The 576716-nt window shown below is 35.1% G+C and overlaps 1 long non-coding RNA gene and 1 other non-coding gene across 3 annotated transcripts; one reads left to right on the top strand and one right to left on the bottom strand.

Annotated features, from left to right (window-relative positions):
- Positions 1-172917: 172917 nt before the first annotated feature.
- On the bottom strand, positions 172918-477197 carry LOC129042931 (uncharacterized). 2 transcript variants are annotated; one of them, XR_008504235.2, is made up of 7 exons: positions 476992-477197; positions 453027-453144; positions 358163-358295; positions 228404-228477; positions 189929-190017; positions 178076-178201; positions 172918-173283 (listed from the first exon to the last, which is right to left on the bottom strand). It is a non-coding gene; the product is annotated as an uncharacterized LOC129042931 (long non-coding RNA). The 2 variants fall into 2 exon arrangements; XR_008504234.2 differs by lacking the exon at positions 453027-453144 and having other exon boundaries at positions 358163-358298.
- Positions 236341-236445, top strand: LOC129043339 (small nucleolar RNA U13). Its single transcript, XR_008504429.1, has one exon. It is a non-coding gene; the product is annotated as a small nucleolar RNA U13 (small nucleolar RNA).
- Positions 477198-576716: the final 99519 nt, after the last annotated feature.

Here is a 576716-nt window from a genome sequence, read left to right as displayed (position 1 = left end):
TTATCTTCAGCACCATCTTAGTGTCTTGAGGCATAAAAAAATATTATCTGTGTGACAGTTATGGCTGGAGCCATCTATACTGTTCTTGGTATCAGCACTCTAAGTGCGCTGAATAGAAATCATTCAGTTTAAGTCATTTTCCATAGTTCCATCAAAATCACAAAGTGCTTCAAGTTACTACTAATGGTACACAAAATTTTTAGAGAATCTCTTATGCAGAAAAGCATGTAAGTGTTGGAGTTTGCTTTTAATGGGGCTTATTCACGTAGATTTGCTAATCTTTTGTAAAGACATTGACCATAGCAAGGCAACCTATATGTCTGCTTTGTTTCTTTACTTAATTTTCATCACAAATAATGTGCCACTCTGATTGCATGAAAGCATCAAGAGTATCTTCAATTACTGCATGCAGCTTCTGCTCACAATACCTTCCTTCATCCTGAATCTGGAGGATGATGCAGAGAAAAGAGGCAGGGTGGGTGAAGGAAGAGGAAATGCAGAGCTAGTTATGTATTACAAATGTCAGGCTACAGAGAAAGTGTATATATTCTTATAAGATAATTTAGAAGCCAGAGTTGTGATTGCAATAATGGCTCATTCATATCTGCATTTCATTTAAATGCACTGTTTTGACCTACTGAACATTTGTCAAAGATGGTACAGTTAAACTTTTTCACATGATCACTGAGGTAATGACAGCGTTACATTACCAGGAAACTGCATGACTTGCTGATACTTCCATTTCCACAGCAGCTTATGAAATAATCAAAATGTGTGCATGAAATGGCGGCCTGTTCTGAATTTATTTTAATACAGATGGGCTTACGCTGAGAGAGAAAAAAAAAGTGTTGAACCCCTGACACAAGAGACAATGACTTTGCACAAAGCTGAATTTTACTAGCAGAGAAGATGGATATATGAGTATTAGACTTTTCATAGCTATAGGAAGGATAATCTTTCAATCAGATTAATGAGAAAATATATTGCATGGGCCCTACAGCACTTTTTGCTTTCCAGGCTAATGCATGATTTAAATCCCCAAAGTACATTTTCAGCATTACAATATCCTTTGATAATAATGTCGCTTGCACAAAGACAGATAAAAATAAAACAGTCCCCCTTGATTTTCCATTTTAGATTTGAAGTATATTTTCTGTTCTTTGCTGGCAATGAAGTGAATTCTATTGAGAAGAGTCACATTTAATAAGACAAAGAGAATTTTCTAATTATGCTACCTGTCAAGATTGGAATCTATGGGATTGCAATTGCAATTGAAGAAACGGAGGAAGCAATTGCATATAGTCCCGTTTACTTTGGTGTATGATTACTATTTGCACTTAGATATTGCTAAATGTAAATCAAGCAAACACACAGAAGCACACATTGAGGTAAACACCAAAAGGCAGGTTTCAGAATAGATCCTACCATTCCCATTTCAATTTTCAGTAACCAATTTTCTGAGATTTTCTAATTCACCTATTGAAAACATAAACCAGTGGAAATAAAAAAGGGAGGGAGCTAACTTGCATGCTGTGTTCTATAACCAGCTACTCTGAAAACTTGTAGTGACAAACATACTTATTCAATAAATATATATTCATAATTATGCATAATAAATATCTACTAGAGGGAAGTAACTTTCAGGAAAAATACATACTAGGGAAAATAGATACAATGACTCTAGAATGCTTCTATACAATTTTTTTATTTTTACCTAATTTGTATTACAACTGTGTAGAAATCAAAGAAAATCTCGCCACTATTCAAATGCTTCCCTGGAAGTTATCACATGCTATTCTTCGTGAGCCTCTGGGGAATAGTTCCATGTGCCCCATCAAACATTACTCTTTTTTTTTTCTCCCAATATCACAATTGTTGAAACACTATGGCATATTAAACAAGGAAAATAAATATTGTGCTTTCAATGATTTCTTATATGCTGTGTATAAATGAACTGGCACACAATCAATTATTATAAATATTATCAGTTAAAAGAATAATTGTACTACTAATACTCAGATGAAAATAATTACAGTAAGTAGGAATTTACTAAAATCACATTTTCAGAAATACAATGAAAAGAGAGAACATAATTAAGCAAAATAAAGAACAAGAGCTGGCTTATGATTAGGAGCTTAGTTCTTAAAGCGTTAACCTTTGATGTCCAAAAGTATAATTGATAAATCTATTAGGTTCTGTAAATACATCAGATGTTGATGCTTTGCATAAGTTTCAAATAGGTGTTTCTAACACCTAAGCAATATTTTGGTTTGCTGACCATGCAGAGAGAATAGAATATTCTCAAAGCATTAAAGCATTAATTTAAAAATTAAACTCTGCAAATGATTTTTAAAATAAGCTATTAGATACTTTCAAAGGAAATCCATCAATTAGTATAGAGCCACTGCCTTAATATTTTTACAGTAAGAAAGCCATTTGAATTAGTATATAATTTAAAAATTACTATTGGAACAAAGTTCTGAATGTGTAATGTTAAGGAATGCTTCATTCTATATCCACTCTTTCACAATATAATCTACCCACATTTTATGGGCTATATTATGTCCTCTTAAAATTAATTTGTTGATATCCTAATATCCAATAGCTTATAATGTGACAGTGTTTGGAGATGGGTATTTAAAGAGGTAATTAAGTTAAAATGAGGTCATTAGAGTGGGCCCTAATCCAATATGACTGGTGTCCTTATAAGCAGAGGAGATTAGGACACAGACTGTGCAGAGCAAAGTCCAACTGACACAAGCAAAAGACAGTCATCTACAATTCCAGGAGAAAGACATGAGAAGAAATCAGCCCTGTTGACATCTCAGTCTTAGACTTCTAGCCTAGACAATTCTGATAAAATAAATTCCTGTTATTTAAGCACCTAGTTTGTGATACTGTTATGGCAGCTCTAGCAAACTAATACATCACATCTCATAAAACCTTTAAGTGTGCAAGGTTCAAGCCTCTTCTTAGCATTAATGCATCTACCTTTGAATTTTTGAATGATGGAGTTATCATAGGATTACCTAGCAAGCTACTCACATACCCTGGTTTTAAGTTCTCTGTTTCAGTTTATGAAACTCAATTCTTAGCAAGTTTATGGAATCATGTACAAAGTACAAAGTCAGATTAGTAGAGGTTGTCTATGTGGTCCAAATTCTACAGATATGTTGGTATCCAGTGATGTGCATGTTATTTTGATCATATCATTTACAATGATGGATTAATTGGATATTAGTCAAGCCATGTGCCACATAATGACATTTCAGTCAAAGATGGACCACATGTACAAAAGTGGTCTCATAAAATTATAATGAAGCCAAAAAATTCCTATTGCCTGGTGACGTTATTGCCATCTAACATCGTAGTACAAGGCATTACTTACATGTTTGTGGTGATGTTAGTGCAAACAAACCGGTGCTGATAGTCATATAAAATATAGCACATACAATCATGTATGTACATAATACTTGATAATGATAATAAACAGCTGTGTTACTGGTTTATTAATTTACTATGTTCTACTTTTTATTATTATTTTAGAGTATACTCCTTCTACTTATTAAAAAGATGTTAACTTCAAAACAGCCTCAGGCAGGTCCTCCAGAAGGTATTCCAGAGGAAGGCATTGTTGTTGTAGCAAACAACAATGCTATGTGTGTTACGGCCCCAGAAGACTTTCCAGTAGGACAACATATGGATATGAAAGACAAAGATATTGATAATCCTGACCCTAGGTAGGCCTAAGCTAATATGTGTGTTTGTGTCTTAATTTTTAATAAAATGGTATAAAAAGTAAAAATTAAAAACAAAAAAAGGAAAAGACTAGTAGAATAAGGATATAGAGACAGAAATTATTTTTGTACAGCTTTTCAATATGTTTGTGTTTTAAGTTGGGTTATCGCCAAAGAGTAAAGAAGCTTAAAAAATGAAAAAAGTTTCTAAAGTAAAAAGGATACAGTAAGCTAAGGTTAATTTATAATTGAATGAATATTTTTTAAAATAAATGTAGTGTAGACTAATGTACAGTGTTCATAAAGCCTATGATGGTGTACAGTAATGTCCTTCATCTTCACATGCACTCACCACTCATTCCCTGACTCATCCAGAGCAACTTCCAGTCCTGCAAGCTCCATTCATGGTAAGTGCTCTATACAGTTATACCATTTTTAAACATTTACTTTGTATGTTTACTGTACCATTTCTATTTTTAGATATATTTAGATACACAAATACATAACACTGTGTTACAGTCGCCTACAGTATTCAGTACAGTAACATTCTGGATAGGTTTGTAGCCTAGGTGTGTAGTAGGCTATACCAGTTAGGTTTGTGTAAGTACACTCTGATGTTCCCACAAGACAAAATTAACTAACAATGCATTTCAGAACATATCTTTTTCTTTAAGTGGTGCATGATGGTATTCATTTCATATTGTGCTAAACAAATTCTACATGTATGTAATGACAAGCGTTTCCTGGGATAATGTAATTTTGTCCAAACTGATTGTGATGGCTAATACAAATTAAGAAAGTAATTTGAACTAACAGAGTATGTTACAGTCTGAATTGCTGAATAATAATTGACACTAAAAGTAACAATATCAATCACATATTAAGATCTAGTATGTTTCAGACACTAACATAAACAAATATTGTTTCATTTACTTCTTACAACCTTGTATTTTATCCATATTTTGAAGGAAAATGGAGACTTTGTGAAATTTAGTCACTTGCCTAGCTCACATAGCTAGTAAATATCAATGTTGATTCAAATCTAAGATAGAATGATCAGAGAGCCAGGCTCCCAGAGTCTCTTAATAATGAGTGATGATGGTGGCTTAACAATTCCTTTTACAGTTCTTCATATTGAACAAAATTTAGGAAAAAAATCTTCCCAATTTTGTTAACTTAAATTATAAAAAGTTAGAAACGCAGATAAGTAAAAGAGCAATATGGTACCAAATCCATTTCAGATATTTAAAACTCTAAGAAGATAGGAAGCAAATATTCAACTAAAGGATAAAAAATATTTATGATAGGTATTATTTAATAATGGTTCAGAAATATATACTGTATTAGTAATACCCTAAAGAGTTCAATATTTGGGCTTGTTAAAGGCTGTGTGACAAACGAGGTTACCCATTCTTTTGTTCAGAATGCCTCCTAGGAAAGGGAATTAGTCATCTTGTCCTTTCTTGGGAGCAGGGGTTTGGGCAATTTTATATTTTTAGAGTAAACATTCCAATAGAATTTTCTGTTATATCATATATGTCGATCAGAAATTGTAAAATGGAGAATATATTTGAATATACAGATACAAATTCATTTTACTGAAAGCAAAAGGAAATGTAAATAATGGTGACTGAAATAATTACTTATTTATCTTACTTTAACAGAAGCTCAAATGAGGGCAGCCCTTCAAAGTGCAACTGCTCAATGACCCAGGTCTGAGGATCCCAATGCACTGTCTGCACCATCATTGGTGGCATGTAGCCATTGTGTTAATGCTTGTTACCTCGTGGTTGTAAAATAACTGTCACACTTCAGTTATTAAGCCCATATCCAAAAAAATAAACAAAGAAAACAAAACAAAAAAATCAGGAAGCAAAGGTTGAAAGGCCCAAGTGTATTTTATTACTTTTATAAATTTCCCCCAAGAGCCACTTTATGACTTTTGCTTACATTTCATTGTCTATGTCTAGCTGTAAGTCAACACGTAGCTGTAAGAGTGTCTGAGAAAATAAGCATTTTCGCTTTCTGGCTTTTATAACATTGAATCAATAAGAAAGGAAACTGGCTCAGCTTCTGGGTTTAGGCTAAAAAATTATTAAACAGTATAACTACGTCATTGAAAATAAATACCCTGTAAAATTCCTTAATAGTAAAGCAAAAAGAGCATTTGTGCTTTCCTTCAGGTAAATAATGGAGGAGAGAAGAATGGATACCATGGCCCATTTAACAGTTTTCTTACTGGGAATAGTCATGCGGCACTCAGAGTTTTGCAAAGTATGCGAAGCCACAAATCAAGCCAATTTTATGGGAGCCTCATACAAACAAAAAGTGGAAATGCATAGAAAATAAATTTGAGTCTAAGAAATAACACTAGACATTATTAATGAAAACAGTAGACCAACAGAAAATACATTAATGCTTATTTTCTGACTGGAGGTGATTTCTCAACTATAGGCAAGGAGAGTGGAACAAAGCAGAGTTTAAAATCTTAGTTGAGGAAGCAAAGCTTAAAGTTTTGAGAGGCAAAAGTTTCTAGAATTTATAGGGTAGAATACCAGAGAATAGGGAGCAAAACAGAGAAAGAGTATCATTGTATCTTTTTCTGAATACCAATCTGTCACGTAGAGTGTAAAACTTCATGAGGCTGGCAAAGAACAACTATATGAAAAGAACAACTAATGGAGATCTATAAGCATAACAATTCCAGAGCGCTCAGAAAGATCTGGAAAAAACACAACTTCTTGTCAGCCAGGGTAAAGGGAACTTACAATATATACATATATATACACATATATATACATATATACACATATATACATTTGTATACACATGCAGTATATATATGTATATATATGATGTGTATATATATATGTGTGCGTGTGTGCGTATATGTGTGTGTGTATATATATATATATATATATACACGTTTTCAATAGAGACCAAGATAGGTCAGGCTTTAGTAGTCAAATAAAACTAGTCTAAAGACAACCTAGAGCCATCTTATAAAAGCTGAAAAAACTCCATTGTTGTGCAAGGAGTTTAACTGCCTGCCAGAACAAAGAAGGATATTCTATAAAGAAACACAACATACAAGACAGAGGTGGAACAAACTTGAAAAACCCTGAGTCCCCAATCTCAAAACTTACTAAAATACTACTGTAATCAAAAGAATGATGAACATATACACCAATGAAATAGACTTGAGAGTCCAGAAATAAACACATATGTCTTTGGCAACCTGATTTTCAACAAAGGTACCAAGACTATTCAATGAAAAAAATGTTTTAAAAAATAATTTTGGGAAAACTAGATATTACATGCAAAATACAGTTGAACTGCTACCTCACAGAAGACGTAAAAATTAATTCAAAATGAATTGGTGTACTAAATATAGAGCTAAAAACCACAAAACTCTTAGAAGAAAACATGAGGGTAAGTCTTAATGACTTTGGATTTGGCAAAAGAACTTTGGATATGAAACTTAGATATGAAGGCACAAACAACCAAATATATATATAGATATACACATATATATGTATATAAGTATGAATATATATATTTGACTTTATCAAAATTAAAACTTTATGCATTATAGAACATTATCAAGGAAGTGAGAAAGGCAATTCATAGAAGGCAGAAAATATTTGCAAGTCACATATTTGATAGCATTCTAGTATCCAGAATATATAAAAACTTCTCATGGCCAAGCGAAAACAAAAAAAACTAACTCAATTTAAAAATGGACAGAGTTGATTTGACGTTTTTCTGGAGAAGACACACAAACGGTCAATGAACCCATGAAAAGATGATCAACATCCTGAGTCATTAAAGAAATGCAAATTCAAACCCCAATAATATACTACTTCAAAATTACTAAGATGGTCATTATAATACTTTTTTTTAATAGGAAAGAAAAAGTCTTTCCAAAGATGTGGAAAATTGGAATCCTTGTATACTGCAACATCTCAGGCAGAATTCTTTCACATAGAAATAAGTATTTATTGTAAGATCCATTATTATTTTTTCATGGTTTACTAACTCATTTCCTTTTGGTGTTGAAAATGTTTTATTGTACAGATGTACCACAGTTTGGTTATTCATTCACCTATTAAATAGCATCTCAGATGCTTCCAATTTTTGAAGATTTTAAATAAAGCTGCTATAAATATTTGCATGAATGATTTTTTTGTGGGTATAAATTTGCAGGTGGGATAAATACCTAACTGTGTGATTGCTGTATCCTGTGATAAGATTATGTCTAGTTTTCTAAGAAACTGCTAAACTGTCTTCTAATGTGGTTGAAGGATTTTTTATTTCCACTAATGATGAATGAGAGTTCCTGTTATTCTGCATCCTTCTTAGCAGTAACTGATATTGTCAACGTTTGGGGGAGTTTAGCCATTTTAATAGGCATGCAGTGGTAATTCATTGTTGTTTTAACTTTGTTCTCTAAAAAAATTTGTGTTGAGAATTTTGTATATACCTGTCTTACATTTGTATATATTTTTTGTCAAGGCATCTTTCTGGATTTTTTTGTGCATTTTAATTTTTGTATTGTTGAATTTTAAACTGTTCTTTGTATATTCAGATACAAGTGTTGTGATTTGAAAATATCTTCTTCCAGTCCATGATCCATTTTTTATTTTCTTAGAGTCTTTCACAGAGCAGAAACTGATAATTTTAATAGAGACCAATTTATCAATTTTTTTCTTTCATGAATCTTGCTATTGGTATTATATGTAAACACTCATTTCAAGGCTAAGGTTACTTATATGGTTTCCTGTATTTTCTTCTAGAAGTTTTATAGGTTTTTTTAATAGTTTGGTCTATGATTCATTTTGAGTTAATTTTTGTAAAAGGTGTATGGTCTTTATCTTGCCTAGCTTATTTTTTTATGTGTACATCTGATTGCTCTAGCACCATTTATTTAAAAGGCTATCTATTTTTAAAATGAAGTAAGAGGCTATCTTTTCTCTATTGAATTTCTTTTGCTTCTTTGTCAAAGATCGGTTGACGTTTTGTGTGGATCCATTTCTGGGCTCTCTATTTTGTTCAATTGATCTATCTGTTTATTCATTTGCCAGCACTACATTGTATTGATTGTTATAGCTTCTTGTAAGTCTCAAAATAGAGTAATGTCTTTTCTTCATCAGTTAGGTGTTAGCTACTCTACATGTTTTGCCTTTTCATATAAATTTTAGTCTATTTGTTAATATCTACAAAATTGCAGAGATTTTGATTGGAATAGCGTTGAGACTATAGATTAAATTGTGAAGAACTGACATCTTAACATTATTGAGCCTTCTAATCTACAAACACAGAATATTACACCTTTTATTCAGATATTCTTTATTTCTTCAGATTTTTATAATTTCCCACATTTAGAGCCTGCATAAGTTTTGTTAGGTTTATACCTAATTATTTCAATTTTGGTGCCATTATAAATGTTTCTTAAAAATAAGCAAGTCCAATTGTTAATTAACGGTAGTAGGAAAGTAATTGGCTTTGCATATTAACCTCATGTCATGCAAACGTGACATACTTGCTTAAGTGTTCTAGTTTTTTTTTTAATTGATGGATTGGGATTTTCTTCATAGACAATTATGTCATCTGCAACTAAAGATATTTTACTTCTTGCTTTACAGTGTGAATACATTTATTTCCTTTTCTTGTCTTATTTCTCTAACCAGGACTTTGAGTCCAATTTAGTGGTGAGAGAGGACTTCCCTGCCTTGTTGTCAATTTAGTGGAAGGTGTTCAATTTTGCATCATTTATTATGATGTTAGCCGTAGGTTTTTTGCAGATGTTCTTTATCAAATTTTTTAAGTTTCCTTCATTCCTAGGTTGCTGAGACTTTTTCATTATGGATGTCTGTTGAATTGTAATGCTCTGTAAGTGTCAGCTAATATAATCATATGATTTCTCTTCTTGAGCCTTTGATGTGTAGGAATACATTGATTGCCTGTTGACTATTGAACTAGCCCTGCATACTTGGAACCAATCTCTCTTGCTCATAGTGTATAATTATTTTTATACATTGTGAGATCTTTGCCTTGTTTTTTTTAATTGTATATTCAATGCTGAGACATTGAATATTTCTGAGCTCTCAAAGAATTTTTGTGTAATGGTGTCTTCCATCCTTAGTTTATAAAATACGCCACATGAGATACTGAGTTTCTACTCTTTTAAAAATTTAAGAAGAAAATTGGACAGTGCTATGGTAAGGATATGGTTTATTTTACCCCATCAAACTCATGTTGAAATTTGTTCCGCATATGGTGGTGTTGGAAGGTGGGGCTCAGTGGGAAGTGTTTTAGTTTTAGGGGCAAATCCCTTATGAATGTCTTGGAGCTATTCTTGAAATAGTGGCTTCTCATTATCGTGAGACTGGATTAGTTCTTGCGGGAATGGGTTAGTTCCTGAGAGTGTAGGTTGTAATAAAGCCAGGACTCCTCTCAGGAATCTCCTTCTTTGCATGTATCTGCTTCCCCTTTGACCTTCTCCACCAAGCTGTCATGTAGTATGAAGACTCTTGCCAGAAGCCAGGGGCATGCACTTAGACTTATTAGCCTGCAAAACCATGAGCTAAATAAACCTTTTTCCATTATAAATTGCTCAGTCTCTGGTATTCTTTTATGGCAACACAAAACAGGCTAAGACAGATAGCCTTCAAATAAGTACATGAACACCAAGTATAGCAGAAGAAAGAAGGCATACATGAGAAGGGCTGATAAAAGGTGATTAGAGATTATGACAATGGGAAAATTATTACAGCCAGAGATTCAGATTATGAGAAGGAAAGATGAGAAGATCGAAAATATGTGTCAAGTTTTGAAGAAAAGTGGATCAAACTGGACTGGAATAACTTATTCCTCATAAATAATTAAAACAAACATGCCAAACCCACATTTCTCTCCTGAGATTCAGTAGTCCCTCTCACTTCTGTTTTTCTACAAAAGTATATGTTTAAGTTACAATTATATTTGATTATTCATAGAAAATATACATATGCTTTTTATTTTATAAAATTCCTTTAGCTGGGAAACTGCTTTTATGCAGGTTCTGACTGACATTTCTTTTATCAGCCTTGTAGAAGGTGAAGGATTCTTATTTAAGAAAAGAGGATATGATACAAATAGAGCTATTCTAAGTTATTTTCCCCATCTCATCATTCCATGGCAATTTAGAAAAGAGTCATATTATGATTTCTTTCCTTTGTAAAGTTTTGATAATGATAATGACCATGATGATGATTATACTAATTTTCCCACTTCCTCTAGCCATCAGTATATCATATACTATCACAATTGGCATACTGTGGCAAATGTTTTACTAATAATTGAAAAATAAGATGCTTTGCTTCTGTTTTAATTCTGACATGTAAAGAGCTTAGAAATTGTCACTCTGTTCTTACAAAGACAAAAAACTGAACTTACTGAAAATCGATAAGTTTTCTAGCACCCATCAGAGAACTGAGATTGCAGGGTAAACTGCCACTTAATTTAGAGACAGGCAAATTCACAGTTACAGCCAAGATATACTTACCTATAAATTACCTTGGGCAGTAAGGCCATTTTCACGATATTGATTCTTCCTATCCATGAGCATGGAACGTTCTTCCGTTTGTTTGTATCCTCTTTTATTTTGTTGAGCAGTGGTTTGTAGTTCTCCTTGAAGAGGTCCTTCACATCCCTTGTAAGTTGGATTCCTAGGTATTTTATTCTCTTTGAAGCAATTGTGAATGGGAGTTCCCTCATGATTTGGCTCTCTGTATGTCTGTTATTGCTGTATAAGAATGCTTGTGATTTTTGCACATTGATTTTGTATCGTGAGACTTTGCTGAAGTTGCTTATCAGCTTAAGGAGATTTTGAGCTGAGACGATGGGGTTTTCTAGATATACAATCATGTCATCTGCAAACAGGGACAATTTGACTTCCTCTTTTCCTAATTGAATACCCTTTATTTCTTTCTCCTGCCTGATTGCCCTGGCCAGAACTTCCAACACTATGTTGAATAGGAGTGGTGAGAGAGGGCATCCCTGTCCTGTGCCAGTTTTCAGAGGGAATGCTTCCAGTTTTTGCCCATTCAGTATGATATTGGCTGTGGGTTTGTCATAAATAGCTCTTATTATTTTGAGAAACGTCCCATCAATACCTAATTTATTGAGAGATTTTATCATGAAGGGTTGTTGAATTTTGTCAAAGGCCTTTTCTGCATCTATTGAGATAATCATGTGGTTTTTGTCATTGGTTCTGTTTATATGCTGGATTACATTTGTTGATTTGCATATGTTGAACCAGCCTTGCATCCTAGGGATGAAGCCCACTTGATCATGGTGGATAAGCTTTTTGATGTGCTGCTGGATTCTGTTTGCCAGTAGTTTATTGAAGATTTTTGCATCGATGTTCATCAGGGATATTGGTCTAAAATTCTCTTTTTTGGTTGTGTCCCTGCCCGGCTTTGGTATCAGGATGATGCTGGCCTCATAAAATGAGTTAGGGAGGATTCCCTCTTTTTCTGTTGATTGGAATAGTTTCAGAAGGAATGGTACCAGCTCCTCCTTGGACCTCTGGTAGAATTCGGCTGTGACTCCATCTGATCCTGGACTTTTTTTTGGTTGGTAAGCTATTAATTATTGCCTCAATTTCAGAACCTGTTATTGGTCTATTCAGAGATCCAACTTCTTCCTGGTTTAGTCTTGGGAGGGTGGTATGTGTCGAGGAATTTATCCATTTCTTCTAGATTTTCTAGTTTATTTGCATAGATGTGTTTATAGTATTCTCTGATGGTAGCTTCTATTTCTGTGGGATCAGTGGTGATATCCCCATTATCATTTTTTATTGCATCTATTTGATTCTTCTCTCTTTTCTTATTAGTCTTGCTAGCGGTCTATCAATTTTGTTGATCTTTTGAAAAAACCAGCTCCTGGATTCATTGATTTTTTGAAGAGATTTTTGTGTCTCTAGCTCCTTCAGTTCTGCTCTGATCTTAGTTATTTCTTGCCTTCTCCTGGCTTTTGAATGTGTTTGTTCTTGCTTCTCTAGTTCTTTTAATTGTGATGTTAGGATGTCAATTTTAGATCTTTCCTGCTTTCTCTTGTGGGCATTTAGTGCTATAACATTCCCTCTACACACTGCTTTAAATGGAAAAAACTAATTTAAAGTTCATTAGGAACCAAAAAAGAGCCCACATTGCCAAGACAATCATAAACCAAAAGAACAATGCTGGAGGCATCATGCTACCTGACTTCAAACTATACTACAAGGCTGCAGTAACCAGTACAGCATGGTACTGGTACCAAAACAGAGATATACACCAATGGAACAGAACAGAGCCCTCAGAAATAATACCACACATCTACAACCACCTGATCTTTGACAAAACTGACAAAAACAAGAAATTGGGAAAGGATTCTCTATTTAACAATTTGTGCTGGGAAAACTGGATAGCTGTATGTAGAAAGCTTAAACCGGATCCCTTCCTTACATCTTATACAAAAATTAATTCAAGATGGATTAAAGACTTACATGTTAGACCTAAAACCATAAAAACCCTAGAAGAAAACCTAGGCAATACCATTCAGGACATAGGCATGGGCAAAGACTTCATGTCTAAAACACCAAAAGCAATGGCAACAAAAGCCAAAATTGACAAATGGGATCTAATTAAACTCAAGAGCTTCTGCACAGCAAAAGAAACTACCATCAGAGTGAACAGGAAACCTACAGAATGGGAGAAAATTTTTGCAACCTACTCATCTGACAAAGGGCTAATATCCAGAATCTACAATGAACTCAAACAAATTTACAAGAAAAAAACAAGCAACTCCATCAAAAAGTGGGCGAAGGATATGAACAGACACTTCTCAAAAGAAGACATTTATGCAGCCAAAAAACACATGAAAAAATGCTCATCATCACTGGCCATCAGAGAAATGCAAATCAAAAGCACAATGAGATACCATCTCACACCAGGTAGAATGGCAATCATTAAAAAGTCAGGAAACAACAGGTGCTGGAGAGGATGTGGAGAAATAGGAACACTTTTACATGGTTGGTGGGACTGTAAACTGGTTGAACCATTGTGGAAGTCAGTGTGTCGATTCCTCAGCGATCTAGAACTGGAAATACCGTTTGACCCGGCCATCCTATTACTGGGTATATACCCAAAGGATTATAAATTATGCTGCTATAAAGACACATGCACACGTATGTTTTTTGTGGCACTATTCACAATAGCAAAGACTTGGAACCAAGCCAAATGTCCATCAATGATAGACTGGATTAAGATAATGTGGTACATATATACCATGGAATACTATGCAGCCATAAAAAAGGATGAGTTCATGTCCTTTGTAGGGACATGGATGAAGATGGAAACCATCATTCTCAGCAAACTATTGCAAGGACAAAAAACCAAACACTGCATGTTCTCACTCACAGGTGGGAATTGAACAATGAGAACACTTGGACACAGGAAGGGGAACATCACACACCACGGCCTGTTGTGGGGTTGGGGGAGTGGGGGAGGGATAGCATTAGGAGATATACCTAATGTAAATGACAAGTTAATGGGTGCAGCACAGGAACATGGCACATGTATACATATGTAAGAAACCTGCATCTTGTGCACATGTACCCTAAAACTTAAGGTATAATAAAAAGAATATATATATACATACATATAAAAGATATACTTACCTAGCGCAGATGCCACCCACTGGAAATATAAACTGCTAGAAGCACTTAAGTGGTAATTTTGATGGATTGCTGGAGCTGAATGTAGAGTAACATAAAGTTGGAACTCCCTGGAGCTGCCATCGTGGTAGGGGGGCACATTTTTTTTTAAAGGGTTTTATCACTCAGGAATTGTACCTTTTGGGAACAAGAGGATCACTGCAACATCTAAGAGAGATCCACTTATGATTGTGGCAGAGAGAAGGGAAGAGTAATCATTGCAAAATATGCCAACAACATTCTCCATAATTAACGCCTACATCTAGAAAAAAGGCCTTTTCCAGAAACTTCTATTACCTGAAGGAATGATATTCCTTCAACTCCACCTCTTTCTTGCTTCCTGCCTAATATAGAAGGAATAAAAAGGCTACAGCACTGGAGAAACGCTTGTATAGGTCACAGCTCAGAGGTATGAGATGACTAAATGACTGAAATTCAGAAGATTATAGGTCACTTCTGCTTCTCCATGTATGACCACCACATAAAAAGGGATGTGGTATAACAGTGAATTGTAGCTAAAACAACTGCAAAATTCAAACTCCAAGGAGGAGAAGGTAAGAGGAGACACACAAAAAGACACTAGAGGAATTAAAAATCTTTGGCATCTATGGCTATAGTAAACAATTAACACAGTTAAACTCCTAATTGCAGTAAGATAAATTCTTACATTAAATGCCTACTTAACTCGGTTCCTAATATCCAATATAAATGTCCAAGTTAGAACAAAAATTTCACAGCAGGTGAAAAGGCAAGCAAACAAAAAATGTCTAAGGAGAAAAAACAACATCATAACAAGACTAAGATATGACCCAGATGATAGAATTGTCAGACAGAGTTTTAAATAACTAAAATAAATATCATTAGTATATTAAAGTCTCTAAAGGAAAATATAGACAACACATACGAATAGCTTGGTAAAGAAAATAGAGAAACAGAAATTTAAAGGCATAATCAGTAAGAAATGTTTAAAATTTAAACATTATAACAAAAATGAAAGATGCCTTTGATAAGTTCATCGGTAGGCTGACCACAAAAGAAGAAAATCGGGGAGCTTAAATATAGGTCAGTAATTTCACAAATTGAAATGTAATAGGAAAAAAAAGAATAAATAAAACAGAGCAGAATATCCAAGAATTACAGAGCGATTTTTAAAAAGTATAATGTACATGTAATCTGAAGAAGAAACAAGATTAGAACAGAAGAAATATTTGAAGTAATAATGCTAGAGAACTTAATAAAATTAATAGAAGATATACAAGGACAAAACCAGGAAGTTCAGAGAACACCTAGCAGGATAAGTATAAAAAATATTACATCTAGACATATCATATTTAAATGGTAGAAAACCAAAGATAAAGAGAAAATCTTGAAAGAAGCCAGAGGGGGAAAAAACATCAAAACTATAGAGGAAAAAAGATAAGAATTACAGTGACCCCCTGGCCAGAAACCATGCAAGCATGAGAGTGGAATCAAATATTTACATTGTAAAACAAACAAACAAACAAACAAAAAACAACCTAGAATTCTATATCTAGCAAAATCATTCTACAAAAGTGAAGAAAAAATAGACAATTTCTGGCAATTAAAAAGTAAGGAAATTTATCCACACTATCCTTGCAAAATGTTAAAAGAAGTTCTTCAGGCAGAAGTAAAATGATACAGGTCAAAAACTCACATCAAATAAATAGTGGAAGAGGCATTTATATAATGTATCAGTGGAAGTGGCACCACTCACCATCACCCCTAGTGCTCCACTAGCAAAATTTTTGCTTCCAATTCCCACAACATTACATTCTGCTGACCTAGAGGTCTTAGTTCCAGAGGGAGGAACACTGCCACAAGGAGACACAATAACGATTCTATTAAACCGGAGGTTAAGATTACCACTTGGACACTTTGGGCTCCTCCTACCTTTAAATCAACAGGCTCAGAAGGGAGTAACAGTGTTGGCTGGGGTGACTGACCTGGACTATCAAGATGAAATCAGTCTACTACACCACAAGGAGTAGGTAAGAAAGAGTATGCATCGAATAAAGGAGATACATTAGGGTATCTCTTAGTATTACCATGCCTTGTGACTATGGTCAATGGGAAACTACAACAGCCCAATCCAAGCAGGACTACAAATGGCCCACACCCTTCAGGAATGAAAGTTTGGGTCACTCCACCAGGAAAAGAACACCACCTGCTGAAGGGGATACAGAATGGGTAGTAGAAGAAGGTAGTCCTCAACACCAGCTATCACCACGTGATCAGCTACAGAAATGAAGACTGTAATTGTCATGAGTATTTTCTCCTTGTTTTGTTAAAAACATGTTTGTGCATGTATACACTTGTATTACGAAATTATCCTCATTTTATTTCCTTTTTCCTTTATCATGTGACATAAGATTTATTGACTTCACATAAGCATTTAAGTATTGTTAACGTTATGTAATAGTATCTGGGTTGAGGATTGGTGCATTTACAGTTGTAAAAAGGATAGTTTTATTATGTTAGGTGTAATTATGACTTTTATTACTGCCTTTATTTGAAGATTATGTATGATCTCAGGAGATGTGTATGGGTTCAAGTTGACAAGGGGTTGCCTAATATTGAATGTCAACTTGATTGGATTGAAAGACACAAAGTACTGATCCTGGGTGTGTCTGTGAGGGTGCTGCCAAAGGAGATTAACATTTGAGTCAGTGGGCTGGGAAAGGCAGACCCACCCTTAATCTGGGTGGGCACCATCTAATCAGCTTCCAGCATGGCTAGAATATAAAAAGCAGGCAGAAAAAAATGTGAAAAGACAAGACTGACCTAGCCTGGCAGCCTACATCTTTCTCCCATGCTGGATGCTTCCTGCCCTCCAACATTGGAGTCCAAGTTCTACAGTTTTGAAACTCGGACTGGCTCTCCTTGCTCCTCAGCTTACAGACAGCCTACTGTGGGACCTTGTGATCGTGTAACTCACATGATACTTAATAAACTCCCCTTTATCTATCTATCTATCTATCTATCTATCTATCTATCTATCTATCTATCTATCTATCTCCTGTTAGTTCTGTCCCTCTAAAGAACCCTGACTAATGCAGCATCATTCAACAATGGAGGAATGCACAATCTTCTCAAGTTTATATGAAACATTCATCAAAATAGACCATATTCTGGCCCATAAAATACACTTAAGTTTAAAAGAAGATAAAGTATACAAATTATGTTCTCAGATTATAGATTATAATTAAACTAGAACTCAAGTAAAGAAACATGGCTAGAAAATCCACAAATATTTGGAAATTAAATAAAACACTTCTAAATAACATGGATCACAGAATAAGTTTCAAGGCAAATTTTAAAATATTTCAACCTAATTGAAAAAGAAAATGTGACATGTCAAAACGTGATATGCAGCAATAGCAGTACTTTGATGGGAATTTATACTATTAAGTGTATACATTAGAAGAGAAGAGAGATCTAAATATCAGTAACCTAAGTTTTCACCTTTAGAACCCACAGAAAGAAGAGCAAGGTAAGCTTAAACAAGCAGAAAATAAATAATAAAAATTACAGTACAAATCAATGATACTTAAATCACACACAAAAAATAGAGAAAACCAACAGAGCCAAGACCTAGTTTTTTTGAAAAGATCAGTAAAATTGGTAAACCTCGAGCCAGACTCAGCAAAAGAGAGAAGACACAAATTATTAATATCAGAAAAGAAAGAGGATTCGTCACTACTGATTCCATAAACATTAAGAGAATAAACAATTCCATAAAAACTCCTACAAGAATTAGAATTGCCAAAATTTGCAAAAACTGATAATACCAAAAACTCATTTAATGCTAGTGGGAATAAAAAATGGTACATCCACTTTGGAAGACGGTTTGGAAGTTTATCAGTGATAAAAAGGTAATGACCTATAGAGCCATGAAAATACATGAATATGTCTTAAGTACACATTGCAAAACTCAAAAAAGCCTAACTAAAAAGTCTTCATGTTATAGGATATCTGCAAATGGCAAAACATACAGGCCTTAATCTGGGCCCATCAGTGCCACCTCATATGACGTCAGGACAAAAGGAATTCACAAACATGTTGATGCTCATGCTGCTTGCTGGATAATGAGAAATAATAACTTTCTTCTTTGACCCAGGATCTCTTGTCCTCTTTCCAGCTCTCAAAAAACCATAGCAGATTATCTTATTAGTTCTCAAGTGGGATAAAACCTCAAACCTTTATGGTTCTTGACTATCTTTAAATATTAACATTGATTTGTTTTTACATCTGAGTAAATTAAAGAAACTCTATAAGGTCTAAGTGATAAGGTTGCAAAGTTTTATTCTGGAATTATCTACTAAATATGAAGATTCCTCATTTTTTCCTCTGCTGTTCATTGTATTTGACCTTGTATTCTTAATAATAATAACAAAATTTATCTACCTCAATGAACTATTTTGTATACATATTATCATGTAATCATCATGACTGAAGTAGCATTAAACTCTTATGCACCAGTGTAAATATTTTTTAAACTCCTACTGGTTAGCAAATACCTATTGTTCAAAACATTTCTCCCCAGTCTATTTCCCCATAGCTTCTGACATCCCAATACCATCCCAGTCCAGGATACACACATCTCCTTTTGATACAACAACTGAAGGATTAACACTTGTCCCATCCCAGGGTCAAGGAGTGGCTTGAGAAGCTAAGGTCCTCAGTGTCCATCTGTTCAAATTGTTTTAAACTGATGGTTAACATTTTGAATATTACATCTGATAATATCTACATTGTACTGACAATGAATCTGAGGATCAAAAGGAAAGGTTAATATCCAAAGTAGCATAGCATACAAACTCTGAGGCTGGGGTTTAGATGCAGAACTGCTTATATCAAAATACTTTTTTTGTTTGTTTGTTTTCCGTGTCATTTGCTCCTGTTATTCTAAGAAACTATGCCCTCTTTTTTTGTCTTTAAAATTAGGAATGCTTACTTGTTCTACTCTCCTTATATCTACAACTATATCTGTGTCTCTATGACATGATTCTTTGTTCTTATGAGGAAGAAGTCCTAGGTGGCAGCACAATTGTCTCTAAGCTTAATGTTTAATAAGTACAAAAAAAATCCTCCGGTGTAAAACAGAAATCTCAGGGCCTATAGTGCTTCACCTTTAGGAAACGTGTATATCATCTACTGTGGGTCCTAATACTTTGTCTTACCTCAAGTGGACCCAGGAAACAAATACCCACACCCAAAATACAACACTACTGAGATGTGATACAGAATCAAGACCTAATAATAATTTCTGTCCATGTGGGCCACAGCACAATTGCTACTAACTTGAAAAATTTAGAGTTTAAAATATTGGCAGGGAGTGAGGGAGAAGTACAAAGTATACCTGTACTAGCTTTCTTTTCTTAAGCATGAGAATATTTTCTTAAATATTTCATTTGAAATTATTTTTTCCACTATTCAAGGCTCTAATGAAATTTTACATAGGTTAAACACAAATAGCAATCTAGAGGAGGCCTTTAATAATCTCTCTCATAATCTGGTATGCCCATGTAAATCTATGAATGTTGAATGACAGAACTGAAGATGCATGCTTCCTTTTTACTTAGAGAACATTGGAGAATACATACCTGGAGATCCAAAAGAAGCCAAACTGAATTCTAGATTCAAAAGTCCAGGGGCATCTATTTTAGAGTGGAAATTAAAATATTAAAAATATTATATAATCTTGAGTTAGCAAAGACAGTTAGTGATTTTAATGGGATTAGAAAAGGAGAGTAGGAAGCAAAAAATCTGTTTTGGTTTCTTTAAAAGTTACATTCCAGTCATTATTCTTACCAAGTAATCAGAAATACGTGTATGAATTAAAAAGTAGTAATACTTTTTATAATAATGCCTTTCTTGTGGTGAAATTTATTCATTTCTATACTGAAATACTGACTCTTCAAATCGACGAAGAACTTTGTTTCATCAATTCATATTTAAAGGAGTGAGCTATAGCCATCTCTACAGGCTCAACTAATTGGTTACTGCTCTAACAAGATAGCAACAAGAAAAGCCGTTTGTAGCAGGGGCTTTCAGCATCGGTTACAAATGAAATAACTAATTTAAACCTGCTCAGGCTCATCACCAGCTGGTCAATATGGAACCATACCTTCAGAAAGATAATGAGAAGAATGGTGTTCTAGTTTCATAATCAACAGCTACACTCTGACCTAACCTTCACCACCAACGTCAATAGACCACAGGAGCTCTCTATTTTCTGTCAAAAATCCATAAGTTGGTTTGTACTGTCTGCCCAAATACATGTATTTCTTCTTAGCCAAAGAAAAAACAAAACAAAAGGCAAAGATGATGATATAAATAAAAACATTTATTTTTTAAAGAAGACTCATGATAGATTATTTTTAATATAATACATTTTAAAAACATTTTACCATAGTTTCCAAATCTGAGTTTATAATTTAGCTAGTTCATGTAGACAGGAGAAGAGAGGATTGTGATCTTCCGTATTTGCTGATTTTTAAGAAGCAAAGCAAGTTTTTTGTTTTGTTTCTTGGCAGTATTAATATTTTAGAAAATCACCATGGCTGCTATAAAGGTGCTGTTGACTTATTGAAATGTGATTGATTCAGGCCACTTTTAAATGAGTACATATGACTAAATATATAAAATCCCTCCGCTGCCCACAAACAACTTCCACATCATTACTTCTGGTTAGTCAAAAGAAAGGTGATCAATATTCTTTAAGACTACAAAGAAGCATTTCTGTGGATTTTGATCTTCTTTGCTACTGGAACAACGTCTCATAATCTTTAATATGCACAAGAACTGCCTGGAGATCTTGTTAGAATGGAGATTGTGACTTAAGGGGTTTGGGATAGAGCTGATTATTGTACCTAACTAACCTGCTCAAAGTGAAAACAATGCTGCTAATCCATGTATAGCACTTAGGGTAGCAAAGTACTAGAGAACACATCTGAGAAACCCTGGCTTCATGTGATGCTTTGAATCCAGTAAGTATCGTCTTACTCAAGAGTAAGTAATTGCCCACCTTTTATGAAACTAGTTCATTTTCCTGCATGATGAGATTCTAGTAGAGCATTATCACAAATACTGTAAATGTGCATTAAACTGTAAAATCCTCACTTGTGGTACTCACACTTGGGTAAAGGTTTAAAGTGTGCTTCAAGTATGTTTATTTCTCTATTTGTATATATTGGTTAAAAATTATGAGTTCGTGCTGATATCTTCAACAAAACAGGGTTTATTTTCACCTTCTCTATTTCCTTATTACTAACTCCCTTTTTCCAATAGAGAAAAACCTGCTTCTTACAATTCATTTATCTAATTGCTCAGTTCTAGAATTCACACAAAATGAGAATTGCTTACCCACATTACTGTGACAAATAACTACTAACTAGAGTGCATTGACTATTTATAAGCTTTTTTGCATTTAGTCTTCAGCTATATAATCAAAGGACTCTGTCCTACAGCTAGTTAAGTTAGTTCTTCCAGAGCATCATTCCCATCTTATATTTATAGTGTGGTTATTATTCACTTGAAATTCCCTTTGGGGTTTTTCTTCTTCATCTTCCATTTTTTATTTTGTTTATTTATGTTTTAACTATGTGAAACTGACATGGCTCTAAATTGTATTAAACTGTATGCTCCAAGAGGTGTTATATCCCTTATCATTTTACTTAATTCCCATTTCTCTATCTTTTCTACCATATTCCTATCACTTCTTGTAGGGAATCACTCTTTATCATTTCTGCATATCTTGCCTTGCATTTTCTTTTTAGTTGTTTGTATAAGTGAGTAGAATATATATCCCAGATAGATATTTATTAAAAATTCTATCTTTGAGGTGATAATATTATTGTTTATACATTTTCAGGTGAAGTTGGTTTATTTCTGGACTTTCTATTTCATTCCACTGATACGTTTGTCTAGTCATGCACAAATACTGCATGTTTTAAATATAGAGACTTTATAATGTTTAATGTTGGGTAGAGCTCAGCCTCCTCACAACTTTTTATAGAATGCTAGCATATTATAGAGATAATTTTACATTTTTCTGTCTTCAGTTAACAGTATATTTGGGAAATTACTCTGTCTGTCTTTATAAATATGTTCTCATTTTTTCAGGTTAATAGAACTTTATTACACGGGTATACCACAGTTTAATCATGAGCATTTTGTTTGTTTTTACTATTTTGAAACTACAAACAATGCTGCAGTGAATAATCTGGGCATATGCATTTCATATTTTTAGAGGTATACCTTTAAGATAAACTACGTGAAGTAGAATTATTTTGCCAAAAAATAGGTGCTTAGCTTTTTAAAATATATACAGTTTCCCCCTAAAGTGGCTCTACCAGTTTGCATTCCTCTAGCAATAAATGAGTGCCTTTTCCTCTACAGCTTCACCAAGAGAAAGTGTTGCTATGTTTTAAAATATTCAACAATATAAGTGAAAAATGAAATCTGAGTTTAGCTTTAGTCTGCATTTTCTTAATTATAAGTGAAGTTGAACATTTTCAGTCTTAAAGATATATATGTACGTATATATATATACACGTATATATATATATATACACATATATATATATATATATACACACACATATATTCACAAATTATCTATTTATATCTTTGGCCCTTTTTTCTATAGAGGGTTTGGACCTTATTCTCTGTTTGTTTTTTTTTTCATAAATCAGGGAATACATTCAAAATTCAGGGAGTTTCCAAGTCATCCCAGGTTTTACTTTCTGTTTGCTGCTGATTCTTCACTGCCCATGTGTGCAGGTGCTCTCTCACAGGGGAGAGAAAATTTCTGAAGAGCAATTAGAAGGTCTCAAGGTTGTAGAGTCTTAGGCTGGGAACTGGCTCACACATTTGTCACAAATTATATTTGCTAAATAAACTAAAAAATTTCAAGAAAAAAAATCAACGTCATGGTAGTGGGAAATTATCCTCCACTCCATAACCATTTCTGTTGCAAAGTAAGTAAGCATAGTCAACGGCAGAATATTGCACCATTTTTGTAAGCAATCTACCACATACATGCTGAAAGGGATGTGATAACAGAAAGTAACAGGACAGGTGATTCTAATCTACATTGGGGAAAAATTCAAAATATTGTCAAGAAAGAATCTTTGAAGCTAAAATATAAAGTTTGAGTAAGAACCAAAATAATTAAATAAAGTACTTAGTCAATTAAAACTCATATAAATCTCTTTTTTATGAGGAAATGTCCGTTTCAAGAAATATATGATCAGAAACCATGTCATGGTTTAAACTTATTTTTCAAAGTGTATAAGTAACTTGTTAAATCACAAATTATAAATAAATATTTTTAGTAAATATTGTTACAGTTGTATGACAGTACTGAAAAATCTTCTTAACTAATTTTCTGTTGAAAAGTAGACTCTGTAAGATCATACCCAACAGCTAGACTTAGTCTACTATACATTTCCACCAGTGGCTTGCTATACTGACTAAACATTTTAATCACAGAGAGAGTGACTTTAGATAATACTGATGAAAGGGACCTAAGTGAAAAAAAAATCAATATAGAAATTCTAGGGTTGGATCCCAGGAACCAATATTGTTTTGTTCAATTATTTACACACACACACACACACACACACACACACACACACTCACACACAAATAGGGACTTTGGGAAGATGACAGAATATGAAGTACCAAGAATCCGTCCCCCCACCTAGAAAACAGTTGCTCTTGCAGAATCTGTCTGATATAATTATTTGGGAACTCTGAAGTTTACTGAAGGCTTGCAACTTCTAGTAGAATTGTTGGACACTAAATTAAGATTATTTTTAGACAATTTCAGCTCTTATACCCAGCAGCAGCTACCCATCCCCTGCCTCTAGTCTCATGGCAAGCAGCTGTGCACATGTTCCTGGAGCAACCTGCAGTTTGTGGAGCCAGGGTGGGCAAAAGGACCCTGTCCTCCAATATGGAGGATTTATGTTCTGATTACTGATTGTTGCTTCTGATCACAGAGACACAAACAAATAAGTGGGCAGTTGTTGTTGCTGCAACTATCGCCTTTCTTGTGAGTCCTGCTCTTTGGGCTGAAGTGAATTTGGGGAAACTTAAAGGGCCTTTATACGACCTTTATTATTCCCTTTTTCCTCTGTTGAGAGCCAGCTTTTAAAGACTAGACATTCAAAAACCACTGGATATATACAGAAAATTAGAAAGTAACTGTGCATGCCCAAGGAAAGGCACAGGCTCAGAAAAGACCAGAAAAGACCTTAAGTTCATACCTCAGGCTGAACCCTGACACAGATATAAAGTACGGTTTTAAAACTAAAGAAGAGTAATAATTAAACACACACACAAACACACACACACACACACACACCCCCCCAAAACCTAGGAAAGGAAGAGAATCTGATTTCCAAAGTTACCACTTTATTAGATTCAAATGTCCAATTTTCAACAAAAAAATCACAAAGTATTCAAAAAATAAGAAAGTATGGCCTATTCAAATAAATATAAAATCAACGGAAACTGTTCATAAGACCAATGCCCAATTTACTAGAAAAAGTCTTTAAAAGAACTCTCTTAAAGATGCTCAGTAAACTAAAGGAAGATGTGGAAAACCCACGAAAATAATATATTAGTGAAACATCAGTAAAGAGATACAAAACATAAAAAGAAACAAACAAAAATCTGGAACTGAAAAGTACAACAGCTGAAATAAAAAAGAATCTCTAGAGGAATTCAAAGGTAAATTTGAGCAGAAGAGAGACGAAAGAACTAGCAAACTTAAAGATACAACAATGAAAATTATTAAGCCTGAGATCAGAAAGGAAAAAGACTGAAAAAAAATGAACAAAGCCTAAATGATCTGTGGGACACCATTAAGCAGACCCACTTATGCACTGTGAGGATTCCAGAAGGAAAAGAGAAAAAGGGATAGATAGATATTTGATAGTTTTATGGCTGAAAAATTCCCAAATCTGATGAAAGACATGAATATACACATCCAAGAAACTTAACAAACACCAAGTAAGATGAACTCAAAGAGAACCACACTAAGACACATTATAGTCAAATTGTCAACAGATAAAGACAAATAGATAATTCTGAAAGCAGCAAGAGAGAGGCACCTCACCACATACAAGTTATCCACAATAAGATTATCAGTAGATTTCTCATCAGAAACTTCAGAGACCAGAAGGGAGTTGATATATTCAGTGCCAGTGTAAAATATTATCGACCAAGGATTCCATATATGAGAAAACCATCCTTCAAAAGTAAAGAATAAATTAAAATGTTTCCAGATAAGCAAAAGCTGAAAAAATTTCTTACCACTAGACCTACTCTGCAGGAAATATTTAAGGGAATCCTGCAAGGTGAAATGAAAGAGCACTAGACAGTAACTAGGAGCTGCACGAAGAAACAAATATCTTAATAAGGGTAAGTAATGGGCAAATATAAAAGTTAGTATTATAATAACTATGGTTTGTTACTTCACTTTTTGTTTTCTATATGATTTAAGAGACTAGTGCATTAAAAAGAATTATTAGTTTATGTTTGGGGGCATATTATGTATAAAGATGTAATTTTGTGACATTGAAAGAGGTAGAAGCAGAGCTGTAAAGGAGCAGAGTTTTTCTGTTACTGAAGGTAAGCTGGTATAAATTTAAATTACAGTGTAATAACTTTAGGATATTAAATGTAATTCATAGGGTAATCTACATAAGAAATATAGAATATACAAAAAAGAAATGAGAGATAAACCTAACATTTCACTACAAAAAACTAAACACAAAAGAAAATATGGGACAAAAAAAAAGACATATAGAAAATAAATCACAAATTACCAGAAGTTAGTCCCTTCTTATCAGATTACTTTAAATATTAATGAATTAAACTCTCCAATCAAAAGAGAGATTGGCAGAATGGATCCAATTATATACTGTCTACAAAAAAATTGACTTTAAATTTAAAAGAACAAACAGGCTCAAAGTGACAGAATGGAATAAAATATTTCACACAAATAGTAACCAAAAGAGAGCAGGAGTGGCTATACTAATGTATTATTTTATTTGCATTGCTATAAAGGAATACATGAGGTTGGGTACTTTAAAAAGAAAACAGGTTTATCTGGCTCATCATTCTGTAGTCGGTACAAGAAGCATGGTGCCAGCATCTGCTTTCGGTGAGGGCCTCAGGATGCTTCCACTCAAGGTGGAAGGTGATGTCACAGCAGATGTGTCACATGATGAGAGAGGAGGAGGCAAGAGAGAGAGGAGGAGGAGGTGCTAGGCTCTTTTGAACAGCCAGATCTCTCAGGAACAAATAGAGTGAGGCCTCACTTATTACCATCAGGAGGGCATCAAATCAATCATGATGGATCCATCTCCATGATCCAAACACCTCCGACCAGGCCCCACCTCCAGTATTAGGAATCAATTTTTGACATGAGACTTGGAGGGGAAGAATATTTAAACTATATTAACTAATAGACAAAATAGACTTTTAAAATGTTTACAAGAGACAAAGAGGATATTTTATATTCATAAGAAGTTCAATACCGTAAGAAGATGTAACAATAAGCAACATTTACACCTAGTGACAGACCATCAAATGCATATGTGACATTTTATAGAATAGCCCATATGTTAGCCCACAAATTAAGTCTCAATAGGTTTAAAAAGATAAATATCTTTTATATATTTTGTGTATTTTGTATTTATTTACTAGGCTACCCTGAGGATAAATATCACATAAAGTATCTTCTCTGATCACAATAGAATGAAACTAGAAATCAATAACATAAGTAAAACTGGAAATTTCACAAAATTTTGGAAATTAAACAACATGTTTTAAACAACCAATGCATCAAAGAAGATATCACAAGGGAAATTTTTAAATATTTAGAGATGAACTAGAGATGAACTGAAAGGCATACAGAGTGGTATACAGGCATACAGAGTGGACATCAGAGACTCAGGAATCGGGGAGGATGTGAGGGGAATAAATAATCAAAAATTACATATTGGGCACAATGTACACTACACAAGTGACAGATACAAAAAAATCTCACACTTCACCACTATAAAATACACTCATATGACCCAAAACCACTTGTCTTCTAAAAGCTATTGAAATAAAAAATACATATTAGAAATAATAATAAATTAAAAATTAAAGTAATGAGAAACAAAAAATATGTAGAGATTAATGAGAATAAAAATACAACATACTGAAACTTATGGGACACAGTGAAAGCAGTGCTAAGGGAAAAATTTACATGTATAAACAATTACACATTAATAAATAAGAAAGATCTCAAATCAACAACCCAACATTGTGACTGAAGGACTAGGAAAATAGGAACAAACTAAACCCAAAGCTAGCAGAAGGAAAGAAATCATAAAGATTAAATTAGAGAGGAATAAAAAGGAGAATAAAAACCAACAGAAAAAAATTTGATAAAACCAGAAGGTAATTGAAAAGATCAATAAAATGAACAAACACTTAAATACAGTAGGAAAAAAGATTCACTAAAATCACAGGTGAACGTGGCAACATTACTACCAATTCTACTATTAAAAGAGTTATAAAAGGGAACTGTGATCAATTGTATGCAAACAAATTGGATAACCAAGATGAAATGGACAAATTCCTAGAAAGACAAAACCCACCAAGACCAAATCACAAGGAAATGGAAAACCTGAATAGACCTGTAACTAGTAAGGATATTGAATTGGTAACCAAATATCTCAAAACAAATAAAAGCCCCAGGCCTTATGGCTTCACGGGTAAATTCTACCAAATATTTATAGAAGAACTAATATCAACAATTCACTAACTTTTCCCAAATTTTAAGAGGAAAGAACACTTCCTCGTTGTATAAGGCCAGCATTACTCAGATACCAAAGCCGGAAAAAGACGAAAAAGACACCATGAGGAAAGAAAACTACAGACCAATATATCTTATCAACAAGATACTAGCAAACTGAATTCAGTAGCATATTAAAAGAATTATACTCCATGACCAAATGGGACTTATTTCTGAAATACAAAGATGGCTCATAATCTGAAAATCAATGTAATACACCACATTATAAGAACAAAGAAAAAAAATTATTATCTCAATTGATGAAGAAAAAGCACTTGACAAAATTTAGGACCTTTTAATGACAAAAACATTCAACAAAATGGGAATAGAAGGATACTACCTGAGCATAATAAAAGCCATATGTGAAAAATTCACAGCAAACATACAGATGGAGTATCCCTTATTTGAGATGCTTGGAAAAAGAAGTGTTTAGGATTTGAGAATATTTTCATTATACTTACGTTGATTATTCCTAATCCTAAAACCTAAGATCTGAAATGCTCCAGTGAGCATTTTCTTTGAGTGTCATGCTGGCACTGAAAAATTTTCATATTTTACAGCATTTTGGATTTTAAATTTTTGGATTAGAAATAATCTGTACTTAACACAGTGAAAAATTCCTCTAAGATCAGGAAAAAGATCTAAGATCTGGATGCCTTCTTTCACCACTTCCACACAACATAGCACTAGAAGTTCTAGCCAAACAATTAGATAAGTGAAAAAACACAAAGGGATCTAACTTGAAAAGAAAGTGTTAGCACTATCTCTGTTCATAGGTGGTATGATCTTATATATAGAAAACCCTAAAATTCCACAAAAATACTATCAAAGCTAATAATTGAATTCAGCAAAGAATCAGGATGCAAAACCAATGCACAAAAATTCGTTGCATTTCTACATACTAACAATGAACAATTTGAAAATGAAATTAAGAAAACAATTCCATTTGAAATGGCATTCAAAATAAGAAAACACTTAGGAATTAACCAAGAAAGGGAAAGACATCAATGAAAACCACAAAACATTACTGCAAATAAAATTAAGACAAAAAAAATGGGAACACATTTCATGTTCATGGATTGGAAGACTTAATATTGTTTAAATGACCATACTACTCAAAGCAATCTATGGAATCAATGCAATCCCAGTGATAATTTTTGTAGAGATAGGAAAACCCTTCTTAAAATTTATATGGAATCTCAAGGGACCCAAAATAGCCAAAACAATTTTGAATAAGGACAAAGATGAAGGATACACACTTTGTGATTTCTGAACTTATTACAAAGCTGCAATAATCAAAACAGTATGGTACTGGCATCAGGACAGATATATAGACCAATAGAATAGAACAAAGAGCTCTGTTATGGTTTGAATGTATGTCCCTTCCAAACTCTATGTTGAAACATAATCCTTATTGTGGTGGTGTAAAGTGGTAGTTTCCTTTGGGGCAGTCAATAAGTTGAGAACCTCACCCTTTGAATGAACTGAAGCCCTTATAAAAGAGGCTTCAGAGAGTTCACCTCTCTTCTTTTTCCAGGAGGTGTTTTGTTATAGCATCACACATAGACAAAGACAAGCCAAGAAATGAAGTGGCAGTGTTGCTATAATAAATACTGGCAAATGTGGAAGCTGCTTTGGAACTGGGTAATGGATAGAATTTTGACGTGAATGCTGGAAAAAGCTTGTATTGTCATGAATGAATAATCAAGGGTAATTATGGTGAGGGCTTAGAACAGGGGAGCCGTATTCATCCTTGGACATTATCTAAATGGTTGTGAACAGAATGTTTGTAGAAATATGCTTAGTAGTAAAAGCCATTTTGGGAGACCTGGGGAAGACAGTGGATAGCAGACAGGACTAATGTGCAGCTCCCAGTCTGATCGACAGAACAGCATGTGGAGATTCACACCATGAACTTTTGCTCTAAGAACCACTGCAGGAATGTATCAGGAAAACCTAAAAGATTCACAGATCCTTTGAAAGAAGTGGTACACCACAGAAAAATTCCACAAAACAGGCCGGGTGCAGTGGCTCACACCTGTAATCCCAGAACTTTGGAAGACTGAGGTGGATCACGAGGTTAGGAGATTGAGACCATCCTGGCTAACATGGTGAAACCCCATATCTACTAAGAATACAAAAAAAATTAGCCGGGCGTGGTGGTGGGTGCCTGTAGTCCCAGCTACGAGGGGGAGCTGAGGCAGGAGAATGGCGTGAACCCAGGAGGTGGAGCTTGTAGTGAGCCAAGATCCCGCCACTGCACTCCAGTCTGGGCAACAGAGCCAGACTCTGTCTAAAAAAAAAAAAAAAAAAAAAAAAAAAAAAAATTCCACAAAACAGATGAAAAACTGAGAGTTCCCAAAATGTAAGGGAGAAAATCCTACCTCTGAACACACATACCCACTGAAGAACCTGAACATCCAGATTATGGAAGAAGGATTTAACCTTACCTAGATTTGAAATAGATTTAGTGAGAAATATAAAAGTAGAAGTAGCAGTGAGAAGAGCTTTGTAGGAACTCTCATTCTCCAGCTCAAGCCCAGAGCAGCCATCCCTGACTATATTTCACAAGGTCCCTTGGATAAGGCATCTGGTGGAATTTGGGATGGGTCACAGGGTGAAAGAACCTTCCAACTGAATTTTGTAATAATTTCAACTCAGGGCAAACTCTCTTGAGAAGAATCTAGGGAGTGAACAGGATCTGCTACAGAAAAGAGTGCAGGAGCTGCAGCCAACAGTGTGGGCAGACAGGGAGGGGCAACATCTGACGGCTGTGCTTGCTTTCTCAGTGGGGAAGCTTATTGCCTGGATCAAGGTCTGAGATCCACGTGCAGGCTGCCTGGAGATAAATTCAGCTTTGTTAACAGGGCACAGTGGGAGTGAAACCAGCTTCACCAGCTGTGTGGGAGTTGGATGAGGCCTATCACTACCGGCTTTCTCCCACTTCCCTGGTGACAGGGGCAGCCATAATCCCCTCTGGAACATATCCTTTTTGGCCTGAAAACCACCCCCATTACCCACAGTGGCCACAGCAAGCCCCACCTAAGGAAAGTCTGAGCTCAGACCTACCTAATTCTCGCCCGACCTAATGGTTTTTTGCTACCCGCCCTGGTAGCCAACCTCAAAAGACATAAACTCTTGGGAACTTTATGGCCCTGCCCATCACCTGAGAAATCTGAATACTTACCCTGGTCAATTTAGGGTGGCTTTTATCCCCTTTACCACTGTAGCTGGTGCTCTCTTGAAAACACCACCTCCTAGCTGGAGGTCAACCAACTCAGGGCACTACAGCAATTCATGACAGAATAACCCTGGTCCAAGCAAGAAGAAAATAACAGCTAATTCTTGGCTAACCAGAGGTCCTGAGTCTGTCCACATAACAACTTCACTGCTAGCATAACCAGCATTCAAGAAAGCCAGCACACTAAACAAATCTACAACTAAGGACTCTCACAGAGTCTACTGCCACCTCCACCAGAAGAGGTGCTGGTATCCAGGGCTGGGAGACCTGAAGATGGATCATATTACAGGACTCTTCGCAGACATTCCCAGCACCAGCCCAGGGCCCAGTAGCCTTGCTGGGTGGCTAGACCCAGAAGAGCAATAAAAATCACTGGAGTTGGTTCTCAAGAAGCCCCATCCCTAGAGGAAGGGGGAGAGCACCACATCAAGGGATCACCCCAAGGGACAAAATAATTTGAACAGCAGCTCCTGAGTTCCAGATTTTTCCACTGAAATAGTCTACCCAAATAAGAAGGAATCAGAAAAGTAATTCTGATAATATGACAAAACGAGATTCTATAACACCCCCAAAAGACCACACTAGCTTCCCAGCAATGGATCCAACCAAAAAGAAATCTCTGAATTGCCAGATAAAGAATTCAGAAGGTTGATTATTAAGCTACTCAATGAAATACCAGAGAAAAGTGAAAACTAACTTAAAGAAATTAAAAAATAATAGAGAATATGGATGAAAAATTCTCCAGAGAAATAGATATCATAATGAAAAAACAATCACAAATTCTGAAAGTGAAAGACACACCTAGAGAAATACAAAATGCACTGGAAAGTGTCAACAATAGACTAGAAAAAGTGGAAAAATTAACTTCAGAGCTCGAAGACAAGGCTTTTGAGTTAACCCAATTAGACAAAGGCAAAGAAAAGAGAATTTAAGTAACTAGATAAAGCCTCCAAAAAATTTGGAATTATGATAAATGGTCACACTTGAGAATAATTGGTGTTCCTGAGGAAGAAGAGAAATCTAAAAGTTTGGAAATATTATTTCAGGGAATAATTGAGGAAAATGTCCCTGGCCTTGCTAGAGATCTAGACATCCAAATACAAGAAGCTCAAAGAACACCTGGGAAATTCATCACAAAAAGATCATTGCCTAGGCACACAGTCATCAGGATATCTAAAGTGAAGACGATGAAAAGAATATTGACATGTGAGGAAAAAGCATCAGGTAACCTATAAAGGAAAACCTATCAGATTAACAGCAGTCTTCTTAGCAAAAATACTACAGGCCAGAAGAGATGGGGTTCTTATCTTTAGCCTCCTCAAATGAAATAATTATTAGCTAAGAATTTTGTATCCAGCAAAACTAAGCTTCATTAGTGAACGAGAGATAGTCTTTTTTAGACAAATTCTGAGAGAATTCACCACTATGAAGCCAGCACTACAAGAAGCGCTAAAAAGAGTTCTAAATCTTGAAACAAAACCTCAAAATATACTAAAACAAAATCTCCTTAAAGCATAAATCTCATATGACCTGTAAAACAATAACACAATAAAAAATCACAAAATATTCAGGCAACAAATAACATAATGAATAAAACAGTACCTTACATCTCAATACTAATGTTGAATGTAAATGGCCTAAATGCTCCACTTAAAAGATACAGAATGGCAGAATGGGGTAAAAAAAATCCAACAATCAAGTATCTTCAAAGTATCTGTCTTCAAAAGACTCATCAAACATGTAAGACTCACATAAATGTTAGGTAAAGGAGTGGATAACGACATTCCATGCAAATGGAAACCAAAAGCAAGAAGGAGTAGCTATTGTTACATAAGACAAAACGGACTTTAAAGCAACAACAGTTAAAAAAAGTCAAAGAGGGACATTATATAATAATAAAAAGACCAGTCCAACAGGAAAATACAATTATAAATATATATGCACCTAACACTGGAGATCCCATATTTATAAAACAATTATTACTAGGCCTACGAAATAAGATACAAGGCAACACAATAATAATGGAAGGCTTCAATACTTCACTGACAGCACTGGACAGACCATCAAGACAGAAAGTGAACAAAGAAACAATGGACTTTATGCCTTAGAACAAATGGACTTATGTATTTACAGAGCGTGCTACCCAACGACAGCAGAATATACATTATTTTTATAAGTACATGGAACATTCTCTAAGATAGACCATATGATAGGCCACAAAACAAATCTCAATAAATTTAAGAAAATTGAAATTATATCAAGTACCCTATCACACCACAGTAAAATTAAACTGGAAATTAACTCCAAGGAACCCTCAAATCTATATATATATACATGGAAATTAAATAACCTGCTTCTGAGTTATCACTGGGTCAACAATGAAATCAAGATGGAAATTTAAAAATTCTTTGAACTGAACAATATTAGTGACACAACTTACAAAACCTCTGGGATACAGCAAAAGCAATGCTAAGAGAAAATTGCATAGCATTAAATGCCTACATTAAAAAGTCTGAAAAAGCACAATAGACAATTTAAGGTCACACCTCAAGAAACTAGAAAAATAAGAACAAACCAAACCCAAACCCAGCAATAGAAAAGAAATAACAAAGATCAAAGAAGAACTAAATGAAATTGACATAAATACAAAATATAAATAAAATTAAAAGTTGGTTCTTTGAAAATGTAAGTAAAATTGATAGACCATTAGCCATATTAACAAAGAAGAGAGAAGATCTGAATAAGCTCAATTAGAAACAGAACAGGAGATATTACAACCAATACCACAGAAATACAATCATTCAAGGCTCCTATGAACTCCCTAACATGCACAAACTATAAAATCTAGAAGAGATGGATAAATTCCTGGATATATACAACCCTCCTAGATTAAATCAGAAATAAAGAGAAACTAAACAGGCCAATGGCAAGTAGCAAGCTTGAAATAGTAATTAAATAAAAAATGCCAACAACAATAAAAGAGAGTCCAGGACCAGATGGTTTCAGATTCACAGCTTAATTCTATCAGGCATTCCAAGAAGATTTGGTACCAATCTTACTGGATCTATTCCAAAAGATAAAAAAAGAGAGAATGTCCCCTAAATTATTCTATGTAGCCAGTATCACCCTAATACCAAAACCAATACAGGACATAACAGAAAAAGAATACTACAGACCAATATTTCTAATGAACATAGATGTAAAAATCCTCAAAAAATACTAGTGAACCAAATCCAACAGCATATAAAAAACATAATAACCATGACCAAGTGAGTTTCATGTCAGGAATGCAGGGATAGTTTAACATACATGAGTCACTAATTGTGATATATCACATAAACAGAATTAAAAACAAAAATCATGTGATCATCTCAATAGATGCATAAAAATCATTTAACAAAATCCGTCATCCCTTTAGGATTAAAACCCTCAGAAAAATCAGCATAGAAGGGACATAACTCAAAGTAATAAAAGCCATCTATCACAAACCCACAGCCAACATGACACTGAATGGAGAACAGTTGAAAGCATTTTCTCTGAGAATGGAACAAGACAAAGATGACCACTTTCACCACTGCCATTCAACATAGTACTGGAAGTCCTAGCCAGAGCAATCAGACAAGATAAATTGAAATTATATCAAGTACTCTCTCACACCATGGTAAAATTAAACTGGAAATTAACTCCAAAAGGAACCCTCAAAGCTATATAAATACATGGAAGAAGATGCCTGATTCTCTTTCACCTTCACCACAATTGTAAGTTTCCTGAGGCCTCCTAGCAATGCTTCCTGTTAAGCCTATGGAACTGTGAGTCAATTAAACTTCTTTCCTTTATAATTGCACAGTCTCAGTTAGTATTCTTTATAGCAGTGTGAAAACTGACTAAATACAATACCTAACCGAGGAGGTAAAATATCTCTACAAGGAAAACTACAAAACACTGCTGAAATAAATCATAAACAACACAAACAGATGAAAACCCATCCCATGCTCATGGATGGGTAGAATCAATATTGTGAAAAGGATCATATTGCCAAAAGCAATCTAAAGACTCAGTGCAATTCCCATCAAAATACCATCATCATTCTTCACTGAACTAGAAAAACCAATTGTAAAATTCATATGGATCCAAAAAAGAACCTACAAAGCCAAAACAAGACTAAGCAGAAAAAATAATCTGGAGGCATCACACTACCCGACTCCAAAGTGTACTACAAGGCAATAGTTACCAAAATAGCATGGTACTAGTATAAAAATAGGCAGGCAGACCAATGGAACAGAATAGAGAACCCAGAAATAAAACCAAATATTTGCACCCAACTGATCTTTAACAAAGCAAACAAAAAAGTAAAGTGAGGAAACTATTTAACAAATGGTGCTTGGATAACTGGCTAGCTACATGCAGAAGAATGAAGCTGGATTCTCATCTCTCACCTTATACAAAAATCAATTCAAGATGGATGAAAGACTTAGTTCTAAGACCTGAAACCATAAAAATTCTAAAAGATAACATTGGAAAAACTCTTCTAGACATTGGCTTAGGCAAAGGCTTCATGACCAATAACCCAAAAGCAACTGCAACCAAAACAAAGATTAATAGATGGGACCTAATTAAATTAAACAGCTTCTGCAGAGCAAAAGAAATAATCAGCAAAGTAAACAGACAACCTACAGAGTGAGACAAAATATTCACAATCTATGCATCTGACAAAGGACCAATATCCAGAATCTACAAAGAACTCAAAAACATCAGCAGAAAAATAACAAATAATCCCATCAAAAAGTGGGCAAAGGACATGAATAGATAATTCTCAAAAGAAGATATACAAATAGCCAACAGATGTATTTTTAAAATGCTCAATATGGCTAATTATCAGGAAAATGCAAGTCAAAACCACAATGAAATACCACCTTACTCCTGCAAGAATATCCATAATTAAAAAATCAAAAAATAACAGATGGTGGTAATAATGTGGTGAAAGGGAACACTTTTACACTGCTGCTGGAAATGTAAACTAGTACAACCACTATGAATAACAGTATGGAGATTCCTTAAAGAACTATTTAATAAAAGTAGAACTACTATTTGATCCAACAATCCCACTACTGAGTATCTACCCAGAGGAATAGAAGTCATTATATGAAAAAGACACTTGCACACGCATGTTTATAATAGCACAATTTGCAATTGCAAATACATGGAATCAGCCTAAATGTCCATAAACCAAAAAATGGATTAAGAAAACTTTGTAAATATATATACCATGGAATATCATTCAGCCATAAAAAGGAACAAATTAATAGCATTTGCAGCAACCTGGATGGAGTTGGAGACCATTATTCTAAGTGAAGTAACTCAGGAATGGAAAATCAAAACTCATATGTTCTCATTTATAAGTGGGAACTAAGCTATGAGGATGCAAAGGCTTAAGAATGACACAATGGACTTTGGGGACTTGTGGGGAGGTGTGTGGAGGGGTAAGGGATAAAAGACTACACATTGGGTACAGCGTACATTGCTCAGGTGACAAGTGCACCAAAATCTCAAAAATCACCACTAAAGAACTTAGTCATGGAACCAAACACCACCTGTTCCCCAAAAACTATTGAAATTTAAATAAAATAAAATAAAAGCTGTTCTGATGAGGTATTAGATCAAAATGAGGAAAATCTCATTGAAAACTGGAAAGAAGTCCATTCTTGTTACAAAATGGCAAAGAACTTGGCTGAATTATGTCTGCGTTCTAATGCTTTGTGGAAGGCAGGATTTAAGAGTGATGAACTAGGGTATTTGGCAGGAGAAATCTCTAAGCAAAGTGTCCAGAGTGCTGGATGGCTTCTCTTAACTGCTTATAGTAAAACGTGAGAAAAGATAAATAAATTAAAGATGAAATTTATAATAAGAAGAGAAACAGAACATGAAAATTTGGAAAATTCTCAGCCTAGCTACATAAGAATTTTTTAAAAGCATGTTTAGGAGAGAAAACCAAGGGTACAGCTAAGTGACTATGTGAAAAAAAGATTAGTCTGGATACAAGGAAGCCAGATGCTACTGATCAAGACAATGGGAGGATAATTCTGAAAGCATTTTGGAGATCTTTGAGGCTGCTATGCTCATCACAGTCCAGGAGTACTAAGGACAGAACAGTTTGAAGGGAATGGTACAGGGTGCCGTTGGGACCTTAGGCCTTTCTGTCCAGTGCCACAAGTCTTTACCTCCCACATTCGAGTGAAGCACTCCTTGGCCATCCTAGCTCAAGAGTGCCCAGGTGCAGCTCAGCCTACTTCTCCAGAGAGCACAAGCAGTAACTCTTGGTGGCATTCACATAGTGCTAACTATGCATGTGCACAGAGTGCAAGAGCTGTGGAAGCTCTTCTACCTAGATTTTAAAGAATGCCTTGGTGATCCCTGTAGCCCAGGTAGAGAACTGCCATGGGGTGGGGCTGTCACAGCGTCCCCACTAGGACAATGCCTAGTGGAGAAATGGGGTATGGACTAACACCCACAGTCGTCACTGGAGCAATTCTCAGTAGAGTTGTAGCGTTTGGGCCACTGCAGAGAGCCCCACAAAATTATTGCCTAATAGAGTTACGGGGTCATGGCCACCCCCAAGACCCCAGAAGGGTAATCCCACCAGTGTGCAACTTTAACCTGGGAAAACCAAAGCATGTAACTTCAATGCATGAGAGTTGCAGCCAGCAAAGCTGTGAAAGGGGGGTTTCTCAGAGATTTAGGGATCCAATCCCCATCTCAATGTATTCAGAGGGTGTAACAGGGAGACAGCATTATTCTCAGTCCTTATGATTTCACACTATTTGCCTCATTGAGTTTTAAACTTACTTGGGACCTGTTATTCCTTTCTGCTTTCCTGTTGCTCCAGTTTGGAATAAGAATGTCTATCCTCTGCCTGTCCCATAATTGTATTTTTGAAGCACATAACTTGTTTGATTTCACAGGCTGACAGCTGGTGAGAAGTTTACCTCTGGATGACTCATGTCTTGAGTCTCACCCACATCTGACTCAAATGATATTTAGATGAAACTTTGGACTCAGACTGTAAAGTTGATGCTAGATAAGTTAAGACTTTTGGGGTTATTGGGATGGAATAAATGCATTTTTAATGTGAGAAGAACATGAATTTGTGGGCGCCAGGGGAGTAATAGTATAGTTTGAATATGTGTCTTCTCCAAAATTTATGTTCAAATTTAATCTTCCCCTGTGGTGGTATTAAGAGGAGGGGCCTTTTGGGAAGTGATTAAGCCAAGAGGACTCTGTTCTCATGAATAAATTAATTCTATTATAAAAGAGTCTTCAAAAAGTATTTGTCCCTCTTGGTCTTCTGCCTTCCACCCTGTAAGGATACGGCAATAAGGCACCATCTTGGAAGCAGAGAGACTGGGCCTTCACCAGACACTGAACTTGCCTGTGCCTTGATACTGGACTTCCAGGCTCCAGGACTGTGAGATATAAATTTCCATTGTTTATAAATTAGCCACTGTCAGATATTTTGTTATAGCATAATAAAAGGAGTAAGAAAAGCCCAGAAATAAATGTTGGCATATATGGTCAAATTATTTTGACAAGGGTGCCAGACCATTCCATGAGGAAGGAACAATATTTTCAACAATTTGTAAATGGCCACATGCAAAATTACAAGTTACCCAACATCATATGCAAAAAGGAACTCAAAGGAATCGAAGACCTATTGTTAGACCTGAGGCAATACAACTCTTAGAAGAAAACTTTATGACACTGGATTTGGCAATGATTTCTTGAATATGACACCTAAGACACAGGCAATAAAAGAAAAAATAAACCAGACTTCGAAAAATGTTTAAATGTAGGTATTAAAAGACACTACGAGCAGTAAACAGGAAACCCACAGATTGAGAGAAAATATTGCAAATCATAAATCTGATAAAAGATTAACGTCCAAAATTTGTAGGAAATGCCTAAAACTCAGTAACAACAACAACAAAAAACAAACTAAAAACATAATTTATAAATGGAAAAAGGATATAAATAGGTTTTTTTCCACAGAATATATAAATATAGTCAGCAAGCACATTAAAACATACTGAACATTCTTAATCATTGGGAAAATGCAAATCAAAAATATGAATACATTACGAATGTATTTAATACATTAAACTGTACACCTAAACATTATTCAGATGGTAAATTTTTGTTATGTGTATTTTACCAAAATAAAAAAATTAAATTACATGAAATCGTTATCACAACCAAGGTAATAGACATTTTCATGAGTATATGTATATGTCGAAACTCATCAAATTGTATACATTAAACTTGTAATTTTTTAAACAGCTTTGTTGATGTATAATTGATATATAAAATTTTTCCGTATTTAATGTAAATAATCTGATAAGTTTGGTCACATACATACACCCATAATGTCACCATAATCAGCGTAGTAAAAATATCCATCACCTCCAAAAGTTTCCTTGTGGCCCTCTGTGGGTGGAGTGTGTGTGTGTGTGTGTGTGTGTGTTTTAAGAGCACTTACATAAAGGGGAAATGTTGCTCTATGGGTATAAAGTTTGACTTATACAAGATGAGTAAGTTCTAGAGATTCCCTGAACAACACAGTGCCTATAATTAATAATACAGTATTGTCCACTTAAAAAGTTGTAAAAAAATTAGAACTAATTTTTTTTTTGTTTGTTTTTGAGACGGAATCTCGCTCTGTTCCCCAGGCTGGAGTGCAGTGGTGCGATCTCGGCTCACTGCAAGCTCCACCTCCCGGGTTCATGCCATTCTCCTGCCTCAGCCTCCGGAGTAGCTGGGACGACAGGCACCCGCTACCATGCCTGGCTAATTTTTTTTTGTATTTTTAGTAGAGACGGGGTTTCACCGTGTTAGCCAGGATGGTTTCCATCTCCTGACCTCGTGATCCGCCCACCTCGGCCTCCCAAAGTGCTGGGATTACAGGCGTGAGCCACCGCGCCCGGCCAGAATTAGAACTAATATTGTTTATATGCTCCCAGTAATTCTAAATGGGCATTCACAGTTTTAAATTTCATCTAGAATAAAACAAAATCCACTGGAAAAAATCACACTAACTAATTTCCAAAATACAAAACACTAGCCTGAATTTGTCATTCCCCAAGAAATAAGTATAATTTTTGTTATTCCTTTATAAGCTATTATAATCATTGATTTATCCATTTTTTATTCATCTTATTCATATTTGTTGATTTCATAGTCTTAATTCAAAAGGCATTTATTGTGCTTATTACACTAGTCTCTACTGTAAACTTGAAAATGATTGTTTAGTGCCCAGTACATGAAACACAGTATTGTAGCCCTTGTGGGAGATACAATAATGGACTTTCCTCCAAAGAACTTATTGCATAGGGAATATAGAAAACATATATGAACAAAGTGCAAAAAAATTAAGAAACAGAACTATATCAAAAATTGGCATAAAATGCTGAGAATTGAGAAGTGAGAAATGCAATTTCTGATTGAGAATATCAGAGAGGGATTTTTGAAGATGGCTTTTAAGCAAGGCCATCAAGAATAGATAAACTTGATGACACTATGTAGATAAAAATAATCATGTTCTATATAGTTTCTTGTTTATAATAGCAAGGTACCTGCCATTTTGAATTGTACAGACAGCCAGAAATGTCCATGCTTCTCAACTTTCTGTAGTGGAAGAATCTAATAGTAACTGAAAAATCAATAGTTTTAGAAACCATAGCCAGAAATTCTAAAGTATTAAAAAAGATTGATTATTCCTTCTCACATGGAATATTATTTGTGCCTTATTTCAATAGAAACTTACCCTATTAGATCAATGAAGGAAAGATGGTGAGAATTAATGCAAAATCTAGATTTTTGGAAAAATAGACTTCAATTCATTTTTAATTACCCAGTACATATAAACTATCGAAGTACTCTATTCTACATTCCTAAGGAGGATGGGTTTAATAAAAAGAGAACTTATAATTTTTATGTTAGTTATTTGTTGGTAAATTGAAAGTAATGAAAACAGTATTTGGAAATTGGTTGCTCTCCAAATGATCCCTCACATGGATCTTTATTGCACTTTTAATTTGTTTAATTTTTTTTTATTCTTTTGTCATATTTGTTAAAAGATAATTTGAATGGCTTTAAATATGTTTGGCTTCTTGGATATTTGTAAGAATGTTAGAAACAGTTATTGCAGTTCTTGTTTTTTGTGTTTTTTGGTTTTGTTTTGTTTTTTAGTGATCATGAGGTTGTAATGCCTCTCCTACCCCAGGATTAAAATAAACATGCAGCTATTCAGGATGTTATAGAGAGGAGCTATATATTTAGGATTCATTGAATGACCTCTTAAGTAACCTAACAATTAATGAAAGGCTTCTTGGCAAATAGTAGAGGACTATCCTCCACATTGGACATTCGAGGTTCTTATAACACAATTTTTGAGGACCTTCACTTTATGTACTTTTACAAATAAATCAAGAAATAATAGTATCTTAAGGAATTACAGGTGCACTTTTTTTTTTTTTTTTTTTTTTTTTTTTTTTTTTTTTTTTTTTTCTGGGACAGAGCCTCGCTCTGTCACCCAGGCTGGAGTGCAGTGGCCGGATCTCAGCTCACTGCAACCTCCGCCTCCCAGGTTCAGGCAATTCTCCTGTCTCAACCTCCTAAGTAGCTGGAATTACAGGCGCATCCCACCACGCCCAGCTAATTTTTGTATTTTTAGTAGAGACGGTGTTTCACCATGTTGGCCAGGCTGGTCTCAAGTGCCTGACCTCGTGATCTGCCCGCCTCGGCCTTCCGAAGTGCTGGGATTACAGGCGTAAACCACTGCGCCCAGACAGGTGCACTTTTTAATTAATTCATTAATTTAAAAAACCTAACAATTATCTGTTATGTGCAGGAAGCTACATTAGATTATGTTTATTATTTGGGATAAGTTAAATTGAAGGAAAATTGGATCACATGTTCATCCATGACTAAATGATGCTAATATGAATAAATTTGTGCCAGTAGGCTATAAAATGGTTCTTAGCATAAGTTGATTATTGATTATACTGCTTTGAATGAAGCCAACACACTATTTCTCTAGTTTGTTTTGAAATCACCACAGCATTATATTTTTATTCAATAAAATTGCATGAGAGCTTCCAGATCACAATTTCGAGTGTTAACAAACTGACTGAGTTTGGTAAACTAAATTAATAAAGGAAACATGGTTTGAGACTTACCTGTTTTTGGAATGGCTACAGATTTTTCAGGAAGCTCTAATAATAACCTTTTCAATAAGAATCCTATTGTTACGAGTTTCTGTGTTTGTTTTTTCTTTTCCCAAAGAAAAGAGCCTATCCCTAAATAAACATTTCCTCAGAAACCAGAATGCCATCTACTGGTAGCCTCCAAAATTTTGTTAACTTTTAAACAACAATTTACGTTAAATCAATTTAAAATAAAAAATATATTTTTAGTGAAGAAACATCTGAATTTTGAGATAAATATGTATGTTATCATGTTCACTGTTTAAAAATTGAGGGGTTTTTTATATATACACTACTTTTTATTGCCATGATAGGAAACCATTTTCATGTGGTAATATAAATAATATAATTATCAAAAGGCTAATATCATCACAATATTCTTACTAATTAGAAGGTTAAAGATTCTTTAAATAAAAAATATATTCAAAGTCAAAAATATTTTTAAAAGTTCTATATGTCATTAGGTCAACAATTTACATTATAGCTCATTTGATCCAAAGAATATTGATGGCAATTATCCATAGCATAGATATGATAACTTTATTGAAAACGTATTTATAAGAAATAGTTTTGACTGAATAAGACTCTTTGGGGAAACGTTTTTAAAATGTATTGCTAACAATATCTAATTAATCTTTCTCAGCAGCTCAACATAATATTGAACTTATACCTATAATATAAATATGTATGTTTTAAATGTTTCATTCAACTGATTCTACAGTAAAGGAAAACAATGAACTAGGAAAATCACTTTAGATTTTAAAGCACCAAGAGCTTTTTAAAAAATAATCTATGAATTATTTTAATTATGTAATGGTTTACTACAAGCCTTGTATTAACTTTATCTTTTATTATTCTTTTATGTATAATCTTACACATTTATAAGATTTAATTCTTCAGTCTTACCAAGAGTAGAATTCACACAAAGATTATAAAAGCTTAGATTCATATCATGATTGGTCTAGTAAAGCACCCAATCTCCCTTCATTTTCCAGAGGACTCATCTCATTGGTCATCAGTAGAAAGCTTTATGGGAAGCCTAAAGGTAGCCATGCTACCTTACAAATGTGTATAGTCCATGCATAAGAATGCATTTCAGGAAATCTTGAATTCTTGTCATGGTCTTTTTCAGTTAAAGTAGGAGTAGAATACTTAAAAAGTAAGTCCTATCAGTTGAGAAAAGCATTTTTAAAAGGCCATTATAAACGAAGTTCTCAGAACTCTGTCTCCAGCAAAGATATAAAGGTTAAAAATTGCCTAGGCATCCCTAATATGTGATCATCTTATTTTAAATGCAGATTGTCAGCAACTTTGAACCATGCAAGTTCATGATAAAATTTAGAGAAATACAAAATATATATGAAGAACAAGAGCATTTTCCTGCATTGGAATTTAAGAGAGCACAAAATATTAAATAAACTAGCTTTAAATTTGTGATTATTTTGGTAAAAAGCAAAGAAGAGAGTGCTAATTTTCAATTTTTCATGTATATTGATGTTTGATGAAATATTTTCTATTTAAATATTATAATTCACAGGAAATAGTGTAATTACATACTAAAATTTTGCATGATCAATGTAAAACTACTTCTTACAAAGTTTTGTAAGCTGTCCTCAAAAATGCAAGAGATGCTGAACACTAATTCATAAAGAAAATTAAAATTAACTTAAACACATACATGGATATGTGTTTGATCTCTTATTGTTTAAATAAAAATTCACAAAGCAACTGGACTATATTGCCATTGTAAAAGAAAGTGCATTAGTTTAGATCACAGAACATTTTTGTAAAATGAATTAAACCGTTGTATATCATCTACTCTTGTTTCCATCCTGAAAAAAATTTCTGGTAGCCAACTGTTTTGAAATAAATTTTTCTGCAGTTGCTATAGTGATGACAATAAAGTTATTGCTTCTATTTGTGTGATAGAGGTTTCTAGCAGAACACTTGAAAAGGTAAGCTAATCAAAATAGAGGCACTGTTAGTTCTCATCTTCAAGGCAGCTTTCTTGAATTTAGTTCACAATTACAGGACTCAACCATTGTTGACAACTTTATTATATATATAATCATAATATCTTTTAATATAGCTGTAAAACATTATATAACAAAGATGAGCCCTCTGTTTTTAATTATAGGCTAAAGTCATTGGACAAAGGATATTTAAGTTAATTCTGAACATTCTGTAAGAAAATCAATGATTGAATCAAAGATCCTACTCCAGTAGCTATTTTTGTCCATTACAAAGCTTTATTTTTTTAACAATACAATGATTGTATGTTATTTTGTTTCGATGGTACAGCTTGTTCAAGTCTCATTTCATCTCAATGTTGATGCAAACTAAAGAGCTTAAAAGCAGTTACTTGTCAACTGGATGAATCATCAAAGACATGTCATGGATAAAGTAGGATTACATAGAAGCAAGTTCTGCCACAGTGACATGAAAAAGTAATAGTATTTACCTTAAAACATTTGGGGAATTGAAATAGCTTTAAAAATTATTGGGTTAGAGAAAAAATATGCAAAACAGCATGTACAAATATAGAAGGTATTTCATGTCATCTTTATAAACAAGCAGAAATGTTTATTTTGACTATCAAAATCCAAATGATTAGTTTAAAATAACCACAGTTCAACAAAGTATTTCACGAAACTACTTACCATACTTGTAATCATGATTGTACTATAAAGATACGTGACACTTGTATGCTATAAGACCTATGGATTTTTAATATCAGAAGCATACATATTATTTTTTTCGTTAGCTCCTGAGAATAACCCTTGCTTTTAAATAAGCTATATTATAAATGATGTGTATTAGTTTTCTGTTGTTATATGACAAATTGCCACAAATTTAGTAGCCTGAAACAATACCTTTTTATTAATAAGTCCAGGCACAATGTGACAAGTTTAGGATTTCTGGTCCTGATCATAATTCACTCATTCTAAGGCTAAAATCAGTGTCAGCCAAACTGAGTTCTCATCTGGGGGCACTAAGAAAGGATGACCTTCAAGTGCATTGAGATTATTGGTAGAATTAAATTGCCTGTGGATGTAGTTCTGAAGTACTTGTTTTCTTGCTGGTTATTAGTTGGGGAGCCACTCCGTTCCTAAAGGCTGCCTGCATTTCTTGTCTCATGTTCCCCTCCTCCTTCAAAGCTAGCAGTAGAGAATCTCTCTTGTATGGAATTCTCTCATGCCCTGAATCTCTGACATTAGGAAAAGTCCGGTTCTTTTCCAGGGCTCTGCTGATTAGGCCAGACTCACCCCAGATAAGACGTCCATCATTTTCAAAGCCCCAAGGATTATACAGGGTGCACAGACAACAGGGCAGATGTTTTGGGGGCCATCTTTGAATTCTGCTACCATGTGATGCAAATGTAATTGGTTATTCCATGAGATAGAGTTGTTGTTTCAATACAGACTCAAGATGAATCACACTAATAAAGTGCTGTCTAAAAATATTGATTTAAAAAAATCTGTAAGATTTTCTTAAAAAATGAGTGAATTGAGATGGGAAATTATTAGTATTCATACAGCATGATGCAAAGGGCAGAAGCTAATTGGAGCCCTCTCTTCTTTTCCAAAATTTTCACTCATAGGAGACCATAATCATAACCCAGAATCAAATGGCACTGAAAGGTGACTCAAGAAGTTTGTAGAAGCACTCTGATCAAGAATTTTAACTCAGATAAGTATTCCTATCATTATTTTTCCTTATTGGTGGACATTGAGCTGGCTATAAATACTTGGATACACAAGGAAAAGATACAATAGTTAATTTTTTGTTATCAAGTTAGGAAAAGTTGTCATGAATATTTATGTATCAGCGTTGTAGTCACACAGCATGGATTTAGTGTTGTATTCTTTCACTTATTCTCCTTATGATCTAGAACAAACTCCTAGGATCTTCAGTTTCATTACTTGTAAAATGGGCATAATAATATTATGTGATATCATCGTGTTAAAGATAATTGGGACAATGCATGTAGGTCAATTCCTTTATAAAACCAAGTGCTCAATAAATGGTAGTTATTATTATTTTTATTATTATTTTATTGATTGCTGAAGGCTTTATGTAAAATGACTGCTCTGAACTGTCCTTGGAGCAAAAATATAGAATTTTAATGAATCATCACAACACTTTATGATATAGATATTATTATCCAATTTTGTATTTAAGCAAACTAATTGGGAATGTTATAAAGCATGCTCAAGCTGATTGGTGACAGAGTGAAGATTCCAACCCAGGTCTATGCTTTTAGTCATTCCTCTTTACTATACACCTCTCTTTAAAGTCACAAGAGACCATTCACTTCAATTATCTATGCTGACCTCATAAATAGATGGCTGCTTAGTTCTTGGTATTTACGGGAACTAAAAAATGCCCCTGTCCAATATTACAAGTATCAGAGAACATTAACTAAGGTATTTACTACTTTAACCTTAGGGAACAGAGAAGCCGTGTTGGACATACGAAGGACAGTGGGAAATTGAGAACACCAAATATAATGTTTATTCACTATATGATTTTGGTAAGGGCAGCCATTGATAAATGTTCCTTAGTCTACTCTATTAAAAAACCAGAAAACTAAATATTAAGTATCTGCATATATATTTATGAATGTTCAAATGAGGTTTCTATTAATTTCAGAGAACACATAAACTGAGAAAACTGCCTCATATACACCACAGTTCTGGTACATTTATTAGTGGTTTCAAGTCATGTAACAAACATTATCTAAGTCCTCTTGGTGACAAAGGCAATTGTGTGCAAATTCCTGATGATGGAATTAATAATTTATTTTACTATGGGCATTTTAAACCAGGAGTTTAAATTTAAAACAGGTATTCTTCAAAACAGAATAGTTAAAAGGCCAGAGATGTGAAGCCATAACCTGACCAATGACATTCAGGTCATGAGTAAACATATGGTCTGCCACAGTGACTCAATTAACCATCCATCAATGTAATTGCATAATACATCAGAGGAGGTAGTCTCCTACTAGTGAGGGTCAGCATCCCCTATTAAATTTAACAGGAAAAGCATCACTTTGCCATTAGCTTCTTTGGCTATATATTTTAAAATATTTTGAAAATACATTTGATACTGTATTTTATACTTGCTGTTCTCTGGAAGAAATTTTTGACAAACTGATATTTGGGCTGCTGGTTAAGAAATAATTCTATTTATAATAAAGCTTGCATAAATGAAAAGCACAACTTACAAGACAAGTATAGCATTTTAATCAATTCTAATCACGTTATTGTTGAGATAAGAAAGAAGGAGGTATATCATTTATACATTATGTAAATTGTATGTAAAGTTAACATGTTACAAACTTCTATGAAGAGATATGGCTGAACTGGTTTATGCAATCTTTGTAAACATTAAACCCTCTGGCATAGTACACATGATAAAATAATGGCAATGCCTTATTAAGTAATTTTTAAAAAAATGTATGGGTTATTAAACTAGATTGTCAGTATGATAGTGAGAGAGTTTGAAATCAAGAGCAAATAAACATAATACTGGGTTTATGCTTCATGAGCAAGATGTACTTACTAAATCAGGAAATGCTGTGTTTCTATCTGGTATGTTTCTCCTTCTTTTGAGGTTCACATCCTGAGGGACAGTTGCACATTATTAATGTTATGTGCATTTAAACCTACACCTTAGCATCAAGAAAAAATAGTGGAGAGAACTTAAAAGAGATATTTTAGCTAATAGATACATAGTTCTCATTGCATTGTATGCAACCTGCATTCCCTTTGTAGACAGAAAATAACCATTGGCCAAGGCCCTATTCCTATAGGATTATTGATATAGAAAAAAATGATACCCCTAGATTTCTGCTTTCTTCAGGACTCCACCTTCCTCTGGCATAATTCAATTTTTTTTCTGACCTACAGTTGTTTGATATAAAATCTTACTATATTTTTTGTTTTATTTATTGTTTGGGGGACTTGGCACATCAATTTAGAATAAAGTACGATATTACTAAATAGTCAACTAGAATTATGAAATATTAGCAATATTTACCTTCTAACAAAACACAAGCTGAATATATTAACTGATTACCAGTTATATTAGGTAACAGTTTGGAAAAAAATGGCACAGGGCAAGAATAAAAAATGAACAAGTCTTCAAAAATTGTTCTAAGAAACTAAACTACTGTGGCTATCAGCTCTGATGAGGATGGTGAAATTGTTTGAAGAGGAAACCAGACATTGCAATGAAAAAATAATCTCTATTACTAAAACTAACTTAAAAAGCCAATACCTATATACTGTTCACTGTGAGTTCAAGTAAGAACTATTCCCTATTTCAAAACTGTCAGTCCTCCCAGTCATTTACATTTGCATTATCAACAAGCGTGTATACATTACTGAAAATTCTTTAGTGTTAAGTATACTCTTTTTAACAATTTTTTTCTGGATATAGAGATACAATCATAGAATAAAGTTCTTCTGGAGTTTGGAAACAACTTTTGTCAAAAATACATTGTTTTCCCAGAAAGTCATGAGGGTTGCTGAGATTATTCTTGCCCATCAAAATCTCTGTCTCATTAGTTATGCCATATTACCTAGGGAAAATATCAACAGTGTTCTCCTCACGCATAGACAGCAGGTTCTGTGTTACATCGGTACCAGTGCCAAAGCCTTGGCATGCTGAATTAGCAAATTCCACGTGGAAACTGAAGTGCAACTGGCTTGCTTTTACCATTATGGTTGGGCTTGCAGGCTACCCTGGTTCACCTGCTGTGCCACTGTACTAAGGAAATATAATTCTTGTGAATTAGTTCTGTCTGATAATACTTTATACTTTCTCCTATTTTTTTAAAAAAATGCATAGAATTAATAGGGATTCACTTAAAATAAAATTAGTCTGTTGTAATCCCTTTATGCCTCACTTTGAATAGATGACCCAACGTTTTACTTGAGTGAATACATAAAAGCCATGATAGTTTAACTTTTACAACTCTCATTATTCTACCTCCAAGCTTATTTATCCCTTGTTTGCTCCTTCCTTACTTCAGGGGTCAATAATTTTTAATGAGATAACTGAAAGGTGCAGTTTTTGGGGTTTGGAGAAAGGTAAAATCAGAATCACCAGGAATTCATTGCAGAACTCCACGTAATTACTGTGAAGAGACTGAAGCTTTCAGGCCCCAATCGAATTACCAGGTATGAATAATTACCATGGAGAACTTCTGCTCTGCATGAAATTACGTTACTTTACACACAATATTGTTAGTTATTAGAGAAATGCAAAATAAATCCAGAATAATTTACCTAATAGAATGGCAACTAAATAAAATTTAGAACTGACAATTGCAAGTGCTGACAAAGATGTGGAAGAACTTGAACTGTCATACATTGCTGGTGAAAATGCAAAATAGTATGATAACTATGGAAAACTGTTTGACAGTTTTGTTTTGTTTTTTTTTTTTTTTGTAAATTTAAGCGTCCACTTAATATATGACCCGGTTATTCCACTTCTATTTATTTACCCAGGAAAAATAAAATCTATAGTAACAGGAAAACCTGTCTATGAAGGTGCATATAAACCTTATTTGTAATAGCCTAAAACTGGAAGCAATACAAATATCTCTCAAGTGAGTAATGAAAAATCAAAATGGAGAATGTTCACACAAGAAAATGTTACTTGACAATAAAAGAAACTGACTATTGAAACACAGAACAACATCAATTAATAGCAAATTCATTAGGATGAGAGAAAGAAGCCAGACTTAAAGACTACATATTCTCAGTTCAACTTCTATGAAATTATAGAAATGGCAACATTGTAATAATGGAGAGCAGGTTATCGGTCACTATGGGTCAAGAGTGAAGGGAGGGTTTAAATATAAACAGTACGAAGAACCTTTGGAGAGGATAATGAAACTGTACTGTATATTGATTGTGGTGATGTTTACACAAGTACATGCATTAATCAAAACTCATATAACTGTTCACCCAACAGTGTGAATTTTAATATATGTATATTTAAAAATCCGAATAACATATACTTTGCAAATTTTAATTTGGAAAAACTAGGATCCCTTTAGAGTGAAAAATGTAAGAATCTCTTCCCTGGAGTTGTAGAGGATTTGGGTATAGATTCTAGAATATGAAGATTGATTGAAATTCTTAGAAGCAGAAAGTGGAAGAGAGAGACAAAGTGAGAAGAAAAATAGCTGCATGGTGAGTGTACATTAATAACTGGAAGGCACATTGGAATGGAGTTAATTCGCTGCAATCGGTAGCTACTTCCATAATAATTACACGTGTGTAATTCCTTCTCCCTGTATATAATTGCGTGTGTGTATATATATATATATACGCACATACATATAATTGTGTATGTATATATATATATATGTCTCTGTATATAATTGTGTGTATGTGTGTATATATATACATACATATAAGTGTATATATACATGTTTATATGTAAACATACCTATACCCATACATAAGCATATATATACCCATAAACATATATAAATATATATTATATATAATTATAATATATATTATATATAATATAAATATATAATATATAAATCTATATAGTAAATTTAAATAAATTATAAATCTATAATATATAAATCGTATATATAATATTATAAATCTATAATAATGCTGTCATACCAGGTTACTAAAGCTAAAGCTTTAGTTTTAGTAACCTGGTAATGATTGTACAATACTACTCTACCACTTATATGGACTGAACTTTTATTATATGTTTCTATTCTTAATCTTTCATGGGCTCTAATGAGTGTCTCTAAATGAGATAATGGATGCTCTTCCTGTATGCTCTTTCTGAAATTTATTTCCACTTTTGGGATGGAAGTGACAGGTACCGACAATTGGCCTAAATTGAGGGTTCTTAGGATAAGACATTGTTCCTCTGGAAGCCTATGACTACTAAAATTAGAGGAGACCAGGAGGCTTGCTCAACTAAAATTAGAGGAGACCAAGAAGGCAACCATGTGACAGGGGAGAGACAAAGGTGGCCAGGGAAGATTTGATACACACAAGATTTATATTATAAATATATGTCTTGATGATAATAGTAGCAAGTTTTCTCACTGTTATATGAGACTTCCTTTTGTGCAAAGGGAGAAAACTAATGTAAACCTTGCCCTGTGTTGCTGAATTGGGATTGTAGATACCAGTGTGAACTCACGGTTTTCAACATAGACAGTTAGATATGTAGTTAGAGAGAGAAAGAGAAGTATATATGAGGAAGGGTTAGAGCAGAGAGAAATAAGAGAAATAGAGATAGAGAAATCGATATAGGTGTGTGTGCGGGCGTGGGGAGAGTATCTTTCCAGTGAGTGGGCCGGGCCTGGGAGCAGTGAGATACCAACAGCCATGAGCTCACCTAGACCCAGATCTTAATCTCTAAATATTATTCTTCATCAAAAGGAATCATTTATCCTGGGAGAAATAAGAAATAGCCATTTTGTGGGGAGAAGTTCTTTGTTAGTGAAAGTACAACATGAGCCTGGAACATCTTCTTGTGCCAAAAATTTAAAAAGTGCTAAAAGAATTATGAGACATGCCAATAAAACACAGAAGTCAGCCTAAAGTGTTACTACTCACAAAATCTGGTATAAATTGAGCATTAAATTACATAATGTTATAATAAATTATAACCCATTGAATGAAATGATGGGTTATTATTTTATATTTGTGAACAGGAATCCATGAGGCCAAACATATATTTAAAAACACACATGTCAAGAACAGAAAGTTTTTTCTTATAGTAGGATGATAATATATGCAGTAAAAATTATTTTTTCTCTTCATTCAGCAAAAACTCTGGATACAATACATTATGATTAACTATAGGCCTCATGTATTAAAAGTAGTGGCAAAACTGCAATTACTTTTGCAATAACCTATATATTAGATCTTTAGCCTTGTTCGTCTTGCATATCTGCTAATTTGTATCTTTCGACTTTCATCTCTTCGTCTTACATATCTGCTACTTTGTATCTTTTGACTTTCTTCTCTCTATTTTCCTCCTGGTAACTGCTGTTTTCTCTATCACTATATGTTAGACATTTAAAAATTTTAGATTCCAAATAAAAGTGAGATGATGCAATATTTTTCTTTCTCTATCTGGCTTATTTCATTTAGCATAATGTCTTCCAGATCCGTCCATGTTGTGGCAAATAGCAGAATCTCCTGCTTTTTAAAGATTGGATAATATTTCATCATATATACAATAGTTTCTTTATCCATTTGTCCACTGACAGATACCTAGGTTGTTTCCATATCTTGCCTATTGTGAATAATCCTACCATAAATATGTAAGTGCAGATATCTTTACAAGGTGCTGATTTTAATGTCCTTTGGTTATACAGCCAGAAGAGAGATTGTTTAGTCATATGGTAGTTCTATTTTTAATTTCTTTAGGAATGTTCATATTGTCTTCCATAATGACTGTACCAATCTACCATTTCTACCAAGAGTGTATAGGGTTCCCTTTTTTCCACACCTTTGCCAACATTTTTTATTGCTTGTCATTTTTATAATAGCTATTTTAAGGGGTGTGAGGTGATATAGCAAAGTCATTTTGATTTGCAGTTTTCTGGTGATTAGAGATCTTCAGCACCTTTTCACCTATGTGTTGGCCATTTTTATGTCATCCTTAGACATGTCTATTTTTGCCCATGGACATTTTAAAATCAGGTTACATAGTCTTTTGCTATTGAGTTGTATGAGTTCTATATAAATTTTTGATATGAACCCCTTATCAGATACATGGTTTGCAAATATTTTTCCCAATATGTAGTTTGCTTTTTTGTTTTGTTAATTGTTCCCTTTGCTGTGAGAAACTTTTTAGTTTGATGCGATCTCATTTATTTAATTTTGCTTTTGTAGCCTGAGATTTGGGGGTGATATCTACAAAATTCTTGCCAAGGCCAATGTTAAAAAGCTTTTCTCCTATGTTTTTTTTCCCCAGGAGATTTGTGGGTTCAGATCTTCTGTTCAGATATTTTATCCATTTTGAGTTGATTTTTGTGTATGGTATACCATAAGGATCTATTTTTTTTTTTTTTTTTTTTTTTTTTTTTTAGCATATGGCAACACAGTTTTGCCAGAAACATTTATTGAAGAGACTATCCTTTCCCCATTGTGTCCTCTTGATGTTGTGTCAAAAATTGATTGACCATATATGTTAGGATTCATTTCTGGGCTTTCTGTTCTGTTTTGCTAGTCTATGTAGATGTTTTCATATCAATACCATACTATATTGATCACTCTACCTTTGTAATATAAAGTCAGAAAGTATAATAATATAATTTTAAATCGAAAGTGTGATGTGATGCTTTCAACTTTTATCTTTTTCTCAGAATTGCTTTGGCTATTTGGAGTCTTTTGTTACACCATACAAATTTTAGAATTGTTTTTTCTATTGCAGTGAAGAATGCTACTGGTTATGTTGTTTATTTGTGTATAGAAATGCCATAAATATTTGTATGTTGATTTTGTATTCTGCAACTTTACTGACTTTATTTCTAATAGTTCTAACAGTTTTTTGGTGAAGTCTTTGCGGTTTTCTACTTATAAGATCAAGTCATCAACAAATAAGGATAATTGTATTTGTTCCTTTCTAATTTGAATACATTTTGTTTGTTTGATTGCTCTTAATAATACTTCCAGTACTATGTTGAATAGAAGTGGCAAGAGTGGGTATCCTCGCCCTACACCAGACCTTAGAGACTCAGCCTTCTTTGTTGAGAGGCTTTTAATTACAACTTCAATTTCTTTGTTGTTAGTCTGTTCAGACTTTCTACTTTTCCCTGATTCAAACTTGGTAGGCTCTATTTTTCTAGAAACTTATCAATTTCCTCTAGGTTATCAAATTTGTTGGCATATAATTGTTCCTAATATTCTTTATGATCTTTTTTATTTCTGAGGTATTTGTTGTAATATCTTCACTTTCACTTCTCATTTTATATATTTGAGTCTTTTCTCTTTTTTTCTTAGTTATTTTAGCTGAGTTTGTCAATTTTGTTTCTTTTTTTTTTTTTTAAAAAAACAAACTCTTCAATTTGCTAATTTTGTCTATGGCTTTTTATTTTCTGTATGATTTATTTATTTTCTAATCTTTATCCTTTCTTCTGCTAACCTTGAGTTGAGTTTCTTCTTCTAGCTCATTGAGGATAATGTAGGCTATTTATTTGAAATCTTTCTTCCTTTATAATATAGATTTTTATTGCTATAAACTTTCCTTTGAGAACTGTTTTTGGTTCATGTCATAGGTTTTTGTATGTTGTGTTTCAACTGCTGTCATTTGTTTCAAAATATATTTAGATTTTCCTTTTGACTTCCTTTTTGACCCATGGTTATTCAGCAGCACGTTGTTTAATTTCTATATATTTGTGAATTTTCCAAAATTTATCCTGTTTTTGATTTCTAATTTTATACCATCGCACTCAGAAACAATACCTGATATTATTTAAATCTTCCTACATGTATTAAGACTTGTTTTGTATCATAACGTGTGGTCTATTCTGGAGTATTCTTCCTGTGCATAGAAAAGAATGTACATTCTGCTGCTGTTGGATGGAAAGTTCTATATAGGTATGTTAAGTCTATTTTGCCTGAAGAGCAGCTCAACTCCAGTATTTCCCTGTTAATTGTCTGTGTAGTTGTCCTGTCTATTGTTGAAAGTGAGGTATTAATAGCCTACAATTATTGTGTTACTACCTATTTCTCCCTTTATGGCCATTAATACAATCTTTCCTTATTTAGATGCTGATTGCTATAAAGAAGTATTTGAGACTGAGTAATTTATAAAGAGGTTTAATTGGCTCATGGTTCTGCAGGCAATATCGGAAGCGTAGTGCCAGCATCAGCTTCTGGGGAACCTCAGGGAGCTTTAACTCATGGCAGAAGGCAAAGCGAGACAGGCCTATCACATGGTGAAAGCAGAAGCATGAAAGAGGAAGAGTGGGGCTTATGGTGCCACACCCACACTTTTAAATAACCAGATCTTGCATGAACTCAGAGCGAGAGCTCACTTATCACCCAAGGGATGGTCCAAGGCATTAATGAGGCATCCACTCTTATGATCCAAACATCTCTTACCAGGTCCCACTTCCAAAATTGGGGATTACATTTCAACATGAGATTTGGGTAGATAAAAATATCCAGACTATATCATTCTGCCCCTACCCACTGCCTCAAATCTCATGTCCTTCTCACATTGCAAAATACAATCATACCTTTGCAACAGCCCCATATTTTATTAGTCCGTTTTCACACTGTTACAAAGAACTACCTGAGACTGGACAATTTATAAAGAAAGGAGGTTTAATTGACTCACAGTTCCATATGGCTGGTAAGGCCTCAGGAAACATAATCATGGTGGAAGGTGAAGGAAAAGCAAAAACCTTTTTACATTATGGTAGGAGAGACAGAAAGTGAGGGGGAACTGCCAAATACGTTTAAACCGTTAGATCTGATGAGAACTCATTCACTATCATGAGAATAGCATGAGGGAAACTGCCCCCAAGATCCAGTCACTTCCCACTAGGTTCCTCCCTTGACATGTGGAGATTACCATTAGAGATGAGATTTGGGTGGGGGCACAGAGCCAAACCATATCAGCCAAAGTCTTAACTCTTTCCACATTAACTAAAAAGTCCAAAGTCTCATCTGAGACAAGGCGAGTCCTTTCCACCTATGAGCTTGTAAAATCAAAGGCAAGTAATTTACTTCCAAGACATAATGCGAGTGTAGAGTTGGGTAAACATTCCTATACCAAAAGGGAGAAATTAGCCAAAAGAAAGGGGCTACAGGCCCCATGCAAATCTGAAACCCAGCAAGGGCAGTCATTAAATCTTAAAGATCCAAAATAATCTCCTTTGACTCCATGCTATATATCCTGGGTGCACTGGTACTGAGAGGTGACAGCATGCTGGGAGTCCTCACAGCCCTCACTCGCTCTCTGTGCCTCCTCTGCCTGAGCTCCCACTTTGGCGGGACTAGAAGAGCCCTTCAGCCCACCGCTGCACTGTGGGAGCCCCTTTCTGGGCTGGCCAAGGCCGGAGCTGGCTCCCTCAGCTTGTGGGGAGGTGTGGAGGGAGGGGCGCGGGCAGGAACTGCGGCTGCGCGCGGTGCTTGCGGGGGCCAGTGCGAGTTCCCGGTGGGCATGGGCTTGGCGGACCCCGCACTCGGAGAAGCCAGCCGGCCCCACCGGCCTGGGCAGTGAGGGGCTTAGCACCTGGGCCAGCAGCTGCCGTGCTCAATTTCTCACTGGGCCTTAGCTGCCTTCCCATGGGGCAAGGCTCGGGACCTGCAGCCCCCCATGCCTGAGCCTCCACCACGCTCCGTGGGCTCCTTTGCGGCCGGAGCCTCCACAAGGAGCGCCGCCCCTGCTCCATGGCGCCCAGTCCCATCGACCACCCAAGGGCTGAGGCGTGTGGGCGCACGGCCGGGGACTGGCAGGCAGCTCCACCTGCAGCCCTGGCGCTGGATCCACTGGGTGAAGCCAGCTGGGCTTCTGAGTCTGGTGAGGAAGTAGAGAACCTTTATGTCTAGCTCAGGGATTGTAAATACACCAATTGGCACTCTGTATCTAGCTCAAGATTTGTAAACACACCAATCAGCACCCTGTGTCTAGCTCAGGGTTTGTGAATGCACCAATGGACACTCTGTATCTAGCTAATCTGGTGGGGACATGGAGAACATTTGTGTCTAGCTCAGGGATGGTAAATACACCAATCGGCACTCTGTATCTAGCTCAAAGTTTGTAAACACACCAATCAGCACCCTGTGTCTAGCTCAGGGTTTGTGAATGCACCAATTTACACTCTGTATCTAGCTACTCTGGTGGGGACTTGGAGAACCTTTGTGTCTAGCTCAGGGATTGTAAGCACACCAATCAGCGCCCTGTCAAAACAGACTGCTAGGCTCTACCAGTCAGCAGGATGTGGGTGGGGCCAGATAAGAGAATAAAAGCAGGCTGCCCCAGCCAGCAGTGGCAACCCACTGGGGTCCCCTTTCACACTGTGGAAGCTTTGTTCTTTCTCTCTTTGCAATAAATCTTGCTGCTGCTCACTCTTTGGGTCCGCACTGCCTTTATGAGCTGTAACACTCACTGCGAAGGTCTGCAGCTTCACTCCTGAAACCAGTGAGACCCACCGGGAGGAACAAACAACTCCGGATGCACGCCTTAAGAGCTGTAACACTCACCGGGAAGGTCTGCAGCTTCACTCCTGAGCCAGCGAGACCACGAACCCACCAGAAGGAAGAAACTCTGAACACATCCGAACATCAGAAGGAACAAACTCCAGACACGCCATCTTTAAGAACTGTAACACTCACTGCAAGGGTCCGCGGCTTCATTCTTGAAGTCAGTGAGACCCAAGAACCCGCCAATTCCAGACACAGTACAAGGGGTGGGCTCCCAAAACTCTGAGCAACTCCAACCCAGGGGCTTTGCAGGGTTCAGCCCCCCGCACTGCTCTCATGGGTTGGAGTTGAATGCCTGTAGCTTTTCCTAGGCTGAAGTTATAAGTTGCCGGTGGATTTACCATTCTGAGATCTGAAGGTGGTGGCCCCCTTCTCCGAGCTCCAGTAGGCAGTTCCCCAGTGCCTATGCGTTTTGGAGCTTCCAACCACATGCTTTCCCTTTACACTGTCCTAGTAGAGGTTCTCATTGAGGGCATCTCCCCTGTAGCACCACCACTCCACCAAGATTTTAGAGGATATATGAAAAAGACTGACTATCGTGTCCCCCAGAAGCTGATGCTGGCACTACACTTTCTGTGCAGCCTGCAAAACCATGAGTCTGCACTGACTATCAGGCTTTTCCATATATCCTCTGAAATCTTGGTGGATGGTACCAAGCTTGATTCACTCTTACACACTGTGTGATGGCAGGCTTAACACCATGTTGAAGCTGACAAGCCTTATAGCTCACATTCTCCAAAATGGCAGCTCAAGCTGTACCTTGGCCCCTTTGAGCCCTGGCTGAAGCTGAAGCTGGGCCATCGGGGAGGAGGAGACTAGTGTCCAGAGGCTGCACAGGGCAGTGGTACCCTAGGCCTGGCCCGCAAACAATTCTTCCTTCCTTGGCCTCTGGGCCTGTGATGAGAAGGACTGCTGCGAAGGTCTCTGAGATGCCTTCAAATACTTTTCCCCATTTTCTTGGATATTAGCACTTGAATCCCTTTTAGTTATGAAAATATCTTTAGCAGATCGTTGCGCCACAGACCACTCAAATTCCTCTCCTGGAAAAGCTTTTTCTTTCTCTGCCACTTGGCCAAGCTTCACATTTTCCAAACTTGTGTGCTCTGCTTCCCTTTTAAATATAAGTTCCAACTTTAAGTCATGCCTTTGCTGCCACATCTGAGCATAGGCTATTAGAAGCAGCCAGATCACATCTTGAAAGCGTTGCTACTTAGAAATTCTTTCCACCAAATACCTTAAATCATCATTTTTTAGCTCAAACTTCCACAGACCCCTAGGGAAGAGATATAATGCAGCCAAGTTCTTTGCTAAGACATAACAAGGGTAACCTTTGCTCCAATTCCCAAATATGTTCCTCATTTGCATCTGAGACCTTAGCAGCCTGGACTTCACTGTTCATTTTTGAACACAACCATTTAAGAAGTCTCTAAGAAGTTGCAATTTTTCTCTCATCTTCTTGTCTTATTCTACGCTCTCCAGACTCTTCAACCTCTGCCTATTACCCAGTTCCAAAATTACTTCCACATTTTTGGGTATCTTTATAGCAATGCCCCACTTCTGTTACCAATTTTCTGTAGTATGCTGATCTTGAATTGCTATAAATAAATACCTGAGACAAGGTACTTTATAAAAAGGTTAAATGGCTCATGGCTCTGCAGACTGCACAGGAAACATAGTGCCAGCATTGGCTTCTGGAGAGACCACAGAGAGCTTTTACTCACGACAGAAGATGAAGCAAAAACAGGCACATCAACTGGTGAAAGCAAGAGCGAGCGAGAGAGAGAGAATTGAGGGGGAGATGCCACATACTTTTAAACAACCACATCTCATGTGAACTCAGAGTGAGAGCTCACTTTTCACCAAGGGGACGGACCAAGCCATTCATGAGGGAGCTGCTCCCATGATCCAAACACCTCCCACAGGTCTTGCATCCAACATTGAGAATTACATTCCAACATGAGATTTGGGTGGGCAAGGACAATATCCAAACTATATCAGTTGCTCTGATGTTGGGTACATATATATTTATGATTGTTATGTCTCCTTGATGAATTGAGCTCTTTATTATTAAATAATAACCTTCTTTTGTTTCTTGGGGTAGTTTTTGACTTGAAATCTATTTAATCTATTATAGGTATAGCCACCTTTGCTCTCTTTTGGTTATTATTTTTATGGAATGTCTTCTATCCTTTCACTTTCAACCTTTATGTGTCCTTAAAGCTAAAGTAGGTCTTTTGTAGCAGCATATAGTTGGGTTTTTTTTAACCAATTATATATGCTGCATATATATATATGTATACATATAGCATCATAAACATGGGTTTTTCTAAATTATTCATTCAGCCAGTTTATGTCTTTTGATTGAAGAATTTAATCTGTTTACATTCAAAGTAATTATGGATAGATTAACACTTACTATTGTCATTTTGTTCATTGCTTTCTGGTAATTTTGTAGATCCTTTGTTCCTTTATTTCTCTCCTAATGATTACATTTGTGCTTTGTTGATTTTCTGTAGTGCAAAGTTTTGATTCCTTTTCCTTTACTTATTTTTCTGCTATAAATTTAATTTGCTTTGTGGTTATCATGAGGCTTACATGAAACACTCTGTAGTTACAATAAACTATATTGTGCTGATAACAACTTAACTTTCATCATGTACAAAAACTCTACACTTTTACTCTTTCCCATAATTTATATTTTTGATGACACAATTTAAATTTTTTTATATTGTGTATTTCTTAACAACTTAATGTGGCTATAATTATTTTCAGCTGTTTTGACTTTTAACCTTCACATTAAATATATAAATACTTTATGGATCACCATTATAATATTGGAATAGTCTGAGTTTGACTATATATTTACTTTTACCAGTGTATTTTACACTTTCATGTTAGTAATTAACATTCTTCTATTTTTGCTTTAAGAACTCTTTTAAGCATTTCTTGAAAGGCTGACCTAGTGGTGATAAATTGCCTCTTTGCTTCTTTTGGGAAAGACTTTTTCATCATTTCTGAAAGACATCCTTTCTTGATAAAGTATTCTTTTTTTTTTTTTTTTTTTGAGATGGAGTCTTGCTCTGTTGCCCAGGCTAGAGTACAGTGACACAATCTTGGCTCACTGCCAGCTCTGCCTCCTGGGTTCACGCCGTTCTCCTGCCTCAGCCTCCCGAGTAGCTGGGACTACAGGCGCCCGCCACCACACCTGGCTAATTTTTTGTATTTTTAGTAGAGACGAGGTTTCACTGTGTTAGCCAGGATGGTCTCGATCTCCTGACCTCGTGATCTGCCCACCTCAGCCTCCCAAAATGCTGGGATTACAGGCGTGAGCCACCGCACCCAGCCCTATAGTATTCTTAAGTGGCTTTTTTTTTCGCCTTTCAGCACTTTGAATATGTCATCCCGTTCCTTCCTGGCATACAAGGTTTCTGATTAGAAATCTGCTGATAGTCTCATTCCCTTACATGTGACTTCATACTTTTCTTTTGCTGTTTTAAAATTCTCTCTGCCTTTTATTTTCGACAGTTTGATTATAACGTGCCCTAGAGAAGACCTCTTTGGGTTGAATCAGTTGGGCAACTTTTGAGCTTCACGGATCTGGATATTAATATCTCTCTCAAGACTTGGGAACTTTTCAGCTATTATTTCACGAAATAAGCTTTCTGTCTTTTCATTGCCTCTTCTCCTTCTGTAATATTTATATTGCAAATGTTTGTTCACTTAATGGTGTCCCATAAGTCTCACAGCTATCTTTCCTTTTCTTCATTATTTTTTCTTCTTTTTCCTCTGATTGAGTAATTGCAAAAGACCTGCCTTCAGGTTTACAGATTCTATCATCTGCTTGATCTATTCTGGTGTTAAAGATCTTTATTACATTTTTTATTTCATTGATTAAATTATTTAGCTTCATGATTTATGTTTAGTTTTTTATGATATCTGTATCTTTGCTGAATTTCTCATTCAGATCATGAGTTGTTTCCTGATTTTGTTGAATTCTATCTGAATTATCTTGTATCTCACTGAGCTTCCTTAAGATTATTATTTTGAATTACTTTTCAAGCAATTTATAAATTTCCTTTACTTTGGGGTCAGTTACTGGAGAATTAATATGTTCTTGTAAAGCCTAAAGAACTGTGAGCCAAATAAACCTCTTTTCTTTATAAATTACCCAGGAATACCCAGGTATTCCTTTATAGCAATGTAAAATTTACTAAGTTACCTGATAGATAATAATTGTCTCATAGTTCCAGGTTGCATATACATGGGAGCTGATGGGTTTATTCTCATTCCACACCTTAAACAAATAATTATTAGGAAAGAAAGTTAAAGGTGTGTAGCATGGAATAGAGGTGAAGTGGTATAATCTAGAATGTTACATAAAGCTGTGCTGGACTAGTTTCCATAGAGTGTCTGGAATGAGACAGATGAGGTCTAGAGTATCAGAAGTGGTTAAAAGAAGTGGTCAATGTAATACACCCCTAGCACCATTCAGACTTCTCATGCCATTCATTATATCTGGCTACTATTCTATTCTATGGAGTATCAATTTTTAGGAGTGAAGGGGAAGTACAAGGCCAAACTATTGCAGGGTCAGTTCAGATATTGGCCAAAAGCAATCTCTGCAAAGAGATAATGTGGAAGGATTAGTGAGAAAGATAAAGTGGCTAGAGCTATTGGAGATATTTTGTCTTTATTGTAGAAGGTCATATCCTTACTCTGTAACTCAGTTCATACTTTGGCTCTACTGTGGGGCTTGCCACGGAACATCACTATCCAACAGAGTTTGTAGAAACACTATTGGGTTGGCTTGATTGCATAGCCCATATGCAGGGAAGACTACATTTTATCTTGGGCCATATTTGAAATAGTCAGCAAAGAAATGGGTTAGATCAGTAGCTGTAAGTGAGGTATGAATGGCCTTCTAAATGCAGATAATTCCACCAAATGCTTTGCCTGTAAGTTATACAAGAAATTGATTAAAAAGAGAAAAGGGATGTCATATGATGCCTTATACCCTTAAACGCCTAAAATATTCACTTGTCTTTTTTTGAGGCTTAATCTTCTATTCTCTCATATGAACATGGTTTGATAAGGCATCAAGCATACTTCCCAATCCTTGCTCACCTGGTCCAATTGAAATAACATTATCAATATTGTGAACCAGTATGACAGCATTACATCTGCAGAATGTCAAGATAATTCTGTTTATCAGAGCCTTTGCAGAACTGGTCACTACATTAGTGGATGAAATGAAAGACAGATAAGGCCAACAAGTTCTGAAGTGATGTATAAATGGTGTGCAAAATAAGCCAGAAGCAAATAACAGAACCCTCAGAACAGAGCATATGGGGTTTCTATTGCTGCTATTAAAAATTCCCACAAAATGTAGTGGTTTAACACAAGCCGCATTATTAACTCACTATTTGCATGGGTTAGAGGACTGGGCACATGGTGGTTCAGCTAGTTTCTCTATTCTGGGTCTCACAAGATGAAAAACAAGGTGTATCTTTTATGTCTAGAGCTTGTAAAGAAGAATCTTCTTCCCAGCTTAGGCAGGTTGTTGTTAGACTTCAGTTTCTTGCATTTGTAGGACTGAGGTCTATGTTTTCTCAATGGCTTTCAGGAAAGGGTTTTCCTTACCTTCTCAGAAGATTTTTCCAGTCCTTACATATTCTGTCTACATCTCAGAACCAGAAAAAGTGCATCTAATATTTTTGATACTTGGAATCTCTCTTACTCCCACTTCCACTGCATGTATTTTTCTTTCTCTTCCTCCACATCTCTCTGGCTTCAGCTGAAGAAAAGTCCTTGGCTTTTAAGGATTTATATGATTTGGTTAGGCCCATGCAAATCATCCAGGATAATCTCCCTATTTTAAGGTTCATAAACGTAATTAATTATCTGCAAAATCTTTTTGCCATATAATGTGACATTGTTATGGGTTCTAAAAATCAGGGCATGGACATCATTGTTAGGAGGCATTATCCTGCCTACCATGCAGAGCCTTGGACAAAGCCCACTGGACACAAGCAGAAAATATATAAAATTTAAAGTAACTAAATAAATGTTTTTCATAGGTGGCTTTCACATGCCAGTTGTGACATGGTTATGAGAGTCAAGACTTATTTTAAAGCACCTGAAATGAATAAAAAGTCATTTAAAATTTATTTGTAAGACCAAATTATCCCCCACCTCAACTTTTAAAATCCATTTTTTTCCTTTGTGTTCCTTTCTCAGTTAAAACCATAGCAATTCCTTCATTCTAAATCAAGAAGCTTGTGGTCCTCATTGCTACCTTCTTCTTTAGCATTCCCACAAGTAATAATCCAACATGTCATATTACTTTTTTTGTAACATAACTCTTTCACCATATCTAACTTAAAAATTGAAATGGTTTTGTTCTGTTATATGTTTTCTGTATAATGTATCAACTCAAATTCTAATGTCTTAAAACAATGATTAGGTATTTGCCAAATGAAACAATTAAGGAAGGGTGTGGTGGAGATGGCTTATCTCTGCTCCAGCTGGCATTGTTAGGGCATGAATGTACATAATGCCCTTTCTACTTGCTTGGCACTTCAGCTTGAATTGCTGAAACAGCTAGAACCCAGATGGGCATATTTTTTTCTACATGTGGTCTCCCTACATCACTAGAATTAGCATGGACTTCCATGCAGCTTGGTGTTTGGGTACCAAGAAGGAGCATTTCAAGAAAACAAGGTTCAATGGGAAGCACTTATCAAGGTATCATTTACATCACACTTTCTATCGTCTCTTTGGTCATGTGGTCAAGCTCAGAATCAACAGAGGAGAGGAATGTATAGATTCATGACTAACAGGAGGCATTGTTTGTTATACAGGAGGGCACACAAAAGTAAAAGTGTACCACAATGTGTTCTATTGCCCCTAGGGATTTATTTTCCTCCCACATACAAAGTATAATCTCCTCCCCTCCTACCAAAATATGCAAAATCTCATCTAATTTTGGCACCAGGCTTTTGCTCAAAGAAAAGGATTTTGTCATCTAAATTGGGTCCAGGTGTGGCAGAGAATCCTTTGGTGTGGTTCCTTTCAATCTAAAAAATTGTAAACCAGAGATAAATTGTATTCTTCAGTATGCCTAAAATACATTGGTAATTTAGGGATAGGAAAGCCATAGTAGATGCTATCACTCAAAAAGGGAGAGAGTGGGAGTCAAATAGCAGCCACTGGTCCTTAGCAATTCTGAAATTTTGGTAGGCACATATTGCTAGCTCTCTGCTATGGGTTCAGTTTTGCTCCCTTTAGAGCTTTGATTCAGTCTTTTTAGCCCTTGGATTTACCCTCTGAGTTTCATTCTTTTTTTTCCTTCAATAAGAAATGGAGCATATTTTAGATTGAGTAGCTTTCTTAATATTTTTCCTTCTCACAGGAGAGGATTTTCTTTTTAACTGTCTCAGAACTTTTAGTCCAAACTGGCAGTTTTTCACCAGTACAATCCTCTTAAAACTTGGTGATTGAGGGTACTGTGACTGAGATCTTTAGGATTTTTAGAAGCTTCTTTATCTTCCTCCGAGACACATCTTTAAGCCTTTCTGGAACCTCAAAAAGTGCCCTTCAGTATCCCCTAGGCTTGATGTTTACTATGAGGTCATGTGTTACTGGCAGCACCCAGAACTTGATCATTACCTGAGTTAACTTCTAACTTTGTGAGCAATTTTCCAGGAAACTCTGGGCATAAGAAAAAAATGCTTTTTAACACAGCAAGTCATATCTTCTCTGTATTTCTTTTAAATTTTGCTTTAACTCTAAACTATTATTTCTTTAGCTCCTCGCCCTTCTATATTTTATGATAGGAAGATTAAAAGCATCTAGTAGACACTTTCAATATTCTTTCTATAAATCTTAGCCAGAACTATTAATACTATCATGTTTCTGCAGGTGACAATGCCACTAATTATTCTATACTACATAGCTTGGGTACTTTTTACTCCAGCCCTATTACTGCTAAACAATAGTAATTTTATCTATGCTCCTCGGCCCTTCACCTGTTACCTGGTACAAAAATCAAATGCCATGTATTTTACTATTTTGTTTTGATAGAACTCAACTTCTTGGTTCCAATTTCTGTTGCTGTATAAAAACCACCTTAAAAACTAATGGCTTAAAATAATAAATATTTATCTGTTCATGATTCTGGGCTTGATTGGGAAAGCTTGTCTGTGTTTTACATGGTATCTGTGAGGGTTGAATAGTACATGAGGCCTTCTTATATATCTGGTGTCTTACCTGGGTTGTATAGAGCAACTGAAGTCAGTCTGGGAATCTCTGTTTCTCTCTTAATGTGGCCTTTTTATGTCTTTCACAAGGCTTCTTAACTGGGCTTCAAAAAGGAGTATTCCAACAAGACAAGCCTTAGTGTGCAAATGCTTATTGAAGTTTCATTTTCATTATGCTTTCTCATGTCCCATTGGTCAAAGCTAATTATATCTAGTCACATGATCAATCTCAGAATCAATGAGGGAGAACACACAAAGGCATAAATTTCAGGGAGCTTAGTTGATTGGGAGCCACCAAAATAAATGTCTGCCACAAGATTCTTAAATAATTTTCTTGCCTTTGGTCTCTCCTCCATGATCCATTTTCAAAGTTCCTACCAGAGTGTTTCTTTTTCGTTTTTTTAAAGTAGAGATCTTATTCAAAGTATATCATTTGAATAATATATGATAAATTGAAGAGTTGTTTATGTATATACTCACATTAAAATAAAAATTTTAAGTTTCAGATGAATTGTCATTTTATTGTAATCAAACACTAGGATTTGAAGTAATTTCAGTTATATTACAACACTTAGTTTTTTTAAATTAAAAATAACAACTAATGAGCAGTGAGCACTTATTATGTGTAAAACACCATAACAGGTGATTTATATGAATTATATATAATGAGGAAAATGAAGCTATGAGATGAAACAACTTAACAACGTCAAACAGTTGGTAATGTACAGGAGCTAGGATGCCAATCTAAGCCTCTTTGTTTCTAGGGAACAACACATTAACTATTTAAATAATGTCATATACTTTTTCGCTCTTTTGCTACTTCTTCCTAAATACTTCTATTCTACACAATGATATGTATATTCAAAATCTTCTATAAGCCATTTTTCAATGTCTTTCACTATTCAACAGACACACAAGACAATTTTCTGACTCTGTACTATCACTCATGTTTATTTGTCCATGAAATGGATTTTATTTACCTGAAGTTGGGAAATTCTTTTTATTTCTAATATCTCAACTCAAATATCAACAGTTCCCTCAACAACCCATACGTTATCCTCTTCTCCTATATCTAAAGTGAACATATATTCTGGTTTGCTTGGCCTTGTTTACTCCTATTGTTACAACACAGCTATTAATAGCCCACTTTCCACTCTCAAGAGTGCGTAGTTTGGAGATGATAAATTAGGTGGACTGTCTACCTACCCACAATTCATCAAACCTTCTCCTGACTCCTGAGAGCACATTATTATGTTTTTATTAGAATATTTAAAAGTTATGTGTGGTTTCTGTCTGTTTCTTCTACAATGTAAACTTTTTGAATACATCTTTTATTACTATCTATGCCTCCTAGGCCTGTTACAGTGCCAGTGCTAAAAATGTTTCTTCAGTAAATGAAAGGTAAGAATGTTCAGAATAATAAAATCATTTCCATACTCCAGCAAAACTAGTAGCAGTAATTTCCGTATAACTGATAATTATACTTGAAACTTACCAGTTCACATACATAAAAATCATTGAATGTCAAAAATTATTGTGAATTGATCTTTCAGTAAATTGGACATTTATCAATTTGCTTTTAGGCAAATTGGTATTCGATAAATTGATTCTTAGTAAATTTACTAATGCGCTCCTTGTTTAATGGCCTGAGAAGAGTCAACCCATATAATTGAAGCACTTGATTCTGTGTAGTTTGCTGTGTAGGAAAAGCAAATTAAGCTACGCATAATTGAGTTATTTACAGTTATTTTTGTCAAGAGAACAAATAATAACCACTTTTTATTTTCTTCACTCTGTTAGATTCCGAAAGTCTGGTCTGCCTAATCAATGCTATTTTTAATAAATAAAGGAAAAAATAAAAACTTTATCTTAATACCAAAACCATTTTGAAAGTGATCCAGAATTTAGGAAAAACCTGAAAGGTGTGGGAGCATTATATTTTGATCCTGGTTCCTGCTGCCTACTCAAAGCATTTCTTTTCATGTGTTAATTCAATAGAAAAGAGACTGGGCATCAAGTGTGTCTCTCTAGTATGTACTACACACTGAGAATGTGATAAATGTATTTATTCATTTTAACCAAATTCTACCACAACAAAACAATTTAGAGGCCCCATGGAGTCTATCATAATGGGATTTTACCTGTACTTTGATTGAATTAAAACATCCTATATAGAAATCAGCTATTTAAACATCCTCTACAAAGAGCTGAATCATAATGTTTTTCTCTGAAGGAGCACATTATTTACTGAAGTTATAGACAGACTAATTAATCCACATTTTGGATGGTCCCACTGCTGGTTTCTGACAGTGTGCTCTGCATCCCACCATTCACATAATTCCCTCCACAGAAAGCCCATATGAAATTTTCTAAGCAGGAATCCACATGAATTTCTTAGAAACAGCTCAGACTTTTCATTATGCTTCTGATGTTTATAGGAGGATTTTTTTTTCATATTACTAACTACCATGTATTTAGAATTAGAAATTTGTTTACACAATTTTATTGTATCCATTTATCTTTCTTCCCAAAATGTGTTTTAATAAAGATAGTAAATACCACATGATTACTTTGTAAAGTCATAGCATCAACCAAAAGAGAATATAATGGTAATCAATAATCACCAGAAAGCCATCTCATTATGATTGTTTTAGCATATGATAGAGGTTTTGCCTAAGGCAAAGCCAGGAGCTTCATTTATTTCAAAGAGATAAAAACAAGGAAATATGCACATTTTGCATTAAATATTATTATGCAATTGAGCTCTATGAGAGACGGAGAGGAAATTTATATTCACATGTACATTTTCTCTAACCTTTTGAGACTTCCTGGTGACCACAGGGACACTGTTATGCTAGCTATTCTGCAAGTCTAACAGCAGCTCATTCTGAAGAGCCAATGATTGCACACACCTTTGTAATAACATCAGATTTTCATGTGACAAGACATTTGCTATTATATGTTATTTTTTTTAATTGCAAAGCTGATGAGTTTAAGTCAACATATTTCTTTCCCACTCCTGCTTGTCAGCTGTAGCTGGATTGATAAAATGCAAATGAACAAATCATTAATGAGTACTGGTTATGAATCTCTCAGGCAGTTCAGGACCCTATCAAATCCTGCACCTATTACTTTGTGTGACTGATGTACTATTGTAAGTGATTGTTCCTGATCTTATTAAATCTTATTGATTTTTTCCCAGTTTCTATTTTATGCAGGGCCAGGCTTGGACTATTATGAATGTTGCTGAACACTGTTAATCAAGCTTACGCAGCTATTTTGATGGCAAACAATTAGAACTCTACAGCTCTACCTTGCAATTAGCTTCAGGGATACGGACCTGCGCACCATAATAATGAAAGAGACCTCCTTCAAGCACGGTAATGAGATTTACAACTATGACCCCAAATAACCTCTGAAAAATCACCAATCTGCAAATTTAGATGTGTTTATCAATAATTTTCTCCCTTTTTATGAAAATAAATTTGAGAATTTTTCTCGACAATAACATTTCCTGGCAAAATCCTTCTTCCTATCCTTGTAATATATCACAAAGTGTAAACATTTCTGATTGTATGGAATTGCTGTTATAAATACTTGACTTACAAATGCCCAAACAGATTTTTTACACTATTAAAAAATTCCTCGATTAAGTATGTAATATTTATATTTTCCAAATACAACTATGAAACCTGTTAAATAAAATAGAGAATGCAAGTATTGTTCCTTTTTTCATTAGTTGGTTTATTCACTCAGCAAACTTTTATTAAGCATCTACTATGAGTATAGTACTGTGGCAGAATCTGTGAATCATGTAAAGATAATTGAACATTACTTCCTGCTCTTAAGTACTCTTCAATAATTTTACAAATGTATAAATTAATATTGTTTGAGTATCCATGTCAATGCAATTTCATTTAAACATAGCTGAGAGAATCTTACGGATAAATTCTATTTCTAACCTTTGCATTCCTCAAGTACAAATTTATTTTTATTCCTTATTCACAGCAAAATACATCATTTCCTTATTTATTCAGAATGCAGTATCGAGAGAGATTTTTCTTATTCAGCCACATCTTTTCCTCTTGTCACATAGGAAGAGATGCACGTCTTTACCTGCTTTCGTAGCAATTATTTTATTCTGATTCCCACCTTCTCATTTGCCTGTGTTAATTTTATCTCTCCTGTTTATAATTGCCTTCTTTCTACTGACTGTTTTTAATTTTTTTTTTTAACAGGAACAGTTTACCTACCCCTACAACAAAGCAAGTAACCAATTAACTAACCACTCCAACCTATATTTGTCGCTAATGTTATATAACTACAGTTTCTTCCAATTTTTCATTGCCAAAGTTCTGCTATCAAAGTTTGATAACTGTGGCCTCCACAAATGGCAAATGTCATTTTGAAAACCAGCTCTGTTGATAAAAGCTAGAAATAAACCGTTTAACTTCCAGAGTGTTTAATCGCAAGAAAAGTGTTAAGACGGACCTCTCCAATCTTGGAGCCTCATTCTATGTAAGGCATGGGGTGAGGTTGATATAGGGTCAGAGTGGTGATAAAAGTCAGATATTAGTTGTCCACAATTACTAGCACCTAGCCTATTACAGCCTGGCCTGCCTGACTCCCAATTAAACAGCCAGTCTGATTTTAACTTCCTTATTTTTCTTAGTGGTATCATGCCATAAGAAGTGAAAAGGGCCCCGGAGGAGCCAAGATGGCCGAATAGGAACAGCTCCGTTCTACAGCTCCCAGCGCGAGCGACGCAGAAGACGGGTGATTTCTGCATTTGCATCTGAGGTACCGTGTTCATCTCACTAGGGAGTGCCAGACAGTGGGCGCAGGTCAGTGGGTGAGCGCACCGTGCGCCAGCCGAAGCAGGGACGAGGCATTGCCTCACTAGGGAAGTGCAAGGGGTCAGGGAGTTCCCCTTCCAGGGGTGACAGACGGCACCTGGAAAATCGGGCCACTCCCACCCGAATACTGTGCTTTTCCGACAGGCTTAGGAAACGGTGCCCCAGGAGAGTATAGCCCGCACCTGGCTCAGAGGGTCCTACGCCCACGGAGTCTCGCTGATTGCTAGCACAGCAGTCTGAGATCAAACAGCAAGTCGGCAGCGAGGCTGGGGGAGGGGCGCCCACCATTGCCCAGGCTCGCTTAGGTAAACAAAGCAGCCTGGAAGCTTGAACTGGGTGGAGCCCACCACAGCTCAAGGAGGCCTGCCTGCCTCTGTAGGCTCCACCTCTGGGGGCAGGACACAGACAAACAAAAAGACAGCAGTAACCTCTGCAGACTTAAATGTCCCTGTCTGACAGCTGTGAGGAGAGCAGTGGTTCTCCCAGCACGCAGCTGGAGATCTGAGAACGGGCTGACTGCCTCCTCAAGTGGGTCCCTGACCCCTGACCCCCGAGCAGCCTAACTGGGAGGCACCCCCCAGCAGGGGCAAACTGACACCTCACACGGCCGGCCAGGTACTCCAACAGACCTGCAGCTGAGGGTTCTGTTTGTTAGAAGGAAAACTAACAGAAAGGACATCCACACCAAAAACCCATCTGTACATCACCATCATCAAAGACCGAAAGTAGATAAAACCACAAAGATGCGGAAAAAACAGAGCAGAAAAACTGGAAACTCTAAAAACCAGAGTACCTCTCCTCCTCCAAAGGAACGCAGTTCCTCACCAGCAACGGAACAAAGCTGGACGGAGAATGACTTTGACGAGCTGAGAGAAGAAGGCTTCAGACGATCAAATTACTCCGAGCTACGGGAGGATATTCAAACCAAAGGCAAAGAAGTTGAAAACTTTGAAAAAAATTTAGAAGAATGTATAACTAGAATAACCAATACAGAGAAGTGCTTAAAGGAGCTGATGGAGCTGAAAACCAAGGCTCGAGAACTACGTGAAGAATGCAGAAGCCTCAGGAGCCGATGCGATCAAATAGAAGAAAGGGTATCAGCCCTGGAAGATGAAATGAATGAAATGAAGTGAGAAGGGAAGTTTAGAGAAAAAAGAATAAAAAGAAACGAGCAAAGCCTCCAAGAAATGTGGGACTATGTGAAAAGACCAAATCTACGTCTGATTGGTGTACCTGAAAGTGACGGGGAGAATGGAAACAAGTTGGAAAACACTCTGCAGGATATTATCCAGGAGAACTTCCCCAATCTAGCAAGGCAGGTCAACATTCAGATTCAGGAAATACAGAGAATGCCACAAAGATACTCCTCGAGAAGAGCAACTCCAAGACACATAATTGTCAGATTCACCAAAGTTGAAATGAAGGAAAAAATGTTAAGGGCAGCCAGAGAGAAAGGTCGGGTTACCATCAAAGGGAAGCCCATCAGACTAACAGCGGATCTCTCGGCAGAAACCCTACAAGCCAGAAGAGAGTGGGGGTCAATATTCAACATTCTTAAAGAAAAGAATTTTCAACCCAGAATTTCATATCCTGCCAAACTAAGCTTCATAAGTGAAGGAGAAATAAAATACTTTACAGACAAGCAAATTCTGAGAGATTTTGTCACCACCAGGCCTGCCCTAAAAGAGCTCCTGAAGGAAGCGCTAAACATGGAAAGGCACAACCAGTACCAGCCACTGCAAAATCATACCGAAATGTAAAGACCATCGAGACTAGGAAGAGACTGCATCAACTAACGAGCAAAATAACCAGCTAACATCATAATGACAGGATCAGATTCACACATAACAATATTAACTTTAAATGTAAATGGACTAAATGCTCCAATTAAAAGACACAGACTGGCAAATTGGATAAAGAGTCAAGACCCATCAGTGTGCTGTATTCAGGAAACCCATCTCACGTGCAGAGACACACATAGGCTCAAAATAAAAGGATGGAGGAAGATCTACCAAGCAAATGCAAAACAAAAAAAGGCAGGGGTTGCAATCCTAGTCTCTGATAAAACAGACTTTAAACCAACAAAGATCAAAAGAGACAAAGAAGGCCATTACATAATGGTAAAGGGATTAATTCAACAAGAAGAGCTAACTATCCTAAATATATATGCACCCAATACAGGAGCACCCAGATTCATAAAGCAAGTCCTGAGTGACCTACAAAGAGACTTAGACTCCCACACATTAATAATGGGAGACTTTAACACCCCACTGTCAACATTAGACAGATCAACGAGACAGAAAGTCAACAAGGATACCCAGGAATTGAACTCAGCTCTGCACCAAGTGGACCTAATAGACATCTACAGAACTCTCCACCCCAAATCAACAGAATATGCATTTTTTTCTGCACCACACCACACCTATTCCAAAATTGACCATATACTTGGAAGTAAAGCTCTCCTCAATAAATGTAAAAGAACAGAAATTGTAACAAACTGTCTCTCAGATCACAGTGCAATCAAGCTAGAACTCAGGATTAAGAATCTCACTCAAAACTGCTCAACTACGTGGAAACTGAACAACCTGCTCCTGAATGACTACTGGGTACATAACGAAATGAAGGCAGAAATAAAGATGTTCTTTGAAACCAACGAGAACCAAGACACAACATACCAGAATCTCTGGGATGCATTCAAAGCAGTGTGTAGAGGGAAATTTATAGCACTAAATGCCCACAAGAGAAAGCAGGAAAGATCCAAAATTGAAACCCTAACATCACAATTAAAAGAACTAGAAAAGCAAGAGCAAACACATTCAAAAGCCAGCAGAAGGCAAGAAATAACTAAAATCAGAGCAGAACTGAAGGAAATAGAGACACAAAAAACCCTTCAAAAAACTAAATGAATCTAGGAGCTGGTTTTTTGAAAGGATCAATAAAATTGATAGACCGCTAGCAAGATTAATAAAGAAAAAAAGAGAGAAGAATCAAATAGATGCAATAAAAAATGATAAAGGGGATATCACCACCGATCCCACAGAAATACAAACTACCATCAGAGAATATTACAAACACCTCTATGCAAATAAACTAGAAAATCTAGAAGAAATGGATAAATTCCTCAACACATACACCCTCCCAAGACTAAATCAGGAAGAAGTTGAATCTCTGAATAGACCAATAACAGGAGCTGAAATTGTGGCAATAATCAATAGCTTACCAACCAAAAAAAGTCCAGGACCAGATGGGTTCACAGCCGAATTCTACCAGAGGTACAAGGAGGAGCTGGTACCATTCCTTCTGAAACTATTCCAATCAATAGAAAAAGAGGGAATCCTCCCTAACTCATTTTATGAGGCCAGCATCATCCTGATACCAAAGCCTGGCAGAGACACAACAAAAAAAGAGAATTTTAGACCAATATCCTTGATGAACATTGATGCAGAAATCCTCAATAAAATACTGGCAAACAGAATCCAGCAGCACATCAAAAAGCTTATCCACCATGATCAAGTGGGCTTCATCCCTGGGATGCAAGGCTGGTTCAATATACGCAAATCAATAAATGTAATCCAGCATATAAACAGAACCAAAGACAAAAACCATATGATTATCTCAATAGATGCAGAAAAGGCCTTTGACAAAATTCAACAACCCTTCATGCTAAAAACTCTCAATAAATTAGGAATTGATGGGACGTATCTCAAAATAATAAGAGCTATTTATGACAAACCCACAGCCAATATCATACTGAATGAGCAAAAACTGGAAGCATTCCCTTTGAAAACTGGCACAAGACAGGGATGCCCTCTCTCACCACTTCTATTCAACATAGTGTTGGAAGTTCTGGCCAGGGCAATTAGGCAGGAGAAGGAAATCAAGGGTATTCAATTAGGAAAAGAGGAAGTCAAATTGTCCCTGTTTGCAGATGACATGATAGTATATCTAGAAAACCCCATTGTCTCAGCCCAAAATCTCCTTAAGCTGATAAGCAACTTCAGCAAAGTCTCAGGATACAAAATCAATGTACAAAAATCACAAGCATTCTTATACATCAATAACAGACAAACAGAGAGCCAAATCATGAGTGAACTCCCATTCACAATTGCTTCAAAGAGAATAAAATACCTAGGAATCCAACTTACAAGGGATGTGAAAGACCTCTTCAAGGAGAACTACAAACCACTGCTCAAGGAAATAAAAGAGGATACAAACAGATGGAAGAACATTCCATGCTCATGGGTAGGAAGAATCAATATCATGAAAATGGCCATCCTTCCCAAGGTAATTTACAGATTCAATGCCATCCCCATCAAGCTACCAATGACTTTCTTCACAGAATTGGAAAAAACTACTTTAAAGTTCATATGGAACCAAAAAAGAGCCCGCATCGCCAAGTCAATCCTAAGCCAAAAGAACAAAGCTGGAGGCATCACGCTACCTGACTTCAAACTATACTACAAGGCTACAGTAACCAAAACAGCATGGTACTGGTACCAAAACAGAGATATAGATCAATGGAACAGAACAGAGCCCTCAGAAATAGTGCCACATATCTACAAGTATCTGATATTTGACAAACCTGACAAAAACAAGAAATGGGGAAAGGATTCCCTATTTAATAAATGGTGCTGGGAAAACTGGCTAGCCATGTGTAGAAAGCTGAAACTGGATCCCTTCCTTACACCTTATACAAAAATCAATTCAAGATGGATTAAAGACTTACATGTTAGACCTAAAACCATAAAAACCCTAGAAGAAAACCTAGGCATTACCATTCAGGACATAGGCATGGGCAAGGACTTCATGTCTAAAACACCAAAAGCAATGGCAACAAAAGCCAAAATTGACACATGGGATCTAATTAAACTAAAGAGCTTCTACACAGCAAAGGAAACTACCATCAGAGTGAACAGGCAACCTACAAAATGGGAGAAAATTTTTGCCACCTACTCATCTGACAAAGGGCTAATATCCAGAATCTACAATGAACTCCAACAAATTTACAAGAAAAAAACAAACAACCCCATCAAAAAGTGGGCAAAGGACATGAACAGACACTTCTCCAAAGAAGACATTTATGCAGCCAAAAGACACATGAAAAAATGCTCACCATCACTGGCCATCAGAGAAATGCAAATCAAAACCACAATGAGATACCATCTCACACCAGTTAGAATGGCAATCATTAAAAAGTCAGGAAACAACAGGTGCTGGAGAGGATGTGGAGAAATAGGAACACTTTTACACTGTTGGTGGGACTGTAAACTAGTTCAACCCTTGTGGAAGTCAGTGTGGCGATTCCTCAGGGATCTAGAACTAGAAATTCCTTTCGAGCCAGCCATCCCATTACTGGGTATATACCCAAAGGACTATAAATCATGCTGCTATAAAGACACATGCACACGTATGTTTATTGCGGCATTATTCACAATAGCAAAGACTTGGAACTAACCCAAATGTCCAACAATGATAGACTCGATTAAGTAAATGTGGCACATATACACCATGGAATACTATGCAGCCATAAAAAATGATGAGTTCATGTCCTTTGTAGGGACATGGATGAAATTGGAAATCATCATTCTCAGTAAACTATCGCAAGAACAAAAAACCAAACACTGCATATTCTCACTCATAGGTGGGAATTGAACAATGAGAACACATGGACACAGGAAGGGGAACATCACACTTCAGGGACTGTTGTGGCGAGGGGGGAGGGATAGCATTGGGAGATAGACCTAATGCTAGATGACGAGTTGGTGGGTGCAGCACACCAGCATGGCACATGTATACATATGTAACTTACCTGCACATTGCACACATGTACCATAAAACCTAAAGTATAATAATAATAATAATAATAATAATAATAATAAAGAAAAAAAAAAGAAGTGAAAAGGGCAAGACAGTAGTTTTAGAGACAGAAAGTAGAGGATCTGTTATCTTGTCTGCAACCACTTATGAGCTGTGTAACATTAGGTAAATTACCCATCTGAGCCTGAGTTCACGCATCTAGTATTTTGAACTCATCAAAGGCTATCTATTGTCAAGAATTAGAAATAATGTATCCTGTACTACGCATGACCATAAAATTGTCACCTTACTTATGCTATCTTCCCGAACAATATTTCTCTACCTGCTTTGAGAGAAATAGACTTCATAACCTTCTACCCACCTAACAATGTCAATGCTAATTAGATAGAGGAGACATCTGACCCAAGCTTGAGCCAGACAGAAACTGTTACTTTCTTCTCTCTCTTATTTGAACACAAGAAGAGTTTACCAGTATTTTGTAGTAAAACTTGTAACCTATAAAGTCTAACTTAGGGTTTTTATCCATGCAAATTAAAGCTAAAGGCAAGCTGAAATTGTGGGAAAACATTTGGAAAGCCTGCCAATACACAGCAGAGACTGGTGTAGATGTGCCTATAAAAACAGGTTAAGACACCTTGCGGGGAGAGTGAGAGAGAGAAAAGTTAGTGTACAAGCACACCCAAGTGAGCAGTGCCCTGGTTCTTGATGTTCTCCAGTTCCCATGAAATCCAACTAAATTTTAATGGCATGAAACATTACAATATTAATCTTTCTTACATTTGTTTGTGGTTGTGTTAGTTAATTGGGGTGTTAATCTAATAAGTGACAGCTTCGGTTATTTATTCATTCAATGAGGACTTATGATGACATATTCTGGGCTCTGAAAAGCAACAGTAAAGAAATCAGGCAAAAACCCTGCCTGTTGAAATTGTAATCACACTTCCTCTGTTACAATATCCCTTTCTCCAAACCTTGGAGTAATTTCTGACAGTTTTAAATTTCTTATCCAGCTGATGAACAATGCTTGGGGATTCTTTCTTGTAGATATTGCCTGTTCTTTCCACTGACTCTCACTTTGGCCAGATTCTCATGGCAGTATATGCACACATTGAAACAGGTGTCCATATCTTTTGTATGATGCCACTCCAGGCTGTCTTGCAAACTTCTAGACAAATCTTCATAAAGCCAGACTTTGACCACATTATTTTCCTGTTGTAAATAATTGCAGACTTCTCACTTATCCATATCCAAATTCAGTTTTAGTAAAAACTCACTAACATTAGCCCATTTTTTTCCAGCTACATCTCCTACCAGCTTCTTCATCATTGGCTCTACATTATTCATATCATATATAATTCCACACTTGTGTCTCTGGGTTGTACTTATACTCCATTACTTTCCTAGAATTCACTTTTCTGTTTGAGTTTTAATTTATTTCTAGACTCTGTTTTCTGAGTTAGAATCCTAGCCTGCTCATTTATCAGCCATATAACATTGGGAAAGTTATTTAACCAACCTGTACCTCCATTTTCTTATCTACCTATAGAAGTGCTTACCTCATAAGACTATTAATTTTTTCATATTATGGTAGACAGCCTCTAAGACGGATTCCAGTAATTCTAGGCTTTCTGATATTCACACCCTTGTGTAATGTTATCCTCTTCATAATGGCCTGAACTTTTAGACTTCCTTCTAATGAATAGAGCATGGCAGAACTGAATGGATGCCACTCTGAGATTAAGATACAAATGACTGTGGCTTCCATTTTGGGTGTTCTCTTTAGTTCTCCCTTGGATTATCCACTCTGGAGAAAATCAGCTTCCACATCATGAGTGCTGTGGAGAGGCTCACATGAGTGAACTTAGAAGAAGATCCCCTGAGGCCTGGCAACAACCAAATAAGCTTGGAAGTGTGCTCTTCAGCCCTGCTTGAGCCTTGACAGGATAGCTGCATGGACCAACTCACAATTTGACCACAGCCTTATGGGACAAATGGAGCCAATGGCACCCAGCTAAGCTGTACCTAGATTCCTGATGCACGGAAACTGTAAAATGATAAGTGTTTGCTGTTTTAAGCTGCTAATTTTGGGTAAAATTTGTTATATGCAATAGATGACTAGTAGAAAGATTAAGTGAGATAATTCACGTAAAGAACTTAGCATGTACCCAAACAATGGTAACTGTTAATTGAACTGCTAATAGTATGGACCACACTTGCCTTTTCTCAATTTTCATAAATATATTAATCTATAATAATCCTACAGCTATAATTTGATACTTTATGTTACTAAAGAAACTAGTATATACATATATTTACATATACATATGTGCTTATATGTGTATATATGTTTGCATATATATCTATATTTTATGTGCATCATATATGTATGTGTGTATGTGGTGTGTGTGTGTGTATGTGTGTAAGTCTTTGAGTTCAAGGCTCTTTGGCTTTATCTTAAGCACTGTGTTAAGCCTATATAAAATGTGAATTTATTGTATGATGAATAAATTGATGCTAGATAGAATGACACGCTTTGATCCATTAGGCTTGCTTTAAGAAAACTCTACAAGCTGCAGAGCTGGTATTTCTGGAATCCATTTGGGGTGACTGCGAATTGGGTCAAAGGGAATTAAACAGATGGAATTATCTGGTTTCATTTGAGTCAGCTGAGAAAATAGAAAGGACAGCCTCAATTTCCATAGTCAGCAGTATATAATCTTTAATTTTGGACAAAAAGAGATAATTAAAACCAATTTATATTATCAAAAATGGTTTCAAATACTAGTAAATGGTGAGCCACATACACTAATCTTGAAAGCTTAGTTATTGGGTAGGAAGGATTTTGAATTGCTTTGTGTATGCTTTAATTGTTGTCAAAAGGCTAGACTATTGTTTATGTTCCTTTTTTCATCACATCCATTAGTTTAAATATTACATGGTTGCACAAATTAAAGTGCTACAGACATTCAGTTAGAAACCTGGAGGCAAGTTTCTGACCTAAAAAGCACACAGATTTGGTAGATTGACAGATCTGGGCTCCAATCCAGGTTTGGTCACTTACTAAATTTGTGTCTTTGAGTAAATGATGTAAATTTTCTTAACCTTGGTTTCTCATTGTCTAAAATGGAGATAATGATATTTGCCTTGTAGAATTATTCTGGTGATTGAATCAGGTTATAAAGTATCTGCTTCATAGACATCACTAGCCCTTTACTCCTACTATTTTTATGCATGTTCATATAAACAATTCACATTAAGAAACAGAAGTCAATTAAGTAACAAATAAGATGAAAATATCTCGGTTCAAAAATAATGCCTGATATCCAACTAAATTTATTTGACTTGTTCAATGTGGTAGTCCTTGAGTTCAAAAGATTTCAAATAGTTTGAAAAATTGTGAGAAGTCTAAAACATTGGGAATGTAGATTAACTGGGGAAGAGAAGGTGCTGTGGCTACATATCCAACATCACCTTCATGCCCAGAAAGTTTTGTAGTTTCTGGCTGACTAAACAGGCACCCTCATCTTTCCACATGGCCCCAGGAGCACTCTTCTCAAATCTACCTTTTTGGTCAAAAAAGGTTAGAGGATATCTGAGAAGAAGCGGTAAGGGGTGAGTCTGGAAAAGGAGGGAGAGCAAGATTGGAAAGGCTTAAAGGCTTATTTTTGCTTTTCTGAGATAATTCAGGTTTTATTCTTTAGTCAATGAGAAAGCAACACAAGTTTTAAAAAATCAAGTTTATGGAAGATGGGGAGGTCAACTAGTGACAGAGCAGAGAACAGACTAGAGGCTAATGTAGAGAAGGATGCTTTGGAGCTCACTGTACCATGGACTAGACTAGGGCAATGGGAAAGGAAAGAGGAGAAGAAGGAGACACAAAACTCAAGGGATTCCTGAGTTCAGAAAAGAGGTGGAATCTACAGGCTTTGTCAACTGAATGAGGAAGCAGAATATAAGATCACACCAAGTTTTCTAGGATAACGAACTCCTGGGTTAATAGAGACAACATACTTAGAAAATGATAACAAAAGAAGTGAAAGAAAGTGATTTACTTGAAGGCTAAAAGAAATAAGTGGATAATGAATTACATTTTAAAACAAGTATCTGTAGTTTGTTGTGACAGACATTAATTTTTTTTTTTTACTAGGCAGGATAAAAGTACCAGAAAACCTATGTTTGCATTAATAAATCCTCTTTAAATGTTATCATAACTTAATATGTGCAATATATTAAGGCATTGCTAAACATGAAATTCTAAATTTAAGCAAGCATTTAAATGAAATTGTCAATCAGATTAGCTTTATTATTGCTACAAACGTCAAAAATTATTTTGCCAGCTCACTAATAACTGTGAACTCACTCTTAAAACTCCTAGATGTATTTTGAAATCATGTTTCTTCTGAAATAGGCACACCAAGTAACTCTGCTGAGTTTTGGTAAATCTTCAGTGATCAGCATGAGTTTGTTGTGACTGTCTTATGTTAAGTGGATGACTTTTTAGTTGTCTGGAATATAAGAACTTCAAGCTCAAAATAACCTTGGAACTTGTAGCTATTTCTGAGTAATGTCTTAGATATTGCTACATTAAATGAGTCTAACAGCTATGTTTTGTTGATTCTCACTCATTTTTTTAATCACTCTTCATGATACCTAAAAAAAAAAATAGGCAAGTCTTTTCTCCTCTACAGTCAAGTTGAGGAAAAGGTTATTAGAGTTTCCGGTATTGTGCTTAGTTTAAAAATGCTCTTGTAATAATTTCTTATACCGACTATTACTTGATGGAGCAACTGCTACTCTTAAAAGTGGCAGAAAACTCTATCCATGAAACTCATAAAACAACAGGGTCCATTTCAACCTTTCAGAAGCTTTTTGACTCCACTTTCTAGGGCTTTTCATTCTATGTTTGGAACAAATGTAGAATGAGGTAAGCTTAAATCCCGGAATAAGAAATAAAACTTCTATGATAACCTTGACAGTCCATTTCCAAGAATGTCCAAAATTATCTTTTTAATTGTGGACACTTAGGAATTTCTTTAACTATTACTTTGCACATAACCACCACCAGGAAATGAGGGGATTACATAAACAGTGCCTGAAAACTTTGGCTTCAAACACAATGTTGCCTCAGAGCCAGAGTCGACCAGTAACTTGCAGCTGTTGATTAAAATGAGCCGTAATCGCCGGGCACAATGGTTCACGTCTGTAATCCCAGCACGTTGGGAGGCCGAGGCAGGTGGATCATGAGGTCAGGGAATAGAGACCATCCTGGCTAACACGGTGAAACCCCGCCTCTGCTAAAAATACAAAAAATTAGGCAGGCGTGGTGGCACGTGCCTGTAGTCCCAGCTATTGGGAGGCTGGGGCGGGAGAATCGCTTGAACCCGGGAGGAGGAGGTTGCAGTGAGCAGGTATCGCACCACTGCATTCCAGCCTAGGTAACAGAGCGAGATTCCCTCTCAGAAAAAAAAAGCCCTAATCTAGCTCTGAATTTCCTTTCCTCCAGTTGCTCAACAACATAGCTATCTACTTTGTACAGAATGCCATGTTTGTGGCTGCAAGTAGGATATATAGATACATTCATGCATATATGTAAATATAAACATTTCTTATATTTAAATACATGCACATATGTATTTATATTTAAGTGTATATATATATTTATATTTAAATATATCTATATTTTAAAATCACGATAAAAGAGAATACAAAAAGGCCATGGAGACAAGGCATCTACCATCAAGTTTATTATCAAGTTGGAGAGAAAAATATATATGTAAGATAGCTGAGTAGTTACAGTATTGTAATGAATGAATATTGATAAATGAATATTGATAAAATGAATATTGATAAAATTTGGCAAAAAAGTACTTATGAAGAACAGAGTAGTTGATTAATTAATATAAATTATAAAAATGAAGAAAATTAAAGGAAATACCTCAAAGGTACTTTTTTTAAGCTAACATGTTCCTATGGTTACTACTGTCAACTTGATTGGATTGAAGGACACAAAGTATTGATCCTGGGTGAGTCTGAGAGGGTGTTGCCAAAAGAGATTAACATTTGGGTCAGTGGGCTGGGAAAGGTAGATCCACCCTTAGTTTGGTGGGCACAATCTAATCAGCTGCCAGTAAATATAAAGTAGGCAGAAAAACGTGAAAAGAAGAGACTAGCCCAACCTCCCAGCCTATATCTTTTTCCCATGCTGGATACTTCCTGCCCTCGAACATCAGACTCCAAGTTCTTCAGTTTTGGGACTCGGACTGGCTCTCCTTGCTCCTCAAGCTTGCAGACAGGCTATTGTGGGAACTTGTGATCATGTAAGTTAATACTTAATAAACTCCCCTTTATATATATATATATCTCCTATTAGTTCTGTCACTCTAGAGAACCCTGACTAATACAGATTTTGGTACCAGGAGTGGTTCTAGAGGAACAGAATATTAAGGATGGAGTTCTTTTGTTGCTTTTGGGGTTTCTGGGGTTGGCAGCTTAATATAATTAGACCCAAAAATGCTAAGAACTCTATTTCTGATAGTATGGTGAACACTGATAGTCCTTGGTGTGGACTTTTTAGAGACTTCTGCAAAATAAATGCATTTGACACTCCTGATTCACTGCTCCTGAGAGGCAAGGAGCTGAGTAACCCTATACATAATGCCTTTGATTATATGTGGAAAACCAAGGAACATAACCAAGCTGGTTGGTTGCTCCTAAGTTCAGTGGACAAAGTGATGAAAGAAAATGATGAGCTCAGGGATTCTGTCTCCTAGCTTCAGAAGCAGATACTGAACCTCAAATATGCTAAGATTCCCCTGAGAGAGAGTTTTATCTCCTGTAGAGAAAGTGCTGAAATTGTGGAAAAACAGACACAAGCTCTTATCATGCGAGTGGCTGACCTGCAATGAAAGATGCATGCACAGCCTCACCAGGTGTCTACTGTTAAAGTGAGGGCATTGACTGGAAAAGAGTGAGACCCTGAAACCTGGAATGGAGACATGTGGGAAGACCCTGATGAAGCTGGGGACACTGAGTTTGTAAACTCTGATGAACCTTTTTTTTTTTACCAGAAGGAGCAGCTTTTTTTACTTGTGTCTGATTAAAACTTCATTATTTTTTGGAACCAATATAGAAAAATTAGAAAATATGAATGATAATATGTAAACATCACTTATAATCCTACTAAGCAGAGATAAATTTGTCTTTGTGATTCCATGTTTCGCATCTATAATTACAGAATTGTATATAATTATTGTCTTAGTCTCTGAATGGATACTATGGTATGCCACCCAGATACCCTCTTTAGCCCTGAGGCATTCATTGCTCAGCTACTGGGAGTGTTGGACCTACTAGCCCTCAGCTGAGTGGATGGTTCTTTGGGACTTATCCTCAGTTGAAGAGATTTCCTTGGCTGAATCTTCAACACTTCCCTCAGCCCAATCCTTCTTCTTTTATTCCCCTAAAGGTGTTAATTCCAAAGGCACATCTTAAAAGACTTCCTGTAAGAGAATCTCTGTCTCAGTCTGTTTCCCAGGAAACTTCATCTAATACACTCTTCAAGTGACTTATTTAATCTGTTTTCCTCCACTTGAAAATATTTATTATTAGCAGAGCAGAATTTCAAATTATGTGTACAATGTTTTCAGTGACTCCATGGTCTTTTATTCCATGAGCACACTATTCTATATTATTGAAAAGTTAGGAAAGGAATTTAGGGTTAGAAATACAGGAGAACTGTGGGAAACAAAGACTGATGTTAAGGCTGGAACATGAAACAGTCAACTATAGGAAAGGCATGCATATTTAACTTGACAAGAGCAGAGATTCTAAAGAGCGAGAACAGTTAGCTAGGAAACGCAATTGACAGTGGAACACTGAAAGCGTTAGATAGCCAGATTTAGAATAATGAAAAGTAAGCAAATGACTTCTTGGAAAAAGAAGGACTGGAGGAAAATTATTTTAGAGGCTACAGGGAATTAAGTACAGTGGAGAAACCCTGGAGGCAAGGAAGTGACTAGGTCTCTAGTACAGTTATGCAGATGAGACACCCTGGATGCCTGGAATAAAGTGTTGGCTATTAAGATGGAAAGGGAGGCTTAAGAAACATAACAGACCAAAAAAAAAAAAAAAAAAAAAAGCGCCAGGGAACATGAAAATGATTATGAAACATTTACCTTGGGGAACTGGGAGAAAGACCTTTAATGTTAGTGGTGAAACTGGGAAAGAGTGACTGTTGGTAACAGAAGATGATTAACTTACCATGTGACGGGTTAAATTCCTAGTATCAGGATTTCCAAGAGGAGATATGTGGGTGACTCATTACATAATGCAGAAAGAAGAAGGTGAAATAAATTTTTTTTCTGTGTAAGATGTGCAAAAAAGAAAGGTTTAATTACAGCAAAACAAAGCAGTGTTACAGCAATTCATATATATAAGTATGCAAGGCACAGGCGTTTTCTTAAATAGTATTATCAGTAAAAAGTCTTATCTATCTAAATAATACAGAATGTTATAATTGTACACTTTTCCTATCACTTTGAAAACTATAAAATATCAGACTTCTTGGGACAATAAGCAGATCTCACATTTATAGAAAAATAAACATTCTACTTAATCAACGCCAAGCTTCGTTACTCACAATAACAAAAATGAATACTATTTTTTGTAGCTAGATCAGATTTGCCACATTTTAATAAATTCCTTTTTTTTTTTCTTTTTTGAGATGGAGTCTCACTCTGTCGCCCAGGCTGGAGTGCAGGGGAGGGATCTCAGCTCACTGCAAGCTCCGCTTCACGTGTTCACGCCATTTTCCTGCCTCACCCTCCGAAGTAGCTGGGATTACAGGCGCCCGCCACCATGCCCGGTTATTTTTTTGTATTTTTAGTAGAAACTGGATTTCACCGTGTTAGCCAGGATGGTCTCCATCTCCTGACCTCGTGATCCGCCCGCTTCGGCCACCCAAAGTGCTGGGATTACCGGCATGAACCACTGCACCCGGCCGATGTATTCTTAAAATATATTTGATGTTAAATATGATAAAATTAGAATTATTTTGTGAACAAAAAAATAATCAAAATTATTTTGGAGAATTAGCTTGGAAGCTTAAACTTGCTCTACAATCAAGTTAAAGGATCATCCCTTTTTTGAACCATTTTCAAAACAAAGGATCAGTGTTAACTGGGAATTTATTAGTACAATTCACTGGTTCTTTCTCCAGCTTACTCACAAAGTAATTATTTCTGGTAGCTTTTGAGGAGCACTCAGTAGTCTTGTGTATGATATTAAGCTCTAGCCTTCCAGGCTGATGGTCGCTATCCAAGAAGCCATTTCAGAATCTATTGGTTCTTCCCTTGCTTCCAAGCCCCACTGAAATAAGCGTGATGTTTCTGCCAAGTGTGCAATCTCAAAATGATCCAAAATCCACAAACAAGACCTCAAATTGGTACTAGTTATTCTGGATCACAGCGAGTCTAAGGAACCTTACATTGCACATCAAAATAAAAGAGACACTTTCATAAACTATCTCACATTTTGTCATTTTGTGTCTGCAGCCTTGCTTCCGCACCATAAAATAACACCCTATAAAAAAAGCTTCTTTGTTTTCTGTGATATTTGAGACAATCACCTTGCTGTCCTTGCCATTGCTTTCCTTCTCTATTGCATGTATCTCTTAGCTTTATATTTTTTCAACGTCCTTAAAAATTGGCTTGTGTAAATTGATTTCTCCTGGTCCTTTACCAGAAACTCCTAGTCAAGTATTCCAACACTGGCAACATCTGAATTTGCGGTCCTAGTTATCTTTGTTTGGGTGACCATATAGAGATCAATACCCAAAATTTAGAATTAGGAAAGTCTAAACATTGGCATCAGATTTATACTAAAAATAATTAATTGATTACTGGAATTTAAAATATCAACATTTATAGGCATGATGTTACTATGTTATAATAGAAATTAGGATTTTTGACCACACAAACATGCCCTAGCAGCATTTGTTTTTGGCACTTCTTTAAGCTTTTTTCTCTCTCTTTTTAACATTACACGTTTCTCACCTATTTTGCCAAGGCTTATAATCCACAAAACTTCTGCAGGGATTTCCTAGTCTAGTGTTTCTTTATTACGTATTCCAGCAAACTTTCATAATACACAACTATGAATAAATGTAACAAATTTGTAGCTTGCGTAAAATAATTAAACAGGAAAACATCAATGTTCAACATTTACAAGAAGGAAAATAATACTGAATGATGCTTAATATAGAAGAATAAGCAAAAACTGCGGTGGATAATATTTGTAAATGACTTGTAATTCACTTTATCTATATCAATGCCTATGTTCTTAATATATAATGTATTTATTTTTATATTGAGAATTTAATTCAGCTCAAATAATCCTTTACTTTTTTTTAATATCTTGAATTCAAAAAATCATTTTTGGTATAAATAAGGGCTGCTTCCTGACATAGATAATGCTAGCTTTTGTAGTGATTAACCTGATAGTCAGTTAAACAAATCAGATATGCAAACTAGAATGTGTAAAGAAAGCCTGTTTTTACTATAATCAATGATTACTACAAAAAGAAAATTAGCTATTTTTTAAACCTTTACTTGCACTATGCCTAGCATCTTTCATATAATTACTAGCTACATTATTTAATATAATTCTCATTATAGCCCCATAAGAAACATCCTTTAACGACCAATGGTATGAATACAATGGTATAAGTAATGTAACTGAGTTGTGGGAAAATTAAACTCATCCGTGGTCGTAGTGGGGAACTGAGATTGAAACCCAGATCTACTGCAGCAGCCTCTGTCAGATTGGCCCACTGTGCAATCGCTCCTCCCTATTTCAATATTGCTCCTTTCATCTGTATCATAACTTCCCTCCAATCTTCCCACAGGCACCCAAAACCAGATGGGCAATGCCTATCATTTAATGTAACATCTTTCAATATAAAATAAGGGTTCTTCAGTAATACACATAATTGCTTCTTTATATTCTCCTTTACATCCCTGTTTTTTTCTTCTCTGATGCGCAACGTGGCACTTTTCTTCATTATGGAAAGAAAACATTTGTGCTATGTGCAAGAAGGAGAGTTTCTGATTTTTTCATCATGAAAAAGAAATACCACAAAATAAGAAAATGCAGTGCTGAGATGTTATAATAAATAGCTAATTGTGTCACTCAAATACAGTTTATGTTTATAGGCAGGACTACTTTCAAATATGAAAGTGGTAAGAATATATGATAAGGGTATAGGAAAAACAGTAGAAAGAAAGATTGGAAAGATTTGCTCTAACTTGCCTCTCTCTGTTTGAAATTGCATTTCTTAATTTTAAATAATTATCATTAGAACCCCTTTGGTGATTACAGTAGCACACTGTTCCATTGAAATCTTTGGTTTTCATGACAGGAAACTTCAATTCATCAAACTAAGCAATTCTGCATTTCATATCATGTGTGTTAACTCTGTAATAATGGTCTATCATCACCAGGTACACCGATTAAAAACACATACATCAAAGTATAACACTCCATGCCATGTTAGAAATGTCATTAATGCTTGAGGCTTATTTTTTCCAAAATGTATTTTTCAGTTTTGTTTTCAAAGGAAACAAATTGCATGACTAGCAATTTCTTATACAATAAGTGAGTAATATTTTAACACTTTTGATTCCATATAAATTATATCCAAGTGGTCTTTGTTCATCAGAAATAAAGAGTCTACAGTTGGAATACAAACATACACACATATGTGTGTGTGTATATGTGTGTGTGTGTAACAAAAACTTAGGCGTTAAGTTAAATAAAATTACCCAATCATGAGTGATTTGGTGTGAATTATTAGACAATCTCTGACTTGGAATAATTCTCAATCCAGCTTGCAGGGAATAGTGAATTGAGAGAAGTTAGTGAGATGCTTCAAAAAAGTCTTGTAATCCTGTCTTTTGGGAGGGGATATGACATTTTGGTAAATTAGAAAGTAGAGGTTGCTGGTGCCTTTCAGAAGATGTAAAACGCTTCACTTGGTACTAATGTACATAAAGCAATTAGTTACTTGTCATGATGGGTGTTCCCTAAGGCAGTGCACTTTCTCCATTAGTATTTACATCTACATGCCATTATACATCGGGCAGCACTAAATAGATGAGATATGGTCAGAGAATTACTCAAGTCATGTGCCATCAAGAAGAGAGATATTAGCAAACATTATTAGCATACAGGTGGAGCTGGATTACTTAGTTTCCAGTGTGATATTTATTGTAAAATGGTTGCTGAAAATGTAGCATAAACTTATTAATTAACCCTTAGAGAATTTTTTTTTTATATCAGTAAATATTTTTGGCTAGTGACCTTGAACATGATGGTTTTCTTAGAGGTCATCTTCTCCCCCTACCCTTCTCCAAATAACCCTACCCTTTTCAGCTAGAAAATTCAATGTCTCTTCTATCCATAAATTATTAAAAATGCAAATGCTTAATTAAGAGATCTTAAATATAAAAGCCAATCACATCCTGTCACATCTTTGGCTTAGGATATAGATAGAAAATGAAAGCAAGGTTATGTTATTTTATGTTATTTGCCTCTAAATACCTTCTTAATCATTTCCTCCTTCTTTCTCCACCCACAGCTCTTGAATATTCATATGTTTTAAAATATAATCTACTTTCAACTTGGCCCTTTTCAAATATATATTCTGTTTAAAATGCTATTAAGTTTTAATTCACCAAATTTTCTATGGAAATGATTAGAGCATAATCTTTCTCACTCACTAGACTTGCAGAAAATGTTTATGAATGTCTCATATATACAAAGTATTGAAAATTATCGGAGAGTCTGTACTCTGGTTTAGGGTTCATATTTTGTTTAGTACTTGCCACACAGTATACTATTTACTTCTATATGGGTCTCTTTCTCACATTTATTCATGATGCATTTTCAGGCCAAGTAGAATAACTTGTATAAATAACACTGAAACACTGAAATGCTAAAGTTATTTATGATATTTGTTTCAAGAATTTAAAACCATTGTTATTTATCATTCATCTAAAAATTATGGGCCTTTTCCAAACAAGTTTCTATGCTTCACTATGAGGAAGGAGCTAAAAATAATTGGTTAATAGTCTCAGAAATATTTTTTCTAAACACATCTTAAATATAAAAATAAAACATTTTTGTACTGGTATTGATTGGAAATATTGCTGTTTAATGAAATTCATTGTTTCATTGCATACTTGGAAATTCCAGATATTATGAATAGAATGGAATTTTAATATCAGTTAATTTGAAGCTTTCAGACATACAGAAGTTTTAAATCTTAAAGAATTTAAGATTCTCCATGTACCTACTAACGTTTTTGAGTCATACATATTTACATAGTATTTAGTAAACAAAAAACTGTCCATAACTTAAAACATACAATATTTCTCTAAGTCATGTGTTCTGAGGCTAGGGAATTAACTAGCATGGCAGCTAAATAAAAGTCACTTTTACTTATTATATTTTTTATAGCCACTTCCATAGTAAGACATAGAATAAAGAAAATTGGATTATAAAATATAAATATATAACTCCTAAAACAAGAAGAGAAAGATATAGCTACATGCACATTGGTGTTTAAATTTCTCATCTGTGCATGCGACCCTAGCCATATTATTCAGAGTTGAGGCATTCAGTACACACAGAGAGAGTACAGAGTGTCCTTGAAGGATTCTTTCTATTGTAAATCTTGGACAAGGAGAATTTAGCCTTGAGTATGCACTCAAAGCAAAATCTGTAGAGAATAAAAAAGACTAAATAGTCTGGAAATATTTCTAGATCAACATTCCTCGATATCACTCAGAGAAGAAAGGTTTAAAATCCTGCACACGATACACCACATAGGACAGGATCTAAAGGTTGTATTAACCTTCTCTTTCATTATGAAATTCTATACAACTCCACTCTATTGCTGTTTTCTAAATAATAATTATACAAGTGTGCTTCCAACCATTTTGCCAGCCTCAAGAAATGTCTTATGAATTAGCTAATACAACTGGATTGATTGGATAGTGAATCATACTATCTGATGAATATATTGCTCATTTTTTCTAACTAATTCAATCATTGCAAACATACTAGGTTGAGGTAAAATATATAAGGTATATTTACTCATTTCAGGGTGAAATATATAAATCCCAAGCCATCATTTTACTAAATGTTAGGATGATAATTATTTTGTAACTAAGCACACAAAGCCTAATTCAACCTTAATGAAGTGTTGCCAACTTTTTAAAAATTCATGACATCATACTGGGATAAATACTAATGTATCCAGAATATTTTACTTAATTATTGCTTTATCAAGCTCCATTGCATGATTATAAAAAAGAAAGGCATCAATTGAGTTATACCTCAAGTTTTTACCTGGTTTTGTTTCACTGGAGGAGGGAAATGAGCTCAGAAATTAGCCAACACTTTGTTTAACAGGTATTTATTGAGTAAGTACTTTGTGCAAAATACACTGCTAGACAGGACTAGCTATATAATTTGTGAGGCCCAGTGCAAAAGGAAATTTTAAGAACACTTGTTCAAAATTTAATAATTTGAAGACGGAGACAACAGAGCATGAATCCAAACCTGGAGCCCTTCCAAGAGTGTAACGCCATGTGACTGTACACTTCACACACCCGTGAAGCCTGCCAGACTGCTGGACGATACACAGTACCTAAGGATTAACGTGACATTTCTATTTCGGGTCAAAATCAGGAAGGGCAGTTAAGGAGGTTTATTGTGCTACCCCTCACATGAAAGCAAACCCGAATAATTGTTTTTATTTTGGGTAGTTAGGAGAGGTTTGTGAAAGAATTAGTATCTGAAAGATAGGCAGGGCTTAGCCTTATGGAAATGGGGAAATGCAGTTAGACAAGGGCATGTAACTGAGCATAAGCTTAGGGATAGAAAAGAGCAACGTGTGCTGGATATAGTGTGTAGATTGGGTTCATGTAGAGTAGACAGGGGAGATAAAGTTAAAATTACAGGTTGGGATCAAAACAAGGGATTACATGAATGCTAGTATAGTGAGTTTGAATTTCACCTTGTAAGCAAATGGAAAGCTTTGAGTAACATGATCACAAGCAGGCTGCAGGGCGAAATGGGAATAGAAGATGAGGGGCAATACAGGGGCCCAATGTCTAGTTAGTAAGACAGTTACACTAGTTATCAGGGCCTGTATTAGAGAGACAGCAATAAATGTGGAAAACAAGGATTGGATAAAAAAGACATTGCAAATGAAGTATTGATAGACATGGGAGGCCATGGACAAGGATTATTTAAATGACCATGACACTCAAGCAACTCAGACAAAAAGAAGAAAAAGTGATGTTCTTGGAAAATTTAGAAACCATTCCCTGGAAAACTAAATGATGAGTCTATTGATAAACATAGAAGTAGAACGTGTGCAATGCAAAAGGAAGAGAATATTTGGCCATAAACTAGATTGACTTTTTTTGAGAAATAAAAGGAATCCTAGTATTTGACAGCATGGATGATTTTATCTGTGGGTAGATAGAAAAATACATTTTTATTTTACTATCTGTTTCTCTAGCATGACAACCAGGGAGCATGTATGTGCATCATATTTGGGTTGCACTTGTTCTTAGATAATTTAGAAAGGTCTTTTTCTATATTAAGTGCTGTATGGGAGCAATAGTAATCCATTCATCTTTAGTTTTGGATCCCTGAATCCCTCATATTCTTAGAATCAGAAAATATGTTTATGTCATCTACTAAGTGCCAGGCACATTTGGAAGTACTAGGACATAAAATGTGGACAAGAAAATATGTTCTCAGCCTGCACATAGACCTACAGGGAAAGAAGATGATCCCCATTCTGACAGCTGTGAGGGGCACCCAGAGGAAAGAGAAAACAAGTCTTCCTGAGTGGGTCAAATAGTCTTTCATAATGGTGATCCTTGCACTGAATCTCTTCAGGGGCAATTTTGTAGTTTTGAATGTGTTTCTGTCTGTATAGGTTAAAATGTCACGGAATTTGTAGCAAACTATTTTGTAACAACTGTTCCAAGACAAATATAACAATATCAAATACTTGAGTAATAATGAAATATTTGCTATTCAAATATTTTTACACACATTTTTGCTAATAAAAGCAGACAAAAGCAGTGTTTTAAAATTAAGAATATAGTGGACTAAGAGTACAACGACACAGTACTTGTAAGTTTTTCTGATTTTTTTCATATACTTTAAAATCTCTTATTTAAACTCAAAATCTCTGTTATATACACTTTTATAACATACTACGACATCGCATAATTGAGCCATGTGTGTTTTAAGACAAATATTGGAAGATGTTATGTTCAATACCAATGTCTATACCATTTAAACAATGGAAGCATCAGGTAAGTAACAACATCTGGACAGCAAGTCGATATGACTATGAAAGGTCTCCAATAATGAGCAAATTCAGACCAATACACAGTTTGAGTATTTGGCCTTCTTATTGACAAAGGTTGTTTTCAATCACACTGTATCTATTACCATATCAATCATCACTCTAAATGAATACAATGTTATCATTGACAAAGACATCACTTAAGCTGAGAAAGTAAAGATTCCAAATAACAAAATAATGAAAGGTAGGTTGTTCACTGCAGGAAAATGAAAAATATACCTTAACAATCTATTCACAGGATGGGAAGGACATTGGGGAGCAGTATGAAAAACATCAACAGCAGTAACAACAACAAAAGCTCACTTACTCACAAGGACCTTGAAATAGATGGTGATTAATATCACACAGTTATTTATTAAAGTTAATACAACTGAGTATTTTACTTGGTATACAGATTAAGATATAGAATTGAACTGATAAAAATGATTTACATGCAGGATTAAAATATTGGCAGCTTTATAGAGTGAAATGTCACTATTTTGCTGTACCTTCAAGTTTTACGTTTCCTCCTTTGAATCCCTGTCAGCCTTCATGAATAGCAGAGAGTTTAATCAATGCTTGAGGTAGCGATAGCATAACACTGAATATTTCTCATGCTAATAATCAAAATGGTGTTAAGTAAGCATCATAAAGTAAAACGACATACACATATTTCCTAATTATATAACAAGTTAACTAGTCTTCCAGGTTTAAAAATACCACACATTTCAAAGAAGCCTGTATTTCCACTAAATACAATTTTATGGTTATGGGTTTAGCCTGAAGCATTTGGCTTGCACTAAGAAATTCGAAGATCAGGAAGTTCAAAATTTTTAGTTATCACACTAGAAACCAATTTTTTAAAAATTCTGTGACGCAAAGTACTTATAGAACAAGACGCTATGTGTGGGGTGTGTGTGGGGGTGTGGGTGTTTGGTAGGTATGTTTTAATATTCTTTAAAGACTTGGATTTAGTTTGTAATTTTGTTTCATTAAAAAAAAATCCTAGTAAAATTCACATTGACTCAGATACAGGAAAGAAAGCGTGTTGTTTTGGCATTAAAAATGTGGGCTATTTATTTAGTTAATTGGTTAGATACTAAAAAATATTTTAGGAATTCAGGAAACAAAAGGAAGAGAAAGATGGTATAAAATGGCAAAGGAAATCAAGAGCAAAATTTCAAGCAGATTCAGCTGAATGAAGGGATCATGTGGAATAGCATGACACATTTGGCCATTAAGGAAAATCATACAAATGAGGGTGAGAAATGGCTGGACAATTTTATGGTAGGGGGTAGGAAGAGCGTATAAAGTGTGGATGCATAAAGGTCACAAAGAAGGGAAATGGGAGAAGAGAGGCTTACAGCAATCTACCTTTATTAGGCCAATGATTACTCCTCACCTAGAAATTGCTTCTCAGCCTATAAAATATCTGAGCTTTTAAGTAAAAAGGAAATACCGTTGCAACTTACGAATGTTTTAAATGAATAGAATGTATGTCCTCTTTAAAAGTTTTGAGAAAACATTTTTAAATGGAAAACCAAATTTCTGTTGTTTTCAAAATAATTTCTGTAAGTTAACTTCATTTTGCTGTGAGACGTATAAAACTTAAAGTCAGAGCTTAAAATTTTTGTCAAATAAGAGTAATTAAAATTAATGTTTTTTAACAAATAAATTTTGTTCTTAATATATATTACATAACACAAAGCAAGTAAACGTATCTCCAGCAGGCAAAAAAGACAGGACAATTATTAAATATGTATTATATTTGCAAACTTAGTGATGTGTTTATACTAAAGGATTCTTTTCTCTCATCACTTAGAAAGATATCTCTCATAATTAACTCATATCAGAATTATCATTCTCTTTCTTCTGGGCATATATTTCTCACCATACATTCCAGAGCCTCCTTGAATATGTAGGTCATTTTCTCCCTGAATTGAATTATACAACGCAGAGTGGCTTTTAACATTAGGCCCTAAAATGACACTGCTATTCCCACCTTCACTTTTGCTCCAAATCTGACACATTTTACCCTTCATTCTGATTGTATCTGCAAACGTATTTCTTTTTTACATATTTCCTACACTAAATATTTTATGGAAAGGAAACATTTTATTCTTCTAGCTAATGAGAATAGCATTAAACATTAGGTCTAGGCCCTTCATGAAATCACAATTTGAGCCATGATAACAATAACTTATAAACCTTAATGCAAATGAAACCTTATTTTTATTTCATCATGCATATAGCCACAAGAAAGCTTTGTAAGCACCAAAACATCATATATAATATCTTCTTTAAGAATGATGAATTTATGTAAACAAAAAAAGAAAAAAACGATAAATAAGAAAATCTACAGTGAGCCATGTTTTGTCATTTTAACACAAAAGCTTCGGAAGATCAGATTACCCTACCAGAGTGAAATGGGCATAACACAGACAGATTCTTATCTGATCACAAACTAGAAATAGAAACCAGGAGACACTGAGTGCAGTTTCCAATCAGTATGGAGAAAGATATTACATGTGCGGCTATTTTAATTTCCCCAAAATAGAATAAAGAATTTGTGAAAGCAGAAGGTTGCTTAAAGAAAAGGTGTTTCGTCAGTGTATAAAAAATAATTCTCTACAAAATGAGCAAAAAGATAAAAACTAGCAAGCTGAAAAACATTTCTTCCTAATAAACTTGGGAGGAACATTCTAATGAGTGCGTTATAAAACCCTGATCTGTCTGTTCAAGATGCAGCCAGTGAAAACGGACATGAGAAGCAGCACAACTGAAGATATGATGACAGCACCTGAGTAGCACCGAGCACCAGCATCTCAGAAATATCAACTCATCCTTAGCAAAAACTGAAAAGTACAATGTGAATAATAGTCTAAAAGGAAATAAAATAATTCATTACATTTTATTCAAGCAGAGGCTTAGAGACTAACATTTATTGTTTGCAAATTTACTTACTCGTGGATATTGCAGCTGAAATATCTCAGAAGATTTCCAGTCCTAGTCCAAGGCTTGAAGCATATATGGTATTTGTGTCTGTATTTTATTGAAGAAACATATGAGGGCCAGAAAGTTTCAAAAAAGAGTTATAGACACAAAAACAGTTACTAAATATACAGCTAATAAGAAGAATGTCATTAAAACAATAATAGCCAATGCGTATAAACATATCAATACATATCTTTTATTTGAAGCCATTTAACATGAGCTTTTAAATGAGAAATGTTGCCAGATAATTGCTTTACTCAGTTTCTGCTCATCCCAATTTCTCTTTTTTTTCTTTTATTATTATTGTTATTATTATTATTATTATTATACTTTAGGCTCTATGGTACATGTGCGCAACGTGCAGGTAAGTTACATATGTATACATGTGCCATGCTGGTGCGCTGCACCCACCAACTCGTCATCTAGCATTAGGTATATCTCCCAATGCTATCCCTCCCCACTCCCCCCACCCCACAACAGTCCCCGAAGTGTGATGTTCCCCTTCCCGTGTCCATGTGTTCTCATTGTTCAATTCCCGCGGTGTTTGGTTTTTTGTTCTTGCGATAGTTTACTGAGAATGATGATTTCCAATTTCATCCATGTCCCTACAAAGGACATGAACTCATCATTTTTTATGGCTGCATAGTATTCCATGGTGTATATGTGCCACATTTTCTTAATCCAGTCTATCATTGTTGGACATTTGGGTTGGTTCCAAGTCTTTGCTATTGTGAATAATGCTGCAATAAACATACGTGTGCATGTGTCTTTATAGCAACATGATTTATAGTCCTTTGGGTATATACCCAGTAATGGGATGGCTGGGTCAAATGGAATTTTTAGTTCTAGATCCCTGAGGAATTGCCACACTGACTTCCACAAAGGTTGAACTAGTTTACAGTCCCACCAACAGTGTAAAAGTGTTCCTATCTCTCCACATCCTCTCCAGCACCTGTTGTTTCCTGACTTTTTAATGATTGCCATTCTAACTGGTGTGAGATGGTAACTCATCTGACAAAGGGCTAATATCCAGAATCTACAATAAACTCCAACAAATTTACAAGAAAAAAACAAACAACCCCATCAAAAAGTGGGCGAAGGACATGAACAGACACTTCTCAAAAGAAGACATTTATGCAGCCAAAAAACACATGAAAAAATGCTCACAATCACTGGCCATCAAAGAAATGCAAATCAAAACCCAATTTCTCTTAATTATTAATTTTTGTCAAGATATTGTGGATCTCTGCTTTTTAGGAATTTAGCCAAACCGAGTTGTAGGGGGAATACGGCAATTGTGGTTAACAGAGCAAGTTGTCATTTGAATAGTTTATCCTAGTACATTTTAGTTTAGATTATTCTAGTTTTGTCTGGGATAACATAGCTTATCCCACACAAATAATGAGGAAAATAGGAATCTCTGATACTCTATGAAGATACTAGACAAGTGCCTACCATGGAGTTCAACTAAAAATGGTCAGTGGATTTATTTGTTCATTACCAAGTATTTATTGAGGCACTCTGCAAGGCAGTTTCTTATTTCTAAACCTCACATAAATTTGCCCATTTCACAGCTGAGGAAATTTGGGTTTAGTGAGGCCTTGCTAATGGTCATAAGCCAGTAAGTTGGCACTGGTCCTGTGTGACTTTAGAATCTGGGTTGTCTCTGCAAACCCATGAAACTTCCCATCACCACTATCAATTCATGTAATGGATTTTTTTTCTTCTATTACCTATTGGATGATGCAATCATATAATAATAAAACTTTGATTCTAATGCCCACTCAAACAAGAATATAAAGGGAAGACAGGATTGATTAGAGGTCTATGGATTACTCAGATAGTTAGATGAAAGAAGTTCTAATGTTTAGTAGCAGAATAGGATGACTATAGATAACAACAACATAGTGATCATTTGAAAATAGCTAGAAATGAGTTTTGGAAAGATTCCCAACATATACAAATTATCAATGTTTGATGTGATGGATATTCTAAATACCCTGATTCGATCACTACACATTCTATGCATGTAACAAAATGTCAATATGTACCCCAAATGTACAAACACTTTGTATCGTAAAAAATTTAAAAATAAGAACATTTATTTAAAATATTAAAGACAAATCAATAGCTTTTAGAAGTTTTTTAAAAAAAGAAGCCTGTGAGTTACTAAATACCATTGTATATGCTTAAATATGAAGAGGAAGAAACTTTGATAAAACCAAAATGTAATTTTTTGGATGAGTAATATAGAGTTGTTAAAATCACACAAAGTTATCACATTGTAAATTATATGTAAATATAAGTTACACACACATATACATGTGTACACGGCATGTATATGTCTGTATATATGGTGTATATATTTACGCATATATATAGTATGTGTGCTTATAGATACATATGTTTTTTTCTTAAAGTCTTATGCTTTTTGTCTTTTTCAAGATAAGTTTTTTAATTTTTAATTTTTCTTTGCATTATGTTTGAGAAACAAATGTTCATGTGCATACTATTAACTACTATGATATAGGAAGAAAGAACTTAGACTTTAAAGATCTCACTTTTGAAAGCTTACCCAAGTTACTATATTCCTAAGAGATAGAAGGGTGTCAGACACTTTCTTCACTTCTAAAAGTCTCCATTTCCACATCTTTAAAATTCAGATAATACCTATATCTATAAATAATTGTCAAGATCGTATGTAGCACATAGTAGGTACTCAAAAACGGTAGGTTCCCTTCTCTTCTACCTACTATATTAGTGACTGCATTGTCAGGCAGAGATTATTTTTGTCTACGTTTGATGTAGGTCAAGCAGAGAAAATTGTTTTTAGAATTACCAATATAAATACCATTATCTTGTGTTAGTGGTTAAACTGACAAATTAAAACTTACTTTCCGAACTTTTGGAACAAAGCCATTGAAAGTACATATGAATTCTGAAACAAGGCAGAGTGATAGAAACCATTTTGGCAGATGGGAGGAAAGAGAGTTGAAAAAATAACCCCAAATGCGCAAAGTTAAAGAATTCTGGAAGAGCTGCCCTTTTCATTACAGAAACAGCACACAAATCAATGGGGAAATCTTACTCTAGGAGGTGGAGACATCACTATTTAGTGAAACTTTTTTGTTTCATTCATTATTTGTTTTCATGTATACTGACATGATGGAATTTTTAGTTGAAGAGAAATAGAGAAGGGAAAGCACAATTATTCAATTACTTAATTAATTCAAAATTATATTGAGAGCCATTTATGTTCCAGGCATCATTCTAGGTATTAATGATGCTGGCATAAACCGTCTAGTGATTTCATGGACTTAAGAATAATTAGAAAGGCAAAGATTCCCAAAGTAGAGGAAATGTTTATGTAAAAATGAATTGATTCTTTAATTTTAGATGCAGTTTTTTGTTCATTTTCTGATCATTGCACTTAAGTGGCATGTTTAGAATAAAGTTTGGAGTTAATCTATCATTAATTAAATATCAATAGTAAGTCTCATTTTATGGACTAATCTGCACATTTTACAGACTCAAATCATTTGCTTATATTTTAGAGATATGATTTCTATTAAGGTCAATAGGAATAGTGTGGCTTCAAACTCCAACTAGTACTTTGAAAAATTACTCCTACTAAGTATTACCAGTCTTTCCTGCTGTTGATATTAATACTTACCAAATGTTGAATTTGGAAAATGTCCACAGATGAAAACAATTTTATCAGAATTTTCCTTATCCTTATTTCTGCATGAAGTAACACATTGAAACATTTGGAGAGTGTTTTCAAGTAACACTCTTTTTTATAGGTTAAAAAATGTTATTTTAAAACTCCAATGAAGAAAAATATATAGATAAAGAAGAGCAGCAAATAACTAATTGTGTAGATTCTAAGGGCAAAAGCATTAAAATATATCAGAGGTATATTTTCTAAAATGTATGACATTGGAAACACACCTCTCAAAATTCCATGACATTTCTACATATGGGATAAAACACACAAGTTGTATAATATCCTTGTGCAGATACAAAAATATATTTTGAAATCAAAATAGGAACAATCGATCCCTTGCCAACTTAACCCAAGATTCCTCAAAATAGGAAAATTAAGATAACAAACTAACCACAAATAAGTACATATAGTAATTAGGATTGGTGAATTAGGATCGTTTTGTTGCACAATTTTAAAAGTTGACAATATGTTACTAATCTACAGTGTCTGTTTTGCTAACTTCCATTCCTATTCAGGGCTAAAAAGATGCTGCTCCATCTTCCAAGCAAACAATGGATCTGTTTACATCATTTATTAATAGTAATTTAATAACAATCATGAGAACAACAATATAGTATTTTATATTTGTATAGTATGTTACCATTTACAAAGCATTTTCCTCTACTCGCAGTTTTTCATTCAAAACTTTCAAGAACAACTCAGATCATCGCATATGGCTGCAGGCAGGTGATGCTCTCTAAGAGTCTCTGATGCAAACCAAGACGCCTAGAATTAAGCAACCCAGAAGCCACATTTCCAGGGCCAGGCCCCACATCCATGCCTTACCCAACACTCACATTTGCTCCCATGGCTTCCCGTGGAAGTAGCCCTTAGTAATATGTCATTTCAAATGCTTGGTTAAATATCTGCCTTTTCAACCACACTGTACGTTCCTTGAGGCAGGGCCCATATTTTTCACTTAAGTATCTGATATATTGTAAGTCCAAAGTATATTTGAAGCTTTTAGTAGAATGAACTAATGAATCCTTAATTGTCAGGTTACGAAACAAAGCCTAATGAGGGGAAAAAAACCTGTTTCCATTGTTAAGTCCGTTGGCTCCTTGAAATGGGGTTGTGCTTAGCTTTTCAATATGAAATTAATTTTATGTGGGAACTGGCTTATAGGAATCTAATAAACTCAACTAATGTGAGGAAAGAAAACATAAATGAATGAATGAATGAATGAATGAATGAATTCTGCCAAATACCTATTGTATTTGCTGATACACAACAATTTTGCAATCTTAAGCTTTACACTTACCCTAAGTCATTACCCAGATATGGAGTAGCGTAGTGATAAAAATTGTAAGTTCTAAGATCAAGTTGTTTGGGGCTGCAATTTGGCTCTCATTGGACAGGTTACATAAATTCTTTGTGTCCTAGTTTTCCGTATATAAGATATGAAAACTAATGCTATTTTCTTCTTTGAGTTGTGAGGATTTCTTGAGGTAATAAATGAAAAATTATACAACGTAATACTTGGCAACCTGAAAACTTTAAATAAATATTAGCTACTGTTATTACTATTCTATATTCATTTTTCTCTGCTTCTGAAGATTGACCTGGACTTTAATAGATCTGACTCTTCCAATTAGCTGGAGCTAAATATTCTCTGAATGGTAGCCAGCTCTAATGCTGACCCTAGAGAAATTCAATACTGTTGTGGCAGAATTTTTATTCAGAACAGTTTTTTTGGAGGGGGGTTAATTTTAACAGATTCAATTCATTCAAAGTTTCAACAAAGTTGTATATCCATTGTTAAGTTGGAGGTGAAGGTCAAGAACTTTTGTATCATGGGTAGGTGAATTATTTATACCCATGTTTCAAAATTAAATTAATAAAATGTTATTTAGTTTTAATCTGAACTATATCTTTTATAGTGTTTTAAAGTATAGTATTCGTGTCTTAAAAGAGTATTTAGCTTTTCTCTTTGTCAAAATTATTATTTTAACTGAAAAGGAAGTGATATGTTCACCCTGAATCTACAGGCAAACTATAATTTCAAATGGAATAAAAAGTCAGCATTTCCAAAATTGTTACTAATAGTTGGCTTTATAGCTTTATTTCTATTTTGTTGGGTCCTTTATGTTAATTTCATCAAGATTATATCTCATAAAAATATTGATTAATCTAAATTCTTTAACTTTTTTTGTTTTTGTTTGTTTGAAATAATACATGATATAATTTATCTCAATTTTTTCTTTAAATTTAGTGTGTGGTAAGTAGGTCAAGGTTACCAAAAGTTTCTTGGACTAAATCTTATATTTTTGCCTGTGTTTATGTTGTATTTTGAAAGACTTTGAAGAGAATTCCTGATCATTTTAAGTATTCCAAACAAAAGTCTAAATAGAGAACCATTCATCCAGATGTATGATCTACATTACAGAAGAGGCGTCTAAAACATATGTTTGACTGTCTGGCTTTCTTACTTATTTGGTTATTTGACTTTATATAAGCATATTCTTAAATAGTGTTGATTACTTGAAGGTATAAAAGAAATTTATCTTAGAGGGAGTAAATGAAAATATAAGTCATACATTTCTTCCAAAGGATCCTGGATGTTCATTGTAATCACAGGGCAATGAATTAAGTATACTGGATCCTCTAATGATGAAGGGAATAGAGTAGGTCATTGTCTTTTTTAGTGTGATGAATATTTATTCAGAACTGTCAGGAATACTTACTACATACTATGTCATGTTCATTAAACATGTTATACAACAGTCTGTCAGAGAGAGAATCAAAAGATCTGCCAGAGAAAAATATGCTTCACAAGCAACAGAGATCATCATTAATGCAAAAACAGAATACTCCATTCAAAACAATATATTTTTCTTCCTCTCTCCAAACCCTCAACCTTCAAATTTTAGTGAGTTGGCATTGCGTAAAAAGTAGGGCACGAAATAAATCCAAAGTTTTTATTTCATTCATGTTAGGAAACTGACACAAGATGGTTACATTCCTGGTAGTAGAAATCTTAGTGCCCAAGCTTATCAAACATATTAATACATTTATAAACTAGAAAATAACCAGCAATTAGCCAGCATAGCTAAAATATACCAATTCACAGATTATATCATTGTCACAAAATGTTGATTGGGACAGGAGGAGGAGGAAAAACAAGAGAAGAAGAAGAGGGAGGAGGAAGAGGAAGAAAAGGGGGAAGAGGAGAAGGGGAAAGGCAAGGAGGAAAGGAAACATACCCTACAACAGAACGTAGATGAAGCTTTCATCAGCTGGTGTCTATAATCTCTGAAGAATAAATAATATGAGGCAACTTATTAATAACCTTAGATGAAACATATAAAGCAACTGATTGTCAAATAAATTTACATTTTCAAAGTAGTTCTGTTGATCTTGATTTTTGACATATTCAGTGTGGTATATTTACAATTTTCTTCTTTAAACAAGTATGATTTATGTACACTGAATAAATTATTTTCTTTGCTTTCAATTTTTTCTTTAACATCTAGTTGAAACATAGAAAATGTCTGTGAGAGGCTGAAAAGCAGCCCAGCTGTGGTTATTTCTTAGATGTCAGAATGAGACTCCTTGGGGAAGAGAAATAATGTAATTCCCGATGGGGTTGGGGTGGGGAACAGCAATAAACCATTCTAGGGACTTTTGGGAGCTGGAATGTTGCATCTGCGAACAGCTTTTTAATAGAGCCAAAGGAAATAGCAGTAACACTTCTGCTGCTTCTTTTCCAAGAGTTGATCAACATTTATTGATTATTTTCTTTTTTCTGCCAAAGATTATTATAGGGGAAAAGTTGGAAGATCTAGATTTATTTAGACTGCCTACTAGTTATAAGAATGTAGACAATTTTTATTAATGTTCATTGCTTTGCCTGATCTGAAAATGTGGACATTAATATTTTTACTACCTTTAAAAATCAATTTCTTTAAGATTAGATCAATGAAGTACATGTAGCAACACAAAAAATTATGTCATATATAACAAAAATCTGCTAGAAAAATATGCTACATAGTAAGAAAGGTAATCATTAACTCAAAACAGATACACCCTTGAAAATAATAGTTGTTGGTTTGGGCTTTTTTTTCTCTGCTCTTTAGCCACTCTCCTGATTATTTTTTCTTACTTCCCCTGGTATCACTCTCCCTAACTTTCTTTTCTCAAATTCATTGCTTTAGATGATAGATGCCCCAAAATTATTTTTCTTATTAATAAAAGTGTGAAGTAAATTAAAATTGTTAAAAGAAACTGACATGGAAATTATAAATAATGACCACGTTTGAGTATGAAAAATACAGAAATTCTTTTCATATATAATTATGTAATTTAATATGGAATACTTGGTAATGTGTAAAAAATGAAGATCAAGTGTACAACACAACAAAACAAAAGGCTTAAAAGGTAGTGTATTTGAAATATTATATTCTAGAATGCTATTATCTGACATTTTTATATGGATATAGAATACTTATAATTAATGCACACAATAATGCTTTATAAATCCAGGGTCTTTCAACATACCAAAAAAATTGCTGAATATACTTATGTCTACTTATATTTGAGTATGTTTCATTAAACTATAATTCTGTAAACATTGGGAATGGCTTACAAGGATCTACTCAGGTCGTTTTCTTAATCAGTACCTGATTTTCTAGCCCTATCAGGTGAGAGTCTCCTGCTGGCAGTTATTTGAATTGAAAATAAGTGTTACACAAAATGAAAGAGCTAAGCATCTAATATTGGTTGAACCTTGAAGAAAAATCATGTAATTCCAAGAAAAGTTATCTCTGTTTCTGTTCTGGAGATTGCCTACAATGAGTCCTATTTTCCAGTATTATCAATTTTCTTAACTTTCACCATCATTCTTATGTTTCTATTTGTATATTTAAGAATTCTTGATGCCACTTTGACTTTACTTCACCTCCTCAGCTTCTGCCATTTCTCCCTCACACACATCTTCCTGATTTGCATGCTCTTCCACCCCCCTAATGTCACCAACTAATCTAGATCCTTATTGCTTCATAGCTAGATCACTATAATATCATAACTGCTCTCTCTGATAAATTTTTCTCCCTTCCAATCCATCTTGCATACTTTTGACAGATTAATTTTTATAAGGTGCCAATTTGAACATTTCACTTCCTTGGTCAAAAATTGAAAAGGGCCTCCTCTTACATACCACATTAAATCCAAATTCTTCTGCCTGCCTTTCACTGTGCTTTATTATCTGCCTTTTCACTCCCCTTGCAAACTTATTTTATGGTTTTATCCCAGCAACCTGTCAAAATGCCTCCTCTTTGGCTCTTCCAGATCCAGTGATTAGTTTATAAATTTGCTGTGGCTCCCTACACCACAGCTGGATCAAATAAAAAAGTTTTCTTTGCTTCTCTCATTTCCTAGACCAGCCATCTTCAAAATCCAATCATTTCACACATTTTCAGGAAACCATTAGTTTACATTGATCTATTATTCCTTTACTCCAAGTATTTATTTTAAGTTTCAATAAATTTAGTATTTAGTGCACTAATAATTAGTTGTCATTCCTGAAATCACACCCTGGGCCAAACACTATGCTTAGAGTTTTATATTCATAACGTCATCTAATTCTTACAGAAATCCTAGAAGATAGAGACTCTTTATCCCCACAGTTTTGTGAATAAAACATGAAGTATCAAAAAACAGTGAATGACCCTACAGATCTAGTATTCTCACTAAAAGAGATTTTTTATTGTGCCTAACTTATGTTTGCCATATTTAGCAAATAAAAATATAGAATCTGCAGAAAAATTTTAATTTTAGTAAAAAAAAGTAAACTTTTTTGTATAAGTGTGTCATATTGCACACTTAATGAACTACAGTATAGTGTAAACATAACATTTTTATGCACTGATAAAACAATAAATTTGTGTGACCTGCTTTATTGTTATATTTGCTTTTGTGTGGTTGTTTGGAACCAAATCTGCAATGTCTCCAAGGTATGCCTCAGGAGATGCATATAATATACTACTTATACTGTAGTCTAAAAATGTGCAATAGGATTATGTCTTTAAAAAGCAACGTACACACCTTAATTTAAAAATACTTTATTGCCAAAAAAAAATGCTAACAATCTGAGCTTTCAGTGAGTAGTAATCCTTTTGCTGGCAGAGGATCTTGTCTCCATGTTGGTGGCTGACTGATGAGGGTGCTGCTTGCTGAAGATTGAGGTGGCTGTGGCAATTTCTTAAAGTAAGAGAACAGTACATTTGGCCTCATTGATTGACTCTGTCCTTTCACAAAAGTTTTTTCTGTAGCATGTGATGTTATTTGATAGCATTTTACCCACAGCAAAACTTTCAAAATTGGAGTCAATCTTCGCAAACTCTGCCACTGCCTTATAAATGAAATTTGTGGGAATATTCTAAATTCTTTGCTGTCATTTCAAAAATGTTCACAGTCTTCACCAGGAGTAGATTCCATGTCAAGAAACCACTTTCTTTGCCCATCCATAAGAAGTAACTGTTTTTCCACTCAAGTTTTCACATGGGATTGAAATAATTCAGTCACACATCTTTAGGCCTCACTTCTAATTCTATAAGAGTTCTCTTCCTGATTTCACCACATCTTCAGTAACTTCCTCCACTGAAGTCTTGAACCTCTCAAAGTTATTCATAAAGGTTAAAGTCAACTTCTTCCAAACTCCTGTTAATGTTGATATTTTGACCTCCCCTCATGAATCATAAATGTTCTTAATGACTTTTAGAAAAGTGTGGCCGGGCATGGGTGGCTTACATTTATAATCCTAGCACTTTGGGAGGCTGAGGTGGGTGGACCACTTGAAACCAGGAGTTCAAGACCAGCCTGGCCAACATAGTGAAATCCCATCTCTACTAAAAATACAAAAAATTAGGCAGATATGGCAGTGCACACCTGTAGTCCCAGCTACTTGAGAGGCTGAGGCAGGAGAATTGCTTGAACCCAGAAGGCAGAAGTTGCAGGGAGCCGAGATCATGCCTCTGCACTCCAGCCCAGGTGACAGAGGGAAACTCCACCCATGCCCCCCCGAGAAAAGAAAAAAAAAAGAAAAGTGATTTTTTTCTAGAGGGTTTTCAGTTGACTTTGCCCAGATCCATCAGAGGAATCAGTATCTATGACAGCCTTAGCCTTACAAAATGTACTTCTTAAATAACAAAACTTGGAAGTAAAAATGACTTCTTAATTCATGGGCTGCAGACTGGATGCTGTGTTAGCAAGCAAGAAAAGAACATTAATCTCCATGCATATCTCCATCAGAGCTCCTGGGTGACCAGGTTCATTGCTAAGGAGCAGTAATATTTCGAAAGGAATCTTTTCTTTTTCCTGAGAAGTAGGTCTCAAGAGTATGCTTAAAATATGTAGTAAACCATACTGTATACAGTTGTGTTGTTGTCCAGGCTTCGTTGATTCCTTTATAGAGCACAGGTAGAGTAGATTTAGCGCAATTATTAAGGGTCCTAGAATTTGGGAAGTGGCAAATGAGCATTGGCTTCAACTGAAAGTCACCAGCTACATTAGTCCCTAACAAGAGAGTCAGCCTGTCCTTTGAAGCATTGAAGTCAGACATTGACTTCTCCTTTCTAGCTGCACAAGTCCTAGGTGGCATCTTTTTCCATTAAAAGGATGTTTCATCCACAGTGAAAATCTGTTGTGTAGTGTAGTCACCTTCATAAATTATCTTAGCAAGATCATTTGGATAACTTGCTGCAGCTGCTATATCAGCACTTTCCGCTTTATGTTCTGTTCTGTTCTGTTATGTTATGTTACGTTGTTGGTTTCTTTCCTCAAACCTCATGAACCAACCTCTACTAGCTTCCAACTTTTCTTCTGCAGTTTTCTCACCTCTCTCATCCTTCATAGAATTGAAGAGTGTTAAGAGTGTTTGCTCTGAATTAGGCCTTGACTTAAGAGGATGTCGTGGCTGGTTTGATCCATTCAGAACACTAAAACATTCTCTGTATCAACAGTAAGGCTGTTTTACTTTCTTGTCATTTGTATGTTCACTGAATTGGCACTTTTAATTTCCTCCATGAACTTTTCCTTTGCATTCACAGCTTAGCTAACTGTTTGGCACAAGAGGCCTAGCTTTTTGTCCATTTTGACTTTTAACATGCCTTCATCATTCAGCTTAATCATTTCTAGCTTTTGATTTAAAGAGATGTGAAATTCTTCCTTTTACTTGAATACTTAGAGGTCATTATAGAGTTACTAATTGGCCTAACTTCAATATTATTTTGTCTCAAGAAACAGGGAAGGCTGAAGAGAGAAAGAGAGATGGGGGAATGTCCAGTCGGTGGAGCGGTCAGAACACACACAGTATGGATTGATTAAGTGTGCCCTCTTATATGGGAATAGTTTGTGGTGCCCCCAAATAATTACAATAATAACATCAAAGATCATAGATCTCTATAACAGATACAGTAACAATGAAAAAGTTTGAAATATTGCAAGAGTTACCAAAATGTAACAGAGAGAAATGAAGTGAGCACATGCTGTTGAAAAAATGGTGCCAATAGACTTGCTATATGCAAGTTCGCCACAAACCTTCAATTTGTAAAAAATGAAGGAATTGCAAAGCATAAAAGAAATGAAGCACAATAAAATGGGCTTACTTGTATAAATAAATTCATTGCTCGATTAATAATGATAGTATCTTCTACTTGTGTAGTACTTTAAAACTACCTCTCCTATACATTATATCTTTCAATATTTACTATTATTTCAGATTTTACAGATACTCAATCAGACACAAGTTATATGTTTGCCCATCATCGCTCTGTTTGTAAATCAAAGAAGAGAAAATCGAATCCAGGTCTTGTTTTAAATCAATGATAAACATCATTTATGCTTTGAAATAGAAATTGTAATAAAAGCTAGTGACTTTAAGTGTGTCCAGATGGTCTTTTTGCCCTGTTGTAACTATATTGTAGATATATTAATTTGTTTATTCAGAATGTGAATTTGCTTATGCCTGCTCTAAATGTAGCCACTTACAATCTAAGTATGCAAGTACCCATGTCCCTGCAGAGTCTGGGTTTGGTTAGTTAATACCATGGCTCCATTTGCGTGACCACAGTTTTCACCTAGATGGTGAAACTTAGAAGTTACGTATTATTCCTGCTGTGTCATCAAAAGCGTTTAAATTAAGTATACAGTTGTCCACATTATTCATGGATTCCATATTTGTGAATTCACTGACTTGTGAAAATTTTTCAGGCCAAATCAATACATAGATACTGTAGGGGTCATTTGTAGACATGCTCAGAGCAGGAACAAATTTTAACTCCCCAGTGTGCACATTCCCAGCTAAGGTCAAATAATGCCATGCTTGGCCTTCTTGTATCAGCTGTCACACTGTAAACAAGTGTCCTTTGTGTAGTCCATTGAATGTCATGTTTTTCTCAGTTTTGTGCTTTTTATTGGTGATTTCACAGTTTAAAATGTTCCCAAGCATAGTGCTGAAGTGCTGTTTATTGTTCCTAAATGCAATCCTGTAATGTGCCTTATGAAGAAAATATATGTGTTATATAAGTTTTGCTGTAGCATGAGTTATTGTGCTATTGGTCAGTTCAATGTCAATGAATTAGCAATATATATCAATAAGATGTTCTTCCTCAGAAACACACATAAAACAGGGCTATGCAATGATTGCTTAATGAAAATGTTGTGACCAGAGGCTTGCAGGAACCTAACCCTGTGTTTCCTCTAGGAGCAGTGGTTCAGTATTCACTAAGTCAGTGTTCCTGGTGACTTTACAGAATATAACTGCTGTGAATGAGGATTGACTGGACTGTACATGGTTGTGTCAACCACAATCAGCCTAACTCCAAATGCCTTCAGCAAAGACCACAAATTCTTTTAAAAAAAATTATAGACATGTCTTTTGTAGTAATATAATAATGTGAAAAGGGCAGAATTTTGATGTTTATTGTATAAAGGTTAAATATCTTACTATCTTTTGATACACTTAAGATGCAAAAATGAAGCCATTAGTGAGAGTTTTAGCAGGCCATATGATATTTGACTTTTAGGAGAGAGAAGGAGGCAAATAATATTGGATACGTCAGGTATGTTGTTCCTAAAACACACATATAAGTAGGTGTTATATTCATTTTTCTTCTTCCTATTAGAACTTATAATATACTGCCAAAAAAGTACTTCAAATATTTTATTATTATGCTGTCCGTGACAATCACATTTGTATATACATTTTTACATACATAAACACTTATTTCCTTTGGATAATTCTACGGACATGTTAGATTTTAGTACATGCTGAGAAACTATACTCAAGGAAGGGCATATTAACCCACATATCCTCAAACATAGTATAAGGATGCTGTTTTCCTAAACAATCTCTATGTCTGCACTTAAAAATTCTTCAAAAGAAAAATTCTTTTTTTTTGAAGGCCCAAAGCAATGCAATGCAAAAAAATCACAGATTATACAATTTTCATTTATTTTTGTATTATTTTACTAGATTGACTATTTGTAGTTGATTGAATAACCCTTCAATATATCTTTTGCCCATTTTCTCTTAAGGTGCCTGTTATTTTCTAATTCATTTGTAAACAGTTTTTAAAATGGATATTCATCCTTTATCTTTGATATCTGAGTATGTTAATGATTATTTTTCAGTTGCAAATAAAATGAAATATAACTCAAAATAGCCTTTAGTAAGACAAGGGATATATTGGTCCATACAACTGATAAGTCCAGAGTGGATATCAAATATACATGTATTCAGGCATCAAACGACATAGCCCAGACACTGTTTTCCCATCTCTAGTAGACATCCTCATTCATACTCTCTCTATGTGGTCTCATGAGGTTTTATGGTAAGAGTAGCCTTAGGTTTACATTCTACCAGCTTACTTATTCTAGTTTTTTTTTCCTGATAATCCAGATTCATTTTTGGGAATTACTCCCAATTTGCTAGATTTGCCCCACCTTGGAACTGTGGGGAAAGAGGTAGTTATGTCTGCATGTCCTAAAACATTAAGGCTAGCAGTTGGGTAGGGATATTTTTGAATGAAAAAGAGGTATTGTTTCCCAAAAGAAAGGTAACAGATTCTATGCTGGCAATGAAAACTAATGCTGTCTACATGCTGATACATTTTTCCCCTGCTTATCATTTCTCTGTTTATGTTTATTCAAATTTATTTTATTATATGAGTTACACCTGTGGTGTCATGCTTAGAAAGTAATTATCTTTCTTAATAATATAAAATATTCTCCTAGAATTATTTTTGGCCTAAAAATCGAGCTTAGATGGAATTCATTTTTATGTTAGGTATGAGATATTTTCCCCACATTGTTAGCCAATTGTCTCAACATCATTCATTCAACCATTCATCCATATTTTCCCACTTATTTGAAAATTTCTCTTTATTATATATTTAATTCTGATGGATATTTAGGTCTGTTTCCAGAGGTTAGCTTCTTCAAATAATGTGTTTATTTCTGTGCCACAATATTTTGGATGGAATTTAATTTCTAATTCATTTATTATCATTAAAACTTTAAAACAAGTAAAATAAATTTAAGTTTTTGTTGTAGTTCTGTGAGATATAGACATACATATCTGGAAGCCACCACCACAGTCGGAAAGAGAACAATTCCATTTCAAAGAATTTCCTTATGCTGTCGTTTGTATGTTTAATTTGCACTTCCCTAATGATTAATGGTGTTGAGTTTCTTTTTCTGTGCTCATTTGCCATTCGTATATCTTCTTTGGAGAAGAATCTGTTCCAATCTTCTAGCCATTTTTACATATTTGGTTATTTTCTTATTTTTGTGTTTTGAGAGTTTTTTTTTTTTTTTTTTTTAACATTTGAGGAACAAGTTCATTGCCTGATATGTAATTTGAAAATATTTTCTCCCCATCTTGGGAGAAAATACTGTTTTTTAATTCTCTGAACAATATTCTTTCCAGAGCACAAGATTTTAATAAAGTGTATTTTCTCAATTTTTTCATTTATAGATTATGTTTTGATGTCATATCCAAGAACAATTTCCATGACTTAAAGTCACAAAAATGTTCTCTTATATTTTTCCTTTCAAATTTTATATATTTTCACATTTTGATCTATTTTAGGTTAAATTTTACATACAATGTGAGGTATAGGTTGAAGTTCATTTTTTCTATATGGATGTCCTCGTGTTTCAGCATCATTTTTAAAGAACTGACTTCCTGCATTGAATTATCTGCAATGTCTCTGATTGAATGTTTTATCTCATCATTTATTCATACAAATTTATAGCCTTTTTTTATTGTTAATTACTCTAAATATAATTTGGAATTACTTGCTTAATTGTCATCCTACCACTTAAAAATCCATTTAAAATTTTGATTAAAATTTGATTAAAATTTTGATTAAAATTACATAAATTAACTGAGATAATTCATATTCATAAAGCAAAGTTTTATATCTATTAATGGTACTCAATAAAATTTTATAGTTTTTATATAGATTCTCAAGATGTATTTATTGTCAATAATTTTATATTTGTGTTGCTATTGTGAACGTAATATACATCTATTATATTTTCCAAGTGATTCTTTCCATTGTATAGGAAAGTGGATTTCATATGTTTGTTTTTAAAAAGTTAGTATTTCTGAAAATTTTTCAATTCATTCTCTAGGATGTTCCAGATATTATATACAAATAAAATGTGTCTCTGCATATTAAGTTCTTATATTTATAATTTATTCTTATTCTGATTGCAATGTCTAAAACTTCCAGAATATCAACATCAGGCAACCTCAACTAGTTTCAATATTAAGTGAGAATGCCAAATTTCATCTTAATGCTTATTTTGCTAGTGAGTTCAGATAGATAACCTTTGTCTTTTAAGGGAACTATCTTTGATTCATGGCTTAATAAATGTATATTTTTCTTTTATCAAGAATTGAGGTAAATCTTATCAAGAGCCTTTTACATAATGATATAAAATGATAATTTCAACAGGACTCTACAGTTGTATTTTGGGTTATAGATATTTGGTGTCTGTTGTAGAATGTGAACATAATTTAAAACAGTCTTTCTAAGAGAAAATACTTTGCATTCCAAACAATGAATTGATATACAAATTAAAGAATGACTATATCTACTTTTAAAACAGAAATACTTTGAATAATTTTTGTCACCTGTTTCATCTCCCTTTACACGTCTTTTCTAATTATTTTTTATATATTTTAGACACAATAACAAACAAAATTATAGAACCAGAAGGAATGTGTCATATGTGCAGTTTGGCTTATGTAATCACTAGCAGTTCTAACCTATGTGAGTCTTTTATTCCTACCTGCAAACCCAAGGAAACTATTTCACAAACCTCCTGGACTCCATCCTTCTCAACTAAAGCACTCTAGGATTTGAGAACTTCGCCATACTCACTGCATTCCATGTCTGCCATATTTCTCATTCTTTTCTTCCAGTTTATTCCCTTTCCTTCCCTAATATTGCTCATTTTAATGTTTTAAATATTAAACTGGACTGCCTCTCCTTTCCACAATGCCAAAGATCTAAAATCAATGCAACGTTGACCTAACCTGAACAAACTGATGCTTAGAAAACTACTCTCAGTAGGACTTCTACCAGTCAGACACTTCCCAACAGGTACTCAGAGCTCTCCAGGATTTATTTGAGAGGACATCAAACCTCAACCAAGATAATCTTGAAACAGATGTTCAAACTCTGTTGCCCCAAAATTTTTCAAGGGGCATTGTGCTCACAGTGTACTATGGTGGCCAGCTTAGTAGGTATTAACAGCAAACATTTCCTCGATATTTATGTTCTTGGGATCATGTAAATAATTCTTTCTAGAGGCTGTGAGTGCTACCACTAATAGTCTTCTAGTGCTTCCAAAGATTTTGAGTTTACCCATGCAGAGCTGGAGTCTTAGTGATGACTAGAATTAAATTTTGTGGAAATAGACTTGCCATTAAACTCTATAGAGTTTAACCAGTTATTAGAAATTCCAAAGACTGCAGCCCCATGGCCAAATTATATGTCAGCCTTAAACATTTAGAAAGCTAATATTTGAAGAGTAAAATAAGAATTATCCAATTCAAAAAGGAAGAAAAGATGTTTCTCAAAACATTTGGAGAAAAACAGTATGGAATAGTTGGAAATGAAGGTGAACATTTTAAATTACCCGGAGCACTTAGTACTTGTTCTCAAACTCATGCATCCAGAAGATGACTGGCCACCTAAGAACTCGTGTGTTTGACTTTTTTTTTCTTTTTTTTTTTTTGTTTTTTTGAGACAGTGTCTTGCTCTGTTGCCCAGAATGGAGTGGAGTGCAATGGCATGATCTTAGCCCACTGCAACCTCCGCCTCCCCAGTTCAAGCGATTCTCCTGCCTCAGCCTTCCAAGTAGCTGGGATTACAGGTGCACGCCACCACATCCAGCTAATTTTTGTATTTTTAGCAGAGATGGGGTTTCACCATGTTGGTCAGGCTGGTCTCAAACTCCTGACCTCAGGTGATCTGCCCACCTCGGCCTCCCAAAGTGCTGGGATTACAGGGGTGAGCCACCGCATCTGACCAGTTTGACTCTTAACCTAAGATACAGGCATTGAAGTAATAACCAATTCATCAAAATCTAACTCGACAATCAGAGATGTGGTGGCTTCATAGGACACCAAAGACAACAAAATGATGTCAATATTAACTAAATGTTGGAGCATCTAGTACATAGAAGGCATTGTCCCAATGACTGAAATTATTTTAAAAAAATTGTCCCCACACTATGGCTGGTGAGTTTGATTTTCACAAATTGGCTGATATTACTTCCAAAACATTCTCTCATCTAAATGTGGGACCTTCTGTAATCCTTTCTCAGATTCAGAAACAAATCCATATTTTACCCATTAAGATGGAGGTAAGTATCAATATACTCATTTTAAAGATGAAGAACCCAAGACTCCTCAGCTCTCATAGTTACAAAGTGGCAGAGCCAAACTGTAAACCCAGGTTTCTTTTGATTCAAAACACAACCAAAATATGTCTGAGATTCCCTGTTATCCAAGCCAGCATGGTAACATTTGAACCCAGTTCTCATCTATATGCAGCAATGTCTCTCCTGCAAGCTAGGTTTCTTTAGTTCTCTCAACTGATGCTCATATGAAACAATATTATTTCTTCACATGTCTCGCTATTTCATTGTGAAGATGTGTCTCTAGCTCTTTAAAGACAGACATTAATAACTGACCACTTTTTTTCTGACCACCAGAGAAATATATCTCACATCTTAGTGTCCCTGGACTTCAATTTTCTGCCACTAGATATATAGAGATTTTAATTATCTATTTCACAGAGTTAGTGTGAATTTCAAATGAAATTACATGTTGAAACATTGTAACTATACAATGCTATATTTTGTATACTAGTATTGATATTATAAGAATGGTTGCATTAAAAATTTAATACCATCAAAAATTATCTTCAGTAATAAACTTCTCTTGTTAAATACACTTTCTATTGAAATACATTTTACTTTCTTCAAAAGATCTCTAAGTATTAGCTTAGCATTTTGTATGATACACAGACTGATTATATATTATACTATCTCTAATTTGCAAATAGAAATAGACATGAAGTAGGAACCATTTGGTAAATTAATGAAACATTTAACAATTATACAGATTTTGTGACTCCAAATCAGTACATTAAGGCTTTTGATTCACTTATCTTTAATTCATGTGTAGTTCATTGATGCAAATGTTTTGTCTATAACATTTCTATTGAATCAAACATATGCTCCATTAAAATCTCCATGTGACCTTAGGGCCTTATCTGACTTTTTAGCTTAACTCAGTGATGTTAATGATGGAACACATTCTCATTTCCTGTAAATTTGTAGAGCGCTTTCATACCACTGCTTTGGGAAATGATTGCTCAGTAGCCACTGGTAGCAATTTTTAGTATAAAGAAAACTTGTGTGGCCTTTGTTTGCTTTCTTAATTTACTTGATTAGCATAGTGACAATTTTTTACCTATTTTACTTTTAATGTAAGATTTGAAATGCATAAGAAAAAGACATGGACAAAGAATAATTTCAATAAGTAATGCCAAGAAAATGAGTCATTATATTAAAATTGCATTGATGTATATATTTTCAGATTTTTTACTCATGTTTTAAAGTCATGTTTTACAGTATGCTTCTTTACTAAACAATATATTGTAAACATTTCTCAAATCAATAAATACATTTCTTCAAAATCTTTTTTATTAATCTCTAAGATTTCAAAATGTAAACAAAACACAATTGTCTCAATCACTCTCTACTGAAGGACCTTTAGATACCACTTTATTTATTAAGTGATTCAACAATAACTATATTTGTTTAAATATTCACCTTGATATTTCAGTTTTATTGTTTTTTTGGAACAGGTTATTAAAAAGGGAACTGCAGAATTTTCAAGGTTTTATATATGTATGTGTAACCATCTATCTATGTATTAATTCAGATAATGGTTTTATGAATTCTAATGAATTCACTTATTCGAAGTCCATCTCCTTGTTCCAAGACAACAAGGGGTGTAGTCATTTGTAATTGCTGAACAATACATGATACCTTCTTGAAAACTGAATGTCTTTCTGAATCATTATGTTTATTAATATGTTATTAGCCATTTTATATATTCTGCATAGCTCATTTTTTGTCTTGATCATAAGTTTAAGGATATTAACTTTATGTTTGGATTTTTTAATCTATTTTGAATTTGTAATTTTTCAATATGAAATTTTAATATGTTTGGAATATAATTTTTCTTTCTGTTTCATATGGAAATATATTAAAAATATATGTAATCAAATTAGTATTAAATGTATGATTTCTTCCTTTGCTGTAACATTTTAACATCTTTTCTCACCGCAAAATTATATATGTATGCATATTTTAGTACTCTCATTCTGTTTGACAGTTTTACTATTTTAGGAATTTTTTTGATTTATGGTTTTCAAAATCAAAATAATATTTTGGTTATTTTTATCAAAAGTGTTATAAAATAATTTGTTCTTTTCTACAGATTTGAACAGCAGCATTTATATTTTTGTATTTACTGATATCTATTTCTGAAGTTTCTTTCCTGATGCATTTATTTTGCCTCTATACTATTACCTCAATACCAAGTTATCTTAAATAAGTAACATTTGAATACTTATGAGGATAAACTTTCTTATTATTTTACTGCTCTAAAATACAAAAAAAATCATTCCATCAAGTTGTAGAGAAAAAGTTACTATCATTTTATAAAGATTATATTAAAATTATGGGTTAATTATGAAAGAAATGACATCATTAAAATACTAAATCTTCTGAACAAGGATACAGAACGTATTCTCAGTTATCCATGCACCTTTTATGGCTTTAAGTAAAGTGTTTAAAGTCCTGAACAAAATTAGTTTCTTCATTTTGATAAGTATACCATGGTCACATAAAACGTTAACATTAGAAAGCTGGATGAAGTGTTTATGGAAACTCATTTCTGTATTTGCAACTTCTCTGTGAATGTAAAATTATTCCAAAATAAAAAGTGTATTAAAACTATTATTTTGTGTTTTTTGTTGCAGTTTATATTCATTTAATAAATATTTCAAACACACAATTCACTGGGCTAAGGTGAATATTATGATAATGAAAGCGAATGAACCACCCACCTAAACAATTACATAATTATTGTTTCCAGGGATTGAATATAAACAAGAAAATCTCAGTAAAAAGCAGAAGATCACTGAGCCAACAAAGTTTCTTGTGATTCTCTCTTTTCTTCCTCCTTGTCCTCTTTATTCCCCACAAAGAATTTATCCAAGTGTATGGGTGTTCAAAATGTGCAAAAGATGAGAAGAGTCCTGTCTCACTGTTTAGTCCATTTGTGCTGCTAAACAAAATACCTAAGAAAGGGCAATTTACAAAGAAGAAAAATTTATTCTGTCACAGTTCTGGAGGCTGGAAAGTCCAAGATCAAAGTGCTGGCATCTGATGTGAGCCTTCTTTCTGCCTTCTCACATGGGGGAAGGTGAAAGGAGAAAAAAGGACAATGTGTCCTCACATGGCAGAATTGCAAAAGGAAAGTCAATCCAGTCCCACAAGACCTTGGGATAACAGCATTAATTCATTTATGAAGGTTCCAGTCCTCCCTAATGCCTGACTCCCAATACTGTTGCTTTGGGGATCAAGTTTCCAACACATAAATTTTTGAGGGGACAAAACCATTAAGACTATGACTCTCACTATTGTAAAGAGGTTTGTTGCAAACACCACACCACAGATGCAGTAAGAAGACATGGAGGCACAGGCCTGAGTCAAGTTTGCCCAATAATTAAACAAGTAAACCTCACAAAATAGCAACCACATGTGGCTAGCAGACCCAAGGACATTGATCTGGACAATTCAGCTCCATTAAGTCCTGCCTATAGACACTTATTCCCCTTTGACTAGACCATACAGCATAATAAAGTCACAAAAATATGAATTTCTAGAGACAAACATTACATATATTAGTTTTGGCACTTAATAACTATATACCATGTGCAAGGTATTCCACATCTCCTGCCTAACTTACATCATCACTGAAATAGGGTTACTCTTTCACATCTCTGTGCCTATGCCCCATATGTATTTGTATCTTAATCTTCTCAAACTATGTGTTAACTTCTTCCAAATATACAATGAAAGGAGACAATGCGGCAGCCATTGTCATAGGTTCTGGTGATACATTAGTTTCTATTTCACCCACTAGATTGAGTTATTTGATGTCAGATACCATTTTTTATTCATATTGGCATTACCACCCTGCGCCAACTAGCTCTACTAAGAGTTTAGCAAATATTTAAAAGAGGAATTTCCTTCACAGCAAATGTAGCTTCAAATATTCTAAAGCTGCTGAAGTTTCTCACCAAGTTTACTACAGAAGAAGTCCTAGTGTCTCAGAAAAATTCCATTTGTTGTTTAGGAAATTATTGAGGACAAGAATTATGTCTACACAAAGAATAGAGGGGAGAAAGAAAGCTATTTATATCAGGTGCTGCTTGTATAATCTCTTTTCTAGATTTACTGCCATAAAGTAGAGAAATGCATGCATCCAGTGGAATTGTCACAGTAGAAAAGTTTGCAAATTTTTTAAGGAATATGTATGTACCTATGGGAATGTATCTATGAAATGAGGATATTTTCCTGTTGTGAGCTTCATACAAAATTATTGAGGCTAAGGTCATGTTTGCCTAGGTAATTCAGATGAAAAGGCCAGTGCAACCACAATGACCAAATGAAATACAGGAAGCCCTCTGGGTTTGTGGACTAAAGATTTCCAGTGTTCAGTATTTATCATCAACATGACATGTGTTAGGTTGATTGATGTTCCTCTGGGTTGGTTCAGCCCCATTTGTTTGCTGCATTTTCTTGACTGATATAGTCATACAAATGGTTCTAGGCTGGTTATACAAGCTATGTATTAAAGAAGAGGTTAGCAAATTAAAGAAAGGTTTTCAAGGCAAACAAGCTCTTAATATGTATCTCCTCCATGGCGTAATTAGGACTTAAAAATTCGGGAGAAGCAAAATGAAACCTTTGTGTTGTCCTGTCCTGAGTTACTTTGCTTTAGGAGGAAAAAAACCTGTAACTTTTTTGTTTGCCCAATTCCAAGTGTTTTTTTTTTTAAATTTAACTTTCCAAGAAAAAAATATTCTTGTTTATTTATGTACTCTGAAAATGAGTTATCATGAGATTTGATATGGAATAATGTGAACATGAAAAATAAATATATGACTAGGGTATATCTTTCAGGACTGTTCTTCACATCGATGTTATTATGAGGAGCCAATGTTGGTAACACTGCAAACATAAGAAAAACATCTGGACAGTGTTGACAGTTCCCCCCCAAAAAATCTCTGATCTTCAAACTCCTTTATGTCGGGAACCAAACACAGTGTTTAAGGACATGGAATTCATATGTGCAAACATATTGGGAAAGCATTGTGTCAGATGCTTAGATTTCATCATGCAAAACATGTGGTTATCCATTGTTTTTAAAATTAAATATTGTTGTCACTAGCACAGTTGGAAACCAGGAACATTATGGGAATATACAATTGACAGTTAGAAAAATACAATGGACATTATTTTACATCTGTTTAAGGGTGAGGTTATAGCCAAACATAATTCCTGGTCGATGATAAAATGTAGGCTATTGTGATTATGCCATCTATAGGAGTCACTTAGACAAATGGAAAGCGTAAAGATTTGTGAACCATCCTTAACCCGTTTATTTTTGAACAGGGTTTTTTCTAAGTGTGTGTGCGTGTGTATGTGTATATATTTTTGCATTCGTTATTAAAGTATTATTCAAACGACATAAAAGGTAGTTTTGATTTGAAACAAAATTAAGAAAATGCTACTAAGAAATAGACTCATAATACTATGCGCTGGTTCCTTATACATGTTGTAGTTACGGTCTGTATTTTTTAATTCTTAAGAGACTAAAGATTATAAATAAAGTTTTAAAATTAAAAGAAATTTTAGAGAATGTGTAGTAGTTTTACTAAGGTAAACTTGTCAGACCCAAGCCATAACCTCAATATTACACAATTGTTTAAGAGATTTCATAGAAAATAAACTTTATTTAAAATAAATTTTTAAATAAAAGTACAGAAGTTACCATCTGAGAAATCAAATCTGCAGAGACTATACCTTATTTTTAACCTAGAGTCCTATTACACAGAAAGTCATGAAAAAACACTCTGCTTTCCAATTCATATGTTTACTGCAGAAATTACCGAGTTATCTTTTTCTTCCTTTTGTAATATTTCATTTCCCCAGTAAACTGAGCATGAAATGAATCTTAAGCTGATATATGCATAAATCCATCTTGCTTAGTTTTGAAATGTTGATAAGCACAAGCTCATATGTCTTTTTCTTTTATTGACAAGTAATTTTTTATTCTTAACCATTTCTCAACTCATTTTACACTATGATTTTGTGGTTTATATAAGAAAAAATGCTCCTTGTGGTACTTTAAATAAAAGTATAATTGTTTTTAGAAGTGATTGATTGATTGATTGATGTTTACAATATTAAGACATGAGAGGATTTCATAACTTACAGTTTTTATGCTAGAAGATATGCTTAGTTGTACCTGAAATAATATTTTCTGGGAAAATATGATTCAAAGGTGTTTTCTCAATGTTGGGCAAAGACAAAGTCCCTCTAGTGTATACTAACACAATCATTTGTATAGTAGCTTTCACTTGCCATCTTTTCTCTTGATATAAATGCTTAGCATCAGGATGAGCATCCCACAACATTTGTTTTCTGGTAACCCTTCCTACATACCACATGTTGGGATGTGATTCAAAAAGTCCTTAAAGTATTTCTTATGACCATCTCGTTTCAACAGATTTACTCCTATACTAATCTACACTGGAGGATCTTGTTCTTCCAGGAATGACTTAAAAAGAATAACAATGACAACTACAGAGGAGTAGTCCAAGAGGCCAGATTTCTGAATGAATTACCAGTTGGCATTAGTGTCTCAAATTTAGTATGAACCTGAAAAGGTAGCAATTAGTCTGAGAAGCAAAAGAAGAAAAAAATTGATATTAGGCAAGGCATTAAACTGCAGAACAGTTATTATAATGCTTTCATAATACAGTGCAACTCTTTATTCAACATCAAATCATCAGTGAACCTAGCTTGTTGCAGTGTGTGTCCTAGCTTAGCCATAGAGGTGGATCTTCTCTTTTATTTGGAAGCAGTGGGTTCATGTACATGCTGAAGAGTAATGTGCTATGGTTAGCCCTTTGTGGTCCCTGTTCTATGGCAAGATCACTGAACAATTCATTCCACTTCTAAATGGATCACAGTCTTTAATCAACAGAACATCATACTTTCAGTTCTCTTTGCCATTTAATAATCTTATCATTTATGAATAATAAACTATCAGGCTCTAAACTATTAGAATCTTTGGCTTAATAAAATTATGTGACTATTTGACCTGCTACAAAATGGAATTGTTATTTTTTTCTATTTAGCTTAAATAGCTAGTGGTCACTGTTGTAATTTCTGAAACGTAGGCAAGTACGCGTCATCTTTGAAAATCCATCTTGCCTGTGTGGAGGACATATTTTCACCTTTTAAGATCTAATTATTTTCCATCCTGTACCCTCCTTCATCTGCCCCCATTATAGCTAACGACTCTTTCCTCTGCGCAACATTTGAACCTTCTATATAGCAATGTTGGGGGACTTTTAACATTAATTAGAATTATTGGTTTATCTGTTTACTTCTTATACCAAATAATGTGCTCATTTGAGCACATTAAATGCAGTATATTCTGTGCCTACACTACAGTAAGCACCAAATAAATGTCTATAGAATGAATTGATTAATGTATTGCATCTATTTTGTTATTAGGAATTATTAATGAGAAATATTAAGGTGTAAAACATATCATTTTTAAAGAACCTTTCAATTCTAAAATCATTACAGAAGTTAATGCAAAGTTAAAATTTTTCTACATATACGAATCACAAAAAATATTTAATAATTATGGTAATAGTTTTTTTTTGTTTTTATTTTTTTATTTTTTACAAAGGCTTTTAGTTTATTCTCATCAGTATCACTGATATTCTCATGGTTCACATTTGCCAACGCCGCTCCTCTCCTTACAGTAGTTAAATGTGCAATCTCACTTGGGGGCCCAGGGAGGGGTGGGGGCTCGGCCCAGGGTGGGGAGGGCGTTGGCACTTCACGTGGACAGGGTGGGCAGCCTGTCCTGCGTGAAAGAGGTGTGGGTGAGTGGGCAGCCAGGGAAGGGGAGTTAGCAGGGGAGGGCCCCACAGTCTTTTTTCTCTGGTGGTTGGTGATTCTCCATTCAGATTCCTTCCTGGCTGCCCAGGGTGGGGGAACCATGCAGCTCAGGGCAGGGCAGGGCAGGGGAGGAAGAGAAGGAAAAAGCAGCCGGCCGCCAGGGGGAGGGGTGGAGGGTGAATGGTAGGGCAAGGGGGGCACAGGGGTGTCTCCTGGGGTAAGGCACAACCCTGTCTTTGGCTCTTCTCGTGAGGATTTTCCTATGGTAATAGTTGAAGAAGCTGAAAGAAATGTGAATATTGTTTTCAATTTTATTGTTTTCATCTGGGAACTTACTAGTATTTGAATATACTCTAAATTGTGGCTTCATTTTATTCTGCTTTTCATATAAATGTATTAGATTTAAGCTAAGAGTTGATAGCAACAACAAAATATAAAACTTGAAATTTGGAAACACTGAATAAAATGCACCATAATAAATGTTTTTCTTGATAATTATGGAAGTAAGTTTTCCTGAAGTATGTATTTTAAAAAACCAATGACGTCAGTTCCCATTTTTAATGTAACTTATTTCATAAAAGAGTACTTTGGTCTGGCACTTGCAAGTGATTCAAAAGGAAAAATAATACAGTACGTGGTAGAATTTTGTGCTGAAGACTATTTTATATGGGAATCAAAGGATAGACTCCTAAGCACCATTTGGTTCCTTTGTACAAACACTAAGTTACCTAAACACTTTGGCACACAAGGCAGAAATAACTGTGTATTTACCCTGTAATTATATGATACTTAACCTTATAATTAAAGGAACAACAGTTGCCACATACACAAAGTGCACTTACAGGAAGTAAGTGCTCTATAAAATAAAGCAATTACTGCAATAAACTATATAATTAAAAATCTCTTAAGGCACCAACAAGGCTTGCCCAGCTGATTCTAAAAGTACCAGAATAGTTATTCCAGATGCATTATCTCGTAGTTTACAAAGAATTGAAAATGTATCTTTTTCAGAAGCCTGTTCTCTGGAAAAGAACACAAACAAGCTAAAACCTTTTAATTTGTTCCCAGAGCTAGTACAACCACCCTATTTGGGGAACAGGCTGAAGTTAGGAGAGCATTCTAAACACTAATGTCCAAATGCATTTTTGATAATAAGTGATGATTCAAAGCAGACCTATCCATTGGCATTGAGAGAAACAATGTCTCTTTTTAAAGGCACATCCTGGTAAGTACTATGCCACTTTTTCAGAGAAACCCTAAATGTAGTTGGGGAGATATTTCTCTTTCAGAGAGCCACATATGTTTGATTCTGACTATCCTTTGTTACAAACTGGTAGAAAATAATTGAATAATAATGAGGGAAAAACTTGTATGTTGTTCTCACCAACTTTCAGTATACAGCCATTTCTCTAGGAACATCCTATGTTTTATCCTTATCTTTGTTAACTTTTAAAATAACTACTTTTAATTTTGTGCTCTTTTGGGGAGAATAAGGCCTTTTTAATTGATTTTATATCACAGATAATGCAGAGGAACTAGCCTGTATGACTTCTAGGTTTTTTACTTATAAACCCATGTGGATGGAAGGTCCATTCACTGAGACAGAAACAACTAGAAGAAAAACAGGTTAGTGTAGAATACTATGCATTTAATTTTGACATGTTGGGTTTGAGATGAGCTTAGAATTCACAAATGATATTTCAATTATGCAGGTGATTATACATACAGTTGGCTGTCTGTATCCATGAGTTTTGCATTCATGGATTCAACCAACTGTGGATCAAAAATGTAGTACTGGGGGCAAAAATACTTACACGTACTTACCAAAAGCAAAACTTGAACTTTTGGCTGCCAATTACTATGCTGATTCCAAGTGAGTGATTTGATGTGTAGGCATTGCGCACTGTATTTGGTATCATAAGACAAGAAGCCCCAACCCCAGGCCACAGACTGTACCAGGATGCACAGCAGAAGGTGAGCAGCAGGATAGTGAGTGTGGCTTCATCTGTTACTTACAGCTTCTCCCCACGGCTCGGATTACTGCCTGAGCTCTGCCTCCTGTCAGATCAACAGCAGCATTAGATTCTCATAGTAGCGTAAACCCTATTGTGAATTGCTCATGTGAGGGATCTAGGTTGCACACTCCTTCTGAGAATCTAATGCCTAATGATCTGTCACTGTCTCCCATCACCCGCAGATGGGACCATCTAGTTGCCGGAAAACAAGGTCAGGCTCCCACTGATACCAGATTATGATGAGTTGTATGATTATTTAATTATATATTATAATGTAATAATAATAGAAATAAAGTGCACAATAAATGTAATGCACTTGAATCATCCTGAAAGCACCCCCGCTTTCATCTGTCGAAAAACTGTCTTCCATAAAACCGGTCCTTGTTGCCAAACAGGTTGGAATGGCTGTTATAAGAAATCTAGAAATGATTTAAAGTACATGGGTAAGCTATTTGCAAATACTGCGTCATTTTATATGAGACACTTGAACATCCTTGGATTTTTGTATCCACAGGGATCTTGAAACCAAACCCCCATGGATATCAAGAGGTGACTACATATGAACTCAGGAGAGATATCAATGGTACGGAGGGTCATTGAAGTCATGAGTGTAAGTAAGTTTTTCTAAGGAGAGAGCCCATTGGTGATAATAGAGCAGGCCTAGGACCAAGGTTGAGAAACACTAATGGGGAAAGACAAGGTGGAACGAGTTGAGAAGGCAAGGAAGGCACCATGAGTTGTCTGGTAGAAAGAGGGACAGGCGAGTATGGTGTCAAAATATCAAGGAAAAACATTTTTCAGTAAGGCAGGGACAGCCTACAATATTAAATGCTGCTGAGACACAGGAAAACGAAAACTATAAAAATATCCTTTAGATTTAGTATCATGGAGAACATTCACGACTATCAGAGTCATCAATAATGGTCGAGCTTTCCAATATTTATGTGAATCTGAGGACTTATTTTTTTAAGTCAAATGACTGTACAGAAGTTATTTTAATGGTAGTTGTCCATCTAGTATCAGATCACTGATAAAAGATACTCTTAACGGAGTAATGCTTTTGAAGGAACTTTCAACAACACACACTTGAAAATAGGAGTACAGATATAGTTAAGCAGCAAGATTTATTCATACTTTGAAGAATGCATATGAATTGTGTTCTATTTGCTATAACACTGTGGTACATTGCCCTTAAATCAGAACTTCTTGAACTACTTTAATTCATTTTGATAGACAATTTTACAAATAGCAGAAATGACTCCTTTTGAAAAAAGATATTTTCATCCACTTTTATTCTAACCCCATGTGAAAAGATAGATAATATAAAATGTAAGTAGATGCCCTCTTCTTTTTTTTTCTAGTTTTGAGTATCTTCTTTTGTATACTTTTCTTGGTGATTTCCTCCTTATAATTAGTTGATCCTTGTATTCTTTTCTTAAATCCCTATAACTCAGTAAGTCTTTTTGTCAGGAACAGAGCACTATGTCTTGGTCATAATAATATCCCTTTCAATGCCTAATGTAGAACCTTGAATGTGGAAAGGACCTTATGAATACTTAGTAAATAAAAGTAATAGAAGTCTAGGTGCCTTTTCATTCCATTGAGCACACACAATTACATTTTAGTTAATTTGACATGTTATGATTTTTGCTGATTCAAAGCCTTAGAGCAGCATATCCACAGTCCCAGGTTACACTCATTAATCCAGTAAGTATTCTTCAGTTTCCTACAATGTGTAAACAGTATAGCGAAAACAGACATAACTCTTGTCCTTGCTGGATTAAGACCACAGAGATGTGCCCTGTTATAACAAAGCCTGAAGCCACCAATCACCTCTTTTTCTTTTATATGAAGAACAGATTTTCTTTGGAGCTTTTGGAACATATAGATTTGCTTGATTTTTATTTTCTTTTACTTTATGATAGTGAATTTCTTTTCATTATTTCAAATTTCTAACTCAACTACAACGTCCAAAAGATATATAGCAGCAGTAAGTGTTTTTTTTTTTTAATTTTTCTTTCAGAACTCTATATTCCAATAAGGGCTGTACAAAATAGGGGAGAAAGAGGACTATGGGCTATTTTTTGCTCATTATCAGAGATTCTTTTTAATTCTTAGCATCTTGTCCCACTGTGTCCGGAATTGGTGGGTTCTTGGTCTCGCTGACTTCAACAATAAAGCTGCAGACCTTCACGGTGAGTGTTACCCGTTCTTAAAGATGGAGTGCCCGGAGTTTGTTCCTTCTGATATTTGGACGTGTCTGGAGTTTCTTCTTTCTGGTGGGTTCGTGGTCTCGCTGACTTCAGGAGTGAACCTGCAGACCTTCCTGGTAACTGTTACAGCTCCTAAAAGCAGTGCATCTGGAGTTGTTCCTTCCTCCCAGCGGGTTCATAGTCTCCCTGACTTCAGGAGTGAAGCTGCAGACCTTCACAGTGAGTGTTACAGCTCATAAAGGCAGTACGGACCCAAAGACTGAGCAGCAGCAAGACTCATTGTGAAGAGTGAAAGAGCAAGGCTTCCACCTTGCAGAAATGTACCCAAGCCAGTTGCTGCTGCTGGCTCTGGTGGCCTGCTTTTATTCCCTTATTTGGCCCCACCCACATCCTGCTGATTGGTCTATTTTACAGAGTGCTGATTGGTCCATTTTATAGAGTGCTGATTGGTCTGTTTTGACAGAGTACTGATTGGTGTGTTTACAAAACTTTAGCTAGACACAGAGAGTGCTGATTGGTGCATTTACAATCCTTTAGCTAAACAGAAAAGTTCTCCAAGTTCCCACCCCACCCAGACGCCCAGCCAGCTTCACCTCTCACTACCAATTATGTGTCTCACACAGAAGGAGGTGAAATGAGTTAGGTAATTCATGAACTAGGGAAAGAAAATCCTCCCAGCTCCCTGCCACATTTCTCCCTGCAGGTTTCCCCCAGATAGCCAAGGGACCACCAAAAAGTAGAGGTTCTGCCCTCACTAATCCATGCTGTTAATTTTACAGGGAGACCTGGGAAGGTCTGTATTTGTTCAGTAGTGACTGTAACTGGTTGTGTACATTCATATAATTTTAGGAATCATTGTTAGGAAATACTGCCAACACAAAGAGCAAATTTTTTCAATATCACCTTCGTAAAAATGGTCTGTGCCTGACTCTCCTCTCTGTCTCTCAATAGGTTTTACATTCCGGCAGGGGAAAAAAGGCATCATTCACTGTGCCTTCTGAAAATGTTTACAAGTCTAAACTTGTGTGGAGTCTGGTGTTTCCTCTGAGATGCTGAGCTCTCCATTCTGACTTTGCTTTTTGGGTCACTTAAATACAAAATCCTTACTTTGCAAATTTTATGTTTTCTCAAAGCTCTCTCATACTATCTGTATTTTCATAATTTTCTATCTAAATTGTTAAAGCAAAGTGTTCTTTGACTATATAATACATGGAATACAACAAAATATAAATAGTATTGTTATTTCCTTAAGGTAGCAAAAAAAGCTTAGATTTTAAGTGTTCTTTAAAAATTTTTGGCTTATTCTTGGCTGTCAACACAATGTTTTACTTCTGATTATAAGAGCATTGTGGAAAATCTGTAAATAATAATTATGAGTAAAGTTGGTATGCACTCAAGTGCAGTCCTTGACAGCCACTGCTCTCCATACATGACCAAACTGGAATTAAAAAAACTTTAGGGGTTGGGAGTTGGGACAAGTGTCTGGCCCAGGAGGCCAGTCTCATGTTCAGACGTTTAAGGAAAGAGAACTAGCTCTAGATATAGTCATTGAGGAAGACACATCTGCGTATCCCATTTAGTGATATCACTATACAACAAGAAATAGACCATTAACATTGGTGGACATACATTTAGACAGCTTGAGTTCGAATCCTGGCTCAGTCATTTACAAATTACATTGCTTAAATTCCTAACTTCTGTATGCTTTCATCAGTAAAATAAAGAAAACAGTAGTATTACTTCACAGAGTCTTTATGAGGAAGATACTAACATAGTGATTGCTCATTAAATGTTAATTATTATTATTACAAAAGGCAACCAGATGGCCAACTTTTTTTCATGCAAATTTTTTTTAGCCTAATAAAGTTTAGCAATCATGGGCTTCTTAGTATATGGCACATAAAAAACACACCGGAGTGATAGTGAAAAAACTTGCACTAGAATCTTAGAATGTCCTGGAAAAAGGAATCAAGACCCTAATCTGTTTTGCATAATGTTTAGAGATGTTTAAAACATCTTTAAAGAACTATAGTGTCCTCAGGCATTCTCACTGGCTAGCCTCGTTACACTTACACACACACACACACACAGTTGAGTCTAAACTGGTGATTCGGCCTCCCTATCAGAGTTAGGTTTCCTGAAAGCAGGAGTTGGAATCTATTTTTGAAAATGACCAGATAGTACATATTTTAGGATTTGCAGGCCATACAGTCTCTGTCGAAACTACTCAACTCTATCATCACAGCATAAAACAACCCTAGATAATATGTAAATAAATGTGTATAGCTGTGTTTTAATAAAACTTTTTTTATGGACACTGAGATATTAATTTCACATAATTTTTGTATGTCACAACATATTGTTCTTCTTCTGATTTTTCCCAACAATTTAAAAACATGAAAACCATTCTTAGCTCTTGAACTATGCAAAAACACATGGCAGATGGGATTTTGCTTGTCGGCAATAGTTTATTAAATCTTGCTTTAGAGCATTCCTTTTGTCTTTGCAAACTTGATCCTTCTGAAACTGGCCCAATTGTCCCATAGAGCTAATATTTATGGTGTTATGAATAAACATAGAAACTGACCCTCCCTGGTATTAAAACTTGAAATTTACATTTGTCTTACCTGAGTTTCTCCCTTAGGCAAGAAACTGAAACTCCACACCCAGACAATTAGATGCCAGACCCCTCATCTCTCATGATTTCTACATTAGTTTTTCCAAATTTCTATTTTCTTCCACATATATTCCTTCTCCACTGTATAAACCCTCAATTTTAGTCAGTTGGGAAAGATAGATTTGTGATTTGGCATCCATCTCTCTCACTGATGTCACCCAACTTAAAAGCCTTTCTTGCTGGCAGTGCTCATTGTCTTAGTTATTGGCTGTCAGTGAGGGAAACAACAGGACCTAAACCCTTAGATTTTGGTACCCTGACCAGGAATGCATTGATCATGGCTTGGCTACCCCATGGGTCAGGACAATCTTGGAAGCCCTCCTAAGCAGCTGCCAGCCCATTTTTGGCCTGAGGTGGATTTCAGTCTCTCTCTATTTGGCCCTGCCACTGCCAGCCCCAACTGTGTTCCTGAGTGCCTAGGAAGAACATCCTTTGAAATATGACATTTAGCTCTGGATAGGTGATTGTCTTTTGTGAATACCAGACAGCCAGAATGACTCTTTTCAATTTGGGAAATTCTGGAGGTATTTCCATCTGCAGGTTGAATCAGCCCATCTGATGAAAGAAGCACCCTAAATGCTTCAGTTTGCACACTCTTGGGGCTTCTTAGTAATTGTTTATAGGTGTGGAGACAAGTGAGTATCCTTTGTGAGTCCAGAGAGTGGGATTGGCTCCTCTCAATTTGAGAGATCCTGAAGGAATTTCTGTTGCAGACTGAACAAGACTAGCTGATGGAAAGACTAACTGAAACAGATCAACTGTTTCAGTTTGGATATTCTTGGAGCTTGTTGGTTGCTGCAGTGGTTGCATTATGTTTTGGTGAGTGTGTGTATGTCGATGTAGTCATGGGGGTTGGGATTCGATCTCAGAGTGCAGCCTGCTTGCATACATTTTTCATGGTTGATCTGAATATAGTTGTAAGTCGATGGAGCAAGGGAAAGTCTATGACCACACTACTCTGGACGTGCCCTTTTTTGTCTGATCTTGAAAGGTTTATGAATTGTAGTGCTGTCTTACAAGTGGATTCATTTTCCAGTTGAAAGGAAAACCAGGATAGTATTTCATGTATCCAGGCTTTTATGCTGCTTTTTAAAGCAGGATTCAGCCCGATAAGTACATGATGGTCTTCTGTTGTGTTATTTGGCCCCAGCATTCTTGGGAGTCTGGGAAGGTTTAGTCTTTAAAAATTGAACTGCCATGAAAACTGCTTTACCCGAAATTTTAGTTCACAACCTTCACTGGATGACTAATCAGGGCAAAGGTCAGCCATATTAACATGTTTCTAAACCAGTGAGTTTAACTGTTATCTCATGGCTGGAATTCTGAGCTAAAAGCTACTGGATCTTTGTGTGTGTGCGCACGTGTCCATGTTATGTGTTGTGTTTACAGGGTACCAAATGGGCTCATAAATAAAAGAGCACTCATATTAACTAAATAAGTCCAAGCATTTTTCAGGTTTACCTGACTTAAGTAAATCTTTAATAAACAAGCTGACTGTAACATTACTGGTAAAATAGAAATAGAAATGTCTTCAGAATTTGTCAGCATGTTTTTGTCTGGCTTTACTGATTATTTTACATTTACCTCTGCTGGATATTTTAAAGTGTCAAGGTTCAGCAAAAGTTTATAAGACTATAAATTCAGCTAAGAACAAAATGAGATCATTATATGTGTACTTTATTTATTATTTAATTTTTTGAGACAGAGTCTTGCTTTGTTGCCCAGGCTGGTGTGCAATGGCATGATCTCGGCTCACAGCAACCTCCACCTCCTTGGTTCAAACAATTCTCCTGCCTCAGCTTCCTGAGTAGCTGTGATTACAGGCACGAGCCAACACACCCAGCTAATTTTTTTATTTTTAGTAGAGATGGGGTTTCACCATGTTGGTCAGGCTGGTCTCGAACTCCTGACCTCGTGATCCACCCACCTTGGCCTCCCAAAGTGCTGGGATTATAGGCATGAGTCACCACTCCTGGCCAATATGTGTAACTTTTTAAAAATAAATATGACTAATTTAATAATGTTGGTTTAATGAAAACAGCTGAATATTCTAAGTTTTAATGAGTATACCCACATGCTTAACTTTAAGTTAAAATTTGGTAAATATCTGATAAAATCTGATAAATTGGTAAAAATCTGATAGATATCTGATAATTAGAGACTATAAAAAATGGTTAACAAGGAAATAAATTGAAATGTTGACTAGCTTTTTCTAATATCTCAGTTTTCAGAAGTAATCTAAATAAACTGATAAAAATGAATAAATTGAGTACATATAAATGGTATTAAATGCTTGTAGGTAAACTTTTTGTGTAATTTAAAATCCCAAAATTATTTTAAATTCAGTAACGGATGTTCATTGAATGTCTCTGTCATTTCCAATTAAGAATGGGTTATGATATGAGAAAACATGTTTCTAAAAATTTGTGAAGTACTTTCATCCATAAATTGCCAATATCTCATAGACAGTTCAGGATTTCTTGCTTCCTAGATTTTTCACTAAAATTTAAAGTTACTAAAAGTAAGAATTCTAGTTAACATATAATTCTTCATATAAAATGTGCCAAATCAGAAGGTCCAAGCATGTCATAGATGGTCTGTGTACATAATGATAAAGTTGGTGAAAAAAGAATTTGTAAAATAAATTTTGTATGTGATTAAGTTGGGTATAATTTAAGAGGAATTATTTATAATAGTCTTTCTAAGATTCTTCCCCTATGTTAAAACAAGTTTTGCTTAAAATTTTTATTGTTCTTAATAAAATTACAAAACGTTTTCATTTTATTCTATAATCTCTTTCTGAAAACTTCTCTGATTTATATTTCAGAAGTGCCTCTCTATTGTGTCTTGCTGCTTTGGCCTTTTTTTTCTCCCCTTGAAAAGGCCTGAGTCATTCAATTTTTTTTCTCACCTCCTGTAACTTTATTCCTTTGGTTCTAACTGCCATTGTGGCCTGATACTAAACTGTCTATCTTGAAGGTCTGGCAAAGCTGTGTTTTCTTTAAGTATAACTTTATTCTACACTCTTGAATTTTCTTGGTATGGCTAAAATGTTCATCAGGTTTAACTTTCAATTTATGTCTAAATTGTTCATCAGGTTTGACTTATGGCAAACCTAAAGAGGCTAGCCATAGAAACCATCACATTACAGAAGGTATTTCTTTGCTTTTTGGTAACTGGTATAAGAAATATATTTTACATTTTATCAAGATAATTCCTATTGGTTTTTTAATTGCTTCAAAAAACTGAGATTGAAAAGAATTAGGGTTTTTATATCCATGTAATTTTTTATTGCTTTTAATGTCCTTGTGCTGTTAAGTCAGAGCTTTCACTCCTGGATCTGAAAAAGGAATCAACTCCTGTTAAATCTTGAACATTGGTTCCAGTCAAAGCCTCATCTTCTGAATGGAAAGAAGGCTACAATCAAAATAAATCGCTTTGTGAGACACAGGGTCAGAAATTAAAACTATTCAATCTTTCTAGGCTCAGAGACTATTGGAAAAGAGGTGGGTATGTGAGATTGTAAGAGCTGATTTTTAGGGATAAGAACATTTCAGAGTTTTTCTATAAATGAAACATTAATTTCAAAAGCACACTGATGCATCTGGGCACCTGTGCTGGAATAACAGAGTATTCTTGAAGCATTCATCTACTCTTTAGTTGAAAATTGTAAAACGTTATAAAAGATTTATGGAAATTTTATCTGATGGTCAAATTGATTAAAATTAGAAGGGATTCTTTAGAAAGTTATATTAAAATTAACTTTAGGGGCCTTGGAAGTCTAAGAGTACTATATTAGTGTTATTTAGTATGCTAAAATTATACAGGAAAGCATTGTCAAATATGAAATGATGTTTAACTTTCTTTGGATTTTATATATGTGTGTGTGTGTGTGTGTGTGTGTGAATACGTGTTTCAAAATTGTATAAAATTCCTAAAATTCTGATATGTCTTAGTATATGTTATCAAAAATAATTATGATTATTACATTAAATTGTTGTATGCCACAGAAATAACTAAATTTCTTTGTCTATTGTGTCTTTAACCATGACTGAGTTGCTGTTTTACTTTTTGTCTATTGTGTCTTTAACCATGACTGAGTTGCTGTTTTACTTTGATTCTTCTCAAAAAGTGTTTTTTAATCAGCTACAGCCAAAACTTGCTTCTTTACAGGAATTCACGAAAAGGGCTATTGAATGAAGGTTTCCAATAACTTTGGAGATTGTGACATTTTGACAAGAGAGAAAAATCCTAGGACTGTCATTAGAGAGCTAATGTGTTCATGAGTCCCCATATTGAGCAGAACAGGGATTAATTGCATGGGCTGTACTAACAGAAGTTTTTTGTTTTGTTTTGTTTTTCAGAGTCAAGAAAACATTTTTCTTTCTCCCTCCCTTCCTTCCTTCCTTCCCTCCCTCCCTCCTTCCTTTCTTCCCTCCCTCCCTCCTTCCTTCCTTCCTTCTGCTCTCTCCTTCCTTCTTTCCTTCCTTCCTTTCTTTCTTTCTTTTCTTTTTCTTCCTTTTTTCTTTCTTTCTTTCTATCTCTCTGTCTCTCTCTCTCTCTCTCTTTCTTTCTTTTCTTCTTCTCCTTTTTTTTTTTGAGACATGATTTAACTCCGCTTTCAAGGCTGGAGTGCAGTGGCACAATCAGGGCTCACTGCAGCCTCAACCTCCCAACCTCATCATCCTCCCACCTCAGCCTCCCAAGTAGCTGGGACTACAAGCATGTGCCACCATGCCTGGCTAATTTTTTGTTCTTTCTTTTAGTGGAGGCAGGGTCTCACCATGTTGCCCAGGCTGGTCTCAAACTCCTGAGCTTAAGCAATCTTCCCACTTCAGCCTCTGAAAGTGCTGAGATTACAGGTATGAGCCACCACCTGGTCACTTTTTTCCCTTTGAGTTACTCATAGGCTTTAGCAATTGGGTAGAGTATATATTCTTGTATACAAAATTTGAAGCATATTTCTCTCTCTCTACTTGATTTCTTCAGAATTTGGAAACTATTTGTAAGTATTTTTTATTTATGCCAATATAGTTATTTGCATAAGTTCAATAAGAGTCTGTTTTCTTTTATAACAGGACCCAATTGGAGGCACTAGTTATTTTACAAAGGCTTTAACTGAACGACATATTTTCACATATGAACAGACTGCTGTGAGGAACTTAGATTTACTCTATACCGCTGATAAAAGCTTCTTTGGAAAGACTGGCCTTTTACCTTGTCTACAAGATATCTTTGCAGGGTTCCTGATGTGTGATAAGAAAAACATGTTACTTTCTACTGGCCCAAGAATCTCAAGTTGTTCACCCAATTTATACAGGTATCTGCAGACACACGTAAATCCTTGGCTGGGCTCAAGAGGTCTTTAAAAGTTAATTCTGAGATTCTTTAGGGAAAAAGTCCCAACAAATTACATTTTAAAAAGTCTCTATGGATAAGAATTCTTGTTGCACTTTATGCAAATAACCAGGCCAAGTATAGTAAGACTGAAACTTATTTTGTAAATAATTTGGTCCTTTTATGATTTGTCTATGTCAGAAATGGGGGACTAGAACTGGAGAACTGAGTCCTGATGAAGACTTGAAAATCATATCCTGCTGAAGATCAACTGCAACACAGTAAGTATGCCTTTTTGAGGTTCTTCTGACCCTAACCCTAACCCATAATTTTTCTCACCAAATTTACCTAATTTTTTTAGTAGCTTAGCATCCAAGGTTTTTTATAGTTTATATCTGTCAAGTTAGCTTATGCTAAGCTGTGGATTCACCATATTTGGGCAAAACCAGTCCCTCTGTCATCCTTCCAGCAGAAATAGTCATGGTCTTGTGAATCTTCATATGACCTTATGTTAATATTCAAAGACCAGCAAAAGACCCTAGATAAGAAATCATAAAAGAAACATGCACTTTTCAGGTTGTTATTGTTCTCCTCACAACCATGTTTTTTTTTGTTTTTTTTTGTTTTTTTCCATTTGGGATGTGATGAATCAGGAATAATTTTTGGTAGGCTTAGGATTGTTCTCTTGGATTCCCTGGAGGATCCACTTCATATCCTCTGGTATTTTAAAATTTGGCTTGCCTGTGTAATGACACATGGACAACCTTAAAAGGTTGTTCTAAAACCAAAATAAATGTATATAGATCATGGTGTTCCAATAAGCCAGATGCCAACCAGGTATTCACGAGTACTTCTAATTACAGGTGTGACATTTTTATTTTTCATCATTATCCCATGTTGCCCCTCTTCAGCATGAAGGAGCCAGAGGATGGATGACTAGATTCCTCATGACTGAGGAACGGATCAATGGAAAAGGGGGACTGAAACTGGCCCAATTGTCCCATAAAACTAATATTTAAATTTTTGAATAAATATATAATTTGACCCTCCCTGGTCTTAAAACTTGAAATTTACATCTGTCTTACCTGAATTCCTTCCTCAGGAAACTGACCCTCAGGCAACCAATGGAAACTCGTCATATTACTGCATCCAGACAATGAGATGCATAAAGTAAGCAGCCTTTTGTGGCAATTGCTCGCTTCTTGGAAGTTTTAGGAGAGTCTCAGAGTTCGTCCTATGGGAATAAAATGATAATCACAGAGATTAACTAACTACCCTTAGAAAGCCTCTGAAATCTAAGACTTGTCCTAGAAGGTTAGATTCAGTTGGAGACAAAAAGTTTTTCACTATAAACAAAATAACTCCTTTGCATTCCTATATTGTCACCCATTATAATGCCTCCATGACATAGCTGAATTTCTACCCCGTTCTAACTCTACTTATCTAAGAAACAAGATGCCTGCAGTAAAATTTCCCTTTTTAACCAGACCAGCTGAGACTGGCTATAGCCAAGACAGCCAACCAAATGACTTCAAAAATATCTCAGGCTTTATTATAATCTTATTTCCATGCTAAATGACATTCCCATCACCATCATGACAGCTGACAATTGCCATGAAAATGACCAGAAGAACCCATAATGGACAAAAAGAAAGGTGACACTCTGGTTCTGAGTTCACTGCCCATTTCCAAAATACATATGAATATTTCTCCCCTCACTTCCAATGTCCTCACTTTTAATGTCCCTGTTATTAGAGAAACCCTATATTGTAATCACCTCATCACTTTCTAGTGGAGAGGTTGGTTTGCAAGCCATGCTCCCGCTTCTCCATTCTTTGGCCATGGAATAAAGCCTCTGCTTGATGCTCCCTTTTGGTTTCATGTATTGGCTCTGCAATATCAAACAGGGAAAGATCCCATCTTTGGGGACTACTGAGTTTAATTATAACAATATGAATTTTGGAATCCATCTGGCTGTTTTTGAAAAAAAAAAGCTGTCATGGCTTTTGATTGCATTTTAATTGAATCATAGATCAACTTGGAGAATATTGCCTTTTAACACCATTAAGTTGTTTGATCCAGGAATGGTATACTTCTCTATGTTTTCTTTAATTTGTCTTAGCAATGTTTTGCAGTTTTCAGTGGACATGGCTTGTATTTTTTTTTGGCTAAATTTATACCTAATATTTTATGTATCCCTGATGAGAAATTCCCCATTCATGTACTTTTTATTATTTGAGGATAATTTGCCCTTCAAACTTGGTGTTTCTAAGATTATTTTTCTGTGTCTAATAGTTCTGTGGTTTCAGTAATTTATCTTTAAATGTCGATTTTGTTTTAGGACTAGTTCATGTTTTTCTAAAAAAGGATGTATATTTTTATTTGCTTTTGAAGACTCTCTAGATATTGTCATTTCAATTATTGTCCCTTTGCATTCTTTCTATTGATGTTGCTTTCCCCTTGAAATATCATAGACTTTTATCATTTTATGATATGTTTCATTCAGTTTCTCTTTTTATCTTTCATCTCTGTATCACATTCTAGATTATTTCCATAATAATCCTTCTTGTTCATTAATTCTCTTTTCAATTGAGTTTATTTTGCTTAATTCAGTAAATTTTGAACAATATTTTTAATTTTTAGGAAAGTTTTAATTTTGATTGTTTTTGTATGGTATATTTTGATAATTTTAGTTTCTATTTAATTTTTTGTCTTATAATTTTATTCATTATTATTTTTTAATTTTCTTCTTATTGTGCCAGTATCTCGAGTTCCTGGGGGTATTAATAATACTGTTTTTGTGTGTGTGTGTGTTTTGACTCTCCATATTAATCCAGTTTATGTGGTGGACAATTTTTATTTTCTTTTACATTCTTTGTTTGTTTGTTTTTTTCTTTTTCCTTGAGAAAGTCTCTTGTACCCTGGGTTGTGGAAATATTTTTATATTGTGGTTTTGACATTGTGGCCTTGTGGTGGGATACCTATGCTTTTACTATCCCAGGACAAGTTCTTACATTAATTTATTATCTTGGGCTTTCTGCACCTTCAGATAGGTTTATTTTTTTCCCCAACACTAATGTGTGGCCCAGATTTGGCCTTCTTACATTTTTCAACAGATCATAATTTTTCTCACCAAGTTTACCTTACTTTTTTAGTAGCTCAGCATCCAAGGTTTTTTATACTCTTCTTGTGGCAGAAGTGGTCACCTTAAGAGACTTCCACCACTATGCAAGGATAAAAGTTCCAGTTTCTTTCACTTTGTGTTGCCCCAGTGGTGCCGTTTTGTCATATGAACATTGAAACCCCAGTTCCCAGTCCCTAAGATCTCAATCTGGATCTGACAGGCATCTGTGATTTTGTTTCTTCCTCTAAATGTTTGAATTTTGAGATTCTTATTTGCCTTTGACACCTGGTGATTCCCTTTCTGAATCATCCTTTTAAAATATATTTCTGAATAATTAGAATCTGGATCCAGAGTTCAATACCCTGGATTTAGAGTTAGTGCTGCTTTCAAGTAGGATGAAATTGGATACATTTCTTAACCCACCTATGATTGTTTCTTAATCAGGAAATAGATCAGAGATATAAAAAATGCTAGAGATTGAGATATGAAAAGTAGATCGTTGCTCATGGCTTTGTGGCTGATTTCTGGCAAATGAAATAGGAGAGGAAATAATATGGGCCACTTCACATCTGATCCATAGAAATGTCACATACATAAATCTCCATTCCATAAGTTCATTAGAGGTCAGTGGTTGTAGATTTAACCACTGGAAGAAGGAAGGGGCCTTAGTCTGTGAATCACTACTTCGAGAACTGTATGATTATTATTAAATTGTGAGAGCAGCAAGAAGTATAATTTATGGTGTTAAACCAGAGATTTGGATGTTACACTTTCAATTGAGAAATGTATACCTTTTAATTGGTGTTGGATAGTTTGTTACAGGCGCTGCCATGGCAAACATGCAAAACAGTAGGCTGTGGCATAGCACTCAAAGTGGAAACTGATATTGGGGACCAGAAAAATGTTAATCCATGATATGCAGTGACAAAAAGCTTAGGAAAATGTTACCTGTGATAATATGCAAGACAGCTTTAGAGGAAGTGACTAGAGTGAATCAAAATTTTAGCATGTAATTGTCTACATTAGTCTGTGTTTGACAAGGCATTCCAAAACCAAAATGATCTCTGGTGAAAATTGCCAAGTTTGACAGCAAAAATGAAAGGGGTAATAAAAGGGAGTCTGGAAATACAGACTTTTGAAAAGAGGACTGCTTCTAGATCCCAATCAGTAGGAGTTAAAACTGAAAAAGGATTTGAGTAATAAAGTTCCATTAAGAATCAAGTTTGCAGCAAAGACCAGATTAAATGTGGTCTTTTCACTCAAGCATGATAGCCTTGAATAGCTTCTTAGAGGGCAAAGCCTGAAGCTATGAAGCAAAATAACAAGGGAATCTTTCAGGAGAGCAGAATCAGAACCAATCAAGGAATTTCACCCACTGATGGGGTTAAAACCCTTCACAATGTCTGCGCAGCAAGATTTCAAAATTGCTTTAGACAAGTCTACTGTGTATATATCAATCTGTCTTTCCTCAATGGGATTTATTATTGTGGTTATCCCACCCCTGCTACACTATTGTATCCTGGGTATATAAGTGTTGGAGTGGGGGCAGAGTGCAGAGGTGATGGAGAAGATATTTTACCTCTTTAGTTACAGTAGCTGAACTGGGAGCCACATCCAGAAATAGAATGAATATCACCTAAAGATAATAGACTTTGAGCTGGATGCAAGGACTGGATGGGACTTCGGCTCCTTCTAGGGAAAACAGAGAAAATCGGTATGTGGTGAGCAGGGGGTCTAACATCTATTAGTAAAGACTAAATCTATGCTCATCCTGCTTAGTTTTTGTTATTCTTACTTGGCACATTCATTTCTCAGCCAGTTTGAAGTTGGGCTGACTGAACTCTAGCCAACCAATTGTGGGTGGAAGTTATGGATATAATTTCTATCCGTACCCCATAAAAAAATCCCATTTACAACCTTCCATATTCTTTCCCCATCCCCGAGTGATCTGAAGCCACATATTGACAATGGCAACCTCCCAAGATGGAAGACGTCTGAGTCCTTTTGCTATATGGAGAAGAGCCATCTGAACTTTAATAGATCATGACATGAGTGACAAATGAATATTATGTTAAGCCACTGTGATTCGGGGGTTGTGGCTTATTTTGCCCTTATTAATACACTACCTCAAAGGGTTATTGACAACATCAAATGAGTTAATACATGCAAAGTATTCGGAAGCCTACCTGTCATATAGAAAGTACTTCATAAATATCAGGTATTCTTACAATACACTCTTCAACATTTTTGTGTGTTGGATGGGACAGTTGTCTACACTAGCTAAATCTACCATACTGTAATACTTTTTGGAGGATGGGGTAAAAGTCTAGAGAAATTTGGTCTTTCTTTAAAAACACAAGTTGATAAATGAATTGCTTACTAATTATTAATACATAAACTGATTGTTTAATTAGAATCCATTTTACTGGACCAGTTATTGAACTAGGTAGTGAACTAGTTATGTCCTCCACCTCTGATTTTAAAGAAAACTGAATGAATTAATTATAGACATAGTGAATGTTATGGTCAAGGGCACATATTTTCACAAGTAAAAACTCTAGGGTATTATGACACTTAAGTTCGTGTGTGTGTGTGTGTGTGTGTATTTACATCTACTTCTATATATCTATAACTACATATCTATTGAAATATAGATACGGATATTCCCTAACCTATAGGGTCAGGAGGTACAAGACAAAATCTAAAAGTGTGGTGTAAAACATACTTTTACACCATAAAAGTATGTTTTCTAGATTTTCTGAAATCCAGGCAGCTGCAGACTGATTCCTTAGCCTCCTGGTGTGAAACATGAACAACCTGGGCCAGAATTATTGTTTTTTTGTCGCAGCAGCAAAGGGAAAAAGCCAAACCCTTTTTTCTTTTGCAATGTTTATTTGTCAGTGGTGTCTCTGATGAGATACATGGTTTGTTTTCTTATGATTTAATCTTGGTTCCTTTTTCATTTTTATGTACAGAAGTGGGTAATCACACCAGGAGTGAAGTATGTAAAAGGAGAGTCATTCTCCCTAATAATATGACAAATTGTGGCATCTCAGTAAGTAGTCACCATGGCCCCACATTGGATTAGATGCTTTCTGTTCCAGATAACAATGTTTGCTCTTTAAAGCTATGAAATTTAGGTTGATTTAAATAATTTAGTTTGTGGCTTTTCTGTATATCTTTGTTGTCAATTAAAAAATTTAGGTATGAATATCACAATTAGGAATTAGAAATTTTGCAGATGGTTACACATTCAGAATTATCAAGAAAGCTCCAGAAAACAATTATGTTATACGGTTAATACTTTTCAAAAATTGATGTTTATAAATTTTTTAAATAAAATATTTGCCTTCCCTGCAAGATTTCACACTCTTAAGAACTGGGACTGTCTTTCTCATCATTACTTGTCTAGTTTCCTGGCACAGTCGCTAGCACAGAGTAAATACTCATTAAATAATTTTGAAATGAATGAATAAAAATGTTTTCCATTTGTTGATTACACTTTCAGAAATGAGTTACCATGGAAAAAAATAAGATGTGAAAAACTATTCACTGCATAGTGCCTTCAATGACAATTCGTTTCATTAAGAGTGACTTCTAATTTAAGCTGCCCTTAAATGGAGAGCATATAGCAGCTAAAGTCCAGCAATTGGCAGTTCACATTGATTGAGACCTTACTATTTTTCTAGTTATAGGTTAAATGTTTTACTTCCAGTGTCTCACATTATTCTCTTAAAAATCATATATAGTACAAATATTATGCTGATTTAACAGATGAATAAACAAAGGCTAGGAGAGATTAAGTTTCCCGAGATTCAATAGCTATTAAATGAACATTGTGGGTACTAAAGCAGGTCTGTTTGACTCCCTGAACACTGCTCTGCACCACAAGGGCATCAGAAATTAGGACTGTTGTCCCATTAACTCTATGTTTGTTTCTAGGAGATTGATCAACTTGTATGAGTAATTCACAAAGTTAACAAGCAAAGAATTTTCGAGACCTCTGGCCTCCTTGACAATGAAAGAGTCGCTTGGATAAATCCTTTTGTGGCGTGAGAACCATTCTCTGATTTAGCCCTTTCATAAGTTTGGATTTCTAGTACACTGGGTAATCTTAAAGTGAGGCACTTGGGCACTTGAGTTGGAATTACCTGGATTATCTAGGCAAAATGTGTTTTGAGCTCGTGGGGACTTAATTACTGGAGCAGTTGCACAACTCTCCAAGATATAGCAGCCAAGTAATTGAGATGGTTTTGTCAAATTGTGGTTTCCCAGTCTTATTGTTACTTCCTTTAAATTGAAGCTTACTATTGCCATCCTTCATTTCCTAAGACGATAACGTTGATAAGGGTTTTGGTGAGTATGTCTAAGTGTGGCTTTAAACACCAGCAAACTTCCACTAGGTTTTACTCCTCCATAAACAAGAAAGAGACATACTTTTTTCATAAAATAAAAAGTTAAAATATTTTATTACAATAAAGCAATCTACTGGGGAAATATCAAGAAATATAAAGACCTCTTTTTACAGTACATCTAATCAAGGAAACAAATACTGTATAATTTTTAGAAGCGCTGAAATATTCAGCCACATATATATGTAAGTATAATTATACATACAAATGCATATCATCCTTTAAGGTTTTTCTACAGGGACTTTAGAATGGCCATTAAACAGTAGTAGAACAAAAAGCAGCAGGAGAAAAATTAAAAGATATAGTATATTTCTAAGTAATAAAAAAGTTAAAATATAAATATGACTCAACAACAAAAAATTGCTGTGCATGTAAAATTGCTGTGCATGTAAAATTGCCAGTATATGTGGTTCTTTTCTACTTTTAATCCTGACTCGTGCAAATCTCCTCAAACTACATCTTTGATATCACATAGATTTTCAGATGTCAGTGAAAGCACTACTTGGTTTGTGTCACACACTGTGAATAAATTTGAAAGAAATTATACTCAGTCTAAGGAAGAGACCTTAGCTGTAGTTACTGGAGTAATGAAATTGCCCAAATAAATTCTTGGAAGAGAAATTACCTTGACAACCGCCAATAAGCTCTTATTTGAAATCTTAAAACCCTAGATTGGGTAGCATCTGGAGCAGCTGCCAAAGTACTGTGATGAACTTTAATACTGTCATATATTAAATATAAATATTTTCTGGAATACTGTAATGCAGATGTCTTTCCAAGGCTATCCTGAGAAATGTTATCACTGAGTCTAATCTGAAACATTTTAAAACCTCTTCTTTATAAACATTACAAGTGAAAGGATACAGCATATTACCAAGGAAATAAGATTAAGAACAATTCTTATCTAAAAATGTGATTAGAATTCTTTTCTGATTATCGTGTGAAAAATCACTTAATCATTTGCAATAACTATGATTACTTATTGATTGTCTTTAAAGTTACCAACTGCAAAATTTGTACTAATTGTTGTGTTTATTCCTCCATGAGATTACAGTCTGATAATTCTAAAGTGAATCTGTATGCATGTATTACAATCTGTTTCTTTATCTCCTTATTTTCTGTGATTAAGTATTAAAATATGTGCTCTGGACAGAAGTCCTAGGGTAAGTATTTTGTGCCACTGTATGATGGACAGCTCAGCACCTGAGTTTTTTCATTCATAAAGTGATTAATAGATTAAATTAAAAGAGATGAAAACTATCTTTATTTTTTGTTACATTGGTAAAATATAATTATTTGTAGATTCATTTTCCTATCCCAATCTGAGCTAGGATTGTACCAAAAGATTTTATTTTAGTTATTTTTTTTCATAAATTATAATTGAAAGTCTACAAAATGTTTTCAATATTATCAATCAGTATAGTAAATCTTGCTATGTATTTATCAGAGAAAGAAGAGTAGACCAAATTCAATCTTATTATGAGTACAAGATAGGATGATTAAAGGGTCAATGATATGGGAAAATATCATGCTTTCTTAACTTGAAACTTTTCTTTTTTTCTTTCCTTTGAGACAGGGTCTCACTTTGTCACCCAGGCTGGAGTGCAGTGGTCCCATCTCAGCTCGCTACAACCTCCGGGGTTCAAGAGATTCTCCTTCCTCGGCCTCCCAGTTAGCTTGGATTACAGATGCCTGCCACCACCACCTTGCCTGGCTAATTTTTGTATTTTTTGTAGAGACAGGCTGGTCTCGAACTCCTGGCCTAAAGTGATCCGCCCAGGTCTGCCTTCCAAAGTGCTAGGATTACAGACATGAACCACCATACCCAGCCTTAACTTGAAACTTTTCTAATTCAATCTGTTAACAGATTTTGAATCTGAACTTGGCTAGTTTGCAAGTCACTTTTTATTTAAAAATTATTCACTGTAATTAAGGTCTAAATTATTGTGGTAGGTATGTCCTCAGAATAGTTAGAGTTCGGTTTATGAGCAGGAAAGATAGTAGTTGAAAATCTCAAATCTCTGAAGAAAAAGTCATAGTTGAGCTGAAGGCATTTGAGTGTGTTTGAAATATCAGTAATGCTTCATATTTCTGAAAACATACTTTGTTCCAAAGTAAGCAACCACTTCATCACTATACAAAAAAATCTCACACACTGACTTCCGGCTTGTTCATATAATATGAATCACATCTCTGTTTCTGTTTGTCTGTCTCCAAGCTCATCCAGTTCTCTGCAGAGTCATGAACTTGACCCATGATTGTTACTTGATGCAAGGTGGTTTGAATGAAATTGTATGTGTCCACTTCACAACTAAGTGAATCTTCTATCTTCCATTCATCTTTTTTTAACTCTTCTCCAATATTTTCTCCAGTGGTTGTGGCTCGGAATTCTCATGAGATAATCTATGGTGCATTTGCTGAAATAAAAATCAGAATACCCTACCCAAAATTATTTGAATATCATAAAACCAATGTCACCACACTTTTGGAAAACTATAAATAAAAAATGGGCAAGAATCATGTGGAAATGGAGCCTACATAAGTAATAGAAAAATGGTACTTTCATTATTTTTTGGGTTTGATCATAGCACTTTAACAATTAACTAAAAATTTGGTGCCAAATATTTAATATATAGCTAATTTGTGGTGACTAAATATTCTATTTTATAAACATGGAATTACTTAAAATAGATGGTCATTTATTGTCTTAGGAAACAGCCACAGAAGTGGTTGTACTGTTACTGTTGCATAGATTCACACGATTTAACAAAACTAAAAAATATTTTTTGTCATGTCTTTTGTGGTATAAAATTGCCTTAAAATTTTATGGAAGAAAATAATACTCCTTAATAAAAACTTTTCTGAAAAAAATAGATTTGTGCTTATTTCAATTACCCCAAATATTTATTCTTATTTTTAAAAAACGTAAAGACCATTCTCTCTCTCCCTGAGTGAAGCACTCCTAATTTTATAAGTATTTAGTAAGTGGGTCAGTCTAATCAAGTAATCACTTGCAAATTATATATTAAAAAGATAGTTTGAGTGCATAGTTGGACTAAATTATTTTTACTTTGATCTATTTGTGAAATTAGTTAAGATTTTTACCACTGTCACTATAATCACCAGAAGGAAACAATACATTTTATTATGAATTATGTTGCAATGTTTAACTGTAAAGCAGTTATATAGGTATTTATTACTGAGGCCTTTAATAATAGCTTTGCCACATCAGATTATTAATTGCAGGCAATAATTAGTTCAAGCATTTGTGTACATTATGAGACCCAAGTAAACATTTTCAGTTGGTTAACAATTGCACTTGACCTACCAAATCTATTTCAGAATACAATTATTTGGTAACTCAGCAAGAGATTCTGTACATAAATTTAGTCACCTAAACCATCAACCCCTATACATCTTATATGGTCCATTGGAAGATAGTTAAAAAATAAAATGATGTCAAGAAGGATATGACATAGTGAACTCATGACTGAAATCATTTTGGCTCCCTTGTATCTATGCAATATGAATGGAACTTAGTGAAGCTGTCTACTGAAGAATGGCTGAGTAAGCCTCAACCAATTTAGTTATAATGTAAATTCAATAAATACAATTCCATAAAATACTAATTCCAGGTCACTTATTCTGTAATGTAAAAAAAATTGCACAGAAAAAAGTCTCAGATATTGTATTTTACTAAAATTAAATGCACAGAACTATTAAATGTTTTTTAAATATATGGAATACTATTAAATTGGTGCAAAAGTAACTGGTTGTTGCCGTTAAAACTTTTGCACTAACCTGATATAAATTGTAATGCGTATATAGCATACAAAAATTATTTGATATAGAGAAAAATAATGGCAGGCACAGTATTATAATCCAATTGACTTTAATTTTCCATTGTATACTTGAAGTTACTTTTAGTAATAGTTGTGTGATTACTACCTTTACATGCCTGGAAACCATTGTTGCTTTTTAAAAATATATTAAATAAGATAAAAGATGTGAAACTATGTATATCTATAGAATAAAAACCATACAGCTTATATATTACACAGCTGTGTAACTTTGATGAGGGAGTTGCATTCAAACTAGCAATTTATATATTCTATATTCTTATAAAAACTCTTTGTGGTATAATTTTGCACTTCACCAAAACCTCATTTTGAAGAAATATTAGGATTTCAATATGTATATTTTAAAAGACCCGTTCATATTTCATATATGGAATTTTAAGAGCACTAGGATATTTAACAAGATAAAAAGGAATTTGATTAAAATATTATTGTATATTTAATATACAGTTGGAGAGGTAGAGAAATAGCAGGTGCCTCAAATCTACTTCATTTTCTTAATCTTTTTGTTTTAAATTTCCCAGTTTCTCAGTTGATTATTTTAGGAAGAAACTTCAAAGATGGAGCTGATATCTTTGAAGCATCATATGGGAAACTGACTCTGAATAGCCCTTTTTACAAAGCCTTGAATCTAAGAGCTCACAAGTCTCAAAAAGAAAATGACCCTGCCTCTGCTCCTTACACAATAAGGGTCAGGCACAGTTTTGCATTTACAATATAGTTAACTTTGTAATTCTTCTGCATGCTGTGGGACATTTAGTTATTATAATAAGCTGAATGATGTTGAGCTTGCAATTTAGAATCTAAGTGAAAAATTTTAACATTTGCCAATTTGAAATGTACATCTCATCAAAATTTGATCTTGTTCATAAAAGAGTTGCTTCTTCTACATGCCAGACCATTTTTCCTACTAAGAATGAGCTTTTAAGTAGATAAAGAGAAAATCATTTAAAATAGACCAGGAAATAGAATTGGCATTTCTTATGTTGAAGAAGTGAAGGAATGAGTTCTTGGTCCAATATTCATCTCTTGAATAAATTTCATCTCAGGCTGTCTTGACATAAGCATCTGCATTCCACTGACCTTTATTTTGTAGTCTAGAGAGACTGAGACCACACAGAATTGGTGCTGTTATAGCTAACTGTACTTAAACTTTGTGTCTGATCAACTTAAGTGTATTGGATTTGAAAACAGTTAGTCAATTGTTTCTAGTCCCTAGGTGGTGGTTTATGGTAATGTTTGCATCAATACTAACAAAAGCCATACCACAGTACAAAGTACATCAAGGAAATGAAAGACAAGGCTGCCTGTTGTCAGTTCTGTCTACAATAAAGGCAGGATTCAGAGCCGGGGCAGAGATCGTTAGAGAAACACAAAAATGAATGAACCACAGAAATCGTAGGGCTGATGGTTCACATCAAAGGTTTGGGGACTGGCTAATGGGCAAGGTTGCACACAGGCCACAAGACATATACCCTGGACTCATTTGGCCATACAGAAAGGTCACCAAAAAGAGGGGAAAAAGCTCATAAGATAGCATAAAGCAGTCTTCTGTAGAAACTGTGTAAAGAGAAGGAAGAGGAAAAAAGCAGCATTACCATTGCTGTGTAAACTATATCCATATCAAATGATATTTTTGGTGAACAAATCTATTTATATTTTTATGTCAGACAGCAAAATTCCTAATATTGAGAAATATAATATGATGCTTTACATTTGCTGGAGTATTTTCTGTCCACATAAGACCAATATAATGCATAAAGTGTCAATTCAGTAAAATGTAAATCCTTTGAGCCTTCTCTTGTATAAATAAAATGGTCCTAATCGTTTTCTTAATTGTTTCAAAGAATCGTATGCCTGGAGAACAGTGAGTTGTATATGTAAGCAGATGTGTACAAATAGAACAATAATAACAGAATTGATTTTGATATTTTTCTCGCTTTGTATCAGCTTATCATGTATAATTTTAAAAGCACAATTAAAGGAACTAAATGCTACAATAATATGACACAGTCGTACAATGGCATCTATTAACGTAAGAATGTAGTTATCCTTTATTTGAAGCCTAACCTCCAGATACCTGCTGTGCTGCTAGATGCTAGAATGTCAAAGAAAAATAAGTGAAAGCATATCTCATCATGGGGTAAATTGCCTGTTGAAAAGAAATGTACTTAGTTTCTCATTTGAATGCTGCTTTCAGTTAAAAAATGGGAAGGATTGTTATCAAGGTAAGGACTAATCTTTCCTGACCCAAAAGAAAGAGACAGAGAGAGAGAGAACAGAGAGAGAGATAAAGAGAAGGAAAAAAAAAATGTCTATTTCAACAAAAGCAGCAATTCAGAAAAAAAATTAAAAACAGGTCAATAATGATTTTCATTATACTTTATGCCTATTTTAAGCTTTTATTGTCAATTAATACAATGTAAAATCCACTTTAAATTGAAAAAATGTGCAAAATTGGTGATTTCTATTATGAAAAGTATCTGTTATAAAGTTCTTTGTGATTCTTATAATCCTATTTAATCACATATACCTGAAAATTATTCATAATATGTGAAATACATGCCATGCTGTACCTTATTATCTTAATGACACATATTAGTCATATTTCAAATGGACAGGAATCCCCTCAAGTCTAATAGAAATAAGGATTTTGCATATAAAGATGCATATTTACACAGGTAAGGCATTTTTGCAAAGGACTTTTGCATAGAAACAACTATCTAGCACTTTGTAAATAATATTACATCATTTTACTTTATATATATTTTCTTCTTTTTTTTGCTTAGCATTTATGAAATGGCACAAATGTTAAAGCAAGGAAATAATTATTTCCATAAAAAACTCAAAACATACACTTAATTTTTTAATATAAATATCAATTTAATACTAATAGAATAGTATCAAATTGTCATTAACATTTTTTTAAATATACCAATGCTTAAATAAATATCAAATTTCTTCAATCTGATTTATGTGCTGCAAAGCACTAATTCCGTTGCGAGGTCTGTAACTAATTTACCCAACAATTTTTTTTTTATTGATTTACAAACAAGATTAATTTTTCATAATTTGTTAGATATTTTAAAAGCTTACACATTTGACTGTGAACACAGAAACATTTATCTTTTTAAAAAGAACACTACCTCATTAATAACTGGAGCATCATGTTGTTTACAGATAAACATAACAATTTTAATTTTTCTATAGGGCAATTTTTATACTAGGTTCACAAGTCCCATGACATTGTATTTTTATAATATTCCAATGCTGCAATTTAAAATAGTTTTTAAAAGAGGAAAAGATAAATCTTTTCTGAAACATGTTATTGATGTAGGCTTACAATACAGGAACACAATTTCAAGCTAACACATAAAATTTTATTAGACAAAAAATTGTTCAAAAAATATTTAAAACAAACAAACAAAACCCAATCCATTCAAAATAACAAAATGTGTTTGCCTAGATATGTAAAAAATCCAAGGACATTTGAACGTTAGCTGTCATTATGGTCCAGTTCACTGTTTATTTCTTTGGTATGCATCTCCTGACCTGTATATAAAATTCATAGTTTCAAAAGTGACATGTGCAAGCCTTGGACAACTGGGGAAAAGGCATATTTCCTGACCTTGTAACCATAGCAACCACTTGCTGATTGGTAGCAGGCAGGCTCTCCATCCTTTACCACTGAAGGCAAGTATGTGAGGTTGCTGGCTTTGTTTGTGACTCGGGCTTTATTTACATGCAAACAGGAATAGCGGACTTGAAATCACTTTTTTCTGTTAAGCATCCAATTATAGTCTTAAAAAATTTAAAAAAAAACTTAATTTTACAGCTTTATAATAATGTTACAATTACAATAAAAACACAACACATATCCCACTGAAGCTGAGTGTAGAAGCTTAACTTAGGATCTTTTTCCATTTAGCTTTGCACCCCACTATCAATCCTCAAACCCTAATAACAGGAAAAAAAGTGTACATATGTATATTTAGCAATATGTAACTTTTAAAAAATTTTCACAAAATCGGTGAAATACATTTGATAAGATTTTTATGTAAGGAAAAAAAATAAACTCCTTTAAATTGTGCTAACACTCTATTTCCAGAAACTCCCTTAAATGGTAATTAGGCAAGCATGTAATACATAACTTTGCATCCTGGAGAAGCTAAGCCATTTAGAATTCCCTTCCGGAATGACCCAATACAAATTTCTTTGGATGTCTTTGCTTCACATGCAGGATATTTGCTTTATGAAAGTAGAAACCTTCCTCTTCATTTTCTTTTCCCCAACCTTTTCCACTTTCTTCTCATAACCAGCTATTCATGATATAAAAAAAAAGTGGAATTTTGTAAGACTCAGTTTGGTGAATAATCTGTTCATGGGATTCAGAGGATGAACCAGGCATATACTGAATCAACTCTGACCCTTCAATTGAAGTTTCTCTCCCATGCCAAAGTTATCTTTCATGATGGAGAAGTTATATGAAAGTTCTTCTTAGCAAATCCTTGCTTGAGTACAGTATAATGAAAGAATACAAAGTGAGAATTGAACATTATATTAAAAGACATTTATGTGTCATCTTCTAAAAGCAAATGCTCTAACTTTAATATGATTATATTACTGAGTTTGTATTTGTTAATAAGGTTTGTTATATGCCATTCTATGAAATAAATTCCATGAGCTATACAATTAATATTTTCCTGAATTCCTCCATTAATTAATATGAATACATTGATACATTGTTTTATCAAAATGTTCTGCATTTGTTTATTATATAAGCACGTCTTCACAAATGCAAACGTGCTTATATCATATTATGCAGTAAAATAAACATGCAATAAACAATTTCTGATCATGTGAGTTCAAAACACAAGTAGAATTCCCATAAAATACTTACACAAATTATTTTTACTTACAAAGCTCATTTGAAGTATAAAGTTTGTGTTATTTTGCATTAATATTAAGATACACATATGACAAGCAAAATTCCAAAATAAATTGAATTTTTAAAAACCATCATGCTAGTAGTTTTATCCAATTAGTAAGTGCCGATTTTGATTATAAAAATGCTCTGTAACTCTCATAAGATGTATCATAATAAAATTTAAGAATTCACTATACATGTTCACAGTCTCTCTGGCACCTACTTAACAATTCTACATAAAACTCTCAATCTTACTTCTTTTTTCCTTGTGGAAAGGTCATTTTCTGACTTATTTGTATTTTTAAAATATTCTTGAAAGGGATACAATTATTATTTCTTGTTGTTGTTTAATAAAGGAGTTTAGGTTAATACTAACAATTTTATAACAAAACCCTATATTTTCTCATAACCTTTATAGATGTACATACTTTAAATTTTTAATACTTTACCTCCATATTATCATACTTCTATATGGGGAAAAAGAAAGCAAAATTGTTGCCTTATATAAACAGTAAAAACATCGAGCTTTGTACTAGCACTTAACTAAGATTGGGGAACAATTTTTCATTTTTGTACATAATGGTGGTATTCAGACATAATTTGATTTTAGTATAACCTGTAAAGTTCTTTCCCTGCCCTGACGTACTATATAAAACATTTCTTAACTCATTAATGTCAAGTATAAATTAGTTTTATATTGGAATTTTAACAGTCCAGCCTCTACGGGCTACATAAAAACCAGACCATTGTCAGAAATGGTGTTAGGCTGCATGCAAATTTAAACCAGGTATCATCTATCATTAAAGAAAATACAAGATGAATTAAACTTTGGGGTGTCCATTTCACAATCCCCAGCACCATAAATTATTTTGGTTTATCTATACTTTAAAAATATCAACAGTTTTTGCTGAACACATGCAGAGCAATTTCAGCAATAATATTTTAATGTGCTCTCTGGATTTACCAAATCAGAGTATGACTAATAGTCAATGTTCAAATGTCTAGGATACATTTTCTCATATATATGCTCTGAATATCTGAACAGGCACGTTGTATTGTATTAATATCATAATTCAAAGGGAAATTTATTAACCCTCCAGTATTCCCATCATTGCTAAAAGTTGCAAATTCTAGGTGGCAGAACCTAGACAGTAATATCAAATTTTAATAACAATTCCTCTTCTTCAGTCAGGGCTATACTGGAGAAAAGCATAAATTGCTGTGACTGACCGTTGGTTGTTAGAGAAGCAATCTGACTTCTCCACACCCTTATTTCAGTGTATCTGCTCTGTCCCTCAGCTGTATTAATGATAGCATGAAAGGTCACATGATAAACGAGTGACAAAAATATCAAAACATATTAGCCTGTAGCTTTGTTATCAGTGTATGACAGAGATGACAGAAAATTGTATTTTTCCCCTGAATAATTTTGCGTTACATTTTGCTGGCTAGGCAGAGTGAATTAGGGAGAAATTCCTGCCTCTGACTGTTTGTCGCCTTTTCTGACATACTTGAAGTAATAATATACATTAATAATAGGGACTGTTCCCAGAAAATGGATAAGAATTCGAGATCCAACAGTCAGTTTCCATTCTACAACCTGCTCTCCTTGTTTTTTTTTTTTTTTCTAACAGGAACAAATATTCTTGAAAAATATGCATAAAATTGAACATTATCAATATTAGTGCTATAATAAGCTTGGGTAGAATATAGAGCCGGTGAATGAATCATGGAACATTGACCAAAAAGATAAAAAGAAAAGTAACCTAAAAAGCAACTTCAAGGCACACAACATTATATTTCAAACCATACTATTTCATATTTAGTGAGAAACATGTTCTCTAATTAAATAAAGGTGATTTTAATAATTCTTAATCTAACTTGTTGAGATGTGGACCCAGTAATTACAAATTAGAAGCAGAATTTATACCTGCTGATTTACAGACTGTCAGGGATTGTAAACCCTGGGGAGATGAGGTTTGCAATCTTGGAAAAGAGAAAATAGGAACTGGCGAGGGCTTAATGTCTTGCAGAGGTAGGGTGTAGTCTCCAGTGGTAGGTTAAGTCCTGCCTTATCTACGTCATCCTTCCTTGAGTGAATAACAACATCGTCAACTCAGTCCTATGCCTCTCTGACCACCGTAAAAGGCATCATTATGGAATTAGTTACAAAATGCTGGAAACATTATTAATAGGCTTTTTTTTCCCAAAAGCTCTTCAATGCATAAAACTATGGAATATTATTATATAGGTACATTTGATTATACACTTAGAAAAAACTTCATAGTTGTAGAGATATAATATTTTTGTATTATAACTTAAGAGTAAATTTAAAAGAAAACATTTCTAATTTTAGTAAATATGAACCAGGCTTTGTCCTAAGTGTGGGTGATATAAGAGTAAATAAAACCAAGTCCTTGCCCTCAAGGAGTTTAAAATTCAGTGAAGGAGACAAACTAAATGGTGAGTACAAGGCAGCGATAAACTGTAAAGTCTTGTGAAAGAAGAAACATAGTGTGCTATGGGAGTAGACAGAAGGTTTGGCTACCTAGTCCTGTCTTGTAGCTTCACAGGAAGCAAATTTAAGAATACAGCAGCCTGTATCGCCTCTATCTTTTTTTCTTTTTTTAATGGAGTTTTGCTCTTGTTGCCCAGGCTGGAGTGCAATGGGACGATATCAGTTAACTGGAACTTCCGCCTCCCGGGTTCAAGTGATTCTCCTGCCTCAGCCTCCCAAATAGCTGGGATTACAGGCACCCGCCACCATGCCCAGCTAATTTTTTGTGTTTTTAGTAGAGACGGGGTTTCACCATGTTGGCCAGGCTGGTCTTGAACTCCTGACTGCAGGTAATCTACCCACCTCAGCATCCCAAAGTGCTGGGATGCAAGTGTAAGCCACAGTGTTTGGCCAATATTCTTGATGTATAACCAAAGCCAGAGATCCTCTACTTCAAAGAAAATGAATTTTCTCTTACATATACTCATTTTTGATATGATAGGTTCATACACAAATTGATCTTAAATGGATTATCTTAGAAAATGTTTTAAAAATTTCTTTGAAATTATTTTCACCTTTTGTGTATAAAACAACAACAAAACTATATGAGGAAAGCTAAAATGAAACTCAATGAACAACTCAAGCTTTCAGAAAAAAATACGTATTCTAGCTCTTCTAGCATTCTAAAGGTGGGCACTTGTTAAAACTGGAGAAACATAAACAAAATCTTCAACCATGAGGAAACAGAACCTAAGACAGGCAAACAGACACATTTTTTAAGACCTTCCCTTCCCAATTTCTTTTGTTGTTGTTCAATGGACTGTGGTAACATAGAAGTGTCTAGTAACAGAGGACAGATTTGAAAGAGGTAAGATTTTACAGGATATCAAAGGAAGAGATGAAAGTCATTCAGAAAAATACATATGGGATAAAGTCCTAGGCAGGGACCTGAACTACAAGAATGTAGGTTTGAAAATGCTTACTATGTTTGGAAAATGGTATTTAGTTCTATTTGCGGAAATGGTAAGTTGGCAAGAATTAATGTGCATGATTTACTACTGTTTATGCCACAAGTCAAGAAAACTACTATCGGTTATTTAAGCTATTAATAAAAAAGTAGATTCTCTGCTCAACTAGCAGCACATAAGTGTAATAGTTTGGGGATTTATCGATTCATTAAGACACATGGGGGCAACAACACACACTGGAGCCTGTTGTGCGTGTGGGGGCAGGGAGTGCATCAAGAAGAACAGCTAATGGATGCTGGGCTTAAGACCTGGGTGATGGGTTGATCTATGCAGCGAACCACCATGGCACACATTTACCTGCATAACAAACCTGCACATCCTGCACATCTTGCACATGTACCCCCGGAACTTAAAATAAAAGTTCATTAAAAGGAATAAAAGAATTCAAGAGCTTCCCATCGTTCCCCTCCAACATGAAAGAGTGTTGATTTTCATCTTTGGGCTTGATAAACCCCAAGCAACCTGTAGTCAAATGGTGGCTCTTGGAGTTGAAGACATTGTTTTCTTGCAATCATGACCAAAGCAGAAAGATTAGTAAGGGAGCAAAAGTTGATCTCTTTACATACATAGCACTCTCTCTTTATCATGGCGGAAACTACTGTCCAGAAGATCCTTAGTGATTTCTTTGTCTTTTCTGAATCATATGATCATCTCTATCTGCAATGGAAGAAGGAGAAAATTTATCTGCCACCTCCATTAAGGGAAGAGGGCAAGGGCTAAAAGAGTTACAGATGGTGCCTTCCTTCCTTCCTTCCCTCCTTTCTTCTTTCCTTCCTTGTCTCCTTTCTTTTTTTATTCTGTAGATAATGGAGAGCCAATAAAGCTGGTGAAACAAGTTGAAGCGTTAAATCCAGTGACTCTGAGAAGAGAGGCTACCATGAGAAAAGACAAGGTGCTATTGTAATAATTTAGGAGACACAAAAACCCTAATGAGAGGCTGTCATGGTGATGACAGCCAGAAACAAAAAATAAACAATATTTTAGAGAGCAAAAATCAGCAAAATACACTGAGTGACTCTATAATATGGAGTTAAGCAGAGGAACAGGTAAAGAATGAGGATATTTCTTACTGGCTATGGGGCCATCAATCAAGATAGACAGTAGATGTTTTAATGAGGGATTATGGTATATTAACTTATGGGCATATACTGCATATGAGATATAACTCTGATCTTCCAAAGTAGCTGTCTAACTGAACACTGGAACCATTATGGAAGCTTTTGGACTGAACTAAAAAAGAGCTATGGAATCTGTCAACAAAGCATAGTCACGAAAGCCACACAAATGTATGAAAAAACTTAGATAGCAGAGTCTTTTAATCAGGGATGCCCTACATTTGGCTTTTGGGAATCTGTGAATCTCCTGACATTACCTTAAAATTTGATTTTTTATAATTTCCTCTGGGAAGAAGAGTCATATTCATTGGATTCTCAAAGGTGTCAGTAAACTAAAGAAGTTTGAGAACCGTAGAAGTTGGGTGAGAAGAGAGGAGGACAGGAAAGGTGACCTGCTGTATTTAAGGGATGGTCAGAGGATGATGACTATTGGGAGGAGAATTGCTGGAGTAGTTCGGGAAATAGAAAGAATAGAAATGCCGAAACTCAGGGAGGAGGGGATTTTGAGAAGAGTATGATACAGACAAGCAAATGGAACTAAAAGTTTTTCATTTGATTTGCCAGCTAAGACATTTTGATCTCTGAATGAATAGTTTTCTAAATCTGTGTGGCAAAAGTCAGATTAAAGTGGCTTATTGAACCAGCCTTGCATCCCAGGGATGAAGCCCACTTGATCATGGTGGATAAGCTTTTTGATGTGCTGCTGGATTCTGTTTGCCAGTATTTTATTGAGGATTTTTGCATCAATGTTCATCAAGGATATTGGTCTAAAATTCTCTTTTTTTGTTGTGTCTCTGCCAGGCTTTGGTATCAGGATGATGCTGGCCTCATAAAATGAGTTAGGGAGGATTCCCTCTTTTTCTGTTGATTGGAATAGTTTCAGAAGGAATGGTACCAGCTCATCCTTGTACCTCTGGTAGAATTCGGCTGTGAACCCATCTGGTCCTGGACTTTTTTTGGTTGGTAAGCTATTGATTATTGACACAATTTCAGCTCCTGTTATTGGTCTATTCAGAGATTCAACTTCTTCCTGGTTTAGTCTTGGGAGGGTGTATGTGTTGAGGAATTTATCCATTTCTTCTAGATTTTCTAGTTTATTTGCATAGAGGTGTTTGTAATATTCTCTGATGGTAGTTTGTATTTCTGTGGGATCGGTGGTGATATCCCCTTTATCATTTTTTATTGCATCTATTTGATTCTTCTCTCTTTTTTTCTTTATTAATCTTGCTAGCGGTCTATCAATTTTGTTGATCCTTTCAAAAAACCAGCTCCTGGTTCTGGCCAGGGCAATTAGGCAGGAGAAGGAAATCAAGGGTATTCAATTAGGAAAAGAGGAAGTCAAATTGTCCCTGTTTGCAGATGACATGATAGTATATCTAGAAAACCCCATTGTCTCAGCCCAAAATCTCCTTAAGCTGATAAGCAACTTCAGCAAAGTCTCAGGATACAAAATCAATGTGCAAAAATCACAAGCATTCTTATACATCAATAACAGACAGACAGAGAGCCAAATCATGAGTGAACTCCCATTCACAATTGCTTCAAAGAGAATAAAATACCTAGGAATCCAACTTACAAGGGATGTGAAAGACCTCTTCAAGGAGAACTACAAACCACTGCTCAAGGAAATAAAAGAGGATACAAACAAATGGAAGAACATTCCATGCTCATGGGTAGGAAGAATCAATATCATGAAAATGGCCATCCTTCCCAAGGTAATTTACAGATTCAATGCCATCCCCATCAAGCTACCAATGACTTTCTTCACAGAATTGGAAAAAACTACTTTAAAGTTCATATGGAACCAAAAAAGAGCCCGCATCGCCAAGTCAATCCTAAGCCAAAAGAACAAAGCTGGAGGCATCACACTACCGGACTTCAAACTATACTACAAGGCTACAGTAACCAAAACAGCATGGTACCGGTACCAAAACAGAGATATAGATCAATGGAACAGAACAGAGCCGTCAGAAATAATGCCACATATCTACAAGTATCTGATCTTTGACAAACCTGACAAAAACAAGAAATGGGGAAAGGATTCCCTATTTAATAAATGGTGCTGGGAAAACTGGCTAGCCATATGTAGAAAGCTGAAACTGGATCCCTTCCTTATACCTTATACAAAAATCAATTCAAGATGGATTAAAGACTTAAATGTTAGACCTAAAACCATAAAAACCCTAGAAGAAAACCTAGGCAATACCATTCAGGACATAGGCATGGGCAAGGACTTCATGTCTAAAACACCAAAAGCAATGGCAACAAAAGCCAAAATTGACAAATGGGATCTAATTAAACTAAAGAGCTTCTGCACAGCAAAAGAAACTACCATCAGAGTGAACAGGCAACCTACAAAATGGGAGAAAATTTTCGCAACCTACTCATCTGACAAAGGGCTAATATCCAGAATCTACAATGAACTCCAACAAATTTACAAGAAAAAAACAAACAACCCCATCAAAAAGTGGGCGAAGGATATGAACAGACACTTCTCAAAAGAAGACATTTATGCAGCCAAAAAACACATGAAAAAATGCTCACCATCACTGGCCATCAGAGAAATGCAAATCAAAACCACAATGAGATACCATCTCACACCAGTTAGAATGGCAATCATTAAAAAGTCAGGAAACAACAGGTGCTGGAAAGGATGTGGAGAAATAGGAACACTTTTACACTGTTGGTGGGATTGTAAACTAGTTCAACCCTTGTGGAAGTCAGTGTGGCGATTCCTCAGGGATCTAAAACTAGAAATTCCATTCGACCCAGCCATCCCATTACTGGGTATATACCCAAAGGACTATAAATCATGCTGCTATAAAGACACATGCACACGTATGTTTATTGCCGCATTATTCACAATAGCAAAGACTTGGAACCAACCCAAATGTCCAACAATCATAGACTGGATTAAGAAAATGTGGCACATATACACCATGGAATACTAAGCAGCCATAAAAAATGATGAGTTCATGTCCTTTGCAGGGACATGGATGAAATTGGAAATCATCATTCTCAGTAAACTATCGCAAGAACAAAAAACCAAACACCGCATATTCTCACTCATAGGTGGGAATTGAACAATGAGAACACATGGACACAGGAAGGGGAACATCACACTTCGGAGACTATTGTGGGGTGGGGGGAGGGGGGAGGGATAGCATTGGGAGATATACCTAATGCTAGATGACGAGTTGGTGGGTCCAGCGCACCAGCATGGCACATGTATACATATGTAACTTACCTGCACATTGCGCACATGTACCATAAAACCTAAAGTATAATAATAATAATAATAATAATAATAAAAGAAAAAAGAAAAAAAAAAAGACTGCTAATATATAAAAATACAGCTGATTTTGTATGTTGATGTATGCTGCAACTTTTCTGAATTAATTTCTTAAATATAGTAGTTTTTATGGAAAAAAAAAATGCTTGTTTTTAAAAAAAATAAATAAATAAATAAAGTGGCTTATTGTGTGAAAAGGAAAGGGAAAAAAGAGAGACAGGGAAAATAAAGACCAGAATTAAAGTGAGTTAGACTAAAACTATAATATTTATAACCATGTTGCTTAACATAAATTTTCATTAGTTATTTAATGTTGCCAAAGTAATACTTAAAACATCATTTACTCTTATGCAAATAATTTACTTAGCATTGTCAAAGGTAAGGATTTACTTATTATGTCTCACTAAACTATGTAGATTTGCTTCTCAGCTTTATAGCCCTGTGTCCACTGATAATATAAATTCAGTTTAAATAATTTAAGTGACTGTTTTTAATCAGTGGAGATAGATACTTCAGTACATATTTACCTTTTAGATAATGTCTAAACTCTTTTTTTATCTCTCCAAGCTTAGCAGTAGTCAATGAAATATAATTGCATCTTAATTATCCATTTAGAGAATATATATTTCTCTGAATAATTATGGAACATTTCTTGACCTACAGAGAGTAATTTTACTTAAATTTTTTAAAATCATAATCCATTTAGCTGTGTAGACAAGGTTGCCTCAAAGAACTTCTCTTTCTCTGATTATATAAAATTAGATTTTTTAAAATTACTGGTACGATAATTTTCTCTACCTTTACTCTTCCTATCCATTATTTATGTAGTATAATTGGGGTACATGATATCTTATAATTTACAATCTAAATTGCATTATAGCCATGGCTAAATCATGTATTTAAATTCTGATACAATAATACTGAATACTAATTCCCTGAGTTTTCCATGGGGAAGAGAGGTTAGATTTCAATGCATGGGCAATTCATAATGCGTATGCTTCAGATCTGATCTCTGAGGAATTTTTCAATCCCTGATTGTGATTCACACATCACTTATGGCAGAAATAAATGTGATTACAGATCGCCTTGTAAATACTAGGTGGTATTAGCTTTTGAGGATACTATTTAATATACCAACATATAACATATACATACACATATATAATATTTCAATATGTTTATGCATCTGTGTAAATGTACACACCTGTACAGAAAGAGAACATTATCTAATTGGTAAAGATTTTTTAAGTTGTTTCATAGAGAATTCCACAAGTTTTTTAATTGGAAGCATTTTTCAATGATTACTAATAATTCAATAGTGCTAATACAGATAATATTAATCTTTTATTGGAAGCTTCATTTCAGGAAGTCATCACACTAAGAAATTCACACATTATAGTAGTTGGTATTCAAGTTCTCCACTATAACAAAGACCAAAATAAAAATGATTTAGGCAAGATAGGTTTTTCTCTCTCACATGTGTAACAGACTGTGAGTAAATGTCTTACATTCTTAATATTCAATGTTCAGTCCTTGGATCAGCAACATAAACACTTTCTGAGAGCTTCTTGGAAATGCACTATTCAGTTCCCACCAAGATCTTTCGAATCAAATTTTGAATTTCCACAAGTTACTCAGATAAGTTGTACACAATTTAAAATTTGAGAATTTTTCTTGACTTGCATAATACTCTGTGTGGATATGGTGTCTTTATAGAGGCAGGGCTCCAAGTTACTACCTCTTTGCTTCTGTTCCCAATCCAGAGATTCTACTTTATGATCCAAGACCTGCATTCCCTACAAGCAAAAAAGGGAACAAGAGAAGAGAGGGCACTCTACTTTCCATTATGACAAAACCTGAAGCTTTATACATTACAACTATAGATATTTCATTGCGTAGATCATAGTAGCGTGGCCATGCACGACTGCAAAGGAGGCATTGACTATGTGTCTATGTGGCTAGTTAAATCTGGACATTGTATTACTAAGTTAGGAAGTCTGAGATATGATATTTGTTGAAAAACAAGAAGGTTCTGCCAATCTCATGCTATCTGATTACTCCTCACAAAAGATATTGTGCCATTCGCAGATGAAAGAACCAAGAGTCAAAGATGGTTAAGTCATTTACAAAAGGTCACTCCTATTTCTATGTTATAATCTTTCTGATTCCAAAATTTATACTATTCAGCGCTATATAATACTTACTACTCACTATAGGCCTAGGAAGAGTTCCACAATTCAAATTGATGTTTTAGACATCATTTTCAAAATAGTCTTATTTATTAGCATAGTTCAATAACATGTTTCATTAGAATTATGAAACTGCCCAATAATAATCAGAATAAAAATTTTAGATTAAGAAATTTGATAATCAAATGAGAGTTAAACCATATCATTGAATGAGCTTTTTTAAAATAATAAATGAATCATTTATTATTAATTTTTAATGTATGAAAGACAATGCAAAATGAAATTCATGTATACTTGGAAATATAAGGTTAAAAGGAATAATCCAAACTAATGATGCAGACAACAGACCCAGATTTTTATGCACATATCTGAGCTGAAAATGATAATTAAAGATATATTGTCCAATTTAATATCATATTATATAAATTTAATTTAATTAAGGATGCTCCCTTAAAATAATTGGCAACTTTTGTTTCTTTGAAAAATCTATAAGATTGCTTTACTTATAAACACACATACATAAACACTCCTGGATAAGCAGGAACAGCTTCTTGTGGTTAAAATTTATACTGAAGGCTTGGCACAGTGGCTCACACCAGCACTTTGGGAGGCTGAGGCAAGAGGATCACTTATCACCAGGAGTTTGAGACCAACTTGGGCAACATAGTGAGACCCTGTCACTATAAAAATAAAAATAAAAATAAAAAACTTAGCCAGGCATGGTGATGTGTGCCTGCAGTCTCAGCTAGTCAGGAGGCTGAAGCGGGAGGGTCACTTCAGCCCAGGAGGTTGAGACTGCACTGTGCAGTGATTGTGTTACTGCACTCCAGCCTGGGCTACAGAGGAAGACCTTGCCTCAAACAAACAAAAAAACCCACGGAAACTGAAGTTATTCATATTTGCCATGTGTCTGTCATTTTACCAGATATCTGATTTTGGACACATTTCTTGACTTCTCAAAGCTTGTCCATCTGCCCATAACTGAGTGAATTGGATGTAATAATTTGTGAGGCATGCTGGTATCCCTGCTCATGTAGAAGCTCATACATAGTAGCTACTCACTGAATGCTAGTTTCTGTTTAAAAAAAAATGATCAAGTAAACAAAGAAAACTAACAAGACAGCTCAGAAATTAGCCATTGAAGGTAGTCTTTTACCATTACAAAATCCAACTATGTCTTTTTTGGGGGAACAACTTGAAGTGCTTGCTGTGTCCTTCAATACATTTTTTCCATAAAATATTTCTCTCAGAATTCTCAAAAGATGAGGCAAAATGTTCTACATTCATTCTCATGTTGAAAACAGTCATTATATATTCTTTCCTCTGATTTGATCTTTACATTAATCCTGGTTGCTTTCTAGTATACCCTATTCTGTAATAGTCTTGATCTATGGGATCTCATTTTGACATTGGTAAAACACAATTTTTCCATATGCAAAAATAAAGTGTGCCTTACCATAGCCTCAGAATACAGTGCAAACAAGAATACCACTTGTTCATCATTAATTTCCATATGCAGTTCTCACTTCTTCCATTTGCATATCAAAAGAGTATCATATTTAACAAAATGCTTAGAAAATACATTTCACACAAATAATATGGCACCATTAGTGCCTAAGAGCACATAGAATTATTTCATATTTCACAGATATGTCCAAAATTTGAGTCTTGCAATTTATACTGAAGTGACTGTACTAAGTTACATCACTGGTTAAAAAGATAAATTACTGTAAGTAGTAATTTATTTACTGTAAGACAACAGACGGAAATGCAAAAATCAGAATTGTAATTAAATGAAATTGCTCATATTTCTTTTGGTATAAATGTTGCATATATTGGGCTATTTATATGTGTACACTTTCAATAGTCAACTAGCAAGTTTATTGCCTTAAATAATTAAGATCAGGTAGTTTTAGAAGCATGATAACTTTAAAAACAAAGTTTTTAGGTCATTGATCATAATTTTATATCTTTTTACAATGAGTTTGTGGTTTCATAATTACATGTAAATTGCCAATGATACTTTTATTTTAGTAGTGGCCTCATTTTATACAATACTTATCTAATTTTTAAGATATAGTAATTTGATATTTATGCAATATAAAATTTGATATTTACACAATATCAAATATCTAAGAAAATGGAACCTGTGTATTTTAACATCAGTTTTTAAAACATAAAATTCCAGAGCTACAGACTAGAGTAAGGGCTTTAATTTAAATGTTAATAGTTACCATATTCATATTTGTAGTTTTGATACATTGACAGATGTGGATATATGTGGGTACATAAATGTATAAAATATCATCAAGGAGAGGGTAGAGGATGTCTCTTCATGTCTACAATAGTAGATTTCAAGATTCCTAGAATGTTTATATGATGAATAGTGAGGAAAGTTTAAAATAAGAGGCAGTAACATGCATCGTCTAAAACATGTGTACTTATTATCATGAAGCACAACACTTGTTCAAATTATGGTCGAATTAATTTTTAAAATAATACATCATGCCTGAAATAATGGTAAGATACTGGTATGATAAAGTTAATAATATAAATGAACACTTATTGGGTATTTACTATTTTTCCAGCACTGTGCTAAGAGTTATATTAATCCTCACATTAATCCACTACAGTAGAAAGGAAAATAGAAGTAGCAAATTTAACTGAATTGTCCTCCCCTGTTGCTCTGCTAGGAGGGAGAGATAGACTGACATTGAACTCAGGTCACCTGAATCTTTCCAGTGATATTGTGGCAGTCAGGACTCTTCCAGTGGCAAATGATAGGAACCCAATTCAAATATGCCTAATTACACAGTAACAAAAAAATGAGATGAAGGATTCATAGAATAGAAAACATAGGGGTGAGTTCAGAACTTACTAAACATCATCAAGATTCTTTTTACTCTTTGCCCTTTTCTCAGCTGTTTTGCTTGGCATGTTGGCAGATGGCACTTTTTCCAGGCAGTCCAGGGATGTTCACAGAAACTCCAAGTTTATATCAGCTGGCTTAGCAAACATCAAGGCAAGAATTTTCTTCCCTGGAGTCATATCCCATGGAAGTTTAAAAATATTCCCCAGGGAGTATCCTAGGGAAATTTTCAATTTATAGTTTTAATCATGTGTCAGCCCTTGAGGCCAAAGGGATGGGATTTTATCCACCGGAGTCATGTGGAGTAAAAAGGGGGTAATCACTGTCCTCTAAAAAATATAGATGTTTTCATTTACTGAAGAATGAGGATTGAAAAGTGTGAGTTGAATTCTGTGAGATATAAGCATATTTCGAAAGTATATTTTTTAAATTTGAAAAAATCTAAAAACTTAATTGCAATTATTTTGCAATTAAATTCTTGTTACTTTTACAAATCTAAAAAATATACATTCAAAAGATATGATAAAGGGTAATTTTGTTTTATGATATTTGCGTTGCTGATATTTTTAAATTCTTTCATGACATATATCACTTCTATACTTCATTTATTAAAAGAAGAATATAAAAAGGAATAGCAACTTGCTAACAATCGTTTATCAGAAATATTAATACTATATATTAGTAATTAGTATTCAGTAATATATTAGCTTTTACTTCCAGTTATTTTAGAAATGTATAGTTTATGACCTGCCCAATTACAGTAATCATTTGCTTAGACACTATTTTAAAATAATTTTAGAATTAAGAGATATTCCTTATCAATTTTTGATCCTCTATTATAGGCTATGCTTTTCACATGTTTGAACAACTAAATGTAGTTAATATTCAAGTATTTTATGTGAATTGAAACATATTTTCAGATAATTTGTAATTGAATTTATTTATATTTTTTCTCACTTTAGGTTTTTCCTAACAGATTTCCTCTATTATGAATTTCTTGTGGTTTCATCCAACTTATATTTACTTAAAAAAATAAGGTAGAAGAGACACTTCTCTGATTCTTGATTCATACCTAATTTAATTTATGTCCTTTGATGATTGCCTCACATATTTCTATTAATATTTCTGTTTTCAGAAATATGTAAATTTATTGTGGATTTTAAGAAAATATTGCTGCTCTTTTTGTTGCATTCATTGCATACAATTCCTTGTTTATGGTCTCGTACTTTTACTAATTGAAGTGCATTTATCTGCAGTAGTAGCACAGATCCTAAATGTGCACTTCCGTGAATTTTGACAAATGTGTATATCTGTGTAGCCACAACTTCCATCAATGTATAGAACATCCTTGAGTTGTCCAAGAAAGTTTCCTGTGTTGCTTTACAGTAAGTCCCCCACTCCTACCAGAGACAACAGTTGTTCTATCAAAATAATTTGTTTTGCTTATTTTTAAAATCCATATAAATAAAACTATAAAGACTTGTAGTTTTATGTGTCTGATTTTCATAAGATTTTTGTATTGTATATTGTTTTCCATCTTTTAAATTTAGTCTAGATTTGTTTTTATATTTAACATGAGTCTTTTTAAGACAGTATATAATTTGAAGCTGCTCTTTATCCAGTCTGACACAATCTGTTTTAGCCTGACTGTTTCACTCATTCACATTTAATATAACTATTAATGTGATTGAATGTAAATCTACTAACCTGCTATTTGTTTTTAAATTTGTTCTATTTCTTGTTTGTTCTCTTATTCTTTTCTTAACTTTTACTTTTTAGTAGCTTATTACATCTATTTTTTGTATTTTTAGCTATACTTCTTAGTTACATTGTTTTCTTAATGACTTTAAATATGCTAACAACATATGGCAGAATTAATATTTTATTAAGTCACATGTAATATATGAAACTTACAAGAGAATAGGTCTATTTACTCCATCTTTTGTCAATTGTTATCATATATTTCACTTCTACATTTGTTATAACCCTTATAATGCATTAATATTTATGCTATTAACAGTTAATTCAATTTTAAGAAATATACATATTTAAGAGAAAATAACAGCTTTTTATATTTACTCACATATCTTTAATTTTTGATGCTACTCTTTTCTTCATGTGATTTTTCTCTTTTTTTATTTTTATTTTTTAATTTTAAGTCATGCGCAGGCTTGTTACATAGGTAAACTGTTGTCATAGGGGTTAATTGTACAGATTATTTCATCACCCAAATATTAAGCCTAGTACCAAAATATTAAGCCTAGTACCCATTAGTTATTTTTCCTGATCCCCTCCTTCCTTCCACTCACCACCTGTGTGGGCCCCAGTGTGTACTGTTCCCTTCTATGTGTCCATGTGTTTTCATTATTTAGTTTTCACTTATAAGTGATAAAATGCAGTCTTTGGTTTTCTGTTTCTCCATAAGTTTGCTAAGGATAATGGCCTCCAGCTCCATCATTTTCACTGCAAAGGATATTATTTCATTCCTTTTTATGGCTGCATAGTATTCCATAGTGTATATGTCCCATATTTTCTTTATTCAATCTATTTTAATGGGCATTTAGGTGGATTCCATGTCTTTGCTATTGTGAGTAGTGCTTCAATGAACATACTTGTGCATGTGTCTTTATAATGGAACAATTTATATCCTTTGGTTATATATACAATAATGAGATGGCTGAGATGAGTAGGTATTTCTGTCTTTAGGTCTTTGAGGGTGATTCTCAGTTTCCATCTACTACCATTCTCTTCCATCTTGAAGAACTTTTCCTAGTATAGTATTTTTCATATTACATGACTGCTTGCAATACATTCACTCAGTTTTTTTATTGGCTACATATTTAAAGGCTGATTTTTTTTCTTTCAGTATTTTAAACAATATTCTGTTGTCTCTGGTCTCTTCTGAGAAGTCAGCCTTCATTCGAATCATCTTTTCCCCAGCATACAATGGGTGTTTTCTTTCTGGCTGTATTTAATATATTCTCTTCTTTTTGTTGCCAGCTGTTTGAGTATGATGTGCTTAGGTGTATTTTTTTCTGTGTTTATCCTGTTAGTACACTTTGTGCTTCTTGGAAATAGGGGTTGGTATTGTCGATTTTTTCTTTAAGAAATAGGCCTATATTCCTTCCTATTGCTTCTCCCCTTTCCCTCTGGAGCTCCAATTATGCTAGCATATTGTTTCAGGGGCCATTCAGATTCTGTTGAGTTTGTTACATTCTATGCTTTACGTGGACCTGTTTTCATGTTCACTGAGTCTTTATTCTCAAGTTTAAAAACTTACATTACAGTGATTACAAAATAAAAATTCTTGAAAGCCTTTAGATTTATATAAATAAATAAATATATACATATATATACACTATACATATATTTATTGAGGTTCTTGTCTTCATTAATTCTACAATCTCCTGCCTCTGTTTCTCAATTAATCATTCAAGTATGGCCCCAGAATAAGATTAAATAAAGTGAGAAGAATTCAAATTACAAATATCTATATCTATAATGCAAAGCCCTAATAACAAGCAAGTTTATATTATTATGATGCCTGAGAATTTGGATTTCTCCATACATTTCAGAGAGCTGTAAGATTCTGATTATCATCAAGGAAAATTACCTATGAGAACATTGACAACATAGGAACTCGATAAATAACTTGCTAACTCACTGACATTTGATTGATAGTTTTCACTTTTATGTCAATGATTGTTTCAGTTCATCATGATCATTCTATCAACACTTTGCAATTATTACCAAGGTAAACTGTGATTCCCAAGGCCTTTGCTTTTGTCACTCTCCTTCTTTATTGATCCTGATGGTCCCCAGTGATGTGAATTTCCATTAACCTGATATTTGTATACTGCTCTTTTCAAGAAAAAAATATTTTTAAATCTAAGAGGCACAGCAAAATGCACTGGTAATAAAGTATTACCAGGGTCCAATCTCATTTTGACAAACATTCTCTAGACGAAAAATTTCAAGTTTTTGGCATTGAGATGGCAAGACGTTTAGTTCTGTATGAAACAAAGGCATTAATGTAATTATACAGAAGTGTCAGGGAATCAAAATGAAAGTGTAAACAAGAAGTACAACTAAAAGGCAAGGCGCCTATGGTAAAAGCAGCTAAATTTTCACTGCATAAAGTACTTTCTCTACAATTCAGCAGAATATATCTATTCAATGATCCGGAAGCTTTTCAAAATTGATTTCATCATCTATAGAGAAGAAGATGGGATCTGGCAGCAATAGCTTCCATGCAGCCAGAGTTCCATCTTCCATTCTAAAAACTCTTATTAGGAGGTGTCATAACATAGGCACCATTTTGTATGCACGATTATGCATGCATTTTTTCAGGAATTTATTTTTGTGGCTTTTATTAGATTCTGAATACAAGTCTCCTAATCTGAAGAAAATATTAATTATGATGGTACAATTTAGAAGTGTGTGCAAAGGCCTAACATTTGTAATTAACTTCCTACAAAAGAATACTAAGAGAAAATTCTTTAAAATCTTAGTTTATTTATTAGAAAATATCATTCCAATTTAAACTGTGATCCTAATATCTAAACATTCAATTAGACTTTATTAAAATTAAAAATGTTTGTCTGGCAAATAAAACAATAGTGAAATATAACCTACAAAATGGGAACAAATATCTGTCAATCATTTATCTGAGAGCGGATTAGCATGCAGAATATGTCAAGAACACTTTCAACTCAACAATGGAAAGACAAATAACCCAATTAAAAACAGGCAAAGAATTTGAATTTATATTTTACCAAAGGTATACAAATTATCAATAAATACATGAAAGGATGCCCAACTCATTAGTCATCATGAAATGCAAATCAAAACCACAATGAAATACCATTTCCCACATACTAAGAAGGATAAAATAAAGAAGATAATAACAAGTGTTTACAAAGCAGAGAAACTGGAGCCTACATACATTGTTGGTAGAAATAGAAAATGGTGCTACTGCTTTGGAAAAGCGTTTTTTAGTCCATCAAAATGTTAAATATAGCGTTACATATGACTCAGCAATTTCACTCCAAGTGTCCAAGAGAAATGAAAGCATATGTCTATGGAAAACTTGTGCATGAATTTTCATAGCAGCATTGTTCATTTTAGCCAAAAAGTAGATAACCCGTGCTTTCTCAACTGGTGAATGAATAAACAATGTATAGTATATTAATACAATGACATATTATTTAGCAATAAATAGAAAGAAGTACAGCTGCACGCTATAACACAGGTAAAGTTTTAAGGCATTAAGCTAAGTAAAAAAGACACTCACCAAAAAAAACATGTATTATATGATTCCCTTTATAAGTGAAATACCTAATTTTTTTAATTGCAAATCTACAGAAAATAGATCAGTTATTGTCACGGGAGGAAAGGTAAAGAAGAGTTGGAATGGAGAATGACTCCTAATGCCCATAGGATTTTCTTTTAGGGTGATGAAAACGTTCTAATATTAGATTATGGGGATGGTTGCACAACTCTGTGACTATACTAAAAGCCACTGAACTACACACTTAAAATTGATTAATTTTATAGTGTGTTAAATGTACCTTACTAAAATTATAAGGAAAATTTAAAAGACAAGCCTTCATGAATTGTTAGAGTTTAAATATTTGACAGTACTAAAACTGACATTTCGTTTGTTGTGTTTGTTTTGAGACAGAGTCTCACTCTGTCACCCAGGCTGGAGTGCAGTGGCACCGTTTCTGCTCACTGCAGCCTCTGCCTCCTGGGTTCAAGTGATTCTCCTGCCTTAGCCTCCCAAGTAGCTGGGATTACAGATGCACCACACCTGACTAGTTTTTGTATTTTTAGTAGAGACAGGGTTTCACCATGTTGGCCAGGCTGGTCTTGAACTCCTGGCCTCAAGAGATCCATCCACCTTGACCTCCCAAAGCAGTGGGATTACAGGTGTGAGCCACCGTGCCTGGCCTATTTGTTTGCTTTAATGTTGCTAAGATGTTTTATTATATAAATATAATTTTTAATCCAAATTAAGCACAAACTTTACCCAGGCTTCTACCAAACTTGCATCTGCTTTTATGTTTTATATTTTTTCCTGTTCCTGTCCATAAGCAAAGTTTAATGTAATTGTAATTATCAATTAGAACATCTCTTGCCTTTTGTCTCCATTCTTTTTTAAAGGATAATGACATTTAAGTTTTGTGACTAATTCAAAGTATTTTTCAAATACAAATCATTAGTACTATTTGTGTATGAGTAAATCCATTAACGATCCCTCTCAATTGTTTTCTTGTCAAAAGCAGGTAGACAAAGCTATGCAATGCAAAATGCTGAGATGACATAAAAACAAAAATAAGATGTAGAAACTATTATTTTAAAAGATGAGCTTAGCGGGAGGGTAAGTTGTGACTAAAAAGATTTTTAAAAGCAGCTTCTGTCTTTTCCTGACTTTTTTTTTTTTTTTTTTTTTTTGGCAAGGATGAGTCAAGAAAGGTTGGGCTCAGATGGTCTGTGTCATATCATATTCTTCTTATACCTGAAATCACAACATTATTCACAGGCAATAACACTGGTTTACTCTGAGAAAACTTCAATGCTAATATGTTTCAGTATCATTTTAAGTATTAAGTCATAACCACAAATGTGTTTTGATTCTAAAATAAGTGAAAAACTCATGGATGCCATTAATGTGGTTTTCTTCTTTTGAATTGAGTCACGAAATTTTCTAATTTTTTTTTGCTAAGCAAATATAATTTTTTAAAGAATTAGTAAAATTTCTAGTTAGCAATTTTTTCTGCACACCTTTAACAAAATAGGAACTAAGTAACTATATATCAAATGAGTTTATCTAACCTGGATTACAAAAGCTGTTTAAAATGAAGAATTAAAACAATGCAAGAAGGTTGAATTTTTCTAAATTGAGTTTTATTATATTGAATTTTAGCAAATTCTAAAATATAAAATATAAGTTGTTATGAATAAAAGACCATATTTTATCTATACAACTGAAAAACTAAAAATAAAATTAAAACATTTTTATTTGGAAGTGAGATTTATAATTACAAATTACTGAGTTTAAGTCATATTTTTTCCCACAGTATATAAAAACAATGGAACACTATCTGAGATCACTATTTGATATCCTTTTCTGTATGTGGAATAACGTGGGTTACAATCTAGACATTCATTATACTCCATGTGTTTTTGGTATTTCGAAGGAGAAAAGAAATTGGCTGTTTGTAAGCATTCGTTAATGCCAAAATAATCATCTTAAAGCCAAGTACAAAGTTGCAAGCAAAAATCTGCTAGAAAAATCCATTAAAGTTACTTTACATCCAATGTTCCAAAATATTATAATGCTAACAAAGCCTCATACAATGTCCACTGATGAACGTCTTTTCTTAGTATGCATAGCCCTACATAATAGACTGTGCACCTCAAGATAAACTTATGTTTTCCATAAATCAGCTTAGGGTTGATTTCCAACTTTGCAGTTAGATGCTGTGTTTTATAATCTAAAAGAGTTATCTTTTCCTCTTTTAAAAACGATTTTAAGTTACAGCATTGGTATATTATAAAAATATAATTCAATGGAACTTGTGAACCTAGTATAAAAATTGCCTATGGAAAAATTAAAATTGTTATGTTTATCTCTAAACAACATGATGCTCCTCCAGCTATTAAAGAGGGAAAGTGTTCTTCTTAAAAAGATAAATGTTTCTGTGTTCACCGTCAAATCTGTAAGCTTTTAAACTATTAAAGACAAATTTAAAATAAGTAAAGACAAATTGTTTGTGAATCGATAAAAAAAAAAATGTGTTGGGTAAATTAGTTACAGGCCTCTCAAGGGAATTAGTGCTTTTCAGCATGTAAAGCAGGTGGAGGAAATTTGGCTATACTTATTTAAGCATCGGTATTAATTTACAAAATTTTAATGATAATTTGTTACTACTTTTCTATTAGTATTAAATTGATAAGTGTATGTTTTGAGTTTTAGTTTATGCAAATAATTATTTCCTTGCTTTAAAATTTTGCCATTTCATAAATGCTAGGCAAAAAAAAAAGGAAATATATATAAAGTAAAATGATGCGATATTATTTACAAAGTACTAGATAGTTGTTTCTATGCAAAAATGCTTTGCAAAGATGTTTAACCTGTGCACATATGCATCTTTATATGCAAAATCCTTATTTCTATAAGACTTGAGGAGATGCCTGTCCCTTTGAATTATGACTAATATGTGTCATTGAAATAATAAGGTAGAGTTTGGCATATATTTCACATATTATAAATAACTATAAGGTGTATGTGATTAGGATTATAAGAATCATATATAATTTTACAACAGATACTTTTCATAATAGAAATCACCAATTTTGCACACGCTTTCAATTTAAAGTGGATTTTTACATCATCTTAATTGACAGTAAAGGATTATAAACAGGTCTAAAATATAATGAAAATCATTATTAATGATCTATACTCTAATGTTATTTTTTTCTCCAATATTGTATACAGGTTGAGCATCTCTAATCCAAACATTCGAAATCTGAAATGGTTCAAAATTTGAAAATGTTCAAGTGCCGGCATGACACCACAAGTGGAAAATCCCACACCTAATCTCATGTGGCAGGGTCCTGGTGGAAACACAGGTGCACAACTCACAGCTATTCAGAATGTCTCCCCATTGCTAGAAGATCCACTTTTTGGTCCTTTAATTGCTTCTATGTGTCTTCTCACCTAAAAATTAAAATCCAGTGTATGGTAACGTTTTCATCAAAACACAGTGCCGTAGGTAGAGACTGAAAACCTGCCATTGTTTGTTGCTGCGGTTTAACAGCTGATCCAGGTATTCTGGTCATGTTATTGTGTTGCCTGGTTACCCTAAACACATTATTTCGTCACTGTTTTAATGGTGTGTCCTATTTTTCACTGTTAAGTACTTTTGCGTGCATAAGCACAAGAAAATGATTTCTTATGGGTAGTATGTAAATTTAGAGTCAAGAATGATGGTGATTTTGAATAAACACACATTGTCCACATGGGGCCCTGAGATAGTGACACTGTTGCTTTCTGGTGGTTTAAAGCATACAAACTTTGTTTCATGCACCAAATTATTTTAAAATATCGTATAATTTTACCTTCAGGCTATGTGTATGACGTGTATGTAAAACTAATAAATTTTGTGTGCAGACTTGGGTCCCACCTCCAAGATATTTCATTATGTAGGTGCAAATATTCCAGAATCTGAAGAAAAAAATCAATAATTTGAAACACTTCTGAGCCCAAGCATTTCAGATAAATGATACTTAACCTGTACTCTCATCCTCAACATTTTGGGGTCTTTTGATTTTTCACGTTATCCCACTTACTCTTTCACATGGAAATCATATTAGTTTCCTCATCATTTTAATCTTCATATATTTGAGTTGCTGTGGACAATTTTATAACCCCCCTGGAGTTCCTGGGCTTCCTTGACCTTCACATGTGTGATATTGATGGGGAAAATGGCAGGTAAATTTAAGTCATATTGTCAAAACCCTGCCTTGCTTTCCTGAGAGCAATTGTGACACACTGTAGAAAATGTTAGAATTCTGACAGTCAATTCTACTGCTTTGAACTTACTTTGTCCAAATATAATAATATAGGATAAATTGTTAAATATAGTAATAATAAGAGTTCAGCGATCCATTAACATGGTTAGCCAATTTTCAGAAAAACTCTCATATCAATTTACATTTTGTGTTCTTATAATATACAGACAATGTAATATATACACCATTTGATATAGGCACAGATGATCCATGGTTTATCCATTCTCTACCGCAAAATGAATAATTTTGTCTTTTTTTTTTTCTCATTTCAGAAGCACTTCTGAAGAACTGGGCTTCATGAAGAATTCTAATTTGAAAACCAGTTGGAAGTGTTTTGATTTCTTCTGAACTTGTATATTTATCCCCATAAATATATCACTGAAACTGAAAAAACATGGTATCAAGATTTACTTTTCTTTGTTTTCCTTCTCTCAACTCATTTCCTCCAATATAGTTTGTTTACCTACCTATAACATAAAGGCCAAGACACCACGTGAGCTGGCTCCTAAAAGCATCTGGTGATGCCATCTGCTCCTAGCATCTACCTTTCCTTCTCTTTGAAAGAAGTTTCATGGAGGAGAGCATGCAGGCAACCAGTATAAATGCATACATCTCTCATATAATAATTTCATTGTTTCTCATTGTCTTTTGTAGGCCAATTCATTTTTCTCTAACTAAAAAGTCAACCTTACTTACCTATATGCTATACTAGGTTTCTGGGGTTTTGTCCAGTCATTTGAAGAGATCATCTGAAACATGTGAAAGAAAAGTTTAAAATGGGCCAGGCACGGTGGCTCACACCTGTAATCCCAGCACTTTGGGAGGCCAAGGTGGGCAGATCATTTGAGGTCAAGAGTTCAAGACCAGAGTGGCCAACATGGTGAAATCCAGTCTCTACTAAAAATACAAAAATTAGCTGGGCATGGTGGCACATGCCTGTACTCAGGAGGCTGAGGCAAGAGAATTGCTTGAACCCAGGAGACGGAGCTTGCAGTGAGCCAAGATTGCACCACTGCACTCCAGCCTGGGTGACAGAGTGAGGCTCCATCTCCAAATACATAAATAAATAAAGTTTAAAATGTTTTAAACTACTTTTTTAAAATTGTAAGCATGTGCTTTAAATAATTCAAGAAACTTTTAAAGCTTAGATTGAAATAATTTTTATTAAAATTAAAAATATCTTCTTATAATAAGAAAAAAATTTTAATTTTAAAGTGTAAAGCACAACTTTGAAAACAAGCATTACTTCTAAAATTTGGAAGACTCCAGATTACAGACAGGAAGAGAAGAACAACAACCAGTTATGGACACACCAACTTCTCTAAAATATAAGCTTTGATTATCTTATCTAGAATTTTGCAGTGAGAAATATAAAGATAAATTGTTCTTTGTTGAACTTCAGTATAAATGTAAGTTTTATGTTTCATATTTTAATTTTGGCATTAGTTTAGAATTGAGGTTTAGAATGGTATATAACAGTACTTATGCAGTTCAATTGTCTAAAAGTCTTAATCTAATACTAGAGGGTAAGAAGAGGGGCTGACGGTAAACAAGCCTTCTGAACGCTCCTTTTATACTTATTTAAATAGTATTCATCAAACACTTACTATATGTAAGGTACTAGTGACACAGCAATGTATAAAGCAGCTGTCTTTCTTGAAACTTTTTACAAGCACCAAAATAGTTTCAAGAACCTGAAACGCTGTCATTCTTATAATATCTTTCCTCACCCATGTCCAGCTTCAGTGAATCTAGGATTTCTCCAACACAAATGTTGCTGTGAGAGAATTAAGTGGACCTGCATGGCCTAGTTAAATTCCACCAGTTTTATTCACTATTCTTCTAAGCACACATAACTCAGAATATTTCTGACTAAATCATTGTTATAAGCTGTGGATTCAACACTCAACTTAAAAACTCAACTCTTCGCCATATAGATTCAATAATCATTCTTTCTCCACCCACTGCGAGATATTTCAGCAAGCCTCTAAAACACTATATACTCTTGCCTGGATAAGGACACTTGAAAAAGAAATTTTTGTATGATTCCATTACAAAATGAATTTTAAAATAATTTGTTTACTCTTTAGCCACTAATAAGACTAATAATGTCAATCAGCATTAATAAAATAATAAATATATAAATTAATTATAGTATGTTCTCTATATAATCAGTGGTAACTTCCACCTAATAATTAATATTATTCAAAAAATATATTATTTGAGCCAATGAAATATAACAACACTTCAACTGAAGTTTCTACAACATAGCAAAAAAAAATTCAGAAGCTATCCAAAGAAATCAATACTTATAAGCAAAGTATTTCTTAAAGATACAAATGATACTTATAAGAAACTATTATCAAGTTCTTTCTGTTCTACTCTTATTGGACTCTATGGAAGTTAAATAAAAGCCAATTGCTTTTTTATAATTTTAGAGCATTTATTCTAAAAGCTGTATAAGCTATATGCTCAGAGAATTATTTGATGCTGCATGCAGTAACACCAAAAGGAGTTTTAGGAAAAGGTGGTACTTTTCTATGTTTTATATTTATATATTATGTATGGCATATTTATGCTATAGTCAAATGTTAACAATAGTAACCACAGAACCACAGAGGATGAAGAAAAATAAAATCAAAATCAATATGCAAATAAGAAATCAACAACCGCAGGCCATTCTACAAACTATGAAGGATTAAATGGCATGGATTTGTTTCTTAAGAATCCATAATCTAACAGATTTACAGTATAAATATAACCTGTGTTTATATTAATAAAACACTTGACATGATGATAAAGTCACATAATTGTCAGATGCCAAATCATCACATAACAGAAAGAGAAACTTGAAAACATAATTTAAAAGACAAACCAAGTAAGTCATTTTATACTCTAAATTCTAAATACTCAAAGGTAAAAAAGGATTAAGAATAAAACAGGGATAGTGTCCCAAGGCAGAAACCATGTAACGTGTTGTCATATATTCAGATGATAACTCAGCATCTGGCACGGAGCAAGAACACAATAAATCCATGTACAAAGAAATGATGCAATAAATAAACAATTGAATGAAGCAGCTGGATGCTTCAGTCAGTTAAGTGTTTGATTTTCACAAGACCTAAATTTTACTTTCAACATCTACTTATCTCTCAAAGTATTACAATTTGGTGAAAAAGAAGTGGAAGAGTGTTTTAGAAAGAAAAATTGTTCACGTGAGAGAAACAGAATTTCAGAGCTGAAAGTGTCTAGCTTTTCTCCTTAGGACACACTGCGTAAGAGCAATGATGCCTAACAAACACGGACCTTTGTGTACTCTACAAACAACGTCTAATAAATATAGCAGACAATAAAAATAGACAAATTAAAACACGCATACCTACACACAGAGGCAATTTTCCAAGAACACTTTTCAAGGTTACAGAGAAAAATGTTTTACTTAAAACTCACCATCAAGAACTCAATGAACAATTATAGCCTTCTGTACGAGCATACAATAGCCAAACAATGGTTGATTCAACAGTAAAGTAAATTGTCTGCTACAGACAGTCCCCATTAAAGAGGAAAATGAAGAAAGAGAATATAAGAACTGGAGAGCAATATCTTGCAATGTGTTGGGACAAGTAGGCTGCAACAGAGAAGAACTGAGTTAAAAAAGGGATTTAGAGAATTACTAAGAAAGTGTACACAACTAGAATACGTGAGTTAAGAAAAAAATTTTAAGCTGATTTTTTTTTTTTTTTTTTTAAATTTAAGACGGAGTCTTGCTCTGTCACCCAGGCTGGAGTGCAACGGCGTGATCTCAGCTCACTGCAATCTCCACCTCCCAGGTTCAAGCGATTCTCCTGCCTCAGCCTCCCGAGTAGCTGGGACTACAGGATCATGCCACTGGGCCCGGCTAATTTTTGCATATTTTTTTAGTAGAGATGGGGTCTCACCATGTTGGACGGGCTGGTCTCGAACTCCTGGCCTCAGGTGGTCTGCCTGCTTTGGCCTTCCAACGTTCTGGGATTACAGGCATGAGCCACCACTGCTGGCAAAAAGCTGATTTTTATTTCATGAGCCTGAGGAACAAAAAGAATAACCGTCCAAATACTAAATAATATTTTAACAACCTGGACACTTTAATTTAATTTAAGGATACCAAATTTAAGACAAAATAGTTTCTGACAGATCTCCTTTAAAAGCTGTAGAATGATTCCAAAAATCACTGTGTGGTTTCAGTGCTTACTGGTATCAAAATATGCCTAGTGAAATAACTGACATTAAGAAAATGCCTTTCAAATTTCCAGTATTTCAAGAAAAGGCAATAGCCTCACTCCTGGCAGGATCCCAGGTTAGAAACCTATGTCACCCACTACTTTTCCATTTATTCTCAGTCTCATATTAGTCACCAGGTCCTATAAACTCTCTTTCCAAACTGTCTTTTGAATCTGGACATTCTTGCTGTTCCTATAATGCCCTCAGTTTCAGCCCTCATCTTTTTTTTTTTTTTTTTTTTTCTTAAATTGTGCTTTCTCTGCAATTTCATCAGAAATCCCAGCCTCCAAAATAGAACTGGAATCTGACTACTCTTCTACATTAACATCCACTTGGTCTGGTCTAGACACCATGCTCTCTGACCTAAAACAAGAGCTTTCTCTTCATGCTTCCAGAATCTTTCTTCTTAATAAAAATAAATAAATCTGGTTTATCACCCAGTTAGCTTTAAGTCCTTTGATAGTTTCCTTCTGCTTTTCAGATAAAATTCCTTAAAATGAGCAACGAAATTCATCTAGAATTGCTCTTCCTGCTCCTTAGTGAGCTTCACTTGAGCATTCTTTTTTCTCCACCTACAACACAATCCCTTTCTTGCCATGGTATCTGCATTTAGCTGATACTGCAAACTTCAGTGTCTTTCTTTCTTTTAAAATTAATAAATTTTTATCTTCCTTTCTTTCTTTTTCTTTTTTCTTTCCTTTTTCTTTTCTTTTTTTTTTTTTTTTTTTGACACAGTGTCTTGCTATGTTGCCTATGATGATCTCGAACTCCTTGGCTCAAGCGATTGTCCTGCCTCAGCCTCTCAAGCAGCTGGAACTACAGGCACGGGCCATGACACCAAGCCCTATCTCAGTTTTGACAGACCTGGTCCTTCTCATCTTTTATGTTGATCAAGGGCCATGTCCCTTAAAGAAAGCTGTTCTGCTTACCCAATCGAAATGGTGAAGTTCTTTCCTCCTTCCCAGCTTGAAGGACTCTAGCATATCTCCCTTATTATTATACTTTTGACTTTTAAAATATTTTACTATTATTATTTTCAAAGTAGTAAATGCCCCATAATTTCACACTTCAAATGACTTACGGTGAAAAGCACCTGCATTACTCAGCATTAGCCACTTTCCATTCTTTTCTGTTTGCTTTGGTGTTTAACTTCATGCTTCTAAATAGTTTGCTAATACAGGTGTTACTTATTATTTTTTTCTTTAGAGGTTATCATTTAATTTCTTAAAATTGAAAATAAGGAGTTAGCTCTCTTACTTCCTACATTCTTCTAACTCCTATTTTCACATATTTGGTGGAAATCAATCTGTTTCTGTTATTATAATTATGTATATAACATGCAGAGATCAGCCACGTAGTATTCAATGATTATACACATTTTTAAGTTTTTTTTTCACTGATGCAATAATTGTATATATTTATGGGATACAATGTGATGTTTTGATACATTGTGTAATGGTCAAATCAGAGTAATTAGCAGATATATCACCTCAAATATTTATCATTTCTTTGTAGCAATAAGATTCAGAATCCTCTCTCCTAGCTATTTTTAATTGTACATTATTGTTAACTATAGTCACCCTACTGTGCAATAGAATTAAATTTCTCCTATTTAAATGTAACTTTGTACCTGTTGATTATATTCAACTTTTTATAATAATCTGGTTTGCCTTGGAGTTGATTCCTTTGTTTTTTCATTTGCTTAATATCCTAAGAATCTATGACCAATTTATCCACAAACTTCACCAGAAGTGTACACTTCTTATTGATTTGTACAGATGGATTTATCTGTTTTGTTTTTTTGTGGAGATCTCACCCTTGTGTTCTACTTTCCTCTAGCTCCCATTAGAACTCTGCCTGTGGGTCTGCGGGATGGCTGTCACTTTTTAAATTTCCTTCACCATTATTCTGGGAATACCCTTGCTCCCTCCAATGTTGGATTTCCTGGTTCCCAAGCCTCAACTGATCCTCAGCTTTTATTTTTATTTTTATTTATTTATTTTTTTTTCATTTTTTAAAGATGGAGTCTCGCTCTGTCTCCCAGGCTGGAGTGCAGTGGCTCTATCTCGGCTCACTGCAACCTCCGCCTACAGGGTTCAAGCGATTCTCCTACCTCAGCCTCTCAAGTAGCTGGGATTACAGGCACGCGCAGCCACACCCAGATAATTTTTGTATTTTTAGCAGAGATGGGTTTTCGCCATGTTGACCAAGCTGGTCTCAAACTCCTGACTTCAGGTGATCCGCCTGCCTCTGCCTCCCAAAGTGCTGAGATTATAGGTGCGAACCATCGCGCCTGGCAAGCTTTTAGTTAGGGCATGCTTTGTTAGGGCGTGCGTTCCAGGAGTTATCTAAGAAATAAGGCAACGTTGAGAAGTGGTGTTAATACCTTGCCATTCCAAAAATGTCTTTGTTCACATTGAATGGCAGTTTGTCTAAATGGAATTCCAAGTCAGAGATAATTTTCCTTCAGAATTTAGGAGACAGTCTTCCATTTTCTTCTAGCTTATTATAATGTTATTAAAAATGTTAATGCTAGCAGATTCTTGGCTCAATTGATATATGGTTGTGTATTTGTTTTTTTCTCTAGACACATTCTGGCTCTTGTTTGGCCCCCATTATTTTGAAATTCTAAAAGAAAAATATGTGCGTTGACATGAGTTGTTTTCCTCCCACTGCTCTGGACATTTTATGGGCTTCTTCCATCTATAGATTTATGTCTATCTCTTCTGGAAAAATGTTTGTGAAATTATATCTGATAATTTTCCTCCTCTGCATATTGTCTGCTGTTTCTGACATTCCTTCAAGATTCTTTCTTATCTTTCCTATAATATTTTTCCTCTCTTTGCCATTTTGTCCTATTTTCTGGAAAATCATTGCATTTTAACTTCCAAACATTCTATTGACTATGAGAAATATGTTTTTCTCCCAAGTCTCTGATGACACGGGTTTTGGTTGTTGTTATTGTTTTGTTTTTCATCTTACCTTGTTTTCTCTTTGCTCTAATTTCCTCTGTTTCTTTGTTAACAATTTATGCCTTTGATTTTATAAAATTTATTTAAGCCTTACTTAGCTGTATTTAAAAGAAAGGAACCAAATAGTTGGAAAAAAGTTCTATTTTGTGTAGGGGGGGCCAGCTTCTTTGGAGGTCCTCTCTATAGAACACCTATAGAGTAGGTGTTTATGGGTTTCTTCTTTTACTTTGATCTCATGAGTTTCCCAAAGAAGAATGATTACTCTCACATGTGGTCTGACTGCTACTGTTCTCAAAGCTGAATGGGAGAATAGAGACCAGTAGGATGGGAAAAAGAGTCTAATCATTCGTGTGTAGACTTTCATTTAACTTTCTGGTTTTCATGCTTTAGTTGTATGTGGCATCCAGGGACCTAGAGTTGTCTTTTCCAGATAACTGTGTCTTCAACTTTTCATCTTCTACCATGATAGGAATGAGTAATCACTTGGTTAAATTGGATAGGGGGAAGGCTTTACTTGTCTAATTTGTTCCTTATTCAGATATTCAACAAAGCCTTTTATTTAAACATCCCCATCTTGAGAAATGCTCAATGCTTCCAAATTCCTGAGTCACACTGAGGTGGTGCAGGGTAATTCATCTTGCTTCTTGGTGATCTTCTGTGATCCCACTGTAGGCCGAGATTTCAATGCTCTGGTCAGCTAAGACAGTTAGTACCCACTCATCTGCTTAGAGTTAGCAGCTGCCTATATTTTTGCTGTTGTCTTCTCTCCTTTGTTAAATTTTATTTTGCTTTTTGGTATATGTGGAATTATTCACTTCCCCTCAATTTTTTTCATGGTACTTTCACTTTAGTATAGTTAAGAGAAGCAGTGGCAAATATGTGTTTAATATTTCTGTATTTAACCCAAAGTTCTAAGTGTACTTTATACATTTAATATAATAATAGTCCATGTATATTTTCTCATGATGTTAAATACTCTGATCCCATCAGCATATTGAATTCACCCTCTTTTTTGGTACCTGTCCTCCTACAAAGATTATTTGCTTTCCTAAAACTGTCTTCCCACTACCATGCAAGGCTGGGAATAATAGAGACTTTTTTTTTTTTTTTTTACTAGTGCTTCATGAGTGAATAGAATAGTACTTAGTACCTAGCAGGCACTTCCATGAATATTTGCTCAACAAAGTTCAACTGATAGATCTTCCCTTGACACAAGGCCACTGTGCTTAACACAACTCTGGTTCTCCATTGACTAGGGTTAAGTTTATGCGCTTTAACCTTGCCTGCAAAGGTACAATCATCTATTAATATATCATCCTCTTCCCACTCACTCTGGACTCCTCAGTTTCAACACATTGCAATTCAGGTCATTCTATTAGCACATATCTCTGCGTTTTGCAATGCCCTTGCCCCTGTTCCATATAAGACAACCTACTCCTGGTTGTTTAATATATAGATCACATGTAACCATCTTCTTCAAGAGCTTTCTGGCTTTTCAGTTTCAGTTAATCCTTCCTCCACCATTCAAGCCTCTTAGAGGTTTACTACTCAAATATGTGCTCTGGAACAGTAGTATTGGCAACTGCATTATTTTAAATGCAGAATCCAGGCCTCCAGTACAGATTTTCTGTCTCAAAATTTTCATTTCAGCAAGATTCTCAAGTGATTTATATGCCCACCAGACACTCAGAAGTATGTCTTAGAGAACCTTTTTAGATTACATGAATGTTTGCTCTCTACTTCCCACCTCTAAATGAAACTGTAATGTACTTGAGAGGAAGTTGTTATTTATTCACGTTACTAAATATTATCTTAGTTTTCTGGTATACGGTTTTTCAATGAATGCTTCTGGAAGAAAGGAAGGAAGGAAGGGAGGGAGGGAGGAAGGAAGAGAGGGAGAGAGGGAGGGAGGGAGAGAGGAAGGAAGGAAGGAAGGAAGGAATGAAGAAGGAATGTTGGTTCATTTTCAGCTTAGGATGTTGTCTTGAGCCTAAAATTGTCTATAGACTGTGAAGACACTGGAGTTATGCAACTGCAAAGCAAGGAGTGCCAAAGACTGTGGCAACTCGCCAGAAGCTAGGAAGAGACAAGAAAGCTTTCCTCTACAGGTTTCAGAGGGAGCATATCCTTTGTTGACATTTCAGACTTCTATCCTCCATAACCATAAGATAAAATCTTTCTGTTATGTTAAGCCATCATTTTGTGGTATAGTTGACCCTTGAGCAATGCAGGGATTAGGGGTCTTGACCCTCCCCTCCCACATAGCTGAAAATCTCTCTATAACTTTTGACTCCCCCAAAACTTAACTACTCATAGCCTACTGTTGACTAGAAGCCTTACTGATGACATAAACAGTCAATGAATACATATTTTGTATGTTACATGTATTATATACTATATTCTTACAATAAATTAAGCTAGAGAAAAGGCAATGTTATTAAGAGAATCATGAGGAAGAGAAAATATATTTACTATTTATTCAGTGGAAGTGGGTCATTAAAAAGGTCTTCACCCTTGTCATCTTCACGTTGAGTAGGCTGAGGAGGAGGAAGAGGGGGTGTTGGTCTTGCTGTCTCAGGGATGGAAGAGGTGGAAGAAAATCCACATTCAAGTGGACCCCCCACAGTTCAAACCTGTACTGTTCAATGGTCAACTGTACTTTGTTATAAAAGCCTTAGAATACTAATAACAATTCTAAGGCCAAATTCCCATCTAAGTTTCATGGCTCTGTACATTAATGAACAATCTCCTTGTTTTGACTACTTTTCCATAGGACTGTTCCAAATTCAGGACATTGGCACATATTGCTGGAACTGCTAAATGATTTATTACTTGATATGCCAAACAAAACTTTGGTATTTTAGTGCATTTTTAATGTGAGCTGTAGAGAGATGTATTTTTAATTAAGTAATATTACATATCATTTTACATTTTATTTTAAAATAACATTCTTCCATGCAATTGAACGATAATATTTCATTCAAACTAAAGTTTTGTATGTCCAGATTTTAGCAACTTGAAAAATCAAAATTGAAACAGCCAACCAAAAAACAAATGGAGGCACAAAACCGTCTTCTGTGGCCTGCTGTTAAGTCTAGAAATATCTTATTCTGTCAGTGTGATTTCATAGCAGGATGAAAAATGTCAAAAGTGAGGATGACAAATCAGTCTAGTGAGGAAAAATGACTCTTGGACAAGAGATGTCATTTGTCATGATTGCCATTTGACTGCACTTTCCCCTCTCTTCTCTTTCATATAAATGCAATTTTGCCATTAGTTTTAAATTATCTTTACTGCACAATGGCTTGATCGTGAAAATTATATTTCCATTCAAAGAGTTGTGTAAAATAATAAAAGTTGTGAAATATAAACATTATATTGTGTGTTTTGATACATTTTTAAAATATCATTCAAGCTTAATTTATCAAATATTATGATTTTTATACCAAGTGGCCATTTTTCCTAGATGTAGGTAACACCATGGCTTTTAAAATTTTTTTCAAAACTGACACAGCTGAGCACAGCTCCCTGAGCCACTGCATAATACGGGTGGTAATTAAGCCACAGCTTCAAGGTTGCATGGGCACAAGACAATTCAGCCTAATGAAGTATCGATCGGCTGCAGTAGAGGTAAAACAAGTTGACATTCATTTAGAGGTAGCAATGTGAATATGCCACAATGCCACCAAAGAAATAAAGGGAACAAACAATGAGGCTGAATTTTAATCTTGCAAACACAATTAAGAATCTTATTTATAGCATGCTGCTATCACTTAAACTGAAGCTAATTGCATACTTACTACCCTGACATAAGATACCTAAATCAGCAGAAATTATGTATCCTTAGCATAAGTGCAGAAAAGAAAAAGAAAAAAATGCAAGAAGTTTAGTGTTTCAATTAGAGACAATTCTAGTGCCTTCAAAAACTGTCCTGATGAAAATGTTTGAAATCAAATTTCCCATGTAGTTGTTTTGCACAATTAAGCTTATCTTAGGGTGCTATGAAGAGCTACTCAGAAGAGAATTCAACCTAGATTTAGTTAACATTTATTGAAAGTAAGTTGGTTTCTCCTCAATATCTATCATTTCATATGCCAAATAATTAACCCAATATTCAATTCAATATAATGTACTATACATTTCTTGAAATGACCTTATTTTTTCAGAAACAAATTTAGTGGCTACTGCATTAACAATCACATTGAGAATGACCCAGATTTCCCAACATTAAGTTTCTCTTTTAAATAAGCACTAAACTCGAAGTTAACAAGTGCCGGTCCCATTGCATGTTTTTAAGTTGTCACTAGTATTAAAGAATACTAGTTTAATACTAGTTGTCACTAGTATTAAAGAATACTAGTTTAACACTAGTTGTCACTAGTATTAAAGAATACTAGTTTAACACTAGTTGTCACTAGTATTAAAGAATACTAGTTTAACACTAGTTGTCACTAGTATTAAAGAATACTAGTTTAATACTAGTTGTCACTAGTATTAAAGAATTATGAAGATTAATTGTATTTATTCATTTATTTATTGAGACAGGTCTCTCTCTGTCACCCAGGCTGGAGTGCAATGATGTGATCTTGGCTCACTGCAACTTCCACCTCCCGAGTTCAAGCTATTCTCCTGCCTCAGCCTCCTGAGTAGCTGGGATTACAGGCGCCCGCCACCCTGCATGGCTAATTTGTTGTTTTTTTTTTTTTTTTTTTTTTTTTGTATTTTTAGTAGAGATAGAGTTTCACCATACTGATCAGGCTGGTCTCAAACTCCTAACCTCATGATCCACCCTCATCGGCCTCCTCAGATTTTTCTAATATAATCTAAACACTATTTTAAGGCTATTAAGTAAGATATTTGGTCATTTTATAACAATTTAGAAGTGATTTGTAATTTAATGTATGAATTTTTAAAATCTGATTAACCATTAGGAAGTATTGTATTAACACTAATATTTAAGGATGAAATGTCCTTAGAAATAACAAATAATCTACTTAACAATCTATTGGCATATAACAGAGGCATTTTTAATTATATTTGATTTGATAACCAACTATGGAAGAATCACAGATTATTATTTTATTATTTTCTTTAAAAATTATGTTTATTTTAATTTTAAATAAATCAGAAGCTGAAACACAGTGTTCAGTACTCTCAATGACACTAATCACAGAACTGTTTTCAAATCCAGTATCTGAAAAGTTCATTTTTGACAAATGAAGTCTTTGACTTACAATGCTTGTGGAGGCTGTTTACTTTAGGCAACAGGCCAGTTTTACATCTTTCAGGAAGACATGAAAACAAGTTTATCACAAATTCTACCGTGAGAAGTCATTCAATCAAAGCTTTTATGTAAGAATTAAAATTCAAAATGTATTTACGCTAATAAATTGATTCAAATTTACTGGCATTTTACAGCTTTCAGAAGCCATATTTTCTCATGAAAATACCCCCAAATGAAAAAGAGAGTGCTGATGTGTCCAATTACATTAAGACCACCGGCAGATGGACATTTCCTTGACAATACTGATAACCAGATGTTAGGATTCACAGAAATTGCCCTACTTGTTGGGAAAAGAGCATTTTGTTTGCTCATTATTTCTTTAAATTTGATAATAATTGAATTGCAGGGTTCCAATTATGGGACTTACATATTGCAGTTCATAATATCTCATTCGAATTTTGTTTTTCTCTTGAGTTGTCTCTACATCAACAAACTTATTTATTATATATATTAATATAGCTTTTATTAATATTTGAACATTTATGTAAAAACAATGCTGTGTTTCAATCACTCTACGGTCCAGCATATACAGAGAAGAGAAAACTTACTTTCATAGTTAAACTATTTTTTGTTAACTTCCATCACAATATTCTTGATTATTAATAACAGGATAAGAAATGAATATTTTAATAATTTATTATGCATTTTTATAACTATGAAAAGAACACAACAGATGATGCAAAGAGCATATTCGTAAATCTGTTTTAAATTTTAAATGTTTTTCTTTATTTTTCCCACCATGGCACATAAAGTATTTTTTGTTTATTAGATAACTCAATAAATATGTGTTAATTTGAATTTTTATTTAGAGCATCTAAGAGCCACTATGCCAATATAATTATAAAGTCAATGCTATATAGACTAAAAATAAATAAGTTTTTAAAAGTAAAGTTATACTTCTTTTGAGGTAGTACAATGTTGCATGAAAGTAGTCATTTATCTTATCTTATTTCTCCTGGAAAATTTCTTTTTATCATTCAGATCCCTAACCATATCAAATAATATAATACATTATTTTTGAGATTAATCTTCTTAAATACATAAAAAATAGGAATATGGTTTTATTGCTAGTTGGTCAATAGAAGGCAAAGAAACTAATGCTATTTTGTGTGTGTATGTGTGAGTGTGTGAGTTTGTATATTATCATACAGGAATAGAAATTGTGGTATACTGACAGATGAAAGTAGATGAAAATGTCCAGGTATACAACTTTGCAATGGCTAACAAGGCCTATTCTTAGGTACATTAGTTAATTTCACTTTTTTCCTTTGTCTTCCAGCTCTCCAAACCTTACATTAAGAACATGTGGCATAGTGATGCTGAGGTTTAGAGTAAATATTAGGAATAATTACTTATAAACATACAAAACTTATGCTATAATGCTGGAATAATACTGATGTGGGACACTGGAGTTTTATAAAATCATTTTATATTAAAAATACAGTACACATTAATAAATGAAAATATGATAGAAGGTAACAAAATATATTTAGCTACATAGGACTTTTGTAACAATCAAGAGAGTACAATTGCATTATACATTTTTGGTGTAAGTGATGCTGTTTACAAATATAGACCATTAGAATTCTTTTTCAATTGTTCATAGATAAACACCTTCATTTCAATAATTTTATTGCCTGGGTGACACAGCAAGACCCTGCCTCAAAAATAAATTCATTAATTAATTTAATTAAATAAATAAACACAATATGTGTGTTCTTCTAGTTTTAATAGAAAATATATTTATAGAAGATTGCCATTTTGTGCATGTATTAAAAAGGAAAATTCAGGCAAAAATGAATTGGTTAAGATAACCTAAAATTTTATATTCAAAAACTAAATCCTCAATCACTTTTCAGCTTGGAATTACCAAAGTCTGTATTTTCTCTCACAATAATGTTGTTTGTTCAATCAAGTACTTAGGTGATTTGGCAATTCTTAAAAGAAGCCGTATAAAAATATAAAAGTCATTGAACCACTTCCTTAATATTCTGACATCCCAAATTTACCACGTGAACCTAAGTGACTAGCACTTCTTTAATCCCTAGAAACCAAATAGTGATTTCAGGGGACTTTCTTCCAATTAGGTGGCAATCACTTTATAAATTTGAGCCTGGTGTTATGTTGCACAGGCAACAAAATTACATCACAACTGCCCCAATCACAGATTTTCTATACGTGAATATACGGGAAAAAAATCCCAGCATTTTAAAATTGATGAAATGTGGTACATTTTGGAGATCTGCCCATTTCAGTACATGGAGTTGGACTTTGTCTTTTGTGATCGTGGAATGTAGTACATGTGTATAAGTGGCTTGTTTCATGTAATAAGATCCTTACTGCTAGATTTTCAGTTTCCCCTGATTCTTTTGTGTCTCTTTGTTTTATTTCTGTATTCTGCTTTTTCTTTTTGATTGCTTTGCCTTGACAGTGCAAGAGAAAGAGTTCTGTGTTTATACAATGTTGTGTACGTATGCTTACATATCCAGTGAATAACATCCTAGTAATGAATATAAAGAATCAGAGAATAGCCACATTTAAATTTTAACATAATTTTTTAAACAAATTCTTTCCCTCTGGGATTTACATTCTGTACATTACCGTGCCTGGTTTTTTTACACTCACTAATATCATGCATTTTCAACCTTTTAAAATTTTAACAGTCTAAAAGGTGTTCTAAGTAAATAATGAATGGTGTCCCCTGGAGTTGTTCAGTATCACAACTCTCAGTCAAATTTAGTTATAGTTTTTATATTATATGACAAGAATTACGTATGCTTAGAGAGGCTTTCAACTGTCCAATATTATTTTTAAAATTTTATACATATTTTAACATATCTTTTTTTCAGATTTTTTCATTTGGTGGAGAATAATCTTTATTCTAATGTTATCTATTCTTGACTATCTAACCTTATGTATGTATGGATTTATTTACATATATACACATACATACACACATATATATATATTAGAGAGTGAAAGAGAGAATATACATATGTACAGAGAGAATAGAGAGAGAGAAAGAGATGGGAAGGAATAGGAAGATTTTGCCGTGTTTTTTTTGTTGTTGTTGTTGCTGTTGTTGTTTGTTTGTTTTCTTAGGCTTTTAATAAAGCACCACAATGACATCTTAGGCAAATGAGTGAGATATATATTTTTACAACCAATCTTCAGAATTGTATTACATTAATTTTAGCACAAACCTTAGAAGTATCTAATTGCCCTCCATCATTTTGCATGTAAGAACATTGGAGCCCAGGAGTTAAATGACTTACCCTTTTTGTCAACAAATTGGAGATCTGGGACTTGAATCTACACCTCTGGATTCCAAGTTTATTCCATTATAACATTAATATCTCAAAGTCTGAAAAAAAGTAAAGATATTTGAGTGATAACAAAATGTAATGACTTCAAAAAGATTGTGGTTAAAATGTGGGGGTTTTTTTTGTTGGGAGAATAAAGCAAAGAATCTTGTGTTGCTGTACTGTGTGGTTATTTTATCCACTTTCCAATTACTAACTGAATATGGTACTTTTGGGGGTCCATAGCTTTACTCTGTATAATCCAAATAAGTGATAAACAAACTAATTAGATTTAATTATAAATACTTTCTTTATTCTAGCTGATATGTTGCTTGATTCAGATTTTAAAAGCATCTTCATATCATAAATTCCTAAATCCTATAATACACTCATATATTTACTTATTTATAAGACCTACAGTGTACAAATACATAATTTACATTTTTATAAGGTTGGTTAACAACAACAGATTATGAGTATTCTTTATACTACATAAATATATAGTATTGAAATAAATGGCTGATGAAGCACACGCTATTGAAATAGATATTCATTTCATTGCACTATGCCTCATCAGCCATTTATTTCAATATTGTTTATGTCATCAGCATTTTGACTGATAGCCTTTTCTCAAACTGTTCTTACCTAAATATCTAATACAGCAATCTAATTTTAGGTAAGCCATCAATTTTCATGGGTTTGGGGATAGCTTTGGAAAAAAGAATTGCTCTTTTTTTTCCTCCAAGTTTGGTGATCTGGGTCACCTATGTGAAAACTGGTCCATTCTATAACTGGAATCTTAATTAGAACGGAGAAACTCAACCAAACTGCTAGATTTAGCCCATGAAAATTGATAAATATATATTAATTAGACCAAATATAATATGGCATGTTTTGGGGTTTTAATCTAAATATTTGGTAGTGAACATTGCTGCATTTAACTTACATTTAAGATATAACTTTCTGTGACTGCTTTTATCACTCCCCTAACATAACTTCTACTTTCTTTCAGCCATTGAGCTAATATAGCTAAAAATCAGATATGGGATGTAATCCTGTGAGTTTCCAAATTATAACATAGGTTGGATTTACTACTTCAGCATCAGGGCTTTCATCAAGGAATAAGAGAAGCCTGAGAATTGGAATGAGGTCATTTGAAAGAATTTATATGGCTCTGAGTATTACAAATACATACACCTCACTTGCTGGTAGAAACAATTTCTCACACTCTATCTCACAGGATGTTCCTGCCTGGACTGACAATATTATAATGACTTTACCTGCAGTAAGGTAACTAAAAGGGTTTCTTTTTTATGTATATGCAAACTATCTTGCCCACTCCATATACCACCCTTCATTGATTCCTACAAATTTAACTATAATCAGGTTCCTACAAGTCCCAGTAGGCAAATATAAAGTTAAATCAGGAAAATAAAAAAGGATACAACAAAAGAATTAAAACAATTTTATTTATGCTGGCAAAAAATAGATATGTATGTATGTATGAATTCTGAAAATGCTAGGTTAGGTAGAAAGAAACATAGTTTTAGATCACATTGGATTTCTCAATAACAATGATTTTATGTGAGATTCTTGATTTATCATTAAAATGAATAGCTAGAAATGATTTTAACTTTAGCTTTGAAAGCTGACTGGTCTACAGACAATGGTGGCCTCCATGGAATGAGGTTGTACTGTTGAAAATCCCTTACTATAATTTAGAGTAAGGAAATAAAAGACATTTGAGATGGGAATGTTGAAAGTGATTTATGATGTGCAATCCACTCCCCTACCCTTAATTATATCCCTAAGAGCATAAAGGACACTGAAAAATTGAGAAATACATCAGTAGGAAGAGCTCCAATTTCTGTCTTATTTAGGTTAGCGGATGAAGGTCAGAGTGATAAGGGCTATTATTAAAATCGGCTTCCAGGTTTCATAGTGATAACAGGATCCTGGAATAGCAAAGTCCAGGTGGTAGAACTTAACTTCTTGAGGCAACATGGAAAGGGTCACTAAGATAGGGATCAGTACCCAATTGTTAGTAAGAATGGCACCATTCATCATTAGGGGAATAGCATAAATTAGCACCATCATTAAAGACTAGAAAGATGCATCCATTACATTCCCATTTCACTTATTGGTTTGGCCATTACATTCCCATTTCACTTACTGATTTGGCCAGTACAGAAAAGAGTTTGGTCTTGAAGAGTAATTAGATTTCTCTAAACATCAGGTGATAAATCCATTGCTGCTGTTATCCTGCAAGAATGTGTCTGTGTGTGTGTGTAAAATATAATAGAAGAGTCTATAAAATTCAAATAACAGCCACAAATTAAATATTAGTTTACTCCCAAATAATCATATCATCAATAAAATACTGTGGGTTTTTTTGTGGGGGTTGGGTTGAGGGGACGGAATTTTGTTCTTATTGCCCAGGCTGGAGAGCAATGGCGTGATCTCGGCTCACTGCAACCTCCACCCCCCAGGTTCAAGTGATTCTCCTGTTTTGCCCTCCAGAGTAGCTGGGATTACAGGCATGCACCACCACGCACAGCTACTTTTGTATTTTTAGTAGAGACAGGGTTTCACCATGTTGGTCAGGCTGGTCTCGAACTCCTGACGTCAGGTGATCCACCCCCCCTTGACCTCCAAAAGTGCTGAGATTACAGGCTTGAGCCACCACACCCGGCCCAAAATATTGTGTATTTTCAAACCCACTATGAGGCCCTCCCCAATCACATTATCTTCTTTCCAGCTGAGTGTAAGCATCATCTGCAAGTTTTTGTTAAACATTTCCTTGCTTTTTTTTTTTTTTAATGCTTTTATCACCCACATATGTACCTTAAAAGGGCCAGGGAAGTCATGTATGGTTGCACAGATTTACACTGCACAATTACCATGTGCAGTAGTTCAGATACATAAATGTTACTGTGTTCACATTGGAGAAACTAAATTACAAGCCAGAAGAAAAACAAATAAAAAATGGCCGAGTGGAAAGCCTGTAAGGAAGGTTGATATTGCCATTATAATCTGATGGCTCCCAGTAGTAGATCAGCTATAGAGAGTCCCTGAATCAAAGACTTATTTCAGCTTTTCTTACTATTTATAATAGTTGTTTCTTAAAAAGTTAATAGACAAGGTCATGTGTAATTCCTCAAAAACATAGAGCTCACCAAAGTAATGATATTTGGCAAGATTGCAGTATGGTTCAGGTGCAAAATGCCAAGCTGAATTATTATAAGAAAGACTGGAGTGTTCTGTAGTTTCTCCTTCTATATTCATCATTACCTATTTCCAGCTCTTAAGGAAGAACAATTCTATAGGGGAAAAAAAAAAAAAAAAAAGTTCCCTCGACTGAACTAAGAAGTCTGTGTGCAGGAAGAAGAGCTTTAATAGTACACAGTCAAGAAAAGGTAGGAATCTGAGCATTTTCTGTTCTTTAGTTAAATGAAGGTTTAAAGAAAGATTCGCTTCTGGCAACGGCTAACTAGTTTTAGATAAAGAAGTAGTAGTAGTAGTAGTAAAAATAGTAAGCTAAAACAAGTTGAAAATATCAGAGAATTACCCAAAATTAGGATTACCTGTATTACCTACCATGAGAATTTGCAGGACCAGATGCAAAAGTTGAGAAAGGCCAAAGGAGATAAGCTTAGCATCTGGCCCAACTCTTCTCATTATGATAATTGCAGATTCCAAAAACAAAAATAAAAACTGTGGCTAAAAGATGAAAAAATCCAATATGTTTGGAAATTCAGGAATACCTTTATAAATTGTACAAAAGTCAAAGAAAATATCACTATGGGATACAGCATATAGTTTAAATTGAATAACGACAATAATAACAATGCTTATTGAAATGTGTGAGATGCGCCTAAACTGTTTAGTGGAGCCATTATAATCATAAATGTATATATTGGAAGAGACTAAAGTTTACATATTAATGATCCAAGCATCTACTACAAGAAATTAGTAAAAGAATACCATAATGAGCTCAAAGAATATAGAAAAACAAAAATAAAAATGAACCAAAATTAATGAAATAGAAAATAAATATCTAATAAAGAGGAAGAACAAAGAAAACACTTAAGCTCCAGGCAAGATTCATTAAACACACACATAAATGACATAAATTATCAATATCAAAAGTTAAAAAGGAAACACTACTACAGATCCTCCTCCTCTTACAAAAGGCAATATTAACAATTAAATATATTAAGCTAAATAGTTTTAAAATGTTATTTTCAAAAATCCACAAAGAAAACCACAGGCAAAGATATCACCAAATCAAACCAAACCAAATTTTACTAAAGGAAAGTATCATACTCATTTGACACAAACTTGACTCTTTAAGAGACTAGAAAAGGAGAAGAATTTTCAACTTATTTTACGAAGCCATCATGGCCTTGACAGCAAAACCTGAAAAAGACATTATGAGAAAAAAAATGACAGGATATTTATCACTTACAGTGACAGAAGCATTTTTTCTAAATTCATTATCACTCATAGTAACAGAAGCTTTTTTTCTAAATTAGAATTAAAACTTCTAACTTCTAACTCATTATCCTTTATTTGAAAGTGTAACTGATTTAATATCATGAAATCAGTTAATGTAATTGATCACATTGACGAAAATAAGAAAAGAAATCAAAGTCATCTCAAATATGCAAGAAAAAATATTTGCTAATATTCAACATCAATTTTGTAAGAATTCACTCACCATTTTTGGTCTGAAAACAAAAATTTTAAAACTTACAACAGGTATGACATTTAATGGTGAAATATTGAGAAATTTTATTTGGATTTGGGAAAGATATAAGAAATATACCTTTTCATCATTTCTATTGAATATTATGGAAGAGGTTTTAGACAGAATAATATGCTAAAAAAGAACTTTGCATTAAAGGAAAAGTAAATAAAATTGTTGTGTTTAGCAAATAATAATTGTGTATCTAAAAAAATCCAATTAAATTAATAAATAAATTGAGCAAGTCCACTAAATACAAGGTCTATAAACCAAAATCAACTGGATATCCATGCCATAAGCAATTAAAAAATAAATTTGTAAAAAGGAGTTGTATTAGTTGTCTATTGCTGCCAAAACACATTTTCACAAATTTAGCAGCTTAAAAATCATTTATTATGTCACAATTCTATTGGTTAGAAACCAGAACACAGAAAGGCTCATCTGATCTATGCTCTAGTTTCACAAGGCCAAGATCAAGGTTTGGGCAGGTCTGCATTTCCTTCTCGTCCCCAGGGATGAATCTACTTCTAAATTAGAGTATTGACAGCATTTATTTCATGTAATTGTAGGACTAAGGTCTCTGTTTCCTGTTGGCTTTGGGGTTCTAAAGGACATTCATATTTCTTGGTTCATGATCTTCTTGCTTTATCTTCAAAGCTGGGTCAATTTCTTCCCAAGTTTCAAATCTCTTTGATCTTCCCTTCTGCCTCATCTCATCTCTGCTTTCCTCTCTGCCGCATCGCTCCGACTTCTGCCAGGGAAACTTCTTTGTTTTTAAGGATGTATGTGATTAGACGATACTCACCTGGATAATTTAGGATAATATCCTGCTTTTAAAGTCCATAACCTTAATTATGTTCTCAAGTTCCCTTCACATCAGTAGCAAAATTAGTGTTTGAATAATCAGAAGTCGGATTCTAGGAGGTAGCATCTTTAGAATCCTGTTTACCACATAATAAATAATTTACAATAGTATGAAAATGTATTCAATTTATACACATAATCTAATATAATACTTGTGCAATTTTTTACCTAATCAAAAAATATTGCTCTAAGAAATTAAAGAAAGCCTAAATAAATGGAAGTCTATGCCATAAGCATGAATTGTCAGATTCAATATTGTAAAGTCATCAATTTTCACCCAGACTTATCTGAAGATATAACACAACCTCATTTAATGAAATCTGAGAAAAACAGATTTTAAAATATAAAAGGAACTGAGAAATGTAAAGAATGATCAAGACATTCTTTAAGATAAACAACAATGAAAAATTTAAACTACCAAACTGTAAGACTAATAATAAAACTTAACTAATGAGGATACTAACAATGTGATATTGTCAAGGAGACAGACATATGAAACCGAATCTAGAAGTGGATTCAAGCACCTATGGACATTTTATTCATTGTAAAGATGCCATTGAAGAGAAGTAGAAAAGGACTTTTTAATAAACGGTGGTTAAGATAATTGGACATTCACAGAGAAAAGAATGAAATTTGACCCATCCCTTTTATCATACTAAAAAGTCAATGAGGTATGAAAGTAAATATCAATGGATTATAAAAGTAAAAGTCAATGTATTTTAGATTTAAAACAGTATAGATTCTAAAAACATATTAAAGTAAGCATCTTCTAAAATGGATCCCAAAGATCACTGCCTCCTAATATTCACAGCCATTGGTAATCCTCTCCACTTGACTGTAGGTGGGACCTGGTGACTTACTTCTAACCAGAACATATGGTAAAAGTGTGATGATGTCACTTTGTTTGCCTCAAGGGAGAGATGATATTCAGGAAAAAAAAAGTCTTGTATCTGTTTACACATATGAAATGATTTATCTAGGTTATATTCCCAGGCATGGAAAATGATGGAATTTAGGTCATATGAATGTTCTATTTTACAAGATAAAACTTTTTTTTCCCATAAGGCTGGAAACAATTTACATACCTTTTGATCAATGAATACAAATTCATACTATTCTACACCCTCATGATTATATTGTTAAACTTTTTATGTTGTGTAAAATTGAATGCAAAATCTTCTTTATTGTGGTCCTCATTTGTAATATATTCAATGAAGGATGTTCAGCATCTCACATGCTGGTTTGCTTTCTGCTTATTCTTCTGGAAAGTGGATCTATTGTCCTTTGCTCATTTTCTCATTGGTTTTGCTTGTCTTTTATGACTGATATGCAATATTTCTTTATATTCTCACTAATCCTTTCTTAGATATATAATTCTGTGTGTGTGTGTGTGTGTGTGTGTGTGTATCTTCTCAGGACTGTTCAAAGATGGTATTTGCACATTCTTCATGGTGTGTTTTAAATGACAGAAGATCCTTAGTATTAAGATACTCTAGTATTTTGTGTGTGTGTGTTTAGGATTTTTTCAGATTTATTTTTTAAAATCTTGATTAATCTTGAGAATATAATGATATTCTACATTTTATTCCAAAATTTTTGAAGTATTGCTTTTTTCCTTAACTACTTGATTCTGTTGGGTCACTTTATATATACAATGAGAAGCAGGCATCCTATTTCATTTTTTCCTATATAGATAAACAGTTGATTTGCACTATTAATTGCAGAGTCTTTCACTCGTTTATTGACCTGCATACAATTTCCATCAGAATGAATGAGGGTCCATTGGTTCTGTGTTTTCTATTTTATTTCACTGGTCAATTTTCCATTCTGACCTATGCTATACCATTTCAATTATTATAGCATCAGAATCAATTTTGGTATTTTGAAAACCTAATCTCCTATACTTTTTATTTTTTAGTTTTAGTTTGGTGGTACATGTGCAGGGTGTGCAGGTACGTTACATAGGTAAACGTGTGCCATAGTGGTTTGCTGCACCTATCAACTCATCACCTAGGTATTAGGCCTAGCATGCATTAGCCATTTTTCCTAATGCTCTCCCTCCCTGCCACCCCATCCCCCCCCAGTGTGTGTTGTTTCCATCCCTGTGTCTATGTGTTCTTACTGTTCAGCTCCCACTTATAAATGAGAATATGTGGTGTTTGGTTTTCTGTTCCTGTGTTAGTTTGCTTATGGTAATGGCATCCAGCTTCATCCATGTTCCTGCAATGAACATGATCTCATTTCTTTTTATGGCTACATAATATTCCATGTTGTATACATACCACATTTTCTTTATCTAGTCTATCATTGATAGGCATTTGGGTTGATTCCATATCTTTGCTATTGTCATTAGTGTTGCAATGAATATACACATGCAAATATCTTTGTAATAGAATGATTTATATATTTTGGGGTATATACCCAGTAACGGGATTGCTGAATCAATGGCATATCTGGTTCTAGGTCCTTCAGAAATTGCCACACCATCTTCCACAATGATTTGAATTTCTCTAATAAGCAGTGATGTTGAGCTTTTTTTCTATATGTTTGTTAGCTGCATGAATGTCTTCTTTTGAGAAGTGTCTGTTCATGTCATTTGCCCACTTTTTAATGGGGTTGTTTTTTCTTGTAAATTTGTTTAAGTTCCTTATAGATTCTGGATGTTAAACCTTTGTCAGATGGATAGATTGCAAAAATTTTTTCCCACTCTGTAAGTTTCCGGTTTACTCTGATGATAGTTTCTTTTGCTGTGCCAAAGCTCTTTAGTTTAATTAGACCCAATTTGTCAATTTTTGCTTTTGCTGCAATTGCTTTTGGCAATTTTGTCATGAAATCTTTGCCTGTGCCTATGCCCTGCATGGTATTGCCTAGATTTTCTTCTAGGGTTTTTATAGTTTTGGGTTTTACATTTAATTAAGCCTTCAATCAACTTTGAGTTAACTTTTGTGTAAGATGTAAGGAAGGATCCAGTTTCAATCTTCTGCATATGGCTAGCCAGTTTTCCCAGCACTATTTATTAAATAAGGAATTATTTCCCCATTGCTTGTTTTTCTTGGTTTTATTGAAGATCAGATGATTGTAGACATGCTGTCTTATTTTTGAGTTATCTATTCTGTTCCATTGGTCTACGTGTCTGTTTTTGTAATGGTACCATGCTGTTTTGGTTACTGTAGCCTTGTAGTATAGTTTGAAGTCAAGTAGCATGATGTCTCCAGCTTAGTTCTTTTTGCTTAGGATTGTCTTGGCTATACAAGCTCTTTTTTGGTTCCATATGAATTTCAAAATAGTTTTTTCTAATTCTGTGAAGAATGTCAGTGGTAGTTTAGTGGGAATATCATTGAATCTATAAATTACTTTGGACAGTATGGCCATTTTCATGATATTGATTCTTCCTATCCATGAGCATAGAATATTTTTTCATTTGTTTGTGTCCTCTCTGGTTTCCTTGAGCAGTGGTTTGTAGTTCTCCTAGAAGAGGTCCTACACTTCCCTTGTTAGCTGTATTCCTGGGTATTGTATTCTCTTTGTAGCAATTGTGAATAGGAGTTCATTCATGATTAGGCTCTCTGCTTGCCTGATGTTGGTATATAAGAATGCTTGTGACTTCTGCATATTGATTTTGTATCCTGAGATTTTGCTGAAGTTGCTTATCAGCTTAAGAGGCTTTTGGGCTGAGTCGATGGGGTTTTCTAGATATAGGATCATGTCATCTACAAAGAAAGAAAATTTGACTTCCTCTCTTCCTATTTGAATACCCTTTATTTCTCTTTCTTGCCTGATTTCCCTGGCCAGAACTTCCAATACTATGTTGAATAGGAGTGGTGAGAAAGGGCATCCTTTTCTTGGGCTAGCTTTCAAGGAGAACGCTTCCAGCTTTTGCCTATTCAGTATGATATTGGCTGTGGATTTGTCATAAATGGCTCTTATTATTTTGGGGTATGTTTCTTCAATACCTAGTTTATTGAGAGTTTTTAACATGAAGGGATGGTGAATTTTATCAAAGGCCTTTTCTGCATCTATTGAAATAATCATGTTGTTTTTGCCTTTAGATCTGTTTATGTGATGAATTGCCTTTATTGATTTGCATATATTGAACTAGCCTTGCATCCTGGGAAGAAAACCAACTTGATCCTGGTGGATAAGCTTTTTGATGAGCTGCAATATTAAGTTTGCCAGTATTTTAGCGAGAATTTTTACACTAATGTTTATCAGGGATATTGGCCTGAAGTTTTCTTTTTTTGTTGTATCTCTGCTAGGCTTTGGAATCAGGATAATGCTGGCCTCATAGAATGAGTTAGGGAGGAGTTCCTCCTTTTCTATGATTTTGAATACTTTCAGAAAAAAAAGGTATCAGTTCCTCTAGCTGCAAATCCATCTGGTCCTGGGCTGTTTTTCGTTGGTAGGTGACATGGTTTGGCTGTGTCCCCAGTCAAATTTCATCTTGAATTGTAACTCCCACAATGCCGACTTGTTGTGGGAGAAACCTGGTGGGAGGTGATTATATTATGGGGGGCAGGTCTTTCCTGTGCCAGTCTCATGATAGTGAATGAGTTCACGAGATCTGATGGTTTTAAAAATGGGAGTTTTCGTGTACAAGCTCTCTCTTTGCCTGCTGACATCCATGTAAGATGTGACTTGCTCCTCATTGTCTTCTGTCATGATTGTGAGGCTTTCCCAACCAGGTGGAACTGTAAGTCCATTAAAGCTCTTTCTTTTGTAAATTGCACAGTCTCAGGTTTGTCTTTATCAGCAGCATGAAAATGGACTAATACAGTAACAAAAAATGGACTAATACAGTAAAATACAGCAGCATGAAAATGGACTAATACAGTACTAGTAGAGTGGGGAGCTGCTGAAAAGATACCCAAAAGTGTGGAAGCAACTTTGGAACTGGGTAACAGGAAGAGGTTGGAACAGCTTGGCGGGCTTAGAAGAAGACAGGAAAATGAAGGAAAGTTTGGAACTCCCTAGAGACTTGTTGAATGGCTTTGACTAAAATGCTGATAGTGAAATTGACAATGAAATCCAGGCTGAAGTGGTCTCAGATGGAGATAAGGAAATGGAGTAAAGGTGACTCTTACATAGAGAGTGGTGGCATTTTGTCCCTGCCCTAGAGATTTATGGAACTTTGAACTTGAGAGAAATGATTTAGGGTATCTGGCAGAAGAAATTTCTAAACAGCAAAGCATTCAAGAGGTGACTTGAGTGCTGTTAAAGGCATTAAGTTTTAAAAAGTGAAACAGAGCATAAAAGTTCAGAAAATTTGCAGCCTGACATTGCAATAGAAAAGAAAATCCCATTTTCTGAGGAGAAACCTAAGCTGACTGCAGAAGTTTGCATAAGTAATGAGGAACTGAATGTTAATCCCCAAGACAGTGGGGAAAATGTCTCCAGGGCATGTCCCCTTTGTGGCTGCCCCTTTCATTAAAGGCTCAGAAGCCCAGGAGGAAAATGTTATTATTATTATTGGTTTTGTGGGCTGAGCCCAGGGTCCCTGTGCTGTGTGCCACCTAGGGACTTGGTGCCCAGCATCCCAGCTGCTACAGCTATGGGTGAAAAGGGCCAATGTAGAGCTCAGATTGTGGCTTCAGAGGGTGCAAGCTTCTAAGCCTTGGCTGCTTCCACATGGCGTTGAGCCTGCCAGTGCACAGAAGTCGAGAACTGGGGTTTGGGAACCTCCTCTTAGATTTCAGAGGACGTATGGAAACCCCTGGATGTCCAGGCAGAAGTTTGCAGTAGAAGCAGAGCTCTCATGGACAATATCTGCTAGGGCAGTGCAGAAGGGAAATGTGTGGTCAGATCCCCCCAACAGGGAGTACCTACTGGGTCATTGCCTAGTGGAGCTGTGAGAAGACAGCCGCCATCCTCCAGACCCCAGAATGGTAGATCTACCGACAGCTTACACCATGTGCCTGGAAAAGCCACAGACACTAAACAGCAGCCTGTGAAAGCAGCTGGGAGGGAGGCTGTACCCTGCAAAGCCACATGGGTGGAGCTTCCCAAGACCATGGAAACCCACCTCTTACATCAAAGAGATCGAGGTGCAAGACATGGAGTCAAAGGAGATATTTTGGAGCTTTAAGATGTGAATGCACTGCTGGATTTCAGACTTACATGGGGCTTGTAGTCCTTTTGTTTTGGCCAATTTCTCCTATTTTGGAGTGGCTATATTTACCCAATACCTATAACCCTTTTGTATCTAGGGAGTAACTAACTAGCTTTTGATTTTACAGGCTCATGGGTGAGAGGGACTTGTCTCAGATGAGACATTGGACTGTGGAGTTTTGAGTTAATGCAGAAATGAATTAAGACTTTGGGACACTGTTGGGAAGGCAGGATTGATTTTGAAATGTGAGGACATAAGATTTGGGAGGGGTCAAAGGTGGAATAATATGTTTTGGCTGTGTCCCCACTCAAATTTCATCTTGAATTGTAACTCCCACAATGCCCATGTGTTGTGGGAGGAACCCAGTGAGGGGTGATTCAGTTATGAGGATAGGTCTTTCCTGTGTTGTTCTTGTGATAGTGAATGAGTTCATGAGATCTGATGGTTTTAATAATGAGAGATTCCCTGCACAAACTCTCTCTTTTCCTGCTGCCATCTGTGTAAGATGTGACTTGCTCCTCTTTGTCTTCTGCCATGATAGTGAGGCCTCCCGAACCAGGTGCAATTGTTAGTCCATTAAACTTCTTTCTTTTGTAAATTGCCCAGTCTTGAGTGTGTCTTTATCAGCAGCATGAAAAAGGACTAATACAGTAGGCTATTTATTACTGCCTCAATTTCAGAACTTAATGTTCTATTCAGGAATTCAACTTTTTCCTGGTTCAATCTTGGGTGGGTGTGTCCAGGAATTTATCCATTTCTTCCAGATGTTCTAGTTTATTTGCATAGAGCTATTTATAGTATTGCCTGATGGTTGGTTGTATTTCTGTGGGGTCAGTAGTGATATCCCCTTTATCATTTTTTATTTTGTCTCTCTGATTTTTCTCTTTTATCTTCTTTATCAGTCTAGCTAGCAGTTTACCTATTTCATTAATTTTTGTTCCAAAAATCAGCTCCTAGATTCATTGATTTTTTGAAGGATTTTTCATGTCTCTATCTCCTTCAATTCCACTCTGATCTTGGTTATTTCTTGTCTTCTGCTAACTTTGGGGTTTGTTTGCTCTTGCTTCTTTAGTTCTTTTAGTTGTGATGCTAGGGTATTGATTTGAGACCTTTCTAGCTTTTTAATATGGGCATTTAGTGCTATATATTTTCCTCCTAACACTGCTTTAGCTGCATCCTAGAGATTCTGGTACATTGCCTCTTTCTTCTCATTGTTTTCAAAGAACTTCTTGATTTCCACCTTCATTTCATTATTTACCCAGGAGTCATTCAGGAGCCTCTTCAACTTCCATATAGTTGTGTGGTTTTGAGTGAGTTTCTTAATCTTGAGTTCTAATTTGATTGAACTATGGTCTAAAAGACTGTTTGATATTATTTCCATTCTTTTGCATTTGCTGAGGAGTGATTTACTTCCAATTACATAATCAATTCTAGAGTAAGTGCCTTGTGCCACCAGGAAGAACGTATATTCTGTTGTTTTGGTATAGCTGTCAGGTCCACATGATCCAGAGCTGAGTTCAAGTCCTGAATATCTTTGTTAATTTTCTGTTTCAATGATCTGCCTAATTTTGACAGTAGGGTGTTAAAGTCTCCAACTATTAATTATTGTGTTTGAGTCTAAGTCTCTTTGTAGGTCTCTAAGAACTTAGAGTGCTACATACCTACATACCCAAATTCATACCTTTATGAATTTGGGTGCTCCTGTACTGGGTGCATATATATTTAGGATAGTCAGCTCTTCTTGTTGAATTCAACCCTTTATGATTTTGTAATGCCCTTCTTTGTCTTTTTTTATCTTTATTGGTTTTAACTATGTTTTGTAAGAAACTAGGATTGCAACCTCTGCTTTTCTCTGTTTTCCATTTGCTTGGTAAATTTTCCTCCATCCTTTTATTTTGAGTCTGTGTGTATCTTTTCATGTGAGATGGGTCTCTTGAGTACAGCACACTGACAGATTTTGACTCTTTATCTAGCTTGCCACTCTGTGTCTTTTAATTGGGGCATTTAGCCTATTTACATTTATGGTTAATATTGTTATGTGTGAATTTGATCCTAACATTATGATGCTAGCCTGTTATTTTTCACACTTGTTTATGTATTTGCTTTATAGTATCACTGGTCTGTATACTTCAGTGAGCTTTTGTAGTGGCTGATAATGATTTTTCTTTCCAAATTTAGTGCTTCCTTCAGGAGCTCTTGCAAGGCAGGCCTGGTGGCCCTCAGCATTTGCTTGTCGGAAAAAGATTTTATTTCTCCTTCACTTATGAAGCTTAGTTTGATTGCATGTAAAATTATAGGTCTGAAATTCTTTTCTTTAAGAATGTCCTATATTGGTCCTCAATATCTTCTGGCCTGTAGGGTTTCTGATGAGAGGCCTGCTATTAGTCTGATGGGCTTCCCATGATAGGTGACCTGGCCTTTTTCTCTGGCTGCCCTAAACACATTTTCCTTTATTTCAACCTTGGATAATCTGATGATTATGTGTCTTGTAGTTGATCTTCTCTTGGAGTATTTTCCTGGGATTCTCTGGATTTCCTGAATTTGAATGTTGGCCTGTCTTGCCAGGTTGGGGAAGTTCTCCTGGATGATATCCTAAGTGTGTTTTCCAATGTGGTTCCATCTTCCCCAACTCTGTCAGGTACACCTATCAGTCATAGGTCAGTCTTTTAACATAATCCCATAGTTCTCACAGGCTTTGTTGGTTCCTTTTCATTCTTTTTTTCTCTTATCTTGACTGCTTAACTTATTTCAGCAAGATAATCTTTATGCTCTGATATACTTTTTTCTGCTTGGTCTATTTGGCTATCGATATTTGTGTTTGGATTATTAAGTTCTTGTGCTGTGTTTTTCAGCTCCATCAGGTCATTCATGTTCCTGTCTAAACTAGTTATTCTTGTAACAGCTCCTGTAACGTTTTATCATGGTTCTTAGCTTCTTTACAGTGAGTTAGAACATAATCCTTTAGCTCAGTGAAGTTTGTTGTTACCCATCTTCTGAAGGCCAATTCTGTCAATTCATACATCTCAGCCTCAGCCCAGTTCTGTGCCCTTGCTGAAGATGTGTTGCAATCATTTGGAGGAGAAGAGACACTCTGGCTTTTTAAGTTTGCAGCATTTTTGCATTGATTCTTTCTCATCTTCATGGGTTTATCTATTTTTGATTTTTGATGCTGCAGACCTTTGGTTGGGGTTTTTCTGGGGTCTTTTTCATTGATGTTGTTTTTGTTGTTGCTGTCTGTTTGTTTTTCTTTTCGCTGTCAGGCCCCTCTTCTGTAGGGCTGCTGTGGTTTGCTTGGGGTCTGCTCCAGACCCTATTTGCCTGGGTTCCTCTCACCCCTGGAAGTATCACCAGTGGAGTCTGCCGACCAGCAAAGATGGCAGCCTGCTTCTTCCTCTAGAAGCTCTGTCTCAGAGGGGCACCAACCTGATGGTGGCCAAAACACTCTTATGTGAAGTGTCTGGAGACTTCTGTTGGGAGGTCTTGTGTAAGACCACACTCAGTCAGGAGGAGCAAGATCAGGGACCTGCTTAAAAAAGCAGTCTGGCTGCCCCATGGTAAGGTGGGTGTGCTACACTGGGGGGAATCCCCTTGGTCTGGGCTGCCATGATTCTCCAGAGCCAGCAGGCAGAAAAGATTGTTGATCCACAATGCCACAGCTGTCCTTCCCGCTAGGGACTCTTCTCAGGGCTATCAGAATTCTGTCCATAAACGCCTGGCTGGGGATGCTGAAATTCCCACAGGGAGGTCCCACCTGGTGTGGAAGAGTATATCGGTGCCCTGCTTAAATAAGCAGTCTGGTCACAAAGTGATCCAGCCACTGTGCTGTGCTGTGGGGAACTGCTCTTGGTCCAGACTGCCCCATCTCACTGGCACTGATGGCAGGGGAAAACTGGCCAACTAGAGCCTCAGTGATGGTGGCTGCCCCTCCCCCCGGGAACTTGGTCTTCTTAGGCATTCTCTAGCCTGCTGCGCTGGCCAGCTGGGATTCTAAGCCAGTGGGTTTTAGCTTGTGAGGCTCCGTGGGAATTAGGCCACTTGGCTCCCCGGCTCTAGCCCCCTCCGCATGGGAGTAGAAGGATCCCCTGCCTCATGGGAGTTCCCAGAATTGGAATATGCAAATACTCCTGTTTCTCAGTGCCTGCTGTAGTGGCTGCTCACCCTAGCAGCCACCATAATTCTCCAGAGCTTGGGACCCAAGGCTCTGGTGGTGTGGACTCAGGAGGGGACCTCCTGATCCGCAGGTTGCAGGGATCCATGGGAAAAGCATGATTTTCAGGGAGGGGAGGCACAATTCTTTACCACCTCCCTTGGCTGGGCAAGGCAGTTCCCTTTGCCCTGTGCACCTGCCAATGATTCCCAAAGATGCAGAATCACTTGCAGTTTTTGTCCTTCTCTGTAGGAGTCCCAAAGCGGAGCTCTTTCTATTCAGCCATCTTGGCTGCTCTCTTCCTCTACTTCTTTAAAAGTATTTTTTAGACTTTTGTTCTTTTATACAAAATTGAGCATTGGTTTGTCAAGTTCCTAGAATTAGGCTTAATCTATAGATAAATTAGGAAACCATAGCTTTATAAAAATGACTTTTCCTATGATTAAATATATTTCTCTCCTTTAAAGAATTGCTTAGAATCTTACAAAGTTTTATAATTTTATCAATGTATTATTGTCCTAAATATAAGAGTTAAATAAAAGTTCTAAAAGAAAACATATGAGAATTTTTTTGTGACTTTAGGTTAGGCAAAGATTTCATAGGTATTATACTACAAGTACAATCCTCAGAGGGAAAATATTGATATATTGGACTTCAAAAAAACTTAAAAACTTTTACTAATAAGTAGTCACCATTGAAAAAAATGAAAAAAAAATAGGTTACTGACTGGAGTAACATACTGGCAAAATGTACGTCTGATAAAATTTCTATCCTGAAGATAGAAAGGAATCTTGTAACATTAACAAACTAACAGAAAATAAATAGATATTGGACCAGTGAAGATATATACATTGTTAATAAGCATATGAAAATGTGTTCAATGTAATTATTCATTAGAGAAATTCAAATTGAAACCACAGTAAAATATCACTACAGACTCACTAGAATAGCTTTAATCATAGATATTGAAAATTACCAAGTTTTGCCAAGGATGTGTGAAATGGAACTGTCATATATTCATGGTAGGAGTGTAAAATAAAATTGCCATTTTGGAAAATAGTTTCTTAAAATTTTAAACATATATTTACTCTATGATCCAGCAATTCTATTTTTATGTATCTACCCCCACAAAAAATAAAACATAAGTCCAAAAATGACTTGTATGTGAATGTGTATGCTTCATAATAGCCAAAAACATGAAACAACAAATGTACATTAACTGATGAATAGAGAAATAAAGTGTATTATACCTACTAAATTGAATAACATTCAACAATATAAAGAAAAGTACTATTGATATCTGCACCAATATAGATGTACTTCAAAAACATCATACTTAGGGAAAGAAGCAAGACACAAATGATTATATATTTTTAAATTTGATTTTTATGGAATTCTTAGAAGTAAAACTATAGATATGGAAAGCAGATTAATGGTAGCTGAAGGTGCAAGTGAGGTTTGGCCCTTTTTGTAGTGATAGAAATGTTCTAAACAGAGATTGTGTGGATGTTGTCTAACTACAAATTTACTTAAAATCAACCAATACATTTATGATGTATCTGTTTTGTAGTAAGCACATTTCACCTTTAAAAAATTATTATATAGTTAAATTTAAGTGTCTCAAAATCACTGCCAAATATATTTCTTTTCAGAATTCAGATGGTAAATTTAACTTCTATTCTGGTTTTGACCCACAGTGTTACTATAAACCAAAGTTCAAAAAAATCAAAATATGGTCTTCCTTATCTCCTATTTTCTTTCAATATCCTGTTTTACTGGTGTGGTGGTGATAGTTTGTTTGTTGTTTTGCTTTATGACTCAACATTCTGTCCTTCATCTGGAAAACAAATTAAAACAACTTTTCCAGTTAAGCCAAGTAGTTAAAATGGTCTTACACTTGCTTCCACAAGATGTCATATTCCATGCCAGTCTGCAGAGAAAATATTTTATGTGCCAGAGATGGCTATTTGGCCATCAAATTTCAGGCACTTCCTTCCATAGAAAAACATTATTGTGACCAAGTACACAATTTAATTTTTTTTTGCATTCACTTAAGCACTAGGCACCACCTCACACTGCTAGTGTATCTAATTTTTTAAAAACACTAGAAACTAAATCTTGAAATAATACAGGCACCTGTGGAAATCACCCTCCACCAGGAGATTGCTTCAAGGCTCTACCAGCCCATTCATCAGATGAAGCAATAACTCAAGACAGAGACTTTTTAGTATCTGACTTAAGAATCACAAAGTAAATGCTCAGTAAATGTGCCTTAAGTGCAAATTAGTGAAATAGTTATCAAATTTTGAATCTCATTTCATTACAGTTCAAATAATTGATGCAGAATGCAATATTTTGTTGATGCTATAGAGAAACCCATACATTGCAAGCTTCAGTTTTTTCTTACATATATTTTACTCATGTACTAATCAATAATCTAAAAAATTCTGATTGCGGAAGGAAATTAATCAATCTATCAGATACTTATTTACAAAGACCACAAACATTTATAGCATAGTTTTTCCTTAAGGAAAGGGAGAAAAGACTCTAAACACAAAAAGAAAACTGGCAACACATGTAAACATTTCAATTTCTATTGAATATTACTGACAGTTATTGTTATATGGTTTTACATAATGGAGAAATTTATGTACATTAGAATGAAGGATGGTGTCCTGACAATTAAGACAATGTGTTTCAAGGTGGGGGGGTAATTAGTCAGTGTAATGTGCCCAAAGTAATATTAAGCTAAAACTAAATGATCAACTGGATTTAGTTAATGCTGTTGGTAAGTTAAATTTTTATTGTATTCCAGAGAAGGAAAGGTGTTGAAAAATCCTGGAAGGCAAAGGGGTAACAGGGATTATTGGTGTATAAGAACCTTAATAGAATTGGACTCAGAACACATGGGGAGTCTCTTCTGTCCATCAACAATTTGCTTTACACAAAAATAAATTAATTCATTATGATCGTATTTAAGCCTTGCTGGCTATACCATCTTGTTTAGAAAGATGAGAAAGAGATTTCCTTGATGCAGGCTGAAAGGCTTGAAGCAGATTGAAGAATGAGAAAAAGACATAACCAAGGAAAAGGGCAAAAATGGAGGAAGAGAAATGGGTAAGGAGAAAATGAAAGATAAGAAAAGAAGTAATGAAAGAAGAAGTGAAAAAGAGGAGTAAGAAATGAAAAGAAATAGAGAATAAGAAAGGCAAATGGGAAAGGCGAAGGAAGATGAGGGGAAAAATGGGGAGGGAAGGCAAGAAGAAAGTAAAGTAGATGCTCACAAAGCAATAAAGCAATGTTTAAATTTCTCTTTTTTTTCATTCCTATTCATCTCATAAATAAATCAATAGACAAAATGCTGTATCTTGTATAGATTCCAAAGGCTAACAAAGTCTTCTAAACAACGAATATGTAAGCTTAGAAAAAATTGTTTTTAACACATATGTTTGAATTATTAGGAAAATGTCTAAAAATGCACTGGTAATGATTAGAACCTCTTGTGACATGTATTGAACGTTTTTTTCTATCCATCCACCCTTTTTCAAGCAAAAGGTGGAATTTTACTCTAGGAACCACATTGCTCCTTGATTCCCACAATTTATCTTATGAGCTTTCCAGGTCACAGAAAATCATAACACTGAATTCCCCTGACCATAGCAATTGGTTTATAGTAAATTTCATTACAATTAATCTCAGGATATATTCTGAACAAAATCTCTTGCTCTCTGATACAGCCCTAAGAGTTGCTAGCAGCTCTTCTGAGACCACTAGTGAATGAGGTTTTGTGAGGATGGAGTTAATATAGAGGAAGCAGACCCAACAGACGGGAGGAAAACCCAGTCCTAAAATTGTTTAATCCAGTCCTGAAGCTAGGTCTACTCTTCAATCATTCTGTTATGGATTAATTCATTCCTTTCATTCATTCCATTTTTCTTTCCCCCTTAGGCAAATTACATTTGGGTTTTGTCACTTATGACCGAAAAAAAAAAAAAGAAAAATCTGAAAAAAAAATGTAAAATTCATTGAACATAGTTTTTTCATGAGTAATGTTTCTCTTATATTTCCATTTGTGTATTAGTCTTCTTAGTATGTTCTATGAAAGAAGGCTCCTAAAATTACTACGTTTTTATAGGATATTTGTGAATCAGGATTTCATAAGAAGTGCAATTTAGTTTTATGTTTAAGAGAAGTAAATTTAGGAGAAGGAATTAGCCAAAACTCAAAATATATCACAAGTATGTCATTATTAAAAGAAAAAAGAAAATAGTAATTCTGTTCAACACTAAGAATATTATGAAGAAGCTAGGATGTAAAATTTATATAAAAATGAAATTTATAATTTGAAATTGTTCCCTTAACATTCAAGTAACCACAATATCATAAGAATGAACAGCTAACCATGAATTTGGCTTTAATCTAATTTCAAAATATATGCTCCTGATTTCAATGGTAAATAAAATATAGTTTTGCAAAATGCAAAAATGTGGAGTAATGACTTTCTAACTTTAAAATTATATACTTTTCTGACTACAACTAACTTATCAAACAACTTTTTCCCATGCTGATTTCCACAAAGATATAAATTATTTTAAAACCATATATTAAGGGGAGCTGATTTATTTCCAGTTGAATTTCTCAGTACTTCATTCATCCAAAATACTTTGTTGTCAAATGAATCAACTTTGTGATAAACTTCAATGGGTCTTAGGCATAGCTTTTTCTTTAGAAAATTCTATGTCCTATAATTATATTTTTTAAATATTATATAATTTGAAATTTTAAAATACACTGTAGTTGTAATAGAAGAGCCAGGTTACATAAAAATATATATTCAAATGAAGAATAAAATGTCTGCTTGGAAGATAAATTATCCTAAGGAAGTAAATAATTTAATTTTTAAAATGTATTAGTGATAGAAAACCTACAGAAAAGAGAAAAATTCCTGAGCACACACACCCTGACAAAATTGAATCAGTAAGAAATAGAGGACCTGAACAGAGTAATAGCAAGTCATGATATAGAATCAGTAAGAAATAGTCTTCTAACAAAGAAAAGTCCAGGACTGAATGGGCTCACTGAAGATTTATCCAAATTATATCAAACTTACAAAGAAGAACTAACACCAGTTATCTTCAAACTATTACAAAAAATTAAAGATAAGAGAATTCTCTCTAACTCATTCTACAAAGCCAGCATTACTAAAACCAAACAAAGAAATAACAAGAAAAAATAACTAAATAATAATAAACAAACAAAAAACTCCAAAAACTACAAGCCAATATCCCTGATGAACATAGATGCAAAAAATCCTCAAGAAAATACAATCAAACCAAACCTAAAAACATATCAAAAAATAATAATAATACATTATGACCAAGTGGGATTTTTCTCAGTGATGCAAGCTGGTTCAACATTTGCAAATAAATAAATGAGATACATCACATCAACAGTATAAAGGACAAAAACAATATGATCATCTCAATAGATGAAGATAAAGCATTGATAAAATTCAGCATTTCTTCAGGATAAAAATGCTCAACAAATTAGGAATAGAAGGAGCATACTTCAATTTAATAAAGGTTGTATATGACAAACCGACAGTTAACATCCTACTGAATGCTGAAAGCCTTTCCTCTATGAACTGGGACAAGACAAGGATACCCACTTTCACCACTCCTATTCAACATAGTACTGGAAGTCTTAGCCAGAGTTATCAGGCAAGAGAAAGAAATAAAAGGCATCTATATTAGACTTTTCTTACATTACTATAATGAAACACGTGAAACTGGGTAATTTATTTTTAAAAAATGGGTTTAATTGGCTGATGGTTCTGCAAACTTTGCAGGAAGCATGGTAATAGCATCTGCTCAGCTTCTAAGGAGGCCTTGAGAAGCTTACAATCATGACAAAAGGTAAAGGGGAAGCAGGCATATCATATGGCAAAAGCAAGAGAGAGAGAGAAAGAGAGAGACAGAGAGAGAGGCAAGGGGAAGTGATACACACTTTTAAATAACCAGATCTCACGAGAACTTATTCACAATTGTGGAGAGAGCACCAAACCATGAGGAATCTGCCCCCATGCCCCAAACACTTCCCCCCAGGCCCCACATCCAGCATCGGAGATTACAATTTAGCGTGAGATTTGGGCAGGGACAGATATTAAATCTATATCAGCATCTAAATCAGAAAAAATGAGAGTAGAATCTCATTTGCAGAGGACATGATTTTATATTTGTAAATACATAAAGATTCCACCAATAAACTCATATCTGATAAATAAATTCAGTAAAGTTGCAGAATCTAACATCAACATACAAAAATTAATCGCATTTCTATACACTAATAATGAAGTAGCCAAAAAGAAATCAAGAAAGCAATCCATTTATAGTATGTACAAGAAGAAAAATATGTAGGATTAAATTTAAACAAGAAGGGAAAAGATATCTATGAGGGAAACTACAAAACACTGATGAAAGAAACTGAAGAGGACACAAACAAATGAAAAGACATCCCATGTTCATGGATCAGAAGAATTAATATTGTAGAAATGACCATACTACCTAGAGCAATCTATGGATTCAGTGCAATTCCTACAAACATACCAATTCATTTTTTACACAATTAGAAAAACCAATCTTAAAATTTATATAGAACAAAAAGAGCCCAAATAGCCAAAGCAATCAGGAGCAAAATAAATAAACCTGCAGACATCACACTACCTAACTTCAAAATATATTACAAGGCTGTAGTAATCAAAACAGCATGGTATTGGTATAAAAACAGACACATAGATCATTAGAACAGAAATAGAGAACCAAGAAATAAATCCATGTATTTATAGGCAACCAATTTTTTACAAAGGTGCCAAGAAAAAACACTAGGGAAAGGACACTCTTTAATAAATGCTGCTGGGAAAATTGGATATCCATATCCAGCAGAATGAGACTAGACCCCTAACTCTCACCATATACAAAAATCAACTCAAGAAGAATTTGAAGCTGAAGTCTAAAGCCTGAAACTATAAAACTACTAGAAGAAAACACATAAATGCTATTCAGACATGAATTTAGGACATTGGTCTAGCCAAGGATTTTATGGCTAAGACTACAAAAGCACAGGCAACAAAAACAAAGGTAGACAAATAAGACTATATTAAACTAAAAAGCTTCTACATGGCAAAGGAAATAATTAAATGAGTGGAGAAACAACCAGTTGAATGGAAGAAAATATTTGCCAGCTATTCTTCTAAAAAGAGACTAATATTCAGAATATTAGAAACACAAACAATTCAACAGCAAAAACAAACAAACAATAATTTCATTAAAAAGTGGGCAAAGGCCATGAATAGACATTCATTAAAAGAAAGCATACAAATCATCAACACGTATACGAAAAATATGTTCAACATCACTAATTATCAGAGAAATGCAAATTACACTCATAATGAGATATCATCTCACCCTAGTTAGAATAGCTACTATTTAAAAGACAAAACAAAAACAAAACAACAACAACAACAACAACAAAAAACATGTTGATGAAGATACAGAGCAAAAAGTACTCTTATACACTATTGGTGGGGATGTCAATTAGTACAACCACTATGGAAAGCAGTATGGAAAATCAGCTGTTAACTAAAACTAGAACTACCATACAATCCAACGATCCTACTACTGAATATTTATCCAAAGAAATGAAAATCAGTATGTCAAAAGGACACCTGCACTACCATGTTATTGCAGCACTATTCACAATGGCAAAAATATGGAATCAACCTAAGTGTCCATCAGTGGACAGATGGATAAAGAAAATTATATATATATATAAAATACATTATATAATATATTATATATATATTTATATATAATATATATATTATATATTATTTATATATTATATAATATAAAAATATATATATAATATATATATACACACACACAGACAAAAACACACACACACACACAACAGAATACTATTCTGCCATAAAAAGAATGAAATAATGTCATCTGCAGCAACATGGGTGGAACTGGAGGTTATTATGCTAAGTGAAATAAGCTAGGCACAGAAAGACAGATGCAGCATGTTCTTCCTTTTATGTGAGAGCTTAAAAATTTGATCTCATGCAGGTAGAGTCTAATGAAAGATACCAGAGGGTGGCAAGGATATGTGAGTGGAGGTGGTGGTGAAAAGGGGTTGGTTGATAGGTACAAACATACAGTTAGATGGAAGGAATAAGTTCTAATATTTGACAGCAGAGAAGGGTGACTATAGTTAACAATATGTATTATATATTTCAAGATATCTCTAAAAAAGAAGACTTGAAATGTGCCCAACACATAGAAAAGATAATTACTCAAGGTGATGGATACCCTAAAAACCCTGACTTAATCATTAATTATACATTCTGTGTATGTAAGAAAATATTACAAGTACCCCATAAGTATATACGAATGTTATGTATCAATTTTTTAAAAGGCTAGAAAAAGTATTAGTGCATTTATTAAATGTATATTAGCTAAAGACTGGAAATAACTCAAAGGTCCATCAGTAGAAGGTTGTGTAGATAAACTATGGTATATCTCCATTGGAAAAGAGTACTTTGCAGGCTTAAAAAAGAATGAGGAATATCTTTATACAATGCTATGGTATGTTTTTCAGGATATTATAGTACATAGTAGCTAAGATAGATCGAAATATATCAAAACATATTTTAATCTATAAGTTCACAATGTTATTAAAAACACAAGTACACTTTGTTTTATGTTTGGGGGGTTCTTGAGGAAACAACTATTCTGAAATGTGGTGACAGGACAGAATCTTGTAGGCATCCTACATCTCCAAACTCATATGTATGACTAATACCTTTGGGTAACCAAATAGTTGATGAGAGGAAATTTCTCTCTTAGGAATATTTCAGCTAATAAAGAACAAGTGATGGAATTAGAATATCATCAATTTGTTACCCCTAATAAAATATTGAATCTGGGTCATGACTGTCAAGAAATGCTAAAACCATTATGTAAAAAGCTAAAGAAGGGCTTTATAGTAGATAGATTAGGCCAGCAACTGAACCCACTGACCTACTGACTGATTAATCATTACAATTAAGGCTGCTGGACATTCCTGTGCCTCCTTATAGAAGTATATGACACCACCTGGGAAATGCGATGTGTTGTTGCCAAAAAATAAGGGGTGGGAAGGGAGGGATAAAGAGAGACAGAGAAGGAGAGAGACTAGACTAAAAGATATTTAAGAGATTATTGACTAGTTGCAATGGGTAGAATTTATTTGGATTCTGATTCAATAAACCACCTAAAAATAATTAAAAGGAAATGAGGAATATTTGAATATGGACTGAATATTTGATATAAAAACATTATTGAAAGATGTTCAAATTAAGAGAAGTGATACATTATGGATAACATTTCTATAATATCAGTGATTTTACTTCAACTAATCTATTGGTGGAATGATGAAATGGTTTGAAACAATATTACCATGAATTGACCATTGTTAAAGTGTGGCACAAATGCATAGAGGGCTACACAAAATGAAGCCTTGCTCCTCCAAAACTTCAAAGGCTTCTAGCAATGAATGAATGTTGGCAGAGCCTCCAGGCAGCATCTGGTAGATGCAGTGATGGCGAAGACAGTTGAAGTACTTGAAAGGGTGGCAATATCAAAAACGAAAGCTGGGCCAGGTGTGGTGGCTCTCGCATGTAATTCCAGCTACTCAGGAGGCTGAGGCAGGGGAATCACTTGAACTTGGGAGGCAGAGGTTGCAGTGAGCCGAGAGGGCACCACTGAACTCCAGCCTTGGTGACAGCAACAGAGCAAAACACTGTCTCAAAGAAAACAAAACAAAAACCAAAACAAGCTAAAGCTGATAGTGTTTCATGAAATGACACCCTTGGAAGGGCCATCATAGATCTACAGAATCCTCTTTGATGACGTTACCTCAGAAGGTTTCATAGACATCAGAGATATTGGCACAAGACCTCACTAAATGTGGCCAGAAGAGACCAAGATCAGGAAAATGATAAGACATCGTGGGCTAATATATGAATACTTGTCAGACACTTCTAAGAAAGCTGAGAGATATGATTGAAAGTTGAAGGGAGCCTGGAAGCCTTAACTATATTGAGCATTAGAAGTGGATTTAATGGTCCTCCTCCCCCACAAAGATATGCCTATATATCATGATCCCCAGAACTGGTGAATGATACCATATTTGGAAAAAGAATTTTTTTGCAAATGTAATTAAGTTAGGGGTCTTGAGCTGTAGAGATTATCTTGGATCATCTGGGTGGTCACTAAATCCAATGTAAAGTGTCCTCATAAGAGACAGAAGAGAAGAACACAGACAGAAGAGGAAGAGGGGATGGGACCATGGAGGCAGATAGAAGGGATGCTGATAGAGTCAAGGATTGCCAACAGCCAATAGGAGCTATAAAAGACAAATAGATTCTCCCCTACAGCTTCCAGTAAAAGGAAATTGGCATGTTATCCTTGCATGTCGCTCTTTTTAGTTACCTGCTGAACAGAATTTATTTTCAATCTAGAGAGATAGAAAGACAGCAGAGTCATTTATGAGCTCCTGTCTAGCTGAGACATACTGATCCAGGGTATCATTTGCAAAAGTTTTCTTATCAGCATTTGTAGCCTAAATTAAGTATCTGCAAGGATTTGAGCTTGGCCATCAATATTTATTCTTCTCTCTCAACACTTCTATGTAAAATACGCTATTTTGATAATGAAATGCTTTGTTTTATATTGAGAAACACTGAGATTCAGGGAGGTAAAGGACTTGTGCAACTTTACAATGGCAGAGCTGGGATTCCACCGAAGGTCTGTAGAGTCTGTATCAGGAAGGCCACTGGTTTCTTTCTTTCCTCCTCCTTCTCCTCCTCTGTTTCTCTTGCCTTCTTTTTTCTTTCTTTCTTTTTTTTTGTTTTTGTTTTTGAGACAGCTTCTCACTCTGTCACCCAGGCTGGAGTGCAGTGGCAGGAACATGGCTCACTGCAGCCTCAATCTCCTAGGCTCAAGCAACCCTCTTTCCTCAGCCTCCTGAGTAGCTAGGACTACAGGCATGTGCCATAAACCCTGAATAACTTTCTTTTTTTTTTTTAATTTTTGGTAGAGATGAGCTCTCACTATGTTTCCCAGGCTGGTCTCCTGAGCTCAAGCAATCTCAGAGCTTAAGCCAGACTCAGTCTCCCAAAGTACTGGGATTACAGGTTTGAGCCACCGTGCCTGTTTCCCTTATACCACTTTATTCACAGAGAAATAAACATGAAATCCTAAGTCCCCAAACTGACTGAATCCCTCTCTTGGCCAAGGACACACTAAAAAAAACCTTGAAGACTGAATTCCTGGCCATGATAGGGTGGGAGGTTGGATACAACTTCAATCCCTCCCTCACTAATCACCATTAGGCTTTCTTTCCTAAGGTTTAAACAGAAACAAATCCTTTGGAAAGACTCACTTCACACTTAATATCAACCAACTCTGACACTGCTTGCCCTTCTGCATTTTTAGCAAAACAACCAACCAGCATTCCTTCTTGATAAAAGACCACTGATCACAGAGTGGTCTGCTCAGTCTATGAAGGGTGCACAGAGGACATGAAAACTCTTCACTGTGTAGCCTTGAATCATGCTAACAGTGACATTTTTTAAACATGGATGCCATGGAGAGACATAAAGCTCAATTTGCATGCACACATTTCTCCTTTCAAAATATTCATGACTCCTCCTATACCTAATTGAATATGTACATCTGGCCGCCAACTTCAGCATACATCTCCCTTATTCTTTTCACCCTCTAAGTGCCTGTTTCTGGCTTCTGACTGGAAGCTACACTTCCCAGCCTGTCAGAAATGTCCACCCCGAAGGCTGCAACCCTTTATAAGAAGTAAAGGTCTCCTTTCCAAATTTGTGAAGCTCGTCATTCTTCAGTCAATACCACATTTTCCTTAAAAAGGAACAGAAAACAAAATAAAAGAAAGAGAAGCTAAAACCTAAAGAACTGAGAGTCTAAATCCACAAACTTGAAACGGCTCGTGCTTGGACAAATAACATAAACTAAAAGAGGATACCAAAGTAAAATTCTCTTTTCCTCATTTGATGAAAGGATTATTTTTAAGTAACCAAAATGTTTTTATGACTCAGTAGCATGTTGTTTCTTTTGTTTCTTCCAGAAGGCAGAATTATCAAGAGCAGAAAAAAAATGATTTGGGTTGAGAAACCATAATAAATGTATTCTATTTCACTTGCATGTAACATCTCAACTGACTGGCATTAGCATTAGGTTAAAATATTTTTCACACTTATTCAGGATAAATTGCATCAATATAATTTATTATTTAAGAACAAATGCGAATAATCTGTATTGGTGAACGTAAGATTGCACCTCATACTATTCTTGACAAAGGCAGGTTTAAGGAAGTGTTAAACTACTTGGTTTATAATTTATAAAATACAAAAATGTAACTGTAAATATTTTAACATCTTTATGAAAAAAGAATTAAAAGGTGTGACAACCAACCCAAGGGGTGGGGAGAGCATGCCCCAAAGACATTTCAACAGAAAAGTCTGCCTGTGAAACATTCTAGAGAGTACTGAATTAATCAGACTATCTCCCTGTGGGTCCTTTAACAGTTCTATTTTAAATGAGGAAAGTAATTTACATCTACACAGATTCTTCAATAAATAACTTCCACCACTGAGTAACATGGCTTAGTTTTTTTCACCCTAACTTCTGTGACTAAGAACTTATCTCCTAAGAACTTAAAATAAAATAATATTTAGAATTAGAATACTTAAATGTTTAAACTTCCATTTTCTTAGGTTTACTAGCTTTTCTTACCATTGGTGAAATCTGCATTCATAATAGTGATCTCTTGTACTGTCATCATGAAGGATGCTGCCGATATTTCCACTGACATCTTTTCTGTGACTGTTTTGACATCATCCTAGATATTACTTTCCCATCATCTTGACATCATAGCATAGCCTCCCCAGACTGGTGGTGATATTGCTTTGCATTGTTTTAACATCACAATCTGGTCTGTGTAGATTTGTATTGACCTTATTTTGCCATCAATTTGACATTGTAATTTAGTCTCCATGGAAACATGAAACCATTTTGTCATTATAATTTGTCATTATAATGTGGTGTCCATGGGCTTATCAAAATTGTTTTCATATAGCAATTTGACATTACAACACAATCTCTATAGGCTCCCCCTTAGAATGTTATGATGATGGTAAATTGCATTCAAATGAGTGGGAATAGAATTATGATAAGCATGAAAAAATATCCATTGTATGTACTCAGAAGACATTTTTCAATCTTAAGTATGTGCATAACTTAAGGGGCTTTTTTTTCTTTTAAAATCATGGTGGTAGATGGTGTTTTGTGTTAAGCATTAAATTTTATGCAGTTTAAATTTCTAAATTATTGAAATAAAAAAAACTTATTTCTGCAGAGTAAATTTTCTCCTGTTGGCAACAACCAGAATGCACAATTATCTTTGCTTATTTTCTTCAGTTTTCTACATACAGTAACACTAAAACCTGTCTTTGCTCTGACATAGTAATAAATAAAGAAGAACCTTCTCCAAGCTAATCCTCAAATTTTCATTTCTAAGTGCCTTCCTCTTTTTGAGATTTTAAAATATGATTTTATTATTCTCTAAAAACATCTCTTGACATTATCTTTCATGATAATTTTCAGAGTTTCTTGGTAACCAATACATATGTAAACTACTCACATTATCTTCAATAGAAATGGGACATTGATTGGCTCAGAGAACCAAATCGCAGGAAAAAATAGTAGTATTGGCTGTAAGGGTGCTAACACTAAAGGAATTGAATGCTTCTTGGCTCTGTCTAGTTTTCACATCCACTCCTTTCTGAGTATCAGTTTATACTCTCTATTCTAATCTAAGTAGAATAGGAAAGTGGCAAATGAATGGCTGACAGCAGTTTAGAACTTCAGATCCTATAGGCTCTATGACCAAAGAGGAATAAAATACATTTAGAAATCACCTTCCGCAACCACCCCAGTAAGAAAAACTTCAGAAAAGGAACTTCTTATCCAGTCTTTGTTACTTGCTTACTCCTAGAATAACCACTGTGGTCAGGGATGAAAGATAAAATGGGCCCAATTTGAGTGACCTATTACTCCCATACCCTAGTATAACAGTGTTATGATCTGAAAAATCATCTATCGAAACCAACAAAATATTATTTACATGTTGCTTTACACTTTTTCCCAGTGATTTCAATTCTTAACTCTAGTGTTCACAATTAACCTTGTTCTTTCATTCCATTTTTCATACATTTCAATAGGCTTCATTACAATCTGTCTTCCTATTATTGAGTCTTTGGCCTTAGTTTTCAGATGCATTCTGACCAACCTTTATGTATAGGATAGCAACCATCTAGCCAATGAGAAAGACTGTTATGAGAAGAACATGGAGCTCTCTAAGATCTGAAATATTTGTGGCAATTTTATTTCTCATTTCTCTTTTACTTATAAATTTAAAATTTATATAGCATCTTTTTCTATAGAATATATTTGGAAAATAAAACATTAAGAACCAGCATTGTTCTAAACAAAAATGTATAATTAAACAATACAACTTATGTAAAGTCTTCTTAACTAATTGTAAATAGATGCTAATTTTACCCTCACCATTCTTGTAGAGAACATCTTACAATATTCATTTTATATATGACTAAACTAATGTCCACAGAGATTAAGTAGCTTGTTCAAACACTCACAAGTGTGTTAGCTCCTGACTCTTGGGCATTCAGACTCAGACTAGGATTTATATCACCCCCTGACTTTCAGGCAGGCTGACTCAAATTGAATTACATCAATAGCTTTCCTGGATCTTCTGCTTGCAGACAGCAGATGATGGGGCTTCTCAGCCTCCATAATCATGTGAGTCAATTTCCATTACATATATACATATGTATATACACACACTATTGTTTCTGTTTCTCTGGAAAATCCTACAAGGATCTATAGATCTGGGGGAATTTCTCTCTTCTTGAGGTTCTCAAAATATCCTGTTTCATGGGTCTTAAGAAAATCCCAAACCACTTTTCTTCTGCTCTCACACCACAACAATCATCAACACAGAAGACTTCTGTGACCAAGAACACCATGACCAAATGAGCAATCAATTCTGCAGCAGATACCAACTGGGTGTCCTCCAATCCAATTCCAACACTGTCTACCTAGAGATAGTGTCAGATCCCACAGGTTGGGAGCTCAGTCTCCAAACTGCTCTCCCCTCAGACACCAGTCACAAGTTTTGGCCTCTGGAACTTCTGACCAATCAGCTTTAAGTTGGGGTTCCCATAACCCCCACTTTGGGTTCAATTGATTTGCTGGAGTGGCTCAGAGACCTCAGGGAAACACATTTACTGGTTTATGATAAAGGATATTGCAAAAGATACAATTAAAGAGATGCATAGGGTGAGGTATGGGAAAGGATGTGGAGCTTCCATGCCCTTCCTGGGTGTACCATTCTCCAGGAGTCTCCATGTGTTCAGCTATTTGGAAGCTCTCTGAACCCTATGTTTTTGGGTGTTTATGAAATCTTCATTATGCAAGCATGACTGATTAAATCATTGGCCACTGGTGATCAACCTGGCTTTAGCCCCTCTTCCCTCCCTGAAGGTTGAGGGGTGGGGCTGAGTGTCTCAATCAGCTAATCATCCCTTTGTCTTTCTATTGTCTAGCCCCACCCTGAAGCTATGTCATCACTTAGCATACAAAAACGACAGCACTTTGGAGATTCCAAGGATTTTAGGAGTTAATATATTTCACAGTATCACACTGAGCTTGCCAGGAAGTGACATCCCTTACTCACCTATAAGCCTGGAAACCCTGTAAGTCAGGTGATAGGTCAGTTTTTCCAACGCAGCTTTGTAAGCATTGGCTCCATAAAGTCAACTTTGGTTCCTTAAAACCGTCTGCTCATATGTAATTCTACGCATCATGCTCAAATATGACATTCCAGTCAAAGCTTTGGTAACATAACCAATGTTTGCAATTGTGTTCTGTTGTAAAGAAAAAAGATTCTTATTTAACTTAAGCAAATAATTGTGTTGCCATGAAAATAAGAATAATCAATAATAGTTTCTAAATTCTGGAGGTATCAGGGCAGGGGACAAATATAAGTGTTTTATTTCTGTTAGCAAAAGTATAATCTACTAAATTGCCACAAGTATAGACAACTTAAAAGGGGAAAGGGAGTTCTTATATCTGAAAAATAGAACATAAAACATCCAGCAAAATTCTAAAGAAAATCTGTAATCATCCTTTACCAGTCAGTCCACTGAATCTCATGTAATGAATTCTTATTCTGCTTAATTTTAGATGAGATGTTTAATGAAGCTGTCAGCTTCTACCCTTGAGTTCTGGAAACTCTTACTCAACCCAGTAGCATTGTTTGGGGTGCGATAAATATTCTAATTACTGAATTACTGGAGGGTTTGCAGCAACCTCAATTCTTGTCTCCTCAGAAGAAAGAATTTAACTGAGGAGTATGAGGCAGAAAAAGAGATAAGGCAAGTTTCAGAACAGGAATGGAAGTTTATTAAAAAGCTTTAGATCAGGAAAGAAAGGAAAGTACACTTGGAAGAGACCAAAGCAGGCTAATTGAAGGACAAGTGTGGCGTTTGACGTTTTGACTTGGGGTTTTATATGCTGGCATAATTCTGGGGTCTTGAGTCCCTTTTCCCATGATTGCTCCCTTAGGATGGGCTGCCTGCATGCATGGTGCCCTCCTTGTGCTTAGGAGGAGAACATGTGCAGTGTGTTTAGGAAGTTGTACACATGCCCGCCTGAGGCTTTCATCCCTTTTCTAGTGGAATGGCCCCAAAAGGTCATACTCCACCATTTTATCTCTTAATGCACATGCTTGAGCTCACTTGCACAATTCCTGAGATTTTATTGGAAGTTGATTACCAATTTCAAGTGTTTTTATCTGCTTGGGAAATTGCCTCTCCCTGGTGCCTATGATCAATTACCACTTTAGGGTGATAGCTGTGGACCATCGGGAAATTGCCTCTCCCTGGAACTTGCTGCCAATTTTCATTTTTAGAAAGGCATTGTGATAACTGCTGAACCATCACCTGATGGTTGCCTGACATTCCTAGTGGGTATGAGGGGGAGCCCTCTCCTGTCCCACTCATGTCTGGCTAGATACCTACTGTAACAGTACAGTCTCAAAATTATTTATGTAATGCCATCATGAAGCATTCTGTTCAGTAGCTGATAGCAAATACTTTCAGAGAATAATTTTAGAATAAAACAAGAAACTAGGAACAAATTCCTAGGAATTTCATACAATTTCTGAAATAACTGCATTTTATCAATACATATAGTAACCTAGGAGGGGTTAAGCATCTTTTCTTATTTGGCAATGTTTCCCGTGTCATTCAAGTATCAAATAAACCAAATTATTTTTAATATTTCTTTTTAGAAGGTAAAAGAATAAATGCTTTAAGATTTTCCAGGGGCCTTTTGCAAAATCTTAAGGTCAGTTCAAGAACAAGAAGATTTAATTTGCTGGGCACAGTTGCTCACACCTGTAATCCTAGCACTTTGGGAGGGTGAGGCAGGGGGATCATGATGTCAGAAGTTCGAGACCAGCCTGGCCAACATGGTGAAACCCTGTCTCTACTAAAAATACAAAAATTAGCTGGGTGTCGTGGTGGGCACCTGTAATCCCAGCTACTCAGGAGGCTGAGGCAGGAGAATTGCTTGAACCCAAGAGGTAAAGGTTGCAGTGAGCCAAGATCATACCATTGCACTCCAGCCTGGGCGACAGAGTGAGACTCTGTCTAAAAAAAAAAAAAAAGCTTCAATTTAGGATTTTATTTCGGGAAGGCAAAATTATAAAAACTATAAAAAAGCAAAAAAAACTCTTTGCTCTTTTAAAATTCAGAAGTCTTGATTCTCTTAAATAGTTAAGGACATAACAAAAGTTAATATAAAGCAAGGAAAATTATTCTCACAGAACACAAAATTTTAGTTTCCTAGGCAGATTACTAAAAATGTAAACAAAAATCCTTCACAATCTCTCATTAAGAAGAGACTAATATAATACAAGAAAATGTCCTTTTAACAGAAAACTAAATTCAACTTTTATAATAGTACTCTATTAGGCTTATTTTTTTTAATTCCTGTAAGTAAATCCATTCATTTTTACCATCTTTGATCACCATGAAGTTTACTTTCCACAAATCTTCTATAATTTTCTATACCCATTTTGTATTTGTCCTGTATTTTCCTCTTTCTCCTTCTGGAATAACCAGTATCTTACTTTAGGACAAAACTGCTCTCATTTGCCCTTAAGAAACCATATCCTTCATATTCGTTACCTTTTCTTATCAATGACACATCTTACTTTCCTTGTACAGTTTTCATAGAACTTTCTTTAGTATTTTAGGTAGTTTCACTTACAAATGTCAATTATAATTTTTTAATGCTTGGTAAAATTTTTACACAGAAAACTAGGAAGTAAACCATTGTGAATTGTCTGTTGCATACCAGTATTCAGTATCAGATTACAAGCACTTAAACTTAAACTTATGCTTAGCTATTAATATTTAAGTAGTCGATGTTTGTTAGAAATAATCTAGATGTTGAATAAATGTCTATTACTTAATTTAGCTTAGCATAACTCAACAATTTCAAGATACTAAAACAATATTGAAATTGTTTATAGGCAGACATAGTACAACATTGAACAAAACTAGCCGTCATCGCGATTCCCTATTTTTCAACCCACGAATATTAGACTTCACTACAAATCAAAAACCTAAAAAAAGTTAAATACATGTCTTATAAAAGTTTACTCTTGTGCTTGAAACACACAAAGTAATATATATCAAGTCATTCATTTGTATTGCCTCTTTACTTCTATATTTGTTCTTAGGTTGAATATATAATTTTTATAGTCTTAAACTATATTATTAAGTAGAAATAATATTACCTTATTGCACTAGAGAATCCAAGTAGAATAAAAACATATGCTCATATTATACTTAATGCTGATAACTAAGAAGATATAGCTGCTTATATTAAACCAATAATATTAAACTAATCATATTTACCAAGATTTACCCTAGTCATGTGTACTTGAAAAGCACTTGGGCTAGTTTCTGTATTTCTGGAAATGTTGAATTATATTAGCATTTATTTATCTCCAAGCCAATAAGACTAGAACCTTTATGATATTCTACAAATTAATTTGGTAATACCATCGGGAGGTAGAAAATATCATACACAGGCATACCTTAAAGATACTGCAGGTTTAGTTCCAAACCACCACAATAAAGCAAATGTAATAAAACAAGTTATATGAATTTTTTGGTTTTCCAATGCATATAAAAGTTATTTACACTATTCTGTAGTCTATTAAGTGTGCAATAGCAGTATGTCTAAAAAACAATGTAAATAATTTAACTTAAAAAATACTGCTTGCCAGAAAGTGCTAATGATCACCCAAGCCTTCAGTGAGTTGTAGTTTTTTTGCTGGTGGACATTCCTACCTTGATGTTGATGTCTGCTAACTGATCAGGGTGGTCATTGCTAAAGGCTGGGGTGACTGTGGCAATTTCTTAAAATAAGTTGTGCACTACTGCTTGAAAGCATTTTATCCACAGTAGAACTTCTTTCAATATCAAAGCCAATTCTTTCAAATGCTGCCACTACTTTATCAACTGAGTTTATGGAATAGTCCATATTCCAAATGACTTTGTTCATTTCAACAATATTCACAACATCCTCACCAGCAATAGATTCCGTCTCAAAGAAATCACTTTTCTTGTTCATTGATAAGAAGCAACTCCTCATCCATTCAAGTTTGATTGAGACTGCAGCAATCCAGTCATATTTTCAGGCTTCACTTCTAGTTCTAGTTCCCTTGCTATTTTTACCACATCTGAAGTTACTACCTCCACTGAAATCTTGAATCCCTCAAAGTCATACATGAAGCTTGCAATCAATTTCTTCCAAACTCCTGTTAATGTTGATATTTTGACCTCTTCCCATGAATCACAAATGTATTTAAATGGCATCTAAAATGGTAAATCATTCCAGAGGTTTTCAATTTACTTTGCCCAGATCCATCATAAGAATCACTCTCTATGTCAGCTGTAGTCTTACAAAATGTATTTCTTAAATAATAAGACTTGAAAGTCAAAATTACTCCTCAATTCATGGGCTGCAAAATGGAGATTGTGTTAGCAGGCATGAAAACAACATTAATTTCCTTGTTCATTTTCATCACAGCTCTTGGGTGACCTAGTGCATTGTAAATGAGCATTAATATTTTGAAAGGAATCTTTTTTTTTAGGAAGGGTAGTAGGTTTCAACAGTGGATTTAAAATATTCAGTAAACCATGCTGTAAATAGACATGCTGTCATCCAGGCTTTTTTGTTTCATTTCTAGAGGACAGGTTGAGTAGATTTAGCATAATTCTTAAAGGCCTTATGATTTTTGGAATGGCAAGTGAGCACTGGCTTCAACTTAAAGCTACTAGTGCATGAACCCCTAACAAGAGAGTGAGCCTGTTTTTTAAATTTTGAAGCCTGGCATTGACTTCTTTCTAGATAGGAAAGTCTTCTTCCAATAGAAAGGTGTTTATCTACAGTGAAAATCTATTTTATACTATGGCCATCATCACTGATAATCTTAGCTAAATCTTCTGGATAACTTACTACAACTTCTACATGAGCACTTGCTGCTTCGCCTAGCACTTTTATGTTATGAAGATGGCTTCTTTCCGTAAACCTAATAAACTAGCCTCTGCAAGCTTCAAACATTTCTTCTGCAGCTTCCTCACCTTCCTCAGCCTTCACAGAATTGAAGAGAGCTAGGGCCTTGCTCTAGATAAGGCTTTGGCTTAGGAGCATACTGTGGCTGTTATGATCTTCTATCTAGACCACTAAAATTTCTCCATATCAGTAATAAGGCTGTTTTGAATTTTTATCATTTGTCTGTTATCTAAAGTATTGTTTTAAATACCTTCAAGATATCACTTGGGGGGGGGTGGTTGGAGACAGGAATTTGACAAGATATTGACGGTGATCGGATATTCGGTGGGAAATGATGATTAAACTGACTTGATTGAATTGTTGCTAAAACTGGGTTCTTGAGGACATGCCCACTGATGGGCCCAAATTGAGAAAGGACTTGGAGAAGTCTTTCTAGAGTTTGATTAAGGAGATAATTTTAATTTTGTCACTTAGCATAACATCCTTTGCATTAAATGGCACTGTAATTATTGTTGAATTATTAAAATTATTTTTACACTTGCCTTCATCTGCATTTGTGCAAATCCTTAAAGGCAATCTGTTTCAAGCTGATATTCTGTTTACAAAAACAATCTTACTGAAGAATAGCTTCAATTTTAGATTTCCCTTATTACCATACTTCAAAGTCCAACTTTTTTTCTTGGCAAAAGCAAACCTTAAGTTATTAGGTAGTAGGTAGGCAGTCAACCTTAAGCAAACCTTAAATTAGTGCTTAGTCAAAGATACAAATACAAAGGACCGATATAATTTTATGAAGGTGGCAGAAGAAGGAGGAAGATTCATTGCATCTTGATTGCTGAATCTAGTCCCCTAGGTCAACTGTTGTAACTCAAATAACTTTCGAGTCAGGCAGGTGATATAAACAAGTTTTGCTCTAATACAGGATCTCGATAGTTTTCTTTAGGCAGAGATACTCCTTGAATAGTAAATACATAGGGTAATATTTCATGAAACATGCAGTCTCTTTATTTTTCTGTTCAGTAGCAAGAGAATAATTGTCTAACACAGACGGTAAGTAAAGCAGAGACATGAGGGAATAGCAGTGACTATGGTGAATGCATAAAATATATCTTCTTGAAAGGGCTAGTTACTCTTTAGTTCCAACTGATTATTCCCATATGAAAATGTATAACCACTGAGGCCAGATAGCCTGACTTTTCAAGAGAAGTTATATATTCATATATTAATAGGAAATCTTTAGATATTTAAATTTTGATAACCAATTCAAAATTATCAAAAACATCTTTCAGGTCACAGTGAGATCCAGATGCCCTAACCTGAATTAGAAATGCATATAAAGAGGGCTGACATCATGAAGTAAAATAAAAATTCTGAAAAACAACATATTTTAATGGCTGCTGTGAGAATTCTGTCATTGGCATAAGGTCCATAAAGTTCCAGTTCAGAGTAAGGATTAAACTAACCTTTTTATCAATTAAGTAAAAGTGTACTTTTCTTTGCTTAGGCTGACAATTCTCTAATTTAAAAACAATGGCCAGGGAAGTAATTGAAACACTCACAGCTCAAAATTGCTAAGTAAATAGGTAGATTGTTTGCTAGGAGACCAAGGCTTTCTAAATGATAGGTTCTGAGCTTCCAGTTAGAATCTAGGCTTAAATAAAGGTATACCTTGGAATTCTTCTGCCCAATGGTGGTCATTTGCTCAGGAGGAGTTGCCCCTGGATGATTTAGGTAAATGTAATGTACTTCAATCAAACAAGGAAAAAAAAGGTACCTTGATGGTATTCCAGAAAGCCACAGCACATTATCTGTCTTCACTTTATCTCTTCCTTCTTCTAGTACACGGAGCTTTTAACGACACAGGAGAAAACTATTATTAGTAGTAATAATTTAAAATAAATGTTACCTTTTTAAGTTGAGATAGTAATTTCAGAGTAGTGGTTAAAACTTTAAGATTCAATGTCCCTTTGCTATAATAAATATTTTTTGACATGTGTAATGAAATAAAATTCATAGATAATATAACATTTTAAAAATAACATTTAAAAATAAGCAATGTAATGCCTTAATTCAAGCATAAAGAGCAAAACAAAGAAAACAATTCGTGATATAAAATAAAATAGTATACATTAAAATATGTTAAACATTGACTACTCTAAAAGGTAAAAATACTCTCTAAAATTTCTAAAATGCCCCTGCAAGGCAGAACCATATGAACTGAGAACTATTCTGGTATATTTGAATTTGTGGTACACACATACTTTGCCTAGTTAAGTGTTTCCCACATAGAACTGAGGTTCTTAGGACATCTGTCTCCTGAGATACTTCAGGTTAAGGATGGCACATTAGAATACATTTTTAAAAGCTGACTATTCTCATTATTATATTTGATAACCTGAAAAGTCTTGCAGAAGTGAAATGCATATAATTTTGTTTATCCTAGTGTTCCTCAAATTTATTTGATCACAACACATCTTTTTCCCATAAAAATTATTTTTCTCTGCTATTTTGTTTCATAATATGGAATTTTCAGTTTAGTAGTTTTCCCAGGGGAAGGATCCATGGCATGTGTAAAGTTAAAATACATTAGGAATAGGTGTCTATGTTAGGCAATTACAGGACTGTAAACCATCTAAGAGATTATGTTTTAAATATCTGGGTACCTTTTAAAATCCTCATCTTTTCTGGATGGATTATAGTAATTTAAGAGATAATTTATGGTACAGCTAATTCTCCATCTGTACTGTTTGTAATTATTATTTTTATATAATATCAATTTAATCTGAAACACATAAGTACTGCTTTGCTAAGCACAGGCCCTGAGCTGAGTGAATAGTGAGTTTGATAAATCTCTTAGGCACAAGCAGCTTATTTTCTTCCAAATATTGCAAGATCCTTTCGGTCTTCCACTGTGTTTAGCAAATATTAAACACTTGGTGAGTAGTTGTTGATTCCCCGATTTTTATATTTGAAAGAACTGTTAATGATTCTAAAACATAAGCATACTTAGATTAAAAGAAGACATACGGTATTTGAGGGAAGCCATTACATTAATATCTTCATTATCATTATAATCATCATCATTATCATCACCTAAGTTTCCCTATAAATGTCACAATACAAAGTTCATACAAAAGTTGTAATAATTAGTCATATCTTTAGAGCAAAATCACTTGTGAGAAATTACTCCTTTTCATCTGTGTCATCATCATCATCATCATCTTTATCATCTTTAGCAGGTCCTGCCATTTCCGATGTTTTATAAACATATAAAGGATGGAAAGGCATAATTATCATATCAACAAGGCATTCTTAATGTCTAATATTTAATGAATACTTACTATATTCCAGCCACTGTGCTATCTTCCCTACATGAATTATGCTTGGTAACCATCACAACTCTATGAGCCAGTGGCAAAGATAAGGAAACCAGAGAAGAGTGATGTTAAATAATTTCCTCAAGGTCATAAATTGGGACCAGAGTCAAACCTCGACTCTCAGGAATTTTGACTCCAGAGCCCAAGCTCATAAGCTAAAGACAGTCATGAAAAGAACTAAGGTTACTGTGTTTACTCAACTTTCATACACATACTTGTAAAGCTGTGCAGTTGCGGCATGAATTAGTCACCCAAGCTCTTCATGTATTGGTACAAGAAGTCATTCTCAAAGCTTAGGGACTTGACCTTGTTCTGAAGTTCTAAGACTAAGTTCCTTAGGGGAAAATGTATCTGTGTGTGTTTTCAAAAGGAAAGACAATTATATCTAGACTTTTCCAGCATCCCTATGATGGTATCTATCTCTCATCCATGTAATTTCTTAGCCTGATTTGGAGCCTGAGGTAAAGAAAATAATCCTAGGTATTCTGACCTCTTCTCACCCCACCTCTACCTCTTCTCTGATTTTATCCTTAAATGGATAAAGGCTGATTTGTTAATATGGTTACTTTCTCACATATTAACAAAAAATATTTTAAATATACATGAAGAAACGAGGTATTTATTGACTAATGAGTTCAAATTTGGAAGGTAAAATGAATGTGAGTTATTTTTATATAAGCTTACAAAACTTAACAATAGCAATAAAAATTTAAGAGCAAGAAATTTAATGTCATCCACCAATTGAACAGTTCCCTACCAAGGATTGGTCTACAAGAAAGAGTGTTTTCTTCAGTATCAAAAGTGAGCTATCACAACTATTAAAGGAACAAAGGCAGCAGAATTTTAAAAGGTACTGGCTGAAAGGAGAAAAATAATTGCTCATTCACCGATCTTTACATCATGTAGTTCAACATCTTATTTCACTTATAAGTAAGATTTTAACATCTCATACACATTCTCACTTTTTATTGTCACTCTCTACTATGAGTTTTACTGTGTTATAGATAAAAATGAGAGAAACAGAAACAAACTCCCTATACTGAGAAGTATTCATAAATGATTATCATGACTCCAAGTTTTTAATTCATGTACAGGGTTATAAATTTTAGTAGTTAGCACCTATATGTTTACTTCATTTTCTTAGAATCTATATGCAAACTTTCAAAATACACACATTCACAGGATTTGCAGCATTTTGGAAAATTATAAATACCTTTTAAAAATACCTTTATAAATTAAAAATTATAAATACTTAAAAAGTACCTTTATTTCCAGCTTTAAATTATATAAGCTATTCTGCTTTCCCTCTACCATGATTCTGGCATTTTCCCATGTAATGTGAAAATAAGACTGTACTACATTAAATTTCATTTGTAACATTCCCGGTCACGGCTATATTCTATTAAGATTTCCCTGTAGCTTTATCCCATACTTCGGTCTGTCTACTGTTTTCAAACCAAGGTATGGTTGAGAGTTTACTCCTATTTCAAGGTCATTTATACAGAAGCTAAATGAGATTGGCCCTAGTATAAATCTCAGGGGAACTATATTTGTTACTTCTTATTTTCTACAATCTTCTACTCACAATTGTGGGGAAGGGCTGTGTATGTTTGTGTGTGTGTGTGCATGTGTGTGCATTTTACTCTTCCTTTTTAATTTCATTCTCAGGTACAATTTACTAATCTATTAATACAACACTTTATGGACATGAGCAAAGAACTATTATAGAAAAGAAGGTTTAATATTTATTCCAATGGGAACAAATCTATAAATGCCTCTACGATTACACATGTTAAAATTCAAGTACAGAAAGAAACATATTGAAAGGGATAAAGATCAAAATAGGTAGTAAAACTGTGATTATATGAACATCTTTACATACTGTTTCTAGTTGTAAACAATGATCCAAAATTTAGCGTCTTGTTTTTATACTTCTTTCTCATAGAATTTAGCCCTCCACTTTGAAGGCTTCATTTGCATATGATTTTAAAAGTTTTGAACTAACATTTTATTATTTATAAGGACTATTTTTAATTATATATTATTTACGTAAAGTGATGGTGTTATGCTTTGTAACATCTTAAAAGATTTAAGGACTGGAAAGTTTATCACATTTATCCTTAAAAGACACTGTACTGTAAAACTAATAATTTCTAATTTGTTATATTTTCATGGTTGGATTATGCATCAGAAACATGAATTGTTAGTGCTTTCCTTAGCACGTAGTTAGAATAGCTAATAGAAAGCATTTTTTTTAGTTAGAAAAGTGTAGTGTTATGTATTTATAAGGGAATCCTATTATTTTGGGGATCTATATTTGCAACCATAGATGATTCTGAGAATTTAGCTTTTGCCACCTTTATTTATTCCTGGGACACCAATGTACGTAAAAGAGATCACCGATATTTTTTTCCTACCATTGTTTGGCTAAGGAATTAAATGTGAAGTGTCTTTTCTTAGGAATATCTGCTTTGCTACTTTAAATGCTCATACTTGAAACACCCATGCATTCCTGCTTGTAAATGGCCGTGTGGAGAGCCTCTGAAACCACATGGAGAAGAAAAAAAACCCAGATGAGCTCAGCCTTCCCATAGCCTTTGCCAAAACACAAAATATATGAGGGCAGCCCTTTTTGACCCTCAGGCTAGTCTTAGTTAAGAACTGAATACCTCTGATTGATCCATGTTGATGCCTGATGAAATAGAATACTCTCCCAGTCCAATCCTATCTAAATCTGTAATGCCCAGACTGTGAGCATAATAAGATGACTGATTTTTTTTAAGCTAATAAATTTTGGGTTAGTTTCTTATGCAGCAACAGGTAACTGGGAAACTACCTTTCAGATTGTATGAAAACATTTATTATACAAAATACAGTTTCCGTGCATTTACAAATAACTTATTCTTTAAATAGTTAATTATTTATTCTATAACAAACTAAAAGTCATTAGCTTCTTTTTCTGTGTTCTCTTAATTAAGTTTTTTTACAGTCTTCCATCATAGTTCTTTTTTTTTTTTTTGCAATACATTTTAACTGTTACTTTATGTGTCTTGCTTCTTTCTTTAGACTACATGTGGGTCTAAGATCATGTGTATTTCTTTAGTAAAATAACATGAGGTTAAGCAAATACACTTTTGCTCAGACAGTCTGGGCTCCTGGTCTGTGTAACTTAACCTCAAAAAAATTCTCAGCCTCTTGATGTGCAACATGGAGGAATGAATAATATTTAATCAAGAAAATTTTAAAGATTAATCAGGATTAAGCATAGAAAGTTCTTAAAATATTTTAGCTTACCAAATTTCCTGCTCCTAAATTTTATTTCTTGTCAAGATAAAGTAACAGTTAACTCATTTCCCCTCTTACCTAAAATAATTAAAAAAAGAGATAATACATATGAAGCAACAGTTTTCAGGACACTGAACATCAAACAGCAAAGAACAGTAATCTTCAAAAGACAGGAGAGAAGTCAAGTGATGCTAGGAGTGCTCTACCTTACCCTGAGGGTCTCCTTGCTGTGACAGAAAGAGGGGGAACACAGGTGGAGTCTGATGGCCCATGAATTGAGGAGCCGGAGCTGAGACAGATCAAGGAGTTGAGTGTTCGTAGGAGAAAGTACTGGAGATTTGAGCACCTCACACAGAGAGAATTTTGGATATCTCAGGGGGCCCCTTTCTAGTATTCAATGGAGTACTGCTCAACACAAGCATGTGAAGGGGCTACCTCATGCCCAGGGAAAAAACAGTTCAAAGGATTGCAAGTGAACAGGACATATAACTCATCTAGGGCCAGAAATAGTCCTGTTTGCATCAACCAAACTGGAAAACTTTATGACTTAAGGAGCACTGAGTAGAATACACAGAAGAGTCTTGCCTAGTAGTGGAGCATAATTATCCCTGGAATGGGCACTGCTCCAGTCCCACCTAACACATCTTGAAAACAAGATGTGAGAGAATTAAATCATTTCTAAGTTACCTATCCACATCCAATGAACACAACTCAAGAATATTTACAGATTCACAAAAATGTCCAGAACTCACATAGGTAAAATTTACCATGTTTGGCATTTAATAAAAATTATTAAGTTTTCAAGAAGCAAGAATGTATGTCCTATAATGAAGAGAAAAATATACAGTTAAGTTCAACTCACATAGATGTTAGAATTATCAGAAGATATTAATGAAGTTATTATAGTTGAATTACACATGTTCAAAATATTAAGTAGAGATATATGATATATATCAATCAGCCTCCTTCTTCATGAAAACTAAGATGGGGGAGATGATTAAAAAAATACACTGGACAGAATCAACAGCAGATTAGATAGAAGAGATTACACTTTTGTAATTAATTAATATGCTTCACACATCTACTGAAAAATAATTAAAAAATAGCTATATAGAATATAAACTTAGAGTTAAATAGAAAAGAATAGGGAAGAGAAATAACATTTTTTGTAGTTGTATACTGTCCTAGGTACCTTGCACACATTATCTCATTTTATTCTTACAATATAATAATTCTTATAACAAAAACAACCTCATTTGATTCTCACAATAATATTATGCATGTTTTTAAATGAGAAAACTGAAGTTCAGAGAACTTCAGAGACTTTTCCAATATTATACTGCTTGAGATGATAAAAGCCAACATTTGAGTATTCTGGCTTTTTAAAATCAGAATTATTTTGGTTTGTTTCTCTGCTCTCCTGAACTATTTCCTGGAAAAAAAAAATTCCATTTCCCACTATTCTATCCACATTCCTATCAACAGGAAAGAGGATGATAGGCAGGGAGGCACACATCTAGTTTAGGGCAAGACTGTGAAATTTGTTCACCTAAATACTGCTTATTTTTTATTGGACAAAAATCTAGTCATATGCCCAGATCTATTCAAATGGGATGCTAGGAAATGTATTCTGTAACTGGGTACCAAATCAGTAATTGGCTGTTCTTACAGGCCCCACCACAGCTTGCTCTAAATGCTGCAGTAGAGCTATTCAATTCAGTAAGCTGATCCCCAGAGTTCATTGATCCCCACAGTAAGAAACAAACTAATAACAACACAAACAAAAGAAGAAGGAAGGGGAAGAGGAGGAGGAAAGAGGAGAAAGGAGGAGGAGCAGGAAGAGAAGATGGCAAGAAGAGAAAGAAGTAGTTGTTTTTCCCCCACAGTCAGTGACAAAAACTCATTTGTAAAATTCAAAAATACGTAACACATGATTCTCCATAGCCAATAGATCTGTGGCATTGTACAGAGAAGAGCTAAAGAAAATACCTCCTTTTGGAGCAAGCAAAAACAGAAATAGTGCCTGAAGGAAGTAAGTAACCACTATTGTCATGGCCACTTACAAATCAGATACATTGTGACTTGTAGTCTACACTTTGTTAAATGTCATGAAAAAAGTCATTGCAAAGATTAGTTTACTTTGGTAATGTTAAACTTTTAAAAATTTCATCTCCAGAAGATGAAATTTAAAACAGTGGTATTATGCGAAAAGATAATTCCTGAAGTATCTTAACCAATTCATTAAATAACAAGGGAATAAAATCCCCATAAAAGTAGACCCTAAATAAATATTATATTTTGAAATAATCCTCTTCTTAATAAGTATCACTTGAATAATCATTTTCCAAGTTAGAATGTAATACATTTCAATGAGAAAAAATTGGACAAATGTTTGAGAACCTCTATTAGATTTCTTGACCGGGTAAATATCACATACAATTTGTATAATTATTTAAAGATGGCCAAAAGGGACAAAATAATGTTGAGGTGTAAAGTGATTCGATTAATGGTTCTTTTTTTAAGTACAAAAGTGAGATATATTAGAGAAAGGAAAAATGATTGGAGGCAACCAAAACCAGGACTCAGAAGATAACATCATTTTTCTTCTGGTTTCTATTCTGTCTGAACAGAGCTTTGAGTTTCAATCTTCCCCAATACTATATCTCATCCTTTACCACTATCTTTCTCTCTTAAAGCTATTGAGGAGAGAGTCAGGGGGATGATAAGGAATGGAAGATGGCTGAAAGAAATGATTAATAGGATTCTAAAATCTTACATAGTTAAAAAGAAGTTACTATAGGGGTGCCCTCTATATTCTAAAGTATGTGAACTTAGCTATACCCCAGAAAATTTATCCCATGTTCTCAAAAATCTTTGTCTCATTTTTCCTTTAGTTATAATTTCAGATGATTTCTTCCTTTTGTTCATATGGTGTTTTTCATTTTATCTCAAATCCTATGCCATATAAATAAAATAACTGCAATTTTGTCTCTATCTATCTATCTATCCATCTATCAATCATCTATATTTAGTTGAAAATGTATAGGGAAGTCTTTTGCAGTTCATAAGCATGATGATTGGGTTTTCACACTCCTGTGTGAAATATACCTTCCTCAAACCTTGTTATAACATCAGCACATTACCTAACATGAAAAAAAATGTATACAGAAGCAACTTATACCATAAAGAATAAGTAGCTTAGAAAGATATTTTTCTCAGGTTCAGCTAAGACATAATGTGTCTTTCTGGCTAACAAAACACTATGATTTCAAGTATTTTTCATTTTTCATTTATTGTTCCCAAAATATAAATGGATATGGCTCAAATATAAATAAAAAGCATAAGATTAGATTCATGGGCTTACAATAAGGTCCTTAATCCTGCTTCCAAAATTCCCATTAAAATTGTCTACAAACTATGAAAATGTGAGAGGAAAATGTTAATGCCAGAAAAGATAGCTAAAGAAAAGTATCACCCATTTACCAGAAAACTGGTGGAATTTCTAGTAGATTCAATGTGAAAGACACCATTTTGAATCAAATCCAATAAAAAAGATAAATCACTACAACACTCATTAGCAACATTTTACACAATCCCACTTCCTCCACTTTCTTTCAAGTACATAGTATTTTTAGTCAGTATTAAGAGTAAAACCCTAAGTAGACTCCTTCAAATGATACCCATTAAATCAGAAAGGCTTCAGCTGCACAGCCCTCATTAAACATTATTTGGATCTCTATCACCATCAAGAAACAAGAAAATTTTAAAGACAGTCATTACCAAAATTAATTCCCTCCCACAATGTTCCTGGGTGGCTGAATCATCAAATGGTACTCTACTAGGAGTCTCTCTTTCATCTGAGGTCACCTAATCATAAAAATTTCTTTGTGAAAATTTTGAATGGAGATCCATACTTATTATCAACAAAAGCCAACTCAAGTATTTTAATAATTTCAAATCAATATTGGCAAATATATGCAGTTAATTAAACTGTATGAATTTGATGATGCACCAACATAAAACAGTTTTGTTTTTCTCCTTACAGCATTCTTCTCTATTTGATATGGTTTGGTTCTGTGTCCCTACCAAATCTCATGTTGAATTGTAATCCCCAGTGTTGGTGGTGGAGCCTGGTAGGAGGTGACTGTATCATGAGAGTGGTGTTCATGAATGGCTTAGCACCATCCCCTCAGTGCTGTTCTCATGATAGTGAGTTAGTGAGTTATTGTGAGATCTGGTTGTTTAAAAGTGTTTAGTGTGCACCTCCCACCTCTCTTTCTCGCTCCTGCTCTGGCCATGTAAAACGTGCTTGCTTCTCTTTCACCTTCTGCCATGATTGTTAAGTTTTCTGAGGCCTTCCCAGAAAGAGAAGCCACTATGCTTCCCATACAGCCTGCAGAACTGGGGCCAGCTGAAACTCTTTTCTCTATAATTACCCTGTCTCACATCTTTCTTTATAGCAGTGCAAGGATGGACTAATACACTATTCGAAAGTTATTCCTAGAGTAAATGCAGAGATTAAACAATCACCAAACATCCAGTTGTTGAAAAATATGACAGCCTTTCTTTGGGGCATCCTGTTTTCCCGATTTATTCACATGGGACCCCATTTTGCTTGGCCTGTAATGGTAGGAAGTCCCCTTCCTCTCCTATTTTCCTCCTACCAAGAACTCCTGATTTTAACCTTTTATTTTCTTCCCCAGGCCTTTATGTTTATAGACAAAAATCTGTGTTGTGTTGGGTTATGGTTGGAGATAGCATAGCTTGTTCAATCAATTCTTAAGTCCTGAGAAAGGAGTTTAGCTCCAAATGTCTTTTTACCACTTGTATAATATATATGGACTTTTTTCCTTGGCTTCAGCCTCTAATTCCCACTTCAGTTGCAACAAGAATCTCATATTCAACATGTTCTTATACATAGAGGCTTTTGTAATTCAAAGATGCTACAATGCTGTGAAAGTGTTCTGCAGCCAACAGTGATGGAAGCAACAATCTGACAAAAATTCTTAGAGAAGCCATCAAGCAAGGGAATAATCCAAGCTAGGGAAGAACTATTTAGACATGAAAAATTGGCTTTCTAAATTATTAATTGTGATGATGCCTCTAAAACAGATGCTTTTTTACTCCCTCTATCCATAACTGGAATTCATTTTCTTTTGTCTTGAATCTAGACAGGCTATGTGATAGCCTGACCAACTCAATATGGTGGAAATGATGCTGTGTCTGTCTCTGAGTCCAGATCCTTAGAGATTGGCACCCTCCATTTCCTGACTCCTACAACACTTGCCATGTATATTCTACTGCCCTGACACTGCCATTTTGAATGGACCATGTAGAAAAATCACTTGGAGCAGCCCAGAGACTTCACAAAAAGAAAACATTTCTTAGCCCTCCAGCTAACCCAGGCCCCAGGCCACTGAAGCACCCCATGGACAGCCATGATTGAAAAGACAAGCTACCCCTACCTGGACCTGTCCAAACTGCAGATTCATGAACAAATGTGATGATAGTTGATATTTTAACCCATTCAGTTTTGTGGTTATTTGATACATAAGCAGAACATATAGGAGAAGCAGAACATACAGTATAGAAAATAAAGTAACATATAAAAGACAAACTTAATAAACTCCCTGAAACAAATGTTTTAAGAAAGTGATAAAAATTATGAGGAAATTATAGCTTTGAGGTAAAGTTATAGAAAACTTGGCATAAAAGTAGAAACTTGAGAAAGAGAAAATATACCTTGCTCTTGTTTCTACATGATATGGCCATAAATTTTATTTCTCTAGAATATTTTTCAGTTTAAAAGTCATAAATCTGTTTCAAAGGAAGGCAGCCCATCCCTTTAAATATAGAAGAAGAGAAGAAAAACACAGAAACACGAGAAACATTGTATATCTCATATACCTGTGTTACATCAAATTACAAAGAATATAGAAAATTTGAACAATAAATTAAAGTTGAGTGAAGTCACATTTGCTTTTGAACTTCCCAAATATGATATGATACCTTCTTCTTTCCAAGTGTTCATTAATTTTTTCAAAAAAAATGATATTTCATGAGGCTAAAAATAAAACATTGCTAAGTATAAGACAGGGAAACTTAAAAGCTTCATTCTCTAACCATGTTATTAAAAATATATGTCAAAGTTTAAACAATGCTTACAGAACACTTGGAAATAACACCCTTTCTCCAACACTACCTAACACATAGTATAGACACCCTCTAAAACACTCTTTCACATCTGAATATTTATTGATGCAAAAAAGGAAAGTAAAATTACAGTGATAAGAAAAAATGTATGTGAAAACTTTGAGACAAAAGGCACAGTTTTACTCATAAATAAATAGCTTAAGTAACTTACTTTAATAATAAAGCATTAAAGTTTTTAGATAAAAATTAAAGTAGTGTTATTTATTTTAAAAACATTTTCCATTTTTATTTCATTTTGAAATAATTAAAGAATAATGATATATGAAAATAAACTAACGGTTTAAGTGGTTTGAAAGTAAAAAATTAAATAAACAGAGAAAATAATAGAAAAGGGAAAAATTAAAAATAAATATTGAAGTAAATATATGTACAAAAAAGCAAAAATATAATTTATAAATAATTTGTAAACCTGATTTTAGAAAGTTCAATACTACAAATGCTGCCAAGTTGTTTTGAAAATGAGAGAAAAATAGAAAATTGTATATTTCCTCATTCTCAAAAATGATAAACTGGAAAGTTTATATGATAATGTAAAAGCATATTGTCTTTAATTATGGGATAATAATATATATTAACATCTTTGAAAATATCAACTAGAGTACATTTCTGAAAAATTGTAATTTACGAGATTTCACAATAGAAGTATACAATTTTTTATCTCAGTAATGTGAAGAAAACTGAGTAGGTCAATAATGTATTATCTTAAAAATGGCAGGATTCTGCTTGAGAACTTTTCAAACTACAAATCTTATTTCAATGCTTTATAGATAATTTTTAAAAATAAAACTCTAGAAAGCTTCTCAAGTCATTTTAAAATTCCAAAATTTTGACAAGATACCAACATTTTTACAAGAAAATTGACAACACATTTTAAGAATATGATATAATGTAAAAATCCTAAAGACAAAATGCCAAAATATTTAAAAATATATTGATAAATAGTATTTTAATAAAATGAAATGCCTGTTTTGATATTAATTTTTAAAGAGTAGAACACACATCAATATATATTTTATTTTGCAAAAAAATATGAAAGACTGAAGGAAGTTTACTCAAGATCAGTACTAATCATCTCATAGGTATGTTGGAATTTCTTCTCTATATTTCTTTTAATTTCTAATTTTATAATAAACCAAATAGTTTTATAGTTTAGTAACTTCTTTTTAAATAAAATGTTAAAATTAAATTCTATTATTTAACTATACTGCAAGGATTGTATCATCTTCCAAAAGAAATGCCTTATTTCATATGCATGTACAGCTTTTAAATGTACATTTTTAAATGTCCATGTTTTAATTTGAGAACTGAAGAAATTTGACAGCTATTAATAATATGTTAGCCTTATACCAGACACTCTATTTCTTTTTAGAAAATGTCCACTTTAATGCAATGATATGTGAGAAACACTATTGCTTTACATTTCATGCTATAGAAATCTACGAACGTATCAAGTTTAGATAACATCAACCCAATAAAAAAGAGTGACCTGTAGGTCATAAAAGCTTGCATTTTTAACAACTACCATCATTGTAAGAATGAAAGAAAAGTTTAAATTATTTTGGTTGTAAAAATAAACACTACAAAAATCTATAGATTTTCATGGCAATCTTACTGTCTGAAAGTACTTAAATGTGTACTTTAACTCATTCTACTTTTTATTTTATTCTATTTCCAAGGAACTGTATACAATACAAAAAATGATAAAAATATCTAAATTTTGAGCTCCTATAAGATGAACATTTTTCAATTAAAAAATACAAAGTGCAGCAAAATACTAATCAACCACAGTTGAGGTCAAGTGTGTTCAAATTATGTTGGTTTCATTCTTTTTGTTCTTTTTCCAGAGATGAAATTGTGTATTTACTGTATTATAATATTAAGGATTTGGATATGTTTCAGAATAAATCACATCAATAAAACCTAAAAAAACCTTGGTATTCATTCAAACATTCAGCAAACATTTACTAGCTGCTATACATTGTATTGAAGATGGAAAAACTATGAGTCAGAAACCATCTATAAACTTTAGATCATTTTAATATAGAGAAACAGATTTGTCAGTGACAGAAAGCTTTTTGGTATGTGATAGCAACTCATACACAGGCACAATGTCTGGGGCTAGTTTTGGCAATAGTGGTACAGAAAATCTTCATGGAAATTTAATTGTTGAATTGACTTTGCAGTTGAGCAGAAAGGACAACATTAATAAGTAATATATTTAATAGCATGGCTGCTTTGGGGACCAGCAAGATATTCAGAAACCCTAGAGCATGGATGGTAGGGTGTCATGGGCAATAGCAGAAATATAATAATAAAGGCAGTCAAAAAATAGATAATGCAGGACTTTGCCTGCCTTATTGTGGATTTTGACCTATTCCCTATATGTAATGAGGAGTCATTAAGTAATTTTAATCAGTAGAGAGCCATAATTAGATACATGTGTTTATCCTACATTGGTAAGGACTATGGTGGGGGGATTCATAGGGAAGGTCAGAGATCATGCATTTATTCTAGCAGAGAAATGTTAAAAGAAGGCAGTAGCAATATAATGAAAAATGAGAAAAGATATAAAAAAGAAAGGATCAATAGAAATTAGACACCAATGATGGTGGAGCCAGTAATCAAGACAAAAAATTTAAGAGAACCAAGATCAGCAGAGCCATGGAATCAAGAAGGGAGGAGCAATAAAAATCTGAATTCAGTTTGAACACATTTACAGTGTCTGTGGGACAACAGAAAGGAGAAATGAGGTAGTTAAATATCCAAGTCTAAATAATAAGAGAATAAATTGAATCCGAAATTTTTTTATTTGGCCTCTTAGAATTTTGATGATTCATAAAATTGTGTGAGAAAAACACTACAAAGGTAATGAAAATGATCGTGGAACATACCCAGGACAGAACTTTAGGGGACGCCACCATTGCAAGGTATGCAAAGAAAATTTCACCTATGAAGAACACTAAAAAAGGCTGATGAGAGAAATGGGATGAGTTAGAAGCCAGTAAACCTTGAAAGATAAAAATGATTAACTTCTACATATACTAAAAGGGAGATTCTTATGGAACAAAATCATGCTAATTTGATAGTGACTTAAATCTATGTAAAATTTTGCTTGAATTAGTCACAAGAGTCCTTAAAAAATGTTGTAAAGTATGCAATTATCATGTACATCTATAAATTCATTTTTCAGAGTTTATGAAAAAAGTATTTGGTAATAAAAAGTGTAAATCTCCCACTTTATCTTGTAAGGACATTGATAATCACTTTATTCAGGAAACTCATAATGACTTCTTCAATTTTACCTACCTTACTGAAATCGTACATGTCAGACTTGGCAATGTAAAAGCATTTGTTTACTGTTTTTCTGTCCTATTTTGATGAACTGCTTACTTTTTTCTTGTAAAATTTATCTCAAATTTCTAATTGTTCCACAACAAATATTTTAGAATGAAGACTAAAGTTTCCAAAGATAACATTTCACTTTCTTCTATCTTCCATAATTTCTGTGAGGAATCAGATGAGATGAAGAAGATATTTTTTTCTAGCAGCTTTAATATTTTCTCTTTATTTTTAGTTTTTAAAAGTTTGATTGTGCTGTTCCTAAATCGTATTTTCTTCTTGTTTATCTTGCTTAGGTTTTGCTGAGGTTTGTAAACAATGTGTTAAAGCATTTCAGTAATTTTAAAAATCTTTGGCTATTTATCTGTTTCTTAATAATTCTCTTATTCCAAATAGTATTTTGGATGTTTAAATTATATTCCACGGGTTTCTTATCTGATCATTATTATTTTTTCTTTATGCTTCAACATACATATCTTTTGTTAATATTACTTCCAGTTGACTAATCCTGCGTTCTCTTCTGTTCAATCTGCTGGTAAACGCAACCACCAGTCTTAATTTCAGATATTTATCTTTTAATTCAAGAATATCCAATTGATTATTTTTATATATTATCATTCTCTGTTGCAATTAGCCTTATTAAATCTATATTTTTATTTATTCTTTAATCTTCCTCTAGCTTTTTAAATATTGTTATTATAGCTTAAAGTCATTTGGGGTTAACTTCAACATCCGGATCATCTAATGGTATCCTTTTAGCATCTGTTTTATGCCCTTGATTATCATTCCAATCCTGTTTGTTTTAAATGTCTGTAAATATTACATTTAATGATGAATATTTCTATTAAAATTTTTAGTGGCTGAAGGTCATTTAGCTCTTACCAGACAAAATTTGTCCTTTCCTCTGCTAGGCAGAAAAAGTATGGGCTAACCCCTTTCATTAAAACATGCAGTGGACTGGCTCAAATCTGGGCTCCAGTTTTGATACAACTCAGACTATTCCTGGTTTGCTAAGTTCCTAGGACATGGCCTCCACGTCTTCAATGAACATCTAGAGTAATCTTACCTCCTCAGGCTAAAGAGACAGAGGGAAATATACTTTGCTTTTGGAAATGTTTGGCTTAGTCTTTTAATTTCCTAACTCTCAAATCTTCAGAATTTAGAATTCTCAAAAACATTGGTGTGTGTGAGGATCCTTGAGACTTCAATTTTGTTACTCCAGCCCTATATAATCATTAAAACATCTATTGATTTCTCAGTAGCGGCCCTTTCTAGGCCTAACACAGAGCTTTGTCTTTGTCTAGCCTGCATCTAGAATTGGCTAATGCTCCCAGGAACATTTTCACACCCTTAGTGGACTTTGAGAGCTTCTCTGTTCTCCGCTCTTAGGAAGAGTGCTCTTTTGGTCCTCCTTGCTTCCATGGCTGCCTGATAGCTTTACTATAATATGGCTGTAATATACCATTTTTTTCTCATTTTTATTAGTGAGAGGATTTGCCTTCCATAGAGTACTTCATCCTACTTACAAGAAAAATTAAAGCTCTTTCTTGTAAAATAAGCCAATATTTGGTTTCACTATAGCTTCATGTTGACCTTAGAATAACTCAATAATAGTGAGAAAGCAAAGAAGAAAGAACACTCAAATCTCAAAGTGTTTTTAACTCAATTGTACAACACATACAATTTTTCCTGTCTCCTTCAGTTATAAAGTTCTTACGTCAACTGGTTTTGGCAAAATAATCCGTTTCAGGCAGCCCTATTTCTGTCATTATCTGAGTCTAGCATAGATGTTAATACCATTTCTGCCCAATGACTTAAGGCTAATTGTCTTCTTTGGAGAATCTTGTATTCAACAGAACTAATAACACTTCCATTTAGTGTACAAAATATATTTACTATAAAATTTCTGAACCGCCGTGAGTCAATATTAAGCATACATTTGTAGCTGTAGAGTTTCCAAAACTCAAATCTGTATAATTTGTCTCCTAATCTAAATCCTTTTTACATGGAGAGCAGTCCATTTGACAATCAAATGTTGGGATCTATTTATCTTCTTTTACCTTTTAGTTAAGGCAAAACAAGAGAATACAAGGCATGAGGTCTTTTCATCATTGTGTGCCTAAAAGATCATAGAGAAGTAAAGCAGTGTGTGGAATGGGTTTTGAAAAAATGAAACGTTACTAAAAAGTGTGTTTTATGACAACAACCTGTACAGCTGGAAGATTCAAAATTAACTCTAAGACCAACATAAACTTGGAGCGTAATAAGAATAATCAAAGAAAAAAAGATTTAACATTTCTTCCCGATACAAATATGAAACAAAGGTGAATTGCTGCATAGCATAATGTAGGCAGAAATAAATTATATGTCCAATTTCCCAAGAGAAAGATAAAGTGGTATTTGAGGTATTTTAAAATGGCACATTGTACATTGACTTTGAAGATATTATTCCAAAGTTCTAATAATAGAGAAAAATCCATTTCATTTGGACTTCAGTTAAATGTGTTTTTGATGTAATAATACATTAGCATAATATTCTAATATTTTAAATTATGACTTCAGGTCATGACTAATTAATCTATGGGGTTTTATTAGACTCTGATAAACCCTAGAAATAGTTGGTAAAAAGAAAAATGATGTTTTAATGACTATTTTAAAGCAGTTTAGTCTTTAAAAAGAAATCTGACTCTAAAAGTTCAAAATTAAAATTAAAGCATGATTTAATGTTTAACTTCTTGTATTTGTTTGGATTGAGAATTAATAGAGACATCTAAATAAGTGGGTGCAAGGAGACTTATTTATAAAGCATCACAGTTTTTATATTGACAATTTTCTTCAATTTAGAATTCACAAAAAGGTGAGTTTTTAATTTTTCTGGATCATAGAACATTGACATCTCTACCTAGAAATATCTTTGTATATTTTCTATACCTAATAAATGTTGGCAAAACTGAGCTACCCAAAATAAATAATATAAACACAGGTTCTAAGTTCATTTAATTCATCAGTTCATCTAATGCAACATACATGTATATTGAAAGGCAAAGTGTATAATTGCAACTATCCAAAAAGAATGACTATAATGAATACACCTAAATATATTATATTCTCCCAAGAGAATATAAACATAAACTACAAATCCACCATGCAAAAAGATGTAGAATGTCAGGATCATTTAGTTTATTCCACAACAGAAATGGAGCAGTAGGAAAATTACAAAATAGGACAACATGACTTTCCAGAATAAACAAAGTTTTTATGGAATTTATTCATTTATTCATTATAATAAAAATCAAAAGATAATTCATGAAATTCTTTCTGTTTGGCTGCAGCTTGAATTTTAATTCTAACCTAGTTTTCACTGGTTGGTATTAAATTAAGTCAAGATAATTTTTAAAAAATATTATGAATTATGTACCCACTAATGTGTTAGCTCAGAGACCAACATAACTTTTCTATTGATCACGATCTAAGGATGGCTTTTGACATTTTTAAATGGTTGAAGAAAATAAAAGAAGAATCATACTTCGTGACACATAAAAATTAGATGAAAATCAAATTTCAGAGCCCATTAATAAAATTTTATTGAAATACAGAATGAGATCAGATATTGGGAACAGTCTGAGAACTTATCCTAGTCAATGATTAAATGTTGGAGAGATAATGTTTTGACTATATTGGGTTAAAAAAATAGATTATGAAAATTAATTACACATTTTTCTTTTAATACAGTTATTAAATAATTTAATATGATATATGTGTCTCATATTATATTTCTATTAGACAAGGCTGCCTTGAAGATTGGTCTCACTAATGATGTACCAGAGAGGTGTAAATAAGACCTTTATGTCTCTATTAATAAGATAAACTGATCAATACTACAGAATAATTTTCAGATCCTGCAAGAGATTGGAGTTAACTTATACCAACGGTAACAGAGAACATGACAACATGATAAATGATGGTATCAGGAATATAGGGCCTATCCAATTCAAAGCCCCTACTGCCCCTAATTATCCAATTTCTTTTTCCTTAAGAATTGACAACACTGCAAGATTCAATATTTTTGGAAAAGATGAATGTAGTGGCTTTAGATAACTCATACCTAGCAATCAACCAAAACATCCATTATATCGTCATTGTGTTTTAAGCTACCAAATACTTTCTTCACAGAAAATTTTACTTCAAAATCAAAATCATTATAAAAGCACAATAACTCTGATTAAAGTTGGATATGTGTCCTTAATGTCTGTTTATGCAGGTTTCCTCACACTCATCCCAGCCTTAAGATAGCTTAAGAGAACCATGCAGATACACTCGGAAAGAAAAGAATGTGAACACAGAGTTAAGCCTGAATGTGAATGTGTTGAAGTCTTTCCATTAGTGTTCCATTGTCATGAAATCAATGGCTATTTTTTAACTTAATAAATAAAATTCAGTACTGAATCTGTTTGAGAATAGTTCTCAAACTATATACTAAGTATGTAAATGAAAATAAGAGGGCCAGGCACGGTGGCTCATACCTGCCATCCCAGCACTGTGGGAGGCCAAAGTGGGCAAATCGCTTGAGCCGAGGAGTTTGAGACCAGACTGGGTACATAGTGGGACTCTATCTCTACAAAAAGCACAAAAACATTATTAAGTTGGTGCAAAAGTAACTCAGTTTTTGCCATTATTTTTCATGGCTGGGCATGGTGGTGCACACCTGTAGTCCCAATTACTCCAGAGGCTGAGGCAGGAGGATGGTTTGAGCCCTTGAGGTCTAGGCTACAGACAGCTATGATCATGCTACTGCACTCCAGTCTAGGTGACAAGGCAAGACACTGTCTAAAAAATTTATATATTTATATATTTTACGTCTCTTCTAGTCTATTAATATTATACCTCAGGCTAAAACCAACATTAGACAGAGGCAGTTGGTAGAAAAATGATTTTATTGGCAGGAAGTTAAATCTGAGTTATCTGAGAAGATATTTTAATTATGCAGAAAAGGGAGTCAATAGGCTAGTTGATGATCTTCTGAGGAGAAACTGGTAGATTTTGTTCAAGATTTTCTACTGTAGAACAACTTCCTACCATAACCAGATTATATAGCCTAAGGAATTAGCTATGGGGTAAAGGGATTTAAAGTCAACTTCTCTTCTTGTGCATTAAAATTAAATCTCAAATTATCAGCTGATTTATTGATAACTACCTTCAATGCTGCAGCTTTCTAACTTGATACTGTTAGATAGGGTTTCAGACTAGGAGGGACTTTTTAATAAATAATTTATGAATATGTCAAACACTCTTTACAAACCTTAGGAGGAATTTTCTTTTAGAGATGTTATCTGGAAACCCAATAAACAGGCACACATATTAGGAAAAGATTACAGTTCTTACTTTGAACACAGCAACCCAATTTCTCACGCCCTTGTAGTTCCAGTTTGCATTGGATGAAATTCTTGGTGAGATGATTAAGCAGTTTCTCATATATTCCTTCCTTATTCTTGGAGATGACATTATGAGAATACATATGAGCATTAGAATTTAATTATAGGAAACTTGGATATTATTTCATCCAACATCAGTTAAGCACATTTTAGCAAGTGCCCTAGAAACTAGAAATAGAGAAATTGTTAGGTCCTAGTCTATGTCATAGAAGAATGGTTCAATTCGGGAGAAAAGCCCATTGCATGCTTAGGTGATAGTTTAAGCATGGATATGAATATATTTTCTTTTACTTTCCATCCAAGTTTTATGAAAATAGAAAAATGCACCTCATTTTATCCTACAATGGAAGTCATAAATGCTGTCTTTTCTGTTTGTCATGTCTATAGGAAGTTGACAGGAGCTAAGAATGTGAGTATGTGGGCAAAATTATTGTAGTAGAAATATAGATAATATAGTATTGGGAGGAATTTTAAGAGGTAATATGCTACAAAGTATACTAACTGTCTTTATAAATTTGTATTTGTATGGTTATGGCTATCTTTTCTTTTGATGATCCATGAGTATATAGCTAAAAGATAAATCATATAACTTAAAAATCACAAAACCAAATACTGGAAAAAAATACATATCTTCTACACAGTCTGTAGAATTCTCTCATTTTAAATACTTGACTATATAGGTCAGTGGTGGAGGTAGTAAAATATAAACAACAATATGATTGGGAAAAATAAAGATGAGTGAGAGCATGCATCTTTTTAATGAATTTTTCAGGTCAGTGATCAAGATTATTGATAAAGATTTTAGAAACTACTCATGGTAGTCAACCTGCCACTAACACCTTGATCTGAAGACAAGTGAGCTTGTGCTTGGATAACTTCTTTATTTCATGTATACCAAGTCCTCCTTGGAATGTCAAATCCTGAATGCTCACAATTTTATGACAAGTATATAGATATTTCTGCCCAAGTTATTTCTTAGCTTCTTCATCTAAAATTGCTCTGGAATATCTCTGTTGAAATTGAATAGTTTTGTCACCCCATTCCATTTAATAGTTTTGAGCAAAAAATGGAAAACACAATTTGGGGAAAATAACTAACCTTTTGCTACAAACCACTTTCAGGCTGATGATATTCAATGTTAAGTTCTGTCAGAACCCAACAAACAACCTAATTGACTTTTTCACCTTCCGAAATTCTTCTGAAGGATTTTATGTGGCCTACTTCTGATCAACTTTCTATTATGCTGAAATTTCCTAAATATCCTATTTGGGAACCAGTACAAAAATGTTTGCTATAAAAAATTCTGAGAATATAAGAGATTAAAAATGTGTAGAGTCTTTGATCTCACAAGCAAAATAAAATATATTTATTTAAGCAGGGTTTTTATATTTAAAAATAAGTTTTAAAGTAGAAATTTTAAAGTCATTTCTATTTATGAGACAGTCACCTGAGATAATGTAAAAATTAGAAAATATTTTTAAAAGTATCTGTGGTCATTGACTTAAACCAGGAGATTTGAAGTTGAAAAAATATAAAATTTCATATCTGCTGGATAATGGGCACAGACTGTATAAGTCAATTAACTTTCTGAGATTTAGGCTCATTTCCTTATTGCTTTCAGGAGATAACACCAATGTCATGTGTTGTTTATTAGATTTCAGGCAATTTAGAAATTTGAGACATATTACTTGGAAAGTTAAACAAAACAATTATCCCCAGTTAGCTGACTTTTATTCTACTAGTACTAACTGTAAATGAGATGGAATTTTAATGTTGTATCTTTTTGATGACTATTTAGATGCCACATTTTCCTTAAGATCTTCCCTGGCTCCCCTTATACACAAGTTATTGCTGCTTTATTAAATCCCACAAATCCTCTTTAAAATATTACTATGTGGTACTTCGCTAAGGATATAAACATGAGAAACTCCTTGTCCTCCACTCTCCCATAAGAAAGTACTTGTATTTTCTTTCAGCGCTCAAATTATTCTGTCTGTGACTCCCATTAGTTTCTAATGAAAGACTCTTGTGTTATTCATTTCTCTCTCTGCAGCACCCTGTTGAATGCCCAGCTCAGATAATTTGATGAATGGGATTTTTGAAATAAAGTATATTCCTTTTTGTGAAAATTTAATATCTATTGCCTATTAAAGAATATCACTTTCTGTTTTTCCCCTGAAGTGGTTTTCTAACATGAGAGATTCAGTGTAATCAGCATAGGAAATCAGTAATCAGTACAGGAAAGAGTAGTAGAGAGAAAAAAGAGGGAATCTGGCAACTGCTTTCCTGTAAATTTAATATAATGTAAAACATGGCTGTCTCTTTACCGTGTATCTATACACTTTGGCACAGAATTTGGCTCATAATGGATGTTAACAGTGATTTTCGTAGCCAGTTGAGAAAACGGGAGAATTATAGGTGGAGTTAGCAGTCCACCCATCACCTGATGTGTGATTCAGTATCTATTGTTTAACCTTCACAGCTGTGTTCCATGTTCTGGAAGGGATTTAATTTTTATAGCAAGGTGATGTGAAGATTACCAGGGAGAAATGTTTATAAAAATGCCTAGTAAATTGTGAATCATTAAACCATTACATAAATATTAATATAATCTTAAAATATAAAACATTTGTGTTTTTTTGAATTGCCTTACATAAAAAGAAAAACAAAATGAAACAAATGCTCTTTATCTATTACATATTTCAATTATATGGTAGAATATTTGTATTTTCTTTCCTTCCCTTTTTTCCATAATACTATTGGTTTTACTGAATTTCAGCTACTCAAATTACAGTTTTGCATCCTGATGTCTTAATAATTCAAAAGATAATTAACATTTTTGTTCAAAAGAACTTTCATTTCTTAGCCAGAGTAGGAGATGTAAACCCCAAAACATTTTTACTGTAATTTTTAGTTAACTGTTTGAGTTATCTTAATAGAAGTCTCAATAACTAAAAGAAATGCAGTCCAAATGGGAAGAAGGAAGAAGAAAGGAAATCAAATTTTGTTTGCAGACAACATGATCCTATATGTAGAAAACCCCATTGACTCAGCCCAAAAGCTTCTTAAGCTGATAAGCAACTTCAGCAAAGTCTTGGGATACAAAATCAATGTGCAGAAATCACAAGGATTTCCATACACCAGCAAGACAAGCAGACAGCCAAATCATGAATGAACTCCTATTCACAATTGCCACAAAGAGAATAAAATACCTGGGAATACAGGCAACAAGGGGAAGTGAAGGACCTCTTCAAGGAGAACTACAAATCACTGCTCAAGGAAATCAGACAGGAAACAAATGGGAAAAAATTCCATGCTGATGGATAGGAAGTCAATATCATGAAAATGGCCATACTGCCCAAAGCAATTTGTTGACCCAATGCTATTCCCATTAAATTACCATTAACATTCTTCACAGAATTAGAAAAAAAAACTATTTTAAAATTCATATGAGACTGGGAGCACTGGCTCACGCCTGTAATCCCAGCACTTTGGGAGGTCGAGGTGGGCAGATCAAAAGGTCAGGAGTTTGAGACCAGTCTTGCCAATATGGTGAAACCCTGCCTCTACTAAAAATACACAAATTAGCCAGGCATGGTGGTGTGTCTGTAGTCTCACCTACTTAGGAGGCTGAGGCAGAAGAATCGCTTGAACATGGGAGGTGGAGGATGCAGTGAGCCGAGATTGTGCCACTGCACTCCAACTCCAGTTTGGGAGACAGAGTGAGACTCGTCTCAAAAGAAAAAAAAAATTATATGAAACCAAAAGAGAGGTCATATAGCTAGAACAACCCTAAGCAAAAAGAACAAAGCTGGAGGCATCAAACTACCTAACTTCAAACTATACTAAAAGGCTACAGTAACCAAAACAGCATAGTACTATAACAAAAACAGTCACATAGGCCAATGGAACAGAATAGAGAACTCAGAATTAAAACCACACACCTACAACCATGTGATCTTAAAAAGAATCCTGACAAAAACAAGCAATGGGGAAAGGATTTTCTGTTTAATAAATGATGCTGGGAGAATTGGCTGGTCATATGCAGAAAATTGAAACTGGGCCCCTTCCTTACACTTTATACAAAAATTAACTCAAGATGGAATAAAGACTTAAATGTAAAACAGAAAAATATAAAAACTCTGGAAAAACTCTAGGCAGTACCATTCTGGACATAGGTCTGGGCAAAGATTTTATGATGAAATCACCAAAAGCAATTGCAAAAAAAGCAAACATTGACAAATGAGATATTATTAAAATAAAGAGCTTCTGCACAGCAGAAGAAATTATCATCAGAGTATATAGACAACATACAGAATGTGAAAAAACTTTTACAATCTCTCCGTCTGACAAAGGTCTAACATCCAGAATCTACAAAGAACTTAAGCAAATTTGAAGGAAAAAAACAACCTCATTAAAAAGTGAGCAAAGTACATTAACAGACACTTCTAAAAAGAAGACATAAATGTGGCCAAAAAACATGAAAAAAAGCTCAACATTGGAGAGTTCCAAGATGGATGAATAGGAACATCTCTGGTTTGCAGCTCCCAGTGTGATCGACGCAGAAGACGGGTCATTTCTGCATTTCCAACTGAGGTACCTGGTTCATCTCCTTGGGACTGGTCGGAAAGTGGGTGCAGCCCACGGAAGACAAGCCGAAGAAGGGCAGGGCATCACTTCATCTGAGAAGTGCAAGGGGTTGGGGGATTTCCCTTTCCTAGCCAAGGGAAGCCATGACAGAAGATACCAGGAAAATCGGGACACTGTCACCTAAACACTGCACTTTTCCAATGGTCTTAGCAAACAGCACACCAGGAGATTATATCCCTCCTGGCTCAGTGGGTCCCTATGCCCAGCGAGCCTTGCTCACTGCTAGTCCGAGATTGAGCTGCGAGGCAACAAGCCTGGCTGGGGAGAGGGCGTCTGGAGGCCCACCTGCCTCTGTAGACTCCATGTCTGGGGACAGGGCATAGCTGAACAAAAGGCAGCAGAAACTTCTGCAGACTTAAACGTCCCTGTCTGACAGCTCTGAGGAGAGCAGTGGTTCTCCCAGCATGGTGTTTGAGATCTGAGAATGGACAGAATGCCTCCTCAAATGGGTCCCTGACCCCCATGTAGCCTAACTGGGAGACACCTCCCAGCAGGGGCCGACTGACACCTCATACAGACAGGTGCCCCTCTGAGATGAAGCTTCCAGAGGAAGGATCAGGCAGCAATATTTGCTGTTCTGCATTATTTGCTGTTCTGCCACCTCCACTGGTGAAACCCAGGCAAACGGGGTCTGGAGTGGACCTCCAGCAAACTCCTAGAGACCTGCAGCTAAGAGACCTGACTGTTAGAAGGAAAACTAACAAACAGAAAGGAATAACACCAACATCAACAAAAAGGACATCCACACCAAAACACCATCTGTAGGTCACCATCATCAAACACCAAAGGTAGAAAAAACCACAAAGATGGGGAGAAACCAGAGCAGAAAAGCTGAAAATTCTAAAAACCAGAGCGCCCCTTCTCCTCCAAAGGATTGCAGGTCCTCGCCAGCAACAGAACAAAGCAGGACAGAGAATGACTTTGACGAGTTGACAGAAGTAGGCTTCAGAAAGTCAGTAATAACAAACTTCTCTGAGCTAAAGGAGGATGTTCGAACCCATCACAAGGAAGCTAAAAATCTTGAAAAAAGATTAGATGAACGGCTAACTAGAATAAATAGTGTAGAGAAGACCTCAAATGACCTGTTGGAGCTGAAAACCATGGCACGAGAACTACAAGATGCATGCACAAGCTTCAATAGCCGATTCGATCAAGTGGAAGAAAGGGTATTGGTGATTGAAGATCAAATTAATGAAATGAAGTCAGAAGAGAAGTTTAGAGAAAAAAAGACTAAAAAGAAACAAACAAAACCTCCAAGAAATATGGGACTATGTGAAAAGACCAAATCTACGTTTGATTGGTGGACCTGAAAGTGATGGGGAGAACGGAACCAAGCTGGAAAACACTCTTCAGGCTATTATCCAGGAGAACTTCCCCAACCTACCAAGGCAGGCCAACATTCAAATTCAGGAAATACAGAGAACACCATGAAGATACTCCTCGAGAAGAGCAACTCCAAGACACATAATTGTCAGATTCACCAAGGTTGAAATGAAGGAAAAAATGCTAAGGGCAGCCAGAGAGAAAGGTCAAGTTACCCACAAAGGGAAGCCCATCAGACTAACAGCGGATCTCTCAGCAGAAACCCTACAAGCCAGAAGAGAGTGGGGGCCAATATTCAACATTCTTAAAGACAAGAATTTTCAACCCAGAATTTCATATCCAGCCAAACTAAGCTTCATAGGTGAAGGAGAAATAAAATCCTTTACAGACAAGCAAATGCTGAGAGATTTTATCACCACCAGGACTGCCTTACAAGACCTCCTGAAGGAAGCACTAAATATGGAAAGGAACAACCAGTACCAACCACTGCAAAAACATGCCAAATTGTAAAGACCATCAATTCTAAGAAGAAACTGCATCAACTAACGAGCAAAATAACCAGATAATGTCATAATGACAGGATCAAATTCACACATAACAATATTCACCTTATATGTAAATGGGCTAAATACCCCAATTAAAAGACACAGACTGGCAAATTGGATAAAGAGTCAAGACCCATCAGTGTGCTGTATTCAGGAGACCCATCTCATGTGCAGAGACACACATAGGCTCAAAATAAAGGGATGGAGGAAGATCTACCAAACAAATGGAAAGCGAAAAAAAAGCAGGGGTTGCAATCCTAGTCTCTGATAAAACAGACTTTAAACCAACAAAGATCAAAAGAGGCAAAGAAGGCCATTACATAATGGTAAAGGTATCAATTCAACAAGAAGAGCTAACTATCCTAAATATATATGCACCCAATACAGGAGCACCCAGATTCATAAAGCAAGTCCTTAGAGACCTGAAAAGAGACTTAGACTCCCACACAATAATAATGGAGACTTTAACATCCCACTTTCAATATTAGACAGATCAAAGAGACAGGTTAACAAGGATATCCAGGACTTGAACTCCGCTCTGCACCTAGCCAACCTAATAGACATCTACAGAACTCTCCACCCCAAATCAACAGAATATACATTCTTCTCAGCACCACATCACACTTATTCCAAAATTGACCACATAGTTGGAAGCAAAGCACACCTCAGGAAATGTAAAAGAACAGAAATCACAACAAACTGTCTCTCAGACCACAGTGCAATCAAATTAGAACTCAGGATTAAGAAACTCACTCAAAACTGCACAACTACATGGAAACTGAACAACCTGCTCTTGAATAACTACTGGGTAAACAACAAAATGAAGGCAGAAATAAAGATGTTCTTTGAAACCAATGAGAACAAAGACACAACGTACCAGAATCTCAGGGACACATTTAAAGCAGTGTGTAGAAGGAATTTTATAGCACTAAATGCCCACAAGAGAAAGCAGGAAAGATCTAAAATCGACACCCTAACATCACAATTAAAAGAACTAGAGAAGCAAGAGCAGACAAATTCAAAAGCTAGAAGAAGGGAAGAAATAAGTAAGATCAGAACGGAACTGAAGGAGATAGAGACACAAAAAATCCCTTCAAAAAATCAATGAATCCAGGAGCTGGTTTTTTGAAAAGATCAACAAAATTGATAGACCACTAGCAAGACTAATAAAGAAGAAAAGAAAGAAGAATCAAATAGACACAATTAAAAATGATAAAGGGGATATCATCACCAATCCCACAGAAATACAAACTACCATCAGAGAATACTATAAACACCTCTACGCAAATAAACTAGAAAATCTAGAAGAAATGAATAAATTCCTGGACACTTATACCCTCCCAAGACTAAACCAGGAAAAAGTTGAATTGCTGAATAGACCAATAACAGACTCTGAAATTGAGGCAATAATCAATAGCCTACCAACCAAAAAATGTCCAGGACCAGATGGATTCACAGCTGAATTCTACCAGAGGTACAGAGGAGCTGGTACCATTCCTTCTGAAACTATTTCAATCAATAGAAAAAGAGGGAATCTTCCCTAACTCATTTTATGAGGCCAACATCATCCTGATACCAAAGCCTGGCAGAGATACAACAAAAAAAGAGAATTTTAGACCAATATCCCTGACGAACATCAATGCAAAAATCCTCAATAAAATACTGGCAAACCAAATCCAGCAGCACATCAAAAAGCTTATCCACCACAATCAAGTAGGCTTCATCCCTGGGATGCAAGGCTGGTTCAACATATGCAAATCAACGAACATAATCCATCACATAAACAGAACCAAAGACAAAAACCACATGATTATCTCAATAGATGCAGAAAGGGCCTGCGACAAAATTCAACAGCCCTTCATGCTAAAAACTCTCAATTAACTAGGTATTGATGGAACGTATCTGAAAATAATAAGAGCTATTTATGACAAATCCACAGCCAGTATCATACTGAATGGGCAAAAACTGGAAGCATTCCTTCTGAAAACTGGCACAAGACAGGGATGCCCCCCTCACCACTCCTATTCAACATAGTGTTGGAAGTTCTGGCCAGGGCAATCAGGTAAGAGAAAAAAATAAAGGGTATTCAATTAGGAAAAGAGGAAGTCAAATTGTCCCTGTTTGCAGATGACATGATTGTATATTTAGAAAACCCCATCATCTCAGCCAAAATCTGCTTAAGCTGATAAGCAACTTCAGCAAAGTCTCAGGATATAAAATCAATGTGCAAAAATCACAAGAGGTAGGATGGAAAAGAAGAGATATCTGATGACTAGAGGCTGAGAGGAGGTTCCTGGGAGAAGAGATGGTTGATGAGGCTTTTTCTGGAGAAATTCTGAGTTTTTGTAGGTAAAACTTTTTTTTTGTCCCCAAAAATCTTCAGGAATAAAAGCAAATGTCTCATTGCAAAAAAAAAAAAAAAAAAAAAAAAAAAAAAAAAAAAAAAAAAAGCTCAACATCACTGATGATTAGAGAAATGCTAATCAAAACCACAAGGAGATACCATCTCATGCCAGTCAGAATGGTGATTATTAAAATGTCAAGAAACAGCAGATAATGGCAAGGTTGTGGAGAAATAGGAACACTTTTACACGGTTGGTAGAAATGTAAATTAGTTCAACTGTTGCGGGAGACAGTATGGCAATTTCTCAAAGATTTAGAACCAGAAACACCATTTGAGCCAGCAATCTCATTATTGAGTATATACCCAAAGGAATATAAGTCATTTAATTATAAAGATACATGCATGTGTATGTTCATTGCAGCGCTATTCACAACAGCAAAGACATGGAATCAACCGAAATGTCCATCAATGATAGACTGGATAAAGAAAATATAGTTCATGTACGCCATGGGATACTATGTAGCCACAAAAAGGAAGGAGATCATGTCCTTTGGAGGGACATGTATAAAACTGGACACCATTATCCTCAGCAGACTAACACAGGAATAGAAAACTAAAGAGAACCATATGTTCTCACTTATAAGTGGGAGCTGAACAATGAGAACACATAGACACAGGGAGGGGAACAGTGCACACTGGGGACTGTTGGGGGAGGAGAGGCAGAACATTAGGAAAAATAGCTAATGCATGCTGGGCTTAATACCTAGATGATGGATTGATAGGTACAGAAAACCACTATATTTATCTATATAACAAACCTGCACATCCTGCACATGTACCATGGAACTTAAAATAAAATAAAATAAAGTGAAAGAGAAGAAATGTAAAAGTTTTAGTTTATCAAAATGTTTCAAGTTTTATTCTATATATTGAAATGTATCATCACAAGTTGTCTACTACATGAAGAATTAATAATCTATGTTTTAATTTGCCTATTTTTATGACTGTATGTAATATTCACTCTTTACTAAGATAGGGGTTACCTAAAATTTTCTGCCATGATTCTTCATTTGACTTTGAAAAAATCAATTGCACTCATGTCCTAAGTTACCCAATTTCCATAAAATAATAAAATACGGATGTTCAAACATAAGCCTGAATAGAAATCCTAGACGTTTTTGTCTTTACCTGTCTTCCCTTTGCCATGTATGTACATGAATATTCATAGGGATAGTCATAAGTTTAATGTCACTAAAAGTTTCCAATATTTAGTACTATTAAGTTTTTATGATCAAAAGTCTGAGGAGACCCTCAACATTTATCAACACAAATTTAGGTTTTAAAAATGTCAAAAGTATCAAATATTCATTGAGTGCCTAATAAGTCTCATCACCTGAGTTATAGTTAGTAAATGTAAGTAACAAACTGTTTTGTTTTTGTGTGTAATGTCCACTTGCAGTAAAAGCAAGGGTTGCAATAAGGTAGGAAATGCTAATTCCCATAGGAATCTTTCCTTATATAAAGATGTCTTTAAACTTTCTGGTACATGAAGGGAAAGTTAATCTTTTCTTATGATCATCTATGACAAATCAAAGTAACCTTTATCCTCTTTGCATTCTAGCAAATATGTCTTGCCCTTTTAGTGCCAGATTGAAGAACATACAATATTGAAGGTTTATATATACAAACTAGAAAATAACAAAGATAATAATAAAAATTTGGCTTGGTTAGTAAAGTAATTGGGATGAAAATTCAAACAGGCTATCCAAGGTCTTATTAAACAAAGTCTTTTTCATATAAAGCTTTCATAATTAAAATAAATCAAGTAATGTATGACCCTGTGAATTGAGGCCATTTCATTATATATAATGAAATGGAAGATTTGTGGGTTATCTTATGTATGTTGTGAATTTTTTGAATGACATAATGGAGGCTTAGATTTAGCCTGACAATTTGGAGGCTCACATGTCAAATTCAACTGAATTGACTGGCTTCATAAGTCAAATTCAACCAAGTCTTCTGTGTTTTGATGTATACCAATTTCTGACTGAGTCTTGGCAAATGCTCCTCATGTGGTGCAATTCCAAGGATTCTAGCCAAACAAATTATCCAGTGAAAACATTTCCCTCCAGAGCAAATTAAGGTCCTTTCTGAATAGTATCCTCTGTCTTTGAAAAATTTACTCATCTTTCCTTGACGGAATATTGTTGAGTGACTACTGTCAGGTTCTGGGCACTGTTCTAAGCACTGGAAGCCAGCAGTCAACAAAAAAAGCAAAATCTCTGCCATCATAAGGATTGTATTTTAATGGGGGAGACAGACAGTAAACAAATAATAAACAAATAAGTAAGTAAAAGGTATTTTATGTTAGATCATAATAAATGCTGAAAAGGAAAAATAAAACAGGTGATATGGTTTGGCTCTGTGTCCCCACCCAAATTTCATCTTGAATTGTCCATAATTCCCATGTGTTTGGAAGGGACCAGGTGAGAGATAATTGAATCATGGGGGCTGTTTCCCTCGTGGTAGTGAATAAGTCTCACGAGATCTGATGGTTTCATCAGGGGTTTCCGCTTTTGCCTCTTCCTCATTCTCTCTTTGTCTGCTGTCATCCATGTAAGACGAGACTTGCTCCTCTTTGCCTTCCACCATGATTGTGAGGCTTCCCCAGTCACGTGGAACTGTAAGTCCAATTAAACCTCTTTCTTTTGTGAATTGCCCAGTCTCGGGTATGTCTTTATCAGCAGCGTGTAAACAAACTAATACAGCAGAAAAGAGGGGATAGATAGGTAGTGTCAGATATGTTTGTGAAACTTCAGAGTTGGTTAGAGCAAGTCTCACTGAAAATTTAACATTAAGTGAAGGCTTCAAGTAAGTGAAGGAGAAAACCATTTGAACATCTAAAGGAAGAAAATATCAAAAGAAGAGAAGAACAAGGGCAAAGGTCCTGAAGCACATGTATGTCCAACAAGCTGGAGAAAAAGCAAGGAGGCCAGTGTGACTGATGTAGCATGAATGAGAGGAGAGTAGTAGGAGTGGAGAGTTGGAAAAGGAAGGATGTGCTGAAGAATTATGCAGATGCTTATGGTTATTGTTTAGAATTTTTGTTGTATTCTGAGAATAGTGGAAACCACTTGAAAGTTTTGAATACGACTGACATGATCTGGCTTAGATTTAAACAAGTTTCTTTTCATGATATGGGGCAAATAGAATGAAATAAAGCAAGAGTAGAAGAAGGAATGCTAGGTAAGTGGCTACTGAAATAGTGCATGGGATAGAGGATAGCGACCCAGACCAGGGTGGAAGCAAAGCTAAAAGGATTTGAGGAATGATTGAATGAGACAAAGAGAAGTGTCGTGGGAGATATCAAATGGTAGAGTGAAAAGGCAAATAGGTTAAGCAAATGGAAACATGGAAATGTCATTCCTCAGATGAGAAAGAATGTAGGTGAAATAGGTTTGAGTGAGGATGAGGATGTATTAGGAAATCAGTTTAAGAAGTCTCATTAGATATTCAAGATGTGTTTACTTGGCAATTAATATGTGGGCCCAAATTTCATGTGAGAAGTCTGGGTTGAAGACATAAATCTGGGATTCATCAGCATATAGAGAGTGTTTAAAATGATAAGTAATTAGAGCTCAAAGGAAATGAATGTAGATATTTTAATAAAGAAATGTATATATAAAGGTAGAATTACTTCACCTGAAGTTTCTAGGAGATAAAAACAAATAAGAAAAGGGTGGAATTTCTGGGTCTTATAGTAACAGTTTTAATCATTTGAGGAATTGCTAGACTCTTTGCCAAAGCAGCTCTACATTTTACATTCCTATCAGGGATGTAATGTATTACATAATACATTAATGCTCACATATTGGCAATATGAGGATTCTGAATCTCCATGTCATCCACAATACTTATTATTGTCCTCCCCAATACTTATTATTATCTGACTTTTTGATCATAGTGGTGTGTGAAGTGGTATCCTGGTGTGTGAAGTGGTGTGTGAAGTGTGTGTGTGAAGTGTTATTTTGATATGCATTTGCCTGATAATTAGTGAAGTTGAAAATTATGTCATGTGCTGATTGGCCATTTGTATATCTTCTTTGCAGAAATATCAATTCAAATACTTCATCCATTTGTAATTGGGTTGTCTTTTATTGATGAATTGTAAGAGTTTCTCATATATTCTCAATACAATTTTTTATCAGATATAATTTGTAAATATTTTGTTCCATTCTGTAATTCTTTTTTCACTTTATTGATGGTGTCCTTTGAAACATGACAGCCTTAATTTGATAAAAATTAAATTTTTCTGGTGTTTCTCTTTTGTTGCTTATACTTTGGGTATTCTGTCCAAGAATCCTTTGCCAAATCCAAGGTCATGAAGATTTTCTCGATGTTTTATTTCAAAAGTTTTATAATTTTAGCTCTTACATTTAGACTTTTGATTAACTTTTAGTTAATTTTTATGACTGGTAAGAGGTAAGAGACTGATTTTATTCTTTTGCATTTGGCTATCCATTTGTTCCAACATTCCTAGTTGATATAACAATCGTTTCCCAATTAGATGGTCTTGGCACTCTTGTCAAAAATCAGTTAATGATATTCTAGACATAAATTCAAGGTAAATGAAAACATACCATTCATAATAGCCAAAAGATAGGAACCCAGATGTCCATCAACAGATGAATGAATAAACAAAATGTGTTATATCCATTCAATGGAATATTATTCAGTGATAAAAAGAAATGAATTACTGATACATAATACAATATAGATGAACCTTGAAAACATTATGCTAAGTGAAATAAGGTAGTTACAAAAATCACATATTATATGAGTCTGTTTATATGAAACACCCAAAACAGGGCAATGTTTACATACAAAAAGTTGCTTAGCTCTGGGGGCTGGAGGAGAGAGTAGCAGAGAGATAGCTAAGGAGGACATGGTTTATTTTGAAGTGATGGTGTTCTTATTTTTTAAGTGTTCTAAATGTTCTAAAATTGACTGGTGATGGTTGCATCTATGTGTGAATATAATAAAAACAATTACATTATAAACATTTAATGGGTGAATTGTATGGTACGTGAATTACATCTTAATAACATTGTTTAAAAGAAAAAAAGGTCTGAGAAAAAGCTAACATTGACTGGCCAAGAAGGGAGGCAGAAACAGTGGAGAAAAACTGAAAGAAGCTGCTAAAGAGGAAGGCACAAAATCAAGGCACTGATAATAGTTAGAAGGCAAGTAGGGAAAAAATTTTCCAAGGGGAGTGATCAAGTGTGTCAAATGTCAAATGTAATCGTTAATATAATTATGACATTTTATATTCTTTCATAGGTTAAATAAGGAAAGATTAAAGAATTGACCATTGGATTTAGCCCAGTGAAGGTTATTGACTTGACAATAGCCAATTTGTTGCATGGGGAAGCAAAAATCTGATTATAGTCAGTTCAACAGAAAAAAGAAAGGAAGAATTTACTGTCATTGAGTAAAGACAACTCTTTCAAGGACTTCTGCTATTATTTTTTAAGCGAGAAATAGGAAAATACCTAGAGTAAATTAAAATCTAGAGTTTTTTATTATTTATTTATTTGTTTTTTTTTAATTTTATTATTATTATTCTTTAAGTTTTAGGGTACATGTGCACAATGTGCAGGTTTGTTACATATGTATACATGTGCCATGTTGGTGTGCTGCACCCATTAACTCATCATTTAGCATTAGGTATATTTCCTAATGCTATCCCTCCCCTCTCCCCCCACCCCACAACAGTCCCCGGAGTGTGATGTTCACCTTCCTGTGTCCATGTGTTCTCATTGTTCAATTCCCACCTATGAGTGAGAACATGCAGTGTTTGGTTTTTTGTCCTTGCGATAGTTTGCTGAGAATGATGGTTTCCAGTTTCATCTGTGTCCCTACAAAGGAAATGAAACCATCATTTTTTATGGCCGCATAGTATGCCATGGTGTATATATGCCACATTTTCTTAATCCAGTCTATCGTTGTTGGACATTTGGGTTGGTTCCAAGTCTTTGCTATTGCGAATAGTGCCACAATAAACTTACGTGTGCATGTATCTTTATAGCAGCATGATTTATAATCCTTTGGGTATATACCCAGTAATGGGATGGCTGGGTCAAATGGTATTTCTAGTTCTAGATCCCTGAGGAATCGCCACACTGACTTCCACAATGATCAAATGAGTTTACAGTCCCACCAACAGTGTAAAAGTGTTCCTATTTCTCCACATCCTCTCCAGCACCTGTTGTTTCCTGACTTTTTAATGATTGTCATTCTAACTGGTGTGAGATGGTATCTCATTGTGGTTTTGATTTGCATTTCTCTGATGGCCAGTGATGATGAGCATTTTTTCATGTGCTTTTTGGCTGCATAAATGTCTTCTTTTGTGAAGTGTCTGTTCATATCCTTCACCCACTTTTTGATGGGGTTGTTTGTTTTTTTCTTGTAAATTTGTTTGAGTTCATTGTAGATTCTGGATATTAGCCCTTTATCAGATGAGTAGGTTGCGAAAGTTTTCTCCCATTTTGTAGGTTGCCTGTTCACTCTGATGGTAGTTTCTTTTGCTCTGCAGAAGCTCTTTAGTTTAATTAGTTCCCATTTGTCAATTTTGGCTTTTGTTGCCATTGCTTTTGGTGTTTTAGATGTGAAGTCCTTGCCCATGCCTATGTCCTGAATGGTATTGCCTAGGTTTTCTTCTAGGGTTTTCATGGCTTTAGGTCTAACATGTAAGTCTTTAATCCATCTTGAATTAATTTTTGTATAAGGTGTAAGGAAGGAATCCAGTTTCAGCTTTCTACATATGGCTAGCCAGTTTTCCCAGCACCATATATTAAATAGGGAATCCTTTCCCCATTGCTTGTTTGTGTCAGGTTTGTCAAAGATCAGACGGAGTTAATATTTATTTATTTATTTTAAGATGGAGTTTCACTCTTGTTGCCCAGGCTGGAGTGCAAAGGCTCAATCTCAGCTCACTGCAAACTCCGCCTCCCGGGTTTAAGTGATTCTTCAGCCTCAGCTTCCCGAATAGCTGGGATTATAGGTACCTGCCACCACGTTTGGCTAATATTTTGTATTTTTAGTAAAGATGGGGTTTCACAGTGTTGGCTAGGCTGGTCTTGAACTCCTGATGTCAGGTGGTCCATCTGCCTTGGCCTCCCAAAGTGCTGGCATTACAGGCATGAGCTATCATGCCCAGCAGAGATTCTTTAATATGGAAGAAATATCAGCATTTTTTAGGCTGATGGAAATGATTCATTAAAGAGAAGAAAAATGATGACATAGGAGAGAGAAAAATGGCTGAAGCATTGTTGTTGAGTGGAGAGAGAGGAAACAGTATGTAGACCACAAGTGGAGACAAATGTGTTGTGAGTCCTTCCATCTTATTAGAGAAGAACGGAGAGTATGTGAGCACAAATGCAAACTGGTGTGTACATTTGGTGGTGGCAGGTGCTTATGAAAATTATTTTCTTGTTGCTTTCATTATCTCAAATTCCTTTGGTAAGTTTAAGGGTTAGGGAGTAGTGTCAAAGACCTGAAGAAAGAGGAGAATATATAGAACAGTCAACTAGGAGAGAGGGACAGTGAACGGATGAAGGAAAAATAATATGATTCCCAAGCAACATGAATGGTCTTCTTGAAGTTAGTGGTCATAGATTTTAAAATGAAACAGTCAGCATGGTTGTGTGCGTCTTCCTTCTCCCTATGTTTATCTGTGCTGATACAGATATTAGGCAAGCAGGAAGACGGCTTGTGGTTTAGTCAAGGGAGGAAGGTGATGCTAGAAAAGATCAAAGGAGTTTAGGGTGATTTAAGGAGTAACTATAATGACCGATGTGGAATTTAAGCTGGATACGAAGATAAATGTGGGAACACATGCAGTGAAAAACAGTGATGAAGTGGCGGGTCTCCGTATAATCAAAGGATGGTTGGAGCTAGGGCCCTAGAGTAAGTGACATAGAAAGAAAAGAGAAGAGATGGTAGTCGGAGAGTAGGGGAAAGACATTTTGAAGGGTTAGCAAGATGCTTATTGTTTCTTCATTCTCACATGGATGTGAAAGAAGAAGTGTCTATCACTGGAAAGAGAAATTCCAAAGAAGTAAGGGACAGCCAATGGCCAATGAGAGCAATTTAAATTTAAAAGATCAATCAGAGAATGAGTTGAGGATATAGGTGATTTAGCTAACAGTTACCTTAAGTTTCAGATGGCATAGAGCAAAGTTTTCAGGAAATGGAGAGGAAGGGCAGATTGAAACAGAAAACATAATGTAGAGATTTCTTTGGTGATCTTGGTGACCTAGGATTTATAGGCTGCTTCTGGTGACCAACATGAATAAAGGGGATGCTGAAGTCTGCTCTGGTGATGGTTAAAGATGGTTGTATCAAGACTATGAGTGATGAGGGTCAGGAGGGATGGAAGCTCTTACCAGGAGCACACGTTTCTGAACTTGTGATCGATTCCTGCTGAAGAAGATCTGTGTTTTGCAAATGGAGGCAGGAGGTGAGCAGTGGTGTTATGTTATTCTGAGTCTTTCTAGGCTCGTTAGTGGTAGAATGCAGCGAGGTGGCCTTATGAACTCAAAATGGATCTTACCTTTCTAAAACTTGGTCTGAAATCTCTGTAAAAGTTGGGTTCCATGACAACTTTCTTTTTATATGTAATATTAAAACATTTAATGGATTTTTAATTATTTCTACTTTTTAACTTGCTATTTTGTCAGCCTGATTCCAGGTTTGCATGTAACACCCTCATTTTATAAACTCTCATAATAGAGAATAAAAAGATGAATATCTTTTTCTGTACAGTGTGGCAGAACAGAAAAGTAGGAAGAAACTGGGTAAATGATGTTTGTGTGGACACACCATACTAGCCTACATCTATTTGCTCTTGAGTATATATGAAAGATTAAATATTTGTGTGTTTGAGTTGTAATTGCATTTCTGTTACAAGCTGCTGAATGCAATTTTTACCTCACATACCTACAAAAATCTTCACCATTTTCTTTTTTTTTTTTTGCCATGTTTTCATGATCTCTAGTGATATGTAAATAGTAAAGAAGATACTAAAGTGGTATTCAGTAAGCCTCCTTACTCCCCCTCTACCCCACCACACCCCATGACCATCCCATTTTCCTCTTTCAAGGAATATGGTAAAATTAAGAATTGTGTTTGCCTTTTCCCTTGAAGAAAGAAATAAGCGTGTGACCTGCTTTGGCCAATGAAATATAAGCAGAAATAACCTTTGTGACTTCTAGAAGTAAATCTTAAAAAGCCAGTGTGTAATTTACCACATACCTTTTTTTTTTCTTTTTTCTGCCACATCAGCTTGAGATTATGGACACTTCATTAGCCTGGTTCATTGAGCAAGAACTATGTGCAGGAGAACCCCTAGTGATGGGTATGTAGTAAAGGTAAGAAATAATCTTCATTGTTTTTAAACTTCTGATATCTGGTGTTTATTATTACATCTTAGTGTAGCTTATCCCATCAGATGCAATGTACTTTCTTGTTTAGTTCCAATCTTAAAGTAAAACACCTACTGTTTCTCCACTCAATGTGCTGTTTTTCTGCATTTCAAAGGTATGTAGTTTAGACATATACTCTTACCTTTATAATTTATTTTTTATCTATTTCCTTGGTTTTGTTTTGCTGATTTTTAAATTCTTGAACACTTAGTTCATCAGCTGTTAATCCTTCTCATTTCTTCACAAATATATTTAAATGATAAGTTTCCCTTTAAATACTGCTCTGGTTGTGTGTCACAATTTTTGACATACACTCTTTTAAATATCATTCTATTGTAAGTATTTTATATCTTTCCTTAAGATTTTCTTTGTAACATGTGGCTACTTAATAGCATGTTATCTAGTTTCCAATCATAAGATTTTTATAGTTCTTCTTTAGTTATTAGTTTCCAGTATTACCAAATTTTATTGAGAAGAATGTTATATTGTGTTGATTTTCTGAAATATATTAAGGATCATTTTTGTCCTAGTATATGATAACATTTTGTGAATCCTTAAAAAGAGCATATGGTCCTTGCAGGCTGAGTGTAGAGTTTCTAATCATGTTATTCAGATCTTCTGTTTCTTATTTGGGACTTTGTGGCCTTGATCTGTCAGTTTCTGAAAGGAATGTGTTAAACTCTTCAGCTAGAATTGCTGACTTACCTGTTTATCCCCATGATTCAGTCAGTTGCATTCAATATACTCAGAGGCATTAACAGACTATTTCATTCATCTACATTTTTCACTACTCTGCGTCCCTTGAAAGTAGACTGCACTAGCCACTGTAACATTCGAAGTGAGAAATACAAAGCCTGGATATAGTACACCCTTAATTCACCTTTGCTGAACTTGAATAAGTGAATATTAATGTAAAATTAATTTTAGAATTTTTCCCATGAGAGTTATATACTTGAACTGATATATCTACATACTTTCTCTAGTATCTCGTAGTGGTATAAAATATTCCTGTGAAGGCAGCATGTTGACAGGATGATGCCAACTACCTTATAGGAAGATTTAACCTGTAGAAACATTTGTCATGATCTAAGAAAGTCATTTTGATGACTTTATTTAATCATTATTTTCAAACCTGCTTAAGTCAGACACACCAAATAACAAGACAAATATTTTAATAAACATTCTAGAATCTGACTGAGTCTAGCAATCTTATTACAAATTAAGATTTTTTTAAGCCTTGGTTTTAATTACCTTTCATCAGTATGATACTCAAGGATAAATTCTGTCACATTACTTTACAGATACACTTTCTTTATGAGCCAAAACAGAGCATGAACTTGATTTTTAAACATTTATTAAGCATCTACTACATACATAGTAAGTAATTTAGTCAAAATTTCTGCTCGCCTGTATCACACACTTAGAATGAGTAGACAGAAATTAAATGTTAATAAACATAAATAATATAATGTTAATTAATTGCCATGAAGAAAATATTGGGAAATAATAACATTAGCAAGTGATGAGGAATGGAACTACGTTAATTACAGTTACATATGAAATGAAGTTTTACCTAAGTTTGTAGTGATAAGAAATAGGAGGTCATACAGAGAGTTTGTGGATATTCTCATTACTTTTCACTGAAAGTATTAAAATCTGACTCATTGAATTTAATAAACATTACAAAAAAGTCTATGTTTAATTCCACTGAGTATACAAAAAAGTAGCGATTTTTACCATAAAGGCAGTGAAAATTTCCCTAACTTTTGAAAAATATGTTCCATCCTGGGAATAAGTAATCATTTAAGAGAATACAAGAAGAATTTAAATGCATATACCCTATGTTCTTAAAGATTTCGTAATTTTATTGGCATTATGTGTTAGTTTGCTCTCATGCTGCTAATAAAGACATACTCAAGACTGAGTAATTAAAAAAGGAAAGAGGTTTAACTGACTCACAGTTCCACATGGCTGGGGAGGCCTCATAATCATGGCAGAAGGTGAATGAGGTGCAAAGTCACATATTACATGATGGCAGTCAGGAGAGCTTGTGAGGGGAAGTCCCATTTATAAAACCATCAGATCTCATGAGACTTATTCACCACCATGAGAACAGTATGGGGGAAACCAACTCTATGATTCAATTATCTCCACCTGGCTCCGCCCTTGTCATATGAGGATTATTACAATTACAAGGGTGAGATTTGGGTGGGGAGACAGCCAAACCATATCACGTTAGTCCTAAATTATGGTTCTAGTTTATTTTGAATAACCTGTGCATAGACCTTTGTCTTACTGATATTTGTCAAATTACATATTTAATAATAGGTGAAAAGAATAAAGAAAATAATTATGTATTCATTAAAAGAGGCCAATCAAGTTATTTAAAAAGCATACCACCTTTTTAATACAAATGTATAGTTAATCCATGCTGCAATAAAACTCATTAGTATATTATTTAGACTTTATTCTTTCATCTTATCTCAACTCTTTTTGCCTTACAATCTACTCCCAATACCTAATATTCATTTAAATGCAATATGATAATGGTAAATTATTTCTGCCTACCAATGGAAAAACAATCAACAATTCATGCAATATATAAAGAAAATACTACATACCCATAGTTATTTGAATCTCATGCTGAACTCTTTGGAAAGTTGAAATTACTGTCAATTGTTTTGCTTACATCTCTGTTTTGAGTTCTAGAAGCTTACCAAACGTGTGCTACTCTTCAAAAACTCCTTTCAACAACACTTGTGCTTCATTCTATTTTAACAAAGCCTCTTGCCTTAATACTTCAAAGACATGTAAAAATTATCTATTCAATTGACATTGCCAGCATAAAAGTGAAAGTGAAGCACAGTAGCCAGTCTATCACAAAAGTACCTGTCTTTACTGTTCTTTTGAGGAGTACCAAGAACTTTTAAGAAGAACGGCACTTTCAGAATGGGCAAGGCAAAATGGGAATGGAAACAGAAATGATAAATAATGAAGGATAAGTTAATAAAAATGCAAAAGTGTCTTCTTTTACATCATTGAAACTTTCTTTTTCAAAATACTTTTTGGAGTCCACATATTGAAAATAGAGTTATGCTTACAAGCTGTATTTGATGGTCAAATAAGAAAATTATTAAATAATATCCTTTTTGTATAGATTTATAAAGTATACCTATATTATAAAGACTCTGAGAAGTTGTGAAGTCAAGAAATGTATTTTTCTTTGTTTAGTTAAGGAATTCCAAAATTTACACAAGATTGGAATATTTCTCACTCCGACTCATCTACCCAACTGTGCACTGTTGACATGGCTGTGCCAAACACCAGACTCAAAAACTTTATGCTCATTTTACTCTGAACTTGGCCCATCTCTCATACTTTACGTCACTGGGTATTGCAGCACTGCAAGTTTCTTAGCCTGCCCCAGGATTTGAACACACACTCCTTAATAGAAAAAAGTAATCACTGTAGGTCAGCTTTGAAACATGGAAAAGAGGTTCAATTCAAAGTAGAAAAGTTTTTGAGTTTGAAATCTTTGAAGACTGAGATGTAACTTGACTACCAGTGCCAGAACTTTCCAAGTGTGGATTTAGAAAAAATTAATGCTTCTCCCCAAATAAAAAAATATATATATAAATAAATCGCAAACATAAAAGAGTCAGACTTAAGTATCAGTTTCATGAATGTTTGTTTTCATTGATTTACCTGATCTTTTAAAATTAATATTAGCTTTCCACTTATTGTTTTTTAAAATCGTATTTTATATATTTTATTTTGTTATTATTTTTTCAAATAACTCAGCCCAGCTTTATCAAGCTCTAATGACTAAGTCTTTCAGAGAAACAACAATAATCCTGACTTGAATGGCAGTATTCAAAAAAAATCTTTGGCCTGGAAGTTAAGAGATGTGGATTCCAGTCTTGCTTTGCCACTAAATAGCAAAATGACCCAGTGAAAATCAGTTAGCCTTTTCTGGTATTTAATATCCCCATTTGTAAAATGAAGATAGTTGCTGAATGACTTGAGTTGTTGCATTTATCTGAAGCATCTCATAATTCCCAACTCAAGAAAATAATATTTGGAGGGATATTTCTAATAAATAAATGGAACGTCCACAAAATGAATGTAAATTGTCAAAGTGAAAGATTCAAATGTGTCTTGAATTTATAATAATAACAAAAATTAGCATGTGTTAAAAGTGTTTTACAGCTTATGCAAAAATTTTTCAAACATTGCTTCAACTCTCACAATAGCCCTGTGTGTAAGATTATATTATCCTCATTTCATGGTGAGGAAATATAGATAAGGCAAATTTCTTGTATATTGGTCACAGAGAGAGATAACCCTGAGCTGAAGTTCAAATTTAAGTGTCTTATTCCCAAACCAATGTTTTTTCCCCAATGCCAAAGAGTATTTATTTTTGTGCATGCAATTATTCAGTTGTGTCAAATTATACTGTGATAATTGTTTCTTACTATCCTTCCTAATTATTTTTAAATGAAAGCAGTTGTGTTATCAGGAAATGTGTTAATCTCTCTGTCTCTCTCTCTCTTTTCCAAAGAGCAAACTGTGTACCTTAAAAGCATTCCTGAGGTTTTTTTCTCAAAGTAGAGACCTCTTTTGTTTTCCACAACTGATACGATCTTGATTTCTCAATGCTTCTATTGTAGGCATGTTAAGATTGTGAGTCTGGTAAAGGATTAAGTTATTATCTTTGGACTGCTGTCACAGTATTAAGACTCATCTAATTATAAATACATTGCAAAATAACCCATTTTTTTCATCTAGTATGCATTTTATATGTGGCAAAACATCCACTCAGCACTGTGTTTTTTAGTTATAATCCACTAAAGTCATGGACAAGGTACTGTTGAGACACTTCTTAGAATGTGAACAGTTGCTAAGAGTCCACTGATATATCATCAGTGCACCTCTGCTATGGACGTCAACCTAGTATACTTAATTCCTCACATAGGTTCTCTTTGGATACCAAAAGACAGCTTTTAAACAGTCACTAATGAGTACTGATGCATCCCCTGGGATTGTGTTTTACATACATATAGGTCAAAGTAACCATTAACACTTGTTACTCAAAGAATTCCACAATTATTTAACCCACAATATCAGTACATTAATTACACGGCACCCCCATGAAGTATGCAAATGCTTTTATTTCTACAAGCAAACCAAAGTAATTAAGTACATTCTAAGTAAATTAAATGAAATAAGGTTGCAGGGGAAAGTCAATAATAAGTATGGCAAGACTAGAATTAAGAATTTTTGACACCCAATTTTAAATTTTAATTGTGGTTTCATGTTCTATTCAGAGCCCCATGGATATTATTTAGTCAGAAGATAGTCAGGAGGCATAATCTCTTTATATAATCATCAATCAAATTTTGACAAAAGACTATTGTTTAATTGCATCAATGTATTGAAAGGATGAACAAGGTACTATATATATATATACATATATATGTGTATATATACACATGTGGTATATATATAAGCCACATAATTTATCTGAACATTAAAAGAGCAAATTTTAAAAGCCATTTGGCTATTTTGGTGGGAAGATATTTTAGAGCACAGTATTTGCATAATGTCAATAAATTTTGTTTATGGTGAGTCTAATATGAACAAAAAGAATTGTAGCATGTGTTTTAAATACTTTCATATCATGATTCAACATCTATAATTTCATCCAAATTAGCACATTCTGTTAAGTTTTAAAAAAAAAAAAAACAAATAGAATGATGAAAAGGGGCTGAAGATGGATGCAGACACACTAACTATAAAAATCACCTTAAGTGAGCTGCAAACACAAAAGCCATGTTTTCATTTAGTTTGGAGAAAAAGCTTCAACCTAAAGGCCATCATGCATGGAATATTCCCAATGAAGTCAATCTCAATTTGTAAGCTTAGAAGGAAACAATATGATTAAATTCCAAATATGCAACCTTGACTGAAAGGAAGGTTCAGAAGAGCATATTTTAGTCCTTTCAAATACAGGTACACATGAATCTCCAAAGGGAGTATATGTTGGTTATAAATACACACTAGGAATAAAAATTTTAAAATATATTATCAACTAGGAGAAAAAAATATGTTTTTCTAATATTTCCAGTTACTTTGTTCTGTTCTAAATAGTATTTTAACTGCTCCTACCAGTACTGAAGAGAGTTAAAGGTTATCGTCAAGAAATGTGAGCTCAGTTTTTACCCTTAGAGACTCAAATACTTTGTTCAAAAGAGCTAGTGATTTCTTTATGGTACTAGACAACTCTGAACGGCTCTGTGAAAGATTCTGAAACCATGCTGAGAACAAATGCCGCAAATCTCAAAGTCAACACGAGTGGAAGATGCAGAAGTGTTAAAACAAACAAGTTCAATTTTTTCAAACCCTCATTCAAATAAGAGTGTGGGCAGTGACTTCTCAATCAGATATCAGTCTTGGCAAAGAAGTCATTGGTTCTTTATATTACACAGAAAAAATAAAGTGGGGAAAATTTCATACTCATTAGGCTGTCAGGATATGTGTGGTGAAAAGATAGTCATTTGAAAAGAAATAATAGATTGTGAGGATGAACATCTTTCTAAGCACCTCTCAAATTGTGTCTGGTAGCAGCACGTTATTTTGCCCCAGGGATGTGCTATAAAAATACATTCTATATCTCCAAGGAATGAAATTACTTTTTAATTAATTCTGGCTCAATAAAAATACAAATCATAAAAATATTGTTTTATATTTCATCAAATGGCTAAAAAACGGTGATTAAAAATAATGACCTCCCAAACATATGTGTAAAAATGTAAGACTATTTCAAGATTAAAACAGTATAAACACTTATTCTCTCTCAACCCTCCTATCACACAGCTGTTTTCCTCCCATGTGTTTTGCATTTGATCAAAATGGATAAAGAGCAGATGAATAAAAAGACCTCCCAAATATATAGACAGAAATATAAAGACATTTCAAGGTTCTCCAAGGTGATTTACATTTGATTAAAATGACTAAAGAACAGATCATTTAAAAATAAGAAACAAGAGAAACAATAGTCTCATAAGCATATAAATAAAGAAATGTAAGTATATTTCAAGATTAAAATAAAATAGTACAAAGATAAATCCTCTCCTCCCTCCTACCCTCCGCCATCACACTGAACATTTTCTTCCATGTGCTTTCTGTGTTCATATCCATGACACTTTGAATTAATTCTTTTCCCTAAGGGATGGATTACCTTATCTAGTCTGGGCATTTCAGTAGTTAACAATGGACCCATGAATTAATCTGAATATAGAAACTAATTACAATGAAACCTGTTCGGTGTTCTCACTTTAAACATTTCCTCACCCTTAATGTTAATCTTTAAAAGACCAAGACAGTTGGCACAAAGGCAATGTATCCCATTTAAGGAACTTTTTATTCTTCCTATACTAAGATACATTATTTCCAGTGAGATATTCAGTGAGGTGGCATTATGCTTTAAGGTTATCAAGGCACTGTTTGGGTAATTGCAACCCCATGATCTCAAAGGTCAAAAAGGATAAAAGTTGTAAGGAAAATTTAACAAAAAAGGTAGAGAGAAAACGGTGGATACAATAGGAGCAAAAGTCATTAAACTGAAAGAAGACCATTGAAGTTACCTATCTCCCTGGGTATTTCTTCACATTTTCCTTCTCCTCACTCCATAATCAGACAGATGATGAAATAGAGAAGTGTCAATATGGTTGATGATTCATCCATTTTAAGACAAGTAAGTACATATCCTCGCAAAATATCAAGAAAATGTATTGAATCCTTAGAATGGCTTTGACTTCTCAAAAAATCCTAAACACTGTTACTAAACTTTTTATAGAGTTAGAAACATAAGCATTCAAATAAATATGTAAATAAATATGTCAATATTCTCTGTGCAAATTATGGTTCCCACACATTTTTATTTCTAAGACCTGGGTACTATAAACATAGCCATGGATTAAGGAAGATCAAGCCATTAGCAGTAAGAAATTATTTGCTTTTCCCCTACAGAATCCCAGAATGTAGAAGTTTATAGACAATTTAGAGTAGTCTAGTCCATCCTCTCTTTATGTAAACAAGAAAATTGAAAATAAAATGAATTTTCCTGTCCAAAGGCCCTAGTACTAGGATGTAAGTTCTTTGTCTCCATATTCATTCATCTTCCTCCCATGCCCCAATATCTCACTCAGTCTGATATGCACAGACAATAGAGATAATTGCATTCAGGTGAAGTGGATTTAGCTTTGCCTCCATGAAATGCTTGGTTCGAAGAGGGGTTTAGGTAGCAGCCCTGCATCAGCTCTAGAAGCCTGCCATGGGAAAAAGTTAGGGAGAAAATCCCTAGAAACTCATAGGATCTTTCTTATTTCTATGCATAAAATATTCTCTTAAACCTGAAATCAGAATCACTATTTTAATTAAGTAGTAGCAGTAGATTGTGTGCACTAAAGATCTATAATATTGTGTGTATCTTGGTTGATTAGTAGTAGATAAAAGCAGCTCAGATTTCATTTTATTTTTTTCAATTCACAAATAGTATAGAGAATTTTGCAGCCTGTCTTCTTTTTCCATCAGTGAAGTGCAACTCTTGCCTATTCTCTTTTCCAATACCCTCTTATATGGCATAAAGATATTCAGCTTTTGAATAGTATTAGACACTTTTAAATAACAAGATTCTTAATTTTTTTTTTTTTTGCTTCACAAATTCACCCCTCCCTTTATGTTTTGAAATGCCTTAAAAGTGCCTGATTCCCGGAGTACAATATGGTATGTCTTGCTCCCATTCTCAAGCAGGACATCGTTGGTGGAACCTATGTCTAGACTGTTTCTACCTACAGTGTTTTCACAACTCTTCTCTCTTCTCTCACTCCTTCATCTCCATCTTCCATCACCATTAGGGTTCTGTCCTCAGAATAATTCTCTTCCCTCTTTATGATCTTTCTTGGGAATTTTTACATTTCTGTGGTTTCAGCAAAGACCTGTGTTGATTATTTCAGGAACTGGCAGAGTCTAGGCACTATTATTGTTTGCTGATTTTAGAATCCTAAATCTGTGGATGGCTTCAATCTTTACCTTCATCTTATCTTTCCTTTCAAATGTCCATTTATACTCTGGGCATCTCTACTTTGAGGATTTTTCAGTCTTTCGAATCCATATCCAGAACAAAACTTGTCATCTTTCTTCTAAGGCTTGCTCATCCTCCTGAATTTCTTTCCACACTAAATTGCTTCATCCTTCATTGGTTGCCTAAATCAGATAATTCAGACGTTCTTTACTATATCCACTTTGTTAGGTCCTTACATTCAGTTGGTCCTTTAGGTCTACCAATGGACATATCTCAGGAATCCACTCCCCCAATTTTTTAGTCAAGGCTCTTATCCTATCTTAACACTAAATAAAGAGGCTCCAGTTAGCTACTCTTAACTTTTTAAAGGATCACAATATATTTTAAAATGACCTTTAATATAAAATTCTTGGGGAAAATATAACTCTCAGAAACAATATATGCAGTGGAGGTGGTTTCTACATTGTAGAAATGGTGGAAATGATAATTAAAAATATGTAGACAAATCTCTGATGCATATTTAAGTAATTCAAGATGTTTAATTTTGACAATACTAGAATCCAGTTTTCAACATTACTATGGAAGTAATGTTGATAAACTAAAATTGCATAATTCTGGTCTGCCTCTGGCTAGTGTTTTCCATTAGTCAAATATTTACAAGATTCTATTTTGATTATCAACATCACTTCTATAGTCAATGGGTTTTTATATGTGTTAATTTTTGCTTATGTTACTAATTTGATATATACGTAAATAAGCTATTGATTAAATCAACTTAAACCTTTTAAAATTACTGATGAGATAAAGAACTATCAAAGCAAAGCTATCTTTGAATTTTATTTTGCCTAGTCTATGGGTACTAAATTTTACTTGAAAATTCTTTTTTCATAAAACAAGTCCTTATTTTTAGATTCACTTTAAAAGGGCAAAGACAAAAGTGGAGACAATGTAAAGTAGATTATTTGTATTAAAAATTTTAATCCTAAATATAATCTTGAAAAAATTAAAAACTTTAATAAGAAAGGACTGGCATCCAAACTTCTAAATATTTCACATATCAAGCACTTAAGTTTTCTTACTCTCACCTCACAGCTCTCACATAATGGCCCTCATAATTCATGTCAGCTGGGGCTGCTTGAGAGGGTTGTCAAAGCTCTACAGTGTCATTCTTCAGTCTACTCATGTGTTCGTGGAGTAGAAGGAATAAGTCTTCTAGGTGTCCATATTAGGCCCAGAAAGCCAGTATAAAGAAACAAGTTTTTATCAGAAAAAAAAAAAAAAAAGGTGTTTCTGGCTACATACCTGTAACTACAGATATTATATATTTAAAAAAACCTCCCATGCTAAAATATAAATAAATGCAATTCTAAACCTAGTGTATGCCAGCTTCTAGGAATGCTAAACTTGACATTTACAGTATAATTATCTTAGTCATTTAGAGATAAGTATTTGTTAAGCTATGCATTTTAGGACATATTACTTGATGTTTAACCATGCTCATGATAAGTCTGCAAAATACCTCAAATCCTTGTTTCTTTTCCAACCTCCTCCTTTATCCCCTACTTAAAAAGAAAAACAGGCTGGGCGCGGTGGCTCACACCTGTAATCCCAGCACTTTGGGAGGCCGAGACGGGCGGATCACGAGGTCAGGAGATCGAGACCATCCTGGCTAACACGGTGAAACCCCGTTTCTACTAAAAAATACAAAAAATTAGCCAGGTGTGGTGGCGGGTGCCTGTAGTCCCAGCTACTCAGGAGGCTGAGGCAGGAGAATGGCATGAACCCGGGAGGCTGGAGCTTGCAGTAAGCGGAGATCATGTCACTGCACTCCAGCCTGGGCAACAGAGCGAGACTCCATCTTAAAAAAAAAAAAAAAAGAAAAAAAAGAATAAAGAAAAAGAAAAACATTATATGACTTTTTTTGTCTTACCTCTAGTAGTATAGTTTTGGTTGAACATGAGCTATATTTCATTAATATGCTTGATACCTAATTTGGATCTATTATTGTGACTTTTGGCTTAAGATGGAACTTAGAGCAACATTAGGAGTGATGAGACTGTGAAAGGGGTTACTTTCTAGATCTCTCTTTGCTATTTGGAAGTCAATTGGCTGGCATCAGGAAAGACAAAGCAATATCTAATCATAGTTATAGCAATTCATGCTGTTATAACACAGTGGTATCAAGAGGGAATGTAGGGAAACATGAAGAAAAAAAAATGAAAGTAGAATACCAGAAAGATTTGAAGGATCTCTAACTAAAGCAACTATCCTCATAGACTGTAAGAATGGTTTAACAAGCTACCATTGACCCTAGGTGCCTGAAGTTTCAGATGTCCGAGACTGACAGTTGGCTTGGAAATAGTAACCCTGTTAACCCAACATGATTCTGAATTCAGAAGAACTCTAAAGAGGATCAGTCCTTCTCATTTTCCTGTGAAGAAGTAAGAAATGGGCTTTTTTGTGCTTGAACAACCTTGCCCATTAGGAAGCAGCAGATGACATCCAAACATGTGAAATTGATTCACCTAGTGTTCTATTTGTTTTTCATGTGGATTTTGTATCAACTGTTAACACATACAGGTCATCAGAATACTATTTAGAATGACAAAAATTTAGTGCATTTTGTAGAATTATTATTAACAAAGCAAAACATCAAAAAATTGTGTCTTATGAATCACAAAATACATATGTTTTACCTAATTTTTTGTTTTTATTGTTCATGGCCTTTTCTGTATATAAACAAAGCAAGAAAAAAACTGGCCAACCATTTTACAATGCAATAAGGTCAAGAAGTTAAAAGGAATAAATCATGAGAAGATGAATTTGCTTAATTGAAACAATGAACAACAACAACAAAAAAACAAAAACAGAGTTATTTGTATTGATTTCTACTAGACAATTCTAAGCTAAAGAGATAAATGTTCAGCACTTTTTTTCCTATAATAGGATTGAGGATACAAGCATTTTTGAAAATATTTTTAAAAAATCATGTTTCACTTTCATTCTTTTCTCTCTTGCATTTTTCCAAATGCAGAATCCAAAAATAAATAATAAACAAACAATAAAATAAGATTTAGATATAGAATGATGCTATTTTCTTAGGATAAAATCTCAGAATTAAAATTAGAATCAGTCAAAAGATTATACAAATTTGAAAGTTTCACTATCTTTTATAATGAATGCACTCCCCATCAGCACCAGTTTATTTTTACAGAAAAAATAAACAAAAATTTGTTTATAAAAAATAAGTAAATAAATAAAACCTCCGAGAGTATTAAAAAATATAAAACCTTTGAGAGAATAAAATAAATAAATAAAATATAAGACAGAAGCAAAAATAAAATTCTTTACAGCAAATAAAATTTTTCACTTTTAGTTTGCTTATTTTTACTAATTTACTAATTGAACAGTGGTTTCTCATTGGCATAAATCAGAGGCTCTCCAACTGTGAGTCGAAGCTTGCCTGTGACTGTGACTGTTTTTGTGAATAAAGTTTTATTGCAATAAGGACACACCCATCCACTAGCATATTGTCTGTGGCAGCTTTACAATGGCACAGTTAAGCAGCTGGAGCAGAGTTGGTATGGTATGCAAAGCCTAATGTATTTACCATAAAGACTTTTACAAAAAAACAAAAAATGATAACCCTTGATATAAGTGGATGTTTGTTTTTTTTTGAAAGTAGAATGATTTCATCTATTTTCATTTCTTTGCTCATTTATAAAAACTGTATATTAAAGCATTTATTTGCCTTTTAAATTATTTATGCTGATTATGTCATATCTGAGACTTTTAAAAATTATACACTCATGCTGTCATTGTTTTAGTAATTTATTAAATTTTTCATAGGAATTTCTGGATTTATTTTCCCTGGACACCATTAATTTGACTTCATATACTTAAAATGTTTTCATTATAATATAGTAACTAATATATACTTTAATATCTATAATTTTAAAATAAGTTGTTTTGATTTCTCATTTGTTTGTTATTTTAAATAAAGATTTTATATATTTTTCCAAGTCTGTTAAATGCAAAAATTATTTAATTTTTCTCTTTTGTAATGCATTAATTGCAGAGATTAATTTTAGGAAATTTTTGAAGTGTTTGTGAGGATTGTACCAGGCAATGTAGTCAATGCATCTGTCACAGTCCCTGATACATAGTAAGTTCTCAATAACTATTAGGTATTATTAATGACTTATTAACAGTTGAGAACATAACACTCAGATTGACTGAATTAAGTGTCTACCTTGGGCTAGGAACTAAACTTCTTTAATCCTCAGTTGTTTTCATCTGTAAAACAGGAAAACAGGGAAAGTTAGTAGTTACCATGTGAGTTGTTGTGAAGCTCAAATCCAATGCTATGTTTAACATTATAAAGTGTTATAAGTAGTATACTTTATTTATTTTTTTTTTTGAGATGGGGTCTCACTCTGTCACTCAGACTGGAGTGCAGTGGCACAATCTCAGGTCACTGCAACCTCCACCTCCCAGGTTCTAGCAATTCTCCTGCCTCAGTCTCCTGAGTAGCTGGGACTACAGGCCTGTGCCACCATACCCAGTTAATTTTTGTATTTTTAGTAGAGACAGGGTTTCACCATGTTGGCCAGGCTGGTCTTGAACTCCTGACCTCAGGTGATCCACCTGCCTTGGCCTTCCAAAGTGCTGGGATTACAGGCATGAACCACTGCCCCTGGCTGGCATACTTTAATTTTAAAATATTTTTTCTGCTTCTGACTACACATACTCTGTTATTGATGGCAGCAGCTGTGTGTCTGGAGCAGCCACTGCTACCACTCTGGCTCCAGCAGGGAGGTGTGGCCAGGGCTGCACACTCTGTGGCACAGGGACAAATGGGAGTCCCATCTCTTCCGAGATAGTGAGGTGGGAACTCCCTGGGTGCAGCTGCAGCCACCCATGTTGTGGCTGTAGACCTGGGCATCTGGCTCCATGTAGCAGGACGCCTGTCATCCATCATCTCTGCAGCTGTGGCTGGGGACCCAGGCATCTCTGCACTCTTGGGGGCCTGGGAAAGCCCCCCGCTAGCCTCACAGGCTCAGAAATGCCTGCTCCTACTACCTGATTTCTCCCTGCTGTTGGTGCCTGCTCTGATCTCAGAGCAAAGTCAGGCCGAGCACAGGGGCTGTCAAGGCCTACGCGAGTGTGCACACACTCAGGGAAGGCTGGCACGCCAGCCCCATGCTGCCTTGGCACCCTCTGGACTTTGAGCTCTGATGAGCACGGGAGGGAAGCCAAAAGGGTGCTGAGGGCAGCTTGGTGCTGGCTTTCAGGCGCCCCTTGGCACAAACAGCCTGGGTGCCATGAATGTCAGTGGGAGACAGATGGGCTCCTGAGTGAAAGGGATCGAGTCCCCAGGGAGGACACGAAGGCAGGGGGCTGGGCTGCCAGTCCCACTGACCAGAGTGGGGACTTTTGGTGCCTTTTCTGGGCCAGCCCATAGCCAGCAATGGACCAATTGGGCTTCCTCCCCTCTGAGGCCCATAAAAGCCCAGGGCTCATCCAGAGCAGAGCAGGGGACAGGATGACCAGGTGCAGAGAGGAACTACCAACTCTAGGGCCTCCTCTCCACCAAGAGCTGCAGATGAGGAGATGACCAGCTGCAAAGAGGAACTACCCTCTCTACTGAGAACTAAATACTTGTTGGGACAACCTGCCTGCATAGAGGAGCTATTTTCTCTTCTAGGAACTAAACACTCATTGGGACACCCTGGCCATAGAGAGGAGCTGCCCACTGCAAATCTTCTCTAAGCTGTTCTGTTGCTCAATAAAGTTCCTCTTAGTCTTGCTCACCACCCCCTCGTCTGTGCACCTCATTCTTCCTGGTTGCAGGACAAGAACTTGGGACCTGCTAAATGGCAAGGCTAAAAGAGCTGCTGTAACACAAACAGGGCTGAAACATTCCTCTTGCTCACCACACTGTGGGCAAAGAGAAGGAGAGAAGAGCTACAGCCCTTCAGGGAGCCAGATCTGGGAGCTCTCCAAGCCAGGGCTGTGACTCCCTCATTGGGGCCCTGAGATTCCTGAGGTCTCCAAGCTTCCAAGCACCACTGTGTTCCCCAGTGCCAGCCATGGAAGCTGCTTGTGGTGTGCCTGGGCCAGCTGCAGGCTCACAGAGAAGTGGCACCCACATCACCACCTGGAGTTGCCTGCCCTGTGGCAGCAGTTGACGTGTCTGATTGCACAGTGGCCGGACTCCATACTCACACACAACCCTTGCCACTTCACCCCTGACTCTAGTCTCCCTGGGAGACATGGGATCCAGGCTGGTAGCGTGAGCTGAGCACAGCCTGCCAGGCCAAGTGAGTGGAGCGAGCCCAGTGAGCCTGAGCAGAACTCAGGCAAAGGCACAATTGGCCACAGGTTTCCAGTCAGAAAAGTGTCACCCCAAAGATCTTTTAACATTTTAACTAATATTTTTGTACCTAAACGTATCTTATTTTTTTTCATTCATTCTCTAGGATTTTGTTCAGTTTGTTGACATTATAAACAATGTTTAAATTTGTTTAGCTGTTTTACTACGTATTAATTGATCCCTTAAAATCTCGGAATAATTTTATAATTCTTATTTTTCTTGTGGCCAAATTTTTATCTTTGTTGTTTTTCCTGAATTACTTCAAAGTTAAGTTAATTTTTATATTTCTCTCCTAATACTAAGAATATTTTAAACTATGACTTTCCCAAAAACTCAAAAAAGAAAAATTTTCATACTCTTTAACATACTACGTTTTTTCACCTACATATTTTATAAATGCAAATCTCAATTTCTCTTTCATTCAAACATTTATGTAACAGTGTTCTAAAACATCTAGGCTAAAATAAGTATTTGTTATTAATGTTAGTTCTTTTGTAAAAATCAGAAATTTGATTAAAAAATTGGGCATTTTTGAGCTTGAAACATAGAGTTCCTCTTTGTGATCTATAACATAAATTGATCTACAGTCTCAGGAAATATTATTAATTCTTCCTTTACATGACACATGGCTAAAAATAAGTTTATTAAATCAAGCCAAAAACCCACACTAGAATTTCTATCAGCATTTTTTATTCTTTATTAGTAGAGCAAATACTACAAAATACAATGATATTAAGCTTTGAGGACTCATTTCTAGAAACTATAACATTTGTGTTTGTGTTTGTTTTGGTCTTGATATTTACTTATAAAATGCAAAATTAACACCATTTTCCCATATGTTTATATTTTTGTATCTATTTTGGCAAAAAAATGAGAAAAATACATTTTAAAAAGACTGCCAATAGAATAGAGAATTTTTACCAATGTCTTTTTGAATTCTAATTTTTTATACATTTTTATTCTCTGGTACTTGATTCATGTATATTAGATGTCAATAATAAATTATATTTTTTATTGTACACTATAGTCTTATTCTATTAATACCCTTTCCACTTGAATTCCATTCTCTCTCACTTTTTTATTGTCATTCTAAATTTTCTTTTAGTTGTTTGATGTTTCTTGGGCTTTTTTTCTTGAAATCTCTCTCTGTCTCTCTTTTGCATGTCATTTTGGTTTAGGATTCATGTCTTTGTGTATTATATATTATATGACTTTTGCTCTTTTTTATACAATTTAAGATTCTTTAGTTAACATAGCTCTGAAATATTGCTGGGAATCTAGATGGTCACGTGCATGCACAGGGCTATGTACTTGTCCAGGAAAGACCTGAGAATTACATGATCTCTCACATATGGCTTGGCTCAAGGCTCTGTGCAAGCAGAGTAGTAAACTGCTTTCTGCCGTGTTCAAGGCAAGCCCCAACACAGAAACACACAGAGCACCTCAGTAAAGGCTTGAAAGAAACTGGGAAGTAAGGCCCATACATAGGAGGAAAAAAGCTGGCAATATAAGCCATTCCTGAGAAAGCCCAAACAGTAGACTTACTAGACAAAGACTTTAAATTAGCTATTAAAAATATGTTCAAAAAGAGCTATAAGAAACTATGTCTAATGAATTAAAGGAAAATATGATAATGATGTCTTATCAAATGAGACTGTTAACAGAGATAGAAATTGTAAAGAATCAAACAGAAATTCTGGAGTTTTAAAGTAAAAAAAATGAAATGCAAAAATTGAGTAGAGGAGCCCAATAACAGATTCAAGCTGGCAAAAGAAAAAATTAGCAAAGTTGAATATAGGTCAGCTGGGATTATCCAGCCTAAATGTCCATGAAATAATCAATATATAAAATATGGTACATTTATAAAATAAATTATTGAGCCATATGCAGGGCATATAGTTCTGATAACATGCTATAATATGAATAAACTGAAAGCATTATGCTAAGTGAAATAAGCTAGAAAAGGCCATATATTATATGATATAATTTATATAAAACATTCAGAATTGGCAAATTCATAGAGACAGAAAAGAGATTAGGGGTTGCCAGAGTCAGGGGAATGGAGTGGATGGGAGTGCTGCTAGAGGTTATGGAATTCGTTTTTGGAAGGATGAATATGTTCTAAAGTTTGAAAGTGGTGACAGTTGCACAATTCTGTGAATATATTAGAACCACCCTATTGTACACTTTAAAAGGATGAATTTTATAGTATGATAATTATATATTAATGAAACTGTTATAAAAATAACAGTCATGTGTATTGTGTTAGGATAACTTTTCCTGTTCAATTTTTAAAAAATTTTTATATTTGATGCAAAATAATCTTAACTCTCTTATTTAATTGATTTTCTTTTCTTTTCTTTTTTTATTTTGAGATGGAGTCAATCTGTCCCCCAGGCTGGAGTGCAGTGGCGCAATCTTGGCTCACTGCAAGCTCTGCCTCCCAGGTTCAAGTGATTCTCCTGCCTTAGTCTCCTGAGTAGCTGGGATTACAAGCACGCACCACCACACCTGGCTAATTTTTGTATTTTTAGTAGAGATGGGGTTTTACCGTGTTGGCCAGGCTGGTCTCGAATTCCTGACCTCAAGTGATCCACGCACCTTGGCTACCCAAAGTGCTGGGATTACAGGCACAAGCCACCACACCTGGCAATGTTTCTTTTCTTAATATTTAATTTATTGCTTGCTATATAATTTCAAAATTTTCTTTAAAATGTTCATATTTTATGAAAAAGACATTATGCAGATATTTTTATCTTTTTTTTACCCAACGTAAAAACACCTTTAAAAGCCTTTGCATCACATATAAAGATGGACAAACATGTCCTTATTGTGAATGTGTGAAATGAGTTTAGAGCATAGCAATTAAATAAATTGTAAAAGCATATTTTGTTTGAAACTATGTGTGTAAATGGGACCAAAATGTTAAAATGAATAATGAAAATAGCTGTCATCCAGGTACAGCCACATAGAAGCAACATGATAATATACATACAAGACTGACAAAAATGCTTTAAAATCTGCCATTCCTGAGTTCCTCATTTAGATGTCATCATATTGGTAAATTGTCACTTTTGACAAAAAACATAGTATTTTGTATTATATTTTAGTTAAATGTATTATAGCCAATAATCTTTCACCCACTATTATCCAATTTCTTTTTAAAATTTTATATCATTTCATATCAAGCATAATTTTATATTAGTGCATGTGTGTTTATTTTTAATTCTTGCATTACATTCCATTATATTCATATATTTTAATTTCATGTTAGATTTATAAATTGAGGTTCTTTTAATTCAGGAAAGTCCTTATGAAATGTAGCTATGTGTCATAAAGAGCAATTATGATTTCCCACATTATGTCCCTTGGAGTCACTACCAGAAAATATTTAAACCAAAGAATGGTTTATGACTCATTTCTTTTTTTCTTATGCACATACCACTAAATAAAATTAACTCTGCCTTTTTAGGAACTTCTGTAAACATGTACTTCCTGACAATGCAGTACTTGCTTACATTGGTCCAGTACCAAAATGTAAAGCTTCTTCTGCTATAAAAATCCTTTTTTCTGTGAAGTTGTAACTAAAATGTTACTATGCTGTACCCACATATGCAAGAGACACATGCAACTGAGAATTTGGGCTGAAAGATCTCTAGTTTTATTTACCCCTTATATGTTTTGAAAAAAGGTTTGAAAGTATGGGACTTTAGAAGAAATACTAGAAACTACTTAGGCATTCCTATTCTAATGAGCATAAGGCATTTATTTTTTATTTTATTTTTTTGAGATGGAGTCTCACTCTTGTCACCCAGGCTGGAGTGCAATGGTGTGATCTCGCCTCACTGCAACTTCTGCCTCCCGGGTTCAAGCTATTCTCCTGCCCCAGCTGTCTGAGTAGCTGGGATTACAGGCGCCTGCCACCACGCCCAGCTAATTTTTTGTATTTTTAGTAGAGATGGGGTTTCGCCATGTTGGTCAGGCTGGTCTTGAACTCTTGACCTCAGGTAATCCACCTGCTTCAGCCTCCCAAAGTGCTGGGATCACAGGTGTGAGCCATTGCACCCAGCCAGCATTTTTTACTAAAGCTATTTAGAAAAAACAATGTATTTATTTATTTATTTATTTATTCATATATTCTACTTGTATTTATGGATTGCCTTCTATTAGCAAAACAAATGTGGTTCCTGACCTAAAGGATCTTAAAATCTAAGTTACTGGGCTAGGCAAATATAAATTAAACAACCCCGTAAGTAATATAAACCTGTGCGACAGCACTGTAAGTCAGCTCTTTTGAGTCAATTCTAACTGCCTTCTTGCTTTGGTGGATTTCAGTGTTCATGGTACTAAGTGGTAGAATTGTAACAGGGTTATGACCAATTAAATCGAAGAGGGAGTCTGCTAGGGATTTCTAGGAAAGCCTTTGCTTTTCTGATATAAAGAAAAAAACACTGCTGGTATGAAGCTTCCTACTTCCACTTCCTCTGTCTGGAATGTAAATGTGAAACTTGGGGGAAGAGCAAGGACCATGAGGCTTAGCAGTCACAGTGAGAAAATAAAGGCCTACAGCCTCTAGCTGGTAGAGTGAGAGGTAAGCAAGTCTCTGCTCCAGACTTATGATAGGAGACAAACACACCTGTTCTCTTTGTTGCTTTATTTGGTTTGTATCTGCAGGTGAATGCATCCCTTACTGATATAAAGTTCAATTGTCATAAGTGATATAGAGCTGAAATACATAGTATCTCAAAAGAATAAAATGGGGTGACTTTTTACAGACATGGGGAGTCTGGAAGTGACAGTTGACATGAAATATAAAAAATGAGTAAAAGGCAACTCATTTTGCCCTTTGAAGATGGTGAAGTATGCAAAGAAATAGGTGGAAACATGGGACGTAAAGACATTTAATGAGGTGAGGGTGCCCAGAATAGGATAGAAGGGAATAGTTCAGTCTGAGGATGATTAGAACCTCATATACCCTGTTAAGAAGTATCATCTTTATTATGCCAAGTATGAGAAGACACTGAAGAATTTTGACAAAGCAAAGCGTTGTGAAATGATCAGGCTTTCTTTCTTTCCTTTTTTTTTTTTTAGTCTTTAAGTTTATTCATTTTTCATTTTAGAGAGTGGATTGGAGAGGTGAAGAGAAAACACATGTAGACCAATGAGCAGCCCATTGCAGTCATTCCACACGAGAGATGATGGCAGCTAAGACAAGGGGCATGTTGATAGACAACAAGTAAAGCGGTATTTGGGGATTGAGGAGAATCTACCAGTCTTATATACGGAAATACCATTACAAAAGGTGTCAAAGTGATTTGTAGATGTCATGCTTTTATGAGCAAAACATGATCATGCCAGTCCCTGTGACAGACAACAAGGACAAAGGACCAGGATTGGATGGGTGAAGATAAAGGGTTTAGTTTTATACTTATTGAGTTGGAGATGTCATTTATAGTTCTAAAAGATAAGGTAAGTCAGCCTGGCCAACACAGCAAGAACTCCTTTTCACTAAAAAAAAAAAAAAAATTATCTGGCTGTGGTGGCATGAACCTGTAGTCCCAGCTACTCAGGAGGCTGAAGCAGGAGGATCACTTGAGCCCTGGAGGTTTAGGTTGCAATGAGCAATTATTACATCACTTCACTCCAGCCTGGGTGACAGAGTGAGATCCTGGCTCAAAACAAACAAACAAACAAAAGAAGATAAGGTAAGGCAAGAAGTTATGTATACAGCTCTAGAGGTCAGAAAATATGAGATAAAAATTTGGGATTTTTCTAATTATATTTGCTAATTGGAACTACGAGTAAGAATAAGATTATAGAGAAGGATTATGGAGACAGAAAAAGACAGGTTAAGATGAATTCTTAATAAACTCTTCCATGGAACAGATGAGTAGAGAAAGTTGTATCTTGCAAAGACAACAACAAAGTGTGGAAAGAGATATGGAAGAATACCCATATAAATTCTGTGAAAAAGAGGCCAAAGTAAGAGAAGATTTTAAAGATTGAAGGATTGCTTAACTTATCAAATATAATTAGTTAAATTAGGATTTTATTTTTTATTTTTTGAGATGGAGTCTTGCTCTTTTGCCCAGCCTGGATTGCAGCAACGTGATCTCGGCTCACTGCCACCTCAGCTTCCTGGGTTCAAGGAAGTCTCATGTTTCATCCTCCTGAGTAGCTGGGACTACAGATGTGCACCACACCTGGCTAATTTTTGTATTTTTAGTAGAGAAGGGATTTCAGCATGTCTGCCAGGCTGGTCTCGAACTCCTGACCTCCAGTGATCAACCCACCTTGGCATCCCAAAATGCTGGGATTACAGGTGTGAGCCATCCCATCCGGCCTAAATTAGGATTTAGTAGGTGCTTAGTTAACATTGTAAATTTAGTGCAATATTTAGAATTGAATTCAGCTAAAGAGTATATAGTTGTTCATTGAGTTATTCTTTCAAGTTTTATGTAGGTTTGATTTTTTTCAAAATAAAGTCTCTTGGAAAAATTAACATAAAGTTAGGCTCAAATTAAGATTTAAATATTTGTAAAATACTGTTGAATGATTAATTAAATGAATCAATCCTATGACTTATTAAAGCTCACTAACCAAAGACCACCAGGAACACATATGTAGTTTAAAAGGCAATTTATTTAGCAAAAGAAAAAACACTCTGAAGAAATGGTGAGATATCTCAGTAAAGGGATCTGGATGAGGCTTATAGGATTTGGGATAATGCTGGTGGATTCTAGAGCAAAGTTAAGGAAGCTGAGCCAATTCTGAATTAAATGTTGCCAAAAAGCAAGGCCAATGAAATAATTACTTGTCTTTTTTTTTTTTTTTTTTTTTTTTTTTTTTTTTTTTAGACAGGGTTTTGCTGTGTTGTCCAGGCTGGAGTGCAGTGACATGGTCATGACTCACTGAAAACTCAATCTCCTGAGCTCAAGAGACCCTCCTGCCTCAGCCTCCTAAGTAGCTAGGACTATAGGCATGTGCCATCACACCCAACTAGTTTTTAAATTTTTTCTAGAGATGGGGTCTTGATATGTTGCCCAGGCTAGTCCCAAACTCCTGGACTCAAGCAATACTTCCATTTGACCTCCCAAAGTGCTAGGATTACAAGCACAAGCCACCACACTGACCTTTGATTACTTATCTCAATTTTTATCTAGAACAAAGGGAGACAAAAGTAAGGCTAAAGCTTTCATTGGTAGTGGGTAAGTCATTGCTTATGTTTCTTAGAACAGGAGAATGGATGCTATGTCTCTTTTTCTCATAACTGTGGCCTTTTCTGTTTTACATTTTACAGATGAGGAAGCTGAGGATTAGGTATGTTAAATGACCTGACCAAAGTCACACAGCAAGTAAGTTACCGAACTGATATTTAAACCTACTTCCATGTGACTCCCAAATCCATGTTCTTCACCACCAACACACACTGACTACTTGTACTTTTCTGTTGTATTTTAAGTAGCTTTGTTTTATTATTGATGGTGATATATATTCTCCTATGTGTGATTACTTTCAGATAGTATTCAAGTTTAATCTCAACATTTTGGGATGTTTTAATATTTTTAATGTATGTATTTTATATCAAATCTTTTTAGTAAAAAAATTTGCTATTTAAAATAACTTTAACTTCTATAATATAATTAGTTGTCTAAAAACACAATTTATATTACTTTTATTTTTTTATTTTTTAAAAATGTGTATGCTTATCTACTTTCAAAAAGCACTTAAGGCAACATGTGACAGCACATCTAATCTAAACTGGATTGAAAAATAAGAGAAATAGGTTGATTCTTCTGAGAAGTCCAGAAGTAATGCAAGGTTTTAAATAATTTCTTCAAAATTCTCTTTCTCCTTCTTCCCCATGTCTTCTGCATCCTCAAGCTGATATCTGTCTTGGCCAAAAGATGACTGCTATAAGCCACAAGGCTAAATGCTTCTACTTCCCTGGTTAGGTCTATGATGTGACAGTTGATATGTTTTCTCTTCAGCATGGCACAAAGGTTCTGAGTTTCACTGCAATTGGACAAATGTAGCTCATGTGTCTGCTCTTCAATTATATTGCCCTGATTGCATTAGGGCAGACCAATCAGAGCCCAGCTCTGCAGCCAAGGTTAAAGGTAATCTCAGACCTATATAATAAAAGAGGTATGCTTTGGATGTCTGTTGAAATCCCAATAGGTTTGAAACCATCAAAATAAATAAATAAATAAATAATCCCAAAGAATAATTCACATGGAGAACTTAAAATCCCAAACAAACAATTTTGCTAAAAAATACAAGATTTTAGAATGTAAAATAAGATGAGCATGAATTTAGTTTGCTTCTTTGTCTGACATGACTTTGGGTCCTTAAATTCCTCATCTGTCAAATTAACGACTGAAACTAATGGAGAATGAGCAAAGTGGTATACACTAATCATACAGTTGTGGTCTGTGGTCAAATCCGGACTCAGCTACATGTTAAATATATGATTTGGGACATCTTTTTAAAAATAAGAATAAAGTAAAAGTATCATACAGTAGCATATCTAGCACATAGAAATGGTAAATACTATTTACATTACTGTATTTCAATGTAAATATTTTACACAAAGCTAATCTTCTCCTATTAAATATTGCAACATGGAAACATAAGCTACTATGGGCACCAACTTGCAAATAATCTCTTCCAGAATTTAAAATTTGATATTTCTATTCAGATATTTCCCCTTCTCAAAACTTTCCTAGGAGCTTTAATTTGCTCTTTGAGATACACTTAATTTAGAATTGCCCTGTGTTGTTTTTGTCTTGCTTTACACATGTAAGGCTTTCTGTTCACCTGCTCAAAAACTTATTTGGCTCTGTAAGAACAAAGGCTATACTTGTCAAGTATTCTCCACAGCCCAGCACAATATTGGCCACATCTCTGAAGTTTAATAAATACTTGTTGCTTTGAGCTATGGCACCCAGCAAAAGGAAACTTATAGGTTTACAAAACAGGAGAAAGACAGGAAGACACTGTTCTTATTTCTACACAAAACAAGTTACAGCAAAATGTACAATGGTGATGTAGAGGAAGAGTTAAGGCAGTTTCTAAAGTTTTCTATTTCAAAAAACATTCCAGACAGCAGGGAGTGAAAAACAACTTAGAAAAAAACCCAACTTTGCTTTTTAGAGTCTTTTGGCTATTCTAGATAAAATATATGTACAAAAAGAATAATAAAGTAATTCCTCAGTAGATTTCACAATATGCGTTTTTGCTGTTTATACAGTAATACAAATCTTGTTCCTGCAAAACTACTAAACATGTTAGTTTATCTTTGGTGCTAATTTTCTATATTTTTTCAGAAATCATTTCAGGAATTCATAGAATCCACAATTGGAGACATGAGATTAAATAACATACACTGATTTCTACTTTGTTCTATGCTAAATCATCTGAGGATGTGTCAATGCTTGAACAATAGATGTAATGCTTAAACATTACTATAGGCTAGATATGCTACTATATGATCCTTTGACTTCATTCTCATTTTTAAAGACATATCAAAAATCATGAATTTAATAAGTAGCTGAATCCAATTTTTTTTTTTTTTTTTTGAGACAGAGTCTCCCTCTGTCACCCAGGCTGGAGTGCAGTGGCACCATCTCGGCTCACTGCAAGCTCCAGCTTCTGGGATTCACGCCATTCTCCTGCCTCAGCCTCCCAAGTAGCTGGGACTACAGGCGCCCGCCACCACGCCCGGCTAATTTTTTGTATTTTTTAGTAGAGACGGGGTTTCACCGCGTTAGCCAGGATGGTCTCGATCTCCTGACCTCGTGATCTGCCCATCTCGGCCTCCCAAAGTGCTGGGATTACAGGCGTGAGCCACCGCGCCCAGCCTGAATCCAAATTTGACCACAGACCACAATTGTATGATTGGTGTATACCACCTTGCTTCCTCTCCATTAGTTTCAGTTGTTAATTTGACAGTTGAGGAACTTAAGGACCCCAGGTAATGTCAGACAAGATCTTAAGTTTCTTTACACAAACTCACATATCTTTTTATGAGTCCAAGTCTCATCATGACTATTTTGAGTTTCTAAGTGTTTGGAATGCTTATAGTAAAATAGTCTATGTTTTAGTTAAGACATAATAGTGTAATGATTGCCTAAATGTTGAAGATTATTTTCTGCAAAAAGAAATCAAAGTACAAATTACTTTGCAAAAAGAATGCTGCAAAAAAGCCAATGGAAACCATCAAAGATATGGCGTTTTTTTCTTACATTTTATCATTTTGTTTCAGGAAATACATTTACCATTTTAAGGACTGTAATAAAATGTGTGTGCTTTGCTTAAATATTTCATACTATTAAATGTAGACTCAATTATTTTTCTCCTGAAGAAACATTCATGTACTCTAGTATTTTCAATAGAATTACTGACTATAGTTTGTTTTCACACCAAATATGTGACTCTTTTCAAGTTAATGGATAAATTTGCTCATCTCTTTCTTTATTATAAGGCAAAGATAAATAAGTCTTTTTCACTCAATCTGCTGAGATAACTTGTGCCCATGCCGAAAGGTGATCTGTTCTAATCAACTTCACAAAGTCTGATGGAATTACACTGAACATATCTCATACCTGACACAACTACAGAATGATACAGTTCAGGACAAACATTGGTGACCTGAATAATACATGACAGACAGATGACCGGGTGAGAAAAGTAATTTTTCACCTACACCACTTGAGTTTCTTTATTAAAGGCTGAGACATGTTTGATGGAAAGAAGGCTGCTTTGCCAGCTAAAAGCTGGTGTGTTTTATTAATAGCTCAGTCAGTATTCCCCTGCCGTTTTACTATTTGAAACATGTTATTTTGGCAGTAAAATACAATAGACATCTACTCTGCATGAAAACTCGACATTTCAAAGACATTTTATAAGAATGTGAAGTTGCTAGTAATCAGATATTATTATTTAATACACATACATGACCAGAAGTATTAAGCTCACTGAATAGAAATATCAAATTTAAAATTCTGGAACAGATTATTTGCAAGTTGATGCCTCAAGGTCGCTTATGTTTCCATGTTGCAATGCAACTCATATAAAGAAAAGGCATAAAAAAGTGAAGTTTATCATTGATGTCATATATTACATATTTCTAATGATTATTTTAGGCAAAAGGAAATTTAATTACTTTATAAGTCACATTTTGACAAGCACTCTGGCATCAGTACTAATCAGCACAATGTAAACTAAGGATATACTTTAGTGAAATAATTGAATCTTATATTACTTTAAAAATGTGGTTTTATCAGTTTAAATTAGATCATAAATCAAACTGTTTAATTCCCAAAACTGGTTTTGATGGATATATTATAATGAAGAAATATGTCATCTATAGATGGAATCTTTATTTCACATGCTTGCAATAAACATAATAAGTCTTTTTAAAATAGCTTGTTTTCTCAGGGTGATTAACATTAACCCCTGTAATCTTTAGTTTATATAAGTATGTATAAAGTACCTATTATGATCTAGACCTCTTTTTAGGATCTAAGATATAGCAGTGAATAAAGAATTAAAATTTGTTTTAATAGGGTATACATTTTAGTGAGAGACAATGGGCAATATATAAATAAGTAAATTTTATAGCATGCCAGTTGGTGATAAATACATTGAAGAGAAATTAAATATGAGAGAAGGATACAAATTGAGGTTGTTGAAATATTAAATAGGAAGATCAAGGATGGCTATACTGATAAAAGCATATTTAAAGAGATGGAGATGAAGATAATCATGTGCTGTCTGTAGGAAAAACATTCTAGGCATAGATAACAGCAAGCAAATAGGCTTTGTGACATATATAGTTGGTGTGGGAATAAAGTTGTTGGTATGAGATGAAGTCAAATATTATGGAAAGTGATTGAAGATGGGAAATAATAGAAACCTAGATCATAGAGATTCTTCTAGACCAAGTTAAAGACTTTGGTTTTAATTTTGTCTAATATGGGAAGCCACTGGAGGATACTGAGAGATATTGAGAATAAGAAACATGATCAGACTGTTTTCTAAAGCGAGTTATTCAGAGTGGTACACTTAGAATCCACAGCAGAGGTTGAAAGATGAAGGAGGTAGACCAATTAGCAAATTATCTCAGTAATAGAGATGAGCAATGGCAGTGACTTGGAACTGAGTGGTAGAAATAAAGTTGCTATAAAGTAGTCAGATTCTGGATGTATTTTAAAGGTAGAACCAACAGGATTTGATGATGGTTTAAATACAGAGAGTGTGAGACAGAAGAATCAAAGATGAGTTCTAGGTTTTAGTTCTAAACACCTGAATGAATGGAGCCATTTACTTAGTAGAAGACTGAGGGAGGAGCAGATTTGGTCAAGGTGGAAAAATCAGGAGAGAGATTATTGTGTTAGTTTCCTAGGGCTGCTAGCCAAAGTTGCACACATTGAGTGGCTTAAAATGACGGAAATTTATTGTCTTACAGCTCTAGAGGCTAAAAGGCTGACATGAAGGTGTCGCTGGACCATGCTCTCTCTTTACCCTCTGTGGGATCCTCCTTGCCTCTTCCAGCTGCTGGTAGCCCCAGCCATTCCTTGGTCTGTGGCAGCATAACCATGATCTCCGCTTCCATCACCACATGGCATTCTCCCTGTCTATGTTTTCACATGAACATCTTTATAAGGAAACCCGTCATATTATTTTAGTGGCGAACCCAACTCTATTCTGAGCTCATCTCAACTAATTACAGCAGCAAAAACCATATTTCTAAATAAGGTAAACTTTCGAGGCATTAGGACATGAGCATATCTTTTTAGGGGGACATAATTCAACCCTTAACAATTGTGAATATTTTAATTTTGAAAATAAACATTTAAATGTGGATGTTGAATAAACAGATATAGTGGCTAGAAGATACCTGGTATGAATATATCAATTTGGAAATCATCATTGTATAAATGACATCTAAAGCCATGAGCTGGAATAAGTCTATGTAGGGAATATCCAAATACAGAGTCTTGAAATAATCCATTATAAAATATAGAGAATGGGAGGAGCAAGCAAAAAGAATAGAAAGCAATGGTCATCAGTGGTTGTTAAGAGCAACAAAAGAGAGACAGTCAGGCAATACAAACCTACAGATGTAATCACTCAGCACTTTTTTTCTGACTGTTCCTTCTCAGTGACAATCATTGCCTAGATTTATTAACTAATTGGGGTCACAAAATGGTGATATTCTAATTATTCTTTTTTCTTTCTTTTTTTTTTTTTTTTGAAATGAAGTCTCGCTCTGTCACCCACGCTGGAGTGCAGTGGCGTGATCTCGGCTCACTGCAACCTCCACCTCCTGGATTCAAGCAATTCTCCTGTCTCAGCCTCCCAAGAAGCTGGGACTACAGGTGCATGCCACTATGCCCAGCTAATTTTTGTACTTTTTAGTAGAGATGGAGTTTCACCATATTGGTCAGGCTGGTCTAGAACCCCTGACCTCAGGTGATCCACCCGCCTCAGCCTCCCAAAGTGCTGGAATTACAGGCGTGAGCCACCATGCCCGACCTCTAATTATTCTTTTTAATTTATTATCTGAAAAATATGTAAAAGGAAAACTTTTCTGTTTTATCCATATGGATATTCTGGGTACAGTTCTTACAGGAATGGGAGAAATGCTTGTCTGTTTCCTCTCTTTGCCAGTTTTTGAAATAAGAAGTTGGTTCTCTAACAATGCTGGTAACTGATTGTGTTCTGTTAAATTTTATGTTAGTATTATTATGAACTCATATATGTTCTCTTATTATAATGTTTTCTTTCCTTTACTTTTATAATTTTTATTTAAGTTAAAATCATCTTTGACAGATGGGAGTCTATCCCAGCCAGCTCCTTAGTCCTTAGTCCTTAGTCCTTTTGAAACGGCTCAGTCTTTGATAAAGTCCTTGCTCTTTGCTATAACATGCTGTACAACTTCCATTTCATACCTGAAACCAGCCATTTCTCTGGAGTTCTACCTTCTTTTAGTAGAAAATAGTAATTAGAAACCACAATTTTGGCACAAATGGTGCTTAGAGATAATTATGTTCTCTAAGCTTTTTCGAAGAATAGAGCTAGGCAATAAGTATTTTTTTAGAGTAATATGTCATGAATTCATAGTGTTACTACTAACTAAAATTAAAGACTACAAGGTTTTACTTAACCATATCAATCTTAGATGTCTTTTTTCTTCCATGTCAAAAATGTAGAATCTCATTAATATAAACATCATTGCTCCTTTGCAAAAATATGCAAGCTATAGACTCAGAATAGCAATATTAATGTTATAATTTATACTATAATTATTAAAACTAAAGAGTTTATGTATTCATTCATTCATGTAGTAGGTCTTTTTGTTTTAGAGTAAATTCTATCACTTGGATTATACATTCAAGTAACCGTGTCTTCAAGTCACTCAAAATGAATTTTCCCTGTGCGTTTTTTTCTACAGATTAAATACACAGTGAGATTCACTTGTTTAATTTTGGTTTTGCTTTGTACACATTTTTAAATTTTTACACAGCAATGTAAAATATTTACAGGAGTCCAATATCAACTTTATTAAAATTGTAGATGCGAAGAAGTTTATCTTTCATATCTGTCTCCTCCACTCTGTTTTCTCCCTACACTCCTAGGTAAACCTTTTATTTATTTGTTTATGTTTTATAATCTTCCAAAATCAATTCATGTTTGATTAAGCAAATGCATATTTATATATCTTTTTTTGGCTTAAACAACAGAAATTTATTGTCTCAGAGTTTTGGATGCTAGCAGCCCAAAATTAAGGTGTTGGCAGGGTTGGTTCCTCTTTTTTGAAAAAATTATTTTTTATTTCAATAGGTTTTTGGGGAACAGGTGGTGTTTGGTCACATGAATAAGTTCTTTAGTGGTGATTTCTGAGTTTTCATGCACCTGTCACCCAAGGGGTATACACTGTACCCAATGTGTAGTCTTTTATCTCTCACCCTCCTCCCACACTTTTCTCCAAGTCCCTGAAGTCCTTTGTATTATTCTTATGCCTTTGTATCCTCATAGCTTAGCTCCCACTTGTGAGTGAGAACATAGGATGTTTGGTTTTCCATTCCTGAGTTACTTCACTTAGAATAATAGTCTCCAGTTCCAGCCAGGTTGCTGCTAATACTTTTGTTCTGTTTTATGGCTGAGTAGTACTCCATGGTATATATATACCACATTTTCTTTATCCACTCATTGATTTGGGCATTTGGGCTGGTTGCATATTTCTGCAATTGCAAATTGTGCTGCTATAAACATGTGTGTGCAAGTATCTTTTTCGTATAATGACTTCCTTTCCTCTGGGTAGATACCTAGTAGTGGGATTGCTGGATCAAATGGTAGATCTACTTTTAGTTCTTTAAGGAATCTCCACACTATTTGCTATCGTGGTTATACTAGTTTATATCCCACCAACAGTGTAAAAGTGATCCCTTTTCAGCACATCCATCCCAACATCTATTTTTTTTATTATAACCATTCTTACAGGAGTAAGATGGTATCACATAGTGGTTTTGATTTGCATTTCCCTGATAATTAGTGATGTTGAGCATTTTTCCATATGCTTGTTGGCCATTTGTATATCTTCTTTTGGAAATTGTCTGTTCATGTCCATAGCCCACTTTTTGTTGGGATTGTTTGTTTTCTTTTTTTTTTCTTGCTCATTTGTTTGAGTTCTTTGAAGATTCTGGATATTAGTCGTTTGTCAGATGTATAGATTGTGAAAATTTTCTCCCATTCTGTGGGTTGTCTGTTAACTCTTCTGATTATTTGTTTTGTTGTACAGAAGCTTTTTAGTTTAAGTAAAACAATCAAGGTTGAGTAAAGTGTATATAGTCATATGGTAGTAATCAAAAAAGAAAGGGTATACACGCTTGACTATATACACTTTACTCAACCTTTATTCTTTTACTTAAAAATATACCATGGCATTCAATCCACAAACTAGTATATACTAATATTCCTCGTTGCTTCTGATAGATCCACACTACTCCATTTTGTGTATATAGTAGTTTTTAAACCACTTTCTTATTCAATCTGATTCTTACTAGTGGATATTCCACTTGCCTTCTTTTCTTCTTAAAGGAATGTTGCAATAAGTAAGATTATGCATATATCTTTTATATTTTTACCACAATTTTGTTTGAAATATATTCCTAAAGTATAATTGCTAGATCAAAGAGTAAATATATATGTAGTTGTAAATATAGCTAATTTTCTATATATATTATAAATAAATGAATAAATAAAAATATATTACACATTTTCTCAAAGCCTCACCAACACATAATAGTTCTAGACCCCTTTTTTCAATTTGATAAATAAGAAATGGATTTTCAGTGCCAATTTAATTTGTTTTTCTATTTTATGAGTGGGGTTTAGCAATTTTCACGTTTAAATCTATTCATATTTCTTTACCTATGAATTGTCTATTTCTCTAATTTATTTTTCTATAAGATTGAATCTTTTTTGCCTTTATTTAGAAACCCTTCATATCTGCATTTTAAATGCAATTGTAGTTACAACATGCATATGATTTTTAATTATGTTTATTCTTTGAATGTTAAAATGTCATGGCCAATTTCTAAATTATTGCATCCTAAAAATGTTTCATTAGTATCATAATAGTATGAAATGTATATGTAAAATAGGTTAAATGTTACTATATAAAGCAATTAGAAAACTTACATTTTTCACATGTATATTTATGTGTGTATGTGTGTGATGTTTTAATGAACAAGTCTTTACAGAAATTACTTTTCTAGTATTTAAGGTTTCTACAAAAATACATTAGAAGGAGAATAAAAATGTGAAAACATATGAATATTTTGGTAAGTTTGAAGACCTATGGACCAATTTATAGAACCTCTTATACAGGGTTGGAATTCTAATTTTGTCTTATTCATAATGTATTATTTCAGGGGTTTAATTTAGTACTCAGAAAAACTTGCCTGTGATATCTTTAAGTGTTGATGCAAGTAAGCATTTTCAGTTTTAAAATATTTCTTTATATTTGTGATTTCTCCACCTCTGTTCTTTAATACTGATATATTTATTTGTCTTAACTCTTTATATAATTGTAGTAGTATTTTCTGCACACATATTTTCTAGGTTGCATTGTCATAAAATTTCTTTTTTCACTCAAAATAATAATATATGTATATTACATGTTCATTTAGATATTTTTTCTTCTATTTCCAACTTGCAGTATATTTCTCTTCATCTTGATTTAGAAAACTCTATTGTTAGTCAGAAATTTGATGTTTTACATTAAATTAATCAAATTGATCTTATTTTAAATAGAATTGTTTAAACATGTATGTTTTTCTCAAATTACTAATATACTACACCAATGTGTTTAATAACACTTCATTTTTCACTGACTTCTGACATAAACTTAATTATATGAATTATTAAATTCCTGTGAGTTCTCAATCAATTCCAGATGTCACATTTTATAGAAAGCCTTTTCTAATATTCCAAGGCTTTCTTTGAGTGCCTATCTATGTGGTTATACTCATATATAGTTGTAAGAATCACTGTCACAAAGTAAACAGTTTACATAAAATCAATGAATTAATTTATGAAGTCGACTTATAACCCATCTACTCTCTTCCACTGAAGTTTCCTTCACTGCAAAATATGTGATTATTTTTGTAAACATTCCATACATACTTCAGAAGACAGTACAGTCTACATCTACTATCTCTGGAACTTTAATTGATTATAACTTGTTAAAATTAACTTCTTTTCTAACATAACCATACATTAAATATTATAATTCTCTCAGTTTTCTGACAATTTTTCCTCAAATTTAATATGTAGTTTTTATAGTGATTTTTGACATATAAATATTTAGCAATTGTAACAAAGAAGGCTGTGCTCATTAGTATCAGCGTTCTCCTTTTCTTCCTAAGCCAATGATGAGCTATATTCCCCGTCTGTTCTTGCTTTTGGTGAGGCCAGATGACCAGGCTTTGGCCAATGAAATGAAGAAGGAAATGATCTATGCCAGCTTAGCACGTATCTCTGAAATTTCTCTCATAATTTTTCACACTTTCTCTTCACTGTGCATTGTCTGTATCCTGAAAATTCAGTAGAGGATGGCAAGACTCTAGAAGATAACAGAGCAACTAAATGGTAGAAAAAGCCTTCCCAGAATAAAGAACACCTAGTACATTGGAGTGCATCCTGGTATTGATGTGCAACATTAAAGAGGTTTATTGTGTTAAACCACTGAAATGGTTTGTTATGGCAGGTGACTTATGAATAATGCAGGACACCTCTTTTCTTACTATGATGGAATATTGTAGTAAAATAAAAGAACCTCTATTCTGCTTAATGCTTTATATTTTACATTCTCTATTGTTTCTATATTTTCTAATAATCTATTTGCTTTCACCCACCCATCTTGCCACAAAAAGCATTTGAGGTAATTGTTGTTATTTGTGCTCTGCTGAGGAAAGTTTGACTCATAAAATTTTTCTTAGGTTTTACATTTTTAACTTCTTAATGTTTCTAATGTTTCCTTTATATATTTCTTTCTAAATATTTATGTTATTTTTTCTTTATTTTTGTAAGCCAAGCAATTTTTTTCAAGTAATATCTAAGTATGGATTTTCTTTCAGAAATTTTTTCCAGATCATAAGCCTTTGAGTAAATAGTCTTAGTACTTGAAAAAATTTAATACATTTTTTATTATTTCATTTATTATATTAGTTCTGTTTTCTTCTTTGAGAACACTCATTATTTGTAGGTTAGATTTCTATGGTTATCCTCATTTATGTAATCCTTTTCAATTAGTTCTCTTCTTCATGATTTTCTGTATTATGTGAATACCTGTTACTTGTCTTTTCCACAAATTATTCATGGGTTGCATTCTTAAAGTCTACTCTATATTGCTTTTATTACTTATTTTATTTAATTGTACTTTTTTCCATGCTATTTTGTTATTTTAAGTAGTCCTCTCTTGCTTAATATAGCCATTTTACTGTTTTATTTATTTTTAAAATCAAAGCAGATATTATTTTTAAAGTATTATATATCATGAATAAATTTGCATTAAGGAAACTCTCCATTGAGTCCTGATGATATTCTTTCTTTTCATTTATTCATGCATGGAAGACAAGCTCTTCAGATTTAGTGTTGTAATACCAAAAGAAACTAGGGAGTGATCTCAGATTGTTCACAGGTCCATTATACTTTGCTCAGAAGGAATCAATAGTCTCTGTGAAATGTGAAACCAGAAGACAAATGAAGAAGTTTATAGAGGAAATGCTATTCTGCACAATGCTTATCAAATTTACAGGTTATATCAGCCATTTCAAAATCCTTCATGGTATGTAATTCCATTTCAATTTCTAGGCATTTAAAAGAGGTACATTTAATTTCAATTGAAACAAAAATTCTTTGTCTTAGGTCTTGGCAAACATACCAAGAAGACAAAGGGAGAGTTAACACAAATGCATTTTCAATATTGGTAAGTTACTTGAAATTTCAGTATAAAGGAAAGTACAGCTAATGACCTGATAATTTGGTGCCTGGGTTAAGAACTTTCTATTTTATACCTAAAAATCACTTCCCTGTTGATCCAGTGACTTCATTAGTATTTTTTTTTTTTTTTTGTAATAGAAGACCCATCTCCATCTTACCTGGAATTCATTTATAATCATAATATATTTGGTGAAGTGGTGATCAGATTAAATTTTCAGGGTTGATTTACATGAGAGGGTTGGGGTGAAGAAAAAGGGAGCAGTTAGTATGGACAACCTGAGAGAGAAAATGCAACTTGTGAGATCAACCAACTATATGATGTAGGTTCTTCTGGTCTGTGCTGGGGAACTAATGTCTAAATGTTATCAAAAGACACTTCAGGTACAATTTAAGAGGGATTTTAGGAAATTGGTGAAAACAAGCAGTCATGCTTTCAAGCTTAGGTGACAAGTGTAGTTCAGAGTAGGAAGAGCAGTCACTTGACTTCCATGGGAAGTATATTAGATGAGTCATACAAAAGTAAGCTTCCATTGTCCCCTTTTTGGGTTCTGTGCTATTGTTACCATACATTTTACTTCTCAATATATGCTGAAAATCCCAAACCTGATTATTTTTGTTTAAATGGTTGTATTAGTGAATTCTTGCATTGCTATAAAGAAATACCTGAAACTCAGTAATGTATAAAGAAAAGAGGTTTCATTGGCTCACAGTTTCACAGGCTATACAGGAAGCATGATGCTTTCATCTGCTCAGCTTCTGGGCAGGCTTCAAGAAGTTTACAATCACAGTGGAAGACAAAGGGGAAGCCAGCATGTCTTACAGGGCAGGAGCAAGAGAGTGAAGGGGGAGGTGCTACACACTTTTAAACAATCAGATCTCACAAGAATTCACTCACAATCATGAGGACAGCACCAAGGGGATGGTGCTAAACCATTCATGAGAAATCAACCACCAAGATCCAATCACTTCCCACCAGGTCCCACCTCCAACACTGGGAATTACAATTCAACAGAAGATTTGGTGGGGACACAGATCCAAACCATATCATTCTGCTCTGGCCCCCTAATCTCATGTCCTTCTCACATTGCAAAATACAATCATGCCTTACCAAGAGTCCCTTAAAGTCTTAACTCACTCCAATATTAACTCAAAAGTCCAAAGTCCAGAGTCCAAATTCTCATCTGAGATAAGGCAAGCCACTGTCACCTATGAGCCTGTAAATAAAAAACAAGTTAGTTACACCCAGGATACAAGGGGGTTATAAGCATTGGGTAAATACTCCCATTCCAAAAGGCAGAAATTGGCCAAAAGAGAAGAGCTACGGGCCCCATGCAAGTTCAAAACCAAACAGGAAAATCATTCAATCTTAAGGCTCCACAATAATCTTCCTTGACTCCATGTCCATGTCCAACATCCAGGACACACTGGTGTCAGAAGTGGAGTCCCAAAGCCTTGGGTAGCTCCACTCCTATGGCTTTGCAGGGTTCAGCCTCCAGGGCTGCTCTCATGAGCTGGCATTGAGTATCTCTGTTTTTTTCCAGACACACAATGCAAGCTGTCAGTGAATCTAACATTCTGGGATCTGTAGGATGGTGGCCCACTTCTTCACAGCTCAACTAGGCAGTGCCCCAGGGGGGACTCTGTGTGGGGGCTCCAAACTCACATTTTCCTTCCAAGCTGCTCAAGTAGAGGATCTCCATGAGAGCTCTGCCTCTGCAGTAGGCTTCTGCTTGGCCACCCAGGCTTTTCATACATCCTCTGAAATCTAGGCACAGGCTTCTAAGCCTCAGCTCTTGCATTCTTTGAAACTGCAGGCTTAACACCACATGGAAGCCACCAAGGTTTACAGCTTTTGCCCTCCAGAAGAGCAGCCTGAGCTGTACCTGAGCCCCTTTGAGCCATGGCTGGAGCTGGAGTGGCTGAAATGCAAGGAGCAGTGTCCTGAGGTTGAGAAAGGTAGCAGGGCCCTGGACCTGGCCCACAAAGAAACCACTCAGTCTTCCTACACCTCTGGAACTGTGATGGGAGGGGCTGCCATGAAGGTCTCTGAAATGTCTTCAAGGCCTTTTCTCCATTGTCTTTGCTATTAGTACTTACCTTCTTCTTAGTTATGCAAATTTCTCCAGGGGATTTCCCCCACTAAAAATGGGCTTTTTTTCTTTCTACCACATAGTCAGCCTGGAAACTTTCCCAGCATTTTTTCTCTGCTGCTTCTCCAAATGTAAGTTCCAGCTTTAGATCATTTCTTTGCTCAGACATATGAGCATAGGCTGTTAGAAGCAGCCAGGCCATTTCTTGAATGTTTTGCTGCTTAGAAATTTCAGAATTTCACAGATCACTAGGGCAGCGGCACAATGCAGCCAAATTCTTTGCTAAGGCATGAGAAAAGTGACCTTTGTTCCAGTTCCCAAGGAGTTTCTCATTTCCATCTAAGACCTCCTCAACCTGGCCTTCACTGTCCATATCACTATCTACATTTTGGTTACAATGATTTAAGTCTCTAAGCATTCCAAAAGTTCCCTCGTCTTTCTGTCTTTTTCTGAGCCCTATAAACTCTTCCAACCTCCGCTGTTGCCAAGTTCCAAAGCTGCTTCCACATTTCAGGTATTTTTATAGCAATGCCACCCTCCTTAGTACCAATTTTCTGTATTAATCCATTATCATGTTGCTACAAAGAAATACCTGAGAATGGGTAATTTATAAAGAAAATTACCCATTATGGTAATTTTTACCCATTATGGATTATGGTTCTGCAGACTGTACAGGAAGCGTGATGCTGGCATCTGCTTGGTTTCTGGAGAGGCCTCAGGAAGCTTACTATTTTGGCAGAAGATAAAGGGAAAGCAGACACATCTCTTGGCCAAAGCAGGAGAAAAAGAGAGTAGGGGGAGGTGCTACACACTTTTAAACAAACAAGTTCCATAAGAATTCATTCACTAGTCACAAGAACAGCACCAAAGGGATGGTGCCAACCATTCATGAGAAATCCACCCCCAAGATCCAATCACCTCCCACCAGATCCCACCTCCAACACTGGGGATCACATTTCAACAGAAGATTTGGTGGGAACACAGATAAAAATCATATTGATGGTCAATCTTAAGAGACATTTAAAAAGAAGAAAAATATATTTTATATTTACCCTCATATTTACCATTACACTGCTCTTTATTTTTTCTTTATATTCATAGTGTCTCTTTTTATAGCATCTACATGGTGACATACATACTCAGTTTCTTCCCTATGTCCTTGTATTTATGAACTATAGTTATAAGAGATTTATGTCTATGAATTCTATAACCTTTCCATTTTCACTACATCATTATTGGTTGAATTTTCTCTTTATTGTGTGTTGTACTTTCCTATTTTTTGGTATCCTTAATAATTTTTATTGAATACTAACCATTTTTAATATTGCCTTTCTAAGCGCTGGATATTTTTGCATTTCTAGAAATATTCTTGAGTTTTGTACTGAAATGCAGTTAAATTACTTAGAAACAACATGAGCCACTTGAGTTTTGCTTTTAAACTTTAATGTGCAAGATCAAATCAGTCTTTAGTCTAAAACTAATTTTGTCTGAATCCTGATACAATATCCCTGTGAGTACTTTGCCCAATGTCCACTGAATTATAAGGTTTTCCACTCTGGCTGATGGCAATGCAAATTTCCTGCCTTTTATGAGTTATTTGGGATTGTTTCCTCTAATCTTTTTCTTCCACCTCAGCCTTAGGTACTGTCCTCACCTGCATGCACTGATCAATACTCAGATGAAGACTTAAGGGTGATTGCCTTGCAGAACTCTGGAATTCTCTGGGGATCTCTCACTTCTTTCCTAATTTGTCCTGTGAATTCTAGCTTCTGTGACCACCCTAAATTCCCAGCTCTAGCTTCTCAACTCAGGAGATAATCTGAACTCCATCTTGGTTGTCCCTTGCTGCACTGTGTCCTTGAATCCTTTTCTAGGCAGTAAGCTGGGGCAATTTTAGGGCTTGCTTCAATTGCTCTCAGTGAAAATTGTCTTATATTGTTCAATGTTCAATGTCTGAGACCATTGTTTTATGGATATTGTTTGGTTTTTAATGGTTTCAGGAAGGAAAGTGTTTCTAGTCCTTATTATTGTTTGTTGCCCAGAAACAGAATTCTTCTAATATATATATTTTTTATTTATTAATTTATTATTATTATACTTTAGGTTTTAGGGTACATGTGCGCAATGTGCAGGTTAGTTACATATGTATACATGTGCCATGCTGGTGCACTGCACCCACTAACTCGTCATCTAGCATTAGGTATATCTCCCAATGCTATCCCTCCCCCATCCCCCCACCCCACAAAGTCCCCAGAGTGTGATGTTCCCCTTCCTGTGTCCATGTGTTCTCATTGTTCAATTCCCACCTATGAGTGAGAATATGCGGTGTTTGGTTTTTTGTTCTTGCGATAGTTTACTGAAAATGATGATTTCCAATTTCATCCATGTCCCTACAAAGGACATGAACTCATCATTTTTTATGGCTGCATAGTATTCCATGGTGTATATGTGCCACATTTTCTTAATCCACTCTATCATTGTTGGACATTTGGGTTGGTTCCAAGTCTTTGCTATTGTGAATAATGCCGCAATAAACATACGTGTGCATGTGTCTTTATAGCAGCATGATTTATAGTCCTTTGGGTATATACCCAGTAATGGGATGGCTGGGTCAAATGGAATTTCTAGTTCTAGATCCCTGAGGAATCGCCACACTGGCTTCCACAAGGGTTGAACTAGTTTACAGTCCCACCAACAGTGTAAAAGTGTTCCTATTTCTCCACATCCTCTCCAGCACCTGTTGTTTCCTGACTTTTTAATGATGGCCATTCTAACTGGTGTGAGATGGTATCTCATTGTGGTTTTGATTTGCATTTCTCTGATGGCCAGTGATGGTGAGCATTTTTTCATGTGTTTTTTGGCTGCATAAATGTCTTCTTTTGGCATAAATGTCTTCTTTTGAGAAGTGTCTGTTCATGTCCTTCGCTCACTTTTTGATGGGGTTGTTTGTTTTTTTCTTGTAAATTTGTTTGAGTTCATTGTAGATTCTGGATATTAGCCCTTTGTCAGATGAGTAGGTTGCGAAAATTTTCTCCCATTTTGTAGGTTGCCTGTTCACTCTGATGGTAGTTTCTTTTGCTATGCAGAAGCTCTTTAGTTTAATTAGATCCCATTTGTCAATTTTGGCTTTTGTTGCCATTGCTTTTGGTGTTTTAGACATGAAGTCCTTGCCCATGCCTATGTCCTGAATGGTAATGCCTAGGTTTTCTTCTAAAACCCTTCAAAAAATTAATGAATCCATGAGCTGGTTTTTTGAAAGGATCAACAAAATTGATAGACTGCTAGCAAGATTAATAAAGAAAAAAAGAGAGAAGAATCAAATAGGTGCAATAAAAAATGATAAAGGGGATATCACCACCAATCCCACAGAAATACAAACTACCATCAGAGAATACTACAAACACCTCTACGCAAATAAACTAGAAAATCTAGAAGAAATGGATAAATTCCTCGACACATACACTCTCCCAAGACTAAACCAGGAAGAAGTTGAATCTCTGAATAGACCAATAACAGGAGCTGAAATTGTGCCAATAATCAATAGCTTACCAACCAAAAAAAGTCCAGGACCAGATGGATTCACAGCCAAATTCTACCAGAGGTACGAGGAGGAGCTGGTACCATTCCTTCTGAAATTATTCCAATCAATAGAAAAAGAGGGAATCCTCCCTAACTCATTTTATGAGGCCAGCATCATCCTGATACCAAAGCTGGGCAGAGATACAACCAAAAAAGAGAATGTTAGACCAATATCCTTGATGAACATTGATGCAAAAATCCTCAATAAAATACTGGCAAACCGAATCCAGCAGCACATCAAAAAGCTTATCCACCATGATCAAGTGGGCTTCATCCCTGGGATGCAAGGCTGGTTCAATATACGCAAATCAATAAATGTATTTCAGCATATAAACAGAACCAAAGACAAAAACCACATGATTATCTCAACAGATGCAGAAAAGGCCTTTGACAACATTCAACAACCCTTCATGCTAAAAACTCTCAATAAATTAGGAATTGATGGGACGTATCTCAAAATAATAAGAGCTATCTATGACAGACCCACAGCCAATATCATACTGAATGGGCAAAAACTGGAAGCATTCCCTTTGAAAACTGGCACAAGACAGGGATGCCCTCTCTCACCACTCCTATTCAACATAGTGTTGGAAGTTCTAGCCAGGGCAATTAGGCAGGAGAAGGAAATAAAGGGTATTCAATTAGGAAAAGAGAAAGTCAAATTGTCCTTGTTTGCAGATGACATGATTGTATATCTAAAAAACCCAATCGTCTCAGCCCAAAATCTCCTTAAGCTGATAAGCAACTTCAGCAAAGTCTCAGGATACAAAATCAATGTGCAAAAATCACAAGCATTCTTATACACCAATAACAGACAAACAGAGAGCCAAATCATGAGTGAACTCCCATTCACAATTGCTTCAAAGAGAATAAAATACCTAGGAATCCAACTTACAAGGGACGTGAAGGACCTCTTCAAGGAGAACTACAAATCACTGCTCAATGAAATAAAAGAGGATACAAACAAATGGAAGAACATTCCATGCTCATGAGTAGGAAGAATCAATATCATCAAAATGGCCATACTGCCCAAGGTAATTTACAGATTCAATGCCATCCCCGTCAAACTACCAATGACTTTCTTCACAGAATTGGAAAAAACTACTTCAAAGTTCATATGGAACCAAAAAAGAACCCGCATCGCCAAGTCAATCCTAAGCCAAAAGAACAAAGCTGGAGGCATCACACTACCTGACTTCAAACTATACTACAAGGCTACAGTAACCAAAACAGCATGGTACTGGTACCAAAACAGAGATATAGATCAATGTAACAGAACAGAGCCCTCAGAAATAACGCCGCATGTCTACAACTATCTGATCTTTGACAAACCTGAGAAAAACAAGCAATGGGGAAAGGATTCCCTATTTAATAAATGGTGCTGAGAAAACTGGCTAGCCATATGTAGAAAGCTGAAACTGGATCCCTTCCTTACACCTTATACAAAAATCAATTCAAGATGGATTCTAATATATTTTTAATGCTGTATTTTCTCTATCGATTTGAAGCGTTTTAGCATATTCTTATACATATATTGCTTAACTTCTTGACTCCTTTGTCTATTCATTGCAGTGCCAGTATTATATTAATTTTTGTGACTAGAATTTCATATATCTATGTGTTGGGTTTTACCTTCTGTCACTTGTATCATGTAATCATTTCTTTCATAATTTTCTGATTCTATTTTTATTCTTATGAACTTTACAATTTTTGTTAAATACCTTCAGGCAACACTGTTTGCTTTTTAATTGAAGTTGCATTGAATATATAGATTGATTGTGAGATACTTGATATCGCTATATTATTTTTCTTCACTGTTATAACATTGTATTCCTTCAAAAGTAAGACGTATCTGTGTTATTCTCTATCATCCTATACTGTCCCTTGCATAGCATTACATGCTTTTCTTCATATAGATTCTGAATATTTATTGTAATGTTTTAAATATTTTACAGTGTTTATTGTTGTTTTCAATTGTCTGTTTTCCCCAATGATTCACCTTTATTTTTAGAATTTACATAGATAAAGGTTTTGCATTTGATACTTTAGCGACCCTACTAAATTTTAACTGGCCATACAAAGCTATTATCTAATTTTCCTTACTTTATTTTCTTGGACTTATAAATTATCCTTTTTTTAAGTTATCTTTCTAGCATATAAAACTTAGATTTAATTCTCAGGTTCACTGCTTCAAGTAGCCCTCCAAAACGATATTATAACGTACCATAAATAATATGCAAGTTTGTCTGGTTTCTGATTTTCTTAGAAATTCTGCCGTTTCATCAAGCATGCTGCTAAATTTTGTTTTCTGATATATATTTGTTCATTTTCATGTTAAGAAAATATCTATTTATTTCTATATATGTAGGGGAAAAGACCTGCACTAAAGATGAAACTAGTTGTTAAAAGCCAAAAAGTCAACTTGAAAAAGCACCGGTTCAATAAATTATTTTTGACTACAAATATTTTTGCATAGTGAAATTTTTCACTGAATCTGGATATAAAATAGGTAAAAGTTTATTGGCCTCAGGGGGGAAAAAGAAAAAAGACATGGTTAACCAAAAAACCAAGTTTTAAGTTCCCATCTCTCCCCTACTTTGTGGTCTCAGGGACACATATGTACTGTCTGGGGCTCCTCCATGCAGACTGAAACTTGACAGTGATTACCAAACCGGGCTGTGGATAAGCATCTCTAGAAAATTTCTTTGTAATGCAGAGTCCCAGGGTTGACTTCCCTGAGCTACTGATTCCACAACTCTGGGAAAGAGAAGGGATTCCATTTTTAAAATGTTCTATAAGGAATACTGAAATTGGGATTGTTTTGAATTATTGCTCTGAATCATGTAAGGTTTATGCTTTATTGTATGCTCAGGTCTGTAGCATAATGCTATCCTGCAATCATTGAGACTATGAACATAAATCTAAGCACATCATCCTAAAGCATATGCTGTAAGCATACGTTTTGAATGCTAAATAAATATAAATATGAAATAAAATCATCTACATTCAGGTGATCTACTATGCCATTTCTTTTTTTAGCATATCAAGACAAAAAGTGATGTATAATTTGGTCAGTACTAATTTTAAAACCAGGATCTCTACAGAAAATGTTAGGAAATTAAAAGAACTTAAGTTGTTTTTAAAATCTTGACTCAATGTGTTCTAGACAGCTATGATTCATTGTGGTTAAGCACATCTATCTGTTATTAAAGAGAGAACTGACAGTAATGACACTATTATTCAAATGCATTGTGATGATAAAAGTATTCACGTTGCGTAACTTTCTAACCAGTGTGTACATATTAATGATCAATTTATTTTGCCATAGGGAACAAATAAATTTTTTTTACTTTAGGATGGGCCTTGTAACTAAGTCACAAAAATGTTGTTGCAAGTCAACCTAATTAAGAGTCATCAAAGGAACTTTATTTTCTATGATATTTGTAAGATAGAAAAGAATGGGAAGAAATGTATCTATGAAAGCTTCATTTAAAATAACAAAAATGAGGCTTAAAATACATTGCAAGAGTCAAATAGGTTACCCACAGTCACTCAACAGGAAAGCGAGACCAGAACAAAGAAGACTAGATTTAAAAATATATTGAAATGGAAAATCAATAAACCTTTTTAATTTCCACTGGTTGCAGCAACTAGAATTTTTCACAAGCTTTATTTTTATAAGAATCTCTATGCCTCATAGTCCTTTTCTATATTTCAACAATTTTTGATGCAAAAGATTATTATAGTTATATTATATATTTTATTATTATTATTATAGTATCCAAATTTGGTATCCCACTATTGATATCATATAGAATTGTCATGATAAAATTCAATCTTTCTTTTTTGTTTGTGACATATGGCAATGGAACATTGTGCTGCCAAAAAAAAAAGAAACTTACTTTTCTGAATTTTTCCAAAAAATATATTCTAGTAAATGTGAATTTTTCCTGTATGTCTTTACTCACTCAAGGAACAAATATTTAATGAGTACTCTACAATATACTTAAAAATATTCCTGACATAATTTTAGAAACTTTCTTCCAGAAGCTTTTCATGAGGAGGAACACTTGTTTGTCTATTAATTTGTATCTCACTAGAGACTGCGTATCAGTTGTACAACTAGCAATAGATCTAGAAAAAAGAGAAACACAAAACTCACATGTTCATTATTAGTTTCTCCTCTGTACATACGTTCTTTTCACAGAACATACTTTCCAGAGCAAGTTATTGTGTTAACTTAAATAATCTAAAATTAATTTTTAAAATATATTGTAAATGAATGTTATAGTTTTTAGATATGTATGCTTTTTTAAAAATAAAAAACAGAAGTTATTCCCATATCTATCCAAAATGGAAAGATAATTTGTACAGATAATCAAGAAAACTGTAATTTCAGGTTAACTTTTCAACTAACTGAAATACAAAATCTGGTATATTTTCAGGATCTTTCAGACGACAACCAAAGTAACACATGTTAAAATAGCAAAGCTTTGCTCATGAAAACAGCCTGAATTTTCAAGGGAATAACATAAAATTGTAGCCATTTATAGACACTATTTATTAAGAGTCATGAGGGAATTGAGCAAGGCCCAAGAAAGCATGTTAGGCAATAGTTCTCATACAAATCTCTGCTTTGATTCAGTGACACACAACTCAACTATTATACATGATACATTAAAAAAAAAACTTTTTATTTTCATTACTTACACAATAGAAAAAAACAGATCAGGACTTGATATTTTGTTAAGGAAACAATGATATGTAAGTAAGCCTCCATTAACCATCACTTTACCCAAAGTCTTCAAAAAAGTATTTAATGATTTCTAAATTATCATTTAATTCAATTCAATCATATCGTTCAATTATCTGATATGATATCAGATCTGACTTCATGTATTGTATAAAGTTTGGTGTCAATTTTAGAAGGTAAAACATTTGCAATTTGAAAACTAAACTTCTGAACTGGCTAAATGACCACCTATACATATTCTGTGGCAAATATATTTGTGAGGATATTCTGCAACTTCTTATGTCTTGATTTTTTACTCTAGCATTTTCTTGCAGTTCACAGCCCTGATCTTAAATTGTGGGAATATAGACATTGGGTATACATTAGCTATTTAGCATGAAACTGATGACATAGCAAAGTAAAGCCCATTAGAAAGAAAAGTGGTTGCTGAACTGAGATACAGATTTAACTGATACTGTAAATTGTTTTTAGTTACAGCAAAGTTGTATGTTTTTATTTTATCTATGGCATTTACTTTCAACCAAAATAAGGAAAAGTAATACACAAAAGTAAATAATTGATAATAACAACAACATTATCTACGAGCCTTAAAATTGTTGAAGGAAAAATAGCTCAAATGACTCTTAATGCCTTTCAGGCACATCTGAATCAAATAAGGTAATTATTCCTTAAAATGCTTACACAGTCTGATTTGCATGCTAGTAATTGCTATGCCTTGTGGCATCCAGCAATTGACACAGCAATGATTTTAATTATTGTAATTTCATCAGTATAAATACTTCAAAGTTATGCAAATACTATCTCATAATCCACATAGACAGCTCAGAGTATTTGATTTACTAGTCTTGTAAGTCTCTTTGTCTATGCAGTTTACTCTCAGATGTGACTCTGCATTGCAATCGAAGCCTTTCACTTACATCAAAGCTCTAAATCATAACAAGATGAGCCAATTTTACAAAGACTGACACTTCAAACATTAAGTTGCAAATACAATTATAAGATGAAATATAAAAAGGACTTTGCTTGGATATCATGAGGCACAGATACCTTCAGATAATCATGTCTAATGTTTTCTATGACATGAGAAAGTAGAGATACAACATGAAGAAATGCCTTTGAATGAATAAGAACAGAAAAGACCCTCCCAGTTACATGATTAATTTAAATGCTACAATAGTAAAACCTTTTTTTATGCAATAAATTATCATCAGTATTATAGTCACTCATACCCTCAGCTAATAGAGGATACCGAGCTACAAATAAGACTTCCCTCATAATATACTGGCCCACTGTTAGTAAATCTTAGACTGTGACTCTTGAATTCTCAGGGAGTGGAAACTTTTGCAATTGAATATAGCTACCTGTTGGGAAACTGTTTTCTCAGAAATGCTATTATTGTGAGAAGTCATCTTATTATAATCTTGGCTAAAGCCAAAAACAATTTACAGAGAAAGAAATACATAAGGAAATGTTTAAGAATATGTTGAAACCTACTTGTAATCTTATGCAATCAAATGGAAACAAAATATGGATAGATATGATTTTAAATTCATTATAGTTGATGAAATTTTATTCTCATATTGAAAAAATGTATTCAACTTAATTGGCACTAATAATTACTTTTTTCAATCTACTCACATTACTAGAATTATGTTAGGTTGCAGGTAGAAGAAAAACAACACGAGACAATGGCAAGATAAAATTTTCAAAAGAAAGTAGTAAGTGAAAGCACAACAGCTATTTACCATAGGTGGACAAGGGAAAACTTGATTCTCTTTCTATGAACAGGTACCTGGTGTCAGGTTCTCTATTATTAAGTCATTTTCCTATCAGCCTTAGTGGAAAGAGAATTTGGCACTTGTTTGCTCTTCTTTGAAAATTCTATCTTGTGGCCGGGCACAGTGGCTCGTGCCTGTAATCCCAGCACTTTGGGAGGCCAAGGTGGGTGGATCACGAGGTCAGGAATTTGAGACCTGCCTGGCCAACATGGTGAAACCCTGTCTCTACTAATGATACAAAAAATTAGCTGGGCATGGTGGCACATGCCTGTAATCCCAGCTACTTGGGAGGCTGAGGCAGGACAATCGCTTGAACCCAGGAGGCAGAACTTCCAGTGAGCTGAGATCGTGCCAATGTACTCCAGCCTGGGCGACAGGGCAAGACTCTGTCTCAAAAAAAAAAAAAAAAAAAAAATCCATCTTGTAAGTTATTATGTCAGACAAAATTCTAAGATGACACCCAATGAGATATGGCCTTTTCAGTCTCTTCCCCTTAAGTGTGGGTAGAATTTTGTGACTTGCTTCTAGCCAATAGAATATGGCAAAGGTGATGGCATATTCATTACCATGATTGTGTTATAAGGCTTTGTCTTAGCAGACTGAAGGGGCCATTCTTTTAGACTTTGAGTGAGCTGCCATGCTGTGAGAGGACTTCTTGTGAGAAGACCACCTGGCAAAAAATTTTGGGTGGCCTCTAGCCATTGAGAGTGCCCATCTGCTGACAGCCAGAAAGGAAAAAGGGATTTCAGTCTTACAGCTAAAAGAAACCAATTTTTATCAACACACGAGCGTGAAAGACAACCTTAGGCTTCAGAAAGAAGCACAACGGACTTGACACATCAATTGCAGATATGGAGATCCTGAGCAGAGGACCCAGATTTGTGTACTCAAACACCTGATCCATGGAAACTGTGAAAAGAAATTCATGTTATTTTACATCTCTTAGTTTGTGATACTTTATTGTACAGCAATGGAAAACAAATACTGTTGATATAATTGACATGTGACTCATTGGATGATGAGCAATGTGTGTGTGTATGTGCACCTGCATGTGTTTATGTGAAACACTGCTGAGCTATCTCACGGCAACAGGTATCTTTCTCAATGTGCAGTTGGCCTCATTGGTGGCTTGTATGCAGGCCATTGCATGTGTATCCAAGTCACTGATATGATTACAAATTCCCTGATGCAAAAATAAATATTAGACAAATGAGTTTAGAGAGGACCTAAGCTAGAAGTTCTATTGATGCTATATTACAACTCACTTTTTTTTATTTTCATTCTTTTCCTTTTATCTAGATAATAGTCATGAACTACGTTTTCTAATTGCAAAACAAAGTGGTATTAAAGAGTTTGTTTAAAACTCTTTTAAAAATTATATAGTATATGGTAGTAGACATAATACACATGGAGGCATATGTAGAATAAGTTAAATGCAAGACTATGTCCTTTCAAGTTTTTGACTTTGGACATGTTATTAAAATACTCTGATGCCATCTTCATCTAATTAGACTTGTCTTATAGATCCGTAGTAAAGACAATAAATAATATAAGTAGAGTGGCTGGCACATGATAGATATTATGATAATGAAGATAGAAAATATAAATGACTTTTAAATTAAAGGCATTGAAGCAGTTTCACATTCTATAAGTATTTATATATAAGAAGGTCTATGGTCTAAATGTTTGTGTTGTCCTCCTTACCCCTACACAAATTCCTGAATCCAAACCCTCAAGGTGATGATGTTAGAAGGCGAGGCCTTTGGGAGGAGATTATACCTTGAATGTGGAGCATTCAGGATTAGAATTAGTGCCCTCATAGAAGAAATCAAAGACAGCTACCTAGCCCTTCCACCAAGTGGGGTTTCAGAGAGAAGACAGGCCTTCACTAGACACCAAATCCACCTTGATCTTGGACTTCTCAGCCTCCAGAACTGTGAAAAATAAATTTCTGTTTATAAGCCACCCAGTTTATGATTTTTTGTTGTGGCAGCCTGAACTTAGACAAGAGGCATTACATTTTGGTGGAAAAGCAATGAATTAAGAATAAACTTAGTGAACCTGAGTATTTCAGTCTCAATTTCTTTCTAGCCATATAACCTTGAGAATATGAAACTTCTGGAAGCCCTTATCTGTAAATGGGAGGAAAAATATCTGCTTTACGTAGCACAATTTTGTTGTAAATAGCAAAAAAAAAGATATGTGTGAAACTTTATTACAATTCTGTGTAAATGTGAGGCATTGGAATTATTTCACAGAGGCATGTATTTACATATATTGAGAAATGCAATAAGTATTTCATAAGAATTTAGCAGGGAATTTACTAAGGACTATCTTAATTTGTTACCGATTTGCACATTGAAATATAAATTTTACTTTCAAAGGTATCTAAGAAAAAAATCCTCAAAAATTTGACATTTGACAAAAAGACGTGTCAACATCATATGTTTCAACCTCACAAATACTGGGAAAAATACTGCAAATTCATCTTGAACAGGAAACAGGAAAAACAAGGACTTAAAAGGCAAGAGGAACACCAGAAAACAGACAGCATCATGAATAGCTAAATACATTCTATGCAACTAACAATAAAACACAAAAAGATAACATCAGCAAGCCACCTTGCATGGTTGTCAAATGACAAGAGAAACATAACAATAGAATCACATGTGAAACATTGAAAGCACTAAAAATGCAGAATTAATTTTGCACTACCTATTTGCAGGGGTATGATTTCTCCAAGGTCTCCTCAGCCATGTTTTTGTTTACTGGACACACATCAAACCTCTAATCCTTAGCACTGGAAATTGAATATTTCAAATATACTCACCATAGAAAATTATAACTATCCACATGAACCACTTTCAAGCCTCTAGTCTTTCTTTTGCCATATGTTTTACATTATATAAATATTTATGCTCTTTACAAATATAATAAGTACCTCCTTTATATTCTTTGTATCATGTAAAAAAAAATAGTTCTTTGTGATTTGAAAGAGAGGAGATTGGATCATAGCCAGGAAGAAGTGGCAAAAGATCACAATGAATATTAGAGGAACTAAAGGGAGGAGACTCAGGAGATAGAAAATAATAGAGACAAAGTGTGGAGAAATTAAAGAGTGAGAAAAATAGGCCCAGGAAAGAAGGAAAATATTGAGAAGTATGGTGGGGCTGAAGGAGAGTTGACATGGGAAAAAACAATAAGTAAAGTGATTTTTTAGGACAGCGTAGAGTCATCAGAGGGGACTGGAGCAGAGGTCAGGTAAAGCAGCTAAGAGAATGCTAAACTAGCTAATTAAACAGGAGTAATGGATCTTTAGATTTCATAGGTAAGGTGAAAATAATTAATATATAAAGAATCAAGATTTAAGTCCAGAATAATAAAATCTCAGCATTGGAAGGGTATTTGGAAAGAACCAATGCCCAAATAATTTACGAGAAATTAGTGTATAACAAACAGCTGAAAGGGTAGAGTATAAAGAGAAAGAGTTTTTTTTTTTTTCTTTCCCCCTCTAGAGAACAGATAAGTGCTGATTCCTAAATAATCAGAAGGTAATCATGGCATCCTATGGGCAAATAGCACTTGAAAAGTTAGAAGTTAATTGATTTCTTTTGAGTCTATCTGGGTATCAAATTAAATATAATTTTGGTGGCATTATTTTTTAGTTCCTGATAATAATACTAGTACCTAGTATTTACAAAGAGCTTCATGTTTCATAAAGCAAAGAGGATAAGAAAGAGCCACTTATTGAATCCCCGATTTTTACCAAACGGCATACATAGTCTGTCTTTGTATCCCTTGCTTATGAAATAAGAAAACTGGTTCAGAAGGTAATGTCCCCAGTATCATGTAGGTTGTAGCAAAATTGAACCAGAAATTAAACTTGGACATACGTTTTACCCTTCCATACTAGAGAGGCAGATAAGCGGGAAAGTAGTAAAAACAAAAAAGAGAGAGAGGGAGAAAAAATAACAACAAAGAAAGGTACACCTTTCAGCGTCCGTTGCTGGACAGCAGCTATGTTCATCACCACATACGACCTCTGGGAATTAGGCCAGGATTGATGTTACACTTAATACAGAGAAGAAATTTGGATCAAAGAGGTAAAGCAACTAGCTCAAGTTTACAGTTAGTAAGGGGGCTGCATTCAATTTTTTTTTCTTTTTTTACTCTGGAAGCGAGTCCATTGTGGATCTGCCACATCCTAATTGGGCAACTACAGGCAGGTCACACATCCTGTTCCAGTCTTTACTGTTTTCATCAATGTTGGATAATAAATGCCTACTTTACAAGATGTTGTAAAGATTCAGATGCTATAAGTAAAGTATCCAGCATGCAGATACTCACAATAAATAGTTAATATACTTGGTTAGAGGTTAGGTAGACTAGAAGATGCTAAATTGGAAATGGGACAGACCATGTGTAAGAAAACTTATATTGATCTATCCGGGGTCACCAACCAATAGAAAGAAAAATAAAAGTTAAGTGTTCTAAGTCAATTGTCTGTCTAAGTAACAGACAAACTTTTAAAATATCATCATCAATGAAAATATTAACTATATTAACTATATGTTGTAAACTTTAGTTGGTATTTTCAGGAAGAAATAATTCCTACTCATGGTTGCTAATAATAAAGGAGAAAGTATATTCGATAAAACTATACATAGTTTGTATTTCGGATATGTGATATCCATTTACAGACAAAGTAAAGGGAGAAAAGAAAGATAAACAAGTAAGAAACTAGTGGAGGAAAAAAACTATATAAATATGTTAATCAATGTAAAGCAAATGTATAATACAACTTCTATACTAATATTTTGGGGAGGTAGGGGCCAGGCATTACAGTAAGTAAGCAATTCCACAGTTGTTTTTGTTTTTTGATGTACAAAATCCTTATATAAAGAATATGTTTCTGTTCATTCCTGACATTCAATCTTATCCTTTCTTCATGAATGTAAATACATATGCAGACTTTTCTTTGGAAATATTTTTTAAAAGATATATTTTCAGAGGAAAAAGGTTGCATCTTATATCCTTCCATAATGTAGAAGGTATAAAAAGTTTATAAAGTCATGCTTGTAATACCTAAATAGAATACATTTTTTTCAATAAAATTTGCATTTTGCACCATTAGTTGATTTTTTTCTTGGCATTAAGCAATGCTGGCAGACAATCTAAACCATTAGCGTTCATTCATTTGTTAATCAATTAAATCATTAGTCAGAGGGAATTAACTGGAGAGCTTAAGGTTCCCTCCCTCCTAGAGGCCATATTTTTTTCAAGTGTGTTAGGGAGCCACAGACTTTTAATGAATTCACTTCCATTGCTATGGTGACTGCTCCAAAAGGCAACAATAACCTTAAGTAATGATTGGCAGTGCGACCTCTATGTTTGCATTTTCACACTGTTGCGGGCAAGATCAGGGAACTTTAATGATCACTGACCATGACTTGTCCAAAGATAAGAACTGTTAGGCACTGTAGTTTGACATCTCTCAGTCTTTCACAATCTAGTTCTTCTACATTTTGAAAGGTAAGTTATGGTATATGGAGGCATGTCAGGAAAATGCGTCAAATAAGAATATGATTCTGATTTGTGTATATTTACAACCCTTGCCCTTCAACACTCTTCAAAATGCTCCCCCCAAAAAATCAATTTCAATGTTGTAGCAATTGAAGTGCTTTACAAATTATCATAAGCAGATTATAACACAAATCACTACGCACTTTACAAACTGTTTCTGGAATGACTATTTTTAGAGTCATGCCTGTAAATACCTAAATAGAACACCTTTTTTCAATCAAATTTGCATTTTGCACCATTCATTGATTTGTTTCTTGGCATTAGGCAATGTTGGCAGACGATCTAAACCGTTAGCATCCATTCATTTGTTAATCAATTAAATCTATTTAATGCATTATTGATAGGTAGACAAAGTACCTTTATAGTCCTAAGCAAAGCAAATTATACATATATATTATATATAAAAAAACTCTTTTGAAAATTAATATAGAACCTAGCAAAAATTATGTAAAGGGAATTTGTGACAATTAAATGCATATATATTCATAATTCAGCTATCTGGTAAAGACTAAACTATTAATCATATTTCAATAATTTTTAAAAACAAAGATTAAGAGCTACCAATAAATGCCAATGCATCATCTAATCCACACAACAAAATGGGTGATATTTACATTTTTATTAACAAATAGTAAAGCTGAGGGGCAGAAAGTGTAAATAGTATGCCAACGTAGGCTCAGCCAGTAAGTGCCAGGGTAAATATTCTGACCCAGGCAGTGTGACTCCAAGCTTTTAACGACTATGCTTCAGTACAGAATACAAATCTTATTACAGTAATTCAGCTCCATCCATGGTGCTCCAAGAACCAAGAGAAAGAGGTAAACTTTTACCAGATACCAAATCAGGCACCATTTTAATGGTATATTTATGATTTTCATACAAGTAAATGTTAGTGTTATATTATTAAAAATTATCCTTAACCAGAGATTTTAGGCCACATTTTTCCATGCAAAAGAGAGTTTCCTCTATAGGAACTACTGTTTAAAATTTCTTATCTCAGCCAGGCATGGTGACTCACACCTGTAATCCCAGCATTTTGGGAGGCCAAGGCAGGTGGATCTCTTGAGGTCAGGAGTTCGAGACCAGCCTGACCAACATGGTGAAACTCCATCTCTACTAAAAATACAAAAAAAAAAAAAAAAAAAAAAATTAGCCGGGAGTGGTGGTGCACACCTGTAACTCCAGCTACTTGGGAGGCTGAGGCAGGAGAACTGCTTGAACCTGGGAGGTAGAGGTTGCAATGAGCTGAGATCATGCCACTGCACCCCAGCATGGGCAGCAAGAGCGAAGTTCCATCTTAAAAAAGAACTATCTCATAAACTTTTTTCAGCCCCTCCCTCCAAAAGTTATTTCAGAATCTTACTAGTTTGAATTGATGGTTCCTTGTTTCTCTGAAACTTATTTTCTTACACGTAAAATAAATTATGTTATTAGACTCAGTTTTCAAACTAAATGATATAAAAAATACATAAGTATGTAATTATGGTGATAAGTACCTAATAAGTATTTGTTGAATTACATGCATTTCAGAGTTTTTGAATTTGGAGAAATATTGAGCATTTTCCCCAAAAGCCTAATATATCATCAAAATTTGTTACAACCTTGAATGTCTGTTTATATTTCTCTATTCCTTGTACTAGTTAAATATGGATCATATATAATTATTTTTTCTTTATCTGCCAATTAGATAATTTAGTCATACTGTGTAGAAAAAAAACACTTATACCTTAATTCAAATAAAATAAATACAAATCAACAGTCATTATTTTGGCATTAAAGGTAAAATTTAATTCCCAGGATTTAATGACCTATATAAAGAAGCAAAATAGTTATTATTTTTATAATTATAAACTTTCCAATACACACAACAACTATATTGGGTACAGTAGGATAATGACATTTTAAGGAAGTATGTAGCTAAAGAAGTTAAAGATGAAAATTATGCAAAGAGGATATTTTCAGAAATGCATATTCTTTGGTTACTTCTTTTTGTTTTACAATATTAAATTCTCATAATTTACAAACAGAGTAAATAAGGTAGCCTATCTAGAGTACAGCCCCATACCCTGAAACCATATGCTTTCCAATGATCTATGACGATTGGGAATAAATTCAATTTCATGGATTGTCAAATTGTTCTTTGTAATTGAGAATTTAGCTGATTTCCTTGTAAAAGAGTGAAAACATGAAGAGTTAGAAATCTTTCAGTAAAGCATAAATTCTATTTATAAAATAATAGCGTAGCTACATATTATTAGTGCTAGAGGAGTGTTAAAAATGTATTACAATCAATTGCATTTAACTTGTGTGGGAAATTAAACTTGGGGTTCACACCTGTAATCCCAGCACTTTCGGCAGCAGAGAAAGGCAAATCGCTTGAGCTCAGGAGTTCAAGACCAGCATGGGCAACATGGCAAAACCCACTCTCTACAAAAAAATACAAAAAAAAAAAAAATTAGCCAGACAAGGGAGGTTGAGGCTGCAGTGAGCCATGATCATGCCACTACACTGTAGGCTGGGAGACAAGAGTAAGAGACACTGCCTCAAAAACAAAGCAAAAAGAAGGAACCAAACTTCTTTTGCATGCAGTACAGATTTCCAAAGATTTATGTTCTGAAAACCATTCTTTGCAAAATAAGTATTCTAAACAAAATAAGTACAATACTTATTTTGTGATTGGAATAAAAGTTAAATTCTTTAACATGTAATATTAACATTTTAAAATCAACTTTTAAGAAGCAAATACTGTGTAAAAAATTGTCCCTTTTGATGCTAACTTTCTGTGTGTATATCATGCAACAGTTTTCCAACTTTTGAAAACTACAGTTTAATAACCAAGGAAAGGTTTAATATTCACCAAAAACATACATACACAAATCAAATAAAAACATATGTATATTATTTACAATAGAATATCTATATTTCTCATAAACCCTCCTATAATTTGTAGCTTTCTCTTCAGGGAGGGCTCCAGTCATTCAACATTCTGGGGCAGTGAATGGCTCCACAGATGAGTAATGAGGTAAAATACCTTTTCCACACAGATCATAGCCCTTCTGTCTGGTCTGTGTCACAAGTGACTAGGAGTCATCATTACCAGTTGATGGATGTTTAATTATCAATGAGAAATGGCTCCTGGCTTTGGTCCAATTCCTGACAGCAGTGTTCAGTGTTACAGAAATCACCATAGTGTGTTAGCTTTCTTATCTGCAAAGTGTATTGCTCGATGCATTTAGACAAAACAAAAAGCTCATTCAGCCTAAAGAACTATATTCAGAATGAAAATAAAGAATGCTTCCCCAAAATTATATAAGCATAAGAACGTCACCATTAAAATATGAAGAGGAAGAAGAAGGAAGGAAGAGAAGGAAGGAAGAGAGGAAGGAAGGAAGGAAGGAAGGAAGGAAGGAAGGAAGGAAAGGAAGGGAAGGAAGGGAAGAAAGGAAGGGAAGGAAGGGAAGAAAGGAAGGGAAGGAAGGGAAAGAAGGGAAGGAGGGAAGGAAGGGAAGGAAGGAAGGAAGGGAATGAGAGAGGGAAGGAGGGGGCAAGGAGAGAGGGAAGGAAGGGAAGGAGAGAGGGAAGGAAGGGAAGGAGAGAGGGAAGGAGGGAAGAGGGAAGGAAGGGAAGGAGGGAGGAAGGGAGGAAGGAAGGAAGGAAGAAGGAAAGAAGGAAGGAAGGAAGGGAGGGAGGAATTTTACTGTGCAAAACAATTGTCTCGAGTGTTTATTGAAAAAATAGATTCAAAGCATCATCTTTGAATCACATTAAAAAATACATTGCTGGGGATTCTGTTGCAGATGTTTATTGAACTACATTTTTAGGAAGAGTGATTTAGATGATGGAGAACTCTTGAAAGCTTTGAAGCGGGTGAATAATCTGTTTGCACCTGTGTTTGAGGAAGTTCATTCCAGCTACAGATGGTAGATTGAAAGTGAAAGCTATGATTATTGGCTTTTTCATTTTGTGTAGATAGCTTATTGACACTATTCTACATGATTTGATATGCAGATTATTTTGTAGCTATATAATAAGTTAAAAAATATCAGACTTAAAATAATAGAATACTAACTAAAATGCCAAAACAATATCAAACAACACATTTGTGACAGCCTGGTTATTTGGCTCCATTGGTAAAATCAAGGCTATCTAATAATGTACAGTATTTTGTACAAAGTGATTGTTCAATTAATGTTATTGATTGTCTCGCAGGCATTTCTGAGAGGCATGCTACTGTAAACTAAAATAATAATACTTCTTTTCATTTAGCAAGATGGGATGACTGGGATTTAGCCATGGGCAGCATAAAGTACAAAATAGATTTCAGATATTTGATAAGTTGCTATTTCGTTTCTAGGGAATAACATGTTTTCATTTGAATGAGTATAAAAAAGTGCCTACACATTTCATTTTAGAGTCTGTATAGAAGACAAGTTTTTTGACTCTAATTTTTATGCCAAAAATTCTTTAAAAATTTTTATCATGTAAGAAATAATAGATAAAATATATACATACAATTCAAATTCAAGATAAAATATTACAAATAATTAACAAATTCTATACAAAATGTCTAGAACACAGCCTGACACACAATAGGTGAACAGTACCATTTATATTCCTTGGAATCAAGGAAGATTAATGATGACCCTGGTTTTGAAAGTTTAGGAGTTTCAAGTGACTGTGCAAATGACATAAGCTTTGGATTCCCAAGGTCACTATTATTTTTAATCTGTGTGATCAAGAGCCATTTTACTTACCTTTTTGCACTTTTTTTTCAGATATATGTATACATATACATGCACACATATGTTTATCATTGAACATTTACTATATTAATATGTGTCAGACACTGTGCTAACCAATTAATTTATGTAATCTCATTTAATTATCTGATTTGTTCCTTGAAATAAATTTTTAGTGTACGGATGAGGAAAGTAAGCCTCAGCCAAGTGAAACGAAGTGTTTACTTCACCAGAAGTGTCAGCACTGAGGTTCAAATACAATCACCCTTTCCCTGTTGAGGATCTGGGGGCAACTGTCACAAAGTTCTCCTCTCCCGCCTCAGATCTAACCAGGAGAGCACAGGCAGATACTTCACAAACACAGAGAGAATTTGATTTTCAACTTTATCTCAAAAAATTCAGGCCCCTTGTTACAAGTATACTGCATATTGAATTATTTGATAAGTCCTAGCAAATACAAGTATATTTTTCCTTGAGCTTATTATTTGTCTAATGAATAAATAAGCACATGCACATAGACATATACACATATATGTAGTGTGTCTGCATTTATTTGTCTGTGTGTATATGTATATTATATATATATATATACACTATATATATCAACTATCTATAAATATATACTGCATGCAAACACTGATAATATGTGTGTGTGTGTGTGTGTATACATATGTATATATAATGTAGTTCATATCAGGTGCTTATGGCCTTGGAAAGAGGGGAGAGGGTTACCCTCTTTAGGTAGTTGATGTGACACACACCCTCTTCTGATAGGAACTACATTTCATCCTTCCCATCTCTGGAACACATCTGGCCATGAACTGTTCTCAAAAATATTGGTTGAATTAAGTATGTGAAATGAGCCAAGGGAATGAACCATTCTCCATATTTTTCAATAAATCAAAAAAATTGTTTTTCAATGTACCATTTAGTAAATTTGTTAGTATAATTCACATTGGTCCACATGCGTCATGGAGTAGGCATAGAATATCTTGATTATTGCAAAACTGTTGACAAATCTTCCCTTGAGAATTTATTTGGGATTAAGTAGTGAGCTAGGTCTTAATACTATTAGGTAGAATTGAAGCTAGTTGATCATCCATACAAAATGAGAAGTTTAATTAATGATTTTGTGCCAACATAAATCAATATTTCTGTAGCTTGCTATAGGGCTATTTCATGTTCAGCACGTTTTAAAGACAGCATTTATTTGTACTATTTAATTATAGAAAATTATTTTTAAAAACTCAGAAACACCCACAAGTTCCATTAACGACAAAAGTAAGATATCTTTTAGCCCTTCTCTATGAGTATGTTTTAAATAACTAAGGTAAAATTGTTCATACTTTTTTTCTATCCTGAGTTTTCAGTTTGGGTGTACTTGTTGGAAATATTTGTATATTTTGACTTAATATTGTCTATGTTGGCTTCAGCATGACATAGTATTATGACCCATAGTTTTAGGGAAGTCACACTCATTGCATTTATTTGACACAACTGTTGCTAGACAGCAAATCATAAAAAACAAATCTGAATTGCATGGCATGTTTCAAAAACTCCAAAATGCTTTGCTTTTCATACATGTATTAAGCAATAATGATAAAGAGGTAGCATCTTCTTTGAGTTGGTCTGTTGTGGGCAGGCACTATTCCAACATTTTAAAAGATTTTGGTATTTAGACTTTATTTTACAGTAAAGGTGTTTTTCTGGGCTTATTGCTTATCTCACCTTGCTTAGATATTCACTTACATCATATTAGCTACCCCAAATAATAACAGATTCCTTTTTTTCATATGAATCAATTTGTTATATTAATTTCTATAATTTCACATTGTCACTTATAGCCTATTTATTTAGTGAGACTGAGACTGAAAAGTCATTATACTGAAAAAATAATTAGTCTTCCTAAATGGATTAAAACATTTCAAGAGACTTTCTGGTGAAAATCATTTATTAGGCAGTAATTACCTGAGCATGTCTGTAAGTTCAATTATGTTTAATATTTTATGGCTTTGAATTATTAGAAACTATGAGCTTACCTTTACTTTTCAATTATGTTTTTATGAAGCTATAAGATCAAGATAGTTTGATAACTTGAACTATAACTTTCAAATATTTAGACATATGATTCTTGGCTCCCTTTTTGTATCCTTGCCTCAGGATCAGAAATGCGTGACTTGATAGCAGGAAAAACTCAACTCTCTGGAATGTCCTTCTTTTATTTTTTTCTCTTTGTATTTTTTATCATGCCTATATCAGATATGCTTAATTTATTTTAAAGATTTTCCTTCTCATGAAGTTCGTACGCTTGGCTTTTTGTTTATTCTCACAAGATGTGAAGAATTTACCAAACGAAATTTTACATGACAATATCATGTTCTAAATGAAATTATCTTATTAAAAATTAAACACTTTCTAAAGTTACTTTGTGCAGGTTTCAATGCAAACACACAAATACAACACAATAAAGACTAGAATGACTATGTAATCAAATCTGCAATATATTTCCTTACATTATGATTTCCACTCTAATGAGCATCTTTTGGCTTAAAATGTGTAATATTCTAACTAAATTTACTAAGAAGTATATTATGAACTGATTTCCTGCATATTTGATTTAATTTTCTCAATATTTTTATACATAAATTTTGTGCTCATCATTATATTTTGAAATTTTGATCTTGTAATAATATTTATTCAATAATGCATTCATACTTCTGACATTTAGAATGTCAGTATATCAGGTTTTCAATCTCAATTATCTGAAGCTGATTTTCAGATATTAGCAATTACTCAGAATGACATAATGGACTTGTTTATATTATTTATTGATAATGTTTTTGGCTGGAACTGAAGCCAAATTATTACTGGTAATTATCAGTACTGTATTTCTGCCAATCTCTAGCCCCTTGACCTTATCTTCTCACAAACTTCAAAAAAACTACTAATACCAGGAAAGTGAAATTGAAATGAAATCAAGGGAAGGAGTGAGATTATTTAGTGGAGAGATGTTTTTGCTGAAAGACAGTTTTTGTTCTGCCTCTCACACTAAAATTGGGATGAAGAGCAAGTCGCATTATTTCTCTGGGTTTCAGCTTTTCTATTTGTAAAATAAAGTTGGGTTTTGAGCATCCTAAAGTTTTTTCTAACTCTAAGGCTTATGAGGACAAATGCTCTATCTGTATTTTATGATACCTCTAGTGCTGAGCACATTGTCTGGCACACAGTAGGCACTAAATAAATATGTGTTAAATGGCTACCTATCAGACCATATATGTTTAAAGCATGAAACAGATGGCCTTAAAATGAGGTGGTTTGGGTATTAAAGATACTCAATCCAGAAGAAGACAAAGCTAAAATAAGTTGATGGAACATTTTAAGATTCCACATAAACAATTCTAAAATCATAGTGTTTATCACTGGTAAGTCTAAAGATCTGAGGTGGATTCTTATGGCTCCAGTATCACAAATTTGTCACCATTTGTCTAAATTTTGATAGTTTTTGTATCTATAAAAAAATTGCATTCTAATTTTTTTGTTTGTTTGTTTGAGATAGGATCTCTCTCTGTCACCCAGGCTGGAGTGCAGTCGTGCAGTCATAGCTCACTGCAGACTGGAACTCCTGGTTCAAGTCATCCTCCTGCCTCAGCCTCCTGAGTAGTTGGGACTACAGAAGTGTGCCACCATGACTGGTTAATTTTTATTTTATTTCTTTAATTTTTGGTAGAGGCAGAGTCTTGCTATGTTGCCCAGGCTGATCTTGAACTCCCGGCCTCACTTATCCTCTTGTCTTAGCCTCCCAAAGTGCTGGAATTATGGGTGTGAGCCACCGCACTCAGCCTTGACTAACATTTTTCAATTGAAATTGATATTCATATTAACCAGAGACTAAAGAAAACAAAAATTGTATTACCTCCCTTTGTGGTCCCTGTACCCCTCAAAATCACTCCAACCTCATTTTTCTGAATAATGAGCTAAATTTTGTACTATGGTTTTCAAATGCAGATCTGGCTTTATGGAATTTTTTTGGGGGGCGGGGCCTGCTTGAAATCAGCAATTTCCAATCACTTTATATTTACCTAGAGTCAGCTCAGAAGTTCAATATTAGCCTTGACTCCTAAACTGATAATCAGGACAAGAGGTATATATGTAACCTTGTGGTATTATTCCGACATTCAAAAATTTAAAGCACTCTAAGGAGGAAAGACTAAAAACTCTTCTGGAAACATGAACCACTTGAACCACTTCAGTAATTTTCAATTGCTTTGTGATGTACAAGCAAAGAACCTCGATCACTTTCACACTGAAGCACTTAAGCTCTCTGATAATTTTACACCCTTACAGGCATTTTCAGAATATCATCATTTCCCCCACTGAAGTGGTTTTAAAAATATGTGAAGTGCTTCAATAATTTTAAATTATCTTCTATGGCAAATGCTCAAACACTGATCACCTCAAAATTTATGAGCTAATAACATTTGAAGAGATCCAATATTTTCCTTAAAAAAATCTATGTATAATTTCAATTGTTTTACTAAGTGATTTCAATTTGGATTGAATAGACTACACAGTAATATAATTAAAGATATATGAAACAAAACCTAACTGTATCAGGAGTTAATTAAAAATGCAAATCTTAGAAAATAAGCCATCTTTCTCATCTCAATCCTTGAACAAAATATTTGCGAAATATATTTTAATTCCTTTATTTTAAGACATTGACCAAAAATGTATATAAAATAAATTAAAAATGAAACTAAAAAAACTAGTGTGATTAAACGAAGACTAGAAAACAGTTTAAACGATGCTCTTTGAAAAATAAAAATACTGTATTTCAGAAATATATGGATATATATATATTAACAATGTGCCCTATGTAGAAAGTGGCAAATATATAGTTAGGCATATTTGAAGTTTACAAATTGAAAAGTCTTACTTTATTTGGGACAATACCCAAGAGGACTTCTTTAAACTAATAAACCATAATTGTAGAAAACAATAACTAAATTATTTGACATCTTTTTACCTTAATTATTACTGTTCCTTGATACGTATTTCAGAATACCATGTTTTCCCCTAATAATTATAAACAATGCTTTCTCCTTCTCCAAAAATGCTTGAAACAAAATTGACAATCAGGAACATGCAAAATACTCATTGGTTTTCAGTTCTTAGAACATTGTCAAGACAGTGATACCATAATGTGAAGAGCAGGGAACTGGGATATTGAGGAGGAGAGGAAAAAGGAAAGTTTATGTGATCCCTTTAGGATAGCTGTGTGTCTACAGTGATAAATAATGATAAATAAAGCCAAGGAGATACCATTAGATATTACCTACATAAATGTTTCATTTTACAAATAGGGAAATTGGGAACTAAAATGGTTAAAGGAATTATCCAAAGACTCACATTTTTATGAGAAACAAAAAATTAGATTTTTCACTCTGTGTCTCCCTTATATATCCTTTTCCATGGTCATTGCCTAACAAATATGGAAGCTCTACTGTAAGATAAATTGAATCTAACTTTGTTGACAATATGAATTAAATAAAAAATCATGGAAATGTAGGACTGGAAAAATGTTAGACTTCAACTAAAGTGATTCAGCCATTCCATTTTATGGGTAGAGAAGGTGAGTCTTAAGAAGTGAACTGACTTGAAAGTGGCAGAGGTCTGGCAATAATTCAGGTCTCTGACCTATGTTTTATTTTGATAACTTATATTATAGATTCATTTTGTATCATTCTGTTCACTTAGAACAGTTTCTTTGTTGTATGTCACTGTGAATGAGAAGGGAAAAAAAACAGTAACAGGCACTTGGCTGTAAACTATTGCAGAAAATGTATTTGAGAGGTCTTTTTACCATATGCTTTAAAATATATAACCAACTAAATTGGAGTTTATTATAAAATAAAATGTTGAAATACTATAAAATGCCACTTTGAGAAATACATATGATAAAAAATTCTAAGTTAATGACATCTTAGGAATAAAATTATTTAATAATATATCTGGATTTGACAAAGGAAGGGATCTGGTAATTGGAAACATGAAGAAATAAAATATTGTTTAAAACTGATTAGTAGATACTGATTAAATTAATATTGTAATTGCACTGATATTGTGACCTGCGATATCTCTGCAATTTTATTTTCAGCCTCTCAAGAAAAGCTGTTTGCATGCTAAATTGTAGTGGTTATATAATATGAATAATGATGAGCATTACAACACTCATTTTTCCACATGATAAAGATGAGTCAGAATCTCACTGTCGCCTGCAGTTGTTATCCTTTACAAATCAGTTCCTGTAGGTAATGCCCACTGGATCATTACACAGATAGAAGGTCAATTTAATGATTGGGTATTTTACTCCAACATCTCCAAAATACGGTGATCTAAAATTTTATTACATAAAAGCAATGAGTATTTATTTTGGGTGGTATTACAAGTCCAAAGTACAATGTTTATTTATTTGGTGGTATTACAAGCCCCAAAGCAATGTGCATTTGTTTTGGGTGGTATCACAAGCCCAGAGTAACTTGGTAAGTGGTACAGATCATATTAGAGTGATAGCACATGAATATAGAGAAGGCTCAAGAGACATGGTATGGTAAGAAGGTACCACAGTAAGTCAAACTCCTAGTCTCACTAAGCACAGACATCAAAGAACTACTAGGAACCTCAATCAATATATTCTATAACTGATGCAGTATGGACAAAATAAGTATAAGAAAGCCTGGATAAGCTGTCTGCCCTTCCTAATATCCAGATTGTATGTAACTCTCTTAGAGCCAGCCAATGAGTCATTCTACTTCGAAGAAAGTTTCCATTACTGAAACTAGTCCAGTCCAGAAGCACAACTGGGACACACAGTCTCAGATATGTGCTAATGTAGCCCTAAGAGACCTCCAGATATAAATCCTGGAAGACACTTAGGAGGGTTGTTGGACCCTGAAGTGATTACACAGTTTGCCTTTGCAAAGGGGAAGACACAAAGTAGGAAGCTCAGTGAAACTTGAAGAATAAAATGTTAATTATATTTTATTTGTTAAAGAAATCTGTGTATGCTCACAGTTTAATTCAAACAAATGCAATCAAGTACAAGGAGAAAATTACACATGCATCCCAAATCCCATCAACTAGGATTGACCATAGTCAACTTAAGATAAATATGTGCACGAATGACCTTCAATACACATGTTTATATAAAAAGGATGGCTGGGTAGATAGATTAAAGATGACTAAATAGTTAGATTAAAAAGCCATACCTTTTTATTGTGCTTTGCTTTATTGTCCTTTGTAGATTTTGAGTTTTTCACAAATTGAAGGTTTGTGGAAACCCTTTGCCAAACCAGTCCATTAGCACCATTTTTTCCAACAATGTATACTCACTTTGGGTCACTGTGCCACATTTTGAAAATTATCTCAATATTTTAAACTTTTTAATTTTATTATATCTTCTATGGTGATCTGTGATCAGTGATCTTTTATGCCACTACCGTAATTGCTTTGGAAGCACCATGAAGCAATGCGCACGTAAGATGGCAAACTTAGTCAATAAATGTGGATTTCTGATGGCTCCACTAACTGACTATTCCCTGTGTCTCTGCCTGTCCTCAGGCCTTCGTATTCTGTGAGACATAACAAAATTAGACCATTTAATGAGGAACAGTTGCACATCTCTCAGTTTGAGCTTAACTTTAAGCTTAGTGAGAAAGGCATGACAAAAACAGAGATAGGCTAAAAAAAACTAGGCCTTTTATACCAGTGTGCCAACTTGTAAAAGCAAAGAAAAAATTTGTGAAAAAAACTAAAAGTGCTACTCCAGTGAATGGGAATCAGAAGAAAGTGAAACAGACTTTACTGTTAAATGAAGAAAGTTTTAGTGGTCTAGATAGAAGAGCAAAACAGCTACAATATTCCCTTAAGCCACAGCCTAATCCAGAGCAAGTCCCTAAATCTCTTCAGTTCTGTGAAGGCTAAGAGAGGTGAGAAAGTTTGGAAGCTAGCAAAAGAAAAGATAGAAGCTAGCAGATGTTGTTTCATGAGGTTTAAGAAAAGATGCCATTTCTATAACATAGAAGTACAAGATGAAGCAGCAAATGCTGACAAAGAAGCTTCACCAAGTTAGCCAGAAGATCCAGCTAAGATCATCGATGAAGGTGGTTACACTAAACAACAAGATTTCAACGTAGAGCAAACATCCTTCTATTGGAAAAAGATGGCATCTAGGACTTTCATAGCTAGAGAGGAGAAGTCAATGCCTGGCTTCAACGTTTCAAAGAACAGGCTAACTGTCTTGTTAGGGGCAAATCCAGTTTTGGCTTAAGTTGAAGCCAATGTACATTTACCATTTTGAAAATTCTAGGGTCTTAAAAACTATGCTAAATCTACTCTTCCTGTGCTCCATAAATGTAACAACAAAGCCTGAATGACAGCACATCTGTTTACAGCATGGTTTACTGAATTTTAAGCTCACTCTTGAGAACTATTGCTCAGAAAAAAAAAAAATTCTTTCAAAATATTATTGCTCATTGACAATGCATTTGGTCACCAAAGAGGTCTGATGGACATCTACAAGGAAATTAATGTTGTTTTCTTGCCTGCTAACACAGCATCCATTCTGCAGCTCATGGACTAAAGAGTAATTTTGACTTTCAATCTTATTATTTAAGAAATATGTTTTGTAAGGCTATAGCCTCCATAGATAGTGATATGCTTTGGCTGTGTCCCCACCCAATTCTCACCTTGAATTGTAATAATCCCCATATGTCAAGGGTGGGGTTAGATGGAGATAACTGAACCATGGGTCGGTTTCCCCCATACTGTTCTCATACTGTTCTTGTGGTAGTGTATAAGTCTCATAAGATCTGATGGTTTTATAAATGGAAGTTCCCCTGCACCAGCTGTCTTGCCTACCACCATGTAAGATATGCCATTGCTTCTTCTTTGCCTTCCAACATGATTGCGAGGCCTCCCCAACCATATGGAACTGTGCGTCCCTTAAACCTCTTCCCTTTGTAAATTACCCAGTCTTGGGCATGTCTTTATTAGCATTGCGAAAACAGACTAATATGGATAGTTATTTCTCTGAGGTATCTGGGCAAAGCAAATAGAAAGCCTTCTGGAAAAAACCTGACCATTATAGATGCCATTAAGAACATTTATGATTCATGAGAGAAGTTCAAAATATCAACATTAATATGAGTTTGGAAGAAGTTGATTTCAACTGTCATGAATGACTTTGAGGGTTTAAGACTCAAATGGAGAAAATAACTGCAGATGTGATGGAAACAGCACGAGATCTAGAGTTAGAAGTAGAGCCTGAAGATTTGACTGAATTGCTGCAATCCCATGATCAAATTTTAACTGATGAGAAGTTGCTTCTTATGGATGGGCAAAGAAATTGGTTGCTTGAGATGGAATCTACTCCTGGTGGAGACACTATAAATATTATTGAAATGACAACAAAGGACTTAGAATATTCCATAAACTTAGTTGATAAACGCTGTAGCAGTATTTGAGAGGATTGACCCCAATTTTGAAAGAAGTTCTGCTGTGAGTAAAATGCTATCATACAGCAACACATTACAGAGAAATTGCTTGTGAAAGGAAGAGTCAATTGATGTGGCAAATTTTATTGTTGTTTTATTTGAAGAAATTGCCACACCCCAATCTTGAGCACCCACCACTCTGATTAGCCAGCAGCCATCAACATGGAGGCAAGATCTTCCACCAGTAAAGAGATTACAACTTGCTGAAGGCTCAGATGATCTTTAGCAATTTTGAGCTATAAAGTATTTTTAAGCTTTATACATTGCTTTTTTAAGACATAATGCTATTATATATCGCAAACCTAACTTTTATATGCACTGGGAAACCAAAAATTTGGTGTGATACCCTTTATTTGGCTATTTGCTTTACTGAGGTGGTATAGAACAGAACCTACAGTATCTCCAAGATGTGTCTGTAGTAGATGCAATTTATACAAATATAATTTTAAAATTACATTTTACCTGAATTTAACTTAAAAACAATAAACTAAACTGACGCTAAAGTACTTGTTAAAATTCAAATAAAATATGTTATTATTGCTAATCCCTACGGAGGTTACTTTAAAACATCTCTTATTCCTTGAAGTTCAAGATGAAGATGGTTATGAAAAATACTAAGTTTAAGATCATTACACTTAAAATTATATGTTTTAACTTTAAGTTATACTTACCCTGTCAAAGCTTAGAACATTTGCAATCTCTTCTCAGATTAGTTTTTCTTGGTCTACCTTCTGATCCTTTCGAGAAATTTTTCTTCTATTGTATTTTGGAACATTTTAGATTTTTTTTCTCATATCCTATACATCTAATTATATTTATCTATATTTAACTTTTTCATATAATTTATATGCATTATATTCTAGAAAATTATGTAAAGTTTTCTATTTTATTATTATTATTTTTGAAAAATTTTCTTAAGCCTCTTCCTGATGCTTTTATGATTTCATCTATGGCTGTGCTTTTTTTTTTTTTTTTTTTTTGCTTTACATGTAACTTTCATCTTTTAACATTTTAATTTTCTTTAAATGTTCCTTTGTCAAGCTCTGTCAAATCTCTTAAATCTCTTTTCATCTTACTTTAGTGTCTTTTTTTTTTTTTCAGACAGAGTCTCACTCTGTTCTTCATGCTGGAGTGCAGTAGCTCACTGCAGCCTTGACCTCCTCATCTCAGCCTCCTGAGTAGCTAGAACTAAAAGCATGTGCCGCCACAACTATTTTTTTTTTTTTTTTTAGAGATGGTTTCTCACTGTATTTCCCAGGCTGATCTCAAACTCCTGAGCTCAAGCAATCCTCCTGCCTTGGCCTACCAAAGTGCTGGGATTATAGGTTAACTTTACTGTCTTATGACATCATTCAACCCATTTATCCTTTTGTAATTTTCCTTTTTCTAAAAGAGTGCTTATGATTGACTAGAGCTTCTTTGAGACAATGGAGAACTTTTGTTTTCAGAACACTTGGCCTACTTCCTTGTGTACTTCTTCTTGTGTTCAACTTATCTTCTCTGTATTATATTTGCATTTCTTTTTTTTCTTTGATTTTGCATTCTATTTATAGGTACATTATTGTTATGTGAATCATTCTTATTGTGGTAGACAAAATGGTCATGCCCTAACCCCAAAACCTATGAATATGTTACATTACATGAGAAAAAGAACTTTAAAGAGGAAAAGTTAATAAGCTTAAAATAAGGATAGTATTTCAAAGTTTTCACGTGGACCTAATCTAATTCCGTAATTCCTTAAAGGCAGAGAACTTTCTTGAGCTGGAGCCAGAGAGGCAACAGAAGACAGAGAGATTTGAAGTGTGAAACGGACTCCATCTGCTGTTGCTGGAAGGAGGCACATGAAAAGCACAAGAAGTGCAGGAAGCCTTTAAGAGAAAAGAAAGCCAGCAAGGAAACAGGGACCCCAGTCCTACAACTGTCAGGAACTGAATTCAGGCAACAACCTAAAAGAGTTTGAAAGTCAGTGCTTTCAGTTACATACATTAAAGGATGTAGCTCTGTCAACACTTTCATTTCATTTCAACCAACAGAACACAGAAGCTCACTCAGACTTCTGACCCACAGAAACTGTGAGATCAATTTTTGTTATATTTGGGGGCTAAGTTTGTGGTAATTTATTATGGTAGCAATGGGAAACCAATATGCTTACATATAGTTAATTTTTGAAGAATTTTTGAGAGGACCAACTTGAAACTTCTAACCAATATTTTTATTTCTAGAACTTTCATTATGCATGCAATTTCCTCTACACTGGCAAGTGTATCTTCCCTCCACTCTGTCGCACAAGAGTTTAGGGTGACAAACGCTCTCCATTTTGCCATAGATCACTGCTATCCTATTTCACTGCTTTTAGCCGGAAGGTAGGTTGTAGATAGAAATAATGTAAGCTTTACTTATTTCCTCCATTGTCTTCACCTCCCTTTTTTTTTTCTTCAGAGCTAAACTAGTTCTCTGCAGGAATATTTGCTGCTTCTTCTGAGATACCCAGACCTCTAGACCCTATCTTCTGTTAAGTCATTCTTGGGAAAGTCTTTCAAGTTTAGAGAAATCCATAATCTGCAGGCGGTCTAAGAAGGCACACCTTCAGGCTATAGCCTTCTACTGCATCCATTATAAGACTTCACAATTTGTTTCCTAATCTGCAGTTTCTGGTTCTGGCACTTTCGTTATTTATTGTGATAAAGTCTTTTTGTTGTTGTTCTTCTAATATTTGCTCATTTATTTTTCCTTCTCTTTTTAGGAGTAGTGAGAAAAGTTGAAAAAGCCTCCACTTCTCAAACTTTAATGAGGAACAGTGTGCATTTTCAGTAAGTCTTTCAATATAGGGAATGGAAAAGAGAAAACTCAACACAGAGATAGGAGGAATGAGGTAGGAGAAAATAGTATAAAAATGGGAAGCACAAACCAAAATAATCCAACCTGCTTTGAGTTTCTCTTTTGATTTAGATTGAAATTGACCTTAATCCAGAAGTTTTCTTTATGTTCTTAGTTCCAGTAACAATAATCATGACACACATACACACAAGTGTAAAAATAACAAAAATGCTATTGGAATCTGAGAAAGAAAACTTTGACAAAGGAATCTGGTTGTACAGAAAAATGTGATTATAATCAGATTCTCATTTTACATGCCACATAATTTTTTAAATTTTAATAAAATGAAATAAGAATTGGTCACCTTCTAAGTATCCGGTCACTATTTTCTGTACTGAGGCGTATCAAGGAATAACAAAAACATACTCCATAAGGGTAACAGTTTGAGGCAGAGAGGGAAACAAACAATAAATAGATAAACTAATTTATGCCAATTTGTGCTAAAGGAAAGAAAGGAAAAGACTGGCCCAAAAGGCCCCATTTCACAGAATGCGTTTGGTGAAGCTTTCTTTCATAAGGTGACATTTAACAGATCTAAAGCAAGAAGTACACCATATAGGAACAAGAGCAAATGAAATAGCCCTAAGATGAAAGAAAGCATACTTCACATCTTTCAGGACACAAGCAGTCCCTTTTAGGCTGAAGAAGGAAAAGTGGCAGGAAATGCAGGTTGGAGATGAGGCCAGATGGGCAGTGAGTGGCCTGATCAATAGAGCCTTATGGACAATTATGACTTAATCTTTTACTCCTGTTTTGAGATAGGAAGCCACTGGAGAGCATTAAGGAAAGGAATATTGTGACATGTTTTCTCTGGATCCTCTGGTTTCTGTGGAAGTGAGTAGAGGCAGAAATAGGAAACCAGTTGGGACATCATTCAACCCAAGTAGAAGGTAATGGTGATCTGTACAGGGGTTGACAGTGATAGTGTCAAAATGGAGTCTGCTTCTGGTTGTATCTTCAAGGTAAAGTCAACACAATTTGCTAGGGCATGTGGCGTGTGAGAGAGGGAGAGAAAGAGAGAGAGATAGAAAGAAAGGAAAGAAGAAAGAAAGAGAAAGAAAGAAAGAGAAAGAAAGAAAGAAAGAAGAAAAGAAAGAAAAGAGAAAAGAAAGACTGATTTCAAAGTATTTTATGGCCATGTGTAAATGTCAAAACATCTCATTTCCTAAAGGACAGTGCCTTTATTCTTCAGAAAGCAATTTAAGACAATGATAAATGTTACAACTGCTAGACTCTTCTAACCTTCTTCATCACATATAACAGCCATATTATGTTTTGCAGAGTGTCTAGTAGAAGGTGATTGGTACAGGCTGAACGAATGAAGAAGAATGAACTTAATAGTTATAGATTATACTGGGAAAACGTTTTGTTTACATTTATGTATAATATATATCGAGAGAAAGATTTTTGCTATAGCAGTATGAAATTTTATATCATTTGAGACAATTTGCACTCATGTTTCACAAACATAAGAAAAATAACTTTTTGTGATACTGCATAATTCAAATTCTGCCTAAAGCATGCCACACAGAAATAATGATGACACTATTCAATCCAATAATATAAAATCAATAGATGTCATTAAACTGCCATCTAAAGCAAATTTAAAATGTTATTTTGTTGATTATTAATTAGATTGACACTTGTCAAATTAAACTAAAATTTTTTTTCTTTTGCTCAAAAAATATGTCCTCTTTTCTTGAAAAATATTGATGGAAGCTAAAATAATGGAGATATTAGCAAATAATTCCATCAGATGTATTTTTAACAATGAGGTTTAATTTTTTTAAAGACAAATTTTATTGTCTGTATAAATTCCATAAATAAAGCTTTGCAAATGGGTTTTTAACTTGTATTGATCATGACCTTGGCATTCAAAGTCTAATTATACTGAAAACTGCCCATGTCTCTTGAGTACTAGAAAATCATTACCTGAAATTAATCAGTTCTTCAAACACACCATTCCTAATTACTGTGTGGTTATTGAGATAGTATACAATTTTTAAAATATATATAGAGAGTACTAATTTCACATACCTTATTTGTATAAATTATAGTATTATCATGAAAGTAACGCATAATATATTTTACATCATACCATAATTACAAAAAGGACTTAAGGCAGAAACTTACTATTTCTGACAAACATTATATTCAGTAATTAATAATAATTAAAAAATAACATCAGCAAACATTCTTGAATGCTTAGTATGTGCCAGCAAACAATTCTAAAATACTTTACTTTCTTTTAACAAATAATTATGTAGCACATACTATGTGCAAGCACTATTGAAAATACGTTACAATTGTTACACTGTTTAACCTCTACAATCACCTGAAACAAAACCATTTTCATCTCTAAAAAAATGAGGGAAAAGAAGTATGAGAAGTTATCATAACTGCCTGTAATCACAGTCTACATAAATATTCTTTAATATATTGTAATGTGGTAAGCAGAATTCTAAGATGGACCCCAAGATTCTTGTCCTTAAGTATGGGAAGAATTTGTGAATATTATGGGATTTCCCTCCCATGATTAAGTTATGTTATAATGGTGATATGCCCAGGCTGTGTCCCCAACAAAAGCTCATCTTGAATTGCAGCTCTCCTAAGCCTCATGTGTCATGGGAGGTACCCAGTGGAAGGTAATTGAATCATGTGGGTGGATTTTTCCCATGGTGGTCTCATGATAGTGAATAAGTCTCATGAGATCTGATGGTTTTAAAAGGGGAGTTTCCCTTCTCATGTTCCCTTGCCCACCACCATGAGAGACGTGACTTTGCTCCTCATTCACCTTCTGCCATGATTGTGAGGCCTCCCCAGTCATGTGGAACTGTGAGTCAATTAAACCTCTTTCCTTTATAAATTACCCAGTCTCTGATAGGTCTTTATTAGCAGCATGAGAACAGACTAATACAAATGGCAAAGATGAAAGGGTTTCACAGATGTCATTAAGGTCCTTAACCCAGTTTTCTTTACATTCAACAAAGTAGAGATTATCTTGGTGTGCCTGACCTAATGGTACCAGCCCTTTAAAACGGAGTCTAAGCCTTGCCTGAGTGAAAGATACCAAGCAACAGAGATGCTGACCTGTTTGCCTTGAAAAAGCAAACTGTGGAGAGGACCACGTGGCAGGGAACTACATTTGGTCGGTAGCGGCTAAGGGCCATTGTCCTAGAGCTGCTAAGAACTGAGGGCTACCAACAACTAGTAAACTTGGAAAAAGACCCCAACCCTCAAATGAGAATTGAAGCCCTGGCTAGCACCTGGATTTCAGCCTATTTAGACCCTGAGTGTAGAAGCCAGCTAAACCATCCCTAGACTTGACCCATGGAAACTGTGGGAAAATAAAAGAATGTTGCTTTAAATAACTAATTTGTTATGTAGCAATGAAAAATTAATAGATGTAGTTAACCCAGGTCTTGGATTTGCCAAGTTATTAACTTAACTATCATCCTTACTTGCATATAGAATGTTCCTTCTACCCTGTATTTCTGCCTGTGTCAGTGAAGTGTAGGCTTTCCTAAATACCTCTGTGGCAGACTTGGCTCCACCAATATACTAATCTGAAAGGCATTATGTTTCACTGTTTAGACCACTATAGATACTAAACGAATCCAGCAGCGTTTCTTAGCTTATCACTTTATAAAGGGGACCACATGCCAAACTGAGAATATCGAAACATACTGAATGGAAAAAACCACATAGAGATTATAGATCAATTAAGCCAATTCCAAATATAATAAACTACAAATAATACACGCATGTCTCTGCATCTCCGAGATACAGCCTCTCCTCATGGGGAGGTGGATGAATCTACATTTTCTCTCATTTGAATATTTCCAGTTCCTTTTCACCATCTGTTATCCATTTGTATTAATCTTTGCCTGTGCCCTACATTGTTCTCGTTTCACAATACCTGCTGAGATACCAGAGTTTTTAAACTCTAAGTACAATTTACATATTTTTTAGTCTTTCTGTCTACAATAGCACAAAATTCATATTGAGTGTGTCCTTGTCAACATTTTCCCAGTTCTATGTCTATTTTCCCTGGCTTCAGACCAAGGGAATACTGGAGGACAGAACTTTTTTCTCCTTTGCTGTGTTCTCTTTGAAATGTAGAGTATTGACCACAGAATGTATTGACTTGCCTCACTGCTTTTCAGATTCTGCTTTGTTTCCCCTTTAATTGTACAATATTTGGGGGAGGGATTTTTGTTTAGTATCCCCTGAAACAGTTTTATACATTTTAACACATATGTGATATAGGTTTAATAATTTCTGCTTACAGTCATCAGGGTTTTACCATTGATGTAATCTATTATAACCTTCTGGCTTAACTAGAGAAGTGAATTTCCTGTGCTTCTCTGTGATCTTTAAATCCATCTAATAATTAGCTATGCATTGCCTGTTATAGCTTTTGTACTACTGTCTTCAAATATCATTTAAATTGATATTATTAGATTATATATGTTTATGTTACATGTTTATGTTATATTATATATGTTATGTCTATGTTTCCCAAGCAGATTGCTAGATATTTAAAAGATAGTCAATAAAAATTATTTTTTGGGGGGAAAGGTAAAAAAAAAAGTCAATTTCTTTCTTCTTCCTTCCATATTTATACATTTCAAAGTACTACTACTCCAGACAGATATCTAAAGTTTAATGCCTAATCACAAGTACTCATGGTGAATTCATGTTTATGTGAAAGGCCCTGTTCCACTATTACTCTTCTTTCTCCTTGTTTCTTCTTGAGAGTTTGAAGAGCTTTGTTCCCCATTTTTGACCTCTGACTGAGCAAGACTATAAAGATAAGAGCTACATTCTTCTTTAAGATATCTAGAGAGAAAAACACTCCACAGGGTGCTTTATGACACCCTCTAGGATCTTACAGATATTATAGGCAGGAACTCTGTTGAGAGTTCCTTAGTATCCTGGGTCTAACATAAGGCAGGAAAGGAAAGATACTCAACAGAAGGTCTATTCTCCCTAAATTCCTTGTTCCTTTTCCAAGAATGCTAAATGCTACTGCTAAAACTCAGAAAACCAACATCCCAGAAAGCAAACATGACAAAATGTCTGTTTTATGTGTTATTGAGATGAACTTATAAGCACATTTAGATGTTATTTTCTATGCCTAACTTATGTGGTTTGTATTAAGAAATCTGTGTTAATATGATCGAAAATCCTTTAATAACATTGGGAATACAAATGAGAAATTTAGTACTTTAGAAATGTGTTTTCTGGACACACGTTTTTCCCTTAGAAAGATAGTAATGTAATTTGTACCATCAGCACAAGTCAAATGGCTATATTGATTCACTGTCACCCTATAATATATTCAAAGTCATAATAACATACTAAATGCTATACAAAAATTAAATACTTTGATAGGCCTCTCAGTGATTTTACCAAAATTTGCAAAGAATGCTAAACTTCATTTGTTAATAAATAAAATAGACTGTATTACCACATTGAAGTCTTCATAGTTAATTGAATAGTAATGTTTAAGGATTTAACATAATTTTTAACATATTTATTAATTGACACTTTGACCATCATCATAGCTAATGCTCTTTAAATACATTGCAGACTCTGGCTAAGCACTTTATATACATTTTCTAATGCCATCTTCACAAAAATCTATGAAATAGTGGCCATTATTAACCCCATTTTACATAACAAAACTGAAGCTTGGATAAAATAAGTAGTTTAACGAAGGCCAATACAATTTAAAATTAGGGGGACCAAGGTCTGAACTCCTGAGCCCGTGTGCTAAACCACTATGTTGCAGTCAAAAGGTTGTATCTTTATATAGACAACCGTATTGTAAGTATTTGTATTTTACGTGGAATCCAACAAAACTACTTCTTGATTTAATATTTGAGCCAACATTTTAATATTTTTAGCTATTTATAAAAAAAATTACAATATATATTTTTTACAAAAGATATATACAAATACAACTCTAAATTAAAACTTACAATTATGAGTAAGTCTAGGTACTAGACCATCAAATTTAAAAAAACTCTCAAGCCCATGTAAAAACACAGTAACCACCTAAATAACAATCACATAAGAAATATTGGATATTTTTTTCTGGAGAAAGGCATTTGCATCTATTATTTACTTGTCTGTTTTACTTTTTATACACAGAATAAAACCAGTACCCAAATTATATTAATTTTCATTTGGCAAAGTTTATTACTGTCATCATATTAGTCATCTTTGACCATGTCTTTTGAACTTTATTTAGTTGAATTGTCATAGTGGGAAACAAATGATATTTGTTAACATATTATTGAATATTTTCTCTATTTGCTCTACATAGCAATAAAAATGAAACTAAAATATCTACTATAGTCATAGTTTTACTTTCAAACAGCTAAGAATGATCTCAATATGTAGACCTCTTCCCAGAATTGCAGTTGTGAATGTAGAGAGCAGCAAGAAGAAACTCTTCCCTGGCTATTATAAAAAAAGAGAAATTATTTTAAGAGATTTAAATTTCTGGTAGTTTTCATGGTTATTGCTACATGTTTAATCCCAGAAAGGTTCAATTCTCATTTAAATATCACCTCTCATCAATCACTTGTGCTTTCCTTCCTGGGTCATTGAGAACATAATAATTCATTGTGTCATTTGAAGGTGTGCTGACCTACTGTCACTAGTTAATTTCAAGAGAAGGATCAGATGTTCCATGCTTCTGGTAATTGATTTGACAATAGATCTTTACTATAGCCCACTACATAATCTGAGGGCATTCCAGGCAGCAAAGGCTCAAGGTCATTATTGAAATGAAAATTCCTCAAATCAATTAGTTGCCTTAACTGAATTGTCTGTTTCTGTAGACTGTTGATTCTAATATGTCAATCAAGACAGAACAAGAGAATTTTGAATTTCAAATATAGAAAATATTATCATATATGACCAAAAAGAAATTATGACCTCAGAGCTAGATAACTTATCTTAGTAGTCTATAGTATATTCTATTTTAGCCTATTTTTCAGATTCTGTTGATTTCCTTGTCCACTTTCAAAAAAGAAGCTGGAAAAATGATTGGAATCATGATTACTATATTTTCTGAAAATCTTTACTCTTATTTTATCTTACATAATTCTAATATAAAGACCTATATATTTAGGACATTTACTGCATAACTTCATTTCAATTTATAACTTGAAAACCTCTGATAGAAAAACTAGTAAAATCAAATATTTTATCACACACTGAAAATCAGACGGTATTTATATTTGTAGTCAGTAGTAATGATAAATTATCATTTATGTTGTTGATTTAGTAAAAAGAAACATGATAAATTAGATATTTTTCTGAAAGTTACAGAACTGAAAAGGATTTCAGAGATAAATTGGTCTAGTGATTGATTTTCAGATCATCTAAAGCCTATAGATACAGAGAGAGAGACAGAGACACAAAATGTTTGAATAACTTTCTGTAGTTACTCTCCAATATTAACCTCATTATGCATAACCTTTCCTATATTCATTTAAAACTTTTCTTATTTTAAGTCAATATCTCTCAGTAAGACATGTAGAATAATGGCATACCTTTGATAGACTCTTTTTATATCCTGAAGATAAACCAATTTTTATTCTTCTATTTTATAGACCAAATCACCCCAATTTCTTTTTCCTGTCTCCATGAGACATGTTTTCCATCTCTTAATATTATTTTTATGGCTCAACTTGGAACTCTTTTCAATTTCCCCAATATTCTTTTGAAATAGGAATATTTAACCATCTTGCTCATTCTTCCTTTGTGGCTACTACTCTCTGTTTATGATCGTCCATTGGTACTTGGCAAAAATATTACACAAGTTTATGGAGTCTGTGTCCTTGGTATTATATCTTTCACAATAATGATAATAGTATCAAATATTTTACAGCATTTAAATGTTCAATTTCTCTTCATAGACAGCATTCCATTTCATAAATTATGGCAGCCTTAGAAGAAATAGTGAGCAGACATATCAATTTGTTTTACATCTGAAGAAAAAAAAGTTAAGTAAAGTTTAACCATATCAAAGCTAATGATACATGTCTGACTATAATTCTAGTTTTTAGAACTTTGTGTTAGAAGGCTTTGTTAAAATCGACCACATATCTGCATATTAATGTGACTATATAATTAAGAATATCACCCATTTAATTGCCTGAGTATTTTAAGTTTATATGAGCTCTAAGGCCTTAATTTTCAGGATCTGAAAACATTTACTTCTTCGGATTACAAATGTTAAATTTAATATGCTCAAATGTCCACAGTACTGTTAGCAGCAATTGTTCGCCTCCATTGTCTGGCTTTATACATCCTTATGCCATTATCTGTTTGCTTTCTTTTACCATATGTCTATAAATATAGACTCCACATTTCTCTTGGTCTGTCTTTACATAAGCATGTAAATGGACACCAAATGCATACACTCATATGTATATATAAATGTATTTACATTTAAATGCATATACTTTTACACAAAACATATAAACAGGTACACATATATACATATGTGTATATACATATATCTATGTAAAGACACATAGATTTGTCTGAGATTTATCCTTAATGCAGCCTTAAATGATTTTGTTGAGCTTAATCTGTAGCTGGCTACATAAAACCACTGCTTTACAAATGTTAGTTCATTTTTTTTCCACAGCCACATTAGGAAATAGATATTCATTCACATTTTACAGATAAGAAGACTGAGGCTCTGAGACATAATGCAAATTGTTTAAGAAATCATGACCACTAATGCAGGCATTGAATTGATTTCAAGGATAACTAGCTCCAAGGCCAATATTCTTAACTACTATACTGCATTGTTTCTTGTTCATAGGTTTATAGGTACTTTGTCTTTTTTCCTCAGAATTAAAAACATTGATTACTATTGTGCAAAAATGCTACACTAATTTACAGTTACAAAACTCCAGGATTATTCATCTGTAATAATGATTTTGCAAATAACTGTGCATCTTAGTTTCCAGATACTTTCTCAAGGGTAAGAATTTGTTATTTATATATATAAGCCAAGGTCAACATACATCAGTGACTGAAATAGTTTTTATTGCACTAACAAGGACAAGTAATATTTTCAATGTCACTATCTTTCTTATAAACCAATATTTATCGAGCTTTTTATATGACACAAGATAGATTTCTAATAAAACCTTGATCTTTAGCTGATGATTTTAATCAGAAAAAACCTCTTTTTTCTCTTTTTAATTTTTTCCACATCCATAACCTTAATTCAAGACCTCTCTTATTCTCTTCGTTTCCTAAATTCTCAATTGTAGAACATATATACATGAAAAAATTTCCAATGCTTCTGCTAGGGAGAGTGAGTAGTGATTTTGACAATGCTCCCCTACCCTTTTTCCCATTTCCCATTTTGTGTTTGAAATGCCCTCCTTTTTCATTTGAACAAATAACTTTGATAGGACCATTCAATGACTAGTCACTTTCCACCCACCACAGTGCTTCTTATGGCATCACGCTGAGTGTTTGAGATGTCCTTCTTTCCAATATTGCAAATACTTCTTTTGTTCCCATGTCATACTCACATCTCCACTCTTCTTTGATTGTCAGAGACCGTGTCTGGAATGCTTTTCTATTCTGGATCTACGTGTAAGTCTTGGAGTTTCATACCTTATCAATGGTATGGTAGTTTGACCTCTTCCCTTTGATTCCTGTCGGTACAATATGTATCACATAGACATTATATATGCATACATATATAATGTTTATATATAACCTACATATATAATGTGTATATATATGCATATATTTATATGTATTATATAATACATATGCACATATATAAAACAAATGTACTTTAAATAAATATGACAATATAGGATATGTGTTTATAACATTTGTCTTAATGTTCATCTGCACTGTTGGTTTATCTTAGTCTGGTCTACTCTAGCCATGTTAAACTTCATGAATAGGTTGTAACAATCTAACAGCTGTATTGGTTAAACCACACTATCTCACTTGTATAGTTAAATAGTTCTTGCAAATACAAGAAAAAGTCCAATGCTGGGCTGACCAGTGGGATGGCTGTCATCCAAAAGCCTTTTTCATCTGGTATTTTTACCTATACCAGGTTGCTTCTAGAGCCGTAAGTGAAGGCTGGACATGGTGACTCACATAATACCAGCACTTTGAGAGGCCTGGGTGGGAGGATTACTTGAGGCCAGAAGTTTGAGAGCAGCCTGGGAAATGAAAGTGAGACCTCATCCCCCTCTGCCTCCCAAAAAATGCCATTGGCCATCAGTGGTCTCTAGTTCAGGCTATTAGAATGGAAAAAGGGTCTGGAAGATCCACTACAAGGAATTCGTCTGAAGTATCATGAGCGACATAGCCCCTCTGTTTGCAATCTGTTGGTTAGAACACAGTCATATGGACAACTAATGGAAGACAAGCTGAAAAATGTAGTTTAATTGTCTGACGAGGAAAGAAGCAGCAGCCGGTTTCTGCCATAGAAACTCTAATGACTTAGCATTCTATGGAACCTATAACTCATTCACAGCTGGACAGAAAAACCTTCAGAATAAGAGAATATAAGTTCTCTGACGTTCTGAACAGGGTAGTACTGGTTTGGTGCAAAAGTAATTGTGATTCTTGCCATAAAAGTAATGGCAAAAACCTCAACTACTTTTGCACCAACCTACAGAAATTTGTTGAGAAGGTTGGAAATACAAACAATGCAAACCAAAGTGAAACATCCTATTGCAGCTTCTTATTACAGTTTGATAAATAGTATTAAAGTCCTTTTATAAGGTCCTCCCTCTTTCCTTTTTCAGTTTAACCTCAGGTGCCTCAGCTGTGAATTGTCTTATTAAAGAGTACCAGCTTGAAAGCAGAGGACTATGCCAATTGGCCTGTGTGCCTTTCTAATGTTATGCTAAATGACGAGTTAATGGGTGCAGCACACCAGCATGGCACATGTATACATATGTAACTAACCTGCACGTTGTGCACATGTACCCTAAAACTTGAAGTATAATAATAATAAAATAAAATAAAATAAAATAAAACCTATCCTTAATTGGAATAAAGATGAAATATTTCAGATTTAAAAAAAAAAAAACTATCTTTATATTTCAGGGAAGTATCCTTAAAAGAAAATTATTTAAGTTCTTCTTTTTTTCCACTGACATTAATATCAATTATTTAGGATGTTTTTTCCTTCTAGGAAATTTAAATATTTCAAATATCATCAGATTTCCATAAATATATAACATATTTATTGAAAAAATACTGTTTGAATAACATTGCCTCTAGACTTATGTGAAGAGAGAAAAACATTCAGCAAGAGCAGAGCATTTGAATGGGTTGGTTGCTGGAGATTTTTGTTTGTTTGTTTGCTTGTTTCATGTTTCTGTTTTCTGAGGGGTTTTTTTAGAGATAGAATCTCACTCTGGCACACAGGCTGGAGTGCAGTGGTGTAATCATAGTTCACTACAGCCTCAGTCTCCCGGGCTCAAGTGATCCACCTGCCAAGTGATCCACCTCCCAAGTAGCTAGAACTACAGGTGCATACCACTATACCTGGTCTTTTTTTTTTCTTTTAATTTTTTTAGACAGTGGTCATGCCATGTTGCCAGGCTGGTCTCTCGAACCCCTGGCCTCAAGGGATCTTCCTTTTTCAGCCTTCTGAAGTGGTTGGATTATAGGCATGTGCCAATACAGTGGCCAGGTTGCAGTTTTAATAGTCATAAAAAGGGAACATGGATTTCAGGTGCTGAATGTATAGTGGTAGATTGACCCTGGCTATGGTGGCATTGAGATAAGAGGAAGAGAAAGAGGAGGGTTCAGGGAAACTAGCAAGCATAGATGTTATTCTACACAACAAATACTTTACATATGATGGCAGTGGCAGCCCGCCTGGAGTGGCCACTGCCATGATGACAGCTGCAGTGAGTGAGGCATGGCCTGGTCCATGAGCTGCGTGGAGCTGGTTGAGCCAGTAACAGGCAGAAACCCCACCACTTTCTGAGTTGATAGGGCAGGAGCCTTGCACTCCCCAGGCGCAGCTGCAGCTGCCCAGCCACAGCTCCGGACCCAGGCATCCCTGTGCTCCTGGAGGTCAGGAGCAGGCAGGAGCTCTGCCCTCCCAGGTGCAGCCATAGCTGCCCAGCCATGGCTGCCAACCCAGTCAACTCTGTACTCTCAGGTGCCTGGGAAGCACCCCTGTTCCTGCAGTCTTGGAAGTGCCTGTTCGTACTGCCTGGCCTCTCTCAGCTCCCAGCACCCGCTCCAATTTTGGAGCAAGGTTGAGGCCAAGCCCAGGCATTGTTGGAACCTGGCTGGGTGTGCACACACTTGGGGCAGCACTAACACACCAGCCCCTGCCACTTGGCCCCCTCTGGACTTTGGGTACCAATGAGCATGGGAAGGAGGCTGAGAGAGGGTGAAAGGTGGCTTGGCGTGGACCTGCAGGCACCCCTAGGCACGAACAGCCTGGGCACTGTGGGCACCATGGCCAGCAGGTTAATGGTGGCAGGAGACAGACAGGCTACTGGTTGGAAAGGGGCAGGTCCCCAGTAGAACCCCACCTTCAGGCCAGGGATGGCCTGAGGCCTGGGCGCTGGGCTGCCAGTTCTGCAGACCTGAGTGAGAACTTACGGTGCTTTTTTCCTGGCCACCTATGGCCATCCATGAACAAATCAGCATGCACTTCCTCCCATCTGAAGCCCATAAAAACCCCAGACTCAGTCAGACTCGGGGAGACAACTGGACAACTATCTGCAGAAAGGAGCTACCCACTCCAGGGTCTTCCCACTGCTGAGAACTGGGCACACGCCTGGACTACCAGCTGCAGAGAAGAACTACCCACTCCAGGGTGTTTCCTCTGCTGAAAGCTGAACCCTCATCGAGATGCCCTGCCTGTGAAGAAGAGCTACCCACTGCAAGTCTTCTCTGAGCTGTTCTGTCACTCAATAAAGCTCCTCTTTGCCTTGCCCACCCTCCAATTGTCTGCATACCTCATTCTTCCTGGATGCAGGATGAGAACTTAAGACTCACCGAATGGTGGGGCTAAAAGGGCTGTAACACAAACAGTGCTGAAACACACCTCTTGCTTGCCATGTTGCAGGTGACAAGGGGAGAAGAAAAAAGGAGAGAAGGGCTGCAGCCCTTCAGGGAGCCCACACCTAGGAACTCCCCAATCCAGGCTGTGACACTTCCTCTGGGACTCTGTAATTCCTGGCATCTCCAAGCTTCCAGGTGCCACCACTTTCCCTGGTGCCAGCTATGGAAGCTGTTTGTGGTATGCCTGATGCAACCACAGCCTCACAGGGAACTAGCACCAATGCTGGGTGCCTGGTGCTGCCCACCCTACCCCAGCTGGCATGCCTGGCTGAGTGCAGTGGCCAGACCCCACACTTGCTCGCTCACACACCCCTTGCCATTCCATGTCAGGCTCACCCTTGGCAGGCATGAGATTCAGGACAGTAGCATGAGCTGAGCACAGACTGCCAGGCTAAGTGGACAGAACGAGTCCAGTGGCCACAAGTAAAAACTGGGGCAAAGGCACCACCAGCCACAGAGGCTTCCAGCTGGCAAAGCAACACCTCAAGGATCCCATGACACTACACAGAAACTGAGGTCTAAAGATGTTAAAAAATGTATGGAAGGACACAGAATTGAATTTGAAACTACATCTATCTGATTTCTAAGCCCATGATTTTTTTCCTTGAGAGAGTGTGAAGACATTAATATCTTACTTACCATCCTATATTTTAGTAAAATATGTAGATGTGCTTTGTATTATCATCTATCTCACTGGTACCCTCCTTATCCTCTTTGTGTGTCTAGTAACATACTTTTTGCATGCCCAAATGCATATTATGTAGACGTTAAGAACATACACTCTTTTAAAAAAAGATTAATTACATGATCTATCCTGAAGAAAGATAAACAACATAAATTGTCATTCATATGATTTCCTATTAGAGATATGTTACTCTGCTCCTAACCCATAATAACCTCTGTTTAAAGTCCCTCATACACTTTTGTTGTATGTACAGGTCAAACTGGATAAGCTACACAGAAGGTATGTAGAAACCATAATATAAGGAATGATTGGACTGAATCTTAGAGGTATAGTCTCTTCAAAAGAGGCAGTTATGCTTTATTCTGAAACATCAGTCATCATTTGGACCTTTGTCAGCTCTTACCCTAACAGAATTCCAGCCATTTTAACATTTTAAAATATGCTGTTATGGCATTTTTCCAACTTAAGTGTATTCTTTTTAAATAGAAGCTATTTCCTTCCATTATCAATATGCATTAAAACTGTTGAACACAAACTAAAATATGGCATTTGTAATTTTAAGTGAAACTATCTTTGCATAATTATTTGGTTCAACAATACAGGGTGTGTCATACAAGCCTTTCTAAACCACATAAATATTCATAATCTGTTTATTCTATTTAAAATGTAATCTGAATGTGTGTTACTGTTTTTTTGTACTGAGAGTTCTTTAAAAATGTGTCCATTTTTATACACGCATTTGAATTTCAAAAGGACAGAAGGAAAATCATACCCTAAAATAAGTAACTATTCTGCATATTATATTTTTGTTGTATATTCTGTATATTACCCTTAGTGCACAGCACAATAGGGGTACAAAATAGAGGATAAAAATAGGGAGGTTGATAATGACTGCTAAGTAAGATAAGAAGGATGATGACAGGGACACATGAATGCTATTAGAGCCATAGAAAGAGACCTAAACCAGACAGGTGGATTAGGTAAACATTTTTGATAGAGGAGGACCTTGAGTTTTGAAAAAAATACAAGCACTGGGTAGGTGAAATTTGAAATAAGGGCAGAGGGGTATTCATTGGCTTGAAAATCCAATTCTTCTTTATTCACATAAATAGAAATACTTCCATTGCTTCAAGATTGTCCATACATATACCTGCATTATAGTGAAGAATTATTTAATGAAAGACCAGATGCTGGTCTCATGCTTCTCTTTTATTTCTGCGAATTTACTCCTCCCAGGAAAGATTGACAGGCCTTCCAGCTTGTCTGTGTGATACCTCATCATACTTAGCATTGTTTATATGGCATTTTGAAAAAGGCAAAGATTCAGAAAGAGTAGTAGAAACTTTAAGAGGTGGATTTAAGGCAGTGTCTTATAGAAGTAAAATATCAAATGCTAGTTTTAAGGGGAAAAGAAGTATTTCTTAAATAGTTTATTGCAATCACCAGTTAGTGATCTAATCCACTGGTGAAATTTAAAGATACACCCAGATTATCCCAGCTCTTTATTTACTGTCAGGACTTGGGGAGTGTCTCCCAAGGGAAAAGGAGCAACCTGGGACTGTCTCCATCCTGAGTTTTGATTTATACTCTAAGCATCCTCATAACCCATATAAGAATCTGGGAAAATCCATTAAAAATCATTACCTGGGAAAGATTAGAGTTCTCTGCACCGGCTTATTTGAATTCTACTTACTTGTAAATCATGCTTGACACTTGCTAAGGTTTTTGGAGGCTGGGGAAACTTGAAAGTTACCCCATAAAAGCACCATGCTCCAATGTTTAGAAATGTCACATTCTAATGTGACTCACGTCCTTTTTATTCTATTAGAGGGTCCTATTTTTCTTGCTCACACTTAAAATCCTGAGAGTTTTGCCTAGATTTCAAATGCTTTTCGTAATGAATTCAGATTAATGCTTAATAAAAAATCATAAGGCAATCCAAAGTACCAACTATGCAGCGTAGGTCAATTCTATGCTGCTATAAACTCTGCAGTTATGTTGGACTCCATTTCCCCATATTTAAAAACAGTTCTGGGGTCAGTAGTAACAACCAATCAGATACAAATTTCTTTTTTGTCTTTTCAAACCTTGAATATACTTCTCAAGCCTTCACTCCTGCTGTGTTCTAAGTCAGCCTTTCATTACTATTACAATATTGCCCATATAAAATAATACCTTAGTTCTGGTTAAATTCTCTTGAATGTTTTTTTTTTTCCCTTGTCTTGACTCTGTAAAATGTTCACACAGAGCAGACATGCCTACTCTTCCAAGAGATCATTCAAAAAACCAGCAGCCTGTAAACTGAATGGACTCTTATCTCAGAAGGATGAAGGACAGAGCTGCCCTGCTGGGATTTGAAGTGTTGGTTCCAGGGAGTCTAGATATTTCAAACCAGACGCTTACACAACCCATTTTTCTCTGGCCTTATGACTGAATGCACTAATTCTTTTACCATTCAAAGTGTCCTTCTATAATTTATGCCACACACTGACATGTATTTAACTCTCTAAAATGTCTTGAATACAATTTGTTTGAAAGGCATTATACACAGTACACCATAATGTATTTTTAAGAAGCATCTTGGAATAAAAATAAATTGGAGAAAAATGCTTATTAATAAGCATTTATATGGCACTTCATGTTTACAGATGGTTTTACAGTCATCTTTTATTAGTTTAACATGCCAAGTCTCTCTGGGCTCAAAGTGCTGCTTAAGTACATCTCCGGGCTTTATACCCCTGGAGTCTAGACTTACGGGGTCAAATGTTGTAGAGACAGTCTTTCTGGAAAAGTTGTATCCTAAAGCCATTAAAGAAATTTTAATGTGATGAATGAGAGTACATTCAAGACATAGTTTTCACTTAAATGTCTGGTTATGAGGAAATAAGAATAAATATGTATGGATATTAGTAGCTTTCCATGCACAGCTATGCCTGGCTTCTTGCCCATATTTTTAGGTCTAGATCTTACAGAATACTGTCCATGGAGTCTTTCAAGGGTTGCCTGTGGTTCTTGTGTAAAAGTACACACACCTAAAGGGCTAAGTATTTTGTCCCATGTTAGGACTGCTACTGGAAACTCTTCCAGAAGTGTTCCAGATTGCAGACTGATGGCCTATATTTTTTGATGTCATGGTCCAATTAATATCACCCTCATTCTGAAGATATGTCAATTGCCACTAAGTTCTGTGGAAAAAACATTTATGCTTTTATGAAACTTTGTTAGATAGAATCTGAGGGCAAATGGTAACATAGTAAAATTCTGCAACAGGACTGCAGGGTAAATGACAGTGTCTCAGACATATATACCCTGAGATTGAATATTTGCCTAATATTAATTCTAATATCCATTGCTCAAAATATTTTAATGATATTATTTCAAAGGCCAATATCAGAGAGATTCAAATATGTTTTGGTTGAGGAGATATTTCTAAGAAATTTTCAAGGAAGAAAGAAAGAAAGAAACTTTCGAAGAAAGAAAGAAAGAAACTTTCACAGAAAGTTAGTATTACCAAGTAATTTACATTGGTGTGTGACCTTGATTTGCTCAAATTATCTTTATAAATGGTATTTTTAAAATCACATTTAAAATTTTAAATAAGAAATATTTATATGTTTTTTATGATAAGTTAAAAAATAAATAAAACCCTCAAAAATTACTTATTTTCAAACCAAGGATGTCATTTAATTATATATATATTTTTAAGACAGGGACTCATTTTTTTCACCCAGGCTGGAATACAGTAGTACAATTATAGCTCACTGCAACCGTGGACACCTGGGCTCAAGTGATCCTCATGCCTCAGCCTCCCAAAGTGCTAGAATTACAGGTGTGAGCAGGAGTGCATTTTAATTTTGTAATTTTTTTTTCCTGAGGATCAAATTGTACCTGTTCTTCTCTCTGTATATCTTAAAACTATATCTGAAGTTTTTAAAAATATCACAAATGATATTAGCTGTATGGAATAAACAAATGAGGGCAGCAAAATTGAGGGATGGAGGTTTGTAAAAGCTTTGTAAAAAACAACCTTTAAAACAAAAAGAAAAAATCTGACTGAAGTCTTTTTCTTTTCTTTTTTTTTCTTTTTGAGGTAGAGCCTCACTCTGTCACTAAGCTGGAGTGCAGTGGCACAATCTCTGCTTACTGCAACCTCTGCCTCCTGGATTCAAGCAATTGTCGTGCCTCAACCTCCCAAGTAGCGGGGATTACAGGCATGCACCACCACACCCAGATAATTTTTGTATTTTTAGTAGAGGCAGGGTTTCACCATGTTAGCCAGTATGATCTCGATCTCTTCACCTCGTGATCTGCCTGCCTCGGCCTCCCAAAGTGCTGGGATTACAGGCGGGAGCCACCGCGCCTGGCCTGAAGTCTTTAATGTATCCAACTAAAACAAGTACATTGATTTTATCTTAAATTCATGTAGTTGTGTATGATTGAACATTTGTAATATACTAGAGCATCATAGTTAGAAAGAAATGCAAAGAATTAGCATTAACTGAGGAATGAGTTAAGCCCTTTAAACATGCTAATTCCTGTGGTTTAATCCAGAAAGTTAAGTTACATCATTACCTACTCCTAGTATCAACTCATAGTATCTACTCATGATAGAGTCAAGGTTGGAGTTTAGATTTGACTAATTTCAAGTCTATGATCTTTCTGCGCAGCTGCAAGTTCAGTTTTTCCCAGGCTGCAAGATATACTAAATTGAATCATTTTCCTAAACTAATTATTCTACTTCATAGCAGATTGTGGCCAAAACAAAGTAATAATATGAGTATGTATATATGTATGTGTGAAGAGAGAGAGCTAGAGACAGAGAGAGAGCCATCTATAAAATCCTCAATTCGATTTAACTTGAATTTATTAAGCACAAACCTAGTACAACACAATTCTGTCATTTTACTATTGCTCTATCAGTATCTTCTTCCCTAGCACTATTGGCTCTGCTCTGCCAACAGAGGCCATGGCAGAGCCCTCTGCTGAGGCGACATCTGCTTGCTGGATTATTGCAATAATTTTCCAAACATTTTCCCTATTTCTAGAGTTGCTGTTTCTAGTCTCGTCTCCACCCTACCACTCATGTGGCAAATATTATATTCTGCCAAATATATCTAAATATGGAACCCTCTTATCCAAATACCTTCAGTACATCCTCATGCCCACAGGAAAAAATCATAAACCCTTAGCTTTTCAGACTCTATTCGTATAGCCCACAGTCTTCCATCTCAACTTAAAATTGTGTAAGCAATATCAGTTGAAATGAAAGTATATTAACTAAAACAATAAAGTTACTGAGCATAATTATGTCCAGCATGATGTTTCTATATATTGGTAACATTTGTATGGCACATGTTGTTTTAATCCCTTTTCTCATGTAGCTTTAAGCATATTTGTTCATTTAAAATTTCCATGTATTTGGATAATTTTGTGAATTCAGAAGCTTTTTTCGATTTTTGATATTAGTATTTTATTTGTTCTTTAGTTTATGCTTTCAATTTGTTTTCTGCCAATTATACTGGCTTGCTTCATTATAAGCAGCTAAGTTTTACACTTTTCCCACTTTTAAGTAGATCATTAGGAAGCAAAATGATAAAAAATTAATATTTCTGTAATTATTCACATAGATACATTTTATAGATTTTAGAATTTGTTAATGTTTTACATTTTTTAAATAATTATTTTTCTGTTACTTTAAGTTTTGCATTCATATGCTTTTGCTATGTATTTTTCCTACTTATCCACACATTAAGCAAGTTATACTTTTTTATGTTTATGAAGGTATTATAAAAATTAATGAAAATTATATTCGATGTCGATAAAGAAAAATTTAATTTTTGAGTCTGTTAGTCATAAAATGACTAAATTTCAAAGTTACTTTAACAACCCCATTGCAACAAAGATTTAAGAAAAAGTTATTTGTGTTATTTTGTATTTAATCCTCCATATATTTTGTGAAATGTTTTAACGTTTACCCTACTTATATTCTATTAGCTGTTGCCATTCTCCTATTTTCTCACTTTGAATAATCCTCATTTTTTGCCAACCATAATTTAACTAATAATTGAGTAGTTAGGTAAGGTCATTGATTTATCATAAATTATAAAATCATGAAATACCTGATTGAAAATATTCATTTTGTAATATTTTATTTTACTCATTTCACATTTCTGCTACATTAATTTGATTCCTTATGCTTCAGTAAACCAACAGTGATTCCCCATATGGTGTGCCCCTTCACATGCTGATGCTATTGCCTGTTTTGATCTCTTTCTTTCTAAACATCCAATTGGATGACTCATCCCCAAATCTTAGCTCAACAGTGAATTTCTGTGTCCCTAGCTTCTCCAGGAGATTTTCGTTTTTTGTTTTTTGTTTTTTGTTTTCTTTCCTTTTCCCTGTTGTGTTTTTTACATGCCTTCATTTAAATAGCAAAATTTAAGTTTAATCAAATTAAATTTTAACCATTTATATTTGTTTTCTAAAAAGAAAGTAAACTTCTTGAGGCAGGACAGAGATATCAAAAGAAAGAAGGAAGGGGAGGAAAGAAAGAAGGGAGGGAGGGAAGAAAATGAGGAAGAAAGAACTTTCTAAATGAAAGAAAAAGCTGGAAATACATATTAAAGACATATCTTTTCTTGGGAGCTCATAAAAGTCGCAAGCTGTATTTTACTACATGTATGTTCGTGTATACTCACACTAATTTTCCCCTCATCTTATGCTACACTATGGTAAGAATAAGAGGTTATTGATACATCATTCATTGTTTTGTCTTAGAGAAATAAGTAATATTTGAATTGAGTTTGTTTTTGTTTTTGGTTTTTTGTTTGTTTGCTTGTTTTTTTGAGGTGGAGTTTTGCTCTTGTTGCCCAGAATGGAGTGCAGTGGTATGATCTCAGCTCACTGCAACCTCCGCTTCCCAGGTTCAAGCGATTCTCCCTTCTCAGCCTTCTGACTAGCTTGGATTACAGGCATCTGCCAACATGCCCAGATACTTTTTTGTATTTTTAGTAGAGACAAGGTTTCACCATGTTGGCCAGGCAGGTCTCAAACTCCTGGCCTCAGGTGATCCACTTGCCTCAGCCTCCCAAACTGCTGGGATTATAGGCATGAGCCACCAGCCCGGCCTGAATTGAGTATTTTTTTAGTACTAAGTTAAACTTTTTATCACTTACTCATATGAGCAAAATGTATAAACTTGAGTGAGTTGTTTAACCTCTCAGAATTCTTTTTCTTTATCTATAAGAATATGCAAGTAAATATTCTTTTAATATCTGTACAAATTCTAAGAATATAAAGGATAGTGTGAGTTCTGATTCTGAAATATTTGGTGGACAAAATCTTTCATATACGTTCTAAACAAAAACTAGATATAATGTCTATATTTTGACTCTCTATATATTTTGGTAGTTTTTCTCTTACTGTGTTGTATTTTCCAATCAATTCCCTTATCTCCCCCAATTAAAAACAAGGTATTTGTTTTTAAACAATAATAAATATAATTTAAGAAATTAAGAGAGTTGGGAGCAAAAGTTGTCAAACATAGCGCATAAAAATTATCTAAGAGAGAGCATTTTTTCAGAAGCTTCAGGCCAAAACAATGCTGATTCCTTAGATCTGAGGTGGAATCGAGAAATGTGTTTTAATAAGCATTTTAGGAGGGTCTAATATGGGTGGTAGTGTAACTGAGAAATCTCATATGATTCTTCCATGTCCCTTGTAGTAATTGGTTCATGTTTCAATTACTATGGCTTTGTAACAAATTATCCAAAAGCAATGTAGCTTAAAACAAAAACAACCATTTAATACCTACCCAGATTTCTTTGGGTGAAGAATTCAAGAGCGGTTCAGCTGGGTGACTGGCTGGAGACTCTCAGGAGGTTGTAGTCTAATGATGACTGTGGCTGGGGTCTTCTCAAAGGCTTCTTCACTCACACATCTGGCACCTGCTTGGGAAGACACAAATAGCTAGGGCTCCTCTGCTACCTCCCATCTTTATGTGGTTTCATCATATGATCCCTCAAGCATGGTATGGGACACTTGAGGGTAGCCTCTCTTGCATGGTAGCTCAAGGTTCCAAAAGCTTTTGTCTTAAGAGAGAGAGCTACAACATGCAGCCATTTACCACACTATGTTTTTGAAAATGTAGATGAGGGAATGATGTCAATGGAACTGAAATAAAAATAGAACCATAAAATCGGGGTTCCACACAGGACTGTGTCTATCACAGGAGGTAGCCATTGTCTGAAATAGCAAGAGAATGAGAGAAAAATGAAGCAATGCCCTGAACTTTCTCTCGTCCTACCTTCTACTTTCCTGTTTCTGCTTTACATTGACCAAACTCAGAGGGTCTGGAGAGCAAGAAAGCCCAAGTGAGGAATTGGCAGAAGCTAGTTTCTTAGAGTACAGAGTAGGGGAGAGGATGGCAGTTAGTGGTCAAAAAAGACAACTGAAGAAGAATCATCCCTGACAAACCAAGATTCACTGATAGGGGACAACAGTTAGATCAACATTTAATCTCAACTGCTATGTTTGCTGGGAAAGTAATCAAACCTAAGAAGTTAATAACAGTGACAAGATGTTTCCCATAGCCTGTAATCCGGTTAAATCTTGACTTCCTCATTCTCTCCTTGCCTGAAAAGGTTCAGTGGAGAAAGTAAGTCTGTTCGTACTGAGCAACAGCCAGGGACATTCAGTAATGACTATACATGTCCCTAGAAACTATGAATAACTTAATCAAAGAAAGTGGTAGCATTTGCTTCCTCTTCTTCTTCTTCTTTGGTTACCCACATTGTCACTGCAACCTTGACCTCCTGGACTCAAGTGATCCTCCTATCTCAGCCTCCCAAGTGGCTGGGACTATAGATGCATGCCACCATACACAATTAATTTTTAATTTTTTTTTTTTGTAGACATGAGGGTTTTTCTGTGTTGCTCAGACTAACCTTGAACGCCTAGCCTCAAATGATCCTCCCAACTGAGGCTTTCAAAGCCAGGACTACAAGCATGAGCCAACATGCCTGATTGATTTCTCCTCCTTAATAGCAAACTGAGCCATACATCAGGCCATAGAAAATCAAAGGCTTTTGTTGAGATTCTGATGTAAGCCATGAAGCCCACTGCAAGATAGAACCCTATGTTTGCTGATGCCTATGTCCTTTCTGTTGACATTAGAATCTAGTCTTTAAAAAGTGAGAGATGTTTTTTAAAGTTGCTTATGCTTTTATCAACTCCATTATAGGAAAACCTCATATCAGTGAGATAAGCAGATGAGCCAAATGCTAAGATGAGACTCTAAATTTTGGCTACATAAAAGCTACATAAAATGCTATCTAATGAGTAATCTCAAAAGGGTCAAAAAAATTCAGACCAAGGCAAGAAAAATTATCTTCTGTAAGTTTATATCAAATCATAAGACAATATGCAAACATTTTCAAGTCATTTTTAATATTAACATGGTCAAGGGATACTTTGGACAAAAACAAATGTAATTATTATTTTTTGTTGACAGTCCATTAAATATGGGTGGCTGATATTAGCATAATCTAATCCAGGCATATTTGTGATCTCCTCACACACTATGTAGCTCCTTACAAACTGTGTAATATGAGCTAAGGCTCATATTAAAATAGAAAATATGATCCAATCAGAAACTAAAACAATTAATAGCAAAAACAAATCTTGCCAATAAGTTTATCTATTTCTAATTCTGGTGAAAATATAGTAATTCCTGGTTTTTGTTTTTGAAATTAGTTTTAAAATTAGCGTTATCAAAGATGTTATATAATACCTTACAGTTTTATATATTATTGCCATTAATTAAAAATTCTTCACATTATTTTGGTATGTATCTATGTTTTATATGGATATACATACACTGTTATGTAAGTACATAGATAAAATGAATATAAAAATGGCATACACACACATACTTATATGGGATACAGCACTACTTTAGGTTTTACATTGTCCTATTGGTCAACTTAATGTCAATGTGAGTCCTTTAGCAGGATTGATGACCTAGATGAAGGAATGGCATCTATACTCTTTTAGAACAAGTCCCAAGAGAGCAGCTACTACAACTTCTAACACTTTATTATTGGTTAATTTGGGGCTTCTTTCACTCAGATGACATAGTTAGAAGGATGTCACTGCACAAATCAATACCTAGTGCCTTGTCATTGATGTGCCTGCTACCTTAAACAACAGCTGTGTCTACAACCATCTTCTGAGTAGTCAGGATACTAATTATTGTAAGCGTGCCATACTTGGAAAGTGACTCTCCAAGAAAATCCTGACCTCTTCATGTAAAACTCACGACAGCTTGCTGCACACTCAGCAACAGCTTTTGTGTTTTTTTTTTTTCTTGACAGCCTAGACTGCCTCTCTGTTGTCAAGACTATGCAAAGATTCCATTCACAGTGAAATTAAAATGTGCATGTAATGCAGCTTCAAGCAATAAGAAAAAATGATGAATTTATTAAAAGTAGAGTATGCCTGCAATTTTGATGTCTCCTAATTGTAGCTATGTTAACATTCCCCACAAAAGCTTCTACTTATTTTCTGGAGCTTGCTCTTGCAAACTAAAGATTTTTATAAATATTCAAGGACATATTTGAAAAGAATATGTTGTAATTGTCTTACAGTTTTTTTCAAGAGCTCTTTAAAGTATATAATTATCATTTCATGCCCTTTTGGCTAAGATCATGTGTAAAAGAGGGGATCACACATTTTCCTAACTTATAAATATTCAAACCATTATGATACTACAACATGGTCTAAGATGGCTCAAATTATGCTTTTCATAGCAACCTAACTTTAAGCTTAGATTTGTGTTTTTTACTTTCTTTTAAGTTTGATAAATTAAAATAAATGTATAAGTGCATATATAGGGCTGGGCATGGTGGCTCACACCTCTAATCCTAGCACTTTGGGAGGCCGAGGCGGGCGGATCACCTGAGGTCAGGAGTTCCAGACCAGCCTGACCAACATGGAGAAACCCTGTCTCTACTAAAAATACAAAAAATTAGCCAGGTGTGGTGGCACATGCCTGTAATCCCAGCTACTCAGGAGGCTGAGGCAGGAGAATCACTTAAACCCGGGAGGCAGAGGTTGCGGTGAGCTGAGATCACGCTACTACACTCCAGCCTGTATGACAAGCTCTGTCTCAAAAAAAAAAAAAAAAGCATAGAAAAATAATCACATATAAGATAGAAAATATAAAAGATCATTTAATATTAATTAAATGATTTAGCTCTTGTGTTTTTGTCTTTTGCTTAATCATATGCCACTTTTTTTCTTAACTTAAGGAAGTGTGCAATAAGATTTCCATGTGGGGGTTATTCTAACAGTTTCAATACTGCCCCTGTAACCATAGGTTCTAGCTATCAAGATTTCTCATATCTGTTTAAAAGAAATCTTAAAATATATTTGTAACAGCCCATACATTCTTGGCCTGTTTATTATTGATTTTTAAAGTTCATTTATTTATGTATTTTGGTTCAATTTGCATAATTTAACGTACACTGAAATGTTTAGATCGATGAATTTGGACAATTTTGTACAACTTATATGACTGTCATCCCAAACCAGGTAAAAACGATTTCCATCATTCCAGAAACTCTTCTTTTGAATATTTCCAGTCAATATCCTCAACTCAGAAGGCAACTACTTTCCAATTTTTATCACCATCTATTAATTTTGTCTGTTTTTGAATTTTATATAGCTAGAATCATAAAGTATACAGATAGTGTGTCTATCTTCTTTTGTTTAATATGTTTTTGAAGTTTTTCCATGCTTTTGTGTATTTTTAAATTCTATGTTATTGCTGAGAAATATTTCATCATTTGAATAAACTATAACTTGTTAATACATTTTCCACTTGCATATTTGGGTGTTTTTAATTTTTTGACTGCTATGAATAATGATATTATATAAATTCTTGTACAGATATTTTTGTGGACATATTGAATAAATGAATAAATATCTAGAAGTAAAACTATTCTCTCTTTCTCCCTCTCTTTGTCTCAAACAGACACTCTTTTTCATTTTTATTTTTTTATAGGAAATGAGCATTAAGTGTTTACTATAACTCAAGCATTGTACAAAGCTTGTCAGATGCATTATCTATTTAGTCCTCATGAAGACCAAACACAGCAGATGCTATTTTTATTCCTGGGAGAAAACTAAACTTATAAAGATTAAATATCCAGTACCTATGGGAGAAAAGATTTCTAATTAATTGATATTATACTAATGTCTTTTATTAAGACAAAAATAATAAAAATCACAGATAAGGTGAAATATATATATGTATATATATATATATATGTGGATATGTGGCCAGCATATATTATATTTTCATCTTTTGTTTTTAAGTTTAGAGCACTAATGGATTTTCTTAACTATATAATTTTCTAAGGAATTCTGGTATATTCAAATTCAAGCAGAAACAATAGGGGAAACATGCTTTGAAGAAACTTAAAACCAATTATGTGGTCAATTTTAGAATAAGTACAATGTGGTGATGAGAAGAATGTATATTCTGTTGATTTGGGATGGAGAGTTCTGTAGATGTCTATTAGGTCTGCGTGTTGCAGAGCTGAGTTCTGCTCCTGGATATCCTTGTTAACATTCTGTCTCATTGATCTGTCTAATATTGACAGTGGGGTGTTAAAGTCTCCCATTATTATTGTATGGGAGTCTAAGTCTCTTTGTAGGTCTCTAAGGACTTGCTTTCTGAATCTGGGAGCTCCTGTATTGGCTGCATATATATTTAGGATAGTTAGCTCTTCTTGTCGAATTGATCCCTTTACCATTATGTAATGGCCTTCTTTGCCTCTTTTGATTTTTGTTGGTTTAAAGTCTGTTTTATCAGAGACTAGGATTGCAACCCTGCTTTTTTTTTTCTTTTCATTTGCTTGGTAATTCTCCCTCCATCCCTTTATTTTGAGTCTATGTGCACCTTTGCATGTGAGATGGGTCTCCTGAATATAGCATACTGATGAGTCTTGATTCTTTATCCAATTTGCCAGTCTGTGTCTTTTAATTGGGGCATTTAGTCCATTTACATTTAAGGTTAATATTGTTATGTGTGAATTTGATCCTGTCATTATGATGTTCACCGGTTATTTGCCCGTTAATTGATGCAGTTTCTTCCTAGCATTGAAGGTCTTTACAATTTGGCCTGTTTTTGCAGTGGTTGATGCCGGTTGTTTCTTTCCATGTTTAGTGCTTCCTTTAGGAGCTCTTGTAAGGCAGGTCTGGTGGTGACAAACTCTCTCAGCATTTGCTCGTCTGTAAAGGATTTCATTTCTCCTTCACTTATGAAGCTTAGTTTGGCTGGATATGAAATTCTGGGTTGAAAATTCTTAGTAAAGCACTCCTCAGCAAATGTAAAAGAACATAAATCACAACAAACTGTCTCTCAGACCACAGTGCAATCAAATTAGAACTCAGGATTAAGAAACTCACTCAAAACCACTCAACTACATGGAAACAGAACAACTTGCTCCTGAATGACTACTGGGTAAGTGATGAAATGATGGCAGAAATAAAGATGTTCTTTGAAACCAAAGAGAACAAAGACACAATGTACCAGAATTTCTGGGACACATTTAAAACAGTGTGCAGAGGGAAATTTATAACACTAAATGCCCACAAGAGAAAGCTGGAAAGATCTAAAATCAAAATCCTAGCATCACAATTAAAAGAACTAGAAAAGCAAGAGCAAACAAATTCAAAAGTTAGCAGAAGGCAAGAAATAACTAAGACCAGAGCAGAACTGAAAGAGATAGAAACACAAAAATCCCTTCAAAAAAATCAATGAATCTAGGAGCTAGTTTTCTGAAAAGATCAACAAAATTGATAAACCACTAGCAAGACTAATAAAGAAGAAAAGAGAGAAGATTCGAATAGATGCAATAAAAAATGACAAAGAGAATATCACCACCAATCCCACAGAAATACAAACTACCATCAGAGAACACTATAAACACCTCTATGCAAATAAACTAGAAAATCTAGAAGAAATGGATAAATTCCTGGACACATACACCCTCCCAAGACTAAACCAGGAAGAAGTTGAATCTCTGAATAGACCAATAACAGGCTCTCAAATTGAGGCAATAATTAATAGCTTACCAACCAAAAAAAGTCCAGAACCAGACAGATTCACACCCAAATCCTACCAAAGGTACAAAGAGGAGCTGGTACCATTCCTTCTGAAACTATTCCAATCAATAGAAAAAGAGGGAATCCTCTCTAACTCACTTTATGAGGCCAAAATTATCCTGATACCAAAGCCTGACAGAGACACAACCAAAAAAGAGAATTTTAGACCAATATCCCTGATGAACATCGATGCAAAAGGGCTCAATAAAATACTAGCAAACTGAATCCAGCAGCACATCAAAAAGCTTATCCACCACAATCAAGTCAGCTTCATCCCTGGGATGCAAGGCTGGTTCAACATACACAAATCAAAAAACATCATCCATCACATAAACAGAATCAATGACAGAAACCACATGATTATCTCAATAGATGCAGAAAAGGCCTTAGATAAAATTCAACACCTATTCATGCTAAAAACTCTCAATAAACTAGGTATTGATGGAACGTATCTCAAAATAATAAGAGCTATTTATGACAAACCCACAGCCAATATCATAATGGATTGGTAAAAGCTGGAAGCATTCCCTTTGAAAACTGGTACAAGACAAAGATGCTCTCTCTCACCACTCCAAATCAACATAGTATTGGAAGCTCTGGCCAGAGCAATCAAGCAAGAGAAAGAAATTAATGGTATTCAAATAGGAAGAGAGGAAGTTGAGTTATCTCTGTTTGCAGATGACATGATTGTATATTTAGAAAACCCCATCGTCTCAGTCCAAAATCTCCTTAAGCTGATAAGCAACTTCAGCAAAGTCTCAGGATACAAAATCAATGTGCAAAAATCACAATCATTCCTCTACACCAATAACAGATAAACAGAGAGCCAAATCATGAGTGAACTCCCATTCACAATTGCTTCAAATAGAATAAAATACCTATGAATCCAACCTACAAGGGATGTGAAGGAACTCTTCAAGGAGAACTACAAACCACTGCTCAATGAAATAAAAGAGGACACAAACAAATACAAGAACATTCCATGCTCATGGATAGGAAGAATCAATATCGTGAAAATGGCCATTCTGCCCAAAGTAATTTATAGATTCAACGTTATTCCCATCAAGCTACCATTGATTTTCTTCACAGAATTAGAAAAACTACTTTAAATTTCATATGGATCCAAAAAAGAGCCCCTATAGCCAAGACAATCCTAAGCAAAAAGAACAAAGCTGGATGCATCATGCTACCTGACTTGAAACTATACTACAAGGCTACAGTAATCAAAACAGCTTGGCACTGGTATCAAAACAGATATATAGACCAACGGAACAGAACAGAGGCCTCAGAAATAACAACACACATCTACAACCACCTGATCTTCAACAAACCTGAAAAAAACAAGTGGGAGAAAGGATTCCCTATTTAATAAATGGTGTTGGGAAAACTGGCTAGCCATATGCAGAAAACTGAAACTGGACCCCTTCCTTATACCTTATACAAAAATTAACTCAAGTTGAATTAGAGACTTAAATGTAAGATCTAAAACCATAAAAACCCTAGAAGGAAATTTTAGGCAATACCATTCAGAACATAGGCATACACAAAGACTTCATGACTAAAACACCAAAAGCAATCACGACAAAAACCAAAATTGACAAATGGGATCTAATTAAACTAAGGAGCTTCTGCACAGCAAAAGAAACTATCATCAGAGTGAACAGGCAACTTACAGAAAGGGAGAAAAATTTTGCCATCTATCCATCTGACAAAGGGCTAATATCCAGAATCTACAAGGAACTTAAACAAATTTACAAGAAAAAAACAAACAACCCCATCAAAAATTTTGTGAAGTGTATGAACAGAAACTTTTCAAAAGAAGATATTTATGTAGCCAAGAAACATGAAAAAAGATAATCATCACTAGTCATCACAGAAATGCAAATGAAAACCACAATGAGATACCATCTGATGCCAGTTAGAATGGTGATCATTAAAAGGTCAGGAAACAACAGATGCTGAAGAGGATGTGGAGAAATAAAAACACTTTTACACTGTTGGTGGGAGTGTAAATTAGTTCAACCATTATGGAAGACAGTGTGGTGATTCCTCAAGGATCTAGAGCTAGAAATACCATTTGATCCAGTAATCCCATTACTGGGCATATACCCAAAGGATTATAAATCATTCTACTACAAAGACACATGCACATGTATGTTTATTGCAGCACTATTCACAATAGCAAAGGCTTGGAATCAACCCAAATGCCCATCGATGTTAGATTGGATAAAGAAAATGTGGCACTTATACACCACGGAATACTATGCAGCCATAAAAAAGAATGCGTTCATGTCCTTTGCAGGGACATGGATGAAGCTGGAAATCATCATTCTCAGTAAACTAACACAGGAACAGAAATCCAAACACCGCATGTTCTCACTCATAAGTGGGAGTTGAACAAGAGAACATATGGGCACAGAAAAGGGATACGTCACACACCAGGGCCTGTCAGGGGGTGGGGGAAAGGGGAGGGATAGACTTAGGAGAAATACCTAATATAGATGACGGGTTGATGTGTGCAGCAAACCACCATGGCACATGTATACCTATGTAACAAATGTGCACATTCTGCATCTGTATCTGAGAACTTAAACTATAATGAAAAAAGAAGAAGAAGAAGAAGAAGCAACAAGCTAAAACCCACTGAAATGAAGATGGCAATGAGAGTGACCTTTGGTCATCCTCACTGCTATAGTACTACCAGCGCCATGACAGTTTACAAACACCATGGCAATGTCAGGAAGTTACCCTATATGGTCTAAAAAGGGAAGGCATGTATAATCCACCCCTTGTTAGCATATAATCAAGAAATAACCATAAAACTGGGCAACCTAGAGCCCTCAGGGCTGCTCTGCCTATGGAGTAGCCATTCTTTATTCCTTTACTTTCTTAATAAACTTACTTTCACTTTTAAAAATAAATAAATAAATGATGCCATCTTCCAAAATTTTTGTCTCACTGAAAACACTTAAAGAACTATAAGCAATTGGGATATTTTCATTTCAAAAATTTATCATTGGTTTTAAGTTTCTTTTTTTGTTGTTTTGTTTTGTTTTGTTGTTTTTTAAATTATACTTTAAGTTCTAGGGTATATGTGCATATCATGCAGATTTGATACATAGGTATACATGTGCCATGTTGGTTTGCTGCATCCATCAACTCATCATTTACATTAGGCATTTCTCCTAATGCTATCCCTCCCCCAGCCCCCGACCCCACAACAGGCCCTGGTGTGTGATGTTCCCTGCCCTGTGTCCAAGTGTTCTCATTGTTCAGTTCCTACCTATGAGTGAGAACATGCAGTGTTTGGTTTTCTGTCTTTGTGATAGTTTGCTGAGAATGATGATTTCCAGCTTCATCCATGTCCCTGCAAAGGACATGAACTCATCATTTTTTATGGCTGCATAGTATTCCATGGTGTATAAGTGCTACATTTTCTTAATCCAGTCTATCATTGATGGACATTCGGGTTGGCTCCAAGTCTTTGCTATTGTGAATAGCACCACAATAAACATACGTGTGCATATGTCTTTATAGTGGTTTGTATACTATTCTCTGATGGTAGTTAGTATTTCTGTGGGATCAGTGGTGATCTCTCCTTTATCATTTTTATTGTGTCTATTTGATTCTTTTCTCTTTTCTTCTTTATTAGTCTGTCTAACAGTCAATCAATTTTGTTAATCTTTTCAAAAAAAACAGCTTCTGAATTCATTAATTTTTAAAGGGTTTTTCGTGTCTGTCTCCTTCTGATCCTAGTTATTTCTTGTCTTCTGCTAACTTTTGAATTTGTTTGCTCTTGCTTCTCTAGTTCTTTTCATTGTTATGTTAGGGTGTCAATTTTAGATCTTTCCCATTATCTGATGTGGTCATTTAGTGCTATAAATTTCCCCCAAACACTGCTTTAGCTGTGTCCCACGGATTCGGATATGTTGTAACTTTGTTCTCATTGGTTTCAAAGAATAAATATTCATTTCTGCTTTCATTTCATTATTTACCCAATACTCATTCAGAAGCAAGTCTGTTCAGTTTCCATGTATTTGTGAGGTTTTGAGTGAGTTTCTTAATACTGAGTTCTAATTTGATTGCACTGTGGCCTGAAAGACTGTTTGTTATAATTTCCATTTTTTTATATTTGCTGAGGAATGTTTTACTTCCAATTATGTGGTCAATTTTAGAATTAGTGTGATATGGTGCTGAGAAGAATGTATATTCTGTTGCTTTGGGGTGGAGAGGTCTGTAAATGTCTATTAGGTCTGCTTGAACCAGAGCTGAGTTCAAGTCCTGAACATCCTTGTTAATTTTCTGTCTCAATGATCTATCTAATATTGAAAGTGGGGTGTTAAACTCTCCCACTATTATTGTGTGGGAGTCTAAGTCTCTTTGTAGATCTCTAAGAACTTGCTTTCTGAATCTGGGTGCTCCTGTACTGGGTGTATATATATTTAGGATAGTTAGCTCTTCTTGTTGCTTTGATTCTTTTACCATTTTGTAATGACCTTCTTTGTCTCTTTTGATCTTTGTTGGTTTAAAGTCTGTTTTATTGGAGACTAGGATTGCAATCCCTGCTTCTTTTTTTTTTTTTTGCTTTCCATTTGCTTGGTAATTCTCCCTCCATCCCTTTATTTTGAGCCTATGTGTGTCTTTGCACGTGAGATGGGTCTCCTGAATACAGCACCAATGGGTCTTGACTCTTTATCTAATTTGCCAGTCTGCATCTTTTAATTGGGGCATTTAGTCCATTTACATTTAAGGTTAATATTGTTATGTGTGAATTTGATCCTGTCATTATGATGCTAGCTGGTTATTTTGCCCATTAGTTGATGCAGTTTCTTCATAGTGTTTATGGTTTTTATATTTTGGTTTGCTTTTGCAGTGGCTTGTACCAGTTTTTCCTTTCTGTATTTAGTGCTTCCTTCAGGAGCTCTTGTAAGGGAGGCCTTGTGGTGACAAATTCCCTCAGTATTTCCTTATCTGTAAAGGATTTTATTTTTCCTTCACTTATAAAGCTTAGTTTGGCTGGATATGAAACTCTGGGTTGAAAATTCTTTTAAGAATGTTAAATATTGGCCCCCACTCTCTTCTGGCTTGTAGGGTTTCTGCAGAGAGATCCACTGTTAGTATGATGGATTTCCCTTTGTAGGTGACACAATCTTTCTCTCTGACTGCCCTTAACATTTTTTTTCTTCATTTCAACCTTGGTGAATCTGACAATTATGTGTCTTGGGGTTGCTTTTCTCAAGGAATATCTTTGTGGTGTTCTCTGTATTTTCTGAATTTGAATGTTGGCCTGTCTTGCTAGGTTGGAGAAGTTCTCCTGGATAATATCCTGAGGAGTGTTTTCCAACTTGGTTCCGTTTTCCCAGTCACTTTCAGGTACACCAATCAAACCATGTATGTTTGGTCTTTTCACCTAGTCCCATATTTCATGGAGGGATTGTTCATTCATTTTCATTCTTTTTTCTCTAATCTTGTCTTCAGGCTTTATTTCATTAAGTTGATCTTCAATCTCTGATATCCTTTCTTCAACTTGATCGATTCAGCTATTGATGCTTGTGTATGCTTCACGAAGTTCTCAAGCTATGTTTTTCAGCTCCATTAGGTCATTTATGTTCTTCTCTAAACAGGTTATTCTATTCTAGTTAGCAATTCCTCTAACCTTTTATCAAGGTTCTTAGGTTCCTTGCATTGGGATAGAACATGCTTCTTTAACTCAGAGGAGTTTGTTACTACCTACCTTCTGAAGCTTACTTCTGTCAATTTGTCAAATTCATTCTCCATCCAGTTTTGTTCCCTTGGTGGTGAGGAACTGTGATCCACCCAAGGGAACCTCCAGGTCTGTGGGTTGTGAAGACCATGGGAAAAAAGAAGTATCTGGACTGGATAGCTCCATCCCTCATGGCACTCTCCCTCACAGCTTCCCTTGTCTAGGGGAGGGAGCTCTCCAACTCCTTGTGCTTCCCAGATGAGGCAACACCCCACTCTGCTTTTGCTCACCCTCCATGGGCGACACCCACTCTCTAACCAGTCCCAATGAAATTAACTGGGTACCTCAGCTGAAAATGCAGAAATCACCGTCTTTTGCGCTGGTCTCGCTGGGAGCTACAGACCAGAGCTGTTCCTATTCGGCCATCTTGCCCAGGAATCCCTAATTTTTATTTTATTTTAATCTGTTTTATCTGTTGTATTAATCTCTTCGATGGACTCATTTTGGATTTGTTGATTTTCACTATTGTTTTCTATTTGTTTATTGTTTATTTCCACTATTTTTACTATTTTCTTTTTTTCTAATTACTTTGGGTTTAATTTTCTCCTTTTTTCCGGATTTTGTAGTGTAAAAATGTATTTGAAACTATAATTTTTTTCTGCTGTAATTGAATTTTAACATATTGTGTTTTTATTACTATGCAATTAGAATGTTTTCTAATTTCCACTGTAATTTTCTCTTTGGATCTTATACGTAAGCTTAAGATCTACTTATAATTAATGTTTTGTGAAGTAAGTTTAGAAAATCTTTTTTTTTTTTTTTACATATAGATATCCAGTTTGTTGAAAAGACTAGCCTTCATTGAATTACTTTGGCATATTTGTGGAAAATTATTTGACTAAGTATGGGTTAATTTCTGGACTCTATTCTTTCCCACTGGTTTGTATATCTACGCTTATACCTGTGTCACTACTATCTTTATTACTGTAGGTTTATAGTAAACCTTGATATCCAGTTGTGAGGTCATTCCTTTTTGTTCTTTTTCAGTCATTTTGACTATTATTGCTCTTTTATATTTTCACATAGCTTTGGAGTCAGCTTGTTAATTACTGCAAACATTACTGTTTTATGTTTTTACTTTGTGAAAAAAAATATTGTGTAGGAAGAGTTCAAGCACATTTTTTGCCTTATATATTAAGAAAAAAATATACTATGAATAAATTTTGTTAAAGGGATAAAGAATACTTCCTCCCTAGGCCAGGTGTGGTGGCTCACACCTATAAACTCAGCACTTTGGGAGCCTGAGGTGGGAGGATTGCTTCAAGACAGGAGTCTGAGACCAGCCTGGCCAAAACAGTGAGACTCTGTCTCCAAGAAACAAAGAATACTCTCTCCTTGCAATTTTGCCTATTTCTTAATACTAAATAACCATTATTTTATTTAAATAAATGTAATGTATTTAAAATTTTAAACAACTCAATGTTTTAATTTTGTTTATATAATTTGTATATATTTATACACGCAAATATGAAAAATTGGTGATTTTATGTCAAGGAACAAATTACAAAGTTTTCTTATAGGCAGAACTGGTAATAGTTTTTTATATTAAAACCTTTGACTGTATGTTCTATTTTTTAAAAATAAAAAATTAGGATTACTGTATTAGTTCATTTTCATGCTGCTGATAAAGACATACATGAGGTCTTTATCAAGCAATTTACAAAAGAGGTTTAATTGGACTCACAGTTCCCCGTGGCTGGGGAGGCCTCACAGTCATAGCAGAAGGCAAGGAGAAGCAAGTCATATCTTATGTGGATGACAGCAGGCAAAAAAAGAGCTTGTGTGGAGAAACTCCCTTTTTTAAAACCATCAGATCTCCTGAAACCCATTCGCTTTTACAAGAACAGCATGGGAAAGACCTGCCTCCATGATTCAGTTGTCTCTCACTGGGTCCCTGCCACAATACATGGCAATTATGAGAGCTATAAGATGAGATTTGGGTGGGAACACAGAGCCAAACCGTATCATTCCACGCCTGGCCCCTCTCAAATCTCATGTCTTCACATTTGAAAACCAACCATGCCTTCCCAACAGTCCCCCAAAGTCTCAACTCATTTCAGCATTAATTCAAAAGTCCACAATCCAAAGTCTCATCCAAGACAAGGCAAGTCCCTTCTGCCTATGAGCCTGTAAAATCAAAAGCAAGTTAGTTACATTCTAGATACAATGGGGGTACAGGCATTGAATAAATACTGCCATTCCGAATGGAAGAAGTTGGCCCAAAAAAAGGGGCTACAGGCCCCACGCAAGTCCAAAATCCAGTGGGGCAGTCAAATCTTGAAGTTCCAAAATGATCTCCTTTGACTCCATATCTCACATTCAGGTCACACTGATGCAAGAGGTGGGTTCCTGTAGTCTTGGGCAGCTCCATCCCTGTGGCTTTGGAGGGTACAGCCTCCCTCCTGGCTGCCTTCATGGGCTGGCATTGAACAGTGCAGCTTTTCCAGGCACATATTACAAGCTACCAGTGGATCTACCATTCTGGGGGTCTATAGGACAGTGACCCTCTTCTCACAACTCCACTAGGCAATGCCGCAGTAGGAACTCTGTGTGAGGGATCCCATTCCACATTTTTCTTCTGCATTGCCCTAGCAGAGGTTCTCCATGAGGACACTGCCGCTACAGCAAACTTCTGCTTGGGAATCCAAGCATTTCCATACACCTTCTGAAATCTAGGTTCAGGTTCCCAATCCTCAATTCTTGACTTCTGTGTATCACAGGCTCAATACCACATGGAAGCTGCCAAAGCTGGAGGCTTGCAACCTCTGAAGCCACAGCCCAAGCACTATGTTGACCCCTTTCAGCAACAGCTGGAGCAGCTGGAACACAGGGCACCAAGTTCCTAGGCTGCACACAGCATGAGGACCCTGGGCCCTGCCCAGAAAAACAATATTTCCTCCTAGGCCTCCAGGCCCATGACAGGAGGGGCTGCTGTGAAGACCTCTGACATTCCCTGGAGACATTTTCCCCATTGTCTTGGTGATTAATGTTTGGCTCCTCGTTACTTGTGCAAATTTCTGCAGCCAGCTTTAATTTCTCCTCAGAAAAATAGGATTTTCATTTCTATTGCATTGTCAGGCTGCAAATTTTCCAAACTTTTATTCTCTGTTTCCCTTATAAAACTGAATATCTTTCACAGCACCCAAGTCACCTCTTGAATGCTTTGCTGTTTAAAAATTTATTCTGCCAGATACCATAAATCATCTCTCAAGTTTAAAGTTCCACAAATCTCTAGGGCAGGGGCAAAATGCTGCCAGTCTCTTTGCTAAAACATAACAAGAGTCACATTTGCTCCAGTTCCCAACAAGTTCCTCATCATCTGAGACCACATCAGTGTAGACCTTATTGTTCATATCACTATGAGCATTTTTGTCAAAGCCATTCAACAAGTCTGTAGGAAGTTCCAAACTTTCCCATATTTTCCTGTCTTCTTCTGGGCCCTCCAAACTGTTCCAGCTTCTTCCTGTTACCCAGTTACAAAGTTGCTTCCACATTTTCAGATATCTTTTCAGCAATGTTCCACTCCACTGGTACCAATTTACTGTATTAGTCTGTTGTCACGCTGCTGATAAAGACACACTCCAGACTGGACAATTTACAAAAGAAAGAGGTTTAATTGGACTCAGTTCCACATGGCTGGGGAGACCTCACAATCATAACAGAAGGCAAAGAGAAGCAAGTCACATCTTACATGGATGGCGGCAGGCAAAAAAAAGAGCTTGTGCAAAGAAACCCCCATTTTTAAAACCATCATATCTCATGAGACCCATTCACTACCATGAGAAGAGCATGGGAAAAACCTGCCCCCCTGTTTCAATCATCTCTTACCAGGCACTTCCCACAACACATGGGAATTGTGGGACCTACAAGGTAAGATTTGGGTGGGGACACAGAGGCTAACCATATTAGTTTCTTAAGAGGATTTTAATTACAATAAAATAAAAAAATAAAAATATACGTCTATTTCCTTCAATTCCCTCAACTTTCCTTTTGTAGAATTTTCTTGGCCATTTTCCTCTATTTCATTGTGTATTCATACATACAAACATACATATAAGCACACATATGTAAACATATAGGGATGCGTATATGTATATATGTTTTTGTTGTAATGACATTAAATTTATATACTATTTTGGGAAAATTGACCAGTTTCCAATACTTATATCTAAATCCAGGTAAAAACATGCCCATTTATTGACATATTTATTTATATTCCTCAGTAAAATTTTTAAATTTCTTTTTCTTAAATATACTGAATAATTCCTGTGATATTCTTTCTAAACATTTTTATTTTTTGTAGCAATTTTACAATAAATCTTTAGATTTTTTCCAGCTTACTACTTCACCAAAAGGTAGATTTCCTTAAAGCGGAGACTATTTAAGCTTTGTTCACATTACATTTCCAGATCCTACCAGACTACACATCACATTTATATCGTTTTCTAGGTAGTCATACCTTAAAGATTTTTGATTTGGTATTGAGCTTGCTTTTATTTCATAAAGATAGAATATTCTACTCAACATATCTCACAACACTGTCACTGTTGTTTTATGATGCAGAAAGGAAAGGGAGGTAAAGATGTCTAGGCATTATTAACAAAAACCACAAGATGAAGACTTTCAATAAGGGCTGAAGTTTTTGTTGAGGATATCCAGCATCATATATGATTTGGATGCATTTATTGACAATCATAAATTATTATATAATAATAGATGTACATTATTCTATGAAAGCTTGAGATACTTCTTTTTTTTAGATGGTGTTTCACTCTTGTTGCCCAGGCTGGAGTGCAATGGCGTGATCTTGGCTTACTGCAACTTCTGCCTCCCAGGTTCAAACGATTCCCCTGCCATAGCCTCCCGAGTAGCTGGGACTAGAGGCACTCGCCACTATGCCTGGCTAATTTTTTGTATTTTAGTAGAGATGGGGTTTCACCACGTTGGCCAGGATGGTCTCCATCTCCTGACCTCGTGATCCGCCTGCCTTGGCCTCCCAAAGTGCTGGGATTACAGACATGAGCCACCGCACCAGGCCAAGAAACTTCTTTTAAAAGGGAGTTGGAACTGAGTAGAGTGTAGGACAGGGCTAATATAAACTATCTTCGCCACAGAATATTATCCTAATAAAAGGAACAAGTCCTTCCTGTGTACAGTATTCAAAGTACTAATCAATTCAAATTTGATTCAAGGAGCCATGACTAGCTATGCTGGTTATGGACAGTGGTCCTGATTCATCTTAATGATGTTTCTTTCTAGACCAAGTGACAGTAGTAACCAGGGAGCTGAGGTGGATGAGAAACCTGCAGTTCTCCTATCTAGAAAGTTACAAGATAAGCTAGTCGGTCTTTGAGTAGAATTTTTTTTTAATTCAATCTAGCCATCAAGTTAATTATTCAGGAAATGCAGCATTTAAACATTTTGAGATCACTTAACTTTGTCTCAATTTGAATGAGTGACTTAATTTTGTGCCAGAATATAATGTGATTAAAGTTTGGTAAAAGCCACTCAGTACTGGTGAAAAATAACACTATAAAACCAATAATAGAATTTTCCACGTGCTTTTCTTGTGACCTAGGATAGAAGTCTCCCAAGATTGGGGACTCCAGTGAATAAAATGTTTTTGAGAATATTCTGTTAATATATCTAAAGTTATTTGTTAAAACAGTATATATTGTTGCCTACATGTATAAATTTTTACAAAAATTAAAAAATTTTAATGAATGAGGCAAGGACTGAATACAGATTTAAACATTATTCTTATTTAATATATTTAAAATAGGACAAAAATTTAGCTGTCATTGGAGAATCTTAATGTTCTAAACATTTATTTTTAAAATGTATTTCTCACCATTCTGCAACAACTGTAATAATCATTGCTTTAGGCAAGAGTCTTCCTTACACCCTAAAATTATTGGGTAAAAGATTGACGAACATGATAGCCTCCAAGTAATGCTCACAGATTACTTATTAATTAGAAAGAGAAATTACCAATTTTATAGTGGAGAAATCTGATGGGCACTTCCTTATGCAATCAGATCTAGTGTCACTAAATTGGGCAAACCAATAGCATGTACCTCCTGATATAATTTATTAAGCAATACATTAACTTACATAGTATTTCTGCCAAAAGTGCATAATTTTACCCCGATTATTAGGAAATACCACATAAAGCCAAGCAAGAGACAGTCACAAAATCTTGGAGGTACTTTTTAAAAAGAAAAGGGCTAAGAATATTTTCGCGCGTGTGTGTGTGTGTAGGAAAGGTTCAATCATGCTGTAAGCATGTAAAAATAGGCATAGTAGAGAATGAAAAACTGAGATAAGACTGAGTTATGGGTAGTCTGAAAAAGAGGTAATGATAAAGGAAGGAAAGTCTTGAAAATGAGAAAATCCTTGGTTTTAATCCTATTTCTCCTTTATTCACTCTAGGATTTGAGAAAAATATTTTAGCTACTCTTAATCTCAACTTCTTCATATTTAAAAATCTAAAAATAATTATCTTTCCTGCTGGGTTTTGCCCAAACTTTTCCTAGCAGCAGTAAAAGTTGCTAAATAGATGTCCAGTAAAGTGTAGAGTGGATGGTCGTGGCATACTGAGAGACCAAACTGGCAAACATAGAAGAGAGTTTGCCAGTTTTACATTTGGAGTTCAGAGAAATTAGTGGATTAGGCATCAAATAACTTCAGTTGTCTTAAGAAGGAGATAAATAAGTCTGCCAAAAGTTAAATACTTACGAAAAGTAAAAAAAGTTTGGAAAAATCACGAGGAAAATTTTGGCAAGAAGTCAGTAATAATTAATTTAAAAACTGCTGAGTGGTCTGGGCGCAGTGGCTCGTGCCTGTAATCCCAGCACTTTGGGAGGCCTAGACAGGCAGATTGCTTGAGCTCAAGAGTTCAAGACCAACCTCAGTAACATGGTGAAACCCCATCTCTACTAAAAATACAAAAATTAGCCAGGTGTTGTGGCACGCACCTGTAGTCCCAGCTACTTGGGAAGCTGAGGTGGGAGGACTGATTGAGCCTGGGAGGCAGAGTTTTGCACTGCACTCCAGCGTGGGCAACAAAGCCAGATCCTACCAAAAATAAAAACAAAAACAAGAGCAAAAACAAACAAACAATAACTGCTGATTGGTTGTAAAAGTAAAAAGGTAAAGTTGTATCAGCATATGTTCTAAGGTTTTCAGATATGTCCATTAAATCAAGAGACTATGGCTATGGTGCTGCTGAGCTAGGTGCCCAAAAGCTAGAACCCCACACCAAAAGATGAACACAGAGTTTTAGTTCCAAAACGTATCTGGGTTCACTGAAAACTGACTATAAACTTTTCAGGATAAAAGTTTCTCAAATAAAATATAAAAAGAAAATTTCTCCTTAAATGGTCACATTTCTGTTCTAAAAAAATTTCCTATAAGAACTTTGCAACAAAATTCAGTTTTTAAAGACACTATATATTGTATATAGTTTTAGTTTGTTATAATTAAGTATGTACACAATTGTAGTTATACAAGTCATATGTACTAGTATTATTTTAATTTTTTTAATATTTAAAGACTTGTTTTGTGGCCTAACATATGGTCTATCCTTGAGAATAATGTATGTGCTGAGAAGAAAAATGTTAATTCTGCAACCATTGGATGAAGTGTTCTGTAAATATCTATCAGGTCCATTCGGTCTGTAGTGCAGATTAAGTTCCATGTTTATTTGTTGATTTCCTGTCTGGATGATCTGTCCAATGCTGAAAGTGGGGTGTTGAAGTCTCCAGCTATTACTGTATTGAGGTCTATTTTTCTCTTTCATGCTAATAAAATTTTCTGTATATATCTGGGTTCTCCAGTGTTGGGTGCAGAAATATTTACAATTGTTATGTCCTCTTGCTGAATTGACCACTTTGCCATTATATAATGACCTTTCTTGTATCTTTTTATAGTTTTTGTCTTGAAATCTATTTTGCCTAAGTATAGCTATTTCTGCTCTTTTTTGGTTTCCATTTGCATGCAATATGTTCTTTCATCCCTTTTTCAGTCTATGTTAGTCTTTATAGGTGAAGTATGCTTCTTGTAAGCAACAGATCATTGAGTCATGTTTTTAATCCATTCAGTTCCTCTATGTCTTTTGATGGAACAGTTTAATCTGTTTACATTCAATATTATTACTTAAAGGTAAGGACTTACACCTGCCATTTTGTTATTTGTTTTCCGGATATTTTGTGTTCTTCTCTTTCTTCTTTCTTTTTTTCCTGTCTTCTTTTAGTGAAGATAATTTTCTCTGGTGGTATGTTTAATTTATTGCTTTTTATTTTTGTTTATCCATTGTATGCTTTTAGATTTAAGTTTACTATGAGACTTCAAATACTATCTTATAACCCATTACTTTAAACTGATGATAACACAGATTGCATAAACAAGAAACAAACAAATAAGCAAAAGAAAACTAATAAAAATGCTACATTTTAACTTTGTCAGCCCACTTTTTTAACATTTTGTTGTTTGTATTTATATTTTATTGTACTGTCTTTGTCTTAAAAAGTTGTTGTAGTTATTACTTTTATTTGGTTCATCTTTTTGTCTTTCTACTTAAGATATTAGTAGTTTACACCACAATTACACTGTTATAATATTCTGTGTTTTTCTGTGTATTTACTATTACCAGTGAATTTTGTACCTTCAAATAATTTCTTATTGTTTATTAACATCCCTTTCTTTCAGATTGAAGAACTCCCTTTAGCATTTCTTATAGGACAGGGCTGGTGTTTATGAAATCCCTCAGCTTTTGTTTATCTGGGAAAGTCTTCATTTCTTCTTCATGTTTGAAGGATATTTTCACCAGAAATACTGTTTGAGGGTAAAGATTTTCTTCCCTCTGCCCTTTATGTCATACCACTCTCTCCTGGCCTGTAAGGTTTGCACTGAAAAGTCTGCTACCAGATATGTTGGAGTTCCTCTGTATGTTATTTCTTTTCTCTTGTTGCTTTTAGAATTCTTTCTTTATCCTTGACCTTTGGGAGTTTGGTTATTAAATGTCTTGAGGTAGTCTTCTTTGGGTTAAATATGCTTGGTATTCCATAACCTTCTTGTACTTGAAAATTGATATATTTCTCTGGATTTGGAAATTTCTCCATTTTTATCTCTTTGAATAAACTTTCTACTTATGTATCTCTCTCTATTAACTATTTAAGGCCAATAGCTCTTAGAGTTGCCCTTTTTAGGCTATTTTCTAAATCTTGTAGTCATGCATCATTTTTTTTAATATTCTTTGTGTAATTTCAAATAGCTCATCTTCAAGCCCACTAATTGTTTGTTTTACTTGATCAATTCTGCTATTAAGAGACTCTGATGCATTCTTCAGTATGTCAATTACATTTTTCAACTCCAAAATTTTTGCTTGATTCATTTTAATTATTTCCATTTCTTTGTTAAATTTATCTGGTAGAATTTTGAATTACTTCTCTGTATTATCTTGCATTTCTTTCAGTTTCCTTAAAACAGCTATCTTGACTTTTCTGTCTGAAAGGTCACAAATCTCTGTCTCTCTGGGATTGGTCCCTGGTGCCTTATTTAGTTTATTTGATAAGGTCATGTTTTTCTGGATGGGTCTTGATGCTTATGGATGTTTGTCAGTGTCTGGGCATTGAAGAATTAAGTCTTTATTGTAATCTTCACAATCTGGGCTTGTTTGTACCTGACCTTATTGGAAAGTCTTTCCAAGCATTTGAAGGGACTTGGACTTGGGCATTGTGATCTAACTTTGTGATCACTGCAGCTGTATCTGCATTAGGGGTACCTCAAGCCCAGCAATGCTGTGGTTCTTGCAGACCCACAGAGGCATCACCTCAGTGGTCTTGAATAAGATGCAGAAGAATTATCTGGAGTACAAGGAAGTGACTCTTGTTCTCTTCTCTTACTTTCTCCCAAACAAATGGAGTCTCTCTCTCTCTGCTTAGCTGCTTGGAGCTGGGGGAGGGGTGACACAAGCATCATTGTGCCCACCACCATTGGGATTGCACTGGGTCAGACCTTAAACCCACACAGCACTGGGTCTTGACCAAGGCCCACTATAACTACTACCTGGATACTGCCTATGTTTGCTCAAGGCCCTAGGGCTCTACAGTCAACAGGTGGTAAAGCCAACCAGACTTATATCCTTCACTTAAGTGTAATGAGTTCCCCAGGTGAATCCAGAGATGCTATCTGGGAGTCAGTGCCTGGAGTCAGAAACCCTAGAAATCTATCAGGTGTTCTATTCTACTTTAGCTGATCCAGCACTCAAACCACCAGACAAAGTCCTTCCCACTCTTCCCTCCCCTTTCCTCAGGCAGAGGACTCTCCCAGTATCCACAATCACCACAGGCCCACAGAGAGTACTGCCAAGGTCCTACCAATGTTACTTAAGGCCCAAGAGCTCTTCAGTATCCTTGTGGTAAATGCTGCCAGGGCTGGGACTCACCCTTCAGGGAAGTGAGCTCCCCTCTGGCCCAGAGCAGGCCCAGAGATGCAATCTAAGAGCCACGTGCTGGAATTGGGAGCCTCAAGAGCCCACTTGGTGCTTTTTCCCACTGTGGCCAAGCTGAGACCTAAGCTCAAGACAAAGTCCCCTTTACTCTTCTCTTTGCTTTTCTCAATCAGAAGGTGTCTCTCCTCATGGCCACTACAGCTGTGAATGTTCTGGGTCACACTGGAAGCCAATACATTTCACAGTCTCACTCAAGGCCCATGGGATACACTCCCTGGCTACTGCTGCTGATCAGCGCCCAAGGGTTCTTTAGTCAGCATATGATGAATCCTGCCAGGATTGAGTACTTCCCTTCAAGGCAGCAGGTTTTCTTCTGGCCCAGAATGTGTCTGGAAATGTCATCTGGGAGCTATGGCCTGGAACGTGGACCCCACAATTCTGCCCAATGCTCCATCGTACTGTGGCTAAACGGTTATCCAAGTTACAGAGTGAAGTCCTCTTTACTCTTCCCTCTCCTCTCCTCAAGCAGAAGGAAGAGGTCTCTTTTGGAGCTGCAAGCTGCACTACCTGTGGTTGGGGAAAGGGTAATGCAAGCACTTCCTTATCCACCCCAGCTGATGTATCACAAGGTTACATGTCCTCTAAGGACATTGGCTCCACACCCAGCACAGCACTAGGACTTTCCTAGGAGTTGCAGTCCTTGTGGCCTAGACTACCTTTCAAGTTTATTCAGAACCCCAGAGCTTTTAAGGCCACAGTGACAAGGGTTGACAGAACTCAGGTTCTGATCACTGGGATGGGCAATCTCCCACTGACTAGGGCTGATCTAAATATTCCCTCCATGGGCACCACCTGAGTTCTGCCTGGTGTTGGCAGCACCGAGTTCCAATGCTGGGTCCCATAGTCACTGCACTCTCCCTCTCCCAAAAGCATGGATTATCTCCCTGCCATCAGACTAGGGAGATGAGTGGCATTGGCAAGCCAAGACTGTCATTCCTACCCTCTTCAGTGTCTCTTTCAGCAATATGAAGTTAAAATCAGGTACTGTAATCACTTACCTGAGGTTTGGTTCTTATAAAGGTGCTTTTATGTGTAGATAGTTGTTAAATTTTTGTTTCTCAGGGGAGGACAATTTGTGGAAACTTTTATTTAGCCATCTTGCTCTGCCTCCCTTCCTGGATCATATGCACTACTGGAATATATTATTTGAAATTATATCTCCATCAAATCATCAAAGACAGAGATGTATATAATAACTTCAATATTCTTTTTCAAGTACCCCTGGAATATTAAAAATTCACCTGTAGGAGAGTTAGACTAAGTTATTATTATTATTATTATTATTATTATTATTATTATTATTTTAGGCATAAACTAACAAATATTTTTAAGTAAAATTAAGCAGTTAGATCATAGCTTGCTGATGGTAGAGGCCAGTGGCTCAACTGGAGTCCAATGGCCTTAGATCATGTCTAGGTTGTGTCTCTTATTATTTATGTGAATTAAAGCTCTCAGTTCTTCAGTTTTCTCATCTGTAAAATGTAAAATAATAGTGCTTATCTCCTAGGCATATTGTGAAGATGAAACTGTGTACTCATGTAAACTATTTAGAAGACTACTTGGAATAGAGTATGTGCTCTCTTAAATATTAATTAATACTATTAATATTATCAGTTAGAGCTGCCCTGTTCTCTCACCAAATCACAAATCTAAATTCTGTCACAAATTTCAAATTTGTGCCCTTGGTGGCATGGAGCCTAAGGGGGCCATAATTAAATCAACATATTCGTCTGTAATATGTGAAAATATCTTAGACTGCACGAACTATGAACAAAGGCTAGGAGTAAGAGTCAACTCTGTATCAAGATATTAAATGTGTATAATTATTTGATCCACAAATAGATCATGGTTGGTCTTCATTAATTCTAATCTTAACCTTTTGGTAATATAATCTTGAAGTCTGTGTTCAATAAGTGACAGTTATTTTTGTTATTACTGTAACTACTACCCAAGAATTATAAGAGAAAAAGGAAATAAATATGCTTCTTTGAAGTAATCATCAACTACAAAAATCAGTTTCCTTTTACAGAGTCACATAAAGGTTAACTGATTCACCTTGGCCATAAAGCAAGTAAGTGGTAGAACAGAAACTAGAATATAAGTCACATGACTTCTAACGCTGCCTTCTAAATAGCAATGCATTTCATGTGTCTATTAATTTAGTTTTTACAAACTGACCTAACACATGATCTGTCATGATTTTCCCCCCAAAAAGGTCTGTGATATGAGTAGGCCAAGGTTTACTGCTAATAGACAACTATTTTAAAAGTTCAAAAAGACAGAATCTCAGGATTTACACATGTTACCATAGCTGCTAAGTGACATATCTAATTAAAACTAAACATACACACATACACAGAGAAACAGACAGACAGACACACACATACACACAGACACACATGCACATGAAAACAGACAAACATAATATAATAAACAGGCCCAGTTGTCTGAGTTCAAATACAATCATTTTTCCATGTCTTTAACAGCTATATAATACTTGGATGTCAAGAATTACAGTCTTTAATTAGTAAACATTAATAAAGTATGAACAGCTACCTCTTTTAAACAATTAGAATTCAATGGAATTTCAAATAACAGCTCAAGCCTGTAGGCTGCCACTCTACATCTGAAACAAAGATTCCCACTGTTTTTCTAGTTGACACAGTTTATTAAAACCTCTCAACATATACAAATAAAATTACGATAAGCCCCCAAATCCAACCAGAAAGCCAAGCATGAAACATTTAGGTCATAATTTACCTTACAGAGTCAGAAAAAAACCTGAGAAAAATGAGAAAAGTTCAAAAAAGTCATTTCAGCATCCCACTAGAGTTAAAGATCATTTTCAAGTATTCCTATTCAAATGTTTTTATAATTGCATGGATCTGACAGAGCTGCATATTCTGCCAGCTCTCAAGTGGCTGTACCCAGAAGGTGGTGACTGTTTCTGACTGGCTGCTTGCTTGCTTTTATTTTCATTTCCTGTGCGAGAGTGAGATTGCTGTTTGGGGACACTTAAATCTATTTCAAGCATAAGAATCATTTGTCCCATGTGGAGGCAGCTTCGATGAATAGCTTTTCATTTCTTCTTATTCACCTTGACTTTACAATTGTGATGCTTAGCGTGATTGGGTTTCACTTGCTCCCCGTCTGCATTACAGTTTTCTTTCTTTTTGGGTACTCAGGCCAAAATTTGAACTATCGTGGTTCAGATGGCATTTTGGCAGTGATTGTCATCTGCAGACTGAATTTGTCCCTGCATGGTGTGTTTCTTGACCATTTGCTTATTGTTAAACATGTATCATAGCTTTCAGATGGGAAAAGCAGTATAAGGACAACAGTAATATAAGGCAAAGCTTATTCTTTTTAATTTTCTTAGCAAGACGAAATAAAGTAAAAAAAAGGGATCAATTTCTTGGCTACAGTTTCGTAGATTTCACTGCAGTCAAGAAATGCTAGTTTATCTAATGGCTGAACATCTGATACAAATTAGCTCTGAGCAATGCATTTTGGTACAAAAATATGTATTAGATACAAAACTATGGGCTTTCATTTCATCTTAGCAGTGAAACAAAAGCAAACATTCACTGAAAAGCACATGAAATTAGAGGTTCACACTATACCAGTGAGATAATTCAGAGAATAGAAAAAGTAGAGGTAATTTTCTTTTGAACAGATACCTTTTATTATGATCACAATTTAAATGGTTATCACAGATATAAATCTGTAAGAAGGCATAGCTTCTAACTACAAACTAGAGGCTTTTCTCTTTGAAAAGTTGGATTTAGCACATTAAGTCTAGCTGGGTGCGGTGGTTCACACCTGTAATCCCAGCACTTTGGGAGCCCAAAGCGGGCGGATCACCTGAGGTCAGGAGTTCGAGACCAGCCTGGCTAACATGGCGAAACCCCGTCTCTTTCTAAAAATACAAAAGTTAGCTGGGTGTGGTGGTGGGCATCTGTAATCCCAGCTACTTGGGAATTTGAGGCAAGAGAATTGCTTGAACCTTGGGACGCGAGGTTTCAATGAGCTGAGATCATGTCACTGCCCTCCAGCCTGGGTGACAGAATGAGACTCCATCTCAAAAACAAACAAACACATTAAATCTAAACATTTTTTACAAAAAGGATGACATTTAAAACAATTCATCATGAATAAGCAGATATTTTCTAAAAAGAAGCTACATATTAATGGACAGGGGAAGAATTCCCGGATAAGTATACATATTCTACAAAGGCATGACAATGTAACAAAACATGTTGAGTATGACAATTTGAGAACTTTTCTATTTGTTTTGTGATGTAGACAAAGCATCTGGAGATGTTTCTAAAAAATATAGTTGCAGTCATATTTTAGAAGTCCTTTTATAAGATATTAATAGATTGGAATTATTTCTCTGATCATTATAGAGCTAAGATGGTTCTATTTGTTTATTTAAAAAAAAACAGATGAGAGTATTTCACATTCCACTTTAGAAAATTATCTCTGACAACCATATGAAGGATACTTTGGATTGGGAGAGATTGTGGTGAACGTACCTGTTTTGAGCCTCTGTAATAATCTACACAAATCATGCTGAAGAACTGAATGAACATAGTAAAAGTGGAGATGGTAGGGAAGATGTAAGACACATTTAGAAGAGAGAGTTGATGAAATTTGGTGACTGATATGGATTGGAGTATAAGAAAAAACACAATCAAGAATAAAGCATATTTTATGCTTGTGGAATAAAAGAAATGCTTACAGTAAACAAGATTTGTAGAATAAGATAAGCATATTTGGGAAAGAAGCTGACTTCATTTTGGAAGTGTGGACACATGTAATCTTGCAGAAATTGTCAGTAGAAACAAAGAGGGCCAGGAATACGGATTTAGAAGTCATTGTGCCTCAGTGATAGTTTATATCCAGAAATGAAAATGATTTCCCAGGGAGATGGTAGAGAGTGGAAGGAGAAGCAGGCGAAGGACGGAACTGTGGACAACAGCCATATGCGTGTGGCTGGTAGAAAAAGTGGAAGAGAAAACATCAAGCTGACAAAAGGAGGAAGCAGCAAAGTTACGAGAGTCTTAATAGTTTACTGCTTACAGAGATTAGGTAAGTAAACAAGTCTTCCTTCTTAAAATGTTCCTCTCTTAAATGTTATTTCCCTTTGGTTCTTTTATGATGATTCATTTCTTAAAATCCTCCACAGCTTTATCTTTTGATTTCCTTCTTTGAAAGTTGTATTGCTTATCTTGTTTTTTCTTAACATTTGGTCATTCCCCACTGCCACACCTTCAACTACCATTTCATATTAGTTATTCTAAACATAAATAGTTTTGTTTATTCAGAAACTTTTGAGGATCGCTATTCCAGAAAGTAATCATTAAAAAAAACAACAATGTAGTTGTTCTTTCCTTTAGGAACAAAGTAAGCCACATGAACAAAAAGAGTATAATGTGATTAAAGGTGAAATAATGATATCGCCACTTTATGTGGCACTCAGGTACCTGTACGGGGAGTGGATTTGGAAGTCCACAGAAAAGAGCCTCTGGTAGAAATTTATTTCAGTAATTCTTAAAAAAAAAAAAGGATTAGGATCTAGACTAGTGATATCAGAATGGAGAGGAGTTTAGGATGACTCACAAGCTTGTGTATATGTTTTGTTTCGTGTTGCTGTGGGGTAAGTTGTTAGTATCCAGGTTGATAATAGTAATGGCATTCACCAGCACTGTAATTTCTTCAGGCTTCAGAGCGGGTTTGATTGGAGGATTAGAAATGATGACATCAGTTTTGCATATGTTGAGTTTGGCATGTTTTTAAAATGTCTGGGTGGGGCAATAAAGAAGTAATTTAAAATGTGGGGCTGCAACTCAGCAGATACATACTGGGGAGTCAATGCTGTAGGCGGAAATGGAAGTCCCTTTGGCAGATTGTGTCAGATAAAAGGATTGGAAAAAAAATTAAAAATTGCATATTTCCAAGACTCAGTCACAATTTCAATTTATCTTCTGTGCTGCTGACTCACAGAACCATTATACATACGAGTACCCACATATGTTCCTAATTCAATGTCTTATAACTACCTGCCTTTCTGCCAAAGTCTATTTGACTCATTGTGCTCTGTATGTCTGTTAATGTTGCTATTATGTTTTCAGTTATGAACTTCTGAAACAATTTGTTTTCTATGTCCACCTGTCCACCTTACAATTTTAATTAGTTACTAGGGTCTTCTTGATTCACCTTCAAGAATGTTTTTCATGTTCATCCAGACTTTTCATTCTCACTGCCAATGACCAAATCCAAGCACTCAGAATCCCTTGTCTGGTCTATTCCATAGACTCCTAAATTGGTCTGTTTCTAGCCTCTCTGTCTTCTAATGCACCTTGCAAGATCCTTAAGGTTTACTTTTTCAAAATAGAGGCTGACTCACATAGTATCCCTATTCAATATCCTGAGATGGGGTGTCTTTCCCAAAATGGAAAGTTCTGAGGCCTCCAGATCAAAAATCTATAATTTGTGACTTAAATTATCTTCCCCCACACACCTCTCAATTTATTCTAACCAGAATTATAAACTCCAGTCCAAGGGCTCGTGGTTCTCCAAACCTCCTCTCCACACTCTTGAGTTCTTCTGTAACTTTGCTTATTTTTTTTGAACCATGTACACTCTTTCTATGATTTCCAACTAAGCTAAATATTACCCATGTTTTAATCTTGGCTTAAATGTAATTGTAATTAAATCTTCTCCAATGCTTTAATCAGAAGTAAATGTTCCTTCTGTTCTACTCTCATAGCACCTCTCTTCTAGCACACATTTTATTGTACATTATATTATGCTTAGTTGATTATGCATGTCAGTCTTTGTGAATAATGCCCTTATCTTTCATTATTCCCAGTAAGAACACAACAGATAGAGTAGACGTATTCAAAAAAACTATTTCCGTGGTTTAAGGTAACCTGACTCAATCTCATTTCAAGAATCTAAATTAACTTGTATTACCAGGGTAACAGCTACAATTAGGGGGAAAAAAACCCTCAAAATCCTATGTAATTTGAAGGACCAATGAGCATTTTTAAAATTGCTTAGCTACCTCTGTATTTAGGGAAGTAAGAATATGTTTGATAGAGATAATTTAAGACCATCTCTCATAAGAACTTGTGTTGTTGCAATCAAAATTTGATATAGCTTTGTTCAATATTCCAGAATGTTCCATGGATTTTGTAGTTAAAAGTTGAAGGTGATTGGGCCAATGAGTTCCTGGCTCTAACGAATTAAGTTTTTCTTGAGGGATAGAGCTAATGAGACACAAAAAATTGAGAGGAGCTTTTGCTTATTCCAGGTGTCATCCTATATTGGCCATTATCTCTAATCCACAGATGAAAAAGTCTTTGGGGAAATTGGATTACTCCTACAGCCACAATCTTTAACACTGGCTGAATTCTTTTCTCTCTTAACGTATCTAACCAGAATTTATCCCAGATGCAGACAATGATCTGTAGTAGAGTCCAAGTGTCATTGTTTTAATACATGTTTTCTTAATATATAACATATATAAATTTAATATAATATATATTATAAATATACATTTAACATATAGTTTTGTCACATGGATATATTACTTAGTAGTAAAGTTGGCTTTTAGTGTAGCCATCACCCAAATAATGGACACTGTACCCATTAAGTAATTTCTTATCCATCACCCCCTCCCACCCTCCCACCTTTCTGAGCCTCCATAGTTTATCAATCCACACTCTATGTCCATGTATTATTTAGCTTCCATTTGTAAGTGAGAGCACGTGGTATTTGACTTTCTGTTTCTGAGTTGACTTAAGATAATGGCCTCTAGTTCCAACCATCCTTTTGCACAAGATATGATTTCATTTTGTATGGCTGAATAGTATTCCATTGTGTATGTCTACCACGTGTTTTAATGCAATTATCTGTTGACAGACACAGGTCCATTCCATATCTTTGCTATTGTGAATGCTGCTATGATAAATATGTTAGAGCCAGTAACTTTTTGATATATTCTTTTCCTTTGGGTAAATATCCAGTAGTGGGATTGCTAGATTCAATGGGGGTTCTACTTTTAGTTCTTTGTGTAATTTCCATACTGTTTTCCATAAAGGTTGTACTAATTTCCACCAAGAGTGTGTAAGTGTTTCCTTTTCTCTACAACCTTGCCAACATCTGTGATTTTTTTATTTTCAATAATAGCCACATTCTGACTTATGTAAGATAGTATCCCATTATGGTTTTAATTTGCATTTCTCTGATGCTCAGTGATGCTGAGGAGTTTTTCATATGCTTCTTGGCCATTTGTGTGTCTTCTTTAAAAAAAATGTTAATTGAAGTCATTTTCCACTTTTTAATGAGGTTATTTGTTTTTTGTTGTTTTTGTTGAATTGTTTGAGCTCCTTTTAAATTCTGGATGTAGTCCTCTGTTGGTTGCATAGTTTGCAAATATGTTTTTTCATTCTGCAGGCTACTTGTACACTGTATTGATTATTTCTTTTGCCGTGCGGAAGCTTTTTAGTTTAATTAATTCCCATTTGTCTATTTTTGTTTCTGTTGCTTGTGCTTTTGAGTTATTAACCATGATATCTTTGCCTAGATCAATGTCCAAAAGAGTTTTTGCTAGGTTTTCTTCTAGTATTTTTATAGTTTCAGTTCTTACATTTAAGCCTTTAGTTCATTATGGGTTAATTTTTTAAATATAATGAATAATAGAGGTCCAATTATATTTTCTTGCATATGGTGATCCAATTTTCCCAGTACTATTTATTGAAAATGGTGGCTTTTCCCCAGTTTATGTTTTTGCTAACTTTGTTAAAGATCAGTTGCTGGAGATTTGCAGCTTTATTTCTGGGTTCTCTATTCTGTTCCATTTATTTTTGTGCCTATTTTATACCAGTACTATGCTGTTTTGGTTACTAGAGCCTTGGAGTATAATTTGAAGTCAGGTAATATGCCTCCAGCTTTAAATAGAGCTTATTTTAATCCTTTGCAACTTAGTTAGATGAAGTTATCTAGATGCCCAAGTTCTTAAAGTAGAAATCTGTTTATTTGGGATTTGGGGAGACATGAAATTAACCTTTGTTCTCTGCTGCAGACTTCAGTTCTGGAGTTGGATACTTTGTACAGAAAGATCACAGCAAGCCTCTTATACCCTACATGCAGAAGACAAAAAATATATTGGCTAGTGCTTTTCCCAGGACAAAATATGAATGCCTGGCTACAGGCATCACTAAACCACTGTAGTCATGGTTCTGGCAGAAACAATAGATAAATGGTTTGAGGTCTGAAGAGGTGTTTCCAGAAAAGTCATGAATAATCAAAATAGAAGGGCCCCACCTTCGTGAGCTATCATAGGAGAAGAAAGTGCGTTTCAGATCCCCAACTTATTGGCCTCCATAGGCGGGAAACAGTCCTAGATTGTTTTCGTTTCTTGTTCATACTGAAGGCAAAAAGAGAAAATCCCCTATAATTGGAAAGTTCCTTCTGATTCCTTAGTCTAATCCCCTGACCTTAATGTTTATCCAACAAATCCCTTACTCTTCCTGTTACTTGCCTCCCTCAGGACTTTTGGGATTGCTCTACCCTCAGTTCATCCATATTCACCTGGCCCACATCCCCTGAGCCACATAATATTTTACTAAAATAGGACCTTCCATGTATACTGAGAAAATGATGTTTGATATAAAATAGTTGCTATCTACTAAATCTATCTAATATATGCTTACAACTAAAACCCCTTAAGATTCAAATTAATAATAAGGCACACTTTTAGAGCATGAATGATATAAATAATTAGATGCATCTAAAAGGTAAACATTACCTAAGATTTTTATTCCCTTACATTCAAATAATCAATTAATTTCAGCTCATACTTATTTGAAGGGCTTGTAGTGTAGAAAATGAGAGGTGAAAACCCAAGTATTAATTAACTAATGTATTCTAGATATTATATATGTGTTTTCATACATGTTTTTTATCTAAACCTTACAGAACATTATTCAGATATTGGTGAATAAACTGAAACTCAGCTAAGTAGTTTTTCTGACATATTGGAGCCAGTATTTAAATCCAAAACTACGTCACTCTGCAGTAGGCATAGTCTAGTCTAACAAGGAAGCAGAAACCACTGTATATTCTTCAACGTAAGGAAACTGAATGCAGGGAAATTGATACACAAGGGATGCAAATGCTCAGGAGCCACACAGGCAATTCAGAAATAGCTGTTTCTGAAGATACCGATCTCTGAAGGCTCACTCCAACTCAAGGCTGAAGGAAAATAAGAGTAGACAGCTAAACCAGACCCCAAGATACAGAGTCCCCAGTGGAAGCCGAAACCATAGAGGAAAGGGTAGCTGGTTGGGCCAGAGAACATGGAGGACATTCAGGGGTTGCTACAGACTCTGCCTTAGGGAAAGAAAGAAAAAGAACAGTAGAAATACTTTTACTTTTCTACCTTCTAGTTTTCTGTCAGTGCCTCACATTGGTTAATTTTACTCAGAAATCAATTGCTAAAAAAAACCTGGGAAATGTACTCAATGCCATGACTCAATGCAAAAGAGGAGAAGAACAGGAAATTGATTTGAGAGTAAAGAGGCAAATTCCAGCACAGATTCCAGGAGGCTACATAAGCACTATACAGTGGGTAGTATAAACAAAGACATACAGGTGAGAAAGTAAGAAATATGTTCTGGAATAACAAGCAGTACAATTTGGCTGTTGCATATAAATCATTTGGAAAATTAGGCTGGAGAAGCAGAGAAATGAGACAACACTGGGAAATATGGGGACCGGGCTAAGTTATTAAAATTTAATTTATTGAGAAGACAATTTTGACCAGGCATATGTTGCAATTGGCATGTTGTTTGGAAAATAGTAATTTGAAAGTTGCATGTAGAATGGTCTTGAGAAGACTGGAGAAGACTGAAGAAAGTTGTCTAGCAAGGAAGAAATTGCAATAGTTTAGGGGATAAATGATATGACAATGTGGCAAAGACCTGTAATTTATTGTTCATCTAATATGTGCCAGCTACTGTTCTGCATAATTTATATATAAACATGACCCCAGCTGATTCTCATTAAGATTTTTCAAGGTAAACATCATTATCTGACATACAGACCAACTAAGAATCAGCAAATTGAAGTGAGATTTCAACAGTTACATGCTGAGAAAAGTGACAGAGCTGGATCTAAACTACTAGTAATGTAGGGCACTCAATGTAAGTATTTTGGAAGTTTCAAAGTTGAACACGACACTTGCTACCAAAGTTGGCATATGTTACCATGCCACATATCAATTATCTGTTTTTATCCTTAATGTCTTTGAATGTTAATGCTGAAAAACAATTTTTTTATTGATAGTTTTGTTATTTCATGGAGCATAGGATCTATTCCAAATTGCCATGAACTTTCCCCCTTTTTTCTTGTTAGGTTGAATTATTATTTAGCTTGCAACTCTCTTGCAATAAATATATTTTGTTACCAACAAGTTTTTGCACAGTAATGCCTTCAGACTATATTCGAATACTCCATAAAGCAAAAAGAGTGTTAACATCGATATCAAACACGCACTAAATTCCTGAATTTTGATTTTATATTGAAATGATTTGATACTGCCTCCACATCAGTGCTTACTGTTTTCTTCAGTTTTTGTTAACTTCTGTTTGTTAATCAGTCTCAACTATAGGACATTAATGCTTGTTTTTTTGAATTTCATAATTTTATCTCTTCTAAGTGAACAACCTGTCACAGTAAGTTATCTGTTTGACATGTGTACTGATGTGCATTTATTCATTGCAAATTATTTTCATATCATCTTTGAAATTCTTAGTCACTCTTGAAGTGATAATGACTAAAAAAGCTCTGAAGTTTAAATGTTCTAAGGATATTAAGTGAAGAGTATGAATATTAATTAGATATTTTGGTTGAAATCAATAGTCATTGTTGTTTGGTCTATTTTTTATTTATTTATTGTTATTTTGTCAATGAGCTTGTAGCCTTATGTAATCACTAAGGGATGACTAAGTCACCCTAAAATTAGAACTATCTAATATTGAGAGATCTGAACTTGACAGTTTTTCATCCATAAAAACAACTAGATGCTACTCAATCTACCCCATCCTACCTCTCTAAATATCAATTGAAAAATTGGTCTTGGAAACCCATGGGATTTTAATAATATGAGTCAGAGACTGAGTCAGAAGTATTGTTACTATAAAATGTAGTATAAAAATGACTCATTTTAAATAACTATTGTTTAGTTGAATCTACAATAACCCAGTATTTATATTCTTGCAATGACTTCCAATATCATTCCTGTTTCTTCTAAGAATATTAATCTCTTGGAGAGAATAGGTCATCACTGATGGATCACAGTGATGTGTAGAAAATAGGCATATTATTCTCAGTATATTTGACTCGTTACTGCCCATATGACATAAAAGCACATATTATTGTTGTTTCTGTGAATATTCATCCTCATGAAACGTTAGGCCAAAACATTAAAATCTTTTATACTTTCTGTATAAAAATTTCTGCAATAAGCCAGAGACTTATACTTTCCAATTGATAAACGCTTTCATTGTTCTGACAATTTCTTGTTCAAAATTTTCTAGTAGGTGACTTTTCTATGATTTTTGTGTATACAAGTTCTTTCTTCCCTATGACATTTGCAACCTTCCCAAATATTTACCAAGAATTCCAAACACTATTTAAACTGATAAGAACTAAAGTGAAAAGGTATCTCGTAGAGCATATGAGGCCTTAGAACCTTCAGGCCATAGAGCAATAGATTAAATGACCTCTCAAGACCCCCTCCAGTCCTATATTCTATGGAGACTGATAAACCATAGAGATAGCCAAACAAAGGGGATACAATGAAACTGGTTCTATTATCCCAGCATTTAATGGTTTTCTGTGTGTGAAGTTCAAAGCTGAAAGTTTCAACAAAGATTCCACCAACACAGTGTTTCCTGCACTTACCACTTTACTGCTTACAATACTTTCTTACAACATTTTTCAAAGGCCAAGAAAATGTGCTTTCTTTGTAATTCCAAAATTAGTCTAAGTAACAGGAGATATTATTACAGATAAAAAATATGATAGTAAAATCAGAGTAATAAAGTTGGATTTGGGGTTGGTTCTACCAGATCAACCAAAGGAATACAAAAAGGGCAAAAGTATGATTTTTAATAGGCAGAAAGAAAAGCAAATTTTGAGTAGAAGTATACAAGCCAACCAAATAAAAAATAAAGGGGGAAAAGTAAAAGGAAAGAGTAAATGAAACAGGCTGAAGGGTAAATTAAAGTATGTTCAAGGGCTGTGCATATCATCCAGAAATAAATATGATTTTAGTTAGAATAAAAAGTCAATGTGGAGAATGAGAAGAATCCAAAAACTAATCAAAGCAAAGAAAGAAGAAAATGTACACTATAAAATACGAGGTAGAGAGAAGCACTGAGATGACTGAATGAAGTTGAAAGTGTAAAAAATACGATAAGAAAATTAAGGGTAGAAAATGAAAGAAAGATTGCACAAGAGTTTGAGATAAATCAGGATCCTTTCAAGTAGAAAAGTAAGAAGGGGTCAGGGCCAGAGATAATGGGACCTCCATGAAATGGAAAGTGTAATTTATTCACTGAAGTGGGGGATATTGCTATCAATTTTAATGACTTCTTTGCATCAGCTTTCAGACTAGAGAATGGAGAAAAGATATTAGCAAAGAGACATATATTTGCATATCTCAGGGAAAGAGGATGAAACAAATATAAAGTTAGGGCAATGATTAAGTTATTAAACTGTTTTATTTCTAGAAAACTACAGAAAAAAACAAAAATCAATCTAGATTTCAGAAAGTAGCATCAATAAATAAGACTTTTATCAGGTGCCTTGTAAAGCTTCATAGACTTCAAGGAACTGAAAAAAAGAGCCAAGATTTCTAGACTCACTTATTTTCATACCTACTGTGTGAAATAATTCTTGAAAATATAATATTCTGGCAACTATGTATATAAACTTAGTCAATCACAGAAAGCTTGATTAGCTTTCTCTGATAGAATTTTGGTGTGAATATACATGCACATATGTGCATTAATTTAGATCCATTTTACTCTGCTATGAGAAGGAGGAATTTTTCTCTTCCAGGAAGCTTTTTTGCCTCCACAGAGTAGAAGCACTCATGGATGTCCCTGAGGCAGTCATTCATACACCCACTGCTGTGTGAATGATGAAAACACACAATGAGACAGGCAATGGAGTACAGAGCATGCTGTAGCCATCACTGCCTCATGCTGCCTAGCAGCTTGAAGAAGCCAAAAGCCTCACATCAAATTATCCCAGCCAGAGTTTCATACTTATCTATATCCTGATGGGGAATGCTCATAAAAAGCATACTTTCCCCATCCTAAACAGTGTACAGCTAAGTGATTCATTAATGAGCATGAAATCAAAACATCGTCTACCTCCACTAAAATAACTGCTCTTACATTTGCTAAAATTTTGCATGATTTGATCACACATAATCCTGCTAAAATCTCTACCTCTGAGGATCTCATAAAGTGCTAAAGATGGAACTGATCTCAGCATTGATGAGTTTGACTTCACAGGAGAATGCAAGGCTTCCTGGGAACTTATTTCATTGAATGCTTGCTTCAGCAGTTTCCGATGGACATCTCAGCTGGATCTCCACAGCTGTGAAGATCTTGTTTCTTATGCAATATGAATTTGACTTCTCTGAAAGGCACAAGAAACTAAGCCTGTGTTTATCTAGATAACGAATGTTCAAGTAATTAAAGAAGTAAATTATCATGACTCTGAGGGCGTAAATGCAATGTAAATGACATGAGCAGTAGCGTAGGACCCAGAATACCTAGCTTCTTTATTCTACCACAAAGTAGCCAAACAACATTAGGGAAATTTCTTGGATGTTTCCAGTGGCAAGTATCCCAAAAGGGATATAGAAAATACAATAAATACTATAGAATTTTTGAAAAAAGAGAATTTATATCTGGCTCAGATAATCAGGCAATTGTTGGCATTGTTGATGGGATTTAAGGATAAACCAACTTTGATATAGAGGTGGAAGGCCAGATGATATTCATGATAGATCAAAGAGCATAAATTAAGTCACAGATTTTGGGAATGCTCCAGATGTTCTGGACAAACTACTGAACTACAAGAACTAAAGACAAGTGGTGAGGAGGCTTGAAAAATAATTGGAGGATAACTTTTAGTGAAAATTGCATGCCGGGTTAAAATTATTTAGCACTTATTTGATAGGAAATTATTAGACATTGTATTTTGAGCAAAAAGATACCATGTTTGATATGGTTTGACTCTGTGTCTCCACCCAAATCTCACCTTGTAGCTTCCATAATTCCCATGTGTTGTGGGAGGGACCCGGTGGGAGATTATTGACTTATGGGGGTGAGTCTTTCCCATGCTCTTTTCATGATAGTGAATGGGTCTCAGGAGATCTGATGGTTTTAAAAACGAGAAATGCCCCCCACAAGCTCTCTTTACCTGCCGCCATCCACGTAAGATGTGACTTGCTCCTCCTTGCCACCCGCCATGATTGTGAGGCTTCCCCAGCCATGTGGAACTGTAAGTCCAATTAAATCTCTTTCTTTTGTAAATTGCCCAGTCTCATGTATGTCTTTATCAGCAGTGTGAAAACGGACTAATACAATGTTCTAGGAAAATTAACTGAGCATGATGTGCCGATGGGTGAAGCTATTTTAGGGCCGAATTCTGGTGGTGTAATCAGTAATGAGGAGAGATTGGCTGGCTGCAAAGTCATTGTGAAGGAAGAAGGCACAGGACATGGGAAGTAAGTGTATAAAAGGCAAGGATCAACTGGATCGGGAGTTGACGATTATCTGGAAATACAGTGATGTCATTCATACAAATAAGATTATTAGGAATAGGGACAGGAGAATGAGAAGCCTTATTTGAAACTGTTGAATTTGAGGTGATGATCAAATTTAACAAGGAGAAATGTATATTCTTTTATACTGTTACATTACTGACAATAACCGTCCAACAGCTATTTTTACTCAGCACCAACCAAAGTAATGATCCTTTAAATTATAAAAATAACCATAACTTTAAAATATTGACTATCAAATAACTTTCTAGCTACAGAAACCTGTTGAGGGATTAAGAAAAAATTCTTTGAGGGGGAAAAGGGTGCAAAGTTCAAAACATTTACAAAAAATACCCTAAAATTGAAGTGAATAAATGTGATATAGATATTTGTTTCAATCTAATATTCACAAAAATAATGTGAATCTTGAAACTATCCAGATGTAATTTAAAATCCACTACTATTGACACATACACTCAAGTTCAAATGTAAATGCCTTGGAAAAAAATTACTTCCGTCTCAACTCTGACCCAACCTCTCATATCTCTATTGGTTTTCTGAACCAAACATCCAAAAATCTTTGAAAGACTTCAGCACAGAGTATAAATGTTTTTTTGGTGTGATTCTGGCTGTAGAAGTGCTTGCATTTGTCAATTTAGGAAGCTGAGAGGACTGAAAATTGGATCAACTGTTTTCTACAGAAATAAATTGTAAGAAATTGCTTTAGCAGGATTCAGCATTCAGCATGTCTATAAAGTAAACCTGATCTTCATCTTACTTTCATGCTGACTCAACTGGTGTCAATTTACGGAAGCGATCATCACCTTTAAAAATGACCATTCAGTAATGTAGAATTCACCATTTATTTGATTTGGCATGATTTAGTTGACATCAACTCTGACAACTTCTATTGTTTTATTTTTATTTTACTTTTGCCTCTTATTATGTAATATAAATTTAAAATTATCACTACAAAATGTCTAATATGAAAGATCTGTGTGGTTCATCTTTTGTGCATTCAGTACTCTCTTTTGAGGTGCATCTGAAAAGTGAAAGAAAGAAATAGAAAACATTTAAAACGAACAGAGTCTTAATTGTTCTCAGCAATCCAAAAACTTGATCAGCTTGTAAGACAGGCTTCCATTAGAGAAGAGAGGCCCTTCTTTTGTAGACGAGACACCTCTGAAATGACCACTCACTGTTTGAAGCTGCCCCAAATCAAGCCGACCTGATTGAGTGTGAAGATCAATGTAACTCCTGTTATACACCTTGAGTAAGACACAAGCTCTTTGAGTCTCTGGTTTTCTTATCTGTAAAATGGGCATGTTAAGACTTCCATGAAAGAATAATTTGTAGTGAAATATAGCAAAATATAGAACAATACCTGCTACAAAGTAAGTGTTTAATATAGTAACTAAAAACAGCTAATAAGTAAACATTCCATTAATCAACTTTTTGGATGCATCAGCTTCATATAAACAGCCTCATATACTGGGTAGTAAATGTACCGATTTTATTTGAACTGAAAGTTGTTTAAAGTGTTTTATAAAAAGCTTAAGTACATCCATAAGCTGTGAGGGCAATGTGACATTACAAAAGAGAGAGAAGATGGCAATTTGCCCTCTTCACCCTACCAACATTGATAAAATCGATCATTGACTAATCAATAGCATTTCTGACAGCCTTTAGGGCACTTCAACACCTGATCTACCTCCTAACTAACTTGTCAGCTGCTACTGCAGGGCCTCTATTTATCTGCTACAAACGGAGACAGTTATAGCATGATTCCTAACCTTTCATTCTGACCCTTAGCTGGATGTTGTTGTCTTTATTATAGTGCTGATAATAAATCTGATTTTTCTTCGTAATTATTACTTGCACATCAGAATTACAATTTTTGTTTTGAAGACCACTTTTTAGTTCAAGAAATTGCATGATCTCTCATGGATTATGGGTAGCTTTGATTATCCTTGAGTTAAAATAGGTAATCCAAAATGTTTACCACAGATTTTAAGATTATTTTGAATTTAACATTATAAATCATAACAGTATCTACCATACACATTTGAAAGCTAGCTGTTAAAAGGTCATCATGTTGTACAACACACATTCACACATGAACATCTGTATATATAAAGGCTCTTTGTCATGACAATGGGTTCAAAGGTCTTTTGCAACTAAGAGAGCTCCTCACCTCTAGGTCCTCACTTGACAGTTTGGGTGTGTGCATTAAAACAGCAAGAATCTCAGAGAATCTAAAATAATGTCTCCATCTACTTTTCTCTAGAAGCAGTTTGGAAATCTGTGAACGTAGGTTGGGTTGTGAACAAGATAGAGGTGCTATTTCACTTAGGCAGTTGGAGTCTGAGATGTCAGATGCCCTGAACATTAATAGACAGTTTCACACAATTTTTATTTTTACCAGGCACTCTTGTATGTAAATGACCTGTTTAAATTGATCTCATTCTGAGATATTGAGTCCATTTAATATATAAATTCAAAGTATTTAGGGCAAGTTCTTAATATACGCTGAAGTTTCCAAAAATGTATCATCATGTAAAAAAAAAAGGAAGACTGTATTTTGTTTTATTTTAAATATTACCAAGAGCTCACCAATGCTTTTTACCAACAGTTTATCTTTTGAATAACAGATGATTAAAGGCAAAGTTGTACATAATAATAAACATACATGTATCAGTCATCATCTGTAACTGCCATATTCACAGTATTTAGACATACAGGTGTTAGCTTATGACTACTTAGTTATGTCTTCCATTGTAGTTACGACCAAGCTTTTGCAAATTAAAATATATTTGTTAATTAAATATTATTTTCTATTGCATGCCTCCTGTACAGTTAATACATTATTTTTTGTTTAATCATGTGTATTGTTAAGTGAAAATATGTATGAATTTTATTTCAGAATAATAGGAGTTATTATGAAGTAGTTATAAAAATGAAGTTTTAGGCTGAAACCACTGTTCTAGAGCAAATGGCATTATTTCCAATTATAGTTTTATAATTAACAAAGCTCAAGTTTCTCTGATCCAGATAATTTACATTTGTTTCATCAAAATATGGATGCTCAGAGCCCATCCTAGTCCAGACACCTATTTGCCTTTTGCTCAAATAGGAGTGAGTTGGTGTCTGAAGAGACAGGAATGGAGGGAACCTTTATAATGCACACTCCTGCAATAGCATCCTCCAATAATAGGGTAACTTAGTCTTAACTAGTAGGGTATGCACAGATGTTTCCCTACCTGAGGACGAAGGTAAATGAATCAAATGAGTAGCTGGTTATGTGACACTATGCTATTAATACCTTATATTAATAATGTAATAACACAACTATGACATAGTAACACAACTCTAGGGAGTCCCAAATGTGTTATCAGAAATAAAAATGGCACAGCCTGGAGTTGTCACTGGAAAGATTGTCCTCTAGTTTTGATGTTGACAATAATCTTGAGTCGCAAACCTTAGAAATATCTAGGAAATTTGGGGAGAGCCACAGTTCATTTATTGAGGCTGAAAAAAAGAGAGCAAGAAAAAACCTCTTCGGGATTTTCTAATGACAGGGATTTACTTGTAGAGGTAAGTAATCTGAGATGTTGCTCCAGAGGCTGCTAAGAGCTGATGGAAACCCCCATGTGGAGCCACTGCCAACACAAGTTTCTATACTTCTGGGCCTATACATAGGGAGCCAACCCAATCAGGAGACCCTACCTCTGTTCTCCTGTACCACTGGATCCGTTACGGGGATCCAGTTCTTAAATCACTTCCAACAAAGGTAAAATAGGATTCTGGGTAACCCACTCTTAAGTTCCTCATTGCAGTTTTCCTCATTCTGTCACTCTTCCATCTCAATCAAGTCAAAAAAGCAAGGATAAAGTCCTGATTCTTCATGTAGTTATCACCAGTGGTCCTGAGTAAAACACACCCTGAAATGTTTGTCTTGGACCCTGTTGAGCTCTTTTACTCCCTCTCTACTCATTTTCCATTTACTGCGTATATGGTGGTGTGCTTGCCTCTGGGATCTAATGTTGGACAAAAAAAAAAAAAAAAAAAAGCAGTCACCATCCAGGCTCTTATGGATCATGAGACCTAGTGCACAAGATTGAAATTAATTAACTCATAAATAAAATGAAACTTCAACTATAATAAAGGCTACAAAGTGAAGGTGTACAGTGCCCTGAGAACATGTAAAGGAGGATTTGATCTAGTTAATGAGACAAGAGAAGATTTTTGTATGAAAATAATTGGGCTGCTTGTGGAGGACATGTAGGTGTTAAATAGTGTAATGGATGTACTAGGGTCCTGCCTAGACCTCCCTTTTAGGACTGAGGCATGAATTCCCACAACTCTTGGGAAAATCAATGTAGAGGGGAAGGGAGGAATAGGATAAAAACCTCTCTGGCATCTTTAGACATTTCTCATCTTCTATCTCATAATACCTAAGACAGAGTTAATAATACTACCTCAAAAATTTGGGGAAAGTTAAATAACATATATGGGGGTCAACAAATTAAAAACATTAAATAATATAGTGGGTCATTTATGTAGGATATAGTTTAGAATTATTGTAAAGAGCATGGACTTGATGACAGACTGCCATAGCTTCAAATTCTGACCATACCATGTACTCAGTCCATGAGCCTGGGTAAAATAATGAAATGTTACAAAATTTTCAATTACATGTTTGCTAAAGGTACTGTAACTCAGCATATAGTAGCAACTAACCACTTAATTGGGATATTAATATCAAGTAACTTAAATTATCAACACTTTTCTTGGTTATTATTCATCTTAATATTTTAGTGCCTAGAATAGCATTAGAATTACATAAATATTTTAAATGAATAAATTATGATTTCCCACAAGCAATTTCTTCAGCAATACTTATTAAACATATTTATGAAATGTCTTCTATGTGTCAGGGCCTATTGCACGTAATACTTCCCTGATACAACTGGAGAACTGGTGAATACTAAAGACTATCAAAGAGTAGTTAAATAGTAATGAGAAATTCATGTTTCTTTGGAAAGTCATGAGCTTCTAAAAGAGGTCAGCTCCAAGATTTGAATAATTACACTGTGCATACCTATTCATACTGTGTATATCAGTCTGTTCTCATGCTGCTATGAAGAAATACCTGAGACTGGGTAATTTATAAAGAACAGAGGTTTAACTGGCTTGCAGTTCAGCATGATTAGGGAGGCCTCAGGAAACTTACAGTCATGGTAGACGACACATCTTCACAGGGCAGCAGGAGAGAAAATGAGCGCCAAGCAAAGGGGGAAGCCCCTTATAAAACCATCAGATCTCATGAAAACTCACTCGTTATCAGGAGAACAGCATGGGAAAAACCGCACCCATGATTCCGTTATCGTCGCCTGGTCCCATCCTTGACATGTGGGGATTATTACAATTCAAGGTGACATTTGGGTAGGGACACAGCCAAACTATATCACTATGTATTATCTTATAGGCTTTTAAATCACTCTTTCTAACTTTGTTTTTTCCTCTGTTTATATAGAAGTATCTTGTTCAAAAAAATCCATGAATTATTAGTTAATAAGTTTTCACAAGTTGCAGAGTGGCAAAATATATCTGCTATAGATAGTGGAAGATATTTACAAAGCTATATCTATTAAAAAGTTTTGTGCTGTAAATTTCATGTAAAATATGGCAGTATCAAATCAGAAAATTCTTCTAGACTATCTCTTCTAATCTACCAACATTTCTTTATGAGCTGTCAACCAAGAAGAATACTGTCAAAAGAATACAGGTAGGAATTGGTCCTCACTCTCCCCTATACAGACACAGTTAAAGCAAAAGTTTGAATAGTAATTTCTCTTTCAGGTAAAGCGAAGAAACTATTTACATAAAAAAAGCATTTGAGACCACAATAATCAACTTGAAGAGAGTGTACTGGAAGATAATACGATATAAACTTCAAAACATTCAAAGAAAATAAACTGTCCAGGTTAATCTGCAATTCATTTTGTCTAACATAGCTACAGAGCTCAGAATCAGCCATTCTTAATTGGAAGGAGTTTACTTTCATTTAATTTCATAGATTCAACAATAAAATCAGTACTAGCTTCTAGTTACTATTTAGTGCCCACTACAATTTGAGGAACTAATGTTTTAATGCTGGGACCAGTTGCCTCCTCCCAGAGAGCAAGATTTTACATCTGACACATTAGCAATATGTATCCTCCAGTAGCTGGTTAGTGCTGGGGCAATATTATTAACATTATCACAAAAGTAAAATTCAAGTCACAATGAGTCTGTGAAAGATAAGGATGACTGGCAATATGTCATTCATTTCAAAGTCTAGACTTGGGAGATAATTATTTCTTAATTTCTTTCAATAACTTTCAATAACCATAGAAATCTCAATAATGTTTCACATTAGTGTTCAGCATAAAGAACTATGAAAAATTCAGTAGTCTCCCAGGAGCCACAGAAAGAGCATAATGACAGTGAGGCTAAGATTGAAATTTTAGAATAACATAACCCACTGACTTGGTCCAATCTCCACGAAAAAATAACTTTCAGGCCTATAGTTTAGCAAAGTACTGGTAGAAACTGAGAAAGCACATCTAGGGCACACTCATTTAGAAATATTTGTGGGTCTCATAGTAGTGTTGATGCCTCTAGCTTTGCTCTACAGAATTAAAAAAAAAAAAAATGTACCAGGACAGTGTCTGCACTCGTTTGAAGGACTAAAATACTTGAACAAGACTTAAAATTACCACACATTAACAACTGAAAAAATGTTCTAATAATAATGATAATAATGAGGTTATATTTGCTTTGAGCTAGCTGCATTAAGTACCTTAAACACCATTATTAAAGGTTTTGCATCCATTTCTTCATTGCTACAACTATAGCAATAATGAGGTAGGTATTAGCACTATTTTACAGACAAAACATCTGTGGCTTAGAAACTTTAATAATTTGTCCAGAATCATTGTTAAACTGGCAAGCTAGGATTTGAAGCCACATTGTCCAACCCCAGAACTCTTACTCTCAAATATCCTTGAGAAATTAATAGGGAATTAGCATATATACTACCTATATATATGATACAATTGTAGGATATTAGTTCAAATATACATACACACCATTTATTGAAAAGCTCTATTGAAACAGATTTTTATCTTCAATTCAGAGAACCCAGTAGGGAAAAAAGGAAAATCTTCCTTACATCTTCTTTAACATCTCTTCAAATTTGTTTCTAAAGAATCAATTTCTAAAAAGTAGAAGTATTTCAAAAAATTTATCTTGACAAGTGCAAGTGAAATTCCTAAGAAAAAAAAATCTGTAGAATGCTTATTCTTGAACATATTTTTGAATATTTTAACTAAGGCTACATTCTCAGAAATTTTCCTCAGTTACCTACTGCAGAAATTGTATAGAAAATAAATTATAAGCATAGGAAGACTATATTCCATTTACCTGAAACACTAAGTAATTATTTCATTCTGTTATACCAGATCTACTCAGTAAGTTAAAATAGACTCAACTTGATGAAGTATGTAATTTGAAATTCTTAAGTTTGTAATTTAAATGATTACTTTCTGCTATAATCAGCTTAGGGATTTTTTCATTTGTAAAAGCTAAAACATTTGGCTCACAGCATCAACACAACTTGTCATGCAATCCTTTGTTTATTCATCATCTTCTACTGATAATCTAAATGATGATTAGTCTTGCCTCAGTGAATTCTTTACTCATCTAATGCATATTTAGTTTAATCCCTGTTACATATTGTGATTTGTCATAATTTGAGAAGTGAAATGAGGAACAAGCCTTTCAAAAACTAAAGTGATTAAGGCAAAAGAAAATATTTTAAATCTAAGAGAAATTGCAAAAAAGTACATATTTTTAGCAAAAGCCAGATGTCACGTATAATAGAGAAATGCTCATGTATTTTACTGTCACTAATCCATAAAAATCATAATTTCAAAACATTATTTAACCAGATTTCTTTTGCATTTTGATATATAACCTCTTCATTTTGTTATTAAATATAAAACTTTTACAAACCATAATTAATAATAATAATAAACTGTCTCATTAGTAGGGCAAGCTTTTTTCATGCAAATAAAATTTCAGAAAATACTGGGGTAATCAAAATATTCAAGAAACATATTTTTAAAAATACTTTTCTAAAAGTCACCATTGTTATTTGTTAAAGAAGCATAAGTTGAGGCTGGGCGCGGTGGCTCACGCCTGTAATCCCAGCACTTTCGGAGGCTGAGGCAGGCGGATCACGAGGTCAGGAGATCGAGACCACGGTGAAACCCCATCTCTACTAAAAATACAAAAAATAAGCCGGGTATGGTGGCGGGCCCCTGTAGTCCCAGCTACTCGGGAGGCTGAGGCAGGAGAATGGCATGAACTCGGGAGGCGGAGCTTGCAGTGAGCCGAGATTGTGCCACTGCACTCTAGCCTGGGCAACAGAGCCAGACTCCGTCTCAAAAAAAAAAAAGAGGCATAGTTGAATAAACAAAGCTGGTAAACTCTGCGACAAAGTAAATTTAGTTTGGCAAACAATAGTTTTCATTTTAGAGTAAACCAGCCTCGTATATATGGCTAAATCAGCCCTGGACTCCTTAATTCTCAACACTCCTTTAACCTATGTAGACTCATTCATTGTACAGTACGCTTCATCTCTCTAACCCAACTGCATTGTTTTCTATTTTTTTAGTCACGCTCATAACAATCCATTTTCCTTTTTCTATATTTAGTCTATTTTTATACTCACTTTAAAAAAGAAAGCCTCTTCACAAAATCAATTTTCTGTGATTCTTGTCAGGCAAGGCCTAACCTCTTTTTTTGTTATTTTGAAATGACCATAGTATGAGAAACAAAGGGGTAGAATAAAGAAAAAATAAGCAAACTTTTTATAATGTTTAGAAATCCTCATTTTTAGAACTAACCACCTGCTTGGTTAATACAATTGTCGTTGCCTGTTTAATTTGATCTGTGAACCTCCGGAGCAAGGACCAAACCCTTCAATATGGTTTATGAAGTGTTGGGCTCACCCAACACTCAACAAACAGGAATAATGAAGACCTTGACCTTTTACATTCTTTTCATCCTTAGTATTTACCAGAATTCATTCCATTGCTATTATTTGTTTGAATGATTTCACTGAGTTTGTAAAGAGTGCATAGAAAACATTGTATTTTCCATACTCTGTCATCTCATATCATGTATGAAATACACTCTAGAGGGTAAATGATTATGAACATTAAAAATAATTCCAATTTATCTTTTTTCACTCATAGTGGTAATAAAGGCAAAACAATTGTTCAGGAAAATTGTCCTGAACAATTATTTTGCTTTTCCTAAAGTGTTGGCTCTACCCACAAAGTATGCAGATGCCTAACACACACCTTAGTCAAAGGTTAAGTGAGCAACAGAATGTAAATAGATCTACAAAATCTATCATCACTATTAAAAAAATTGTTTGGTATGGCAAGTTTTCAATATGAAATGTTTACCTGCCTTTAAATGAGAAAACACTTCTGTTAATTATGACCAATAGGAGTACTCATCTGGAATTGATAATAATGGTCAAATGGCCCAATAATAATATGTATAAGAAATATAATAATATAATAATATTATTTGCTTTATATACTATCTTTCATCCAAAAACCCTACCCTTATGATTATGTTATATTGATCACAGTAATAAATATATCTTGCATTAGTTGTTCTATCATTTCATGCAAATAAGACATAGTATCCTTCTCCCAGAGTATATTGTGTCTCATTTTATAATCATTAAAACTCCCCAAGGATGGGTTCATTTGTGATTGATATCTCAGTGCTTAGTTCAATGCTTTAGACAGTCAACGCTAAGAACACTTTTGTGGAATTATACTGACATCATTGAAATGTTTTTGTACAACTTTTAGGACACCCATACATCCATGAGCTGTATCCCTAGTGCTTCATTGAAGTTATGGGTTCAGGTTTTCATCAGCTCACATGAAAAGCCTTTGAGTATAGCCAAAGAATGGCAAAAGTCAAATTCCCATAGGGCACAGGCAAATAATATATATTTACATACATATGAATGCATAAATTAATGAAGAGTATAGTATATTAGATAATAATGAAAACTGGCCAACTGGATACTATGATTTCCCTAACATGAAGGCTGCTACTTAGCTTCAGCCAGGTACTGCCATGTGGTCTCACGTGCCCAGAATTGTCAAATCACCTAATGTAAGAGAATCTGCAAATCCAGACTTTTATATAAAATCTCAAAATGTTAAAGTTCAGGAATAACTAAAAATATTTTTAAATACCTATTAGGGCCAAAGAAAGTACATTGCTGGTTGTAACTAGCCCCTGAACCACAATGTTACGATTTCTTGTGAATTACAAAGAACATAGAGTAAAAGTTCTGAATATCTGGGTCTTAAATATAACCCAAACTCCTTATATTTTAACTTTCTTATATAGCATAAATATTGGATTACATTATTTTGTAAGGTTCCTTTCTTCTATAACAACTTACCTCTTTATTATATGCAGGAAAAATGTATGACATTGAGGCTTAGGCCATAAAATGAGAATGTTTACTCTGTAGCCCTTGGAACACTCCAGAAATATACTGTATAGTGTATCATAAAAAGAGGCAGGATAAAGTTATGGGGAAATAGAAAAGAAGAGTAAACTGGATGCCATTATACAAGGAGGTTCTGTGGTAAGTATTTACAAAACATGACTGAAGTCAGTTTGCCTGTGGCAGGAGGAAATTTATACAGTCAGTGACAGAAAAGATAAGATTACTTGGAGGACTGGTGAGGAGTCTGTTTTGGTCATTAGGCTTTAGAAAAAGAAGGTCAAAGGATTTATTCTGAAGAAGAGGTTTAGGGAATTGGCAATGAAGCTCAATAGTAAGAGATATATTGTCAACAAAAGAAGTAGGAGAGAAAAGTTAAGGACAGGACTGTTGGAAATGCTAGAGCCAAAAAGAAGTGTTTTACTTATGGGATAAGAAAAGTCTTATTTAGAAGCAATGTCTCCGAATAAATCAGAGGTAGAGCAATAACAACAGGGACCAGCTAAGTGATTTTAAAAGACTCACTAAAAGTTGGGAGGACTACAAAAATAGCTTATTTGGGCAATTTTGAATGTAAAAAAAAATTGACAAATCTGCAATATTATTTATTCCAAAACATGATGCTTTCTTACACAAACTTGAATTATTTTGGATTTTTTCTTATAAATTAAGAATCATATTAAGGATAATTCAGAATTCATTAAGGATAACTGACAGCAAGCAACATATTTCCTTCCAGTTCACCAGCTTTTATTCTCTTAATCTTTTTAATTTAATTTTGAATTAAGAACATAAAAAAGAGTTAATAGCAAAGATAAATACACATGTTATTTGAGGATTTACAAACAAAAATATGTTAAGTTGGTAAGTAACACAGTTCTACATTGCAGAAGAGGAAATGAATCCAAAGAGAGTAAAATAAGCCCTGTTGATTAACTGCCCACCTATGTTTTGGGAACTTTGGGTATTTATGATATCACTACATTTTAGAAAAGAGAAAGCTGAGTATCAGAATACTTAAATAACCTGCCTAAATTCCTATGAGGGATTGACTAGAATTTGAATCCAGATTAATTGGACACCAAATTCTATACTCATAATTGTTCCACTGTGTTGTCTGCCTCTAAGGTCAGGAGATAAAACATTATTCCAATTTTCAAAATGCATTATGTTCAGGCTTTTATGCTTTCTGTTCTTTATTTTCAGAGTTACAGTCCTCCAAATCCTCACTTAGTTCATTTATCTTCATCATCCAGGTGACAATTCGTTTGTCCCCTTCTCTGATAGCCTTTTTGAATCTGATCTGTGCGAGTGGGTTTCCTGTCCCATTCACTTGCTGTCCTATAGCACTGTTTCTCCCCTCAGAGCACTTTCTTCTTACAGTAACATTTTTTTTTATTTGTTTACTTCCCTGTACTCGATCTTCTTCCTCTAGAATGTAAACTGTGTAAGAGCAGTCTTCTCATCCATATTGTTGATCCCTGTAAACCCAGGTTTTAAAATCATGACTTGTGTGTAGTAGGCACTTAATAAATTTGTGCTGATTCATGAACAATAATTTTCCAACCTCGATCTTTTTATCATTTTTGAATAATAGACAGCTAAACTGATAATTTTGTAACATTAAAAAAAAAAGACTGCACTTTGGGAGGCCGAGGCGGGCGGATCACGAGGTCAGCAGATCAAGACCATCTTGGCTAACACGGTGAAACCCCGTCTCTACTAAAAATACAAAAAATTAGCCGGGCGCGGTGGCGGGCGCCTGTAGTCCCAGCTACTCGGGAGGCTGAGGCAGGAGAATGGCATGCACCTGGGAGGCGGAGCTTGCAGTGAGCCGAGATAGAACCACCGCAGTCCGGCCTGGGCGAAAGAGCGAGACTCCGTCTCAAAAAAAAAAAAAAAAAGACTAATCTTATCCTGTCAGATTTTTAATTCCTATGGAACTAAGTAGAAACTACTAAACAAGGGTACAAAGTCTTTGATGAGCTTTATTTCCATCCTTTGTCGTGATCCTTGCCACCAAACAACAGCACAATCATGAGCTGTGGCCTTCCATTGCCCTCAGTCAGCTCAGTTCCTTGACCACCCCATTGGCCCTTCATTCTTACAGCCTTTCGTGTCCCTATCCCGGAAGCACCCAGCCCTCCTTTGCCTAGAAAACTGCCAGTAATTCACACCGACAGACTCAGGGTTTTTTCTCCTCTACCCCAGAACTTTGCCTTCATTTCAAGTATACCCATGACTTTGTAACATTGTAATAGATATTTTCATGTTTGGCCCTCCCATCCAAAATTTGAGATCCTCACTGACTGGAATCATAAAATAAGGGACTTGAAAAGGACAAATGTTACTGCAACATGCCAACCTTCATGACTGCTGCATTTCATCTACATTTTCAACTAAAGTCATCACTAAGAAACCAACATTGTAAACTAGTTCAACCCTTGTGGAAGTCAGTGTGGCGATTCCTCAGGGATATAGATCTAGAAATGCCATTTGACCCAGCCATCCCATTACTGGGTATATACCCAAAGGACTATAAATCATGCTGCTATAAAGACACATGCACACGTATGTTTATTGCGGCATTATTCACAATAGCAAAGACTTGGAACTAACCCAAATGTCCAACAATGATAGACTGGATTAAGAAAATGTGGCACATATACACCATGGAATACTATGCAGCCATAAAAAATGATGAGTTCATGTCCTTTGTAGGGACATGGATGAAATTGGAAATCATCATTCTCAGTAAACTATCACAAGAACAAAAAACCAAACACCGCATATTCTCACTCATAGGTGGGAATTGAACAATGAGAACACATGGACACAGGAAGGGGAACATCACACTTCGGGGACTGTTGTGGGGTGGGGGGAGGGGGGAGGGATAGCATTGGGAGATATACCTAATGCTAGATGACGAGTTGGTGGGTGCAGCACACCAGCATGGCACATGTATACATATGTAACTTACCTGCACGTTGCGCACATGTACCATAGAGCCTAAAGTATAATAATAATAATAATAATAATAAAAAGAAAAAAATAAAATAAAATAAAAATAAATAAAATTCCCATTTTTTGAGTGTCTAACATTAACTTAAACAATTTTTTTCTGACTATTTACCCATGATTTTAAAAAGGCATGAAGATTGCTATAATTAGGATGAAATAGAAAGAACAAATAGCAATATGCAAATAACATTTATCAAGTGAGTTAGTCATGGAATTTCTTGAAGCCTTTGATATATGGCAAACCACAACTCAGGAATTAAAACCACAGTAGTCTTAAAATGTCAACAAAGCCTAAAGCAAGACAACCCTACTCTTTTTAAATAGTCTTTAACTGTATATATAGGTGTGTGTGTATGTGTGTGTATGGGGAGGTGTAGTATGTATATCAAATTTTTAGCTGTACTAATTAATCTTTCTATTTTAGAAGAGACTTTCTCCACTCCCCTGAAGTATCTTTAAGAATATGTGGTACATATACACCATGGAATACTATGCAGCCATAAAAAATGATGAGTTCATGTCCTTTGTAGGGACATGGATGAAATTGGAAATCATCATTCTCAGCAAACTATCGCAAGGACAAAAAACCAAACACCGCATGTTCTCACTCATGGATGGGAATTGAACAATGAGAACACAAGGACACAGGAAGGGGAACATCACACGCTGGGGACTGTTGTGGGGTGGGGGGAAGGGGGAGGGATAGCATTAGGAGATATACCTAATGCTAAATGACGAGTTAATGGGTGCAGCACACCAGCATGGCACATGTATACATATGTAACTAACCTGCACATTGTGCACATGTACCCTAAAACTTAAAGTATAATAATAATAATAATAATAATAAAAGAATAATCTTAGCTGTGGCTAATAATCTTCCTATTAGTTTATCTTAAAAGAATCATAGTGACCCCTACTGTTCAAGTTGATAAGCAGCTATAGCTTTCACATTCCCTAGGGAACTTTCAAATGCAAATTTTAACTTACTGCTTACAATCTATAATCAAAGTCAGAATCCCTTGCTTAACTTTAAACTCATTACTAAAACAGGATTAAAAAAAGACATTTGATGAAAGTTCTCCAATAAAAATGCATGTATCTAATTTGGTCTTACTGCATATTCTGCTATTTCTAGCATGACAAGAATTTTTTTTGGTAAAATTATAATAAGCAAAGAAAAGAGGAACTGAGGTGAAATGTCAACTTGACAGTAAAATAGATATTTGAACAATTGCAATTGGTTTTCAATGTAAAAGAAATGCAGAAAGATCTGAAAACAGAATTGCCTAAAATCAAGATTTCAGTAATTCTCTATTTTAAAGGCTTAGAAGTACTGACTTCCTTTCACAATTTTCCAGTTTTAATGGACACTAAAAGTTAATAGCTGGCTTGACTGTAGATAATAAAGATTTCTGTCATTTGTTGAAGTAGTACAAATCAATATAAAAGCTACAGACTGCAGTCACAACAAAGACCTCAGTATGGGGCTACCAAGAAAAATGACATCTCAAATTTTCATGAAAAAAATTATAAAAGAAGCTGCTCTTTGAACTGCTAGAAATCTATTCTGCTTTTTTAGATAATGTGCCTTAATTAGACTTAAAAAAAATCCACCTTTGGAGACCTTAAGAATTTTTTGGAACTCACTTAGGTTTTAGTATTGAATGTATCTTTTTACAGGAAGAAATGTACCATGTTGACTTCTATTAAAAATAAAAATAATTAAATGTTTAAAAACCATTTCAACCAAAATGGGTTTCAAATAAAAACAGATGGGCTACATATTAAAAATATTGCTCTAGAAATCTATGACTGAATATCTGGGATCAATAGAGGGTTGATTTATCTGTAAATAAAATTAATTTGCAAGAATGATTTTTTTTCAATTATTCAAGTAAGTATAGTTGGATATGATTTTTTTGTAATTATTTTTATTATAAGATAGATGTGCCCCAAACTTTGGAAGCAGTTTAACAAACTCTGAAATTTAGATGAAATGGATTGGTATAGGCAAATCTTAAACATATAACATAACATCTCAGGCTAATCTGGTAATGAGTAGTGTTGGCTTCTGCAAGTGTCTCCCCTAAGTAAATAAGCAGTTGATTTGATGCATTCTGTCTCTATTTTTAGCCTTCATATTTAGAGATCAACGTGGCTTCTTTAGAGGAGAGGAGAGTTCTGAAAAATCCATGACACAATGAACTGGGCTAAATTAGGATTTGATATATTGGGATGAACACAGCTTTCAGAAAAAGAAAGGGTAACAGAGACAGTGAGATGCGAAAAAATAGAAACATAAATGTACTCTATATCACTGTTACTAAATGCATTTATTCAACATGGTTTATTGGCTTCTGCTTAAATTATATTGATCGTTGCAAATATAATATCATACAAATTTTTCCTCTATCATTAAATAATTTAAGACCTGTCATAAAGAAAAATGCAAACTCCTTAAATTTAAGACAACTTTGATTCTACACCAATACATAAAATTAAAGTAACTTTCCTGTTTAGCAATATATATTTTAAGTGAAAGAATATTATTAGCAAATATTACATTATTTCATAAAAGTTATCAAATTCTTGTGTTAAAATTTGTATCTATTAAAAGGAGGCTCAAGAACAGAAAATTCAAACACTTGCTCTCAGCATAAACTTTAGTAAAAAAAAAAGAAATCCATAGACAATATACCATCTGTCTCCTAAACCATGTGAAAAGAAAAGCTTTGAAAATCTAGCCGCTGCTAATGTGACATGTTGAAACATTAATCACCCCCTTAGGCCAATATAATTGTAGCTCCATGTTAATTACCTAACAATTAACAGCAGTAATTTCCAAGGGGCAATCAATGAATTAGCTTGTGATTTTCCCACAGATTTCAGTCCCACACTGCCAATCTGAATGCATTTCAAACTCCTCACCGTGGTTCATCAGTGACACTTCTGGTGTATGGAATAAAAATCCATTTGCACCCTTACTAATTAGGCTAGAATATATCCCTATGTGTATTGCAAACTCTATTCACTCGCACAAAATCTCTGCCACAGGCATTTTTCCCCATTTAAAAATTCATCTTCTATTAAATTAGGAGGTCACCTAGCAGGAAAATGTACTAATCAGGATTTTATCACTAACGAATTAAAGGTTTTTAATAAGCAAGTTTAATTAAGTTATCCTAACAAGTGATAACAGCTATTTACAACTTATGAGGATGTGTGCACGTGCACTAGAGCATGGAGAGTTTTAAATCATATTTCTGAGTTTCAGTAGATGCGGCATATCCATACTCACATGGAAGTTGTCTATGTGCATATATACACAATTGAAATCATTTGAGTGGAGGAGCTTCCTTAAAGCAAGAGTTAGTTATCGATATTTTATATGTTAAAAGATACAGAATATTTAAGTCAATAACATACTGTCTTCTTTTAACCCCATATTATTCTTGGTGTCAAATACATAAATGTTTTGATACATTTTATGCTAAATATGTACACATTGTAGTTGATTATTATCACTTGAAATAAAGATAAAAATTGTGTTTCCAGGAAGCTGTACAGTTGACCCTTGAACAACACTGGGGCTAGGGGTGCCAAACTCATGGGCAGTCAAAAATCTGGGCCAGGCACGGTGGCTCACGCCTGTAATCCCAGCATTTTGGGAGGCTGAGGCAGGTGGATCATGAGGTCAGGAGTTCAGAGACCAGCCTGGCCAAGACGGTGAAACCCCGTCTCTACTAAAAATACAAAAATTAGCCAGGAATGGTGGCAGGCGCCTGTAATCCCAGCTATTTGGGAGGCTAAGGCAGAGAACTGCTTGAACCCGGGAGGCAGAGGTTGCAGTGAGCCGAGATCATGCCACTGCACTCTGACAGAGTGAGACTGTCTCAAAAATAAAAATAAAATAAAATAAAAATAAAAATAAATCTGAAAATCGCTTTTGGCTCCCCTAAAACAACTACTCATAGCCTACAGGCAACCAGAAGCCTTACCAATAACATAAACTGTCAATTCACACATATTTTGCATATGTATTATATACTGTAGATTTACAATAAAGTAAGCTAGAGCAAAGAAAACGTTAAGAAAATCATAAGAAAGACCAAATATATTTATTACTCATTAAGTAGAAGTGGATCATCACAAAGGTCTTCATCCTTATTGTCTTCACGTTGAGTAGGCTGGGGAGAAGGCAGAAGAGGCAGGGTTGGTCTTGTTTTCTCATGGGTGGCAGAGGAGAAAAAAATTTATGTATAAGTGGGCCCACATGGTTCAAACCCATGTTGTTCAAGGGTCAACTCTATATTAACAGGCAAAAATACTGTTTTCACCTAAATAAGAGATGGTACACACAAACTTCTGAAAAAATTTACTACTCTCCAACAAGTAAAAATAAGACATGTATAGTGTGTAACCATCTATTTATTTGGGATTCTTACTGAATTTGCTAACACTTTGCTTTTGCCTTTATTGTTGCTATGTACACCCACAAAGATTTTGCTCCTTGAAGTATATCCCTTATTAAAATTAGGAACAATTTTAATTAAAGGAAAAGATTAATAATACAGCAACAGCTAAACTCCAACTCAACACCCATAGGCAGCTCTGCAGTTCCACAATTGGGTTCTTCTTCCTTTTTTTTTTTTTTTTTTTTTGAGCTGCAAAATTTAGTTGTATTTAAATAATTTTTTATTATTATTATTATTATTATTATTATTATTATTATACTTTAGGTTTTATGGTACATGTGCGCAATGTGCAGGTAAGTTACATATGTATACATGTGCCATGCTGGTGCGCTGCACCCACCAACTCGTCATCTAGCATTAGGTATATCTCCCAATGCTATCCCTCCCCCCTCCCCCCACCCCACAACAGTCCCCAGAGTGTGATGTTCCCCTTCCTGTGTCCATGTGTTCTCATTGTTCAATTCCCACCTATGAGTGAGAATATGCGGTGTTTGGTTTTTTGTTCTTGCGATAGTTTACTGAGAATGATGATTTCCAATTTCATCCATGTCCCTACAAAGGACGTGAACTCATCATTTTTTATGGCTAATTAAACTCAAGAGCTTCTGCACAGCAAAAGAAACTACCATCAGAGTGAACAGGCAACCTACAAAATGGGAGAAAATTTTCGCAACCTACTCATCTGACAAAGGGCTAATATCCAGAATCTACAATGAACTCCAACAAATTTACAAGAAAAAAACAAACAACCCCATCAAAAAGTGGGCAAAGGACATGAACAGACACTTCTCAAAAGAAGACATTTATGCAGCCAAAAAACACATGAAAAAATGCTCACCATCACTGGCCATCAGAGAAATGCAAATCAAAACCACAATGAGATACCATCTCACACCAGTTAGAATGGCAATCATTAAAAAGTCAGGAAACAACAGGTGCTGGAGAGGATGTGGAGAAATAGGAACACTTTTACACTGTTGGTGGGACTGTAAACTAGTTCAACCCTTGTGGAAGTCAGTGTGGCGATTCCTCAGGGATCTAGAACTAGAAATTCCATTCGACCCAGCCATCCCATTACTGGGTATATACCCAAAGGACTATAAATCATGCTGCTATAAAGACACATGCACACGTATGTTTATTGCGGCATTATTCACAATAGCAAAGACTTGGAACCAACCCAAATGTCCAACAATGATAGACTGGATTAAGAAAATGTGGTTCTTCTTCCTTTAAAAGATTCAGCCATGAGATTGACCAATCTATGACTCATTTTATTCATTAATGAAGCACACGCCACTCTAAATAGTATGTTTAATATTAATTTCAAGATGGTAAGATCACAAATAAAACATTTCGCGTTATTCAATGGTGTCTTAAAATCTGTGTGAGGTACATACAAATCGCAAGCTCAGTGTTACCACTTTTAAAGGTGGAGAGGAGACAGAAATAAAACTATAGACTGATCAAGAGCAGAAGCAAATTCCCCATTCCAGTATCTGTTCACAATGATTACTAATGAAAAAATATATTAGGGTACAGATAATTGTAAAAGACTTAAAGAATACAATCCTGAATATTTTGACATGCAAACCCTTTCACTGTCAGACCATCTTTCTTTGACCAACATTTAATACAGATTATGACAAAATCTTGTTATATGACACCCATCATAAAATTTTAGAATTTTTAATCTCAGGGAGACTTTAAAAGGTTAATTTAAAAATAAAAAAAAACTGAAACTAAATGACATAAAGTGACCTATTTATGGTTACACAACCAGTTAATGGCAGACAGAGATTTACTGACCTGTCCGGCCTATGCCCTTTATACCACATTATGCTACCACACTGTTAGTAATGTCATTATTTTAGTCATTAATGTCATATTTAGCAATAATTAATACATTTTATAAAGAACTTGGGGAGTTAGCCTCCTGCCTTTCTGACCCATTCATTCTTTACCACCATTAACACCTAAGTGATAACAAAAAGACCGCCAAAAATACCTCTTTAGTCCTACATAAGAATAAATGTCCAAGAAATCCTCATTACTGGCTTTGAAGGTACCCCCTAACCTGGCTTTAAATCTCTATTATCTATTTCTTTTTCACCACTCCTTAATGCTCTCATATATAAGCATTCTTCTTTTTCTTTTTCTTAAATGTAAGTGGGCAGCATTCGATGGCTTGGACATTTTGAATGAAGAATAAAAGCACCATATCCCTTTGTGGAACTTTCTTTAACAAACCCACTCACACAAAAAATTTCTTGGGATTGCCAATGATATACAGCAATTCTTTAATTTTGTAGTTTTTGTTTTTTATTTTACAAAATAGTTTTGTCGTATATCCACAGACACGCCTATATCTATGCTTTAATTTTGTTATCCCACTTTCCTCTGTTTCTATTTAAATCCCACACATTCTCAATTCAAATCCAGCACATTCTCAATACTCACAGGCCCCCCAAAGTCTAGCTTCACTGCTTTAAGCTTCTATGTTTTTTTCTAAAACACTTAACAGTACTTTTAATAAATGTATATCACAGTGAAAACATTGTCTGTCAGTGTTTTCTCTTACTTTTATATCAATGTACAGTAATTGATTTATATATCTCAGCTCAAATATCACCTTCTTAAGACAGCTTATCTAATCTGACTGGGATAAATACTTTTCTGGCCAAAGTCTCTACTAGTTTCATTATATATTTTTGTTTATTTTAATTTCATTTAAAAATCTGAAATCAACTTGTTTATTTATTTACTTATTTATTTAGTGCCTTCCCCCCATATAACATAAATACCATTAGTAAAAGAGGATCTCATCTACCTTTTTTACTACTGTCTTCTGGATCTAGAACACTACATATTGAAAAGCAGGCATTCAATACATATCTGTTGTATATTGAGTAAAATTAAATGACTAACATTTGAATCTCTAGAGTGTGAAATTTGGCATTGCATAGTGGAAAGATCAGATTAGCTGGGCTTCAGATACTGACCCTGCCATTCATTCTTTCTTTTATTTATTTACTCACTCAACAAATGTGTGGTACATAACTACCATGTAATGATGGGTACTGTGATAGGTGCTGGGGATAAGAAAAGCAAGAAGTCCCGCAAACCTGGAGCTTAGCTTTCCCGAGGGAGTCATATTAATCATGTAACTCCCAAAACTAATGCAGAAGTACAACTCTGCCAAGTTCCTTAAAAAATGAGTACAGATGTTCCTCGACTTACGACGAGGTTATATCTAGATAAACCCATTATAAACTGAAAATATTGTAAGCTCAACATTCCCTTAATGAAATGGGATAGTTCCCTTGACCCCGTTGTGAGACTCATGAAAGGGTTGGTTCCTTTACTCAGCCCACACCTCTCAATCCCTCACGGGAGGGGGAGTGCAGGTGAGTGGGCACAGAGGCCAGGACGGCCTCTTGCACCCGCACCTGGGCCTTTGTCTGGCATCCAGGAGAAATCAGGCAGCATGAATGAATGGAAGACGGTACATGCAGAGGATTTTATTGCCAGTGAAGGTGGCTCTCAGCGGGACGGGGAGCTGGAAAGGACATGGAGTGGGAAGGTGGTCTTCCCTTGAGTTTGGCTGTCTCCGGCCAAACTCTTCTGTGAGGTCCCACTGTCAAACCATTCCTCTGAAGTCAAGCTGCTTCTCTCTGACGTCTGGCTACTTCTTCTCTTCTCTCTTTCTCTGCTGCTCTGCTGCTCCACCAGTGGGGCCTGGGGTTTTTATGGGTACAAAATGGGGGGCAGAGCAGGCCAGGTGGTTTTGGAAAAGGCAATACTCGAGCGGGAAAACAGGAATGCATGTTCTCACTTTGGTCCATGGGACCAGGCCTGAAAGCGTGGCCCTCACTGGGGATCACCCTCATCTACCCAGGATTTCCCTGCCTCTTGTCTGTATCATTAATACACCTAACATACTGAGCATCATAGCTTATACTAGTCTACCCTGTGCACTCAGAACACAACTGAAGTTGGACAAAATCATCTAGCACATAGCCTGTTTTAGAACCAAATGTTAAATACTTCATGTAACTTATTAAATACTCAAGAGAGAAAAACAGAATGGGTGGATAGGTAATTGCAGTACTGTTTCTACTGAATGTGTATCACTTTTGCACCATTGTAAAGTAAAAAGAGCATAATTTGAACCATAGTAAGTCAGGACCATCTGTATACAAGTAAAAGTGTATAAATAGCAGAAACATAACTTAAGATGGTCAAGGAAGGCTTCTCTGGGGTTGTGGCAACTGGGGTAAAATCTGAAGGATGAGTAGGCATTATCCCCATGTGCAGGAATTGCTCTATTGTCTTGTGAGGGAAAGTGCACAGTACTTTAGCTATGAAAAGTTGAAGGTAGTGGAGCATACAGAGGAAGTGGGTAAGAGGGATCAGGAGAACCAAGTTTTAGAGCCAGGCCATTCAGGAATGTGTGAATGTGTGGAGTATTTTGTTCTTTATTCTAATAGCAATAGGAAATAATGGAAGAGTGTTAAGCAGAGGCAGTAACATGATCAGACTTGCCATTTCAATGTAACACCCTGACTGCATTGTGGGAAATGGCTGGCAGGAAATCAATGTAGATGCAGATAGATCAGTAAGGAGGTGATGTCAATATTACAGGTGAGTTGATGATATCTTGTGCTATGGAGATGGGGTAGAGAGATGAAGAAGTAAATAGATTTGAAAGCATCCTAACAGAAACCACCAGTGGGGCTTGATGTGGTGAAGGAAACACAAATGTCAGGAATGATGCTCAGATTTCACAACAGGATAGAAAGTGCCAATCTCTGAGATGCAAAAGTAGACCAGTTATATGTGTCAGGGGAGGCTGTTTTCAGGCGAAGATCATGTGTTTAGGTTTCAACTAAGTTTGACGTGTCCTTGAGAAAGCTAAGAAAAGGTGACAACTCAGCATATGTGTCTAGAATACTGAGAAAATGTCTGAGTTAAAAATATCCATGAAACTCTGAGTACGAATAAGACCATTTACAGAAGAGAGTATATAATGGAAAGAGGACCCAAGTATAAACTTTGTATTACTTCAAACAGGTGATGGTTGTTTGTTTACTTCTCTATGTCCCCCTAGACTATGAGCACTGTGACAATCTAGAGCATGTCTATTTTGATTTTATTATGTTTCTAGTATTATCTACTAACTGGGACATGGCAAATATTTGATATTGAAAGGGTGAATGAATAAACAACCTAGGTAAAATGAGTTTATCACTTTGAGCCTTGGTTTTCTCATTTGTAAGAAATAAAAAATCAACACATATATTAAAGGGTTGCTCTGAAGGTTACATAAAATGACATACAAATGATGCTGCAGTGTGTCTGTACCACTGCAGCAATTAGTAAATATGTGTCCTTTTCTTTAGGACAATTGTTTCTGGTCAGGTATCACATTTTCTAGGTTTGTATACCAAGCAGTGTTGGATATAGAGCATATGAATATGGATTGAAATAAATTAATATGAGAAAATATCTTATAGATCTTAAAACTATTCCTTTTTTAAACAATTCTATACACTGTGCAGTAAAGAGTTGACTAGCAGTTCTGGGATATTCCAGTCCTACACATTCCAAGGAAAGATTTGGCCCTTGACCTATTCCTAGGAGATAACCTTTAAGCCCTTGGAATACTGCACTTGATAACAACATCTTTGTTTACCTAGGGCCTTGGGACACACCATAGAGTTTATGTTAACAATGTAATTTATGGTGAGGGCCTTGGGCCACACAAAATCAGTTTGTCCTCTGGAGCAGCTGGAGACTCAGTAACTAAGATCAGCCATGTGGTTACTCCATGTCTGCCCCCAGTAAAAATTTTGGATACCAAGGTTTGTGTGTATTTCCCCAGTCGGCAATACTTCACATGTGTTGTCATGCATTGCTGCTAGTTGCACGAGTGTGATCCATGTGACTATATTGGGAGAAGACAGCTGGAAGCTTGTGTCTGCTCTCTAAACTCTTTTTTTGATAACTTGATTGGTACAATTTCATGGTAATAAACCTTAACCATGAATACGACAGCTTTTCTTATTTATGTGAATCTATCTAGTGAATCACTGAACCTGAAGGTGGTCAGGAATTCCCAACACACTGTGTCATTTATGGAGTAACACTGCTTCCTCATTTTTTGGATTACCCTAGGTCCAAGCTCTGAAATGTAATTTCAAGTATTTTTATTCACATTGTATTATTGGTGGTGGTTTTTAATTTGCCTATTTTTGGTGTGACTTGATTAGCATGAAAAAGTAACACATGTCCTATGTACATCTTATCTAAAACCTACTTGATATGGTTTTGCTGTGTCCCCACCCAAACCTCATTTTGAATTGTAGCTCCCATAATGCCCACATGTCATGAGAGGGACACAGTGGGAGGTAACTGAATCATGAGGGTGGGTGGTCTTTCCCATACTGTTCTTGTGATAGTGAGTAAGTCTCACAAGATCTGATGGTTTTATAAAGGGGAGTTCCCCTGCACATGTTCTCCTGCCTGCCGCCATGTAAGATGTGACTTTGCTCCTCCCTCACCTTTTGCCATGATTTTGAGGCCTCTCAAGACATGTAAAACTGTGAGTCAATTAAAATTTTTAATTTATAAATTACACAGTCTCAGGTATGTCTTTATTAGCAGTGTTAGAACAGATGAATACACTACTTGATTGGATCATGCGTCTTAAATGTCAACCACTGTTGCCAATGTCTTAATTTGAAAATAAGCAAGGGATGTCATCATGTAACATAAAGTTGGAGTATAAGGCAGTGTAGTCCAAATTTACTCACTTTAACACTTAGATGTATAAGGAAAATTGAACTACTTTTAAATTTTGTTTTTAAGTGTTCTGACTTTTTAAATGAACCACCATTAACTTGGTGGTGATAATGATAATAAAAGATAATTTACTCTGTACTATATACTTTTCTAAAATGTTTATATGTACTACCCTACTTTAAGTCTCACAAAACACTATGAGATATGTATTATTCTTTTCATCTGCAAGATGAAAATTATGAGCTCTTAATATTAAGTGTATGGTTCAATGTCACCAATTAGTAAGTGACAGAGCCAGATTTTAATCCTAGATGGTATGATTTCAAACCCCAAGCTATAGTCACTCTAATATAATATAGTCAATTCTGGTTAATAGTACTGAGCCTAACACAGATAAATCAAGTTACCTCTTTAGTTATCAAATAGGTAATTGCTCTAACTACAGGTACTCCTTTTCCTTAACCTATGCAAAATTACATCTGGGCTTGTGTTAGAAGCAGTTTAGCAAACTTCACAGCAGTGCAATGAAGGGGTATTCTGATTCACCTGGTTTCTTCACAAAATCCTCACTCATCTCAGATACTTACAAATTAGATTAGTGCCTACTGCATTTCAACTCTTGCGTTCTGCTGGTATCCACTGATGGAGTCTTTCATTATTTTCCCTTGAGTTCTCTGCTTCCTTAGCTTGAGGAAGGCTTGGCAGCACCTACTTTCTAAAAACATCTCCACAGAGCTTTTGATTACTGTCGAGGTCTCTTGAGTCTCTAACACATTCTAATCAGCTTTGTGATCACAGTGGCCAATTCAGCCTCTGTGGTGGGACATTTCTCTCTACCTCAGTGATCCCTGAGTCAAATTTATTGGCTTTTAATTGGATGTCCATGCCACACAAAAGTATTGAGTGGAGGTTAGTGAATGCAAAACATACCCTTTTTCTGCCTAATCATGCCACCTAATATCAATGCTCCTGAGGCCTCTTGGGTGGATCACAGCCACTTGCACAACAGTTTTATCACAGAATTGCCAGTAGAACTGAGAAAATAATAAATGAGAAAAAACACTAACACAGGGTTTTTCTCAGTCACTTGCCAGCTGGTGACCCCTGGCTGGAAATGTCCTTGCCCAGGCTTTACTTGGGCCTGGGTTTGCCAGAGGAGATGCCCTGTCCACTTGGTCCGCCAGGCTGCACCTGGTGGCAATCCAGCACAGATCCTGCAGCCACCGTGACTGCGTGCTCAGCCCCTGGCTGGAGCGGGCATGTGAGTGAATGAATGTGGTTCCTGGCCTGCTGTTCCAAGTGCCAGCACAGAAGTAGGCCCTGTGCGGTGCTTGTGGCTGGAACAGGTATGTCACATGTCACTCCTGTGGCAGACTCTGGCGTCCAGATGAGAGGGATATGGTGATGCCCAGGCAGGGGTGCTCGCAACCTCGAGCTCCAGAGGGGATGTAACAGCATGTTAATTAGCCTTCTTTGTCCTGCCCTCTGCAGCCTAATGATTGGGGGCATGTTAACAGCTCTGTCAGCCCCTTGTCCTGCTCCAGTACAGGGCTCTGGGGCTAGCTCAGCCCCACTGCTGCTGCTGTCACATGAGGCAGCTGCCCTCTGCCAGCGGAGGGCAGAGGGCCATGACATTACAGCCTTCTCTGTACCCACATTTAGTGGGTCCCAAGCTCTTGTCCCATATGCAAGAAGAATGAGGATATGCTGACATTCGAAGAGTGAGCAAGGAGGAGAAGAATGCTATTGATCAATGAAACAGCTCTCAGTGGAGAGGAGACATGCAGGTGGTCAACCACCCAAATTCAGGTGGGATCTGGGGCATTTATGGGTACAGAATGGGGAGGGGCAGGCAGTAGGTAGTATTGGAAAAGGTAACATGTGATTGGTTAAAAAGCATTATTCAGAAAGAACCAATCAGGAAAGAGTGGGCAAACAGGAATAGGAGTTCTCATTCTGGGCCACAGGTTTCAGGCTGTTTTTAGCTTACAGATGGGAGTTTCACTGAGGACTCACCCCTGTCTGCCTAGGATTTGTCTGTTACCTGTCATTATCAACACTATGTTTTGGAAATAAGTTAGTGAATACTGTGAACATAACATATCTTACTTCAACAAGTTACATATTATAGCAATCTTAAAAAAAAATTTAATGAGATTTTTTGAGGGAGTAAATTTCATAAAGATCTCTGGAAAAAAAAAACAAGTCAAAATAGTTATGAAATTTGGGAAAAGGGAGATAAATGAGAGGAGAAGTGTTCTCCCATATATCCAACTGTATTAGGAAAATTATGTATGAACACTGTGTTGCTGACTTTGATGGCTTTGTTGTGTGACAACTTGGCTGGGATAAACCACATTCCTCAAATTCCCTTTCTAGTATGCTTCCAAACATTATCATGACAGTAAGTGGAAAAAAGAAGAACATGGAAGAAAAATAAAGTGATTGATAGGTATATGCAAGTGTTCTCATGTCTAAATAATAACAAAAGTGCATATTAAAGCAAAGAATGTATTTTTACACAATCGACAAAGAATTAATCCAAGGGTAATAGTTGTACTGATAAAGATGACATTAAAAAGAGCATATTCTGAGCTTTTGGTGAAATTACAAGTAGCTAAAATTTTCTGAAAAGTATGTTGGCAGTATGCATCAAGGTTTTAATAACATTCACACCATTGACACAGAAATTTTAGCTCTTGTAACCCAATCAAAAGAAATAATCAGATGAGATTTACATATAAGAATTTTCATGTCAAATGTATGTTTAACAGTAAAATGTTGGAATCACATATTCTAGACTATTGCAATAGTTACATAAATGATGATATATTCATGTAATTTAGGCATTAAAAGTGAGGATTAACAAATGTAATGCCATGGATAAATGCACATAAAAACAACACTACCAAAACCATTTTCTTAGCATAATCTCACAATTATAAAAATAAAAACAGCATAAAGAAGTAAATTGAAATCAGTTTCCTTGAGAATAAAATTTGAAATGTGTATGCACGCATTGTAAAATACCATTTACATTAAAAAATAATAATTTGAAAATGAAGTTAGTATCTCTGCTAATAGGAAAAGAGATTTTTATACTCTTGTTTTAATGTTTCTTTTAATATAAAAATATTTTATAGGATGTTACATATTAATAACAAGATTTAGTACCAATATTCTAAAACTATCTTTTTATCTGCTTAAAAACTATCTTTTTATGTTGCTTTTATCTGTTATAAGTGATAAAATATTAAAACATATTCAAAGCAGACAAGAAAATTTGATAAATGACTGGGCATTTTTCAGACTTAAGAGAGTAGTGATAAAGTAGATTTAGAAGATGGGGCAAAGGGATATAAACTATTAGTGAGTCAAAGATAGCAGTAGTTTCTAAGAAAATGCAAGGAAAAAGTTGACAAACATTTAAGTCATCTGTTTCAAAATATGTTAAAAATAGCATCATGTCTCAAATGTTTATTATGAATATGGTAGATTTCTAACTAAGGAGAGATATATTTGTCAAATATCCATGACTTTATAGCCTCCTAAAGCAGAAAATTGGACATACATGTGAAGTGAGATATAATATTTGGCACTCCTTTATTATTGTGTATTTATTTTAATAATAACTTTAAGGGTCAGATCAAGTCCTTACATACCTTCATATCTACTCAATGTCTTACATGATGCTCAATAAATATTGAGAGTCTAGGATATAATTCAGAATATATTTTACATATTTATTAATGTAAAATAAGTGAAAGAGGGTGTTTTAAGCTCTTAACTTCTGTCTTCACAAATAAATAGAGGGAAATTACTCTGAAGCAGTTCGTTGTTTCTAATTTTTTGCTGCAGTATGACTACTGGGAATTGTTCCAAATACTAGAGATGGTTTCTCAGCACTTCCTGGCTAACAATGTAATGCAATCTAAGGGCAAATGTAGCCTCAGAAAAATAAAAAGATAATTTAATTAATCATATTTAAATAGATAACCCTACTTTTTAGTTTTCTTGTTTTTCTTTGAAAACCTAATGTGAGTCTAAAACCTAATTTTATGTAATATATACATAAAATCCAAGATCTTTGAACTTATAAATGTCAATAACGGTAATACTACATATTTATTTTACAAACAAATTATCTGTTTCCTAAATAAAGGAGTATTATTAGGACTGTCTTCAATATTTTAAGCCACCCAAGCTTGTGAATATCATCATGCTTAGTAATATTAAAAACACATTTAATGGAAAATGGATATTGTATACCTTTTGGATTAGGTTTCTAAATTCTTCTACATTTCTATGTACTCTATATTCTAGCAGGTTTTACTGCTGTTGTTGAGATTTACTTCCTGGTTACCAGATAGTTTATAAATCCAATTATTTTCATCATCAAGTTCCAAAACTGTCACTCCTTTGAAATCTATCTCCAAGATGATCCTATCATTTTGAGGCCAGCATACTAAATAAGTCCATACTCAGAAGTGTCAAGAATGGGAGAAATGAAAAAACACATATTTTATGTATTCAAATATATGTACACATTTTATATTACCTGCAGGGATTTTTCCATTACAATCTGATCAAAGATCACTAAATAGAGCAACACCAATCCCTAGAGAACTTGCACTGTTGCCTTTGAAATAGAATGTTTGTTTTAAGCAGTAACAAAAAGTAGAACTAGGTAAAAAGAAAAAAAAATCAGAAACCAACGAACTCCTTTTAAATATAAAATGCAAGGAAATTCAAGAAATGTATATATTTAATGAAAAATGAATTTGCCAAATGATTATATTTTTCTCAATTTGACTTGAATTTAGTAAGTCATGGAACTCCACCGAGAGAAGTATAGCATACCTCTCTCACTTACTTGTAAAAATATTTTCAGTTCTTAAGTTTGTTTAATTATTTATCCTTTTTATTTTTCAATCACACATATGCCCAATGCATTACAATAAATTTAAGGAGTAGGGATCAACACATAGTTGTGAAACTTGTTTTTGTGATTTACCTTTTAATTTAGCTTCTAATGTATGTTCTGCTACCAGGTTAAAAGTTCTAGTTCCAATATTTATCCAGATAATAGAGGCAAGAGGGGAAACAACAGCGTAATACTTTTCATGTAGCATAGCAATGTAAACTTTTGTCAAAGACTGAGAGTTACACACATACACACACACTTCAGCATATTTTTTTTCTCTGACAGACTCAACAAGACCAATTATATTATCTAAGAACTAACCAAGGAGGTGTATAGTTTAGAAGAGTTTTAAAAAAACAGGTAAAATATAGCAAATATGTAAAACAAAAGAAAAGCCACTAAAATGCAAATTTCTGCCTAAGTATTATATGTTATATGCTAGAGAACACAGATAGAGATCATTTGACCGAGTAGAAAGGAAAACAAGAAAATGAAAAAAGTGGAAAGAAGAGAAAGTTTGTAAATGTAAAAAGTTTCAAATGCTGAGTTTCTAAATAACTGAGAAAAAAATTTAGAAACTGATTATTAAAGAGGATAAAATTTCTTACAAACCATGACATTTTGCATTGTAATTTCTAGGGCATATTTGTAATAATTCTGACATTTTTATTCCAGTCATTAATTCAGTTTTAAGGCATTTCAGCATCTTTTTTTTGAAACACAAAATTATATAATTCTGCAAGTATTTACTACTCAAAATGGAATTACTTTACATAAGAAAGGCATTTTTCTTTCTGTGTTTGGCTAATCTCATTTAGCATAATGCTCTCCAAGTTCATTCATGTTGTTGCAAGTTAACAGGATTCTCTTCTTTTTAAAGGCTGATTAGTATTCAATTGTGTATATATACCACATTTTCTTTATTTATGTTCCCATGACATGTGGGAATTATGGGAGCTACAATTCAAAATGAGGTTTGGGTGGGGACACAGCAAAACTATATCAAGTAGGTTTTAGATAAGATGTACATAGGACATGTGTTACTTTTTCATGCCTCATAACTAATCAAGTCACACCAAAACAGGCAAATAAAAAACCACCACCAATAACACAATGTGAATAAAAATACTTGAAATTACATTTCAGAGCTTGGACCTAGGGTAATCCAAAAAATGAGGAAGCAGTGTTACTCCATAAATGACACAGTGTGTTGGGAATTCCTGACCACCTTCAGGTTCAGTGATTCACTAGATAGATTCACATAAGTAAGAAAAGCAGTCATACTCATGGTTAAGGTTTATTACCATGAAATTGTACCAATCAAGTTAGCAAAAGAAAGAGTTTAGAGAACAGACACAAGCTTCCAGTTGTCTTCTCTCAATATAGTCACATGGATCACACTCGTGCAACTAGCAGCAATGCATGACAACACATGTGAAGTATTGCCGACTGGGGAAATACACACAAACCTTGGTATCCAAAATTTTTATTGGGGGCAGACATGGAGTAACCACATGGCTGATCTTAGTTACTGAGTCTCCAGCTGCTCCAGAGGACAAACTGATTTTGTGTGGCCCAAGGCCGTCACCATAAATTACATTGTTAACATAAACTCTATGGTGTGTCCCAAGGCCCTAGGTAAACAACGATGTTGTTATAAAGTGGAATAGACACTTAAGTTGAATTCGTATCTTGACTGTTTTGAATAGTGCTGCAATGAACATGAAAGTGCAGATGCATCTTCGACATGCAGATTTCAATTCCATTAGCTATGTACCTAGAAATGGAATTGCTAGATTTTATGGCAGGTCTATTTTCAGTTTTTTGAGGAACTTCCATACTGTTTTCCATAGTGTCTATACTAATTTACATTACTACCAACAGTTTAAAACTGACATCTGGCCGGGCGTGGTGGCTCATGCCTGTAATCCCAGCACTTTGGGGAGCCAAGGCGGGCGGATCACGAGGTTAGGAGATCGAGACCTTCCTGGCTAACACGGTGAAACCCCGTCTCTACTAAAAATACAGAAAATTGGCCGGGCGTGGTGGTGGGCACCTGTAGTCCCAGCTGCTGGGGAGGCTGAGGCAAGAGAAAGGCGTGAACCCGGGGGGCGGAGCTTGCAGTGAGCCGAGATCACGCCATTGCACTCCAACCTGGGCAACAGAGCGAGACTCCGTCTCAAAAAAAAAAAAAGCAAAAAAAAAAACCTGACATCTGCAGAGCAATCTTAAATACTGTTCCTTTTATTTTTCATGAAAATCCGTAGGAATAGACTGAAAAAGAACAAATCTCACTGTCAGACAACCATGTACCGGAATGTTGGAAATTTCCATCTGCCTTGTAGTGAAATGCGGATTCCTTTACTCAATGGAAAAAAATCTGTTAAAATTCTACTTCATGCAACTTCCATAAAACAGATTAGGTCATAAAGTTGGAAATGATCTTTCACCTTCCTTTCTGTCTTAAGACCCAGGTACCTAGCAGCCTATGTCTGTAACAGAAACTGGAATATTTTACCTTAATGTTGCAGGTACAAATCTGTGAATTAACCAGAGTTATGTTTCCATATGCTCTGGTTACCTGTTTTGACACTTAGGAAAAGCATTTTCCTAAAAAGAATTAAGCACATAGAACAGGCAGCCATTGTAAGGGCATGGTGAGTTCAGGGGTGTATATATCCCTAGGGTAGACTCCATACACAGAGAATTCCCTGAAAGCAGGGTATGCTGTGAATTCAAGTTAACAGCGAACTTCAGAAGTTACAATGAGCAAAAAATTAGACTGTTAGGGCAGGAGAGAAAGTCATCACAAGAAGGCAAAGGAGTGCTAAATGAAATCCATTCAAATAAGAAAACCGTATAGTACATGTGAAAACTGTCTTTAAATAGTAGACCTGAAAATAATATGTGACCTAAATCCAATCAAACCAGATTCTGAGGAAAATTTTGTGACCTGGAAAGTTATTTTTCATATATTTTATTTTTTTAAAAAAATTATATACCAAAATCTCCTGAGATTCAAAATACAACTTGTACACCTTTATACCTTTACTTAAATAAAAGTCTAATATTATAGTAAGATAGCTTAATAAGGTGTCTGTTTTCAAATAAATATGTAAAATCAATAGCTTTTCTTTACGCCAGCAATAACTAATTTGAACATAAAATAAAACAGAAACTCCATTCAGGATAGCAACAAAAATGTGACATTTTTAGGAATAAACTTAACACGAGATACACAGAATTTACATAAAAAAGAATTAGAGGGCATTACGGAGGATATGAAAGAAGAACTGAATAAATAGAAAGACAAGTTACATCATAGAATAGGTATATTTCTTATTGTAAAGATATCATTTATCAATATTAATACATATTTAATGCAAGCATTTAAAATATTATTTCTTTACTTAACAATTTACTTTGAAATTTTTATTCTTAGGTGCTACTTATTAATTTGCATAAAGATGCAGATGCAAATACGCTTATTGTGATGTTTTTGGTGGTGAGGGGGACAGGGTCTTGCTCTGTAAGCCAGGCTGAAGTACAGCAGTATGATCACAGCTCACTGAAGCCTTGACTTCCTGGGCTCAAGTGATCCTCCCACCTCTGCCTCCCATGTAGCTGGAACTACAAGCATGCACTGCCACACCTAACTGATTTTTTTTTTTTTTGTAAAGATGGGGGTCTTGTTTGCTGCCCAGGTTGGTCTCGAGCTCCTGCCTCTGTCTCCCAAAGGTCTGGGATTACTTGTGTGAGCCACCATGCTCAGTCCACCTATTGTGAATCTTATAATAGTGAAATTATATAAAAAAATTAAATATCTATTAATAAGAAATTGGTTAATATATGACAAATCTCTATAGTATTTTGCAGCCATTAAAATGAATATAACAACACAAAAAGAAATGGATAATAATTTCTTATGTTTGAACATCATGGTCTGACTTAGCATGTTCTACCATTCTGTATTAAAAAGGGGAGGGGACTGGGTGATGAAAACCTTACTTTTTAAGCCAAAGAAGTGTTATTCAGACTCTGTTACTAAAGACATCGTTTCCCTTGTAGAGAATAAAAATCACTAGAATAGGCTCTCAAGTTATAAAAATGGTAAGCAAATAACCAACGATTATCTTTGGGGTGAATAATAAAGTCCTTATTAACTTGAATACAGAAATTCAGATGAGATCTAAGTTTGTCCTGCTTCTTAACGTATTCAACACGCTTCTTTCCCAGGCTTGACCTTAAGTCAAGCACTTCAGGAGAGATAGTCAAACTAACCTTGGCAGCTCACACTGGAGAAAGATTCTGAATGCTTTATTTTCTCTATACCAGGCAACCAGTGTCCTTGCTGGTGCCCCCATGCCATAAAGGGCCCTTCTTTCATCTTCCTTCAACAGTCACTCTCAGCTCAGCAGCATAATATGGTACAAAGGGGCCAAAAGGGCAGCAAATGTCAGTTCTGGCATCAACTGGTTGTATGACCACAAATTGGTTACTTTATATTACTTAGCTTCAGTTCCTGTATTTTTAAATTAATGTGTTACAATTCCTCTGAGTTTAAAAATAATGTATCTTTTAACATAAAAAACACTTTTAACATACATTTTGACATAGCTACTAGTCTTTCCTTCAATAGCTGGTGTCAAGGGTGGAGGTGATAATCACAGCTTCCTTACATCTTACGTTTCCCTTAACCTCTGCCAACACCGTGATTCATCTGTGTTTTTTTTACCAGGTAGAGAGACTCAAATATTTACTTCCAAAGAATCTAGATCTTCAGTCATTCATTCATTATTGAGATGGCACATTTTATGTTAATGTTAATAAAAAAATCATGCTTGATTATACTGGTCAACTTAGTAACCCTGTTCTCTGCTGATTTATAGGCATGAGGAACCACAAATGGACAGGAAACAGCCTCAAACAACAGTTTAGTGGCACTATGGCTGTGTTCCTTTTGTGGAAACTTCCTCCTTTGGAAACAAAGGCCTCTTTTGCTACCAGTTCCAATTCCACTCCCACCTCCATTCCTTAATTTCCAGCCTTGTGGAGTATGGCTATGGTGGAAATGGCACCACCATTGGTTTCTGGTATGAAGCATATACCACATCCTGTGGGAAAACCCCACTTCACATGTACTATTTAAAACTCTGCTCCCAAGAAGATTTACCTTCATAACTATCTTTCAGGGTTACCCTGGGGTGGAGCTGTTGGGCAACCTGGAGAATAAACATCAGATTCTGACTAGTGCCAACGTTCCATGCAGACACATCTGTAAACCAGGCCTTCAAATGTTCCTTTTTTGCTACCTTGTCATAAAAATTGTCCAAATGTCAAAAAAGAAGTCAGACAATGAAGTAATGAAGTAATAAGGGAAAGTATCATGAATGTCTGAGCCAACTGCTTGTGTAACTTACATGTATCTTCTGTAGAGATGTGGACCCCATCCCTCACAAGCCATTCCAATTTAGTGGTGCTGCATGCCAACTTAATAATTCATTGGAATAGAAAACATCAAGTTTTTGATAGGCAACTTAGATTTTATATTCATTTGCCCTATGGTCATATGTTCAGTCTTTAACAGGGACCATTAGCCAGGAGCTGCTTATCCATTTTGTGATAAAACCTTAAATAACCCTTGTACAAACAGAAAATTGTTATTGATAGAGGATGACAAGGCTTTGCTCCAAAATATGAATCTTCCCAATGTTTCTCCTATTGGAGTTATCAGAGTCTCTATAAAGCATCCCTCTATGCAAAAGACACTTGAAGTATCATCAGTCCTAAGCCCCAAGTCTCCAGAGCCTAGAGCCTATACAACAGCCAGGATTTAAAGAGCGCTCTCTTTTTTCTGTGTCCTACTTCAAAATGGAAGCTTCATAAGTTACTCGAAACAAGGGTCAGAACAGTATACCTAAGTGTAGTACATATTGCTTCCAAAGTTAAAATTCTCACCAAGCATTGTGTCTTACTCTTTCTGGTGAGCAGCATAAACTGCATTAACTGCCTTTACCTTTGGAAAGTCTATTCCAACGAGCCCCAGAAAAGTGAATCCCGTTTTAGGGACATGGCAGGAACTTGCACAATCAGCTGGCTTACTATCCCACTCTCCAGCATGCTGATACATTTCTAAGTAACTAGCATACTTATTAGTTCTTGCTTCTCAAGTCCAATTAGCATATTGTCGTAAAAGAAAGGGACCACTATGAAGTTTTGTGGAATATCAAGAGATTCAAGGTTCCTACCAATTATATGACGACAAAAAGCAGAGTTGATATAAATAATTTAAAATAGGATAATATACTAGTATCCCACCAACCATGTTCTTCTGTTTGTCCTTATTAAAGTTAATGGTAATCTGCAATCATTGCCAATACTCATCTGGATTTTGCACTGATCAAAAGGAGAGTTAAGTGGACATGTGATAGGTATCATCATGTTTGGCATCTTTGGTTTTTAATGGTGGTATTATTCTCAATGATTTTCTCAAGAAATTACTTTTGGTTTACTATTATATAGTGTAGGAGGAGAGGAAAGCAAACAGGTAGTAGGAGAAAAAGGGTGGGATTTAAAGGAGCTTCCAGGTTAGTCCTTTCTCCCATAACCACCCTCATTCCCTGAGTCAGGGGACCATTGTGGAGATGTTACCAGTTGCCAATTATGTCTATTCCATTTGTACGTTCAGGAACTAGGGAATTAATCAAAAGATGGCTCTACAGACCTACTAAACTCTAGTGAGAAAAAAAATTGCCAAGGTTCTAAAGGACTTCATGCTGTCTAGCAAATCACAGTGGCTTTTTTAAGTCAATCAGACAGCTTTGTTAATTCAGACCCATGATTTAACATTACAACCCTCACACCCAAAAGGAATGATTAACCTGTTCTCATACTATACCAAATAATTAATATTTTGTTGGTTCATTCTTATTTTTAAATGTTTTCCAATAAACATTACTTTTAAGTACAATTTATATAATGGCATAATTAACAGTTATTTTAATAGTCTGTCTTCCAAATAGGCTTTTTAATTTTTTTGCAAGTTTTAATTCTTCTTACTCTTCGCAACAGCCTACTAAAATTAACTTGCAAATGTACATGGGAAGTTTTTAAATATTCAAAACATAAAAAACAGCAACAGATTCACTAAAACAATATTTTAAACACTTGCAGGACTAATATTTGCCATAATTTTAGGATGATAAATTTTAAATAATGTAATAGAATTGTAATGAATGTTTGGAGTATTGTGTTGAGAACAATTCTGGAGACATTTGGCTTCAACTAGAAACACTCCTCCGATTACTTAGTTGGACCTCTTCTCTGATCATTTTTTTAATGATATCTATCAAGAACATTGGTAACAGTGCTATTTCTGATATTCACATATTTGACAACTTGATCTTAATGAGTCTACCTGGAGAACTATCCATTTTGTGATAAAACCTTAAATAATTATTGTACATGCTGTTCTGTCTAGAACTAGAAGAGGATTTTTTTGTTGTTGTTGCTGTTAATTAGAAATATTTTTATACTAAAATGCACCAGAATACATCAAATAATCTGAAGACATAAAAATCAGAGTTTGATTTTTTCTTTCTTTTTTTTCTCTTTTCTTCCTTGACTGTATGCCATTTAAGTAGCATCTATGCAATGCTGAAAGTTTAGAAAAATATGACACAAGTTTCTTGTCATACTAGCAATGATCTGACATAGACCAATGCAGAGGGCTTGAATTGAGCACTGTTTCCCTTTTGGGTCAATTATCACAATTTACATTGTGTGGTGCCTTGAAAATGTTATGTTTAGCAATATAAATGAAATGCTGGTTAGTCAGGCTATCAAAACCTTTTCTACTAGCCAATGATCTCGTTTCTCCTATTTTCTCATGAAAAATGGAGACTTATTTTGTATTTACAAATCCCAAAATGAATTTAGTCCTATCTGACTGTCTCAAACATGTGTCTTTAAATTAAATAACTTGCTAAATATATTGACATCAGGTGCCATCTGGGTTGTATTTGTGTCTACAGATTAGAAGTCTTTTGATATGAATGTTTCAGAAATAGTTGAGATCATATTTTAATTTTTTTTCTATTTTCTATGTCTGTACATGATATTTTACATCATTTATTTAGAATATATTGTGTATCTTTGTACCAATTAATATTTAACTTGAGTAGATCAGAGGTGATATTATTCAGTATAAGAATCTACAAGAATTAACAACCTGCCTTTTATCACAATCTTATCAAGGGCACTTAACAAAATGTTTTCTCCCATCAGATAGCTAAGGATTATTTTCAGGTTGAATTTATCAAATAATAATTATATAAGACCCACTAGAAAGGTTCACACTACAATTTCACAAAAATCCATAACTAAAAACAATTCTATTTAGATAATATTTTGACACCAAAACTTCCCTTTTTTGTTTTGATGATTTAATAACATTTAGCATATCATTTATAACAAGGAAATTCTGGGACCGTTATTTGATAAGGAAATGATCTCTCAGATAAAAATCGCCTAACTGTTGAATCTAACATTTACAAACAATTCCTTGAGACATAGTAAAACAATTTTTGGAAACTATTTTTACTATTCTAAGGCCACTCTTTATATTTTGAGGAATGGACATTTGTCTGTCTTTTTGCACACGTATTCTTTGATACTCTTTTATATATTTAAGTAAAATTTGTATTTTACTTAAATTTATAAAATTCCCCCACATGATGTAAAAAAAGCTTTACTTCACATCATGTTCTTAAATTATATGTTTTATTGCCTCATATTGTAGACAATTGTTTAAAGGGAATGAGGGAGCAGAGAAACACCAATTGTAAGTCAGTTATGGAAGTAACAGGCCTATTTCCACAAGGCAATTTCTCATCCTCCACTGTGATACAAACCTCTCTTTCCATAACTCTTCTTAACCATTCCTCTTCCAGGGAACTACATACTATTTACTTTATTTATATCTCATCTCGTTTAGTAGACACTAATATCTATAAAGGCAGGAAAAGTTATTCAATTCATCTTTGTGTCTTTCAAAATGCTTATTTCAGTACTAGGCACATAATAACCAGTAGATAAATATTTACTCATGAAGTAACAAAGAAATGAATCAAAGTGAGACAAAGCTCATGCCTTATCAAAAATGCTGATTCTAATGGATCCCAATCATGACTGTCATAGATCAAAGTAACGTACTGCCTAAAATTCTAAGTCCTCCCAATTCACTCCCCTTCTGGAAAAAAAAAAAAAAAAAAAAAAAAAAAACTACTAAATTTATGGGTGTTAGGGAAGTTTAAAAAATATTATGTTTCAGTATCATGCATGGGTTTATTTGCAAATATACTGTCTAGTGCTATTTGACCTTCTTAATTGGGAGGAAAACATCATTGATTATACCATTCCCTTTTCAAAAATAGTTCAACGTTAAAGAATCTCTCTTGCCATTTACAGAAACTTTATTATATTTTTCTGTGTAGCAATAAAACTGAACATTCTCATATTCTGCAGCTAGCAGTAGGTTCACAAACTTTTGAGAAAGTGTCAATATAGTAGACTAAAAATAAGAAGAGTAAATAAAAGTCAAGTGTTTGAGTTTTTTAAAAACTGCAAAACACATGCCCAAGTGATTTATTTAGATCTTCTTATAAGTTATGTAAAATTTTTAGAATACCATTTTTCTTATGCTTCAAAAGTATTCAAATAATTATATAAACTATTGGTGTACTATATTATTTATATTTATTCTTTGAAAGATGGGTAGAATTTTATCTGTTTCTTCAGATACTTTAGATAATTTTCTTACAGCTTTTAGTGTATGAATGTAAAGTCTAGATTACACTACTGAAACCATAGATAACTTCCCAAAGTATTTCATATTATTATAAATGAGACAGGCTTAATGTATGATGCACTACTGCAACTATAGATAACTTCCCGAAGTATTGCATATTATTATAAATGAGTCAGGCTTAATGTATGATGAACATTTTGACAGACTCTGGGGTTGACTACGCCAAATCAATGTTTTTCTCTCTGGAGTCTGAAGAGCCTGGATTTGGTTTAGGAAGACACTCCATTCCTAGAATCATGTATCCCTAGGGAATGTCCTCATCCTAAACCTGTGTTAATCATGATTGGGTTCTAAGTTAATTGTGATTATTCCATTCACCTTACCAGAGAATAGTGATGTTGTAAGAATTTGATGAAATCTTGCTCAATGAGTCAGGAACAAAATTAGAGTGATTCTGGGAAAGGTTTTCTTGTTCTTAAAAAGAGGTGCACAGGCAGAAATGATTCTTTTCTTCTGATGAAGGTCTTTGTGTCTATATGTAAATATTAGCACTGTATCACAAGCATTAAGACAAAACTGATACACTGAATAGGCAAAGTTAAAAGATAAAAATAAATAAATAAATAATAAATAAATAAAGCCATGTGTGGTTGAATCAACGAGTCAATTAACCCTGAAATTACTCCAATTTTTCTTATAATTTATGAGATTTTTGTTGCAGTTTTTCTTCAATTGCAAAAAAATGCCTTCCCAATTTTTTTTCAAATTTTATTTTCTCTAATTTTTTTTCATCTACTAAAAATATGATATCTGGGGGTTGGGTTTAGTATGAAAAGAAAAGATAAATTTCCTAAATTTATTTTGACTGTAGACTATCAGTCTTCTTATCATTTTTTATCACCAGTTTCCTCTTTGACATTGTGATGAATGTAAATTTTAATATATTCACTTAAAAATTTTAAAATTACATTTTTAAAAGTTTGATGTGTTCCATAAAACTATAAAATTGGTTTGTCTTACTCTTGTGCACAAAGAACATAATTTGATCATTTTTCAGCTATCTTTGCAATAAATTTTTAGGTAATCATTACTCATAACGTTCTGACATACTATATTATTGGAGTTTCTCCATTTTTATTACAAAATCTTCTGGGTCTGTGAAAAATTTAACTTTTTAAAATGTAATAAATGTACATCCAACTTTAACCCCACTTTATGAAAATTAGATATGTTGCTTGACATTCATACTATCTGGTTTTACAAGTTTCACATTTAAAATGTGAAAACACACATAATTACCAAAATTACATTTAGCATATTCTATATAATGTATATGTTTTACTTTAAAGGGACAGGTATATGTAATTTTAATGTCACCCTCAGAATCACCAAAAAGTACCCTGGCAATCAGTGGAAAGGTTTAATAGGTTTTCTGTCTTGTTCTTAATTTGCTGAAATTACAAAATCAATACTTTCAGTTGTAGCTGCAGTTACCCGTTTTACTGCTTTAAGATAAAGTCTACAAGAAAGTAACCTTCACTTTCAATTTGTAGCTCAGAACATCAGGTTGTTCTTGGCCACTACTTAAGTAGCTTGTTCACTGCCATCCTGTATAAGATATTCCAAATGTGTTGTGGTTCCATTTCCAAGGAGATACATACTAAAAGGAACTGTAATTAATATAGAACACAAAGGAATTCCGAATTTTATACTTCCCCCTTTCCCTTTTCTCTTTACAACATACTGATGTCTCTTTATTTCTTTAGCTTAAACTCATCGAATTATTACTATAATTTACAACTCTGGATCTTACATTGGCATCAAATCACTCACAAATCATCAAACACTCTCCACCCAAATAAGAAATAGTTTCATACCCTCTGAACTGTCCTACTTCTAGAATATTTGTAGTGAGGGCACATTCCTGCCACTTTTGAGATAAGGAAATTCTCCCCAGCTACAGTCAGGTTAACTCAAAGTAGACAAGTAAATACATTTCTAAGATTTTAGTTTGAAAACATGATAGATCAGTCACTTTAAAATGTCAAAGAAACTGAAAGTGACAAAAGGATTTTGAATATTAAAGCTATAAATGTTTTCTCATTGTAATAAGTGTCAATAAACATGGGCAAAATTGCTACTGAAACAGGTTTTAGAAGGTATGTCACCTAGTCCTCCATGTACACACTGTTGTTTCATATAAAACCCACATTCCATGTACTTGAAGAAGGGTGAGAATTTGAAATGACCTTTTTTCAGTCCCAAAATCCAGAAGGGTACTATTCCAGTCTATGCAGTGGAAAAGAAACAAATTCCAGATACAGGTTGAGTATCCCAAATTTGGAAACCTGAAATCCAAAATACTCCAAACTCTAAAACTTTTTGAGTGCTTAAATGACACTTAAAAGAACATGACCATGGGAGCATTTCAGATTTCTGATTTTAAGGTTAGGGGCATTCAACTGGTAAGTATATAATCAAAATATCCAAAATCCTAAAAAAATTTGAATTCTCAATCACTTCTGGCCCCAAACTTTCTGATAAGTTATACTTGACCTGTAGTGGTGAATATCCTTTCACTTTTGTTTTTATGGTTACCTCATGTGTTTTACTCTCAACATCTTGGCTGCAAACACCTAAGGTTTTACTGCTTGATCATCTCAAGACCACTATGTTTGAGTTACAATAGTAGCAATCACATTCTATTTTAATCTATCTGTTTACATCCCTATCTGTTCTGATAGACTATAGCTTTTTGAGGGAACTAATTTCTTATTCATCTAGTACAGACCTTATTCAATACAAGGTACTCAGTATACTCTCTAGAATGAATAAAATGAAAAAAAGGAAATTTGAATTTAAATTGAAGGCATGACAAACTGCTGGCAAACTTAACATATAAGAGGTAATAACAATTTTAAGTTTGCCACTTCTAAGATTCACAGGATTCTATGTAAGAATGGGAAAAAAAAGCTCTATCATGGAATACATAATACAGGCAAATCACTTCTACCATATTGTAATAGTTTGGACAATGTTTCTCAACCTACGGTTTGTGAGCCATTAGTAGGTCATGAAAATGATTAAGTCAGCACTGAACAGCATTATTTGTCTTAATAAAATGGATTGAAATGGAATAAAACAGGATAGAAATGAATAGAATAATAATTAGAGTATATGTAGTCAAAATAATTATCATTTTATAAAAAACTTGTAATTAACTATATATTTGTGTATATACTGTGTTGCAATTTAAAATGCTTGTTTTTTGTTTTTTTGAGACGGAGTGTCGCTCTGTCTCCCAGACTGGAGTGCAAGTGGCACGATCTCGGCTCACTGCAAGCTCCACCTCCCGGGTTCATGCCATTTTCCTGCCTCAGCCTCCCTAGTAGCTGGGACTACAGGGGCCCGCCACCATACCCAGCTTATTTTTTGTATTTTTAGTAGAGATGGGGTTTCACCATGTTAGCCAGGATAGTCTCGATCTCCTGACCTCGTGATCAGCCTGCCTCGGCCTCCCAAAGTGCTAGGATTACAGGCGTGAGCCACCACACCCAGCCTTAAATTGTATTTTTAACTGAGAGTATTGGTCAAAAAACCTTGAAAAAACACAGTTGGAATATGAGTCTGGCTACTCCACCAGACTCTAAAACTAATTTTGGTTTAGACAAAATTTATCATTTAGATGATTTCTCTCTCATCTAGAGATCCTGATATAAATCGACTAGGCTGGCATCTCCACGGGATCAGTGCCTGTGTTCCTCCTGCCTTGTTGTCCTAGACGAGTCCCCTCATCCATGTGATCCAAGAAGGCTTACTTCCATGTCCCACATTTTAATAATTGAAAGAGAAGAAAAAGCCAGCCTGGGCAGCATAGTGAAACCCTATCTCTAAAAATAAATAAATAAATAAATAAATAAATAAATAAATAATAAATAAATTTAATTTGCCAGGTGTGTCGGCACACACCTGTGGTCCCAACTACTCAGGCCCGTGAGGTAGGAGGATCACTTGAGCCTGGAAGTTCGAGGCCTCAGTTAATCATGATGATGCCACTGGACTCCATCCTGGGCAACAGAGCAAGACACTTTCTCAAGTAAAAACCTGCAAATAAAAGGATGTGACTCAGAAATTGTCCATAGCTCTTCGCCCATGTCAAATGCTATATACTTAGTTCCAGGAGAGACTGAAAAATATTGTCTGCTTTCTGAATAGCCATATACAAGGCTAAAAACCTAAGGTTCAATTACTATCTAAGAAGGAAAGAATGAAAGGTGTGGACAAATTGCAGTCCTGGCACATATTTAATAAACTTGAAAGAAGGACCTAATACACATCAGATTTCAATATAATGCAACCAGCTTCAATCAGCCTTGAAATACAAGGTTATCCTTCCTCCTCTCTTTTAATCTCCTGATAAGTTTTTACGAAGAATATCATATATTGGTAAGCAGCCTCCGAAATGAGCCTCAATGGTCCCTACCTTGTGATATTTACACTCGTGTGTATTCTCCTCCCATTGAATGAAGGCTGGACATGGAATCACGACTCATTTATGGCCAATAAAGAATGGCAGAAGTGATGCTACATCACTTCTAAGATTAAGTAAGAACAAAAGCACAGAAGCTTCTGGTTTGGTTGCTCTTTTGATCGCTCTCTAGCTCTCATCATTCATTCTTAGAAATCCCCGCCATGAACAGCACCATGGAGAGGCTTCATGGTGAGTAACTGATGCCTCCTGCCAACAGCTGTATGAGTAAGCTTGGAAACAGATTCCCCAGCCCCAGCCAAGTCTCCAGAGACTGCAACCTCATGAGACACTCTGAGCCAGAGTCACTAGCTAAGCTGCACCCACATTCCTAACTCTCACATATTGAGATAACATTTTCAAATTTTCCAGAGAATTCACAAAACGAATCCTAGTTTTGCAAAGGAAAACCAGAGACCACAATCAAAAACAATAACAAAATAAGTTGAGGACCCACAACTCTAAGGAGCTGAAAATACTCTTCTTTGGAAAATACAAAACTTGATTATGTAAAACATATAGATTTATTTACTTCCTAAATATGAATTCTGACTACATGTGGATACAAACCAATGTTTATCCTATACATGCATGGGTGTGTTTTAATCAAACCTTTAGACCTCAAATAATTCAACAAGGATATACACACCTGTTATTATCTTCACATTGGAGGAGGGAGTATAAAAAGGCCTGTACCAGGTTGGATAACACTGAACTCAGCACTATTGCTGTCTTATAAATTACATTATTTTAACTACAAAACTAGATATACAGAGTATACTGATTTTGGATTATTATATGCTTTTGAGTCAGTAGAATATAACCACACATTTGTTCTCTAAAAAACAATATTTCCTTTGAAATAATCAGATATTATCTGTGGATAATTGTTTATTGTTACTTGGACTCTATTCTCTCTTCTTTTTATATATTTTCCAATACCACAAGGACTAGAGAGCCAAGGACTGTATCAAGGCTTCCTTAAACTATGATTCTACCAAATACATGCATACATACATATTTGTAAGGCACAGTAAGGCGAAAGCCATTGTATTAGTTTTTAACGTCTGCATAACAAATTACCACAAATTGAGTAGCTAAACACAACACGAATGTATTATCTCATAGTTTCTGTGAGTACTGTTTAGCTAGGTTCTCTGTTCAGTATCTCGGCATGCTGAAATCTTGCTAACTACATACAACACCCATAGATAAGAATGACACACACACACATATATATAGACAATTGAGGAAAATATGTCTTATAAAATAGTGGTACTGAATAAACACACAAAATACTTGATTCCAGAAAAAAAACAGAGATTAGTCAGGGAACAAAGATGAATTCTAATCCATGTCCTCAGAGAAATTCAAGAAAATGGGTTTTTATAAAACAATAATGATGAACTGCTATGTAAAAGGACCAAATAGAGGACAAAACTTAGGCTTTGAAAAAGAAAAATAAGACTGTCAAAATTATGAAAATAAAAAACCCAAATATATTGGCTTAATAATACAATGCTATCTGACTAAGAACCAAGTTAATAATTTTCAAGATAAAGTCAAAGAAATTCCCATAATGTAGAAAAATAAAAAGAAACAGAGATAAAAAATATTTTAGAATGTAAAGGAACATATACCATCAGTCCAGGAGGTTGACCATCCTCTAATGAGTTCAGAAATTTAGAACCTCAAAAATAGGGAAGAATAATCAACCATGAGAGAAGAAAAATTTCCTGAGTCAAAAAAGGCACACCTTCAAAATTGTAAAACAAGAAATTTTACAAATGCAAACTGGAGAAGTTAATATTTACTAAATCATAGTTGAAGACTTTAGCTTAACTCTCAGAAAAAATTGTATCTGGAAGAAAAAATAAGTATTTGAATTTAATAAATGTTAAGAGAAATGGAAAAATATTTATGCAATCTGAGGAGTACATGATGTCTTCTTAAGTAGCATATTAAAAAACAGAAAACATAAAGAAGAATATTGATAAATTTTGTGATATTTTAAATTTTCATTTAAATGTAAAAGGTAGCATTCAAAGTTTATGACAAGTAATTGTGTTATATATTAGAAAAAGTATTACTGTATAAAATTTATAATATACTTTTATAATTTAATAAAGTCAAACAAAAATAAAAAACAAATTTTATTGAAAATATAATAATAAATATTTTAAATCCTGTAAATGGCTTCATTAATTAGCATGATTGTTATTTAGGTAACAGGTTTCTATTTGTTTTGTTTTTATTCATTAGATTTGCAAAAACTAAAATATATAAGTACATTTATAACAGTCAGTGTTGACATGAGTGTGAGGACACAGATATTTTCATAGTAGAAAGTAAACTGGTAGAGCCTTTTGAAAGGCAATTGGCTTATTTGTATCAAAATTTCAAACGCACAAATCAGCTCGTAGGTAGTCAGTCCTTCATTTAACAGCTGTTAATTGAACACCAACTGTTATTAGAAACTGTTTTAGGTACTGAGAATACACTTAATAAGACATGTAAGGTGTCTATCTTCATGTAGCTTACATTCTAATACATAAACCTTAAAAAATAATTGTAAGTGCTCATAAACAAGGATTTATAAGAATGCCCATTGCAGTATGACTTCTAATAATAATACACTAGCGTGTACGTAAATGTCCATCAATATGGAAATAGTTTATCAAGTTATGGTTTGCCTATATTACAGAATAATAAGTTTCTGTTATAATGCATGAGGCAGAGCTATGAATAATGGCAGGGGAAAACCCCCAAATCATATTATCTAGTGAAAAGGGCAAGTTGCAGAACTAAAATGTAAATGACTTACATTTGCCTTTTAAAAATACTGTTACGTATTTCCCTTTCAACATCTATTTCCCTGTCTCTATATATTTATTATATTACATTTATATATGCTACTTCCATAGAAAAAGTCTGACTGTATATATACTCAGTTGTTAATAAGTTAATAGTGGTTATTCCTGGGGCAATGAGAGGATTGGGGAGGAAGAGAGAAAAACAACTTTATCTCTTTGCTTTATAAATTTCATTTTGTTTGAATTTTAAAAAAGATAATGGCTACAAATTGTGCTGCAAACATGGGCAAATAATGAAAAAATGCATATTCCCTGCCTGCTATAGCTGCCTTCCATGGATAAAATGGCAATTTCTTCTTGGGCAGCACATGGAGCTCCATTGAGGCTATACGTCAGACTCGAGGTGAGGCACCCTGATGCTTGGACTGTGTGACATTTTAGTTGTAAGGTTAGGAAAATCTCCATCTTCACCTGGTCACTTAGAAACTGGGGAAAAAAATAGAAATATGACCTAGCAGAACTTTCATTCTAGTTCATTCCATAGTTGCTAATCGATTGCAGTTTGGGGTACCCCCAGCTCCTCCTTATGATGATGAAGGGGCTAGGGTCGAAGTCTTGCTGCTGCAGCTAAATGATGTGAATAGCTAATTGCACTATTTGCCTATCAGTAATCTTACTCAGAGAAGCAACAGCTCCTTTCCTGGCATGATGAAGAAGCTGTGATTCAACCCTCAAGGTTGATGATGTTTGATTGCCTTAAGTACTGAGATGTAACTAGCTTTCATAAAGTTTTGTAAAAGGTAATATTCCTTTCTTGGAAGTCAGCTTGCAGGATATTAGTGTGGAAAACCGTGTTACTTTTCACATTTATTACTTGGGTAATTACTATATTATAAAAATGTGCTTTAGAGGTAAGACAGTAATTGCTATCTCTTGAATTAAGAGACAGCTAGGTCAGTGGTGATTGTAAAGAAGGTGGTAGTGTTTAAGGTAAAAAGCCAAAGTCATAGGAGACTTCAAAAGTATGAAACTAATTGAGAAATATGACTTTGAAGGAGGGGTAGGAAGCAGACAACTGACTGCAAAGAGTTTGGGTGGATGAGAAAAGATCTGAAAGGACCATTTAGATTATATGTGGAGAGCCTGTGAGGAAGGTTGTAGCACTCTGGAATGTGTGTAAAATGAGAAGGGATCAAATACATGGAAGCGAAGACACGATGGATGGATGATGAAAGTCCTGTGGGCACTAGTGTGTGGTTGGAGGACTGTCTTTGGATGGGAGAATTAATTCACTTCCCATTATAGCAGGAAGGAAGAAAGAAAGGGTGGTGCATTGGCCAGCATTTTTGTAGACTTTATTTTGACAAGCTGAGGAAGGATCTGTTGGAGCACCTCCATTTTACCTGAAGAATTGAAGGGAATTCAATCTTTCCTCAGAATTGAAAGAAGAATGGTTAGTTTTAAAAAAGAAAATATTTGAAATAATTGCCATTTAAAAAAAGAGAAATGGATGAATGAGAGTAAGAGCTGGATTTTCCCAGCAGGGTTCCATATGAATACAAGTGACAACAACTTGCTCTTGTTTTAATCCCCCAAAAGTGCTAAACAGGCTGAGTGCCGATGTGGAAAGGACAAATACTTGGATTGAGACAGAACTGAGGATTTTCCTGCTTAGTGTGAAGGAGAAACCATGAACTAATGCTATCTACAGGGCCTAGTACTTACAAAACATTCAATATATCTTAGCTATTTCAGCAATCAATGGATTAGAACTCTCCAAAAGGAGCTGAAAACCAATGTAGCAGAAGTATGAGCTAGAAGGTCAGACAGTGGGATGTGGGGAAACTGATTTCAGAGGCACAGTGGTTTCAGGTAAAGGCAAAGTAGAGTTTGGTCATCAGATACGTAGCAACAGTGCAGTAAGGCAAAAAGTCATTGAAGATAAATGAGGTGGATACTCAGGATTCTTAGAATTTCACTATGGCACATACAGGAGGTTCAGTGGCTATGTTAAGATCAGTTACTGCCTATTGTCCTAGGTCTTAAGAATTCGTGACAGAAAATATCAATTGTTAGGGAAATTAAGAGATCCTCATGGTCTTCATATACTAGGATTATCTATTGTTTAGGTGCCTGGGGTGTGGAAAGGCAAAGTTCCACCTTCTATGTTCATGTTTTTTAAATGATCCTTTCCCTAAACATTGTTTCTTCCGAGAATATTTGATCTTGAAGTTTCAGGCCATTTTGAAGTATCTCACACCAGAATATCACTGTCATTTCAATGATCAATAGAAGTTATTAAACTCATATAACTAAGGAAGTCATGCTTTGTATCTGAAGAGATACAAACACCTAACTGGCTTCTACCACCCTCAAAGAACTTTTCGTCTAGCTAAAGACTTTGTATAATACCCTTACAAATTAAGCAACTTTATTAGTTTCAAAAAGTAATAATAATCCATTTCTCCTGAATTCTCAAGTAACTTTATTTGTACTTTCCTATCTAAATTCATGCCTTGTGTCATAGTTTTTTGTGGCATACTTAACTTCCTATTGTAAAATAAATGAATCATAGACAAGACTATATCTCTTTTTTTTTTTTAACTATTTACCTATTTAAATTTTCTGAACTGCTAGATAAAAGTATGGCTTTGTGAGGTATCAATGATTGACAAAGAAGAGCTATAAGAAAAAAAGTGCTTTAAATTTGAGAGTGTTGACACACATGGGCTAGATTATTCTGCCAAAAATGTATAGCTGTTTAGATGTGACAAAACTCAATGTGTCCTTGAGGTATACAAGACCAGAGTCTTTAAACACACAGTCCAGGTAAACCATAAAGTTTTGATGGGCAACTTTAAAGACTGGAAGTAGTTGTATGGACTCACAACATTTGTCTGGGACTTGGCAAAGACAGCACTAAAAATACACTTAGAATACAGCTTGGTTCGTTGTGCTACAAAATCCAGAAGAAAAGCAAGTAGCAATGGCAAAAATTTTTTATTGCATTTGAAGCAAATACTGACTAAGTCATCCAATCCTGATAAGATTAAAGTCACTTATTTAGACTTGGGTTTTAAAAAAGTCAAATCATTTGTCTACAAAATAAACAAGTGGCAACCAACTCAATGAAATGACCATCATTCCAGTTTGTTGAGATCGGTCCATTTGTGTTTTCAGCACACAACTCGGCAGATTCAGAACTCCAAATCTATATTTAATTCAAATATCTTATCATTGCCCCAAGACTTTTCAACAACCTCACTGACATTTAAATAAATAGGGCGAAAGCTACTATGTACCAGAAGTACTTTAATATTTCAAAAGAAATAAAAATAATAATTCCAGGAATGTTTTTTGTTTAATCCATGGAAAATAATTTTTAAAAAACACACCCCTTCCTTCCATCTTAAAAGAGTAAATAGAAGTGTGCATTTCAGTTTAATTTATATTTAGGAAAATACAAAATAAAATTAACAAAGATGAATGAAAAATAGACTTAAACAATGGAATATAAATTTTCAACCTGAATCAAAATGACTACTTATTTTTAAAATGATTGTTTTATCTATTGTTCATTTCTTGGTCCATTTATGGTCTCGGTGCACTGGGATTACCAGCGTCCTGGTAGAAACGAGAATCCAAATCAGACAATCAAAGAGACTTTAAAGAAGGACCTATTAACAGAGATGTGGTTGAGTGTAGGAGAACAAAGAAAAGCTGTTAAGCCAGCCTAGACCTGAAAAAGCAAAGGGAGGAAAGAGTTACTGGAGCCCCATGGGAATGGGAGGCATGGAGGAGGGGCTGCTTAGGAGGCCCTGCAGCCCTGCAGTCATGGAGGGACAGTTAGTACCAGAACCTGCAGCCCAGGCAGGAGGGGGCAGAGGAAAAGTACTCGGCCTCTCCCTAGACCCTCTCCTGCTCTCATCTCTTGCTGGTACCTCCTGTTAGCTGAAAACAACCACAATCCAGGAGGTAATAAAAACTGGTGAGGCAAAAAAGGTGTCATACTCCCAGGGAACAACACACACTAGGGAAGAGTGAAGACAGAACTTAGAGGTCCAAGAAGGGGAGACAGAATCACCAGCACAATACCACTTCTGGGTTTTTTTGCTTGTTTGTTTGAGACTAAGTCTAGCTCTGCCACTTGGACTGGAGTGCAGTAGCACCATCTCAGCTCACTGCAGCCTCCACCTCCCGGGCTCAAGTGATTCTCGGTGATTCTCGTGCCTCAGCCCCCGAGTAGCTGGGATTACAGGCACATGCCACTACACCCAGATAATTTTTGTATTTTTAATAGAGACAGGGTTTCACCATGTTGTCCAGACTTGTCTTGAACTCCTGAGCTCAGGCAATCTACCCACCTCGGTCTTCCAAAGTGCTAGGATTACAGGTGTGAGCCACGGTGCCTGGCCCAATACCACTTCTTGATGAATGTGAGTTCTAATATACAATAGAGCAGATGGTAGCAAATGCTGACTCTGCCACTTAGTAGTTTTGGAGATTAGGCCAATCCACTTTCTTTTCTGACATCCAGTTTTCTTTCATAAAGATATATGCAAAATTGTTGCATTGTTGAGCAAAGAATTTTAAAATTTTCCTAATTTTAACTTTGAGGGGTGAATATAAAAATGAAAGTAAATACTGAACATCTGGTGTTGAAAACAAATAAAATAATGAGGAAGATGAAAAATGATCTATAGATGGAATTAGTAGAAGGGAGCACAACTTTGTCACCACTTGACAGACAACAGGCCATCAATGACTCCATCATTTACACTCATAAACACACTGATGTAACTCTTAGAAGACAGCAAAAGTTATGCCTACTGAGTGTGTATTATGTACCAGATGCAGGGCAAAGGTTTTACATACTATACTCATATTGTTTACACGGTTTATATTATTCATATTTTCTCTTTCAGTTTTCATTTGTAATATCATTCACTCACCTATTCACTAGCCATGTCATCAACATTCAGTTTGAACTAGACCCTGTGCTATTTTTATATGACACGTCAATGAAAAAAGACATTATTTGTCACTTGAGGACCTCTTACAGGTAGAGACTAACTTATAGTTGCAAGAGAAAGATGTCTGCATTTGTCAATAAATTATCTTTCAACAGTGTCAAGTAAATGTTAACAGAAAATTCTGGTTCTGTTATCCACATTTAAACATGCTTTGTTTGTTTTTTCTACCTCCTTGGAATTTTTTTCTGTAAGCTATCAAACTCACAGAATGTATAGGTATATAAGCCACAAGAGGCTTTTTATTCTGTAGGTTCTCTTATTGACATAATGGTCCAGTTTATTGCAGCTTCTAGGATACTTTTTTCATAACTTTTAGAAAACCCGAAAGATCACATGGAAGTCTCATTACTTAAAAAAAAAAGAGAGAGAAAATATTTCAAACAGTCTAGATTATCTTAGCCTAGCATAAAAATGAGCTCTCAGATGTAAATATATTTTCTTTCATTAGAAATAGCATTTCCTAGAAAGCATCATAACTTTTTCCTCATTATGATGATTTTAAAGAGTTGCCATCTGACATATACAAATCAAATTTATATGTATGATCAACTGGGATTATTAAGTTGCCAATATAATAAAACTCTAAATAAATCATTGATCTTTTGACAAGCACTGCGTTTCCTGTGTTTGTTGGTTTCATTTCATGTTATTATTTGTCTCAATTTGCTTAGTTGGGAAAGTACAGACATGTGCTCTTTGACATTTTTTTTCTGAGACAAAGTCTTGCTCTGTTGCCCAGGCTGGAGCACAGTGGCACAATTTTGACTTACTGCAACCTACACCCCCTGGGCTCAAGCAATCCTCCTGGCTTAGCCCCCAAAGGAGCTGGGACCAGAGGTGTATGCCACCAGGCTCAGCTAATTTTTTTGTTTTCTTTCTTTTATTTTTTTTTCGTAGATACAGGGTTTCGCCATGTTGCCCAAGCTGATCTTGAACTCCTGGGTTCAAACGATCCATCCACCTTAGCCCCCCAAAGTGTTGGGATTACAGGCATGAGCCACCATGGCAGGGCTTGACACATTTTTAATAATAAATATTTTCATAAATTTTAATTTTCAAAAGTTTGAATTCCTGGAACCTAAAAAAGCAAACAAAATTCATCTGAGCAATTTGATCTTGATCAAATGAGATAGTAAACTGATAATCAAAATCTTTGCTGGACCAATACCTACATGTATGGATAAATGAGGCCCAGCCAGGGATATAATATTACATAACTTCAATAGAGGGGCACTATACTGAACAAAATAATGACCTTGGAGTATGTAACACTTTAGTCTAGAAGCAGCATTGACTAGCACACATCAGAAATTGTATAGTATATTCATTTTAATTAATTAATATGTTTATTTATTTTGAGACAGAGTCTTGCTCTGTTGCCCAGGCTAGAGTGCAGAGATGCGATCTCTGCTTACCGAGGCCTTAACCTTCCCAGGCTCAAGTGATTCTCCCACCTCAGCCTCCCTAGTAGCTGAGACTCAGGCACATGCCACCAAGCAGGGCTAATTTTTGTGTTTTTTGTAGAGATAGCATGTTTCCATGTTGTCCTGGGTGGTCTCAGACTCTTGGACTCAAGCAATCTGCCCACGTTGGCCTCCCAAATTGCTGAGATTACAGGTGCGAGCCATCACACCAGTAATTTATTTATAATACACATTATTTTTGAGATGATTTGGGGCTGCAAGATTTATTATTCTCATGAAGTCTGAGCCAACAGTGCCCATAGTGCAGCAGTTCTTACCCCCTACTGTTCAGTCCAGTCTTGAAAAACTGGCATTCTACCCTGTATTCCTTATATATATAACATTTGACAAGTTAACATCATCTAGAGCTAAAACACAACACCAACATTCTTGTCAACACCACTCTCATGCTATTTTCCACATTTTAGTCATTATTGCCATCACTAGTACCGGGACCAAATTTCAGCTTAGATATCCCTCTTTCATGCCTTGCTCAGGACTGCCTCCTGAGGGTGTTATGCCCTCTACTCTGTAGAAATCTGACAAAAAATAAATAAAATGGGCTGTGTGCATTTAACTGCTGGTTGATGAAGACTCAGTGATTAGGTCCATTTCGCCAGTAGTGCTTTCTGCATGATTTTGGCTTCCCTCTGCATCATAGTTCCCAACTTGTCTTGTTCAAATTATGAAAACATTAAGCATTATATCAGACTTGATAGTGTTTATAAATGCAAAAAAGTGGAAAAAAAATTCTATATTTATGTGGAATCAAAAAACACTGAAATAACCAAGGCAATCTTAAGCAAAAAGAACAAAGCTGGAGATATCACACTACCTGATTTCAAACTATACTACAAGGCTACAGTAATCAAAACAGCAAGCTACTGGTACAGAAACAGACACACAGATCAATGGAACAGGTTAGCAAACCCAGAAATAAAGCCAGGCACCTATAATCATCTGACCTTTGACAGAATCAACAATAACAAGAAATGGAGAGAGGACTTACTGAGTAAACGGTGGTGGGATAACTGGCTAGCCATATGTGGAACATTAAAACTAGACTCCTTCCTTTTACGATATACAAAAATCAATTTAAGATTGATTAAACACTTAAATATAAAACCTAAAACTATAAAAACCCCAGGAGAAAATCTAGGAAATACCATTCTGGACATAGGCCTTGATAAAGATTTCATGATGAAGACTACAAAAACAATTGCAACAAAAACAAAAATTGACAAATGGGACCTAATTGAACTAAAACTCTTCTGCACAGCAAGAGAAGCTCAACAGAGTAAACAGACAACCTATAGAATGAGAGAAAATATTCACAAACTATGCAGCTGACAAAGGTCTTATTATCCAGAATCTATAAGAAACTTAAATCAAAAAGAAAAAAAACAAATATCCCCATTAAAAAATGAGCAAAAGCCAGGAGAAGACATTTCTCAAAAGAAGACATACACGCGGCCAACAAGCATACGAATTATGCTAATTATACTAATTATACTAATTACTAGAGAGATACAAATCAAAACCACAATGTGATATCATCTCATACCAGTCAGAATGGCTATTACTAAAAAGTCAGAAAATAGTAGATGCTGGTGATGTTGCAGAGAAAAGGAAACAATACACTCCTGGTGGGAATGTAAATTAGTTCAGCCACTGTGGAAAGCAGTTTGGAGATTTCTCAAAGAACTTAAAACAGAATTACCATTTGACCTAGCAATCCCATTACTAGGTACATACCTGAAGGAGTATAAATCATTTTATCATAAAGACATATGCTTGTGTATGTTCATCACAGCACTTTTCATAATAGCAAAGACATGGAATCAACCTAAATGCCCTTCCACGGTGGAATGGATAAAGAAAATGAAGTGCATATACACCCAGGAATACTATGCAGTTATAAAAAAGAATGAAATCATGTCGTTTGCAACAACATGGATGGAGCTGGAGGCCATTGTCCTAAGCAAATTAATGCAAAAACAGAAAAACAAACATTACATTTCTCACTTACAAGTGGGAACTAAACAAAGAGTACACATGGACCCTGAGAAGGGAACAATAGACACAGAGCCAAATTGAGAGTACAGAGATGGAGGAGGGTAAGGACCAAAAAACTACTTATCAGGTACTATGCTCACTGCTTGGGTGATGAAGTCATTTGTACACCAAACTGCAGCAACATGCAGTTTACCCGTGAAACAAACCCACACATCACTCCCTGAACCTAAAATAAAACCTGGAGGGAAAAAACGTTTGGAAAATCAGATACCATAACTGATATAGGAACAGTCTTTAAATGAATTGAGAATATGATTGTTAAAACAATACTTTCAGGAACTTTCATATGGGTTCTCTTTTAAGCTGTTTTAATGCTTGTTATCATAAATCACCTCCCTCCCATCACCTGGCCATTCACCTCCATTGGCACCTAATGCATGATCTCTGCTCTGCTCTCTGCATCTCCCTTCCCTTGACCCCACTGAATTATGGAGCCCTTGTTCATATCTACCCTCTGCTCCATGCATAGAGTTCTTACTATTTCCAGATATATTTTTTTTCCACAAATAAGAATTAGCAATTGTTTTTTAATATTTCATACTCTGTAAAATTTAAAAAACGTTTTTGGAACACACATTAAGCACTAGAAATTATGCTAACCACTGAGTTGCAATGGAAAGGTGAAAAACATTAGGTTATAATCTGTCTTCAAGAAGCTCATAATCTGGCCAGGTGGGGTGGCTCATGCCTATAATCCCAGCACTTTGGGAAGCCACGGCGGGTGGATTACCTGAGATCAGGAAGTTGAGACCAGCCTGGCCAACATGGCGAAAACCCCTCTCTACTAAAAATACAAAAAACTAGCTGAGCGTGGTGGTGGGTACCTGTAATCTCAGCTACTTGGGAGGCTGAGGCAGAAGAATCGCTTGAACCTGGGAGGCAGAGGTTGCAGTGAGCCGAGATTGCACCATTGCACTCCAGCCTGGGTGACGGAGAGAAACTCTGTCTCAAAAAAAAAAAAAAAAAAAAAAAAAAAAAAAGTTAATAATCTAATTGAGGAAGGAAAACATGAAAATAAATAACAATAAATTTATCATTTGTAGTTAAGATAATACTAGAAATTATCAAAAGGCTCTACAAAGTAATCTCTTCAATGATTTAGAGAATAACTGTTTTGATCTTTTAGATAAGCATAGATGGTAGGTAGGCAGGGAAAAGAATATTCTGGTACATGTAATATTACAAGTGCAAGTCATGAGAGAGATGAGCAGAGGGACCACCATGTGAGTCACATCTTTACTGAAAAAAAATCACTTGTTGAAGAAAAAAGCTGGAGTAAGGCTGGAATGAATACAAGGTTCAAATTACTCAGGACCTTAAATAACAAGCCATCTTACCTTCATCTTACAGGCAATTAAAAGCCATGGAACATCTTAGAAATGGATAGTACTACGATTATTAATCTAGTGATGGTATAAAGAACAGCATAAAACTAGCAGGGAGGCAAGCTGGGAGGCTACTGCATGCATTGAGTTTCTAGGGTGCAGTGATAACTTCCAGGACCAACAGGGCAGCAGTGGGAAGAGAAAAATGAGCTATTTTCAAGTAATAATCAATTATAATTTATTCATCCCGAAAGAAGAAGAAACATGAGAATCAAAAATGATCCTAAGGCTTTTGAGTTGGGAGGATGATAGTGGTCTTTGGGGCTGCTTTTGCAGAGCCATTTGAAGGAAAAACATGAATAGAGTCTTAAGTAAATATAGATATTCAGTGTGAAATGTAATATGTGAAAAATTTAGAAATGCAGGTCCAGAGTTTAGGAGACACGCAGGGTCTATAGGTATGTGTTTTGGAGTGACAGCACAGGGTGCTATTTGAAACTACAAGATGACAAGTTGGAAACTCTAAGGGAGAGGACATATAGAGAAATGAGAAGATGTGTCACAATCAGTGCAAGGCAATACTCAATATGTGTTTTGTGATGATCATGATGCCACATGCTGAACAAACAAACCTCTGAACAAATAGTTTACAATAGAAACTCTGACAAGCTCCTGGTCTCTGCTAGCACAGAGATGCCTACCTAGGAAGATAACAGATGATTTACTGTAGTATACATGATTTTGCAAAGTTAGTGTGGTATATTGCATTCTAGCTATGGAACTTGGAGTTTCTAATGAAAACATGAAAATTTATCAAATTTGAATGTATAATATATGGTTTTCTATGTGAGGCAGATAACCTAATATTGTAGCCATCATTGTAAAATATGTAATTGAAATAAATACTATATTGATTTCCAAAAATTCTTTACTTTTATAAGTATGTCATGAGATAGCAATGGCACCATTATCTCCTGAAATGTTAGGTTGAATCAGGTGAAAATCTGAAGACCCTAAATAGTCAAATATTGGCAATTTTACATGGTTCCCCCTATAATTTAAATATATATCCTTACAGATTTCTACATTTTAAAATTCAAATTAAAATATTATAATAAGCCAGTGGAAACTTCCTGGTTTTATTTTATTTGATTTACAGATACTCTTTTTGCAACTGGTACTTAAATCTGAAGAAAATAGAATTTTCTGCAAAATAAATTATATTTAATGTATAAGCATGTGAAAAAGTCATACAATAGTTATTGTATTACAGAACAAAATAAAATGAAAATGTGATAGTTATCTGACAATTTTGTCAAACTACACAATTTAACAAGTAGAAAAACAAAGAAATACAACTTTGTCCACTTAACATTGTGTCTACATTGATCCTATTAATAAGATAATTACCAAACTCTCTTTTACTTATACTTTGTGGAAACAAGGCCAGTTTATTTAAATGTATTAAAATGCTAAACAAAGAACACAAAAATTGCTTCTAAAATATTGATCTATTTTTAAAGTAAATTAGACAGCTCAGCATCATGAAGCTCAGTACAAAACGGATTTTCTTCTTTCAGGGCAGACACTATCATAATGTACTTGCTAAATGCATGCATTCGATATAAGAAAATTATGGTAATGTGACATTCCTACTACATGATGGAATATTCTTTTAGATAGTGAAACATATTAATAACACACAAGATAGAGTTCTTTTTGGTTTTTGACATTTAGATCCAAATTTTTCAAAGCTTGTCCTTATTACCTACGTATACAGTAAGTATAAACCACACCACACATACACACAAATACCTCTTAGCCTTTGCCTCAGTAGACTTTTACATAATCAACAGGTGATCACAATTTTCCAACCCCTTTTAAAGCAAAGTCTTTAAATTAAAGTAAATAAAAACAGACCAGGCAAGTTGGTTCATGCCTATAATCCCATCACTTTGAGAGGCCAAGGAGGGCAGATCACTTGAGGTCAGGAGTTTGAGATCAGCCTAGTCAACATGGTGAAACCCTGTCTCTACTAAAACTACAAAAAAATTAGCCAGCCATGATGGTGTGTACCTGTAATCCAAGCTACACTGGAGGCTGAGGCACAAGAATCACTTAAGCCCGGAAGGAGGAGGTTGCAGTTAGCCGAGATCACGCCACTGCATTCCAGCCTGGTGACAGAGTGAGCAGAGCAGAGTGAGACCCTGTTTCTCAAAAAAAAAAAAAAGCAAATAAAAACATAAAATATTTCTTGTAAAATGATGTGTACTAACACAATCTTTTGAGGTAAGCCTGTTCTCCCTTGTGATAAAAGTACTTTGGATGAAAGGTAGGTTAAAGAGCTACTCAAAGCATAAAACACTGTTGACTCCTACTAAATGTGCAAAGTAACATTTATTAGAGATCTGTATGTGTGTTTGTGTATATTTATATGCAGACTTGGCTATTATATATACATGTACATGTTTGTGACTAAAGTGAAATAATGTTCTAAGAAAGTCATTGTGAAAGTTTTGTATCACAATCTGAACTCTTTGAGAATGTCATGAATTCTTCAAATTCACTCCCCACAAGTAAGCCCATCTGCACACACATGCAGGATTTTGCATGTCATTGCAGGGACTCAATATGGCTCTGGAGTCTAATCACAAAACTCTGCAGCTGCTGCCTTCAAAATATTAAATCCAATACCCCTTCCAATTTTTTAACTATAATCTCATTTTTAGAATTGAAGTTTTCCATTTTTGAAGGCTAAGTTAAATAATATATCTCAAAATTCACTGCTTTTGATTCCAGGCATAGCTTATTATCAGTATCAGTCACACACAGGACACAGTTTCAGGTACTAAGGGCAGCAGTGCTGTGATTCAGTGACCTTATTGTCTTTGTAGATTGGTTTTAGATGCCATTGTTACTTTTTAAAAGAAAATGTAGAATTGCCTTATGTAAATAAATAATTTTTAAGTACTCATCATTAATATTTATTTGAAACTATAAAGAGACAGCTATGGTACAATGACATAGAGCCCCAACTTAGAAGTTAGACTACCTGGATTTGGATCTCATCTCTCCCAGTTACTAGGTTAATTGGTAAGTCACTTCACTTGTCAGTGCCTCAGTACCGTGTCTTCCAGCCATGAATAATAACAATCATAAGCATGTTAAGCATAAAGAAATACTCATAAAACACTTAAAACCAAGCCTGGAACTTACAAACATCAATGATGAGATCCTATTACTATTTGCAGTGTCTGTGTTTTAAGGTATTGATATAACTGCTGCTCTGTGTCTTCTTTCTGTTCATCTTCTGGATTTCCTTTTTTACATTTTATCACATATTATTGCTTTAATTTATAGATTATTAAAATTTCCACTTGTAGTGAGTGGAGTGAACAGGGATTTGTTTGTTTTGCCAAGTATCATGCCACCATGAAGGGAACATGAACTTGATATAATGATACTAATAATTAGCATTACTATAAGACAATATTCAACTACAAAATGTGGCAAGGTGAATTGCAGGTCATATGCTTATGTTTTCCCCAAAAAATAGATATATGTTTTATATCAAAACAAGAAAGACACTCTCAGTCAGAAAACGGTGATGTTTAAGTTTTCTTTAAGTGATTCTTGAATATGAGTCATTAGAAATGTTAATAATGCCTCACGCAATCATTTGATGATAGCTTGAAATTGGCTACTGGCTTTTGGTAATTGACTTACTATTACAAAAACTTCAAAAAAATGTTGCCTTGAATTTTGTTGCAGATTTCATATGATTGATTAGCACAATATGGAATACAATTATTCTAGTGCCAAACAATTTGGCTCAAAGAATAAACTAGGAGCATGGTGCAATAAAAACCAATCTATAAACTAGCTTTAATTTTCATTAAAAAAATTGGAAATGCCATGGTTTATAGCATAGGAGCACATATATTTTCCCAAAAAGTGGTATAAAGAGGGAACTACACTGGAAGATTAGAATATTATAACCAGTCACATCTTATTTTTCTTAGCAAGAAATCCGTTTTTCTAAATCTCAACTTAGCGCTTTCTACCATAAAACAAGGTGATTTGGCTAGGCTTGGATAGCAAATAGGACCCTGTATTAGTCCGTTTTCACACTGCTGTAAAGAACTATTTGAGACTGGGTAATTTATGAAGAAAAGAGGTTTAAGGACTCACAGTTCTGCATGGCTGGGGAGGCCTCAAGAAACTTACAATCGTGGCAGAGGGCGAATGGGAAGCAAGGCACATCTTCCCATGGCGACGCAGGTGAGAGAGAGAGAAGGGAGAGGTGCCATACACTTTTAAATAATCAGATTTCATGAGAACTCACTCACTATCATGAGAACAGAAAGGAAGGAAATCCTCCCCCACGATCCAATCACCTCCCACCGGGCCTCTCCCTTGACTCCTGGGGATTACAGTTTGACATGAGATTTGGTTGGGGACCCAGAGCCAAACCACATCAGGCCCAATGCCAGCCCTAAGCAATTAATGGTAACTTCCTGGAGCCCTGCTCTAAGACTTGTTATTAGACTCCCTCTCCATCTGGCTCTAGGGAGGAGGATGCCAGGGAAGAAAGTGGAAGCAGTAGTAGCCCACATGTCTTGTTTTTACTACTGTGGAACTATATAAATAAATAAGCTTCTTTGTACATCTTAAAAAAGTATTAATCTCTTATGGTTCCCATAAAGTAACTTATAACAATACTTCCTGGTATATCTTTTTCTGAAACTCATTTTTTAATAAATAAATTTGGCATTTACCTGAAATACATTTGACCTGATAAAGGAATAAGTACAATATAATTCAGTTTTTTAAAATACAATCTCTTTTTACACATAAAAAATCCATATTATCCAATATGACTTGGTTTATATCACATAAAAAATAAATGTTTTATGCTTAGAAAATTGTTTGCTTCACAAATTGACATCTGTTTCTCCATAAATAATAGAGCATAAATTAATGTGGGTTACAGATAGACTAGAAATGCTGCTGTCTTAGTAGCTTCTTGAGAAGACAGGCCATGTCTTAACTTTGGGTCCCTTCCTGGAGCCTGACACATAAATGATATTTAATAAACATGGACAAAATTACCCTATCTTACTGTATCCATTCAGTACATTATTCAGCTCAAACATTCATTGAATACTCATTTATTCAGCAGTGTTGGATGCTCACATAAAAGTTTTGATTTGGTTTTCTTCATTCAGTTATTTACCTCTTAAAGTCATTCTTATAGTTAAAAATTTATTTATAAAATATCTTGCCCATGTTGTGATCTAGCTGTTGGCTGTAGGACACAATGGAGTGAATCTTACGTTACAAGGCCATCTGGCCTCTAGCTCAATTTGCATCCTATTTTAGTACAGAGTACAGATTGGATTCCCCAAGATGCAGGCTTGAAGATGGAGATTAGTGTGCAAGAGGTTTATCAGCAAATGCCCTAGTGTTCATCTCTGTGAAAGAGAAAGCAAACAGCAATCCCACTCCTGGGTTTCTACCCAAAGAAAAAGAAGTCATCATATCAAAAAGATACCTGCATGTGCATGTTTATTGCAGCATGACTTACAATTGCAAAGATTTGGAATCAACCTAAGTGCCCATCACCTGATGAATGGATAAAGAAAATGTGGTATACATATATACATACATACACACACACACACACACACACACACACACACCATGGAATACTACTCAGCCATAAAAAGGAACAAAATAATGTCTTTTGCAGCAACTTGGATGGGACTGGAAGCCATTATCCTGAGTGAAGTAATTCAAGAATGAAAAACTAAATACCGCACATTCTCACTTATAAATGGGAGCTAAGCTATGGGTATGCAAAGACATACAGAGTGGTATAATGAACGATCAGATTTCATGAGAACTCACTCACTATCATGAGAACAGCAAGAAGGGACATCCTCCCCCATGATCCAATCACCTCCCACCAGGCCTCTCCCTTGACTCCTGGGGATTACAATTCGACATGAGATTTGGTTGGGGACACAGAGCCAAACCACATCAGGCCCGATGCCAGCCCTAAGCAATTAATGGTAGCTTCCTGGAGCCCTGCTCTAAGACTTGTTATTAGACTCCCTCTCCATCTGGCTCTAGGAAGACGGATGCCATGGAAGAAAGTGGAAGCAGTAATAGCCCACATGTCTTGTTTTTACTACTGTGGGATTATATAAATAAATTAGCTTCTTTGTAGATCTTCAAAAAGTATTAGAGATGCAGAAAAAGTATTGGAGACTCAGAAGTGGGGAGGTTAGGAGAGGGAGAGAGATAAAAAATTACCTATTGGGTGCAATATATGCTATATTTGAGTGATGGGTATAGTGAAAGCCCAGACTTCACCACTATACAATTCATCCATGTAACCAAAAACCACTTATAGCCCTAAAGCTATTGAAATTTAAAAAATTAAAAAATTAGAAAGAAAGGAAGGAAGCAGCCCTGGGAGAGGGAGAATATGAGCTGTGATGCAGTCTCAGTGGAGGTCTCAACTAGTTGTATGAGAAGTTCTGGAGCAGAAATAAAACTTGAGTTGCCTTAGATAGGGGCTAAGTTTCCCCCATGTTACTTATTAGACCTCTATCTCCTCAGAAAGGAAATGTGGCCTTGGGCCAAGAGCCTCTTTTTAGCACAAACAATCTGCTTCATGGGCTGGCACTGAAGCCTGTCCCAGGTAGCATTTGCAGCAGGAAAGGAAAAATGTGAAGGAGCTAGGGGCATGCATCACAGCATCTACCATAGTGAGTCAATATGCAGAGCAAGATCTCACCTTGTAGTGCCCTCAAGCTTATTAGGACAGTGGCTGGCACGTTGATAGCCAATCTCTTAACCAAGATCACTCTATCATTGCTGTTGTTCTCTCTTAGGGATTGTCTAAGCACAAGACAGCATAGTCAAAAGACCATCAAATCATATTTTCAGCCATAATTTCTGAGAATTCTAAGAAAAAAGTAACATCAGCCATTAAATAGTGTAACAATCAATTTGCTAGTCTTAGTGCAAACTGTGGCTTGCATCAGGCCACATTACAAAGGGGCAGGGAGGAGTAAGGACCAAATTTGAGCTTATGTTCAACTTAGCAAGCCTTGTCCTGGTGACAATCTGTGTCTGCACAGCGGAAGGGGTTGTCTTACTGCAATCTGGCTGCTACAGAGGCAGCATTTTCTAGCTTGTACAAAGGTGCTGTGTATTCTAGCAAGGGCTTGGTCCTTATTGCTTATTTTCACTTTCGTCTGAACACTGAACACATGTATACCCCATTTAATTCCTCTTCTTTTCTCTTTCAGATGCTAACAATGATCATGTTGGCAGTGGTGAAAGAATTCCATTTTTGTGCTATCAGCCTAATGGGTTGTATATTGTAAAGAATCACTATATTTAACATATATATACAAATCACATAATGGACTTATTTGTGCCACTACACAAAACAAACTAGAAGAAATATGATAGTGAAAATAAATATATTAATCAACTTAAGCACTCTGAATTATTGTTTGGTTTTTAGAACATCTTAAAATTTCCAATACTGAAATCCATAAAATTAAGAATGTATAAAGCAAAATTTTGCAGGAAAACATTAATATTATTTCTATTCATATTAAAAAGTAAACACTTTCATGAATTATACTAAATGTGTTCACATTTAATCATATTTATTGCCATAAATTTTAATCTGCATTTCCACTATTTGACATACTGCTGGCTGTATAAATAAATATAATACTAAGTAAATGATAATGATAACAAAAGATCCCTGAAATTTTTGAAGTTTTTATCTGTGTTCTCATTTGTTTACATATATGAAATTATACACAGAGACAACTCTTTTCCAGTTCTTCAGTTCAAATCAAAGAGTATTTAGGTAACAGTGCCACCTATTGCTATAAAGTTAAAGTAGCCCAATATATTATCATTCCCCTCTTGTTTGATCCTATAATTCTTATTTTTCTGACTCCTTCTGTCTGTTTCTAAGTTTTCATTTTAATTGCAAAGAAATAGATAATTTCAAGTGCTTTAAATATATGAATGCATTAATAAAAACTACGTTTAAAAAAATTTTATTGAAAAGTTTAAACATACTATGTTTGAAGAAGCAATATAAATATAAAATAATTTAGATCTGCTTTTTTGTTTGTTTTTGAAAACCAGCATTACAGTAAAGCATGCAGGAAATTTATGGTTTTAATTAAATTTTATATTATTATCTAGCATAAAGAATGTTTTATTTCACCTTTGACAAATTATACTAAAATATTTAAAAATAGATTATCAGAAAAAGAAAATCCAATTTTTTCTGTGATAGAAATTGTGAATTTCTTTTAAAAAATTGATTATAATATTAACTTGGTTTTACATAACAGTGCTATCTTTAAATTGCAGTAGTTGCATATTTTGTTTCTATTTTGTAATAATAGAGTTCAAAATTCACTATAAGCAAATATTCATATAAATTAATATCAAACATCTGTTTTCAATAAATTATACATGAATTTTTAATGTAACCAAGTTTTTAATATGTATATGAATAAAATATGTTAATTTACTTAACTAATTTTGAAAGACTACTGGATAATTTAGTTATATAAAATTACAGTTCTTAATTTTATATTAATTTTATATTGTGATATTTTCAATTCTTTATTGTATGTAGAAATAACTGCATATGGCTTTGTAAGTGATGAGGCTGTCTAAAAATGTAAAGGAAAGTTCTTGAATTATCCAGCAGCAAAGTCTCCAATGAAGTACAAGAAAAGTAGAATTTTCTTTATCTCCTTAAAAGGATTGTGATATAAAGTAACAATTGTAGAGCCTGGAATTTAAAAGATACTTTAGGTTAGGTTAGCAAAAAAAGAGTTGATTTTTAATATATGCTTCCCTGTCCTTAGGGATGATATCAAAAATCATGAATTTCTAAAACCTAATTATATAGATTATATGGTTTTTCAAATTACAATTACTGTAGGTTATATAAAATCATTGTAACTTAAACACAAAAGTCATTTCAATCTTTCAATTATATCTTTTAATTTTTATGTTAAATCACACTGAACTGTTTTGTTGATTGCATTTGTTTATATTAGAAATATTAATATCTTAAGATCATCTCAAATTGTGCTATTTAAATTCAAAATAAGCATTATGCGTGCCATGTAAAGTCTAACTATGCTGACCAATACTGAAGTAGTTTAATATCACTGAGTGACTAAATGCTTGTATAGTTGTGCATATGAAGACATTCAAATTTAGTGAAAATATGGCCAATTACATATTTAGGATAGCAGAAAATACATTGTTTTTTCATTCCTGGATCTTTAAATTATTTGTGCTGTGGGAAAAATGTAACAAAGTATCTTAGAGACCAGGAGTTTTGTTCACAGCTATATCCACACTATTTAGCACTGTTCTTGGCACATAGTACATGTTAAACAATTATTTATAAGAGGAAAAGAATAAATATGATTAAAAGTTGGCCTTAGAAAAATCAAAAACATTTTTTCTTAATTTTCCTCATATATAATTACTCTTATTTCGTGCAACTGATTATTTTAAACACAATTTTCAGAAATATGTTAACTGACTCTTATAAGACAATATGCATTTTGAGGTAAAGAAAAAAAATCGTAAAAGACCTGACTATAGTTTCAAAAATCCTTGTTTTACATAATCCAAAAAAAAATTAAAAATTATTGTCAATTGATATCTTCACAAACTTTTAAAAATGCCTCATTTTTGGAAAGTAACATTATATTTCAACTAAAAATAGAAACAAGTAAAATAAATAGAAAACATGGGCAAAGGGCCTTGAAAATGTTCCAGACAACTATTTATAATACACTAATCCAACTCTCTAATATGAAGCAATGCATAAAAGCCACTGCTTATATAAAACATGTATTATTGTCAATAAAAGTAAAGAACACTAATAATATATATCAAAAAGAAAAATAACTCGTTTGCTTGAGAAAAATAAGCTTACATTAGTGTATACAGCTGAACTTGATAATTATTAGAGTCTGAGTAATTTGGTTTATTTTGCACTGTGGAATTTAAAAACAAGTATTTTTTGTAAAGATCTTCAAGGACTTGAAAATTTAAATTTTGGAGTCATGGTCCTCTATATAAGATTATCATAAGGGTATAATCCAACCTGGAGTAAAGGTAGGGAGAGGTGCACAATTAGGTCTAATATTTAATTATTTGGCCTGACATCGCATCCCCCACATAATTTGCTAAGAATGCAGTCTAGGAATGCGAGTTAAAATGCAAAGATAAGATATACCCCAACAGCCAACATCATCAGTGCTTTAATATCTCGGCTTCACTAGATCATTGCTTTAAATGAGCATCAGAAAACCAATGGAGCTTTCGTCTCCACATTACCCTCTCCTCATAATCATTTTCAATTTATTTTTTTCTTGCATGTCATCATTTGAATGTAAATCTTTCTTTTTCTTTTCAATAAAATGAAATGATTAAGTAATTCTGCCTTTTGCATGATTAAAGATGACGGATAAGCTTGGGTGGATAAAAATCAAGGCTCCTAAACAGAATCTGTGCACCTCACATGTCAGAATCCTTCTAGCTTGCTCACTGTTAATGACAGGAAAAATTAGCATGTCTGTGGATAGCCTAGGAAGAATCAGAAGATAAGGAAACTATATCATTCTTTTTACCAAAATTTAAATCGCTTTCATTTTTTTACTGTAATTAATCTCCAGCATACAGAGTAGAAATTAAATTTATGTAAGTTCTAACCACAGTGTAGGTCGTATAAAATTTTAAAAGTCAGTTAGTTATTTAATAATTGTCTAGTAAGTACACAGCCATCAGCAAATATAGGATAGAGAGAAAAAAGTAACACAAGGACATTTACAGAATCATTGATGTCACAAAACATTGATTGTCATAATAGTACTGCTGTAACCATTTCTCCATAATGATTTAGGGAAAAAACACACACAAAAAAACTAATGATATTTACCACTTTATTTTTCACAACACCTTTATCTTGCATTTTTTTCATAGTATTCTTAAACCTATCTATCAGAAAGAGACTATTACAAGAAAATACATACATATTGTCATTGTTTCTAGATATAAGAACTGAAATGATGCCAAAAATTGGGCTTTTGGCCTAGCAAAAAAAAAAAAAAAGGAACATTTTTAAGGACTCATTCCTAGTTTCTTCATTCAATCTTAGTTTTATAAAATGAAAACCATTAGTTTCTAAGCAGAGGTCTGTGATCAGAGTAAAACTCCCACCACATGCACTTCGCCAACCAGGATCATACACTATTTCCTGACCGAAGTTTTGTAGACATCTGTATCATGGTGGCTCTGTGTTCCTTTTTTGACAGAAGAAATTACTATTCTTTGAGTCTTTCTTTTTCTGAGTATGTTCTGGATGGCAAAATTAGGGCCACAAAATGCTAATTTCTAACCTAACACCATGACAGCAATCACAGCCGTCACAAGGATAGAATAAAGAGAGCAATCTAACATCCAGGGATATGAGTTTCTCATCAGTGGCTGGCAGACTGCCGTGAAGGCTTACAGTAATCCCATTGGACAACCCTGGTTGATGAAGCCTGGGAACAGGCAGCCACAATGTACGGAGTTCACAATTGCAAGCATTTGTCCATAATTTAAAGCTATATGAGAAGTGGAGAGTATTCATCTGAACAACAAGCTGTAATTTTACTGGAGTAACATTTACACAGTTTTTAACCCATTAACTCCTTCTTTTCTCAGACACACTGTCGTCCTCGTTTTATAAAATACCTCTCTAAAAAGCAACATGCAAACACCTAACACAAGCTTATCTGTTAAGCTGTGAAAACCTGCCACAAGAATAAAAGCTTTTTGTTTGGAAACGGCACCAGTGAGTGACATTTCTAAATCTCAAACCTGGCAGTTTTTTGATAGTTTCCTCTTATGTGGTGCTTTCAGTAGTTGAAATTCATTTTTAGCATATCACAAGCATATCTTGGCTGGTATTTAGGTTTTTTTTTTCATTTTCATCTGTGCTGGGTATGACCATCTTTACTCCAGCCTGAGATATTACCAAAATATAATAATGCAAGTTACTAAAATTTTACCACTCACACAGAACTCTGTGTGTGTGTGTGTCTTCCCTGCTATGGTGCAGAAATATTGTAGACCTTTGCAACATATGGCTTACTACGGTTTATTTGCTTCTCTTATTACTTTAGAAATTAGACATCATTTCAAGAAAAAGAAACAATATGTTCTGCTATATCAAAAATACAGAATGAGAGTTATTAAGCGTACACAGCACTCCCCATTTTAAGAATGCTAGTGATTAAATTATCTGTAGATTATTTTGAGTAGAAGAACTGTCATTATCAAAAACTCAGAATTGGAAAGTTAAGGACACTTCATCTTCACACAAAATCTACCTTTTCCCCCCTCCTTCCTTCCCTTCATACTTTCTCCCCAATATTCTCACATGAATAAATATTACCACCACACTACATTTTTCTTCTTTTCCTGGATAAAAAGTTAAGATATTCATATATCATATTATCTCAAATATCTACCCTCCCTCCAGTATTCAAAGAAAATCTATTTTTATCTCTATAATAATGGTTGCTTCTCAACTCTGTTGCTCCTTACCCTCAGCTTACTCGTTCCATTTAAAACCACAGAAAAACCTTTGATAACCTATTACAAACTTTATACTTTAGTATTCAAGTCTAAGTTTCTTTCTCAAAAACTTCAATGAAGGCTACAGTAATTTTGCTTTCCTGCTAATTCAACCATTTTAATGACAGCAAACCTCCCACTTGAAATCAAGGTCTTTACCTATTATATGAGAGTAGCAGTAAACAGAAATAAGATCAGAAATTCTTTTAAGAATTAAACATACTGTTGGGGTAAAGATTTCGTTATCTACTATCTGCTGTTGCATTATGCAAATACAAGAACCCAAAAGATACACTGGCATTAAATTACAACAGACCTGGTATGCATAGATTCTCCCTCTTTCCTAAGCCAGCTGGCTCCTTTTGTGAAGCCATCACAGATGTTACACCACAGTGTTTATGATGCCAAAAAAGTTTATTATTTAAACATGATCTAGAGCCCTTAAGATTAGCCAAGTAGTACTGCTAGATGTCCATAATAATGGTGTTTCTATTCATTCAGCTATTCTCAAATTACCCTGTGGGATTTAGTCTTAAGCTTAAATTTCCAAAACCTGATTCTACTAAAGATAATCAATACATAATTGCATATTATCAAATGTAATTCCAACTCCTTATCTTACCACTCAACATTCCACTCTCTCTAATCTTTTAAAACTTTTTATTATAAAATAAAACACAGATTTGTAAAACCATGTCAGAAGCCCCTCCATGTGCTCCATCCCAATGCAGGCCCACTCTCCTCGCATTTTGTTTATGCTTTGATCATCTAACTGTGCATGCAACCCTAGTCACCATGATATGGACTTACCACAGTTTTAACTTGGTGCATCTTTTAAATCTTAAAAAAAAAAAAATTTAGATTCCCGTGGTCCATTTCTTTTCCATACAATTTTTCAGGTAAAGAATATACAACTCATAGTCTTTTAAAGAAACTACAAACATTTGACTTGAGTTTGTCAGACTAGATTTGCTGATAGCATACTCATGGTGCAATTTAATGTGTTCTTCTGTCTCCTATATTTCCTAAAAATTAGAATTTGTATCCAGAGACTTCATCAATCTCAGAAATGATCGCCTTCAAAATGTTTTCTTTATTAAGAGGCATAAAATGTCTTTTCTCTCTTATTGATATTCGCAGCTGGAATGCAAAATGCTTAAATCCATTCATTCATTGCTGATTGTGAAATAGTGATTTCCTAATTCTATCATTTTCTTTTCATTAATTGGCTGAAATAATTTTATAAATAGGCTTTATAGAGTGGAGTTTACCTACAGCTAGCCTCAGAAAACTGTCTTTTTTTCTCTAGGGAAGCCTGGATGTCTGCCTTTAACTCTTGACCAAGATAAGTACAGTGGCAGTTACGATGTTCGATTTAAACTCCAAAACTCCCGTGGGTGACCCCAAAGCTCCAGGGCTGGTTTGTTTACTGACGATTTTCAACTAACACAATGGGTTACACAGCCTGGATGATTGTGTGACCAGAAGGCCATAAAAGATTTTCTAGAAACTTCTACCTCGAGCTCTTCTAAAGCCAAAATTATTTGTACAGATCTTGATGCTTGAATAAGAGATGTATATCTGTGTTTGAATAAGAACCATATAGAGGTTGCATCTGAAAGTCTCATGGATCTCCAAATGCCTGTCTGAACTCTTTCTTTTGATGTACTATCCCCTTTGACTTTAAATAATAGTCTTAAATGAGTATATTCTGTGGAATCTTATGAGTCTTTTCAAATAGCCAAAATTAAGAAATATTTCCAGAGATACCACACACAAACCTATTAGTTTTTTATTCTATGATGCAGTGTTCATATAGAAAGGCATGTCAAATATTTATTTTCTCTGATTTAGCCAGTTTTCAAGATAATGAATTCGTTCCCTCAGTAGATAACCAATTATACATCTATATATATATACACGCGCGCACACACACACACACACACACACACACATACATATATACTAAACTTGTTAGTTTAAACATATTAAACAAGTGTAGATCAATTTCAATGTTTATTTTAATTAAATCTCAAATTGTCCCATTTACCCCCGTAGTCTTAGAGAGATTCTATGCTCTCTGGTATGCCAAGATGCCAGAGTCATCTTTTGCATTTCCTGCCCCTGACTTGGTGTATTTGTAAGGGTTCTCCAGAGAAACAGAACTAATATAATACTACATATATGTGTGTGTGTGTGTGTGTGTGTGTGTGTGTGTGTGTGTGTGTGTGTGTAGTATTTGTATCTACAGCTATCTATCTATAGATAGATAGATAGATGTAGATAGATAGATGTAGATATGTAGAAATAGATATATGAGAGGGAATTTATTAGAGGAATTGGCTCACACAATTATAAAGGCTAAGAAGTCCCATGATAGGCCATCCGCAAGCTGGAGAACCAGTGAAGCTGAAAGTGTGGCCCAGTTCAAGTCCAGAAGCCTCAGAACCAAGAAAGCTAATGGTGTATCTCTCAGTCTGAGGCCAAAGGCCCAAAAGCCCACCGTCCAAGTGTGAGTCCTGGAGTTCAAAAGCCAGAGAACTTGGAGTTCTTACCTCCAAAATGCCAGGAAAAGAAGGGGACCCTGGCTCTGGAAAAAGAGCAAGAATTCATCCTTCCTCTGCCTTTTTGTTCTCTGTGGGCCCCCAGTTCATTGAATGTTGCCCATCCACCTTGAGGGTGATATTTGCCACTCAGTCCACTTACTCACACATGCCAGTTTCCTGCAGAAACACCATCACAGAGACACTCAGAAATAATTCTTTACTAGCTATCTAGGTATCTGTTGACCCAGTCATGTTGACACGTAAAATTAACCATCACACATTGTATCAGCTATTACTGCAGAAGCACAATCTGGATGCTAGGGATGCTCATTGCTACTGGGTTAGTCATTGTCTCCAAGGCTTTTCAGTAAACAAAAGTAATAAGTAGATAAATATTTTAAAAATATTTTTGAGGTTGTACTTAAATTTTGAGTCAGGACTGTAGGGCACTTGCTTAACCTCTCTTATATGTTTTCTCCAGACTGAATACATAAGACACTCTAATGGATACTTAAGAAGGTTTATATTAAAAGGGGAGAAGTTACAAAGGTTTGAATATAGAGGAACCACAAAAGTTAGTACAGTAACACAGAGCTTGTTCCTGGTGAGCTATTTTCAACCCCAGGGACAAATAAATGAGAATGGGGACATAGTCACTGGAACCTAGAAGGATAAAGAGTTGTATAGAGTCATTCACCTTGTTAGGAAACACGAGCATGGTCAAGGGACCCAGCCAGTCTATGGGAAACTTGCAGAGAGTGAGCCAGGGAAATTAGTACTTACTCTGATCTTACTCTAATCCCTCCTTCTGATCTCTTTTTAGGGCTTTGCACTGGATAAATTCAAATAAAATCAGATGGAGTAGGAACCCTGCTTATGTAGTCTACAGAAGAGAGAGAGGGCAAATCTATATATACAAATGGAAGATATTTGTACTATCAACTCTATTTGATCCTCAGAATTTACCCGTGTCCTTTGTATTAGTCTGTTCTCACACTGCTAATAAAGACATACCTGAGACTGGGTAATTTATAAAGGAAGGAGGTTTAATTGACTCAGTTGAGCATGGCTGGAGAGGCCTCAGGAAATTTCCAATCATGGCGGAAGGGGAAGCTAACATATCCTTCTTCACATGGCGGAAGGAAGGAGAAGAATGAGAGCCAAGTGTAGGGGGAAGCCCCTTATAAAACCATAAGTTCTCATGAGAACTTACTAACTACCACAAGAATAGCATGGGGAAAACTGCCCCCATGATTCAGTATCCTCCCACCGGGTCCTTCTCATGACATATGAAGACTATGGGAACTACAGTTCAAGATGAAATTTGGGTGGGGATACAGCCAAACCATATCATCCTTCTACCATGTGAAAAGTTTACATCTCCAACACAGAGGATGCACAAAATCCCATCACATGTTATACCTTGGAGTCATAACAGTTTGGACATACAACCTACCACACAGACATACCTCAGAAATGCTTCTTTCTATAACACATTTTTCTCCTTTACCCTATGCCAGTACTTTGTCTGAATGGGGTACTTTACCTTGTAGGATAAATTCAAACTTTTTTCCTACAATTATTGAGTTCTTGTTTCTGTATTTATTTGGTTGAATGGCCTTCTATTGGACAACAATATTGAGGAAAGGAGTACTCAGAGATGCCTCAGCAGCATCATTAGATCCCAAAAGGATTCTTCTTTGCTCCCATTTCATAGCTGTAGGTCAATTCCTTTTCATTGTAATTGTAATCAATTACCATGCTCAGTAAAGTGACTGACATCTTTCTTGGGCTTCTGTTATTTCTTTTTATTTTTAAGGGTTCAAATGAAGAAGATATTTCACTAAATTTATTATTATTTTCTCTAGAAGACACTTTCTTCCATTGGGTACTGGGATTTCCAAACCTATCAATTCCAAGTTCATAGGGATAGGAACTCTGTTGATAAAATCCAGACAGATCAGCCTTAAGGGTCAGAAAGTAGAGTAGGAAAAAAATGGAGAATTGATGTAAATAAAAAACTAAAAGTATCTGGTAAAAGTCATGTTATACACATTGTTTTACAATCTGTTTTATATACTTACTATATTTGTCAACAACTATTCATCAAAGGCAATATTTCAATTGCTAAAAGGTATTCCATGACATGAATATGCCACAAACAATGTATTCAATTAGTAAATATTTAATCTCTTTATTTTCTCTTAGTTTTCTGCTATTGAAAAATTTGTGTGGAAATGTGCACAATGAATTATTTGCATGAGTTTGTAGCTATGTCTTGAATAGGTTTGTAAAAATACAATTGATAGTCCAAACAGCATGCATATTTTTAGTGCTTGGGGAATATTTTATGAAGTCCTTTCTAGAAAGATGGTACCACCTACACTACCTCTAACAATACTTTTTTTACACTCTAGCCAGTATTAGAAGCACAAGTAAATCTTGATTAAAAGTGTGGGCTCTGATTTCAGATTTCTTGGCATCAAAACCTGACTCCACTACTTATTAGACATATGACTTAACCTGTCTTAGCCTCAAAGTCCTCTACACAGAGATGGTAGTTATGGTATCTACTTATAGGTTTTCTAGAAATATTAAGCAGGATACTGAATGTTTAAAATAGTGTCTAACATAGGGAAGGCACTCAATAAATGTCAGCTAAATAACAGTGGGTTTTATAACCTTAAAAATACAAATTTTTCAATTTCATAAGTACAAAAGTTTATCATTGTTTTAACTTGAACTTTTTAAAATAATCAACTTGATTTTTTAAATTTCCTTACTAATTATTTAGGTTTATGCTTTGCACATGCTATTTATATTTTGGTGGTGTTTATTTTAATTATCAAGGAAGACATCTCCACATTAGAGATAGTTTGTTTATTATATATTTTAAAAATTATTCTCAGGCTATCATTCGGATTTTAATTGTCTTTGTAATGATTTTAACATATAAACATTTTCACATTGTGGGTTGTTGATTCTATCATTTTTTAATGATTTCTGACTTTGTCATCACTCTTGACCTTCCACAACCCAAAATTACACAAATAATCTTCATAATCTTCTAGTACTTGGATCATTTCATTTTTTGCACCTATATTTTTAATACTTCTGCAGTTTGTTTAGATGTAAGTTGTGAAGTAAATAATCTAAATATCATTTCCCCAAAATAACAAAGGCCTACACTAAGATACATTTTGTATAATATATTATCATATTGCTGACTAAAATAGCGTTTTTATTGTATATAAAATTGTTTATGTAAATATAGGTATAACTTAGGACTTCCTATTGTTGCAACCATATGTCTGTAGCTTTCTAATATATATGAATATATAATAAGGTAAAAATTCCTTTTAACTCTTATTTTTAACAATGTAATTAACTATTTTGTAAAACAGCATAATTTAAATGTAGGTAGGCCATAACTCTTTTAAGGTTCTGGGAATCAATTTCTTAAAATTTAACAAATATTTTAAAGATAATAAAATAAAAATAGTAGACTTTATTGGATGTATTCCGGATAAATATTATTTATGAAAATTCATTTTCTTTTGCTTGTGTATGTGTATTATATGTTTGTATAAACTGGATCACAATTCTAAATATGCCTCATACTATAGGTCACAATCCAAAAAAATTTAAAGCCACTGCTATAATATAAATGCTTCCAAATAATACTAAAATAATTTTTTAAAGTTTCAATCAGTCCCCTTACCAAGATTTTTCTACTGGGATTTTCACTGGCATGATATTAAGTGTCACCATCTTTACTTTCCATTTTAAAAGGCAATTTTGTCCAAAGTAGTCTGCAGACTGAATCCATTTGTGTGACATTTTAGTATTTTTCAATGTGTTAAAGAAATCTAATTTGGAACTAATATGGATTTGTCTTCTGTAATTTTTTTCTCTGCATCTCTCAGAATTTTATTCAGTATTTGGCAAAGTAACATTTACTGAAATTGAATTTACAGCTTCCTTTTGTATCAAGAAACACCTATCACATTGGCATGTGGGTGAGAGCCATTTCCCATGTCAAATGAGTGAGTATCATAATCTACCCTGATACATTTTTTCTCCTAGAGTTTAAAAAGCAACTGGAATATAACTGAACTGAACTAACACAGAAATACTGAAAAATATTTTGTCCACACTAAGAAATTGAAGAAGTATGGCTTTTATATGTTGCCTGGCTTTTATAGAAATTTGTGATAGGAAAGCAGCAATAATATTAAAATCTATTATAAAGTAAAATGAGCATTTATAAATTGCCTAAGAGTTAAATACATATATATGTATGTATATATATATGTGTGTCTGTGTGTTTTATATATGTGTATATATATGTATATATAGTTTATCATTCTTGATAGTACTCCTGCCAACATCAAAGCTTCAGAGCAGCTGTATTAGCCAGGGTTCTCTAGAGGGACAGAACTAACAGGATAGATATATGTATATAAAGGGGAATTTATTAAGTAGTATTAACTCACACACAGGGTCCTACAATAGGCCATCTGCAAGCTGAGGAGCAAGGAAGCCAGTCTGAGTCACAAAACTGAAGAACTTGGAGACTGAATTTCGAGGGCAGGAAGCCCTTGGGATAAAGATGTAGACTGGGAGACGGGGCAATTTACAAAAGAAAGAGGTTTAATGGACTTACAGTTACACATGGCTGGGGAAGCCTCACAATCATGGTGGAAGGCAAGGAGAAGCAAATCACATCTTATGTGGATGGCAGCAGGCAAAGAGAGAGAGTTTGTGCAGGGAAACTCCCACTTTTAAAACCATCAGATCTCATGAGACTTATTCACTATCATGAGGACACATGGGAAAGACCCACCCCCATGACTCAATTACCTCCCACCACGTTCTTCCCACAACACCTGGAAATTGTGGGAGACATAATTCCAGATGAGATTTGGGTGGGGATACAACCAAACCAAATCAGCAGCATTTAAGATGTGACCAGGACCGTGCTATGAGCTCCACATGCATTATCTTATTTAAATCCATTCCATGAGGTTTAAATCTTCATTGCACAAAGGATGTAACTGACACATGTGAGTTAAAAAACTCACCCAATGACACAAAGCTGGTATTAACACATCCAATAGTGGATGTTGAAGATGCTGATTCTAAACACTATACATGCTGCCCAATGGGCAGAAAAGAGGTGCTTTCTTTCGAGTCCAGAGTCCCTTATGGTGCTCAATGTTCTCATCGGGTGAAGTGGATCCTGACTCTTTCCCACCCTGACAGTCTCATTTTGCAACAGTTGCCCCAGCTCCCTTCACTCTAGGCATAATGGCTTTTTCTCTTTGATTTTGAATTCATATTTTTATTCATATCACTTTTGGAGAGAATAAATGATTCATTTACTTGGACTTCATATACAGGACAAAGCAAGATAAGTTGAATGTTTTCATTGTTCACTTTGGTGGAAAAAATATGCTTTTAGTAAAATCAACTTAAGAAACAGCTTGAATTGCAAGATAATACTGCTTCTATAAGTAATTGCTTATGTGGTTGTCCTATTCATAGTGGAAGAGCTATGATTTATGAACATTTTTATTTAAAGTATAATCTTGGATTTATTCCAAATAATTGTCATCTTTGAAATGTTGTCAACCTGGGCTAGCCACAGGGATACCAGAATTAAAGTACTATATCAGCTCACCACATGGTCCACCCATTGGGCTCAAGTACATTTTTATCCGTCTCTCTTTTATCACATATTTCCTTACTTCACATTTATATTTAATCCATTGACTTCAGTGATTTCTTTTATACCAGAGAGCATGTAAAACACAGAAGAAAATGAGTAGACATATTCACTTAGCAGGGGCTTTCTTCCCGGCTCTCTCTCTCTTTCTTGCTGAAACTCCATTAGGCAAAAGTGCCCCTGGTATTAATCTAAGATGATTAGCTGTGAAGTGGAACATAAAGGCAAGCCTGAGGTGGAGTCATCTGAGAGTGGGAAGATACTTTAGAGCAAAGGGATCAAGAAGAACATGACTTTAAGAGACAAACTTTCCAATAGTACTAGGAGCTGGAAGTAATGTTAGCTACAGCTGCAAACCAAATGGGAGTCTATATACATACACACACACACATACACACACATATACATTTATACAAGTGTATATATTCACCAGTGTGGAGATTATAACTAGCCTTCCATTAGCTTCCATTAGCAGTGCATATAGCCTAGAGAGCAATGTCAGTATATTTCAGTTTAGCTTTTCCCCCCTTTCTCTTTGCTATTTTTAAAAACTGTTTTAATCTCCCAACCTCTTTTCTCCTATTCCCTTCCCCATCGTATTTCTATTCCACACCATTAATGTAGGTTAGATGCAGCACTGCTTACCAAATATACCAGGTGTTCTCCTAAATAATCCATCCTCCCTTGCGATTACATTAGGCTGTGAGACTAGTTCCAGTCAATACTAATTTATCAGAAATTACTTGTTTCACTTCTAGGCTAAATGCTTAACAGCTAGTGTGCTACCTCCCTGGGGAGAAGGCAACATTATATCATGTGGGGAATCTGGATCCCTGAGTCACCAGGTGGAATAACAGCTTCATCGACTGACACCAGACTTCCCATGAATAATTATCAAAAGTTGTGTATTAACCTACTGAGATTCTGAGGTTAATTTGTTCCTATAGCATAATCTATTTTATACATTAAGATATATTTTACACTAATGTATACAGTGGTACTTACTACAAATGTGCCAATTAACTGGAAAGAAAACGCAGGCTATACATTAGGAGACCAGGATTTTGCTGCTATCCCTTCTACATTTCTTCAAATAATATGTATGGAGTGGCTACAATATTTTAAGAATTGTTTCAGATATGCCCTGGGAATGATGAATAAGCCAGATAAGATTCCCCAGGAGGGGGTCAGAGAAAAAGAAGTAAACAAATAAATAAGTCAAGTAATTCAGAGTTCGTAAGTGCTGTAACAGCAATGCCATTATTACATGAGAGGGGTGACAGAGGAGACTATTTAGTTAAGAAAGGCTTCCTTGCCTTGGAGTTAGGACAGGAATGAAACAAAGGAGCTACCCTAAGTTTTACAGAGAGGGGTCTTTGATTATAAATATTTTACTGCTTTAAGGAATAGAAAGAAGTCCAAGGTGATTGAACATCAAAGCATAGTGAACCTGGGAAGACTGGTACTAGATGAGTCCAGAGAGCAATACACAGCGTCTTGAGTCCATGATAAGGATTTGCAATTTTACTCTAAATTCTATGAGGAAATATTAGAGAAATTTAAATAGGAAACTGTCTTAATCCCATTTACATAAGATTATTCTGGGCATGGTGCAGAGAATGGATATATTTTTAATGCAGAACTGACCAGACTCACTAATAAATTAGATGTGCAAGGTGAACAAACAAAGAAACCAAAAATAACTCCTCTATTCAGACCTGCACCATTGAGTGTGTGGTGTACTTTTTGATAAAATGGAGAAGGCTGGGAGAAGAACTTGCTTTTCAATGGGGTTTGTGATGTTGATTGGACATTCAAGCGGCATCATTTAATAGTAAATTAGAAAAAAAAATACCCGATCACAGTGTAAAAGTTATAGTAAAAATAAAATTTGGAAATCTATTTATAGAAATGTTATTTAATGGCATTGAATTGAGTAAGGTCACTTAAAGAGCTTAAACAGATAAGAGGTGTGGTCTGAGAATACACTTCTGAGATCATCCAGCATCTGGCAATTCAGAGTCTTAATTATTCAATCTCTCACTCCCCCTCAAAGCAGATTGCTCTAAGCAGCCAAAAACTTTGTCTTGAGGGGACCTATAAGGAATGATTCTAGTGAAAATTTGAGGTATGATGGTAAGCTGTTGGGAGAGACGAAATCAGTAAGAGAATACTTTTGGAAAATCCATAAACCACACTGCTTAGGTGGTTGATTACTCTGTATATCTGCAGTCTTAACCTAATTATGCACCAGTCATCAAACACAGATAATCCTCATCAAATGGCTTGGCACAGGCATAGTACTGAGAATACAACTATAAATTTGAAATAAATTTTTACTCTGTGTCCATTTTCTCACTGTTATAAATACCCAAGAGTGAGTAATTTATAAAGGAAAGAGGTTCAATTGACTCACAGTTCCACATGGCTGGGAGGCCTCGGAAAACATACAATCATGGCAGAAGGCAAAGGGGAAGCAAGGTACCTTCTTCACATGGTGGTAAGAGGTGACAGTGTGCTGACAGTCCTCCAGCCCTCGCTGGCTCTGGGCGCCTCCTCTGCCTGGGCTACCACTTTGGCGGCACTTGAGGAGCCCTTCAGCCCACCGCTGCACTGTGCGAACCCCTTTCTAGGCTGGCCAAGGCCAGAGCCAGCTCCCTCAGCTTGCAGGGAGGTGTGGAGGGAGAGGCGCCAGCGGGAAACGGGGCTGCGCGCGGCGCGCTTCCGGGCTAGCTGGAGTTCCGGGTGGGCGTGGGCTTGGCGGGCGCCGCACTCGGAGCAGCCTGCGGGCCCTGCCAGCCCCGGGCAATGAGGGGCTTAGCACCCGGGCCAGCAGCTGTGGAGGGCGTACTGGGTCCCCCAGCAGTGCCAGCCCACCGGCGCTGTGCTTGATTTCTCACCGGGCCTTAGCTGCCTTCCCTGGGGGCAGGGCTTGGGACCTGCAGCCCGCCATGCCTGAGCCTCCCACCCGCTCCATGGGCTCCCGTGCAGCCGGAGCCTCCCAGATGAGGGCGGTTCCCTGCTCCACGGCGCCCAGTCACATCAACCACCCAAGGGCTGAGGAGTGCGGGCACACGGCGCGGGACTGGCAGGCAGCTGCACCTGCAGCCCCAGTGCGGGATCCACTGAGTGAAGCCAGCTGGGCTCCTGAGTCTGGTGGGGACGTGGAGAACCTTTATGTCTAGCCCAGGGATTGTAAATACACCAATCAGCACTCTGTATCTAGCTCAAGGTTTGTAAACACACCAATCAGCACCCTGTGTCTAGCTCAGAGTTTGTGAATGCACCAATCGACACTCTGTATCTAGCTGCTCTGGTGGGGCCTTGGACAACCTTTGTGTCATACTCTGTATCTAACTAATCTGATGGGGAGGTGGAGAACCTTTATATCTAGCTCAGGGATTGTAAACACACCAATCAGCGCCCTGTCAAAACAGACCACTCGGCTCTACCAATCAGCAGGATGTGGGTGGGGCCAGATAAGAGAATAAAAGCAGGCTGCCCCAGCCAGCAGTGGCAACCCGCTCAGGTCCCCTTCCATACTGTGGAAGCTTGTTCTTTCGCTCTTTGCAATAAATCTTGCTACTACTCACTCTTTGGGTCCACACTGCTTTTATCAGATGTAACACTCACCGCGAAGATCTGCAGCTTCAGTCCTGAGCCAGTGAGACCACAAACCCACCAGAAGAAAGAAACTCCGAACACATCCGAACATCAGAAGGAACAAACTCCAGACGTGCCACTTCAAGAGCTGTAACACTCACCGCGAGGGTCCACGGCTTCATTCTTGAAGTCAGTGAGACCAAGAACCCACTAATTCCGGACACAGTGGCAGGAGAGAGAAGTGCAAGCAGGGGAAAGTCCAGGCGCTTATAAAACCATCGGATCTTGTGAGAACTCACTCACTATCATGAAAACAGCAGGGGGAAACCACCCCTATGATTCAGTCACTTCCCACCGGGTTGCTCACTCACCACCTGGGGATTACAATTCAAGACGAGATTTGGGTGGGGACACAAAGCCTAACCATATCACCCTCCCACAAATCTTCATTGGGTTTCCATGAATCGCCCACTAGCAAAATAGTCACTTAGTTAGTCAAAGAAGTAATAAGAGGGCCACAGAACTGAGTAACGTACTGAGAGTGATCTGACCTAGTTTGTTATATGGCTTGGGGACATCACTCAAATTTTCTGTGTGTGTTTTGAAGCAAGTGCTTTGAAATGACCAGTAGCAGTAGTTCCAATTGACATCTTTGTGGCCTGTACTCACAGGCAAACCACACCCATTGCTCACCAGGTAACATAGGTATAGTTTTTATAGACATCAGGGACAGGGGCAGAAGATATCTTGAAGAAATAATGATGTTCAGCTCTTGAAAAACTCCTAATGAATTCCAGAATGTCAGCCACAGCTTCTTTCTACAGCACAGAAAACACTGTGTTCAGAGAAATTAGAGGAAAATGTGAAATAAAATGCCTGTAACAGTCTTAATTAGCAACCTCCTGAAGGATCTTAATAAGAAGCAATTGTCTGAAGAGGAGAAAAATTATTCACTCAATTTGTGTTGGTAGTGTCCTACGTATCACTAGTAACTCTTGTAGATATAGTTAGCAAAAGTCAGCTAATAGGATGGACATGCACTGTTTGATTCATCATGAGCTATCTTAATGCCACAGAATGAGTGCCACTACCATTGGACTGTTGTGAGAAATAATGTTGCTATTATAAATTTGAGGAGGAATTTAAGAGAGGCAGAAGGTGAAAGAGTACAAAGGAACAATGAATCTCTATCTTAGGTGAAGCCTTAGCTCTAGTACTTCAGCAGTGCTCAGGCCCACAAGAAATTTACAATCGTATTCATTGCTTCTTCTTCAAAGCTTCTCCCATCCCAAACGTGAAGAAATACGTGTCTAATTTACTTAATTATTAACTCTCCATCAGCTCTGTCATATCCTTTTTTATTTTCCAGTTAGACATCTACCCCTGACAATCTCTATTCCTTTTTGTTTTTCTACCATGAAGTAAAGTGAAACATTGGATAATTTTAAGTACAGCCGAGTGTGTATTATTAGATGTGGGATATTTGAAAAGGCAAGGTAATACCCAGGCTCATCCTGAGAAAAATAGTATATCCAGTCTTTTATCTCACATGTATATTTGGCCTTTTACTAAATTTTGCCTGTACTCTTTCTTTATTTTTTTCTTTCTTTCTCTTTCCTTCCTTCCTTCTTTCCTCTTTCTTTCTCTTTCCTTCCTTCCTTCTTTCCTCTTTCTTTTCCTCTTTCTCTTTTTATTATTATTATTATTATTATTATACTTTAGGTTTTATGGTACATGTGTGCAATGTGCAGGTTAGTTACATATGTATACATGTGCCATGCTGGTGTGCTGCACCCACTACCTCGTCATCTAGCATTAGGTCTATCTCCCAATGCTATCCCTCCCCCCTCCCCACAACAGTCCCTGAAGTGTGATGTTCCCCTTCCTGTGTCCATGTGTTCTCATTGTTCAATTCCCACCTATGAGTGAGAATATGCGGTGTTTGGTTTTTTGTTCTTGCGATAGTTTACTGAGAATGATGATTTCCAATTTCATCCATGTCCCTACAAAGGACATGAACTCATCATTTTTTATGGCTGCATAGTATTCCATGGTGTATATGTGCCACATTTTGTTAATCCAGTCTATCATTGTTGGACATTTGGGTTAGTTCCAAGTCTTTGCTATTGTCAATAATGCCGCAATAAACATAATTGTGCATGTGTCTTTATAGCAGCATGATTTATAGTCCTTTGGGTATATACCCAGTAATGGGATGGCTGGGTCGAAAGGAATTTCTAGTTCTAGATCCCTGAGGAATCGCCACACTGACTTCCACAAGGGTTGAACTAGTTTACAGTCCCACCAACAGTGTAAAAGTGTTCCTATTTCTCCACATCCTCTCCAGCACCTGTTGTTTCCTGACTTTTTAATGATTGCCATTCTAACTGGTGTGAGATGGTATCTCATTGTGGTTTTGATTTGCATTTCTCTGATGGCCAGTGATGGTGAGCATTTTTTCATGTGTTTTTTTGGCTGCATAAATGTCTTCTTTGGAGAAGTGTCTGTTCATGTCCTTTGCCCACTTTTTGATGGGGTTGTTTGTTTTTTTCTTGTAAATTTGTTGGAGTTCATTGTAGATTCTGGATATTAGCCCTTTGTCAGATGAGTAGGTTGCGAACATTTTCTCGCATTTTGTAGGTTGCCTGTTCACTCTGATGGTAGTTTCCTTTGCTGTGCAGAAGCTCTTTAGTTTAATTAGATCCCATTTGTCAATTTTGGCTTTTGTTGCCTTTGCTTTTGGTGTTTTAGACATGGAGTCCTTGCCCATGCCTATGTCCTGAATGGTAATGCCTAGGTTTTCTTCTAGGGTTTTTATGGTTTTAGGTCTAACATTTAAGTCTTTAATCCATCTTGAATTGATTTTTGTATAAGGTGTAAGGAAGGGATCCAGTTTCAGCCTTCTACATATGGCTAGCCAGTTTTCTGAGCACCTTTTATTAAATAGGGAATCCTTTCCCCATTTCTTGTTTTTCTCAGGTTTGTCAAAGATCAGATAGTTGTAGATATGTGGCATTATTTCTGACGGCTCTGTTCTGTTCCATTGATCTATATCTCTGCTTTTGTACCAGTACCATGCTCTTTTGGTTACTGTAGCCTTGTAGTATAGTTTGAAGTCAGGTAGCATGATGCCTCCAGCTTTGTTCTTTTGGCTTAGGATTGATTGGCAATGTGGGCTCTTTTTTGGTTCCATATGAACTTTAAAGTAGTTTTTTCCAATTCTGTGAAGAAAGTCATTGGTAGCTTGATTGGGTTGGCATTGAATCTGTAAATTACCTTGGGAAGGATGGCCATTTTCATGATATTGATTCTTCCTACCCATGAGCATGGAATGTTCTTCCATTTGTTTGTATGCTTTTTCATTTCCTTGAGCAGTGGTTTGTAGTTCTCCTTGAAGAGGTCCTTCACATCCCTTGTAAGTTGGATTCCTAGGTATTTTATTCTCTTTGAAGCAATTGTGAATGGGAGTTCACTCATGATTTGGCTCTCTGTTTGTCTGTTATTGATGTATAAGAATGCTTGTGAATTTTGTACATTGATTTTGTATCCTGAGACTTTGCTGAAGTTGCTTATCAGCTTAAGGAGATTTTGGGCTGAGACAATGGGGTTTTCTAGATATACAATCATGTCATCTGCAAACAGGGACAATTTGACTTCCTCTTTTCCTAATTGAATACCCTTTATTTCCTTCTCCTGCCTAATTTCCCTGGCCAGAACTTCCAACATTATGTTGAATAGAAGTGGTGAGAGAGGGCATCCCTGTCTTGTGCCAGTTTTCAAAGTGAATGCTTCCAGTTTTTGCCCATTCAGTATGATATTGGCTGTGGGTTTGTCATAGATAGCTCTTATTATTTTGAGATACGTCCCATCAATACCTAATTGATTGAGAGTTTTTAGCATGAAGGGTTGTTGAATTTTGTCAAAGGACTTTTCTGCATCTATTGAGATAATCATGTGGTTTTTGTCTTTGGTTCTGTTTATATGCTGGATTACATTTATTGATTTGCGTATATTCAACCAGCCTTGCATCCCAGGGATGAAGCCCACTTGATCATGGTGGATAAGCTTTTTGATGTGCTGCTGGATTCGGTTTGCCAGTATTTTATTGAGGATTTTTGCATCAATGTTCATCAAGGATATTGGTCTAAAATTCTCTTTTTTTGTTGTGTCTCTGCCAGGCTTTGGTATCAGGATGATACTGGCCTCATAAAATGAGTTAGGGAGGATTCCCTCTTTTTCTATTGATTGAAATAGTTTCAGAAGGAATGGTACCAGTTCCTCCTTGTACCTCTGGTAGAATTTGGCTGTGAACCCATCTGGTTCTGGACTTTTTTTGGTTGGTAAGCTATTGATTATTGCCACAATTTCAGCTCCTGTTATTGGTCTATTCAGAGATTCAACTTCTTCCTGGTTTAGTCTTGGGAGGGTGTATGTGTTGAGGAATTTATCCATTTCTTCTAGATTTTCTAGTTTATTTGCATAGAGGTGTTTGTAGTATTCTCTGATGGTAGTTTGTATTCCTGTGGGATCGGTGGTGATATCCCCTTTATCATTTTTTTATTGCATCTATTTGATTCTTCTCTCTTTTTTTCTTTATTAATCTTGCTAGCGGTCTATCAATTTTGTTGATCCTTTCAAAAAACCAGCTCATGGATTCATTAATTTTTTGAAGGGTTTTTTGTGTCTCTATTTCCTTCAGTTCTGCTCTGATTTTAGTCATTTCTTGCCTTCTGCTAGCTTTTGAATGTGTTTGCTCTTGCTTTTCTAGTTCTTTTAATTGTGATGTTAGGGTTTCAATTTTGGATCTTTCCTGCTTTCTCTTGTGGGCATTTAGTGCTATAAATTTCCCTCTACACACTGCTTTGAATGCATCCCAGAGATTCTGGTATGTTGTGTCTTGGTTCTTGTTGGTTTCAAAGAACATCTTTATTTCTGCCTTCATTTCGTTATGTACCCAGTAGTCATTCAGGAGCAGGTTGTTCAGTTTCCATGTAGTTTAGCGGTTTTGAGTGAGATTCTTAATCCTGAGTTCTAGTTTGATTGCACTGTGATCTGAGAGATAGTTTGTTATAATTTCTGTTCTTTTACATTTATTGAGGAGAGCTTTACTTCCAAGTATGTGGTCAATTTTGGAACAGGTGTGATGTGGTGCTGAAAAAAATATATATTCTGTTGATTTGGGGTGGAGAGTTCTGTAGATGTCTATTAGGTCCGCTTGGTGCAGAGCTGAGTTCAATTCCTGGGTATCCTTGTTGACTTTCTGTCTCGTTGATCTGTCTAATATTGACAGTGGGGTGTTAAAATCTCCCATTATTAATGTGTGGGAGTCTAAGTCTCTTTGTAGGTCACTCAGGACTTGCTTTATGAATCTGGGTGCTCCTGTATTGGGTGCATATATATTTAGGATAGTTAGCTCTTCTTGTTGAATTAATCCCTTTACCATTATGTAATGGCCTTCTTTGTCTCTTTTGATCTTTGTTGGTTTAAAGTCTGTTTTATCCGAGACTAGGATTTCAACCCCTGCCTTTTTTTGTTTTCCATTTGCTTGGTAGATCTTCCTCCATCCTTTTATTTTGAGCCTATGTGTGTCTCTGCACACGAGATGGGTTTCCTGAATACAGCACACTGATGGGTCTTGACTTTTTATCCAATTTGCCAGTCTGTGTCTTTTAATTGGAGCATTTAGTCCATTTACATTTAAAGTTAATATTGTTATGTGTGAATTTGATCCTGTCATTATGATGTTAGCTGGTTATTTTGCTCATTAGTTGATGCAGTCTCTTCCTAGTCTTGATGGTCTTTACATTTTGGCATGATTTTGCAGTGGCTGGTACCGGTTGTGCCTTTCCATGTTTAGCGCTTCCTTCAGGAGCTCTTTTAGGGCAGGCCTGGTGGTGACAAAATCTCTCAGCATTTGCTTGTCTGTAAAGGATTTTATTTCTCCTTCACTTATGAAGCTTAGTTTGGCTGGATATGAAATTCTGGGTTGAAAATTCTTGTCTTTAAGAATGTTGAATATTGGCCCCCACTCTTTTCTGGCTTGTAGGGTTTCTGCCAAGAGATCCGCTGTTAGTCTGATGGGCTTCCCTTTGATGGTAACCCGACCTTTCTCTCTGGCTGCACTTAACATTTTTTCCTTCATTTCAACTTTGGTGAATCTGACAATTATGTGTCTTGGAGTTGCTCTTCTCGAGGAGTATCTTTGTGGCGTTCTCTGTATTTCCTGAATCTGAATGTTGGCCTGCCTTGCTAGATTGGGGAAGTTCTCCTGGATAATATCCTGCAGAGTGTTTTTCAACTTGTTTCCATTCTCCCCGTCACTTTCAGGTACACCAATCAGATGTAGATTTGGTCTTTTCACATAGTCCCACATTTCTTGGAGGCTTTGCTCGTTTCTTTTTATTCTTTTTTCTCTAAACTTCCCTTCTCGCTTCATTTCATTCATTTCATCTTCCAAGGCTGATACCCTTTCTTCCATTTGACTGCATTGGCTCCTGAGGCTTCTGCATTCTTCACATAGTTCTCGAGCCTTGGTTTTCAGCTCCATCAGCTCCTTTAAGCACTTCTCTGTATTGGTTATTCTAGTTATACATTCTTCTAAATTTTTTTCAAAGTTTTCAACTTCTTTGCCTTTGGTTTGAATATCCTCCCATAGCTCGGAGTAATTTGATCGTCTGAGGCCTTCTTCTCTCAGCTCGTCAAAGTCATTCTCCGTCCAGCTTTGTTCCGTTGCTGGTGAGGAACTGCATTCCTTTGGAGGAGGAGAGGTGCTTTGTTTTTTAGAGTTTCCAGTTTTTCTGCTCTGTTTTTTCCCCATCTTTGTGGTTTTATCTACTTTTGGTCTTTGATGATGGTGATGTACAGATGGGTTTTTGGTGTGGATGTCCTTTCTCTTAGTTTTCCTTCTAACAGACAGGACCTTCAGCTGCAGGTCTGTTGGAGTACCTGGCCGGCTGTGTGAGGTGTCAGTCTGCAACTGCTGGGGGGTGCCTCCCAGTTAGGCTGCTCGGGGGTCAGGGGTTAGGGACCCACTTGAGGAGGCAGTCAGCCGGTTCTCAGATCTCCAGCTGCGTGCTGGGAGAACCACTGCTCTCCTCACAGCTGTCAGACAGGGACATTTAAGTCTGCAGAGGTTACTGCTGTCTTTTTGTTTGTCTGTGCCCTGGCCCCAGAGGTGGAGCCTACAGAGGCAGGCAGGCCTCCTTGAGCTGTGGTGGGCTCCACCCGGTTCAAGCTTCCCGGCTGCTTTGTTTACCTAAGCGAGCCTGGGCAATGGCGGGCACCCCTCCCCCAGGCTCGCTGCCGACTTGCTATTTGATCTCAGACTGCTGTGCTAGCAATCAGTGAGACTCCGTGGGCGTAGGACCCTCTGAGCCAGGTGCAGGCTATAATCTTCTGGGGCACCATTTCCAAAGCCAGTCAGAAAAGCACAGTATTCGGATGGGAGTGGCCCGATTTTCCAGGTGCTGTCTGTCACCCCTGAAAAGGGAACTCCCTGACCCCTTGTGCTTCCCAAGTGAGGCAATGCCTCGCCCCTGCTTCGGCTGGCACACGGTGCACTCACCCACTGACCTGCGCCCACTGTCTGGCACTCCCTAGTGAGATGAACACGGTACCTCAGATGGAAATGCAGAAATCACCTGTCTTCTGCGTCGCTCACGCTGGGAGCTGTATAACGGAGCTGTTCCTATTCGGCCATCTTGGCTCCTCCCCCCTCTTCTTTCTCTCTCTTTCTTTCTTTTTCTCTCTTTCTCTCTCTTTCTTTCTTTCTTTCTCTTTCCTCCTTCTTTCTCCTTCCTTCTCTCCCTCCCTCCCTCCCTTCCTTCCTTCCTTGCTTTGCTTTTTCTTCCTTCTTTTTTTTTTTTTTAATATAATGTCTTGCTCTATAGCCCAGGCTGGAGTGCAATGGCATGATCATGGCTCATTGCAGCTTTGACCTTTCAGGCTCAAGCAATCCTCCCACTTCAGCCTCCTTAGTAGCTGGAACTATAGACACAGGCCACCACACCTGGCTATATTTTTTATTTTTATTTTTGTAGAGCTGGGGTTTTGCCATGTTGCCCAGGCTGCCTGCACTTTCATATATCAAACACCCTCAGAAAATCAATTAATTTATTAAATATTTTACTGAACATGTGTGCTATATCAGGGATCCCCTTATGATATACTAGATTTGGAGTACTCAACAAGACAGATGTGTTCTATTCCCTCAGACAATGCATAGTCTAATGTGGAAGCAGGCATTATACTAAAAAATTGCAATGCCACTTGATGGCAGTTACAGTGCACAGAATGATTCTGGAACTTATTATAGCTACCCTTAGAAATATCAAACAAGTCATATTCTATTTTAATGTGTAGAAGACCTCTGGGAAAACTAAGCCCAGACCCTCTCTTGAATTCTGATTCACGCTAAGATATCGCCTGACTTTCAGATAAATTAGTGTGATTAATCTTTTTCTTCAAGACAATCTACTTAGGCATTTCCCTGTTGTGCCCAACACTTGCACTCTTTGTTCCCATTCATGTAAATCCTCAAACCATAACTCAGCCATAGTAAAAACAGAAAAAACAAACCAAAAAAACCATAGCCTAGAACTGTCCACTAAATCAGGGATGTAGTAGTTTCAACACAAATGCCAAACTACACTTTGTTGAGAAAGATTATGAAGTCACATCTGAGATCAGGAAGAAAAAGGACCCATGAAAATATCTGACCTGAAAATAAGAAGGGGAGGACTCACTCCTATTTGTCATTCTTGTGCCAACTGGAGGACATCCTCTATGGCGAGACTGAGAACTCCACTACAAGGCTGTGAGTTTTCTGAGAGCTAAACATTGTCCTTTTCATTTCTGGCACTTATTTAGAGGTTAATAATTGTACATGAGAGAAAAATTTTATATGGACTCCCTCCACTGAGAATTATCACTAGGAAAAATCTTTGTGATTAAAATCTATCCCACATTTTTTGAATAAATGAAAGAGGAATTGTTGGGAATTTTCTTGGAAAATGAGACATATCACCCCACTCTTCATTACCACATGATCAAGTTGTGCCTTTCTAGTTTATATGATGTCTTTAGTTGCATTGGTGTTTTGATACTATTATCGTCTAAATTTATACTCCACCCAGAAAAGATGGCAGTACTAAATACAAGAAAATTAAAGTATACCAAACTGGCAAGATATGACAAACATGTAATAAAAGGGGGACATTTTTCCTTCTACTTTTTTGTGACATGGTCTCAACAATCCAAGTACTTTTATGATAAAAATTCATGGAATAAAGAGAAATAAGAAAAAATATATACACTAGTACTCTAATAAACCATGTGCAACTCATTATAAAACCCCCAAATTCTTTTTTTTTTTTTTTAAGACAGAGTCTAGCTCTATCACCCCGGCTGGTGTGCAGTGGCGTGATCTCAGCTCACTGCAACCTCTGCCTCCCAGGTTCAAGTGACTCTCCTGCCTCAGCCTCCTGACTAGCTGGGGCTACAGGCATGTGCCACTGCATCCAGCTAGTTTTTGTATTTTTAGTAGAGATGGGGTTTCACCATATTGGCCAGGCTGGTCTCGAACTCCTGACCTCAGGTGATCCACCCACCTCGGCCTCCCAAAGTGCTGGGATTACAGGCGTGAGCCACCACGCCCAGCCAACCTCCCCAAACTCTTATACTTCTCTCGGAAATAAAAATATTTTATTGATATGAGCATACGATCATTGAATTTTTCACCTGAACAAATTGTTGCGATGTTTATTCTAATAAGATTTTTCTTTGTTTCTTAAGGAAGAGGCATTTTTTCAGTTTTCTCTTTACTAGCACATTTTCTGGGTCTTTCTCCCCCAGTGCACTGTTTGTTCTGAGCACCTTGTCATTTCACATGCTTATTTGGCACTTCCCTAAGTGCTTATAGAAAGCCTTTCAAATAATTATTCAACCAGATTAAAATTTTAGAAGAGAATACAATTTGTACTTTCGCTGGGGGTACGGTGGGCAATATTTAAAGAAAATTATTAATGTTGGCTATACCACTTACACTGATTCATGGTGAAAAATATTTCTCAGTTTATTGCCTTCATCTGAACAGAAAATCTATGTAGAAAATCTGACCAAAGAACACTCTTTAATAATGCATCATCTCTCATTATTGACATTTTTAAGTTGTGTTAACTTTTACAACACTGATTGTAAGGTAGGAGAAGGCTAACATTCGTAAGAGGACTGATATATAAAATATATATTCTCCACTTGAGTATGTGGAAAGTCATTTGAATGGTGTCTGAGGTCAAATATATGTTAAAAAAAGTCTCTGCCAACAGTTTATTGAATGAATGTGGATCAGTATGGATGGTATTTGTCTCTGTGCATTTTCTTCTCATCTGGTAGAAAAATAAGACATACATCCTGCTGTGTATTAGGGCTGCACTTTAGCTATTGGGTATCCAGTGGGTTGGTCATGAAGGGACTGATTTGTGAGTGGTGAGTTTTCTGATTTCAACACTAGCAAAGGTGTTTCAAGAGTGTTGTCTCCTCAGTTGGTATTCTAATGACCTTTCAACACTGAATTGAGATAAAGCAATGGATGCTACTAATAGAATTTGCTGCAGGGAGCCCCATGGTGAATTGCTGACTTTACCATGAACTCCAGTGCTATGTGATACTGAAACAAAGCTATAGTAAAGGAAGCAAAAGTGAATAGAAAATAAAGAGAAAGTACAATTATGTTAAAAATCTGAATATTCAGAAGCTTGTGTAAAACATTGTATAATTTAGCATTCAACAATTTTGTTTGTTAAATATGCAGCCAGGCAGCTGTCTTCTTAGGTTAAATAAGCGCTATGGCAATGCACATGTTTTTATGCTGCTTTGCAATACTTAGGAAGGTATTATACATTATAATAAACAAAATGCAGGAATGTCACAGTTGGCTAAATTCCTATCAATTATGAACTTAATTTTTATACACATTTAATGCTTATCTCATTTCAGACTTTGCTATACTGAGAAATTTTCTTTTAAAGAAAAATGGTTTATACAGTTCACTTCCTGCCATAATCAAGGTCTTTCTAACCTGATATCTGAAGGTTATGCTTCAGTGAATAATTCAGTAGGTTAGTGAAACTCTGGCAGCAAAGAAAGTGCTAATCTTAGATGGAAGCTGTGAGGGATATTAAGAAACAATTGCAAAAAGTGACATATTTAATAGAGAAAGATTACACTGTGCTACATCTACTTAATTTGAATTGAATAAATTTTGCCAGTATTTGATGAGATGCAGACTAGAAATTATGTGAAACTTCATAGTGTCACTGAAGTCTTAGAGAGAGAATAAAGGCCTTAAAAATATTTTATTGTGATTTTGAAAAATTCCCATTCAAGGGAATTCTGGAGGAACTGAAAAAGAATTCACTCCAGAACTTTATTAATTTGAAATAAAAATAAGGGACAGTAGAAGGTGATTTACCAAAAAATAAATAAGGTGTAATAAGGTGTGGACCTAAAAGGAAATAGTCATGTGAGTTTTAAAAACAGGGATTTTCTTCTGAACTGTAACTGAGTGAGGCAGGCTTCCTCCTCCATTTTTCAAAGGAGATTTAATTGATCTTGTTAAGGCAAGTCTAAAATTATGAGTAATTGTAAGTGTGAAAAATGATAGGGGGCAGTTTGGGGCCTTGATCACTAACTAGATCCTCAGATGAGCCCATCTCTGACATTTACAGTTGTCTTTCGCAGTGTGTTCACCTGACATAATTTCTACAAAAGAAAGCATAAATATTTCGAATGCTTAACCTAGCACTACTTAGCTTAGGAACTTTAAAATGTCAAATTTATTAACATATTAACTTGAATGGTATTTAATTGTGAGGAAGATGTCTGGTATAAAATATCACAGAATCCATTCTCTCTACCCAGAATCTGTCCCATGAAAAGTACAAGTCCACATCAAATAATTTGGGAAAACATATATACTTTATCTCTATTCTTGGTGACTAAATTATATGGTGAAATATAATTCTTGGATAGTCACCATATAATTTAACATATTAAAAATTCTAAAATGTCCTGAAGTAAAGCAAATTGAAAGGTTAAAATATATGTATTAACCAAAATAACTGTTTAATCTCAAATATTCCTAACTTATTTGGCTTCCAAAGTTGATCCCCACTGCAGATAATATCTACTAACATTCTGCAGAATATATTTTTGCAAATTGATTCTTACATTGCTTTACTTATTCTTTACTTATATTTTATGTATACTACATCCTTGGGTCACTAAAGTTTCTTCTGTCTTTAGCCCACATAGAGACATGGATTTCAGTATTTTAAAGTTAGTGGCCTTTTAAAAGTGGAAAGAATTGTGGCCTTGTTATCTGTCATCACATGCAGGTTCTGCTACTGTGCTTCCTGGAGTAATTTTTATACTTTCCTGAGCATTAGCCTTCTCATCTAAAGTTGAGTATACTGACATTACTTTGCTAAAGTGATGCAAAGATGAAATAAGTTATCTTACATAAAAAGTTTAGAACAGTACCTCTAGATGGTAGCCTTTTAGTGTGTGTGGCAGGAAATTATTATGATCATCATTAAAGGAAACCTAAAAACCAGACCAACTAATTAGACCGTTATCAATATTCATTTGCATGCTATAATAATACCACAACAACTTTGAAGCACTTTAACATAGAAAGCAGCCTCAGTAAACAAGTCCACTGGGTTTCTGATCCCTTTCCTGCTTAGCCTTATGGCAGATTGAGAAATAAAACCTTGCCCATTTAGTTACTGTGGCAGATGCTGTCAGTTTCCCTGCTCGCATCCTGCAGACGTTACTGATTCAGTGTACTCCTGCCAACTTGCAGTTGCCAGTCAGCTGTGTGTGGGCTAAGTATGCCTGAGGGGCTTTTTATCTAGCCACTTGGTCCATGTGCAGTAGGCTGGAAGTGCTGGTGGAATCTATATCACCCCCAGGATCCTTCAAGAAATTACCCTTGAGAGTTGGGTATAAATCCCCCAGTTCACTTGCCCTTAGGTAGGATAATTCTGAGATAAGGACATTTCTCAGAATTTCCTTGAGGTATTAAGCTCCCTTCCTTACTTTCCTTGTGGTGTCCCTGTACTTTCCAAACAAACTACTTGAGCTTGAAGCTTTTTCTCAAAGTCTGCTTCTGGGAGAAACCAGCCTAAGACACTTGCAACTCATTAGAGTGGGCAGGAGAAAGCCTTTGTAGATTGTCATGCACACACTTGGAGTTTCCTCAGGGATGCTATTGTCTTGATCAAGCTACTTTTAAAGTCCAGGCTTTGAACTGCAGTTGTATGTGTTCCACTTGCCTTCATCACATTTTCCTAAAAATCTTAAAGATTCCTTTTTTGGCAACATTATGAAAATATTAAAAAAATGAAGTAGATGAAAACTGAATCCACGCTATATATAAAAGAGACTAATAATATGACTGACACTTGAGTTTCAAGTCATCTTATATCTCTGGATTCCACGCTGAAACAGTTCAAATTCCTTATCAAATGTCCTGAAATTTTCAGGGAAGAATGTGAATTCTCATCGTCACCTTTGCTTCTAGGACCATGCTACTAGGCATGCCTCTTTAACTTAAACACAATTCCCACTCACACTAATTAGCAGTAAGTGTAACTGACTTTACTGAAAACTGGGGAGGTTGGAAAGCCAGAAGTAGTTTGTATAGTAACAGAAAGGAGAGCCATTCTTCTGCGATAAAGCATTAGCCAATCAATTGTCAAAATATTATCTGGCCACTATATTCTATGCATTGTAAAACATTCTCTCCACTATAGTAGATTCTACCCTGGTGTTACCTTAAATCCATCCCCTGAAGTAAGCTGTCTCTCATGCTCCAACCCATCTTTATCTCTCCTCTCTTTACTCCCCCTCTTTGAAAAACAAATGACTTGTTGCTTGAACCCTCAGAGTTTCATTATCTCCCCTAAAGGCAATGCAAGGTATTTTCTTCTCGGGTTAAGAAAATTTCTGGTGCCATTTCGTTACATAGACATATACCATTTACCTTGCATATACTGTGTACTGTTTATTTATCTAAATAGATTAGTAACTACCGTGTTATGTTTTTTTGCAATTACTTAGTTATTCTCACCATGCCAGAGTAAATAGATGCGGTTACATTACGGCATTCAATACAAAATTATGAGATAGGTGAATATTATTTAATTAGCTAGAAACTTAGTTTATCTGTAGGAGAAGCAACATAACTATAATATTAAATTCAAAGTTTTAAAGAAATTGTGTAAAAAGAGACTACTTTAAGGAATTCTGATTCAAATTAAAGTTGATATAAATAGAAATATTATAAAGAATGGGCAGGTGTGGTGGCTCACTCCTGTAATCCCAGCACTTTGGGAAGCCAAAGCAGGAGCATCACTTGAGTTCAGGAGTGTGGGCAACTTGCTGAAACCCCATCTCGGCAAAATAGCCAGATGTGGTAGTGTGCACCTGTAGTCCTAGCTACTCAGGAGGCTGAGGTAGCAGGATCAGTTAAGCCTGGGAGGTGGAGGCTGTAGTGAATCAAGATCACACCACTCTACTCCAGCCTGGGTGATGGAGCAAGGCCCTGTGTCAAAGTCAAAAAAAAAAAAAATATATATATATATATACACATATATATATAGAGAGAGAGAGAGAGAGTATATATATATGTGTATATATGTATATATATGTGTATATATGTATATATATATGTGTATATATATGTATATATGTGTATATATGTATATATATGTGTATATATATGTATATATGTGTATATATGTATATATATGTGTATATATGTGTGTATATATGTGTATATATATGTGTATATATATACGTATATATATATGCACACACACATTAAGAAGTCAGTAATATAGTTGGCCAACAGAAACGGCAGGAATTATGAAGATGGTATTTGATGGATTGAATGAAACTTTTGAAATATTTCCCTAGGGTAAGGGTGAAGTATTTAATTTAAAAAATGTCTCGGAGAACGTTTATTATAATCCAGGGTCTGTTTTATTTATCTCAAACTTTTATAAATTTCTTGAAAATATATGCTACTGCCAGTTGGACTGTTAAGTTTCTTTTATCAGAGCTGATATACTAATTTGAGTTAATTGTGACTCTCCATTTCACTAACTGTTCAAAGGTTAATACTGACTCTATTGGGGAAAGTTCTATTGCCCTAGTTATTTTTTTTTCTTCTTTAATACTTCGTATATATGTGCACACACATAGATTGGTAAGTAGGTAGGTAGGCAGGTAAGTAGATAGATAAGTAGGTAGGTAGGTAGATAAACAGGCAGACAAATATAGAGGCAAGCAGACAGGCAGAAGACAGACAGACTGACATAGATAGATGATAGATAGATGATAGATAGATAGATAGATAGATAGATAGATAGATAGATAGATAGATAAATAGATAGATAGATAGAGGTATACAGCTAGATAGAGAGAGAGTGACATCTTCAACTTCAGTACCATTTTGGCGCATTGCCTTCAATATTCCCACTTTCAAAATGCATCTTCTATGCTCTTCTACAGTAAGTCAGCTTCTGTTGACAACTGTGAATTTGAAATTAAGAGCATAACAAATCTTAGGCTAAGCACTTCCTCAAAGAGGCATTCTTTTTACTTTCCCTTAATCCAAGATTCTTACTTCCTGGCCCCCAAATTGCAGAAATCATGACTAAAACTGACCTTTCATGACACTGTACTGGAATTTTATTATTTACTGGTTTTTGAATAGTTTGTCAGTTATGCTTCAGCTGGTTCCAAAATTTAGGAAAGGACAGGGTGAAGGTTCAAACAACCCTTCTGAATGCCTCTGAACATTAGCAGAGTTATTCATTTATTCAATGAATATGCATCAAACATTCTGCTATGATTCACATAGATAAAAGCAAAATGAATCTTGGTGTAGAACAAAATTGAATATTGTTTTTTATTTGTCTCTCTTTGGAATGAATGCAGTAAGACATTAGCATTTCTACTAAATATATAAATATTTATCTTGCATTGACTCAATAGACCACAGCCCAACTTCAAACTTTGCCATCGGTATAATTTATTTCAAAGAAGAGACTAAAATAGCTAAGCAAATTTCATCTATGTTTCTTTTTGTCTTTGAATAACATTTTATACTATTTTTTTCCAAAATATTATCTATATGTTACCTAACTTTATCTTCACAACAAACAGATCAATTGGGTAGATTTTGTCTTTGCACCCAATTTATCAATGAGTTATGAGAAGAAGCTTGCAGCCCTTAAGAATGACAAACATGCTTATTTCTAAATCTTCATCTCAATCTCTCCCACCTTGATTACATGTCCCATCTCCTAGTTGGCCATGGACAAGTCTTACAAAAAGGAAGTAGTAGCTAGGGACACAGTTGTTAAATTATAAATCTCAACCATCTAACCATTACCCTAAAGCAACCTGCATTGCTCAGGACCCCTGTGGTGAGGACTCTGCCCTGACCTGTGTAACTGTTAAATTACTCAGCTCATATTACATGTCTCCCAATAGTTCTTATTGATACAAACACAAACAAAAGAATAACCCATCAGCTTTTGTCCAAAATATGTGATTCAGTGGCTTTGTTTAGACACCTCATAGAAAGAACATTTGTCTTCTGAGATACCAGCCTTTCCACTTCTGCCCTAAATCCTATAATTTTCACTTACCTTCTATTTCATTTCCCCTCCATTCATCCATCTCCTCATTCCTGCCTTCGAGCATAGCCAGGACATTTACTATTAAAAGAAAAAAAATATCAAAAATTCAACACTGCAGCTTCCAAGTAGTATGTATTTTATTTTTCCTCCCATTACATTTTTTAAATTTGAATTTTTCACAATCTGTCTTTAGATAAACTTTAAGTAATGTGTGCTCTAAGTACTTGATTATATATAAAATGTGAAGTGCATTAAATGGTACTCAGTGAAAAATGCCTCTTCCTTCCTGGCCTCCATCAGAAACCCAGCTCCCTTTCCCAGATGCGATCGTTTTTATTACTGTATGTTCTTCCAGACAGCCTAAGCATATTTAAGCATATATGTTTATATCCTGCTTATACAATTGATTATATACGATGCACACTGTTCCATGTGTTAATTTTTCCACCTGACAGTATATCTTGGAGGCTGGAGAATATCAGTACGTATGAGACATCCCAGCGCTATTTTTGTTGTTTCTTTCATTTGTTGGTTTGCTTGTTTGTTTTCATACCTGCCCAGTAGGCACAGCATGGGGATGCCATAATTTATTTACCTCTTGAGCACTCAGGTGTCTCAAATATTTGATATTATAATAATACCGTAATTGTTGTTCTGTATACATGTCATTGCTCACCTGAGCATATATATGTGAGATAAATTTCTAGGCATAAAACTGCTTATTTGAAAACAGAACACACGAAGCTTCTTTCTAATCTTTTCTTTCAGTGTATTACTGAATGACTCTATGCTCCAGCCAAATAAATGACTCAGTAATCCTCACTACCCTCTATTTCCCTGCCTTTCTGCTAACATTGATTTTGTGCCCTTCTTTTCAAATGCCCTTGCTGCCACCACCACCCCCACAAACTCAAGTTTCCCTCTTTTCAGTTAACTAAAATCTTTCTCCTTCATGAATCATTCTCTAATTATTCATTCCATGGGACATACCTGTTTCTTAACATCTCCAATGCACCATGTCTATAATAAACACTTATGACCCTTACTGGTCTCAACTTGGTAATGTCATTATTTGTATTAAAACTTAATTTCCTCCTAGGTGCTTTGAAGACAGACTATATCTTTTCGCTCGGTTTGTTTGATTGCTCCATAATTGCACTTAGCACAGACGGGACATTTATTAGACTCAATAAGTATTTGTCGCAGTAGTGTATTGTTAGATAAATGAATACAAATGAATGAGTGAATGAATGAAATCTAAGTTTTGCAGAAGACCACACTGAATTCAGTCATAGAGGACTGTGTTCATTCTCTGGGACTTTTCTCTTTGTATCTACTTGACATTTTTTGTCTTTAAAACCTTTTTTTAAATAAAATCTTATGGTACATCACAAAGTGGAGATAAATTGTAGTACTTTCAAATTCAGTGCTGCCCATATAAATTTGGCATACAAATGAAGATGCTGCTAAGACAATGTTATTCTACTCTGCTCATATATAGAGGGTCTAGAAATTAATTCCTAGGTAGTAATTGGGAATGCAGGCATTGTCATGGAATGCCTTATCTCCATCACAGCTTGAGGAAGTTTTGCCTTTTTTTGTAATCCCTCTACTGTTTCCTTTTAGAGTCCAGATTCCCCTGCAGTTTGGAAAAACAAACAAACAAACAAAAAGCTAGTCTTCATGTAAAGCGGAATGCATGACCTCTGACTGGTTCTGGGAGAGATATACAATTGAGAGAACTTCTATCATAGGTGATATTAACCATGTTTACTCCCCCACCGTACAGATAATAGAATTGGCGATCTTGTGTGATAAAGCTCTGTCTTCTCAACAGGGCAGCCTATAAAAACCATTTTCTTGTCTCTGAAACCCAGGGTTGGGTAAACTGTGAAATAATTATTATAAATATTAGAATTTTTAAAAAATTTCAGACATTCTCAAACTGTAGGAAAAAAACTATTTAAAATGCTGATTACAGGATATTGCGGTATAGAAAAAAGATCAATGAATTAGAAATCACAAAAAAAGAGCCTTAGTCTTAAATCTGTCTCTATGTCACATTGTCCAGGTCCTTTTCTTCCCTGTCCTCCATCTTCTCATTGAATAAATAACGGTTCAGACTAGAAAATTTGAAGGTCCATTTAAGTGCTAATGATCTATTTAGGAGAGAGAGCTCTGGAGATAGAAAACCTGCCTCCTAGATATAGTTCCACTATTTCGTGCTAAGTGAGTCTTGGCAAGTTATTTAAGTCTCTGAGCCTCCATTGCCTCATATTTTTTTTATTTGAGACTAATGATGCCTTCTTTACACAGTTATTGTGGGTTCAAATGAAACAAAGTTAAGTAAAAAAATTTGTAAATTTAGAGTCACTCCACACAGATAGTAATGATTATAATAGTATTGTTATTTTTTAAAAAATTATTAATAGAGACAATTCTCACTCTTATTGCACAGCGATTTTTAGGTAGACTATGTGGTGAAGAACCCTGGTGTGCGACACATTGGTTTCCATAATCTAAGCTCTATTTTATGCATAGGATTAAAACTCTGGGAAGGTGACATTATCTCTTTTAGCCATAGCTTTCGTTATCTCTAGGAAACAAACAAAAAAATCTTTGTTCCTTAGAGAAAGGAATAAATGCCAATATAAAAGTGCCAAATACTATTCAGGAATATTTTTAAATACATACCAAGGAATAATACAAAGAAATGCTTAAACATTACTAAACTTCATGTATTTCTAATAACTATAATAACAATATGTAACATTTTACATTTGACTTTCGGATATTTTTGTAAGGACTACCTACATTCACTCAATTCATACTGAAATCAGGTATATATCTTTTTAATTTTAGAGGTGAGGTGAATTGAGAAAAAGGTTAAATAATTTGTTCAAAGTCACATTAGTTAGTAATTTAGCCATCATTTCAGTTCACATTTTCAGTTCATGATCAGAGATGACAAATATAAACTACCTAGCTTTCAATAGGTGTTGAATAACAAAAAACATAATGTAATTATAATAGTTACTCCAGGCTCTGATATCTGCCACAGTTACAAAGAGAAAATTTAATACCAAAACTTTTTATTAATCTCATTTTTTTCAGTATGGAGTGAGAAGGAGAGATACTGTGAGATGGTAAGTCAGCATGTAGCAGAGGGAAGAGTTGAGAAAAAGATATGTGAAAGTTCATTATGAGTTTTGTCCCCATAAGGTAAATGAAAGAGCCATTCCTTTGAGCTTACCATTTCTGAGACAGATGAACACTGACGGCAAGGGAAATGTTGCGGCCAGTAACAATAATACTAGTAGTGGAATCAGTATCAGAACATTAGTTAGCATTAGTACATAAAAGATGTTACTGAGCATCCAAATTATAAGGAAAAGTGCATTGCCCAGTTAGTTTACTTTTTTCTTTGATTATTTGTATGTCTTAAAAAGATTGCACCAAAATTGATGAAAAAAATAGGTAAAGAAATGCTTATAATTAAGCACATGCACCTACCCTTGAAAACAGCAGTAGTATGATGTTATCTTGTCATGTATTTCTCCATGAGGGTTGGCATTATTTGTCTTTTATATAATTTATTTTGTTTGTTTATAGAATGTAACATTTCCATAATTAGTGACATGTATCTCTATTCCAATGAGGAACTAAATGAAAATCCTAAAACCATCAAACATTATCATTGCAATAATGATATCAATGGGAAGCAATTGGAAATTTTGAGAAACTTTAACTTGCCTTGAATCTTTAGGTTTAAGAAGTCTTAGAATCTAAAGGCAATGATATCGAGGATTTTAGCAACAGGAACTGGTTAAATACCTACATTAGAAAAGAGGGTGTTTCATTGAGCATAAAACATTTACTCTTCATATACAAAATGTTATTTTATTTTTAATAAAGGCAGGCAGCTCGAAATATGGCAAAAGTCACTGTGAGCATGTTTATATAGAAATAAAGGACCACGGGCACAGACAACCACAGAGAATGGAAGGAGAACAATTTTCTTAAAACTCAAAGACCCTGAGTTCATTTACATATGATCAAATGTAATTAAGAGGCCTAAACAGTTTGCCAAAGCCAAGAGATCCAGACTTTCCTTTGCTTTATTTGCTTGTTTTATGAAATGTGTTTGGTATTGGCACTGTAATTTACAAATACACCTTGTTTGTACATGTATCAGTAGATGATAAGTGGTGTTATCAGAGATATCACCATTTTATTTAGCCTTGAACATTAGGATTGCATTTCTTTGGAAAAGAGTGAGAGATGTTGTCTACCAAGTGTTAGATTCTGTGCTTGTTAACTCAAAACTGCACACTAAACTTGCTCTTGAAATTTTGCCACCCCTGGATTTAAGACAGTTCCTCCAAGTCCTTTGTTTTAAATTCAGTCTGTACTTAAGTAGGGAAGAGCATCTCTGTCTCACATTGTCTGCAGAGTTTAAAGTCACTGGTTTCCAGGATGACACTTGAAACAAGAGTCACAGGAAACATTTTGTCCTCTTTGAAAAAGCAGGAAAGGAGAAATATGATGCTTAGATTTCTAGAAATATGTAATTAGAAAATACTTTTTTATGAAACAAGTACCCACATGAAAGACAGAAAAAATAGAGTCCTCTTAAAAGTGGAGACTTCATTTCTTGCTTTTTTACAGAGTCCTAAACTGTGCATGTTTATATAACATGTATGTGTATATATTGCATTACATTTAAAAATCTAACATAAATGTATGTATATATGTACATGTCAGATAAATAGGTAGTTATAGAGAGAAATGAGCAAGAGACAGAGACAGAGAACAAGGCATATTTCTAAAAGAGAAGAGAAGGGAAGGAGACAGAGAAAAAAGAGAAGAAAAGAAGAGAGAAGAGAGAGATTTTGTGAAGAGAGTATCTTTCAGAATCTGGAAACCACTTCATTTGCTTTCATATCCTTTTTTTCCTGGCAGCTATAGGGCTAAGAGGAGCATTCTTACCTGGCTTAGAGAAAAAAGGAAAATCTCTTACCTCTTTTCTAACCTCTCCAATTAAATCCCTGCCAACAACTTGTACTTAGTCTCAAAGCATCTTTACATAATGCTGGGGATTGCATTTCACTATACTCTGGAATTGAGAATACTCACTCATTTGTATATTCCAACACTTGGAAGGAAATTATAAAAATGAAACTAAATCAATGGTCTGTATTTTAGAATCTATATTAAAACACAAAAACAAACAAACAATAAAGGAAATGTAGATAGATACGAGTAATATTCAGAAAAAATATAGCTTGACATCATAATATTTATTAAACACCAATTAAAAGGTATATGTTCAAACTGTGAAGATGAATATTCCTTTCATAGCATCATAAATGTTCGTTGGCCTAAACCAAAGAAAAAATAAAATTATATCTCCACCTAGTGGATACTGATGACAAAGCAGGCGTAAGTTAAGAAGTAAAAGCTAACAAATTCCCACCATGTAATAAAAAGCAACAAATCAGGCTTGACATAAAAATCTCAGAAATGAACCCCAAATTGGTTTATGATGTCTGAAGGGATTCTAAGAAATGCTAAGGTACCCCTAGTTCCAATTGTTTATCTAAGACCAGCTTATTCTTTGCTACAAACATGATCCTTGCCCCTTTGTCGGCAAGACGTTTTCACTGAGTAGTAGTAAATGCCAACTTTACACCGACACATTTGGATTGTGCGTTGCAGTTGATCTTTGATGGAAAAATATGAATTTTAAATAAAATTAGGGAGCTTCACAATTATCACCAGGGCCAAAGAGAATTCCAGATAAAACAGAAATAGAAAAAAGAGAGAAAGAGATCCTTGGGTTGCATTAAGGACGGTCTCTTAACAATTATTTGGATGCGTCTGAGGGAAAATCTGGACACTCAAGCAAACTCATTCAATACCAGTAGTTAGGTACCGATTATTGGGTATAATTTAATATCTTGAAGAAAACTGTAGTATTTTTTAACCACTACAAGCATTTTAACACTAGGAGCAAATGAAAAATTTTATTTTGGCTTTCTCCCTTAAGTGTTCAAGGGAATGTTATAAATATTTAACAGCTGTGATTTACGGCTATAAGATCTAGAAGCAGTGGACTGAAGTAATCTGCACTATGTAATATGTTTAGCACAATAATGTTCATCACAAAAATGTATATATGGGGTGTGTGTTGGGCAAGGGTGAAAAGTGCACTTGCAGGGGTGAAAAATTCACTTCCTGGAGAGCCAAAGAACAGACTGCATTAAAATACCATGATTTCTCAACACAAAAAAGTACTTTGAATTATTGCATGAAAACTTAAACCATGTCTAAGTTTTTAAAAATTATTGAGCCCAAAACTAAGGATAACTTTAAAATCATAAATTAAAAACAAAGAAAAAACAAAAGAAAGAATTTTTTAAATGAGTATAGAATTGATAGATTCCCTATAACAAACAGGAATGAAGATTTATAATTTATTAACTAGATATCTACATATCAAAAAGGTATATTAATTCTAGCAAAAAATATTCAGCAATAAGAAAATCATTCTACTAAAAACTGTAGTTGCATTTAAACAATAAAATAAAATGGCAGCAGAAAAATAAATGAAATACAATTTTAAAATGGTCCAGCAACTGATATGCTAAGATTTATTTTGCTTGTACCTTTGTGGTTTGTTTTTATTTCTATTTTTTGTGTTTAATTCCTCAGACTTCTAAAATATGATATTTTGCCATTCTTTTCATTTCGAAATTTTGTGATATATTGTTGTTTTATAGATAAGCGTGTCTCAACTACAATTTATATTGATAATTTCAAATGTAAAGGAAATAAAATTTTCTACCCAATTTTGTTTTCTCTTGGAAGATTGAAAGTTAATTTATAATCTTCTTGTATATTTTTTATTATTTCTCACAATCTTTTGCTGTCCTTGAATTTGGAAAAGATGTTGAATGACATTTTCATAATGTTGGCATATTTAATATTCTGCTGCCTAAGTCTACGATTTTCAAAATTTACATTTAAACCCAATTTTCTAATTTTATAGCAATTTTTTAAAAGAATAAAAACTTGTAAAAACACTAGCAAAGATTTTAAAAATATTGTTATTGGCAAATTATCCAAAACTCATAAAATTAAATCATGTTTACCAGTATTTATTGTAATTTTTCAGGCCTGTGTCACAGTAACGGAGAAAGCTAATTTAGTCATATAGTTGCTTCCAGTGTAGAGTAACAGCAATGAGACTCTTTTTCTACACTTATATTCCTACAAATGTTTTTGGATTTTTTTCTAGGCCTTTTCCTCATTTCTTGTGAAACTAAATATAGATACCATGCCTCCTGTTGTCCTTCTACTAAAGATTTAAATTTAACAAATAATAAATGCTTGTCTAGACAACCCTAAAATTGTTTTAGTTACTGATGTATGGATGACTGATAAATGTCATCTTTTCTGCCTGCAGTGCATTTTGAATCTAGTCTACTGACATTTGTCTATAGCTGACCTGTGTCTGCAATTTAGATTTACATGAAACATTTAAGTTTTACAACTATAAACCTTTCAATTTCATTGTTCCTACTCTACATTCAATACAATAAAACAATTAGATCCTGTACCATGTTTCTTCTTCCTCACATGGATGTTTTTAATTAAACCAGCAGGGAAGATTGTAATCAAACGAAAGGCAATGGAATTTACTTCATCCCTTACCTAGTGAAACAATTATTAAATTTCCTAGCTTCATATTTCTCATACTGATAAAATTAAATCTGCAGCTCTGCTAGGAAAGGCAAGAAAAAAAAAAAAAAGCTGTCCCAAGTAACCAAAGCCTATAGTTCTTCAGAACAATAATGCAAAATATATAATTCTGTTGTCTGGAAAATTGTTAGCTTACTACTGTAGATTTCATATCAGTTTTCCTTATTTTCACATTATTGGGAAGTGTTCCTATATTTTACACATAATAACAGAACAGTAGCCCTTAGAAATGTGGTTATAAGCCCTAATTAGGTTATTTCTGAACCATGTTTTTATAGAATAATGGCTTACCTTGAGTTGACCCATGATTCTATTGAAAGAAATAGTTTTCCTTGCTTATACTATATATTATAAATGGGAAATTATCAAGAACATGAATATGAAGAAGTGCTTTTCAGGTTGTGTGTCTATGAGTCTACGTTAGACATCTCATTACCCTGATACAGTGTGACATGTGACATTCCCACTTTTCACCTTTTATGCTGTTTACACTGCTTGGACAAGTTTAAAAATTTATATTAAAAACAATCATCTTTACATTTCAGACATATGGAGGAAACAATTTACATAATTTCTAGCCAATAAAAAAAAAGAATTTGAGCAGCTACAAAAGTGATAACTTTAGTAACGTGAACAGGGATTGCTGACAGCCCTTCATCTGATATAGGTTTCCACTAGACTTTTAGCTAGCAATAGCCAGTGAAGATGTCATTTCCATGCACATACCCTGTTTTCAGCACTTATCTCAAATATATCAGTATTTGTCTCACTCATTTGACTGTGCAATTAAGAGCAGAAAACATAACATTTGTCGCTATCAAATACTTGACTCATGGTAGGCACTCTATGAATATTCAATGAATTAATAAATATTAAAAGAATGAATAAATGTGATGGGTGACATGTTGTTACTGAATCCAAAGTCCATCTTCTTTAACACAAAAATATCGAAAACACTTGTTAACGTGCCACAAGGCCTTCTAAAGAAACATGAAAGTCATAAATAAAATTAAGCAGCACATAAAAGCACAAAGATCTTGAGAAGAAAAAGAGAGAGACCTTCTGGATAAGTAGTATATTTGCATAATATGAGAAGAGAAAAAAACAATTAAGATGGGCATAATTTTACAGTATTTTTATTATGAATGTGAAACTTTAAACTGCATTAATTGAAGGGACTTAGTAAAAATTAGGCTGCAGTCCCAACTTCATGGCTCCTTATGATTTATTTTGTCTGGATTCAAAAATAAATTCATGTTCTGCGAGGAATGCTGACTCTAATTTATGAAATGATTTATATGGGCAGATGCAGACGACTTTGGCTGAAACTGGTGTTTGGCCAGGGATACAGGAAATGGAGTTATTATATCTGTGGTAAATGTTACTCTGTAAATGTGACTAGAGTCAATGCAAATTTTTCAGACAATATAATTAGTAAGATGATCATGATTTTTGAAAGTAATTTACAAAGATAAATTATGCTATCCTATACCATTTTGGATATGGGTATGGATATAGAAAGTCAAGAATACAGTACACAAAAAATAAAAGAAATCCACTTAGAAAAAAAAAAGGATATTTCCCAAAGAGGTACAGTTAATGAAATAAAGTAAAATGTAAACAAACCCATTATTGCTGTCCTTAAAAGAGGTATTACCTCTTGATTAATTTCCTTAGTTATTATTTTTTATAAATTTATCATGTATTTTCTACTAGCTAACATAAATGGGAAGTGAAACCATAATTTATCTCTAAAAATAAATACTAACAAGTTATTAATCAAATAATAAAAGGCCAAAATTAGTTTACAAAACACAATTGAATTTAGATAAAAAGAAATAAAATTATTTTTAGAATAAAATTGAGTTTGATTTTCTACAATTGTCTTCACAAATTATCCCAAATCACTCAAAATGAACTTTACAATGCTGAGCCATATGCTTCCTTAAAAATTAAGGTATATAATCCAGAATATCTCTGTGTTTGGAAGGTGAATGTTGCTCAAGTTAGCTCAGCCTAACACATTGCAGAAACCTCAAATTAACTTGCAAAGTGAATGGATAATTAAAATTTAGAAGATAGACTCAATAAATTTACCCAGAATGCACTACAGAGAGATATAAACTTAAGAAATATGAACAAGACTTTAAGATATCAAAGCTAGAATGCAAAAGTACTAGATATGCCTAATAGATATTGTAAAGTTTCACTTTTGATATAGTGGAATAAGTTTTCAGTGGGCTGAACTTCCTGCACCTATTTATTGTTATAAACTCTTGGCAAAATACCATAAAACAACTACTTTAGGAGTTTAAAGTATGAACAAAAGCCATCTATTTTGGATGGGAGCAGAAAATTTGAAATATAAACTGTCCAAGGGAGAATCTTTTGTCTTTATAGCTTTGGCCTGAGAGGGCAGGCTGGCATTGTAACATGGGCTAAAGTGACTCAAGCTCCTATAGAAAACCTTCCATCTTTCTGTCATAAGAAAGAAGCAAGGCAGACTGAATTCCATCATGGTGGATGAGAGGCAGGACTAAATTGCAGCTCTGACTCCAACAGACAGAGCAGTGTGTGGAGGCCCGCATCATAAATTTTAGCTCCAGAATGACTGCAGGAATAAATCAGGAAACCTGAGAGGACCCACAGACTGTCTGAAGGAAGTGGATTGTTCCTGCAGAATCCTGAAGACCCCCAAATACTGTACTGGTATCCACGGCTGAGAGACCCATAGATGGTTCCCATCACAGGACTCTCTGAAGACAGCTCCCAGTACCATCCTGGAGCCTGGTAGACTTGCTGGGTAGCTAAACCCAGAAAAGAGATAACAATCACTGCAGCTCAGCTCTCAGGAAGCCACATCCGTAGGAAAATGGGAAGAGTACTACATCAAGGGAACACCCTGAGGGACAAACGAATCTGAAAAACAGCCTTCAGCTCTAGCCCTTTCCTCTGGCACAGCCTACCCAGATGAAAAGGAACCAGAAAGTCTGCTCTGGTAATATGATGCAACAAGGCTCTTTAACACCCCTAAAAAATCGCAGTGACTCACCAGCAATAGATCCAAACCAAAAAAAAAAAAGAGAGAGAAAGAAAGAAAGAAAGATCCCTGATTTACCTGAAAAAGAATTCAGGATGGTAGTTATTAAACTAATCAGAGAGGCACCAGAAAAAGGCAAAGCCGAGTGCAAGGAAATACAAAAAAAAAAAAAAAAAAGGCACAAGAAATGAAAGGAGAAATATTCAATGAAATAGTATAAATAAAAATAATCAAAACTTTAGGACACATTGGGCACACTTACAGAAATGCAAAATGCTCTGGAAAGTCTCAGCAATACAATCTAACAAGTAGAAGAAAGAAATTCAGAGCTCAAAGAAAAGGTCTTTGAATTAACCCAATCCAACAAAGACAAAGAAGAAAGAGTAAGAAAATATGAACAAAGCCTCCAAGAAGTCCTGGATTATATTAAATGACTAAACCTAAGAATAATTGCTGTTCCTGAGGAAGAAGAGAAATCTAAAAGTTTGGAAAACATATTTAGGGGAATAATCAAGAAAAACTTCCCCAGCCTTGGCTAGAGACCTAGACATCCAGATACAAGAAGCACAAAGAACACCTGATAAATTAATCATAAAAAGATTATTGCCTAGGCACATTGTTGTCAGGTTATCTAAAGTTAAGACAAAGGAAATAATCTGAACAGCTGTGAGACAAAACACCAGGCAACCTATAAAGGAAAACCTATCAGATTAACAATGAATATCACAGTGGAAACCCTACAAGCTAGAAGGGATTGGGGCCCAATTTGTAGCCTCCTCAAACCAAACAATCATCAGCCAATAATTTTGTACCCAGCAAAATTAAGCTTCATACATGAAAGAAAGATACAGTCTTTTCAGACAAACAAATGTTGAGAGAACTCACCACTACAACGCCCCCATTACAAGAACTGCTAAAAGGAACTCTAAATCTTGAAACAAATCCTGGAAACACATCAGAACAGAACCTCTTTAAAGCATAAATCTCACAGGACCTATAAAACAAAAATACAATTTAAAAAACTAAAACAAGAACCAAAAAACCAAGGTACACAGGCAACAAATAGCATGATGAATGGAATGGTACTTCACATCTCAATACTAACATTGAATGTAAATGGCCTAAATGCTCCACTTAAAAGATACATAACTGGGCTGGGCACTGTGGTTCACACCTGTAATCTCAGCATTTTGGGAGGCTGAGGCAGGTGGATCATCTGAGGTCAGGAGTTTGAGACCAGCTTGGCCAACATGGTGAAATCCTGTCTCTCCTAAAAATACAAAAATTAGCCAGGCTTGGTGGAGGCACCTATAATCCCAGCTACTTGGGAGGCTGAGGCAGGAGAATGCTTGAACCCACCAAGTGGAGGTTGCAGTGAGCTGAGATTGTGCCACTGCCCTCCAGTCTGAGTGACAGAGTGAGACTCCATCTCAAAAAATAATAATAATAATAAAATATACATAACTGCAGAATGGATAAGAATTCATCAATCCACTAATCTGCTGCCTTCAAGAGACTCACTCAACACATAAGGACCCACATAAACTTAAAGGGGTGGAAAAAGGCATTTCATGCAAATGGACACCAAAAGGGAGCAGGAGTAGCTATTCTTATATCAGACAAAACAAATTTTAAGGCAACTGTAGTTTAAAAAGACAAAGAGGAATGTTATATAATGGTAAAAGGCCCTGTCAAACAGGAAAATATTACAATCATAAACATATATGCACCTAACACTGGAGATCCCAAATTTATAAAACAATTACTAACAGACCTAAGAAATAAGATAAATAGCAGCACAATAATAGTGGGGGAATTCAATACTCCACTGACAGCACTAGACAAGTCAACAAGACAGAAAGTCAACAAAGAAACAATGGATATAAACCATACCTTGGAACAAATGGACTTAACAGATATATATAGAACATTCTATCCAACAACTGCAGAATACATATTCTATTCAACATTGCATGGAACTTCCTCTGGGACAGACCATATGATAGACCACAAAATGAGCCTCAATAAATTTAAGAAAATTGACATTATGTCAAGCACTCTCTCAGACCACAGTGGAGTAAAACTGAAAACCAACTCCAAAAGTAACCTTCAAAACCATGCAAATACATGGAAATTAAATAATGTGCTCCTGAATGATCATTGGGTCAAAAATGAAATCAAGATGGAAACTAAAAAATTATTTGAACTGAACAACAACAGTGACATGCCCTATCCAAACCTCTGGGGTACAACAAAGGCAGTGGTAAGAGGAAAGTTTATAACCCTAAACTCCTACATCAACAAGACTGAAAGATCACCAACAGTAAATCTAAGGTCCAACCTCAAAGGATTAGAGAAACAAGAACAAACCAAACCCAAACCCAGCAGAAGAAAGGAAATAACCAAGATCAGAGTGGAACTAAATCAAAATGAAACAAAAAAAATTACAAAAGCTAATGAAACACAAAGCTGGTTCTTTGAAAAGGTAAATAAAATTGATAGACCATTAGCAAGATTAACCAAGAAAAGAATAGAGAAAATCCAAATAAGCTCAATAAGAAATGAAACAGGAGACATTACAACTGACACCACAGAAATACAAAAGATCAGTCAAGGCTACTATGAACACCTTTACATACATAAACTAGAAAACCTAGAAGAGATGGATAAATACCTGGAAAGATACAATCCTCCTAGCTTAAATCAGGAAGAATCAGATACGCTGAACAGAATAATAACAAACAATGAGATTGAAATGGTAATTTAAAAATTACCACCAAAGAAAGTCCAGGGCAAGTCGATTCACAACAGAATTCTACCAGACATTCAAAGAAGAATTGGTACCAATCCTATTACAATATTCCACAGGATAGAGAAGGAGGGAACCCTCCCTAAAAGTTTTTATGAAGCCAGCATCACCCTAATACCAAAACCAGAAAAGGACACAACCAAAAAAGAAAACTACAGACTGATATTCCTGATGAACATAGATGCTAAAATCCTTAACAAAATACTAGCTAAATGAATCCAACAACATATCAAAAGGATAATCCAACATGATCAAGTGGGTTTCATACCACAGATACAGAGATGGTTTGACATATGCAAGTCAATAAATGTGATACACCACATAAACAGAATTTAAAATAAAAATCACATGATCATCTCAATAAATGCAGAAAACACATTCAACAAAATCCAACATCCCTACATTATTAAAACTCTCAGCAAAATCAGCATACAAGGGACACACTTCAATGTAATAAAAGTCATCTGTGACAAACCCACAGCCAACATAATACTGAATGGGGAAAAATAGAAAGCATTCCCTCTGAGAACTGGAACAAGACAAAGATGCTTACTCTCACCACTCCTCTTCAATATAGTACTGGGAATCCTAGCCAGAACAATTAGACAAGGGAAAGAAATAAAGGGCATCCAAATTGGCAAAGAGAAAGTAAAACTATCACTGTTTGTTGACAATATGATCATTTACCTTGAAAACCCTAAAGACTCCTTCAGAAAGCTCCCAGATCTGATAAAATAATTCAGCAAAGTTTCTGGATACAGAATTAATGTACAGAAATCAGCAGCTCTTCTATATACCAACAGTGACCAAGTAAAGAATCAAATGAAGAACTCAAACCCTTTTACAGTAGGTGCAAAAATAAAAATAAAAATAAAAAATACTTAGGAATATACCTAACCAAGGAGTTGAAAGACCTCTCTACAAGGAAAACTACAAAACACCACTGGGAAAAAAAATCATAAATGACACAAACAAATGGAAATACTCCCATTCTTTTGGATGGGTAGAATTCATATTGTGAAAATGACCATACTGCCAAAAGCTATCAAAAAATTCAATGCAATTCCAATCAAAATACCACCATCATTCTTCACAGAATTAGAAAAAACAATTGTAAAATTCATATGGAACCAAAAAAGAGCCTGCATAGCCAAAGCAAGACTAAGCAAAAAGAACAAATCTGAAGGCATCACATTACCCAATTTCAAACTAAATTATAAGACCATAGTCACCAAAACAGCATGATACTGTTATAAAAATAGGCATATAGACCAACAGAATAGAATAGAGAACCCAGAAATAAACCCAAATACTTGAAGCCAACTGATCTTTGACAAAGCAAACAAAAACATAAAGTGGGGAAAGAACACCCTTTTCAACAAATGGTACTAAGACAATTGGCTAGTGACATGTAGCAGAATGAAACTGAATCCTCCTCTCTCACCTTATACAAAAATCAACTCAAGATGGATTAAGGACTTAAATATAAGATCCAAAACTATAAAAACCCTAGAAGATAACATTGGAAAAACCCTTCTAGACATTGGCTTAGGAGAGGATTTCATGACCAAGAACTCAAAAGTAAATGCAATAAAAACAAAAATAAATAGGTGGGACTTAAATAAACTAAAGAGCTTTTGCACAACAAAAGGAACAATCAGCAGAGTAAACAGACAACCCACAGAGTGGGAGAAAATCTTCACAATCTGTACATCTAGCAAAGGACTAATATCCAGAATCTACAACAAACTAACAAATCAATAAGAAAAAGATTAACAATCCCATCAAAAACTGGGCTAAGGATATGAATAGATTATTATCTAAAGAAGATATACAAATGACAAAAAAATATAAAAAATGCTCAACTTCACTAACAATCAAGGGAATACAAAACAAAACCACAATGTGATATCACCTTACACCCACAAGAATGGCCATAGTCGAAGATTCCAAGATGGCCATATAGGAACAGCTCCAATCTACAGCTCCCAGTGTGAGTGATGCAGAAGATGGGTGATTTCTGCATTTCCAACTGAGGTACCAGGTTCATCTCACTGGGTCTTGTCGGACAGTGGGTGCAGCCCACAGAGTGTGAGCCAAAGCAGGGCGGGGCATTGTCTCACCCAGGAAGTGCAAGGGGTCAGGAAATTCCCTTTCCTAGACAAGAGAAGCCATGACAGACGGTACCTGGAAAATCGGGACACTCCCACCCTAATACTGTGCTTTTGAACTCAACTCTGCACCAAGTGGACCTAATAGACATCTACAGAACTCTCCACCCGAAATCAACAGAATATACATTCTTCTCAGCACCACATTACACTTATTCCAAAATTGACCACATAGTTGGAAGTAAAGCACTCCTCAGCAAATGTAAAAGAACAGAAATTATAACGAACTATCTCTCAGACCACAGTGCAATCAAACTAGAACTCAGGATTAAGAAACTCACTCAAAACTGCTCAACTACATGGAAACTGAACAACCTGCTCCTGAATGACTACTGTGTACGTAACGAAATGAACGCAGAAATAAAGATGTTCTTTGAAATCAATGAGAACTAAGACACAACATATCAGAATCTCTGAGACACATTTAAAGCAGTGTGTAGAGGGAAATTTATAGCACTAAATGCCCACAAGAGAAAGCAGGAAAGATCTAAAATTGACACCCTAACATCACAATTCAAAGAACTAGAGAAGCAAGAGCAAACACATTCAAAAGGTAGCAGAAGGCAAGAAATAACTAAGATCACAGCAGAACTGAAGGAGCTAGAGACACAAAAATCCCTTCAAAAAATCAATGAATCCAGGAGCCGGTTTTTTTGAAAAATGTCCAAAAAATTGATAGACCGCTAGCAAGATGAATAAAGAAGAAAAGAGAGAAGAATCAAATAGATGCAATAAAAAATGATGAAGGAGATATCATCACCAATCGCATAGAAATACAAACTACCATCAGAGAATATTATAAACACCTTTATGCAAATAAACTAGAAAACCTAGAAGAAATGGATAAATTCCTGGACACATACACCCTCCCAAGACTAAACTAGGAAGAAGTTGAATCCCTGAATAGACCAATAACAGGCTTTGAAATTGAGGCAATAATTAATAGCCTACCAACCAAAAAAAGTCCAGGACCAGAAGGATTCATAGCCAAATTCTACCAGAGGTACAAAGAGGAGCTGGTACCATTCCTTCTGCAACTTTTCCAATCAATACAAAAAGAGGGAATCCTCCCTGACTCATTTTATGAGGCCAGCATTTTCCTGATATCAGAGCCTGGCAGAGACACAATAAAAAAATAGAATTTTAGACCAATATCCCTGATGAACAACAATGCAAAAACCTTCATTAAAATACTGGCAAACTGAATCCAGCAGCACATTAAAAAGCTTATCCACCATGATCAAGTGGGCTTCATCCCTGGTACGCAAGCTGTTTCAATATACACAAATCAATAAATGTAATCCATCATATAAACAGAACCAAAGACAAAAACCACATGATTATCTCAATAGATGCAAAAAAGGCCTTTGACAAAATTCAACAGCCCTTCATGCTAAAAACTCTCAATAAACTAGGTATTGATGGGACGTATCTCAAAATAATAAGAACTAATTATGACAAACCCATAGCCATATCATACTGAATGGACAAAAACTGGAAGCTCTCCCTTTGCAAACTGGCACAAGACAGGGATGCCCTCTCTCACCACTCCTATTCAACATAGTGTTGGAAGTTCCGGCCAGGGCAATCAGGCAGGAAAAACAAATAAATTGTATTCAATTAGGAAAAGAGGAAGTCAAATGGTCCCTGTTTGCAGAAGACACGATTGCATATTTAGAAAACCCCATCGTCTCAGCCCAAAATATCCTTAAGCTGACAAGCAACTTCAGCAAAGTCTCAGGATACAAAATCAATGTGCAAAAATCACAAGCATTCCTATACACCAATAACAGACAAACAGAGAGACAAATCATGAGTGAACTCCCATTCACAATTGCTTCAAAGAAAATAAAATACCTAGGAATCCAACTTACAAGGGATGTGAAGGACCTCTTCAAGGAGAACTACAAGCCACTGCTCAATGAAATAAAAGAGGACACAAACAAATGGAAGAACATTCCATGCTCATGGATAGGAAGAATCAATATTGTGAAAATGGCCATACTGCCCAAGGTAATTTATAGATTCAATGCCATCCCCATCAAGCTACAAAAGACTTTCTTCACAGAATTGGAAAAAACTACTTTCAAGCTCATATGGAACCAAAAAAAGAGCACACATTGCCAAGAAAATCCTAAGCCAAAAGAAGAAAGCTGGAGGCATCACACTACCTGACTTCAAACTATACCGCAAGGCTATAGTAACCAAAACAGCATGGTTCTAGTACCAAAACAGAGATATAGACCAATGGAACAGAACAGAGCCTTCAGAAGTAATACCACACATCTACAACCATCTGATCTTTGACAAACCTGAAAAAAAAAGAAATGGGGAAAGGATTCCCTGTTTAATAAATGGTGCTGGGAAAACTGGCTAGCCATATGTAGAAAGCTGAAACTGGATCCCTTCCTTACACCTTAAACAAAAATTAATTCAGTATGGATTAAAGACTTAAATGTTAGACCTAAAACCATAAAAACCCTAGAAGAAAATCTAGGCAATACCATTCAGGACATAGGCATGGGCAAGGACTTCATGACTAAAACACCAAAAGCAATGGCAACAAAAGCCAAAATTGACAAATGGGATCTAATTAAACTAAAGAGCTTCTGCACAGCAAAAGAAACTACCATCAGAGTGAACAGGCAACCTACAGAATGGGAGAAATTTTTTGCAATCTACCCATCTGACAAAGGGCTAATATCCAGAATCCACAAAGAACTTAAACAAATTTACAAGAAAAAATCAAACAACCCCATCAAAAAGTGGGCAAAGGATATGAACAGACACTTCTCAAAAGAAGACACTTATGCAGCCAACAGACACAGGAAGAAATGCTCATCATCACTGGCCATCAGAGAAATGCAAATCAAAACCACAGTGAGATACCATCTCACACCAGTTAGAATGGTGATCATTAAAAAGTCAGGAAACAACAGATGCTAGAGAGGATGTGGAGAAATAGGAACATTTTTACACTGTTGGTGGGACTGTAAACTAGTTCAACCATTGTGGAAGTCAGTGTGGAGATTCCTCAAGGATCTAGAACTAGAAATACCATTTGACCCAGCCATCCCATTACTGGGTATATATCCAAAGGATTATAAATCATGCTGCTATAATGACATGTGCACAAGTATGTTTATTGTGGCACTATTCACAATAACAAAGACTTGGAACCAACCCAAATGTCCATCAGTGATAGACTGGATTAAGAAAATGTGGCACATTTACACCATGGAATACTCTACAGCCATAAAAAAGGTGAGTTCATGTCCTTTGTAGGGACATGGATGAAGCTGGAAACCATCATTCTGAGCAAACTATCACAAGGACAGAAAACCAAACACCGCATATTCTCACTCATAGGTGGGAATTGAACAATGAGAGCACTTGGACACAGAAAGGGGAACATCACACACAGGGGCCTGTCATGATGTGGGGGCAGGGGGTAGGGATAGCATTAGGAGATATACCTAATGCAAATGATGAGTTAATGGGTGCAGCACACCAACATGGCACATATATACATATGTAACAAACCTGCACGTTGTACCCATGTACCCTAGAACTTAAAGTATAATAATAATAATAATAATAATGGCCACAATCAAAAAATCAAAAAACAGTAGATGTTGGTGTGGATGCGGTGATCAGGGAACACTTCTACACTGCTGGTAGGAATGTAAACTAGTATAACCACTATGGAAAACAATGTGGAGATTCCTTAAATAATTAAAAGTAGAACTATCGTTTGATTCAGCAATCCCACTACTGGGTATCTACCCAGAGGAAAATACGTCATTATATGAAAAAGATACTACACACGCATGTTTATAGTGGCATAATTGGCAATTGCAAAATCGTGGAACCAATCCAAATGCTCATTAATCAACAAGTGGATAAACAAACTGTGAGATATATATATATATATGTTGATATATATTGCATATATATGTGATTGATACATATCTATCACATATATCATCATGTATATATATATGATGGAATACTACTCAGCCACTAAAAGAAATGAATTAATGGAATTTGCAGCGACTTGGATGAGATTGGAGACTATTATTCTAGGTAAAGTAACTCAAGAATGGAAAATGAAACATTGTGTGTTCTCACTGAGATGTGGAAGGTAAGCTATGAAGATGCAAAGGCATAAGAATGATACAGTGGATTTTGGGACTTGGGTGTAAGCTTGGCAGAGGGTGAGGGATAAAAAAAGATAATAAAAGAAACAAGGCAGGTCAGCCAGAGAAGCAAGAAAGTGAGAGAACAACTTGGACAAAAGAGATTGATGAAAGAGGGTATTCCATTCTATATACAAACAGTGTCCAAGTCCCAGCTTACCACTGAACCTATCATGCAAGAAGCAGTCTATAACTAAACCAGCAAATGAAAAACACTTCAAAATAAACTTAGATCTGAACTGCCACCCACAGTAGGTAGAACAGAGTTTTCAGTTTGAATCTAATCGTGTTAATTATGTGCTAGAACAAAAGTATCGCATGCTTCAAAAGAAAACAGCAGAATCCAGGGACTCCACAGTCTAATATTCAAACTCCAAAAAATTCAATCCAAAGTTTCTCAACGTGCCAAGAACTAGGAAACCATGATTCATTCACAAGGTCAGACTGGAATAGGGTGGGCTCTAACTGCAGTCACTGGTGTCCTCATAGGAAGAGACTCAGAGATACAGAAGAGACAGAAAGAAGAATGTCATGGGAAGATGGAGGTAGAGATTATGGTTATGTTGCCACAATCAAAGAACATCTGCAATCACCAGAAGCTACAAAAGGCAAAGAAGCATTCTTCCCTAGAGACTTTGGAGGGAACATGGCCCTACCAATCTATGATGACACACTTCTAGCCTCTAAAACTAGGAAATAATAACTTTCTGTTGTTTGAAGCCAGCCAGTTTGTGTCACAGCAGCCCTAGGAAATTAATACAAGAATAAAATGGAAAATTTTAAATGGCAAAACACAATACAGAGCATTTTTTAAATTAACTGTATAGGATTAATAGCAAAGTGGAGATGATAGAGCAAAAGTTTAGTATATTTGAAGACAAATCACAAGAAATAATCTAAACTGAAGAATAAGGAAGAGAAAATTAAAAATAACAGCCTCAGGGACTGTGGGACAATATCAAAACATCTGATAGGTAGATAGTGTGAACCCCCAATATTTGAGACAGGTCTCAGTTAATTTAGAAAGTTTATTTTGCCGAGGTTGAGGACGCACCCATGACACAGCCTCAAGAAGTCCTAACCACATGTGCCCAAGGTGGTCAGGCACGGCTTGATTTTATACATTTTAGGGAGACATGAAACATCAGGCGACATGTAAGAAGTACATTAGTTCTGTCCAGAAAGGTGGAGACAGCTAAAAACAAGTCCCAACCATTGGGGGCTTCCAGGTCACAGGTAGGTGAGAGACAGATGGTTGCATTCTTTTGAGTTTCTGATAGGTCTTTCCAAAGGAGGCAATCAGAATATGCATCTATCTGTGTGAGCAAAGGGATGACTCGAATAGAATAGGAGGTGGATTTGCCCTGAGTGGTTCCCAACTTGAAAGGGCCCAAGATATTTTTCTTTCACAATAGAGACAGATAGAGACATACATACAAACATAAATAGATACATAGATAGATGATATGTAGGTAGAGATCAATAAAATTAGACTTTCCAAAAGAGAAGAGAGATAATGGGACAGAAAATTATATTTGAATAGATAATGATTCCAAATGTCTCAAATTTGGTGAAAGACATAATTTGACAACTTTTAAAACATCAAGATATCCCTAACACCATAAATAGAAAGAAACCATGCCTAGGCATATTATAGTCAAACTGCTGGTAACCAAAGGTGAAAAAAAAAAAATCTCGAAAGCAGCCAGAGAAAAGTGAAAGATGACATACAAGGAAACTACAATTAAATTAATCATGGACTGTTCATCACTAACTATGAAGGCCAAAAATTAGTAATAAAATTTAAAAAATCCAACAAAGAATTTAACATAAAATAAAATATTCACAACCAATAATATGAAAAAAAAAACCCTTTCAAAAAAAAGAAAAGAAAGAATAAAGAAAACTAAGAGAATCTGTCTCCAGCAAACCTGTACTATAAAAGGTTGTTTTTCAGGCTGAAAAACAACTTAAGTCTTCTGGAATAAAGGAAAAGTATCCCAGTGATTATTTAGAACAAAAATTACAGCATAATCTTCTTGGGTTTATAACATATGGAGATATAATACATAAGGCAGCTATGTCAGAGGTGTGTGAACCACAGCAACTCCATCTTACATAGGAACTGGATAAAATGAGGCTGAAACCTACTGGGCTGCATTCCCAGATGGTTAATGCATTCTAAGTCACAGGATGAGATAGGAGGTCAGCATAAAATACAGGTGATAAAGACCTTGCTGATTAAACAGGTTGCAGTAAAGGAGCTGGCCTAAACCCACCAAAACCAAAATGGCAATGAGAGTGACCTCTGGTAGTCCTCACTGCTACACTCCCACCAGTGCCATGACAGTTTACAAATGCCATGACAATGTCAAGAATTTACCCTATATGGTCCAAAAAGGGGAGGTATCAATAATCCATGCATTTTTTTAGCATATCATCAAGAAATAACCATAAAAAATGGGCAACCAGCAGCCCCTTGGGGCTTCCTGTCTATGGAGTAGCCATTCTTTTATTCCTCTACTTTCTTAACGAACTTGCTTTCACTTTGCCCTGCAGAGTCTTACTGAATTCTTTATTGCTCAAGATCCAAAAACCCTCTCTTGGGGTCTGGATCGGGACCCCTGTCCTGTAACATATTTCTGGTGGACCATGGAAGGAATGATACTGAAGAGACCTCCAGCCCAAAGGAAAATCATCTGCGGGCACCAATTGGCTTACTTTGGGTAAGTGTGGTGCATATACCTGGGTAAAGAGTGGGATTAGGTTAGAGGCCCAACTTAGGGGAGTTAGAGCCTCTCCTAAGACAGGGTGGGTTAGAAACCCCTCTTAATAAAAGCCAAGGACATTCGACTAACCTTGGGTTAGAGGCCCAACTTAGGAGGGTTAGAGTCACTTCTAAGATTTACGGGGTTAGAGGCCCCTCTCAGTAAAGTCCCTCTTGGCTAAGAACAGGTTTGGCACTGTGGGATTTTAACTGCTGTTCTCTTTGGATTAATCTGCCTTGTGCTATTTGATGATGGCTGTGGATGACAGGGTTAGGCATGTACAGGATCATGGGACATAGGGAGCTTTTTCCTCCCTAAAAGTGGAAACTTGGGAGCTGATGGGACTGCTGGAAAAGATCCCTTTGCTACCAACAAGCAGCCACTTGAACTTTTCATTGTTGGCTACAATGAGTGGGTCTTTTCTGTGGCCTCCCTAAGCTCTTCATCTTTCCCACCCTGCCACAGGCAATACTTTCCTTCTCTACTTTTCCTTTCTTATTCTTTTGATTACTCAGGGCAACCATCTTGCCCAGAGACTATGGGTTGAAACTCCATGTTGGAGGTTTGATTAAGATGACGGGGTTCATCTGGGGGCAAATTTAAGCCTTGCCAGTTTGATATTGGGTGCTGAGCAGAGTGGCTAATGTCTATGTTTTATCACACATATTCTTCCCCAGGCAGAACAAAAAATAATAATTTTCCTTTATGGTGTGGCTCAGCCCCCAAGATGATGGTGCCACAAGCCAGATCATTAGGGCTACTCAAGGAAAGGGAACCCAGAAGCCTGGCATGCTGGCAAAATGGTAAGAATTTCTTACCAGTCAGATTTCTGGCTTTTCTCTCTCTGTGCAAATGGTTGAATGAATGGGGAAAAAAAAGTGTTTATCTCTTCTGTAAAGTTTTGATTAATGCGAAAAAGGATCCTAAAGCTAGTCTTAAGGTGGTGTCTTTTGTGCTATGTATTTGTTTTTCTGTGTCAAGGGGTACTTCAGGATAAAACATGGGCTTAGAACACCTGTAAACCCACTTTTCAAGCTGACCCAGCAAGCTGGTCAGTAATGAACTTGGCTGCAAGTCTCTGAAGCAACCAGAAAAACTGGATGAAGTCGCCACCTTGTTTTATGTCCTTGGGAGCTTGACCCTTTAACCAGGTGGCATACTTTATCTTGGTCTCCACCTTTCAGGGAATGGGAATTTTAGGGTTCATGTCATAGTTAGCTCTAAAAATCATATTAAATACAAGCCTTTGCAAGCTCAAAATTAACTACTCTAGACTCCTAGGAAAGGAAATGGAGATTCACCCATGCTTTAAGGTCATAAACTGCTTTTTTAACTTTTAAAAACTGTTCAATTTACCGACCTTAAAGCCATTAGATTCTAGGTAAGGCCTGGGGACATGTGGAATTAGCCATGCCCCCTAGCTATACAAAGACAATTATAAAGAAAAATATTTTATATAAGAAAGGATGTTGTGTGATAAATTCTTGTCCTAAAGTAAAATGACTGGTTGTTTAAAAGGAGGGATGTTTAGGGCAAGTTAGAAAGTCCCAGAATGTCTCAGATGGTCTGTGTAAGTTGTGAAAGGATTTGTGAAAGGGAAATTATGCAAGAAATGTTGTACAATTCAAAAGCTGTTAGGTCTCCTAAGTGCTTCATAAAATGCCACTATGACTTTTACTATACAACTCGCCTGCTTTACAGCTAGACAAGGTCTGGGGACATGTGGAGTTAGCCATGCCCCCTAGCTATGCTGGAGAGTCAGCTCTTATCTGCGCTTCAGCCTGGTGTGTCCTAGGCTAGGCTCCACACCTAGTACATAACTAAAATCTCAAAGTTACCAAGGTTTTCACCAAAAATAAAAAATAAAATATAACATGTAACTGACACTACTAAAGAAACAATTTTACAAGCAAGGTGTGTAAAGAAAGTAAAATGTGTTTTTTGTGAAAGATTATAAGAAGACATAGGAATGTGGATTTTTTCTGCCTAAAGTGTTAAAGGATTGTTTTAAGTAAGAGAAAAATCTAAAGATTTAAACAAGTTGTGGAAGGCTTATAAAAATTAATTGTAAGAGATTCTGTGTGTGAACATATTGGCTAAAGTTAAAGGGGTATTATTCAATTTTTCCATAAATTAAACATTGGAATAAAAGCACAACAGGTTTTTCTTAAAGCATTGATCTGCTCTTTCACACACAAAAATGTAAAGGATTATAAAAGATTTATAAGAATCCTACCTTATGTTTAAACATTAAAATTGGATAAATATGTCTATAAAGTTTTATTAAAAATTGGATTCAACATTAATAATACATTAATGTAAACGTGTAATTTGGCCTATTTGGTATAAAGATCATACAGGAAGCATTATCAAATGTCAAATGGTATTTTGCTTTTTTTGGACTGTATTTGCATAAATTTATTATTGGTATATGTTCCAAAGTTATGGGAAACTCCTGTAATTGTAACATGACACAGTGTACGTTATTAATAATTATAATTGCTATATAACATTTTGTGTGCCACAGAAGTAACCAAATTTCCTTATCAATTATGGCTTTAATAGTAGCTGTCCTAAAACTTTTTATCATCCACAGACAATTACTGTCTTTTTTAAATCCTCTTTAGAAGGTGGTTTATAATCAACTATAGAAATCTAGCAGGTGTTCTGAAATGCAGATTTCCAATAACTTTGGAAATTGTAACATTAGAATAGAGGAAACAACTTTCAGAGTTCTCATGAATAGCTGGAATGTTCATGGATATTAAATAGAACAGGAGTTAACTGAATTAACTGAACCAATAGAAAATGGAAGTAATCTTTTTTAATTTTGCTTAAAATGCTGCTGATCCTTTGTTTTGTTTTTCAGAGTCAAGGAAACTCTTCTTTTGAGCTATTTACACCTTTTAGCAATTGAGTAAAGAATACTCCTGTGAACAAAATTTGGACCATGTTCGTTTCTCTCTCTCTGATTTCTCCAACATTTGGAAACTATTTGTAAGTATTCTTAAATTAATGGCAATATAGTTAATTGCATAAGTGCAATAAGAATTTGTTTTCCTTTGTAACAAGACACAATTGGGGAAATTGATTATTTCACCAAGGCTTTAACTGAAATGGTGTGCTTTCATTTAAGGAATCAAATTTGACTTGTAAAGCCAATAAAAACTCCTTGGAGAATTGGCCTCAGACCTTGCCTGCAACAGTCCCTGTACAGGGTTTCTGACCTGTGATAAGTAAAGACTGTCACTTTCTGACAGGTCCAGGAGCCCCAAGTTATCTTGGGACACCAAGAAGACAGGAATTTACTCAACTCACAGATATTTGAGGGTACAAACTCATGGTTCAGCTTGGCTTTAAAAAGTCTAACCTAAGATTCCTTCTATGGAACAGAGTTCCATCAAAGGCAGTTAAAAAGAGCCTATATGCAGTGAGGCTGCACCTTGGTTTGCTCAGCTGTGGTGTGCAGTCTCCAAACAGCTTAAGGGTTTTTAAGGAGTTTTCTCACATGGTCACCTCCACTCCACTCATCTACTATCAGCATCAGAAAGGTTAACATCCCTGGGACCATTCCAGTTTTAAAAGAGATGAACTAGTGTGCTTTATCCCCTTTTACAGGTGTGCCATCCATATACAGTCTCCTCTTGGCCAAGTTCAACAAGTGTTTCCAGGGAACCCTCTAGGTTGAGGCAAAATAGCCAAGATGTATTGAGTTTAAGTTTTTCCAGAGGGCAAAAGTATTTCTTGTCCCTTTTCCCTCATGCTCATATGTTTTAGCTGAGGCTTAAATGGCCAAGTTGAGTAATGTCCCTGGAACTGAAACAGAGAGCCAGGGACCCATGTACCCAGGGACCAGACCTCTGGGGAATCACACAGTGGCTCAGACTAGACTACTGTATCCCACCAGAACTCTGCTGCTGTTTATTTCCATCAGGAGCATCCAGGAAAGCAAATAAGTTAGCCTTCTCATCATTAGGTCACCTAATCCCTTGGACTGCAGGATGACAGCATATATAGATCTCCTGTTTAGACAGAGTGTTCATAATTGTAGAAAGTGGTAGAAAATGGAACAACCAACAAGCAGAGTCATTTTTGAAGAGAATGGCAAGGATGACCCCAAATGAGCTCAACAAAACTGGGAATCCAAGAAATGGTGCTTGTAGGGAAAGAGAGGTCAGTTGTGGTCCTTAAACCTCTTGGCACCTGGTGTGGGTTATAAAACAAGGAGCTGGAGTAAAATTGCCCTTACCCCCAATTCAAATGCTCTCCAGGATTTAGGAGCTACCCAACCTGTGGGTATATGGTCTTGGTTTCCATTTTTTGTTTGTTTGCTTGTTTCCAAAACAACCTTGCTTGGTACTGCATGGAAAGTCAAGCTTTTCTTCTTGCCCACTCAGGACCACCTGTCTGGGTGGGCCTCTTCCCTGTGTCTTCACGGAGTACCTAAGGAAGATTTTCACAGTGCTTTCTGGAGCTGAGGGGAGTGGAATTTGGTCCAGAGAAGGTGGAAGGAAATAGTTTTCCTGTTTCCTTTTCTCAAGGTGGATGTTCTCGGGCTTCCTTCATACCTCCTTCCCATGGGTGTGGCTGATAGTACAGTCAGGTTGTGGAGGAGGGCTGAGAAAAAAGGGACACTGGTCCAGCCCCAGGTTTGGTCCGAGACAGGTACACACCAGATACCATCCCACCTTCCTCTCTTAAGAACAGGCCAGCCACACATATAACCCTTTCCCTACTTTACTAATGTGTCTCTTATGCCATACCAGCAATGGGGGACAGGCAGACTTACGCCCTGCAATCTAGGGAGAATATTGTTACTATCTGTAAAACTTGACCACCCCCATATCCCACTCCTTTTTGTAAAAACAAATGCTTAAACCTGTGAGTCTGCCATTCCTTTCTATGCATTGATCAGTTTCCTTCCACTTGAGCTGTGTGGGAGGGAAGGACATTGAAATTGTAGGTTGTAATCTTGTGCCAACCAATAAAAACCAGTATTTCACACACACACACACACACACACACAGCCTATATGAAAACTATTTTTGCTGCACTTTATACAAATAATTAGGCCAAGTGTAATAAAGCAAATCAGTCTTACCATGACTTGTTTTAAGTAAAAATGGGAAACTGGAGAGAGAAATATATGTCTCAAGAACTATGGTATACTTGTCATTAAATTATTGTCTCATTAGTTGTTTTTAAGTTTGTTTCTGCAACTTAGGCAAACCCTGCTTACTCCTGTGAAACAACTAGTAAACTCTGATGGCTACTCAGAAGAAATAAGAGGGTTGGGTAATGTAAAAATCTGAATCAATATGCTAATCCTGGGCATGTATTGGAATCATCTAGCCACCCCGTATCAGTTTGGTTCCAACAGATGCCCAGTTCGTGGAAAGCTTTCTAATTTAGTTTACTTGGAATAACTTTATTTATTTTGCTTTACTCTTATGGAATATATTGCTGTTATACTCTTTGTGTAGGAATACAGGGCAAACTTACTGAATGTTTTCTTAAACACTTATTAATCTTCCAGATATCACCCTTTGTCAAAACTCAAGAGTTATAAATGGACCTTACTATACTGATGGTTTCTGACTGAGGTTCTCTCTACTCTGAATGCAAGAGACCCTCATAGTTAGGCAGGTATATCATTGCCCCTATTCAGCCTGAAGAAGTTACAGAAGATGAATCTTTGTCCCTCTGCAACCCTTAGGATTAAGGGTTCCCTTGTGAAAGGGAGGGGGGAAATGTCAGAAGTGTATGTATCAAAGCAACTCCATCTTAAATAGGAGCTGGGTAAAATGAGGCTGAAGCCTACTGGGCTGCATTCCCAGATGGTTAAGGCATTCTAAGTCACAGGATGAGATAGGAGGTCAGCACAAAATACAGGTTATAAAGGGCTTCCTGATTAAACAGGTTGCAGTAAAGGAGCCGGCCAAAACCCACCAAAACCAAAATGGCAACAGGAGTGACCTCTGGTCATCCTCACTGCTACACTCCCACCAGAACCATGGCAGGTTACAAATGCCATGGCAATGTCAGGAAATTACCCTATGTGGTCTAAAAAGGGTAGGCATAAATAATCCACCCCTTGTTTAGCATATCAGCAAGAAATAACCATTAAAGTGGGCAAACAGCAGCCCTCAGGGCTTCTCTATGGAGTAGCCATTCTTTTATTCCTTTACTTTCTTAATAAACTTGTTTTCACTTTGCACTGTGGAGTTGCACTGAATTCTTTATTGCGTGAGATCCAGGAACTCTCTCTTGGGGTCTGGATCAGGACCCCTTTCCTGTAACAGCTACAACAGAAACAGTTGTTGCAGGGGCAGGGACAGTCAGGAAATGTAAATTTACCTATACAGTTGTAAAGCTTTTGCACTGTACATGAAGTGGTACAAGTTTAACACTATGTTGCCTGTTGAAAGTGGAAGACATATATCTAGCTCTTAGAGCAACCACTTTTAAAAAGAAGTTCTACCTTAAAAAAAAAAAAGTGCATAATAGGCAATGCAAAAGTGAAAATACATAAACATATAGAAAATAAGCTAATTTTGAATTGGTGGTATCTATCTTAAAAGTGACATAATTCTAAGGGAAATAAATATAAATAAATGCACCTTTAGGTATATTATAGTAACACCAAAGATTAATACAACCAGAAAAAAAAGGCCCAATTTTATGCCTAGGGCTCATTAAAATTTAGATGAAAGCATAGTTCTTATAAACAAAAAGATGTCAAAAGACAAATTAATATTTCAAATGCTGGGGAAAAAACTCTCAACCTAGAATTCAATACCCAGCCACATGCTTATCATAGAAAAATGAGAAAATAAACATTTTCAAACAGAGCCAATACATAACTTTCATGCCTTGAAACAAATGTTAATATTCTTAAATATTTGTTAAGAAGGAAATTGAAGTCTTGAGAAAGGCTATTGGAAATTCTAAATAAATACTAACTACAAAAACAGGAATGATTGTTTTAGCAGAGGTAAAAATCAAAGTAGGACTAAAGTACTAGACAACAATAAAATGAAAGAATTCATCAGGAAGTTGTTTTGACTTCAGATATTATGTGACTTTGTGTTGTTCAGAGTGATGGTAGCAATGTTTATAATTTATAATTTAGTAAATGTAGGATGAAAATTAAAATATAAGAGTAACTAATCAAATAATTAAAATATAGTCAATGTCATAATAACTATAACTATATATATATACCTCTCTTAAACAACAGCAATTGCCACATTGGGGGAAACACACAGAAAGCATAATTTACTCAAAAAAAAGTTTAACAATATTTTCAATACACACACACTGAGAGAGGTAAAAAGAAAGCAAGGACTAACTGGTGAGCAACATTACCACCAGAATGAATGTACCTTAAGGGTCAAAGCAATGTTAGGATCATGGATTGTTGCATAATAATAAAGTAAAAAAATTACCATAAAGATACAACTAATTCTCAATCTACATACATTTAACATGTTGCCTATAATTAGTAAAAAACAAGATTCAAAGAACTAGAAGTAAAAGTAAAATAAATGACAGAGTTGAATAATAAATTGGGGTTAAAGTTGAATGTGTGCGTTTGTGCATGGATATGGGTGTATATACATATGTATGTGTGTGTATTAGATGCAGCAGGCAGATAAAGGAAGCTACCCGGAGAATCTCCAACATGCCCCACAAGTGTTTACATCAGATGCTTTTGTGTAGATGAGGAAACCTGTCCAGGGTGTCTGAGCATGCCCCCAACAGGCTGGGGGCCCACCTGCAATATTGATAGAGTGAGGTGGAGCCACTGGGAATTCACGCCTTATGCAGGGGGGAGGAGCCTGGCCTCTCAGCTCGTGTGTGGTGGCCTGGTATTCAATATGTGAGGTGGAAGCCTGTTGGCAGGACCTCTTTTATTCACTGAGAGCTTTCTTTTAATAAATTCTGCTCTCCTCATCTTTCAATATGACCATGTGCCTAATTTTTTCTGGTCATGTGACAAGAACCTGGATTTTAGTTGAACTATGGAGCAAAAAATCCTGCATCATTAGATAGATAGATAGACAGATATAAAGAAAGAGAGAGAATTCTGAACACACTACTTAAAGAGTACATATGCTTTTCTAGTTATATGGATAATTACACAAATTAAGATTAGCCCACAAAGCAAATTTTACAAATACCAAATATTATTCCAAAATTTTTTCAGATCATACTGATTTAAAACTAAAATGTAGCATTTTAGAAAGCTTAATTAAAAAAAATCTAAACTTTTAAAACATAGTTCTAATTAACATTTGAGTAAAAGAAAACCATAATGAAAATTACAAAATATTTATGACTAAAAGACAATAATATCACTACATATTATATGCATGTGTACATAGCTAAAATTAAAAATTTACAGGTTGAAATATTTATTAAAAACTAATAAAAAATTAAAAATTAACAGTTAAAGCATTTTATTCAAAATATTTTTAAAATAATGAAATAGAAGAAAGTATAAAAAGAAATACTATAAGACAAAATATAAAATAAAGAAGCAAAAAGGTTATCTAAATCTAAAGCTAGTTCTTTATTATTTATCTGTAATTAAACAGACAAAAGACTGAAGTGGTTATGCAAATAAAATTAAAAACATTAAAAATATAAAAAGTAACATAACAGTAAAAGTAAAATATTTTTGAGAAGGCATCAAAGTATATTATGTTAGTCAATGTTAAGTAGATAATTATCTATGAAAGTATAACTTTCAAAAACTCATCTAATAAGATACAGTAATCCTAAATAAACATTTAACCATTAAGTTAACTGTATTGGTAGTCAAATATTTTTTCTGAAGTCTCCAAATAAATTCATTTAAAGATTAAGAGTAAGCAATTATGAAGATACATGTTAAGCAGATGTTTTATAAATACCAACAGAGCTAAGCATTTGAGATATGGTGCAGCCAAAGGTCTGAAAGTGGGAGTAGAGGGTGGGGTATGTTTTCCTCCTGATCCTGAGGATTAGGAAGGACTGAAGAAGCAAAGGCTGCAATACTAACTGGAAGTAATATATTCAAGAGAACTGCAAATTAAAACTGAGGAATAAAAAGAGAGAAAAAAACAATCATATCATTTCACAGGGGTCGGGAGTGATTGACAGTAGTATGTAAAGAATCCTTCTACCCTGAAAAATGGCTGTAAGGGATTGATTGAAGGTAAAACTAGAAAAAAATAAGAATAAGCTGAATAGGATTGAGAGAAGTAGAAGGCAGATTTTCAGAAAGATAAATCAATTACCCACTGAGGTGTAAATATGGATAAATGGATGAAAATAATTTACTGCTAGGTGTGTATGCATGTGAATGTGTGATCATGACTGTGTGTGTGTGTGTGCATATGCACACGCACACACAAATGTGTAGGATGAGAAAAACTGGGGGTAAGAAAAATAAAGACTGGAGAGTTATTGAAGGCAATATATTTTTCTTCTGGAAACTTCTTGGACTAACTTAATAAGGTCTGATTGGACTAGAGTAAAATGGGATGATTTCCAAAAACTACCAAATATGCTTAATGTTGCTACAGGAGCGCAGGTAGTCCTAAAAGCAATTCTATTTCAAGCACTATTTTAAAAAATAGATTATACCATCTATACCCATCTAGAAATTCAGAGGCAATGCTTTTTATTTGGGACAATATCGGTTGAACCAACGTAATACCTCACTGATTTTTGTAAACACAATCTCTAACTTAAATAAATGATTGTCTCTGTCTTTGGCGAGTACAAATTTACAATGCCAATGATAATTGGAAGCCCATGGAACAGGATGGAAGGAAAAGGATAAGAGAAATTTTATAACTTAGCCCACAATCACTATCAATGCCAACTTTTTTCTGTAACAGTAAGAACAAAAAAAGCACATTATATTTAAATATAAAAAAAACTTTCATGTTGTTGCTGTAGTTTTCTTAATCAAGGACTAAATACGGTAAAATGAAACAAATTCCATTTTGTCACTATTCTTTAGATGGTGCTGTTGACCTGGTTTCTCACTCTCCACACTAGAACAGGGACTCACACAGTTGTCTGGTCCACTGGCTCATAGTAATATAATATCTAAACCAGTTCCTCACAAAAGTGAAAACCTTTTTTAAGTTTTCAAAGTTTCAAATGCATTTTCATCTAAAAAAACTGAAAACTGTTTTAAAAAAAGTAATAATAATAACCCTTCAAAAATTAGCAATATCATATCTTTTAATATTTTAGTTAGACGTATTTAACATTTTCTATCTTTTCACACATGAAACTTGCAACGTTATTCTTTATGCCACATTGAAAAGCATTTTCCTATTTCTAAAAATAACCCCTTTAAATATCTGAATATTCCATTACTTACTTGTAAAGGTATTCTTTTTATTTAACTTAGGTCCTTAATGAAAAATTTAATTGCAACATAAAACACTGCCAATATGAAAATCTGAGCATAAATATAGGAAAGAATTTTATACATACAACACACATATGAACATATGAACTGTGGAATCGACCAGTGCTCTGATGTTAACTGCTAAATTTTCTCATGAAAATTGATAAACTCTTCCATCAATTATGGGTCTGGAGAATGTCTCTGTTCTTATTCTAAGCCAGGTTTGTGTATTCTGTTATTCTGGCTCTCAATCATCTACAAACTGATTTCTGCCAGTGTCACCCATTAATGATACAAGTAAAATGGATTTGCAGAGGATTATTTTTCAAGTTTGCAAATGTTTAAAAGTAGAGCATTTGTCTTCTACTGTTAAAATATTGTTTCCACAGTGTTTGCAAAGCTCTGGCTGTTTCTGTCTCTACTTGCAACTGTACACATTTGAGAAGTTCAAAAATTCCAATGTGCCTATTGCAGGTGACTAGGGGTGCAGGTGACTAGGGAAAGCCTTTTAAAAACTGCTGTTACAGTGACAGAATTTCAGAGCCCTCCATGTCACTTGATGGGATATAAACATCTTTTATACTGGTGCCATCTGGAAAAATGTTTTTGTTTCTTTAATTTGGATATCCTGTAGTTTACAGGATATACATTTTGTGTTGCATCACCAACATTCTTCCCAGAGGCTATAATGATTCTTGAAAACAGTCCAATTATTACCTGGGGATTTATGTTTTAACTACAAGTAGTTAAAACATAATTAATTAATATAAATTAATAAACATAAAACATTAATTAACAATTAATATAAATTAAACTTAATCTTCTTTATAGTGCACAGCACAAATATAAATATAATTTATTTCCCAGACTATGTAAATATCCCCACGATTATCCAGAACATATTAGAAGCAGTAACATATGAACTGAACAGCAGTCAGTCTTCTCTCAGATATCTAGTTCACTATAAGAAGATGACAAAATTTTTCTAGATCTAGCCTGGTGGAGTCACTGTGATGATTTATTTAGTGAATGTTTATCTGGTACCAAAGGATGAAAGTGATGAAATAATATAAAGAGGGAAAGAGAAATGTATTATAAATTTTTCTTGTTGGTTTGTTATTGTTGATTTGTGGGTTTCATGATTTCCTTCATTTTATTATAAGTAATTATGTAAAACTGTGGCATATTTTTCTCTCCTCCAGTCTTCAATAATCAGGGCTAGGCTAGACACATGGGCACCCTAAGAAGTCTCATAAACTGATACCCCTTCAAACATATATTGTCAAACTACTCGTAAGCACATTTTGATAAGGAGGATGCTAGGGTGCACCAGAGGAAGAAAGGAAAATAAAGAATTGCTGTGTTAATACTATATTGTCTTGAAGAAGCCATCTCCAAACTCCAAGCTCCAAACTTGCATTTTCCACTTAGCAAATGATACGGTTTTGCTGTGTCCCCACCCAAATCTCATCTTGAATTGTAATCCCCATAATGCCCACATGTTGAGGGAGGGACCAGGTGGGAGGTGATTGGATCATGGGGACGTTTTCCCCCATGCTGTTCTTGTGATAGTGAGTGAGTTCTCAGGAGACCTGATGGTTTTATAAGGCAGTTTTCCCTGCTCTTGCTCCCTATCTCTTGCATTCCACCATTTAAGATGTGCCTCTTCCCCTTCCACCATGCCAGTTTCCTGAGGTCTCCCCAGCCTTGCAGAACTGTGAGTCAATTAAACCTCTTTTCTTTACAAATTACCAACTCTCAGGTATGTCTTTATAGCAGTGTGAAAAATGGACTAATACAGCAGAAGACTGCAATTTCCTCAGAAGAGAGTTTATATAAATAGATGGGGTTGGGAGCCAAATTTCACCTTAAACATTCCATCTTCAAACTACTCACAGAACTTTCCACAAGAAGAGTTCTAGGGAATATATTTTTTTTTAATCTTCTTACATTTCTGGTGGTGTTTAACTGCTTAGAGAACATTGAGCAATTTTCATTCTGGTCTTCCCCTTAACCCAGCTCTGACATTTTCAGCATTAATCTTTTAAGTGTGAATTCTGAGGAAATGATTACTTCTTTGTCTTGTAAGCATTATACATATGATGCTTTCAAAAAATTCTTCATTTGCTCAATATACAAATGGTCATTTGGAAAACAGAGACCAATAGAAGATATTATATAAGTGATACCCTAAACATTCTTTCAGTACTCCTCTTTTTTTCACCCAAAGCCCTGGATCAGAACTGCTTTTCCTGGCTTCATTTCCACATGCTAATCCCTTCAACTGAGATTTGTCACAATCTTACCTAGTCCCTTATAATGTAACCTTTTGGGGTCATACGTCTTCAAAATAATATCCATGGGTGCAATGAATTATGACACAATGGGAGGCAGGTGAGTTCCTTGATAATTTGTTTGCACCATTGAATTAATTGCTATAAAATTTAGACTGAACCAATAATATGTTTTTTCCAATGGGATGGCTGTCTCAGATCCCTTACGTAACATCTAGTAGGAGACTTACAAATATTTATTTATGTATTTATTTACTTAGGTAATGAAATCAAATACCTGCAGAAAGATCTCTATATAAATCCAGGTAGGCCATGATTCAGAGTCACCTATGAAAGCCATTTACTGCCTTTGTCCTCTGGAAAAGTCATGAAGCTTCTCTAAGCCTCTATCTCCTTGCTGTAAAATGTAGATATTAGTAGTACCTACTTTATGCAAGGGTTTTTAGAGTCAAATGAAAAATGCACATACAGTACTTAGTACAGTGTGTGGAAAATAAATATTTCTTACTATTAATGTTATTTGCTCCAAATAAACACGAAAATAATTAGGATCCTATTGATTTAGTGGCTAAATCTAACATGTTCGGTACTAAATATTACAGAGTACAAACAGCAGAATAAAAAATATGTAACTTCTATTACATCCACAAACTCTGGAGTCTAGTGACTGAGTTATACAATTATAAATTATATTTTTTAATATGTATCCAGTCACAAACAATTCTAACCACAATGCTAATATATTTTTCAATTTTACCTTTTTTTTTTTTTTTTTCAAGACAGAGTCTCACTCTGTTGCCCAGGCTGGAGTGCAGTGGCACAATCTCCGCTCACTGCGAGCTCCACCTCCCAGGTTCATGCCATTCTCCTGCCTCAGCCTGCCGAGTAGCTGGGACTACAGGCGCCCGCCACTACGCCTGGCTAATTTTTTTTTGTATTTTTAGTAGAGACGGGGTTTCACCATGTTAGCCAGGATGGTCTCGATCTCCTGACTTCGTGATCCACCCGCCTCGGCCTCCCAAAGTGCTGGGATTACAGGCGTGAGCCACCGCACCCGGTTCAATTTTACCTTTTTAAAAAATAGATTCATAGCAGCAACCTGGTGGCACTAGAAAACAATGAGACTCTGGTGTCAATTTCCTTAGTTTTACTTGAGTATCAATATAACAAATGTGGGTGCAACTGTTTTACTGATGTTGAGAAAATGAAAGTAAAATCACCATTGAAACAAATGGAAGTTGATGACTCCCCCATCACATTATATGACATAATTGTTAAACATCATTTCTTTGGGGATGTGTTTATTGTCGAGTCCTATTGACATCAGCGAAGATGCCTTCATTATCTGATTGCCCTGACCGAATGTTCATGCAGTGAAACTTAGAAAGTTTTTCTGCCAGTACACAGCAGCAAATTGATGATGTTAATGCTTTTGCTCTTTCAAAACTCAGATTTTTTTTCTAAATGGCCAAAGGCAGTAATGCCACACTGCTATCCGATTATTTGGTTTAAGAATCAAACTAAACTCCTAAGTCCAGTTATATCTTTTTGACAGATTTTGAAACACACCACCAGAGCTATACTACAAACTGTCAAAAAAAGTTGTGTTTAAATCGTATAGCCTCCCCAAGGCCTGGTTACCATTTGCTATCCTTAACTTACTTATTGAATTTTCACTCAAGTAGTCTGGGTTTCTGAGAATTGTCAAGCTTCTCTATTAGCAAGAAAAGCTTATTTGTAAAATGGCAATGAAAACATGGCTCCGCCAGAATTATGACAATTCACTAATTTTCACCTCTCATATGGAGTATATGTCATATTTGGACATAATATTCACTTGGCTCAGAATAATAAATGTCTAGAGAGTTCTTGGTGGAATAAGTACAGATAAAAGAAACCTGGTCTTTAATTTTATGTCAAATTTAAATATTTTGTTTAAAATCACTATGAATATTGCAAATTGTTTTACAGATTATATTAATAAGTTGTAGTAGCTTTCTAAACAGAGGAATCTTTTGGAATACATTCTTTTCTTAAAAAAACAGAATAGTAATTCTTTTACACATTTTTGACATTTTATTTTGCTGGCAAATATATAGTGTGTGTGAATATACACACACAGGGAATATATATATATATGGATATATATGGATATCCATATACCTGTATCTATGGATATATATGGATATATATGTGTGTGTATATATATACGGTTTCTTATATTCTGTCCCAAATGTAAATTTTGTATAATGATCAATTACTAATAGCCCTAGAACTCAAGTAATTTATAGGTATCCTAGATATAAATTAAACAGAGCAAGTCAAGCTGCCATATATGTGGCTAAATGTTTGCTTAAAAATAAATCTTTTTTAAATAGGATATCAGGTAGATTTGCACTTCTAGAAGTGCATTTTAGAGAATATATAGGATAATTATCTCATTATACAGCTATGAGGATACTGTACCAATGAAGAGTTAACTTACCCATAGTCATAGCTATAGCATCAAAGCCATCATTATCCTGATCCCCAGTTCTGATGATTTGCCATTAGTTCATGCTAACATATGTTTATTTATTTATTTAGAGACAGCATCTCGCTCTGTTGCCCAGGCTGGAGTGCAATGATGCAGTCTGGGCCCACTGCAACCTCTGCCTTCCAGGTTCAAGTGTTTCTCGTGCCTCAGCCTCGTGAGTAGCTGTAATTACAGGTGTGCACCAGCATGCCCAGCTAATATTTGTATTTTTAACAAAGGCAGTGTTTTGCCATGTTGGGCAGGCTGGTCTCAAACTCCTTGCCTCAAGTGATCCACCCATCTCAGCCTCCCAGTGTACTGGGATTACAGGCATGAGCCACTGCGCTCAGTGCCCAATCATTTATTAATTCCAACTTTGTCAACCCAAGCTGGTGTACACAACAATGAAGTTAACAGAGAAGAGTTCTATTAATCATTCACCAATTACCACTTTTCTAACCCTCTCCCTACATTTTAAAATGTTTCACAAATAATAGAACGACAATTAAAAACAAATCTCCAATCTGAAACTTTTTTTCTCTAAGATTAAAAAATGACTGTAGAAAAAAATTAGTGTTCAAATATGATTTTCATTTAAGTAATTTTGGTAGTAAATGTGGTAGAAAAGATAAAACTGAAAAGGAAAATATTTTGTACTTTAACAGTGGGGAGTTGAATTTTGGTAGGCGTAACCTTCTTTATTTTAACCTCAAATACACATTCAGCTGGTAGAAGTTCCACAGTGTTACTATTTTTATATATTTGCATATGTGGATATACATGCAAATACATACATACAAACATATGCAGAAAAATAAGAGAGAAGGCAAAAATTGTCCTTAGGAAGTTTCATTTTTGTTCTTTGTGTGAGTCCTTCCCTCATATCATTTCTGTGTTAATTCTCAACTTTAAAGTTCTTCCAAATTTTGTTTGAAGATCATGAGCTCTATACTTTTATACTCTTCCTCTCTCTTTTAAGTATGCAGATGTCTCTCCAAAATTCTACAACTTCACACTGTGGCCACTGGCAATAAAATGTAGTGATAGAAAAAAAAAATTATCTGGAGTGCTATGTGGTTACCATATTAATACTTTCTGTCATTTTTATTCAGGTGCCTGAATGATGTACTCTATAGCTTGTTTGATATTGAATGATAATATGATTATTCTAATTAAAATGTGTCAGTTCAAATAAAAACATTATGGAATATATAACAATTTTAAATGAAAATTGAATAAGATGATTTGCCTTTATACAAGTTGCTGAGGTATATGTTATTATTTAGATTGAAAAAAAAGGTTTTGCTATATTCTGATGATTTGGCATGAATTAGTGACAACAGTAGCCCTTTCAAGAAATTCTCCAGAACCTCTTTGGCTACTTTTGACCCATCATCTCAGAAAAGAAATAGAAGAGACAGAACAAAGGAAGAATAGTTGCTTAATATTTATTCTATGCCCATCAGCATAATTTGAAATATGTAGTCTATAGCTCAACATTTACATTGATAGAAATATAACATATGATGCATATACCCTAATGTCTATCAATCAGTTTATTCTATCAGATTATTAGGGGATACTGTGACACTATAAAATGAGCTTTTTTTTTTTTTTGCCGCACAGAGCAAATATCCAAAATACTCAGCATCTCAAACTTAGATAATACACACTGGTTTCAAAGAGCTTTGCTGAGTAAAATGTACTTTGTTCTTTATAACTACCTGCTCTCAGTTTTCCACCCCACTCTCTCTCTCACTTTAGATCAGCAGCATGGGTATTGTTTTAAAAATAAAAATATACACACACATATGTATAGATAGCCAGATAGAGATATAAAAAATAGCTTTGACAGTGTCTATAACTCCTAATTATTTAGCTCTCTAATCTTTTGAGACAAACTTCATTTTTGCAAATGACTAGGTGGAAAACTATACAACTCCTCATACTACTCTCCCATCGTTAATTCCAACATGGTATATGAGCATATATCTGGGAAGTTTGCTTTATAAATAGGTTATGGAAGAACCTACAATCTGCTCAACTGCGTGGGTACCCTGCAGCAGTTCTCATTTATTTCACTTGAAAAGACAAATTGCACTTTTTGAAGCTGTGCAAAATACTAAGCCAAAAGAAGCAGAAGTCGACTAGCATAAAGAATTAAAAACTGGAGCAAAAATTCGAAAATTCTCTTCAGAGTTACCTGCTGGTGTGGTATAGGCAGGAATCCAGAAGAGGAATTGGTAAGAGGGTACAGGGGAGTTTTGTATCTTTTAGGAGAGAATAGATGGGTTGAAGCTGGGCTGTTTTCTGTTCGGGCAGTAGCCAAGAACTACAAGACGATGAACGTGAATTCCCAACGCTTACGAACTGTGCTTGAGGAAATGCTTGACAACCAAGGTCAGCACATCGGCCTAGAGAAAACAGCAGCATAGCTACCAGGTGGAACAGAGAGCATGTCCAGTGTGGAGTGAAAAGCTGTAGAGCTCACTAAGCCATTTGTCATGGGAGTTTCAATTATTAGCAGTTTCCTCTACATGGTTTGTCCTAAGCGAGGCTGGAAAAGAAGCACCTAGCTGCCATGGTTGGTCATCTATTGAGTGGAAACTATAGCTTTTGATGTTTTTAATCAAAATTACTGTCTCAAATCCTTCTGCTGCCTCTATGAAACTCACAGGAGGCCACCAGTATAATGCTTGACAGTCTGCTTCCATCTCAACATTGAGTTCATTTGTCCTTCCTGAAAGTTTCCATTCAGCAACATGACCTGCATTTATTTCATGTCACACTAAGCTTCTTTCATTAGTTCTGATTCGTCAAGAATTTGCTTTTTTAAAAATTAGCTAAAAGGTTTATATACATCCACACATGAATGTGGGACTAATAAAAATTAGCGTTTGTGATAGAAAACTATACTGAAGGAATGTCCCCAATTAAAGCAATGAGAGAACACAATGAAAATATACAAGTAATTACATGTGTATTTGATAGAGTTATGTACTAAAATATGACTGGCACAGACTGCAGAGAAAAGAAAAAATTATCCTGATGGGTGATTTTTAATAGTAAAGATGGGGATAAAGTTGGTCACTTAAAAAAAAGCCTTTAAACTGGTTGATATCTTATGAATTCATATCTCACATATCAGGAAGAGACTTTTAACATGATTATGTCTGAAAAGTCCCTTAGTTAGCCAATTGATCACATATTGAATCTAATAATTTTAGTCATACACACTCTACCAATAAAATAACACAAAAAAAAATTCTAACATCCAAATTAGCTTCACATTTTTTCTAACTAGTCTTTTTGTTTCCACCTAAAAGTTTTAGTTAAGGTGTCAATAATTTATTTAATAGTCTTAGTACATTTACTCCTCTGTAGAAACGCAGCTACTAAGAGAATTTTGTTCATTTGTTTTGCCAAGGTTTGAAACATTTGTAAGGTATTTATAGAGAGAAAAGCACCTATTCTTGTAACCTAATAAACAGCAGCTGCATCTTTAAGGTTTCATGTGGCCCACATTTAACGCTTAAGTAAATGGTGCCTTAGAACACAATAGGCTTCTATGACTAAGTAATTAAATTCTTTTTTTCTCAGAGTATTCTAAAAGTTAAGTTCCAATCATTTATAAAATGTATTTGGATACTGCCTGGCATAGTGCAGGTCTTTAATGAATGTTTAATAAGATCTGATACTGAACTGACACAAACTCTAACAATGGAAAATTAGAATCAGGTACAGTAACATTCACTCATTGAGATTTGAGATAGCTAACACCTGAGATGTTTCTTCTGTCCTATTTCTTATGCTTGAATTGTTGCCATAATTAACTGTTTTTATTGATATGCTCATTAATTTATTTCATTGTTTCTGAAAGAACAATAACACTATGACAAAGTCATTGAAACCAGTTAATAGAACACTAAAGAGTTGATACATATCTCATCAAGTATCTGATGTATGAAGTGAGATAGGAAGTAATTTGCTAATTTGTAATTTTTTATTGTCTCTTCTTATTCGACATTTTTAACATTACTTTTTTGCTTCCCTTTCTGTTTGTCAAGATCTGCTATTTTCTCCCGCACATTTCTTTATCTCTCTCTCTATCTTTCTCTCTCTCACACACATTTCTCATTTGTAAAATAATCACAATTACTGTTTACACATTGACAAAACTGAATTTTTTCCCAAATATCAGCTTTTTATTAGATCTTATCTTTTTGGGTCCTCATGAATTTTTGTGCATTAGGATCAATTATGATATTCAAGGTATTTTTCTCTTTTCATTTTGACCAAAATAAAATGTTAATTCTACATTTTATTATATTCTTATCTCATGTAGTTCCTTAATTATTACCTTATAGTTTAAATAAGGGGTTTAATATGATATTTTAAAGTTTCCTCTACTCATTTAAATTGTGTGCAAAATGTTGGTGTGGTTATATGTGCATTATTATAAGTTCCATCAGTCTCACAAAATTTTCAAAGCTTTTGGTTGGTTGAACTTTTATGACTAGCTTACATAACAGGTAGGGACTGTTAACAAAATTATAAACTGGAATATCCCTCAATTGGCCAAGTAATCACATACTGAATCTAATAATTTTCATTACATACACTTACAAAAAGAAAGCATACAGATAATTATTCTAGCATCCCAAATAGCTTCATGTTACTTCTTATTGGTCTTTTTTGTTGTTGTTATAACCAGCAAAAAGTTGAAAACTACAGGTTAATCTTCAATGCAAGTATACAATAAATTATTGAGGATATGAATAATGAAGGAGATAATATACAGAAGGAAACAGAAATACTTGTCTACTTAATTTTGCTGAAAACTTTTTAATGATTTATATACCACCATATAAGCTTTTTTTGTTCATGTATGTACTATTAATGGTAGCAACATTTTTAAAAAAATATGACAATCTCAGGGAGAATGTTATTTTTTCCATTAGAACTCAAGCTATTAAATCCATTATCCATTTTTGTTTCTCTGTCAATGCAATCTGTCTCTTTGCTTTGCCCCTATTAATGCCACATTGAAAAATTGAATCTGTTCCCTAAGTTAGTCTCTAACCTCTTTTATTATTTGAAAGAGAGTTTAGTGCTTGGAAACTTGCTCAGGGAAATAGAATTCCCTTCCTAAAATTTTCCATTGCACAAACATCAGTATTGCAAGCATGTTCACCAGTGAGCCTCTGGCCTGCTTTTGAAGAATTACTGAACAAAATGACTGAGGTCAATATAGGGCTTCTCAGAGGCTCTGCTAATTCATATGTTCTAGGACACTGATCCCTTCAGACTAAATGAAAAGCCACTGCTTTCTAATGCCCGCTGAATGTGGGGGAAGTGAAGGTGGGAGACGGGATGGGGAGAGATTGTTTGGTCTATGGGCTTTGTAGAACTAAAGAGAAAAAGCTTATTGAAACTCAATGCCAGTTTCAGATATCTTAAAATACATTTTTTTTTAGTCTCAAATGTATTCTGTTTTTAATATTAAATTATTTTATGTATTTCTTGACAAAATTTTTGTTTATTATACATAATTTGCAAACATTAGATGAGCTAGAATAATTTGAGTGCTCAGCTCCAACATGTACAGTGGATGAAGTAATCTAAAAAATAAATCAACATTTTTTCTCAGATGAATGAGAAAATAGGGTAGACACATCAGCAGATCTCATCCACCTCAGCCACCCTGAACTCTGATCTCTGTCTCCTGACCTCAACTCATTGAGACCACTCTGCTCTGCATTGGATTTCCCTGACTACATCATGGGTGACCAGGTTGGACTGATCCTCCAGGCAAAAAGCTGGGGTGATTGTAAGACTCACAGTACTTGAAAGGAACACTTTCCCACTTTTGCATTTCCTGCTCTGCAATGTCTAAAAAGAGTATTTTCACATATTTTGTTTAGTTTTCTACGTATTTACATTGGGAAAATAAATCCATTCCCATCTACTCTCTCATGAAAAGAAGCATAAATCCCTACCTTCATTTTTGGATTGGAAAAGTTTAAATTGAATTACATGGCCGAGCATGGTGGCTCACACCTGTAATCCCAGCACTTTGGGAGGCCAAGGCTGGCGGGTCACCTGAGGTCAGGAGTTTGAGACCAGCCTGACCAATGTGGCGAAACCCTACCCCTACTAAAAATACAAAAATTAGCTGGGCATGGTGGCCTGCGCCTGTTATCCCAGGTACTCAGGAGGCTGAGGCAGGAGAATCACTTCAACCTGGTAGGCAGAGGTGGCAGTGTGCTGAGACAGTGCCACTGCACTCCAGCCTGGGTGACAGAGTGAGACTCTGTCTCTAAATAAATAAATACATAAATAATCTCATATAAAAAAGTACACAAATCATAAACTCAAAGATTAATTTTCATAAAAGAAACAAACTCATGTATATAGCACCCAGACTAAGAAATAAAATATTAACAACACCCCAAAGCCCATGTATGCCCCTTTCTTTAACCATTGTAAACACTGTGCTGACTTCTAATCCCATTAATGAGTTTTGCCTGTTTTTTAACTTTATAGACGGTTCACACTCTTTTGGGCCTGACTTCTTTTGCTCAGCATTAGGTTTCTGTGTTAACTATGTTGTTGCATATGACTTGTTGTAGAATATACTTCTCTATTCAATTTTAGATATACACCACAAAAATTGAGCAGTTTTTAGTTGAGAGCTATTACTAATTGTGTGCCTACAAACATTCCTGTATGCTTCTTCAAAAACATATATTCATATTCTAGGTATATATCTAGAAATTAAATTGTTGAGTTACCTGTTCATTTAACAAATTCATACTGCAAAATAATTATACAGAGTAATTTTTCTGTAAGTCTGCTAACAGTGTATTATATTTCCATTTGATCCACATCCTCATTAACACAAGGTATTTTCAGTTTTTTTCAATTGTTAGATATTTGGGTAAATGTGTGTTAGCATTGTAGGGTTGTGTTAAATTCCATTTTCCTGATGATGATTAAAGTTTAACATCATTTTCTTTTTTTAAAATTATACTTTAAGTTCTGGGAAACATGAGCAGTACGTGCAGGTTTGTTACGTAGGTATACATGTGCCATGGTGGTTTGCTGCACCCATCAACCCATCATCTACATTAGGTATTTCTCCTAATGCCAACCCTCCCCTTGCACCCCACCCCCGACAGGCCCCGGTATGTGATGTACCCCTCCCCGTGTCCATGTGTTTTCATTGTTCAACTCCCACTTATGAGTGAGAACATGCTGTGTTTTTTTTCTGTTTCTGTGTCAGTTTGCTGAGAATGATGGTTTCCAGCTTCATCCATGTCCCTGCAAAAGACATGAACTCATTCTTTTTTATGGCTGCATAGTATTCTGTAGTGTATATGGGCCACATTTTATTTATCCAATCTGTCATTGATGAGCATTTGTGTTGGTTCCAAGTCTTTGCTATTGTAAATAGGTCTGCAATAAACATATGTGTGCATGTTTCTTTAGAGTAGCATGATTTACAATCCTTTGGGTATATACCCAGTAATGGTATTGCTGAGTCAAATGGTATTTCTGGTTCTAGATCCTTGAGGAATTGCCACACTGTCTTCCACAATGGTTGAACTAATTTACACTCCCACCAACAATGTAAAAATGTTCCTGTTTCTCCACATCCTCTCCAGTATCTGTTGTTTCCTGATTTTTTAATGATTGCCATTCTAACTGGCATGAGATAATATCTCATTGTGGTTTTGATTTGCATTTCTCTAATGACCAGTGATGATGAGCTTTTTTTCATATATTTGTTGGCCACATAAATGTCTTCTTTTGCGAAGTGTCTGTTCATATCCTTCACCCACTTTTGGATGGGGTTGTTTTTTTCTTGTAAATTTAAGTTCCTTGTAGATTCTGAATATTAGCATTTTGTCAGATGGATAGATTGCAAAAATTTTCTCCCATTCTTTAAGTTTCCTGTTCACTCTGATTATAGTTTCTTTTGTTGTGCAGAATCTCTTTAGTTTAACTAGATCCCATTTGTCAATTTCGGCTTTTGTTAGAATTGCTTTTGGTGTTTTAGTCATGAAGTCTTTGCTCATGTCTATGTCCTGAATGGTACTGCCCAGGTTTTCTATAGGGTTTTTATGGTTTTAGGTCTTACATTTAAGTCTTTAATCCGTCTTGAGTTAATTTTGTATAAGGTGTAAGGAAGTTGTCCAGTTTCAGTTTTCTGCATATGGAAGAAAGTTTTCCCAATACCATTTATTAAATAGGGAATCCTTTCCCCATTGCTTGTTTTTGTCAGGTTTGTTGAAGATCAGATGGTTGTAGATGTGTGGTGTTATTTCTGAGGACTCTGTTCTGTTCCATTGATCTGTATATCTGTTTTGGTACCAGTACCATGTTGTTTTGGTTACTGTATACTTGTATAGTTTGAAGTCAGGTAGCGTGATGCCTCCAGCTTTGTTCTTTTTGCTTAGGATTGTCTTGGCTATAAGGGCTCTTCTTAGGTTCCATATGAAATTTAAGGTAGTTTTTTTCTAATTCTCTGAAGAAAGTCAATGGTAGCTTGATGGGAATAGCATTGAATCTATAAATTACTTTGAGCAGTATGGCTATTTTTATGATATTGATTTTTCCTATTCATGAGCATAGAATGTTTTCCCATTTGTTTCTCTTATTTCCTTTAGCAGTGGTTTGTACTTCTCCTTGAAGAGGTCTTTCATATCCCTTATAAGTGTTAGTCCTAGGGATATTATTCTCTTTGCAGCAATTGTGAATGGGAGTTCACTCATGATTTGGCTCTCTGTTTGTCTATTATTGGTGTATAGGAATGCTTGTGATTTTTGCACATTGATTTTGTATCCTGAGACTCTGCTGAATTTGCTTATCAGAGTAAGGAGTTTGGGACTGAGACATTGGGGTTTTCTAAGTATACAATCATGTCATCTGCAAACAGAGACAATTTGACTTCCCCTCTTCCTATTTGTATACCCTTTATTTCTTTCTCTTGCCTGATTTCCCTGGTGAAAACTTCCAATACTATGTTGAATACGAGTGGAGAGAGAGGACATCCTTGTCTTGTGCCAGTTTTCAAAGGGAATGCTTCCAGCTTTTGCCCATTCAGTAAGATATTGGCTGTGGGTTTGTCATAAATAGCTCTTACTATTTTGAGATATGTTCCATCAATACCTAGTTTTTTGAGTGTTTTTAGCATGAATTGATGTTGAATTTTATCAAAGGCCTTTTCTGCATCTATTGAGATAATCATGTGGGTTTTGTCATTGGTTCTATCTCTGTGATGGATTACATTTATTGATTTGCATATGTTGAACCAGTCTTGCATCCCAGGGATGAAGCCAACTTGATCGTGGTAGGTAAGCTTTTTGATGTGCTGCTGGATTCAGTTTGCCCATATTTTATTGAGGATTTTCCCATCAATGTTCATCAGGGATATTGGCCTGAAATTTCTTTTTTTGTTGTGTCTCTGCCAGGTTTTGGTGTCAGGATGATGCTGGCCTCATAAAATGAGTTAGGGAGGAGTCCTTCTTTTTCTATTGTTTGGAATAGTTTTAGAAGGAATGGTACCAGGTCCTCTTTGTACCTCTGGTAGAATTTGTCTGTGAATCTGTCTGGTCCTGGGTTTTTATTGCTTAGTAGGCTACTAATTACTGCCTCAATTTTAGAACTTGTTATTGGTCTATTCAGGGATTCGACTTCTTCCTGGTTTAGTCTTGGGAGGCTTTATGTGTCCAGGAATTTATCCATTTCTTCAAGATTTTCTAGTTTATTTGTGTAGAGGTGTCTATGGTATTCTCTGATGGTAGTTTGTATTTCTGTGAGAGCAGTGGTAATCTTCCCTTTATCATTTTTTATTGTGTCTATTTGGTTCTTCTCTCTTTTCTTCTTTATTAACCTGACTAGCAGCCTATCTATTTTGTTAATCATTTTTAAAAAAAACAGCTCCTTGATTCATTGATTTTTTGAAGGGTTTTTTGTGTCTCCATTTCCTTCAGTTCTTCTCTGATCTTAGTTATTTCTTGTCTTCTGCTAGCTTTTGAATTTATTTGCTCTTGCTTCTAGTTGTTTTAATTGTTATGTTAGAGAGTCAATTTTAGATCTTTCCTGCTTTCTCATGTGGGCATTTAGTGCTATAAATTTTCCTCTAAACACTGCTTTAGCTGTAGCACCATTTTCACATGTTTATTGATTATGTGGATATTCTCTTTTGTGAGGTAACTATATAAGTCTTGCACATTTTATATTGGCATGTATTTTGTATTTGATATTAATTTGTTGAAATTTCTTATATATTTTGATAAGCCTCATTCATCAGATATTCATGTTGAAAATATCTTCTACTATATGGCCTGTTTTTTCACTATTTCAATAACATTTTAATAAAAAATTTTAAATTTTATTTTGGCATATTTTTTCTTCCTTTTTTTGTATCTTTTTTAAGCTTTGCTAATCCAAGTCAACATTGACATTCTCACTTTTTTGTCCCAAAAAGCTTTGTTGCTATGCTTTTTAACATTCTGAATTTGATTCTTAACATGGCTGAAGTAAATTTCTTTATTTGTTTTGTAGATATAAATATTTAATTGACACCACAACTTACTGGAAATATCAACTTTTCTCCACTGTGCCGAAGTGTCATCTTGTGATATATGGGTGTATCTGTTTCTAGACTCACTATTCTGTCCAATTGCTTTATTTTCTATCTTTGTACCATTTATGTACTCTTAATTTTTGACCTTCAAATAGGTTGGTTATATGGCAGTGTACCTCCTCCATCTTTATTTTCTTATTTAAGAATTCACTGGCTATTTTTGGGACTTTAATTTTTAGAATTAGATTATCAGTTTCTACCAGATAAATGCTGGAATTTTGACTTTGGATTGCACTGAATTAATATATTTACAATATTAAACATTTCTAAGGCATGAACATGAGTATCTTTGTCTTCATTCCAATGTCTATAGGGTCTCTAGTGATGTCCCTCTGTTTAGTTGTGAGGATGAATTTTTAAATAAACTGTTTGCACAATTTTACTAATCTTTTAAAAGAAATAACTTTTAGCTTTCATGTATTTTTCTGAGGTACTTCTGCTCTTATTATCCACATGTTACACTTTTTCAGGTTCATATTCTTTTTGAACTTACTGGAGTAAAAACATAGGTCATTTATTTTCCACCACTTTTTTTTGCAAATATACATTAAAATATACATTTTCTACCAAGAACTGTTTATCTACATCCCATAAATTTAGGTAGATCACATGTACAATTCCATTCAATTAAACATCACAAATAATTTCATATATAAATTCTTATTTTACTCATGATTATATACAAGTATGTTGCTTAATTTTCAGGCAGCTGTATATTTTTGATTATTGATTTCTAAGGGAATTCAAGGATACTTTGAGTCATTTAAAGTCTTTTAAAATTTTTTGAACCTATCTTTATGACCCAGAGAGTATATTTTACTAAATGTTTCATGTGTACTTGAAAAAAAAATTATTGTCTTATAGCAGGATTCATTGTTCTTTATATGTCAATAAGATTTTTTTTTAGATTTGGGAATCGGACTTTCTTTTTTTTACTTTGTTCTATAAACTATTCACACAAAAGTGCTAAAGTCCCCCAGCATGAATGTGGATTAATCTCTCTCTTTTTTTTTTTTAAGACAGAGTCTTGCTCTGTTACCAGGCTGGAATGCAGTGGTGCAGTCTTAGCTCACTGCAACCTCCAGCTCCTAGGTTCAAGCAATTCCCCTGCCACAGCCTCCCAAGTAGCTGGAACTACAGGCACACACCACCCTGCCTGGCTAATTTTTTGTATTTTAGTAGAGATGAGGTTTCACTATGTTGGCCAGGACGGTCTCAATCCCCTGACCTCGTGATCCGCCCACCTTGGCCTTCTAAAGTGCTGGGATGGATTCGTCTCTTTAATCCATTAATCCTGCCAAATTTTGTTTTACATATTTGAAGTGGTTAATTGCCTCATAACAAACTAGAAGTCTTTGCCTTAATATTTGCATAGTGTATCTCCCATGCATTCTTTTTCCAGTTCTACATCTTTTACATAAAATATGTCTCTTGTAAGCAGTATATAGTTTTGTCTGTTTGCTTTTTTTGTTTTTTGTTCTTTTTCCCCAGCTTCAAAGCCTTAGTCTTTTAATTAGAGGATATTTTCCATCGATATATAGTGTACATATTTGTACATTTGGTTTTATAGCAATCATTTTACTATTTGTTTTCATACTATACCATCTCTTTGGTAAACACTTCTTTTATTAGTTTAGATCAATCAAATAATTTGAGTACTCTTTTTCCATTAACTACTTAGTTATACATATGTTACCCATATTAAAAATGCATTATTAATTTTATAGTGTAATGCAAAGTATTTCTATTACTACTTATTATATATCTGAGTGTGTGTGTGTGTGTGTTAATGCAAATGTGTTTGCATTAAAATTTTTTAGTTTTATTTGCAGCCAAACATCTTTACATTGCTGACATATTTGCAGGATTTTTGCTAGGTATAAAATTTAGAGTTAGCAGGTGTGTGCATTTGTGTGTGTTTATGTGTTTAAAGATAACATTTTATCACCATCTACCTTCCATAATTTTTTGGAAAATTAGTTGCGGTGTTATTTTTACTTTTGGAATGCAATATATTAATTTCCTCTTGGAACTTTTAAGATTTATTTTTGTCTTTCATTTCTAAACTCTTGTTATGATATACCTAGATGTCACTGGTATTGTCCTATCCTTTTGTTTTGTTTTGTATTTATTGTTTCCAGCTTTAATAGATTGTTGTCTCTGGGGTAACAGTTTTAATGGTTTTGGAAAATTCTCAGCCACTATTTCTTCAAATATTACTCTGCTCCTCCTCTTCCACTTACACATATGTTAGACTTAAGCATTTCTCATGTTTCTTAAACTGATTCATAAAGTTGTTTATTTCAGATTTCTAAAAATCAGTAATAGAATGTTCGTTTAATTTTTTTAAAAAAATTCTATTTTATAGTAAAGTTTACAGCCTGTCAATATTTTTCCATTTTTTCCAATATTTTCTTATAAATATTAACCATGATTATTTTAAACTCTTCCTCTGATAACTCCAAAATCCAGATCATAACTTATATCTTCTTATTTTTCTTGATTTCCTTAATATATCTGTGGTCATTGGTCACAATATTTATCACACAGCATGATAAAATAATTTTAGAGTCTCTAAATAATATTATAGTGTTCCAGAGAGTTTTTCCATTTATTTCCTAGTCATATAGAGGGTAAGTTGGTTACTAAGCAACTTCAACTGAATAATTGGTTTATTCATCACAATTCTTCTCTCACAAAGATTTCTCTTTGGTACCACAAGATTTCTGGAAACTCCATTCTCACTTTCAGAGTCTTTCCAGTTGGCCTTTAGTCACCTTCCATGCATAACTTCAAAATTCATCAAATATCTTGAAACAAATTTGGCTTTGTTTTGGAGGTGTTTAAGACTATAAATCTTCTATTCTACCCTAGCAAGATCATCAAAAACTTTACAAATATCTCTTCCCCAGTAATGAACTTTGTCTGGTCCAAATCTGAATTTCTAGTCTTTTTCCAGTGTCTAGAGTTGATAATTGTCCCAGAGAAAAAGAAGCCATAGATCATCAGCTTTTCTCCCAAAATATTTTCTCTCCAAAATCATAACACTTAGTACTTCCTTTGCTTTATTGGCTTTTCCTATGCTTATAAAAACATGACTTTTAAAAATGTATCTGGATTTTTTTAACTTTCATAGAATAACAGTCTGCCACAAAGAACTACATTACACTATATCATTTCTATGGAGCAGAAACCTCACATTTTTTTCTAACATCGACTGTGTTTTGGATGATTTCCAGGTGCTGCATCATTTGACACAAAGCCCTTTTATAAGATGTTATCATATACTCAGTCAATATACTACATTTCTTTAATAAGAAAACACAAAAGGTTAATATTCTTATAAATTGGTCATTGAATCTAACTCTCTTGTAGAAAGACAAAATTGATCTAGATGTTGTATAGGGACATTAGATCAATTGTAGTAGAATTTTAGAGTTTTCATTTGTCATTAGAAGTATCATAAGAGTGACATCAGCAACATGGGCAAATAGGAGGCTCATGACTATCCCTCCTTCCACAGGCATATCAAATAAACACCTACACGTGGATCAGTTGTCTTCAAGGTATAGCCAAAATCCAGTTGAAAAGTTCCTACACATCAGACTACTGAGAAAATATCCACATTAAAATGGGGAGGAAAGGCAAAGGTAAATATTTACACGAATCCCACCCTATTCATAATACCTTATAATCAAGAAGAAAACTCCAATTCCTAGCTTTTTCTGAGGGGTGAAGGGCTTGTATCACACATATAGCATCCAAATTTTACAGTCCCTGCCAGAGAACTTGATTTTTAAATCACTATACTTGACAAAAAGCAGGTACAGGACATCAGAGGATTTCCTTCAATCACAAAGAATAAGGGAGCGCTTTGAACCATATGAACACTTCTAGCAGCGGTAGCCCCCAGGATTAGCTCAGCTTCCAAATTCCTCCTGGAAAGTGTTTGGATGCATGCTTTGCCAGCAGCTTTATGTGGCCTGGCTTCTAACAAGCTAGTATCTGAGAACCTGTGTAGCAAATAAAAAATAAATTTATTTGAGCTTAAATGGAAATCACAATATTCCCACACCTTCTTCTTCAGCTTGCTCTAGCAGTAATTCTACCTCTACAACCTCTACATGATAAAAGGCTGGAGGCCTCTGCCTGAAAGAACAGGAGGGACAGCACTCCCTGAACCTTCATTCCTGGCTTGTTCTTGAGGCACAAAGACCTTAGAGGCACCTAAACTCATCTCTGAATGGGATAAATAGGGAGAAATATCTCCTATACAAGACTGATCCGACAAGATTGTGAAAGGTGTTTCTTCTCTCTACTGTGCAGAAACCACCAAGATAGTAAAAAATAAATAAACAAACAGGAAATATGTTCCAAATAACAGAACAAAATAAATCTCCAGAATCCAACACTAATAAGATTGATACATGTTATTTACCTGGCAGAGAATTCAAAAAGACCATCAGAAAGATGCTCATCAAGGTAATGAGAACAATGCATAAACAAATTGAACTTCAATAAAGAGAAAATATTTAAAAGTACCAAATATAAATCAAGCTGAAGGATTTAATAACTGGACTAAGAAATTTAATAGAGTCATTCAACAGAAAACTAGATCAAGCAGAAGAAAAAAATTAGTGAACTTGAAGACAGACTATTGGAAATCATTCAAGATGAGGAGCAAAAAAGAAATGAATAAAAAAGAGTGAAGACAGCCTAAAGGACTTACAAGAAATCATCAATTGAAAAAGTATATACATATTGTTGATGTACCAGAAGGAGAAAACAGAAAGTAACACAATACCTATGCCAAAAAAATAGTGGCAGAAAACTTCCCAAGTCTGGGACAGAAAGTAGAAATCAGATCCAAGAAGCTCAATAGACATCTAATAGTATTAATCTAATAAGAACTATGCCAAGGCAAAATACAATCAAATTATCAAAAGTTAAAAAGACAGAATATGGAAAGCTGCATTGGAAAAGCAAGTTGTCACATACAAGGGGACATCTATAAGACTATCAGTGGATTTTGCAACAGAAACAACAGGCTACCAGAGAATGCAATGATATATTCAAAAAGCTGAAAGAAAAAAATAATGCTAACTAAGAATACTATAGCCAGTAATCCTGTCCTCAAAAATTGAATGGAGATAGAAAACTTTCTGACACAAACAAAAGTTGAAGGTATTTATCAGCAGCACACTTGCCTTACAAGAAATGCTAAAAGGAGTCTTTCAAGCAGAAAAATAAGATCACTAAGCAGCAGAATAAAAATATATAAAAATATGAAACTCACGGATAGAAGTAAGTATGTAGTCAACCTCAAAACATTTTTATACTGTGATGGTCGTGCGAAAATTAAGTGTATCTTTAGTATGAAAATCAAAGACAAAACTATTAAAAACTACAGGAATTTGTTAAGAGACACAAGGTATAAAAGTACCAAATGTGTCAACACAACCAAAAGACAGGAAACTTCAGGCAATATCTGTGATAAATATAAATGGAAAAATCCTCAACAAAATACTAGCAAGTCAAGTCAAACAGCACATCAAAAAGCGAATCCATCACAATCAAGTAGACACTATCCCTGGGATGCAAAGTTGATTCAACACACACAAATCAATAAATGGATTAATCACATAAACAGAACTAAAAACAAAATCCACATGGTCAGAAAAGGCTTTTGAAAAAAATCAACATTCCTTAATGTTAAAACCCCTCAGGAGGCCAGGTGCTGTGGCTCACGCCTGTAATCCCAGCACTTTGGGAGGCCAAGGCAGGCGGATCACGAGATCAGGAGATCGAGATCATCCTGGCTAACACGGTGAAACCCTGTCTCTACTAAAAATAGAAAAAATTAGCTGGGCGTGGTGGGGGGTGCCTCTAGTCCCAGCTACTCAGGAGGCTGAGGCAGGAGAATGGCATGAACCCATGAGGTGGAGCTTGCTGTGAGCCGAGATTGTGCCACTGCACTCCAGCCTAGGCGACAGAGCAAGACTCCATCTCAAAAAAACAAAAAAAAAAAAACAAAAAAACCCTCAGTATACTAGGCATTGAAGTAATGTTCCTCAAAATAATAAAAGCCATCCATGCAAACCCAGAGCCAGTGTGATACTGAATGGGCAAAAGGTGAAAGCATTTTCCTTGAAAACTGGCACAAGACATAGATGCCCACTCTCACCACTCCTATTCAACATTGTTCTGGCCAGGGCAATCAGGCAAGAGAAAGAAATAAAAGACAATCAAATAAGAAAGAAGTCAAACTATCTCTGTTTGCAGATAATATGATTCTATACCTAGAAAACCTCATAGGCTCTATACCCCAGAGCTCCTGGATCTGATAAACAACTTCAGCAAAGTTTTAGGATAGAAGTCCAAAATCAATGTACACAATCAGTAGCATTTCTATATACCAGCAACATCTAGGCTGAGAACCAAATGAAGAACTCAATCCCATTCACAATAGCTACAAAAAGAATAAAATACTTAGGAATACAGCTAACCAAGAAAGTGAAAGATCTCTACAATAAACATTACAAAACACTGCTCAAAGAAATCAGACACGATACAGATGAATAGAAAAACATTCCATGGATAGAATCAATATTGTTAAAGTGGTCATACTGTCCAGAGAAATTTGTAGATTCAATGTCATTCTTATCAAGCTATCAATGACATTCTTTATAAAATTAGAAATGACTACTCTAAAATTAATATGGAACCAAAAAAGAGTCTGAATAGCCCCAACAATCCTAAGCAAAAAGAACAAAACTGGAGGTGGTACATTACCTGACTTCAAACTATACTATAAGACTATAGTAACAAAAACAACATGATACTGTTAGAAAAACAGACACATAGAGCAATGGAACACAATAGAGAGCCCAGAAATAATGCTTCCTACCTATAACCATCTGATCAGTGTCACAGTCAGCAAAAACAAGAAATGGAAAAAGATTCTTTATTAAAAAAAAAAAGGTATTGGAAATACTGGCTAACCATATGTAGAAGATTGAAACTGGACCCCTTCTTTACATCATAACAAAAATTAACTCAAGATGGATTAGCAACTTAAATGTAAAACTATAAAAGCCCTGGAAGATAAACTAAGAAATACCATTCTCAACATAGGCTTTGGCAAATATTTCATGACAAAGATGCTAAAAGCAATTGCAACAAAAACAAAAATTGACAAATGAGGCCAATTAAATTAAAGAGCTTCAGCACAGCAAAAGACACTATCAACAGAGTAAGACAACCTGCAGAATAGGAGAAAATATTTGCAAACTATGCACCGACAGGTTTAGTATACAGAATCTATAAGAAACAAATCAACAAGCAAAAAACAAACAAACTCATTAAAAAGTAGATGAAGATGTGGGGCTTAAAACCTAGATGCAACAAATTGATAGGTGCAACAAACCACCATGGCACATGTAAACCTATGGAACAAACCTGTGCGTTCTGCACAAGTATCCCAGAACTTAAAGTAAAATAAAAAAAAAACAATGAGCATGAACAGACACTTTTCAAAGGAAGACAGATACATAGCCAATAGGCATAGGAAGAAAATGTTTAACATCACTAATCATTAGAGAAATGCAAATCAAAACCACAATTAGATACCATCTCACATGATTTAGAATGGCTATTATTAAAAAGTCAAAATATAGCACATGCTGGCAAGGTTGCAGAGAAAACAGAATGCTTATACAATGCTGGTGGGAATGAAAATTAGTTCAGCCATTGAAGAAAGCAGTTTGACAATTTCTCAAAGAACTTAAAACAGAGAACTAGGCCAAGTGTGATGGCTCATGCCTTTAATCCCAGCACTTTGGGAGGCCAATGCTGGCAGATCAGGAGGTCAAGAGATAGAGACCATCCTGGCCAACATGGTGAAACCCCATCTCAACTAAAAATACAAAAATTAGCTGGGTGTGGTGGTGCATGCCTGTAGTCCCAGCTACTTGGGAGGCTGAAGCTGGAGAATCGTTTGAACATGGGAGGTGGAGGTTGCAGTGAGCCGAGATGATGCCACTTTACTCCAGCCTGGCCACAGAGTAAGACTCTCTCTCAAAAAAGAACCAAAAAATACAAAATAAAATAAATAAATAAAAAGAACTACCATTTGACCCAGCAGTCCCAATATTGGGTATATACCAAAAGGAATATAAATCATTCTAACATAAAGACACATGCGTGTGTATATTCATCACAGCACTGTTCACAATTGCAAATATATAGAATCAACCTAATTGTCAGCCAATGATAGATTAGTTCAAGAAAATGCAGTACATACATATCATGGAACATTATGAAGCCATAAAAAAGAACAAGATTACACTGTTTGCAGCAGCATGAGTGAAGCTGGAGGTCAGTATCCTAAGCAAACTAATGCAGCAACAGAAAACCAAATACCACATGTTCTCACTTATAAGTGGAAACTAAACATTAAGTACACATGGACACAAAGAAGGAAACAACAGACACTGGGCCTACTTGAGGGTGGAGGGTGGGAGAATGATAAGGATCAGAAAACTACCTATAGAGTACTATATTTATTTCCTGGGTGATGAAATAATCTGTACTAAACCCCCATGACACGTAAGTTACCTGTATAACAAACCTATACATGTACCCCTGAACCTAAAATAAAAGTTTTTTTTTAATGTGTCAACAAAAACAAATTGTGGAGGGAAGTAGTAAAAGTTTGTGCAACTTACCAAAGTTAAGTAAAACTTACTAAAACTTGTAGGATGTAGCAAAAGCAGTCTTGACATGGAAGTTTATAACAATAAATACCTGTGTCAAAAAGAGAAAGATCTCAAATAAACAATCTAATGTTACACTTCAAGAAACTAGAAAAAGAAAAGCAAAGTAAGCCTGAATTTACCAGAAAGAAAGAAATAACAAAGATCAGAGTGGCAATAAACAAAACAGAGACTAGAAAAACAACATAAAAGATCAACAAAACTAAAACAGTTTTTTCAAAGATAAAATTGGCAAATGTTATCTAGATTAACAAAGAGAAAAAGAGAGGACTCAAACAAAATCAGAAGTGAAGGAGGAGACATTACAGCTAATATCACAGAAACACAAAGTATCATAAGAGACTGCTATGAACAACTCATCACTATGAACAACTCATCTGTGTTCATCAAGGATACTGGCCTCTCTACACACATACATATATATGTATATCAATATACATGTATGTAGGTATGTATGCCAAGATCTTAGATGAACACAGATGCAAAAATCCTTAACAAGATAATTGCAAACCAAATTTAATAGCACATTGAAAAGATTATTCACCATAATCAAGTAGTATTTATCCCAAGGATGGAAGGATGATTTAATATATATAAATCAATAAATGTGATCAAAATATTAACCAAATGAAGTGTAAAAGTGATATAATCATCTCAGTAGATATAGAAAAAGCAATTGAAAATTCAATTCAGCATCCATTAATGTTAAAAACTCTCAAAAAATAGGTATAGAAAGAATGTACCTCAATGCAATAAAAGCCATATATGAAAAGCCCACAGCTAACATCATGCTAAATGGTAAAAAGTTGAAAACTTTTTCTGTAAGATTAGAAACAAGACAAAAATGCCACCTCTCCCCATTACTATTTAATTAGTACTGAACATCTAGACAAATTAGGAAAATAAATTTAAAAATTTATCTGAAAAAAGAAGTGAAATTGTCTCTCCTTGCTGATAACATAATCGTGTATATAGAAAGTCCTAAAGACTTAACCAAAAACCTGCTAGAATTGATAAATGAATTCAACAAAGTTGCAGGTTACAAAATTAACATACAAAAACTACTAGTGTTTCTCTACACTAAGAGTAAACTATCTGAAAAGGAAATTAAGAAAGCAATCCCCTTTACAATAACATTAAAAAATAATAAAATACTTAGGAGTAAATTTAACTAAGAAGGTGAAAGATCTATACTTTGAAAACTATAAAACATTAATGAAAGAAATTGAAGAAGACATGAATAAAAAAAGAGATATCCCATGTTCATGGATTAGAAGAATTAATATTGTTTAAATATCCATACTACATAAAACTGATCTAAAAAGATTAAATGCAATTTCTTTCAAAATTCCAATGTCATTTTTCACAGAAATAGAAATCTTCAAATTCTTATACAGTCAGAGAAGACTCCAAATAGCACAAACAATTTTGAACAAAAAGATCAATGCTAGAGGCATCATATATTCTAATTTCAGGATATATTATAGAGCTATTGTAATCAAAACACTATGATATTAATGTAAAAACATACACATCAATCAATGGAACAGAATAAAAAGCCTAAAAATAATTCCAGTTATGGTCAACTGATTTTCAACAAATATGTCAAGAACACACAATGGGGAAAGGACAATCTCTTCAATAAATGGTGTTGAGAAAACTGGATATCCACATGCAGAACAATAAAATTGTACTCTTTTCTTATACCACATACAAAAATCAATTTAAAAATAGGTTTAAAACCTTAGATGTGAGACTTAAATTTGTAAAACTATGAAAGGAAAACTTACGGAAAAGCTCAACAACATTAGTCTGGGCAATGATTTCTTGACTGGAACCCTAAAGCACAGGCAACAAAAGCAAAAATAGACAAATAGGATCGTATCAAACTAAAAAGCATTTGCACATCAAAAAAAAAAACACCACAATTAACAGAGTGAAGATACATCCCACAGGTTGAGAGAAAATATTTACAAACCATGTATCTGATAAGGCTGAAGCAGGTAGATCACTAGGTCAGGAGTTCAAGACCAGCCTGGCCAACATGGTGAAACCCCATCTCTACTAAAAATACAAAAGTTATCTGGGCATGGTGGTGCAAGCCTGTAATCCCAGCTACTTGGGAGGCTGAGGCAGGAGAATTGCTTGAACCCAGGAGGTGGAGGCTGCAATGAGCCAAGACCGCACCACTGCACTACAGCCTGAGTGACAGAGTGAGACTCCTTCTCAAAAAAATAATAATAAAAATTAAAATAATAAAAAATAGATCTATAGAAAAACACTAAAATCTTTAATAATATTAGAAATATGTGGTAACATTTTTACAGTAATTTATTATAGTGATTTTTTTAAATGAATTGTATATGAAAAGTTTTATTTTTCATAAACTTTGAGACCATTTTAAGTTTTCAAATTTATATTACAATATAAAACTATATTTCTTTATCTGCTTGGTTTCAAGCTGGTAAGGCTTATTAACTTCTACTCTTGCTTCAAGGATGCAAATTTAAAACATTGTTGAAGTCATGATTAGGAAGACAATAATAAGATAGGTATGTCACTACAATGATGAGGAATCTCACAAAGTTGTAACACAGCCATGGTTAATTTTTGATACACAAAAATAGGCAAGGTTGTATCACACAGTGATTTTGAAAGTGTGATTAATACGCAGGTGATTTTTGCATATTTTTCTACTCTACGTACTCAAAGGAACAGATTTATTGAAAACACTGGTACAAAGTTCAAAGACTAACTACATGGCAGGATTTTACCAGTGGAATCTAACTGCTTAATAGGGGTTATGGATGAAAATGTTAGAAAGCTGAATTTGAGAAATCAAGTTTTCTATTTGGAGACAACTTCTACTCCATAAACTCCCTTTACTCCACACTATCCAGGACCTGGCTTTAATTCTCTCTTTTACTTTGTTTTTCATGTATGTACATGACCTCAGTGTTTAGAGCACTGCCTGTAGATTAATTATATAAATAATCAAATGGATATGTTGATATAAATATATATCATACATATTTTATATATTAGATAAAATAATACTTATAAAATTATACTAACATTATATAAACACAAGTATTTATATCATATATGCTCAGGTTATAGAAATTACAGATATCTAGTGTTGTAGATACAATCTTAATTGAACACTGTGTAATCCAAAGATTTCATTATTGCATACTCCCAAGCCCAAAGTCCAAATCAGACAAATGAGTCACAAGTGAGCATCAAGTCATATCATTGGAAGGTTATTCATAAACAAGATAGTGCTCCTATTTTTATTATTAAATAATAAATTCACTTGTGAAGATGATTGTGTCTACATATTTAATAAACTATGGAAGATACCTGGCTAATAAAGGAAAGATACTTTTGATTTATTTGTGTAAAGATTTTCACAAGTCAATTTTGAGGTTGAACTGCTGTAGTGATTATCTTAATTTTGTACTTTAATTAATTGGTTCTTCAATTAGCTATTCAATCCCTACTCAGGACTCTCCCCATCTGTCTCAGACCATTATCTTTCCTGTTCATGGTTTCTACTATACTTACATATTGCTCCCCAGATTGGAAATCTCCTTTTGTGAATTAAGTTCTGATGGGAATTCTTTCAATACTAAGTATTCTAAAACCAAACCTTGACAACTAGTTGGATCAGACTATTGCTATGTGCCTCAAGCACAACAAAAAGAGAGTAATTTTATATACACATAATACCTTGAAATCTTATAAAAGTTCTCTTTGAACAGCTTAGAAACATCTCTCTGGACTTACAGAAGATTGAGAATATATTTTAGCAGTAGGATCCAACTGCATGACTATGTTTCACTCACTGATGAAATTACAAGATAAATCTGAATGTGAAAACAGTAAATGAAAGAAATTTATAGAAGATCTGAGAAAGAGACATGATAAAACAAAAGAATAATATTAAGCAAATTCTTAATTAAAGAACTTCTGCTAAGAAATTCAGGATTTATATTTTAAAACACACTATTAAGAATTTTCCTTTCTTTGTTGTAACATGCCTAGTTTTACCAGTCAGATATGGTTTAAGGTTTGGGGTTATTTTAAGCATTAGGGTATATTGTCTCCTAGTTTCATTTTTTTTTTAATTTTCTTTTTTTTTCTTTTTATTATTATTATTATTATTATTATTATTATTATACTTTAGGCTCTATGGTACATGTGCGCAACGTGCAGGTAAGTTACATATGTATACATGTGCCATGCTGGTGCGCTGCACCCACCAACTTGTCATCTAGCATTAGGTATATCTCCCAATGCTATCCCTCCCCCCTCCCCCCACCCCACAACAGTCCCCGAAGTGTGATGTTCCCCTTCCTGTGTCCATGTGTTCTCATTGTTCAATTCCCACCTATGAGTGAGAATATACAGTGTTTGGTTTTTTGTTCTTGCGATAGTTTACTGAGAATTATTATTTCCAATTTCATCCATGTCCCTACAAAGGACATGAATTCATCATTTTTTATGGCTGCATAGTATTCCATGGTGTATATGTGCCACATTTTCTTAATCCAGTCTATCATTGTTGGACATTTGGGTTGGTTCCAAGTCTTTGCTATTGTGAATAATGCCGCAATAAACATACGTGTGCATGTGTCTTTATAGCAGCATGATTTATAGTCCTTTGGGTATATACCCAGTAATGGGATGGCTGGGTCAAATGGTATTTCTAGTTCTAGATCCCTGAGGAATCGCCACACTGACGTCCACAAGGGTTGAACTAGTTTACAGTCCCACCAACAGTGTAAAAGTGTTCCTATTTCTCCACATCCTCTCCAGCACCTGTTGTTTCCTGACTTTTTAATGATTGCCATTCTAACTGGTGTGAGATGGTATCTCATTGTAGTTTTGATTTGCATTTCTCTGATGGCCAGTGATGGTGAGCATTTTTTCATGTGTTTTTTGGCTGCATAAATGTCTTCTTTTGAGAAGTGTCTGTTCATGTCCTTCGCCCACTTTTTGATGGGGTTGTTTGTTTTTTTCTTGTAAATTTGTTGGTGTTCATTGTAGATTCTGGATATTAGCCCTTTGTCAGATGAGTAGGTTGCGAAAATTTTCTCCCGTTTTGTAGGTTGCCTGTTCACTCTGATGGTAGTTTCCTTTGCTGTGCAGAAGCTCTTTAGTTTAATTAGATCCCATTTGTCAATTTTGGCTTTTGTTGCCATTGCTTTTGGTGTTTTAGACATGAAGTCCTTGCCCATGCCTATGTCCTGAATGGTAATGCCTAGGTTTTCTTCTAGGGTTTTTATGGTTTTAGGTCTAACATTTAAGTCTTTAATCCATCTTGAATTGATTTTTGTATAAGGTGTAAGGAAGGGATCCAGTTTCAGCTTTCTACATATGGCTAGCCAGTTTTCCCAGCACCATTTATTAAATAGGGAATCCTTTCCCCATTGCTTGTTTTTCTCAGGTTTGTCAAAGATCAGATAGTTGTAGATATGTGGCATTATTTCTGACGGCTCTGTTCTGTTCCATTGATCTATATCTCTGTTTTGGTACCAGTACCATGCTGTTTTGGTTACTGTAGCCTTGTAGTATAGTTTGAAGTCAGGTAGTGTGATGCCTCCAGCTTTGTTCTTTTGGCTTAGGATTGACTTGGCGATGCGGGCTCTTTTTTGGTTCCATATGAACTTTAAAGTAGGTTTTTCCAATTCTGTGAAGAAAGTCATTGGTAACTTGATGGGGATGGCATTGAATCTGTAAATTACCTTGGGAAGGATGGCCATCATCATGATATTGATTCTTCCTACCCATGAGCCTGGAATGTTCTTCCATTTGTTTGTATCCTCTTTTATTTCCTTGAGCAGTGGTTTGTAGTTCTCCTTGAAGAGGTCCTTCATATCCCTTGTAAGTTGGATTCCTAGGTATTTGATTCTCTTTGAAGCAATTGTGAATGGGAGTTCACTCATGATTTGGCTCTCTGTTTGTCTGTTATTGATGTATAAGAATGCTTGTGATTTTTGTAGATTGATTTTGTATCTTGAGACTTTGCTGAAGTTGCTTATCAGCTTAAGAAGATTTTGGGCTGAGACAATGGGGTTCTCTAGATATATTATCATGTCATCTGCAAACAGGGACAATTTGACTTCCTCTTTTCCTAATTGAATACCCTTGATTTCCTTCTCTTGCCTAATTGCCCTGACCAGAACTTCCAACACTATGTTGAATAGAAGTGGTGAGAGAGGGCATCCCTGTCTTGTGCCAGTTTTCAAAGGGAATGCTTCCAATTTTGCCCATTCAATATGATATTGGCTGTGGGTTTGTCATAGATAGCTCTTATTATTTTGAGATACGTCCCATCAATACCTAATTTATTGAGAGTTTTTAGCATGAAGCGTTGTTGAATTTTGTCAAAGGCCTTTTCTGCATCTATTGAGATAATCATGTGGTTTTTGTCTTTGGTTCTGTTTATATGTTGGATTACATTTATTGATTTGCGTATATTGAACCAGCCTTGCATCCCAGGGATGAAGCCCACTTGATCATGGTGGATAAGCTTTTTGATGTGCTGCTGGATTCGGTTTGCCAGTATTTTATTGAGGATTTTTGCATCAATGTTCATCAAGGATATTGGTCTAAAATTCTCTTTTTTTGTTGTGTCTCTGCCAGGCTTTGGTATCAGGATGATGCTGGCCTCATAAAATGAGTTAGGGAGGATTCCCTCTTTTTCTATTGATTGGAATAGTTTCAGAAGGAATGGTACCAGCTCCTCCTTGTACCTCTGGTAGAATTCGGCTGTGAACCCATCTGGTCCTGGACTTTTTTTGGTTGGTAAGCTATTGATTATTGCCACAATTTCAGCTCCTGTTATTGGTCTATTCAGAGATTCAACTTCTTCCTGGTTTAGTCTTGGGAGGGGTGTATGTGTTGAGGAATTTATCCATTTCTTCTAGATTTTCTAGTTTATTTGCGTAGAGGTGTTTGTAATATTCTCTGATGGTAGTTTGTATTTCTGTGGGATCGGTGGTGATATCCCCTTTATCATTTTTTATTGCATCTATTTGATTCTTCTCTCTTTTTTTCTTTATTAATCTTGCTAGTGGTCTATCAATTTTGTTGATCCTTTCAAAAAACCAGCTCCTGGATTCATTGATTTTTGAAGGGTTTTTTGTGTCTCTATTTCCTTCAGTTCTGCTCTGATTTTAGTTATTTCTTGCCTTCTGCTAGCTTTTGAATGTGTTTGCTCTTGCTTTTCTAGTTCTTTTAATTGTGATGTTAGGGTTTCAATTTTGAATCTTTCCTGCTTCTCTTGTGGGCATTTAGTGCTATAAATTTCCCTCTACACACTGCTTTGAATGCATCCCAGAGATTCTGGTATGTTGTGTCTTGGTTCTCATTGGTTTCAAAGAACATCTTTATTTCTGCCTTCATTTCGTTATGTGCCCAGTAGTCATTCAGGAGCAGGTTGTTCAGTTTCCACGTAGTTGAGCGGTTTTGAGTGAGATTCTTAATCCTGAGTTCTAGCTTGATTGCACTGTGATCTGAGAGATAGTTTGTTATAATTTCTGTTCTTTTACATTTATTGAGGAGAGCTTTACTTCCAAGTATATGGTCAATTTTGGAATAGGTGTGGTGTGGTGCTGAAAAAAATGTATATTCTGTAGATTTGGGGTAGAGAGCTCTGTAGATGTCTATTAGGTCCACTTGGTGCAGAGCTGAGTTCAATTCCTGGGTATCCTTGTTGACTTTCTGTCTCGTTGATCTGTCTAATGTTGACAGTGGGGTGTTAAAGTCTCCCATTATTAATGTGTGGGAGTCTAAGTCTCTTTGTAGGTCACTCAGGACTTGCTTTATGAATCTGGGTGCTCCTGTATTGGGTGCATATATATTTAGGATAGTTAGCTCTTCTTGTTGAATTAATCCCTTTACCATTATGTAATGGCCTTCTTTGTCTCTTTTGATCTTTGTTGGTTTAAAGTCTGTTTTATCAGAGACTAGGATTGCAACCCCTGCCTTTTTTTGTTTTCCATTTGCTTGGTAGATCTTCCTCCATCCTTTTATTCTGAGCCTATGTGTGTCTCTGCATGTGAGATGGGTTTCCTGAATACAGCACACTGATGGGTCTTGAGTCTTTATCCAATTTGCCAGTCTGTGTCTTTTAATTGGAGCATTTAGTCCATTTACATTTAAAGTTAATATTGTTATGTGTGAATCTGATCCTGTCATTATGATGTTAGCTGGTTATTTTGCTCATTAGTTGATGCAGTCTCTTCCTAGTCTCGATGGTCTTTACATTTCAGTATGATTTTGCAGTGGCTGGTACCGGTTGTGCCTTTCCATGTTTAGCACTTCCTTCAGGAGCTCTTTTAGGGCAGGTCTGGTGGTGACAAAATCTCTCAGCATTTGCTTGTCTGTAAAGCATTTTATTTCTTCTTCACTTATGAAGCTTAGTTTGGCAGGATATGAAATTCTGGGTTGAAAGTTCTTTTCTTTAAGAATGTTGAATATTGGCCCCCACTCTCTTCTGGCTTGTAGGGTTTCTGCCGAGAGATCCGCTGTTAGTCTGATGGGCTTCCCTTTGATGGTAACCCGACCTTCCTCTCTGGCTGCCCTTAACATTTTTTCCTTCATTTCAACTTTGGTGAATCTGACAATTATGTGTCTTGGAGTTGCTCTTCTCGAGGAGTATCTTTGTGGTGTTCTCTGTATTTCCTGAATGTGAATGTTGGCCTGCCTTGCTAGATTGGGGAAGTTCTCCTGGATAATATCCTGCAGAGTGTTTTCCAACTTGTTTCCATTCTCCCCGTCACTTTCAGGTACACCAATCAGATGTAGGTTTGGTCTTTTCACATAGTCCCACATTTCTTGGAGGCTTTGCTTGTTTCTTTTTATTCTTTTTTCTCTAAACTTCCCTTCTCGCTTCATTTCATTCATTTCACCTTCCAGGGCTGATACCCTTTCTTCCATTTGATCACATCGGCTCCTGAGGCTTCTGCATTCTTCACGTAGTTCTCAAGCCTTGGTTTTCAGCTCCATCAGCTCCTTTAAGCACTTCTCTGTATTGGTTATTCTAGTTATACATTCTTCTAAATTTTTTTCAAAGTTTTCAACTTCTTTGCCTTTAGTTTGAATATCCTCCCATAGCTCGGAGTAATTTGATCATCTGAAGCCTTCTTCTCTCAGCTTGTCAAAGTCATTCTCCATCCAGCTTTGTTCCGTTGCTGGTGAGGAACTGCGTTCCTTTGGAGGAGGAGAGGTACTCTGCTTTTTAGAGTTTCCAGTTTTTCTGCTCTGTTTTTTCCCCATCTTTGTGGTTTTATCTACTTTTGGTCTTTGATGATGGTGATGTACAGATGGGTTTTTGGTGTGGATGTCCTTTCTGTTAGTTTTCCTTCTAACAGACAGGACCCTCAGCTGCAGGTCTGTTGGAGTACCTGGCCGGCCGTGTGAGGTGTCAGTCTGCCCCTGCTGGGGTGTGCCTCTCAGTTAGGCTGCTCAGGGGTCAGGGGTCAGGGACCCACTTGAGGAGGCAGTCAGCCCGTTCTCAGATCTCCAGCTGCGTGCTGGGAGAACCACTGCTCTCCTCACAGCTGTCAGACAGGGACATTTAAGTCTGCAGAGGTTACTGCTGTCTTTTTGTTTGTCTGTGTCCTGCCCCCAGAGGTGGAGCCTACAGAGGCAGGCAGGCCTCCTTGAGCTGTGGTGGGCTCCACCCAGTTCAAGCTTCCAGGCTGCTTTGTTTACCTAAGCGAGCCTGGGCAATGGAGGGCGCCCCTCCCCCAGGCTCACTGCTGACTTGCTGTTTGATCTCAGACTGCTGTGCTAGCAATCAGCGAGACTCCGTGGGCGTAGGACCCTCTGAGCCAGGTGCAGGCTATACTCTCCTGGGGCACCGTTTCCGAAGCCCGTGGGAAAAGCACAGTATTCGGGTGGGAGTGGCCCGATTTTCCAGGTGCCGTCTGTCACCCCTGGAAGGGGAACTCCCTGACCCCTTGCGCTTCCCGAGTGAGGCAATGCCTCACCCCTGCTTTGGCTGGTGCACGGTGCGCTCACCCACTGACCTGCGCCCACTGTCTGGCACTCCCTAGTGAGATGAACACGGTACCTCAGATGGAAATGCAGAAATCACCCATCTTCTGCGTCGCTCGCGCTGGGAGCTGTAGACCGGAGCTGTTCCTATTCGGCCATCTTGGCTCCTCCCCCTCTTGTGATGTCTTTACCTGATATTGGTACTAGGGAAATGCTGGACTCATAAAATGAGAAAGTATTTTCTCATTTTTTCATTTTCTGGAAGAAATAGTAAAGAATTGAGATAATTTCCTGCCTAAATGTTTTGCAGAATTCATCATTAAACAACTCTGAGCCTGTTTTAAGAAGCTTAATTATTAACTCAATTTATTTAAAAGGTATAAGCCTATTCAGATTCTCTATTTCTTCTTCTGTGAGTTTTGGCAGATTATGTCTTTCAAGAAATTCATTCATTTTATTGAGATGATGAAATGTGTAGGCATAGAGTTCTCCATAGTATTTATTTATTATTCTTTTAATTTTTATGGAATCTGTAGAGATGATATTAGTAATTTGTGTTTTCTCTCTTTTTCTGTTAGCATAGCTAAAGGGTCATCAATTTTATTGATCTTTTCAAAAAACTACTATCTGATTTTGTTAATTTTCTCTTTTGATTTCTTGTTTTCAGGTTCATTGATTTCTGGTCTTGTTTTTATTATTTTTGTTCTTATGCTTACTTTGGATTTAATTTTTCTCTTCTTTTACTGGTTTTCTAAGGTGGACATTTATATTATTGATTTTAGATATTTTTTCTTTCTAATATATGCATTCAATGCTATAAATTTTCATCTAAGCACAGTTTTCACTGCCTCCCACATTTGGTAACTTGTATTTTCACTCTCGTATAGTTTAAAATGTTTTAAAATTTATCTAATATTTTTTCTTTGACCCATGTATTTTTAGAGCTATATTTTTAAATCTCCAAGTATTGTGGTATTTTTTAACTATTATTCTGTTATTGATTTCTAGCTTAATTTCATTGTGGGCTTAGAGCAGACATTATAAAATTTTTATTTATTCAAATTTGTTCAGGTGCAATTTTATGGTCTGAAATGTGGTCTATCTTAGTGAATGTTCCATGTGAGCTTGAAAAGAATGTGTGTTCTGCTGTTGTTGGATGATGTTGTCAATGGATGTATCTGATATCCTGTTGATTAACGGTACTGTTGAGTTCATCTATGTCCTTATTGATTTTCTGCCTGCTAGATCTGTCTACTTCTGAAAGAAGGGTATTAAAGTATCCACATGTAATAGTAAGTTCATCTGTTTCCCTTTGCAGTTTGATCAGTTTTCGCTTCATCTATTTTGATGCTCTGTTATTAGGTGCAAACACATTAAGGATTGTTATGTCTTCTTAGAGATTTGACCACTTTATCATTATGAAATGCCCCACTTTATTGCTGATAATATTCCTTACTCTGAAGACTGCTCTGTCTGAAATTAATATAGTTTCTCCTTTTTATTTTGATTAATGTTAGCATAACATATCTTTCTCATCCGTTTACTTTTGTTTTATATGATTCTTTGTATTTGAAGTGGGTTTCTTATAAACAAGACATACCTGAGTCTTGTTTCTGTTTTTTTTTTTTCAGTCTAGCTTGGCAATCTCTGCCTTTTAATTAGTATATTTAGACCATTCATGTTTAAAAGAGTTATTGATTGATTGTCTTAGTGTGTTTGCATTGCTCTAAAGAAATACCTTAGTATAGATGATTTATAGAGAAAAGATGTTTATTTGTATCATGGTTGTGCAGGCTGTACAAGAAGCATGGTATATGCTAACATTTGCTTCTGGTAAGGGCTTCGGGAAGTTTCCACTTATGGTGGAAGGGGAAGGGGAGTAGGTCTCACATGGTAAGAAAGGAGGAAAGAGAGATGGGAGAGAGGTGCCATACTCTTTTTAACAATATATTGCAGGAACTAAGAATGAGAACGCACTGAATCTCAAGAGAATGAGAATGACACAAGCCATTCATGAAGGATCTGCCCAAACACCTCCCACTAGACCCCACCTCCAACTCTGGGAATCAAATTTTAACATGAGATTTCGAGGAGACAAATGTTCAAATTAAATCATTGGTATAGTCGGATTAATATCTACCATGTCTGGGCCGGGCGCGGCGGCTCATGCCTGTAATCTCAGCACTTTGGGAGGCCAAGGCAGGTGGATCACGAGGTCAGGAGATCGAGACCATCCTGGCTAACACGGTGAAACCCCATCTCTACTAAAAATACAAATTAGCTGGGCACGGTGGCGGGCGCCTGTAGTCTCAGCTACTCGGGAGGCTGAGGCAGAAGAACGGCATGAACCCGGGAGGCGGAGCTGGCAGTGAGCCGAGATGGCACCACTGCACTCCAGCCTGGGCGACAGAGTGAGACTCCGTCTCAAAAAAAAAATAATAATAATCTACCATGTCTGTTACTTCTTTTTATGCATTTTTTTCTATGCATTTTCATTTGCATTTTTTACTTCACCTTTTTTCTTATTCATAGGTTGACCTAATAGATAATAATTTGTTCAAAATAATAACAACAATGTATTCCAGCAACATAGTTTATTGATAAGTGGAATGAATAAAGCAATGAAACAAGAAACAGGAGGAAGAAATTAAGAATATTTTGTTACTGTAAGGTACTAGTTGTGAAATGCTATAATGCTGTTTCAAAGTGGATGTGGACTAATTGCAAATGTATATTGTAAACTTTAAGGTATCTACTAAGAAAAAGCAAAGTTAATGCAACTGCTGGCAGCCGTATTACTTGATCAGCAAATATTTATTGAACACCTACTATGTGTCAAGCACTATGCTAAGTAATAATTATGCAAGAGTGAACAAGAAACCATTTCTGCCCACAGGGAGTTTGACTTAAATATCTTTTTTTAAAAAAACAGGAGCCTATTTTTGGAAGTTATATAAAATTGAATAGATATTATGAAAAAAGAAAAACTTAATATTGAATATTTTATAAATTATATAGTGCAGTTGCATCTTGCTTAAAGATTGAGTTCTAAAATCAGAGTTAATGTGAGAAGTGAATTGTAAAAGATTACCCTTTAAGCTTTGGAATCACATCAAGAACTGTCAGATACTCACACTCTCAAAGACATCATGGTGTTCAGCTGCGCAAGGTGACTCATGCCTGTAATTCCAACACTCTGGAAAGCCGAGGTGGGTGGATCACTTAGGCCAGGAGTTACAGACCAGCCTGGGCAACATGGTGAAACCACGTCTCTACTAAAAATACAAAAGTTAGCCGAGCATGGTGCTACACGCCTGTAATCGCAGCTACTCACGTGGCTGAGGCACGAGAATCACTTGAACCTGGGAGGCAGAGGTTGCAGTGAGCCAAGATTGCGCCACTGCACCCCACCCAAGCCTGGGCGACAGAATGAGATTCTCTCAAAAAAAAAAAAAAAAAAAAAAAGACGTTATTGAAACAGAGAAGAGCAAATCAGTAACTATTCTCTCATGCTATCTCCAAGAGTAATACCTCGTGAGAAGCAGGAGAAATCTCCCCTACTAAAATTGGTATTTCCTTTTTTATTTTCTGAACAAAATGTTAAAGGTTAAATTAAATTTGGCTATGATCCAGTTTCACAATTTAGAAGAAGAAAACTTTTTAAATGTTACCTTCACTTATTCCTTCTCTAACATTCTTTTTTTTCTTTATAAAAAGCCCACTTTCTGAACTTCATCATTTTCTCTCTCAAAAAAAACTTTTAACATCTCTTTCAAGACAAGTCTACTGGCAACAAATTCTCTCAAAATTTGTTTGTCTGAGGGTCCTCACATTTGAAGGGTAATTTTGCATGATACAGAGTTATAGCTTGGAGTGTGTTTTTTTATTCTGTCAACATTTAAAATGTCACTCTATGCTCTTCTTGCTTTTATGGTTTCTGAGAAGTCTGTTGCAATTCTTATCCTTGTTTCTGTATAAGTAAAGTGTTTTCTTTTTCCTCTGGCTTCTATCAAGATCTTTTTCTTTACATTTGATTTTGTGTAGTTTAAATATGATATAGCTACTTGCAGTTCTTTCAGTGTTTAACCTGGTTGGTGTTCTCTGAGCTTCCTAAGTCTATGGTTTGATGTCTGATATTAATTTGAGAGAATTCTGTTATTATTACTTCAAATATTTCTTCTGTTCTTTTCTGTCTTTCTTCTCTTTCTGGTATTTCTATTACATGCACATCACACTATTTGTAGTTTTCCCACAGGTCTTCAATATTATGTTATGATATCTGTTTTGTTTTTCTGTCTTTCTTTTCTTTGTTTTTCAGTTTGGGAGGCTGTTACTGACATACTTTCAAGCTCAAAGATTTTTCTCAGCCATGTTCTGTCTACTAAGGAACTCATAAAAGGCTTTCTTTGTGTTTTACCTTCAGAATTTATTTTTGGTTCCTTCTTAGAATTTCCAGCTGTATTCCCACATTATCCATCTGTTCCTGTATATGGTCTAATTTTTTCACTAGAGCCTTTACCATATAATCATAGTTGTTTTAAATTCACACTCTGTTACTTCCAACATCTCTGAAACATCTGGTTCTGGTTCTGATGCTTGCTTGCTCTGTCTTCTCAAATTGTCTGTGTGTGTGTGTGTGTGTGTGTGTGTGTGTTTTTCTACTATGTCTTATAATTTTTCATTGAAAGGGGGACATACTTTACTGGGTAGAAGAAACTGCAGGTAGTGATAAGGTGTTGGGGGTAGAAGAAGCTTTCTATAGTTTTAAGATTAGGTCTCAGTCTTCTAGTTAGCCTGTGATATGGTTTGGTTGTGTCCCCATCCAAATCTCATCTTGAATTGTAGTTCCCATAATTCCCACATGTTGTAGGAGAGACTGGTGGGAGATAATTGAATCATGGGGACAGTTTCCCCCATACTGTTCTCATCATAGGGAATATATCTCACAAGATTTGATGGTTTTATAGGGGGAAACCCCTTTTGCTTGGTTCTCATTTCCTCTCTTGCCTGCCGCCATGTAAGACCTGCCTTTCACCTTCTGCCATTTCAAATAGGATCATTTTGAGCTGCATTTCCCAAATTATAATCACATTTTATTTTTCTTTCATTAATATTCCACAACTATAAATAAGTAATTGAACTCCTGATACTCCCATCACAATACACCATACTTTGGAGGGTTTTCTCAACATCATTGATCACCAGAGAAATGCAATCAAAACCACAATGAGAAACCATCTTATGCCAGTCAGAATGGCGATTATTAAAAAGTCAAGAAACAACAGACGCTGGTGAGGTTGCAGAGAAATAGGAATACTTTTACACTTTTGGTGGGAATGTAAATTAGTTCAACCATTGTGGAAGACAGTGTGGCAAATTCTCAAAGATTTAGGACCAGAAGTACCATTTGACCCAGCAATCCCATTACTGGGTATATACCGAAAGGAATATAAATCATTCTATAAAGATACATGTGAGCGTATGTTCATTGCAGTGGTATTCATCATAGTAAAGACATGGAATTAACCTAAATGTCCATCAATGGTAGACTGGATAAAGAAAATGTGGTACATATACACCATGGAATACTATGCAGCCATGAAAAGAAATGAGATCATGTCCTTTGCAGGGACATGGATGAAGCTGGAAGCCATCATCCTCAACAAACTAACACAAGAACAGAAAACCAAATACCACATGCTCTCACTCATAAGTAGTAATTGAACAATAAGAACACATGGACCCAGGGTGGGGAACAACACACACCAGGGCATGTTAGAGGGTGAGGCATGAGGGGAGGGAACTTACAGGAGGAGTCAATAGGGGCAGCAAACCACCATGACACATTTATATCCATGTAACAAACCTGCACGTCCTGCACATTTATCCCAAAACTTAAATTAAAAAAGAAAAGAAAAGAAAAGAAAAACTAAGGAAGGCCATTCTCTGTATCTGATCTTATCTGAATCTACCTTGGAGTCAGGAGACAATCTTGGCCCCGGAGTAAATTGTTATGATTAGTTGGCCAGATCTCAAATCCATGTGAGATGAGTACTTTGAGCCTTCTGTAATTACAGAAAATTCTCAACCTACAGGAATTTGAGTTGTTCTAATTTATAGCACTCTTGCAATTGCACCTGTGTAATTATTTACGGCACTTAGACCAGCAAGAGCACAGATTATGTCACTCAGGCTGTCTAAATCTTGAGTATTGCCACATAAAACTTCAACCCCTAGGTTATGTCCTTGAGATCATTCTAGCTACATGTTTCAGATACACCACCAGTTCCTGGACAAGGATTAACCACATTTCTTGCATCTCTGTCATTCCTTTTACAGCCAGGCATTTCTTATATAATCAATAAATGTGTGAAAATAGATATTTCATTTCCTTTTAAAATGATTATTTACGAGTTCAAAAAGCCTTATGCTGTACCATGTACAGATATTTTTCATTTCATAGTTAAATAATTATAATATTTTTAGTCATGTTTATAAGCTGTTAGTGAGTAGGTCCTTTGGTAACTATTGCAATGCTTTACCAGAATTTAAAAAACAGCATTGTCATATCAGAGTCCCATACAAAAAGTAATACACAACGTATTTAAGGATGCTTTGTATATCTTAGAGTTATGATCAATATTTTATTATGTCCATGACTTTTCAAATAAAGACTATAGTTTGCAAATTTAGGTTAAAAATTGGTTTATTTATCTAAGCTCTTAAAATTAGCTCTTAAAATTCACATAACAGAATTATTGATGATTTATCATAAATAGCCTAAAAAAGAACCACATTATCTTTCTAAATCATATTTTAAAGATAAATTTTTCCAAAAAATGTTCTAAGAAATGAATGAAAGGAATATGTAACAGTTAAAATACACTTAAGACAGATATCTAGTATCACCATCAAATCATGATTTCCAAACCGTAATTTAATCATGTTTTTTTGAAGATAGTCCTGCCAATGAAATATTAAAATAAATATTCGGAGATTATTTTTACAATTTATTTGCCTATTCTTTCAAGAGATTTTCCAGATTTAAAGTAATTTCAGCATCTTCCTGGGTTTTTCCTTAAACGGGAATTTTTTTTTTTTTTCGCGTTTGTGATGTGCATCCTTAACTATTTCACCTCCATTCTCTGGGTTTTGCAACTTGCCTCTTAGCTAATGGTTTCATTTCAGTTACATTCATTCCGTGATTTGACTACAATGACTATAGTTTTCCTCAGCTTTTATGTTCTTCATGTCTTTGGTCCCTCAGCTAAAAATGTACTTCACAACCCCATCCCATATTGTTCTGTATTCAAATCCTGCTTACAAGCTCACCTCGAAAGTATGTCCTCTGTTAAGTATCCCCAGTACTCATACACAGAAATAATTGACATTTTATCTGTGTTCTCAGGCTCCATTCTTTGTATCTTTGATGATGGTTGCTAACATTTATTTTTAGTGCTTCCTAATTCCCAGATTTCATGATAAGCACATTTTATAAACCATCTTGATTCACTTAAATAATAATGTAACTCATGTTAGTATTATAAATATTCTTTTGTTTGTTTTGTTTTGTTTTGTTTTGTTTTGGAAACTAATACTCAAGAAGAATTTGCAAGTAATTTTAAAGAGATTACACAGTAGAATCTATATTTGTATCTAGGCTGATCCTAAACTCTCAGTCTCCATGATGCATTGTATCCTAATACTTATTGCATTCTCTGTTATAAGTATTAATAAGTTATCAATCTTCCTCACTAAATTTCAAACTCCTTGAGAACAAAGATACATACACATCATTCATCTTTGTTTCTGGCCACATCCTACTTAGTGCATTTCTTGACCCTAGTCTGGACAAAATAAATATTTTTCAACTTTTAAATATGCTTATATTAAAATTCCTAATTCCATTTTTATTCTAGAATTACCAGCATATTTTTTATGAAATATTCTTTTCTATATATTGGTAGAGAAATGTAGAGGTAATTCTGTGGCTATTCAGTAGTACATTACTTAATTATGCTGCTGAAATATCATCAAATTGTGTGTCGATGACGCCATTAGAAATCATTTCAGAATTTCCTTCTTTAGACAAAACTCTAACTCCAGACTAAGGTCATTGTTTTGCTAAACAAATGTCACTATGGGTTTTGATTTGCAGCTAACTACTCATTAAATCTTTACATTTATATTTAGACTCAATTATTACATAGTGCAAGGGCAGTGATGATTTATAAATAAAATAATCAATTATTTAAACTTATTTAAATCCTGTCTTTTACAGTCATTATCTTAGGGTGAATGGGCTTCACATTTTTTCTCTAAATTATGATTGTACTAAAGTCATGTTATTTTATAGCTAAAAAAATAAAATAAACAGGTTATATTGTAAATGTACCTACTAAACTGCCTGTGACCTAATATCTAATATGACTAGGAGAATAATTGTGTGACTAACAATTCAGATTAAATGAACACAAAAAGCCTAACCTATTATAAGAGTAAAAACCTTTGTGTTTTGATGCCATTTTGGCCATATAAAAATATAATACATTGTGTTTTGGGAAATATTTTTACACAGTGTATATTTTAAAATAAAGAATATAAGCCAAAATCAGAATTAAAAATATCCATGAGAAAAAACTATAAGTTAAAAATATAGACAGATGATAATGTTTCACTTACTAAAAAGTTGAATCATTTTTTCCCATTTTTATTTTCAAAAATTAATACAACAAATAGATTCTCATATTAAATCATGATTATCTGAATTATAATTTGTGATGATTTAATTATAATTTTAGATAACTAATAATTACTTTAAAATAACCCATTGAAGAAGTATATATATTATTTTTTCTTCAGCACATTTCTTTCTCAAACTTTACTAACCAAAAATAATGAATAATGTGACTAATCTCTTGTCTAATTTACAAATCGCTATTGATCACCTAATAATTGCTGGGAATTCTGTTGAATCTTGGAAATCCAAAAATGTAGCCAACATGGTCTTTGCTCTGCTGGGGTTCATTGTAAAGGGTAATAAATAGCAATTTAAATATTAAAATAAATGCTATAAATAGAAGGATATACAACAAGTAGTGAGACACATGAAGGAATTCCTTAATTTTACCCATGAAGGTTGTAAAAATGTTCACTCAAGGGTGAGGGTAGTATGCTAACTAAATTTTTAATCTAAATCTTTAAGAACTAGTAAGAGTAAGCTAAGAGATCAAAGAAAAGAAGAAAACACCAGTCAGAAGAAATAGCCTGTGAAAGGGTGAAGCTAGAAATTTGTCATCTGGAACTCATCCATTACGAAATTGTTAACTACAGTATCTTTTTCTAATCCAAACTCAGATCTTGCCAGCCTTTCCATTTTATTTGTTATTTCTAAACATCTCTGGTTCAATGTCCTCCACACTTTTTAACATCTCCCTTTTCTCCCAATCCATTTATCTTTGATGTTCTATTTTACCTAGAAATAAATTAGAATCATTCATGTTTCATAGTTTTTCTTGTTTCAGTGTATTTTTCATTAGATTATTTTATAAATTTGAATTCTGGTGGTATTGTAGTCTACAAATCTGATTTTTACAAATTTGGGTTTTACAAATTTGATTTTTGAAGATATTGTAATCTATATTGTGATTAATTTCATTTTATAACTCTCTTTGCTAATATATAAATACATTCTGCATGTCATTTTAGGTTGGCTTCCCTAGGAATAGGACTCTGAGATTTGTGTGTAGGATATTTATTAAGAAATGCTCTAAAAATGCACACCCAGAAGGGAGATGGAGGCAAACTTTGGTAGAAGAAGCTAAGTTGTGATGGTGACTCAACAAGAGGGTCAGCCAGTCCCACAGTGAGAGTTGAAATTGAGATGGCTTTCAGAGTTTTTCAGAGTTGAGGCAAGAGGTCCAGGTCTGGCTCCTCAGATTCACCATTACATCTCTCTATGAAGCCAACACTGCTGGCTGAATAGGAACCAATACAACATTCTGTAAAACATTTTATCTAGTGTCTTTAGACTAGATGATGGCAGACGATAGGGGAGTCAGCATACCCTTGGATTGAGATTGTAAATATAGACTGTTTCTGATCCTTCTTTCTGGTAAGAATGCAAAAGAGCATGCATTCATACAGATTAATAGGCACATACCTCACAATTGCAGCCATGCTAATTACTATGATTAGGGTTACTATTTGGTGGGAGTCTAGTATCAGTCTTCAACATCTATCTGCCCTTTTAAGACATTTTGATGAATTAAGCAGAGATTTAATGAATACCACTATTCTTGCATTTTATAGTTCTTTACGAGATCATAATATTTGCTCCCCCAACACACACTCAAAATGTGATATTCTTATTCTGATTGAGAAGAGCATTTTATTATATTTTTCTAAACACAGTTGCCCCCAGACACAGCTGTCGAATTTCGTTGTTCTTGCATTTATCATTTCCCTCATTTTTCTTAACACCTGATATATTGCACCCACTAGTACATTTTCTTTCACCAATATACCATTACAGTTCTTTATAGGTGAAAATTTAAATAATTTCACTACTACTTTGTGCCAGGAGCTATCCATTGTCCAATAATTACCAGTGACAAGGCTCCCGTTGAGAGCTGGCTGTTGGGTAATCCTGTTTCACAGTCCAATAAAGCAGGGAAATTGCCGTGGCCCTGTCCCTCCCCTGCCCCTATCAGCTTGTCTGCCTCAAGGAAAATCAGTGCATCACCTCAAGTATAAGCTCAAGTATCAGCTGAAGCATGGCCAAAGTAGGGAGATCCTGTCTCTACAAAAAATTCAAAAATAGCCAGGTGGGATGGCTTATGCCTGCAGTGCCAGCTACTCAGGAGGCTGAGGGGAGAGGATTCCTTGAGCCTGGAAGATCGAGACTACAAAGAGCCCTGATTGCACCACTGCACTCCAGTCTGGGCAACAGAGCAAGACTGTCTCAAAAAACAAAAAACCTGTCTGCTCCAACAGCCACATTGAAAAAGATGTCAAATTACACTCACATATAGTGTTATAATAAACCATATTATTAATACATTCTTTTCTAAAAGTCTGTGTCATATTCCTCCTATGACCCAGAGCAAAGCCTTCCTTCTCATTTTTATCTGTAAAATTAGGTTATATCTCTTCTACTCTCCACTGAAATATAAAAATTATCTGTTAAATATTTTTAAAAATTGTTTGAAATTATTTAAATAGTGCCTGCTAATGTAATAAAAATACTGATTCATTAAGAAATTGGGAAAACATGGGGGTTACCTGTATGAAAGTAAATGTGCTAAAAACATCTTCTTTCATAGTAGAAAGACAGCAAGTAATGTCTAAAACTAAAATAAATAAATAAATGCGATTTAAATATGTTTTCAGATTATAGAGAAAAAAAACCCGATATAGTATTTGAATGTTGTTGCTGCAGAAGTGAACTTGGATAAGAGATGAATGGTAGGAAGCAGAGATCCAGATTTCATTGTAAGACTTAAGTGTAATTTGTCTTTTTAAATGATGTACATGTATTACCTTAATATGAGTAAAAACAAAATTAAACCTAGAATTTCATAAATATAAGATTAACAGGTCCTTATAATTTAAGACATTTTACAAAGAAACTTTAAACATCAACAGAGGATACCAGCAATTGAAGCATCTAGGTTAAATATTTATATATCAAAAGTACATTCATATAATGTTTAAGCCAACAACGCATATATTTTTATTACTATGACAACACTAGGTAGCAAGAAAAACTACATAACTAAAGTGCAAATGTAAGGATTCCCTTTACAATCAGTGTCCAGTGGTTTATTTGGAGATGTACTAATTAATTTTGCTTTGGACTCTAAAGACAAGCGTTAACATATAAATTTAATTAAATGATGATGTGATTTGGCTCTGTATCTCCACCCAAATCTCATCTCTTAATTGTAATCCCCACATGTCGAGGGGAGGACCTGGTGGGAGGTGATTGGATCATAGGGACAGCTTCCTCCACGGTACTCTTGTGATAGTGATTGAGTTCTGTGAACCCAGAAAATCTGAGACAGGTCTCAGTTAATTTAGGAAGTTTATTTTGCCAAGGTTGAGGACACGTCCGTGTGATGACATGTGCCCAAGGTGGTCGGGGCACAGTTTGGTTTTATACATTTTAGGGAGACATGAGACATCAATCAACATGTAAGAAGTACCTTGGTTCAGTTTTGAAAAGTGGGACATCTTGAAGCAACGGCAGGAAGACTAGAAGGGGAAAGGGAGCTTTCAGGTCACAGACAGGTGAGACACAAGCAGTTGCATTCTTTTGAGTTTTTGATTAGCCTTTCCAAAAAGGCAATCAGATATGCATCCATTTTGGTGAACAGAGGGATAAATTTGAATAAAATGGGAGGCAGGTTTGCCATAAGCAGTTTCCAGCTTGAGTTTTCCTTAGAGATTTTGGGGGCCCAAGATATTTTCCTTTCACAGTTCTCACAAGATCTGATGGCTTGAAAGTGTTTGGAAGTTCCCCTGCCTTGTGCTCTCTCTCTCTCTTGCTGCCCTGTGAAGAAAGTGCTTGCTTCTCCTTCACCTTCTGCCATAATTGTAAGTTTCCTGAGCCCTCCCAGTCATGCAAAACTGTGAGTCAGTTACAACTCATTTCTTGATAAATTACCCAGTTTCAGGTAGTTCTCTATAGCAACGTGAAAATGGGCTAATACAGAAAATTTGGTACTGGGAGTGGGGCACTGCTATAAAGATAACCTGAAAAGGTGGAATGGACTTTAGAACTGGGTAACAGGCAGAGGTTGGAACAGTTAGGAGGGATCAGAAGAAGACAGGAAGATGTGGAAAAGTTTGGCACTTCCGAAAGACGTTGAATGATTTTGGCCAAAATGCTGATAGAGATATGGAAAATGAAGTCCAGGCTGAGGTGGTCTCAGAAGGAGATGAGGAACTTGTTGGGAACTGGAGCAAAGTTCTTGCTATGCTTTAGCAAAAAGACTGGCAGCATTTTGTCTCTGCCTTAGAGATCTGTGGAACTTTGAACTTGAGAGAAATGATTGAGGGTATCTGACAGAAGAAATTTCTAGGCAGCAAAATGTTCAAGATGTGACCTTTTTTTTTTTCCGAATGCATACAGTGATACACATTCACAAAGAGATTATCTGAAACTGAAACTTTTGTTTAAAAGTGAAGCAGAGCATAAAAGCTTGGAAAATTTGCAGCCTGGCCATGTGGTAGAAAAAAAAATTTCTTGAGACAAATTCAAGTGATTGACTGCAGAAATTAGCATAAATAAAGAGAAGTTGAATGTTACTAGCCAAGACTATGGGGCAAATGTCTCCAGGGCATTTCAGAGACCTTCACAGCAGCACCTCTCATCACAGGCCTGGAGGCCTAGGGGGAAAAATAAATGGTTTTGTGGACCAGGCCCAGGGTCCCACTGCTCTGTTCAGGCTTAGAACATGGTGCCCTGTGTCCCATCCACTCCAGCTCCAGCCATGGCTAAAAGGTACAGCTCACAGCTCAAGCCATTGCTTCAGGGGGTGCAAGCCTCAAGGCTTAGTGGTTTCCATGTGGTGTTGGGCCTGTGGGTGCACAGAAGACAATAGCTGAGCTTTAGGAGCCTCTGCCTAGATTTCAGAGGATGTCTGGAAACACCTGAATGTCCAAGAAGAAATCTGCTGCAGGAGCAGAGCCTGCATGGAGAACTTCTACTAGGGCAATGCAGAGAAGGAATGTGGGGTTGGAGCCCCACACAGAGTTCCCACTGGGGCCCTGCCTAGTGGGGCTGTGAGAAGAGGGCCACTGTTCTCCAGACCCCAGAATAACAGATCCACTGACAGTTTGTACTGTGCACCTGGAAAAGCCACAAACACTCGGAGCCAGTCCTTGAAAGCAGCTGTGTAGGGGCTGTACCCTGCAGAGCCACAGGGGCAGAGCTGCCCAAGGCCTTGGGGGCCCACATCTTGCATCAGTGTGCCCTGGTCATGAGACATGGAGTTAAAGGAGATTATTTTGGAGCTTCAAGATTTAATGAGTACCCTGCCTGGTTTTGGACTTGCATGGGGCCCCTTTGTTATGGCCAATTTCTCCCATTTGGAATGAGAACGTTTACCCAATGCCTATATCCCCATTGTATCTTGGAAGTAACTAAGTTAAGATTTTGGGGAATTGTTGTGAAGGCATAATTGGTTTTGAAATGTAAGAAGGACATGAGATTTGGGAGGGGCCAAGTGTCGAATGATATGGTTTGGCTCTATGTCCCCACCCAAATCTCAAATCAAATTGTAATCCCCATATGTCTAGGGAGGGACCTGGTGGGAGGTGGTTGGATCATGGGGGGCAATTTTCCCCATGCTGTTCTTGTAATAGTGAGTTCTCACAAGAGCTGATGGTTTAAAAGCATTTGACAGTTCCCCTCTGGCTTTCTCTCTCTCCTGCTGCCTGTGAAGAAGGTGTTTGCTTCTCCTTTCACCATGAT

The sequence above is a fragment of the Pongo pygmaeus genome, chromosome 7, assembly GCF_028885625.2.
Source record: "Pongo pygmaeus isolate AG05252 chromosome 7, NHGRI_mPonPyg2-v2.0_pri, whole genome shotgun sequence".
NCBI classification, from domain to species: Eukaryota; Metazoa; Chordata; class Mammalia; order Primates; family Hominidae; genus Pongo; species Pongo pygmaeus.
Note: the sequence above shows the minus strand (reverse complement) of the source record. Positions and strands in the feature narration are given on the sequence as shown.